This window comes from Bos indicus, chromosome 2 (genome assembly GCF_029378745.1).
Source record: "Bos indicus isolate NIAB-ARS_2022 breed Sahiwal x Tharparkar chromosome 2, NIAB-ARS_B.indTharparkar_mat_pri_1.0, whole genome shotgun sequence".
Taxonomy (NCBI): Eukaryota; Metazoa; Chordata; class Mammalia; order Artiodactyla; family Bovidae; genus Bos; species Bos indicus.
The window spans coordinates 84057047-84622435 of record NC_091761.1 but is presented as its reverse complement, the minus strand read 5'-3'; the positions used below and the strand labels follow the sequence as shown (position 1 = coordinate 84622435).

The 565389-nt window shown below is 37.9% G+C and overlaps 3 protein-coding genes across 20 annotated transcripts; 2 read left to right on the top strand and 1 right to left on the bottom strand.

Moving 5' to 3' along the window:
• Nucleotides 1-2377: 2377 nt before the first annotated feature.
• On the top strand, nt 2378-32542 carry STK17B (serine/threonine kinase 17b). Of its 2 annotated transcripts, none has more exons than XM_019974276.2 (8): nt 2378-2589; nt 12739-12900; nt 18583-18795; nt 22770-22914; nt 24059-24185; nt 25696-25744; nt 26910-27089; nt 29134-32542. In XM_019974276.2, exons 2-8 carry the CDS (start codon nt 12779-12781, stop codon nt 29414-29416), a joined length of 1119 nt encoding a protein of 372 aa, XP_019829835.1. In that variant the 5' UTR covers nt 2378-2589; nt 12739-12778; the 3' UTR covers nt 29417-32542. The 2 variants fall into 2 exon arrangements, with proteins under 2 accessions (XP_019829835.1, XP_019829840.1); XM_019974281.2 differs by having other exon boundaries at nt 2451-2589; nt 12736-12900.
• A 46829-nt stretch (nt 32543-79371) lies between these two features.
• Nucleotides 79372-336619, top strand: DNAH7 (dynein axonemal heavy chain 7). 8 transcript variants are annotated; one of them, XM_019974240.2, is made up of 65 exons: nt 79376-79686; nt 84025-84087; nt 100866-100928; nt 105864-105972; nt 106715-106862; nt 118004-118091; nt 120162-120342; nt 122515-122590; nt 124368-124493; nt 132019-132138; nt 135197-135380; nt 135986-136165; nt 141932-142204; nt 143222-143349; nt 145571-145649; nt 150379-150603; nt 152991-153137; nt 154792-155477; nt 157352-157538; nt 167018-167211; nt 169600-169798; nt 172016-172156; nt 178524-178736; nt 182040-182149; nt 187034-187202; nt 190301-190403; nt 190524-190651; nt 200629-200841; nt 204054-204152; nt 209133-209381; nt 214008-214157; nt 216249-216431; nt 216792-216968; nt 217461-217592; nt 219123-219347; nt 222366-222563; nt 224899-225054; nt 225799-225967; nt 228255-228381; nt 229597-229816; nt 232981-233853; nt 235811-236040; nt 241362-241692; nt 244128-244474; nt 246886-247066; nt 249327-249512; nt 259149-259312; nt 266903-267057; nt 275123-275313; nt 279372-279505; nt 280241-280576; nt 285079-285205; nt 286155-286349; nt 290562-290654; nt 297301-297477; nt 298186-298347; nt 300474-300674; nt 306438-306599; nt 317899-318084; nt 320224-320361; nt 324781-325011; nt 328080-328232; nt 330019-330196; nt 333804-333907; nt 336336-336619. In XM_019974240.2, exons 1-65 carry the CDS (start codon nt 79672-79674, stop codon nt 336540-336542), a joined length of 12075 nt encoding a protein of 4024 aa, XP_019829799.2. In that variant the 5' UTR covers nt 79376-79671; the 3' UTR covers nt 336543-336619. The 8 variants fall into 8 exon arrangements, with proteins under 8 accessions (XP_070625677.1, XP_019829799.2, XP_019829805.2 ...); XM_019974246.2 differs by lacking the exon at nt 100866-100928; XM_019974250.2 differs by lacking the exon at nt 219123-219347.
• A 109-nt stretch (nt 336620-336728) lies between these two features.
• On the bottom strand, nt 336729-500249 carry SLC39A10 (solute carrier family 39 member 10). 10 transcript variants are annotated; one of them, XM_070769605.1, is made up of 14 exons: nt 500091-500249; nt 459264-459367; nt 429762-429875; nt 393055-393170; nt 392483-392591; nt 374011-375035; nt 371919-372126; nt 362524-362693; nt 360084-360272; nt 355938-356058; nt 354364-354732; nt 353174-353254; nt 344863-345053; nt 336729-339505 (listed from the first exon to the last, which is right to left on the bottom strand). In XM_070769605.1, exons 6-14 carry the CDS (start codon nt 375022-375024, stop codon nt 339347-339349), a joined length of 2502 nt encoding a protein of 833 aa, XP_070625706.1. In that variant the 5' UTR covers nt 375025-375035; nt 392483-392591; nt 393055-393170; nt 429762-429875; nt 459264-459367; nt 500091-500249; the 3' UTR covers nt 336729-339346. The 10 variants fall into 10 exon arrangements, with proteins under 10 accessions (XP_070625706.1, XP_070625711.1, XP_070625698.1 ...); XM_070769610.1 differs by lacking the exon at nt 393055-393170 and adding an exon at nt 463250-463324 and having other exon boundaries at nt 500091-500242; XM_070769597.1 differs by lacking the exon at nt 393055-393170.
• Between the last annotated feature and the right edge of the window lie 65140 nt (nt 500250-565389).

The following is a 565389-nucleotide window of genomic DNA, read 5'->3' as shown; positions in this document are numbered from 1 at the left end:
CTTCAGTATTCTTGCTTGGAGAATCCCATGGACAGAGAAACCTGGTGGGCTACAGTCCACAGGGTTGCAAAGACTCAGACACGACTGAGCAACTAAGCACACAAGTGCTAGCTGGCAAATCTGACCCCAGGAGCAAGGATTAACAATCTGTTGAGGGGCATAAGAGAAACACAAGGAACAAGTATAAGTCCTGCACCTAGGAACAGAGGGCAAAGAGATGATCAGGCTGGGAGTAGAAAGCAGAAATCAGTAAAGATTTGTGATTTCTGGAGGGTGTAACTTCTTCAAGTTGGAAATTTATGAATAAGTGCTGATGAGGAAGATGGTGAAAAGCTGGAGCCTAGGCAGAGGTAGGAAAAAACAAGACATGAAAAGACTTACCAGCCTAGCAGGGATTGGTTAGAGCAGAGGGCTTGTGATCACAAGCAAGTTTGGTTTAAAGCAGTGATGGGAGAGGGAAAGGTCTGCAGTGTAAAGGGATGTGGTTAGATGGGATTTAGTGACAGAAGGGAAGATAGACTGTGAGGAGACTGCTAAGAGCTGGCTATTGATCAAATGTTGACACTGAGGAGGTCCAGAATTAAACACACACACACACACACACACACACACACAAGCATAGACAAAACAGAAATCACCACCATACTGCAGGCATGAGATTTCTGTAGGTTACTGGCCCAGTGCTAAGCCTTCTAGGAACTGCCCCGTGTTCCTAAAAGAAAAGATGGAAACAACAGTCTCACTGCTTTTTTATTCTTAGATAACGATAGCTGAAAAATCCATTTCAGCATGCAGCTTTATTTTTTGTCCATCTTAACTTTAGGCTTGTCAGTCCAATTGTTAGCAACAAGAAAGTAGATAGATGAAGGCAATATTCTCCAAGTGACAAGGTTTAGGGAATAGACACATTAAACTGGGATGAGTCAGTTAAGTAACAAGAAGACTCTTGTGAGTCATTTTATGTACTTATCTTGGGAAAAAATACAATATGGAAGAGGAAATGGATGGCTTGATGGGAATTTGCTTGGAGAAGTCTGTTAAAACACGATTCCCCTCCCCATATATGTTCCCAATGTTGTTGTTGTTCAGTCACTAAGTTGTGAACTCTTTACAAGCTAATGGACTGTAGCCTTCGGGGCTCCTCTATCCATGGGATTTCCCAGGCAAGAATACTGGATTGGGTTGCCATTTGCTTTTCCAGAGGATCTTTCCAGACCAGGGATCAAACCTGTCTCTTCAGCATTGACAAGCAGACTCTCTACCACTGAGCCACCAGGTTAGCCCTATTTTTCCAATAGTCTTATACAATTATTAAAATAGCCTTCAACTGTGTCTTCCACGAGACTTGCAAATTTTTCTTTCTCTTGAATATATAACATACCCTGAGTAGCTTGCTGAGGGGCTTTCATCTTCTCACTTAGCACCCTAAATGCATAAACAGTCATTCATCTTATTTGGACTCTCCTTACACTGACTTCCGGAGAAGGCAATGGCACCCCACTCCAGTACTCTTGCCTGGAAAAATCCCATGGACAGAGGAGCCTGGTAGGCTGCGGTCCAAGAGGTCGCTAAGAGTCGGACACGACTGAGCTACTTCACTTTCAGTTTTCATGTTCATGCACTGGAGAAGGAAATGGCAACCCACTCCAGTGCTCTTGCCTGGAGACTCCCAGGGCCGGGGGAGCCTGGTGGGCTGCCCTCTATGGGGTCGCTAAGAGTCGGACACGACTGAAGTGACTTAGCAGCAGCAGCTACACTGACTTCAGCCACGCCTCAGAAGACCTCAATTCGCTGGAGCGGACTTGAGAGGTGGAGCCCAAGTTCCATAAATCCCCAAGCGATGTTGATGCTTGCCAAGTTATAGCAAACTGGAGTCTCCACTGGCCGAGTGTGTTCAGGTGATAAGGAAGATGACTGGGAACAGTCTGAAAACAGGCACAGAAGTTTGGGAATGAGTCCGAAGCAGCGACTAATTTTGCTTCTTCCCGGTCCCTAGTCTGCAGATACTCAGTCCTAGTGGATTGACCACTCTGAAGGCCGGGATGCACTCGGTTGGAGCTACAGCCGTTGCGCGGTCAAGCTACTGCCCACCTCACTCTTCTCTCGCCGTCATTGCTGGAGCGCCCCACCTGCTGTGCAGCTCCGCCTAGCCTCCTACGGCCGGCCCCTGCCGCACCCCCTCACCGCTGAGCCCTGCCCCGCAGCACGCGCTGTAGGCCGGCGCTCCGCCCCTCCCGTCACGTGACAGCCCAGCCCTCCGCGCGCGCTCGGATTGGTTCTCGGGACCCAGGGGGTGGGTTCTAGCCTACAGCCCTGCCCCGCAACGGGGCTGCAGTTTTCAAACCTCAACTGTACGCTCCCGTCACCGTCTTCGCCGCCGTAGTCGGGAGCCACCTCACTGGGGAGGTCAGGTCACAACTGTTGGCCGTTGTCCGGAAGGGTAAAAGTGGGTCCTGCCACGCTCGGAGCTGCGCGGCACCTCAAAGGGCTAGAGCTGGAGAACGTGTCCTGTCGTGGCCACCTGTGTGGGGCGGGATTGGAGCCCCCTTGGAGGGGGCAGCCCCGGGAGAACCTGCTGCGGCCCGAGCGGTCAGTGTCTTCCGCCTCGCGCGTCCTCAGTCCTGCTGGGTTTGGCGGGTAGGCTCGGGGCTGCGACTCCAAACCCCTAAAGCAGCCCCCTTTACGGGTGGAACGGAGACCCAGAAGGTGGGAGGGGTCCCGAGGAGGGATGCCGGCAGTGTGGGCGGATCCGGGGTCGGCTCAGACCTCCGGCCTGGGGAAGATGGGCTCAGACACCGTCGTCCCCGGGTGGCCCGACTGCTCCGGACCCCTTGCCGCATTCCGGCTGGAGTCCTGCTTCTCTGGTTCCTTTGGGTGCGGCGCTCGGGGTGGCGGCTGGACCTCCCAGTACCTTTCTCAGCCGGGTCCGTGTGTGTGTGCGTGTGTGTTTGTGTGTGTGTGGCCCGGTCACTCCCCGGGTCGCATTCCGCGGGACACCCTTCGCCACCGGCTCGTTCGCGTCCTTTCCACGTCGCGTCGTCGTGGTGCCTTCAGGTCCCACCCAAGTTCACAGCTGGGGTGTGGGGCCCAGAACGTGTTCACATCTGTACTCATGGACCCGTCCTGCTCACAGCTGCCTTTCGTCGGAAGAAAGTTTGTGCTCATCTTCTGGGACATTTTCAGTTACTACTTATGAACAGATTTTTTTAAAGTCAGTGAATAGAGAAGTCGAGTTGCAGTTGTTTCCGTGATTTCCTGCGATCTGGTTTTATTTTGACGCCGTGTAATACAACTGCGTGACGGCTACGGTTTTGACATTTACTCAACTCTTTATTTTATGTAGGGAAAACGCTTCATTTGAATTCCCTTAGAGACGAAGCTGAAAGAGACTGTGGGCGGCTAGTAGCTGATGTTAGTTCTTCCTCTGGTTGTGATGGGACAGAGGCCCTCCAACATCAATCTGCAAATGGAAATTAAGGAAAAGAAAACATTCTAAAGCCACATACTGATAAGATTTCAATTATATTAGGTCTGTGTGTCACATTCGCTGATTGTTTTGCCAGCGTGTGATGTTTACATCTCTGGACTGATGATATGCAGTGATGTGTGATACATTGATTGCCCCTTTAGGTTCTCAAGAGTTTGAGAATGTGTGCCTTGAGACACACATGGTCTACTGAGATGTCTGGGCAAGTGGCAGCATATATAACCTGGCATTTTAGCCTGGGCACACAATCTTATTAAAAGATGATAAACCTACTTTGTCATTGATTCACCACTGGTTTTATAGTAAATTGTTCAGAAGTAGTTTTCAGCAACTTCCAAAGTGTTTGTTTTACAAATATTAAACCACATGCCCATAAAATGCTGTGTGTTTGAAAAAGTTGGTCCACAGAAGCAGTGTCCTAGTTTAAAACTCCTCTTCTTTCCCCTTCATCCTCCTCTGAGCAGATGTTCAGTTTTTAATTTTTTTTTCTGTTTTAATAGCTGAAGTTATTAATAGCTGCTTTATTCTTGAGGTACCTATCATACATTTTACATCACTTTTCTAAAATATGGGCTTGAAATTAAGATGAGCTATATATACGTGGCAATATATTCAAGTTTTAAAAGTAAAAATTGTGTTATCAAAGTCCTTTCATTTTTGTGTGTGGACAGAATAGTTGTAGATTCTCTTGAGCTCGTTGAAAACTGAATTACCGGTTGGCTAAGATACAATCTGGCTTCCCTCATAGCTCAGTTGATAAAGAATCCACCTGCAATGCAGGAGACTCGGGTTCGATTCCTGGGTAGGGAAGATCCCCTGGAAAAGGGATAGTCTACTCACTCCAGTATTCTTAGGCTTCCCTCGTGGCTCAGCTGGTAAAGAATCTGTCCACAGTGCGGGAGACTTGGGTTCAATTCCTCAGTTGGGAAGATCCCCTGGAGAAGGGAAAGGCAACCACTCCAGGATCCTGGCCTGGAGAATTCCATGGACTGTGTAGTCCATGGGGAGACAAAGAGTCAGATGCAACTGAGCAACTTTCACTTAAGATAGAATCAGTTTTCAGGAAAGTTGAGACTTGACTAATTGATCACTGTGTCAGAATATTAATGGCAAAGCTGAAGAAGATACAGGCATTTGATGGCATGTTTCCAGTCAAACAATTCTATCTTTAAACTTGCACTGAGAGTTTTTTTTACTAGTGTTAAGTAAACATTTAAATACGTTTTAAATGCTTGGTTTTTGAAGCTGTTTGATAATTATAAGAGAGAATTTCCTTATCAAAATTTCCCTATTTTTACTTAGAGACCCAATTTTAAATGCAGGAATCAAGGACATCCATTGCTGACACTTTCACTTAATCCTAAAATTGTCTTACAATTGCATGTATACTATATTGCAGTGCGTATTGGCAGCTAAGTAGGACAGTGCTACTAGATTTATTGCTTTTAAAGGATTTGGGGTTTGTTTTTTTTTTTAGGAATTCTTTGTGTTCTGTGAGTATTGGTTGTGTCAAAAACATTAACAATCATTTATGTACTTACTTTCCATTTGTGAAAACTAAATGTTTTAGTTATTTTAGTTTTTTACAATTTTGATGACAAAATTCAGTGATTTTAAGTATTTTGTATTCTATGAAGGACTTTTATCAAAGGATTTCTTTGACTATTTCAGTTAACAAATGTGTATAAGAATTAAGTTACATGTTTTTACATAAATATGTTGTGACAAATGTAATTGTCAGGGCACGCTTTATGAACTTCTGATTGTTTTTATTTATTTATTTATCATTTTCCCCCAAAATACATGTAACCATGAACTTCAGGACCACTCTAAACATCTAAACTAGTGAGTTTCTTTTCATTTATATGCAGCATGTGTTGTGGCGTCCTAGACCCTTTGCAACTTCTTTAAAAGAGCAAATAGTTAATATTTTTAGCATTTAAAAATTTTAATATTAACAGTGAAATGATAGTTTCATCTTTAATCCTAGGATCATATTTCATTTTGCATTGTAATACTTACTGAATAAACAGTACTTCAGAGATGCTATAAGTAAACAGTACTTTATTTTGCAACAGAAACTTAATTTTCCATCTGATGAATGAAAAGCACTGTATGTTTGTTGGCCCACTATATTTCCGTTCTCAACATCTTTTCATCCTGGTTCACAATTATAGGGTTTAACTCTCCTTCTGAAGGTGGAAGAGACAGCACCTGGCCTTACTGAAGTGACACAGAATCAGGTCTAAGGTCATTACCTGGGACTTTAGCCCTTGGATAGTGTTTACTAGACTGGTTAGACTAGAGGCAGTTAGCTGGCTTCTTGTGATTTTTCAAAGGATTAAATTCTTGGATTATACTTTCTATTCAGTCTTTAAAAAAAAAACAAACCGATGAACCTGTTAGTAGAATACGTAGAAGGAATGGTCTCTTCCGTGAAACTGAAAATCATCATCGTCCCTTTCCCTACACCAATGCCTTTGCTTCTAATCAATGACTAATTAGAAATGGATCCTTCTGCCACACTAGCAGAAAGTTCTTTATTTTGATAGATTCCAGACAAATAAATCTCCAGTTCCTCTGTTTCATAGGGAAAACTTGGTAGCTGTAAATGCTCATGCAGAAAGAAAAAGTTTTTTTTCCCTGTAATCTTGTGCCTTGCTTTGCTTTCCATTGCCTTTCAGATTTCTTCATGAGGATCTTAATTTATCCTCATGATCCAGGACAAGTATCTGGATTTCCTGATTGAAATAGCTCTTAAAATATTGATGTTCTTAGCTGAAGTAGGGCTATAACAACATGTGGCTGCCTAGTCTGGAAAGATAGGTAAATGCAAAATAAATGATCTGTTGGTATTATATTGCAATACATAATATAATAATTTTATCCATGTTTCCAGACTTCATGGCTGTCCTGTTTAAAACTGAAGTTCTCTGATAGCAATTTAAAATATTTCTTATTTTATTTAGCCAAATATTGAATTAAGCAGAGATTAGCTGCATTTGGAGCCCCAATATTATAATTTCAAGATAGATCTCAAATTCTGCTAAACCCTCAAAGACATGAGATGTACCTAAAAATTCTTCTTGCTGTATCTCTTAATTCTTAAGAAATATTAAGTTAATATTAACTTAATATTCCATATTAAGTTCAGTTCATTGGACATTTTAAAAAATTCCTACCAGGTGCCAGACACCATGCTGGGAGTTTAGGCATGAAAGCAAATGGTTGCTATCCTTTAGACACTAAATATAATTGCAGTCTAACATGTTACATGTTGAGGTAAAGAGGTATGTCAAGGGTCCTCCTGTTTGGAGCATAAAGGACAGGCATTAAAGACAACCTGTGAATTTTAGGCAAAGCTTCCTGGGGGAGATGACAATCTTTGTTGAGTTAAGATTAAATAAAAAGTTAACCATTTAAGGAAAGGTAGAAAGGATGTTCAGACAGAAAAGTGTAACAGAGATGTGGAGGCAAAATATGAGATACAAGTGTGGCAGGAAATGATACAAGCTGGCCATGAAGGGTTTTGTGTGTCTTGGTGTAAGGGCTTGAACTAGGTACCAGGGAGCTAATGCAGGGATCAAAGCAGACAATTTTATTTTTTAGATGTTTTTATTTATTGTCATATAATGTGTTAGATTTTATGAAATATTTTTATAAGATAACTTTGAGGTGAATATTATGATGAGCATGTTTAAATAGAGCTATTTAGAGGTTTATAAGGTGGTTTTTTGTTTTGTTTTGTTTTTTTTTAGTTTTACTATTGATCGCATCATATTTGCTTTCTCCCTTCTAGTAAACTTAGGTCCAGATCAAGCCTAACATTTTCCCTCTTCCTCCCTTCACTGATCCCATCTGAATTCTTGTTGTAATTATTGTAATGAGAGTTAATGAAGAAAAAAATCTCTGCAAATAAACTTGAGATTCCATTATTCCTAGCAGTACTGTGTAACTGGAAGCTTTATTGTACCTTGCCTTGTTCTATTATCCTCTTACTGTTTTTAGTGCTTGATTATAATTGTGTACCTACTCACACATACACATTTTGCCTACTAAGTCCCTTGAGATTTTTTTTTTAATGTAGCCTAATAAAGTGTTATGGGCTTCCCATGTGGCTCTAGTGGTAAAGAACCCACTTGCTAATGCAGGAGATGTAAGAAACAGGAGTTCGATTCCCGAGTCAGGAAGATTCCCTGGAGGAGGGCATGGCAGCCCTCTCCAGTATTCTTGCCTGGAGAATCCTATGGACAGAAGAGCCTGGTGGGCTACTTCTGTAGCCTGGTTGCAAAGAGTGGGACATGACTGAAACAACTTAGCACAAGGCAATGGCACCCCACTCCAGTACTCTTGCCTGGAAAATCCCATGGACGGAGGAGCCTGGTAGGCTGCAGTCCATGGGATCGCTAAGAGTCGGACACGACTGAGTGACTTCACTTTCACTTTCCACTTTCATGCATTGGAAAAGGAAATGGCAACCCACTCCAGTGTTCTTGCCTGGAGAATCCCAGGGACAGGGGAGCCTGGTGGGCTGCCGTCTATGGGGTCGCACAGAGTCGGACACGACTGAAGCGACTTAGCAACAGCAGCATGGAGTAAAGTTCTTTAAAGTGATACATTGGTAATTTGGGCTTCCCTGGTGGCTCAGACGATAAAGAATCTACCTGCAATGCCGGAGACACCAGTTCAATCCATGGGTTGGAAAGATCCCTTGGAGAAGGCAGTGGCAACCCACTCCAGTACTCTTGCCTGGAAAATCCCATGGACAGAGGAGCCTGGTAGGCTGCAGTCCATGGGGTCGCTAAGAGTCGGACACGACTGAGCGACTTCACTTTCACTTTTCACTTTCACGCATTGGAGAAGGAAATGGCAACCCACTCCAGTGTTCTTGCCTGGAGAATCCCAGGGATGGGGGAGCCTAGTGGGCTGCCGTCTCTGGGGTTGCACAGAGTTGGACACGACTGAAGTGACTTAGTAGCAGCAGCAGAGTAACTAGCACAGATTATTGGTAATTTAGAATCGGTTATAGGTCTGTGAATTATGGTAGAATGCAAGAAAAGGTTGATGATTGCTTGTTGGAGTTAAAGAGAATTTGGTGAGAAATTTAGGAAGATGCAAGACAGAAAATTAACTGATAACCTTCATGTACCCAAGAATTAAATCTTACGTATAGGATAGCATGGTGTTTGTGGAGGGATTAGTGGACAAATGTGACATTCTTGCTCTGTTATATACAAAATTGGCCAAAGGATAGGAAATAGAAAAATATCTAGGCTGTGGCAGCTGGTGCAAGTGCTGTAAATAGAATGAAGATATGACTTATGGCATGCTGTATGGATCCCTAAAGCAGTTTGTAATATAGGTGTATTAGCAGTCTGTAGGTAAGTTTAAAGTCTAACCTTCAGAAATGTGTCTTTCCTTTTTTCTGGGACATAGCTTGTGTTTCCAGCATGTTCAGAGCCAGAGTGAAATGTAACACAATTCAAAAAAATGATTTTTATACCAGCATGTGTTTTAAAAACTGCCGATTGTCCAGTGCTGCTTTCAGCTGCATTTATAGCCATACAAATATACAAATATCTATAGGCCATTCATCCACTGTGATGACCAACAGTACATGTGAGGGGACAAAATTTGTTAGGGTAAAAGACTAAGCATACTCCAATGTCTAGTATTAGGTAATGCTGTTAAGTAGCTTGATTATTAGGCCATGTTTATATTACCACGATTTATTCCAGTCCTAAAAAAAACTAGCTTTCATTTTCCTTCTAATAACTAAGTAGGTACTATAAAACTTAATACCTGTTAGTATAGTATTTAAATATCACACTTTGGATTTTTTTTTTTAGAGGGATCCTGAAGTGAATTTGAATTTTCACAAGTAATATAATAGTAAAGGCATATATCTTAAGGTTACAAATTATTATTTATTATATAGAACTTTGACATTAATTCAGAATTTATAAAATTGTTTTTCCTGGGTGGTACTAAACAGGGTATTGATTCTTGCTTAGTATTTACCCTAAATGCCTGTATGGTCTTTGCATAAGAATGGACCTGTTACTTGCATAATGAACACCATCTGCTCTAAATAAATGCAGAGAAAACATTGAGGCCTTAAAAAATCTGAACAATAATGGCTCATGTACTTTCAGCCAAGTAAACCCTTAATGTGTAAAGAGATATGTTTTACTGTTGCACATGGGTTAATTTCTGCATGTAGTCACAGCCATCTTTTTTAGCCAAAGGCATTTGTTAGTTTTTTGTCTATACTAGCTTGATATAGATAACTTAAACAAAGGAGAGTATAAATACTGCCATAATTTCACAATCCAAGGATAACCACTGTTAATATATTGTCATAGTTTCCTGTATTTTCATCTATTTGCTTTTATATTATTTAAAACATATTTGAAAATTATATATAGCAAACATATATACTTATAACAAAATTAACATACTATATGTAAAGTTTTGTCTTCCTTTTTTCATTATATGAGTTAAAATATTTGAAAGCACAATTTTTATTAGGTATGTAATATCCTGTTATTTAGGTATATTTAACCATTTCCTTATTGTTAAACTTTCGGATGCATTCACTCTGAAAGCTTTTTGGTTTTTTTCCACTATTATAAATCATGCTTAATTAAGCATGTCTTTGACAACATCTAAGATTCATATTGATTCTTTTGAAACTTGAGAACAGAAAATAATTATAAAATATATCTCTGTTTTACTAGATTCTTATGAATAGATTGCTTTTTAGCTGATGCATTACAGCATAAGATAAACATCATAGATTCTAGAATCTAGATGAGGTGAACATCTTAGAATCAAGAGCCTATACTCTGTCTCCATGGGTAAATTTGCTGTATTCTTGTGCTTATGATTCCTAAGGCCTGATATGGAACAGTGTTGGGAATGTAGGCCAATTTGTATCTTTGATACAGGTATATCCCCTCTTTCTGTATATATGCTAATAACATAAATATTATCATAAGCATACAAATCTATAGACTTTTAAATTTAGGGAAAAAATCTTAAAGCCCAAGAATGACCTGAAGAAAAAAACACTAAGCATAGAAATTGGTAACCATATTGATTTTTCAGAGAGGAATATGTGAACAGTGAAACTGAGTGCCATCAGAACTAAAGTATATAAATAGTTCGTCAAAACAATAAAAAAGACAGATTTTAAAAACTAGTTTAATCTAACTTGGGGTGAGAGTTTTGTACATGGAAATAGGGTACAGCTATTCAACAGTGGCAGGGACTGTCACTGGAGAAGATCTTTCAGAGAGTACTAACAGGATTTGTTTATTGAACTCCATGATGTGCTTTCACGACTAGCACTGTACCAGTATCATTCTTCATGAGTTTGTATTTTAATTTTTATTATTTAGAGCACTGCAAGATAAATTCTATGATTCATCCATACTTTAGGGGCAGCAGAATTGCAGCTTTCCTCGCTAGTAATCAGGAGAAATGCAAAGTAAATCACAAAACTGTCTGAATGGGGCATATGTTGGCAAGGAAATGATAAGTTTTCCTACCCAGGGCTAGCGGGGTGAAAAGAAGGGACCAACTCTGTCTGTGATTAATCATTTATTTTTAATTTAAACAAAATAATAAGATTGAAACCCCCAAGTGTTTGTTATATTTGTATCCCTTCCGACACATTTGAAATACTACTTTCTTTTTAAAAGTAGCTGTATTACTTTGCTAGGCTGCTGTAACAAAATACTGTAGATAGGGTGACTTAAGCAACTGAAATTAATTTTCTTACAATTCTGGAGAATAGAATTTTGAGATCAAGGTGTCAGCAGGCTTGGCTTCTCTGTGGCCTTTCTCTGGCTTGTGAATGGCCTTCTCCCTGTGTCTTCATCTGGTCTTTCCCTGTGTTTCTGTATCCTAATCACATTTTTTTAATGAAGATACTTGACTTGACGTATTGCTTTAAGGCCCACCCTAATGGCCTCATTTTAATTTAATTGCCCTTAATTTAAAGGCCCTTTCTCCTAATACAGTCACTTTCTGAGGTACTAGGGGATTAGGACTTTAAGGTAGGAATTTTAAAGGGAGGGACATAATTCACCTCAGAACAGCAGCAAAGGTAAATGCCTCATAACTGGTATGATGTATAAATGGGATTCAGACTCAGATGTGGTTCAGTCCAAATGTTATTTTCAGAATGATACTCTGCTAATTTTGGAACACTAGAGATGTACCTCAAAACTAGTTAGGTCTTTGTTTTTCCAAAGTTTGAGAGAAAAAAATGCCGACTTAAAACCAAGGAAATACAGAAACTGAAAACACTCCCCTCTAATCACACTGTTCACTTGCTAAGTTGAATATAGGTGGCATTTAAATATAGGAAGGTATAGAACATGTCAAGTAGGAAATAAATGGAGGAAAAATGTGACAAGAAGGAAAAAACGTAGGGATTCTTGTAGGAGTGTGCTAGAAGAATAATACTGGATCTTCTATTACATAGGCATAGCAGAAGGAAGTATCTAAAAATTTGTAGTCTGTCATTATGATATGAATTCAATTAATGTGAAATAGTAGTTTTAATATTAAAACTGAATGCTTGTAAATATCATAAAAGTTCCAGATAAATATGAGCTTCAGATACAGATTAGAACTCCAGAATAGGGCTTTATGTGTAGTTGCTCACTCATCCGACAAAATTATACAGCTCTTCATACATAGCAGGCTCTGTGCTGGGTTCTGAATCTAAGACCCATGAAACAAGTCTATTTCTTTTAATGACTCAGATGTCAGTAATATAACTCACAACATGTGAATTTTCCACTATATTTGTTTGCTCATGTAAAATTAAATTTAAAACGAATAATTGTTTTTCTGTGTTAAATTATCTTGTTATGTGAAGATACAACTTTAAATAATCAAAGTTTTAAAATGAAATTGAATGATTATATTACAATTTTAACTTTTTAAAAGAATTTGGTAGGTCTTACAGGCATTTTCAGTAGTTTTATTCTGAAATGAAATTCAGTAATTTAGTTCAGGTACCATAGGTGATACCAATTTATATGTCTGGTCTTTGTTTTTCTTCTTTTAGGGTAGAATATGCTTTTAAATCTTCTACCATCTTTTTTTTTTTTGGTTGCATCTTATAGCTATATTTGGAGCTGTACAATATAACGCATATCCTCTCTGAGATAACATCTTTTTTTTCCCTTAATTGCATATAAGTTATACCCTGCATCTTCTCTTTTTTTAAGCAGGTAAAAATAAGTGACTGAAGAAGCCTATCTGGGAGTCATCATGTTGAGGAGAAGATTTGATTGCCGAAGTATTTCAGGCATGCTAACTACCACTCCTCAAACTCCAATTAAAGTGGAAAACTTTAATAATTTTTATACACTTACATCTAAAGAACTGGGAAGGTAAGGAAACTTTTGATGTGTGTGTATTTAAAATCACAGGATTTGTCTATCCTTTTATAAAACTCACTTGATTATTATTTAGCAATGATTAGAAAGAAAAGTCCTCATCTCTGCTGGTACTATATAGGGATCTAGTCTTAAGTGACCTGGAAATCAAATCCATGGAGGGTTAGTGAGCATGTATAATATATCGTACCTCGCTTCATAGCCCATGGTGGAAAGTCAGGGCTCTTACTGGAGTCTGTCCAAGGAAGAGGCAGCTTAGCATAGTGGACTGTCACATCCAGATTTGGGGTTAGCCATTTGCTATTTGATCTCAAATTACTGTTCCTCTCAGTACTGTAGTTTCCTCACCTGAAAAGTGGGGATGAAGGTAATCATATATATTTTATATGGTTGTTGTGAGTCTTAAACAAGTTAATATTTATAAAATAGTAGAATGCTATAAAGTCTTTTTGAATAGCTTTTCTAATTCTTAGAATATTGTGCTAGCCTAAAAAAATGTGGGGATTCTCTTCCTCTTTTCTAAACAAAATGAATTAATTCATATTTGATAGTATAATTCCATATGACAAACAATGCATGTTCTGTAAGTAAAACCTGTATTTATTTACACTGATACTGATCCGTTTTGGTTTAACGAAGGTGTAAATTCCTTCAGGCCAAGGAGTGACCTGAGATTATGAGATCTAAATTTAACACTACCATTTGAATATACATGAAAATTACAAAAGATATACCAAATAATTTGTTATGTATTCAGCATTTTGAGCTTTAAATTTAAATGCTTAACAAAGGGAGGATGGTGATCATTTTCTGTCTTTAGTTTGATTTTTATGTTAAAATAGTAAAAGCCCATGTTTGTGTTGATGGATGCACAGAAAAATAGTATGGATGATTTTTTGTCTTTGATAATCTCAATGTGAAAACAAAAATTGACTGAAACATGGCAAGTAATTCTGTTCTTGGTGGTCTTTTATGTCAAAGATGAAGGCAGGTCCTGGCTTTTTCACTTGTCAGATATTGGGAGCAGTCTTTCTTTTACAAAATAAGGGTGATAATATCTATGTCATTAGACTAAGAACTAAATATGAAAGCATATTTATTTCATAATTCCAGGCATATTTATTTATTTAATTTTGTGTGCAAAATATTTGGGCCTTTTAATGGTTTATGAAAAGATATAGTTTTTAAAACCTTTCAGGGTATTTTCAAGAAATAGTTTAGTTCTAAGTCTGTAATTATTTCTCTTTGCATTATACAGGAAAGAGTAAGAGTTAGTTGACTGTATCTCATTACTCATTAAATAGTCATAGAGTCTTTGCTTTGGAAGAACTTCAATGGTCAGTGGCCTTCTAATATAATTTTTTATGCAGTGCAGCAATTTTTCCTGTAGTTTTCCTGACAAGTTTTTTTATCCAGCCTCAATCTGAACGTCTCAGGAATAGGGAACTCACTTCCTCAGAATATGTCTGTTCCATTTTGTGGGCACTTAGACACAGAATTCTGTTTTCTGCTAATCTCTACCTAATATACATAGTTCCCCTTTTGTAGCTGCATATAATACCCATGTAAAACTGCTTTAGAGATTTGAATGTAGCTAAATGTTGCCAGTTTCCTTAGATGCTCATCTTATGACCTGATTTCCAGACAGTGTTCCTTGATCCATGTATCCTCTTCTGGATCACTTTGTAGCTTTTTATCTTCAGTCTTAAAATGAAACAGTCTAGAATGGATGCAATATTGTTAATATCTTACCGTCCGGAATACAACAAAACTTTATTGAGATAGCCTGTGTGGGAGCTAGAAAGACTGATTTTTTTTTTCTTTGATGGTTTTGGAGAACATAAACTTTGGGAACAATATTAATAATTTGAAATTGTTTTGTAAATGGGGTGCCATCATAAATCACAATCATAAACTTGACTCAGTTTATAACATTTTAGAGCAAAAACTCATGATAAACTCTGATGAAAACAAATTCAGATTCCTAATATTTCATCTTTTAATAACTTCATGAAAGAGACCTTTTTTCTTTTAGTTGATATGGCCTAATGAGTCACCTGGTAAATATTGATATGTCTCGTTAATAAACCTTGATAAATTGAAGTCATGACCTTTCATCCGCCATGAACTTGCTGTAAATTCTTTCAATATTTTACCAATTTTGATATTATCCCACACTTTTGCAAAGTGAAAATTAGGATCATAACCTTGTTTCTTCTGAGGCTTATACATTTTGAAACATACAAACATAATAATTCTAGCATGTGATAATTACAAAATTATCTTTATAAATCAGTTTTTAAATTAGTTTTAAGATGTTTAATGTTGTAGAATTTTTCTTTAAATTAGAATAAGATATGTAAAAGTTAGCAGTTAATTTTTGACTGTTCTCAAAAAACTTTGCATTGTTCCTGTTTTTTAACATGTTGGGTAAGTTTTTTCCACCCCTCCCCCAACTGAATCAAGGTTTCATAGGACTTCTTGTGGTTAGAAGGGTGAGGCAGATGCAGAAATAAACGTCAGCTTCTTTTGTGGCTTACCCTCCCCCCTCCTTTCACATTTTATTGTCTGTTCTAGAATGTAGAAGAGTAACTAACCAGACCTTTTAGCTGCTGGGAAATCTAGTTAGCCTTGCCCTTTTAGGTTATACATTAAGTACTACTGTTAAGGTTTTAAAATTTCCTAAATGTTTCTGTTAAATTTCATATAGGGACATTATGTGTTAAGTATTATTTTATGAGTGTGCTTAGGCTCTCAGTCGTGTCCGACTCTGTGCAACACCATGGACTGTGTAGCCCACCAGGCTTCCCTGGCCATGGGATTCTCCAGGCAAGAACACTGGAGCGGGTTTCCATTTCCTTCTCCAGGGGATCTTCCTGACCCAGGGATAGAACCCACGTCTTACATCTCCTGCATTGGCAGGCAGATGTTTTACCACTAGTGCCACCCGGGAAGCCCTATTATTTTGGATACTTCTAAATGACAATTAGCATTTTAGAATGGAAAACAAATACTTGGTTTTTTCCACTAAGTCATCTGATAATTATGGTAAAAATATTTAAAGATCCTCTGGAGAAGAGAATGGCTACCCACTCTAGTATTCTTGCCTGGAGAATTCCATGGACAAAGAAGCCTGGTGGGTTACAGTCCATGGGATCACAAAGTGTCAGACACAACTGAGCGATTGACACACATACATGAATTTGTGTGTAAAATTTTGAGTCTCAAAGAAGGTTTAAAAATGTGAATGCTTTAAGTACAGTATACAGAAGAGCACAATGTATGGTACTGCACTAGGTCCATAGCTCTCGCATTCATTCAACAGATATTTCAGTTTCTATTATGTGTTAGTTAGTGAAGTGTAGATTTTATGATTAATAATTAGGACAGATAGGGTTTCTGCCCACATAGGGCTTTTACTTAGCGATGAACATTGACAAATAAGTAATTTCCAATATTGTTTGGTCATCTTTGCTCTGCATTAATGAGTACTATTCTTGTAAGCCTCATGAGAAAACCTGAAACAGTTAAAGTGTTATTATTTAATTTTGCTCTTTGTTTCTGAGAGAATTCTGGCTTGTAAATATAATTATAAAATTACAGCAGAACTTAATTGTTACAGCTGGTACTGTAAACTATTTCAGATGGACAGAGTTCTTGGCTAACTAGCTTCTGTTTCCTAAGTTTTACAAGGTGAATTTCTTCATAAAACTTAAAATTTCCTTTTTGTGTTAGACAAATTTTCACTTCTGAATCTAAATAAGAATTGGCAGAAGTGAATCTACTTCTTTAAAAAAAAAAAAAAACTATCTTAAAGGAAGGAATTGTTTTGTAGTGGTCAGAATAGAAAGCTAGGATTTCACATCCTGCAATTTAAGTCATGGCAGTCCATTTCCATATATGACCTTTCATGAGTCATTTAATCTTAGTCTGACTCAATTTGTCCAGTATAAAATCTATAAACATGGACACTCTGAATATAAAACAAAGGGACTGATTGAGTTTTTTTGTGAGCTCATTGAAATGCTTTGATTTGTATTCCTTTTGCATATGGTGAGAAAATACAAATTAAACATTCTCAAATCTTAAATGAAAAGTTTTATCAAAAAAATAACTTTATGCATGCAAATTTTCTGAGTTGATATTTATTTTGATATATGTAAAAGAATCAAATTATAGCATGACCACTTTCTTAAAATTTTTTTTTTTTGCATTAGTAGCTTTACCTTTTCATCTTGATTTCCAGTCCGTGGTTTTCATTGGCACCAATTTTGGGGAAATTGAGAATATAAAGAGTAGGGATCTTTGTCATCCTGCCCTTGACAGTAGTAAGTTAAAAATGCATAAGCAATTTATTCTGTCCCTGACTTCTACCCCAAATCCAAAGTATATTAAAAATAGGTTTTTATTTATACCTGATTTGTTGGTATTCAGTAAGTCATTTGAGCCTTAGGATAGAAGTTCTTAATTTTAGAACCCATGAACTAGGCTTAGGAACTTTATGGATAGTCTTTGAAATCTAAAAACCCTCTGGAACTTTTTGTAAAAATTTCTTTTTAAAGGCATGTGTACATTTTCTGGGTAGGCAGTCAATAATTTTTATTAGTTTCTTAAAACAATCTGACTCAGAATAGCTTGAGTCTTTGGGAAACTAGATGGGAAAACTATAGGCTTAGAATACACAGGCTTCTCTTGTGGCTCAGCTGGTAAAGAATCTGCCTGCAATGTGGGAGACCTGAGTTCGATCCCTGGGTTGGGAAGATCCCCTGGAGAAGGGAAGGCTACCCACTCCAGTATTCTGGCCTAGAGTTCCATGACCTGTGTATAGTCCATGGGGTCTCAAAGAGTTGTACACTACTGAGCGACTTTCACAGTCTTTACTTTAGAATACATAAGTTTGCCAGAGTCTTTCAAAAATTGGCTGAAATGTTGAGCAGTGTTATTGGATAGAGCTAAAACATGTTTATTCCTAAAATAATAAACATGACTTTAATAATGTGTTTGTACATAGCTTTTGATAACCATGAATTTTCTTAGCTAATCATGAAGTGTCTTTGGATACTTTCCATAAAACATGTACACTTTTGATATCTGTTACAAGCTTTGTGGACTACTGAGCAATACTAATAGATACTCTGGTAAAACAACTGACAAATTGTGATAGAAAGCTTCAAAGGTTGTCAAAAGTGATGTTGAAAGGCAAAATGTTTACACTAAGAGAAGTAAATAAGATGAATACCCATTTTTGCATTTAATTTTTTTTGTTTGAAGGAAAGCTAAAATTTTTAGCAGAGGGAAATAGACCAAGATACATATCTTCTCTGGAGTCTGCCAGACAGAATAATATTTACTCTATAGGATTGTTATCATACTTAAACAAAATAATTCATATCAAGAGTATGGCATGGAGTTGGTGGGCAAATGAGATCTCTCCCTACAATGGTAATGTATCATGTTAATGATATGATGGTGAAGAATAAATATAATTATGTCTTATATTACATTTGCCATCTGTATTTTAGTCTGATGATACTATAAATTTTATAAAAGTACATGTAGTATTTGATTAGATTAAGAGAGCAAAGGTAAATTCCTAATGGCATGGATGTTTGAAGGATTGATAAAGTTATAACAGTATCTGTGTTATACTAACTTTTGTTCTTACTTTTCCCCCAGAGGAAAATTTGCTGTGGTTAGACAATGTATATCAAAATCTACTGGACAAGAATATGCTGCAAAGTTTCTAAAAAAGAGAAGAAGAGGACAGGACTGTCGAGCAGAGATTCTACATGAAATTGCAGTACTTGAATTGACAAAATCTTGTCCCCACGTGATTAATCTTCATGAAGTCTATGAAAATACAAGTGAAATCATTTTGATATTGGAATAGTAAGTATACTCTTTAAAAAATTTAAAGTATACTCTTTAAAAAAGTTTATAGTACCTATTTGAATTGGGGGGTAAGGTTGCTTGAAATGTCAAGAACAAAAATGATAAAAGTATAACAAGAACTTGTAAAGATTCCTGTTAATAAAATATTAGAGGAACATAGTATATATTCATATATTTTCAGAAAACTTATAATGTGTAGCCTCACACAGATACCCCAAAATGAATTAAACAGCATTCAGTAAACAAATGACAATACAATGTTTATAGAGTATAGTGAAATTGAGTATACTTTTGTTGCCAGTGGCAAAGAAAATAGAAGTTTTCTGCAAAACAGTCTGATGGGCAGATAGGATTGAAATAATTTATATATTCATTTATTTGAAAAGCACATCCAGTGAAGTTACCCAAGGAGAATAAAAAGGTAAACTTGCGTGAATGAAAGGTAAACCATGTAGTTTGATTTTAATCTTCTACACATTAACTTTATTGTGTTATGGGAGTTTTTTAAATGATATTCTCGACTTCCTTACTAATTTCTAAACTGTGCTTTAGAAAGCTGTATAAGACAAATGTAGATATAAGTAGTATATAGTACATAGATTTATGTGACAGTGTAACTGTACTAAAGTACTGTTATCATATCCACTCACAGATGCACAACATATATACAAGCACATAAGCAAAAAAACATAAATACTCCAAATTTCTGAATTTCTTAGTTGAGTTCCTTCAAGGGGCAAACTTTTCAATAGAGAGGAAGAGTAGAAATATATCTGAGTTTACCTTTCAAGACAATAATGATATAAGTGGCTTCTCTGATTACAGAGAAATTTTTTCTTCTCTGTAGTCACTGCTCTGGGTGCCTTGTTTTAACAAAGGGTCTATTAGTCTGCTGCTCCTCACTGCTTTCCATTTATGCTTCCAGTTTCTGCTAACTTCTGCTTCTTGTGTTATCGCTTCTTCTCCTCCTTTTAACTCCTCTTCATTTTCTGTTTACCATAGCTTCATCTTTGGAAAGCTATGGTAAATTATGGTAAAGAGCTTTCCCTCTTTCGTGGGAAAAATGGCAGTTCTACAAAAGACACTGATCAGCTGGTCAAATGAAGAGGTAGAGACAGTGTGATTGGCTGACAGTCACAGGGTTTGTTTGATCTCGTTACTGAAACAAGCAAACCCTTAGGATACTTTTCCTGGTATAAACGTAACATCATTTATTGTGTTAGATTTAGAACGTATAGAAAATAGAAATCATTTGTAAACAGTGGTTACTTTTATGACATATTCCTCTATTTTGAAATTATTTTATTTTTTATGTATGTATATTTTCCGAAACAAAATCGTGATCTATTAAGTGTATGGTATTATAATCCTTTTTTTCCACTTAAGAATATGTTGTGTGCATTTATCTATATCTATATATATATATGAAATAGTGTTTCTAAAAATGAATTTTAATTTAGCAAAGACTTTTAAAGTTGACTTCATAATCAGAGTTTAACAAGCAGCCCCCAAATTCAGAAAGGCTGGATGTTGGCTAGATTTGGAATTAATATTTGTTGACTCATTATAATAATAGCTAATATTTATTGAATATTTACTGTGTATCAAACACTGTATTAAATACTACAGGTGATCCGCTTTGATCCTTATAACATCTGTTGTACTCAGTACTTTATGTGACTTACCTGATTTGATTCTTACAGCAAGCCAGTGAAGTTCGAGCTGTCATTTTTTGTTATGTATCACTATGTTACAGTAGAAGAAACAGAAGCATGTTTTGTCCCAGCTCAGGTAACTGGTTAGGCAGAGTCTGAATGGAAGTCAGGCTGCCTTGTTTCAGTAGGTACTTCCACAGGCAGCCTGCTGTTCTCTTATGTCTAGGCACTGGGAAGTGCTTTACGTATGTTTTCTCAAGTGGTTTTCTTATATTTTATTTTGAATTTTAGAATTAATGAGGATTCTGTCTATTGAATTAACTTTAGAGAGTGTAATGTCAGTGCTGGTATATAAATAATTATGAAGTGTTCAAGAATGAATTTTTCACCTAAGCATTTTATGCTGCCATATACTGCTGTATACTGAAGAATTTAGATCTCTCTGGCATTTCCCATAGTTTTGGGTATTTTCCATATTTTAATAGTGGCTAGGAATCCATATTCCATACAATTTTCTTTTAATTTTTAATTATTTTGTCTGATTTCTTATCAGAAAGGGCCTAGCAAATAACTTATTCTAAGAGAATATGAAGTATCTCTTCATTTTCTTGTCTGCTTGTGATTGCATTATTAACTTTATCTGTAGTGTCCTTGCAGGAATATATTTTGACCACTTGTTTTGAGAAGATTTATTTCATTAAAGCTGAATAACATAACCAGAAAGGGAAGAAGTGAGGTATCCTAAGTAGCTTGGCCTGTGGAGTCCCTCTTCCCTCAGGAGACCTTGAGCAGGGTTTTGACAGACAATTGATGTGTAAACTGAGGGGCCACATGTTGGTCTGAATATTAGCTATTCACAAAGATTAGTTTCTTTTTTAGATGAATGAATTTCTAACGTTGTCTTCCGGTACCTAACTTTGAAGGCCACTACTAGATGTTTTATAGCAAAGTAAATTTTTCATACTCAGATTGACTTTACTGTGAAATCTTGAAGTCAGATCTTGAAGTTAGTTTCTTAGGAACTTTCTGGGAGTTTTGGGGGCTGGAAGTCATTGAGATATGAAGTAAACATTATTGAAGCATTACCACATGTGCCTTAGCAGCTGTCCCACAGATTTCTCTGAAATACTGTAAAGTGTGAAGCAACCAAGCCCTGCAGCTTCTAATTGGCATGCTCTGTACAGATGACCCGATGGCCTGCAAGTGTGAAGGATCAGTCCTATGATTTTCAATGAGACTCAGATTTGTGACCACTGATTCTTTTTCCTTCTTGTGACTCCAGATATATATGACATACTTCTTCCTCTTGACAGTCACCAAGACTAATGGATTGTACTTTCAGCTGCTCTGAAGAATGACTGTCTATTCCATTATTCATTCATTCAATAGACACTTACTGTGTACCTTCTATGTGTCAGACACTCTTCTTGTTGCTGTGCATACAGGAGTGAACCAAAGGGGGGAAATAGTGTTCTGTGAAATAAATGAGTTTCTGATTTATCATATAGAGTAGACTGTACTTGAGATATTCCCAAACATACCTTATAAGTTTTTATTAATAACCATCTAGATTTTTTTGCATGATTTCTGACAGTTTTTATTTCATTCATTTAGATTTAGTCCTTAGAAAAAAATCTGTTGAGTTCAGTTATATCTCTGTTTTACAGATGAGGAAGCTCAAATAAGTGATTGACCCTAAATTATATTGCTGGCAAATAGCAGATTTACGATTTAAATTTAAATCATTTGATTCTAAATCTAGGAATTTTTCATTATGCATTTGTTGGCATTCTTTAGATTTTCAGTTCTTATAAACAAAGGAAAAAAACTGGGGTTCTGGGCCCAACTATTCTTTGTAAAGCTGCAATGCAGGATATTGGTTAAGAATGTAGATTCTCATCCATATTATACAGATTCAGATTCTGCCCTCTCACTTAATTTCACCTATTTGTACTTATTTCTTTATCTGTAAAATGGGAATGATAGCCATGATTCACATGATTGCCTTGAGAATCAAAATATCTATCTATATACAGATGACAGGTATGTTTATATATAATGAATAAATGAGTAAAATAGAGCAGAGCTGAACTCATAGGTAAATACTAGCACCCAGACTTTAAACCATTCTTGTCATTTATTTTATTTCTTAAAAATCCCTCCCAGCACCATCCACCACCCCCCATTAAATGTGTGTATATAGAGAGATTAGAGTTTAGGTGGCCATATCTTTTACTTAAAAGTATATAGTATTTAAAAGTTGCCATTTTTAGATCAATGATTTTTCAAGTTTCTATTCTTTGAATTCTATTTCAGTGCTGCAGGTGGAGAAATTTTTAATTTGTGTTTACCTGAGTTGGCTGAAATGGTTTCTGAAAATGACATTATCAGACTCATTAAACAAATACTTGAAGGAGTTCATTACCTACATCAGAATAACATTGTACACCTTGATTTAAAGGTAATGTAATGTCGTTTTAAGTACCACTACATCTCTGTTCCTTCTCTGCTCTTGTTTGCACAACTAACTGCAGACTGGTATTGAGAGGAAACAACAGGTCATGCTTGTCTAGACTGTGCATGTGCTACGTGGACTTACTTCTGTACTGATTGATAGAAGACTGCATGTGTGAGCAGCTCAGATTAATCACTGGGCTTTTAAAAACCATCATTACATGTGTTCTAATGCTACTGTCATGTCACTCCATCCTGTTCTTACTGCCATATCTTGGACTTTTTATTGCCACATCTTGGACTTTTTGTCTTATAAAACTATCTCTGAAATACTTAATTTTCAGCTACCTCTTGAAGGTAACCTGCTAGTCCTTACTCCTTTGCTCCCATTATACTCATTCATCTTTCTCTTGAGGCTTTTAGTCTTTTGGCTTTTCCTTTCTCCACACGCCACCCCAGACCATTCAGGCCCCTTCCCCCTGAGGTACCACTTCAGCCTCTCGTTTTACTATCCTTTCTCCTTATCCTTCCTCTGTAGCCATACAAGAACCTTGAAATCTGAATCAAATTGTCTCTCATTGTTTGAACACTGGACTCTTCCCTTCCTGGATGATCTCCTTTTCATATACCCTCCCATGCCTCTTTCTATCTCAGGTACAATCCTGGGAATAGTCAGACACAGAACCATACCACTGTACGGAACCATTAGCTCTTTCTGGGTGTAAATGTATTTTTATTTGTTCATGCCTTCTTTCGTGCTATTCCCTAGACCACTTTTCTCACTGGCATGCTTCTGTTTAGCCTTCAGGATTCATCTTAAGCATCATCTCTACTGCAAAGCCTTCTTGGACTTTCTTATGAGCAGAATTAAGCAGTCTTTACTACTGAGTATTCTGTATATCATAATCAGTTAATCAATCAGTGTATCCATCTTTTTTTATTAAAACCAAGAATACTCTTGAAGTGTATTTTTTTTCTTTATTTGTCATTGACTATATAGCTCCTCCTAAGTAGTAGTTCAGTAAATGTTTAGTGGATGACTCAATAAATGTTTAATAGCTAAACAAATTCTACTTAAGTTACCTCTGATTTGAGTTTAGTATTCTTTTCTTGTTTTATATTATTTATCATTTCTTGTTGTGCTTTATTAGCCCCAGAATATATTATTGAGCAGCATATATCCTCTTGGGGACATAAAAATTGTAGATTTTGGAATGTCTCGAAAAATAGGAAATGCATGTGAACTTCGGGAAATCATGGGAACACCAGAATACTTGGGTAAGAATTTCCTTTATTTTATATACCACTTTGAAAGGTATTAATAAGTGATACATATATAGAACTATTTTAAGGCATGTAACTCCAGGATATATTTGGTTCAAGGATTTTAGTGCATTGAAATTCGGTTTTGACACATTTAAATGAATTGTAATGAATTGAGACAATCACAGTTTACAGGACATTGGACATATAAGTTAAAAGTTTAATGTTTGTGTGTAAAAGCTTTGTACATAAAGAAAAACAGGTAAAAAGGAAGTTAGGAAGCAGAAGAAAATGAAAAAAGGGGAAAACTGAATCAGTGTTACTGCATTTGAAGCCTTTTTGTTTGATAGATGTCACTTTTACTTCTGTCCTAGTGAGGTTTTTGCTGAGAGTTGTAAAAGGAGGATTTTGAAAAAGAAGGGTGTTAGGTAGAATCTATTAGTAGATAATCTAGGAATATTGTACTAAATCAACAAATTAGATCATGGAGATGAAAGATGTTTTTAAGTCCTGTAAAGCAGCACATAAATGGTAAAGTATTTTAATTTGTAGTAACAATCTTTTTACACTTTTTTCTTGTTGCTCATATTGATATCCCTATGCAGGCATTGAAAAGATACGAGTAAACAGAATACGTGCTACTCAGCAAGGGAGCTGACTTTCCCAAAATGAAAAACAAAGCAAATTACTAACTTCTCAATGCTCATAGAGGCTACAGTGTCCTAGAATAATGATTGTAATTATAGATAATATAGCTCACAGAAGTATGTGAAAGGTAGCAGGTGGTGCATGCAGGCTGACAATATATGTGACTCACAGGCTTTATTAACCAGACTGTTATGCTTGGAGAAGTTATGAAATCATACTGTGAAACTAAAAAGTTATTCAACTATAGATACTAGTTTGGACTCTACTAATTTGAAATTTATAGTAATGCTCGGAAAGTATAGACAATTTATGTTGTACCATTAAATTCTTTTGGTGGGGGGTGGGCAAAGGAGGAGACAGTGGAAAATTAATTGCTTAGGAAACTAGGTTTTAGATAGTGTAAAAGGGATATTTAATCTGTTTGAAAATCTAAAGCACTTCCAGGAAGCTGGTTTGTTCATAGTGTCATTTTTGAATGCATATGAGTCTATTTACCCTGAGAAGAAAAACTGAAATCATTCTATTAAAATAACTCAAACTAATTCCTAACAGAGTCATAAAACTAAAATTGTAAAAAGATTTTAGCTTTTACTTCTTCATAATTGCTTTTTCTGAGGTTAATCTTAATTGTTTAAAAAAAAATACTGCATAGCTACTGGTTACTCCCAGAATATCATTGGTGCTTTTGAACCATCTGGTTATATAATTTTCTCAACACTAGGTATATCTAAATGTCCAATCACAGGATGATAAATACTGTGCTAAATTTCTACTGATATATTGGTAATTCTTTAAAATTAAATCCAGTTTACTGCAAAGTAATTTTCATGTCTTTAGATTTGTCAGTATTGAATTTGAATTTTATTTTCTCTTTCAGCTCCAGAAATCCTGAACTACGATCCCATTACCACAGCAACAGATATGTGGTAAGATTTTGTTAGTTACTTGTATTCCTTTATTAAAAGCTGGTTAGTACATATTCTGTGGTTCTTTGGTTCAAAATGTAAATAGTAAGGCTATCTTTAAAAGATTTTATTTGAGTATCATTATTATGCCACAGGAAAAACATATTTACCTGTTCATTCTTTTTAATAACACTTTGGCTCTGAGCCAAAGTACAGGAATAAATAGGAAAATCCCTTTCCTGGAGGAAGACTCCTTCTGATAAAAGAACAAAATAGTCACACTATTGTGCTGTATGTTCTATAATAAAGATAGAATACTATTTAATAACCATAAGGGAAGCAGCAGACAAGCACCAGATGGGAGACATATGATCTAGGTCTAGGAGAACTAGGAAGATATTTACTCAATAGAAAAATGCGATTAGATCCATTTAAAAGTTTAGTTTTATAAGAGTGTATTTCTTGGGTATTGTGAGTTTATATGGTTGTCACAGAGAGAACATTATAGGGTAGAGATGGCATTGGCACCAGAACTTTACTTGAGACTACAGTGGCAGACTTGACTCCATCAGACCAAGAGGAAGAGTTTAGTTTGCCATGTAGGGGGAAGAAATGGATTTGCTAAGAAAAAAGGGTCTTGTGGCTAAATAAGTGGGTGAAATAGGTGCTATGTATGTATTGTCTTTTTCTGGTTCCTGAACACAGGAGTTGTCATTCACATATTTATGGTTCTAAAAGTTTTGCAATTAAAAGGAAATCTGTCTGCCCAATACTGTGCTTTACCAAACCTGCAGTCTCTGTTTGTATGGAATCCTATTTATGTCTCACAGATCACTACTGTGTCATTGAACATCGTTTTGGAAATGCCACTCAGGACAGCTTTGTGTACTTGATAAACAGGTATCTGTGTGAAGGGCAGACTGTAGATATAATGATACATATTTAATACATTATTTTTATATAACATACATGTGCATTCCCTCAGTCTTTTTCTGTGAGGCAAATTTGAGACAGCATAATTATTTCAGCTTTAATAGTATACTATGGGAACTTTGAAAAGCAGTTTAGTTTAACTGCACAAGATTTGAGGACAGGAATATGTTGAGAATCAATTTTACTTTATATAAATGTTTTAAGATTAACACACATTTTAAGTTCCCATCTTCTCAGTTATTTGTTTTTTCAGGAATGTTGGTGTAATAGCATATATGTTATTAACTCACACATCCCCATTTGTGGGAGAAGATAATCAGGAAACATACCTCAATATTTCTCAAGTTAATGTAGATTATTCGGAAGAAACTTTTTCATCAGTTTCACAGCTGGCCACAGACTTCATCCAGAGGCTTTTAGTAAAAAATCCAGAGTAAGTAATATTAATTTACTTAAATACTATTACAAAATAAATTACATATGATTATTAAGAAAGATATATTATAAAACAGTATAAAATTATTGGATGTATGCTCTCTCAAGTTTCAGGTAAAATGGGAAGAGAGGTGGTATGAGAGATCATTAAATGGCAAATCCATAACTTCAAACATAGGACATATAAAATATATAACAAGAAATCTTGAAATGAAGAGAAGATTTGGATTATCTCTTCTGTCAATCTGCTACTATCCTCTGAAATTCCTTAAAATGATTAGTAGTAGAACTGATGGCTCAGCAGTAAAGAATCCACTGCAACGCATGAGACACAGGAGACGTGGGTTCAGTCCCTGGGTCAGGAAGATCCCATGGAGGAAGAAATGGCAACACACTCCAGTATTCTGGAAAATTCCATGGACAGAGGAGCCTGGTGGGCTATAGTCTATGGGGTCACAAGGAGTCAGGCACAACTGAGCAACTGAACACACACACCAAAGATTTATAATATACATGGCTGGTTATGATGAGACTTTGTTATGAATTATTTATAGTGAAATAACCATAGTTGTATAACAAGTTCACATACTGATTGTCAAATTTTTAAGCAGCAGATACTCTTTGCCTACTAAAGAAGGTACTTGAAAGTATGTCTTAAAACTCTTACCTCGCTCATTGGCAACTTCAAAGCAGGAAAAGAAAAAGCTGACCTCCTTTTCTTTACCTGGATAAGTCCTGTATGTGTGTACTCAGTTGCTCAGTTGTGTCTGACTCTTTGCAACCCTATGGACTGTAGCCCACCAGGCTCCCCTGTCTATGGGATTTTCCAGGCAGGAATACTGGAGTGAATTGCCATTTCCTCCTCCAGGGGATCTTCCCAACCCAGGGATGGAACCCATGTCTCCTGCATTGCTGGTGAATTCTTCACTGCTGAGCCATCTGGGAAGCCTCCGGGTCAGCCCTTTTTACCTTAAAATGCCTTGGCTGCATGTAACTCAGAAGCTGTGATATACTGTCTTGGGCTGGGATCCTGGTTTTGTTACTTGTCAAGTCTTCTCTCTCTGACAGTTACTTAATCTCCTGGAGGATTCACTTTCCTTATTTGCTTAAAAAGAAGACCTACGCTTAATGCAAGTCTTAACAAACACTGACTAGCTCTATTTTGGGCTTCCCAGGTAGTGCTCTTGGTAAAGAACCCACCTGCCAGTGCAGGAGACATAAGAGTCATGGTTCGATCCCTGGGTCAGGAAGATCCCCTGGAGGAGGACATGGCAACCCACTCCAGTATTCTTGCCTGGAAAATCCTATGGGCAGAGGAGCCTGGCAGGCTACCATTCATAGATGGTTATTTAATAGAAATAGTGATTATTCTATGTGTTTATAGTTTTAAACTGTTTAGTTTTCTTAAATATTTTTCACCCTGTAATGAGCACCTTAATTTTTTTATAATCATAAAAATGGAACATAAAAACAAAGACTAAGGAAACCTACGTTCTAATGGTAATGGTGGTTATGTTAAGGTTGAAGTTTTCTTTCTTTCTGAAATATTGTGATATTTGACCATGGTGCTTTCACAAGAGAAAACAAAATTTAAAAACTAAAAATATTAGATAAACATCTTTGAAGAGTAGTCTCTGTTTTCAAGATTTAACTGTTACTACTTTTTAAGAATAAAGTTTTAAGAATAAAATTTTATTATTAATAAAATTAATAATAGAGATTATAATTTACTTACATGTATTTTCCTTCAAAGGGTTTATAAACCCAAGAGTCCTTATAATTTTACTGATTTTTATTTGCAAGGCTAAAATATGTTCCCAAGTGTTTTGATTAGATAGTCCTGTCTGTAAGCTTCATGATAAATTGAATTTTTAGTACATGTCAGACTTAAACTGTAGGTTTCCACTTTTCTTATTCCATCCTGTACTATGGGTATGTATTATTTTCAGAATAAATTTTAAAAAGCCTATAATGTACTGAACTATAGACGTTTGCAACCCGATTTTTAGATCTCAATCTTTTCTTGGTGCTTTCGTTCAAAGGAAAAGACCTACAGCCGAAATCTGCCTTTCTCATTCTTGGCTACAGCAGTGGGACTTTGGAAACTTGTTTCACCCTGAAGAAACCTCCAGTTTCTCTCAAAGTCAGGATCATCCAGTAAGGTCCTCTGAGGACAGGACTCACAGGCCCTCTTGTAATGGCACCTGCAGTGACCGGGAAGACAAAGAGAACATCCCAGAGGACAGCAGCACGGTGTCCAAGAGATTCCGCTTTGACGACTCGCTGCCCAGCCCCCACGAGCTTGTGTCCGATTTGCTCTGTTAGCACTTTCCTCCTCACCCCATTTGAACTGAGTCTGGAATCTGAAATCCACTCCAGTGTGAGATTGTGGTTTGTAACTTCATATATGGCATGTTTATATTGTAAATGCACTTTTGCATTGAAGAATTTAGGGAAATGTTTGAATGCTAAATTAGTAGTGACTAGCACAATTTCATTCCCTATACTGAGATATCAACTCTTCAAAAAATATTTAAATATATAACAAAAATAAAATTGTACTTGTGAGTTTACATGTTAATGAAAGAGTTTGGGTTCAAATGAATTTATCAGAATGTCTTCCATATCAGGAAAAAAGTGATTTGGGTTATATTATGGTTGATGTAAACTAAACAAAATGAAGACATTTAAATTTAATAGATTCTCCAAGGTAAGCCCTACACCATGCCTCTATTGACATAATTTTGTTTAGGATGACAGTTTCAAGTTTAAATAAAAATATAGCTATTCTATAGATGCTCGAGATATTTAACACTTGAAAATGTTTTTAAATCATGGATATTTTGAAACTACATTACATATGATCTGCTATATGAGACAGGTCCTTTAACCAGAGCAGAGGAGGGGTTAGAAACTGGATTTAGGGATATTCTATACAAGTTAAAACAGAGAAAAGAACAGCATGGCATCATTTTTAACTCAAATGTCTTTTGCCCACTCTCACCATACTTCAGATTTAACAAGGTCTGAAGGATGGAGAATAGAAGCTATACAAGTGTAGAGGGTTTTTGTCCTCCAGATTCTCTAGAGTAGAAGATACTTAGATGAAACTGAATGTGCTCTATTTTCAGTCAATGAAACATATTAATTGAATGTAGAAGAAAGTACTGACAGAAACTTAACACAACTTGCAGAATTTTAAGTATCTTCTGAGTCTTAGAGTACAAGCCAATCATTCAGAGTTGTAAAAGTATGCATAAAACATATCATAGCACACTAGGACCGCTAGCACAATGCCAGTCAGCAGTAGCAAGGTGAATGTGATCATAAAACAGGATGACCTCAAGCTCTTCTAAAGTTGCGAAGAACTCTTCCTAGTGTGTGACAAGGCTCAGCAGAGTGGCCTTTAATGGTGTTTTGCTGGGGCCACTGCAAGTAACAGTCCAAGGACAGCAGAATTATGGGAGGCCAGTGACTATGTTCAGTCCTAAGGGGGTGGGGATTGACTCCTACTGGGTAATCTTTGATGACTTTCCACCTGGAGACTATTTAAACTCATGTTATCAAGTTAAGATAACTATAAGTTTGCAACCATAATACTGTGTCAAAAGAAATTCGGTTTTGTCAAAAGAAATCCTTGCGTTTTTTCCCTTTGAATTATATGTTATTCTAGAAAGACTTCTTGAAATTTTGTGAGATTCCAAATAACTTAAAAACTTTTAAATAATCATCAGATTGCTTTATTTAGGTAAATGGAGAATTCCTTTTACATCTTCAACATTTCTTGAAGGAAAAGTTATTTCTGCTTGTGTGTGTATATATGTGTAAATGTGTTTGTATAGATGTATGTATATATGTATAGATAGATGAAATAAGTCCTTAGACAACTTTCTGTTAGAGATTCTTCCCTCCAGTATATTGCACTCAGCTCAGGTGCTTAAGAAGCTCTCATCTTAAGACATGTAAATATACATTTAACTTCCTTAAGAAGTAGTTATCGGTTCAGTAAACTAGTCACTGCAGAAGCTAATTGGGCTTCTGTATATCTAAAACTGATGATTTTTTTCTGAATCGTTGGTTGTCCATTTATTTGCCTTCAGTATTAAGCTAATGCAGGTAAAGTTTAGTAAGTCATTGGAGAAAGAGGAAATTATTACTTTTACAAAAGACCATATTATATTTTTTAATTTCCAGAGGAATTATGCCATACTAAAAATCAAGCAATGTTTGGATTTTGAATTATAAACTGTTTCTTAAAAAATATTTTATGCTAATTACTTTTATTCTGAGGAATCTTAAAATAGTTTATCTGCTTCCCCTTAGTTAATAGAATACACAGGGTTATAAATTCCCATACCTTTTTCCCTACCAATTTTCATTATAAAAGCAACTGGTTGTTACCCAAACAGTATAAAAGTTCAATTTTTTCATAAAGATGAACTTAAAATTTTCTCTGATTGATATATGAAAATAAACCAATTTTTAGAGGAACTTATTCACAAATAACTATTACTTATTAAATTTTTTCTTGATAATTATAAAATAATTCGTACTTTCTTCCCGCAAGATTGAAAGCAAGTGTTAATCAAAACGGTTGATATATGTCACTGAAGTGGGAATATGGAGATCCCCTCAGAGGTGAATAGATGTCAGTAATCATCTGAAGATTAATGTTATATTGTGATGAATTTATAAAGTATAATTTGCTTTTTGGTTAGGATCTTTGGATCAATGGGATTAAAAATAGAAGAGGTATAGCTGACAATCATGTGTCATTTCAACTTTTTCCCCCCACACTAAAAGTAACCTAACTCTGAGGGGTAAAATTATCATGGCACTTTAAAGAAAGTAAGCAGGACCTGTTCTCCAGGTTGTAATGAGATAAGGCACCTGTGCCAGAATATAAATCAGCACACTGCTTCCTTTATCAAGAAAGTCTTGTTATAAAAGAAATAGCCAATTAGTGACATAATAGATTTCCATTCTGGCACAAGTTCTTTCTTTCATTTTGAATGAGTCACAAATCATTCATAGACCAAAATTTGAATAGCCTTTCTGTAAGTAAGTAACATTTATAACTGTTGATATTTTATAACTGTTTACATTTCCTCTGTTTGTATTTGAATTTTCAGTTTGACATCTGACTTGGAAACTTGTCCTTATTCATTGTTGTATAAGCAATTGTACTTTAATTTTGAATTGTATTAGAATAAGTTATCTGACTTCCAATTTGGGGAATTATTATTAGTTTATAATTTTATGAAAGTTTAAAGAACTTAAAACTCAAGTATAAATTTCACATAAATTACAATTGCCGTCCATCTCAACTTTTATTCAGTAATCATGTTGCTTAAGGCATATGGCCTACAATTGTTTTGAATACTCCAGTAAAAGAAAAATTACATCAACTTAATGATCCTTTCGGTTACAAATTAAAAAGCATTTTTTTAACATTTGTGGTTGTCTTTTGCTTTAAAGTACTTCTAAAGTCTTTATTCCTAAATGCTAACCTCCTTGCCTGGAGCCTCTCTAGTCTTGAACTCACATCGTCTTTGAACTCCTTTTCTAATACAGCCATGTTTATTAGACCCAGTCTGTTGGATAAAGCACATAAATTTGAAAACAAGAAGGGCTGTTAACTTCTTCTAAGTAATAATACTTTTAGAAAATGTCAATGTATGGCAGTGCACTGTGTTGCATAGAGATGAGCAAAATCACCATGTAAGAAGTATGAAGTGTGATGAGAGAAATGATGTGCAGACTTGACAATTCGTAGGAAGGAGGTATTGATAAAAATTTGGAACTTTTTTTTCAGTTGTGTGAGCACCTTCAGGTTCCATATCTTCTTTTTCTGACACACAGGCACTCCCTAGTTTTTCTCTTTAGCCCCTTTTCCTCCTAGTCACTGAAGTTACATGTGTTATCTTTATTTGGATATGCTGCTGCTGCTGCTAAGTCGCTTCAGTCGTGTCCGACTCTGTGCGACCCCATAGAGGGGAGCCCACCAGGCTCCCCCGTCCCTGGGATTCTCCAGGCAAGAACACCAGAGTGGGTTGCCATTTCCTTCTCCTTATTTGGATATAAGTATCCTCAAATGTAAACTACTTCTAAGTAAATTGATGATCATATTCTCCCTTTCTGTATTACCTCCTCGCCTGAACTTCCTGGATTCATGTTATCTCCCTTAGTTAACACAGCATTAAATCTCTAGGTGTCATTCTAAAAATTTTGTCCTCTTACTGCACCGCTTTCTATTATTAATTTCTATCAATGATATTTCTTTATATATTTTGTATTCATTTCCTTTCAGCTCATACTGGTACACATTCTTTCACTTATATCTAGACTGTCTAGATCATCCAGAAAAATGTCAACAAAATTTTTCTATAAAGGGCCAGTTATTAAATCTTTTAAGCTTTGCAGATCAGACAATGCCTTGTCACAACTACTGAATTCTGCTTTAGGAGTATGAACTGTTTAAGAATATCTCTAATGTGCAAGGGTGGGCGCAAATGTGGTCAGCATCAAATGCATAATATCTCACATTTAGAGTCCATGCCAACTCCATGCTGTGGTCTACTTTCAGAATAAGCAAAAAAAGGGATTGTTTTATAATTAATCGGAAGGATTCCGCCCTCTGTGGTTCACCACTAGAATTTAAATCTAGTGATTGCAATGCCCCTTTGAAAGGCCAAAAGAAAGATATGTGCTAATTATATCAATATTTCTAGCCAGATGGTAAAATTCAAGTGGGTCACCAATTACAGATAAAATTGTAAGTTGTAGAGTCACTCTAGTTATACTGAGTAAACAAATGAGTGCAAAATGTATGTGGAAAAAATTAGAAGACAGTATTATTGAACAAAGATTCTTCATGTCACAGATGTATCTTCCTCTATTAATCAATCACTATGAGTAAATTTATGAGGCTTTCCTGATTTTAACTGAATTCACTGCCTATACAGTCATAGGAAATCAAATTTTAGAAAGGAAACATTGCAATTTACTTGTTTCTTCTTTTGAAAGAAGTTGTTAGCCCAATTTATTAAGAACGTGATTGGTTTTTTAATTGGGATTTGCACAAAAAGGCTTCTGAAATAAATGAATATTTAAGTAATCACAGACTAAAGACCATTGAAAACAAGCTATAAAGGGAGAAAAAGAGCTGTGCCATTTATTTAGGGGCCTTTTGGGCTGCTTTAACCTGTGTGAACATCAATTACTTCTTCAACAAAACAGCAGTAATCAGCTGTTTGCTTCTTTGATTAGTTCTGGTCCTAATTCATTTAATACTAATGATTAAGCATGGGATACTGCAAATAAACCTGTCTCCTTTATTCCCAGAAATAGAATAATTACAATGGCCAGTGGCTGAGGCCATTTATATCATCAAATTTGTAAGAGATTTAATTACTTAGGCTTTGCTCCCGTGTCCCAAACAGCATACAACATTGTATCTAAGTATCTGGTGAATTTTGAAGATCTTCACGGTATGTGAATAGGTGTTTGTGTGTTTATATAAAAATATTGCCTGTGAAGATATCTATTCAGAGATATATAAGATGTTAATTAAAAGAGGAAGAATATAGTTTACTAAGGGCCCAAATTAGGGATACCAAGGGAACATTTCATGCAAAGGTGGACACAGTAAAGGACAGAAATGGTATGGACCTTAACTAAAGCAAAAGATATTAAGAAGAGGTGGCAAGAATACACAGAAGAACTATACAAAAAAGATCCTCATGACCCAGTTAATCATGATGGTATGATCACTCACCTAGAGCCAGACATCCTGGAATGCAAAGTCAAGTGGACCTAAGGAAGCATCACTACAAAAAAAGCTAGTGGAGGTGATGGAATTCCAGTTGAGCTATTTCAAATCCTAAAAGATGATGCTGTGAAAGTGCTGCACTCAGTATGCCAGCAAATTTGGAAAACTCAGCAGTGGCCACAGGACTGGAAAAGGTCAGTTTTCATCTCAATGCCAAAGAATGTTCAAACTACCACACAATTGCATTCATCTCACATGCTAGCAAAGTGATGCTCAAAATTCTCCAAGCCAGGCTTCAACAGTACATGAACAACTTCCAGATGTTCAAGCTGGATTTAGAAAAGGCAGAAGAACCAGAGATCAAATTGTCAACATCAGTTGGATCATTGAAAAAGCAAGAGAGTTCCAGAAAAACATCTGCTTTACTGACTATGCCAAAGCCTTTGACTGTGTGGATCACAACAAACTATGGAAAATTCTTAAAGAGATGGGAATACCAGACCACCTGACCTGCCTCTTGAGAAATCTGTATACAGGTCAGGAGACAACAGTTAGAACTGGACATGGAACAACAGACTTGTTTCAAATAGGGAAAAGAGTATGTCAAGGCTATTTATTTTTATCCTGCTTATTTAACTTATATGCAGAGTACATCATGAGAAATTCTGGGCTGGATGAAGCACAAGTTAAAGATTGCTGGGAGAATATCAATAACCTCAGATATACAGATGACACCACCCTTATAGCAGAAAGTGAATAAGAACTAAAGTGCCTCTTGATGAAAGAGGAGAGTGAAAAAGTTGGCTTACAACTCAACATTCAGAAAACTAAGATCATGGCATTTGGTCCCATCACTTCATGGCAAATAGATGGGGAAACAGTAGAAACAGTGACAGACTTTATTTTGGAGGGCTCCAAAATCACTGCAGATGGTAACTACAGCCATGAAATTAAAAGATGCATGGTCCTTGGAAGAAAAGTTATGACCAACCTAGACAGCATATTAAAAAGCAGAGACATTACTTTGCCAACAAAGGTCCGTCTAGTCAAAGCTATGGTTTTTCTAGTTGTCATGTATGGATGTGAGAGTTGGACAATAAAGAAAGCTGAGCACCGAAGAATAGATGCTTTTAAACTGTGGTGTTGGAGGAGACTCTTGAGAGTCCCTTCAACAGCAAGGAGAGCCAACCAGTCCATCCTAAAGGAAATCAGTCCTGAATATTCATTGGAAGGATTGATGCTGAAGCTGAAACCACAATACTTTGGCCACCTGATGTGAAGAACCGACTCATTTGAAAAGACTCTGATTCTGGGAAAGATTGAAAGTAGGAGGAGAAGGGGATGACAGGATGAGATGGTTGGATGGCATCACCAACTCAATGGACATGGGTTTGGGTGGACTCTGGGAGTTGGTGATGGACAGAGAGGCCTGGTGTGCTACAGTCCATGGGGTTGTAAAAAGTCAGACATGACTAAGTGACTGAATTGACTGACTGAAGGGCACACATGAGAATTATATTTGACCCTTTTATTCAAGCTGTTTCATTTAATCTTTACAACTCTGCAAATTGAATACAGTTGGTCTTCTGTTATCCACTGGTTCTGCATCCATGGATACAACCAACAGCAGATGGAAAATATTTGAAAAAAATTCCAGAAATTTTCCAAAAGCAGAGTTTGTGTTGTGACGATTGTATTAGGTCTTATAAGAAATCTTATTATTTAAAGTATATTGAAGGCTGTGCATAGGTTTGTTATATGAAAATATATTTTTTATAGGGAACTAAGCCATCTGCAGATTTTACTATTCTCAATTCTCCTGGAATCAATCTTTCACAGATACTGAGGGATGATTGTATTTCTTTCATTTTGTAGATTTCCTCAAACTGAGTCTCAGGGTTAAGCAATTTTTCAGTTACCTAATTATCACATGTGAGGATTTGAGCTCAAGTCCACCTGGGTTCAAATGTCTTCTCTGCCCTTTCTATCACACCAGATTGGAATTAAATTTTCCAGTATTAAATTTTTATTTATTTATTTTTTAATTTAATTTTATTTTTTTAAACTTTACAATATTGTATTAGTTTTGCCCAACATCGAAATGAATCCACCACAGGTATACCCGTACTCCCCATCCTGAACCCTCCTCCCTCCTCCCTCCCCATACCCTCCCTCTGGGCTGTCCCAGTGCACCAGCCCCAAGCATCCAGCATCGTGCATTGAACCTGGACTGGCGACTCGTCTCATACAAACAGGAGAAAGTGATTAGAATCTGCATCATTTAGGAAAATAGATTAAATTTTAATTTATACATGCTTGATTAAAAACTGAAAATGTATCATAAATCAATTAAAGTTAGGACTGAATCATCTAAGTCATAGTATTTACTTAGTGCTTGCTAAGTAGGAAAGACTAGTTAAATATTTATTTGACTGTGCCGCAGCAAATGGGATCTTTAGTTGCAGCATGCGGAACCTAGTTCTCTGATGAGGGATTGAACCCAAGCTGCTACAGTAGGAGCACAGTATCTTAGCTACTGGACCCCCAAAGAAGTCCTAAAAGCTGCTTCTTAGATAGACTGCATAAGAAGACCTTCTTCAGGCAGAATGGGCCCTGAGGCACAAAATGCCAGATTCATTGAAGAGACCAAAAAAATCTCCAGAGATAGGTGAGACTAGGGCTGGAGAGGAGGGCAGCTGCTGGGGCAGGCCTTTTACTTGAAGGTCATGAGATGTCAGTTTTAAATGAGAGTTTCACATAATCTTTTTAAAAATATGTATTTGGCTGCACTGAATCTTAGTTGCTGATGCAGGGTCTTTTTGTTTAGGCATGTGGGATTCTAGTTCCCTGAACCAGGATCAGACCCTGGGCCCCTGTATTGGGAACACAGAGTCTTAGCCACAGGAACACTAGGGAAGTTTCAGTTTCACATAATCTTAATTCATGTTTTTCGTTGTCTGGACACTGTGTGGAGACCATTGAAAGGAGGTAAATTTGAAAGCAGAGACCTACTTGGGAGAATTATTTCAGTCACCCTGGTAAGAAATGGTAGTGGCTGAGGAAGCTGAAAGAAATGGACAGATTCGAGTGAGATTTGAGATTTAGAACTGCTAGAGTTCCTAATTACTTGGCTGTATAAGATGATAAAGCATATAAAGGATGATTTTCAAGTTTTTCTTCTGAGTAACTGTAGGGAAAGAGCAATGGCACCCCACTCCAGTACTCTTGCCTGGAAAATCCCATGGACGGAGGAGCCTGGTAGGCTGCAGTCCATGAGGTCGCCAAGAGTCGGACACGACTGAGTGACTTCACTTTGACTTTTCACTTTCGTGCATTGGAGAAGGAAATGGCAACCCACTCCAGTGTTTTTGCCTGGAGAATCCCAGGGATGGGGGAGCCTGGTGGGCTGCTGTCTATGCGGTCTCACAGAGTTGGACACGACTGAAGCGACTTAGCAGCAGCAGTTAGCTGTAAGGAAAGAACAAATTAGCTAAGAAGGCGTGGTCAGGCTCTCTCGCCCCACATTTTGTGAATAACGAATATGTAACAGTTGAGATCACTTATAGCATTGCACATTCGAAACCACAAGGTTGGTCACAGGCTACTTTGTGTGGTGCGCCTATGTAAGCACCATCTGAGAAGGCCTTGAGACTGCAGAGAGGTTATGTTATGTTATGTGAGGTTAGACTGTGGCTGTTGCTACGGCTCCTGTGCTGCTGCTGCTGAGTCGCTTCAGTCGTGTCTGACTCTGTGCGACCCCATAGACAGCAGCCCACCAGGCTCCCCCGTCCTTGGGATTCTCCAGGCGAGAATACTGGAGTAGGTTGCTATTTCCTTCTCCAATGCATGAAAGTGAAAAGTGAAAGTGAAGTCGTTCAGTCATGTCTGACTCTTAGTGACCTCATGGACTGCACCCTACTAGGCTCCTCTGTCCATGGGATTTTCCAGGCAAGAGTACTGGAGTGGGGTGCCATTGCCTTCTCCATGGCTCCTGTGCTAGCCAGGAGGAAATAAACAAGTCTGCAGCTCCTACTTCTGGAGTCTTCTTCCAGCCTCTTGGCACACACCTCACCTTTCATGGATTCAGCAGTGTGCACAGTGAGATACTCGAGACAACTGGCACTATGAGCAGGATCAGCAATACAGTAACCATTTTAATGGTAATCAATCTAGTAATATAGGTAACAGTGAAGGAGGAGCATGTTTGAGAGGAAAATGAGTTTGGCTTTGGAATGTGTTGCTCAATTTGGGTCAACGTTGTGGCTGGCCATGAAGCCAAGGTGTTGTCCCTGCATAGCTGACTGAATGAGGAAACTAACTGCAGGTAGGCCAGTGAAATTGAACAACGCCCTTCAGTGCCTTCCGCAATGCAGCTCTCCATATTAGAGTCATATTAACCTGCAGTGAAGTCACGTCTTCAGTAAGGCATGGTTTGGGAGAAGAAGAGAGGTAATATAGGATGAAAACTGATTGGATGAAGAATGGAATGAATTCAGACAGGTTTGTTTTTTTTTAGTAGCATACCCACCATTTCTATCAACAGAGATAGGAGCATAAGACACTTAGGTGTTTATGGATTGCCCTGCCAGAGTGGTGGTAGGTAAACCTGTCTCTACTTCTGTAAGCACCTCATTTCCTTCTTTATGCTCCCTTCCCAATTCCTTTAAGGCTTTGTACTCAGGTTTTCTCCCTCTTATGAAAATTGCATCTCAGAAAGGAATATATTCATGCAAAAGTGAAAATGACTAATATAAGCTTTAAAAGTCATCCCTAGTGGCAAATTATATTTTCTGAAAAATAACCACAGAAATATTTATGGTCGCTCCCCTACCCCAGCCCCACTGTGTGATTGTAGGAATAGGTGTCATTTGTGGGTTGTCTAAAATGCCTGTGAAAATTAAACAACAAACAAAGGCCATCTAAATTAAACTGGCTAGACTACATTTATCTTAGAATGGTTAGAAATGGAAATAACCTCTATATGTGAGATTTATGTAGAGTTTTTGTCAAAATGATTGCAAATGTAAATAAATCTTTTTCCAGTTCCTGGATAAGGAAGCTCACATTTACTTTGAATTATAGTAAAAGCCTGTGAGTTAAATTAATTTCTCTCAAAAATAACTCTTTCACTCAGGAAGCATAATCTAAACTCTATTCTTAAAAAGGCAGGGATCTATGAGTGAACCATCTGAAACTTGACTAGAGACTGTAGTAATTATCTCCTGTGACTGTAAGAACATTTCAAACACGTTTAAAGAAATTTGATACCAAAGAGTGCTTTGCAGTCAGGCAAACTCTCTTGCCAAAAATATGGTGGATCCTTACTGGTACACTTAAATTATGAAAAATGAGCCAATGTCTGAACATTTTCCACAATGCACTGAGTACTCTTTTTAAATAACAGCTTTATTGAAACATAATTTTCATACCAAATGGTTCACCTATTTAAAGTGCGCGATTCAATGATTTTTAATATATTTATTAAAATATATCAACCATCACCACTGTCTAATTCCAGAACATTTTCATCTCCCCACAAAGAAAACCCAAACTTCTCAGCTCTAGGCAACTGCTAAACTACTTTATGTCTCTGTATGTTTGCCTAGTCTACACATTTCATATGAATGGAATCAAAAAATGATCTTTTGTGACTAGCTTCTTTCACTTAGCATCGTGTTTTCAAGGTTCATCCATACAGTCATATATATCAGCACTGCATTCCTTTTTATTGCTGAATAATATTCTTCTGTATGGATATATCGCATTTTGCTTACCCATTCATCAGTTATTGAACATTTACCTTTTTACTTTTTGGCTGTTAAGAATAATGTTGCTAATACAAGTTTTTGTGTGCATATATACTTTCAAAGCTTTGTGTGGATATACATTTTCATTTCTCTTGAGTATATAACTAGGAGTAGAAATGCTGGGTCATATGGTAACTCTATGCTTAAACTTTGAGGAACCACCGTGTTTTCCAAAGTGACTATATCAATTTACATTCCCACCAACAGTATGTGGGTTCTAGTTGCTCCATATCCTTCCCTATACTTGTTACGTCCTTTTGATAATTGACATCCTAGTGAGAATAAAGTTAAATTTCTTATGGTTCAGATTTGCACTTCCTTAATGACTAACGATTTTGAGCATCTTGTCATGTGCTTACTGCTGCTGCTGCTGCTGCTAAGTCACTTCAGTTGTGTCTGACTCTGTGCGATCCCATAGACGGCAGCCACCGGGATCCCCCATCCCTGGGATTCTCCAGGCAAGAACACTGGAGTGGGTTGCCATTTCCTTCTCCAATGCGTGAAAGTAAAAAGTGAAAGTGAAGTCGCTCAGTCATGTCCAACTTGTAGCGACCCCATGGACTGCAGCCTTCCAGGCTTCTCCATCCATGGGATTTTCCAGGCAAGGGTACGGGAGTGGGGTGCCATTGCCTTCTCCGCATGTGCTTACTAGCCATTGATATATCTTCTTTGAAGAAATGTCTATTTAAATCTTGTGCCCATTTAAAAATTGGGCTATATTTATCTTTCACTGTTGACTTTTAGTTTTCTACATAATCGAGATTCAAATGAGTCTCCTTAATTTCTGAAGAACTGCACTAAAGAAAATAAATATAAGATAAATATTTTGTGTCAGCACCAAAACTGAGACTGATACATATGTGTGCAAATAAATATAATGTATAATACTTTCATGTTTTAAGCAATGAAAGCTCATTACTTGAAATAACAGAGCACCTAAAGTGTACAAATGTACTAAAGAATGTGCAAAAGATACAATAACAGGAAACAAAGTTAAGCAAAATGACGATTGTGATGTGTTCTCCATGACCTTGGATAATTCTATGATACATTGTGTGAAAAGACATGCCCATGCATACACACACAGTGTAATCTCAACTCCGTTAAAAATAGACATATAGGAAAAAGTCAAGAAAAAGTTGCCAGTATACTAATCATATTGGCACATGGGTGGTGGAGTGATAGATGATATTTCTTCAGGCTTCCTGGTTATCTACAATAAGCATGCATTTCTTTTATAATCAGGTATTTGATAGGGGAAGAGGCAAAGCTGCTTCAGCAAAAAATGTAAAACTAAAATAATATATTGTCCTTAAACTCTGATGATTTTGGAAGTTCTTCATGACACTTTATTATATATCTTTTTGAGTAATGCCAGGAAGTTAGTCATTTTAGCGACAAAATCCCACAACCATTTATCTTGGACTTTATTCTTCCAAGACTTTAAGATACTTCTTGGAGGGTAGCTTGGCACACTGAAACATTTCCTTGTTCATAAACAATACTTGACAGTATTAACACATTCCACCACCTTGACAGGTCTGTTAAATCCTGATCAAGGACAATTTTTGTTTGCCTTTTTTTTTTTGTTTGCTTCATATATTATTGAAAGAGCTGCCTATCAAGCTTTGAAAAACATATTTTGTGCTTCCATAACTCTATGTAGTTTCTTTCGTCTCAGAGGCCAGGGATATTCCCATGATGTAGGCAGGCCATGGGTCTCTGGCCACAATTCTTGCAACTGCTATCATTTCAAGACAAACCACTAATTGCTGAGGAATTCTCTGGGAGCTAAAAAAGAACTTTGCTTCCCTGTATACTTCTTGAGCTCTCCAGCATATTTCTCTTGTTCTCAGACCCCCACTTTTCATTATACATGACAGTTCTCATTCCCTGCTCTCCATGTGAATGTATTTTAAGGCAAAACTACTTTTGAAAAACAGAATATTCTGGTGGGTTTAGATTTGTAACGACAGAGTACTGTTGGCACCGAACTGTGGACACATCTCCAAAACTGTTGTTTGTAAATGTGAGAGCAATTTTGCTAAAAATAAGGACCTTCTTTGCAATATATAGAGGTATGGATAGAGAAGCTGGTGTTGTCCTTTATTTTTCAAGTGCCCTTTCATTTCCTGCTGTGTGCTGATGTTTCAAAGCCTCCACATGAATTAAAGTTCCAATGAGATTTGCCATAGTGGTTTCTTGGGAATGTCCATAAATATTTTTTTGCTTTGGTTTTTGTTCTCAGCAGAAAATGTTGCTTGTGATTATCCCTTTTCTAAATTATATCTCTCTTTAAAATCTGAAAAAAATTAGCTTTTGTCTTTTCCAGGAGGCAAACATTTTTTCCCCCCCTGACCTGCTCAGGACTGAGGGGTTTTATTACTTTAGGGAACATGGAGCTAGAGTTTTCAATTACTGATTTGACAAAAAGCATCAGTAAATTTACCAACATTTTCCTGGATTAAATCAACTTTTCTTACATTTTTACTGTAAGTGATCGTTGTTTTTACCAGGTTAATTATTTTACCACATAATGTGGTCACTGTTCCTCATGTTCAGGCTCTGAATAAATAAATCAGGCCCTTCCTTGTATTGAGACACTCATCTCCTGGCTTTAGCAACGTTTACCAATTTACTCAGTGACCTTCATCTGTCTAGGGTCTTAAGAGTTTGGTAGCATTTAAACAACCTTAAAGAAAAGAGAAGAATTATGGAATTCAAAAAGGATCCCTTGAAGCCTAACCCCTGCTGGGATCTGGGTCACAAAGCAGTGAGTATATTGTTCCCCGAGGCTTGGCAATATTAAATATGGTGAACGAAGCCTCTTCTTCCACTGCTTTTTCCTTTTTTTTTAACAAAAGAATTCCATTAAGACACACACACACACAAAGTAGGAATGCAAGGGTATTTCCAAGTTCAGTTCCTTTCCAAGGACTGCACTCTTTATTCCCTGGGGAACATGAGCAAGTAGAGCGACGTGGGTGGTTGTGGACGGATTTTGCTGTTTGACATCCTCCTCTGGCTGGGCACAAAGACCTGAGTAGGAGGCTTCAGATATACCAATCAGATAACGAACCAATGGATGGGAATTATGGCTAAAGTTTACTTGTTTTGCATGTGTATTTCAAATTCTATTTTTGTCACTCCTTCTCTCATTTAAATCTCACACTCGCTGGAAGGAGTACATATTATCGTTATTCCTGTTTTCCTGGAGTTAGTCGGCCAAGGTTATGCAGCCATTGAGGGGCAGTGACAGGAATGTAGTGCATCCACCCTTTATACCAATGAGCATTGGCTTTCTACCCCTATTATTTTGGACTCGGTTACAAAAGTACCTACATCTGTCAGCTCTTCCTATTATTTCCACGTGCTTCCCATGGATAGGAGTGCAAGTTTGCAAATCTCAGCTCTTTGTCCACTGAAATAGTGCAAAACTACTATATTATACAAAATGTCTATGTTTACAGTGTCTTCAACAAATATTACATTCTAAATTACTTGAGATTGAATTGATATAAACTAGTAAAATATAAATTTTAATAAAGTTACTATCACAGAGATTTCAGGGTGAATACTAGGTATCTATTTTCTTTAATAGCATTTAGAACTTTATCTATATTTAAGAAGTCTTGCATTATAGTTTATATACTTTTTAATAAAAAATACATTATAATTTATAATTTTTATTAAAGTGGTAATGCATTCACCTTAGAAAATACAGAAAAACAAAAATTGAAAATAATGAAAAATAATTAGATCCCTTGTTTAGGTATAACCACTATAATGATGATGATTTTTTTTACTTAATAAATCACAAATGTATTATTGCCACAAAATATATTTAATGATTATATTCTATATTATTGTATGGATATAGCATCTTTTATTTAACCAATCTCCTATTTTTGGACATTTAATTTTTTTTAACTTCATTATTGAAAACAATAGCAATTATTCTTGTAGGCAAATCTTTGTGTACATTCATTGTTATTTCCTTTGAATATAACTTCTTAAATGTAGAATTTTAAAGTAAAGAATACATAGAATATTGGGAATTTTTCCCTTATGGGAAAACTGAATTAATATTTTAAGGTCCAACAGCTAAGTGAGAGTGCCTCTTACTCTATCCTTGCCAACATTGAGTACTTTCAGTTTTCAACAGATTACCAATATTATAGAAATATTGTATTTTAATTTTCATTTTTTATCATTATGAGGCCAGGCATCTTTTCATGGTTTATCAGCCCCTTGTATTTCTATTTTTATTACATTTTGAGAAGCAATATTTAAGAAAATTTGCCCAGTCTAAGGAACATCAAATATTGTGATGATAGGTTAACAAAAAATCTTTAGATTTTTATATTAAGGGAGTCTGCTTCCTTTATGCAGATGCCACAGGCATAGAATTTTGGGTTGGGGGGTCAAGCCTTAAAATTCAACACCAAGCTATGGCTTTGGTCAGCTTGGTGTGTTTTTCTGCTCTGATGGCCATGCACATGGGCACTGCGTGAACATCTGAAAAAAAATTGTACAAACAAATGATTAATCAGACCCAAAGTAGACCTTTTCCTGACCTGACTCAAAACTAAAATGCTGAGTTGACAGTTATTTGTGGCTATAAAAATATCATTGGCAAATAATCTGGGGCTATCAAATTCAGTTTCATCTGTAACTAAATTAAAGACCCACATCCTTTTCTCCAAGGAGATTGGTATACCAAATGTCTTTGATGTTGAATAGTATTAAACAGTGCTTCAGCCAATGAACAAAGTTTCTATTTGTGTCAAGGGTGATAAGCATGAAGAGTGGTAATATCATTATTTTCTATCTAACAACTTAATAATTGAACAGAGATAGTGGGAAAATTCCTGCCAAACAAATACAAATGTTCTGTCCTGAGAAAGTAAGTTATAGTTTTGTGGCATCTTAAAGGATCCAAAACAAATGCAAAACAAAAGTACTTCAGATGGTGGCAATTATAGGTAAAAAGTTCCATGGAATCGTGCATATGTTTTGGGTCATAAAAAACACTAAAAACAAACAGTTGTTTCTGAATAGGCAAGGTAATGCCAGTATTATTCCCTCTTGTGTTGTTGGTGTGCTTTCTAGGATTTGGAAATCATCATTTGACTGGTATATCTGCTTTCAGCCCTTACCCAGTGCTGCAGGCTCACACACATGCACACTCTTCAGTCAGGTTTGCAGTTCCTTAGCCATAAATTCCTCAAGGTACCAGACTTTGCATGTCCCAACTCCAACACCTAGTCTGGTACAGGGCAGTTGCTCACCAAGTGTGGGTCATGGAACGAAAGCACAAACCTGCCAAAATGCCCCAGAGTAAAGCATTCTGGCAGACCATCCTGGCATCATCCCCTCCACTGTCGGATAAGAAGACCAAGGCTGATAGAGTTGAGACTTATCCAAGGTTGTATAATTACTGACAGAGCCAAGACCTGAGCTCACATCTCCTGGTCCTAGAATTATGTTCTTTCAACTACTGAAGAAAACCAGCTTCTGCATTTTTAAGCCTCCAGTCACTATCATAAAAGTAGATTTCCATTCTGTATTTATTTATATCTTCTCTCATTTCCCAGATAATTCAAAGCAACTGATGAATGTACACCCCACTCCAGTACTCTTGCCTGGAAAATCCCCTGGACAGAGGAGTCTTGCAGGCTTCAGTCCATGGGGTCGCTAAGAGTTGGACATAACTGAGAGACTTCACTTTCACTTTTCACTTTTGTGCATTGGAGAAGGAAATGGCAACCCACTCCAGTGTTCTTGCCTGGAGAATCCCAGGGACGGGGAAGCCTGGTGGGCTGCCGTCTTTGGGGTCACACAGAGTCAGACACGACTGAAGTGACTTAGCAGCAGCAGCAGCAGCAGATGAATGTACAGTGAGGGAGAGAGAAAAGATTATGCACTGGGAAACTATACACCAGGATTATAATAGCTAATGTTTCATGAAGTACTATGTGCCAAACATTGTTCTAAGTGCTTTATGTAAATTAACTCATTTAACACATACAATGACTCTGTGAGGTAGTTACTACTGTTTTATAATTGTACAATCATAGGAAATGAAGCATAGAGAATTCCAGTAATTTTCTCAGGTCACAAAGCTAATAGGTGATGAAACCTGGCTATAAATCTAAGTAGTCATGGCCTCAGAGCCAAGCTAGTGCTCCTTTTAGATATCCTTGGGGTCTGTAATTTACCAACGTCTATCTTCAGATCCCTGCCCTGGAGAGCCATGCCTGTACATCTGCTTTCACATGTGGTTCTGAGAACCAAACTATAGGCTCCTCTCTCAGACTTATTACACTTCCACTTTTGATAGACACATATTTATTGAGATCAAGATGTGGTGAGATTTTTTAGTTGTGCTCAGGAGGAAGCTTGATTCATAGCAACTCTGGGTCCAAACTTTGAGCCCCCTTATTTACTGGTTGGGGCTTCCCTGGTGGCTCAGAGAGTAAAGAATCTGCCTAATGCAGGAGAAGGAGTTATGACCAACCTAGATAGCATATTCAAAAGCAGAGACATTACTTTGCCAACATAGGTCCGTCTAGTCAAGGCTATGGTTTTTCCAGTAGTCATGTATGGATGTGAGAGTTGGACTGTGAAGAAGGCTGAGTGCTGAAGAATTGATGCTTTTGAACTGTGGTGTTGGAGAAGACTCTTGAGAGTCCCTTGGACTGCAAGGAGATCCAACCAGTCCATTCTAAAGGAGCTCAGCCCTGGGATTTCTTTGGAAGGAATGATGCTAAAGCTGAAACTCCAGTACTTTGGCCATCTCATGCGAAGAGTTGACTCATTGGAAAAGACCCTGATGCTGGGAGGGATTGGGGGCAGCAGGAGAAGGGGATGACAGAGGATGAGATGGCTGGATGGCATCACCAACTCGATGGAGGTGAGTTTGAGTGAACTCTGGGAGTTGATGATGGGCAGGGAGGCCCAGTGTGCTGCGATTCATGGGGTTGCAAAGAGTCGGATGTGACTGAGCAACTGAACTGAACTGAATGCAGGAGACCTGAGTTCAATCCCTGGTTTGGGAAGATTCCCTAGGGAAGGGAATGGCCACCCACTCCAGTGTTTTTGCCTAGAGAATTATGTGGGCACAGGAGCCTGGCGGGCTGCAGTCCATGGGGGAGCAAAGAGTCAGACATGACTGAGCGACTAACACTTGTGTGATCTTGGGCACCTATATTCTTTGTGCCTCAGTTTTCTCATCTGTCGCATTTTGACAATATTACTAGCTATCATATGTTTAGTGTGAGCATTAAATCTGACTGTGGATGAAAAGCACTTGACACAGTATTTGGCATACAGTAATAATTGATATTAGCTCTTATAATTAATTATAAGAAAATATAGCACTTTTAAATCTCTACAGCTAGGCCCCAGTGTGGTCACTTTCTCAGAGAAGAATCTGGATCATCAGGACTAAGAACGTAAAGTCAGGTCTAGGTAATATAACCACTGACTATTTGTAGTTTAGTGTCAATTAAACCTGAGCTTTTGATTCAATTGGCTGACTTAAATTTGGAAATACTAGCTCATCCAGACTCAGGTATAATTTGTCTTTTGAATTTTTATAGCTATAGGCTTTCTAGATTTGTTTATTGTTTTAAATGTAAATTTTTTAAGTATAATGCTAATTATAGAAATTAGAAATTGTAGAAATGTATAAAGGGGAAAAGTCATCAATAACCTCATCTACTAACAAATGTGAAAATTGAATAAATCATAATTATCAGTTGTGTCACATTGTTGTCAGTGGCTCAGCATAGACATCTTTTATTTTGTTTATTTATCACTGTATAGTGTAATGAATAGCAAAAGACCTTGTGCCCTGTCAGGAGCTACGGGGCAGGAACTGACCTCTATCTATTTGTATTTTCCCTATTCCTCCTAACCCCATGCCTCGCTGCCAGAGGGAACTACTGTCCCACATTTTTGTGTTTATCACCACTTTGTTTCTTAGTTTTGTCACACACACACAAGCATGCACATGTATACCTACGTGTGCCTAAATAATGTAATATTTTGTTTAGCTTGTTTTGATATATTTATTAAGATCCATCTATGTTGCCTTACGGAGAAGGCAATGGCACCCCACTCCAGTACTCTTGCCTGGAAAATTCCATGGATAGAGGAGCCTGGTAGGCTGCAGTCCATGGGGTCGCTAGGAGTTGGACACAACTGAGCGATTTCACTTTATTTTTTCACTTTCATGCATTGGAGAAGGAAATGGCAACCCACTCCAGTGTTCTTGCCTGGAGAATCCCAGGGACAGGGGAGCCTGGTGGGCTGCTGTCTATGGGGTCCCACAGAGTCAGACACAACTGAAACGACTTAGCAGCAGCAGCCAGCAGCAGCAGCATGTTGCCTTAATATGACTCGTCTACTCATTTAAAAATTTAAAAATATTTTATCATGTGCCTATGTGCACGCTAAGCTGCTTTAGTTGTGTCCGTCTCTTTGCTACCCTATGGATTGTAGCCCAACAGGCTCCTCTTTCCATGGGATTCTCCAGGCAAGAATACTGGAGTGGGTCCCCAGGGCTTACTCTAGAGGATTTTCATGACCCAGGGATCAAACCTATGTCTCTTGTGACTCCTGCACTACAAGCAGATTCTTTACCACTGAGCCACCAGGGAAGATCATCATGTCCCTATACCATAACTTATTTAACCTTTCTTTTGTTAATGGAATTAGGAGATATATTTCTTCCAGTCTTTAAAAAATGTTTTTTAATGTTGTTAAGATAAAATGCCAAACACAATGTTGCTTCTGCCTTCTGCCCACCTTGTACTAGTCAGTATATTTAAGAACTTTGTCATTTTGTTTTAAATTTTAGAGAGAATAACATTTTTTGCAGTGGATGTATCACAATTTGCATGTGTGCCTGCCTGCTAAGTTGATTCATTTCTATCCAACTTTTTGCAACTCTGTGTACTGTAGCTGCCATGAAATCAAAAGATGCTTGCTCCTTGAAAGAAAAGCTATGACCAAACTAGACAGCATATTAAAAACCAGAGGCATTACTTTGCCAACAAAGGTCCATCTAGTCAAAGCTATGGTTTTTCCAGTAGTCATGTATAGGTGTGAGAGTTGGACTATAAAGAAAGCTGAGTGCTGAAGAATTGATGCTTTTGAACTGTGGTGTTGGAGAAGACTCTTGAGAGTCCCTTGGACTGCAAGGAGATCCAACCAGTCCATCCTAAAGGAGATCAGTCCTGAACATTCATTGGAATGAGTGATGCTAAAGCTGAAACTCCAATACTTTGGCTACCTGATGCTAAGAGCTGACTCATTGGAAAAGACCCTGATGCTATGAAAGACTGAAGGCAGGAGGAGAAAGGGACGACAGAGGATGAGATGGTTGGGTGGCATCACTGACTCGATGGACATGAATACTAAGTAAGCTTTGGGAGTTGGTGATGAACAGGGAAGATGTGGGGTCACAAAGAGTTGGACACGACTGAGGACTGAACTGTAGCCCACCCGACTCCTCTGTTTATAGGATTCTCCAGGCAAGAATACTAAAATGGGTTACCATGCCCACTTCCAGGGGACCTTCCTGACCCAGGGATCAAACCCTGGTCTCTTTATGTCTCCTGCATTGGCAGGCAGGTTCTTTACCACTAGCACCACCTGGAAAGCCCATATCATAATTTATTTAACTGTATTTTGATTCCCAGGCATTTTAGATTGTATCTTATCTTGGCTAACAAAATTACCATATAAACAAATATTATTGGATATAAATTTGTTGGCGAATTTTGTGTTATTTCCTGGAAATGATTTTTGGAAGTGGAAGCATTGAGTCAGATACACAAACATTGTCAAACTCTTGTCATGTAAGGTAACATAGTCACAGGTTCCAGGGGCAGGCCAGGGCCATCTCTGGGACAGCTTTCAGCCCTCCCCTGCAGGTAAACTGAACCAAGCTTGGAGATGAAAGGGATGAGAGCTGCTGTCACAGCCAGATCACCCGTATACTCTGGAGAGAATGAGCATGATGAAGACGTTGTTAAATTGCAATTATTGTCTCCTTTATATTACCAGGCTCTGCTGTAATCTTTTCTAGTTGGTAGCCCTAATTTAACCCAAGATGATCAATCCTTCTTGTCTCATCTTCATAATAATAACATTTGACATTTAAATTGAGTCTCTGTGCTCTATTTTAAGAGCTTTATCTGTACTAAATCATCATAAACCTCGACAGTTGTTACTGCTGCTAATCCCATTTTACAGATGAGCAAATTCAACTGCAATTGCCTTGATTCACACAGCTCACTGTGCATGTGTACTTATTTTTAGGTAGGAGCTGATAGCCTGTGACTTGTAGCTCTCTTCCAGAGGTGGAAAGTAAATTTAGGTTCCTACCACCAGCAACCAGTAAGGCCAGTAAGAATGCTTTTCCTTGGCAATGTTCACCATATCCAATGGGGTTTAAATGATAGGAAGTATATCCTCTCCCTAAACAAGAAGTACAGAGGTGGGGTTGAAGGAAGGGTTAATCCAGCTGCTCAGTCATGTCCAGGTTCCTTTTATTAGGAAGGAAAACATTTCCCAACGCCTCTAAGCAGTGCTTTCTTTCTTTTTTTTTTTTTACTTGATCCCTGCACCAATCACTGGCCGAGAGGAATGGTAGGGCATGAGTCATCCCTGGGCCTGAGCCGATCTGCTGTGAGCACATTGCTGCCTGAGCTCTGAATGAGGGCACTGGTCTGTCAGCACAGGGGGACAAGAGGAGGGCAAGAGGACCTGCCTCCTGGGGCACACACCTCCACAGAGTGCAGAAGGGAAGCTGTCCAACACACTTAGAACAGACAACTCTCCAACGGATCCCAGGGTTATCTCCTGCCACAGGAAAACAATAGGCCCTGGGACCATTCATTGCTGCCATGAAAACAGACTTCACAGCTGCTCCTCGGCCGCATCCAGGGGGCAGCGCAGGGGCATGCTGTCCCCACAGCCCAGTGAAGCGTCGTTGGGAGTGGTGTTTGCTTTCCTCCTTATCAGCACAACTCAAAGGATCCATGTGGTAAACAGTTCTCAACAACTCTGAAGATAATATTTTTTTCACAAGGAAGGAAGAAGTTCTTGTCATGGCCCAAATATGCACCTTTTCTGATAAGGCAACTTTCATATTGACTGGAATTTTTTTTGAAGTCTGTTTGCATTTTCCCCAGAATAACCTATTTTACCAAGAGTCGAGCACGTGACATCTAATTTATCTTCCGAGAACAGAGGCAAAGCTGAGTCATCCACACAGGAACTCAAACCTTCACTGCTTGTGGCTACAGGAGGCCGAGCAGGAGCCTATGCTGATAGCTCTCTGCTCCCGCTCCCACAGCATCAGCCCATCTCAGCGTCTGACTCTGGATGCTTACTAAACAAGTCATTCCTGCATCAGCATTCCCATTGCCATTGGACCATTTCCATGTTCATTTCTTAAGAAAAGTAGGAATGTTTAGCCTGGAGGTTCAGTCAGCTAGTCACACATATTGAAGCCGTGCTCTTTCTGTCTGAACATCCAGACAAGGAAGAGCAGACTCCTCATTGTTAATCAGTGACCCAACAACGGGCTGTCTGCTGGGGGGACTTCTCCTGTCTGCAGCGATGGCCTGGCCATGCTTCTGGCACAACCAGGGATAGGCAGGCTAGAACTGACGGGCATGTTAAAAAATACAAAAGGAGGCAAGCTGCAGGGACCACCTCTGGTTCTGACTTCAGCTCACATCACTGTGTCTCTTGCCTCCACTGCCGTTTCTGCTTTTCCCCTGTGGATCAAAGTCCCAGGAGCGATTACCTCTCAACAAGTTCAATGGTGCCCTGTGTACAGGTGGGGTCCTCCTTGAAGTTTGAGCCAGAAGGTGTTTTATGTGTAAATACAACCTTATGAAGAGTCCAACACGTTTCTGATAACTCCTAATAAATGGTCCTGTAGGTCAGCAGAGTCAAGGATGAGGTTAGATGGGGAAGTTTAGGTTTGGGGAAGTATTAAGAGCTTTTAGGCCCATTTGGTCACAGAGGTGCCCCCGCAGTCTCTGCTCTGTGGAGTTACCTTCAGTCTCTGGTCATTTTCACAGGCCTCCGCCAGGACTTGGCTGAATCACTCAGGTGCCGGAGCATCCGAGAAAGTCATTCCTTGTGCCAGTCACCCATGAAGAAAGCTGAGGGAGGCACTGGAAACAGTGTTCTTGTCTCTGTCACCCCTCCCGTCACCCTACAAGTATTGCTTTGCACTTTTCTTTGCTGCTTTGTATTGATAAATCCACATAGTGCCCTGCTGGCAGGTCTAAGATAATTCCTCTAATTGAAACTGAGAGGTTATCTGCTTTGCTTAGTTTAGCATGAGTCACTGGTATGCCTGAAAAATGAAGTCCTAGCTTCTGTTATTGACACTGGAAACTGCACAAAAGGAGTGAATCCCTGCAGTTGAGGGCACACATCATGAGCCTCACACCAGTGGTGCCCTGGCTATGCAGGGCAATGAAAAGAAAGTCAGATCCCTAAGGTGAAGGTGATCATGAAAACCCCAGATTTTATTAGAGCAGTCTTTGGGGAGCATAACTTATTGAACTTTAATATTATGGACTTGAAGGAAAAGATTTCCTTTGTAGTAGGAAGCCTCTGTTATGTTTTGAAGGAATTTTCCAGTAAATCATCTAACAGCTGCTTTACTGTACAGGCCTTGAAATTTTATCCTTTCATTGGTTACATACTCTTTGGCTTTTGGAAACTTCACATGCGTCTCTCTACCAGTAATATTTTGTTCCCAAAATATCATCTCCTGGGGAGGCTTTAATAAAGGCTGACCCAACAAGAAATGTTTCTGAGCAAACCTTTTGGGTATCTTTGGCTAGGTACCATGTCCTATTTAAGTACATCTCTATATAACATTCCATGGACAGAGGAACCTGGCTGGCTACAGTCCATGGGGTCGTAAAGAGTAGGCCATGACTGAGCACATCAGCACTATGTAAGATTATTACTAAAAATCCAAAAGACCATCCTATAGAGATAATGATTTTGTGGCAGTGTTCACCATCTTGTAACAGAAAAAAGTTTTGTATGTGAGTGTGGAAACAGTAACTATACTGGATGCTAGAACTGGTATATGGTCTGTGTGTGTGTGTGTGTGTGTGTGTGTGTGTGTGTGTGTGTTGGAGCAGTGGAAAGGCATGATGAGACAAAGCCTTGGCAGAAATGCGACCAGTGAAACTCTCTCCTTCAAACTGCAGATGGAAGATTCCCTTGACAGAGGAGAAAAAACCCTCCAACAGGGATAGAAACACTTTACTGAAATGAGCCTGCAATTTTCCAAATTTATTCCACATGAAGGTCACCTGGAAGGTACATGATATAGAACAGAGTCATGATGTGTTGATTTCTAGAAGAGGCTCCTGGTCAGTAAAGATTGAAAAGTAGAAAAAAAAAAATTAGACTAGAAACTCACCAAGCATGATCTCAGTTCCTAGGACAAGAATTATCATTTAAATCCTTTATGAAAGAGGGATTCCCACTGACAGGACAAGACAGAATTGGAGGGAGAGAGGGAGAAGCAAAAGACTTTGCTCTGAGAAGCCCACTGGACACTGGCCTCAGTGTGTTATTAGGCAGAAATATAGGAGGGCACGTGCTTAGAGAGGAGCTCGTCAATGAAAGCATTTTCAAGATTTTTCAGTGACAAATTAGAAAGAATAAGAGCAGGAGAAAAGAAAAGAAGACTTGAAGACAGGTCATAGGAACTATCGAAACTGAAGCACATGGAGTAAGAACTGGGGTGGGGGGAGTGGGTGGAGCCTCAGAGGCCTTTGGAATAGATCCAGCGATCTGTGTGTGTGTGTGCATACATACAAACACATAAGGTTTACTCTTTGTGTTGTACATTCTGTGACAAATATATAATTACATATATTCACCATTATGGGTATCAATTTTTTATTTTTGTAATTAGAGAAAAGCTTATAAAAACAAAAATAATGATTATTACATACACTACAGTGATAAGTATTTCATTGACTCTAGTAGGCTTAATTTACTCTAAAAGCTATGGCTTAATTTCACTGAAAGTAGACTAACTCTGAGTGTTCATTTCTATTTATTTCTTCTACTAATAATACCAATTTTAACCTAGAAATATATCCTCTTTCCCTGTTAATTTATATGTGTATCCTTTGGGTCTGAGAAGGCAATTAATTTCATTGAGGTCATTCTTTTCCAAAATATAGAGCAAATGGAATATTTTTGCATCTGTTCAATTACATGTCTAAAACTATGCCAGGTATATTTGGGGGATATCAGGCCTGGGAGGGTCAGGAAAGACTGCAGAGGAAGTGGACTTTGAACATGGTAACAAAGAGAGAATAGTATTCAAGCAAACAATAATGTTAATACATTGGAAGTTGACATTATATGAATTCTTATAACAATTCATTATATGAATTGTTTAAAAAAAAAAATAGACCATTTGGATGCTTGAGCAAACACTTAATTGATAGAGTACCTTTGAATTTGCTTGGGATAAAGTTAAATAAAAAAGGATATAGAGGAAAAGTAAGCTCAGTCAAAACATTGTTGTTTTTAAGTCATTAAGTCACATCCAACTCTTTTGTGACCCTGTGAACTATAACCTACCAGGCTCCTCAGTCCATGGGATTTCCAGCCAAGAATACTAGAGTGGATTGCCATTTCCTTCTCTGGGGGATCTTTCCAACCTAGGGATCAAACTCAGGTCTCCTGCTTGGCAGGTAGATTCTTTACCACTGGACCACCTGGTAAGTCCCAATTGAAATACGGGGGATCACAACCTGAGTAGTGTCAGGAAGTATTTAACAGGAGGCTTCCTGTGTGCTGTTTTGGATCTGTCAGGAATTCTCTGCTCCTTATTAATTCCTGAATATCCTGAGGCCTTCGTGAACAGAACAAGCCCCATGCAGGGGCTTTATTGGCTTTCTGTGTAAACCAAGGAATATCAGCCTCTTTCTCTCCTTTACTTTCTTATCGTTGACTCCGGACCACCAAGTTCCGGTCCATTAAAGGACCTCAACAGAGTAGAAGTTGTATGTTGCACAATATAGACTGTATAGGGAAGAGAGTGGTGGGAGATAAGACTGGATTGGTAAAGAGGAAGGAATTGGAAGATAGTCTTCTGAAATAGAATTTGATGACATCAAACCCCAAGATGGAGCTGTTCTGCATCATTTTAGTGGTTTTTTTCTTTTTTTTCTTTTAAGTGTGTGTATAGGATAGACTTCTAAGGGATTCCTGCCCACAGTAGTAGATATAATGGTCATCTGAGTTAAATTCACCCATTCCAGTCCATTTTAGTTCGCTGATTCCTAGAATGTCGACGTTCACTCTTGCCATCTCCTGTTTGACCACTTCCAATTTGCCTTGATTCATGGACCTAACATTCCAGGTTCCTATGTAGTATTGCTCTTTACAGCATCGGACCTTGCTTCTATTGCCAGTCACATCCACAACTGGGTATTGTTTTTGCTTTGGCTCCATCCCTTCATTCTTTCTGGAGTTATTTCTCCACTGATCTTCAGTAGCATATTGGGCACCTACTGACCAGGGGAGTTCCCCTTTCAGTATCCTATCATTTTGCCTTTTCATACTGTTCATGGGAAGAATACTGAAGTGGTTTGTCATTCTCTTCTCCAGTGGACCACATTGCATCAGACCTCTCCACCATGACCCGTCCATCTTGGGTGGCCCCACACGGCATGGCTTAGTTTCACTGAGTTAGACAAGGCTGCGGTCCATGTGATCAGATTGGTTAGTTTTCTGTGATTATGGTTTCAGTGTGTCTGCCCTTTGATGCCCTTTTGCGACACCTACCATCTTACTTGGGTTTCTCTTACTTTGGACGTGGGGTATCTCTTCACGGCTGCTTCAGCAAAGTGCAGCCGCTGCTCCTTACCTTGGATGAGGTTGCCCCTCCTGACCTTGAACGTGGAGTAGCTCCTTTCAGCACTCCTGCACCCACGCAGCCGCTGCTCCTTGGACGTGGGATAGCTCCTCTCAGCCGCTCCTGCGCCATCGCAGCCTGGCACTCTTGGTCGCCTCCCCTGACCTTGGGCATGGGGTAGCTCCTCTCCGCCTCGCATTCCATCGCAGCCGCTGTGCTTCTGGATTATCAAAAAAGCAAGAGAGTTCCAGAAAAACATCTATTTCTGCTTTATTGACTATGCCAAAGCCTTTGACTATGTGGATCACGACAAACTGTATAAAACTCTTGAAGAGATGGAAATATCAGACCACCTGACCTGCCTCCTGAGAAATCTGTATGCAGGTCAGGAAGCAACAGTTAGAACTGGACATGGACAACAGACCAGTTCCAAATAGGAAAAGGAGTACATCAAGGCTGTATATTGTCACCCTGCTTATTTAACTTCTATGCAGAGTACATCATGAGAAACGCTGGGCTCGAAGAAGCACAAGCTGGAATCAAGATTGCCAGGAGAAATATCAATAACCTCAGATATGCAGATGATACTACCCTTATGGCAGAAAGTGAAGAGGAACTAAAAAGCCTCTTGATGAAAGTGGAAGAGGAGAGTGAAAAAGTTGGCTTAAAGCTCAACATTCAGAAAACGAAGATCATGGCATCTGGTCCCATCACTTCATGGCAAATAGAGAAACAGTGGAAACAGTGTCAGACTTTATTTTTTTTTTTTGTCTCCAAAATCATTGCAGATGGTGATTGCAGCTATGAAATTAAAAGATACTTACTCCTTGGAAGGAAAGTTATGACCAACCTAGATAGCATATTCAAAAGCAGAGACATTACTTTGCCAACAAAGGCCCATCTAGTCAAAGCTATGGTTTTTCCAGTGGTCCTGTATGGGTGTGAGAGTTGGACTGTAAAGAAAGCTGAGAGCCGAAGAATTGATGCTTTTGAACTGTGGTGTTGGAGAAGACTCTTGAGAGTCTCTTGTCTAACCAGTCCATCCTAAGGGAGATCAGTCCTGGGTGTTTATTGGAAGGATTGATGCTAAAGCTGAAACTCCAATACTTTGGCCACCTCATGTGAAGAGTTGACTCATTGGAAAAGACCCTGATGCTGGGAGGGAATAGGGGCAGGAGGAAAAGGGGACGATAGAGGATAAGATGTCTGGATGGCATCACTGACTCAATGGACATGAATTTGGGTAAACTCTGGGAGTTGGTGATGGACAGGGAGGCCTGGCATGCTGCAATTCATGGGTCACAAAGAGTCAGACACAACTGAGCGACTGAACTGAATTGATAGGATAGACTAGGGACCAAAGCAAACAAAAGAAACAAACCAACCAAAGGGCCCCAATTTAAAGACTGATACAGTTACCTGAGTGTTTGGAGTGTAGATTTAAACAGTTGCAGTAGGATTATAAAAAATAAATGATCTGTAAGACTTTCTGTGGAAAAGTAATGACAGAAATGGACAGGATTTGGAGGACAAGGAGAAAACCAAGATGAACTCAAGATACTGAGTACAGACTGAAGAAAAAATGGAAAAAAACTGAAGAGAAGATCAGTTTTGTTTCTGTAGCTCTGGACAGAATTACATTAAAAGGGAAAATTCATGTGGATCATTGGACATAGATAGATGTTCAAGTGACAGAGAACATAGCAGGGGTCACAGACTTGGGAGCCATAAGCCTTAAGGTGATGAAGAAGCTTTAAGAGGAGATGAACCATTGGTCTGAGATCTGAAGGGTGAGGGGACCCTCTGAACTTTAAGGAATACTTACAATTGGATGGACAAGCAAAGAAGAGCCAGAAAAGCATGAGAGAACTGAAAGGAGGCTGGGCAGTCACACAAGATCACGAAGGAGAGCACTTTAAGCAGGAAGTAATTAGCAACATTGCATTCTGAATAGTGGCAGTTTTAGTTTAGTCACTAAGTCATATCTGACTCTTGAGACCCCATAGACTGTAGCCCTCCAGACTCCTCTGTCCATGGGGCTCTCCAGGGAAGAATACAGGATGGGTCACCATTTCTTTCTCCAATTCTGAATAGTAGTTAAGAAAAATGAAATGTGGGTCAAGGTCAATTGATGATATTAGTCTAGTTGAATGGACTGAGAAAATAGAAGCCAGAGTATAGAAGATTTTCAAAGAGATCAAGTGGCAAGAACTGGAAAGTGGATTAAATGGGTAAAGACCACCCATTTAAGGAATTGTACATGAAAGGAGGGAAAAATGGTGTAGAATTTAGAAGATAATATCAATTAAATGTTTGAGTCAGCATCTAAGAGACTTGTGAATGATTAAAAAGAGGGGGAAGGTTTCTGCTTCCATATTTTTTTCAGCATTTATTTTTTAAAAGCTGTAACATTTACCTGAGTATTCTTTAGGAAATAATTACCATATCACTAATTTGAAAATAATGTTGCTTCCATTATAATATTTAGTATTTGAAGGCACATTCCTGTAGTGTTTGTTTGAGGAACATGGAACCTTGTCTAGGTGCTCCTTAAAGGGAATGGGGCCAGCCTAAAACAGAGCCACATTGCATGTGGATCACATCACAGAGCTGCTCAGTAAAGATTTAGGACAATGACTTTCTTGTATTATGGTCTGACACTTGGGGAAGAGGTGATTCATTTCATGGGTGAGTCTTTATCCACTATGACCTTGAAGAGCATCCTTATTCCAGCTTCAGCACCCTTTTATTCTACAGTTTGAATAATAATGATGGGAACAGTCTCATTGTTGCCTCTATATACACTGAGGGGGGAGAGTTCAAGCCCTGAGCCTTTGGAGTGGGAGCACTGACTCCAAGACCTTAGACTACTGGAGAACTAACCCTAGGGAGTATCAAATAGTGAGAACTCACACAAAGGAAACCACTTGAATACAGGACCCGGCATTACCCAATCACCAGAAGCACCCTGTGCAGGATGCCTCGTCTAAACAATGAACAAAACAAAAATACAAACCCAATCATCAGCAGACAGGATTACCAGCTCACTCAGCCTTGACCAACAGAGGAAAAACAAGCAAACAAACAAGCAAAAACTCAGCACAAATCTCACTCTATACAAAGCTTACACAAACCACTGGACCAACCTTAAAAGCGTAGACCAACAGGAAGAAAGAATCCAACCTTGAAGGCTGGGAAAAGGAGACCTCAAACACAATACATTAAAAAAAAAAAAAATGAAAAGACAGAGAAATACTACACAAATGAAGGAACAAACTAGAAAGACAGAAGTCCAAATAAATGAAGAGGAAATAGGCAAACTACCAGAAAAAGAATTCAGAATAATGATAGTAAAGATAATAAAAAACCTTAAAAACAAAATGGAGAAAATGCAAGAATCAATTAACAAAGACCTAGAAGAATTAAAGAATAAGCATTCCTAGAAGAATTAAAGAATAAGCATTCAGAGACAGACAACAGGATTACTAAAATTAAAATACTATAGAAGGAATCAATAGCACAGTATCTGAAGCAGAAAAATGAATTAGTGAGCTGGAAGATAAAATGGTGGAAATAACTTCTGAAGAGCAGAATAAAGTAAAAAGAATGAAAAGAACTGAGGATAGTCTCAGAGACCTCTGGGACAATATTAAACACACAAACATTTGAATTATAAGTGTCCCAGAAGAAGAAGAGAAAAAGAAAGGGAATGAGAAAATTTTTGGAGATTATAGTTGAAAATTTCCCCACCATGGAAAAGGAAATAGTCAACCAAGTCCAAGAGGCACAGAGTCCCACACAGGATAAACCAAAAGAGAAACATGCTAAGACACATACTAATCAAACTAACAAAGACTAAACACCAAGAAAGAATATTAAAAGCTGCAAGGGAGAAGCAACAAATAACATATGAGGGAAACCCCATACACTTAACAGCTGATCTTTCAGCAGAAACTCTGCAGACCAGAAAGGAATGGCAGGCTATAATTAAAGAATTGAAAGGGAAAAATCTATAACCAAGTTATTCTACATAGCAATGATCTCATTCAAAACTGATGGAGAAATAAAAAGCTTTTCAGACAAGCACAAGTTAAGAGAATTCAGTACCACCAAACCAGCTTTACAACAAATGTTAAAGGGAGTTATATAGTCAAGAAATACAAGAGAAGAAAAAAGATCTACAAAATCAACCCCAAACCATTAAGAAAATGGCAATAGGAACATCAGTTCAGTTTAGTCAGTCAGTCGTGTCCAACTCTTTGCAACCCCACAAACCACAACACTTCAGGCCTCCCTGTCCTTCACCAGCTCCCAGAGTTCACCCAAACTCATGTCCATTGAGTTGGTGATTCCATCCAACCATCTCATCCTCTGTCGTCCCCTTCCAAAGTATTGGAGTTTCAGCTTCAACATCAGTGCTTCCAGTGAACACCCAGGACTGATTTCCTTTAGGATGGACTGATTGGATCTCAATGCAGTCCAAGGGACTCTCAAGAGTCTTCTCCAACACCACAATTCAAAAGCATCAATTCTTCAGTGCTCAGCTTTCTTTATAGTCCAACTCTCACATTCATCCATGACTAGTGGAAAAACCATAGCCTTGACTAGATGAATCTTTGTTATATCAATAATTACTTTGAATGTAAATGGATTAAATGTGCCAAACAAAAGACACAGACTGGCTAAATGGATACAAAAACAAGACCCATATATATGCTGTTTACAAGAAACCCACTACAGACATCAAGATGCATATAGACTGAAAGTGAGAGGATGGAAAAATATATTGCATGCAAATGGGAAGCAAAAGAAAGCTAGAGTAGTAATCCTCATATCAGACAAAATAGACCTTAAAATAAAGATTAAAAGAGATAAGCAAGGACACTACATAATGATCAAGGGATCAATCTAAGAGGAAGACATAACAATTGTAAATATCAATGCACCCAACATAGGAGCACCTCAATATATAAGACAAACACTGCTGCTGCTAAGTCGCTTCAGTCGTTTCCAACTCTATGCCACCCCATAGACAGCAGCCCATCAGGCTCCTCCGTCCCTGGGATTCTCCAGGCAAGAACACTGGAGCAGGTTGCCATTTCCTTCTCTGATGCATGAAAGTGAAAAGTGAAAGTGAAGTCGCTCAGTCGTGTCCGACTCTTAGCAACCCCATGGACTGCAGCCTTACCAGGCTCCTCCGTCCATGGGATTTTCCAGGCAAGAGTACTGGAGTGGGGTGCCATTGCCTTCTCCGAAGACAAACACTAACAGACATAAAAGGAGAAATTTACAGTAGCACAATAATAGTAGGAGACTTTAAAACCCCACTCACAGCAATGGACAAATCATCAAAACAGAAAATTAATAAGGAAACAAAAGTCTTAAATGATACATTAGATGAAATGGATCTCGTTGATAGCTTCAAGACATTCCATCTAAATGCAGAAGAATACACGTTCTTCTCAAGTGCACATGGAACAGTCTCCAGGATAGACCACATCTTGTGTCACAAATCAAACCTCAGTAAATTTAAGAAAATTGAAATCATATCAAGCATCTTCTCTGATGACAATGCTATGAGACTAGACAGCAATTACAAGAAAAAAAATTGTTAGAAACACAAACACATGGAGATTAACAGCACGTTTCTAAATAACCAACATGTTACTGAAGAAATCAAAAGGGAAATAAAAAAAATTGTAGAAACAAATGACAATGAAAACATGACAACTCAAAACCTATGGGATGCCCCAAAAGCAATTCTAAGAGGGAACTTTATAGCAATACAATCCTACCTCAAGAAACAGGAAAAACATTGAATAGACAACCCAACTTTACCTAAAACAACTGGAAAAAGAAGGGAAAAACCCCCACAAAATTAGTAGAAGGAAAGAAATAATAAAGATCCGAGCAGAAATAAATGAAAAAGAAATGAAAGAAACAAGAGTAAATATTAATAAAACTAAAAGCTTTTTCGTTGAGAAGATAAACAAAATTGACAAACCTTTAGCCAGACTCGAGGAAAAAAGAGAGAACAATCAAACCAACAAAATTAGAAATGAAAAAAGAGAGGTTACACCAGACAATGCAGAAACATAAAGAATTATAAGAGACTATTATGAACAACTATATGGCAATAGAATGGAAAACCTGAAAGAATGGAAGAAATGGACAGATTCTTAGATAATTTCAATCTCCCAAGACTGAACCAGGAAGAAATAGAAATTATGAACAACACAATGATAAGCACTGAAATTGAAGCTGTGATTGAAAATCTCCCAAAAACACAAGCCCGGGACCAAATGTTTTCACAGGAGAATTCTATTAAACATTTAGAGAAAAGATAATGCCTATCCTTCTAAAACTCTTTCAAAGAATTGCAGAGGAAGGAAGACTTCCAAACTCATTCTATGAGGCCAATCACCCTGATAACAAAACCAGACAAAGACAACACAAAAAGAGAAAACTACAGGCCAACATCACTGATGAACATAGATGCAAAAATCCTCAACAAAATTTTAGCAAACAGAATTCAGCAACACATCAAAAAGTTCATACACCATGATCAAGTTGGGCTTATTCCAGGAATGCAAGGATTCTTCAAAATATGCAAATAAATCAATGTGATACACCATATTAACAATTGAAAGATAAAAACCATATGATAATCTCAATAGATGCAGAGAAAGCCTTTGACAAAATTCAGCATCCCTTTATGATTAAAACTCTTCAGAAAATGGGCATAGAAGGAAACTGCCTCAACATAGTAAAGACCATGTATGATAAGCCTACAGCAAACATTATTCTCAGTGGTGAAAAACTGAAAGCATTCCCCCTAAGATCAGGAACAAGACAAGGGTGTCCACTTTCACCACTATTATTCAACATAGTTCTGGAAGTCCTAGCTACAGCAATCAGAGAAGAAAAAGAAACAAAAGGAATCTAGATCAGAAAAGAAGTAAAGCTCTCACTGTTTGCAGATGACATGATACTGTACATAGAAAACCCTAAAGATAATATTGGAAAATTACTAGAACTAATCAGTGAATTTAGCAAAGTTGCAGATTACAAAATCAATACACAGAAATCACTTGCATTTCTATATACTAACAATAAAAAATCAGAGAAATTAAGGAATCAATCCCATTCACCATTGCAACAAAAAGAATTAAATATCTAGGAATAAACTTACCTTAGAAATCAAAAGAACTGTACAAAGAAAATTATAAGACACTAATGAAAGAAATCAAAGATGACATATACAGATGGAGAGATATTCCATGTTCCTGGGTAGGAAGAATCAATATTTTGAAAATGACTATACAAGCAAATGCAATCTACAGATTCAGTGTGATCCCTATCAAATTACCAATGGCCTTTTTCACAGAACTAGAACAAAAAACTTCACAATTCATATGGAAACACAAAAGACCCTGAATAGCCAAAGCAGTCTTGAGAAAGAAGAGTGGAGCTGGAGGAATCAACCTTCCTGACTTCAGATTATACTACAAAGCTACAGTCATCAAGACAGTATGGTACTGGCACAAAAGCAGAAATATAGACCAGTGGAACAAGATAAAAAGCCCCAAAATAAACCCATGCACCTATGGGTACCTTATTTTTGACAAAGGAGGCAAGAATATACAATGGGACAAAGACAGCCTCTTCAATAAATGGTACTGGTAAAACTGGACAGCTACATGTAAAAGAATGAAATTAGAACATTTCCTAACACCATACACAAAGATTAACTCAAAATGGATTAAAAACCTAAACATAAGACCAGAAATTGTAAAATTCTTAGAGAAAAACATAGGCAGAACACTTGGTGACATAAATCAAAGCAAGATCCTCTATGACCCACCTCCTAGAGTAATGGAAATAAAAACAAAAGTAAACAAGTGGGACTTGATTAAACTTAAAAGCTTTTGCACAGCAAAGGAAACTCTAAGCAAGGTGAAAAGACAACCCTCAGAATGGGAGAAAATAATAGCAAATGAAACAACTGATAGAGGAGTAATTTCCAAAATATACAAGCAGCTCATACAACTCAATGCCAGGAAATGAACAACCCAATCAAAAAGTGGGGAAAAGACCTAAACAGACATTTCTCCAAGGAAGACATACAGATGGCTAACAAACACATGAAAAGATGCTCAACGTTGCTCATTATTGGAGAAATGCAAATCAAAACCACAATATATGTCACCTCACACTGGTCAGAATGGCCATCATCAAAAAGTTCTACAAACAGTAGATGCTGGAGAAGGTGTGGAGAAAAGGGAACGCTCCTGCACTATTAATGGGGATGTAAACTGATACAGCCACTATGGAAGACGGTATGGATATTCCTTAAAAAACTAGGAATTAAATCACCATATGACCCAGCAATCTCACTCCTATGCACATACCCTGCGGAAACCAGGGTTGAAAAAGACACATGTATCCCATTGCTCATTGCAGCACTATTTACAATAGCTAGAACATGGAAGCAACCTAGATGTCCATCTACAGATGAATGGATAAAGAAGTTTTGGTATATATACACAGCCATAAAAAGGAATGCATTTGAGTCAGTTCTGATGAACCTAGAATTTATTATATAGAGTGAAGTGAGTCAGAAAGAGAAAGAATATTGTAATCTAATGTATGTATATGGAATCTAGAAAAATGGTACTGAAGAATTTATTTACAGGGCAGCAGTGGAGAAACAGACATAGAGAATAGACTTATGGACATGGGGAGAGGACAGGAGAGGATGAGATGTATGGAAAGAGTAACCTGGAAACTTACATTACTATATGTGAAATAGATAGCCAACAGGAATTTGCTGTATGGCTCAAGAAACTCAAACAGGGGCTCTGTATCAACCTAGAGGGGTAGAATGAGGAGGGAGTTGGGAGGGAGGTTCAAAAGGGAGGGTATATATGTACCTATGGCTGATTCATGTTGAGGTTTGACAGAAAACAACAAAATTCTGTAAAGCAATTATCCTTCAATAAAAAAATTAAAAAGAAAAATAATGATAAAATTTCATTGTCTGTTTCCATTCTATGTATGTAAAAATGGAGTCATGAATGCCAACTCTCAGAGTTTTACAGGTGTCACATTACCACTCATACTTTTACTTACTGTTAATAAGATTTGACAAAGAGTTTTTTAAAAATGGCTTGCTGGTGATGAAAGTATTTATCATATACTCTGCTTTATCTGTGAGTGATAATCATTACATCATGGTAACTAATCTGTTCCAAATGAAAATGAATACTCATCAAAAATCATGGCAGAGATACCAGAGTATATGGTACAAATGTAAGCCTAATGTTATGCTTTTGGATTCTTTCTTTTTATGAATCTACGGTTTAAATAGAAGAGATAAATTTCAGATGTTGTCTTCAGAATGATCTAAATTTCTTACACAGTTAATGTGAATGAGTTTCATTGTCAAGCTGCATACCACAAAGTAAACTGAATGCAAACTGACATGGAAATGCATCTAAACACAGCCTACCTCATGTAGAGCACTATGACAGAAAGTTAAGCACTACAAAATACGACATAATATCAACTGTGCCTTTTAAGAACCTACCTGGCTGGGGAGAGGCGTGTAAATGAAATGTTTAAGTATGAATGCCAGGCATGAATTGCCAGATGATTGAATTGGGTAAATGTTAGAGGTGTTTGGAGAGGTGAGTTTATTTAGGCAGGGAATATCTCTTGGAAAAAGGAGGATCTGAACTGGACCTTCATGGGAGTGGGGAGGTGGAATCTACATTTGTGGAGGGAAAAGGGAAGGCATTCCTCCAGGGACAGCAGTCCTCAGCAGACTTCCAATGCCACCTCTCTGCTCTCCTGACTCACGGGCCCATATTTAGGAGTGGTTGATCACATGGAAAGGTCCAATATATATCCTTGTCCTGTAGAGCACAGGACAATATAGCTGTGATGCAGCTCAGGTCACATTCTGTACACAACCCCAGCACTTGACCAATGCCTCATAGCATGCAATATGTGAATATATGACTTACAGTGTTTTTTATAGAGTATTTCACATGGAAGGAGAGGGAGACCCAGGGAACTTGGAATGCTTGATTTTTTCCCAAGGAGCTAAGCTAGATGCTTTCCCTACAATATCTGAATCAGCTTCACAATTCTAAAAGGTTGTGATTTCAATTTAGAGAAAAGAAAATAACAGTTCAGAAATGCAAAGTAATGTTTGCCTTCACCACCAGTAGAGATGAAGTTATGATTTTTTTTTTGGAGATATAATTGTCACATAACATTGGTTTAAGTTGTTCAGCATAATGATTTGATATATGTCTGAAATGATCACTTCAATACATTTAATTAACATCCATCCAAAGTCAGGATTCACACCAGTTTGATTTCAGAAAATTACTTCTTTTCCTATACTAGATTCCTTCTCTATGAATAGAAAAGATATTTTTACCTGCTTCAATTACCAGAAGCATTTCAGTGTTGAAGTTACAGAAAGGAGGACTTATTAAATTAGTTACAAGGTCAAAGAAAGTATTTGGTAGGCTGAGAGTTGTTGGATCAGGCTCATATTTAACCTTTGATCAGGAAAAGAGGACACTCTAGAGTATGTTCCTTGGAAAGATTACCAAAGTAAATACAGGGAAAGTTTTCTAGCTGCCCCAAGCAATCATGAAAACACTACGTATCTATGCGATTACCTAGCAAAGTTGAAGAGCATTTTATTGGGCAAATAAAAAGCCCAGAATGAAGTCGGTGCCGATGACCTTTAAGTCACCTGAGAAACACTGAACGTAATGAAGTACAGCACGTTCCCAGCGTCCACAGACATAAGGCCCAGAGTCAAAGCTTTTGACACTTCAGATTACAGTGAGCATTGCCAGAATTCCTTGGGAGGAAGAACGGATGCTTGTCTAAATAAAAATGGCCTGAATTCTGTATTATTGCTTCACTTTGCCCAAGAGAAAAATGATTAAGATGTCACTGGAAAATATAGTATATAATAAACATATATGAAATAACTTTTCAGCAAAACCTGCTTTAACAGAGAAATTGGGTTACTTTCCAAACATGTGTAATTTATTTTACTGTTAAGATATGATTAATTTATCAATGATTGCAAGAATATCAACATTTTTAATATTCTATGGTAAAAGACTAATTGTACAGTAAAAAAAATTTTTCCTCTCTCTGATTTGCAGCTGTATATATCTCCCTCTAGTGTTCGAAGAAACCAAGTGCCATTACTTTGTGTTTTTCCAGATCTGGTTGTGATTAGTCGAAGGTCAATGTGTGGTAATAAAGCAGCGTCGTCACTCGTTTTTATGGGAATTGGTCCATATATAACTCGGTATTTTCACAAACAAATACCACATGCATGAATTGTCAACCAAATGTCATAGGATTCTTTTGTATCTAAGATATCCGCTGGAACTCTTTGTTCTTGCATAACTCTGTTAAAGGGTTGACAGAGTATGTAATTTTTAAATTCCTAGTTTTCGGAAAGAGAATATGAGAGCCTTGGGGCTTGATCCTTGGACCACCTTTCTTTCTTGTGTCTGTTTACTCTGTCTCACTCGATTCCTTTCAATCTCATGGCTTCAGTTACCATCTGCCTATGGCTGAACTTCTAATCTGTCCCTTGCCCAGAGCTGTACCCAGAGTTGTATAGCTTTCAGTGTCCTCAGTGTCTCACTTGGATGGCTAATAGGCATCTTACATTTACTGTGTTTGAAAATCCAGTGTTTTTTTAAATTTTCTTGCACTGTCCAGCATGTGTCTCCCCACCCCTGCTTTCCCTCTTTCAGTTAAATGCACTACCATCTACCAAGCAGCTCAGACCAAAACAAACAAGTAGCCAGACAAACAAAAAAACCCAGTCATTTCAGCCTAGTCTTATTACTTACATCTTGTCTATCAGAAAGTCCTACTGGGGTTTTCTCCCAAATATATCCCTTCTCTCCATATCCACTACTTTCTCCAAATTTGAGCACCACTGTTACTTCCCTGACCTACCCCAGTAAAAGTGTTAGCTGTGTCTGACTCTCTGTGACCCCTCCAGGCTCCTCTGTGCATGGAATTCTCCATGCAAGAATACTGGAGTGGGTTGCTATTCCCCTCTCCAGGGGACCTTGCCAACCCAGGGATCAAACCCAGGTCTCCTGCCTTGCAGGCAGATACTTTACTGTCGGAGTCACCAGGGAAGTCAAAACCCCAAGAGGCTCCTAACTGGCCTTCCTGCTTCCACTCCCACCCCATTTCAATTCACAGTTTCTCCACCTGTTTAAAATAAGATCCTTCTTCACTTTGTTCCTGGCCTTCTTCAGGCCCTTGAATATGTCACATTCATTCTCACATTCGGGTTCATCCATTAGCTGAGAAACTCACTCCTGACATCTTTGAAAGGCTAGTTCCTTTTTGTCATTCAAGTCTCAGTTTAAATGTCTCCTCCTCAGAGAGAATTTCCTTGACTGCAAGTCTGTCTCATTACCCTGTTTCATTTTCTTTTTATACTTTCACCATCTGAAATAAGTAATTGATTAATATACCTATTTTGTCGTGCTAGTTGTCTCTTTTTGTTTATGAGAACAGGAGCCAAGGTCTTGGCTGCCCCACTGTCTCTCTCAAGCCTAGAACAGTCCCTGGCCCATAGCTGGTGTTCAAGACATATTTGTCCACTGGGCAAGATGAGGGTGAGTACAGGTTCATAAAGAAAAAAAGGCATGGGCAGAGAATATGGTATTCTGAGCTCTGCTTTAAGTTGTACACTCGATTTTCTCAGCCTCACACCATGCCCCACAATCATAAAAAGCTGTCACACCTCCTCAAAAGGAACATGTGTAACTCACACTCCTTCCTTTCACACATGTTACAGTGTCAGAAGTGGAAGATGAAAAGATGAGTAGTAACAAATAACTTAAGTCAGAACTCAGCAGCATAAACTTACATAATATATTTGAAAGGAAAATAAAATATCTTCTCATAAAAGATTGCCTTAGAACCAGAACAAATTTGGGCATAAAATCCTTAAGCAAGCATTTGTTCATGTCTAATAAAATCATTTTAGCAAAAAAAATACCCAAACCATCAAAGAAAACACAAGGTCATAAAGGCAACTGATCTTGACACTCCAGGAACCAAAGTATCAGCAAGTCAACTTCTCTTCTTCATGTGGTCTTTCGTATTTGGTTAAACTGAAGTAACCAGCTTCTATTCCCAGATGCCTTCTCTTATACGACTTCCATCTTTGTAGATTAGTAAGTCAAAAGCCTATAGATCATGCTACCCAAATTAAGCACTAAGTAATTGCATGATGCAGTCTTTCAAGGAGACAAATAACAGGAGTGATAAAGTGTCTTTCTGTAACTTATGAGGAGTCCTATGGTCCAACACATCTAATCAAAAACTTATTCCTAATATTTTTGGAAATATGTCAGGGTTTTGAGCCTGCCTTAACCTGAATGGTGAAGACAGAGATTATATCTCAGCTACAGTCTACTTGGTGACATTACTGACTGCTATGAGAACTACCATGGGAATTCAGTGCCAGGAGCCACATTCCTCTTGCTTGACAGGGATCACGTGTGTGCTGTGTGCTGTGTGCTAAGTCGCTTCAGTCGCATGCAACTCTTTGTACATAGACCCATGGACTGCAGACCCATGGACTGCAGCTTGTCAGGCCCCTCTGTCCCTGGGATTCTCCAGGCAAGAATACTGGAGTGGGTTGCCATGCCCTCCTCCAGGGGATCTTCCTGACCCAGGGATTGAACCTGTGTCTCCTGCATCTCCTGTATAGGCAGGTGGGTTCTTTATTACTAGTGTCACTGGATCACAATGTGACAAATACAAAAGAACTCTCTTTGCCAAGTTTTAAAAAAGTATTTCTTTCCATGATTCTGGCAAGGTGCACAACAGAAGACAAATTTAGAAACAGAATTCTGCCAATGAGAGATTGACCCCATGGGGAGCTAGAAATGAAGGCAATGTAGAAAGTCAGAATTCCCTGATGCTTCTTTCAATTATGGTTTTTGAGTTGAGGGTGAACGGACTGTGAGACAGCAGAGGACGGAAGAAGAAAAATTTGCACATGGGGAAAGTGTTCAGTTCAGTTCAGTCACTGACTTTTCCAGGTTCACCTCTGTCTAGATGATTGCTGTAATTCCTTCTGTCTCTCGCTGACCTGTAGACAAGTGCCCTCCATGAAGCAATCCAGTTGGTACAGGGATTCTACCAATTACCCTAATTCCTTCTAAACACCTGGGAGCTATTGGGATTAGTTCTTTTGTCAGCGTGTAGGGTGGTCACTTGGAGAAGGCAATGGCAACTCACTCCAGTACTCATGCCTGGAAAACCCCATGAGAGGAGGAGCCTGGTAGGCTGCAGTCCATGGGGTCATGAAGAGTGGGACAGGACTGAATGACTTCACTTTCGCTTTTCACTTTCATGCATTGGAGAAGGAAATGGCAACCCACTCCAGTGTTCTTGCCTGGAGAGTCCTAGGGACCGGGGAGCCTGGTGGGCTGCCGTCTATGGGGTCGCATAGAGTCGGACACAACTGAAGCGACTTAGCAGCAGCAGCAGCATGGTGGTCACTGGGCTTCCCAGGTGGCTCAGTGGGTAAAGAATCCGCCTGTGATGCAGGAGATACAGGTAGACCGAGTTCAATCCCCAGGTTGGGAAGATCCCCTGGAGGAGGGAATGGCAACCCACTGCAGTATTCTTGCCTGGAGAATCCCATGGACAGAGTAGCTTGGTGGGCTATAGTCCATAGGGTCACAAAGAGTTGGACACGACTGAAGCAACTTAGCAGGCACATACAGGCCGGTTACTAAATCAATGACACCTCTGTATATCTTTTGGTTACTGCCAGTGATGTGAGCACTTAAAGGTTTTGTTTGTTTGTTTGTTTGTTTTTTCGGTTTGTTTCTCATATTCTTACTTTCTACATTTATTTTTTCTTCTCTTTGGCTGACTCAACCTTCCATTAATCTATGAGTATTCAGATCTTTTCATTGTGCCCTGGGGCTATGAAAGCATCCTACACCTTTCCCCAGTCTCTGAACCTTACCCCTACCTCCAGGTTTTGACTGAAGTTTGTCTCTCCCTGAAGATTTTTTTCCTATGTGGGATTTTCAATTCTTCCACATCCCAAGTTCAGGAGAAGGGGTCTTCAGCATTTATTCTCTGTTTTCTAGTAAAAAAAAAAAAATCTTAACTAATTTTAGGTTCATAGCACCTGCTCTTCTTGTCTCCTGCTTCATTCATTGAGGACTCGCTCATGGTTTTCCTTTCCACTCTGCTACTTCAACATTCAGGAGAACAAGCATAGTCTTAGCAACTTAGTTCCTTGATCACCCATGGCCAAAGTCCTTTACTTCCATCATCTGTGTCTATGGCTATGGGGACCTTGTCAATACCTGGAATTGCTTGATTTCTGAAATGACAGTCAGTAGTCAACACCCTCATTCCTATCCTTTCTGCTTTGATGGTTAGTGCGTCCCAATGTGTTACCCTCATGAAGACCACCACCTAGTCTATTCAACAGCCCTTTCTCCTCTACTTATTTTAGGTTCAAGATTATTTCAACTTCTCTCTTATCAGATGCCCCATTCTCTTGTTCTGTTGTTGCTGGAGGTCATTGAGAGCATGTGACTGCAAGTTGACCCATAAGGTGGACCTAGGCAATCAGAGGCTCCCCACCTGCTCCCCTGTCCTTGAAATGTATGTTCTTCTGTTCTCACAGTGGGAGCTGTTTTCAAAGACACAGTCTTATAGAGCAATGCGTTGTTGAGACTACTTGGACCATATCTATGTGACTGAACCCTATTAATGCCTCTATATAAACTGAAGATACTGGCAGGTATGTGCAGAGATCTACACATCTTGTGAGCACCCAAGACAAGTCTCATGTGTAAGTTCCCTGGTTTATTAAGCCTGGCACCTGCCAATCTTGAGTGCCCTGTCTGCTTCTTTCTTTAGTCTGTCTGTGAGTCAAAAGTCATCCTGCTGACATACCAGCCTGGGAAATGTGTTTTTCTTTTCTGAGCCTGAGCCTGGTCTGTTGGACATCTTTGGAGTGTAGGTTTCTGTCACTAATTCAGTGGCTTCAGCTTCATCTGGGTCTTTCCTAAATTTCCCCGATTGCTTCTGTTCTCTTCCCTTTTCTTCCAAGTAGTCATTTCAAAACTTCTCTGTTTCACTTAAATTTTCCTTTAACCCCTGACATCTACTTTTCATCTAGTTCTTTTCAAGTGATTTTACTTTCTACATCACAAAGAAAATGAAACTCACTTTTGGAAATGCCCCCCCGACTACACACCAGCAAACTGGTGTAGTCAACACCCACACCCACACCACCACCCACATCTCCATTCATCCTTCTTACTTTTATGGGTGTCCTACAAGGTGTCTCTTCATCTGGAAGTAATTCTATCTCCTTTTAACTTTTCCTTCATCTTCATCCTCTCCCTTATTATTTTCATAAAATAGAAGCAAAACACTCCTGTTTGAAAAAATAAGGTCCTTGTATCCATACCTTCTTGGAGAAGGAAATGGCAACCCACTCCAGTGTTCTTGCCTGGAGAATCCCATGGACGGAGAAGCCTGGTAGGCTGCAATCCATGGGGTCGAACAGAGTTGGACACGACTGAAGCGACTTAGCAGCAGCAGCAGCATCCATACCTTCCCACAATCCCCACTCTATCTCACTTGTTCATAACTCAAATGTTTGTCTAAACTGACAGTCTCCCCCCGCTTCATTCTCCTACCTCTGGTATCTGGACCCACATCCCCCTGAAATCCCTTTGCCACATTCACCACTGACTTCTGTATCGCTTTATCCAGTGGATACTTTTGAATCTATGTGCCAAAGCATTTGACAGTATTGACCAAATTCTCCTTCTTGAAATATTTTTCTCTTTGGTTTTCATGAGTCTATATTCTCAGTTTTCAATTCTCTTTGGCCACTTTTCAGTTCTCCTTCCCAGGTTTCCTTCTGTCTAACATTGTTTGCTTTTTTATACTAGATTCTCCTCTGTTCTTGTTCTATACACTCCCTGGGTCATCTCATCTATGGATGAATGGATTGAATATCACTTATATGATAGAGTCTCAAATCCATGTCCTTAGTTCCCAAACTATCTTCTGAGCTTTGACTACTATGTATAATGAGTTGTGTGCTCAGTTGTGTGTGGTTCTTTGTGACCCCATGGACAGTAGCCCACCAGGCTCCTCTATCCATGGAATCTTCTAGGCAAGAATACTGGAGTGGGTTGCCACATCCTACCCCAGGGGATATTCCCAACTCAGGGATGGAACCTGTGTCTCTTGCATCTCCTACTTTGGTAGGCATATTCTTTACCACCATGTCACCTGGGAAACCCCCCAACTATGTACATTATCTACTGGCCATATGGGCACTTGCGTGTCTTGCAGATGTCTCATGGTTGCCATGTCCCTCACTGGACTCATCACTTTCTCTTTAAAGCCCACTTCTCTTCCTCTTTTCTCTACCTCATCATTCCATATGGGTATACAAAGCAGTAAAATGATCCTCAACATTATTTCTCCATTTTAAGCATTCACATTCTAATGAAACCGCATCCTAAATATCTCTTGAATTTGTCTACTTCTCTCTTTTACTTCCATTATGAGCCCAGTTCTAGCCACCATCATTTCCTGCGAACTCTCCTAATAGCCTCCTATCAGGACCCCTTCTTGCCTTCACCTCACATTTCCCTCTTCACTATAATGAAGCTAGTGTGCTCTTTCAGAAATGCAAATATGATCCTGTTATTTCTCCTCTTCCTCCTCCTCATTTGGCTTCAATTTTCTTCTTTTTTTAAAAAAAGAATTTAGTCATTGTAAAATATACATAACACAAAATTTATATTTTTAAACCGTTTTTAAGTGTACAGTTCAGTGACATTAAGTACATTCACCTTGTGTATCTATCACTGCCATTCATCTTTGGAACTTTTTTCATCTTGCAAAGCGGAAGCTCTGTACCCTTTGCTAAATAGTATCTCATTCCCCCTACTCATAACCCCTGACAACTACCATTCTGTTTATATAAATTGACTGTATACCTTACGTGGATAGAAGCATAGCATATTTGTCCTTCTGTGACTAATTTTAGTTAGCATAATGCCTTTGTAGTTCATCCATATTGTAGCATGTGTCAGAATTTCCTTTCATCCTAAGTCTGAATGTATTACTATTGTGGCCATCAATAATGAATTGTTTAAGAAATTGTGGAGAAACAGCAACAGAACAGTATGCAGTATCAAAAAGAATGAGTGCCTGATATGGATCCATCTCTGAGATATATTGTGAGTAGGAAAAGCAAATTACAGAATAGATTGTGTCGTATGCAAGCATTTGTGCAAATGAAAGAGATATATATGTTTGTGTATAGACATTTCTCAAGGTCTGCCAAAGAAAGTAGCAACACTGGTTGTCTCTGGAGAGGTGAAAGATGGGTCAGGAATGCTAGGGAGACAGATTTTCGTGTAAAATTTTGCTCTATTTGGGAACTTTTCATGTGCCTGTATAACTTTTAAAAATAAATACTAGTGTGCACATGCTGAAAACTTTCCCATTGTATTACCACATGTTGTTTACTCATTCATCCTTTGATAGACACTTGGGTTTCCTCCACCTTCTGGGTTATTGTGCATAATGCTGCTATAAACATGGTGTACACATATGTTTGTGCTTTCAATTCTTTTAGGAAAATACCAGAAGTGGAATTGATGGATCATATGGTAATTCTATTTTTAAATTTTTAAGGAACTGCCATACCGTTTTCCATAATGATTGCACCATTTTGCATTCCCACCAATAGTGTGAAAGTGTTCCAATCTTTCCATATCGTCTATATCCAAGTGTTTCATCTTTCCATGTCTCATGGTTTTGATTTGCATTTCTCTGATGGTTAGTGAGTCAAGCATCTTTTCACATGTTTATAGGCCATTTGTAAATCTCGTTTTGGAAAATGTCTTATTGAATCCTTTGCCATTTTAAAAACTCAGATTGTTACTGTTGAGTTTTAGAAATTCTCTATATATTCTGGTTATTAATCCCTATCAGATGTGTGATTTGCAAATATTTGCTTCCTTCTGTTGGGTATATTTTCACTTTGTTGATAGTGTCTTTTGATGGACGAGTGTTTTAAATTTTGATGAAGTCTAGTTTGTCTATTTTTTCTTTTGTTGCTTATGCAATTTGTTTCATATCCAAGAAACCATAGCCAAATCCAGTAGCATAAAGATTTTTCTCTATGTTTTCTTTTAAAAATTTCATATTTTTATCTGTTACCTTCAGGACATTGATCCATTTTTAGTTAATTTTTGTATATAGTGTTAAGCCAGCTTCATTCTTTAACATGTGAGTATCCAGTTTTCCCAGCTCTATCTGTTGAACACTTTTGATTCTGTAGGTTTTTACTAAATTTCAATATTATGAAGTGTGAGTCCTTCAATTTTGTTCTTTTTCAAGAGTATTCTAGCTCTTCCAGGCCCCTTGAAATACCTTATGAATTTTAAGATGAGGTCTTATTTCCGAACAAAACAATTTTCCATGGCAGTCATTAATCCCTGAAGTCTAAACTCCATACCACTGTTAGAGGGGCTTCCCAGGTGGTGCTAGTAGTGAAGAACCCCCCTGCCAATATAGGAGATGTAAGAGACATGGTTCAATCCCTGGGTTGGGAAGATCCGCTGGAGGAGAAAATGGCAACTCACTCAAGTATTCTTGACTAGAGAATCCCATGGACAGAGGAGCCTGGTGGGCTACAGTCTATAGGGTTGCAAACAGTTGGACATGACTGAAGCTACTTGGCACATACATGCACTCTTACTCAGTCCAAGCTCATACCATTCACCACATGACAAGCCAATAGAGACATAAGTTGTTGGGGCAAGGTAACAACTTTATTTGGAAAGTCAGAAGACAGGGAAGATGGTGGACTAGTGTTGCAGAGAAACATCTTAACCAAGTTAGAATTCAAGTCTTCTTTATACTCAAAGGTGAGAGGGTGTTCTTGTTGTTGCAAATTTCATGGTGTCAGAATTCTTTGTTCTTGCAGCTGTCCAGGTAGACCAGGTCATGATGTTCCTGGAAAGCTCCCACAACACAAATGTTATTTTCTGTTCTGCAACATTTTTTTTTTTCACTCTCTGTATGAATGGAAACTGTTACACCTTTACAGGTCAGAGCCTTGAGAATGGGCTATCCTGTGCATTTCAGGCCATAGACAACATTCTTAACTTGTAGTGAAAACAATAGAACACAAAAGTTAAAAGAAACAAATCCAAAATGGAGTCAGATTTGTTTTTCACTATTACGTCCTGTTTTAGAGAGGCCTTTAAAATACAGCACCTGCATGTCACCTCAGTTTCATCTCCAGATTTTCTCTAAATTGCTCATCTACTCTCCAAACTTTCAGAACTACTTTCAGTTATTCCAACAGCCATCCACCCTTGTTTAGGGCCTTTTATTATATGCTGTGTGCTAAGTTGCTTCAGTCCTGTCTAACTCTTCATGACTCTACGGATTGTAGCTGCCAGGCTCCTCTGTCCATGGGATTCTCCAGGCAAGAATACTGGAGTGGGTTTGCATGCCCTCCTCCAGGGGATCTTCCCAACCCAAGGATCGAACCTGCATCTCTGAAGTCTCCTGCATTATTAGATGGGTTCTTTATCACTTGTGCCACCGTGGAAGGCTCTCTCTCTCTCTGTATGTGTGTGTGTATGTATGTATGTGTCAATTCAGTTCAGTTCAGTTGCTCACTTGTGTCGGACTCTTTGCAACCCCATGAACCACAGTACACCAGGTCTCCCCGTCCATCATTAACTCCCGGAGTCCACCCAAACCCATGTCCATTGAGTTGGTGATGCCATCCAACCATCTCATCCTCTGTCACCCCTTCTCCTCCTGCCCTCCATCTTTCCCAGCATCAGGGTCTTTTCAAATGAGTCAGCTCTTCACATTAGGTGGACAAAGTATTGGAGTTTCAGCTTCAATAGCAGGCCTTCCAAAGAACACTCAGGACTGATCTCCTCCAGGATGGACTGGTTGGGTCTCCTTGCAGTCCAAGGGATTCTCAAGAGTCTTCTCCAACACCACAGTTCAAAAGCATCAATTCTTCTGCATTCAGCTTTCTTTATAGTCCAACTCTCACATCCATACATGACCACTGGAAAAACCATAGCCTTGACTAGACGGACCTTTGTTGTCAAAGTAATGTCTCATCTTTCTAATATGCTGTCTAGGTTGGTTATAACTTTCCTTCCAAGGAGTAAGTGTCTTTTAATTTCATGGCTGCAATCACCGTCTGCATTGATTTTGGAGCCTAAAAATAAAGTCAGCCACTATTTCCACTGTTTTCCCATCTATTCCCCATGAAGTGATGGGACTGGGTGCCATGATCTTCATTTTCTGAATGTTGAGCTTTAAGCCAACTTTTTCACTCTCCTCTTTCAATTTCATCAAGAGGCTCTTTAGTTCTTCTTCACTTTCTGCCATAAGGGTGGTGTCATCTGCATATCTGACGTTATTGACATTTCTCCTGGCAATCTTGATTCCAGCTTGTGCTTCTTTCAGCCCAGCATTTCTCATGATGTACTCTGCATATAAGTTAAATAAGCAGAGTGACAATATACTGCCTTGACGTACTCCTTTTCCTATTTGGAACCAGTCTGTTGTTCCATGTCCAGTTCTAACTGTTGCTTCCTGACCTGCATATAGGTTTCTCAAGAGGCAGGTCAGGTGGTCTGGTATTCTCATCTCTTGAAGAATTTTCCACAGTTTACTGTGATCCACATAGTCAAAGGCTTTGGCATAGTCAATAAAGCAGATGTTTTTCTGGAACTCTCTTGCTTTTTCAATGATCCAGCGGATGTTGGCAATTTGATCTCTGATTCCTCTGCCTTTTCTAAAACCAGTTTGAACATCTGAAAGTTCATGGTTCACGTATTGTTGAAGCCTGGCTTGGAGAATTTTGAGCATTACTGTGAGATGAGTGCAATTGTGCAGTAATTTGAGCATTCTTTGGCATTGCCTTTCTTTGGGATTGGAATGTATGTGTGTATATATATACACATGTGTGCACATGTGTGTATGCATATATATATATATATATATATAAAATCTGCTTTCTGTGTTTCAACACAGTTTGGCTATGCACTTTTCACATCCCTTCCACATTTTCAGGAGGAAACTAAGAAGTTTGTATTTTGTGTTCTCCTTGAGGACCGCAATTCCATGTTGAGAGCACTGCATTTTAACTGCTTATTTCAGTACTCCCCTAGCCTGTGCTGAAGGGATGGCGCCTTGGTAACTTTGTACTCCTAGTGCCAAGCACAGCATCTTTCATTCAGTAGACTATCCAGGAATGTTGGTTGAAATGAATTCTTGATGGCTCTTTTTCTGGTATTTCTTCCAAGGGATAGTTTTCCAGTGTGTGGGAAAAGTCAACAAGGGGAGTTGGAAACCCATGGAAAATAGAAGAAAGGTGTTTACTTGTTCTAGTCTTTGCATGCTTTGTTCTCCTACTTTGGCCCACATCAGCAGTGAAATTTGCAATCATTTCATTCCATGAGTAGTCCTCTGAGACCTTCTAGGCACAAAGTTAAATAGGAAAATAGGAGTTATGGCAGGGACCTGGAGCACCCAGCCATGTTAGGTTGCCGAAGTGTGATAGTCATCAAAGGGTATTTACTTCTCCAGGCAGAAGGAGGAGCAGCCACCGCCTTTAGTTGTTCAATGCACCCGCTGCGGAAGTACCAGTTTGGCTCAGGTGCCACCCAGCGCCTTGGAAAGTGCCTCCCACGGGAACGCACTGCTAGTTCCACAGTGCGGTCCCAGGAGCACCCCATGACCGGAAAAGGAACGTGCGCGGGTCTGTTGCTTAGCAACGAACGCAGCCGGGACGCCAGACGGCCCCCGAGCGGAGGGAGCAGAGACTGCCTTGTGGCCGGGGGTCGCATCTCTCTCCGAGGGGTTTCGTGGGGGCGCTGGCAGGAAGGATCCAGGAGCCACCCGGTGCCGCCAGCGCGTCCTTGCAGCCATGAGCAGCGAGCAGGTGAGAGGTTGGCTCCTGGCTAGGCTCCTCCCCGCGGCGAAGCTTCCCTAGTATTTCAAAAGCGATAGAAGCCTAGGTCTTCCGGACTTCCCAGTTGTGACCCCGCGGGCTACAGCTTCTTTATCGCGCTTGTGCTCTGGGATACAGAGATTTTCCGGTGAAAACTTTTATATGAACTCTTCCCAACCGTTGTTTGTACTTGGTGTTGTCATAACAACCAAACACATTAGTGGAGCAGTGCGTCAGCAGTTTAAAGTACAGTTCCAGAGTGCTCCCATTGTACTAATGGTGTGTGTGTTTGGCTAGGGAAAGCTCCGGGTGGGGAATTGCCTTTGATTTGGGCTCTAGGACTGGAATACAAGCCCCTTCATAGCGGTGCAATTTTGGGCAAATCACTTGATCTTTCTGTCTTCTCTCGCTTTTATGCAAAAAGGAAGAATCAGAACAACTTTTCTTTCCTTCTAAGGATATTATGAAATTCAAAAAATATAAGATACCATGGTGTGGTCAGTGTCAAATGGAATTTCTTCTTAGGACAAGATTCCCATGGCATGTAACAAAAGATGCATATAAAACCTTGTGTTAGTCACTCAGTCGTGTCTGACTCTTTGCCAGCCCATGGACTGTATCCCACCAGGCTCCTCTGTCCATGGGATTCTCCAGGCGAGAATACTGGAGTGGGTTACCATTCCCTTCCCCAGAATATAAAACTTTGTTGTTCAGTCGCTCAGTCGTCTCCTACTGTTTGCGACCCCACGGTCTGCAGCACGCCAGACTTCCCAGTCCTTTACCATCTCCCGGAGCTTGCTCAAACTCATGTCAATCCAGTCAGTGATGCCATCCAACCACCTCGCCCTCTGTCATCCCCTTCTCCTGCCTACAATTTTTCCCAGTATAGGGTCTTTTCTAGTGAGTCGGCTCTTTGATTCAGGTCGCGAAAGTATTAGAGTTTCAGCATCAGTCCCTCCAACGAATATTCAGGATTGATTTCCTTTAGGATTGACTGGTTTCATCTTCTTGCAGTCCAAGGGACTCTCAAGAGTCTTCCACAGTTCAAAAGCATCAAAACCTTGGCTAATCATTTAGTCAAATCCATTTTACCAGGCTTCACTCATCAAGTTCCCTTTTAATTTTTGCCACAAAAGACTTGCAGGCTCAGAGTTGTTTTCCAGGAGATTGGAATCAGCTGTGTCTATTTATGGATGAGCTAATTAAGACTGGGTAGGCTCCCTGACCTTCCAACTGGCCACGTGCAAGTATCTGGCTTGGTGACCTTTTGACATCAGAGGGCTGACAACTCCACCCTTATACCCTGTTTGTTCTTGTTGAGTCAGTATGTTGTCCTGTTCGACTCTTTGTGATCCCATGGACTGAAGCCCACCAGGTTCCTCTGTCCATGGGATTCTCCAGGCAAGAATACTGTAATAGGTTGCCATTTCCTTCTCCAGGGTGTCTTCCCGACTCAGGGATGGAACCTACCTCTCCTGTGGCTCCTGCATTGCAGGCAGATTTTTTATCACTGAGCCACCGCGGAAGCCCCAGATCCTGTTCATCACATGTATCTTAGTTACACCTTGAAGAACTAATTGGGCTTTGGTGGCTCAGTGATGAAGTTCAGTTCAGTTCAGTTGCTCAGTCGTGTCTGACTCAGTGATGAAGAACTGGCTGCAATGCAGGAGCCACAGGAGACATAGGTTCCATTTCTGGGTCGGGAAGATCCCCTGGAGGAAGAAATGGCAACCCATTCCAGTATCGTTGCCTGGAGAATCCTGGCAAGAGGAGGAGCCTGGCGGGCTAGCTATATAGTCCATAGGGTCACAAAGTGTTGGACACGACTGAAGAAACTTAGCATGCACAGAATTAATTACAACGCTTACCACACCAGTTCCCAATCGCCTTTTCCTGGCACTAGGCTCCCCGGGCCTCCTCCGAAGGCCCTGCTGCTATCCCATGAATACCCCAGCCCCCAGTTTTGAGATTTGCTGTCTTGTCTCTTCCTTGGCTGCCTTGTGAGTTAAGCCCTGTTTTTGCCACAAACCTCCCAGTCTCATTGTTTTGGCTTGTTCTGCCTGTGGCCAAGGAACCTTGCTCTGTGACATAGTTGCAGTAGTTACTTTACAGAACTGTTTATTGAGGAGTAGCTGTAAACAAGTGCTGAACAATGATCCAACTTTTAAGTGTCAGAAGAGAATAGGAAGATGTTAAGTGTGGACCTTATTCTGGGCTTGCTAGAAAACAATGGTTAACTCCCGGCTTGTATGGAAGAGGCCCTCTAAGCCTCCTGGTACTGAATGGAAAACAGTTGCTTTTAAGCCTGCAAACTTTGCTTAGCTTCTTGGTTTGACACTGAACTGTAATTCTTTCCTTTACAAGGCTTTATAGTATTTGAGGTGGGGGGTGGTGGTGGTACTGTTAGAGTTTACTGTGAAAACGTTAAAAGTAACATTGAGTTCTAGATTACATGAATCAATATTTTCTTGATGCTTGCATCAGTCTCTGAGCTAATCTTGAATCATATTCTATGGTGTAGAAATTTAAAATACACATTTAGGATATTTTCAGTGGTATTTCTCAATAGCTGTTATTTCACAAAGCCCCAATTGACCAGTTTACAACTAAAAAGCTTCCACTAAAAACCATTTGGCAGTTAAGTTTTGCTTTATCTTAATAAAAGTGATGTTTGGAAATTATACTTCCCTCCCTGCAAAAGAACCTATATTATTGAAAAAGCAGTGGGCTTTTGAAAGAACAGGCATAAGCCTGTCTAGAATTATTCACATTTTCTATATACTATATTTTTTTAAACAGCAGAGGTCCCTGTCTCACTGCTTTGGTTGATCTATAATTTAAAAACTCTTGATACTTTCACTTATGCTAAGTTTGAGTATAGTTTTCCTTTTGAAAGGGTGGAAGTTTTTTATATTTTAACCTGAAACAAACAGAATGGATTAAACTTTTGGAAATGCCATTTTTATGTGACATTTACTTATGTATTCATTTAGTTTGAAAAGTGAGCAGGTGGTAAAATCATATTTGTTGAAGGAGATTTTAATATGTTCAGCTCATTAGTGGAAGGTTTAGAGTGATATGGCATTTTTCAGGAATAGCAATTTTAACTCTTAAATTAGGTATTTACCAGAAATATAAATCTCTTGCAACTGCTCATTTCATTTTTAAAATTACTTAAAACATAAGGCATTTTGAGTTTCAGTTGAAGAACTTTCCAGTGTTTAAAAATACAAATATCCAAAGAGCACGAAGCCCCCACCCCCACCCCCCCTCGCCAAAAAAAAAAATCCACTACAGATTGTGGGCAAAGAAGAGGGAAAAACTGTCAGCCCATCTCTGCCCAAGTGCTTTTTCTAGTTGTTAAATTAAGTAGTTTTGCATTTATATGCTCATTCTGTTTTCCTTCATCCTATCTTCTTGATGGTATTACTTTAAAAAGGAGATGAGAGTAAAACAGTTGGGTATGAAGCCAACAGCTTGGTGATAATTTTAACAACCATAACTCAGAACATATTATAACTATATTTAAACCAACCTTATTAAATTTTGAGAGATGGTAGTTGATTAAACCAGACAACTTCATAACATTATTGTTGATTTTAACCAGGCACATTCATAGATTCTGGTCATTTCATCAGAATGGTTAAATTTGGATTATACCAGGCTTAAAATATCTCTGCCAATAGACCAGTATCTGAAAATCAAATTAAAAGCCCACTTAAGGAAGACTTTAACTCTTAAGCAGTTTTAATTCTGGTAATGTAAAATTATATTAGGAACCCAACAGGAAACAGATGGCATGCTCAGAAGGGTTAAATTGAAGAAAACTTATAAAAAGACCATTTGGAGAGGTGTGGGCAAGGTTAAGGGAGGAAGCCAACAGAGATAAGATGGCACTTAAGGATTAATAACAGGAAGTCTTCTCCATTCCTAGGTCTTGCACTTCTGCTAAATTGATTCCTAAATATTTTATCTTTTCAATACGGTTGTAAATTAGTTTCTTAATTTCAGTTTTGGATTATTCATTGTTAGCATCTGGAAATACAGTTTTTATTTGTTCACTGTTATTATAGCATCTAGAAATACAATTTTTGTGTATTAATATTGAATCGTGTGATCTTGCTGAACATTCATTAACTATAATAATCTTTTGTAGATTTCTTATGATTTTCTGTACACAATATCCTGCTATCTGTAAAGTATGTTTTCATATATTTTAGATGGTAATGTGTTTTACTTTATATTAAACACTCAATAACATTTGGTTGAATTAATCAATTTCAGCATTAAGAGAGTAACAGTTTGGTTTGTGTGTGTGTTTTCATGCAGGATAAACCACCCAGCAAAGAAAAATCCAAGACGCAAGTCAGATTTTTACCACAGTTGTCTACGGTAATTTACCAATATCGCATCACTTAAAAAAATTTTAAATTTACTTATTTTTTAATCGAATGATAATTGCTTGACAGAATTGTGTTGATTTGTGCCAAACATCAACATGAATCAACCATAGGTATACATATGTCCCCTCCATCTTGAACCTCCCTCCAACTCTCTTCTCCATCCCACCCCTCTAGATTGTTATAGTGCCCTGTTTTGAGTTCCATGAATCATACAGCAAATTCTCATTGGCTATCTATTTTACATATGGTGATGTAAGTTTGCATGTTACTCTCTCCATACATCCCACCCTCTCCTTCCTCCTCCCTTCTACCTCCCATGTCCCTAAGTCTGTTTTCTGTATCTGTGTCTCTATTGCTGCCCTCCAAATAATTTCATCAGGACCATCTTTCTAGATTCCATATATATGCATTAGTATATGACACATGGTATGTATTTTATTGCTTTTGTAATAATGTTGTTTACTAGTTTTCACACTTGCAAATAAGTTACTGAATTTCTGATTAAAAATTTCTGTGCTCCATTTCTTTTCTGATGGAGAATACCTAGGAGGTATATATCTTAGGAAAAATAACTGTCTTAACAAAGGAGCTGTAAGCTGTAATTACCTAGTATGTGCAGAATACTTGAGTATTCTGAACAAAAGAATTGTGAAGATGAGCTAGCAGAAGTAGTTCTAGAGTTGAGAAACACGGAGTTGGATTACAGGTTTTTCACTAGTGGCTCTATGACTGTTGCAGAGTCACTTATCTCTCTGAGCCCCAGTTTGAGTTTAAAATGAGAATAGCTAACTTGGTTTCTGAAGAGATGTCTCTTCTAGCACTTTTAGCTACAGGAGATTTTTTAGATCTTGGCATTCTTTTTCATGATTTTGATGTTAAATTATCGTTGTCATGTGGAAAAGTTATTTAAGAGACATTTTCAGCTGATCAAGTGCTGGACAAATTAGATTTTACTGCAGTAATATTTATTGTCAAATAATTATATTGAGTTTAATATCATTGAGTTATATTCTGGTGATTCCTGGAGGTTGAGTGTAACTGGAGGTTCAAAGCAAACATTATTTGTTTTGGAACATATTTGAAAATCTCAGAATGAACTATGAAATGGAATGTGAGTGGCTTCATACAGAGAAGATTTCTAATACTTTGAAATTAAGGATTCTTTCAGATTAAAAAAAAAACTCCAAAGAAATATTTTAGGTGAATGTGCTTCAACATTTCAAAGTACATGTTTTAATTGTGAACCTATTTGTATTGATGATGTTAAGATTATCACACCATGTTGTATAAAATCATAGCATCTTCTTTTAGATTTGTAAATATCTAAAATATTCTATGTTGAGACAAAGATATGTAAAATGGAATGGACATTTTTCTCTTTAAAAATTTAAAAAATTTTAAGATGGAATAATATGGCAACTAGTTTAAAAAGATATTATTAGTTTATAGATTTAGAAATATCAACTAAACTTAAATTTACTTACTGAATAAGTATTCAATGGCCGAGATTAATAATCCTTTCTAGCCTGTGAAGCATATAATTGTTTAAAATGCTTATTTGGCTGATTTAAACCTTACACTGTGCTCATATTTGACTGTATCTCGCAGTTTTTCTTTTGTATCATTTGAGTTTTATGTCTTCTTAAGAGACCACCTGACCTGCCTCTTGAGAAACCTGTAGGCAGGTCAGGAAGCAACAGTTAGAACTGGACATGGAACAACAGACTGGTTCCAAATAGGAAAAGGAGTATGTCAAGGCTGTATATTGTCACCCTGCTTATTTAACTTATATGCAGAGTACATCATGGGAAATGCTGGGCCAGAAGAAACACAAGCTGGAATCAAGATTGCCGGGACAAGTATCAATAACGTCAGATATGCAGATGACACCACCCTTATGGCAGAAAGTGAAGAGGAACTAAAAAGCTTCTTGATGAAAGTGAAAGAGGAGATGAAAAAGTTGGCTTAAAGCTCAACATTCAGAAAACTAAGATCATGGCATCTGGTCCCATCCCTTCATGGGAAATAGATGGGGAAACAGTGGAAACAGTGTCAGACTTTATTTTTCTGAGCTCCAAAATCACTGCAGAAGGTTACTGCAGCCATGAAATTAAAAGACGGTTACTCCTTGGAAGAAAAGTTATGACCAACCTAGACAGCATATTCAAAAGCAGAGATATTACTTTGCCAACAAAGGTCCGTCTAGTCAAGCCTATGGTTTTTCCTGTGGTCATGTATGGATGTGAGAGTTGAACTATAAAGAAAGCTGAGTGCCAAAGAATTGATGCTTTTGAACTGTGGTGTTGGATAAGACTCTTGAAAGTCCGTTGGACTGCAAGGAGATCCAACCAGTCCATCCTAAAGGAGATCAGTCCGGGCTGTTAATTGGAGGGACTGATGTTGAAGCTGAAACTCCAATACTTTGTCCACCTAATGTGAAGAGCTGACTCATTTGAAAACACCTTGATGCAGGGAAAGATTGAGGGCAGGAGGAAAAGGGGATGACAGAGGATGAGATGGTTGGATGGCATCACGGACTTGATGGACATGGGTTTGGGCGGACTCTGGAAGTTGGTGATGGACAGGGAGGCCTGGCGTGCTGTGGTTCATGGGGTCGCAAAGAATCGTACACGACTGAGCGACTGAACTGAACTGAAGAAATAATATTTGAAAGTTATTTCCTTTATTTTAAAAAATTTCATCTCAATGTTAAGGTTTGCACTCAAACTTTTCTGACATTAAAGATTTGGACAGGGGGATACTGATTACATTTGTTTAAATTTTTGGTAAAAACTGATGTGTTCTTAAATAATAGACATTGTAAATGTTTGGAAGAGCAAATGGTAGAATTGGAGCCATCAGGCTAGTTTAGGAATACATAGCTTTTCTTTTTTTGGCCAGGGGTGAGGGGGTGGGGGGCAGTGGTGGTGGGTGTGGGTGTGGGGAGGGATTGCAGAAAACACTGAAGTTACCAGCAGTTTTTCTTTTAGCCGATTCTACCCTCATAGCTTCCATGACAGTAGACTCTTTCACTAAAGGAAGAAAGGTGCTGGGAGTGGGGTTGGGGTATTCGGCGCTGCTCTGATTACCCTGGGTCATAAAGAAACAGACTGCTTGCCCTGTGGTCTCTGGTAGAGCACCCACTTTTTTCCAAAATCAGCTTCTAGTACTGTGTGCTCCACCCATCCAGCAAGTTTTTAAGCATACTGTGTGATGACCAAAAGTTTGGAGTTCTCACAACTGGCAGAAGTTGCTGGTATTTAAAAAGTTACAGATTTGCATCCCATAAATTCGATGAAAAAATAAGCCCCAGGCATCTAAGCCCCAATGAGTACTTGAGCATATAAGGCCTTTCTATCTGAAAGACCTTGAATGATTTTCATTACAGACCTTCATGCTCTCAGGGATGATCCTTGTTAAAATCAAGGGTGCCCAGCACTGGTAGCTGCCAGACTCTCAGAGCTGGGGACCTGACTCTCACCCTTGCTGCCCACCTCACTCAGAGCCCTCCCATGAATCTGAAATCCTTTAGGGAGGAAGGAGAGAGTGAAAGAGTGGAGAGAGGTGGAAGGATAAAAGAGCATTGCTTTTGATGTCTTGGATGATTTCCTGTGAAAGAGCCTGAAGATAGGACATGTGTGCAGTTGAAGAGGTGATCCCAGAAAGCAGGAGTAAAGGATCAGGGAGAGTAAAACTAGGAGAAACCAATATGAGGCAGCTGGGATGATCCTGCCTGAACTTCATCCATCTGAGGATGGTTAGGGTGGAGGATGGTAGCGTCTAACCCATAAGCTCTCATCCTATGTTGATGAAGGTTATTCTTGAGGATGTTAATATTCCACCTACTTCTGGCTGCTCATGTGTGAGTGCAGAATGGGCTACCCTCAGGGTCTTGTGCATGCATACTCAGTCACATCTGACTCTTTGTGACCCTATGGTCTGTAGCCCACCGGGCTCCTCTGCCCATGGGATTCTCCAGGCAAGAAAACTGGAGTTGGGTAGCCATTTCCCTCTCGAGGGAATCTTCCCAACCCAGGAATCAAACCCATGTCTCCTGCATTGCAGGCAGATTCTTTACCACTTGAGCCATCGGGGAAGCCCCCGTGTTATAGCATCAAAGAAGCCTCACAGCACAAAGCATGAGACACTTTTCTGAGCAGCTCTGCTCTTTCTACATGAATTGAAGGCAGTACAGAACTGTTCATTGCAGCCACATCTGAAATCAAGAGGTGAGGCCAAGAGGATGTGAAAGAAAGTGTAACAAGAGTTGTCTTGATGGAAAAATCAATGGAATTCTTAGTCCAGCCTCTCAAAAGTTACAAAGCAGAGAGAAGGAGTGGCATATGTCTAAGTCATCTCATGAATTGCTTATCAGCATTAAAAATATGTAGATATTTCTTTACAATTTACCCCTCTGATTTTATTGAAGATCAGCATTACTTAGCTAGATGATATTCTGGCTAATGCGTGGCTGCTCTTTTTGGTTTGCCAGAGGGCCACTATTTATAAAATATTATATGTATATGTATAATTTTTTGCTGCAATGCAGGGCAGAGAAAAACATGAAGGCTCTCACCACCCTTCACCTGGGGTGCTGCTGAGAATGGGGTGGTAGTTCAGTGTGCAAAGGGATGCTGTAGAGATTCCAAGAAGTCAAGTGTATGGGAATTGGTGTACAAGGCTGGGCTTATCTCCGTTGTACTTTTGAAGTAGCTCTAATGCAATAGACCTCATCTGAGTTGCCCCTGTATCCCTGTATGATAATTTTAGGGAACTTGGACTATATATTTCTTTCCTTCTATCATTTGCAGCTGTACTCTTAGGCTTTTGCTACATCCTCATTCTCTCCAAGGAGAAGGAAATGGCAACCCACTCCAGTGTTCTTGCCTGGAGAATCCCAGGGACTGGGGAGCCTGGTGGGCTGCAGTCCATGGGGTTGCTGGGAGTCGGACACGACTGAGCGACTTCACTTTCACTTTTCACTTTCATGCATTGGAGAAGGAAATGGCAACCCACTCCACTATTCTTGCCTGGAGAATCCCAGGGACGGGGGAGCCTAGTGGGCTGCAGTCTATGGGGTCGCACAGAGTCGGACACGACTGAAGCGACTTAGCAGCAGCAGTAGCATTCTCTCCAAAGGGAAGCCTTTCACTCTGAGGACACCTGTTGCACTTTTAGCTCATATATGTTTTGCCCTTGTTTCCCTTTATACCCTATAGCCTACTGGGGATTAAAGAAAACAGAGTCATTTGTGGTATAGCATGGTATATGCATGAAACAGTCACCTAATTTGGTGTTTGTTCTTTGGGAAGTATTGTTTGAAGCTCATTGCGGTTTTCTTTCACTTCCTTCTTCTTCACTTCCTATGTTGTTGAGATACAACTGCATATATCTCACCCTCTCCTTCCTCCCCCTGCAGCTGTGTTCATATGTTCATTGTCCTGTTCTCTGTCCATTGCTGCTCTGCAAATAGGTTCATCAGTACCATCTTTCTAGATTCCATATATGTGTGTTAGTATGTAATATTTGTTTTGCTCTTCCTGACTTACTTCACTCTGTACAAGAGACTCTAGGTTCATCCATCTCATTAGGACTGACTCAAATGTAGTCCTTTTTCTTGCTGAGTAATATTCCATTGTATATATGTACCACAGCTTCTTTATCCATTCACTGTGGATGGACATCTAGGTTGCTTCCATGTTTTAGCCATTGTAAATAAATGCAATGAGCATTATATGTCTTTTTCAATTTTGGTTTTCTCAGGGTATATGCCTCAGAGTGGATTGCTGGGTCATATGTTGGTTTTATTCCTAGTTTTTAGAGGAATTTCCACACTGTTCTTCATAGTGGCTGTATCAATTTACATTCCCACCAATAGTGCAAGAGGGTTCCCTTTTCTCCATACCCTCTCCAGCATGCGTTGTTTGTAGATTTTTTGATGAGGGCCGTTCTGACCGTGTGAGGTAGTATCTCACTGTAGTTTTGATTTGCATTTCTCTAATGATGAGTGACTTTATTTTTTGGGGCTCCAAAATCACTGCAGATGGTGATTGCAGCCATGAAATTAAAAGACGCTTACTCCTTGGAAGGAAAGTTATGACCAACCTAGACAGCATATTAAAAAGCAGAGACATTACTTTGTCAACAAAGTCCATCTAGTCAAGGCTATGGTTTTTCCAGTAATCATGTTTGGATGTGAGAGTTGGACTATAAAGAAAGCTGAGTGCCGAAGAATTGATGCTTTTGAACTTTGATGTTGGAGAAGACTCTTGAGAGTCCCTTGGACTGCAAGGAGATCCAACCAGTCCATCCTAAAGGAGATCAGTCCTGGGTGTTCATTGGAAGGACTGATGTTGAAGCTGAAACGCCAGTATTTTGTCCACCTGATGCGAATAGCTGACTCATTGGAAAAGACCCTGATGTTGGGAAAGATTGAAGGCGGGAGGAGAAGGGGACAACAGAGGATGAGATGGTTAGATGGCATCACGGACTCAATGGACATGAGTTTGGGTAGACTCCAGGAGTTGGTGATGGACAGGGAGGCCTGGCGTGCTGTGGTTCATGGGATCACAAAGAGTCGGACACGACTGAGTGAACAGAACTGAACTGAATAATGAGTGATGTTGAACATCTTTTCATCTGTTTACTAGCCATCTGTATGTCTTCTTTGGAGAAATGTCTGTTTGGGTCTTCTGCCCACTTTTTGATTGGGTTGTTTGTTTTTCTGGTATTGATTTGTATGTGTTGCTTGTATATTTTTGAAATTAATCCTTTGACAGTTGTTTCATTTGCTATTATTTTTCCCATTCTGAGGGTTGTCTTTCCCCTAGTTTATACATTTATTTGCTGTGCAAAAGCTTTTAAGTTTAATTAGGTCCCAATTGTTTATTTTTGTTTTTATTTCCATTACTCTAGGAGGTGGGTCATAGGGGAATCTTGTTGTTGTACATCTTTTTTGGACAAATGTTTATTCAGGTCCTCTGCCCATTTTAAAAGTTGGGTTATTTGTTTTTTAGCATTGAGTTTTATAAGTTCCTTGTATATTTTGGATATTAATTTCTTATTGGATACATCATTTACAAACAAATTCTCCGATTTTGGAAGTGAGAGGCCTTCCATTTGTTCATAGTTTCCTTTGCTGTGCAAAAGCATCTTAGTTTGATGTAGCTCCACTTGTTTATTTTTGCTTTTGTTTCCCTTGCCTGAGGAAACATAGAAAAAAAATATATATGTATCACTAAGACTGGTGTCAAAAGGCATGCTACCTATGGTTTCTTCTAGAAGTTTTACGGTTTCAGATCTTATATTTATGTCTTTAAATACATTTTGAGTTTTTCTTTTATATTGTATTAGAAAGTAGTCCTGTTTGATTCCTTTGTTCAGTTTCCTAATATTGTTTATTGAAGAGACTGCCTTTCCCCTTTGCATATTTTTGCCTCCTTTGCTGTAGATTAATTGAATGTTGTTTCAATTGAATGCACTGTAAAACTACAATAGTCAAAAACAGACACACAGTGCAATTTGAAATAACAGAATGTGATACCTCTAGCTTTGTTCTTTCTCTAGATTGTTTTGGCTCTTCAGGGTCTTTTGTGTTTCCACATAAAACAATTCTTCCAATCCATGATATTGGGAATCAGAGATACTGAATAATACCTTATAAACTGAGAAGAAACTTTGAGGTTGAAAAATGAGGCAGGCAATTCATTAAGTGCAGGTAGGAAGTATATTGTGGGTATCTTACACACAGGCAGGAAATATTGAACAAATGATCTAGAGGCATTCACAGGTGCACTTAGACCACTGAAAGGGTGCGGGGGAGTTTAAAAGGACCAAAGCCAAAGACAGAATCTGACTACTGGAGAGAAGCATGTCAACACAGATGGGAACTGGGGATTTGTCCTCCACCTGGGTGTCTTATGACCATTAACCATCTGTGTCAGCAGAAACATAGCTCCAGTTTTCAGGTATCAGACGAAGACAAAGGTAAAAGTTAAATGGGAATTCATCTGGCTTGGGTATATTCCTTGTGAATTAGGCTAAAGCTTAATCCTATATAAAGGAGAGGGGGTTGGACAGTGGGCCTAAGTTAGAGTTGACAAAAAGGAGTTAGTTTGGTCCAGTCACACTCATGAGCATGGTGTATCTTTGCATTTCCTTGTCTTCAGTTTCTTATCAGTGTCTTGCAGTTTCCAAGTACAAGTCTTCTGCCTCCTTATATTTATTCTCATATATTTTATTCTTTCATTGCATTGTAAAAATATTGTTTACTTAAATTCTCTTTCTGATGGTTTTTTAGTGTATAGAAACAGCAGATTTCTGTATTAATTTTGTATTCTGCAACTTTACCAAATTTATTGAGTTTTAGTAATTTTTGGTAGCATCTTTACAATTTTCTATACATAGTATCATCTCGCCTGCAAACAGTGAGTTTCCATTCTTCCTTTTCCAATTAGGATTTCTTTTCTTGTCTGATTGATGTGGTTAGAACTCCCAATACTATGTGGAATAAAAGTGGAGAGAGTGGGCAACCTTGTCTTTTTCCTAATCTTAGAGGAAGTTCTTTCAGCTTTTCACTGTTGAGTATGATGTTAGCTGTGTGCTTGTCATATGTGGCCTTTATTATGTTGAGGCATATTCTCTGGTGGCCCAGATGTAAAGAATCCACCTGCAATGCAGGAGACCTTGGTTTGATCCCTGGGTTGGGAAGATCCCCTGGAGAAGGGAATGGCTACCCACTCCAGTATTCTTGCCTGGAGAATTCCATGGACAGAGGAACCTGGAAGGCTACAGTCCATGGGGTTGCAAAGAGTCAGACATTGCTAAGTGACTAACACTTTCACTTATATTCATTCTGCACCCACTTTGAGAGTTTTTATCATAAATGGATGTTGAATTTTGTCCAAGACTTTTTTTCTGCACCTATTGAGATGATCATATGGTTTTTATTCAGTTTGCTAATGTGTATCATGTTGATTGATTTTGCAAATACTGAACCATCCTAGCATCCCCAAGATAAGTCCCACTTGTTAATGGTATATGACTCTTTTACTGTATTGTTGAATTTGGTTTGCTAAAATTTTGATGAGGATTTTTATGTCTATATTCATCAGTGATATTAACCTGTAATTTTCTTTTATGTGGTGTCTTTCTTTTTTGTGCTGGATTGGTTATCAGGGTGATACTGACCTCATTAGAATGAGTTTGAAGGTGTTCCTTCTGCAATTTTTTGGAATAGTTTGAGAAAATGGGTACGGATTCTTCTTTAAATGTTTGGTATTGACTTGTGAAGCTGCCTGGTCCAGGATTTTGTTTGGAAGAATTTCTGTTTTATCACTGATTCAGTTTCATTACTGGTAATTGGTCTGTTTAAATTTTCCATTTCTTCCATTCAGTCTTGGGAGATTGTACATTTCTAGATTGTCCATTTTATTGGCATGTAACAGTTCATAGTAATCTCTTGTGATCCTTTGTATTTCTGTGATATGTTATAACTTATTTTTCATTTCTGATTTTATTGGGCCTGATTATATTTCTGATTTTATATTATTTTATATTATTTTTATATTTTCTGATTTTATTTATATATTTCTTGATGAATTTGGCTAAAGGTTGATCAATTTTATCTTTTCAAAGATAAAAATTCTTAGTTTCATTGATCCTTTCTATTTTTTGTTTTTTTCTGAGTGTGTTTTGTAAAGGTCTGTCTAGTCAAAGCTATGGTTTTTCCAGTAGTCATGTATGGATGTGAGAGTTGGACTATAAATAAAGCTGAGTGCTAAAGAGTTGATGCTTTTGAACTGTGGTGTTGGAAAAGACTCTTGAGAGTCCCTTGGACTGCAAGGAGATCCAATCAGTCCATCCTAAAGGAAATCAGTCCTGAATATTCATTGGAAGGACTGATGCTGAAGCTGAAACTCCAATCCTTTGCCACCTGATGCGAAGAACTGACTCATTGGAAAAGACCCTGAGGCTGGGAAAGACTGAAGGCAGGAGGAGAAGGGGACAGAGGATGAGACGGTTGGAGGCATCATCGACGCAATGGACATAAGTTTGAGTAGGATTTGGGAGTTGGTGATGGACAGGGAAGTCTGGTGTGCTGCAGTCCATGCAGTCACAAAGAGTCCGACATGACTGAGCAACTGAACTATTTTGTATATTTCTGCTCTAATCATTGTTTTTTTTTCTTCTATTAATTTTGGGTTTATTCTTTTTCTATTCTTTAGGTAAAAGGGTAGGTTGTTTGCTGAGGTTTTCTTATTTCCTGAGGTTGGCTTGTATTGCTATAAACCTGTCTCTTAGAATTGCTTTTTCTGTGTTTCATAGATTTTGGATTGTGTTTTCATTTTCATTAGTCTCCAGGTACTTTTTATTTCCTCTTTGATTCTTTAGTGGCTCATTGGTTGTTTAGTAGCATATTGTTTAGCTTCCATGTATTTGTGGGGTTTTCTTTCAGTTTTTTTTTCCTTATAATTGATTTCTAGACTCCTACAGTTATGATCAGAAAAGATGCTTGATATGATTTCATTCTTCTTTAAGTTATAGGAACTTGTTTTGTGGCCTAGCATGTGATATATATCCTGGCAAATGTTCCATAGGCACTTAGAAAGAATGTGTATTCTGCTGCTTTTGGTTGGAGTGTTCTATGTATATGATCTATTAAGTCCATCTGGTCTAATGTATTGTTTAAGGCCAGTGTCTCCTTATTACTTTTTCTGTCTGGATGATCTGTCCATTGATTAAGTCAGGTCTTAAAGTCCCTTACTGTTATCCTATTATCATTACTTTCAATCTCACTATTTTACCTTTTAGTCTTCCTTCTAGTTTGTAAGTGGTTGATCTTTCTTCACTGTGTATGTGATTTTTTTCCTTTCATAATTTCATATTTCACTTAAAGAGCTCCCTTTAACATTTCTTATAAAGTCAGTTTTGTGATGCTGAACTCTTTTTAGTTTTTGCTTGTATGTAAAACTGATCTCTCATTCAAATCTGATTGATGACTCTGCCACATAAAGTATTCTTGGTTGTAGGCTTTTTTCCCCTTTCATCCATTTAACTGTATCATGCCACCTCTCTTCTGGCCTGCAGAGTTTCTGCTGAAAAGTCAGTTGATAGCCTTATGAGAGTTCCCTTATCTATAACTAGTTGCCTTTCCCTTGATGCTTTTAATATTCTGTCTATCTTTAATTTTTTTTCCATTTTAATTTGCAGTGTGTAATGTTGAGGCCCTCTCTTTGGGTTGATCTTGTTTGAGACTCTCTGTGCTTCCTGGACCTGAATGTCTATTTCCTTTCCCAGATTAAGAAAGTTTTTGGCTATTATGTCTTCAAATGTGTTCTCTTCTTTCTCTTTTATTCTGGGACCCCTATAATGTGAGTGTTGGTAAATTTAATGTTGTCCTGGAGAACAACATTAAACTCATAAACTTCTTATTGAAAACTTTTTTGCTTTTCAGCTTGAATGATTTCCATTACTCTGTCATCTAGTGTTGATCTATTCCTCTATATCATCTGTCTCCTAATTTTGCCTAATTCTGTATTTTTATTTCTATATAATTGGTAAGTTTGATACTTTCCCCAATCTTGGAGAAGTGGCCTTATGTAGGAGATCCCCTGTGAGGCCCAGCAGCATACTCATCTCTGGTCACAAGAGCTCAGTGCTCTAGGGTGCCCTCTCTGTGGGCTATGTGGGCCCTTCTACCATGGCAGGGTGACTCCTGACTACCTCTTCTCCAGACTGATTGGTTGCCAGGCCCTACCAAGTATGGAGGCTGCCAACAACTGGTGGACAGGGCTGGGTCATGAGAAGGCTGGTTGCACAGCTCCAGGCAGTCCTGGAGCTAGTGCCAGCCCACTGGTGGGTGGAGTGGGGTCTTGAGGGGGGCTGGCTGCAAGTCTTGGTGTCCCAGAGCTAATATCAGCCTACTTGTGGGCAAGGTTCCAGGACTGAGGGTGCTCCTGGGACTGGTGTTCATTTGCTGTTGAGTGAGGCAGTGTAATGTTGCTAGTGCTGGTCGACTGGTGGTTGGAGTTACATCTCAGGATCTCTGGCTTTGAGGGTCCCAGAGTTGCTGTTGGCTCCACTGGTGGGTGAGGCCAGGTCCCAGTGTTAATGCTGCCTCCCTGGTGGGTAAAGCCAGTTCTTGATGTGTCTGTCTGCAAGGTCCAGGATCTGGGATCTGATGTCTGCCTGATGGTGAGTGGTCCAGTTCCTGGGCCCCTCTGATGGCTAGGGCCAAATTTCTAGGTGGCTGGGAGCTGAAAGGGGTTGATGGCATCTAGTCTGCTGGTGGGTGAGGCTGTGTACCAGTGCTGGTAAGCTAGAGGGAGGGTTCTACAACAGCACTTGCTAGCACCAATGTCCTTATGGTAGAATGAGCTCCCCAAAATGGCTGTCACCAGCATTTGTGTCTCCAAGTTGAGTCCCAGTTGCCTCCTTCCTCTCTGGAAGGCTGTCTGGTATAAGTAAGTGGGTCTGACTTAGGCTCCTTTCAAATTATTGCTTCAGCCCTGGGCCTTGGAGAGTGTGAGATTTTGCATGTATCCTTTAAGAGTAAAGTCTGGTTTCCTAGAGCCTTCTGGCTCTCCCAAAAACAAGTATGCTGGCCTTTAAAGCCAAACATTCCAGGGGCTTGCCTCACTGGTTGGAGGACCTCTTGGCTGGAGAGCCTCATACAGAGCTCAGAGAGATTCCTTCAGGAGAATCTCTGCAATTGAGATTATTCTCCTTTTTGTGAGTCACTTGACTATGTAACATCTCTGTCCCTCATACATGCCTTATTGTGGTTTCTTCTTTATATCTTTAGTTGCAGAATATGTTTCTATAAGTCTTCAGGTCATTCTCATTGAGAGTTCTGTAACTATTTGTGATTTTGGTGTGCCCATGGCAGGAGGTGATCTCAGGGTTTTCCTGCTCTGCCATTTTGGCCCTAATTCCTTTCTCTTTACTTTTTAAAGGCTTGGTTAACCAATTTATAATTTTTATTATGATAAAGTCAATTATTTTAAGGTCAGTTTATCCAACTCTGTAAGACTGAATTATTAGTAGGCTGAGATGGAGCACATTATCAGGGTAGGAGAGCAGGATAAATACATACACAAATTATATTTCAGACAGAATTTAAACAATAAGAGAATTACCAAGAGAGTGCTATACATATTTAAAAATTGCTCACCTGCAATTGGAGGGTTTTTTTTTTAAATCTAAATTTAGTATTGGTCTTGAAGAAAGTGTTGATTTTAACAGGGATATTGAGAGACACATTGGTGGCTCTGTTAGGGTACTTAATACTAGCTGAAATAACAGACAGACCCTCACATCTCAGAGACTTAACCTAACAGAGATTACCCCTTGATCATGTGAAGTCAGATGAGAATCAGTTAGCTCTCCTTCACCTTATAGCAGCACTGGCAGAAACACTTGCCTCCTCACTGGCTGTGGCAGGAATGAGACTGCTATGAATGAGGCACACCTCTTCTTAAACTACCTGATGTGGTGGTCACTTTTCATTGGCTGATTAGAGTTACAAGGCTATGAAGTAACTATAACAGATGCTGAGAAGTGAAAAGTTTAGAGCATATTGAGGAGGCTTAGAAAACCAAGATGAAGACTTGTGTTTACTTTAATACAGGGCCTTTTGATCTTTCTGACCAGGGGAGCAGAGGTTCAGAGCTGTGTCTTAACAAGGTTATGTGACCTTCAGTCGCTAGCATTTTCTGTAAATCAAGGTCCATTATCTCCTATTGCCTGGTTTTTTAAAAGCTGTTGAACTATCCTCGGTAATGACTCTGGTTTCCTTCTCACTGACCTTATTTATTGCTACCAGGACGGTTAATACACCTTTGTGTGTCATTGCGTGATAAATACCACGATGGTGTAATTTATCACACAAACTGTGATGCCATTGAGGGTGCAAGTGCTACTGCTAATGCTTAGGTAAGAGGTGTGAACTGGGACTGTCTCCAGCAAACCGGGACTGGAGGTTACGCCAAGAGGAGACAGTGATGGTTCTCTGCTGCCAGCCAGGCCGATCAAGCCTCCAAGCCCATGTCTTCTATAATATAGCAGCAACCCTATCCAGCCCTTTCTTGCCCCTGATTTACATCTTTACTCAAACAAAATGTCTGAAAAGAGGCCTCACTACTGTAATCTAACCAAGTGCTTCTCTGTCTTTCCCCACTCAATCCCTTTACCCAGTTTTATTGTTTCCTTTGTACTTACCGCTTCCTGAAATTGTGTTATATTTATTCTGAAGTAGCTGTCTCTATCCCCACTAGAATGTAAGCTCCACCAGGGGAGGGACTTTGTTTTGTCCATATCCAGTGCCTTAAAGAGAGCTCGACACATGGTAGGAATTCAGTAAATCATTTTCTAATATTTGAACTGTGGTGTTGGAGAAGACTCTTGAGAGTCCCTTGGACTGCAAGGAGATCCAACCAGTCCATTCTGAAGGAGATCAGCCCTGGGATTTCTTTGGAAGGAATGATGCTAAAGCTGAAACTACAGTACTTTGGCCATCTCATGCAAAGAGTTGACTCATTGGAAAAGACTCTGATGCTGGGAGGGATTGGGGGCAGGAGGAGAAGGGGACGACAGAGGATGAGATGGCTGGATGGCATCACCGACTCAATGGACATGACTTTGAGTGAACTCTGGGAGTTGGTGATGGACAGGGAGGCCTGGCGTGCTGTGGTTCGTGGGGTCACAAAGAGTAGGACATGACTGAGTGACTGAACTGAACTGAATAAGAAAATTGTCATACCTTCTACTTCACCATCAACCCCAATATCCCCTCCCAAGTCATCATTTGTGCTACTGTTGTTGCTTGTTGCTGTCTTCAGTAAGCTTGTTGCTGCTACTCTGTCTTCAGTAAGCTTGTTGCTGCTACTCTGGGAGATGCAGTTGAGACTCAAGGCTAAGTTTCCATCCTTTCTCATTTTGGAAGTTTCTTTGAATACTGTGTTCCACACCATCTCCTATCCTGCATGAAAGCATATAATTTTTAATACTGACTGAACTGTGTACTTTGTGGAGGCAGAGACTACCTCATTGAAAAAGTCCTCATGGAGACTTCCCTGGTGGTCCAGTCATTAAAAATCTGCCTTGCAGTGCACGGGATGTGGGCTCAATCCCTGGTCAGGAACTAAGACCCCACATTCCCCAGAGCAACTAAGCCACTGTGCCATGACTAGAGAATCCATGCACCACGATGAAAGATCCCATATGATGCAGAAAAATAAATATTTTTTTAAAAAGTCCTCATGCATACAATACTCACAAAAGTGGTACACTACTTACTCACAGAGTTGTAAAGAGAACTGAATGAGGTAATTTTTGTAAACTTCTCAATACATAGCACATGGTGTGATCAATATAAAATATATTCTCATCAATATAAAGATTGACAAGATAATTAAAATTCTTTTTGTACTGTGTACTGTATCTTCAAAATCTATACTGTTAAACGCATCTCACTTCATATGAACCATATTTCAGGTGGTCAGTGGCTCCAGGTGGCTAATGGATGCTGTTTTGGATAGTGTAGCTGAAGACATAGAAATGGCAGATACAAAGCCATTCCTTCTGGGACTGTGGGAGAGAGGCTCAGGGAAGAGACTTGGAAGATGCATTCCTTCTCTGAAGCCTACATTAAGATCTCTTGGAGAGGAAATGGCTGTGGCCCACCTGGGTGGCAAAGGCATTTGCTGAAATTTTGTAGGCTTAGGCTGGGAGGTAAGAAAACCATGTGCTTGCATGTGGAAGAATTTGAAAGGAAATCTCCCTCTGCCATGTAAGGGCAACTGTCTGGAAAGCTGCCCTTAGGGATGCCCATGAAAACCTGCCACCCTGCTGGAGGGGGTCTGCCACTGGGTCAGCCACACACCACAGGCTGGGAAGGTGCCCATGGGCAAGGATGCTAACTGGCAGCCATACCATGGAAACAATGATAAAACCCTGGAACCAGAAAGAGAGTCCCCTCCTCTCACAGAGTTGTTTTGATACCTTTTATTAGTTCTGGTTGGCAAAAGACAGATGTTCAGAGTCCTGTTCAAGAATCACAAAGGAGGGCAAAAAGGGTAGATTTGGAGCTGAGAGCAAATAAAGTGACCATTAGCAAAAAGCATAACATATATGTATTTTTAAATTTATTTATTTTTAATTAAGGGATAATTGCTTTACAATATTAAATTGTATTGGTTTCCGCCATAGATCAACATGAATTAGCACAACTTATATTATCTGCTTTATAGATGGAAGTATGATTCTCGATAGTGCCTTCTCTTACTAAGTGAAATTCCTACCATGGAATCATACTCTACTCAAACGATCAGCACTTTTTCCTGAAAGTTGCTGCTAAGAAGTACATGTTACTTCCAGTAACTTGAGGATACGTTAACCTGAATACACTATCAGCTTAGTAAGTGGAGCATTCTGGTTATCAGAGGACAAAAATGGTATTTTAGTGATAGAGAAGGGAGATGGAGCAGAGTAAGACCTGGACACTAATGAGATTCAGATAAATTCCAAGGAGATGATGTAATGGACAAGAGGCTTTGCACATTTTTAAAGCTTTCTGATAGGTATTGTTGGATACGATTTTCCTTTCTTGCCTTGCCATATTCCAAGACAAACATTGAGAATTTAAAAAAATAGTAGAGTATGCCTTTGAATGAATATTTTGGATACTAAGTGCTTTACTCTAAAATTTGATTGTGAGGATAAGTTTTAGCTCTAACAGAGTAAACCTTTTTTTTTTTTTGCATGTAGGATAAATCAGCCAGCAAAGAAAAACCTAAGACACCAGGAAGAATTTTACCACAATTGGCTACGGTAATTTACATGTACACTCCCATTGGGTTTTAGCCCTTTTTAAAATGTTATTCGTTTTCAAACTCGTAAATAAGTAACTAAAATTATGATTTTGAATTTTGTGCTCAATTTGATTATTTTCTGTTTGAGAAATTCTGAGGTGCACATAAAATAAAAAATAACTATCTTAATAAATGTAACCTATAATTTCCTACTATTCTCTACTGAATATTTGAATATTCTGGATAGAAATGTTTCCAAGGTGGTCTAGCAGAAATATTTCAGTGTTGGAATTAGGGAGTGAAGCTGGGGGTTATGTTTTGTCACTAATGACTCTGCCACCTAAGGGAGTCACTTACATCTCTGAGCCTCAGTTTCTGAGTTTGAAAGTAAGAAGGGTTATTGATTTTTGAGATGCATCTTCCAACACTGAAATTTACCATCTTTTTAAAATTTATCATTATGACCATAAATTGTCATTGTTCTGTGGAAGAGGCAGTTAACAAACATTTTCAGTTGACAAGTACTGGGAAAGATATACTTGACTGTAATAAATTTTTCCATTTAGTAGTTATATTGAATATAATGACATTCAGTGTGCTCTTGTAACTCCTGGAAGTTGAGCTTAAGTGGAGGTTCAGTGCAAATAATGTTGTTGTTTTTTTTAAATTGTGATAAAATATGCATAACATACAACTGATCATTTGAACTGTTTTTAATCTATAGTTCATTAATATTAAGCACAGTCGTATTGTTGTACAGCCATCACCACCATCCATCTTCAGAACTCTTTTTATATTGCCAAACTGAAACTCTACCCATTAGACACTAACTCTCTGTTTTGCCCTCTCCTCAGTCCACAGCAACCAGCATTCTTTCTGTCTCTATGTATTTTCCTATTCTAGGTACCTCATGTAAGTAGAATCATACAGTATTTATCTTTTGATGTCTGGCATATTTCACTTAGTATAATACTCTCAAATTTCATCCAAATGATTATTTTTTGAAAGATATTTTAAAAGCTGAGAACAAACTAATAAAATTGAATTTGTGTTGCTTTATACAGAAAGATTCCTGATAATTTAAGATGGAGGATGTTTTTCACTTATAAAACTTGACTTACTATTCTTAGATAAAGTAAATGAACATTTCAAAATATACATTTTAACTGAAAAATTTTTTAATAATGCCAGATTATGCTGCCAAGTTCTATAGGATTGAGACATATCTTTTCTGTGGTTCTACAAAATCTATCTTAAATTTTCTAGCTTAAAATACAGGACTTGAAATGGAATAGACACATGTTTAAAATTTGATAAATTTAAAAACAAAATTACCCTCAGTTTGTTGCATCTTGTTAGTATACAGGTTTAGAGATGTAAACTCAATTAAAATTTTCTGACTTACTAGTCAGTGGCTGAGTTGAATACTAATCCCTTCTTGTCATTGGCATATACTAGTCTGAAATGCTTTTGTTGGCTATTTAAACCTGGTTTCATGTTCTTATTTGGCCATATCTTGCATTTTTCAGCATTCTTTGAGTTTTGTGTGTTTTAGGGGAGATCATATTTTTAAGAGATTTTAAAAAGTTCACTGACAAACAACTAAGAAACTTTTATTTGAATATTAAAATTTGTTCTTGGATAAAATTTTCCAGCAGTAGTTAAAACTACTGTAGTAGTGATTTTCATTCCAGGCCTTTGTTTCTGGTGGTGATCCTTGTTGAAATCAAGGGTAACCCAGTGCTGGGGGCTCTGATACTCTTTGAGCTGGGGACCTGATTCTAAACCTTTGTGAACATCTCACTCACCTGAAATCCTTTATGGAGCAAGATCACAGCAGAAGATTGGCAAGGTAGATGAAAGGATGGAAAAGCATTGACTTACTGTCTTAGCTTACTTTCCTATGAAAGAAGAGCTTGAAAAAAGGATTTGTGTGCAGGTAGTTTATTTAAAAGTAGCAATAAAGGATTGGGAAGAGTAAAACTAAAAGCCAGTGCAAACATGGGCTATCAAGTTCTGAATATGAAAGGAAGACACAGATTCAATTGTCAGTGCTTAAAAATAAGTACATTTTACTTTAAAGGCTGCCCATCTGGGTTTCTTGAAGAGCCGTAGGTTCTAGCAATAGTGGGTCTGTATTCTGGCATTGTAGTAGCTGGCTCGAGCTAATTAACTGTTGCATTTTTTTAAGACAGAGGTTTTCTCCCTAGGCCACAGTCCCCAAGGCCCTGTAGCGTTTCCTAGCACTGAAGCTGGGTGCTGATTAGCTATCATCACTAGCTTTACTCCCTCTTTTATGATACTTGCCAGAACTGTGTAGGTATAAGAATTTATGACCCCTGCCTTAAATGATAGAATGAACGTGTGAGTTGCCAGGGTAATCTGGTTGATAAAGTCATGAGAATAGGAAGATCCTCTGGAGCTGGAATGTAGAGGAACTCATTAGCATTGGGGTCCAGCAAGATAGAAGGCTGAAAAATCACTTGCCAATGTCTGGGGCTGAGTAAACTCTGTGGAATAAGCACCCATGTTAGGTAATAGGCACCCATATCAAACCGACAGCAGAGTGAGCACTTGCTAATGTATTCCAAATGTCACCCACCATGCCATTCACAGGCTTTAATGTGATTTGTTGTTGTGTATTTATGCCTTCTTTCAGTTCAGTTCAGTCACTCAGTCATGTCTGACTCTTTGAGATCCCATGGACTGCAACATGCCAGGCCTCCCTGTCCATCACCAACTCTCGGAGTTTACTCAAGCTCATGTCCATTGAGTTGGTGATGCCATCCAACCATCTCATCCTCTGTTGTCCCCTTCTCCTCCCACCTTCAATCTTTCCCAGCATCAGGGTCTTTTCAAAAGAGTTGGTTATTCACATCAGATGGCCAACGTATTGGAGTTTTCAGCTTCAGCATCAGTCCTTCCAATGAATATTCAGGACTGATTTCCTTTAGGTTGGACTGGTTGGATCTCCTTGCAGTTTAAGGGACTCTTAAGCATCTTCTCCAATACCACAGTTCAAAAGGATCAATTCTTTGGCGCTCAGCTTTCTTTATAGTCTGACTCTCACATCCATACATGACTACTGGAAAAACCATAGCTTTGACTAGATGGACCTTTGTTGGCAAAGTAATGTCTCACCTTTCTAATATGCTGTCTAAGTTGGTCATAACTTTTCTTCCCAGGAGCAAGCATCTTTTAATTTCATGGCTACAGTCACCATCTGCAGTGATTTTGGAGCCCCCAATAATGAAGTCTGCCACTGTTTCCCCATCTATTTGCCATGAAGTGATGGGACCAGATACCATGATCTTAGTTTTCTGAATGTTGAGTTTTACGCCAACTTTTTCACTCTCCTCTTTCACTTTCATCAAGAGGCTCTTTAATTCTTCTTCACTTTCTGCCATAAGGGTGGTGTCATCTGCATATCTGAGGTTCCTGACATTTCTCCTGGCAATCTTGATTCCAGCTTGTGCTTCATCCAGCCCAGCATTTCTCATGATGTACTCTGCATATAAGTTAAATAAGCAGGTTGACAATATACAGCCTTGACATACTTCTTTTTGTTCCATGTCTAGTTCTAATTGTTGCTTCCTAACCTGAATACAGGTTTCTCAGGAGGCAGGTCAGGTGGTCTGGTATGTCCATCTCTTTAAGAATTTTCCATATTTTTTTGTGATCCACACAATCAAAGGCTTTGGCATAGTCAATAAAGCAGAAGTAGATTTTTTTCTGGAACTCTCTTGCTTTTTTGATGATCCAGTGGATGTTGGCAATTTGATCTCTGATTCCTCTGCCTTTTCTAAAACCAGCTTGAACATCTGGAAGTTCATGGTTCATGTACTATTGAAGCCTGGGTTAGATAATTTTGAGCATTACTTTACTAGTGTGTGAGATGAGTGCAATTGTGTGGTAGTTTGAATATTCTTTGGCATTGCCTTTCTTTGGGATTGGAATGAAAACTGACCTTTTCCAGTCCTGTGGCCACTGCTGAGTTTTCCAAATTTGCTGGCATATTGAGTGCAGCACTTTCACAGCATCATCTTTTAGGATTTGAAATAGCTCAACTGGAATTCCATCACCTCCACCAGCTTTGTTCGTAGTGATGTTTCCTAAGGCCCACTAGACTTTGCATTCCAGGATGTCTGGCTCTAGGTGAGTGATCATACCATCATGATTATCTGGGTCGTGAAGATTTTTTTTGTATACTTCTGTGTATTCTTGCCACCGCTTCTTAATATCTTCTGCTTCTGTTAGGCCCATACCATTTCTGTCCTTTACTGTGCCCATCTTTGCATGAAATGTTCCCTTTGTTTCTCTAATTTTCATGAAGAGACCTCTAGTCTTTCCCATTCTATTATTTTCCTCTATTTCTTTGCATTGATCACTGAAGAAGGCTTTCTTATCTCTCCTTGCTGTTCTTTGGAACTCTGTATTTAGATACTTATATCTTTTCTTTTCTCTTTTGCCTTTCACTTCTCTTCTTTTCACAGCTATTTGTAAGGGTTCCTCAGACAGCCGTTTGGGTTTTTTGCATTTCTTTTTCTTGGGGATGGTCTTGATCCCTGCCTCCTGTACAACATCATGAACCTCTGTCCATAGTTCTTCAGGCGCTCTAAAAATCTAATCCCTTGAATCTATTTGTCACTTCCACTGTATAATCATAAGCGATTTGACTTAGGTCATACCTGAATGGTCTAATGGTTTTCCCTACTTTCTTCAATTTAAGTCTGAATTTGGCAATAAGGAATTCATGATCTGAGCTACAGTCAGCTCCCGGTCTTGTTTTTACTGATTGTACAGAGCTTCTTCAAGTTTGGCTGCAAAGAATATAAGATGTCCTAATTTGTTGGAGAAAATGTCTGTGTTTATACATTCTTATGCATTTCATGAAAAAAAAAAAGCCTTTTTTCTATCTTGTTTTGTTGATGCTATCTAAAATTTCATATTTCAGGTGAGTACAAAGCCCCAGTGGCAGCAGGCAGCTCCATCGTTCCATTTGAATGTAAAGCAGGATGAAGATATTCCAGAGCAGTTTAGTGTTAAAAATGAACAGTCATATGGTAAGAACTCTAATATTCTGTCTTAGGTTTAAAGAAATTTCCTGGAGGGAAAAAAAAAATCACAACATGTAGTTAAAGCAATGAAAGTGGAAAGTTATAATTATGTTTATATCAAATGGAAAAATTTACCCCAAAAGTGTTTCCTCAGAAAATACTTGATATCATGTCTTAGTTGTTTCAGACTATTGCAAATGCTATAAAGGCTGATATTTTAGGAATTGCAATGTTTATAATAAAACTTTGAGTAACTGTTTTCAGAATTTGCCTCTGTGTCAAAGACTAATATTTTTTCTAAGGGGGATTGTAATAGGTTGTAAACATTACTTCTAAATTATTTACATTAATATTTTTATTTTGACTTATTAGATTGATTACAGTAAATGTTAACATCTTTTCCTCATAGTTCTTTAAATTTGCTAAAATAACTTTACATTCTGTGTTTATAATGATTTTAATTTTAAGAAGGTTCTATGCAAAATCGTTGAAAATTTGAGTTTATTTGCATTTATCAAAATATAAAATTAATTGAGTATTCTTGAAATAAAGCTTTCTATTATGATGACATCAAAGGAGATTGAGATTAGTTTAACTTCAAGAAAGGAAATGTGGTTACTTAAGAACTTAAAGAATGTAGTTTTTTCATTAAAAGATACTTCAGTGTTTTATTTTAACCTCTTAAACATTTTAACTTACTTTTAAAGATGACTAATTTACACTTTTTTTTTTTTTTTCTTAATTCAAGCTGAATACAAGGAACGCTTTGGGAAAAAGGGCAGGTTACTTGACCAGATTGATGATAGTCATGCTGGACCATCTACTTCCAGAGGAAAGAGCAAATCTCCACATAAAGAACGAGAGAACTTCAGAAGCACCCTTGTTAATGTCATCATGTAAGTTCTGTGAGCTAACCAATGTGTGTTACCCTAGTTAGAGTCCTTGGAAACTCTTTAATCTAAAATTACAAGAATTCTGTGCATCTCTAAGGATTCCTGAAAGCCTTGTTGAAATGAGGTTAGGTTATAAATAATGAAAGATTGAGCTTAACTCTATTAAGGTGTCCCATTTTTAAATATCATGAGCTGAAAAGGTATGCTGATGAGAATGATCAGTGAAATTCTGTAATAGGGGTAGAAGAGAGTTTTACTCAAGCCAAATTTAGGACTATAGTCTGGGAGATGCAGATTCAATATGCATCTGAATTCGTAGTCCTCTAGACTACAAAATGGGGGAGGCTTAAAAAGGCAAAAATCAAGAATTATATTTGGAACTGGCAAAAAGGAAGGATGCTTGTTCAGTAAGGATTGGTTGGGGTACAGAATAGTTGCATAGTTACAAGGAATTGTAGCTGACAGCTGCTGCTGCGTCGCTTCAGTCATGTCCGACTCTGTGCGACCCCACAGATGGCAGCCCACAAGGCTCCCCCATCCCTGGGATTCTCCAGGCAAGAACACTGGAGCGGGTTGCCATTTCCTTCTCTAATGCATGAAAGTGAAAAGTGAAAGTGAAATTGCTCAGTCGTGTCCAACTCTTCGTGACCCCATGGACTGCAGCCTACCAGGCTCCTCCGTCCATGGGATCTTCCAGGCAAGAGTACTGGAGTGGGGTGCCATTGCCTTCTTTGAGCATAACTGGTGGTATCCTTGAGCTTGATAACAGTTCAGAAAATACAGGTCCTCAGTTATGCGGGAATATGTCTGAAACCACATGCACCTGGCTCAGTTTTAAATGCCTGAAACAGTTACTCCATTTAGATTTTTAAATTCAGTCTTCTCTTTAAGAAATTCAGTCTTCTCTTTAATGATTAAAACAGATGTACAATGCATGTTTGGTAGGTCATAAGACAGGCTGTTGAGAGTTAGCATGAAGTTCAAGCCAAATCATGTATAAGCCAGAATGACTTCCCTGAACCTCAATATGTGAAAATTTCTTCTGTCAGGTGTCAATATTAATACTTGTTATTGGTTGAGAGAATGGGCTCAGTGGGCTTTCTGGTTTTAGGTATGGTGGTTGGTGGAAGATTTAGGGCAGTTTTTTCCCCCATCTTGTTTATTCAGGTGATGTGGTGAGTTCCCTGTAGTTGTAGATCTTTTTGTGCATAAAAGGAAGGAACTGGGGTAAAGTGATCAACAGCATGGTCAGGGCAGGGCTTGCCCAGTCTAAAGTGCAGATCTGTTTACAGAGTGCAGTACAGATGCAAGTTACCAGTTCCTCTTTGCCTGTTTTTTTTGTTGTTTTGTTTTTCCATTGCTTGGTGCTAGTTGTTCAGTAGCCCGTTTCTTTCAGTATGACTCAAGGTGCACACGTTGCCATTTGTGAACAGAGTTTAGTGACACATTACACTGTCACTCCCAGGAAAGCCCCGTTTTACTGTCTCCATGTGACATCTTACTGGCTGGATAGGCATCTTGAGGGGAGGGCAGTGGTCACTTTGTGCTACGAAAGGAAGGCAGTCTCGTGGGCTCCTGTGCAGTTAGAACCCAGGCAGGCGCCTCTGTGGAGTGGCTAGGAGTTGGCTTTTGCCAGGCACCACTGGACATTACCAGCTTGGCCCACTTATACCACCTTTTTTCAGTTAAGCTCTCTCAGATCACACAAACTGTAAAATCAACACTTCAAGCCATGGGTGGGTAGGCCTCTGGTTACAAATTCTTAGAAGCGACTCTTTCACTTCCCAGTGTCCTGGTCAAAACAGACGGTCTTTTTGACACTACGTTTCTGTGCCTGTCATTTTTGGCCCTCCCCTGGTTGAAGATAGAGCCCATTTGGGGTTGCAGCTTTATACAGGGGTGTGAATTTTCCATTTAACTCTAGCCTACAAAGTAATCTCCTGACCTACATGAACATTAAAGTCCAAGGCTCTCTCCCACAAGGGCGGCCGTAACCTCAGGGCTTGGCCGTTCTCTGCCTTATCATTCCGTCTTTTTCCTCCTGAGTATTTCCTTTTTCCTTGAGAACTTGGCTATGCATTCAAAGGAACTTTGTGACATTCAGTGTTTATAGAATTGTACAGGGAGATTTTTCAGATTATCTTTTCTGCCGAGTTGTAAGAAACAGAAGTATCTTTTTAACCATAAAACTCACGTCCATTGAGTCAGTAATGCCATCCAACCATCTCATCCTCTGTTGTCCCCTTCTTCTACCCTCAATCTTTCCCAGCATCAGGGTCTTTTCCAATGAGTCAGTTTTTCCCATCAGATGGCCAAAGTATCGGAGCTTTAGCTATCAGTCCTTCCAATGAATATTCAGGATTGATTTCCTTTAGGATTGGCTGGTTTTATCTCCTTGCTGTCCAAGGGACTCAAGAGTCTTTTCCAACACCACAGTTTGAAAGCATCTGTTCTTCGGTGCTCAGCATTCTTTGTGGTCCAACTGTCAAATCTGTACATGACTATGGAAAAATCGTAGCTTTTAGACAGTCCTTTGTCAGCAAAGTGATGTCTGTGCTTTTTAATACACTTTCTAGGTTTATCATAGCTTTTCTTCCAAGGAGCAAGCATCTTTTAATTTCATGGCTTCAGTCACCCTCTGCAGTCATTTTGGAGTCCAAGAAAATAAAGTCTGTCACTGTTTCCATTTTATTCCATCTCTTTGCTATGAAGTGATGGGACCAGATGCCATGATCTTACTTTTTTGAATGTTGAGTTTTAAGCCAGCTTTTTCACTCTCCTCTTTCATCTTCATCAAGAGGTTCTTTAGTTCCTTTTTGCTTTCTGCCATTAGGGTGGTGTCATCTGCTTACCTGAGATTGTTGATATTTCTCCTGGCAATCTTGATTCCAGCTTGTGTTTCATCCAGCCTGGTGTTTCACGTGATGTACTCAGCATATAAGTTAAATAAGCAGGGTGACAATACACAGCCTTGATGTACTGCTTTCCCAATTTGGAACTGGTCTGTTGTTCTATGTCTGGTTCTAACTGTTGCTTCTTGACCAGCATATGGGTTTCTCAGGAGGCAGGTAAGTTGGACTAATTACAATTCAGTCTGAGTTTCTGGACTTCAGTAGCATGTTTAATCCCATTATTAGTTATTGGTATTCTTATATATGTAAGCTTAATTCTAACAACTTATTTTGTATTTTTTTACTATGTGTTGCTTTATTTAATCTTTTTTATTATTTCTATTGAATCGAATTTTCTATTTTCTTCCTTTATTCCTATTGTCTTAAAAGTTATAAAATGTATTTTTATTGTTTTAGTGGTTACCCAAGCATTTGAAACCATGTATTACGGTTTATATGGGGCTTCCCAAGTGGCACATTGGTAAAGAATCCACCTGCTAATGCAGGAGATGCAGGTTTGATCCCTGGGTTCCAGAAGATCCCCAGAGGAGGAAACAGCAATCCACTCCAGTATTCTTGCCTGGGAAATAATCCCATGGACAGAGGAGCCTGGCAGGCTACAGTCCATGGGGTCACAAGACTCTGACACAGCTGAGCAACTGAGCACACACAAGTACACACACACATTGTAATTTATATTTTCTTAAGTTTAAAATGCATTTGATTCATTTTCTCCCCGAATAATACGAAAGGACTTTGGAGTACTTTAGCTTAGCTCTGAACTTTCCTTGCATTTTTCATGTGATTGCTTATTTTATTTCTACCAATAGTTCTATAATATTTTAGTTTTACCAAGTCCTTAAATTCCCCATTCTCTTTTTTTCCTAAAGTTAACACTTACTTAGATTTACTAACATGTTTTCTAGTTTTTTAGAAAATAGTCTTTGCATTCTGCTTCTTACCTCTAGGTTCATTTTCTTTCTTGCTGAAGTCCATCCCTTAGTAGCTCTTCCAGTGAGAATCTGTAGAGAGTAAACCCAAAACTTTCATTTTATAAAGGTCTCCACTAATTTTGCCTTTCTCTTGAAATGATGAGTAAGCTGGCTGCAGAGTTAAAGGATAATAGCAATTTTCCCCTACAAATCTGGAAAACATTAGATTGAAAAATATTAACATTTTCCCCATTTGGTGGTGGTGGTTTAGTTGCTAAGTAGTGTCCAACTCTTGCACCCCATGAACAGTAGCCTGCCAGGCTCCTCTGTCCATGGGATTCTCCACGCAAGAGTCCTGGAGTGGGTTGCCATTTCCTTCTCCAGGGGATCTTCCCAACCCAGGAATTGAACGTTGGTCTCCTGCATTGCAGACAGATTCTTTACCAACTGAGCTACAAGGGAAGCCTCCCCTAGCTTTATTGACAAATAAAATTAAAGCGTATGATGTGATGACTTAATATACACTGTGAAAGAATTTTTACAGTCAATTTAGCACATCCATCACCTGACATATTTAAACCCCTCCCTTTTTTTGATAAGAATCTTTAAGTTTTACTCCGTTAGCAAATTTTATTTACACAACACGGTATTTTCTATAGCCACATAATGGCATGTATTATTGTTGATGAGAAGCCTGTGTTGCTTTATTTGTTATTACTTTGCAGTCTGTGTTTGTGCAGTTTGTCTTTTCCTTTTTTTCCCCTGAATGTTATATTTTCATAGTCTTCTATACAGGCTTTAAGAAACATAGCTTTATTAAGATATAATTTATATACCATTAAACTCACCTATATTAAATGTACATTGAATGAATTTTAGTAAATTTCTATTGTTGCACAACCTTCACCAAAATCCAGTTTTAGAATACTTCTGTCATCCATAAATTCCCTTTTGCCCATTTCAATTAATCCTCTCTACCACTGGTTGCCCGAGGCAATCATTGATCTGCTTTCTATCTCTGTAGTATTATCTTTTCTAAAATTTCACATAAATCGAATTGTACAGTATGTATGTATTTGAAATCCATCTTGCTTATTGTTTGGGGCTATTATAAATGATGCTGCTATGAGTTTTGCATGCAAGTCTTTTCGTGGACATATGTTTTCACTTCTGGGTAAATACCTAGTTGTAGAAATTCTGTGTTGTGTGTTGATAGGAGGTATATGTTTAAATTAAGACAATTCTAAATTTTCTTTTGCAAATCATCATACTATTTTACATTCCCATAAGAATGAATAAAGAAGTTTCTAATCTCTCCACAGTCTTGCCCATGCTTTGTCTTGTGTTTTGTCATTCTAGTAAATGTACTGTTGTATCTTATCATGGCTTTAAGTTGTTATGTCTCTAATGACCAATAACGATGGACATCTCTTTCGTAGTTGTTTGGCATTCACATAATTTCTTTGGGGAATTGTCAATTTAAATCTTTTTGTTTTTCAATTTTAAACTTTTTGCCCATTATTAAAAATCGGGTTGTTTGTCTGATTATTGCACTGTAAGAGTTTTTTATATATTTTCTATGGAAGTTCTTTATCAGATATATCCTTTGAAACTATTTTCTTTCAGTCTGTGGTTTATCTTTTAGTTTTCCTAATGGAATTTTTTAAAAAGCAAAAGTTTAAAGTTTGAAGCTTGATTTATTGATTTTTTAATAGTTCATTCCTTTAGAGTCATATCTAAGAACCTTTTCCTATCATAATATTGTAAATATTATGTTTTCTTAGATGTTTTAGCTTAACTCTAGTTTTAGTTTTGGCTCTCACATTTATATGTATGCTTTATTTCAGTATCTATGTTGTGAGGTAAGTGTTAAGGGTTTTTTTTTTTGCATATCAATATCCAAATGTTTCAGCCCCATTGGTTGAAAAGACAGTTTTCATTAAATTGCCTTGGCACCTTTGTAAAAAACCGTTTGACTGTGTATAGGCTTCTATTTCCCTTCAACTGTCTGTGTTTACACCGCTATCGTGTTGTCTTGATCTCTATGGCTTTATATTAAGTTTTGAAATCAGGTAGTTTAATTCCACAAAATTCTCTTTCAAAATTGTTTTGGCTATTCTAGGTCTTTTGCATTTCCATGTATGTACACTTTAATATCATCTTGTCATCTTCTTTATAAAAAAAAGAAAAGCATACTGAGATATAGTAGACAATGTATTGAATCTGTAAATCAATTTTGAGAGAATTGCCATTTCGATAATATTGAGCCTTCCAGTCCATGAACATGTTATTTCCCTCTATTGATTTAGATTTTATTTAATTGCTGTCAATAGTGTCTTACATTTTTAATGTACAAATCTTAGACTTTGAAAGACTTATTCTTAAGTGCTTCTACTTCTCTTTTTGATGTGAATGAAGTTTTTTAATTTCATTTTCTGGTTGTTCTTTGTCAGTATATAGAAAAATTGACTTTTGCTTGTTAATTTTGTACCATGAGACCTTACTAGTTACTAGTTATGGAGCTTTTTAAAAGTTTCCTTAGAATTTCCTACATATCAACCATGTTCTCTGCAAATATAGATTTATTTCTTCATTTTCAGTTTAGATGTTTTTCTTTTCTTTCTCTTTCCATTTTGCTCTTGGTAGATCTTTCAGTACCTTGTTCAATAAAACTTGTGACAATGAAATTTCAAATCTTATGGGGAAAGCATTCAGTCATTCACATTTATCTATCATGTTAAATGTAGGTTTTTAAGATATTCTTTATTAGATTAAGGTAGTTTTTTGTGAGGTTTTGTCATGAGTGGGTGCTGGATTTTTGTCAAATGCTTTTTTGATGTCCATTGTGATCATCATTTGATTTTTGTTATTTTTTAAATATGGCAGTTCAGTTCAGTCAGTCTGTGACCCCATGGACTGCAGCATGCCAGGCTTCCCTGTCCATCACTCTGTCTCAGAGTTTGCTCAGACTCATGTCCATTGAGTCAGTGATGTCATCCAACCATATCATTCTCTGTTGTCCCCTTTGCCTCCTGCCTTCAGTCTTTCCCAGCATCAGGACTTTTCCCAATAAGTCAGTTCTTCACATCAGGTGGCCAAAGTATGGGAGTTTCAGCTTCAGCATCAGTCCTTCCAATGAATATTCAGGACTGATTTCCTTTAGGATGGACTGGTTGGATCTCCTTGCAGTCCAAGGGACTCTCAAGAGTCTTCTCCAACACCATAGTTCAAAAGCATCAGTTCTTCAGTGCTCAGCCTTCTTTATGGTCCAACTCTCACATCCATACATAACTACTGGAAAAACCATAACTTTGACTAAATGGACCTTTGTCGGTAAAGTAATGTCTTTGCTTTTTAATATGCTGTCTAGGTTTGTCATAGCTTTTTTTCCAAGGAGCAAGCGTCTTTTAATTTCATGGTTGCAGTCACTATGTGCAGTGATTTTGGAGCCCAAGAAAACAAAGTCTGTCACTGTTTCCTTTACATTAATTGCTTTGTATATGTTAAAGAAATCTTGCATTTCTTTTAACTTCGTCATTGTTTATTTTTGTGTAATCCCTTTTATACATTTGTTAAACTTTTAAGGATTTTCACGTCTACAAATGAATAATATGAGACTGTACTTATCTTGTGTTGTCTTTGGCTTTGGTATCAGAGCACTACTGGCTTCTTAAAATGAGTTGGGAAGTGTTTCCAACCACTCTATTTTCCAAATGAATTTGTGTAGAATTTGCATTAGTTATTCCTTACCTGTTTGATAGAACTTATTAGTGAGACCATCTGGACCTGCACTTTTATTTGTAAAAAGGTTCAGTTCAGTTCAGTCGATCAGTCGTGTCCGACTCTTTGCGACCCCATGAATCGCAGCACGCCAGGCTTCCCTGTCCATCACCAACTCCCGGAGTTCACTCAGACTCACGTCCATCAAGTCAGTGATGCCATCCAGCCATCTCATCCTCTGTCGTCCCCTTCTCCTCCTGCCCCCAATCCCTCCCAGCATGAGTCTTTCCCAATGAGTCAACTCTTTGCATGAGGTGGCCAAAGTACTAGAGTTTCCGCTTTAGCATCATTCCCTCCAAAGAAATCCCAGGGCTGATCTCCTTCAGAATGGACTGGTTGGATCTCCTTGCAGTCCAAGGGACTCTCAAGAGTCTTCTCCAACACCACAGTTCAAAAGCATCAATTCTTCGGTGCTCACCTTTCTTCACAGTCCAACTCTCACATCCATACATACTAATTCAATTAGTTCATTTGATATAGATCTCATCATATTTTTTATTTATTCTTGAATCATGTTTAGTACTTTTTTGCCTTTTAGGAATATTTTCTTTTTATTTAAATTGTCTAATTTGCTGGGATACAGCTGTTCAGATAACTTCCTTGTTCTTAGCCTTTGTGCTCATTTCCTCCCTTCGTACCTGTTGACTGCAAGTCCAGACCTTTTCCAGGAGTCTCTAAGGCAGATTTCAGTCTCTCCTGCATGAGTTATTGTCTCTGGTGTTTTAAATTGTTTCAACTCTTCTGTGTCTTCTTTTCATGTTCCAGAAATTTGTTGAAATAATTCCTCAACTGATGACCCTCTAGTTGCTTCACAATCATGGGCTAACATTACTACCATTTTCACAGAAAAACTTGAAAAAATAGATGTTTGTGTTACTATCTTGAATCAAAAATCTCTATTGATAAAGAGAAAAAAATATCAATTTTGTTCTTTCATTTTTGTAAAATAAAATACATCATATTTTCCCTTTAACCAGGTACAGTGTTTCTAGCATTGATTGATTTATTTCTGAAAGGGATGTTGCTTTGATGAAAAGAGCATGGCACTGTAGAAGCACTTATGGATAATTCAAATCTTTGTTTTTATATTTAATTAATGATGTGTAAAGGGGAAGTTATTTAATCTCTTTGACATTGTTTCTTCATCTATACAGTGGGAATAATTATCACTGTGCCCTGTAATAGTAGGTGTATGATTTAGAGAAAATATATGTGGAACTATTTAGGGCCTGACTAGGTGATAAGTAAAGAGCTTCTATTACTGTCTCCAGTGAGCAGAATTTTCGCCTGTGGCCACAGAAAAATAGAGTCATGGAGTGTTAGAGCTGAAAGGATCTTCATTCTGATGGCAAGAATTTCTGCAGCCTCTCTTGTTGCCGCCAGCCTCCTATCTCCTCCCCTCTCCCAACCTTGCTGCATCCTTTTAGGTCCATGTTACTCTCAAAGAGGATGAAATTTGAATGCCAGGATTCAGCAAATTAGATAAGATAAGCATTTCTGCCATTAAAAAGAAAAACAACCCAGTTATTAAGGTCATATACTTTATAGTGGCAGAATCTGAGCCCAGATGTCCTGATTCCTGAAGAACGTGATGGTCAGTAGTATCTTTTTACCATGCAAACACCAGAATAATAAGGTGATTTCTTTTGCCGTTAAAATAACCCTTCCCTTTCCAACCACAGAATATCTTGACGCTCTCACCAGTCCTTACATACGCTTATTCCCTCATTTGATAAACATTTATTACTTTGTCTTAAAAGACAAAAATCCTAAATCCTAAAGGATTTCAGTTCAGTTCAGTTCAATCACTCAGTCATGTCCGACTCTTTGCGACCCCATGAATCGCAGCACGCCAGGCCTCCCTGTCCGTCACCAACTCCTGGAGTTCACTCAAACTCATGTCCATCAAGTCGGTGATGCCATCCAGCCATCTCATCCTCTGGCATCCCCTTCTCCTCCTGCCCCCAATCCCTCCCAGCATCAGAGTCTTTTCCAGTGAGTCAACTCTTTGCATGAGGTGGCCAAAGTACTGGAGTTTCAGCTTTAGCATCATTCCTTCCAAGAAATCCCAGGGCTGATCTCCTTCAGAATGGACTGGTTGGATCTCCTTGCAGTCCAAGGGACTCTCAAGAGTCTTCTCCAACACCACAGTTCAAAAGCATCAATATGTTCTTTTTATTTAAATTGTCTAATTTGCTGGCATAAAGCTGTTCAGATAACTTCCTTGTTCTTAGCCTTTGTATTCATTTCCTTCCTTGGTACCTGTTGACTGCAAGTCTTGACCTTTTTCAGGAGTCTCCTAGGCAGATTTCATTCCTAAATCTACATACTGAATTAAACTGAGACATTACCTGAGACACTGCTTGAGACATTGCCTTGACTCTTTTCTCTGGTCCATTTAATTGAAAAGAGTAAGTGTAAAGCTCACAGAATAGTGGATTCCTAGATTTTCAAAAGATAAAATAAGTCATAAGATCCATTCTGAGTACCTACTTTGGTATGATATTTAAGACAGATATTTAATAAACCACCTGTCTCCACTCACTGGACAGTTAGTGGGAAAAAGTATTTTATTACACTGTCACTAACCTGTATCCATCCCAGATGAAGTTGGGATCTGCAGCATGATACAGTCAATGATAAAGAGGATAAAGCTGTTTGAGAACAATTTATTGCTTTGAAGATATGAACATAGGAGCCCCACAGGAAGTCACAAAATGTGGATCATATCTGGTACAGATTTTGAAGTAAATTATAGCTAGAAACATTACAGTATTATATGAACAATCAGTCAATAATAAATACATCTCAGCGTATGAACTTCTATGTCACTTGTTGCTAACTTTTAATGTGGCCCGAGAAATCTGAGAGATGGTCTTTGGAAGAATATATCTGTGTCTTTGGCAAAACTATACTCAAAGTCTTTCCCATCCATGCTTTTCTAAACCTCATTTATAAATGCTACTGCTGCTAAGTCGCTTCAGTCGTGTCCGACTCTGTGCAACCCAACGGACAGCAGCTCACCAGGCTCCCCCATCCCTGGGATTCTCCAGGCAAGAACACTGGAGTGGATTGCCATTTCCTTCTCCAATGCATGAAAGTGAAAAGTGAAAGTGAAGTTGCTCAGTCGTATCCGACTCTTTGCGAACCCATGGACTGCAGCCTACCAGGCTCCTCTGTCCATGGGATTTTAGTCATACATATTTCAGGAATAATGCAAGAACATTTCTATAAAATTTCAGGAGAGAGATGATTTTGGAGCAGTGAAGAAGAATGAATAAAGCTTATCAAAAAGGATGTGGCCTCTGATTTAGATATTTCAAATCACTTCTAGTATACCTGGGTGTGTGAGACATTGTGTCTATGAATAAAGAGAAAGTAATCTGGGAGGAATATGGTACCAAGTAAATGTTTTACTATTTTAAAAATGTTCAGTAATGTACTTTTCTTATTTTTATAGACTGCAGTCTGATAAATCTATTGATATATGTTCTAACTGACCTTTATATACATTTGAATAGTGTGTTTGTCATTTTCTTAGGCAACAAGATGCTGCCTTAGACTCAGCGACTCCTGATGAAAGCACACTTCCAAAACTAACCACTTCTGCAATAGAGAAAGACATCTTGGTAACAAGATATTTCTTTGTCAGTATAATTAAAAGTAAAGGAAGACCTTGAAGGTGCTTTTATGCTTTTGAGATTATTCTGCACTTCTTCCTTATGGAACTATGTGAATGTGAGAGTAAATATGAAGTTCTATAAAATTGCTCTGTTGGATGAATGGAGGAAATCGTACTCTCCCTTGTCTCCTAAGACCACAGAGAATCTCAAGTCTCCTTGCTCCTATGTTAAAGCTAGCCTCATCATGTATAGCTTTTCCATGTCTTTATTCTATGAGAAATTATCTTAGTTATGTAATGTACATTTCACAAACCATATCAGCTTACTTTATTTTTTTGTTTTTTTTTTTAGCTTACTTTAAAAAAGTGATTCTTCAAGGATTTCAAATATAAAAATTTTAAAAAGTAAATATCAAAGACTTTAACATTACTAATTTGAAAGTATTTTGATATTTGAATTCTTTTCTAAGTGACTTGTAAAAGCTTGTGAAAATACATTGAAGTTAAATGCCCATTACTAGAGAAATACTGTCACATTTTAAATTAATTTCTCATGCACACATTTAACAACATTTGAAAATTATGGTATGGACTACCAATAGGCCAATTGGAAATTTCATAAATCCTATGGTATAATATTTCTGAGATTAATGAATAGGGAATATTGATTCACTTACAGCTTTTAATATCTACTTCTGATTGACAATAATACAAGGTCCCTAAAGCCAATTTTCACACAATTCTACTTCCACGTGGGTTCTGTTTAGCGTATTACATATTTGGTAATCTAACTTCTTTGAACTGTGGTGTTGGAGAAGACTCTTGAGAGTCCCTTGGACTTCAAGGAGATCCAACCAGTCCATTCTGAAGGAGATCAGCCCCGGGATTTCTTTGGAGGGAATGATGCTGAAGCTGAAACTCCAGTACTTTGGCCACCTCATGCGAAGAGCTGACTCATTGGAAAAGACTCTGATGCTGGGAGGGATTGAGGGCAGGAGGAGAAGGGGATGCCAGAGGATGAGATGGCTGGATGGCATCACTGACTCGATGAACTTGAGTCTGAGTGAACTCCGGGAGTTGGTGATGGACAGGGAGTCCTGGCATGCTGTGATTCATGGGGTTGCAAAGAGTCGGACACGACTGAGTGACTGAACTGAACTGAACTGAACTTCATGTTTATAACATAGTTATGAATTAAGATAAGAGCTTTGACTTTCATGAGATAAAAATCATCTTTTTAATATAAGTAAGTAAGTGAAGTCACTCAGTCATGTCCGACTCTTTGCAACCCCATGGACTGTAGCCTACCAGACTCCTCTGTCCATGGGATTTTCCAGGCAAGAGTACTGGATGGGTTGCCATTTCCTTCTCCAAGGGATCTTCCCGACCCAGGGATCAAACCCGGCTCTCCTGCATTGCAGGCAGATGCTTTACTCTCTGAGCCACCAGGGAAGCCCCAAATAGGAGAGATCAGATAATACCAGGGCTTCTAAGGTGGTACAGTGGTAAAAAACCTGCCTGCCATGCAGGGGACACAAGGAAAGTAGGTTGGATCCCTGGGTCGGGAAGATCCCCGGGAGTAGAAAATGGCAACCTACTCCAGTATTCTTACCTGGAGAATCCCATGAATAGAGAAGCCTGGCAGGTTACAGTCCATGGGATCATGAAGAGTTGGATTCGACTGAATGACTAAACAGAGCACACACAAATAATGGCAATACAAATTGCAGAAGACCATTTTTTATAATTTGTAAATTATTTGTTCTAAAACTTTAATTTTGCTAAGTAGTTTTATTTTTGATAAATACTTCTCTTATTATAGTACTAAAGTGAAAGTGCTAGTTGCTCAGTCATGTCTGGCTCTTTGCAGTCCCAGGGACTGTCGCCCACCAGACTCCTCTATCCATGGCATTCTCCAGCAAGAGTGGGTGGCCATTCCCTTCTCCAGGGGATCTTCCCAACCCAGGGAATGAACCCAGGTCTCCTGCATTGCTGGCAGATTCTTTACCATCTGAACCACTAGGGAAACCCATTATAGTACTAAACCCATCTCCATTTCTTGCTCTCTTTTCTATAGAGATATTACTATTATATCCACCATGGAATTGATACGGACCATGTAGCACCAATGGAAGATTCTTGGCTGGAGCATGTATTGAATTTAGTCCCCCAGCATCTGAAAGTCCTCACTAACAGCATACTTGCATTGTCTGATGAAATGAGAGAAGATTATCTTCTTAGTGTAAAAAAATCCATAGGTAAATCAGTGTTTCTCTTTGCTTTATGATTTGAATGTATCATATTAAATATGAATTTTTGAAAGTTTATAATTGACATCTATACTTGAAGCTATTTATTATATTTATTATGCTGTTTATTGTTTTGCTGTTATATTGCTTCAGGTCTCAGGCAAATTTCATTAATAAAGTGTAGCAAAAAAATTTCAAAGCAGTCTTTCTATTTGTAGGGGTATATCCCCTCAACAAAGAACATAACTGAAAATTTTAATGTTAGTTAGCATTCAGTTCAGTTCAGTTCAGTCACTCAGTCGTGTCCGACTCTTTGCGACCCCATTAATCACAGCACTTCAGGCCTCTCTGTCCATCAGCAACTCCTGGAGTTCACTCAAACTCATGTCCATCGAGTTGGTGATGCCATCCAGCCGTCTCATCCTCTGTCATCCCCATTCTCCTCCTGCCCCCAATCTCTCCCAGCATCAGGGTCTTTTCCAGTGAGTCAGCTCTTCGCATCAGGTGGCCAAAGTATTGGAGTTTCAGCTTCAGCATCAGTCCTTCCAATGAACATCCGGGACTGATCTCCTTTAGGATGGACTGGTTGGATCTCCTTGCAGTCCAAGGGACTCTCAAGAGTCTTCTCCAACACCACAGTTCAAAAGCATCAATTCTTCAGCGCTCAGCTTTCTTCACAGTCCAACTCTCATATCCATACATGACCACTGAAAAAACCATAGCCTTAATATTACTGATATCATAAAGTAGAGTGTGATCAATTACAAAATTATTGCAATGGATCAGAGGTTAGCAAACTACAGCTCACAGGCCCAATTTGGCCCGCTTCCTGTTTTTGTAAATAAAGTTTTGCTGAACACAGCTACACACATTAACTTGCATATTGTCTTTAGCTGCTTTTATACCATAAGAGACTGAGTAGTTGTGGTAGAGATCTTGTGGCTCACAAGTTGAAAATACTAGCAATCTAACCCTTTATATAAAAGTTTGCTGACTCGTGGTATAAACCAATAGACTCTAAGACTGACTAATAATCAGCATCATTTAAAAAGTGCTCATTTCTGCATCCATCTGAATTAAAACCTCTGGAGGCAGGTCTTTCATATCTATGCTTTTTTAAAGAAAGGTTCTCCAGTTGTTTGTGGTGGTAAGCCTGATATAACTGACTCTGTGTCAGAGCGGGAGAAATCATATTGCTTTGAAATGGTCTGGGAACCCTTCAAGGAGGAGACCATTCATTGCATTTAAGACTGCTTTGAGTGTGTCAGTCATGTCAAGAGCCAAATTCTTGCCCCTGAAGAGTTCATAATGTAATAAGAGGGATGGACAGATTACTAAATGATAAAGCGGAGTAGCAAGTACAGTGAGGAGAGAAATCGAGAACATGTTCTAAGGGAGAAGAGGCCATGTCTGATTTGTTAGGAAGGACTCGGGGGTACCTGGACCGAGTCATGAAGGATGAACATGTACTGGGAAACGTGCATGGCCTAAGAAGTGGTGGGAATGATAGTAGACAAAAGTGAAAGGCTCTTCTGGGCTTGCAAGCCCTTCTGGTGGCCCAAGAAAAGGGTGCATTTCAGGAAAGAATATTAAGGGCTTACAAAAGGCAACTTCTTAAAAGCATTTGAGGGTAAAGGAGAGTCACTGAAATATTTTAAGCAGAGGGGTAGTAACATATTTGCATTTTAGAAAGAGCATCTTCAAAGAAAAGTAGGAAGAATAGAATTAACTGAATTAAGGACCACAGAAGCAGAGGGAGCTCACTTTACTGATTTCTTAACAAGATAGTTCTATGCTCTTAAGCAATTTAAAAGAGAGCAGAGCAATATTTATCTTTCCTCACTGAAGAGAAACTACTGCTCTGTATTGTTGATTTTCAATTCAATAAGACTACTTTCAGTGGTACATAGCTCAAAAGGAAAATATAGTATTACAAGAAATGATTTTCAAATGAAAGAATGGGACATCATTAAGAAAGAGTACATACATTCTCAAAGACACAGACATCATAGATTTTCTCAAAAAAAATTTAAAAATCTCTTGTGTTTATAAATACACACATTGCTCATTATTTTAAAAAGCTTAATGTAAACAATTTTAAAGGAGTTAATTTTGCAGTTGTTTGGGAAATACTGTAATTACTGTAAGATTGTTGATAGGAACTTTTCAATTTTCTTTTAGTTGATTTTGTTTTGAAAGATCCTAGAGAAAAGGAAGATGACAAAAAGGTAGAAGAACTTCCACCCCATCGTGCTGAGTAAGGAATCAATTTTCTCTAAGAATATTGACTTTGTGATCATCTCTGTGTATGTGGATATCTTTATACACTGGTTATATTTTCTCATATATATGTTTATATGTGTACTTCATTTATACAAGTGGTTGTATTATCTTTATGTATTTAAGCCCTAATATGTTATGTCTGGGCTTCCCAGGTGGCTCAGTGGTAAAGAATCTGCCTGCCAATGCAGGAGACAGGGGTTCCATCCCTGGGTCATGAAGATCCTATGGAGGAGGAAATGGCCACCCACTCCAGTATTCATGCCTGAAAAATCCTATGGACAGAGGAACCTGGCGGGCCATAGTTCATGGGGTTGTAAAGAGTCAGACATGACTAAACACAAACACATTATGTTTACAAATTGTTGGATAAATGGATAGACAAGCAGACGTACTGACAGATGAATGCCTATGTGGTTAAAATATAAGTATGCTGGTGAAAGAACTTGATACAGACATTTGTATTTGCACAGCTCCAAGCATGGGCTTCAGATATGATGCAGACATGAAAGCTTGATGGCATTTTGAATGCCTCAAAGCACATTGGGAATGTTACAGAAAATATGCAAATATAGAACATATTTCATTTTATTACATGGATTAAAATATAGAATGCATAATACGAAAATTCACTTGCTATATATTTTCCCTAAAATAATTAGTGTTTTTAGGAATACATTTCTTAAATAGTTTCAATAGAACTTATGTGATTAAGTAAGCACTTCAATTTTGCTTTGTTTCTTTTATATCATTTAAAATTGCCCCAAATTGTTTATCTTAACAACTAAAAACAGAGTCAATATATTTTCTATGGAGAATATTTTTCTCCCAGGTATAGACAAAAATTATCCTTTGTAATTGTAAAGGTGGTATGGCCACAAATGACAAACTGAATTAAACTTACTATATATTACAACTAGACTAAGTGTTTAAAATTAATGAGTAAAAAAAATTACAGGCACAGAATATAAATGTTTAAATACACTCTGAAAGATGAAGATGGCCCATCTTTAATATATAAAAGATGATTATTCAAGTTGGAGGAGTTACAAAATATTATTATTAAACCCTCTATCATTCGTGTCTGACTCTTTACGACTCCATGAACTACAGCCTGTCAAGCTCCTCTGTCTATAGAATTGTCTAAGCAAGAATACTGCAATGGGTTATCATTTCCTTCTCCAAGGGTTCTTCCCGACCCAGTGGTCGAACCCTGGTCTCCTGCATTGCAGGCAGATTCTTTACCATCCAGCCATCAGTTACAGAATACATGTCTTTAAATAGAATGTTAGTGTTCCTGATTTTGTAATGACCTTTAAGTCAGAGGTGAAATTTAAGGAGATTTCCAGGCTAGACTATATTCTTAAAATGTTTTAAAACCGATAGGGGTATAAAATGTTTAAATGTTTCCTTTTAAAAAAGTCTTTGAAGATGTACATAAAACATAGCTGGCTATTCTTTTCTGCTTAATTACTGTTAGTTATTTGTGGACTCCATCAGATCAATCATTTAGGGAAAAAATGTCCTTATATAATAAAAATTCAAATCTAATTTTATATGCATTAGAAAGTATACTAAACCATAATGAGTATGACCTTTATATACTTTAAAGCGTAATTATATAACATGTTTTATTATTACCATGAGGGATCGTTTAAATTAAACTCAAAAAAGTATTACTCAAAAAGTATTTTGAATATTAGAATATTTTTTGATTTTTAAAGAAGATAATTAAATATTTTCTCTGTTTTCAGGATGGAAATTCTTCCAAAGCCTTGGAGGAAATCATTTTTAGCTGCAAGCACTTATATTCGGGATCACTTGAATGCAATGAACCCTACAATGTTGTCGGTGCTAGATTTGTGGCACAGTACTTTTAAGTAAGTATTTCTGGCCTTACTGAAGTTTTTTTTTTGTTGTCTTTTTTTTAAGAGAGATGAAAGCTATTCTATCTTAATTATTTCATTTATTATTTTAACTATAAATTTTAAAAGTCTTGCAAATTTAACCTAAGTATTTAAACATGGTTGTAAATAACAGAATTATATAGAGCAATAAGTGAGCATCACCATCATCTCTAATCCAATTCTCCCTTCCCCACCCCCCACCCAATTACCACATTTATTTTAAGGAGTAGTCATAGTTAAAGGACCGAATTGCCATACCTTGTTTTAAATCCCATGGAACATTAGCTGCTACAATAATCTGTATTGTTCAGAGACCTAGGAAGTACTGCCCATGTGACTGGCATGAGGTGAAGTTTCTGGGCAACTGTTGGAGATTATACCTCTCTGTGTGGGTGATGTCATGGTGTGAACACTGGGGGGCACTGTGGTGCTAAGGGTCTTGGCCCTAGGGCTGAGGACAGTGTACCTCACAGTTTAGAAGCTCGAGCTTTGTATGCTTCCCCTGTGCCATCCCTTCTGAGGCACTGGGGGGCATCCTAGCAATAGGCACACGTGGACATATGTATTTATAAAATATGCAGAAGTAATATAGTTTTATATTATTTTTCTCAAAGAGACCTCTCAAAACCTGGGTGGATCTTTGTCTAGAGGACACGGCACCCAGGTCTCCAGGGTGGTCCGTGAACCTTTTCTCACCCTTCCAGCCAAAGCCGCCACAGTTTACTAGCAATCTGCTCTCCAGGGTCTCTTGGTTCTTAATAGCAGGTATTGTTATGAAGGCACAATAATGAGCATATTTTCTCGCCTCCTGCAGACCAGCGAAGGGAAAGCTAAGAGCTCTGTGTGCTACAGAAGTGCAGCTGTTGTTTCTGTTCTGGGAAGCCCCCTGGACATACACTGGGGAGGCCTCGCTGACCAACTTCTCTGAATTCCTTCCGAAGTTGGGATCCTTAGCACACAGGAGCACCTAACCCTAACCAGGAAGTTAAGCCACCCAGAATCACCCCAGCTCTGCCACCCTCCCATCAGAGGCTTTCCAGTTCCCACCTGTGGGATGAATGTGGGTTTGCGGTGTCTGAGGCCCCTCCTCAACCCTCCCTCTGTTCCTCTTTCCCCTTCTTCCTTTGTTTAACAAATTTTAATTTAATCTCTTTGTACAGATACATATGTAAAGTGCATTGTTCTTTACTTTACCTGACTTCACCAACCTGGACTTTCTTTTCCTCATGGCTTCCCTTCTTTCCACCAACCCAGTGAAAGACATGCTAAGCATTAGTGGGGCATCTTCTCTCATTTTTTGTTCTGGGCTCTTGTAGCCAAATGTATATGTGTGGCCACACACATGTGTATACATGCTGCTGCTGCTGCTAAGTCACTTCAGTCGTGTCCGACTCTGTGACCCCATAGACGGCAGCCCGCCAGGCTCCCCCATCCCTGGGATTCTCCAGGCAAGAACACTGGAGCAGGTTGCCATTTCCTTCTCCAATGCGTGAAAGTGAAAAGTGAAAGTGAAGTCGCTCAGTCGTGTTAGACTCTTAGCGAGCCCATGGACTGCAGGCTACCGGGCTCCTCCATCCATGGGATTTTCCAGGCAAGAGTACTGGAGTGAGGTGCCGTTGCATACATGACATAAAACTGGGCTTTGTCAGTGAGACAACTTAACTGCTAGAAATGATATCTTTTCAACTTTCCGTTGTGTAATGTGGATTTATTTGTCTTTTTGAATTTGTCTTATAGGAATAGGAAGAGGCCATCTCCCTGCCCTGTGCTTTTCTCATTCCTTTCTTTTGGGTACTGGTACTCAGATATCTCTCCTGGAGAAGGCCTGTGATCTAATTTTGTATGCAATGATAAGATCATACAATATAGTATATTGTTTTCACAAAGGGTGTTTATATGCAGTAGTACATTTTCAAAACACTATCACAGTGTGGTTTTTGTTTTATTTTATTTTTTTAATTTTATTTTATTTTAAAACTTTACATAATTGTATTAGTTTTGCCAAATATCAAAATGAATCCATCACAGGTATACATGTGCTCCCCATCTTGAACCCTCCACCCTCCTCCCTCCCCATACCATCCCTCTGGGTCGTCCCAGTGCACTAGCCCCAAGCATCCAGTATCGTGCATTGAACCTGGACTGGCATCTCGTTTCATACATGATATTTTACATGTTTCAATGCCATTCTCCCAAATCTTCCCACCCTCTCCCTCTCCCACAGAGTCCATAAGACTGTTCCATACATCAGTGTCTCTTTTGCTGTCTCGTACACAGGGTTATTGTTATCATCTTTCTAAATTCCATATATATGCGTTAGTATACTGTATTGGTGTTTTTCCTTCTGGCTTACTTCACTCTGTATAATAGGCTCCAGTTTCATCCACCTCATTAGAACTGATTCAAATGAATTCTTTTTAATGGCTGAATAATACTCCATTGTGTATATGTACCACAGCTGTCTTCCATTCATCTGCTGATGGACATCTAGGTTGCTTCCATGTCCTGGCTATTATAAACAGTGCTGCGATGAACACTGGGGTACACGTGTCTCTTTCCCTTCTGGTTTCCTCAGTGTGTATGCCCAGCAGTGGGATTGCTGGATCATAAGGCAGTTCTATTTCCAGTTTTTTAAGGAATCTCCACACTGTTCTCCATAGTGGCTGCACTAGTTTGCATTCCCACCAACAGTGTAAGAGGGTTCCCTTTTCTCCACACCCTCTCCAACATTTATTATTTGTAGACTTTTGGATCACAGCCATTCTGACTGGTGTGAAATGGTACCTCATAGTGGTCTTGATTTGCATTTCTCTGATAATGAGTGATGTTGAGCATCTTTTCATGTGTTTGTTAGCCATCTGTAGGTCTTCTTTGGAGAAATGTCTATTTAGTTCTTTGGCCCATTTTTTGATTGGGTCATTTATTTTTCTGGAGTTGAGCTGTAGGAGTTGCTTGTATATTTTTGAGATTAGTTGTTTGTCAGTTGCTTCATTTGCTATTATTTTCTCCCATTCTGAAGGCTGTCTTTTCACCTTGCTGAGGGGTTTCCTTTGATGTGCAGAAGCTTTTAAGGTTAATTAGGTCCCATTTGTTTATTTTTGCTTTTATTTCCGATATTCTGGGAGGTGGGTCATAGAGGATCCTGCTGTGATGTATGTCAGAGGGTGTTTTGCCTATGTTCTCCTCTAGGAGTTTTATAGTTTCTGATCTTACGTTTAAAAATATGGGTTCACAGATGGAGCTGCCAGAATACACTGGGCTGACACTGGAGGATGAGCATCATTGCCTAATATTGGCCATAAAGGGCTAGACTTTGTCTGTTACACAATGAAAGGAGGCAAGAGACAAAAGCAAAGGAGGAAGGGGAAGAAGTAAAAACAACAAAGCTGAGATAAGAAAACAGTAAATAGTATGCTGCTGCTGCTGCTGCTGCTAAGTCGCTTCAGTCGTGTCCGACTCTGTGCGACCCCATAGACAGCAGCCCACCAGGCTCCCCTGTCCCTGGGATTCTCCAGGCAAGGACACTGGAGTGGGTTGCCATTTCCTTCTCCAGTGCATGAAAGTGAAAAGTGAAAGTGAAGTTGCTCAGTCGTGTCCGACTCCCAGCGACCCCATGAATTGCAGCCTACCAACCTCCTCCGTCCATGGGCTTTTCCAGGCAAGAGTACTGGAGTGGGTTGCCACTGCCTTCTCCAGTAAATAGTATATGTTATGTGTCCAAAATCAGTGTTCAGGGTTGTAGTGGCAGAGATAAAATTGGCAGAGATATATTTAGTTGTAGCAGCTAAAGCAAGGACAAGTGAGAAAGGAGCTTTGTGGTCTGTGGGTGGGAAGACAGCCCTACCAACTCCTATGTTGCCTTTGTTGGTGTAAGTCATTTTCACTCTGTGTGAATATTAAGAGTGGGCTGAATGGCATTGAAACATGTAAAATATCATGTATGAAACGAGATGCCAGTCCAGGTTCGATGCACAATACTGGATGCTTGGGGCTCGTGCACTGGGACAACCCAGAGGGATGGTATGGGGAGGGAGGAGGGAGGAGGGTTCAGGATGGGGAACACATGTATACCTGTGGCGGATTCATTTTGATATTTGGCAAAACTAATACAATTATGTAAAGTTTAAAAATAAAATAAAATTAATTAAAAAAAAAAAAAAAAGAGTGGGCTGGGCTGTCATAGTGCTGCTCCTCTGAGTAGAAGCCAGTGTTGGACACACAGGGCATCCTTACTCTGAGTCTGCCCTGAATCTCAGCAGGTCTTGAAAAAATAGGCCATCTTTGTGTGACCGTCTGGTGGTTCAGATGGTAAAGAATCTGCCTGTAATGCAGGAGACCTGGGTTTGATCCGTGGGTTGGGAAGATCCCTGGAGGAGGGAATGGCTACCCAATCAGTGGGAGATCCGAGTGACTAAGCATACACGCTCTGTGTAACAATGAGTAAGGGGTGAGTTGGGAATGGTAATGCAGAAAATCATCGGAATGACTCTAAAATGCCTGAATGTGGAACCCTAAAGGGATGCTCTCTAGATGAAAATGTGCAAATTCTTGCCATTCAATATTTAGGCTTATAGAACCCACTTAATGTCAAAAATGGTATTTATAATGTAGTCAAAAATGTACATAACATCCAGGTATTTTTGTTTGAAAAATGGTGTATGCAGGGGGACACAGACATATATATATATACAGTATATATATTAGTGTAGAAATTATCATAGAAATTACAGTAGAAATCAGAGGATGTCAAAGAAAAGATAAAGTGGATTTTTTAAATTCATGGTTTGACCAAGGTGAGCCCAATAAAATATTACTAGAACACCATGGATTAATTTACTGTACAGTACTCAGAGAGGATACAACTTGATTACCCTTTAAATTAAGAGTGCTTAAAAAGGTGCTTAAACTAACTCATAATAAGAGAAATACAAAGAGATTGAAATAAAAACTACATTGAGATATCATTCTATTTTCCATTGGATTGACAAAATTCCAATATATTAACATCATGCATTGTTAGTGAAGATTGGAGAAATGGGCACCCTTTTGAGGGGAATCTGGTCATATCTATCAAAATTATAAATTCATTTATTCTTGAATCCAGCAATCTCATTTCTTGGAAATTAGCTTACAGATGAAAACCTGAAAATATAGCAAGTGATAGAGATTAAGGGTTCTTTATTGTGCCAGGTGTTAAGAGGATAAGCCTGGAAACAGCCAAGTAACCATTGATAGTAGACTGGTTCAATAAATGATGGTACAGTCACACAATGGAATACAGCCATGAAATACAGATGAGAACAGTATCAATGTGCTGCTCTGGAAAGGTCTCCAGGATGTTTTAGTAAGTGAAGAAAGCAAGTGCAGAGCACTGCCTAGAGTGTGCTACTTCGAATGCAACAAAGGAGGATAACTGGCAAGAGCACATGTTTCTAAATTCATGGAGCAAGCAAGAAACGTGAGCACTTGGGGTGTGATTGAAGAGGCAACTTGGGCCCAGTAAGAAGTGAGATTGTAGCAATTCCCTGGTGGCTCAGACGGTAAAGCATCTGCCCGCAATGTGGGAGACCCAGGTTCGATCCCTGGGTTGGGTAGATCCCCTGGAGAAGGAAATGGCAACCCACTCCAGTACTCTTGCCTAGAAAATTCCATGGATGGAGGAGCCTGGTGGGCTACAGTCCATGGGGTCACGAAGAGTCGGACATGACTGAGTGACTTCACGAAGAAGTGAGATTAGCTTTGAGAACCAGAAATCAAAGTCAGAGGCTGACTTGATGTTAAGTCTAGAGTGTTGGGCCAAGACTGCTGAAGACCCTTCTGCCTGAAATCAGTGATGGATCCAAGAATCAGGGTAGGTTACAGACTGTGATGAGCATCAAGTGGCGGGTGTGAGGATGGGAGGGATCCATGACTGACTGCTGAGTCTCCAGAAATTGACATCTGCTTGCTTGCAGCAGGTAAAGGATAGGAAGAGTTCAGAGAAGAACCCAACATTCAGTCTGGATGATTTGGGACTGTTATTTGTTGAGTATCTTTTTTTCCTGACTCTTTTGTAGTTTTAAACCAGTGATTAAAACTATTGTTCTACTCCTAGATTGTTGTAGGAATTGTCCTGAGAAAGTAGGACTAATGTCGGGTAGTATTTTTCCCATCTTCTTAACAATTCAGCATTTTGACCAAATAGGGGGCGTTATCAGGGATTTCATGGGAAAAGTTCTATAAAACTTTTGTAAAAGCCTGTCAGTCTCAAAACAGGAAAGATGGGTGCCCTGTGCTTAGAATTGTCTCTTGTCTCTAAATCAAACACCAAGGAAATGCAGGGAAAATTGGTCTGGTTGCTCAATGGCACAGTGGATTCCAGGGCTCCTGCCCTAGCAACTGCCCTTATTCAGGGCTGCTTCACATGGCGTGCCCCTGCACCCTGATTTATAACTACCGCTTTAAAGCAGAAAGTCATGTTGAACATGTTGAGCTAGAAGCCTAAAGAGAGCAGATTATGTTTAGTATGTGCCGTCATGCTACATTTTAGAAATATTTTATGTAAAACTTTGCTTTGCTCTGCTTAGTTGTCCAGAGTAACACATTACCAATGATTCTTCAGCAATGGCTCTACCGACTTTGAGCATAATATATCACTGATGTCATGTACTGAACTCATTATAATCTAGGAGATGGACTTCCACTTGTGAAAGGAATATAAATAGATGTGAAACGTGTTTTATTTACTAACCAACATTTTATATTGGTCTTTAAGCAAAAATTAAATGTAATGTTTTAGTAGTGTTTACTACCTTTCAGATAACATAGAAAACATTTGATCATGTAGAAATTGAAAAGAAATTTCTTTAGGAAAGTAATCTGTAGTTAAATTGAGGTGAATAACAATGATACTAATAGATACTATTGCTCTTTAATGTGCTAGAGAAAATTCTTGAGTGAAGCATGTTTGTAACAAGGATCATAGTGTTGTAGTCAGAACTGAAAACTATTGGCTGAAGTAAACACAGTTTTCTGAAAAAAAAATAAAAATAAAAATCACACAAGTTCAAAATATTTTTTTATACACTGGGTCATAATTAGGTGTGAGAACTCCCTCACCTCATGGATTTCTAATATCAGGATTGTTCTCTTTTCAGAATGGGTACAGTTTTTGTTTTAGGAGGAGTGGACCTTGTAAGCTTTGAGCCCTACCTCTTTTCCTGTTATAACTATTCTAGTTTGAAGAAAAAGTCAGTCTAACTAGGCATAAAATTTCAGTTATTATATCCTTCTATTGTATGGCATGCTTTCATTATATCAAACTGTGTTCCTGTTGAATTTAATTATATTATTTTAAAATTAAAATAATTTATGTTCTAGAATATTTTTAGGAAACACAAATTTTAGTGATAAAACCTAGGAATATTGTTTTTGAGAAGGGAACAGCCAACTAGCAAAATATCAAATACCAAACAAAGCCACTCATACATATATGACTGTTCATTGACATCTCTTGCAGAAAGTTACGGTTAGTTGATATAGAAGAATTTCACAATCGTCAGGATGCATTGGAGCTGTCAACTTTTCAGACAATTGTCATGAAACACATGGAATCTGCCAAAGAGACTCTACTGAAAATGTAAAGTTTTGAAATTTCATGTACAAAAAACATACATTTTAAAATGTGATGATTGAGCTACTATAGTTTAACTGCTTTCAGAAAATCTCATTTTAACAAGTTTGTAATCATTTCTGATTGAGAGTTAAATATGATGTCTTTAACTGTCTTGCTCTGTGATGTCTATCCAGATGTTCTATGCAGCATAGATAGTATAGAAACTAAGATGGTTATAATTGATGTTTTTTTTCAATGTCTTGTTTCTACCCTCTCCTCTGAGTGTAGGGTTGGATAACACAGGGGCGGGAGGGTAATGATCATCAACTAATCGTTCTCCAGATACTTCTTTGAGTCTGCCAGGAATACATGCAAAGTAATATGCCTATTACATCTTGATTTTGGATGGAGGATACAGAAGAGTTTAAAGACGATTATAGGGGAAAATATTCTTTAAAGGAGTTTACAGTTGTATTGGGAGGTTAGACCTATCAAATGAGAATTAAACATCATTTTGATTCGGCCCTTCAAAATGCAATAGCCACATATGATAATTATTGATACTGGTCCCAGATAATATGTTCTGAAACAATACAGGAAAATTGTCTCTGTTAGAGGTCATTAAGTTATTACAAATAGAACATTGAAATTGGATCACATTTAAGATAACAGAGGACATGAAACTCCAGCTTGGTTTTATGATTTCTGAAAGGTACTTAGAAAGGTATCTTTTAACAGCTTATGGCTAAATCTTTCCTTTCTGTTTTTTCTTCACTAATACATTAGAAGCAAATTCTTTGATATTATTTGAAAGAACTTTAGACTTTTATGTAATATTAGTATTTATTTCTTATAAAAAATAGAGGAGAAGTGCGGAATGAAACTTCATAATTAATTGCAGAGAAAAATATGACCTCATAAGCACAGAATAAAAATAAATATAACTTATTCTATAACTTTAGGGTTCTACCCCAGGAATACATTTCCACTGCAAGTTTTAGTAGACTGGATGTCAAAGAAAAGAGTAGAGGATAAACCTTTATTGAATTATTTTGATGAAAGATGTAGATTGATTAACTGTATCTCTTAATGCTGCTTAATTGATTCTGAGGGAAGATCGCTCTGACCATACTTTAAATAGGGATCCAGAATGTGTTTTATCGTGGCTGAAAGGCAGAACATCAGCTCACCACAGTGGAGAAACAATTAGTAAATGATTAATCGTGACATCTATGCCAAACCCTAACGTCTTCTTAGTCCTCATCCTTCACTTCTATTCAGCAGTTTCTGTAGTTTATCACCACCGCCTTCTCTAAGTCTCTGTTCTGTGTCCCTGTGTCTATTTCTTTTTTGATCTCTTTTTCTGACTCTACTTAATCTTACTATCTTCTCTAAGAGTAGAGGCTGTGCAGGTATTTGCTTTCATTTTTCTTCTCTATATTCTCAACAGTTTCATGATTTCTTCTCTCTTAGCTGTCTTAAGAGCTTACGTTTTCTGAGCTCTGTGTCCCTCTTATAAAATTTCTACTGTATATCTCCAGTTGAATGAAATGTCAGCACCTGATTCTCAACATTTCCATAACAGTATTTACTCTTTATTCCAGACCTGCCATTCTTCTTCTTCTGGACCGTTCCCAGGCCAAGTTGAAAAGTTTTTTACTTTTTCTATCTCTTTTACTCATCATCTACATCCTCACCATCCCCAGGCTGCCTCTAGCCATGTTCAGTGTATCTCTAACTATTCTTTTTTTGTTGAGATACATTTCACTTGTCTTCATCTCTTGCCTGAGCTACTGGAAACTTCTCAGTCCCCTTAGTATCTGCTGTATCTGGCTTTGCTCTCTCCCCTTAGTATTTGCTACCTATCCTCTTTACCTGTTGCTTTAGCAATTGTGCCCCGTTGCAGAAGGATATGCTGTTTATTCATAGAGCATAAGCTTGTCCCAAGTTCTTGTATTTAGCTCCCAAGTTCTGCAAAGTCCTGCATACTTTGCCCCACTTACTTATTCCAATTTTCTAGTCTGTTAGCTCTGATACGGATAGCAAAATGATTAGATATATTAGCCCTACCTCTCCCACCTATTTTTCATATCTTCTACTTCAGATTCTTTTCTCATGGTCTTCTTAACTTCATTTTTATCTATTCTTTAGTGAAATTGCCCTCTTCACTAGAAAACTCTTCTCTATTACCTAAGTAGAAAATATGACTCTATCCTTTGATTTCAAATGTATCTGCTTTTCTGCTATGACACGTTGCCTTCCTTATTCTAAAGATAAAGGATTATGTCATATTTTTCATATCTCCTGAGGCACTGTCCCTAGCACAGAGGCACAAAACATGTATTTGTTAAAGGGACAAATACATACATTTAAAACTTTGACCTCTCTGGGAGCATTCAGGCAACTCTGGAACTTATACTGACTGCTTAAAAATTCTATCTTATGAAAGAGGTACAAATATTCCTTAATTTTAGTGTTGGGCAGTGGTTTTGTAAACTGAAAACTTGGCTTATCACAACATGTCTGTGAATATGAAATTCATTGTTTTCCTTTTATTACAAGGATGCATATACATTTGAAACTTGTTCTAAATCAGTCACTCTTTTAGAATTTCTCATTAAGGAGGATAAGAAAAGAACATACTTGATTTTGTTGTTTTGTATCTTGTTTTCAACTATCATTGTGAAATAGAATAGCATAAAATATCAAGTGGGTTGAACCAAAAAAGGCCTCCCTTGATTTAATGTTACTCATATTTTAGCTTTAAATTGACAAATCCATGGGAGGCGTGCCTTGTAATATCCAGTAAAGATAATTTTTATAATATCCAAAGAGTGTCATACATGGAGTTCAAGTTACGTTTTTATCACAGCATCATGTCATTGAGCCATTTTCCATTGTCTATGATTAAAATTTCTTAGGAAGGATGAAATATGCTAGCACTTACATTTCAGAAAGTGGATAATGTCACTTGGCAATATACCTCTCTATGAAGACCTTTGGATGTTCAGAAGTTACTGTTAATGTAAGAGGAGTAATTCACTGGAAGTATTAACTTTTAAAAGTCTTTTGTTCTTTGAAGGTGGTTTCCAGAAGTGCAGAATATTTATTATCAAGGTAATAAAAAAAAACTATTGCCAACTGGTGACAGCAGTGCCAAAATGGAATCTTTTTTCAACTGTGCTGCTACACTTATGACTTTACAGCTGCAGGAACTCGCTTTGGTTTCCATGCAAGATTACACAGACTTAATTGCACAACCTCCAGTAAGTAAGATTCAGTCATACCAATATTCACTTACCAATTTATTTTCAGTTCTTTGAGAGTGGATAATTATAACTTTTACCAGTGAGAGATCAGAAAGTGTATCTTTAGACCTATTACACTTACCTGTTTTAAAAAAGACTTAGTGTCAACATACATGTGTAGAATATATTATTATTATTATTATATTAGTGAGGTTAGTGGGAATAAGTGAAAGTTCCCATCATTGGGAAATTTGGGTCATGATGACTGGGGAAGATTTCTTCAGACAACTCTTTTCTTACTGTAAGAAGGTCCTGATACAGGGTGAACAGTCTGGGAATTTGAATATTCTCCTCTTGGGCTCCTTCTTGCATGATTCTAGAGCCCCACTGCTGTACACATCTTCCTTTTTCTGGCATCTTGACCCTATAGTAGATACCAACAAGTCTAGCTGGGAATGGCTCTTATCTGTTTTGGTACAGCTCATCCTTGGGTTAACTGTCTAGGTCATGAGAGGAAGGGTGTATTCTAACTGGACCAGTGCCCTCCTTAGTCTCTCACAATTGATATGCATATTTATGGATACTTTATAATATATATATTTTATACAATTTCTTTGTTGCAGGATTCTGTTAGGGCCTTTGAACATCCAGGTTTTGTCATGAGGCTGATTCTTGATAACGACACCATTAAGTTTGAACCTGATTTCAATGATTATACAGACATCCTTCTAAATGTTTATGATGTCATGATTAAGGCTGTAAATTTTGTGCCAAGAGTTGAGACAAAATTGTATTCCAAATGGGTAAGTAGCAACGATATTCTGATTGCTTGAATTTGCATGACAGTATTTCCTTCAAATAACTTCTAGAAGGTGTAGACTGGTATCCTCCACTTAACAGAATATAAATGACTTAATCACATTGGCTTATAAGGCAGTTTTGCTTCAAAACATACTATTTTCCCATTAGCTTCTCTTTAATACCGGTTTCTTAGAACAGTCTTTCATTGAACTCAGCTGAAAACTTTCTGAGGGGGAAGAATTAAAGTTGTGATCAGGTCTGGCCTCCCTTCTCTCTTTGGCCAAATATTTAGCAACATTCTGCTGAACTACAATATTTCAACAGTAGTTATTGCAATCTAGTATATGAAATGAGCATGTCTGAAAATTCATTTACTTAAAAGCTTTTCAAGTTTCCTAAGTCCAACCGTTAGCTTTCTTTTTCCTTTTTTATTTTTTAAATAGTTTATAAGTATTTCATGCATAAAAAGAGTACAGGACTCTTTAAAGTTTTAAGGCTAATGTTTAAAGTTTTAAGTAGTAATAAAGTCAACACCTTCATGCCTTCAATCTGACTCATACAATGACTGTGACCTTTAAACTCTGCCCTTCAGTTGTCCTTCCCTGTTCTTAGTTCTGTTCTTCTACCTTCTAGCAAAGGATACACTATCTTTCATTTTATAGTTATTATTCTGAATTTTTAAAGATAAACTTACTATCAATACACAGCTGCATATTACATTTCTTTCTAGTTTTTCCATATTGTTGTATAGATGGAGTCATCTTATAAATAGTCCATGACTTGTTTTATTTTACTTAACATTGTGATTGTGACATTATTCATTTTGAGAATATTATTGTCTCCATAGATATAACTTTTATTTTTGCTTTCTCAGGGCCCATTAACTTTTTTTTTTCAAATAAGCCTGATCATTTTTGATAGTCTCTTGTACTTGGTTATATATTCATTACTCTTCTCTGTTTGCTGATCTGAGTCCTGCTCCTGGTGGTTTATTTCTGTAAGTGCCTTTCCTTTATTACTGTGGCCTTGTACAAGTGAGAACTTTATGCAGGACGTCTTTGAGGCCTTGATTTGAATTGGTTCCTCTGGAATTTACATATTGATACGTGCTCTTGAGGCCCCTGCAAACCCAGTACCCTTTTAAACAAAACTTTTGCCTGAGGATTTGGTGGACAATACTGATAGTATGAACATTTACCCAAATCTGTATGAGAACAGGTCTGTGGCTACAAATTCTTAAGACAACCACTCTTTTTCTTCTCCACTGAAAAACAAGGCCCAGATAAGACATTTTCTCTTTATTGCCCCCTCAACTTGCAGCATTCTGAAATTTTATGTCCCGAGAACCTGCATTTTGAGGTTGTGTCACCTCTCAATGTTCCTGGTTTTTTGTAGGGATACCAGTTATGACTTCCCACCTTACTTATTTTATGATGAATATTATTAAGATTCACATTGTTGTTGTTCAGTCACTGAGTCATGTCCAATTCTTTGTGACCCCATGGACTGAGTACACCAGGCTTGCCTGTCCTTCACTATCTACTGGAATTGCTCAAACTCATGTCCATCGTGAGTCAGTGATGCTATCCAATGATCTCATCCTCTGTTGCCACCTTCTCCTGCCCTCAATCTTTCCCAGCATCAGGGTCTTTTCCAGTGAACCAGCTCTTTGCATTAAGTGGCCAAAGTATTGGAGCTTCAGCTTTAGCATCAGTTCTTCCAGTGAATATTCAGGACTGATTTCCTTTAGGACTGACTGGTTTGACCTCCTTGCAATCCAAGGGGCTCTCAAGAGTCTTCCTCAGCACCACAGTTCAAAAGCATCAATTCTCTGGCATTCAGCTTTCTTTAGGGTCCAACTGTCACATCCATACATGACTACTGGAAAAACCATAGCTTTGACTATAGGGACCTTTGTCAGTAAAGTCTGTGCTTTTTAATACACTCTCTAGGTTTATCATAGCTTTTCTTCTCAGGAGCAAGCATCTTTTAATTTCATGGCTACAGTCAGTGTCCACAGTGGTTTTGGAGCCCAAGAAAATAAAATCTGTCACAGTTTCCACTTTTTTCCCCATCTACTTGCCATGAAATCCTGGTACCAGATACTGTGATCTTCATTTTTTGAATATTGAGTTTTATGCCAGTTTTTTCACTCTCCTTTTTCACCTTCATCAAGAGACTCTTCAGTTCCACTTCACTTTCGGCCATTAGAGTGGTATCATATGCATATATAAAGTTGTTGATATTTCTCCTGGGCAATCTTTATTCCAGCTTGTGATTCATCCAGCCTGGCATTTTGAATGCTATGCTATGCTATGCTATGCTAAGTCACTTCAGTCGTGTCTGACTCTGTGCGACCCCATAGATGGCAGCCCACCAGGCTCCCCCATCCCTGGGATTCTCCAGGCAAGAACACTGGAGTGGGTTGCCATTTCCTTCTCCAGTGCGTGAAAGTGAAGTCGCTCAGTCGTGTCTGACTCTTAGCGACCCCATGGATTGCGGCTCCTCCGTCCATGGGATTTTCCAAGCAAGAGTACTGGAGTGGGGTGCCATTGCCTTCTCCGTCGAATGATATACTATGCATATAAGTTAAATAAGCAAGGGGACAATGTACAGCCTTGTTGTACTCCTTTCCCAATTTTGAACCAGTCCATTCATTGTTCCATGTCTGGTTCTAACTGTTGCTTCTTGACATATAAGTTTCTCAGGAGACAGGTAAGGTGGTCTGGTATTCCCATCTCTTTAAGAATTTTCCACAGTTTGTTGTGATCCACATAGCCAATGGCTTTCATGTAGTCAATGAAGCAGAATTAGATGTTTTTCTGGAATTCCCTTGGTTTCTCTGTGATCCAATGGATGTTGGCTACTTAAGCTCTGGTTCCTCTGCCTTTTCTAAATCCAGCTTGTTTATCTGGAAGTTCTTGGATCATGCACTATGGAAGCATAGCTTGAAGGATTTTGAGCATTACCTTGCTAGCCTGTGAAATGAGTGCAATTGTACGGTAGTTTGAACATTCTTTGGCATTGCCTTTTTTTGGAATTGGAATGAAAACTGACCTTTTCCAGTCCTGTGGCCACTGCTGCATTTTCCAAATTTGCTGGCATATTGAGTGTAGCATTTTAACAGTATCATCTTTTAGGATTTGAAATAGCTCAGCTGGAATTCCATCACCTCCACTAGCTTTGTTTATAGTAATGCTTCCTAAGGCCCACTTGACTTCACATTCTAGGATGTTTGGCTGTAGGTGAGTAACCACACCATTGTGGTTATCCGGGTTGTTAAGACCTTTTTTGTATATTTCTTCTGTGTATTCTTACCACCTCTTCTTAATCTCTTCTGCTTCTGTTAGTTCCTTGTCATTTCTGTCCTTTACTGTGCCCATCTTTGCATGAAATGTTCTCTTGGTATCTCCAATTTTCTTGGAGAGATCTCCAAGTCTTTTCCATTCTATTGTTCGCCTCTATTTTTTTGCATTTTTCACTTAGAATGTTTTATCTCTTCTTGCTATTCTCAGGAATTCTGCATTCAGTTGAGTGTATCTTTCCCTTTTTCTTTTACCTCTTGTATCTCTTCTTTCCTCAGCTATATGTAAGGTCTCCTCAGACTACCACTTTGCCTTCTTGCATTTCTTTTTCTTCAGACTAGTTTTGGTCACAACCTCCTGTACAGTGTTACGAACCTCCACCCACAGTTCTTCAGGCACTCTGTCTACCAGATCTAATCCCTTGAATCTATTCATCATCTCCACTGTATAATCATAAGGGATTTGATTTAGATCATACCTGAATGGCCCAATGGTTTCCCTACTTTCTTCAATTTAATCCTGAATTTTGTAATAAGGAGCTCATGATCTGAGCCACAGTAAGCTCCTGGTCTTTTTGTTGTTGTTGACTGTATACAGCTTCTCCATCTTCAGATTGATTGTATTCTTTGCAGTCGATTTCATTGTTGATCATCTGATGATGTCCATGTGCAGAGTAGTCTTTTGTGTTGTTGGAAAAGGGTGTTTGATATGACAGTGTGTTCTCTTGACAAAGCTCCCTTAGCCTTTGCCCTGCTTCATTTTGTACTCCATGGCCAAACTTGCCTGTTACTCCAGGAATCTCTTGATTTTCTCCTTTTGCATTCAATTCCCTATGATGAAAACGATATCCATTTTGGTGTTAGTTCTCGAATGACTTGTAGGTCTTCATAGATCCATTTAAGTTCAGCTTCTTCAGCATTAGTGGTTGGGGCATAGATTTGGATTTTTATGATTTTGAATGGTTTGCCTTGGAAACCAATCAAGATTATTCTGTAGTTTTTGAGATTGCACCAGAGTACTGCATTTTGGATTATTTTTTTGAGTATGAGGGCTCCTCCATTTCTTCTAAAAGACTCTTGTCCATGGTAGTAAATATAATGGAATCAGTAAACTAAAATGGACAAGCTTCACATTAGACCCAACAATTTCACATAAATTTTGCATATGCATATCACACATTGCATAAATTTTACAATATGTATTTATTTATCCTAAAGTTCTTTTTCAGAAAGGATGACACCAAACATCTATTGTGCCCCAAGAGTAGGGTTGAGATGATGGTGAAGGTGGTGGGATTCACTAATATTCTCATGAAGCATCTAGTTCTTAAAAAGTGTGATTTCTTGAAATGCCCACTAGGGGACATAGTGGGCAAACGCACCCTGGATACCTGACCAAATTACCCAGTTCGCTGAGGAATCCTTTGATATTATCAGTTTAAAAGCTGTAGGATATTCACTACTGGCAATGATTTTTGTTTGTGATAGTTAAACATCCCTTCTCTGGAAAACAGGCAAAGAGAGAGAGAGAGAGAGACAGTGTGTGTATTTAAAGTATATCTTGGTTCAAGATAATAAACCATATTTGCACATTTACTTGTCTGTAGAGATTTGTTTGCTTATTTAAAATTGTTGACTGATAGTTTGTCCATGTTATTCTAATGGTTGTAGCAGAATGCAAATTTTGCAACTAGGGATTTTAGTCTGTTCTAGTTGCTGTTCACAGAATCAAAACTCAGGGTCGAATCAATGAGTAAACAGTCTTTCTTTGTTCCAGATAGATTACTCCTCAAGGTGACTAACTATTGTGACCAAAGACTATAATCAAATGACATTGAACTGACTTATTTAAAGAAAAAAATAATGTACAATGCAAACACTACCTTTTAAGCTAGCATATACAGTTGCACAAATAAAATGTGAATTTTGCTGTTTTGATATTCTAAATCTTAATCTGTGCATGTTCTCAAGTGACTGCTCTTTGACCCATACAGAAAAACAAAATACACCTAGATAGCCTCTAAGAAAAACAAAACATTATATGAAACCTAGGTATTTAAAATATGCTGTGATTAGACTGAATTTCCTTCTGTAGACATAGATTAGAAAAATCAGAGTACCTTGAGAGTAAAAAGACAATCTGCTAAGATGGGCATTTTTATATAGCTAAATGATATGGTGTGCTTACTTTGTGGCTCAGCCCTCAAGAATTCGCCTGCAATGCAGGAGATGTGTCTTTGATCTCTGTGCCAGAGAGATCCCCTGGAGTAGGGAATGGCTACTCACTCTAGTATTCTTGCCTGGGAAATCCCATGGACAGAGGAGCCTGTGGCAGGCTACAGTCCATGGTCTTGCAAAAGAGATGGACATGGCTTAAGTGACTAAACAGCACAATACAAATGATATGGTTACCTTAATTTAAGGTATTTTAAATGACTCATATGGTTTTTATCCTTTTGTTTAGGAAAGTAAGTCTAAACCAACAATCTTGAAGCCAATAATTCTGAATGAAATTGTCGAAGCTCATAAAGAAAAGATTAAGGAGGTGGTTGTGCGTGAGAGCGTGGCACCCATTGAGCACCTCAGATTTTATGACAAGTATAATTTTTTAATTACCAGAAAAGCTGAGCAAGATGCTGATGCTTTCCTTGCAGAAAATCATCATTATGAGAAAATAATACAAGAAATTCGCAAATACCAAAAACTCATAGAGGATATACAGTACACATCTAGAAAGGTAAATCTCCCATTTTGTACAGCTGGTCTTTGTACCTAGTGATCTTTTCCCTGGTTTATTAGGATGTATTCTACACTGTACAGTGAAAGAATCAGACTGTTATTGTCAACAGACAACTATGTACTGGACTTTTCTATCTGCCAAGTATATGGTAAGCCCTGGCTAGATCAGATCAGATCAGATCAGATCAGTTGCTCATTCGTGTCCGACTCTTTGCGACCCCATGAATCGCAGCCTCCCTGTCCATCACCAACTCCCAGAGTTCACCCAGACTCACGTCCATCGAGTCAGTGATGCCATGCAGCCATCTCATCCTCTGTTGTCCCCTTCTCCTCTTACCCCCAATCCCTCCCAGCATCAGAGTCTTTTCCAATGAGTCAACTCTTTGCATGAGGTGGCCAAAGTACTGGAGTTTCAACTTTAGCATCATTCCTTCCAAAGAAATGGAAATAGGCAAAACAAGATTCTTCTGCTCAGAGAGCTGAAGGTCTACCCTGCAAGCCTGACTTTTAAGTACTTTCTTTAATTTGACCCTTCAAAAATATCAAGAACTAATTTTTTAAACTGCTTTGGTGTTTGTAAATACTTTGGAAAATAATGGTAATTATACCAAAACGTGGTTACTTCTGTTTAGTAGAAGACTGGTAATTAAACATTTTCTACTTTTGTCCTTTTTTTAATATTTTCCAAAATTACTACCATGAACATTCATTACTTTTTGTACAGAGCAAATATAACATTTAAATCTTGCACTGTCTATATAGCAATAACTTAGTTCTCCGAAGTTTTTATAGCCATTATTGTCCTGAAATAGAATTGGCTTAAGATATACTATTCAAGGAGATTTACTGAGAAGATAGTGGTAGCGTATTTAAAAACCCCAGCCTACATCATATTAAAAAAAAACTCAATTGTATTAGATCATACACACAAAATCAATATTGTGGAAAAGGCAAAATTGTGGGAATCATTTATGTCATTTCATGTTTATTAAACTTTTAATACCCAACGTTGCAGACTGTTCGTTTAGGAATGTTTGAAGTGCGCTGTGAGGAATTAATCAGAGCTTTGGTGAAGCGAGCAGATGTCATTTGTGGAAAACTTATTGCTAAAATGTTCAGAGATCATCAGGAAGTAAATACAAGGTATTGTGTGTAATACTTTTATTTGGTGTGGGGGCGGTTTAAATAGAATCAACTGTCACCTAAAGTACTGGATAAAGCAGTGTCATAAATGACCTTAAAGAAAAGATAAAGCCAGACTTACTTCTACTTGAATCTATTTAGTATCTTTTTTTCACCATGAATATGTCTTCCCAGTTGTCTGAATTAAGGTGATATTAAAATGCGTTTGCATTTCTTTTGTACAAGTCATGTGGACATTATCTAACTTCATATTTTTAAGTTTGTGTAATCAGTACACAGTGAGTTTTCAAAGTGGATATTCAGAGTAGTTGTCAAGGATCCCAAATTTGGAACATCATTTTACTGTAATTATCCTTCATGTCCATGGGAACATGTTATCTTAACTACAAACTCATTTGTTGTTCAACTTGGAGATTTTAAGGAAAACTAACGCTTGTTAAGTAAACTCAAAAATTCTGATTGTAAAGCAGAATACCTATTTAAGACTAGAAGTGTAATTAGTGTAGTTTTCTAACACTGGTGATAATGTGGCTCCATGAGCCTCTTTCATGATATCAGTTACACGGAATAAACCCCCCCAAAATCAGAATTTTGATAGTTATAGTGTTAGAGAAAATATTATTAAAAAGAATATTTATTTTAGCCTTTGTAGAAGCCTGGAAGAAGGTCAGGCACAGCATTAGGGACATAGACTATGAACAAAGCTGCTGAAGTTACGTTGCAGAAGTGGACACCCAATCCAGTGAATTACAACAGGATGTATTGAACCACACAGAAAAAGAACAGTAGTGAAGGAAATGATCAATTTCCTTCACAGTGAAGGTTGGAGGAGAGGGGAAAATCAGGGAAGGCTGAAAAGTGGCAGTGATACATGAATTCCTTTTGAAGGTTGAGTCCACCAGGTGAACAGTGTGGGTGAAAGAATTCCAGTTAGAGGATATAGTATATAGAAGCAAGTGAGGTATGAAATGGCATGATGTGCTCCAGGAACAAGGAGTGGGTTATGTTGCTTTCACAGATACTGTGAGGGATGAGAGGGGGGGTCGAGGGGAGGCTGAAGAGGGTGGCACCACATGCAAAAGGGCCAGGACTTGGGTGGCTTATCTAAGACCCAGAATCATACATTCATCTTAAAGTACCCTTTCCTCTGCAAGTGTAGAATAGTGAATGTCTTTTACTTATAATATTTCATGCTGAGTGAAATATTTTATTTCATAGCGATTTCCCTGCCTCTTAGCTGCCCCTAGAGCTCATGCTGGTTCTACTTTTTCCCTTTTTCTCCTAAGTATGCCTCTCACCAGACTCAGAGTATGTACAGAGGACATACCAGGACTATTACAGGAGCTGTTAGGTACAAATACCCTCAACTCCTTGCTCTCATGTGTCTCAACTCACCTCTGCACAGACCCCTTCCTGTCTGACTCCCCACATTCTCACAGGGCAAGAGTCTGGCAACCATTCAGTGTTCTTGTCTCCACCCATAAGCCCAGCCTCATTGCCTCCCATCTCTCTGGACCTGTGTTTTTGAGTTGTCCCCTCTGTGTCTCATCTTAAGTCTCTCCTTCACTGGTGATTCTGCCTCTGAAATTTGCAAACATGTTCAAAACCCTCTTCCATTCTCCATCCTCCACTTCAACTCAACATCATCACCATTCATTCCCTCTCTTTCACCTCACAGCCATTCTTCTTGAATAAATTTCTACACATTATCTCAACTTTCTTAACCTCTCACAACTCTTTTTTTTTTTTTAATTTCATGGTAAGTTCATTATTTGTATTGCCCACAACTCAAGTCAGTAGGAAATATTTACATACCAGCAGAAGTTTATGAGCACACCAGCCCATTTTAACTGTGCCTTCCAAGTAGACCACCTTTTTGTGCCCTCTCAACTAAATCTCTGGTAGTATCCTTGAAACTCTAGGTTGGAATTGATTGTTCATAGTCTTGTCTTTCATACTGGAATGTGGACTGTCTGAGAACCATTACTACATCTTCCACGTTTCTGTATCTCTGTCACTTAATACAGTAGTTAGGAACATGATGAATGATTAAATGTGTATTGAATGAATAACTAAGTGAGCACAAATTTGCTTTTAATTAATTAGATGTCATATACATAAGATAATCTATTTTTCATGTAATGGAATATTAAAATAGTATACATGAATATATTTAGGAATAAAATTTAATTATATAAATGGCTTTTGTCTGGTTTTTCAGATTATGTGAGGAATTTGAAAAGATATCTGAAAAAGCTCTTAGCACACCTCCAAATACAGCAGAACTAATGGAAATGAAGGTATTGTTTATAATCTCTGTATAGTCATATGTGTGAGTAAATTGTTTTTCTTATTTTTCCCAGTTTTTTATAATTACTGACATGATATATAGTAACAAATCACTCCAAAAGTTAAAACAGAGGCTTAAAATTGTAAGTTACACACATACACTCTCTCTCTGTTTCTCTCTGTCTGTCTGTCTCTCTCTGAAGCTTGGTGATGCACGCTGGATACTCCTAGATGGTTCTGACTTAGATCAACTAGTTCTCAGATGGATTGACCATTATCATTATCTTCAGTAACTTTCTTCTGCTCCACTTTCCTCTCAAACTTCAGCAGTCTCACCTGCGTGTGTTTTCATGGAGTGATAGAGACAGAAAAGCAAGCCCAATTGTACATATGGTTTTTAAGTTTCTACTTGTGTCAGAATAGCAACTAACCTATTGACCAAAGCAAGTCACATGGCCACAGAGTCTGTGAGAGGACACTCTAAGACTAGATAGTGGAAGAGGTGAAATATTGGAGTTATTAGTGCAGTCGTCTGTCTACAAGGATCTTTTTGAGAGCACTATTAATAATCATTACTACGCTAACAGGCATAAACCAGGGCTGTCTTGGGAAACCTGAAATATGTGGTCATCCTTCATTTCTTAAACCAATGAATGTTTAATCCTTAAATAATGTTTTGCTCTGTTTTCTATAGATTATCTTTTATTCTATCATATATTAAACATTTCTGTGGTAGTTTGCTGAAAAATATTTTGAGCATAGGACTTATGGTACTGAAAATATTAGATAAGTCTCCTATGCTTGAGGTCTGCCTGATGGTGAATAAAATAATATAAGACACCTGGCTAATCATCTTTTCCATTTGTGTAACGTTAAGCTTTTATAGGAGTTTTTTTTCCTTTTCTAGCAGTCGCAAGATCCAAAATAGACCTTGTGTTTCTAGATTTTAAAATATTTAAGCAAACCCAGCAAAACACGTAAAATCATTCAAAAGTTTGTATAGGTAAGAAATTACAAAAGGAGTTCATATGATTATGTACATTAAATTAATCACTTAAATAAAATTTTATTAAAATCATTAGAACCATCTTTTATATATCAGCCTCTGTATATAATTCCTCTATTTCCTTTTCAAGTATTTATACTTGGATTGGGGCTCTTGGCACCTGAATGTATGTGTGTGTATCAAATACAAACATACCTATTGTATTTTTTTTAGAATCTTTTATATTTTATGTTAGTTCTTGTAAAAGTGATATTTTAATATGAATGATTTTCAAGGTAGCTAGAGAGATCCATAGCTGGAAATTCCTTTGAAAAATAATGAATATTGAGTATGAAGAGTGTTACTTATTTACGCCCTTAGCCATCACTGGAATTATGTAGGAACTTGGAGCTATTTGGTGTGAATTTCTGTTTATAGCAACATTTAACAGAATTAGCAAATAGGGCTCACTACTGATGTTATATTTCTGTATCTTGAAAAAGTTTATTTCTGTAAGGTCATAAACATCTCATTTTACTCAATACAGAAGTCAGTCATTTTTTATCAGTGAGAGGAAATAAAAATCCAGTTGTTTGACTGCTTAGAAAGCTGATTAACCAAATTGCAACAATGTATTTTCAATTAGACCTTTATTTGGATTTGCAACAAAAAAACAGCCTAATTAGAATGACATATGGAAAGATTTCAAGACAATGTCTTTTTTTTTAACTGAAAGATAATTGCTTTACAGTATTGTGCTGATTTCTACCAAATATCAACATGAATCAGCCATAGATTTACCCATGTCCCCTCCCACCTCCCTCCCTATCCCACCCCTCTAGGTTGTTACCGAACCTCAGTTTGAGTTCCCTGAGTCATACAGCAAATTACCATTGGCTATCTATTTTACATATGGTAATGTATGTTTCCATATTACTCTCTTTTTCTCTTTATTTATAAAAGTGAAAAATAATATGGAATTGTATGAAATAAAAGTTCCTCTTTTCCATAATTTCTTTCTTTGAGGGTAATGGTTCTCTCCAATTGTGTGTATGTGTATGTAGATAGGTAGATAGCAGAGTGACAAAAAGGAAGAGCAGGAGAGAGCTGGTTATAAGAAATTTAAAAGAACTTTAAAAGCATTAAAAAAAGGTACTTACTTCCTGGACAGGGAGATATGGGGTATAACATAGGTTGGTATAAGTAATTGCCAGTTTTCTCATTTTTCTGTAGGGTAGTAGGTTTCCTTCACCATTTATATTTTTAAGATATACGCATAAGTTAATGGTTCAAAAGAACTTTGAGAGAACCACATGTATATATGTACATACACATGGGCACTTCCATGTGCATGCACATGTGTACACACACACACACACACACACACACCTATATATTCACCCACTCACACAAAAAGAGATCTGCTTTTGCAAAAATACAATCATTACTCCTACAAATTATTTTATTCACTTAATAGTGTACCTTCTCTGTACTTCTACTAAGTAAATAGGCCTCTTAGTTTCTTCCAAAATCAATAGCCAATTACTTCAGTACAATATATTAAATGATTTGTCATTTCACTCCTGATTTGAAATGCCTCTTTTTCAACAGTACATCTCCATACATACTTAAATCTATTTCTGAGCTCTATTCTTGTCCATTCTCTACTCTTGAAGCCAAACAGGAACTGTTTTAAATTACTGCATCTACAGTGCATTTTGCTGTTTAGCAGAGCTAGTCTCTATCATTTCCCTTTTTCATGATTATCTTTGCCTTCCCAAGTATTTGGGTTTCCTTGATGGCTCAGAGGGTAAAGTGTTTGCCTGCAATGTGGGAGACCCAGGTTCGATCCCTGGGTCAGGAAGATCCTCTGGAGAAGGAAATGGCAACCACTCCAGTATTCTTGCCTGGAGAATCCCATGGACAGAGGAGTCTGGTAGGCCACAGTCTATGTGGTTGCAAAGAGTTGGACATGACTGAGCGACTTCACTTCTTTCTTTCTCAAATATTTACTCTTGAGTACTTTCAGAGACTTAGAATCATATCAAATTTAGTTTCTTTTAATACCCTTGCAATTTTGATCGAAATTGCATTGACTTTCTAGACTGGAGGAGAAACTGTTAGTCACTCAGTCGTGTCTGACTCTCTGCGACCCCATGGACTGTAGCTCACCAGGCTCCTCTGTCTTTCTGTGGAATTCACCAGACAAGAATACTGGAGTGGGTTGCTATTTCCTTCTCCTGAGGAATGGCTTCCTTCATAGCTCAGTTGGTAAAGAATCCACCTGCAATGCAGAAGACCCCAGTTCAATTCCTAGGTTGGGAATATCCCCTGGAGAAGGGATGGGCTACCCACTCCAGTATTCTTGGGCTTCCCTTGTGGCTCAACTGGTAAAGAATTTTAAATAGTAAAGTAACATGTTAAATAAAACTAATTGTTGTTTTTGAAATTTAAAATCTGTTCTGTTTTTGGGGGGTATAAACTAGAATTCTGCCAAACTGTTGCTTATATATACTATCTTGTAACATGCTTTCTTGAGATATTTTTGTGTTCTAGAGATGAAGATTCTTACAGATGTGATACTGGGGACTGTGAAAGTGAAAGTCACTCAGTTGTGTCTGACTCTTTGCGACCCCATGGGCAGATTCTTTACCAGCTGATCCACAAGGGAAGTCCACTGGGGACTAAGGAAATCGGCCTGCAGTGCAGAAACCCTGGGTTCAGTCTCTGGGTTGGGAAGATCCCCTGGAGAAGGGAAAGGCTACCCACTCCAGTATTCTGGCCTGCAGAATTCCATGGACTGTAACTATGGGGTCACAAAGAGTTGGACACAACCGAGTAACTTTCACTTTCTCTAGGGATCGAACCCAGGTCTCCTGCATTGCAGGCAGATTCTTTACTGTAGCCACCATTTACATCTTTATAATGTTATGTCTTAATATGTATTTCAATATTTGGTGCTTTAAAAATGTCCCTCAATGAAGTACTGTAGTCTTCCTAATAGGTTTAGCACATTCCTTGTTAAATTTGTCTATAGTTATATTTTAGTTTTTTGCTCAGCTGTGTCTGACTCTTTGTGACCCCGTGGACTATAGCCCACCAGGCTCCCCTGTTCATGGGATTCTCCAGGCAAGAATACTGGAGTGGGTTGCCAAGTCCTCCTCCACAGGATCTTCCCAACCCAGGGATCGAACCCTGGTCTCCTGCATTGCAGGCAGATTCTTTACTGTCTGAGTCACCAGGAAAGTCCATATTTTAGTTTTTATAACTAAAGTCTTGCTGCACTTTTGTCCAATGCAGATTTGCAATTTTACATTTGTTAACAATGGTTATGTGACTGTCTCCTCCACTAAACTTTAAGCTCTCTGAGGGCAAAGCCCAGGTCTGTTTTTGTCACACTGAATTGCCAGCACTTGGCACAGTATCAGACATACAGTAGGTGCCACAAAATGCTATTCTGAAAGAATTAATGGTATCACTCAGCGTCTGCTTCTTATGTTCCAGAGAACTACAGCATCCCTTGGTTTTCCAGTGCTTTTTGTCTGTTGTTTAGTATTTCTGTCCCCCCCCCCCAACCCCTGCTCTGTCAGTAAAGGTTTTCGGGAGGGATGAGAAGCAGACTGTGCTGTAGTCCCCTATTTAAACCAAAAGTCTGTCCTAACAAGTCTGTACATATTTATGCAATGTATTTCTGCAGGCTATTTTTTGACATGAGCTATTCCTTAAAATGCCATCTGTAATTTTTTTCCCCTCAGGCTTATATTCAGAAAGTAGAGACAGTTGATATGGTTGAACTGGGACAAAGATTGGTGGATTCTAAAAACTGCCTCACCTTCCTCATTGAGTGTACCAACTTTTCCCCAGCTGACATTAGGCTAAATAATAATGTCTTCCAGTGGTATGGAAGAATGGAAGAAATTTTTGATGAACATAGGAAAATCATTAAGGAGAAAACAGAACAATATCAAGAAGGTCTTAAGGTAGGCATCGTGGATATTTTAAATTATTTTCATTTTCTGGAAATATTTAGCTTCCTACATAGCACTGTCAGCGCCTCTATTTCACAGTTCACATATCTTAGCTCTCTCTTCCCATTAATCTTAGTAGAAGATAGTATGCATATTGGATGAATGTGGCATCATTTCTTGATTTTTCAAGGGAGAAAACTTTTTAATATACTGCCCACAAATGACCATTAATAAAAATATTATCTTACACAGTTTATAGTATTCTCTTGAGTTTACTTTTGTTAAGGCCAAAGCTCCCTTGGTGAGGTATGCCTTCACACTGTGTAATTGCCAACTTGCCTAAGTACTCCACCAATTCTAATGTTCAGTAATTTGAACCTTTTGTGTGTGTCCTACAAACAAGATGCTTTGTGGTTCGCCCTGTCTGTCCAGCCTCATCTCCTACCTCTTCCCACTCCTTGCTCTTGTCTCTTCAGTAGCCCTGAGCAACTTCTGGTACCCACTCTCCTACACCTCCCATCTCTTGCCCACACTCTCCATTTCTTCTTCTTCTTTTTAATGTTTGTTATTCACTTGCTTGCGCTGGGTCCTCATTGCTGCACAGGCTTTTCTCCAGTTGCAGTGCACAAGCTTCTCACTGTGGTGGCCTCTTGTTGCAGCGCACAGACTGCACGATGCACTGGCTTTGGCAGTTGTGCACACGGGCTCTGGAGCACAGGCTCAGTAGTTGTGGCACATGGGCTGAGTTGCTCTTAGCATGTGGGAGCTTCCCAATCAGGGATCGAACCCGTGTTTCCTGCACTGGCAGGCAGATACTTATCCACCGAGTCACCGGGGAAGCCCCACACCCCCCATTTCATCTGGAGTGCCCCACTGTCCCTCACACACGCCTGTCTATCCTGCAAAGTCCTTGACTTCCAGAGAAGCCCTTTCAGTCAGACCTCAGTGCTGCTTCTCCTCTCCTCCCATGGTAGTTGTAACACATCTCCATTGGGCTAATTATATTATTATTTTCAGTTTTTTCTCCCACCAGTTGGTCACCTCTTTGATAGAAGAGGTTTGTTTTTACTTTTTCTCTATTTTTTAACCCTCCTGGCTAGCACAGTGCCTGACACACAGAAATGCCATCAGTGCTTCACAGCTATGATCTGAATAAGTGACACTGTATTTTCAGTCTCATTTTGCAGATGAAGAGACTTAAGGTTCCCAGGTGAAGGTTAACGGACTTGTTTCAAGTCAGCCAGTAGAGCTGTTCTTTGATAGCAAGCTTAGCCTCTGTCTGCCACACTATAGCAAATACAATTTATTGGCAGAATATGTTTGGAGCGTAAAATATAGACTTAAAAATTTCTTAATCCTTCATTTTAAACTGTAAGGGTATATTTAAGTATTTATTTCTGTTTTACATTTAGGCCACTTCAAAATTTTTTAAAACCTGTAGAAAACATCATGAATATTAGATGCTTATGCTACAATATAATAGATTCTTAGGAAATCACTGGGTGACCCAGAATTATCTATACTTTGTGGTAATGTATACCATTCTACAAACTATACTTCACATTAATGAATTTTTCTTCTCATTTTCCTTCTCTCACTGGGCCAGAGCAATAAATTGCCCAGGAAACTAAAGAGGACAGAAATCAACCTAGATAATCTATAAAATATAAAATTATTTTTAATAACCTAGATTTGAGTTTTGAGTGTTTTATTAAGAGCTCTTAAGAACCATTTAATTTGGAATGTCTTTCCAATGACAATTTTGTAAGAAACCTCTCATTAAAAAAACACACACGTTTGTTTTACACTGGAAGGGTTTAGTTTTTAGGCTTTTAAATCTGTATATATTTTTCTTTTCTTTATTTCCTGTGAAGTGAACTCATGGGGACAAGAAAAATAAATTCAGAATGCCTTGTTTTAGCATTACTAATTGAAGAGATATCTAAATATTAGAATGCAAATAAAGAAATTCAGTTTTTTCCAGTTAGTAAAAAATGCTGCATTTGCCTTTATAAGTCTTTAAAAAATTGGAGTTCTCTTAGTCCCATACTTGATTATCATGAGATTTTTTTCAAGTGAATATATATTAGCATACTAAAGAATACCATTGTTTGTTCTTATACATTTTATTAGTTAGAATTTCTTACATTGATGATAAGAGGGGTAAACTTTCTCTGATTTATGAATTATAGGAATTTTAACCCATTAGTTTTAAATCCAGACTCTTAAAAATTCTACATGTTTTGGATCCCAGTCATCTTCAAGATCGTCCCTTTCTTTATATTTTGCCAGTGATGAAGTGTAATAATTCTGATAACCCTTATAAATTCCAAAACTTTCTCTTGATGCTTATGGGTTTTTACTCTTAAAAATAGTAACAAAAAATTGTTTTTTATTAGTTACGGTGTGAACGGTTTGTGGAGGAATTGGAAAGTTACGCTAAACAGTCAGAAGAATTTTACTCCCTTGGAGATCTTCAGGATGTACAACGGTACCTGAAAAAGGCTCAGACATTGAATGGAAAGTTGGATTTAGCAGCAGACAAGGTATAATTTAAAAATTCTTCTAGGCTGAATTAGTTCAACAGAAAGAGCATTTGACTTTGTATTGGGCATTCACCTTTAAGAAATGGATTCAAAGAATTTAATGACATTTAATTAGAGATTAACATATATGGCACAAATAGATTTTATAGCCGTGCTTCAGAGAGAAGCAACATTGCTGTTTTCTATTGATAGTGATAACATTTTAGGGGCCTTCCTCTTTTATTTTACAGATAGAGTTGTATGTGCATCTGCTTTTGAAGTTGTATTTTGTGTCACTTGATCATTTACATTATGTGATAGCGCCTGGTTACTGTTTAGATTTCCCACCTTCATGGAAGCCAGCTTAGAGTTCATGGCTGTGTTTTAATGGTCCATTGTTTTCTCCCATCAAGCTACTTTGTTTCCAATACCACTATCTCGGAAACCAGTTTTCTCAATTAGAAGCTGGGTGGGGAAAAGCCATACTCTTTGCCATGTAAGATGTTTGAAATTTTTAATTATATTTTTTTATAAAAAGGGGAAACAGAAAAACGGGCTTCTGTGGTGGTTCAGTGGTAAAGAACCTGTCTGCCAATGCAGGAGATGCGGGTTCAATCCCTGGCTTGGGAAGATCCCCTGGAGCAGGAAATGGCAAGCCACTCCAGTATTCTTTCCTGGGAAATCCCATGGGCAGAGAGGCCTGGTGGGCTACAGCCCATGGGGTTGCAAAAGAGTCAGACACAACTTAGCAACTGAACAACAAAATATGAAAACAGACCATATTACGATTCTCTAACATTTCTAATATATTGCAAGATTTTGATATTTTAGTTCAGGTAATTAAAGCGTTTATAGTAGTCTCAGATGTGTAAATATATGTTGAGAAAAGAAACATTGTAGTTTTTTTAAAATTGATGCCACTGAAATTTTAAGTAACATGCATAATTTGCATATCTAGCTCACTCTTTTCAAATCAGTAGATTACTCCTGTATACCCCCTACATCCTTACAACTTCACTACTTTACTAAGAGGAAATTAATGTTTTCTTTGCATCTCTTATCCTACTTACCTTTAAGACCCAGCTTCAGTTGTAACTTCTCTACAGGAGCATCTATGATTGTGCTATTTCAGAAGGCTCTCTTGTCTTTGAGTGATAGCATTTAAAAAAAATATACTATTCAGTTTATATTAAATGGCTACTGTTCTAAGGCATTTCTTCTGTTGCTTATTTAATAAGTAACTGGTATTTAACTCAACTGGATTACTAACTCCTTGAAATTGGCACTTTGCAATATACTTTTTTTCTATTTTCCATAGTACCTAACACAATGCTGTGTGTTTAAAAGTATTTAAATTCTTATTAATTAATAAAAGAAGCTATTCCTCAGTATATCTGGATGGGCAGAGACTTCTTTATATGTATAAATTTACTATTTTAACTAACTTAAGAAGTCACTGTTCTCTGAAAACTGTAATAAAAAATAGGAACAGAAAAAATGAACAAACCAAATACCTAGGAAAAAGAGATTATTATTTTCCAGGCATGGCCTAATTTTAGTTTACCTTCAGCATTTGATGAGAGATTTTGGGGGGGTCACATTGGATATATTTTTAAAACCTAATGTTGAATATCATTCCCTTTCAGAGTAGTGTGTTTAATACTTGTCCTTCCAGATTGAGCAGTTTAATGCTGAAGAGGAGGCATTTGGTTGGCTACCTTCAATATATCCTCAGCGTAAAAAAATCCAAGATGGTTTGAACCCTTATCTCCGTCTCTATGAAACTGCTGTAGAATTTAGCACCAAATACAGAGCATGGACAGAAGGACCATATAACAAGGTGAATCCAGACCAAGTAGAAACAGACGTTGGAAATTACTGGAGAGGACTCTATAAGCTGGAGAAAACCTTTCACGATTCTCCCAATGCGTTGGCAATGACCAAAAAAGTAAGAGCAAAGGTGGAAGATTTCAAGCAGCACATTCCTCTCATTCAAGTGATTTGTAATCCTGGTTTGCGCCCCAGGCACTGGGAGGCCATGTCCAGCATCGTTGGTTATCCGCTGCAGCCAGCAGATGATTCCACTGTCTTCTCTTTCTTAGATATGAATCTGGAGCCATATTTAGATAGGTTTGAGGGTATTAGTGAAGCAGCTAGCAAAGAATATTCTCTCGAAAAGGCCATGGAGAAGATGATTAATGAATGGGATGCAATGGAATTTGTCATTCTTCCTTATAGAGAAAGTGGGACATCTATTTTGTCATCAGTTGATGAAATTCAGATGTTGTTGGATGACCACATTATTAAGACACAAACTATGCGAGGATCTCCCTTCATTAAGCCTTATGAAAAGCAAATGAGGTAACGTGATATTTTTATGACAGTGTTTGTAGTATGTTATCAAAATTATCACTCATATATAATATACAGTTCTTTTTGAAAATTGAGTCTGCACTTTATACTTAATATTTTAAATAGTACATTGAAAGGGATATTAACCTTTATTTCTTTTAGAAGAGTCTATACTTTTGCTATCATCTATATTTAGGGCAAAGGTAGTAGACAGTGTCCAGATATATTCTTTTTTATTGCCCACAGTCTGATCTCATGTATTTGATGCTCAAAAATAATCTTGTGCCTATGAACATAGTTTATAGAACATATAAACAATAAATTGAAGATATTATGTATTTTTCCAGACTAATTAGTTTGGTGTAGATGACCCTTATCCTGTCAATTTTTTTCAGTTTTTGTAATCTGTATTAAGCAGTTTATATTTTACCTTAAAAAAGAGTAAATTCAAATCAGACTGCCATCTTTATTGTGAATTTACATGGCAAGGGAAAGCTATATGCTTGGAGATATCAGCCTCTGGTTATGGGTACATTATCCTAAACCTGAGCTTGCCCAGCATTTGTTGTTGGCTCAGTCTCTGATTGCTCTGCCTCCTGCCCAGCTTGCTCCAATGTGTTCATCAAGAGTAATTTTTGGACTTCTTTGAAATTGGCACGTCTAGATTCTATTTTTAAGAATTATGCATGAGCTCATTAGCTAGTAAGAAATTTTCTGCATTAGCATGGATTAGATAGAGAGAGAGAGAAGAGCACCAGAAGGAAGCAAAGGCATTCATTTCCTTGTGTGAAAGACAGATTTATTGATGAACATGGAAAGGAAAGGCATTTTTAAAAGACATTTTAAAATGCCTGCTGACTTTTTGAACTCCTATATACATTTCTTGGTGTTTATAGTCTAAAATTACAGATCGCCACTTATAAATGATGAGTAATGTATTAATCTACACATAAAGCCATCCCATATCTAAGTTTTGTTGCCTTTAACCAATCATTCTTCTTTATGGCTGTGTTATCTCATAGCATAGTGATAACAACTGTCTAGGTTCAAATCTGGCTCTTTTGTTCATTAGCTTGATGCTTACCTCTATGTACCTTAACATCCCTACTGGTAAATAAATATTACATTCTGGACCCTGCCTCTGAGGGTTGTTGTGAGGATAGAGCAAATACACACAAAGACCTTAGAACTGTGATTGTAAAATTGTTAGTTTATGCTATAATTATAATATTTATTCTTAAGGAAATTTAGTCATTTTTCCCTCTGTATTTATAAATGAGCCAATAATTCACTTTAATTCAAAAATGCCACACTAATATATGGGGTCACAAAGAGTCAGACACGACTTAGCAACTGAACAGAACAGAATATACTTATGATTGTGTAGAATTTTCTTTAAATGCCTGTTATATCTTATCAATTGAATATTTTCTCTTGGAAAGATAGCTGTTATGGGTCCAAATTTTTAAAAAAATGAAAAAACAGAATTCATTCATCCAGAATGAATCTTGGATGTAATTACCTTTCCTAAGAAGAAGTTCAGAGTGCCTTTGATTGAGAATACCATTACTATCTCCAAAATCTCATTCTTAACTCATACTCTTTGGCATGGAATTGGATTGCAGAAAGGTTTATTGAGATGACATATATAGAAACCAATCCGTTTGTAGATAGGTGCATCTGTATTAGCATAAATGTTGATGCTATTATTTAGATACAGACTTTATAGAGCCCATCTAGTGATTTATCTTTGATTGTAGGTAGATGAATGGAAATTGGCATAACAACATTGCATGTACTGTTAACAGTCTAGTTTTGAGTTTTATTGTGTGAAACATTTCTTGATTTGCTTTTGATAAGCACCACTGTGTTTTGCTCCTCAGGGAGTGGGAGGGCAAGCTCCTGCTGCTTCAGGAGATTCTGGATGAATGGCTCAAGGTCCAAGCCACGTGGCTGTATTTGGAGCCCATTTTTAGTTCTCCAGACATTATGTCTCAAATGCCTGAGGAAGGGAGGCGATTTACAACGGTGGATAAAACATGGAGAGATATAATGAAAAGTGTCCTACAAGTAGGTACAAATCTGTGAGAACATGATTATTTTGTTGAAGTAACATTTTTTCCAAAACAATCCAAGTAAGCCATTGTCTTTCCCCCACATATCTAATATCCCACATTAGATATTATTTTAGAATCCCAGGAGCAAGAAACATCAAAAGGAAAATAGGTGTTCTGTCCTGATTACTTCTTGAGGTCCAAATTGAACTTGCATCATTTAATGACAGTGGTTCTAGCAGTGGTTCTTACCAGATGCTCTGGTAGAAAGATAGCAACGCATACCCAGCATGGGATGTCCTGTCTATTCTCTGGCTCCCACATTATGGCTGCACCACCTCTGAAGTGCTCTGCGGTGAGAAAGAAAGCAGCATGCCAATCACTCAATCAAGAAGTTTCTCTGTAGGGACTTAAAAAAAAAAGAGCTGCAAAGATATCTCTCTCTCTCTCTCTCTCTCTCTCTCAAGAGCCCAATAAATACAAACAAAATGCAGTCTATCAATCAAGCAATGCACAGATACAGTGGAGAAATTATACTTTAAGAGAATTTAATGAAAACCAGTAACACTCAAGAAAGTATGGTTTACATTCAGTTCAAAAGACATGCCTGCAAAGCATAGTTTGTGTGTTAGTGGATGTTAAGATTAAAATAGAAGAAATATTAGTTATTATATCATTAAATGAATGTGAATTTCTCTATTGGTATTTTGATCAAATATTGATACAAGTTTATTATAAAGTAGGGAGAGGATTATCTTAAATTTTTTTCTATCCTAAAATGGAAATATGTTTATTTTTATAATTTAAACTTTTAAAATTGTGACTATAATCCTAAATGTTGATAATATTGTAACAATGACAACTATATGATTTGGTAGGAAAATATCCCATAAGATGGACATGGGTCTGTTTATTTAATAAGTTTATTTTATGTAATAATACTTGAAGCAAAACATTGTATAAACCAAAATTTTGTAGAATTAATCCCATTGGAATTCCATATTTAAAGAACCTACTGATAAGTCACATTTTTTTTATTCATTTCTAATTAATTTGCTTTGTAAATTTAGCTTCTCCTTTTATATATTGTTTCCTTACAACATGGAAAAATCCTTGTAACATGTATATGTTTTTGTTTGGAAGAGGATGATGTTGCCCCCCATTTTTGTTGCCCCCCCCAAAAGAATAAAGCAGATGCTTGTATTCTTCTAGTTAATATACTTTTAAAAGTTAAAAAAATTTTTTTTTGGCATTTGATCAAGAGAAGTCATTCAGTCGTGTCAGACACTTTGCAACCCCATGGACTGTAGCCTACCAGGCTCCTCTGTCCATGGTATTTTCCAGGCCAGAGTACTGGAGTGGATTGCCATTTCCTTCTCCAGGGGATCTTCCCGACCTAGAGATTGAACCCAGGTCTCCCGCATTGCAGGCAGACGCTTTACTGGCTGAGCCACCAAGGAATCCGAATCAGGCATTTCACCAAAATGCTCTTCAAAATTCATATTGCTAAGAAAATTTAATAGTTCAATGCCTTGAAAGAGCAGCTATACTGAGACTAGTAATAATGGAAACAGACTTTTAATTCTATAAAACTGCTGAATTAAAAACATATTAACAAAAAAGCATTACTTACTCTCATTCCCAAATAAACAGTTTTCTTTGCATGACACTTCATTTACTTTTGCTATAAGTTTTGATTATCTTCCTCAACTTTCTTTACATTTTCTTTTTTTTTTTCAGTATGTTAGCATCAGGACAGCTTTTGTCTATACTCTCCAAAGCCTTAAAATAAACCTAAGTCCATATTCTCTTAGGAAGGCTAATGAGGATGATCTGTACAATCCAGAGGTCACTGGATTAAGTGCTTGGTACAAAAAGTCATCACTTTCACCCTTCAGTTCAGTTCAGTCGCTCAGTCGTGTCCGACTCTTTGCGACCCCATGAATCGCAGCACACCAGGCCTCCCTGTCCATCACCAACTCCCGGAGTTCACTCAAACTCATGTCCATCGAGTTGGTGATGCCATCCAGCCATCTCATCCTCTGTTGTCCCCTTCTCCTCCTGCCCCCAATCCCTCCCAGCATCAGGGTCTTTTCCAATGAGTCAACTCTTCACATGAGGTGGCCAAAGTATTGGAGATTCAGCTTTAGTATCAGTCCTTCCAATGAACACCCAAGACTGATCTCCTTTAGAATGGACTGCTTGGATCTCCTTGAAGTCCAAGGGACTCTCAAGAGTCTTTTCCAACCCTACAATTAAAAAGCATCAATTCTTCAGTGCTCAGCTTTCTTCCCAGTCCAACTCTCACATCCATACATGACCACTGGAAAAACCATAGCCTTGACTAGACGGACCTTTGTTGGCAAAGTAATGTCTCTGCTTTTGAATATGCTATCTAGTTTGGTCATAACTTTCCTTCCAAGGAGTAAACATCTTTTAATTTCATGGCTGCAATCACCATCTGCAGTGATTTTGGAGCCCCCCAAAAATAAAGTCTGACACTGTTTCCACTGTTTCTCCATCTATTTCCCATGAAGTGATGGGGTTTCTAAATGTCCTTTTAGAACTATGCCAAGAGAAAAGGCTCAGAGGTTAAAAACAATGTAAATGATATTATTAATATAAATGGCTTGATTGAGGTTGTTTTGATTCCTTATGGCATAAACATGAAATAATTTTATGTTTTGGTATCTTCTCCCAACTATGCTTGGCCAAAGGCTGTTTCTCACTGGGAAAGGCTCTCCTACTGAAAGTTCAGTGTAATTCCAGAATTTTCCAGCCACTTTTGGTTAGGATAATTTTGCCTTTGAAGACTGAGCTATACCTATTTGAGAACCTCAGTCTCATGTTATATTTAGAGCTCTTCTCTTCCACATAGTCAGGTACACCTGAGGCCTCTTTGGAGTGTGTGGGTGGGGACTGTGCTGTCCTGCACTGCTTTTCTCTTTCCTATTCTTATCACCAGGTACTGGGACAGGGAGGAGGTATGGATGAGGTAAAGGGAGGGGGAGAAAGTAGAAAGAGGAAAGGAAAAAAATAAAGGGAGAAAGAAAAATTCACTGGTGTAACTGATCCAGCCAAATTATCTGCTCTTTTTGTTGGTGGTCATGATTTGGATGACATCATGTCTCTGATGCCCTCGCATTGTGCCTTTACTCTTGGTCATCACAACTGGTCTAGATTTTTGACCAACTATGGGCAGGTGAAGTCCACAGATTAACTCGTAGTGCACAGGTTAAGACCCGGACAAGTTCTGGTTGCCAAGAGATTCTACCTTGAGCATCTCCCCTAGGTTTTGTCATCCTTGGCTTCATCTTCACACTGATTGACCAGTGATGGCTTTTGCCACGTTCTTCTCATATGTATTTTGCCCCATGCTACAGCAGTATTTCACAGGTTTGTAGCCCTTAATTCCACCTGGGGTCTGCAGCACGTGGGATCCATCTTCTCTACCTCTTAGTAACCTTGAGCACATGGCCCTTACCTCTCTGGTCATCCCACCACACCACCTTCTCCCAGAGCCTTTTTTTGTTCTGATAGCACTGGAGCAGGTCAGCATACTGGTGATAGCACAGACTTCTGGATGAAGACATTAGCCTTCTGTCTTTACATGCACTTGAAAAGTTTTCTAGGGGCTCTCTGAGAAGAGAGAATGTGGGAACTAATATGGGAACAACAAATTGCCTATCATTTGGAGTTGAAAGAAGTGGATGATCATTTGCATTTATCCAAATATTACTTTTGATCCACATGAATCTTTTTTATTTCCTGAGTTCAGTTCAGTCGCTCAGTTGTGTCTTACTTTTTGTGGCCCCTTTCATACAAGGCAGGAAAAGACACTCTTGAAATTCTCCCCAAACTTTTTCCTTTTATAGTCTAACCCCATCTCAATAAATATGAACACTACTCTTTCTGTTTTTCAGGCCAAAATCATATTTTTGGCCATTATTTTTTGGTCATTATTTTTCTTTTTCCTTTTACTGTCATAAATATGACTTGGCACCAAGTATCTCACCAGTTTCTAGGGAGCTCGAAAGCTAAAAATTATGTCTTCCAAACTCCTTAACAGCTAAGTTTCTGGAAATAAATTTGATTTTGATGGTTAGGTGGGGATTTGGAAGGCATACAACAGCCATCTTCTTGCCATTTTAGCTATTTCTGCTGTCAAAAAATGTCTCTTTTTTTTCCTTTTCTTAAATGTCTGGCCACCAGTTTGATGGGTACTTAAAGATGATGATGATGGTGGCTTCCTGACCCTGCTCTCTGATCCTAGAATCACAGCCACCACGGTGTGTTTTTGAATGCAGTTGTCCCACTGGTGGTGTCCTTTTGTTCTTACTGGGGCAGAAATAACCCTTCCGGAAGATCAGTTCCACAGGGTTCTCAGAGTTTTTCTGGAAAACCAGACTGGAGTGTGCTCCCTTAGACCTTTTAGTGATTTTTTAATCACTTAATTCCCTATGTTAAATTTCGTTTTTGCTTAATTACCTAGAAAGATCCTGCACTGAATTCTGAATACAGGTATCAAAACCTCAAAGTTGGGATCTAGGATTGTCTACCTGACCCACTTGGGCTTTAGGGTGGTTAAAATCTAGTTACCATCTGAAAGTGGAACACTGGTGGTACCTAGCAGGCGGGGCAAAATTCCCTTACTCAAATTATGCTACTAGTCTCGTGAAGTGAAGAGTCTGTTTCACAAGCAATGCTTTGGTGGACCAAGTGGCTGCTGGAACAGGTCAATACAGTACAAATTTGAAATACAAGGGATGTGAGATGGGCGGAATTTTTTCTAAAACCCTGGGAAAACTAAAGAAATGGTCTAATTAAAGGCTTAAATTCTCTGCTCAAGATATGGTCAGAGGATTAAGATGCTTCTATGATTGCCCTCAGAGAGCCTCTTAATTCTCATAGCTACAGTTCTGACATAGCCAAAAATGACAGTCTGATCCAGCAGGTTGCCAAATTACAATGTAATTTAATTCACAGCCTTGTCAGATCTGTTCTGCGAACGATAATTTCCTTATTGGGAAAGAGTGGGATGGTGAGAACTAAGAATTGGGGATATTTGAGGGAACTTGATGAACTCTGGTTGCCCTGACTCTCACACTGAGAGCTTCCCTTGCCAGAAGCCTTTTCAGAATTCTAAGGAGTGTGGGAGGTATTGTATTGTAATAGTGCTTGTCTGGGGAGAACCAAAGTTAGATGCAGTCTAATGGACTGATGTGACTGCACTTACCAGACATTCATGTTTCAATGAGCTAGTCACGGAGATGTGAGTCATTCTGTTTACTTACTTATTTCTGCCAAAACCTGCCTTAATAAGATTTAAACAAAGACTGGTTTATAGGTTTCTGCAAAATATGCTTGCATTATTCAGAAGCAAAAATTACAACCCCTCCCCACCTTAGGGGATTGACTCAAAGCGTAGTAGGAGGGGAATCCTTTCAGAGGGTACAACTTCAATTAATATTAGTTGTTTGGGTTTTTTTTGACCTTGCCTATAGAGATGGTCAGAAGTGTGGATCTACATTGATCATAGTCAGTAGTAAGCAGTTTGCCTATATGATCAAGGACTTAGAAGAAACAAGATTGAAAGATTGGTAATAAGGAGATCTATCAGGAATCACAGAATGACTAGAATATGAGTATATTTGTGCTCCATGTAAATGTTTAATAAAAGGTAGTGCTGCCAAAGGAGGCACTTAATAGAGTTGACCAGTTGATCTGTTTGTGAATGTCAACCAGCATACGCCATTGTATGCACAGTGAGCTGTGAAATGGAAAAATCACATAATATATTGCCCAAACTGCAGAACTTCTGAAAGTCAGAGCAATTAATAAGTAAGCCAGGAAAGCAAGCATAAGCCAGAACTCTCCACATCAAACTGGGAATATGTGGTCACCCAGGCTACAAGCAAAGAAGTCATAATGGCAGAGATGGGAATTATGGAAATATTTGTCATCATGGGCTGTCCCTTACCCAACACTGCAGAGCATCCAAGCTGCCAACATCAGAAACAAACAAAATGCTTCTGACACAGGATCACACCTGAAGGGACCAGGCAGCCATTTAGAAGGAATTAAATACAGTGCACCTGTTTCAAAATAGAAGGGATCAGTGATTTGTCTGCACCAGAGGACTTTCCTTTCTTTTCCAAGTTTCTGCCAACACTGTCATTCATTGACTTACTGAATGACTTATTGTCTCAGTTTCCATACGATACTGCTTCTGCTATGGAATTCACATTACAGAGGAAATGAGGCAGTTGACTGATACTCTTTAAGATTTACAGATCCTAATGTGAACATTGACCTTATAAAAAGTGGAATGTCTCATGTTGAAGACTCAGTTGCTATATGAGCAGGAAGAAAATAGCTTGTGAGTTTGGCATGCAGTTCTAGAGGATACATAGCCCATATTCTCAACCAGCTCCCATAGGCACAGTTCATGGATCTGGGAATTAAGGAGTGAAAATGATGTTGACTTTTCATACTAGTTCACCCAATAAACGACTCACAACAGTTCTGCTTCCCAACTTTTGGTCTTGCTAGTTGAAATATCTTAGTATCCAGGGGATAAATGCTTCTGTATGGGACATAGCAGTAGTTTCATTGAGCAGGAAGTTCTTGATTTACTCACTTTACCCTTTTACCTCTCTGTCCTTATAACTTTGCACCTTACTTACTCTATTCTAGCCACGCTAGCTTCCTTTTTTGAATCACACATGCCAAACATACTCCACCCTAGAACCTTTGTACCTCCTGGACCCTGTTCTTCCAAATATCTGCAGAGCTGATCAGTGTCTTTGCTTCCTGGAGTCTTTTCTCAACTATTCCCTTTATAAAGAGGCTCACACTGAGCACCATGTTTAAATTGAAACCTGCCTCTGCCTTTTCTGGCCATCCTGATGCCCCCTTTTCTTGTTTGCAGCATTCATCACCTTCTAACTGACTGTATGATGTATGAATTATTTTGTTATTTATCACCTGTCTCCTCTTGGAGGCTGGGGTCTTTGCTTTGTTCACAGTTGTGGCCCAAGCACTGAGATAGCAGGCTCTCCAAAAATATTTGTCCAGAGTGAATGAATAATTAAATTGAGATTGATCCTTGAATTATTGCTAGTTCTAAGAATTCTGAGTTCATTCTGAACAACCTTCCCTAAAAATTCAGTGTTAGATAAGTCCTGAGTCCTAAGAGCTGGAGTAATCCTAGAAACATCCTGCATCTTGAAAGGATTTCTATTTTTGGTGAGGTCGAAGGATCTGAAAGTTGTAAGAGAGCAGAAAGATCTACTTGGTGAATCCATGTTTCCTTTCTAATACTTAATAGGTTTAGTGAAGATCTGACCAGTTTTCTGTTGTCTAGGGGTTTCTGATTAGGAAGTTTATGCTTCTGGAAGTTTAGTGAACTGGCTTGAGCTTAATTCCATTAAGTGTACTTTCTATGCAGCCTCTCATGGCAGCAGTAATTAGAATGCCCTCTGTATACCCCCAATTAAAGTTTCGGGCCCTGATATCACCGGCGTTTGGTTTAGAAATGTAAATTAGCCAGTAGCTTATCATTTGAGCTGATGCGAGTGGTGATACTTGGGAAGCAAAAGAAGACACCTAAAATTTGTAGAATTATCCTTTAACCAAAAAAATATGGTAGTTAATAATTTCTTTTCCTCTCCAGAAGATGAAAAGTAATTAAAGTGTCAAAGGAGTTGCACTTAGTTTCACATTTCTGGTAGCTTCCTGTTTTAATATCTTACTGTTCTATCTTGACAGCATTAGCTAATGAGTTGGTACAGTAGGAAAACTTCAAAACTTTCTTTTGTTGGTACAGAAAAACTGAGTTGCTTTGTGTGTCTGTGAACTGAACTCATCCTCATTCACTCAGTCAGTCAACAGATATTTATGGAATGCTTACTCTGTACCAGAATGTTGTGGCAGTGCCAGTGTGGAACTTAAAGCCAGTTTTATTTCACTATGATAATTATCTCACCAGAAGGAAGGCAGTTTATAAAATGTTCATTTTAGCTCCATTGAATAGATAGCAGGGTGTAAGTGACTCGCTCCATCCATTCCCCCAGGGTAGTGTCTGTTTGTCTGTTTTTCTTCAAGAGGCATTTGTAGAAGGTGAAATGTAAAGGGTGATTTTGAGTGTATGTGTGTTCTAGGCACCATACTAGGTGCTTCCAATATTTTGTCTAATTTGACCCTCATAACAACTTTGAGAGACGGCTTTTATCCCCATTTTAAAGATAAAGAGACAGAGGCTCCGGTTAAATGATCCAAGGTCACACAGGTAGTAAGAAGGATGTCGGTTAGGAACAAGGCTGTGATTTCCTTCATAGATGCAGTTTCTATTCTGTTTACCTTCTCATGGAAAGAGAGTTCCTAGTCAGGATAATGATTACTTGTCTATATTTTTTTCTTAAGACCATATACCAAGGTACATAGGTTATCACATATATTCATTCAGAACTAGCATATTTGGTTCAGAGTCTTAAGCTGATCTAGATTAATAGGTTTCACCTGAGGAATTCAATAAAATTTTTTTCCTGCTCAAATGCTAAGTGTTTCCAGAAGTATTTCTTTTGTAATTATAATATTTAGGGAAAGAAATATGAACCATTGTTTTAAATAACTGAATTTTTTAACTTTAAAATCTCCGATCTAAAATAGCAAATTGTGGTATATTCTTTGGCTGAAAATAAAACATTGTTAATTTGTGAAAGGAATTTTTCACATTTATTAACAACTCTTTTTTTTTTTCCCCCAACAAAGAAAAACATACTTCTCCAGAAGGTGGCACTCTAAGAACATCATTTTAGTTTTTTAAACGAAGTACAAGAATACTACTCCATACTTTTTTTTAATGAATTGCACATTAAATTATTTTCCTGAGTCTCTGTCATGCTGACTTTTGTGTGCATTTTAAAATGTTTATTTGAAGTATAAAACTCTTAGGAAATATAATAAAATGCCTTTAGAAAATTGCGCCACTTTAAAGATAAGTGAATTGTATGTGTTGCATATTTCATATGAACCTGTTCTACTGAAAAAACAGGTATTAATGATAATTATTTTGTTCTTTGATTAAATTGCTGTGTTCCCATTATATTGTTATATTTTAAAACAAAGCAGAAAATTATCTTTCTTTCCAGTCACATTGAAAATCTATTAACAAAAACATTTTCCTGCAGTGGAATCAAATTTCTGTATGAAACAATTTACAGTTGAAATTTTTGATTGATCTTTCAGTGAATAGCAAACTCACTTTGGCTAAGTACCAAAAATAAGTTTAGTTAACTGAGGATCCAGTTAACATGGCTTTTATGTAATTAAAGACGCTGGTTAGATCTACACCATGCAAGAGTACTTTTTTTAAAAAAAAGTATTCACTTTAAAATTTGTGTAACCTTTGTTATATTAAAACCATGCAATCTCAAATATAATATGAAGTCAGTATCTAGCATTTTTGAGTTGTGAATTTTCTTTTATTTTTAGGATAAACATGTTCTGTCAGTTGTAACTATCGAGAGGATGCTGGAGAGGCTGAAAAAATCTAATGAGCTTTTGGAACTCATTCTTAAAGGACTTAATGAATATTTGGAAAAGAAACGTCTCTTCTTCCCCAGATTCTTTTTCTTGTCTAATGATGAACTTCTTGAGATCCTATCTGAGACTAAAGATCCCACTAGGTAAGTAAGGCATATCAATATTACTATATATATCATAATGCATACATCATACATGGCTAAGTTGATTTGCTTAAATTTAATTTTCAGAATAATGCAGAATTTGTATATGATTGTTGTTGTTTATGTTAGCCGCTCAGTCGTGTCTGACTCTTTGCGATCCCATGGTCTGTAACCCTCCAGGCTCCTCTGTCCATGGGATTCTCCAGGCAAGAATACGGGAGTGGGTTGCCATTTCCTTCTCCATTATATATGATTATGTTTATGTAATAACTTAAGACTGTTGTAAATCATTCCTGTAATCAACTTATTTGATGATTAAAACATAAATACCATTGAATGATATTTTTCTAAGTCTGGGGTGGGTTTCTCTTTTTATCACTTATTGTCTTACAGATTTTTCAGAACACATCACTATTCTGCATCCCATGCAGAGGAAAAGTTAGTGCCCTCTCGGTGCCTTGCAGTCACTCACCAGGTGCTACACCATGATCCTTCCTATTCATCCCCCACTAGTTTTCTTCTTGTTTATTCTGCTGCAGTCCTTGCAGTTCTTCCATAGAAGAGTCAGCCTCCTCTCAGCATATTGTTCTCTTGGCCTAGGATCCTCCTCACCCAAATATTCATAAGACTTCTTTTGTTGTTGTTATTCAGTTGCTAAGTTGTGTCCAGCTCTTTGTGACCCTGTGGACTGCAGCACGCCAGGCTTCCCTGTCCTTCACTATCTTCCGGAGCTTGCTCAAACTCATGTCCATTGAGTCAGTGATGCCATCCGACCATCTTATCCTCTGTCATCCCCTTCTCTGCCTGTCTTCAATCTTTCCCAGCATCAGGGTCTTTTCCAATGAGTTGGCTCTTTGCATCAGGTGACCAAAGGTTTGGAGCTTCAGCTTCAGCCTCAATCCTTCCAATGAATATTCTGGATTGATTTCCTTTAGGCTTGACTGGTTAGATCTCCTTGCTGTCCAAGGGACGCTCAAGAGTCTTCTTCAGTACCACAGTTTAAAAGCATCAATTCTTCAGTGCTCAGCCTTCTTTATGGTGCAGGTCTTACATCCTTACATGACTACTGGAAAAACCATAGCTTTGACTATACAGACCTTTGTCAGCAAAATGATATCTCTGCTTTTTAATACACTGTGTAGGTTTGTCATAGCTTTCCTTCCAAGGAGCAAGCATCTTTTACTTTCATGGCTCAGTCATCATCTGCGGTTATTTTGGAGACCAAGAAAATAAAATCTGCCCCTGTTTTCATTTTTCCCTCATCTATTTGCCATGAAGTGATGGGATTGGATGGCATGATCTTAGTTTTTTGAATGTTAACTTTTAAGCTAGCTTTTTCACTCTCTCCTTTCACCTTCATCAAGAGGCTCTTTAGTTCCTCTTCACTTTCTGCCATTAGAATGATATCATCTGCATATCTGAGGTTATTTATATTTCTCCCAGCATTCTTGATTTCAGCTTGTGTTTCATCCAGTCTGGCATTTCACATGATGTACTCTGCAAAACCTGCTCAAATACCTGCCACTCAGGAAGGCCTTCCCTGGTCACTAGATTGCAACCCCTTCCAGCACCCACTAATCACCTTTCCTGATTACCTTCTCTGCCTTTTTTTTTTTTTTTTCAGCATGCTTCTTTTGTCATCTGGCTTACTCTATAATGTGCCTATTTGCTTACTGTTTGATTTCCTCCAACAGAACATAAGCTCCATAATGGCTGAGGTTTTTTACCTTTTTCTCCCTACAGCTGATTCTTGACTCTTTAGAAGGGTATCTAGTATATATCAGACAGTGATTAGATATTTGTGACAATCCTTAGTTTTGTGTCTTGTGTTTTCAGAGTAAGAGATAAGTAATCCAGAACATGCCAAAAATGAGGAATTTAGTCAGTTCCATCTATATTACAGTGTGTAGACCAAAGTTGGGCACCTTCCAAGTAGTTGATTTATTTAAAGTTCTAATCCTGTTGTATAATTTGCAAGCAGTCTCTGAAGATCCCAGTTGAAATATCAACATATTTTGGTGCATTTGAAGATTCTTCAGATTAGTGTTTTATCTGTTGGTCAACATTGATTTGGTCCTTATATTACTTTTAATGTCTTTCAATTCATTGTGCTCGAAGCAAAGCCTCATGTAGCTCTTATAATAGCTGTAATTTTATAGGTCTTTTGTGATTATTCAATTAATGATGACCTCCCACTTGACTCATGTATGTATATTCTGTATATATGTTTTTTTTTCCCTTCAACACTTTCATCTGCAGCATCTAGCAGGGACATTATGCATAATGCACATTTATGAATTTTGAATAAAGTTTGGAATACACAGAACATTGATATTTAGGGAATTCTTTTATTTGGTTAATTCTTTTAAATATTCTTTTTCCTGACAGAGTGCAACCTCACTTGAAGAAATGTTTTGAAGGAATTGCAAAGGTGGAATTTACAGAAAGTTTGGACATTACTCACATGAAAAGTAGTGAGGGAGAGGTGGTGGAACTCATAGACACCATTTCAACAGCCAAAGCCAGAGGTCAAGTGGAGAAGTGGTTGGTTGAGTTAGAGAGAGTTATGATTAAATCCATCCACAAGGTAGCTGGCTATATTTATTATTATTTCTAGTAAAGATGATAGAATGTTAATGTATTACTGATAAATGCACTGTTATTTAGAAACTGAGTCATAAATTATCAACTCAATTATAATAGATTGAAGGCAAAGATATGGTCTGTGGTATTATTTTTGTAATGACTCACTTGACAAGCAATGCATATTACAAAAAACTTGGGTTTTAGTCTTGAGTCCGTCTCATTTCTTGTGCTTTTGATATTAGACACACTTTAATCTGGAGAAGGCAATGGCAACCCACTCCAGTACTCTTGCCTGGAACATCCCATGGGCGGAGGAGCCTGGTAGGCTTCAGTCCATGGGGTCGCTAAGTGTCGGGTACGACTGAGCGACTTCACTTTGACTTTTCACTTTCATGCATTGGAGAAGGAAATGGCAACCCACTCCGGTATTCTTGCCTGGAGAATCCCAGGGACAGAGGAACCTAGTGGGCTGCCGTCTATGGGGTCGCACAGAGTCGGACACGACTGAAGTGACTTAGCAGTAGTAGCACACTTTAATCTACATGGTCTATCTTTAGTCTTGTCTAGAAAGCACCTCTCTACAGTTTCACATCAGTTTCTATGGTGCTTTCTTTTGTTCTGTGCATATGTAACATATGTACCAAAATGTTAGAAAATCATTAACAGTTACTTCACATCTCACATTAACACATTATCATCTCAATCATTTGTAATATTTTTTTTTTGCTACTAGAGAATTTTAAGTCATGGAGGCAAATAGACATTAGTTGAGCAGTTAAATTCATTTTTTACCATAGTGTGAACTTATCATGCAAGTTCCTTACCAGGAGTAAAAATCATGATTCATCAGGGAAGCTTGAGAGCAAGAACTAAAAGGAAGCATGGCATCAGGTCCTAATCAACACAATTTTCACTAAGTTTTCAAATTCTATCATATATTATTGAAAAACTCATTGGAATCCAGGTATTTAATATACATCATGTACCTTAATGCCCCTTTCTCTCAAATATAATTTGAGTATCTGCTTGAATTATATTTTTTCAATAGGTATAAAATCTTTTGGACAGTTTCCCACTTCTCCCTCAGTTCAGTTCAGTTCAGTCGCTCAGTCGTGTCCGACTCTTTGCGACCCCGTGAACCTCAGCACGCCAGGCCTCCCTGTCCATCACCAACTCCCGGAGTTCACCCAAACTCATGTCCATTGAGTCAGTGATGCCATCCAGCCATCTCATCCTCTGTTGTCCCCTTCTCCTCCTGCCCCCAATCCCTCCCAGCATGAGGGTCTTTTCCAGTGAGTCAATTCTTCGCATGAGGTGGCCAAAGTACTGGAGTTTCAGCTTCAGCATCATTCCCTCCAAAGGACACCCAGGACTGATCTCCTTCAGAATGGACTGGTTGGATCTCCTTGCAGTCCAAGGGACTCTTAAGAGTCTTCTCCAATGCCACAGTTCAGAAGCATCAATTCTTCGGCACTCAGCTTTCTTCACAGTCCAGCTCTCACATCCATACATGACCACTGGAAAAACCATAGCCTTGACTAGACAGACCTTTGTTGGCCCTTACTATTTTTGGTTGATATAATAAATTAGACTGATTGAAAAAGTGGATCTATGGATCCACTGAAAACATATGTAGCAAAGCACATGACTTAGACTTCCTGAATTTGCAACTCTCAACTCTCTGTGAATGAAGTCTACATCCACCCTGTCAGCATAGCCTTTGTCATCAAAGGGAGCGAGATATGGAAACATAGGAAAAACTTTAGAGGAGTTATGTAGTTTGCCTAATGTGCATGTACACATGTCGCGTGGCTGAGTGGGGATCTGATTAAGTTCAAAGTAAGTAATTATCTGAATTTGAAGGATCTCATTTTGGATTTACTTGAACTTATGTTTTGTAATAAAATTGCCTTTGTTTTTCAATCCAAAAGTATCTAAGACATCTTTGGCTGGTCAAAGAAATATTTAATACAATATAGTTCATACAAATAGATTATATATCAGCAAAATAAAATGCAATATAAAATATTTTTTTGCTCACAGGTGTATGAAAAAACTTTAAATAGTCTTCTCACATGATTTGAATATTCATAATTGGCTAAAATGTCAGAAGTAGAGCAGTACAAGTTAATCCATTTAGGAGTTAGCTCTTCATTGTTTAGCTTGTTCAAGTAAAGTGTGAAACTGTTTACCTGTAAGCATTTTCTTTTTCAATTAGGTAATTAAAGATGCAATTCTTGCCTATACACAAAATGAACGAATTAACTGGGTAAGAGAGTGGCCTGGACAAACAGTGCTCTGTGTATCCCAAACCTTTTGGACGTTAGAAGTACAGACAGCTATTGCAAAAGGACAAGAGGTAGGTTTTTATAGACCCAAGGTTTTTCAGCATTTCTTTAATAGTGATTATTGCCAAAATACAATTATTCTAAAAAATTAAGACCATCCACCCAAAATCCAAGGATACTGGAGCCTCAATCTTGTTATTATATACATTTTTATGCTTTCAAAAATAGTGATAGTAGGACAAAGAAACTTCCTAAACTTAGAAGGATTAGGAGGAATTACATAATATAATTCTCTTTTATGCCCTCAATAAAACTACACTATGAAGTATGCTGTGCTAAGTTGCTTCAGTCATGTCTGATTCTTTGCGAGCCTAGGGACTGTAGCCTGCCAGGCTCCTCTGTCCATGGGATTCTCCAGGCAAGAATACTGGAGTGAGTTGCCATTTCCTGCTCCAGGGGATCATATACCCATGTGAATGCAGAGTTCCAAAGAATAGCAAGAAGAGATAAGAAAGCCTTCCTCAGTGATCAATGCAAAGAAATAGAGGAAAAAATAGAATGTGAAAGACTAGAGATCTCTTCAAGAAAACTAGAGATACCAAGGGAACATTTCATGCAAAGATGGGCTCAATAAAGGACAGAAATGGTATGGACCTAACAGAAGCAGAAGATATTAAGAAGAGGTGGCAAGAATACACAGAAGCACTGTACAAAAAAGATTTTCATGACCCAGATAATCACAATGGTGTGATCACTCACCTAGGGCCAGATATCCTGAAATGTGAAGTTAAGTGGGCCTTAGAAAGCAGCACTATGAACAAAGCTAGTGGAGGTGATGGAATTCCATTTGAGCTATTTCAAATCCTGAAAGATGATGCTGTGAAAGTGCTGCCCTCAATATGCCAGCAAATTTGGAAAACTCAGCAGTGGCCACAGGACAGGAAAAGGTCAGTTTTCATTCCAATCCCAAAGAAAGGCAATGCCAAAGAATGCTCAAACTACTGCACAATTGCACTCATCTCACACACTAATTGGAGAAGGAAATGGCAACCCACTCCAGTATTCTTGCCTGGAGAATCCCAGGTACGGAGGAGCCTGTTGGGTGCCATTTATGGGGTCCCACAGAGTCGGACATGACTGATGCAACTTAGCAGTAGCAGCAGCAGCAGCACACACTAATAAGTCAGTCAGTCAGTTCAGTCCCTCAGTCATGTCTGACTCTTTGTGACTCCATGAATCGCAGCACACCAGGCCTCCCTGTCCATCACCAACTCCTGGAGTTCACCCAAACTCTTGTCCATCGAGTCAGTGATGCCATCCAGCCATCTCATCCTCTGTCGTCCCCTTCTCCTGCTGCCTCCAATCCCTCCCAGCATCAGAGTCTTTTCTGATGACTCTTTTCAGAGTCAACTCTTCACATAAGGTGGCCAAAGTATTGGAGTTTCAGCTTTAGCATCAGTCCTTCCAAGAACACCCAGGACTAATCTCCTTCAGAATGGACTGAGTGGATCTCCTTGCAGTCCATGGGACTCTCAAGAGTCTTCTCCAACACCACAGTTCAAAAGCATCAATTCTTCGGCACTCAGCTTTCTTCATAGTCCAACTCTCACATCCATACATGACCACTGGAAAAACCATAGCCTTGACTAGACGGACCTTTGTTGGCAAAGTAATGTCTCTGCTTCTGAATATGCTATCTAAGTTGGTCTAACTTCCTTCCAAGGAGTAAGCGTCTTTTAATTTCATGGCTGCAATCACACTAGCAAAGTAATGCTCAAAATTCTCCAAGCCAGGCTTCAGCAATACATGAACCCTGAACTTCCAGATGTTCAAGCTGGTTTTAGAAAAGGCAGAGGAACCAGATATCAAATTGCCAACATCCGCTGGATCATCGAAAAAGCAAGAGATTTCCAGAAAAAGATCTATTTCTGCTTTATTGACTATGCCAAAGCCTTTGACTGTGTGGATCACAATAAACTGGAAAATTCTGAAAGAGATGTGAATACCAGACCATCTGACCTGCCTCTTGAGAAACCTGTATGTAGGTCAGGAAGCAACAGTTGGAACTGGACATGGAACAACAGACTGGTTCCAAATAGGAAAAGGAGTATGTCAAGGCTGTATATTGTCACCCTGCTTATTTAACTTATATGCAGAGTGCATTATGAGATACACTGGTCTGGAAGAAGCACAAGCTGGAATCAAGATAGCTGGGAGAAATATCAATAACCTCGGATATGCAGATGACACCACCCTCATGGCAGAAAGTGAAGGGGAACTAAAAAGCCTCTTGATGAAAGTGAAAGAGGAGAGTGAAAAAGTTGGCTTAAAGCTCAACATTCAGAAAACTAAGATCATGGCATCCGGTCCCATTGCTTCACGGGAAATAGATGGGGAAACAGGGGAAACAGTGTCAGACTTTATTTTTCTGGGCCCCCAAATCACTGCAGATGGTGATAGCAGCCATGAAATTAAAAGATACTTACTCCTTGGGAGGAAAGTTATGACCAACCTAGATAGCATATTGAAAAGCAGAGATATTACTTTGCCACCAAAGGTCCGTCTAGTCAAGGGTATGGTTTTTCCAGTGGTCATGTATGGATGTGAGAGTTGGACTGTGAAGAAAGCTGAGCACCGAAGAATTGATGCTTTTGAACTGTGGTTTTGGAGAAGACTCTTGAGAGTCCCTTGTACTGCAAGGAGATCCTGGGAAGCCCTATGAAGAGAAGATATTAATGGACTTGTTTTGACTATTTTTATTTTTTTGTATTATTTTTTAGTTAACATTTTGAGTAAAGTTTGATTTTAATTATTCTAGAAGATATATGAATATACTATTATTAATTGAATTGCTATTATTAATTACAAACAGAAACTGCCTTCAGTGCAACATTCTTATCCTTAAAGTAGGATTTCAAGCAGATCAACTTTCACTTGACTGATGGGCCAATCAGAATCCAGCAATTGCAGATGTTGTTTAAAACCATGAGTTTTAAACATTTTTTTTTTTTTTTTTACATGGAGTTTGGCATTATTGTGTGTAAGGTATTGTGGAACACTGAGTGTTGGGTTTGAGAGTCTTGTATTCCTTGTAAGCAAGCAGATGTCATAGAGGAAGGAGCTGAGTAACACATGCTTAGTTGATTCCAACTTACCAACAAGTCACTTATTTCTCCTCTGGGGAAAAATGAAGATGTGGGGCAGGAAATCGAGGATTTTAGGGGGAAAAGTCTTTCTTCCTGGAAATCAAAGCACGGGAGTGAGGGTTTCTCTTACTGCAATAAGCCCTTGGATACTCCTGGAGTCTTGGCTCTCTGTCTCCATGTGCATTTTCCTTTTTTACCCAGTGGGTCCAGAAACTTCATTTCGTCTTTTCACTCTGAAGCTACCATTCAGCCACCTCCCCACACAAAGGGATTCCTCCACTGCCAGTGTGGGTTACTGGGGATACGTGTGGCCTTCTGGTTCTTACTCCTTGCTGTCCCCAAACCACCAGGACAGCTTTCTCATTCACTGTTGTGGGAAATAGAGGGGACAAAGGAACAAGTGTGAACAAATTGGGCAAATTCACGGGCATCTTCCATGTTTCTTCAGTTTAAATGTGTCAATTAAACTGCACCCATCTGCCAAAACCATATTTTTCTCTGGTAGGAGTTGAAGTAGAGGATTTAAGTGTAAACCTTTCTTGTTTCTACTTACGTCCCAAGCATAATTTGAATCTCAAGAGACACACAATTCAAGTCATCCCATTTCAATGTGTCCTCTGCTCAAAACTGCTGCTGCTGCTGCTGCTAAGTTGCTTCAGTCGTGTCTGACTCTGTGCGGCCCCATAGACGGCAGCCCACCAGGGCAGGTCCCCTGTCCCTGGGATTCTCCAGGCAAGAACACTGGAGTGGGTTGCCATTTCCTTCTCCAATGCATGAAAGTGAAAAGTGAAACTGTCATTTTTATTAGTTTTTATTAGTTTATTATTATTATTTATTTTTTTATTAGTTTACTCCATTTTTTCTGTCACTTAATATGGTACACATATAGAACCATTCACACAGAAAGACAAAAGGAGAATCCATGCCTTGAGTGACTGTTATTCCAGGGGAACTCAGCTTCATAGATGTAGGTCCTCTAAAGCTGTAATTTAGTGGGATTTAGAGTCTTTTCTTCTCCAATATTGGAGAAGGAAATGGCAACCCACTCCAGTGTTCTTGCCTGGAGAATCCCAGGGACGGGGGAGCCTGTTGGGCTGCCATCTATGGGGTCGCACAGAGTCGGACACGACTGACGCGACTTAGCAGCAGTAGCAGCAGCAGAGAGTCTTTGCTGTTGCTTGCTAGATTGTTCTCTTCTGTTGTATTTTGTGGTGTTTTACATAGCTAAATTTCATGGAATGACATTAGGCTTTGTATGTGTCCTTAAAAATTCTTTTCTTTTTCCTCTGCTTGTGAATACTCTGCATGAGTATGCCCTTCATCTGCTCCTGTGTGCCTTGTCCCTGTCACATCACATGCATATTTGGCTTATTTAAGTTCTGTAGCAGCATCAGGAGGGGCACATGTTTTAGGATCCAAAAGCACTGATGATTTAAGAAAATTTCATATGTAGTTCTATCTTGGGAGGATAGCATATGTTTTTGTATTTTATGTGTTGATAACTTTTCCCCTAATTAATGTGTGGTTCACATCTGAAACCGATGACTTTACTTGAGTAGCTGGAGACTTCTTGGCAGCCTCAGAGAAGACTAGGCATTTCCACTCGCCGCAGACACCCCAAGTTGTCTAGAGCTTAATGCTATAATGGCACCTTGTTGTCTGTCCTGCTCCCAGAGGACCTGTTCCCCTCTGGATCCATTTCCATTTATTTATTCAAAGAATATTGACTGTGGAACTAGTCAGTATGAGGCATTAGAGGGCTAAAAATACATGAAGTAATAAAAACTTGGGTTATTGAAAATATTTATATGATTTTGAGTAAATGTATCATTGTGCATATCACCAATTCAATGGACATGAGTTTGAGCAAGCTCCAACAGTTGGTGATAGTCAGGGAAGCCTGGTGTGCTGCAGTCCATAGGATCAGAAAAAGTCAGACATGACTGAGCAACTGAACTGAACAGAGGTATGATAAAAGTATTTTATTCCAGACCAGGTTCATTTTGGCAGATTATATAATAGTAGTTATTTTTAGATTCATTAGTTTACTGTACAGAACAGTTTACAATGAAGAAAATATAACAAAAACAATTTAGTATCATGATTTTTTCAATTTAGCTGATCTGAATTCTCATTGATTCATATGGTATAGTTCCTAAAGAACTTAATTTATCACAGTTTGAAGCTAAATTTTAGTTCTAAGTTTGGCTTTTCTAGTAAAGAAAAAATATATTCTGCTAATGTAAATAGTAGATTCTTGTTGTTCAGTCGCTAAGTCGTGTCTGTGACGTAATGGACTGCAACACACCAGTTTTCCCTGTCCTTCACTATCTCCTGGAGTTTGCTCAAACGCATGTCCATTGAATCAGTGATGCCATCCAGCCATCTCATCCTCTGTCGCTGCCTTCTCCTCCTGCCCTCAGTCTTTCCCAGCATGAAATCCTACTCAGAAGCTTTTGGTACTCACAGCTCCCTGTGAGTACTAGAAGGACTCATGGGATCTAAGATGGAGCATTTGGAATTAGGATCTCTGTTCATCACTGTTGCAGTTTCTCTCTTGTTGTCTGTTTTTCATCTCTGCTGGTCTCTATGGGCTTTATTCTGCAGTGAGGGTGAAGGCTTTCAGTAACTTCAGATTGGTGTACTCAGAGTCTTCCAAGTCTTGTGAAAAGCACTTTTCTTCCTATCAGTATAGTAGTCCTTGGAAAGAATTGTGATTCGCTCTGGTTAGTCACACATACCCTCCTTCATGTTGCTTTGGAGATGGGACAATATGACTGACAGCTCACCACAACCACAGAACATACAGGCGTGAAAAGCGGAAAGGGAAGGGTGTTGGATAGCCACAGACCATGTATGTTTACTCAATCTGGCCTGATTGAGATTGTTCACCTAATTTGTTTTTCTTGTTCAGTTGCTAAGTCATCTTCAACTCTGTGACCTCATAGACTGTAACATTCCAGGCTCCTCTATCCTCCACTATCTCCTGGAGTATGCTCAGATTCATGTTTATTGAGTCAGTGATGTTATCTTACCATCTTATCCTCTGCTGCCTCTTTCTCCTTTTGCCTTCAGTCTTTCCCACTGAAAGATTTTTCAATTGAAAGATCGTTGCCATTGAAAACCTAATACCTTTGTAGTAAAAAGAAATTGATTATTTTTAAGTTATGTCGTATTGCAAGTTATGATAAAAATGTAGATAATACTCTACTCTGTATATGTGCTAGGTCAAAAAATTTTTGTTCAAAGGGATTCTGACCACATTGAGTAATTATATCTTATTTTCTTTCAGGCCCTTGAGGAATATTTGGAAAGATGTAACAAGCAAATTGATGATATTGTCACGTTGGTTCGTGGCAAATTGTCCAAGCAAAATCGTGTTACTCTGGGAGCCCTTGTGGTGCTGGATGTCCATGCTAGAGATGTTCTCACAACACTTGTTAAAAAGAAAGTTAATGATGACTCGGACTTTGAATGGTTAAGTCAGCTTAGGTACTATTGGCAAGTAAGTAATATTACCGAATGTTATTACACAGCAATTTCAGATCACATCTGTTTAATTTGTGCTTGCTAGCTCACATAGGTGATAGTATTGGTAATACAGGATTTTTCTTGCTGATGGCTAACTATACCCAAACAAGCCTTCACCACATTGAAGATTAAGGCAGCCAAAATTTGTATGTCATGTGTATGAAAACTATGTGTATATCTATATCCAAATACATAGTTACATAGAAATAATATAGACACACACAAACTATGAGGAATTATAAAAACTTACTCAGTTGAAATTAGTCATTATGCTTGCTGAATCTGCAAAATGTTGAAACTAATCAGTTAAAAATTTTTTTTGATTCCTGATACATCTAAAGAATATACAAATTAGAATGTTTTAGTCTGATTTAGTCATTAAACTTTTCTCATATTGATCAGTTGAAGGAACCTAAAATATGATCTGGAGGAAGGCTTTTATCAGCAGATCTGGGTGGCTGGTGATGGCAGTCACCATCAGGGAAGCAGGAGGAGCAGGAACAGTACAGTGAACAAGCTTGGGCCTGTTGAGAGTGGGAAGAGAGAGCTGATGATTGGAGATACAGACTCGAAAATTCTCATCATAGTCACTTTTGTGAAAGGTTTTGGGGATGTATGCAGTGGAAGGAGAAGAGATAAAAGAACCAGAACCCTGGAACACTATATGAGGCTATGTGCATGGTGGTTAGGAGCCCAGACTGTGCATTCATAGTTTCTAATGCTATATCTTCCCCTTACCAGTTGTGTGACATTGGAAAGTTAAGTTGCTCTCTTCAGGCACCAGCTTCCTTAGATATAAAATGGTGATGATGATAATACTCTACAGTGAAAACTCATGGAACAAATGATTGAAAATATAGAAGAATAATGAACTATCTAAAAGAATAATTAAGAAAGCAATCCCGTTTATAATTGCTCAAAAAAATAAAATACCTAGGAATAAATTTAACCAAAAAAGTGAAGGCCCTATAAACTGAAAAATGTAAGACGCTAATGAAAGAAATTTAAGACCTGAATAAAGGCAAATATCTGTGTTCATGGATTGGAAGGATTAACATTATTAAAATGTCCATCTGGCTTACTTCACTCTGTATGATAGGTTCCAGTTTCATCCACCTCATTAGAACTGATTCAAATGTATTCTTTTTAATGGCTGAGTAATACTCCATTGTGTATATGTACCACTGCTTTCTTATCCATTCATCTGCTGATGGACATCTAGGTTGCTTCCATGTCCTGGCTATTATAAACAGTGCTGCGATGAACATTGGGGTACACGTGTCTCTTTCCCTTCTGGTTTCCTCAGTGTGTATGCCCAGCAGTGGGATTGCTGGATCATAAGGCAGTTCTATTTCCAGTTTTTTAAGGAATCTCCACACTGTTCTCCATAGTGGCTGTACTAGTTTGCATTCCCACCAACAGTGTAAGAGGATTCCCTTTTCTCCACACCCTCTCCAGCATTTATTGCTTGTGGACTTTTGGATCGCAGCCATTCTGACTAACGCACATATATGGAATTTAGAAAGATGGTAACAATAATCCTGTATATGAGACAGCAAAAGAGACACTGATGTATAGAACAGTCTTTTGTACTCTGTGGGAGAGGGAGAGGGTGGGATGATTTGGGAGAATGGCATTGAAATATGTATAATATCATATGTGAAACGAGTCGCCAGTCCAGGTTCGATGCACGATACTGGATACTTGGGGCTCGTGCACTGGGACGACCCAGAGGGATGGTATGGGGAGGGAGGAGGGAGAAGGGTTCAGGATGGGGAACACATGTATACCTGTGGCGGATTCATTTCGATATATGGCAAAACCAATATAATATTGTAAAGTTAAAAAATAAAATAAAAAAAAATGTCCATACTTCCCAAAGCAATCTACAGATTTACTACAATTTCTATCAAAATTCCAATGGCATATTTCACACACACAAAAAAAAAACAGAACATTCCTAATATTTTTATGGAAACAGGAAAAACCCCAAATAGAAAAGCAGTCTTGAGAAAGAGCAAAGCTGGAAGCATCACACTTCCTGATTTCAAGTTATATTACAAAGCTAAAGTAATAAATTAAGCTAAAGCTAAAGTAATAAAACCAGTATGGTATTGCCATAAAAACAGATACATAGATCATTGGAACAAAACAGAGTCCAGAAATAAATCTGCATATGTATGGTAATTTATGACGAAGGAACCAAGACTATAAAATGTGGAAAGGACAATCTCTTTAATAAATGGTGTTGGGAAAACTGGAAAACCACATGCAAAAGAATGAAGTAGGACTGTTATCTTACATCATACCTCAAAATTAACTCAAAATGGATTAAAGAATTGAGTGTAAGACCTGAAACCATAAAACTCTTAGAGAAGTAAGCTCCTTGACTTTGGTAATAGGGATTTTTTTTTTTTTAATTTGACACCCAAATCAAAGCCAACAAGAGCAAAAAAAAAAGAAAAAAAAAAAAAAAAACAAGTGGGACTACATCAAACTAAAGGCCTTCTGTACATCAAGGAAGACCATCAACAGAATGGGAAGGCAACCTACTGAAAAGGAGAAAATATTTGCAAATTATATATCTGATAAGAGGTTAAATCCAAAATAAAGAACACATACCATGGGATCTCACTTATATGTGGAATCTAAAAAACAAAAGAAAATAAAACAAAGAACAACACGAAACAAGCTGATATATAAAATATACTAGGGGTTCCCAAAGGCTGGGGGTGCGGGTTGAGAGGTGAGAGAAATGGGTAAAGGGAGTCAAAAGGTTCAAACTTCCAAGTACAAAACAAGTAATTCATGGGGATGTAATATATAGCATGACAACAATAGTTAATAATACTGTTTTGCATGCTTGAAACTCACAGGAAAAAAATTCTGTTACTATGTATGATGATGAATGTTGATTTATTATGATGATCATTTTGTAATAAATATAAGAATGGAATCATTATGTTATGTACCTGAAACTAATATAATATTGTATGTCAATTATACCTTAATAAAATAGTGTTAGCAAACTTAAAGAAAATATGAGAATGAACAAATATATTTTCCAAAGTTCTATGGGAAAAATTGAGGCCAGTAACTTCAAATCTTATCCAAGGAAATTAGATATTGAATTGTTCTACTTAATTAAATGATGTCTGAAAAGTCAATTTTAAAGATATTGTTTATAGCATGGCTATTATTTATTAAAGAGCTTGAGATTTCATATTATTTAAATTTTACAGTTTAAGCTAACTTCATTTTATCTGATTTATATTAGGAAAATAATTTAGAAACAAAGATGATCAATGCTGGCTTACGATATGGATATGAATATCTGGGCAATTCCCCTAGGCTGGTTATTACTCCACTCACTGACAGATGTTACAGGTAAACTCATTAATTTAAAGATCTAATTGGAAAAAAAGCTTTCACTTATCTCTAGATCACTTAATTTTTTTAAGGACCAAAATATATCCTCTGTTATCTTTCCTGGACTATTCTTTTCTCAACTTGATCTTCAATTTCTTTTTTTTTTTAATTTATATTTATTATTATTATTATTTTTTTACTTTACAATATTGTATTGGCTTTGCCATACATCCACATGCATCCACCACGGGTGTACACGTGTTCCCCATCCTGAACCCCCCTCCCACCTCCCTCCCTATCCCATCCCTCTGGGTCATCCCAGTGCACCAGCCCCAAGCTTCCTGTATCCTGCATCAAACCTGGACTGGCGATTCATTTCTTATATGATATTATACATGTTTTAATGCCATTCTCCCAAATCATCCCCCCCCCACCTCTCCCACAGAGTCCAAAAGACTGTTCTCTACATCTTTGTCTCTTTTGCTATCTTGCATACAGGGTTGTCGTTACCATCTTTCTAAATTCCATATATATGCATTAGTATACTGTATTGGTGTTTTTCTTTCTGGCTTACTTCACTCTGTATAATCGGCTCCAGTTTCATCCACCTCATTAGAACTGATTCAAATGTATTCTTTTTCATGGCTGAGTAATACTCCATTGTGTATATGTACCACAGTTTTCTTATCCATTCATCTGTTGATGGACATCTAGGTTGCTGCCATGTCCTGGCTATTATAAACAGTGCTGCGATGAACATTGGGGACCTTCAGTTTCTTTCTCTGCTGACTTCTTCCTCTCGGCTCTAGACCTCTCAGCCCTAAGTATTGTTGGGCAGTGCGATTGCTTTTTTACATTGTTAGTTTCTCCTTCCTTCTTGAAACTTTTTGACTGTTCCTTTGGATCATTTGAGGCATCCTGTTTCATCCCTTAAATTGTATTTTCATGTAGTGCTTTGTGTCATGCTTCATGGTTTCCTGAATGTTCTCATCTACTCTTAGACTTTTTAAAAATTTTATTTATTTATGTATTCGGCTGCACATGGTCTTAGTTGTGGCACGTGGGAGGCTTGATCTTCGTTGTGATATGAGAACTCTTAGTTGTGGCATGTGGGATCTAGTTCCCTGACCAGGAATTGAACCCAGGGCTATCTGCATTGAGATGCTTGGAGCCTTAGCCACTGGACCACCAAGGAAGTCTCTACTCTTTAGGCTTTAACAGCCTACATCCTGAAGATCCCCAAACCAGTGCCTCCAGCCAAGGCCTCTCTCCTGTAAGGTTTCACCACACACATACTGGTAGATATCTCCATTATATATCTCATAGGTGTTTACATGTACATTATTTTCTGTTGTCCTGAATAATAAAAGACCTTTATTTTTAACTTCCAGTTTCCATTCACCATATTCCAGATTTGTTAAATACTAAATTAAGCTTCATTTTTTCATTTTCTTCCAATGTAACTAGTTTATTGACTAATTTCAGGATGCAAGCAGAAAGCAGTTTTATCCTTTTTTATCACTATTCTTTTAAACTTGCTCTATCAAATATTATCCCCATTTATGGATAAAATCTAGGATACTCTACTGTTTCTCAGATATTCCCTACTCTTTCTGGTGACTCTAATATATTAATAAATAGAATTATTCTTTTCAGATGTTAAAAGTCCATTTAGGTATAAAATCAGTTACTATTTTTCATCCAATTTAAAACGTCCCTTCCTCCCAGGTCAAGCTTGACTCAAGCTTGTGGCCTGCATTTGGGAAGGTACTGATAAATGTGGTCAATCTTTTGTCATTATTATCCCTATCCATTGCACCCTCCCCTCAATAGCCCTTCTTTTGGCCTCTCCAGTGTTGGAATTTGATAGAGGAGAGGCGAAGGAAAGGGAGAGGTAGGTTTACAGGTGACCGGTGTCTTGGGTAACAACTACCTTTTGCTGTCTAGTGCCCTCCATGATGGCACAAGTTCAGACGTACCAGATGTCCCAAGGGATGTTTATGTGGATTTGGGAAGCCCCCAATCACCTGATCCTCCCACCTGTGGAAAATGCCTTCTCTGGCTGGCTGCTGGTGACTTTTGCTTCAGCCTCTAATGAGGTCGACTACACACAGACCCTCTTCCTGGGGTCTTCTCTGATTCTACGTGGGTCTACTGCACCTGGGCCCATTCAGCTTAACTCAAGACTGGCTCCCTACCAGTGGGATCTAGACCTTGTCAGATGATACATGTGTTTTACCATCAGTAAGAGTGCATCTTTCTTACTGTCCTGTTTTCTCCTACTCTGCCATCAGCAGAAACTGCAGGCATCCTCTTGACTAAATATTTTAAAGCTCTCAGCTTGGGGGTTTAGTCGAAATTCTAATACAAGCTGATCTCTATTTATATACTGTTACACATTTTTACAACTAATATGTAGGTGAGTGAAGTGAGTGAGTGAAGTTGCTCAGTCGTGTCCGACTCTTTGCGACACCATGAACTGTAGCCAACCAGGCTTCTCAGTCCGTGGGATTTTCCAGGCAAGAGTACTGGAGTGGGTTGCCATTTCCTTCTCCAGGGGATCTTCCCAACCCATAGCTTTGACTATATGGACCTTTGTTGGCAAAGTAATGTCTCTGCTTTTCAATAGGTTTATTGTAGCTTTTAATACGCTATCTAGGTTTGTCATAGTTTTTCTTCCAAGGAGTAAGCATCTTTTAATTTCATGGCTGCAGTCACCGTCTGGAGTGATTTTGGAGCCCAGAAAATAGTCTGTCACTGTTTCTGTTGTTTCCCCATCACTTTGCCATGAAGTGATGGGACCGGATGCCATGATCTTAGTTTTCTGAATGTTGAGCTTTAAGGCAACTTTTCCCCTCTCCTCTTTCACCTTCATCAAGAGGCTCTTTAGTTCCTCTTTGCTTTCTGCCACAAGGGTGGTGTCATCTGCGTATCTGAGGTTATTGATATTTCTCCTGGCAATCTTGATTCCAGCTTCACCCAGCCCTGCATTTCGCATGACGTACTCTGCATATAAGTTAAAATGCCTTTTGCTCTTCTTTTTTTCTTGGTCTTCACTAGATTGTTGTTGTTCAGTCTCTCATTTGTGTCCAACTCTTTGCTACCCCATGGACTGCAGCACAACAGACTTCCCTGTCCTTCACTGTCTCCCAGAATTTGCCCAAACTCATATCCATTTAGTCGATGATGCCATCCAACCATCTCATCCTCTTTTCCTCCTGCCCAAAATTTTTCTCAGCATCAGGGTCTTTTCCAATAGATTAGCTAGGTGTAAAACTGTAGATGAACAGTCATTTCCCCTCAGCTCTCCAAAGATATTATTCTACTGGAATTTATTGCTACTGCTGACTAGTCTGTTATTCTAATTATTAGTTTTATTCCTTTATAAGTAACTTTCTCCGTTGTAGTTTTTAAGGTTTTCTCTTTATTTGTTGATGTTCACTGGATGTTATTAGATGTGAAGGAGTTTTTATTTATCCTACTTGGGACTTTTTCTAGTTAATATCTTTCTTCAATTCTAGCAAATTTTCAGCCATTGTTTTTAGAATTTTGCCTTTTCCCCATTCTTTTCCTTCCTTTTTCTATGTCTTTAACTTTTCTTATTGTTGGCCTCTTTCCCTGGGTGATATCCTCCTACTTATCTTCTAGTGTGCATAATTCTGTTTCTGCATGTTTTCTCTGCTATTTATTCTGTTCATTGAATTTTCAAAAGTTCAGATATTATGTTTTTCATTGCTAGATTTCAGGTTTCCTCTTTTATGAGATTGACTTCTTTTTTTCCTCAGAATTGTCTGATGTCTATTGCTTTTTATTTAAAATCTTCCTAAACCACCAGGATACGAAAGAAGGCAGAGTGCCATATATACAGTAGCCCTCTCAGACCATTGTCCAACTGCCTAACTGCCTTTGTCATTGCAAGTCTGATTCTTAATTTTGATCTCTCTTATCTCTCTTTCTGGTTTTAACTGTGAGCTCATTTTAGTAGGATTGTTTCCCCTGGTGGTCTTCCATTTCTCATTTGTGGAGGTGTCCATGTGGAACAGTTTTACATTTATCTCTGTGGAGGGCTCTAGGGTTTTCTCTGGTCCAGAACAAAAATTTAATCTTAATTTCTCAGTTTGGGTTCATATGCCCATCAGTAGCCATTCCCTTCTCCAGTGGATCTTTCTGACCCAGGGATCAAACTGGGGTCTTCTGCATTGCAGGTGGATTCTTTACCAGCTGAGCTACCGGGGAATGGAAATTTGATGGCACCCTTTATGAATGATGTCGATTTCTCACTGGGCACTGCATGAAGTATAAGCTTCCTGTCCCTTCATTGACTCTTCTTTGTCTCCTGAGTAGGCTGCTAAAGTAATTTTAGTTCCCATTTATACCCAAGGCAACCTTTCAGATCTTCTGGGTTTAAATAGTGAATCCAGCTCCTCAGCTTGCTCAGTTCTAAGAACTTTTGTTTCTGTGTGGGTATAAATGCACTGTTTATTTACAAATTCCAAACCAATGTGCATCTCTACAGCTTTATCACCTAATTACTTTTCCAGCTATGCATTGTCTCTTCTTTGATAATTTGCTTTTCATTCTCTCAAAAATGGTTCTATATTTCCAAAGTTATCATTTTTTATGTAGCATTTCCATATGCTTGCAGTAGGGTAATTGCATGGTTCAGGATCAACTGAATTCTCCAGAAGTCAGCATTGAATTTCAAAGATGAGTTTGTTCTGATTTTGTCACATATACAGCTATTCAGAAGTAAAATATAAAACAGACAAAGATTTTCATGGGTTAGGAAGGAAGGAATTTTTGCTGAGGAAGTATAAAATTTGGCTCTTGATTTAAAGTTTTTTCTGAATGTATATAAAAATCACATTATTATACAAAGATTGTTTATTTCTTATATTTCAGAACCTTATTTGGAGCCCTTCATCTGCACCTTGGAGGAGCACCTGAGGGGCCAGCTGGCACTGGAAAGACTGAAACTACTAAAGATTTAGCCAAAGCTGTAGCCAAGCAGTGTGTTGTTTTCAACTGCTCTGATGGGTTGGACTATCTGGCTCTAGGAAAATTCTTTAAGGTTTGAGTTTACTCCTCATTTATGATATGATAACTTCTCAGAAAGACTTTTTATAATGAAACATAATTTGATGCATATAAAAGACTTCCTGTAAGTAGAGTTATATCAAAAGCTTATTTGAGAAGGAGTTCTACTTCCCTCTCAGATAGTAAAGAATCCACCTGCAACATAGGAGACCCAGGTTCAATCCCTAGGTCAGGAAGATCCCCTGGAGAAGGGAATGGCAACCCACTCCAGTATCCTGGCCATAGAATTCCATGGACTGAGGAGCCTGGTGGGCTGCAGTCCTTTGGGTTGCAGGGTGGGACACGACTGAGCTGACTAACACTTTCACACTTTCTACCTCCCTCTTCAGTCCTTGCTTTATAAAGGGTCAGTATTCCTGATAGTAATGAATGAGTGGTATCCCTTCAATACACTGGACAACTAGAAGTTTGAGAACCATTAATTTAAGTGAAAGTTGCTCAGTTATGTCCGAGTCTTTGTGACCCCATAAGTATAGTCCATGGAATTCTCCAGGCCAGAATACTGGAATGGGTAGCCTTTCCCTTCTCTGGGGATCTTCCCAACCCAGGAATTGAACCCAGGTATCCCTCATTGCAGGCAGATTCTTTACCAACTGAGCCACAAGGCAAGCACAAGAATACTGGAATGGGTAACCTATCCCTTCTCCAGTGGATCTTCCCAACCCTGGAATTGAACCTGGGTCTCCTACATTGCAGGCAGACTCTTTACCAACTGAGCTATATTGCATCATGTAAATACTGAGTTCTCTAAAGACTTCATTATTAATAAGTTATGATTCAATAATTTACTTTTATAGACACATTCTATTTAATCTTTTTGGTGAACTTGAAATCCTTTTGTTTTTTTCTTATTCTGAGTCAGACTCCCACTCTTACGAGTTAGTAAGATTGCAAAAAGGGGAGTGAAAGATATAAAGTCCCTGGCTAAGTTCACTGAGTAACCTTTGAACATCTGGTCATTTTGATGCTTTGTTGCTATAGTTTGTTGTTCTTTAAAATATTAGGTGGCACAGTTGAACACAAAATTATCCATGTCGGATTATGAGTTCCACTTGCTTGTTTTTTTAATTTCTATTTTTGTATACTTTGCAAATTAAAATTTAATGATTCTTTAATCCTTAATTTTCAAAGGAGCTCCATAAAAAGTTAATATTGAAAAAATACTCAAATCATTTTGTACCTATGACTGATTTGTGTTGATGTCTGGCAGAAACCAATGCCATATTGTAAAGCAATTGTCTTTCAATTAAAAATAAACAAATTAAAAAAAAATTACTAGGCTATCCCACAGTATAAAAACATTATAAATAAAGAACAAATAAACATGTTTTAGGATAAAAAAAAAACCTACTCACACTAACAAAACATAACAACCGTACCCTATGAGTAAACTATTCCTGACTGAAATATGGCCTAGTCATTTTATAAAAGATTTGGAACATAAGAAGTTTCTATATTTTTGACACTGAAACAATTAGAATAATAGTAAAAGAAAGGAAAATATTATAATAAGTAAAATATGAAGAAAACATTTGAATGATCAGTAACTATTTCAATCATCCTCTATAATGATATACAACCTCACTGTAATGATTATTAAAGAAATAAACAGCAAATCTAAAAGATTCTCTGTGTACTTTAAATAGCCATTATATTCCTAAATGTTTCAAGAAAATTCTGGTATGCACTAAGTTTTCAAATCTATATAATAATATTCTTAATTCTTTGAAATAGATTCATATATTAAAATATTGGACTCTATGGGAGAGGGAGAGGATGGGAAGATTTGGGAGAATGGCATTGAAACATGTAAAATATCATGTGTGAAACGAGTTGCCAGTCCAGGTTCGATGCACGATACTGGATGCTTGGGGCTAGTGCACTGGGACGACCCAGAGGGATGGTATGGGGAAGGAGGAGGGAGGAGGGTTCAGGATGGGGAACACATGTATACCTGTGGCGGATTCATTTTGATATTTGGCAAAACTAATACAATTATGTAAAGTTTAAAAATAAAAAAAAATATTATTTTGTTATTGATAAGTATTGACTATATGGACAATTTATATTAGGATCATGCTGAATAACAGGGGTACAAAATTAAAAAGACAGAGATCTTACTAGAACCTCACAATCTGTATAACTCTGAAGACGTGAATTCACAAGCATTTTGTTCTCTGTGATTTCTAATCCTTTTATTATATCATGTGTTAGATTTCTAAGTCTTAGAGTCTTCACTAAATGGTGAAAATATACTATTCTTTGACATGCATGGTGTTCATGTTTAATCCAGTGTGTTTGAGTAGATGGAACTGTACATAAATCCAAGGTTAGCCACTATTAGATATGTGGCATTGTACTAAATACTTAACATCTTATGTGACATAGCCCTAGTTTCCTTGTATAAAAGATATATACAAAGTGCCATGCATCATGTCCTGCATATTATAGGTACTTAGGGAAATACACATACATACATATACAATCTGGAGGATGTACACTCAATAATCATTTTTGCATTTCTTAAAAATTTAATTTGAATTTGGACTCAGCTACTCAAGTTTGACTTTCCAGTTTTTCCTATGACCACATGGCACATAGTTACTTGTGAGGTAGCTGTAAGTTAGAATTGCAAGCTGGGGCCTCCGACAGCGTTAGCTGGTCATTAAGGTACTCAGGTTACAGGGTAGTCTCATTGACAACAGGGGTCACCTTATTTAAAGGATTATTACAATCCATTCTATGGAGTCCGTAAGGAAAAAGCGAATAAAATCAACTTGTAACTAAAAAATAAGAAAGGCTTTGAAATTATAGATATACATCTAAATGCCAAAAATACACAGAGAAAGTAAAAAAAAAATCAATTGGAAAATTTTTCAATTCATCAAACTCTTTATTCATGCAGAATAATGAATTGGTAATAAAAGAGTAAGCTGTCTTTAAAGATAAAGGTGAATAAGCAATTTCCTTGATAGGATATTAAATCTGTGAGGAGATGAGGTGAAAATACAACATTTCAATGTAATATTCAATCAGATAAAATTGAAATTTTTCATTACTCTTTTCTCCCAGGGACTGTTATCTTGTGGTGCCTGGGCTTGCTTCGATGAGTTTAACAGAATTGATTTGGAAGTGCTGTCTGTGGTTGCTCAACAAATTCTTACTATCCAAAGAGGTAACGGACTAGTTTGTCTCTGCATTGTGTGAAAACAGTAGAAATATAGGACATAATGAATGGCACGAGTCACATTTATATGTGGAATTGCTAAGTCATTTCATTCTTGATTACCCACAGGTATTAATGCAGGTGCTGATTTACTCGTGTTTGAAGGAACTGAATTAAAACTTGACCCCACGTGTGCTGTCTTTATAACAATGAACCCTGGATATGCTGGACGATCAGAACTGCCTGATAATCTAAAGGTACAGAAAAGGCAATTATATAATCTGTTTCCTTGCTGTGATTTACAAAGTTAATATATAAAAAGAACATGCTCTTCTTGAATTTTACATAAAACATTTCCTTTTAGATGTTATATTTTAGACAACTGTTTTAGAAAAATTTTAAAGCTTTGATTACCTTTAAAAAATATGAAATTTCCAGAACTTCTATTTTAAAACTGATGATAAGTATAAAAATTGGAAAACATAGGAAATATTGGAAAAGGTACCTATTCTACTGTTTGCTGCTGCTGCTGCTGCTGCTAAGTCGCTTCAGTCGTGTCCGACTCTGTGCGACCCCATAGACGGCAGCCCACTAGGCTCCTCTGTCCCTGGGATTCTCCAGGCAAGAATAGTGGAGTGGGTTGCCATTTCCTTCTCCAATGCATGAAAGTGAACAGTGAAAGTGAAGTCGCTCAGTTGTGCCCGACTCTTAGCGACCCCATGGACTGCAGCCCACCAGGCTCCTCCGTCCATGGGATTTTCCAGGCAAGAGTACTATTTACTGTATGGTATTCCTCAATATTAAATGTTGAAATCAGACAATTGTGAATACTGGGGGAAGGTCTGTTCATGTTAATATTATAATATGAGCATTTTTCTATCTTCATGAACATAATTCAAACTGTAAATAAGTTTATTGAACTGTGTTTACAGTTTGAAATTTCTATTGCATTTAGTTTTCCTTCTTTATAGATAATACTGCAATGGGAAATTTTTACTTAAGGCTTTTCTCTATTTTAAGGTATTTCATTAGGAGATTCATAGGACCAAGAGCTGTGTTGCTGAATTGCCTCTAACAGAGGTTGAAACAATTTACATCCCATATCAATGCTCAGTTCTCCTTAATATCTAGCATTTTGTTTTCTTGTAAGAACAAAATAGCTAATTGACTAGACTAGAATCTTCATTAAAAAAAAAAAAACTTTGCTTATTAGTGAAATATGATCTTTCCCCCATATCTTTGTTAGACCTTTTATATCCTTTTCTGGTGAACTGCAAGTTTATGGCTAGTGCATGGAGAAAAAAGGCTGAATAATAATAATACAGTGGTAATTGCAGATCCAAAACCAAGTTTTCTGACTCTAAATCCTACATTCCTTCCATTATTCACATTTTTAGAATGACAGCTTCTTAGATTAGGTGAGGTATTTTTCTTTTCCACCAAAAAATTTTTTGATTGGACCAACTGCTGCCAAGAATTTTTGTGGTATTTCTATTCCTTGGACTTTTCTTTGCTTGATGTGATGTTTTAATACTTTGCCTTTGTGAAGGAAAGTATGATTTAAAAATGCAAATTGGTAAATCCTCCTTCATCTAAGAAGCATTTTGCGACTTTTTATTCCAATGTACATTTGGAAAAATATACATTCCAATATATATTGGAAAAAAGCAAAATGGCTGTCTGCGTAGGCCTTACAAATAGCTGTGAAAAGAAGAGAAGTGAAAAGCAAAGGAGAAAAGGAAAGATATACCCATTTGAGTGCAGAGTTCCAAAGAATAGCAAGAAGAGAAAAAGCCTTCCTCAGCAATCAGTGCAAAGAAATAGAGGAAAACAATAGAATGGGAAAGACTAGAGATCTCTTCAAGAAAATTAGAGCTACCAAGGGAACATTTCATGCAAAGATGCGTTCAATAAAGGACAGAAATGGTATGGACCTAACAGAAGCAGAAGATATTAAGAAGAGATGGCAAGAATACACAGAAGAACTGTATAAAAAAAGATCTTCACAGCCCAGATAATCACAATGGTGTGATCACTCACCTAGAGCCAGACATCCTGGAATGTGAAGTCAAGTGGGCCTTAGAAAGCATCACTATGAACAAAGCTAGTGGAGGGGATGGAATTCCAGTTGAGCTATTCCAAATCCTGAAAGATGATGCTGTGAAAGTGCTGCACTCAATATGCCAGCAAATTTGGAAAACTCAGCAGTGGCCACAGGGCTGGAAAAGGTCAGTTTTCATTCTAATCCCAAAGAAAGGCAATGCCAAAGAATGCTGAAACTACCGCACAATTGCACTCATCTCACACGCTAGTAAAGTAATGCTCAAAATTCTCCAAGCCAGGCTTCAGCAATACGTGAACCCTGAACTTCCAGATGTTCAAGCTGGTTTTAGAAAAGGCAGAGGAACAGAGATCAAATTGCCAACATCCGCTGGATCATGGAAAAAGCAAGAGAGTTCCAGAAAAACATCTATTTCTGCTTTATTGACTATGCCAAAGCCTTTGACTGTGTGGATCACAATAAACTGTGGAAATTCTGAAAGAGAAGGGAATACCAGACCACCTGATCTGCCTCTTGAGAAACCTGTATGCAGGTCAGGAAGCAACAGTTAGAACTGGACATGGAACAACAGACTGGTTCCAAATAGGAAAAGGAGTACGTCAAGGCTGTATATTGTCACCCTGCTTATTTAACTTATATGCAGAGAACATCATGAGAAATGCTGGGCTGGAGGAAGCACAAGCTGGAATCAAGATTGTTGGGAAAAAATATCAATAACGTCAGATATGCAGATGACACCACCCTTATGGCAGAAAGCGAAAAAGAATTAAACAGCCTCTTGATGAAAATGAAAGAGGAGAGTGAAAAAGTTGGCTTAAAGCTCAACATTCAGAAAACTAAGATCGTGGCATCTGGTTGCATCACTTCATGGCAAATAGATGGGGAAACAGTGGAAACAGTGGCTGACTTTATTTTTCTGGGCTCCAAAATCACAGTAGATGGTGATTGCAGCCATGAAATTAAAAGACGCTTACTCCTTGGAAGGAAAGTTATGACCAACCTAGACAGCATGTTAAAAAGCAGAGACATTACTTTGTTAACAAAGGTCCGTCTAGTCAAGGCTGTGGTTTTTCCAGTGGTCATGTATGGATGTGAGAGTTGGACTATAAAGAAAGCTGAGCGCCGAAGAATTGATGCTTTTGAACTGTGGTGTTGGAGAAGGCTCTTGAGATTCCCTTGGACTGCAAGAAGATCCAACCAGTCCATCCTAAAGGAGCTCAGTCCTGGGTGTTCATTGGAAGGACTGATGTTGAAGCTGAAACTCCAATACTTTGGCCACCTGATGCAAAGAGCTGACTCATTGGAAAAGACCCTGATGTTGGGAAAGATTGAGGGCAGGAGGAGCAGGGACGACAGAGGATGAGATGTTTGGATGGCATCACCGACTCAATGGACATGAGTTTGGATAGACTCCGGGAGTTGTTGATGGACAGGGAGGCCTGGCATGCTGCAGTTCATGGGGTCGCAAAGAGTCGGACACGACTGAGTGACTGAACTGAACTGATACATTTGGAAAGCTCTTTTGGTCTAATTTTTTTATTCACTCATGTTTTTCTTTTATTCAGTAGGATTAATCTGAATACATAAGTATTCGTAAAGGCAAAATATCTGGGGCCATCATGGGTCGAGTCTGTTAATGCCCTGTGTGGACTCCTCCATGTTTTATTTATTGTGCATTTTGAAACAGTGGTGCTTGGAATAGTTTCTTTCTATTTTAGGTCAAAAGCTGTTCTCAAATTCGAATAGGTTTTTGTTGTTTGCATTGTTCCTTTTGTGCAGTCTTCTTGGTTAGAGCTGCTATAAAACATGTCTTTTCAAGTATATATGGAAGTGCCTAACAATTTGGAAAAATGTCTTAGCCTGAAATGAAAGATATATAGATGTAAATGTACGGGCTTCCCAGATGGGACTAGTGATAAAGAATCCATCTGCCAATGCAGAAGAGGCAAGAGACACAGGTTCGATCCCTGAGTTGGGAAGATTTCCTGGAGTAGGAAATGGCATCCCACTCCAGTATTCTTGCCTGGAAAATTCCATGGATGGAGGAGCCTGGCAGGCTACAGCTCATGCATCAGCCTGCAGACAATCAGACATGATTAAATGTCTGAAAACTATCTATTTAAAGCCTGCTGAGACCCAGAAAGTGTTTTAATGTCTTCAGGATCATCCTTGAAGCTTCCCTCTTCTTCACCCAGCATTTTCAGCCAGTTACCAAAACCAGTCTTGTAACTCCTGCTGTTCCTGGCCAGTGCTATGGCCATGCCTTGCTCCCACCCCTCTTCAGTATTCTCTTACATGTCTTACTGCAGTGTTTCACCTGTCACCCTTGTGATAGCTCTTTTTCTCTCTATATATATGATGTATATATGTCTCACATATTCTTAAACATATATATATATATATATAAAACATATTCTTATTTCAGTCATCAGCTTATGGTCAGTTGGGTTGTTTCCATGTCTTGGCTGTTGTAAATAGTGCTGCTGTGAACATTGGGGTGCATTTATCTTCTCAAATTAGAATTTTCATTTTTTTCCCCTAGCTGTATGCCCAGGAGTTGGATTGCTGGAGCCTATGGCAACTCTTTTTAGTTTATGGAGTACCTCTGTACAGTTTTCCATGGTGGCTGCACAAATTCACATTCCCACCAACCATGAAGGAGGGTTCCCTTTTCTTCACACCCTCTCCAGCTTTTATTATTTGTAGACCTTTATATGATGATCATTCTGACCACTGTGAGGGGATACCTCACTGGAGTTTTGATTTGTATTTCTCTACTAATTAGAGAAGTTGAGCATCTTTTCAGGTGCCTATTGGCTATATGTATGTTCTTTGGAGAAATATTTATTTAGGTCTTCTGCTCATTTTTTGATTGGGTTTTTGCTTTTTTGCTGTTGAGTTATATGAGATGTTTATATATTTTGGAAATTAAGCCCCCGTTGGTTGCATTGTTTGCAAATATTTTCTCCCAGTCTGTTGGTTGTCTTTTCATTTTATTTATGGTTTCCTTTACTGTGCAAAAGTTTTTAAGTTTGATTATTCCCATTTGTTCATTTTTTCCTCTATTTCCATTGCCTTGGGAGACTGACTTAAGAAAATATTGGTACAATTTATGTCAGAGAATGTTTTGCCTGTGTTTTCTTCTAGGAGTTCTATGAAATCCTGTCTTATATTTAAATCTTTAAGCCATTTTGACTTTTTTTTTATTTTGGTGTGTGTAAAATGGGAGGGAATGTTATGACTTCTTTGATTTACAAGTGGCTGTATAACTTTTCTAACACTACTTGCTAAAGAGACTATCTTTTCACCATTGTATATTCTTGCCTTCTTTGTCAAAGATTGACTGTAGGTGTGTGGGTTTACTTCCGGGCTGTCCATTCTGTTCCATTGATATGTCTGTTTTTGTGCTATTTTGATTAATGGAGTCTTGTAGTATTGTCTGAAGTCTGGGTGGGTATGCCTCCAGCTTTGTTCTTTTTCCTCAGGATTGCTTTGGCAATTCTGAGTCTTCTATGTTCAGTCACTAAGTCATGTCACACTCTTTGTGATATAAATTTTAGGATTTAGTTCTGTGGAAAATGTTATGAGTAATGTGATGGGGATCGCATTAAATTCATAGATTGCTTTGGGTAGTATGGAAAATAGGCATATTCTATATCTTCTGATGTCACAAAGTCAATAACATGATACATTGTGGCATCCAACTCTAAAGGCACAAGAAGAAGAAAATGCAAGTGAAACTGGGCTCAGTTCCAGTGACGGAGCCTGGCCTCTGTGACACAAGGCTGCTTTGCATGACAGAAGACAGAACTAGGAGCTGAAGGACGTGTGAGCGTCTGGGGAGATTTGAGGGAGTCTGGTGTTCCAGGTGAACAAGAAGTCAGGGGTTCATTGAGGGTTTTGTTCTACAGTCAGGAGGATTTGCAGATGCTAACACATTCTGATACATAGCTTTCCTCAGAGCAAGCAGTGTGAAACACTCCGTTAGTACAGAGAAAAAAAGTGAAATAGATCCTGAATCCTCCATTTCACTCAAGCAAAACCTAGCTCATTTCTGAACAGGTCGCAGCATTATGAAATCTATTTCTAATCTCTAAAGGAAGAAATGGTAACAAGTTACTGCTTGAGATTTTGTTGTTGTTCTTCCAAACATGTAGTTCTTTGAAAGCCTCCTCTAGGAAGTATTTATAATTCCTTATGTATTGCCCTTCTTCTTCCACCCTATAGGGCAGAGGCAGTAGAATAATTATTCTCAATCGTTTATTTCTGCTGAGGTAAACATGGAGGGTAATGCTAACACTGATTACATGTACTGGAATTTATTCAAGCTCTGGCAGTTTACCTGGATCTATACTTTCCTGTTCTTTTTTTTTTTTTTTTTAACACACAAGAAAGTATGCCATGGGGTAAGCCAGAATCCAAATTAATTTTTAAAGCACTAAATTACCCTTTCATTTCATGCAAGGATGCTCATGATAAAGGACATAAATGGCAAGGACCTAACAGAAGCAGATGAGATTAAGAAGAGGTAGCAAGAATACAAATAAGGAAAGCAAAAAATATCTTAATGACCACTATGGTTTGGTCACTTACTTAGAGCCGGACATCCTGGAGTGTGAGGTCAAGTAGACTTTAGGAAGCGTTATTATGAACAAAGCTAGTGGAGGTGATGGAATTCCAGCTGAGCTATTTCAAATCCTAAAAGATGATACTGTTAAAATGCTGCACTCAGTATGTCAGCAAATTTGGAATACTCAGCACTGGCCACAGGACTGGGGAAGGTGAGTTATCATTCTTGGACCAAAGAAGGACAATGCCAAAGAATGTTCAAACTACCATACAGTTGTGTTCATTTCACATGCAAGCAAGGTAATGCTCAAAATCCTTCAAGCTAGGCTTCAGCAAAACATGAGCCGAGAACGTCCAGATGTACAAGCTGGGTTTACAAAAGGCAAAGGAACCAGAGATTAAATTGCCAGCATTTGTTGGGTCATGGAGAAAGCAAGAGAGTTCCAGAAAAACATCTGCTTCATTGGCTATGCTAAAGCCTTTGACTGTATAGATCACAACAAACTGTGGAAAATTCTTCAAGAAATGGGAATACCAGACCTCCTTACATGTCTCTTGAGAAACCTGTATGCAGGTCAAGAAGCAACAGTTAGAACCAGACACGGAACAATGGACTGGTTCAAAATTGGGAAAGGAATATGAGAAGGTTGTATATTGTCACCCTGCTTTTTTAACTTATATGTAGAGCACATCATGTGAAATACTGTGCTGGATGAAGCACAAGCTGGAATCAAGATTGCCGGGAGAAATACCAACAACCTCAGATATGTATCTCATGTCACTCTAATGGCAGAAAGTGAAGAGGAACTAAAGAGTCACTTGATGAGGGTGAAAGAGGAGAGTGAAAAAACGGATTTAAAACTCAACATTCAAAAAACTAAGATCATGGCATCCTGTCCCATCACTTCATGGCAAATAGAAGGAAAAGGTGGAAGCAATGACAAGTTTTATTTTCTTGGGCTCCAAAATGACTGTGGACGATGACTGTGCCATGAAATTAAAAGACGCCTACTTCTTGGGAGGAAAGTTATGACAAACCTCAGTTCAGTTCAGTTCAGTCGCTCAGTCGTGTCCAACTCTTTGTGACCCCATAGACTCCAGCACAACAGGCCTCCCTGTCCAACTCTTTGTGACCCCATAGACTCCAGCACAACAGGCCTCCCTGTCCATCACCAACTCCTGGAGTTTACACAAACTCATGTCCATTGAGTCGGTGATGCCATCCAACCATCTCATCCTCTGTCATTCCCTTCTCCTGCCTTCAGTCTTTCCCAGCATCAGGGTCTTTTCTAATGAGTCAGTTCTTTGCATCAGATGGCCAAAGTATTGGAGTTTCAGCTTCAGTATCAGTCCTTCCAATGAGTATTCAGGACTGATCTCCTTTAGGATGGACTGGTTGCATCTCCTTGCAGTCCAAGGGACTCTCAAGAGTCTTCTCCAACACCACAGTTCAAAAACATCAATTCTTTGGCACTCAACTTTCTATATAGTCCAACTTTCACATCCATACATGACTACTAGAAAAACCATAGCTTTGACTAGATGGACCTTTCTTGGTAAAGTAATGTCTCTGCTTTTTAATATGCTGTATAGGAGAGTGAAAAAGTTGGCTTAAAACTCAACATTCAGAAAACTAAGATCATGGCATCTGGTCCCATCACTTCATGGCAAATAGATGGGGAAACAGTGGAAACAGTGACAGACTTTATTTTTTGGGGCTCCAAAATCACTGCAGGTAGTGACGGCAGCCATGAAATTAAAAGAAACTTGCTCCTTGGAAGAAAAGTTATGACCAACCGAGACAGCATGACAAACCTAGACAGCTAATTAAAAGGCAGAGACACCACCTTGCTGACAAAGGCCCCCTATAGTCAAAGGTATGGTTTTCCAGTAGTTATGTACGGATGTGAGAATTGAACCATTAAGAAGGCAGGGTGCCGAAGAATTAATCCTTTTTAAATATGGTGCTGGAGAAAACTCTTGAGAGTCCCTTGGACAGCAAGGAGATCAAACCAGTTAATACCAAAGGAAATCAACCCTGAATATTCATTGGAAGGACTCTTGCTGAAGCTCCAACCCTGATGCTAAGAAAGACTGAAGGCAAAAGGAGAAGGGGGAGGCAGTGGATGAGATGGTCAGATAGCATCACTGACTCAGTGGACATGAATTTGGTCAAAGTCTGGGAGATAGTGGAGGACAGGGAAGGCTGGCGTGCTACAGTCCATGCAATCACAAAAAATTGGACATGACTTAGTGACTGAATAAGATAAAAGAAAGTTTGTATCGCCCTAACTTAGGCATTGACCAGCTAAATCACTAGTTCATTCATTCATTCATTCTCTATTTTATTGATTAAAAAAAAGTTATTGAGAACCTACCTTTTAAAAGAGGTACCAACTTTATAGTAATTCTCTTGCATTCCCCACCCCCCCCCCAGGTATGTAGTAGTTTTAAGCACGTGCTTAAACATCTCTGTTACAAATTATTTGTTCATGCTCTATACTTTTAATATTTTATTATTTCCCTTCTTGAATTCTAAACTTACTGATAAAATAGCAATGCTAAGACCTCTAGCTAGTAATTAATGTAATGCATTGGAAGGATCTTGCTTGATGCAAGTCTTTTCTTCTCAATTAAGTGTCATAACAGATCACTAAGGCAAAATGTCCTTATTCTCAACCTGCCTTGTGTTTTCCGTAACTTAGCTAGTTCCCAAAAGGTATTTATAACCTGTCTGAATGTGACTGTAATTCCGTACAATTATTATTCATTATTTGAATATAATTGTAATTTTATGTAACACTGTTGTTCTCCTGCTTTAGTATAGGAAAACCATGTTTTCATGCTTGAGCTATTGAAATAAGTTCTGATTGAAACTCACCTTTTAAAGTTAAATTTTCTTATTCTTTCCAAATATATTTAGTTTTCTATTTGCCTTCCATCACACAACATTTGTCCCACAACATTTAAAATACCATGAGGAAAAATTATCTTAGAATTAGGAAAATGGATTTATCTCTAATAATAATCGTCCTATACTTGTTTTCAGCTTTTTTCCCTTTATTATGCTTGAACTGACATGGTGACTGAAGACTCAAAAAGGTTAAAAAATATCTCAAAATTCATCACTTATGTAACATACCCTTGTTATTAGGAGTTACCTTAATCAATTAGATATCTAGAGATCTTCACTTAGAGCACAGTCTCCCAATACCAGCCACTTTCTAACAGCTCCAATGAGAAACCCAACATCTTAGCAGAGTCTGATGCTTTTTCCCTGTAACATGTCACTTTCTACAAAGGAATAGAACATAATGGATACTTAATACTTAAGTAAGTTGATAATTCACCAAAGCCCCAGGTATGACAGAAATTTGAAGTGTTCTCAAAGCATAATTTCAGAAAAAATATTTGGATAAAAGTTAATGGTTTCTTCATTATATAACAATAATAAGAAGTCACATTTTAAAATGTTTTATCTATAGGATATGGATATTATAACAATATTATTACAAAAAAGCTATAACACTGTAGCATGCTATAAAGAGTCGAGCTATCTTCATGATGGCCTGTTTATAAAGCACCTTTTCTCCACTCCCATAGGCGCTCTTTCGGACAGTAGCAATGATGGTGCCTGACTACGCTATGATTGCTGAAATCGTCCTGTACTCCTGTGGCTTTGTCACAGCTCGGCCACTGTCAGTGAAGATTGTGGCTACATATCGCCTGTGTTCAGAGCAGTTGTCGTCACAGCATCACTATGACTATGGAATGAGAGCTGTGAAGTCAGTGCTTACCGCTGCCGGGAATCTAAAGGTAAAAAACTCGAGTAACTTCTTTATTTATTTATTTATTTTATTTTATTTTTTAACTTTACAATATTGTATTGGTTTTGCCACTTCTTAACTCATTCATTTCCTGTTTGTAAATCTCAGGACCATGTGTCTTTACAGAGCTCCAATAACTGATTGGTTCCATCAACTGGAAAAAAAGTTCCCTATTGTACTAAAATAGTTGATCATTTGCATACATGAAAAAGGAAATTTTATGATTTGTAAAACTTTAGCCATGTGATTTGGAGAAGGCAATGGCAACCCACTTCAGTACTCTTGCCTGGAAAATCCCATGGAGGGACGAGCCTGGTGGGCTGCTGTCCACGGGGTCGAGAAGAGTCGGCCATGACTGACTTCCCTTTCACTTTTCACTTTCATGCATTGGATAAGGAAATGGCAAACCACTCCAGTGTTCTTGCCTGTAGAATCCGAGGGACGGGGGAGCCTGGTGGGCTGCCATTTATGGGGTCGCACAGAATCGGACACGACTGAAGCGACTTAGCAGCAGCAGCAGCAGCAGCAGCAGCCATGTGATTAGTGATTTGAGTTCCATCCCACAGTTTTAATTATACGAAACTGAGTACTACTGAGGAATAAAATTCCTTGCTGCTGAGAAATACTTTGAAAGCATTTAGTCTATGTGAATATATGTAACTTTAAAAGCAACAATGTGTGTATAATTAATACAAACGTACAAAATTCCTAGACATTGTTATTTAATAACTATGGACTAGCAGTAATGGATTTGCAAGGTGCAGTGGTAAAAAATCCACCTGCCAAGGCAGGAGACACAAGAGATGCAAGCTCTATCTCTGGGTCAGGAAGATCCCCTGGAGTAGGAAATGGCATTCTACTTCAGTATTCTTTCCTGGAAAACTCCATGGACAGAGGAAGGAGCCTGGTGGGCTAGAGTCCAGGGGGTTGCAAAGGGTCAGACATGACTGAGCATGCACACACTCATACCACCTGTAATGGATTTGCAGTATAATGTGTGCATTTTAAGATAGTATGAATCATAATTATATTGATAAAAAGGCCAAATATTTTAAGATTTGGGTAACTTTTCATTGGAAGTATTTTGTAGAAACATAAAGTATAACTCTTGTTTTTTCTTTATGAAAGTAAGCAAGATAGGCCACGTGTGCTAAGTTGCTTCGGTCGTGTCCAACTCTTTGAGACCCTATGGACTGTAGGCTGCCAGGCTCATCTGTCCATGGGATTAATTAACAGCAAAAGGCAAACTTTAACCTTGTAGCTTATAAAAATTTTCATGTTCATGACTGGGAGATTTTAAAATATATCCTGTGTGATTAAAAACAATGGCATGCATTTTTGACTTCTAGATGATGTTACCAATAATTCTGATATATAGTAGTGATATTCTATTTCACATTTGTCTAACATGACTTCAAGTCATTATTTTTAGTAATAAACAAATGCAACTAGAAGCAACAATTTGTATTAACCTGACGTGTCATGATTGCATTGTGGTCAGATAATGGGAAGGATAATGCTTTGTCCTACTGTATGTCATCCCTGACATCTTGACTGTGGAATTGAACTATTAAAGTTATGCAGCAAATGAATTCTGCAAATGAATCCTATCATTCTTTGTCAAAAGCTAATTTAGAATTGTTGAATGTGTTGGCTTGAATAGTTTGAAGTTTGTTTCTATTTTATCAGGAAACAATTTAAATGTTTGTTTTAAGATGACAGCCTTTCGACAAAACAGACTTCTGACACTTCATAATTGATGTGTGGTTGCTGCTGCTGCTGCTGCTGCTAAGTCGCTTCAGTCGTGTCTGACTCTGTGCGACCCCATAGACGGCCGCTCACCAGGCGCCCCATCCCTGGGATTCTAGGTTGATGCAAAGACAAAGTCCATATTAGCAGAGCCAGCTTTAGGTTTGGGAGCTCTGGTAATTCAGAGACAGCAGGACTTAACTGCCAGGCATCATTGACTTTGTACAGTTAAAGCCAATTAAGTAGAAGTATGGAATTTACTAGAAAGATTCCAGAGAACAGGATGAGGGTTCTGGAAACCTAAACTGATGATGGCGGGAATAGCTTTGGTGTGAAATTTTGAATAAAGTATAGAAGTTGAGAGAAACATTTCTGAGTTCAAATTTTTTTGTGAATTACATGAACCATCTTATGGGCATGAGCAACAAATTGAGTTCAGCCATGTTTTTAGTAAATCCTGGGTGTTTTGGAATTTAATATATATTTTCCAAAGCATCCTCCACTCAAGTGACAGTGCATTAACCAGCCCTCTCCACTCTGCTGGGGGAATACCCTCAAGCATGCTAGTACCAAGTGTGCAGTTAGAAGGTGGCATGCCACCCTGCCCTCCCACTTGTGGTCAGGTGGCTTGTTCCCAAAACTTTCTGAAGCTAGTTGGTTATTATTGTTATGTCCTTTAATTAATTGTCATTGAAACTGATGGTATATGAGCATAAAAAGAAGAGGTTTGTATTTATGAAAACTGAGTTCCTTGTTTAAGAAAGACTGAGTAAAGATGAAATGCTAAAAAGTTTAGTTGGAGTTAGGTGTGGATAAGAAAAGAAAGACTGAAAAACAACAATTCATGAGGATGCTACATTTAGATTGTCTCCTAAGTATCTTTGAAGAGAATGATTATCTTTAAAAAATAGAAACAACAAAACACAAAAAACTAGAGTGATGACTCATTATTGATTGTTTTTGCTTTGTACAAGAAAAATTGTGCAGAACTCCACCCTCAGAGAAAAAGCCTTGGCACCAAAATATGGGCAAATAAGTGAATATTTATATGTTTTAACTTTAAATCTTTTAATGAGTCCCCATTTTTAATGATTATTTACACTTTATCAACTGACTGCTGGTTTTGAATGCATAAGACAAGCAAGGTCTTACCCAGGATAGAAGCAATGGCAACTCCCAAACTCATTGAAAATCATGACCAATAGCTTTTTACCCAGAGCATCTGTGAGAAGGCAGTTAAACGTTAAACTTCAAATTTCATTATAAACTACTATAAAATTCAACAAGTATAATCGTCAGTTTCTAAAATTAATAACAGCTCAGTGAAATGAAAATAAATAACATCTTTGCATGGGTTTGAATGCCCTCTGGGGCCTGGGTGCTTGTGTGTATGAACATGCATGGAGTGCGGTTAACAGATGCAGATGTCATCATGACTGTATTTTCTTTCAGCTGAAATATCCAAATGAAAATGAAGAAATTCTGCTGCTTAGATCTATTATTGATGTAAATTTGCCGAAATTTTTATCCCACGATTTACCACTCTTTGAGGTAAGAACATTTCTTACTCTAATGTATCAAAACTCTTCTAATAATGTATTTATCAAGTGTCCAAGTTTTCAAGTCCCATTGAGAAACTTCCAGTGTAGAAAACAGAGAAAGGTAGGTCACTCCATGTTTTATTTGAAATGTTTTTAGCTAGCTTTGTTGTTAAAGTAACTTTTAACAACTTGGGATTTTTTTAAGTAGTACTTTTTTTCTACTGCAGAATATAATAAGCATCCAAAAGTCACAGAAAGTTTGCTTATAAATCTCACTAGGAAATAGACTCCATGGAGGAAAGTAATTGGTGAAACACACCATTGAATCCTTTACACAGAGGGATACTTTGCAAATGTTTGTCAAAATTAATGATCGAAGAAGTGAAAAATAAGCTTAAGAGTGCAGTGTCTTTTAGGAAATTGGTTTTTTTTTTTTTTCAGGATAATTTAAGAACTAGGGTTAGTAATATTGTTATATTTTAAAAATTAGATTATAAGTAGTAGTAAAGAATTACAGAGTGATGGTTAAAGTTCCTGTATTGCCATGTGATGTCACTGTTTTTCCTTCCCCATTCCCAGTAGAAGTGCCTGGGGGTGGTGGGCAGTGGGCTGCTGACACATGGGAGAGTTACTCTGTCTTGCACTACCTTGAGGTATGGACAGTTAGCTTCCGATGTGTAGAAACTGAGATCAGAAGACTCTCATAGGGAGGACAGAAGTGGCACTGCCACTGTGGTGTGCCCCAGTGCCCTTAGCTATCCATAGGAACAATGTTTCATCATTCTGAAAGAAGCTCCCGTTAGTATTTGGAATTGACAGTGCAAATATTTTATAGATCAAGTTTTCAGGGAATTGGTTCAAAATTTCTTGTTAAAAATTTCCCTCAGTTTCTTTGGTACTAGTACACTATACAGATTTTCCAGGAATAAATATAAGTAAAGCTCTATTTATTTTTATGAAGTAGAGGTATATCTCATTTAGATGTGTCCTCCTATAGCTGTGTATTCATTCAGCAAATATTTCTCGAGCAATATTTCACAAATGGAGCATAGCTGGCATTTTCAAATAGGACAGTTCCCTGTTTTGAGAGACTGTCCCATATGCTACAAACTCTTGGCATCCCTGGTCCCCCCAGTGTCTCTGGACTTGCACAGTAATACAACCAGAAGGACAACTCCATGTATTCCCAACTCTCTACCTGGCAGAGAGGAACTGGTGAAAGGAACTGGTCTTGATTGAGACCCACTAGCTACCAGATATGATCTGGAATTGTCTGCTTCTTTAAGATTAACCATAAATAATTTGAACAATCTGAGAAGATATTTTTGTTTACTTGGCAAACAGTATGCATTTACAATGTACCTGACCCTGTTCTAAGAGTTTTATGAATAGTTACTCCTAAGCACTGGTGACTCAGATGATAAAGAATCTGCCTGTGATGTAGGAGATCTGGTTTTGATTCCTTGGTCAGTAAGATCCCCTGGAGAAGGGCATGGCTACCAAGCAAGGCTTTAGCAATACGTGAACCATGAACTTCCAGATGTACAAGATGGTTTTAGAAAAGGCAGAGGAACCAGAGATCAAATTGCCAACATCTGCTGGATCATCAAAAAAGCAAGAGAGTTCCAGAAAAACATCTATTTCTACTTTATTGACTTTGCCAAAGCCTTTGACTGTGTGGATCACAAGAAACTGTGGAAAATTCTGAAAGAGATGGGAATACCAGACCACCTGACCTGCCTCTTGAGAAATCTGTGTGCAGGTCAGGAAGCAACAGTTAGAATTGGACATGGAACAACAGACTGGTTCCAAACAGGAAAAGGAGTATGTCAAGGCTGTATATTGTCACCCTGTTTATTTAACTTCTATGCAGAGTACATCATGAGAAACACTGGACTGGAGGAAGCACAAGCTGGAATCAAGATGGCTGGGAGAAATATCAATAACCTCAGATATGCAGATGACACCACCCTTATGGCAGAAAGCGAAGAAGAACTAAAGAGCCTGTTGATGAAAGTGAAAGAGGAGAGTGAAAAAGTTGGCTTAAAGCTCAACATTCAGAAAACTAAGATCATGGCATCTGGTTCCTTCAAAGTGAAGTGAAGTCACTCAGTCATGCCCAACTCTTTGAGACCCCATGGACTGTAGCCCACCAGGCTCCTCCATCCATGGAATTTTCTAGGCAAGAATACTGGATTGGGTTGCCATTTCCTTCTCCAGGGTATCTTCCCAACCCAGGGATCAAACCCAGGTCTCCTGCATTGCAGACAGATGCTTTACCACATAGGTTGCTGTGAAGTGAAATGAATGTCTCTCAGTTGTGTCTGACTCTCTGTGACCCCATGGACTGGGGTCTCCAGGCCAGACATGAATTCCGCAGACATGAATTTTCCAGGCCAGAATACTGGGGTGGGTTGCCATTCCCTTCTCCAGGGGAATCTTCCCAACCCAGGAATTGAACCCAGGTCTCCCACATTGCAGGCAGATTCTTTACCAACTGAGCCACCAGGGAAGCCCTAAGTTGCTATAATGCTTATGAAATAGCCTTAGTGGTTTATAAAGGAATGTTTCTTAGACCTTGAAAGTGACTTTATATTCTCATATAAACTATATGTGGAATTATAATTCTTTCCAATCCTATATTATGTGATTATATTATTTTTCTAAAGCTTCCATAACAGAGAACCACAAACTTGGTGGTTTAAAACAACAGAAATTTATTTTCTCACAGTTCTGGAGGAAAAAAGTCTGAAATAAGCTGTTGGTTACCTCTGAAAGAAGGTAAAGATTCTTTAGGAAAGAACCCTTCCTTGCTTTTTCTTAGCTTCTGATGGCTCCTGACGATCTTTCATGTTCCTTGGCTTGTCATTGGTGGTTCCCTGGTGGCTTCAGCTTCTGTCCCCATCACTAGGATGGCCTTGTTTCCCAGGTGTGCTTGAGTTTGCATCTTCCTCTCCTTTCTGTTGTATAGATACCAGTCACTGGAGTTAGGGTCCAGTAGGATCTCATCTGATCTAATTACATCTGCAAAGATCTTATTTCCAGACAAGGTGACATTCTAACATAAATTTTTGAGGAACACTAAAAGGATTAACATACTACCCACTACACTGATTAAAATACTGTTAAACTTATTTTTATATATGATATGAGGTATGGATTCAAGTTCATTATTTTGATAAATCCAGGTATCCTAGCATACTTTGTTCAAAGACTATTTGTTTAATCTTTACTGGATTGTTTTTGCTTGAGAATGAGTTTTCATATGTGTCTGGATCTATATCTGGTCTCTCTCTTCTATTCCATTGTTATATTTTGTCTATTTTTATGCTAGTATGATACTGTTTTTATAATAAGCCTTGAAATCAGATAATGTTCATCTTTTAACTTTTTAACTGGAAAATATGTAAAACCACAACATCTGAAGAAGAAAACAGGAAAAATCCCTTGTGAATTTGGGTTAGGCAAAAATTTCTTAAATACACCACCAAAAGCACAATGCATGGAACAGTAAATTGATAAAACAGGCTCATCAGAATTAAAAAGTTTGCTCTTTGAAATACACTGTAGGAGAATGGAAGACAAGTTAGAGGTATAAAAAACACTTGCCTATTAGATGTATGGTGAAGCACTTGTAAGTAGAATGCTTAACAAATGGTCAAAACTTACCATGAAGAAAATAAACCAATTACAATAGGCAAATGATTTGAGACTGAGCAAACTCCGGGGGATGGTGAAGGACAGGGTTGCCTGGTGTGCTGCAGTCCTTGGGGTCATGAAGAGTTGGACATGACTTGGTGACTAAAGAACAACAACAACAACAAATTTGAACAAACATTTCACCAAAGAAGACATACATATGGCACAAAAGTAACGCGAAAGTGTTACTCTTTAGCAAATGCAAGTTGAAGCCATAGCAAGATACTGTTACACACTTATTAAAAATACTGATTATACCAGATATTGACACTCACACTGCTGAGGGGAATTTAAAATAGGACAACCGTTTTGGAAAGCAGACCGTTTCTTCAAGTGTTAGACACGTACCTGCCATTGTTGTGTTGTATCAGTCATTCAGTAGTGACTGACTCTGCGACGCCATGGACTATAGCCCACCAGGCTCCTCTGTCCATGGAATTCTCCAGGCAAAAATAGTGGAGTGGGTTGCCATTCCCTTCTCTGGGGGATCTTCTTGGCCCAGGGATTGAACCCAGGTCTCCTGCACTGCAGGCAGATTCTTTACCATCCGAGTGTACTATCCAAGTATTCCACTTCTCAGTATTCACTTGAGAGAAATGAAAGCATTTGTCCATGCAAAGACTTGTGTGTATGTGTTTATGGCATCTTTATTTATTTCCAAAACTAAAAACAATGAAAATGTCCATCAGCAGGAAAATGGGTTTAAAAACCGGCACCTCAGTATGGTGGACTTCAATGCAAAGAACTATAGATATATGCAGTGACGTGTTTGAGATTTCAAATCCTTATGCTGAGTGAAAGAAGCCAGATTTTAAAAAGTAGTACACATAATGTGTAATTTCATCCATATTAAAGTCTAGGCAATGAAAATAAAAATAGAAACAGAAAGCAAATTAGTGTGTGTGTTGATTGTCTGGGGATGGAGGTGGGTGTCAGGGAGAGGAGAGAGGAGGATTACAAAAGATCACAAGGAAACTTGTGGCAATAGTTGATACGTTGATTATCTTCATTGAGTTGGTGGTTTCACTTATCAAATTATGCCCTTTAAATATAAGCAGTTCATTGTATGTCAGTCATACCTCTATGAAGGTGTTAAAAATACTGAGCTATTATTTAATGGCTCTATTTTCATCAGTATTAAATACGAGGATGTGAGAAATTTTATGAAGTTTATAAACATATACATATGTGTATAGATGTACACATATACATGCAAACATATATAGAGAGATAATATGAGAGTTTATAGCTATGTAATGTTAATATAAACATCTGAATCATCTATCATCAGGGAATTACTTCAGATTTGTTTCCTGGGGTGAAATTACCAAAACCAGATTACAACGATTTGCTGGGAGCTATCAAAGACAACTGTGACTCCATGAATTTGCAAATGACCAGATTCTTTTCTGAGAAGATTCTTCAGATATATGAAATGATGATTGTGCGTCATGGCTTTATGATTGTTGGAGAACCATTTGGAGGAAAAACCAGTGCATATCGCGTCTTAGCTGGAGCATTAAATGACCTATGTGAAAAGGTAAGTGTGGTATTAATCCATTAATTTACCAATAATCAGCTTTGTGTAGGATAGAATGTATGGTCACTTAAAAGGATACTTTAATGCAGCAACTTAAAATTATCAAAATACAGAGAAAATAGAAACGTAATATGATTCAAGTAGGAAGTTCAGCATATAAAGAATATGCCACATATTTGCCTCAAAGCCTTAGGTTCCTTTTTAAAAAGTTTATATAAAGGTAACATGTTCATTGTATAAAAAAGTCTGAAAATGTGAAAAATCTTATACTTTCATAGAGTATTTTATAATTTCATAGGAGAGTGTATTTTATTTTCTTGGTGTTAAGATTCAAATTCAGATTCAATGCAAACTTCCTCTAGTGCTGTCTGTTAGTGGTATTGAATTGAAGTGTGTGTGTTGTGTGTATGCGTAATATAATATGTATATAAGCATAGTAAATAATGATAATTATATTATTCAAAATTACTGTCTTAGTTGACTCAGTTTGATCTACTTTGATATGCTAAAGGAGTGAGGCTATTTTAAATTCTCCAACTAATACTGCATTTGTGTCTACTTATCTTTGTATTTCAAATAATTTTTGCCACATATATGTCAATGTTTGTAGCCAAATGGGATTTGTATCCTTATACCTTCATTGTGGAGCCTCCCCCTTCAGCCAGTATAATACTGTGTACTTGTATTATTTGCCATGGATCTCCTGTGTCTAATTTCAGTATTGCAACCCCCGCTTTTCCCCTGGATACATATTTGCCCATGCTTGTAATTGTGACTCTGACTGTCACTGTGATTTACTTTTTTATGGGGAGTAAATAGTTTGACTTTTATTTTCTCCATTTGATGGCCTTTATCTTCTCATTGGGGAATTTAGATTCATTTGTATTTATTATCAAACTGATGTGTACTTACTTCTGTCATCTCTCCCTCTATGCTTTTATCCTTACATGTGCTTTCCTCGCGTCGCCTCCCTTCCTTTCCCTTTATCCGTCTTGCCCTCTTTCGCTGAGTTTTTGTTTGCATTATTCCTCCTTTGTTGTTTTATTATTATATGAACTAATTATTTTGCTGTAAAAAATAAATCTCTAAAAGCCAAATGTGGTGCCACTAAAAGATTTAAAAAGGTGAAGGCTATGACCATGTATTCTGGTACTATAAAGCCTCAAAGTGACTCATTACCAGGAAAGTCTAAGAGTGACATTGCGGTAAGGTAAATGGGGCTCCATAGTCACTGCCTACAACCTGCAGCTTCACTCTGGCTTTGCTGCATTTGGGACAAAAGTCTTTGATGGCAGCAACTTTGTCCTGACTGAGATATTCTAATGGAGCTTTCCCGTGCTTCCGAATTAAGGATGACATATTGTCATTCCCTTCCTGGGAACAAAGAAGAAAGCAATGACCTTGAGTTTATTTTACTGCTTCATATTATTATTCCCATATCTTTTCTTCAGTTTGGTATTTCATGCCCCAAGCTCCACTGCTGGTGGGCAGAAAGCAGTGTGGGAGAGTTGAACTTAGTATGTTGTTACATTCAGGTATGACCTAAATCAAATCCCTTATGATTATACAGTGGAAGTGACAGATAGATTCAAGGGATTAGATCTGATAGATAAAGAGCCTGAAGAACTATGGATGTGGGTTCATGACATTGTACAGGAGGCAATGGTCAAGACCATCCCCAAGAAAAAGAAGTGGAAAATGGCACAATGGTTGTCTGCGGAGGCCTTACAAATAGCTGAGAAAAGAATAGAAGCAAAAGGCAAAGGAGAAAAGGAAAGATAGGCCCATCTTAATGAAGAATTCCAAAGAATAGCAAGGGGAGATAAGAAAGCCGTCCTCAAATATCAATGCAAAGAAATAGAGGAAAACAATAAAATGGGAAAGATTAGAGATCTCTGGAAGAAAATCAGAGATACCAAGAGAACATTTCATGCAAAGATGACCACTATAAAGGACAGAAAAGGTATGGAAGCATAAGATATTAGTAAGAGGTGACAAGAATACACAGAAAAACTATATTAAAAAGATCTTCATGACCCAGATAACCACAGTGGTGTGATCACTCACCTAGAGCCAGGCATCCTGAAACGAGAAGTTGAGTGGGCCTTAGGAAGCATCACTAGGAGCAAAGCTAGTGGGGGTGATGGAATTCCAGTTGAGCTATTTCAAGTCCTGAAAGATGATGCTGTGAAAGTGCTGCCCTCAATATGCCAGCAAATTTGGAAAACTCAGCAGTGGCCACAGGACTGGAAAAGGTCAGTTTTCATTCTAATCCCAAAGAAAGGCAATGCCAAAGAATGCTCAAACTACTGCACAATTGCACTCATCTCACATGCTAGCAAAGTAATGCTCAAAATTCTCCGAGTCAAGCTTCAACAGTACATGAACCGTGAACTTCCAGAAGTTCAGGCTGGATTTAGAAAACGCAGAGGAATCAGAGATCAAATTGCCAACATCCATTGCATCACTGAGAGAGCAAGAGTTCCAGAAAATCATCTACTTCTGCTTTATTGACTACACCAAAGTCTTTTACCGTGTGGATCACAACAAACTGTGGAAAATTCTTCAAGAGATGGGAATACTGGACTACCTGACCTGCCTCCTGGGAAATCTATATGCAGCAGGTCAAGAAGCAACAGTTGGCACTGGACATGGAACAACAGATTGGTTCCAAATCAGAAAGTAGTAAGTCAAGGCTGTATATTGTAACCCTGCTTATTTAACTTCTTTTTTTTTTTAATTTAAATTTATTTATTTTAATTAGAGGCTAATTACTTTACAATATTGTATTGGTTTTGCCATACATCAACATGAATCCGCCCCTATGCAGAGTACATCATGCAAAATGCTGGGCTGGATGAAGCACAAGCTGAAATCAAGGTTGCTGGAAGAAATATCAATAACCTCAGATATGCAGATGACACTACCCTTATGGCAGAAAGCGTAGAAGAACTAAAGAGCCTCTTGATGAAAGTGAAAGAGGAGAGTGAAAACGTTGGCTTAAAACTCAACATTCAGAAAATTAAGATCATGGCATCCAGTCCCATCACTTCATGGCAAATAGATGGGGAAACAGTGGTTGACTTTATTTTCTTGGGCTTCCAAGTCATGCAGATGGTGACTGCAGCCATGAAATTAAAAGACGCTTTCTTCTTGAAAGAAAAGCTATGTCCAACCTAGACAAAATATTAAGCAGAGACATTACTTTGCCCACAAAGGTCAGTCTAGTCAAGGCTATGGTTTTTCCAGTAGTCATGTGTGGATGTGAGAATTGGACTACAAAGAAAGCTGAGCGCTGAAGTATCGATGCTTTTGAACTGAGGTGTTGGAAAAGACTCTTGGGAGTCCCTTTTACTGCAAGGAGGTCCAACCAGTCCATCCTAAAGGAAATAAGTCCTGAATATTCATTAGAAGGACCAATGCTGAAGCTGAAACTCCAATACTTTGGCCACCTGATGTGAAGAACTGATTCATTTGAAAAGACCCTGATGCTGGGAAAGGCTAAAGGTGGGAGAAGGGGACAACAGAGCATGAGATGGTTGGATGACTTCACCGACTATAGACATGAGTTTGAGTAAACTTCGGGAGTTGGTGATGGACAGAGAGGCCTGACATGCTGTAATCCATGAGTTCACAAAGAGTCGGACATGACTGAGCAACTGAACTGAACCAAACTGAAAAAGAAAATGGTTGTGAATAAGTAGAGCACAGTGAAACTATTCTGTATATGTTGTAATGATGGATACATGATATAATGTATTTGGAAAAATCCATTGAACTGTACAATACAAAGAGTAAAGCTTAGTAAGCCATGGGATTTGGTCAATAACAAGGTATCTGTATCAGTTCATCACTCATAATAATGCACTGCACCAATGCCAGGCTTTAATAATAGGAGCAACTGTGCATGGGGTGGGAGGTGGAGGGAATATATATGAATATATATACAGTACTTTCTGTTAAATTTTTTTGTAAACCTAAAGCTCTTCTAAAAAATCTATCAGTTAGAAACATAAAAAAGGTTATGCCCTAGGTCTACTAATATCTCTTATTAATTCCACATAACGGTTTTCAAAGTTTTAGTGGAAACTGTCAACTTACCAATATAAACTTTTTCACAACATGAAAATGGTACATATTTCCATATCTTTTAATTATTTAATTTTCACTCAAAGAATGTTTTGCAGTGAGAATCATCCAAGTTCAGCCCATGGGGCAAATTCAGCCCCAGGCCTGTTTTTATAATGCCAGTGAATTTAGAATGGTGTTAACATTTTTAAGGTTTATAAGGCAAAACAGAAAAGAATATCTAACCTGTAAAGCATATAACTACTGTTTATAGATCTCGACCAACATTTACTGATTTATTCCTAAGTATCTTATGAGTTTTTAAATCCTGTTGTAAATTGTACTTATAAATTTTATTGTTAAGTTTTTCATTGACATTATTTAGAAAATACAATCAATGTTTAGATAATGACCTTGTACTCTGGAACCTTGTTTAGTGAACTTTTTACTTCTGATAGTTTCCTTTAGAGTCTTTAGGATTATCTACATACACCATCATGTTTTCCATGAATAAAGACAGTATTCTTTTAAATAAATAAATAATTGTTTTCTATTAAGGGGTTAATGGACGAAAACAAGGTTCAGATTACTGTTTTAAATCCTAAGTCCGTCACCATGGGTCAGCTGTATGGACAGTTTGATTTAGTGTCCCATGAGTGGTCCGACGGGATCCTTGCTGTCAGTTTCAGAGCATTTGCTGCTTCATCGGTAAGTGCTAACACTTTGCATGTCTATTTGGAAAGGCTGTGAGAGCTCTGGTTTTTTCAGTTTCAAGTAAACTTTTGTATTTATAGTTCAAGGTACATGTTTAAAGTGCAGTACTGAATAGTCTGGCAGAGTTTCTATGAAGAGCACTTGTGAGTCTCTACAAATAGACGGCCAGAGACCATGGGGGCAGGCATGTCCTCCTCAGTATGCACAGAAGAAAGGGCACAAGGAAAGGAGACTGAGGAGAGCATTTCTGGTGCTCATTTTCCAGGCTAGGTGACCCAGCAAGGGGAGCATCTGAATAACAGGATCCTTTTGATCCATCAGCAACATTCTTTGCCCTGCTGCTCAGCTGGCTGTCACTGTCACACCTACTAATTGTTAGATAGACTCTAGTGCTGAAAGAGCAAATTGCAGACCAATTCCAGTACTTCCGTCTAGTGTGCTGGGAGAGCATGAGCTGTCTGTGGAAAGAAAAAGTGAGGGATGTGCCAGCTGCTGACCTCTGGGAAGGGGAGTGGGAACTTGCCCCTTCCTGGCATACCCTGCTGAGGGGCTGCTGCCCACTCTAAGAAAGGCCACAGACCAATAAATGCTAACTTGGTTGTTGTGTTAGCAGTCTCTCTATGGACTATGATCAGATAGAGACAGCTTTTTAAGGCTAGTCTTACAGGAAAAGGGGCCTAGGCTAGAGACATTTAATTGTTTTGTTAAATCATATATATATATATATATATATATATATATGTTAACCTTTATTCTGACTACCATACATCCTAAATTTGGTGCTGTCTACTCGTCTACTCATTTAAGGACAAGACAGTCATGAGTCATTGTAATGACAGAAAAGCATTAAATCGCAGCTGTACTTTTATTTTCCTAAAGGATCTTGAGCCATGAATAACATGAGGATCGGCTCTAATGGGGCAGAGATCTTGCGCAGTGTCAGGAGGCACAGGTGGGGCACACAGAGATCTGGGACCACTGATGAAACTTCTCAGATCCTTTCTTGTCACAGTAAATGTGCTCTGGCCCAGATTAATGTGTGAAGTCTCTAGATAACGTGTGCTATTGCATCATTTATACAGAAATAATCATGAGATACCTCTCATTTTATATTTAGCTACATAGTATGTGTTATATTTTCCAGGAAGCTACATCCCATAAATATTAGTCTCAGGAAGGTTAAGTAGCTGTCCCCAAGTCACACAGCTGGGAAATAGTAAAGCCAGACTAAAAGTGAGGTCACTCAATTGTTGCAGGGCCCACCTGCTCACCGCCAGGGGAGTGTTTCTCAGAGTGGAGCCTAACAGGCTTAAGAACCCAACAGCAGGAGGAAAAGTTGATCTGAAGGTTTTCTCTCCAAGACAACGCACTCTTCCATGCTTCCTGAGCATGGCCAGAGCTAGCTTCTGAGTGTGGGTATGATTAATGCTTTTGATCACAGGATGAAGTTGTTGAGGTGGATTCAAATCCCTCACTACTTCAATTCAAGTGTGCATTTGCTGAAGGTGAACCCGAGGCATCATCTGTGTCCACAGGATGGCTTCTTCATTAGGGTCTGGAAAAAAGAATCAGTTTTTCTCACTGTGGGACTGTGAGCATTATATTGATTTTTAATGCCAGATATTATACGGCCACAAGACAGTTCAGCCCAAGAAGGATGTGTATGTGGGTGAATTCATTCAGTGGAGGGAACAGAAAATTTGACTTAACACACAAGAATAATTGATCTGTATGAATACTAAATAGAATGTCTATACAGTCAGACAGTCTGAATGAAAATTGTTTTCCCTGCTGCATTTTTTTTCACTTTTCTAAAATATGTTGTATATGATTTCAGAGACATTAGAAAACATGTTATAATTTGTTATAAGATGTTATAATTTGTCTCATCTATGGCACATATAGGCTTCTTTAGTGAATATGTATGTATATTCACACACATATGCACTCTTTTCCAAAGGTGCCTTTACATTTTGATGGTGAAATTAGTTTTAGGAGATACATTTTAAAATTGTAAAATAACATGAATGAACTGTTTCCTTCCATAACCGTTTTTGCCCTTTATTCACCATCTGAATGAACCAGACACCAGATAGAAAGTGGTTAATTTTTGATGGGCCAGTAGATGCAGTATGGATTGAGAATATGAACACTGTGCTGGACGACAACAAAAAGCTATGTCTGATGAGTGGGGAGATTATCCAAATGTCGCCACAAATGAATCTTATTTTTGAGCCGATGGATTTAGAAGTTGCTTCTCCTGCCACTGTAAGTTCTCAATTTTCACATCTGCTAATAAATTTGAAATGTTTTAAATGTGTTTATTGCTTAGTAATTTTGACTCTAGCTGAAAAAAAGTATTTATAGAATTCATTTTAACAGCCATCTGTGATTCTCCAAGGGCAGACATGTCTGTTGACATACTTTGACACTAATAAGAGTCAGGGATATTTCCCTCTTTGTCTAGGACCATTTGGTAAAGTCATACATGAAAATTTAGATGAGGAAATTTTATAAAAGTATGCCTTTTCCCCCACGAGTTTCCTGAAAACTGTAAGAAATAGATGTACCGAGTCATCCTTCTTTTATAAGCAGTACCTTGGTGGTAAACAGTGATTGTTTTTCCAGGTTTCCAGATGTGGGATGATATACATGGAGCCTCATATGCTAGGCTGGAGACCGCTGATGTTGTCTTGGATAAATCTTTTACCTGCTACAATCACTATTATTCAGAAGGAATTTATAATAGGCTTATTTGACAGAATGGTTCCTGTTTCTGTTGAATTTATTAGAAAACATACAAAGGTAAGAGGGATGAAAGTTTTAAGATTTAAGAAATAAATGGAAAATCCAAATTAGCCATATATATACATTTTAATGTCTACTTTATTGTCAACTACCAGATATTAAAATAATTTCTTAATTATTTTGATTAAAAACTCTTAACAAAGTTTAAAATTTTTAATTAATATAGTTTCTCAAAAAAGTATTTTAAACAAAGCATCTTATGGTTTGAGAAAATGTATGGATGATAATCTTTTCCCTTAAAAAAAACAAACTTGAAGTCCTACCTAATCACATCTAGGTGAAAATATTCTAAAAGATGATCTCTCATTTCTGATGAACTATCATTTTAAAAATAGTTTCCCTCTTATAAAACTAGAATTATAATACTAACACCTTTTCGTAGATGTTATGGCTGTTATAACTAAATGAGTTCAATAAAAATTAGTTGATACTGTTTCAATTAGTGCCTCATTTAAACTGCTTCATGGACTTTTTTCTCTGATTTTTCAGGAATTATCTCCTACTTCAGATACAAACTTAGTCCGATCCCTAATGAATCTGATAGACTGTTTTATGAGTGACTTTGCTGATGAAGTCAAAGTAAGAGAGAGAAATGATCGAGAAACTTACTCTTTACTTGAGGTAAGTCCATGTGCTCTTTACATGAGATAAGTCTTTGAATCTTGCAATAGAAAAGGATTGATTGCTTTCCCCAGTAAATTTTCCTAATTAATTAACCTCATTTTTCCTGGAACTGGAGGCTGGATAATGGGTGGAAGGTGAACAGTGAGAAAGAATCAGATCCCAAATACCAGGTGCTTATAGGAAACACCTTGCCTGGTGTTGTATTAAATCATGAAGTTTGGGTGGAGCCCAGTGACCCCCGCAGATCTGCTACTGATACCCTGAATCATTTGGCCCAGTCTCAAAGATGATGGCAGCTCTGTTGGTAAAGAATCTGCTTGCAGTGCAGGACCTGGATGCGATCCCTGGGTTGGGAAGATTCCTTGGAGGAAGGAATGGCAACCCACTCCAGTATTCCTGCCTGAAGAGTATCCATGGACAGAGAAGCCTGGTGGGGTGCAGTCCATGGAGTCACAAAGAGTTGGACAAGACTGAGCAACTGAGCACAGCACACGGCAAAGATGATCAGTCCCCAATATGTCAATGACCATTTGACAACAAGATTCACTTCCCTCTTCAACCTCCAAATTATAATTTATTTTTTTTCTTCCCTAATGTTTCTCCTTTCTCATGAGATATAAATATTTAAAATATATGTGTGTACATAAATATTAAGAATGAAGAAAGCAAGAAGATATATAATCTATATTGTTTTAAATATAGCAATAAAATTATCAACAGACCTTGAATCTTCTTTAATAAAAAACTGCATATTGCTAATGGTCACACTTCTAATGTAGTCAGTGTTACTTTTCTGCTTATTTTTTTTATGAAATGCATTTTAAATTTCATTTAAAATAGTTTTCAAAAAGAGTCTGAATAATCTAGGAGTAGATGAATGGTGTCAAGCTAGAGTTCACAACTTTTATGAGTATAGTCAGAACTGTTTTAGCTTTGGCATGGAAAAGGAGATTTGATTTTAAAACAAGCAAACAGACCTTCTTATTTAAGCGGTCTCTTGTTCTGTTCCCTCTGCCTGAGTTTGATAAGAAAGCTTGCAGGACTGTGGTTCTAATGATATAGTCAATGCTCGGGTAATTATTACAACAGGTAAATAAAAGTATATGAATTTGTTTTACTTTACAAAACATTGTATCAAAATTTAATAAACATATATTGTGAGTTGATTATTCTTTATTAAAATATGCTTTTTTACTTTAATAAAAAGTTATCTCAATATTCTTTTTAATATCAAAGTTCAGCTGTATACTTGAATTAGCACCTGATTTACCAGACTAATCATTCTAAGTCTTTACTATGCCTAGAATTTATGCTTTGCATTATATTGTCTTCTCTGATAGTCAGATTTTATGACATGTAACTTAATAGAAAAAACTAATTATTACAAAATCCCTAGATTACCTACTACCATATATCAGTTTATTCATTTCCATTCAAAGATATTAATCTGGCTGATCTGATTTAAGCTTTAAGGATGGATTAAAGTTATTCTTTAATGCATTCTATCTTCTCATCTCTCCAAATCAGGGCATTTTTCTGTTTTCTTTGATCTGGTCTGTCGGTGCTTCTTGTAAAGATGATGATCGGTTGAAATTTAATAAGGTTCTTCGAGAACTAATGGAAGGCCCGATTTCAGATATAACTCGAAATAGATTTAAATTACTGAGTGGAACTGAACAAACATCTTCAAAACGACTAACTGTTCCATTCCCTGAAAAAGGAACAATTTATGATTATCAGTTTATCACTGAGGTAAGAGTTTTGAAGCAAGATCTGCACCTGTCAATCAGGCAGGGTTTCCCTGGGAGACACATGGCACAGAATGGCTCTGTGGCCACCTTGTCACCACTGTCTGCCTAAGAGACAGCATGGAGTAGGAGACGGTGTGCTGGATGTGAAGTCAGGCACATCTGGGTCTGGTTTCTTTCTGTATAGCCTTGGACTGGTTTTTAATCTCCCTAAGTCTTGTTTTTCTCATTGATAAAATGGGATAAATAAAAGTGCTGATTGGGCCAGTTGTGCCACTGCATAAAATCACACATTAGGACATCCAGTCCAGCAGCAGGTGAGGACTGCTCAAGGACACACCTCTGGGAGGTTCATGGTGAAGGTTAGCACATGACAGGCTGAGTTCCTGCAGGACCACAGATGGATTGTTAGGAATTCAGCACTTCCCAAGCAGAATGGACAGTATACCCTGGGGTGGTGTTTGTTCACTTGTTTGTTTTTCTATAACAGCTCCCATAAGTACAGTAATTGAGGGCAAAGTTTAGGCATACGTGTTATTTAAATATGGGCTTCCTGGGTGGCACTAGTGGTAAATGACCTGCCTGCCAATGCGAATTCTGTCCCTCCTGGGTTGGGAAGATCCCCTGTAGGAGGGCATGGTAGGCCACTCCAGTATTCTTTCCTGGAGAAATTCATGGACAGAGGAGCCTGCTAGGCTACAGTTATAGGGTTGCAGAGTCAGACACGACTGAAGTGACTTAGCATGCATGTGTTATTTAAATATATGCAGATTTTAGTGAAATTGGAATCACTCTATATCCTCACCGGGCAGTTTCATATCCTTCTTCTTCTTCCCTTAATAAAGAGAACAACTCTATCTCACTGATGCTTCTTTAATAAAGCTTATTTTTCTAAAACTCCCTATATTCTACCATTTCAGTGGACCGTGATCAATTCAGTTTCCTAATCTTGCACATTGAACTGTTTTTGTTGTTTTAGGTTTAGTGCTTTGGTGAGTATTCTTGTATATAAGTCACCCAGGACTGATCTCCTTTAGGATGGACTGGTTGGATCTCCTTGCAGTCCAAGGGACTCTCAAGACTCTTCTCCAACACCACAGTTCAAAAGCATCAACTCTTCAGTGCTCAGCTTTCTTTATAGTCCAACTCTCACATCCATACATGACTACTGGAAAAACCATAGCCTTGACTAGACTGACCTTTGTTGACAAAGGAATGTCTCTGCTTTTTAATATGCTGTCCAGGTTGGTGATAACTTTCCTTCCAAGGAGTAAGCGTCTTTTAATTTCATGTCTGCAGTCACCATCTGCAGTGATTTTGGAGCCCAGAAAAATAAAGTCAGCCACTGTTTCCCCATCTATTTACCATGAAGTGATGGGACCAGATGCCATGATCTTCATTTTCTGAATGTTGAGCTTTAAGCCAACTTTTTCACTCTCCTCTTTCACTTTCATCAAGAGGCTTTTTAGTTCTTCACTTTCTGCCTTAAGGCTGGTGTCATCTGCATATCTGAGGTTATTGATATTTCTCTCAGCAATCTTGATTCCAGCTTGTGCTTCTTCCAGCCCAGCATTTCTCATGATGTATTCTGCATATAAGTTAAATAAGCAGGGTGACAATATACAGCCTTGACGTACTCCTTTTCCTATTTGGAACCAGTCTGTTGTTCCATGTCCAGTTCTAACTGTTGCCTCCTGACCTGCATACAGGTTTCTCAAGAGGCAGGTCAGGTGGTCTGGTATTCCCATCTCTTTCAGAATTTTCCCCAGTTTATTGTGATCCATACAGTCAAAGGCTTTGGCATAGTCAATAAAGCAGAAATAGATGTTTTTCTCGAACTCTCTTGCTTTTTCGATGATCCATACACTAGGATAAAAGAGTTCCATATGTCAAGATCCAGGGACCTGGGGCATTTTTGGAAACAGTAGACTCATCAGTGAGGCTGGGTTGTGGGACACTTGAAGATGTGAAGGAAGATGGGTCTTAATTTTAATATACTTTGAATGACCACGAGCTTAAACTGGATTTTGTAGAATGGAGAGGGCAGTGGTGTTTTTCTAAGGAGAGTTAACATATATTTGAAATTTTTTTTTATAGACACTGCCTTAACAAATGAAAACTTTAGTTCACAAAGCTAATAGGATACAGTATAATGTTACTCATAATAATAATAATCTCATATTAAGAAATCTTGTCTGTTCTGAATATCTCTTACACATCAACATGAATTTAGCTAATAATATTGAGCCATACACTTAAAAATGGTTGAAGGTAAATTTTAGGTGTTTTTTCTTTACTACAATTAAAAAAGGAGACATACTACCATAAATAAAATAGATAACCTATAAGGACCTATATTTAGCACCAGGAACTTTACTCAGTACTCTAATGATGTATATGGAAAAAGAATCTAAAAAAGAGTGGATATATGTATATGTGTAACTGATTCACTTTGCTGTACAGCAGATACAGAACAGTGTAAATCATCTATACTCCAATAAAATTTTTTTATTTTTTTTTATTTTTTTAAAGAAAATTTTTTTAAAAGAGAAAGAAATCTTGCTTGAAATAATAAGCTGATGTTGCAAGTACCATTGTAAAAGTCAAACAAATGCAGCTGGTGGTCTGTGTAGAAAAATATTCTGTATTGGTTAACATTTATTGAATAAAATTCTTTACACTTTAACACATTTATTAGATCAGTTTTCTCAATGCTGTTAAAGAATCTAATATTTGGCAAAAGTAACTGATCTTTGGGTTGATATAATCAGTGGTTCCAGGACATCAAATTATTACGTCATTGCCATTTCATTTTTATCCATACAAAACCCCAATTTCTCTTTAATTTAACACAAAACTTAAAAAATTAGAGTGAAGAGTTTTAAAGGATAAAAACAAATATGTACATATTAAGGATTGTTGGTCTTGATCTTTCATCTTTTCTGCAGTGATGCAGAAGTACAGAGCTTCTGAATGTATTTTACAACATGACATTCACTATTTGGTTATTTGTTATAAACAGGGAATAGGAAAATGGGAACCATGGGTAAAGAAGTTAGCCGAAGCTCCTCCAATTCCTAAGGATGTGATGTTTAATGAAATCATTGTGCCAACTCTGGACACAATTCGATACTCTGCACTAATGGAATTGTTGACCACCCATCAAAAGCCTTCAATATTTGTAGGACCAACTGGAACGGGAAAGAGTGTTTACATTATTGTAAGTATTGTAGAAATATACATATTAAAATGTGCATAATAGTCCAAAGAATATTATTTCTTTAATGACCTGAACTGGTAGGCAGTGTTTTTAAAATACTTATGTATTTCTACATTTCTATGTTGGAACCAGAATTTTTGAGTAATTATCAAATTATCAAAATTACCAAAATGTCTCTTTCCAAAGAGAATTTATCTTTGGAAATTTATTAAAGATATGCTACTTTATATCACTAAATTATTGTCCATTTAAAAGGTATTTTAATGAAAATAGCTTATATAAGACAAAGAATTTTATCTGCCTTAAAAAAACAGTGTTTTGGTTGATATTTAATTTTCTAAATTATTGAATATGTGAACATTGCTTTGTGGTAATAAGACTGATTTTCTTTAATAATTTCTGGGATCATACCCACTGTGTGTTAAGAAATTGTTACCTGTTATAAAAGATATGGCCCAAATCTCAGTACCTTTATGAAACCTGAGTTCTCTTGTGTTTAAGGGGTCATACTAATCAAAGACCAGTTCTTGCCTCTAGTTTTAGATTTCTGAAAGCAGAAGGCTGGCTGGAACTAAGAGTGAATAGCACCTCCAGCCTTTGGCATGGCAAGTAAGTGCAAGTTTCTCCCGGGTCAGTTGGACAATGTGAAATATAAGTGAACCTGATCATTCTTGGGCCTCCATTCCATATAATTGCCCACAGCAGGGAGGGAATGCCACTACTCCTCTTAGGTCAGCAAACTGTGCAATGTGAATGTTCCTTTGGAGTATCTAAGGAACCTTCCCATCTGCTCTTCTCAGAGAGTAAACATTTGGAAGCTTCCATGGGAGCAGGCAAGATAGCCTTAATCAGGAGGAATCACAATGACCCCAATGAATAGGACTTTTGCCTTCTCCCTCCAGCTGTGCTCACTACCCAGCTGTGGGATAAGAAGAAGATAGAGGAGGCAGGTGGAGGAGAGGGGAGTGCCTGTTAGTGGCCCCTCCCCCGTTGCAGGTTCCCAGTCAATTCTTATTTTTCCAATTGTGGTAGTACTTGTTTATAGTTCTTTATTGATTCTATGTTTAATACAGTCCCCCCTTTGGGTTATATAGTCAAATAATTGTTCTGGTATTATTTGTTGAATAATTTCTTCCCCAACAGATTGAAATGTTGCTTTTCTTGTGCTAAATGCTGTATGCATCAGGGAATATCCAAGAGTGGGGAGGGAAGAAGTTTGGACTGAGATTTTAAATCAAGATGTTGAGTTGGACTGAATTAAAAAAAAAAATAAGTGTACAGAAAGCTGAAGGATTTATCTAAGATACTATCAAGAGTTAGGAAATGAAGACATGATTCAAGGAGATGGGTGGGGAAAAATAAAGCCTTCTGTCATTTGTACTCCCATCAAATGGCAGTCCAGCTAATAAACTGCCCAGGCCAAAAAAAAATTACTTTTCACAACATTGGAAACATACTTCGCATATTATTTTGTAATCTGATTTTTTTCTTCTTAATGTACTGTAAATACTTTCCTGTTTTATTATTCTTCTACAAGATGATTTGTAGAACACAACATCTTGGTTAAGAATCATTGTAATTGTACCTGCTTTCCAGCAAATTCCATTTTGAAAGTACAAATTATATTATGTAAGCTTCCTAACTTATAGTCAGATAACTTGTAGAAAGATAATAAGCTGTATTACAGAGAACATTGATCTGCAGAGAGACAAGTGGCAGTCTAAATTCTTGTCTCATTTCTGAGACCTTAAGCCAAGTTTCTTAAGCTCTGAGTCCCTATGATTTTATGGAGAGTAGGAGTGTGTACTGGAAAAGGAACTGGCACCCCACTCCAGTACTCTTTCCTGGAAAATCCCATGGATGGAGGAGTCTGGTAGGCTGCAGTCTATGGGATTGCTAAGAGTTGGACACGGCTGAGCGACTTCACTTTCACTTTTCACTTTCATACATTGGAGAAGGAAATGGCAACCCACTCCAGTGTTCTTGCCTGGAGAATCCCAGGGACAGGGGAGCCTGGTGGGCTGCCGTCTATGGGGTCGCACAGAGTCGGACACGACTGAAGCGACTTAGCAGCAACAGCAGCAGCAGCAGCAGCAGGAGTGTGTACTCTGCATGGTGTTTTTAGAAATCAGAGAAGCCATGTGCCTAGGGCTTGGACAGATAAAGACATTCCATTGACTTGGTAACTGTTATGTCTATTGATTCCATCTCTTTTCACATTATGACCCTTGAAGATTAAATTTGAGTACGTCAACAATGATGCTTAGTGTTATTTTTAAGTGTCAAAACATAATGGCAACTATGGCTCATCTTATTATTTCTTGCTATTATACAGAATTTTCTTTTAAATCAACTCAATAAAGATATCTACAAGCCTTTGCTGATTAACTTCTCAGCACAAACTACAGCAGCTCAAACTCAAAATATTATCATGTCAAAACTGGACAAAAGAAGAAAGGGAGTTTTTGGTCCTCCTTTGGGCAAGAAAATGGTAATTACTCTCTGTTTTTATACATATAATATGGCACTTTCGCTATTCCTGGGCATTATTACATTCAGAACAAGGAAACCAGATATACTAGGACTTGACATCTTTCTGTAGTACAGTTTTTATTAATGTATCACAAATGTTGGTTAAGAAGTCTTCTTAAAAGTGTTTTTATATTGTATGTGCATTTGGCAACTTGACATTAAAAACAAGCAGTTGCCTTTTGAATTCAAAGTAGAATATTCACCTGGGAAATTATCTACCTTCCTAATTCTCTCATTAACATTTTTACTCAGCAGAGTCTTTGCTGCTTGCTCTCTAGGCCTTTAAATAACCAAGCTATCAATTGACTTTTCTGTGTTCCTCTGCCAAGAATACCCTTCTCAGCCTTACTCTTATCACTCAGAGTTTATAATCATTTGAAGATCACACCTTTCTCATTTATTTAATGTATCGAAGTTGTACAAGGAAAAAGAGAAGGCATATTGAGAAACAAGTTATATGAGAGGATTAATAAGTTCTAAACTGTTAACTATAAATGTGAGTAATAAGACTGTCTCCCTGTCATCCATGTTCCTTGGTAACATGGATGCTAAGAGATAGTCCTGATGTGCAAAGAAATCATCACTTCTCACTTATGCACTTCACAAAAAGGAAACTTATTCTTTGCCTGAACATTGTTTGCACCACAGGACACTATATCAAGATGCTAATGTTTTCTAATACCTTTTCTCCTTTCATTCTCAGGTTGTCTTTGTAGATGATGTCAATATGCCTGCTCGAGAGGTGTATGGCGCCCAGCCTCCCATCGAGTTACTTAGACAATGGTTAGATCACTGGAATTGGTATGACCTAAAAGACTGTTCTATGATTAAACTAGTGGACATTCAAATTATGTGTGCTATGGGACCTCCAGGTACGTGTTCAGAGTTTGTGATCACTCTGGGTATATATAAAGATCAGGAGAAAGAGAAATCCTGTCAGACAACCTGAGTTACAGTGTTTTGTGTACATATTTTCTATGTCTCTTTGTTTGTTGTGACCTAACAGTGACCGCAATGATCAGCGCTGCACAGTGGATTGCCTTCTTTGTGGTCTGTGCTGTGTACGCTGTGTTTGGTCGCTCAATTGTGTCCAACTCTTTGCAATCCACTGGACTGTAGCCTGCCAGGCTCCTGTGTCCATCCAGTTATTCAGGGAAGAACACTGAAGTGAGTTGTCCTTTCCTTCTCCAGGGGATCTTCCTGACCCAGGGATCAAACTCATGTCTCCTGCATTGCGGGCAGATTCTTTACCTGCTGAGCCATCAGAGAAGCCCTGTTTGGGGCGATTCTCTCCAAATCATATGGCTCTCCCAAATCTTTTTCTTCCATGTTCTCTTCCATGTTTGCTCCCCATTTCCTCTTCCTGCATTCTGAGGTCTCAGATCCCCTGAAAATCCAGATTCTCCTGCAGAAGCTCATTTTCCTCTGTTTCATTCCTTAAAGTTTCAGCTGTATGAAACATCCCTGCTTTCCCCTGTCCCAATCACTTCCCATTTTAGTGAGTCTCTGGATTTAGACAGACTGTTGAGGGAATTTAAGTAGGAAATGATGAAAAGAATGAATTATTAGATATTCTTTATACTTTTCAAGGGAAGTTTATAAACTCAGAGATCTCTATGTAGGAAAAAAATTTCTTTTATTCTAGAGTATCTGAAATAGCTTGATTTAACTAACTGGACATCTTTAACTGTTCTTTTCCTGAACTCAAGCTGTTGTTCTATATTTTTGATAACTCCCTTTTTTCAATGTGCCATGTCTTAGGGAATTTCTCCACTAGTTGCTTCTGAACTCTTGACCTTTATCTGACCTGTAATGCATACAGTTTGCTCTGAGTAATTGCTCTCAGCACCCTCTCGGGGCCACTTTGAATGCTATTCCCCCTTCTTTTTTTTTCTAATTCTGTTACTCCTGGGTCCCAGGCTCCAGTTCTGCTCTGCCTCTTCCCATCCCCCAGTAGTCATTTGTAGTAAGTGTCTACTTTCCCTGCCTCTTCGGGGACTGGACAGGGGAGCAGAATGAATCCATGAGATATCTTTTCCTCTTGGACCTCATTTTCTAAGAAAAGACCACCATTTCTGAGTGTTCTCTGGGAGGAAAGGCTGAAGACACAGCTGGGTATATGATCTTACACCTTTCCTTCTGTAGCCCTTTCTCCATCTCCTTAAACTTGCCCAGGTAAATCAGTGTTTATTATGAGCCTCTAAATACATAGCAATACCTAACTGTTTTGATCTATAACTGTAGACTACTAGTTATATGCTTTCACACATTATGTTTTTAGAATCAGCACAGTATAATGCAGTGATAAAAGCAAAGTACAGATTTACTTGGTTTAAAACAAACATAAAACCTGAACCTATAGGTTTTTAAGCAAAATATATATTAAAGATATTATTCATTTTTAAAACCACTCTTTACTGGAGATTTCATGTTAGAATCCCTTTAAAGAGACAGTGCATTTTATTGATACATGTGAGGATGATAATATAAACCAATTTTATAAAATGGTTTTACATTCTAAATCTGTTTTTAAAATTTCATATTTGAAATCATAATAATTATTTTGTGAAAATGAGATATTCCTCCAGTTTTTAAAATCGAAAGCAGCCAGTGAAGTGGCCATGTGAACCACAAAGACTAGTCTTAGGGAAATTTATTTCAAGATGTGAGGGAAGAATGAGGCTGTATGTCAAGGTCATGCTGAATTTCAGCCATGTGAAAATGACCTTACAGTGTGGTCAATCACAACCATCAGGATTATATTAACATTGCATACAATATTATATTAATATTATATAGTATTGTCCTAATATTGTATTGTAATGAGAATGTTTGACAGTTTACTACCTTGGGCTGTGTATGAATCATGGAGAAGGTGGACACTGGGTCTTTCTGTCTGGTTGGATTTCCTTTGGTAAATAGACCTGACCAAGATTATATCTGATTGAACTTATACAGATCATTTTCAACTAGAAAACAGTACTTTGAGGTTGAGGGGGAAAACTGTTTTAAGATCAATTTTATCCAAATAATTGATTTCTTCTCTCTTTGTGCCATAAATTTGTCCATCTTTCACTCTGTTTTATGCTGCAAAGTGTAGAGAAAATACTCTGTTATATACGAGTAGCAGCGTTAAGGATTGTCCTTTTTGATATTTAGGTGGTGGTCGAAATCCAGTAACTCCTCGATACATGCGGCATTTCAATATTATAACAATCAATGAGTTTAGTGATAAATCTATGTTTACAATATTTTCTAGAATCTTAACCTGGCATTTAAAAACCTGGTAAGTAATTGAAAGTGTGTTTGTTTTTTGCTTAGTGGGTATAAAATCTTTGGGGAACATGTCAGTATAAGTAGTGCTTCTCAAACTTCCACAAAAGCACCTCTAGACAAGGAAGAAGGTAATAGGCAGCAGTTGCTTTCCTCTGCTCCCATCTCCAGGAATGGGAACAGAACACAAAAAGCCTGCAGGATCTTTCTCTTTTTCCTTTATTTGTCCGAAGTCTTAGATTTTAACCTAAAAATTCATACACATTTTGCATCCCGTTTTATAATATGTCCATATTGGAAGGATCAATATTTTGAATTTTTGCCATTTAGTTCAGTTAATGCTGGAAAGATTGCCAGGTTTATCCTGTGACTTTGACAGCCTCTAGTAAAACTCTTGAGTTCCCCAGGGGTGTCCATGTCTAGGTTTGAGTGTAGCCTTGGAGCCTGTGCCCTGGGAAAATGTTGCTCCCTAAATCTGGACACTCAGCACTTCTCCATAAGATTCTTGGGGGTAGGGAGCCAAGTGGCCCTGAGCAGTACAAGTGTTGGCTCCCCGACGTGGACACCATTCTTAGGAAATTGTCATTCCTTGTCTTATGCAATGGTGATGGAAGGGAAAGCTGACTGCTCATCAAGCCAGAAGTGAAATAAAGCCAATTTTTTCAAATGGATATTCTCTCCCCAGGTTCTTCTACCTTAATCATTCCTTTGCCCTTTAAAAGAAATCTTGGTTCACTATTTCACTTTGTTTTAACTCTCTTTTTTCTTTTTCCCCTTTCTTTACTTTTTTCTGATTTTTTTTCTCCCTTCCCTTTCTCTGAAAATACCCATTTCACCAGTGTTCTTCATGGATCCTATCTATATGCAGCTAAGAATGCCAGGTAGTGGAAGAGGTTAGGAAGCATCATCTAGTAGATCCTGGGTTTAAGTTACATAATATGGGTTCCTTGGCTGGCTCTTCTGCCCATTTATTTAAGCAGTTTTAAGCTCATTAAACTGGTCCTGCTTACTCATGGAGTTCCTTTGAACATAAAATAATGAATGGAAAGTAGCTTTAAAAGAAGCAAACACTCTATTATTATTATTATAGCAAGAAAGGGTAATTTTGTAAACTAAATCAATTGATGTAATATAAGAAAAATTCATGTTAGTTGTACTAAATAGCACTATGTATCATAAGTCTATGTTTGCTAACATATTCTTTCTCTTCACTTAAAAAAATTTTAAGTTATAAATTTCCAGATGACTTTCTAGATTTGACAACACAAATTGTAAATGGTACAATGACTCTGTATAAAGAAGCAATGAAGAATCTCTTGCCTACTCCAGCTAAATCTCACTACCTGTTCAACCTCCGAGATTTCTCCCGTGTCATTCAGGGTGTATGTTTGTCAAGACCAGAAACAGCAGAGACCAAAGAAGTGATTAAACGTCTTTGGGTTCATGAGGTAAATCTCTGTGCTACTAAAACATGATTATGCAAGAAACAAAGATTTTACCATGCCAAAAACTGGGTGAAGAAATATCCAGCAATTGTTGAAATGCATTCCACTATTTGGCATTATGAAGGTCAATGGTCAGGATAATTTTTTAAAATACTTCACACTAACATATTCTATGACACTTAAGATGCTTTATCTCTGATTTTCAGGACTTTCTATTGATTTATAGGCTGTTTCAAAGGAGCTATCATTTTAAGTCTCCTTTAAGTGACTTTAATCCTTTCAGTTTGACTTCAAATAATTTTGAGACAGAAATACTTTTGTTTTTTGTTAGTTCATGAGTGTTAGCAGACTTATTCATAATAGCCAAAAAATGGAAACAATTCAACTATACATTGGCTGATGAACAGACAAACGAATGTGGGCTCTGTGTGTGTGTGTGTGTGTATACATACACACAATGGAGCTCTTTTCAGCCCTAAAAAGAAATACTGATATATGTTACAACATGAACAAACCTAGAAAACATTACACTAAGTGAAAGAAGCAAGACACAAAAGGCCAATACAATATAATATTTTTCCATTTATATGAAATGTCTGGAATAAGCAAATGCATAGTGATAGAAAGTAGATTAATGGTTGCCAGAGGCTGTGGGGACATGGAGTAGGAAATAGTAAGGAGTGACTGCTAATGGGTATAGGGTTTCTTTGGGAGGTGTTGAAAAAGATCTAGAATTAGATGGTGGTAATGGTTGCACAACATTGTGAATATTCTAAAAGCTGTTGAATTATATGCTTTAAAAGTGAATTTTATGATATGTAAATTATACATAATTAAAAGAATTTGTAATCAAGACTTTAAGATAAATAAGTTCAAAGCACAAATACAGGATAAATTCTTCCCTGCAAAGGTTTAGATTTATAATGGAAACTTTTAAAAACATAAAGGATGGCAATAGAATAAAAGTTCCCTGTGGGGGAGGCAGGAGGGCAGCTATCCACAGAAGTGAGAGTGAGAGAGTCTGCTGAGGTACTGAGGATGTTCTATATCTTGATCTTGGTGGCAGTTATGTGGGTGTATAATGTGTGAACGTTCCTGGAGGTGTACACTGAAGATTTTTGTACCTTATGGTAAGGAAATTTTAAAAAAGAAAAGGAATCTTCCTAGTCATCATCCTCAAAATTTGTAAGTCAGCAGATACAGAAGGGGGCCCTAGATGCAGGTGTGATGACTTTGAGAAACACTGTCTTGGGTTCTCGCTTAATTGCAGTTAGATAATATTATCCTTGATTCATGCTTAAACACCGATGCCCAATATATGTGGTTGGCTTAATTTAGCTTCCTTTCCTCATTAAAAGAAAGGGGGCTTCAGTGTCTCAAGCTGAGGAAGTGACTGTTGTCATATTTTGGGAAACCCAGTCGTCCAGGAGAATAATAGCTTTTGGACTACTTGGTCAGAGTAAGTGGGAAGCTTCAATCATATCATTTATGCAGCCACTGGTGTTATGAAAAGGGATGACACTAGTATGTCAACTTGACAGCAGTGAAAATACTAAAATCATTATTCTTAAACATAATCAGGCTGATTCCAAGGCAGTTTGTAATAATTATTTCTCAGTTCTTAGTGTTTTCAGACCTGTTGTCATTTCATTTTTGCCATGCATCTATGAGATTTGCAAGGCAAGTATTACCACTTCTATTTTATAAGGTGAAGAAGCTGATGCAGACAGGATTAATGTTAGAAATTTTGCTGACAGAAACATGCATTGCTTGTATCATATGAGTATTAGTCTGCTAGTGTTGTCATAATAAAAATACCACAGACTGAGTATCTTAAACAACAGAATTTTACTTTCCCATACCTCTGGAGGCCAAAAGTAAAACAGTGAAGGTGCTGTCTGTGTGGATTTCTGGTGAGGCTCTCTTCCTGGCTCACAGAGGGTTTCCTTCTCAGTGTCCTCACAAGGTCTTTCTTCTGTGTTGCTGCCATGAGAGAATGAGGGCTCTAGTGTCCCTTCCTTTTCCTACAAGAGCACCAATCCTGTAGGATTAGGACCCCACCCACATGACCTTTTCAAACTTAATTACCTTCTTAATGGACCTCTCTTCAAATACAATAACATTAAGGGATAAGGCTTCAATGTACGGATGTGGGCACAGGGGAAACAGTTCTGTCCAAAACAGACTGTAAAGTGAACGTAAAAGTCTCTCAGTTGTGTCATACTGTTTGCAATTCTATGGACTATATAGTCCATGGAATTCTCCAAGCCAGAATACTGGAGTGGGTAGCCTTTCCCTTCTCCAGGGGATCTTCCCAACCCGGGGATCGAACCCAGGTCTCCCGCATTGCAGGGGGATTCTTTACCAGCTGAGCCCCAAGGGAAGCCCAAGAATACTGGAGTGGGTAGCCTGTCCCTTTTCCAGGGGATCTTCCTGACCCAGGAATTGAACCCAGGTCTCCTGCATTGCAGACGGATTCTTTACTGACTGAGCTATAGAGATATTCATACCACTTTAAGGAAGTATTAATAGTTATGTAGCAAACTTGATTAACTATTTTTGCAGTCTCTCAACATGTGCATGTAAGTAGAGATCTATTTTAGTACATTGCATCTGCAGTTACTTACAACAAAAATAATTAACATGTCCAAAACAAAGTTTTATCCATCTAAGACATTCTTACGTTTTCTATAAAATATGCTTTTATAAAGACAGTAATATCTATAGATTTGCTAATAAATTCAAAATATTATATGGCTGGGAAAAGGAAACAATCACTGCAAGGGAGTTGCAAAACCCTAGACACCGGGGCCCAGTTCTGTTACCTGTATCTGTATGACCAGCAAAGGCAGTCACCTCCCTTCTCTGGTCTTTTTTCCCCTTCTCTAGTCCTTAGCACCTGAGTCCTTAACACTTCTATAATCTGCTGCAGTTTCCCTAATCTACCTTCATTTATCAGTAACAATGTAACTATGTTTTATTCCAAATATATGATCAAATTTAATATTTAAAATAAATATTATGCCATTCCTTGTTTAGATGTGCTTTTAATAAAACCCATGGAAATCTCTTGAGAGTACTTTTTATATTTATTTCAGATTAGCACAGAAATAGCACTTTAAAATAGGAAAATCACTTCTTAAAGCTGCTTTTTAATTATTGTACAGGTCCTGAGAGTGTATTATGATCGCCTTCTGGATAATGCAGACAGAAGTTGGCTTATCAGCTACATTCAAGAAATCTTAAAAACATATATGGAAGAAAATTTTCATGAGCTTTTTCAAAGTTTGGATTTTGATAATGATGGGATAGTGGAAGAAGATGATTTACGCAGCTTAATGTTCTGTGATTTCCACGATCCCAAGAGAGAGGATACCAACTACAGAGAAATTGCAGATGTGGATGCTCTCCGGGTGATAGCAGAAGCTCACCTAGAAGAATACAACAACATGAGCAAGAAAACAATGAACCTTGTCTTGTTCCGGTTTGCCATCGAGCACATCAGCAGAATTTCCAGGATCCTGAAACAGCCTCGCAGCCATGCTCTTCTGGTTGGTGTTGGAGGGAGTGGAAGGCAGTCCGTCACCAGATTAGCTGCCCACATGGCTGATTCTTCAGTATTCCAGGTTGAAATTTCCAAGGGCTATGGTAACTCTGAGTGGCATGAAGATTTAAAAGTGATCTTAAGAAAATGTGCTGAAGGGGAGATGCAGGGTGTTTTCCTATTTACAGATACTCAGATTAAAAAGGAGTCGTTTCTAGAAGATGTCAACAATCTGCTAAATGCTGGGGAGGTTCCAAATCTCTTTGCATTGGATGAGAAACAGGAGATATGTGATAAGATGCGTCAGATAGATCGCCAACGGGATAAAACCAAACAAACAGACGGAAGCCCCATAGCTCTTTTCAACATGTTTGTTGACCGCTGCCGCAACCAACTGCACGTTGTCCTTGCCATGAGTCCCATTGGAGATGCCTTTCGGATTCGTCTTAGAAAGTTCCCTGCTCTAGTAAACTGCTGTACCATTGACTGGTTTCAGGTATTGTCATGTAAATTTTAGATAGACTTCTAGAAATATTGATTCTCCATCATCAGCATGACTTATTTTAAAGTCCACCCCACCCCCCACAATTGTAGCTCAGCAGAACTTTCTGATCAATAATAATATATTTTATGAAATTAAAATTCAAAAATCATTATAACAGAAAAACCTTTTATTACTAGTGTATACAGTCATTGACATCAACTTATTGTAGAAAGTTTTAGGATAAAGTTGTATATCTGTCAGGTTCCTGACAGGGAAGAAAGAATACCTGGGAAGGCCTCACTGAGGAAAGTTGAATGAAGGAACTGTTCATGAAGGTGTAGGCAGGATTAAAGGAACTTGAGAGGGATGGTGAGGCAGGAAATGGTAGAGCATAGCAAGAAGATGTTACTACAGCTGGGTTTAAAGGGGCATAGGGAGGAAAATGTGTTACTGGAACTTGAAGCTGTGGAAGTAGGAAAGTCTGACGGGATCAGGAACCCCAAACCTAGAGTTCAGCTTCTGCTAGAAAGCAAGAGGGATAGAAATGCCTCTACCTCTCTCTTCTACCACCCTCCAGTCTCTTTCCATTAGAAAACCTGGCAGAAAGTCAAAAGGAAGAAACTCCCAGTGACCACTTTTTCTAATAAATTTCAGTATCAGAAGTACAGAACATACAAGGGCATAGGGTAGGAAGTTTGTGAGCTGTGGCAGAGATCCTGTGAGGGAGATCTAACACATAGGAATTTTTGACCTTGGGGAATTTACATAACCCCTTTGTCCCTCCAATTTCTGCTAAGATTTCATGAAAAAACATATTTATTGAACCCTTGCTTTGTAGCAGATCTTATTCTAAAGCTGGAGATGAGTCAGAAAATGAAATAGACTAGGCTTCTGCTTTTCTTGAGTTTACTTACATGCTTGCAAATTAGTGAAAAATAATTCCATCATACAGGGTAGCATAAATGGAGTAAAAGGTTTTCTGAATCAGTGACCTTTAGGAGGAAACATAAAGGACAAAAAGTGCCAGTACTGAGAGGATCTGGTCAGAGACAAGAAATTAGTGAAGACAAGGAGCTTCATAGGAAGATTGAATAGAGTGAGAAAAACTCAGGACAAGGGCATAGTACCTGAGGGGGAAATTACATAGAGTGGGGTTGGAAAGGTGGAAAGGGCCAGATCAAGTAGGGATTTACAGATTAGCTTTGGATTTCGTTTTGAATATGTTGCAAAGTCTTCAAACAGTTGTAAATTGAGAGTGTGAAATTAGCTGTTAATAATCTGCATTTGATGAGATCACTCTGGCAACTCCACAGAGCACACAAGCAGGGTGGACAGTTAGGACACTGTTGAAATATTCCAGAAAAATGATAACAGTTGAACTGCGATGGCGATTATAGGTGTAGAAGGAAAAGAGTTGGAAGCTATTTTAGGGATGGTGCCCATAGAACTGGGTTTTGAGATGGATGTAGAATTGAGGTGTTTACTAAGTTGGGAAGATCACAACCATTTGGGGGGAGATATGACCATGATTCAGACTTGTTGAGTTTGAGGCAATTATGAAAGAAATCAAGGAGGCAGTTATTCATCAACTTCTGGAGTTTAGGGTAGAGGATAGTAACATTTACCTCGGAAATTTGGGGAGAAATAAATGAGATAATAATAGTAGAATGTGCAAAAAGATACACATTCTATAAATTTGGTTCCTTTTTTCTTCCTTTCTCCTGCAATACTCATGTACAATTTCTCTAACTCCTGAACAAACCAGAAAGAGTTAACAACATTACATGCATTAGCTACTGGCTCCCTGTCCTAAGCAGTCAAGTACTTGGGGGAAGTTTCTCCTGAGATTCTGTCCCACCCCATTCCTCATCCTTTCCCCTGCATTTCCACCATCTGTGAAGGACCTCAGTAGTAACAGACTCCTGTCAGTAACTTCGATGATATGCTAAAGCGTTTATCTTACATTCAGTCCTGGCCTGAAGACGCACTACAGGCAGTTGCCTCCCGCTTCCTGGAAGACATTGAAATGTCAGAGGAAATACGAGATGGCTGCATTGAGATGTGTAAAAGCTTCCACACTTCTACTATAGATTTATCCACATCCTTCTATGTTGAACTTCAAAGATACAATTATGTGACACCTACCTCTTATCTTGAATTAATCTCTACCTTCAAACTGTTGTTGGAAAAGAAAAGGAGGTAAAAATGAAATTTCTTATTCCTAAGTAAGCTATGGTGGTTTTAAAACATTTATGTGGACAAAAATGACATAGCAAAAATGAATATTTTTATTTCATATATGTGTATACTGTGAGTTTTGTTGAATCATTTAATGATTTACTCCACAAACATTTTTAGGTTAGGGAGCAAGGCTTATTCTTTTGTGCACATGATTGCCTAGCACGTCATAAATGTATAATCATATTTAAGGAATGAAGATGTGCCACTCAGAGCTGCAGTAAGGCCCCAGGGTACTTTGGCAGTGTATTGGGTAAACATCACTAGTGAGTAATTTTTCTTCAATAAGTAATTAGATAATAAATAAACCTTCTCTTTAGGTACTGAACAGCTGGAACCTAGAGACAGTCACTCAATATACATAGCTAGCTTTCCTTCTTTAAGTAAACTCTTATTTGAGAACATCAATACAAACATCAGTAAACTTATATACTATAGAATGTGTCAATGTGAGCTTTTGTGATGTTGTTGACGTTAACCTATACATGCAGAAAAGTTGATTCAACAGTTTCTTTGATTCTAAAAATTAATACTCCATCTCCTTGGGTCAGGAAGATCCCCTGGAGGAGGAAATGACAACCCATTCTGGTATTCTTGCCTAGAAAGTTCCATGGACAGAGGAGCCTGGTGGGCTACAGTCCGTGGGGTCACCGAGTCAGACATGACTGAGCACATAACACACTTTCCACACAGACACACATATATATTATAAGATGTAAAAGTAAATTACTTATAAAGTTAGGTGTTTAGAAGTTTTACTAACCACCTTTAAGGAGGTCTTTTACTAGTGAAATTTATTTAAGCAATTTACATATTACATTTATAAATTTTAATATTATTATTACCCTGATTTAACAAACTGAACTTTCCTAGGTACTTAATTTATATAAAATCTGGTAAGTTAAACTTACACATATGGTAAGCCTTAAGTTTTTTTAAGTGTTTGACTATTACCTATAGACTTGATGGGATTTTTTTTTTTTACTTAAAAATACAAATTAACTCTGTTGCTCAATTATGCTCAATTATCAGGGCTTCCCTGGTGGCTCAAACAGTAAAATATCTCCCTGCAGTGCAGGAGACTCATTAGGAAAGTCTCCTGGCGAAAAGAATGGCTATCCACTTGAGTATTCTTGCCTGGAGAATTCCATAGAGAGAGGAGCCTGGAGGGCTACAGTCCATGGGGTTGCAGAGTTGAACACATCTGAGCAACACACACACATATATATATATATTGAGGTACAAGTTCAGTTCAGCTCAGTTCAGTTGCTCAGTTGTGTCCGACTCTTTGCCACCCCATGAACCGCAGCTCGCCAGGCCTCCCTGTCCATCAACAACCCCCAGAGCTCACCTAAACTCATGTCCATCAAGTTGGTGATACCATCCAACCATCTCATCCTCTGTCACCCCCATCTCCTCCTGCCCTCAATCTTTTCCAGCATCAGGGTTTTTTCAAATGAGTCAGCTTTTCGCATCAGGTGGCCAAAGCATTGGAGTTTCAGCTTCAACATCAGTCCTTCCAATGAACACCTAGGACTGATGTCCTTTAAATATTAAATATACTTGAAACACCAAATGTGCACAGAGTCCTTGACAAAAAAAAAAAATAAGTTAATTTTTGCATATTAACTGTAAATCTTTCTAAATTTTCCTATGGCTATCTCATTATCTCAGGCATTTTGAAGTACTTTTTCTTGTATTATCTAAGATGCTATCTAGACTGGTGGGAAACTTCTCAGCAATATTTACAGTGACTTTGGTAATGCCTTCTACAGCAGAGGTGTCATAGCTTCCTATGCATCATGGTCCACACCCCATATTGAATCATACCAATAGCATTCTTTCCATCTCCTAGTGAAATCTGCAAGTTCCACCCAAGGCTACTACATAACTTGACTGAATTTTATTATTTCTTTGACTGTCAAGATATTATCTTTCCATTTAGATCTTAGGATTTTAACCTAATGGAATCTTGCTTTTCTCCCCCAGTATTTTCCTATCCAGGAGGATCAAAACCTCTTGGAGAGTCTGATTAATTGGGAGGTATCACTTATATCTCTGTTTGACTATATGCTCACAGTATTTCAGGCCACCCTAACTGGAAGAAAGATTGTAAAAATGAGATACAAACAGAGAAAAGTTGAAAATAATACTTTTCTAGGCATTTTTATATATTCTTGATGACATTGCAAATTTCCTCTTCTTAAAAATGTTCTCCTTTGCCTCTACTAGAGTTCCCCACCATATAGTTCAGTTAAGTCACTCAGTCGTGTCCAACTCTTTACAACCCATGGACTGCAGCGTGCCAGGCCTCCCTGTCCATCACCAACTCCCAGAGTTTATTCAAACTCATGTCCATTGATCTGGTCATGCCATCCAACCATCTCATCCTCTGTCATCCCCTTCTCCTCCTGCCTTCAATCTTTCCCAGCATCAGGGTCTTTTCCAATGAGTCCGATCTTTGCATCAGGTGGCAAAAGTATTAGAGTTTCACCTTCAGTCCTTCCAATGAATATTCAGGACTGATCTCCTTTAGGATGGACTGGTTGGATCTCCTGGCTGTCCAAGAGCCTCTCAAGAGTCTTCTCCAAAACCACAGTTCAAAAGCATCAATTCTCGGCTCTCAGCTTTCTTTATAGTCCAACTCTCACATCCATACATGACTACTGGAAAAACCATAGCCTTGACTAGACGGACCTTTGTTGGAAAAGTAATGTCTCTGCTTTTTAATATGCTGTCTAGGTTGGTCATAGCTTTTCTTCCAAGGAGCAAGGATCTTTTAATTTCATGGCTACAATCACCATCTGCAGTGATTTTGGAGCCCCCCAAAATAAAGTCTGTCATTGTTTCCATTGTTTCCCCATCTATTTGCCATGAAGTGATGGGACCAGATGCCATGATCTTAGTTTTCTGAATGTTGAGTTTTAAACCAACTTTTTCACTCTCCTTTTCACTTTCATTAAGAGGCTCTTTAGTTCTTTGCTTTCTGCCATAAGAGTGGTGTTATCTGCATGTTTGAGATTATTGATACTTCTGCTGGCAATCTTGATTTCAGCTTGTGCTTCATCCAGCCCAGCATTTCTCATGATGTATTCTGCATAGAAGTTAAATAAGCAGAGTGACAATATACAGCCTTGACACAATCCTTTCCCAATTTGGAACCAGTCTGTTGTTACATGTCCAGTTCTAATTGTTGCTTCCTGACCTGCATACAGATTTCCCAAGAGGCAGGTCAGATGGTCTGGTATTCCCATCTCTTTCAGAATTTTCCACAGTTTCTTGTGATCCACACAGTCAAAGGGGTGGCATAATCAATAAAGCAGAAGTAGATGTTTTTCTGGAACTCACTTGCTTTTTCGATCATCCAGCAGATGTTGGCAATTTGATCTCTAGTTCCTCTACCTTTTCTAAATCCAGCTTGAACATCTGTAAGTTCACGGTTCATGTATTGCTGAAGCCTGGCTTGGAGAATGTTGAGCATTACTTTACTAGCGTGTGAGATGAGTGCAATTGTGCGATAGTTTGAGCATTCTTTGGCATTGCCTTTCTTTGGGATTGCAGTGAAAACTGACCTTTTCCAATTACAGTAACCCTGTAGTTACTCTTCCCTTAAGAGCTGAAGTCTTCAGATATCTTTATAGCCAAGTAGTATTGTAACCTTCGGAGAAGGCAATGGCAACCCACTCCAGTACTCTTGCCTGGAAAGTCCCATGGATGGAGGAGCCTGGTGGGCTGCAGTCCATGGGGTCGCGAAGAGTCAGAAACGACTGAGAGACTTCACTTTCACTTTTCACTTTCATGCATTGGAGAAGGAAATGGGAACCCACTCCAGTGTTCTTGCCTGGAGAATCCCAGGGATGGGGGAGCCTGGTGGGCTGCCTTCTATGGGGTCACACAGAGTCAGACACTACTGAAGTGACTTAGCAGCAGCAGCAGCAGTATTGTAACCTAGAAGCAAGCGCTCAGATTCCCTCCCAGGAAACCAGTGTTTTAGCCAACAAGCGGTCCCGTGGGTTGAGCCACCACACTGAAACTGCTTCATGGTGGCCGGGGGCCAGACCTTTCCTGTGCTTGCTCCACAAGGGTTCCACTGAAACCAAACTCACAGATTATATGGTATCCTCTCTCGAGTCTCCTCAGTTCACATTGCTGTAACATATTTTGCTCAGAGGAATCAACTTACCACAGAAGTGTAACAGGTCCCAACTTGCAATGTTTTCTTTTTTTTTCAGTGACAGCCTTTTCAGTTTTCTGGCTCAAACCAGTTAATCACTCAGTTGAAGAGTATGCTTCCATCTTTAGACAATTATCGGGTTGGTTAGTTACCAATGCCAACCTACTTTTTGAAGAGAATTTTTAAAATGCGTCGCTTTTTACTTTGAGACATTATGGCATCTCAGATATTTAAAATGAAACAAATTATAAAGAAGCATTTTTTCTACTCATGATGTGTAATTATCTCTGTAACATATATGAATGCAAATCAAAAATTTAAAGTATATTAAAATATTATATTATTTTGAAATCAATTATTATTACTTTATAAGAATTTTGTACCAAAAAAGAGTTGAACTTTATTCTTTGGCCACTTGTATTTTAAATGAAAAATTCCTATTTCAAGATACTTAACACATATTAAAATTATGTGCCACATTTGGCAATGTTCAAACAATATATTTTGGGTACTGAAGTTTATTTAAAATAATTGATTATAAAAAGATCTTAAGGAAAATATTGTTGTTGGAATAAACTTCCCAAGATGACTAATTACAGAGGCACATCATTCATCTTAATGGAGGAGGTTCCTTGCTTTATACTTAGTATATTTTTCTTTTGAATTTGTTATATGCCTGGATACTGTGATAATACTGGCAGTACACAAAATCCCAAGACATACTGTCTGCTTTTAATTGTACACAATCTAAAATTCTAGAGTTCGTATTTTTTACCAACTGTTGATTTATGCAAAGATCTTTCAAACCACTTTTTTAAAGTTGAAGTATGCTTCATTTACAACGTTGTGTCAGTTTCAGGGGTTAAGCAAAGGGATTAAGTTACATATATGTGTGTGTGTGTGTGTGTGTGTGTGTGTGATTTTTCAGATTCTTTTCCATTATAGTTTATTACAAGATATTGATTATAGTTCCCTGTGCTATACAGTAGGTCCACTTCTTTAGTTATGCCTTGAAAAAAATCTGAAAAGCTAAAGAATACTTATTTTTTTCCTTGAAGAAGAAGCCTAGAGCCTGACAGCTAGCCTTGTTTTATCTCTTTGCTTTCAGTGAAGTCATGAAAATGAAAAAGAGGTATGAAGTGGGTTTGGATAAACTGGATTCTGCTGCATCTCAAGTAGCCACAATGCAATTCGAGTTAGAGGCTCTACATCCTCAGTTAAAAGTTGCTAGCAAAGAGGTTGATGAAATGATGTTGATCATTGAGAGGGAATCGGTAGAAGTTTCCAAAACTGAAAAAATCGTGAAAGCTGATGAAACTATAGCAAACGAACAAGCTATGGCTGCCAAAGCCATTAAAGATGAATGTGATGCTGACCTGGCGGGGGCTTTGCCCATATTAGAGTCAGCACTGACAGCCCTTGACACCCTCACTGCGCAGGTAAGAGCACAGTTGTGGGCTTGCTGGGAGACCTGTTGGCATAACTTAAGGAAGTGCTTACCATTGTGTGCTGCAGTTTGGTCTGTCTTTCCAAAGTCTCCACGTTGAATGTGATTAAAATCATTTTCAAATTGGCCAAAAGATTCCCTAATTGACCTGGAAAAAGAAATGGACATGCAAGACTAAGACAGTTTTGAAAAGAAAGTTTCCAAATGTTCTAAACAACCATACAACAATCATTATTTCAGGAACTTTGCAGAGCAACTTTAATTGACAGGGGCATGAATATACACTTTTATTTTATGTACACTTTTTCATATTTAGAAACTTGTAGCTAGATATGCCTTACAGTATATATGGTAAGGTGGGGTGTCAGTGTTTGTCAGTGGGTTTTTTGTGTGTGTGATATATATGACAAGTTATGTATGATTTTTAATAATTTATAATAATTGTTAGTATAAAATTTATAATGTTATAAAATAAAACAAAATGTTTTGTTTTATAATAATATAGCTTTGACAGTATTAAAAATTAAAACATGAAAGGGAACATTTCATTTAAGAAAGATTAAGATGAATTTTGAAAAATAGCGTTGGCAATCTCAGCTAAACTTTTGCGTAAATTACTAGAAGATGGGACATCCCTTGTGGCTCAGCTGGTAAAGAATCCACCTGCAATTCAGGAGACCTGGGTTCAATCCTTGGGTTGGGAAGATTCCCTGGAGAAGGGAAAGCCTACCCACTCCAGTATTCTGGCCTGGAGAATTCCATGGACTTTATAGTCCATGGGGTGGTAAAGAGTTGGACACGACTGAATGACTTTCACATGCACACACGGGAGAGGATGTGTTAGATCTTTTCTTCACAGCTTCCTCCAAAATAGGTTTCAGATAGAAATTTAAATATAAATAGTTATATTATATTATAAAATAGTATCAAATGTAGGTCAGATGTTAATAATTGTGGAATATAAACTAGGACTGAAGATTTCTTTGGTATAAGAGAAATCAGAGAAGAAAACACTAAGCAATATTGTTTGTAATATATGTGCTCTGGATACTCTCTTGTATTTTTCAAAAATAAGAGAATTTTTGTACCTAAAAATGTAATGGTACATTTTTGTACCTAAAAAAAGTAATGAATTTTAGTACCTAAAAATCAACACATTTTATTTCATATAAACACCACGGATAGAAGTTTAGAAACACTAAGGGAAAAAATCTTTCAACTGCATGGCAAATAAAATATTAATATACTTCTGTGTGTAAAGCTCTTACAAATCACTAAGGGAAAAAAGTAGCTCTAACATAATATAGTAAATGATATAAAGAAGTACCAATTCAAAAAGGAGGAAACAGAAATAGTTAATAAGGGTATGAAAATACATCATATCTCACTTGTACTTAAAGTCTATACAGTTCATGGAATTCTCCAGGACAGAATACTGGAGTGGGTAGCCACTCCAGTAAAACCACTGGTGGTTTCTTTACCAGTTGAACCACCAGGGAAGCCTAAGGAATACTGGAGTAGGTAGCATGTCCCTTCTCCATCGGATCTTCCCAACCCAGGAATTGAACCAGGGTATCCTGAATTGCAGGTGGATTCTTTACCAGCTGAGCTACCAGGGAAGCCCCCAAAGAAATACAAATCAAAATAAAATTTCTTTTGCCTGATAGAATGCTTACCCGTGTTGTTAAGGGTATATGTAATAAAACAGGCACCCTTATATATTTTCTGCAGATCAGTTTGTCAATATTTGTCAAAAGCTTTAAAAAAAAATTAAGATTTTAATTGTAATAGTAAAAGAGAAAAAGGCATGGAGTGTTAGAATTATGGTTCATATCTATACATCAGAAAGCTATGCAGCATTAAAAATGATGTAAATGTTTACTAGCACAAGAGTATGTTTATTATATATTATTAAAATAGAACAGTTTAAAACAGCATGTATATTAGATATACTATGATTCCACCGGTTAAAATAGGGCAGATACACTGGTTTATAGCATATACACATGAAAAAGATGTAGAGAAATATAAAGTAAGATGTTTACAGGAGTTAACTATATGTGATTGGTTTTACAGGAGACATATGTACAGTTTCTCTATATTTCTCTGTTTGCATCTATAACTTGTATAGTTTTTAAGAAGCAGCAAAGCTCTTACTTTGGGACAGTCAATAAAAAGCTCTTTCATGTGTTCTTGAAGTGGATTTCATGTCGTGAGTGATCTCAGGGTATTTTCCCATTACTCTTTTTTATTTTTAACTTTGCCTTTGAGATAAACTTCTCAGCACTTCATGATACAATTCTATCACTGTCAGCAGTTTCTGACACTTCACTGTCAGTGAGTAGCGAGTTTCTATCTTATGGCTTAGTTTGAAAATAGGAACCACACAAGTCAATGTAAACAATTCTTGCATGTTGTTATTTCAAGGACATTACAGTGGTAAAATCCATGAAGAGTCCTCCCGCTGGTGTCAAGCTTGTAATGGAAGCTATATGCATCTTGAAAGGCATCAAAGCCGACAAAATCCCTGACCCAACAGGTACAGGGAAAAAGATTGAGGATTTCTGGGGTCCTGCCAAAAGACTTCTGGGTGACATTCGATTTCTGCAGTCACTTCATGAATATGACAAGGACAATATTCCTCCAGCTTACATGAACATCATAAGAAAAAATTATATTCCAAATCCAGATTTTGTTCCAGAAAAGATAAGAAATGCTTCCACAGCAGCCGAAGGTCTGTGCAAATGGGTCATAGCAATGGATTCATATGATAAGTAAGTAGTGAGAAAAAAGAAAACAAACTTTTTTTTTCAGGTTGGTTCTTCAGGTAATATAAAACCTATGAACTACATAGGTGAGAGACTCCTCAGAAAGTCAGGTCTAATGCCTGCTCTGACATGTTTACTGGAGGCAAGATTATACCAACTACATAGTATAACACAATGATATTTACACTTTTTGGACTCAGCAACATTTTGTTGTTTTTGTTCAGTGGCTAAGTCATGTCTGACTCTTTGCGACTCCATGGACTGAGGAGCACCAGGCTTCCCTGTCTTTCATTATCTCCCAGGGTTTGCTCAAACTCATGTCCATTGGTTTGGTGGTGATGGCATCTAACCATCTCAACCTTTTACACTCTAAAAAATGATTATAGACCCCCAACCTTTTTATCAATATATTAGAAATTAAAAGTGAGAATTAAAAAAAAATTATTTACTGATTCATTTCTAAAAAGCAACATATACTTTACATAAATACTTCTTTTTTAAAGTCCACATTTTCAAAAAATTTTGGAAGAAAAGTGGTGGCATTTTATACTTTTGCAAATCTCTTTACTATGTTCTTTAAGAGAAGACAGCTGGATTCTCAGATCTGCTTCTTCATTCAATCTGTGGTGGGCTGTTGTTTTGACTAAAGTATATGAAGAAAATACAGCCTCACACAGATGTTTAGTTGACAGGGAGAGCCTCATTGGAGTCCCGAGGGGGAGGGGACATGTCTTGGACCACATTTTGAAAACAACACCTAACGTACAGTCTTTGATGAAACAAACAGCCTATATGGATGATTATATGAGAAACATTTATATCATATACAAAACAGTAAAAACTGTTGGTTATTCCTTTGAAAAGCAACTATTACAGGATATCTTTAAATCTCACAATTCTATTTGTGAGATGTGTACATCTATATTACATGCTATATATGTTTTGGACAATGATGTATTCTGTTAATGATAAATTTTAATTTAGTGTTTTATCATTTATTTGGATTTCCCTGATGGCTCAGCTGTAAAGAATCTGCCTGCAATGCAGGAGATGTGGGAGACACAAGTTAGATCCTTGGGTTAAGAAGATCCCCGGGAAGAGGAAATGGCAATTCACTCCAGTATTCTTGCCTGAAAAATCCCATGGACAGAGGAGCCTGGTGGGCTATAGTCCAAAGGGTCGCAACGAGTCAGACACAGTTGAGCAACTGAGCACACATGCACACATACATTTATTTAGAATGGTAACCCCACTGATTCCATTTTCTAGAAGAGAATTTAGATCTGTAATTTCCCCTATATAGTCCCTTTTATTACTGACATACATATTTATAAGATATCTGGTTTTAGTTAAGGGTATATTCTGATATTTGAAAAAAAGTAAAATATAAAGACAGGAGCATCATTGTTATATGTATATAATAAGCCTAGAAGAGAAAAAACAAAAGAGTTGGGGAACTGAAGAAGTGGGTGTATACAGTATCATTTTAACTATTTTGAGATGAAAATAAAATAATAAGATTAATCTACAAAATAATAAGAATTAAAATGAAAGAACAAAATGACATAAATAAAATACCCTTCCTTTCTTCATTGTTATTAAGCCTTAATGAGTTAGACTGGTTTACATAAACACTGTAATATTTTACATGTATGTGCTTATTCTCCTTTTCCAAAATCACCAAAATTGACACTGGCAACAATTTAATATTTATCTATGGTTTAAAAAAAATCACTTATTTAGGGGTTTTCCTGCTGACTCAAACAGTAAAGAATCTACCTGCAATGCAGGAGACCCGGGTTCGATCTCTGGGTCGGGAAGATACCCTGCCTAGAGAATTCCATGGGACAGAAGAGCCTGGCGGGCCATAGTCCATGGGGTTGCAAAGAGTCAGACGTGACTGAGCGACTAACACACATATGCAATCACTTATTTGAAAATATTATATATATTTGATATCTATTTTGAGAATCATTTTATTGCTGGTATTAACTTTGTTAAATGTAAGATATAGAAATCAGTATAGGTTTTATGTGAAGATGTGTCTTGAGTTACAATAAGGATTTTAGAAAAGTAATTCATGTATTCTACTATTGTGTGAAAATTGTGTAAATCTTAATTATGTTGAATTGGTTCACAGTGCTCTTCAGGTCTACTATATCTTTCTACCTTTCTGTATGTTGTACTAATTTGGGGATTTTGATATTGAAACTCCACCTAAAAATCTTAATGTATTTACTTAAAATAATTGTAATATATAGTAGAGCTATACATAATCTTGTTCTGTATTTTCCAAGTCTCCTGTAAATGTGTTATCATTCTTTCATAATTTAAAAAAATTAAAAAGTAAATTCAGTGATGGAAAGTACACTAGAATATTAAACATGTATTTAATTTTCCAATTTTACTTTTGGCAGAGTGGCAAAAATTGTAGCTCCCAAAAAGATAAAACTGGCTGCAGCTGAAGGGGAGCTTAAAATTGCTATGGATGGTCTCAAAAAGAAGCAGGCAGCACTTCGGGACGTTCAGGACAAGCTGGCCAGGCTTCAGGACACACTCGAACTAAATAAACAAAAGAAAGCTGACTTAGAAAACCAGGTATAGTATAATACAGAAAGACATAGGCACATCTTCAGTTACTCTAAATAAGAATAATGTTCACGCAGCTACAAAAACAGCAATACTGTTTTCTTCCTGGTCAGGAGTTGGCAAGCAGTGGACCACAGGATAAACCCACCTTTGTATGGCCCACAAGCTAATAATAACTTTGACATTTTTAAATGATTATACAAGTTTCTATATAATATCCTCAGTTTTGCCTCTTGGTCCATGAAGCCTATAATATTTATCTTCTGGCTCTTTATCCCACAAAAAGAAAAAAATCGCCAACCATCTCTACTATAGATTACTAGAATATTGAGCTAAATTATTTAAATCATTCTTCATTATGAGTGAGAGAATGGAAAACCAAACTGTTAAGTAACAGTTATGTGAAAGTTAATGGCAGAGCTGAGATTAGAACTCAACACCCAGAACCATACTGTGTCCACTGGAAATGTTTTTAAGACTAAAATCATTACTCCAACTTAGTGATACCTTTTGTAAAAAGTAATTGCTAGGATCTGATTATGTTCCCCAGAAAAGTCCAAGGATCTTGATATACAGTCAACATTTATTGAGTGCTTATCATGTGCAAGGCACTGTTGTTCTGAGAGCAATGTATGTTACTGATTCTCACAAAAGCTTTCTGAGGGAGGTAATCTTTTTAGATTATTTTCTAGAAACTAAAGCACAGAAAAGTTAAGCAACTTGCTCATGGTCAACCCAGTTTCTAAGTTTAGATCCAAGTACAGGCAATCTGACTCTAATACTTTTCTCTTTCCCATCCTACTAGGCTGCTTCTTTCTGTACAATATGTGCACAAATTCTGTATTTGTACAATCTGTGATATTGTGCTAATCTTAAAAATGTGTCCTATTATTTGACATGGTCTTCAAGTGATCAATTTTTGTTTAAATAATATAACTAACAGATAGATATGTGGTTGCTCACTGTAAACATTTTTCAACTGTGCTGTATGTTTGAAATTATTTGTTTTTCATAATAAAATGTTATAAAATTATGGTAATGTAAAATGAATATGTGTACTAAAAGCTTGCTTTTGGAAGAGAAATTTTGGTTAAAATTTTTTACATAGTAGTTTCTGATGACAACTTTATTATGGTCCAAGACCTGATTTAACATTTTAGTTGAGAGAAGAATGTGTGAAGAAAGAAACCAGGATGCAAAAGGTAATAAAAAGAGGGAAAATTTAAAAAAAAAAGAGGGAAAATTAACAGGAAAGGTTTTTAAAGAAGTGTCAAAAATCTTACTAATTACATACCTTCTGCTTTTTTTAAACCCATCTTTATATAAACTCTTATGGTATTCTATATGTTTAACACTAAAGGCATTTGTTATTATTAATATAAATATTAATAGCATAGGAAAAAGTACAAGCCAAATTCTCATTCTAAAATAATCTAAATGTCTCTATTTTTATCAATAATTTACTTCTTTTCATGTAAATTATTTTATTTTGAACTTTAAGATAACCTTTACTTAATCTTGTCATCCTCTAAAAATAATGATAAGTCACTTATAATTAATCAAAATAATTCAGATATTCCACTGGAACATTGCTATTGCATGGTTTAAAATGACTTTTGCCCAAGTTTTCCACATTTGTAATTATCCTTCCTCTTTTTTGAAAATAACATTGCTTAATTATGTATAATCAAACTTGGTTGACAGCCTTATGCACAAAGTAGGCTCTCAGCTATTGACTGATGTCCTAATTTAAGGTTAATTGCAAGTGTCTGAGTAGGCTGACACAATTTAGCAGCTTGGAAACTGTGCTTTGTAAGTAAGCATAAATTATTAAAACCTTTAAACATTTAACCTTTAAAATTATCATTAAATCAACTGTAAGTTAAATTAGGGGGAAACATTCATAGAATATTTAAAATAAAATGCACTTTGATTATTAAAATGGAGGGTAAAACTTTCAGTGTCTCATAACCGTAGCTCATTTCCTTAAATAGAGCAGTTGTTTGTGTTATATGATAAATACCTGTTATGAGTTTCACAAATTAGATTAAAACACTCTCTTTACTATGAAAAAAGTCTAAAAGATCATGGACTCTCCAGTCTTCACAGTGAACTACTACTGCACGTTTTTCTTCCACAGAGAGCTAAAAAAGGAAAACTCGAGGTGTAACTTTGTAATTTAAAAATGTATCCCTGGGGTTAAAATCTGGCAGAATTTTTAACTTACTCTACTTGTAGGTGTTGATAAAAGTTTACTTCTATTTTTGAGGTTGACCTGTGCAGCAAAAAGCTAGAACGAGCTGAACAATTGATCGGAGGCCTTGGGGGTGAGAAAACACGATGGAGCCAGACAGCTCTGGAGTTGGGGCAGCTGTACATCAACCTGACGGGGGACATCCTTGTTTCTTCAGGGGTCGTGGCTTACCTTGGAGCCTTCACATCTAACTATCGACAGGTAGGGAATACTTGTCCATCTCTAGGGTCTCCTCTTGATCCTCCTGGTACACCCAACATTAATCTTGGATTTTTTGTTGTTGTTTGGATTTCTTGCTAAGTATGAGGGAGAAAAATGTTCGCAAGTGATTTTTAGTTGTGTATTTTAATTATTCAGTAAGTTAGCTTGGTGACAAAAAAATACTATATTAAATACTCTTATAATTGTTTTAGAAACAAAAAGATCTACTTTAGCACATCATGTGAAATGGTAGGCCCTAGTAATAAAATTTTAGTTCTAATAAACAAGTATAAAGGTATCAGGATTTTTTTTTGATGTTTTTAATCAACTACTCTCAATGAGTCTCAATAATAAATCATTTTCAAATGATTTCAGAAGCTAAAGCATCTTAAACCTTCAGTTTTAGTTTAGGAAAAGATGAGCCTGCCTAAAAACAATTGATCAGGGGCATCTTTCCTAAGAAAATAAATACCAAGTTCCCTGCTTCAAATTCCTACCCCTCTGATGAATTCTGCCTCAGTCTTATCCTTGACCCCACTCCTAACCCTACTTCTTCTCCCGGCTTTTTTCTTCCACTTTTCAGTTTCTTTCTCAATGAGACCCAGCATATTCTTCAGCTCTCTTTAGGAATACAACCCAGGACATGGCCCTTCCAAAGCAGAAGAAGGCAATGAGAATAAAGAGAAATTTGAAGCATTTGGCAATAGCTTCTGGTGTCAAGGGAGGAGAGAAAAATGAAAACCCACTTCTAAAGTGGGGCTTTGTCACTTTACAAAGCATTTGTTTTGTTCATGGTCTCAGTTGAGATTCACTTGATTTCAAGGTTTCTCTTAAGTAGGGTTGATTCTTGGAGGCCACTATTTTGGTTTGTTTGCTTGCTTTTAACCAAACTGGTTTAAATTCCTCATATTGATCATGCTTCTGTCTTCAGGCTTCTGAGTTCTCGAAGCCCTTGTCCTGGCACATGAGTTTCATATTCTTCTTAGCTTTCTGTCTTCATTTGTGTCTGAACAACTATCTACGATTATAGCCTCTACATGAAAGTGAAAGAGGAGAGTGAAGAAGTTTGCTTAAAACTCAACATTCAGAAAACTAAGATCATGGCATCTGTTCCCATCACTTTATGGCAAATAGATGGGGAAACAATGGAAACAGTGACAGACTTTATTTTGGGGGGCCCCCAAATCAGTGCAGATGGTGAGTGCAGCCACAAAATTAAAAGATGCTTGCTCCTTGGAAAAAAAGCTATGACCAACCTAGACAGCATATTAAAAAGCAGAGACATTACTTTACCAACAAAGGTTCGTCTAGTCAAAGCTATGGTTTTTCCAGTAGTCATGTATGGATGTGAGAGTTGGACCATAAAGAAAGCTGAGCACTGAAGAATTGATGCTTTTGAACTGTGGTGTTGGAGAAGACTCTTGAGAGTCCCATGGACTGCAAGGAGATCCAACCAGTCCATTCTAAAGGAGATCAGTCCTGGGTGTTCATTGGAGGGACTGATGCTGAAGCTGAAACTTCAATACTTTGGCCACCTGGTGAGAATAACCAGCTCATTGGAAAAGACCCTAATGCTGGAAAAGATTGAAGACCGGAGGAGAAGGGGATGACAGAGGATGAGATGGTTGGATGGCATCATCAACGCAATGGATGTGAGTTTGAGTAGGCTCTGGGAGTTGGTGATGGACAGGGAGGCCTGGTGTGCTGCAGTCCATGGGGTTGCAAAGAATTGAATATGACTGAGCAACCGAACTGAACTGATAGCATTGACATCTTGTAGTTCAAATAATTAACATTTAATATGACATTATTTACCTAGTCTTAGACTTGTTTGCTTGACAGTTTTAGAGCCTGAGGCTTATAATGATTAAGAAAATTGCTCATAACCACACAGCTGGTTAATGACAGAGCAGAAATGAGACTTGTCATCACCCGAATCCTCACTGAGCCCTCTTTCTACTCTTCTACGTCAACTTGGACTAATGGAAGAAGTAGCTGCAGAGCTTCCTACACTTCTCTGTTAGTCCCCACTGTACCCTGAGTGTCTGCACTGCCTCCAGTGCCATGCTGAAAGTCAGCATTCTGGGGCACCCCTCCAAATCCAGCCCTCTCCAATGACTCCTTCCAAAACACAGCATCTTGTTCTCACTCCCTAGTCACCTGCTTCCACTAGAATGAGGGCTACCAGTTGGACCACCCACACAAATGCTTCTGAAAAGCACTGAGACCAGAACTGAGACCTTGAAATTTACTGACAGAAGCAAAGCAACACTTCAGCTAGACAAAAGATCTAAGCTCATAGCTTCTTCCATGAACTCACATCCACTGTCCCCACCTCTGATTCAAGTAGACACATCATCCCATCCCATCTAAGAAGACTTGAAGGCAATTTTATCTCTTCCTTGTTTTACTGTAGCAACCTAGGCTTTTACTTATCTAGTCTCTACTGTCACTGTTCCTTCCTTTGAATTTATTCTCCACGTCCTACACTGTAATCATTTATCTCTTTCTCCTGGGTCAGGGCAGCTGGCAATTTATGCTGCATCAAAAGTTTCCCATTTGATTCTAAACACAAGGGTAATAGTAGCAACTTCAGTTCTCTACCCAGATCCCCACCTGGCTTCCTGTGCTTTCACATCAAACAACCAGTGCCTGTGGTTTACTTTGGCTGACTTCCCTTGGGTTCTTAGAACCCACTTTGCCCAGCATCCAGTCCCATCACTTCATGGGAGATAGATGGGGAAACAGTGGAAACAGTGTCAGACTTTTTTTGGGGGGGTTCAAAAATCACTGCAGATAGGGACTGCAGCCATGAAATTAAAAGACGCTTACTCCTTGGAAGGAAAGTTATGACCAACCTAGATAACATATTAAAAAGCAGAGACATTACTTTGCCAACAAAGGTTCGTCTAGTCAAGGCTATGGTTTTTCCTGTGGTCATGTATGGATATGAGAGTTGGACTGTGAAGAAGGCTGAGCGCCGAAGAATTGATGCTTTTGAACTGTGGTGTTGGAGAAGACTCTTGAGAGTCCCTTGGACTGCAAGGAGATCCAACCAGTCCATTCTGAAGGAGATCAGCCCTGGGATTTCTTTGGAAGGAATGATGCTAAAGCTGAAACTCCAGTACTTTGGCCACCTCATGTGAAGAGTTGACTCATTGGAAAAGACTCTGATGCTGGGAGGGATTGGGGGCAGGAGGATAAGGGGACGACAGAGGATGAGATGGCTGGATGGCATCACTGACTCGATGGACGTGAGTCTAGGTGAACTCCGGGAGTTGGTGATGGACAGGGAGGCCTGGCATGCTGCAATTCATGGGGTCGCAAAGAGTCGGACATGACTGAGCGACTGAACTGAACTGGAGAGCTAAAATTGCCTGGGAATTTACTTCCCTTTGAGATGGGCCTTAATGAAAGACAGATGTGAGAGCCTGAAGGTCTGTCTCCCTTCCTTCTGGTTGACACAAATCCATGGAATAACTTACACCCACTATAGGATAAAGCTGAAACTACCTGTGCAGAACTTTGGCCAATCCACCACCTTTTATTGGCTTCTTCCCCATCCTTATACTGACTCTCTTAATATCTCTTCCTTAATAAATCACTGCGGGGAGCCAGCGGGAGGCACTCCGCCCGTGGCAAAGGTCGTGAGGAAGGAGGATCGACATACGCAAAGGCGGGATTGAGCCTCAGGAGTCCCCCTGGAAATCCTCGAGCATCTACCCCCATAACCAGAGCCTGCCTACTTTACTACTTTGTGCTCTCACCTACACCTCTGACTTTACGGGGGGTTGTCCCCCACCACCTCTTTCGGAGAAGGAGTTAACTTAGAGCTCCAGTTAATAATAATTCCTGGGCATGACAGGAGTGTTCCAAACTTACAAACTCCTCTGAAGGTTCTCTAGCCTGCCTGACAGGCTTGTCCGGCCACATGTGATTGCTCACAGCCTCCCAACTGTGAGAGGCACGAGATGCTTTAAACCTTCTAAAAACAGGTTCCTTAGAAAAGTTAGAAAACCATTAGTATAAGTATAGTGGGCTGATTAGAAATTGTATTGGTGAAGGGTTTTTCATTTGTTGAGCCAATGTTTGTTGCTAAGACTCCACATCCCCTGCCCTTATACACATTAATGAATATATAGAAGAAATAAGTATTAACCTTTGATATAAATCACGTTAGACCTTAGGCTAAGTAAATTATTTCCTTAACTAAAACCCACTACACCCTCACCCTATAGGAATGTAACTTTATTTGGGTGGCGTCTGTTTTAAGAATAATCACCCCTGGAAAAATAAGTGTTGACTGACCGCTGTCACAAGGAGAGGGTCATAAATTGTCAGCAGGCCCCCCTGGCCAGAAGATGATGTAACACCCCTAATACCTCTGTATACATTTGTATGAAGCACCTGACTTTGATAAAAGTCAGTACTGCTGACCCCGTGTGACTTTTGTATAACATCTCAGTGTATAAAAACAGACTCTGGAAAATAAAGAATTGGGATCAGTTCCTCGAAAGACTGGTCTCCCCATGTCTCTCTCTCTCTCAAACTCTGGCTGAGTCTCCATCTGGAGTGCAGAGCTCGCCATGCTTACTAACTTTGCCTGGGCTTCTAAGATCCAACCAGGGAGGCCTCAGTGTCTCCTCTCCTTCGGGAGAATGGAAGGACACCTGCGGCCTACGTAAGTGGTGCAAGCTTCTTGTCTTGAAGTTTTATTGGTTTCCGGCGTAAACCGAGCTACTCAGCCTCTTTTCTCCACTGAATTTTCCTGCTGAGCTATCCTCATTCTATTACTCTTTATATCTCTAATTAATATTTAAATAAGTCGCCGACACCGTCCCCGCTTCGAATACCCTGGATCAGCTGGGGCTGGACCCCGACAAATCACTTCACGTAAATCTTCATGTCAGAGTCTGCTACTAGGAAACCCAAGTGAGGCAAAAGGCTTTAAAACAATCTTGGTTTTTTTATTTTTTCACTCTAACATCAAAGGTTTTGGATACCAAGAGCCCATAGTAAGTAGCTACAGCCCCTCTGTCCAGTCTTGAACCTGAGTAGTTGTCAATTATTCATCCACCCTTTTAGATTTTCTAGTACTCCTCATGATAAAATGTAGAAAATTCCAATTCTCCTGACATTACTGGGGCCACATGTTTGATTGTAATGCCCATGCCAGTCTCAAAGACAAAATTCTACGTTGCTGTAAGGACATACAGGCTGTAAGGACACAACAGGAGTTGAATTAATTTGAACTTTTCTTTTTTTTTGGGGGGGGTGGCATTTAAAATTGATTTTTAATGTTAATTTTTCTTTTTTTAAAATTAATTAATTTATTTATTTTACTTTACAATATTGAATTGGTTTTGCCATTCATCAACATGCATCCGCCATGGGTGTACACGTGTTCCCCATCCTGAACCCCCCTCCCACGTCCCTTTCCATACCATCCCTCTGGGTCATCCCAGTGCACCAGCCCCAAGCTTCGTGTATCCTGCATTGAACCTGGACTGGCGATTCGTTTCTTATATGATATTATACATGTTTTAATTTGAAATTTTAAAGAGATCTTTTCCCTACCGATAATCAAAGTCAAAACTGCTCTGGTGGTGGTACATACTTTCACCAAATTGTTGTTCAGTCACTCAGTCACATCTGACTTTTTGTGACCCCATGGACTGCAGCACACCAGTTTCCCTGTCCTTCACCATCTCCTGGAGCTTGCTCAAACTCATGTCCATTGAGTTGGTGATGCCATTCAACCATCTTGTCCTCTGTTGTCCCCTTCTCCTCTTTCCTTCAATCTTTCCCAGCATCAGGGGCTTTTCTAAGGAGTTGGCTCTTCACATTAGGTGACCAAAACATTGGTACTTCAGCTTCAGCATCAGTCCTTCCAATGAATATTCAGGGTTGATTTCCTTTAGGATTGACTGGTTTGATCTCCTTGCTGTACAAGAGACTCTCAAGAGTCTTCCCCAACACCACGGTTCAAAAGCATCAATTCTTCGGTGTTCAGCCATCTTTATGGTCTGACTCTCACATCCATACATGACTATTGGAAAAGCCATAGCTTTGACTATATGGACCTTTGTCAGGAAAGTAATGTCTGCTTTTTAATACACCATCTAGGTTTGTGATAGCTTTTCTTCCAAACAAGATATCACCCTGAATGGTCAGTTTTCCATTTCCACCATCTATTTTGCCACCTGATTATTAGCCAGGGTTCTTGGCTTGTATTTTTATGGGCTCGTTCAGAGGCCCTCATGTTAATTTAACTTATTCTCTGCTGCTACATTCCTATAGATGTTGAATTGAGCCACTTAAATTTCTAACCAGAGTTCATCTGTGATGACATACTATACCTGTCAACTGTGGCTCAGACCATGAACTCCTTATTGCCAAATTCAGACTGAAATTGAAGAAAGTAGGGAAAACCACTAGACCATTCAGGTATGACCTAAATCAAATCCCTTATGATTATACAGTGGAATTGAGAAATAGATTTAAGGGCCTAGATCTGATAGATAGAGTGCCTGATGAACTATGGAATGAGGTTCATGACATTGTACAGGAGACAGGGATCAAGACCATTCCCATGGAAAAGAAATGCAAAAAAGCCAAATGGCTGTCTGGGGAGGCCTTACAAATAGCTGTGAAAAGAAGAGAAGCAAAAAGCAAAGGAGAAAAGGAAAGATATAAACATCTGAAAGCAGAGTTCCAAAGAATAGCAAGAAGAGATAAGAAAGCCTTCTTCAGTGATCAATGCAAAGAAATAGAGGAAAACAACAGAATGGGAAAGACTAGGGATCTCTTCAAGAAAATCAGAGATACCAAAGGAACATTTCATGCAAAGATGAGCTCAATAAAGGACAGAAATGGTATGGACCTAACAGAAGCAGAAGATATTAAGAAGAGATAGCAAGAATACACAGAAGAGCTGTACAAAAAAGATCTTCATGACCCAGATAATCACGATGGTGTGATCACTGACCTAGAGCCAGACATCCTGGAATGTGAAGTCAAGCGGGCCTTAGAAAGCAGCACTACGAACAAAGCTAGTGGAGGTGATGGAATTCCAGTTGAGCTTATTCCAAATCCTGAAAGATGATGCTGTGAAAGTGCTGCATTCAATATGCCAGCAAATTTGGAAAACTCAGCAGTGGCCACAGGACTGGAAAAGGTCAGTTTTCATTCCAATCCCAAAGAAAGGCAATGCCAAAGAATGCTCAAACTACCACACAATTGCACTCATCTCACACGCTAGTAAAGTAATGCTCAAAATTCTCCAAGCCAGGCTTCAGCAATACGTGAACCATGAACTTCCTGATGTTCAAGCTGGATTTAGAAAAGGCCGAGGAACCAGAGATCAAATTGCCAACATTCGCTGGATCATAGAAAAAGCAAGGGAGTTCCAGAAAAACATCTATTTCTGCTTTATTGACTATGCCAAAGCCTTTGACTGTGTGGATCACAATAAACTGTGGAAAATTCTGAAAGAGATGGGAATACCAGACCACGTGATCTGCCTCTTGAGAAATTTGTCTACAGGTCAGGAAGCAACAGTTAGAACTGGACATGGAACAACAGACTGGTTCCAAATAGGAAAAGGAGTTCGTCAAGGCTGTATATTGTCACCCTGTTTATTTAACTTATATCCAGAGTACATCATGAGAAACGCTGGACTGGAAGAAGCACAAGCTGGAATCAAGATTGCCGGGAGAAATATCAATAACCTCAGATATGCAGATGACACCACTCTTATGGCAGAAAGTGAAGAGGAACTAAAAACCCTCTTGATGAAAGTGAAAGAGGAGAGTGAAAAAGTTGGCTTAAGGCTCAACATTCCAAAAATGAAGATCATGGCATCCGGTCCCATCACTTCATGGGAAATAAAAAACGCAGACGATACTTAGTAAGTATTCAATAGTGTGCTGTCTTAACTCAATCTTGAATCATGATTAACAACTCTGAATTCCCCTTTATGGGCAGTTTGCTAAGCCCTCACCTCAACCATTTGCCTTATCAGGCTATGATAATCCTGGGTTACAATAGGCACATACCCAACTTCCAGAGGGCTTCCCTTGTGGCTCAGCTGGTAAAGAATACACCTGCAATGTGGGAGACCTGGGTTCAATTCCTGGGTTGGGAAGATTCCCTGGAGAAGGGAAAGGCTACCCCCTCTAGTATTCTGGCCTGGAGAATTCCATGGACTATATCGTCCATGGACTCACAAGTAGTCGGACACGACTGAGTGACTTTCACTTTCACAACTTCCAGAGACCCCCCAGATACCTAGTCCCTTCTTCCCAGTGCCTGTGGAACTACTCCAGAGACCAGTCCTCAGGAAGCCCAGGAAACCTAGCCAACTCCACCCCACTCTGCTTGATGTTTGTAAACTGCCCCCTGCAGTTCAAGCTCACTATTACCCTGTGTCAGGTGTAGCCTCCTGTTGGGGAGGTTTCTCTTATTTGGAGCTTTGAGTAATGGAGTTCTGCCTCTCATCTAATGAATGACTTTATGTTGTGTCCCACCATCCAAGAAAGCCTTAATCATACCTAAGATCATATAATTATGACAGAAAAGCCTGGTAGGAAACACTTGAATCAAAATAAAAGTATCATCTATAAATGGACAGTGTGAAATTCTGTGCCATGGATGGGCTGCAGTGAGAAGAACACAGTATCATTTTGTCGATATTCCTGACAAAGGTTCATAATCTGAATTGACTCTTGAGAGAACATCACACAGACGCAGCTGTGGGCCATTCTAGGGAATAACCAGGTAATCAAGGTCATGAAAGGCATCAATTGTCCCCAAACCATCATAGCGTTTTCATGTACCAAAGGAATATTGGTCCAGTCTACTCAGCAGGAACCTGAGGGAGATGGTAGTGCCTACCATGCCCTCTTGGCTAGGCACACACTTGGCACACACAGCATCCTTATTTGCCCATGGACTGGTATCAATACCACATATATATGCCCCTTCCTAACCTATTTTCTCTCCAGTCATATTTTTCACCATTTCTGAACCCTTTGGTCTGTAACCTCATATTGGACCTTGATTTCTGGTTTTCTGAGTATGAACCTAAGCTTGATGCACCATTTTGTATTCTTGAGCATCCTAGCACACTGTGCCCCAGGTGAGGTATCCAAAACTCCAGTGTGTGGCCTGATTCTTATTTGTGCCTAAGAGCCCAGCTATAGTCCCACCCCCAGAATAAGTGAGAGTCTGATACAGATGTTTTCTGTGTCCCCTACTGGTTCAAATTGGATTTACTTTCGTACCACAATATTATAGTAATATTGACTTTCATAACTTAAAGAAAATATATAGAAAAACATGGTAACCTCCATCTACTTTGTCAAATGAAGCTTTAGAATCATAATTGGCAATTATTTTTTCCATATATGAAGTTCTGAATTCACTAGTAAGTGATCTATCTAAATTTTACCTTAACAGTAGATATAATTTTCATTTGAATACATAGTAGAGCTTCTGAATTATAATTTTACTTAAAAATATGATGAACACAAATCAACTTTAAGGTAGTTTCAACCATGATTTGTTGGCTCAAAGTATAATTGAGGATTTTACAAAACAGCCTCATTTTTATATCTCTTTGTGTATGTCTCAAAGAACCAAATCAAGGAGTGGACAAATTTGTGCAAAAGAAGAGATATCCCCTGCTCTGAAGATTATTCCCTTATGAATATCCTGGGAGAAGCAGTGACAATTCGAGCCTGGAATATTGCTGGATTACCTTCTGACTCATTTTCTATTGATAATGGGATTATCATAATGTAAGGAAATATTTTTTTCTCACAAATGTTCTCTGTCAATCAGTAGATTTGTTTATCTGTATACCTTTTTTTAATGCAGCTTGTAAACTTTTATAGTATTGAAAAAAATTGCTTAATAGTTAAATTAAATATGGATGAGCACATCCTTCTCCAATTAATGTTGGAGCAGTTGAGTATTGGAGACAGTAGTAATTAAACTAAAAACCACAGATGACTTTTGCTTAATTTTTAATCAATTTTTAGCAAATAGCGCAAAACCCTGCCATAAGTGAATGAAGTCCCAAATTTTTATTCTCATAGAACACAGGGTTTGGTTATTGTAGGTTAATGAAACATCCAGGGGTAAGTTTGTGGTGATGATGTCTTAGTCCCTGCTGGGTGTGGGACCACCTTAAGTGGTATGGATATATTTCTGGGTCCTGGACTGACTGGGGCTTTTCAAAAAGTGGTGCTATTCCTAGAATCTCCTGGTTAGTAGATAAAACCCATGGAGATGAGGTTGGGAGAATACTGGAGGCTCATCCATCCTTACCTTTCCTTGGGGTCTTGCCTTTCAGTAGCCAAGAACTTCACTCTGCCCTACTGTAAGGACAACTATTAATTGTGTTATGTTCAAGGTCACATTATGAAGGGTCTTCTGTCACTGGGCCAGTCTTCTTGGAGGTTTTAGCATGTTAGGAATAGCACAAGTAAACCATCAGTAGCAAACATTCGGTTTTGTCTTACATGTTTTGATTAGTTGTTAGTTTACTACTGATAAAATACTTGATATGATATTACTTAAAGTAAAAATGGTTGAGGCATGTAAATGTTTAAAACAGAATTAGCCACCATGGGTAAAAACCAGTTATTACTAAGTTTTTATGAGTAATATTTATGAAAATTATTCTACAAATTAAAATTATAGTGAACAAATTTCTTAACTGTTCAGCAAATGATCCTGACGTATGGATTTTTATAGCATTTATTTACTGGATTATTGTAAAAGGACTAAACTTTCCCAGGAAATACTACTCAGCCACAAAAAAGATGAAATCCTGCCACTTGTAACAACATGGATGGACCTTGAGGGTATTATGCTAAGTGAAATAAGTCAGATGGAAAAAGACAAATACTGTATGTTTTCACTCCTATGTGAAATATTAAATAAGTAAGTAGATCAATAATAAACAAAACAAGCAAACACATGGATACAGAGAGCAAAGTGGTTACCAGAGAGGAAGGGGTGTGAGGGGAAGGTGAGATAGGTAAAGGGAATCAAAGGTTTGGTAGTGAATGGAAACTAATCCTTTGGTGGTGAGCATCCTGCAGAAGTCAAAATGTAATATTATACAAGTAACAATGATAATAAAATTTTATTTTAAAAATTTCGGTAGAAATATAAAGAAGTCTACCTTTTACCTTGTCCAGCTGGACCGATTATCTTCAGCCTCAATAATAGTCCAGTTGTTGTTGCTGCTGCTGCTGCTGTTTCCCTCTCAGAAAAAACCTTTGCTCTTCTCAAACGGTTGTGAAAATAATTGATAATGTCCCATGTAGTAGTAGTTATGCATTTATTATTTTGGTTTGTGATTTATATTCCTTTGTTCTACCTAGTAGGACATCTAAACCTATTCCTATAACTGTTATCTATTCAGTGGAGAATAATACACTTGTTAGTTTCCAGCAAATAACTACCCTTTCTTTTAGGTCCAGTCATATTTCAATAATACTGGAACTGTTGATGAGTATTTCCACTTTTAAGATTCCAAATCTTTCAGTGATTATTTTTCAAGATGAACTCCCATTTCAGGAAGTAGAAAAATAGTTTTAATGAGCCATAACCCCTACGTGTTTGCTATTTGTTTGTAAAAGTGTTGTATTCTTAGCAAGAAGTAATGGTAGAAACCTTACTAAGAAGGAAATAGTAACATTTTTCATTCTTGGTTTTTTTTGTCAATGATTTTGGTAATCTTTTACTGAGAGGTTTCAGGAAATAGGTTAAGGTGATCATTTTGAGGGTCTCCCAAGTGACTCAACGGTAAAGAATCCATCTGCCAGTGTAGGAGATACAGGTTTTTATCCCTGACTGGGAAGATTTCCTGTAGTAGGAAATGACAATAGGCTCCAGGATTCTTGCCTGGAAAATTTCTTGGACAAAAGAGCCTGGCGGGCTACAGCCCAAAAAGGGTCACAAAGATTCGGACACAACTGAGGGAGTGAGTGCGCATGCTTGATCATTTTGAAGTGTCAGATAAGTGTTCCTTGTCAGTGTCTTCTTCCTTCCCCAGAGATACTTACTTGATAATAGTATCTAATACAGAGCACTTACTAAAGACCTGATTTTGTGTTAGATACTTTTCACATACTATCTCAGCTGAAGGAGGAGTCAATAATTTAGGAAACTGGAAGAATATATAAAATTTGGACAAGTTAGAACATACTTAACTTTTAGAGCTACTGACACTTGAAGGTCCTTGGCTGATCAGAATTTCAAGGACTAGTGATAACACTGAATGTAATTGGATAATATCTGAATGTTTCACAGGGAAAGTATTGGGATTATTTAGCAGTTTGGTGAGTAGGTCATACCTATATCCAATATAACTCTGCTTCTAAAAAATGTCTTTAAGTTTTAATTTCTACAGGAGTCAGATAAATTAGGTTTATTTCAGCAGCAATAATAACTGAGAAGAACACCCACCTTTATTTGTCTGTTTTGATCTAATTTTGTGTATGTATGTGTGTGTGTGTAAAGAGGAAAACAGCAAAATCCTTTGAAATGCACCACTGCTATATATCTAAATTCCTTCCTTCCATGCAGACTACATATATCATCATGTTGTTCAGTCACTAAGTCGTGTCTGACTGTTTGTGACCCCATGGACTGCAGCATGCCAGGCTTCCCTGTCCTTCACTATCTCTCAGAGTTTTCTCAAACTCATGTCCATTGAGTTGATGATGCCATCCAACCATGGTGTGGTTGATATCATTGAAATTAGATGTAACAGATTATTATTTTTCTGTTTTTACATCTGATTTTTTGTTGCCCTCTTCCCCATTTCTTGTTATTTTAGAATATTTGAATGATCCACCATTTTTAGTACCCATTTTAATTAATCAATTTTTAACTATAATACTTTGCATTATTTTTCAGTACAAATTTTCACAATCTATCTAGAGATGTTATACCATTTCAGTTAAAACGTAGAAGCCTTGTAACTGTACAAGTCCCCTCCACCCTCCCCTGATTATGCTATTGTAGTCATAAGTATTGGAGAAGGCAATGGCACCCCACTCCAGTACTTTTGCCTGGAAAATCCCATGGATGGAGGAGCCTGGTAGGCTGCAGTCCACGGGGTCGCTAGAGTTGGACACGACTGAGAGACTTCACTTTCACTTTTCACTTTCATGCATTGGAGAAGGAAATGGCAACCCACTCTAGTGTTCTTGCCTGGAGAATCCCAGGGACAGGGAAGCCTGGTGTGCTGTCGTCTCTGGGGTCGCACAGAATCAGACACGACTGAAGCAACTTAGTAGCAGTCATATGTGTTACATGCATTGAAACTCTGCCCGTCCACACACACTCAGTGTTTTGCCTCAGTATTCATATACATTTGAAAGAACTTAAGAGGGGGAAATAGCCTGTTGTATTTACCATTTTTGCTCCTCATTTATTTCTAAAGTTCACTGTAGCATCATTTCCCCTAAGGGTGAAGAACTTTAGCATTAGCATCTGTTTAGAGTAGATCTGCTGGCCCATAATTTTGAGAACATCTTCATTTTGCCTTTATTCTTAAAGGATATTTTCGGTGGACATGGAATGCTGGGTTGACCGTTCTTTTCTTTCAACACTTTAAATATGTTTTACTGTGTTCTTGTTCCATGATTTCTGATATAAAATCTGCAGTCTTTTGAATAATTGACATCTAAATGTAATATATCATTACTCTCTGATGCTTTAAAAATATATTTTTTTCAAATCTTTGGTTCTCAGCAGTTTGATTATAATGAGGCTGGGTGTGGGTGGGGGTTTTTTGGTTTTTTAGTTTCTCCTTTTCAGAATTGAGTTTTGTGAAGCTGTGAATTTACGTGTTTCACTGAATTTAGGCAAGTTTCAACAGTTTTTTAAAATATGTTTTCCACACCAATCTGTTTCTTCTTTCTAGCCCAAATGACATGAACATTAAACCTTTTAATATTTTCTCACAAGTCTTTGAGACTCTATTTCTTTTTTTACTATCCTTTTTATTATTCAAATAGGATAATTTTTATTCATAAGTCATCAAGTTCACTGATTGTCTACTATTGAGTTCTTACAGTGAAATTTTTATTTCAGATATTTTCCTTTTCAGTTCTAAAATTTTCATATGATCTTGTCATACTTTCTATTTATCTGCTAGAATACCTCTTTCCATTTGTTTTTAAAAGTACTCACCTTTACCAAATGAAGTGTTGTTATAATAACTGCTTTAAAGGGTTCTTTTTTGAAGTCAAATTTATCGTTGCTTTCCTTTATTCCTTTTTTTTTAATATAAATTTATTTATTTTAACTGGAGGCTAGTTACTTTACAATATTGTATTGGTTTTGCCATACATCAACATGAATCTGCCACGGGTGTTTGAGAATTAGTCACATTCTGGTGCTTTGTATATTGAGTAATTTTGGATTGAATCCTGTAATAGCAGCATGAACAGGTTATGACACCCCTCAGACTCTAGGCACAACAGAGGTCCCCTTTTCCAGCTCTTCTATCCAGAGAGAGAGATTTTCACTCAGTGTTTTAGGTGACTGCGTCACGAGCGCTCTGCTGTGGTAATGCTGTAATGTGGTAGGGCTGACCTGCGGGCAGGGGAGAGAGAACAGAGAGATCCCCTCAGTGCTCTCTGGCTCACGCGTGATTATTTTCTCAGTCTTCTGTTTTGAGTTTCTGCTACCTGTGCCTGCTGCACGGATCCCTGCATTAGGCCTATTCTCAGATCAAAACCAGAAGACAGAAAACACACACATGCACGCACACATGTACAAGAAGGTCACCACTCCCTTATCCGTCATTCCTCAAGCTTTAACTTTTCTTCCGTTCACTTCTTATTACTTACTTTTTAGAATCTGCAAATAGTTGATTTTTGTATTTTGTCCTACTGTCTTCAGTGTAATCAGTGACAGATACAGGCTTTAATGAACTTCACCAGGTTTGGTCAACACCAGAAGTCCTTTCTTCTGATTTTGAGATGGTGTTCTTTGGACCAGTATTCTTCATTCAGGTGTAATCTCTTATAAACTGTTCATTTTTAGAATGTGTTAACTTGTATGGTCTTTATCAGATTTTTTTTTTTGCTATTGCCACTTCAGTGGATTATCACATGCAAATTTTATTTGATTTAGGGAAAGAGGATAAAAAAGAGTCAGCATGGTTCCTCCCTCAGGATATATAATTTAGTTGAATGATGCAGCTAATAAATTATAGAATTACCATAATAAAATATCATTATAGGGAAGTACATAAATATAATATGGATGAATGGCTAAAGAAGTTCCATGACAAAAGATATCAAGACAGGCTTTGTGGACTGATAGCATTTGAGTTTGCCATGAAATGTAGGTAGTACTTGAACATGAGAGGATGGGAAAAGGTACATTTTGGACAAAGAAACAGCATGAACATGGTATTGTACCTAAAAAAATGTGGAAGCAACAGAAGGAAGAGTGAGTCATTTTAGTTTCTTTAGGGAAGCATAAATGCTGTCTAACGCTCACATAATCCTCCAACCTTAAATATATTTCTGAAGTGTGTAACAGAATGAACTCTTAGATGTAAGTTTTGTTTCTAATTTCCCTCTCACTTCCTTTAGTTTCTTATGGATAGGATCCCCTTTTTATTAGTTTGTTGCATCTAAGATATTGCACTATTCTTTTGGTCTCATTTCTTCCTCAATGTAATTAATATTATAACATGAGTTCTGTCCCCTCACCCACTACGAAACTGTATGTTGAAGATATAATCCACTGTGTTATTATATCTGGAGATAGGGCCTTCAAGGTGATAGTTAAGGTTAAATAAGGTCATAAGTGCAGAACCCTTTTCCAGTGAGAATGGTGTCCTCCTAAGAAGAAGGAGAGATACCGTGGACATACGTGCAGAGCAAAGGCCACCTGAGACACAGCAAGAGGTCTGTGTTTTCTGCAAACCAAGGACAGAGACCTCTGCTAGCACCTTGATCTTGAGCTTCCAGCCTCCAGAGATGTTAGAAACTAAGTTTCTGTTAAGACAGTCTGTGGCAGTTTGTTATGGCTGCCCAGGAGGATTAATACATTATATAATGCTAATATTGGAGAACTGTGGTTACTTCCATTTGGGACAAATTATCCAATGAAATTCTAAGTTTGTATTATAATGAGATGGAAATGAATATATTATTCTGGTTCACCCCAAGCTTTTTTTTTCTTTTGTCCCAGTCACCTTTTATTTCCTCCTCCTGCTCTTCTGATGCTCTGCATGAATTTGCTGTGCTGACTTATGGAAGAGTACTCTTCCCTAAAGAGTATCTTTAGGGAAACTGGCCAAAGTGACAACTCGTGTTTATTGAAACTTCTAAGAAAAAGAAAAAGAATGGTTATCTTAATGCTGTTTACGTTTCACAGAAAGCAGAAAGCTATGTGGTTGGATACTATGTCCAGATGGCTGAAACTGGTTAACTCTTTGTGACCCAACAACACCCTGAACTGTAAACTGGGTGCCTTGTGGTGGTTCGCTGCTCTTGTTCTTATCCCAAAAAAGGAGATATGAGTGAGAATAAAGCAATAAGTATGAGCTCTCTCATGGGGCAAACCTTGACTTTCATAGAATATATTTCAGTCCATAAGAAGCTCACACTCTCTGGGCAAGTATGTAGTGAACTATTGGATTGGCAAAAAAAAAAAAAAAAAATCACTTGGGTTTTTCCATAAGATCTTATGAAGAACTCGAATGAATTTTTGACCAACCCAATACAAATGTGACATTAAGTTTACAAGTGCTGGAAGTTACTGGGTCACAATTGTGTTAACACTTAAGGGTTGATTGTCATTATGAAGATTAGATGATACAAAATTTTGCTTCACATCTTTTTTTTTTTTAGATCATTGTATCTTTAATGGTCTAAATTTCAAAGAGATATGATGTCTCCATCTTTTCTCTTTCCCTCTTGTACAAATGATAGCAGATAGAAGATGAAGAAATGAAGTGGCTTGCCCAAGGTCACAGGAGTAATAAACAGCAGGGCCTAGTGAAGAATTGGAGTTTCCTGATTTCTGGTCCTCTTGACGGTTATCATTGTGATTTAAGTAGCAAGAACAGCAAACATTTTCAAAAATATCCTTTAACATTTAAGAAATTGTAATTTTCCAAAAGGAGTAAAAGAACTTGTGTTAAGTTTGCCAGATGGCTTTTATAGTTGTCATTCTAGTAGCCTGTTCAATTTAAATGTCTCTGCTTCAAGAACCACAGTTTCTCAAAACAAGTTACAAAATAAAATAACACTGTAAAGTATAAACTGTAAGAAAGTGATACATGCATCTTTAAATAGAGACAAATTGTGACTTGACCAGCATTGTCTTCCTTTCCCTTTCAGGAATGCAAGAAGGTGGCCTCTGATGATAGATCCTCAAGGTCAGGCTAATAAATGGATCAAGAACATGGAAAAAACCAATAGTCTTCACCTAATTAAATTAAGTGACCCTGACTATGTCAGAACTTTGGAAAACTGCATCCAATTTGGTACCCCTGGTATGTAGTTGAACAATAAGCATGAATTACAGAAATATCTGGAAAGGGCACTGCTGCTAAGTCGCTTCAGTTGTGTCCAGCTCTGTGTGACCCCAGAGACGGCAGCCCACCAGGCTTCCCCGTCCCTGGGATTCTCCAGGCAAGAACACTGGAGTGGTTTGCCATTTTCTTCTCCAATGCATGAAAGTGAAAAGTGAAAGTGAAGTCGCTCAGTCGTGTCCGACTCTAGCGACCCCATGGACTGCAGCCCACCAGGCTCCTCTGTCCATGGGATTTTCCAGGCAAAAGTACTGGAGTGGGATGCCATTGCCTTCTCCAGGAAAGGGCACAGTTAAACCCAAAATGGCATAGGGTTTTTTTTTTAAGGTATTTGAATCAGGCTCATCTTAAATGATTACTTTGTTAATATCTTTCATTATTTATTGATAATGAATCAAGTGAGAACTTTAGAGATTATAGCTCTAACAAGTTAGGATGCTTTTCTTTTCTCAAGATTCATTTGGGATGCGTCTTCTAATTTAAATTAGCTGATTTCTAGTATAGCTAGTTTAGCCGTTGTAATTTTTGTCTGTTGTTTGCCCTTCCTTAGTTCTCATGATAGCTCTACTTCTACAACAAAAAGGGCCACTTGATATGCCAAAAATATTTTAACACATTAGTCCAGATATTTCTTTATTCTTCTCTCTACTTATCCTACAAAAGTGGCAGAGAAGTGGGTATGCATTTTATGTGTCTGACTTGTCATTTATAATGGAGAAATTAAAAACATGCCAAGAATTTTTCAATGAAATTCTAAACACAGGCCACACTTGTCTATGTAAACCAAAGTACTTATAATTTGAGTACGTTGGGGTTATTAGTCACATTTTGACTCCATATTGTCTATCAAATTTTGACTATTTACTTGACCAAGTAAATTGTCAACATTAGGAAAAGACAACATGTTTAGCCCTAGGACAAGTTAAGCAAATCCCAGTTGTAATAGAACCAGTGACAGACGGAAAGAATAAAAACAGATATACCAAATAGACTTACTGACAGTTTATTTTTGCATTATATTAATTTATTTTTGCAATATATTAATTGCAATTTTAGGCTTGGTTTGGATAAGAATGAGATGAAAAAATCTAAGTCTACCTATAAAATGTTGTGTTTATATATATGGACACACACAAACACTTACACAAGTAGTATTTCATTCATCTGACTGGTGTTCTTATAGTATAATGATATGGAGTTACCAAAAAAGAGACAACCTGATCTCTGTATCAGATATTTTGCTTGTTTAATGGGCAGGATCAGACAATATATCTGTTATAAAAGTATAAATTGAGCATACTTCACTAACCCTTGTTAGGACCATTGTGCACTGGCTCTGGAATCAGAGTACCTGCCTCTTTTACTCAGAACTTGGTTCAGTCACCTTTCTGAGACTCAATTTCCCCATTTATATTTTGTGCAAGGAAGAAATGAGTTACTGTAATTTGGGTACTTATGACAGTGTCTGACAAGATCAAATTATATTAGTTTTTTTGTTTGGGATTTATTATGTGGTTTATGTATCAGTTCAGTTCATTTTAGTCCTTAGTCATGTCCAACTCTATGCGAGCCCATGGACTGCAGCACGCCAGGCTTCCCTGCCCTTCACCAACTTCTGAAGCTTGCTCAAACCCACGTCCATCGAGTCCATGATACCACCCAACCATCTCATCCTCTGTTGTCTCCTCCTCCTGCCTTCAATGTTTCCCAGCTTCAGGGTCTTTTCCAGTGAGTTAGTTCTTTGCATCAGGTGGCCAGAGTATTGAAGTGGAGCTTCAGCTTCAGCATCAGTCCTTCCAATGCATATTCAGGACTGATTTCCTTTAGGATGGACTGGTTGGATCTCCTTGCAGTCCAAGGGATTCTCAAGAGTCTTCTCCAGTACCACAGTTCAAAAGCATCAATTCTTTGGTGCTCAGCCTTCTTTATGGTCCAACTCTCACATCCATACATGACTACTGGAAACACCATAGCTTTGACTAGATGGACCTTTGTTGGCAAAGTAACATCTCTGCTTTCTAATAGGTTTGTCATAGCTTTTCTTCCAAGGATCAAGCGTCTTTTAACCTCATGGATACAGTCACCAGCCGCACTGATTTTGGAGCCCAAGAAAATGAAGTTTGTCATTGTTTGCCCATCTATTTATCATAAAGTGATGGGACCAGATGCCATGATCTTAGTTTTTTGAGTGTTGAGTTTTAAGCCAACTTTTTCATATATTATCTCTTAATTACATTAAAATCATACATAGTTACATATAATATAGTTTGTATAATGAGAAAGGCCATACAGACAATCTGTCCACTGTTTCTTAAACTATGGGTCACAACTGTAGGAGAGAGAACCAACATAGTGGGTCAAGACCAGCATTTGTAAACGAAATGCAGTGGAGTAAAACATATTAAGCTATATAGCATAGAGTAAGCATTATTTCATGAAATTTTTAAAGTTTTATATGCACATGTGTATAGTAGATCAAGATTTAAAATGTATTTCTTACTTGGAGTTGTGACCACAAGAGTCTAAAATCTAATTGTAATCCTAATCCGTCAGTTCAGTCGTGTCCGACTCTTTGTGACCCCATGAATCGCAGCACACCAGGCCTCCCTGTCCATCACCAACTCCCGGAGTTCATTCAAACTCATGTCCATCGAGTTGGTGATGCCATCCAGCCATCTCATCCTCTGTCGTCCCCTTCTCCTCCTGCCCCCAATTCCTCCCAGCATCAGAGTCTTTTCCAATGAGTCAACTCTTTGCATAAGGTGGCCAAAGTACTGGAGTTTCAGCTTTAGCATCATTCCTTCCAAAGAATACCCAGGACTGATCTCCTTTAGAATGGACTGGTTGGATCTCCTTGCAGTCCAAGGGACTCTCAACAGTCTTCTCCAACACCACAGTTCAAAAGCATCAATTCTTCGGCTCTCAGCTTTCTTCACAGACCAACTCTCACATTCATACATGACCACTAGAAAAATCATAGCCTTGACTAGACGGACCTTTGTTGGCAAAGTAATGTCTCTGCTTTTGAATATGCTATCTAGGTTGGTCATAACTTTCCTTCCAAAGAGTAAGCGTCTTTTAATTTCATGGCTGCAATCACCGTCTGCAATGATTTTGGAGCCCCCCAAAATAAAGTCTGCCACTGTTTCCACTGTTTCCCCATTTATTTCCCATGAAGTGATGGAACCAGATGCCATGATCTTAGTTTTCTGAATGTTGAGCTTTAAGCCAACACTTTCACTCTTCTTTTTCACTTTCATCAAGAGGCTTTTTAGTTCCTCTTCACTTTCTGCCATAAGGGTGGTGTCATCTGCATATCTGAGGTTATTGATGTTTCTCTCAGCAATCTTGATTCCAGCTTGTGCTTCTTTCAGCCCAGCATTTCTCATGATGTACTCTGCATATAAGTTAAATAAGCAGGGTGACAATATACAGCCTTGACGTACTCCTTTTCCTATTTGGAACCAGTTTGTTGTTCCATGTCCAATTCTAACTGTTGCTTCCTGACCTGCATACAGATTTCTCAAGAGGCAGGTCAGGTGATTTGGTATTCCCATCTCCTTCAGAATTTTCCACAGTGTATTGTGATCCATACAGTCAAAGGCTTTGGCATAATCAATAAAGCAGAAACAGATGTTTTTCTGGAACTCTCTTGCTTTTTCCATGATCCAGCGGATGTTGGCAATTTGATCTCTGGTTCCTCTGCCTTTTCTAAATCCAGCTTGAACATCTGCCAGTTCATGGTTCACGTATTGCTGAAGCCTGGCTTGGAGAATTTTGAGCATTATTTTACTAGCGTGTGAGATGAGTGCAATTGTGCAGTAGTTTGAGCATTCTTTGGCATTGCCTTTCTTTGGGATTGGAATGAAAACTGACCTTTTCCAGTCCTGTGGCCACTGCTGAGTTTTCCAAATTTGCTGGCATATTGAGTGCAGCACTTTCACAGCATCATCTTTCAGGATTTGAAATAGCTCAACTGGAATTCCATCACCTCCACTAGCTTTGTTCGTAGTGATGCTTTCTAAGGCCCACTTGACTTCACATTCCAGGATGTCTGGCTCTAGGTGAGTGATCATACCATCGTGATTATCTTAGTCATGAAGATCTTTTTTGTACAGTTCTTCTGTGTATTCTTGCCACCTCGTAATTCTAATAACCACTACATTTTATTAACAAGGTAAGTAAGATGACAGAGGATGTTAGTTATGTGGTTTAACTAAGACTGTGTCTTCAGGTAAGGGAAGTGTTAAAACTAGTCCCCAAATCTTCTGCCTTTGTCCAGTGCTTTCTGTGTCACTCACAGTTGCTTTAACCTACTTTTTGGAATGAAATACTTTAAAAATGGATGATGATTATTCACAATGCCTTCTACCATTAATCATCAGGGAGAAATGAAAAGTTTTAAATCTATTATAGAAAGAGAAACAGATGGCAGATTTTATAACTGTTTTTATATTTAGCCTTCAAGGAAAAGAATCAGTTACTATTATAATTTTAAAACAGAACCAACTAAAGATTCTTCCATTTAAGAAGTTCTCTTTAAGTTTTGACCTATTCCAGGAAAGTGACTTCTGATCCCTGCCAGGTGGGCAGAGGTTTTGCCTTCACCCACCTGCCTCTGCAGACCTCCCTTTTTTGTTGTTTATATTGAGCTTTAAGATAGAATCCTCTTTGAAAAAAGTATCCTGCTGCTTAAATAAAAAGTTTGAAAGCCAATGTTCTAGAAAATAAAGGTATATCTGTATTAGCTACACCAGTGGTCAAGGTGTGTGTAGAATGTTATTCATGTTAATATTCTGATAAGTTAACCAGTTCACACTTCAATAAAGCTGGAAAAATAAAAGAATACTTTTTAATTTTTTAAAAAAGAAATCAGTTTTAGAGGAGCTTTTAATGGCTTTGCATTAACTCTGTGAAAAAAATTCTTTGCATTTAGAGCAAAACTTATCGTTATTTGAGCCTTCCTTGGGCAGAACTACTTCTGGTTCAGTGTTTGTTTCATTTTCTCATTTCTTTGTTCATTCATTCATCTTACAAATATTTATTTTGCAGCTGGCATGTGCCACTGAAAACACAGCATGAAAATACAGACTTGGCCTCTGCTGTCTTTGAGCTTATTTGTTTAAAGAGAGATACAGAGATTATGCATGGGATGAGGGTTAGATGGGAATACATGGCAGCTGGCAGTACATGTAACAAATGACATATTTTCACATCTCTTAGCTTTCATCTGTACTCTTCCATAATTTTGGTGAATTCCTTCAAATTTAATATGCAGTTCAAACATCTCTTTCTATGACATCTCTCTCAAGCTGTTCAATCAAGTGCCAAGATTAAAACATTTGCAGATTTCTACAACTGACTTTAGTGTTTTGTATATAATTGTTTCTCAACACCAGCTCTTCGAGGGTAGTCAGTAAGTGCCCAGTAATTGCTTAATCAACTTTGAATGTAATATGCTGCACAGCTGAACACAGTATGCAACTTTTTTCCTACTAATTTGAAATCTCACATAGGATAATGTAGATAGTAGTATAGTGTTAGTAGCTCAGTCATGTCCAATTCTTTGCGACCCCATGGACTGTAGCTCGCCAGGCTTTTCTGTCCATGGGATTCTCCAGGCAAGAATACTGGAGTGGGTTGCCATTCCCTCCTTCAGGGGATCTATCCTGACCCAGGATTGAATCCAGGTCTCCCGCATTGCAGGCAGATTCTTTACCATCTGAGCCAGCAGGGAATACTATATTGTAGATAATTCATTAAAACACACACACACACACACACACACACACACAAAAACGACGTCAGTTACAGTGGCTCAGTGGTAAAGAATCTGCCTGCAATGCGGTAGACTTGAGTTTGACCTGAGTCGGGAGGATCCCCAGGAGAAGGAAATGGCTGTCCATTCCAGTATTCTTGCCTGGAGAATCCCCATGGACAGAGGAGCCTGGCGGGCTACAGTCCATGGGGTCACAACCGAGTGACTTAGCACACTGCACATATGAAACAAAAACCTAGGATGACATTAACATGCAGAGTAAAGAAATAACAAAATTTCACACACACACAAAACAACAAAAGACTTGAGTAAGGCATTGTTTTTTCACTGATCAAATCATAGTCTCACCTTGTACCAAAATGTGCTTCAGATGAACTAAAGAGTTAAATATGAAAGACAAAAAGAGAAGACCTAAATGCTAAAATAAAAGTTGAGGGAATAACAATTGTCTTTGGAAAAGAACTTTCTAAGAAAATATTTTCTAAGAAAAACATTTTTTAAGGTAAAAAATAATAAATTTGACTCTACAATTTATAATTTAAGCCAAGAAACATTGTATTAAAAAAACTTAGAGAATATCAATCACAATTTATGGAATTTATTTGTATCCCAATTTAGCAATCCAACACTAATCAAAGTATTTTAAAACAATGGGTAAACATATCCCCTGACTTGATATTTGATGAAATTGTGAATTACTGATAATTTTTAAGATATATTAATTTTTAAATAAGAGTCCTTAACTTTCAGAGACACCTACTCAAATATTTGCAGATGAAGTTTTATGATGACTGGGATTTGTTTGTAAATAATCCGGAGTGAGATAAGGAATAGATGAAACGGGATTGGGTGACATTGGCAAGAGTATACCATCCTTTTTACCTCTGAAAAAAAGTTTGGAAATTTCTACAGCAAAAAGTTGACTTTTAAAAAGAAATATAAACAGATTTAAAACCAAGCAGAAAACTGGGGGTGATGTTTGCTACAAACAATATTAAAAAGTACAAATCAAGTTTTAAAAGCTAGCACATTGTGACACTCGGTGCCCACTGTTCCCTGATAATCATTCTTGCCTCCTTACTATTAGCGTCTCCTGTGTTTACCTGGGCACGTTCCATTCAAAGTAAAGGAATACATTTCCTAACTTCTGTGAATGTAAGTAGAAGTGCCATTTGTGATTCCCAGAAAATCCCTTAAATGATGCTTCTTTCTTTTCTGTTTCTTTCTTTTTTTTTTTTCTTTCTGATGGCTGCAATGTGCATTTTCTTTGAAAGACTAATTTGGCCCAAAAGATAAAGCCATATGCCAAAAATGGTGAAGCAGCAAGATAGCAGGAACTTGGATCTCTGAGAGTTAAACCCACTGTGTTTCAGTCCTGGACCGATTACCTCAGGCTCCCCTTTACATGAGAGATAAATTCCTTCTTGCTGTGTCACTAGTACTTGGGGTTTTTTAATCACTTGCAGCGAAACCTAATGGTGAAAACATGCCACATGACAGGAAAATAGGCAAATATTTTAGCATACAGTTTCTAGAAGAAAAAGTATAGTTAGGCAAAGAGCACCTAAAGCATCAAGCCCAAAATATACATTTTGATAGTATTTTTTACCTATCAAATTATAGAAGTCATGAATGTAGTTTTGAATGCTTGCAGTATCACATGGTGGTTAAGAGAGCTGTGTAAGGAGACAGATTGCTTGGTTCAAGTTCCTGCTTTTGTCATTCACTAGATGAAAACTTTATTACAGTCACCTTGCTTCAGGTTCCTCATCTGTAAAACTAGGGTAATAATATTTGATGCTTTTCAAAGTTGTGAGGATGACGGGAAAAGGCCAACATGATGCCTAGTGTTTGTGAGTACAGTGATATCGAATAAAACAGGTTTAAAAATAGAAGAGCTGCAGTGAACATTGAGGTGGATATATCTTTTCAAATTTGCAGGATCATATGGCAACTCTATTTTTAATCGCTTGAGAACCTGCATACTGTTTGCCATAGTAGCCGCACAAATTTACATTCCCACCAACAGCTAAGGAGAGTTCCCTTTTCTCCACACTCTCTCCAGCGTTTGTTATTTGTGGACTTTTTAATGATGGTATGGCGCACTTCTTTATACTCAGAGGACAAAAATAGTTTTATGGGCAACCAGAAACAGCAGCAATTTAGAAGGCTGAAAGAATTTTGAGAGTTGGAAGTTTATAGTCACTATTTAAAATAACATGAAATCTTTTTCTGATTTTATTCCAGTGTTGCTAGAAAATGTGGGAGAAGAACTGGATCCGATCCTGGAACCTCTTCTACTAAAACAGACCTTTAAGCAGGGTGGAAGTACATGCATACGACTTGGGGACTCTACCATTGAATATTCACCAGACTTCCGCTTTTATATTACTACCAAGCTAAGAAATCCTCATTATCTTCCTGAAACTTCAGTAAAGGCCAGTATCTAAAATAAATGTTTCTTTACCAGCTTTTGCAAGTCTGTATTTTCCTCCTGAGCCGTGAGGAAAACAGGTCTTTCTAAGTAAAATGGATTTTGTCCTTGTTTGGCATTTCCTGAAATTGCTATAATAATTTCCAAATGTTGCTTTTGTGTGTGCATGTCAATAATAAAGGAGCCTTCAGTATGCAGTGAAAAAAGACCATGATAATTTAATTTCTGCAATCAATATTATTCTTGGATTTTCACTGTTAAAAATAGATGACACACATGCACATTCTTTCTTTGCCATAAATGATAATATGCTAATTCTTAGAATGGGGATTCAGGAACAGAGCTTCATTCTTTCTCAGAATAAGGTTGCTTTTATCTGATTTTAAGGAACTTTTAAAATACTCAACATTCCTTTAAAAAGTAAAGTTAAAATTACAGTCAGTGACTAAAATGACTTGAGATGTTGAACTGTAACCAAGCTTCAGGAGCTTATTCCATTCATTATTCCCAGTTCCTAGCCCGGGTTGGCATTTGATGTTTGACACATTTTTGTAGAATGAATGAATGAGGGAGGGAAGGATAGTTTTCATTTATAGAAGCCCAGAGGAGAGGACGTTAAGAAATATTCAGATTTTGAAAGAAACATATATAGAAATGAGATTTATTCAGAGAATTCAAACACTGTTCATTATTAGAAATATTTAAATTAACATAGGCATCTCTCTATAGAGCCAGAGAAAACACGAAGATGAAATAATTCATGCCCTCAAAGGTGAAAATACATGAAAGGTAAAAAGCTCTCAAGAGGCTTACACTGTAAATAATGTATATGTCAAGTGACATTTTTTATGACTAAAAAGGCATAGAGCGACTCAGAGTTGGAAACACACTTTAGACTGGACGTTCAGGGAAGCCAGGAAGACTGGGGGAAGGTGGAGTGACCCTTGAGCTTAGTTTTTAAAACACAATGTTAAAATATGAAAATTCTTAGCCACTGTTTTTAATTATTAAAATAAATATGTTATCCAAACACTTAAAAATTGTGTTAAGTACTACTAGGAGAGGCAACATCTGCTAGTAGTGAAGAGCACGGATTCTGGAGTTAGACCTCCTTGATTCAAATCTCGGCTCTGTCACCTACCAGTGGTGTGGCTTTGGCTATGTCGTTTAACCTCTCTGTGCCTCAGTTTCCTCATCTATAAAATGGGAATAATTAGTGTCTAGCTCATAGAGTGATGTGAAGACTAAATAATCTATGTAAAATGCTTATAATAAGACCCACTAATAGTAGTATGATTGTTAACTATTAGAATTATTATTTAACTTTCAGTGGACAAGAATGACTCATAAAAGAAAATAAAATCCTGAAGCTGCATTACCAAAAAGCTTTTTTAATAAATCACATGGAATATCTTTTTTTACTTTTCAGTAAAATTTATGAAAAGATCACAGATAACATAAATAACAATTTATGTACAGTATAACTAGTTATAGTTGAAGTCATAAACCACTGTGGATAGGGAACTATTTTATGATTGAAATCCTTGAGATCCCTAGAGTGTCTTATTGCTTCATTATTTTTAATTGCTGGGATTGATTAAAGAGGGATTAGAAAACATAGTGAGGCAGTTACTTGCTTTCATTTACAAATTAAAATACTTCCTCTTGATCTTATTTTTAGGATCTTTTATGTACCTTTTGCTTTCAAAAGTACCCAGGGGATGATACTGTGCTGCTATAATTCATTTCAATCTAAATGAAAATGAAATTTGAAGCCATATTTGTATGGTTTTAAATGTTTGTTAGCAAAATGGCTAGATTTGCAAAATCTTGATGTCAAAAGATCTAACATGAATGGGATATGAATGAATACCTCCTTGTGTCTGAGGTAAAAGTTGTCAAACAGACATTTCTCTGAGCACTGTGACACTGGTTTGGGGATTGAAACGAATGTAATCTGTATACTTGGTTTCTCAGCCTAACAGGGAAAATCTCTTAGAAACATTAATGGTAATTTTTCCATGACTAAATTCTGAAGCAGTAGAGAGTTGCATGACAACATTTAATCATTTTTAATAGCTCAATTTAAAGGAGTGTTGCTTATTATTCCATATAAATGTATGATTACAAGTGCCTATGTAATCACACTTAGTGGAATCCAAGGCCTGCCATGGGGCAAGCTAGGGGAGAGGTTTAATTGGAAGACAGTACCGTGGAGAAGGTGCCTGGTTGTGTGTGGAGGAGGGCGTCACCCTCACAGGGGTACATCAAGGAGCTGTTTTACACTTCCTGCTCGCAGGTAGGAAATTTCTCACAAAAACAGAATTACTCTGTCTCCAAAGAGGAAATAATTCTCTTACAAGGAAGGTGGGAAAACACAAGTTCTCCCAGCTCAGCAGTCAGGGCTGAAGCATATGCAGATGGTTTATAGTCTGTGTGTCTGAGATTTCACAGTAAGTTCAAGGTAGGTACATTGAAAGGCATGTGAAAGGGAGAAGTGGAAAGTGATGCTCAGGACACAGGTGCAGACCTTAATTCAAGACGTGAAGGCAGAAGACTGCACAATAGATGCTTAAAAAACCAGGGGAACAAGGGAGGTCAAATTAAGCCAAGATCAGGTGTTTATTGGTTTATGGATCCATTGGTGACCAGAGCTAGAAAGTTGCTATAATTTATTGCTGTGAGTATTGATGGGTATGTCGAGGCAGGAATGAGAGCAGATTGTAGAGGGCTAAGGAATGAAGTGAGGCAGAAACAAAAGAATATACAAATAACATTTTCAGTTATGCATTTAATAGTTACGAAGGCACAAAGAGAGATCCTTCAAGAGCTGAAGGAGATTGTGTGGATGATTTGTTTTTTGCTTTTTACAAAGAGAGACCTAAGCATGATTACTTTCCCACTTATAGGAAAGACTTAGGAGAGAGGTAACTTTAAGACTCAGGCAGCAGAGACCTGTGTGTAAGAGCCATTAAATGCTGAGATGAAGCAGGGTTAGCGGACTGCATCTTGAGGGATGCTGGTGAACTGTGTATTCCTTTGTTCATAACAGTGGCTGAGTATCATATTGTAACATGATACAATATAATGTGCTATATTGTGATATGATTATATTATAGTATGTTGTGGTTGCTGTTGTTGTTTAGTCACTAAGTTGTGTCCAACACTTTGTGACCCCATGGACTGTAGCCCACCAGACTCCTTCATCCACGGGATTTCGCAGGCAAGAATACTGGAATGAGTTGCCATTTCTTTCTTCAGAGGATCTTCCAGACCCATGGATTGAACCCTGGTCTCCTGCTTGATAGGCAGTTCTTTTCCCGTGAGCCACCTGGGAAGCCCCTAGGTTTTTCTGAAACATCTTAAGGAAAAATCCAAACGAACTTTTTGGCAAACCTAATATATACTCATGACAAGTCATCACTGTGTTCTTTTTTCTCTTATATCTGTTTGTTTCTCTTATCTCCTCTGCTTTTGGACACCACAAGGCTCCTTAAAACATAAATCAGCTGGTCCAGCCAATATGTAGGTTTGCCTGCAGCCTGATCCTGACTGATTTTAGGATTAATGGGTTGTCAGAAGTTGGACGAATTTGAAATAAGAATTAATTGATCACCAAACACAACTCTCTGAAGTATTACATTTATGACCATGAGAAACTTTTGCAGGTTTTTAATTCAGCAATCCAGTTTGCCTATATCCTTAATCACAGTCTCCACAAATTTACCTTTCATATATACTGTGCTCAGTCACTCAGTCATGTCTGACTCTGTGCAACCCTATGGACTGTAGCTCACCAGGCTCCTCTGTCCATGGGATTTTTCAGGCAAGCATACTGTAGCGGATTGCCATTTCCTCCTCCAGGGGATCTTCCCAACCAAGGAATTAAACCCACATCTCCTGCGTTGCAGGTGGATTCTTTAGTGCTGAACCATCATGGAAGCTCCTTCATGTATACTACTATGAGATTAGAGTCAACTTTAAGAGTAGAATTTGAAGCATATAAGCAGAGGCTTTCTCAACAGAAATATTGATGCAATTGTTGTGTACTCTCATTTACAGGTGACACTGTTAAACTTCATGATCACTTCTGAGGGGATGCAGGATCAGCTTTTGGGAATTGTGGTAGCACGAGAAAGGCCAGATCTTGAAGAAGAAAAGCAAGCCTTAATATTACAAGGAGCTGAAAACAAAAGGTTTTATACATTATAAAATACAGAATTATTCTTAACTTGTTTCAAGATCACTTAGAATCAATTAAAGTACATATTAAAGATCTACGTTGTTAGGTTTAATAAGTGCATTGAATGAAAAGATTTGAGTGGAAAATAAAAGGTATTACAGTCTATATGTTAATTTGGAAAATTGCATTGCAGAGTATATTTTTACATACAAGTTCTCAGGCACTGAAAGGATTAGAAGGCCTGCCACAAGTCAAGGCAATGTATTTTCAACTATTCCACGAAGTTTTACCACAGAAATGTTAGTATTCATTATGTAGCTGAGGATACCTGTTTTTACTGGAGCATAGTCTGAATGAATATGTTGCATATCACTTTCTGCTTGTAATATCTATATCATAGGTAGAAAGGGTAATGCCCTATAAGTCATGAAAAATTTCAGAAAATAAATGGAGTGATACTTTCTATTCAGTTGGGAGCTGAGCTACTTGATGGCGGAGTAGATGGCTTACTATCTCTCTCTAGTTACCACATAAATGATCATTAGAAAGAGAAGTGGAGCAGAAAGGCCTGTCTTTTTGACATTTTGCAAGATAAGAAATTAATTATATGGCATCACCGTTCCGGATATTTGTCACAATGTGATGTATTTCTTTAGATTACATGCTCTCTGTTTCTTATAAAAGAATATATACATGAAGTGATTTTTAATGATTTCTTCTTCTGAGAAATATTTTTTTTTTATTCCAGGCAGTTAAAAGAAATAGAAGACAAGATTTTAGAAGTTCTTTCATCTTCGGAAGGCAATATATTAGAAGATGAAACTGCCATTAAGATATTATCTTCCTCCAAGGCTTTGGCTAATGAGATTTCTCAAAAGCAGGAAGTAGCCGAAGAGACAGAGAAGAAGATTGACAGCACCCGCATGGGCTATCGACCTATTGCCGTTCATTCCACCATCCTGTTTTTTTCTATTGCTGATTTAGCAAACATCGAGCCCATGTACCAATACTCACTGACCTGGTTTATTAACCTTTTCATCCTGTCTATTGAAAATTCAGAGAAGTCAGAAATTTTGTCAAAAAGGTACGTAAAAGCAATACTAATTAATACAAATAATAACTAATGCATGAAATGTAGTAATTGGTGGCCTTCACTGTTGTTTCAGCATGGTGTTCACCTTACAGCCATATAGCTAGAATGCACTTGATTAATCATTGGAACAGAAATAAATTTGAGGGTTAGACATTGAACAGATGTGTCCAAATTCAGTCTGCCAGGAAATTGTTTACAGAGATATGGGATTATAATGTAATACTGAAAAGAGGAAGCGTTATTCATCATTTGCAAAATGTATTTATGATTGGAGGTATGGAAAGAGGAAGTAATATCCCTAAAAGATACAATTCTTACTTTCTGTGAGCTTGCATTCCAAAAGTTACAAATTCACATTTTAATATACACATATATAAAACTGACAGATAAAAAAGTTTTAAAAAGCACTCTGCTGCGATTGTGATATTTGTTTTCATAAATACCTATTTTTCTGTTGGCTATTGAAATAAGTAATGGAATAGTCTATGAGAGAATAAAAATTTCATTTTTTTTGTTGTCAGTGAGATAAACTTTAGCTCAGTTAAAACATGTTTTTAATAGAGTCTAACATTAAATTATTTCTTGAACAAGATAATAATTACAATCTTTGCCCTTTATAACTTTATTGATCAACACAGAGCTAGATACTTCAGTTTTCTAGCTGTTCATACTCACAAAGGAAAGTCAATTTACTAATATCATTCACATTTAAGAATTACCTTTTAGAAGTCCGAAATGCTCATCTCCTAAGTCTAAAGTGAACTCTTTCATTTATCATGGTAGAATTTTGCTAAATTTTAAATATTCTTAGACTGAGTAATCTTTGGTTAGTATCATTCATTATTTTACAAGCCTGTATAGGAGACTAATGAAGGTGTAACACTGACACTTGGCTTAGCAAACGACTTTTCAAATACCTGCCCGTGAGAAAGAGAAGAAAGGGAGGAAGAGGATATCTTTAGGGAAGGAATGCACGATGGTAGAGTTTAAAAGTTTCTCTTTATATTATGAAATTTGAAAATATTTCTCTCAGTATCTGACATTTTCAAGGTGCGCAAGGATTACTGAAATACAGAAAACAGAAATTTAAGTGACCTTTCTTATGAAAGTTCCCAGCCATTTGCATTATGTTACTTACTTGAACAAGCATGTCTGGTTTTCACATTAGATTCTGAGTTCCCTGAGGCAATAATTTTTTTTAATATTCCTAGAATCTAGAGCTTATCACAGAGCTAATCACATAGAGTGACACAGTAAATGATGTTCTGCTTTTCATTGCAGTTCTTAATTTCTATCTTGATTAAAACAAGACTACCAGAGTATTATCATTTTAATTAATTTAAAATCTGTTGGAGTCTAGAGAAAAACTGATTTTTCTCTTAAAGACCTATTTTGTATATAAGTTTTATAAATTTGGACAATTTTAGACTTTAAAAATAGTTACTGGTTCCTTTACTATCTCATTTATATGAAATTAGTATTTACTCACAGATATGATATCTCTTTCTTCATAACTATAATATAACCCCTTACAATTTATAGAAAATCAAATTCTTTTACCCAGATGTAAGATTTGAATGAAGTCCAGAAAACAAAATGTGCCTTTTTCTTTTTAGTTAAAATCCTTTCATTTGGAAACAATGAAAATCATATTTATGACTACAGTGATCTTAAAAATATAATTCTGGAACCAAAGAGTAAATATTAAAAAGTACATTTGAAAACTTTGAAGTTATTACTATACATAGAGAAACATGCAGAAATCAGAAGCATTTGCAAAATAAAATTTTATGTGAGCACACCTGTGTAACTAACACCCAGGTCAAGACATAGGACATTATCAACGGCCCAGAAACCACTCCGTGTCCCCTTCTAGTCACTATAACCCACATCCCCCCAGGTAATCACTGTCCTGACTTTTCAATGCTAGAGATGAGTGTTGCCTAATTTAGAATGCTATTTAAATGGAATTACATGGTCTGTGCTCTTTTTTATCTGACATCTTGCACTTAACATTGTGTTTGTGAAATTTATATTTTTGCACAGTGCAAAGAAGTGGTTTATTCACTTTTATTGTTAAATATGGATGCATTCCCTATGCTTCTATATTGTTGGGGAAGTGTAAAAGCAAATCTTCTCCCAATCCAGAAAATTTCTCCACAAAGTAGTTCAGAAAGAAAACAATTTTTTACTGATTAAGTATTAAATTAGAATGTGATCTGCACCACCAGCAGCAGTCCACTAAGAGAGTACAAAGACAGAAATCTAACTTTCCTGACTTTAGCAAACTGGCTTCATCCAGAGGAAAAACAAATGTCTTATCTTTATGATAGGATGCAGTTTGGCAGCTCAGAGTCAGGTGCCCATGAAGTTAGCCCATGAAAATAGCTCTCAGATCTTCAGAAGGGACATTCCTGGGTCAAAAGTTGACAAAAAGCCTAGCAATATTTCAAAGAGAAGGTACTTATAATTTTAAACTTTCAAAAGTAAATGCTCTAAGGAAAAAGAGGAGAGGGAAATCTCATCTTAACATTTTCAGTATAAAAAGATTGGGCCTCTTATTTTTATTTGTCCTTTCACTGTACCACAAATTTTTCATTCATCCTACTGCTGAGGACATTTGGGTAGCTTCCAGTTTGGAGCTGTTATGAATTTTTGCTGTCTTGTACACTCTTGTATGTGGCTTTTGTATGTACATTTATCTGGTAAGTACATATCCAGGAGTGGAATTAATCATAACAGAGTATATATATGTTTCATTTTAATAAATATTGCCAAATAGAATTCCAAAATGGCTACCACAAGGGAGACTCTACTAGTAATCTTGTTTAATCTTCCTTTTTTTATTTTTAAGTAAAAAGTAGGAGGAAGCAAGATCTCATTCAGAAATTAGAGTTCTCATAGAAATCATTTTTTTATTTGTCAATCATTGATAAACATCAGATAATCTATTAAATATGTACAATTTTTACTTATCAATCATACCTCAATAAAGCTGGACAAAAAAACATTAGATAACCTGTGGTCTCTGGGCAATGATTAGTTTATAGCTAAAACAAAAGCATAGGAAGGATATGACTATTAACAGTAGACTACTAAATTGTTGGAGAATCTTAATATTGGTCTAAAATTATTTCTAATTTTCTTTCATGAGAGATAAAAATATCTTTTTTTGTTTGTATTCTGATAGTTACTATTCATAATAATTATTGTTTAATAATACCAAACATATGTTATAACTAAATATATAAATATTATGTATATACTATGAAATAACCATAATAATTGGAATCATCTGTCTTTATAAAATTTTAATGCATTCGAATTTATTATGGAAAATAAATAACCGTAGCAAAAAGATACAGAAACAAAAATCTAACTAGAATATAACTTTATTACAGGAACCACACTGAAATCAATCTCTCTGACTCTCACTCTCAAAAATACATGCAAGATCACATATGCCTGTGTGCACACACAGAAATTTTTCTTTCCCTTCTACTTCTGTCAAGATAATTTTCCCATGTTATTAAATATTCTTTTGAAATATAATTTTTAGCAGCTGTACAATATATTTTTAATGAATGCACCATAATTTTCTTCATAATTTTCTTATTGTAAGATTTGCAAGTAGTCTCCAGCTTTTGTATTATAAATAACACAGTAATAAATATAAATGTCACCATCATCAATTTTTTCCTTTGGCTAAATCCCCAAATTAGAACAAATGTGTTCACTTCTTTCAGATTCCTGATATAAATTCCTTTTCTGTAAGGTTATTCAAATGAACAAATTCATCAGAGGGAGCATGAATACCTTAAACACTGTATCACACATCAGCATTGAAAATAATAATTTTTCTCATGTTAAGGCTTACTATGAATACCAATCACACAAGTTAGTATTTACTAGGATGTTGTTAGTTGCAAATATTGTGGTTATTCATATTTCTATGACTTGTCTATGTGGTAAATAAAAATGTAGTTTATCGAGTTGTATTATTAGTCCAGCTTTTATGGATTTATAAACAGAGTAGCCCTCTTCTAAACTTAATTTAATAAAGAAACTATTAACTTTAGTCTGTTCATTTATAATAATATATCATATAGAACATATGTAAAAGTTTATGAAATATGGAAATCCAGTTTTACCCCAAGAAATGTTTTATAGTTTTAAATAGTCCAAAAACTGTTAAATGTAATAGATTAATATACCATGCATTGACCTTTTTTCCAAAAGGAAGATTAAGTTTTGTAAAAAAAAAAGTCAGTTGATGGTAAAAATGCAATTCTACTGAAGTATTCCTACATTGTGTAACTCTCAAATTGGTGCCCCCAGTTAATGAGAATCCTTGATTTGTTCTGGGAATAATTAAACAGAAAGTTTATTAGAAAAACACACATCTAAATGGTTTATAATAGGTCTCCCCAAGAACATTTTTTGAGAGAATAATGCATTTTTATTTATTTATTTTTCTTTCTGTTGACCCTTAGGCTTCAAATTCTCAAGGATCACTTCACTTATTCCCTTTATGTTAATGTCTGCCGATCCCTCTTTGAAAAGGATAAACTACTTTTTTCCTTTTGTCTAACTGTAAATCTGCTGATACATGAGCGATTGGTCAGTACTGTTTTAATTTATGGGGAGAAAGTATTAATGTGAATTCATTAATTTATGAATTTGTGTGGGAATATATAAAAAAAGGATTGTTAATAGTTAGCAATTATTATAGTGAAGGCAAGATATCACAACTAGACTGAATTTCACAGAGGTGAAAAATAAATTAAGCAGAATTCCTTATGTAACTATTACTACTTAAATTTTTGTATGGTTTAGCTTAAAATAGTTTCTGTCAGAATCTCATATATAAGGATGCATATAAACTTACTAAATGTATTGATATATGTATCCCAAGTAATAGGATAAATGGTCATGTTTTTAGGAACTTTTGCAAGTTTGTCAAAGCTAACCATTGGGCTTAACAATACCATTCAGTAATTTTAGCTATGTTTCAAATCTGTTTACTTAAAATATGGGAAGCGCTTTAAGAATGGAAGAGAGGTGTGTAAATTCATTATTTTATACACATGTGTTTAAGCTTTATTAAGTTCATATGGTGAAGTATTAGTTGAATTTTGAAGAAACATTTTAGTATTTCTTGCAAAAATTTCATAGCAGTAACTCATTATATTTTATAGAAAATAATTGAAAACATGGCAGATACATGGCTTTCTGTCTTCCCACAACTTTTACAGACAATAAAACTCTTAGCAGTCATTTTGGAAGGCATATATTAAAAAAGAATAAAATTCAGATTTCCATGTTTAGATCAGAAATTCTGGAGGAAAATTATCAACAAGTAGCTCTCTAAAATGGAACTATTTTGAAAACTAGTTATAATGAATACATTGATTTCTTATGAATCAATACTGACCTATACCAATAACTAGAATTTTATGGGGGAATATTTGAAACTTGAAAATCAGTCAATTTTTTTTAAATGGTTGTAAGTTACCTGTGTATATGATAAACTCATTTCTGACTCTTCACGCTACTTTGTTTTCCAAAGATTAATAAAGCTGAGTGGAGATTTCTGTTAACTGGTGGCATTGGCCTGGATAATCCTCATGCCAACCCTTGTACATGGCTTCCTCAAAAATCTTGGGATGAAATATGTCGACTGGACGATTTGTCTGCCTTCAAAAACATTCGTCGGGAGTTTATGCGCTTAAAGGATGGATGGAAAAAAGTATATGACAGTTTGGTATGCTTTTAACTCTCTTGCTTGTTTCACAGTTTTTAAATGGAGAAAATAATGTCAAATAATTTATTCTTGTCTGTAAGTAAGCATTAAACAGCTCGTCAAATATAATGTTTCGATTAGGCTATCCCCACTTTCTAATTGGTACTGTTTGTACTTCTCTTTAAATTCCATGGAATCTGTAAAGATGCAAAAAAGTTGCATGGTCCTTAAAAGTATTCTTTTTGGATTTTCATGCCAGGTTTTTATTATCAACTTAGACTTTGGCAGTCATAATGGCAGATGACTTAAAATTTTATAGAACAGGTTTTGTTTAGATTTTCTGAACACAGGGCACAAACTAATAAATATTTTTGTCATTTGATGAGAGGGAAAAAATAATAGTTCCCAAATAATTTTCATGAGACCTGATCTTGCTAGTTGGAGATTACTGTAGCTAACATATGCCATGATGCTCAGTTTCCCTTCTGGAATATAAACAAATTGTTGCCTTCCTTCACTTTTTTCCTTAGCACAAGGGCTAACATTGTGATTCCCGGTTAATTTTTTCTAGTGTTTCTACTTTTTTGATATTTTTCTTTCCTTGGGCTTAATATGCAACAGTTCTTTTGGGGGGTGGGGGTTGGAGGGGAGAAAAAGCAGGATGCGTAGAGAACACTTTGGTGACCTGTTTATTGTACTATACATGATAGAATGTGTCTGCACATGAATTTAAATATTTTGGTTTGGATCTCTTTTGGATTGATCCTTGTTAATAATAAAAATACTTTTTCCAGAGGCAAATATGTTTTTGTATGTAGTTGAGTCTAGTTTAAATAGAAATTTCCCTATGCTGAAGCATGGAGATTTCTGACCTGAGATACTATAGCTTTCCCAGCTGTTTCAAAAACACAAGGGTCTTATTTTCCCATGTGTGTTCCTCCTCTTGGGATCTTGATACATCTCTTCTTGCATATTTGTAATAACATTCTTTGGCTGCTTCTTTACATTGTGTGTGTGGCGGGGGGAAGGGGAAGGAACATGCATGTGCTCAGTCGCGTCTAACTCTGCAACCTCATGGACTGTAGCCTGCCAGGCTCCTCTGTCCTTGGAATTTTCTAGGCAGGAATACTGGAACAAGTTGCTATTTCCTACTCCAGGGAATCTTCCTAATCCAGGGATCCGACTTGAGTCTCTTGAGTCACCTGTATTGGCAGGTGGATTCTTTACCACTGTGCCACCTGGGAAGCCCCTTCCTTATTATACACATTTGAAAATATTCCTTTCTTGAAAAGGTATCAAAATTTATCAAAATAAAAAGTAATGCATAGCCTTTGTTGTTTGCAATAAATGTTTATTTTTGTAATAGATAATGAGAGTAGTTTTTGCTGACTATATAGAGCTTCTCCATCTTTGGCTGCAAAGGATATAATCACTCTGATTTCGGTGTTGACCATCTGGTGATGTCCATGTATAGAGTCTTCTCTTGTGTTTTTGGAAGAGGGTGTTTGCTATGACCAGTGTGTTCTCTTGGCAGAACTCTGTTAACCTTTGCCCTGCTTCATTCTGCACTCCAAGGCCAAATTTGCCTGTTACTCCAGGTGTTTCTTGACTTCCTACTTTTGCATTCTAGTCCCCTATAATGAAAAGGACATCTTTTTTGGGTGTTAGTTCTAGAAGGTCTTGTAGGTCTTCATAGAACCATTCAACTTAAGCTTCTTCAGCATTACTGGCTGGGGCATAGACTTGGATTACTGTGATATTGACCGGGAGCTGACTGTGGCTCAGATCATGAACTCCTTATTGCCAAATTCAGACTTAAATTAAAGAAAGTGGAGAAAACCACTAGACCATTCAGGTATGACCTAAATCAAATCCTTTATAACTATACAGTGGAAGTGAGAAATAGATTTAAGGGACTAGATCTGATAGACAGAGTGCCTGATGAACTATGGACAGAGGTTCGTGACATTGTACAGGAGACAGGGAGCAAGACCATCCCCAAGAAAAAGAAATGCAAAAAAGCAAAATGGCTGTCTGAGGACGCCTTACAGATATACCCATTTGAATGCAGAGTTCCAAAGAATAGCAAGGAGAGATAAGAAAGCCTTCCTCAAGGATCAATGCAAAGAAATAGAGGAAACCAATAGAATGGGAAAGACTAGAGATCTCTTCAAGAAAATTAGAGATACCAAGGGAACATTTCATGCAAAGATGAGCTCAATAAAGGACAGAAATGGTACGGACCTAGCAGAAGCAGAAGATATTAAGAAGAGGTGGCAAGAATACACAGAAGAACTGTACAAAAAAGATCTTCACGACCCAGATAATCACGAAGATGTGATCACTCACACTCACCTAGAGCTGGACATCCTGGAATGTGAAGTAAGGTGGCCTTAGGAAGCATCACTACGAACAAAGCTAGTGGATGTGATGAAATTTCAGTTGAGCTATTTCAAATGCTGAAAGATGATGCTGTGAAAGTGCTGCCCTCAATATGCCAGCAAATCTGGAAAACTCAGCAGTGGCCACAGGGCTGGAAAAGGTCAGTTTTCATTCCAATCCCAAAGAAAGGCAATGCCAAAGAATGCTCAAACTACCGCATAATTGCACTTATCTCACACGCTAGTAAAGTAATGCTCAAAATTCCCCAAACCAGGCTTCAGCAATACATGAACCATGAACTTCCAGATGTTCAAGCTGGATTTAGAAAAGGCAGAGGAACCAGAGATCAAATTGTCAACATCCACTGGATCATCAAAAAAGCAAGAGAGTTCCAGAAAAACATCTATTTCTGCTTTATTGACTATGCCAAAGCCTTTGACTGTATGGATCACAATAAACTGGGGAAAATTCTGAAAGAGATGGGGATACCAGACCACCTGACCTGCCTCTTGAGAAACCTGTATACAAGTCAGGAAGCAACAGTTTGAACTGGACATGGAAGAACAAACTGTTTCCAAATAGGAAAAGGAGTACGTCAAGGCTGTATATTGTCACCCTGCTTATTTAATTTACATGCAGAGTACACCATGAGAAATGCTGGGCTGAAAGAAGCACAAGCTGGAATCAAGATTGTCAGGAGAAATATCAATAACCTTAGATGTGCAGATGACACCACCCTTATGGCAGAAAGTGAAGAACTAAAGAGCCTCTTGATGAAAGTGAAAGAGGAGAGTGAAAAAGTTGGCTTAAAACTCAACATTCAAAAAACTAAGATCATGGCATCCGGTCCCATCACTTCATAGCAAATAGATGGGCAAACAGTGGAAACAGTGGCTGACTTTATTTTTCTGGTCTCCAAAATCACTACAGATGGTGATTGCAGACATGAAATTAAAAGACGCTTACTCCTTGGAAGGAAAGTTATGACCAACCTAGACAGCATATTCAAAAGCAGAGACATTACTTTGACAACAGAGGTCCGTCTAGTCAAGGCTATGGTTTTTCCAGTGGTCATGTATGGATGTTTGAGTTGGACTATAAAGAAAGCTGAGAGCTGAAGAATTGATGCTTTTGAATTGTGGTGTTGGAGAAGACTCTTGGGAGTCCCTTGGACTGCAAGGAGATCCAACCAGTCCATTCTAAAGGAGTTCAGTCCTGGGTCTTCATTGGAGGGACTGATGCTGAAGCTGAAACTCCAATACTTTGGCCACCTGATGCGAAGAGCTGACTCATTTGAAAAGCCCCTGATGCTGGGAAAGATTGAGGGCAGGAGGAGAAGGGGACGACAGAGGATGAGATGGCTGGATGGCATCACCAACTCAATGAACATGAGTTTGGGTAAACTCCGGGAGTTGGTGATGGACAGGGAGGCCTGGCGTGCTGCTTTTCATGGAGTCACCGAGTCAGACACGATGGAGCGACTGAACTGAACTAAATGAGAGTAGTTAGTTGGCAGGGTTTGAAATGCCTTTGGAGAAATAATGGGAAAAATTCTCCTAATGCACATTTATTGTAGTAACAGGAAGCATTTGTGCTATTGATTAATGTTCATATTGACACTAACCTACTTATTTAATGTCTTAGTTTTGATTTTATGTGGCAGTTAAAATTTTCTTTTTATTTATTATTTCATAGCTTTGCCCCAACCTAATAAAATTTACATTAGCATTCTTAATTTCATTTAATCATTTTATGTTTTCTTTAAACTCAATTTAAAAGTCAAAATACTGGGTTTTGGGGGTTTTATTAAGTCTTCCAAATAATATTGAATTATATCCACTGTCATTTTAGGAACCACATCATGAGGTTTTTCCTGACGATTGGGAAGATAAAATGAGTGAGTTTCAACGGATGCTTATCATTCGTTGCTTGAGGCCGGACAAGGTAAATGCTGTCTTTGGAAGCTGCTCAGTGAATTCCAGACCTTCCTAGCTCCACATACCAGACAAACATGTGTTTCCTTAAGTAATCCTTGGGGGTGGGGTGGTAAAGGAGTCTGCAGGAAATAACCCCAATTCCCTCTAATGCAGTCATTTTGTAAAAAGTGTATATTTATTATAACTGTATTAAATTAGTAATTAACCAGATTATGTTTAATAGTTTATTTATGTTACAGCTCTTCCTGTTATCCCTGGAGAAGGGAATGGACAATCTACTTCCTTTACATTTTTGTTCTTACTGTTTTGATGAAATTGGTCAATGTTGTTTACATGAAGCTGATTTACTACACCTTCTGTTTCCTCAAATGCTATCCTGTACATAGTTCTTTATTGGCTTTTGGAAAGCTAGTAGAATATTGTTTTTAAGATGTTCATAATCGCTTACCACAAAGGAAAATGTCAACACTATTAATTTTCATTTCTTTAAGTAATAAATTATATAACCAGTGGATCAGCTGACCTGTCATATCAACAAATGAGAGCACTCACTGATGTCCTCATTTGTATTATTAAACTCTATTTAAAAAAACAAACTATTCACTTAAGTGTAAAGACACGTATCCACAGAGATATCCACATAATTCTGAGGACCTGTAGACATTGGGAATGTTGGAAGAAAAACTGAAAATATATTCTAATTGTCCACTGTTACTACTCGAGTAAAAGTATACATAATTACTTCAAAATTTACTGTATTCACAATTTGAGTTGCTAAGGATATAAGATAATGCTTCCATTCTAACAGCAATAGAAAGATCAACACTTGTATGATGAAGACAGTCTTTATTTTTTAAAAAAATTTTCTACACATCAGTGATAATACAAGATAGAGGCATTCTTTCCTCTGTAGGTCAGGGTCTGTTCGATGAACACTTGTCATTCTTTCTTGAATTGGCAGTGTGGCCTTAGCCAGGGCCAGAGTATCCATTAAGCATAGAACCTCGGGTCCATGATACTCTTAGGAGTTCATGAAAGTAAAATGAGAAAATATACCAGTCTGTTATATTTTAATTATACAAAAACAGTTGAAACGTACATTTTTTCTATTTATTGATGGAAGAAGGGGTCCACAATGTGCCAAGGGTCCCTGAATGTCATAGTGCTGCCCAGCTTTTAGATGTTGGAAATAGTTCTCATTGTTGATCATTATTTAACTGCAGCTTGGGGGCCCTTTTAAAAATGAATCTTCACTGAAACTATTAGTGTTAAGCCTCAGAAGTTTTCACTGCAAATATTAAATATGAAAGAATATGAAATAGTTCAAACTCTTGTCTAATATGACTTCTTCCTTTAAAACATTTTTTTAATTTTCAAAGATTTTTTTACTTTGTTTTCTAAGATAAAAACTGTTACACTAAATGGCTCTTTGTGTACCATTAACCTTCTTCCCTCAATATTTGACAGAGAAGTTTCTGATCGTAGTCTATATTGTTTAGTTAAAAGTGATTAATGAGCTGTTTCCTAACTGCAGCAGTTTCATCTATAAATTTCTTTTCCCCAGTTTGTTTTTAAAAATTTGACATTTTAATCTGAAAATACATTGAGTACCAAATAGATCAAATATTATTTTCCATAGTCACTATCTTTTTCAAGTGAGTATGAGGGAGCTGGGAAATTTAGATATTCAAGCTGAGGGACTTTTGTTCATTTTTTGAATCAGTCGAGATTAATCTTACAGTCCTACTTCTCTTAACTCTGTTAACTCCTCTGCAGAATGCTTTAGCACTGTGTGTTATAACTTTTTCTTATATGTTTACATGTCTCCTCTAGAGTTTCCTTTGCATAGGTGGAAGAGTGTAAACATTAATACTTCTCAGCAATATTCCTGGTTCTCTCCTGTGTATACTCGAGGTGGGGGCATTGTGGCCATTAACCTTGTTTTGGCCAGTAAAATGTGAACAAAAGTGTCAGGGTGGAAGCATTTAGCTATCATTGTGAGATTCTCCAGAATATTCCTCTTGCCGTCAAAATTGTGGAATCACATGTTGATATTTAAGTGCCATAAACAGGCTGGAATGCTGAGTCAGAGCAGGGAGAGTTTGTTGCCTGGACACTCAGATGACTTTTCTGAGATGGTAAGCTTTTGTTGTGTTAAACCACTGAAATCTTGAAGCTGTTTGCTACTATAGCATAGTTCAATTTATCCTAAGTTAGCTAGTTACCATTTAATTAATTACTATACTATCATACCTGTAATCCTTAATATATAAATAATTATCAGATTTCCTTGGTGGCTCAGATGGTAAAGAACCCACCTGCAATGCAAGAGACCTAGGTTCGATCCCTGGGTTGGGAAGATCTCCTGGAGAAGGGAATGGCTACCCACTGCAGCAGTATTCTTGCCTAGGAAATCCCATGGACAGAGGTGCATGGAAGGCTACTGTTCATGGGATCACAAAGGAGTCAGACATGACTGAGTGACTAATACTTTTTGGACATCTTTCATGGGTCAGATGGTAAAGAAACTAGTTACCATTATCTAAACCATCATACCTACAATCCTTAATATAGAAATAATTATTAGTATGCTCTTTTATTACTTGCAATCTCAAACCCTTCAATCTTGCTGTTACCAGGTACTTTAATTCCTAGTCATAAATCACTGATTTTGGAACTATGTATTTAAAAATGATATATGACTATAGTATTATGCTTTGAAAAGAATAATTTTCCAAAGTAAAAATGGTATTAGCATGCCAGAGAAAGGAACAGTGCTATATAAGGCTAACAATTGGCCTGCTGCTGCTGGTGCTAAGTCACTTCAGTCGTGTCTGACTCTGTGCGACTGCAGCCTACCAGGACTGCAGCCTACCAGGCTCCCCCGTCCCTGGGATTCTCCAGGCAAGAACACTGGAGTGGGTTGCCATTTCCTTCTCCAATGCATGAAAGGGGAAAGTGAAAGTGAAGTCGCTTAGTCGTGTCCGACTCTTAGCGACCCAATGGACTGCAGCCCACCAGGCTCCTCCATCCATGGGCTTTTCCAGGCAACAGTACTGGAGTGGGGTGCCATTGCCTTCTCCCAACAATTGGGCTAGTACTACATAAATAGATTTTATTTCTTTGCTATCTCTAAGTCATGAGATATATATCTCCACTAGGGAAATCTGTAATTGTTTGGTCTCTAATATAAAATATATATTATTTGTCACCATAGTTTTTTTCTGTCTCCTTTCCACGGCTCTCCCTTCAAAAACCGACTCCATCCCATGGTAAGCAGCCACAAATGCTAGGTTCTCTAATGCCGTAGTTTGGAAAAATGTAAAAGATTTTCACTAAACCACCAGTAGGAAAAATGAAATGTTTGCACTTTCCTTGGATTTCAATAGTTTATACTGCTTTATTGACAAAAGCATATCAGATGTATAAATACTGAGGTATGGAATGTTTTGAGCCCATTTACAAAATGAAGAGCTTCTGGCCAGTTTTCTCCTTCTGGACTGTAAACAAAAAGCAAATTAAACAGCTTTTAATAAGAAACTTGTCAAATATAAGCTAGTATGTTTCTCTAACCTCAGATAAATCTTGTAGGAACTTGAAAGACACAGAAAAACATACATAGAAGACCACAAACTTCTTTTCTGCCTTTGGGAAGATGGGTTCCTAAATTAGTCTGTAATTTTTGTTCCTGACAGATTTTATTTTATAGTTCTTACACTTGCATAATCAGATTGCAGAAGCAAACCCAATTCCATCACCTTCCAAATTGAATAGCTTGCAGTTTCATTTGCCTCAGAAGTTACTGTTTAGTCTTGGGAACAGCTGGTCTCATTCAGTTGTTTTTTTGTTTTTTAATTTTTGTGTTGACTATTGTGTTTTAATTTTTTTAATTGGAGGAGAAAATTCCATGGACAGAAGAGCCTGGCAGGCTACAGTTCATGGGGTCACAAAGAGCTGAACACGACTGAACGACTAACACACACACACACACACACAACTGCTTTACAATGTTGTGTTGGTGTTTGCTGTATAACAGCATGAGTCAGCTATAAGTATACATATATTCCCCCTATCTTGAGCCTCCCTTCCCCCGTCCCACCCCTCTAGGTCATCACGGAACACCAATCTGAATTCTCTGTGTCATACGGCAGCTTCCCGCTAGCTAGCTATTTTACACAGGGTACTGTATATATGTCAATCTACTCTCAATTCGTCCCACCCTTTCCTTTTCCCACTGTATCCACAAGTCCACAATTTCTATGATCTTATTCAGTTTTAATGTTAAAAATGAAACAATGAAAATTATCATTTGAGCACCCCTAACTGGGTCTTCCTGTACAACGAGAGGACTCACTTCCCATCTGCCATGTTTGCACAAATTCAGTGAATGACCCCAGCCTGAAACACTCAGAGCTCAGACTTCCTAAAAGTGAAACCATGTACTTAAAAGCCATGTGCTTTCGATTTGTTGTAAAATTATAATTCAGTGAAGAGGTTAGCCTTGAGAGGAGAGAGGTTATTAAAAACTATTTTGTTTTTCTTTGTTAATTGTTATTGTTCTTAACCTAGGGAGAAAAGACAGCCATAGGAAAAGAATAATAGGGAAAAGGGCGAGGACAAGGCCTGAGACAGGAAGTGAGGATATTTTCAGTTTTCTACCATCAGCTTGATATCTGTTCCCATTCAAAATATCTGAAACATGAAATAATTTCCTTGGAATAGAAACTTTATGCATAGGTGAATTTATTGTTCAGTAATATTTTTTAGAATTTCTATAGTTAGAGTCCCACCTTCATAAAAGAGAACATCCTAATTTATTCATTTACTCAGTAGATTTTTATTGTATAGGAACAATATATGAGTAATCTCCTTAGGTATATCCATGCCATTGTGGCATTTACACATTTGTTATTACTCTTCTATACCTTTCTGTAGTTTTAAATTTTGTATTGATGTACAGTTGACTTAGAATATTGCATTGATTTTTGGTATACACCAAAGTGATTCAGTTATACATATATATATATATGTTCATTTTCAGATTCTTTTTCATTATGGTTTATTATAGGATATTGAATATAGTTCCCTGTGGTATAGAGTAGGATTTTGTTGTTTATCTGTTTTATATACAGCAGTGTGTATCAGCTAATCCTGAACTAATTTATCCCTCTCTCACCTCCTTTCCTCTTTGATAACCATAACAATGTTTTGTATGTTTGTGAGTCTGCTTCTGTTTTGTAAATAAGTTTACTTGTATCGTATTTTAGATTCCACGTGTAAGTGATAGCATATGATATTTGCCATTCTCCAACTTCACTTAGTGTGATAATCTCTGGCTCCTCCATGTTGCTGCAAATGGCATTACTCCATTCTTTTTTATAGCTGAATAGTATTCCATTGTACATATGTACCACATCTTTTTGAAAAGTTTTAATTTTGTATTGGAACATAGCTGGTCCTACCACTTCATGGAAAGTAGATGGGGGAAATTCTGAAACAGTGTCAGATTTCTTTTTGGGGGGCCCCAAAATCAATGTGGATGGTGACTGCATCCATGTAATTAAAAGACACTTGCTCCTTGGAAGAATAGCTGTGTCAAACCTAGACAGTGTTTTAAAAAGCAGAGGCATCACTTTGCTGACAAACGTCCATATAGTCAAAGCTGTGGTTTTTCCAGTAATGTATGGATGTGAGAGTTTGACCGTAAAGAAGGCTGAGTGCCAAAGAATTGATGCTTTCAAACTGTGGTGTTGGACAAGACTCTTGAGAGTCCCTTGGACTACAAGAAGATCAAACCAGTCCATTCTAAAGGAAATCAGTCCTGAATATTCATTGGAAGGACTGATGCTGAAACTGAAGCTCCAGTACTTTGGCCTCCTGATGCAAAGAGCTGACTCCTTGGAAAAGACCTTGATGCTGGGGAAAATTGAGGGCAAGAGGAGAAGGAGGTGACAGAGGAAAAGAGATTAGATGATATCACTGACTCAATGGACATGAGTTTGAGCAAACTCAGGGAGATGGTGAAGGACAGAGAAGCCTGATGTGCTATAGTTCATGGGGTTGCAAAGAGTCAGACACAACTTAGAAACTGAACAAAACAACAACATAGCTGATTAACAATGTTGTGATAGTTTTGGGTGGATATTTACCACATCTTCTTTATCCATTCATCTGTCAAGGGACATTGAGGTTGGTTCCATGTCTTGGTTATTCATACCTTCCTGTGTTTGAATGAATCTAATTGTGGAGACATTAAAAACATTTAAGTAAAGATATTTAAGTAAAGATATTCCTTCACTGTTTCTTGTCTCCCAACCCTCACACACAACCCTCACACACTTAGTCTTTCTTTCCCTCTCTCCCTCTTTCTCAATACACACATTTACCTGCACATATATCCACATCAGGACCAACACTGTTTTTAAGGTATATATATGTATATATGTATATGTATATATATCACCCACCTTTTATTGTTTAAATAATGTATACTTTCCATCTAAAAGACAACTGTGCCTTTGACTCTTTATCAATGGTTACAAATACACAAACAAATGGACAGTCTTTTGTTATAAAATACCTTTGAATATTAGTTTTTAAGGTTTTAGGCAGATTTCAAATATTCCTTCAAATCCTTTCTTTTCCCTTTCTAGGTTATTCCAATGCTGCAAGAATTTATAACCAACAGATTGGGGCGTGCATTCATTGAACCACCCCCATTTGATCTCTCCAAGGCATTTGCAGACAGTAACTGCTGCGCACCCCTGATATTCGTACTGTCTCCTGGAGCGGATCCCATGGCTGCCCTTCTGAAATTTGCTGATGATCAGGTACCTTAAAACTCTATTGTTTTCAGCTGCTTGTGTCAATAAACTGTGGCTATTCAGACAGGGCATTCTCCTCTACTGCTCCCATAACTCAAGGACCCTTCTACTGTGGCATTCAGATGGTAATTGTTCTAGAAATAGATGGGAGTCACAGACACCATCTCCCAAAAGTGTAGATGAATAAGGATATAGGAGAAATGAATTCCAGGCAAACATTCCCACAGATTTCCTTAAATGAACTTGAATGGAAATTAGAGGCTATAGGCATTTTTACCTGAACTTTATGCAAGTAACCAAATTAGTTAAGATATAATTATTCAAAGATCTGGAGGAGACTGGGGTAAGTTCATCTCTTTATTCATAGTTTTCAGCTTTGAATTTTAGGAGTTGCTGCATGGTAGCAGGGCTGGTCCATCTCCTCATATTGAAAGTCTGTTTAACTTTTTTCTGCCTCTGATCTCAGCAATCAAAGACCCTACAGGATGTTTTGTTCGTTGCCATGACTGTTTCCTTCATGCTCTGGCTTGTGTTGTATCTGTTTATTGGCTTCTTAATCAGGAAAAGTTTTCTAGAGCTGTGTGTGCTTGGGAACTCTGAGGGATGCAGCATGATTAAATTTTAATGTATTTAATATGAGCATTTCCTGTGATGATAATATTGATTCTTCTTCAAAATTTGATTTTAAATGACATCTTCACTATCCTCATACAGGGATACGGAGGAACAAAACTTAGCTCTTTATCTCTTGGTCAAGGCCAAGGGCCCATAGCAATGAAGATGTTAGAAAAAGCTGTCAAAGAAGGCACATGGGTTGTTCTTCAGAATTGTCACCTTGCCACCTCTTGGATGCCAACCCTCGAGAAAGTTTGCGAGGTAAAAATGCAAGCTTATTTTGATGAGATGGTAGTCTCCCAGTGTAATTAGTGATGCATATACCATTTAAATAACTCCACTCCTGTCCTGTGATTTGTGGGTTGCAGGTTTAGTGGCCTGGCTGGATTTTAGGGGAGGTGGGCTCAAGTTGGGAGCGGGAGGACAGCCCATGGCCAGGCCTTGCCTAATTCCTCCTACTAAGGGTGAGTTCTCATCCCATGGGTCAGAAATATCCTTCATCCAGAGGCACAGCCTCAAAGATAAGAATAAACCACAGGGCAAATAGAAAGCAATTTTTTACAGCAGTGGAGCAAAAACAATGAAAAAAGCTTTTCGGGGGAAATTCATGTGGCCCCTCTAAACTGGAAGGCTTCAGGATGTAACTTTTCTGAAATTCACTTGTCACCCACACAGCCTGTCACTCTGCCACAAAGGCTGAATCTGAAACCAGAAGAGCACTCCTCCCACCCACCTGTTGTAGTGGGTCATGATACTTCCCTCTCTTTGTGGTCAGAGATTCCAGAAAGAAAACCCCATGTAGCTCAGCTGAGTAAATAGAAAACCTGGCACTTGGTTTCAACAGAGAAAAATGTGTCCAAATAATTACCCATGACTCTAGCCCTCTCCTCACTTACAGTCCTTCAGGCTTAAACTGATAGAACTTGCATTATCCAGACATCCACCTGACGCTAAGGAGCAGACTGTGGTGTTCTTTATGCCACTTGTCACCATTTTGCTTTGTTTGTCTCCCACTAGAATGTAAGCATGCACTGTTTTTGTTCCCTGGTTTACCTCTAGCACCTTGAATAATGCCTGGCTCATGGGACATAATCAGTCAATAATTACTGAACTTGTGAATGAATAATGCTTCACTGCTTAGAGCCTTTCCGTGGCTTTCCATTGTGTGAAGACAACGTTCATGCCCCCATCATGGTTTCTTCATCTGAGCATTGCCTGCTTCTCAGGCATTTCTGTCTTGACTTCTGTGCTCCAGCCACTTGGCCTTTTTTTCACGTTCATTGGGAGAACATGCTTTCTTGAGAATGTAGGCCTCCATAATAAATCTTATTTCTATCTGAAAAACTTCTTTAGTATTTTTTGCCTTACTAACATCTTCTCATGCTTTGGGCCTTATATTAGAGGCTTTATGTTTGTGCCTGTTTCCTCACAGTTCCTCTGTCTCTGGGCTGTTCTCTTGGCCTGTCAAATCATATCATATACCCATTAGAGAGTCAATGCAAGAGACAAGAGCTGCCTTCAATGATGAGTGAAGTTGACCCAAAGTCCCATGAGTCATGCCATCTAAGTCACCAGGCATAGGCCAGCCAGCAGGAGAAAAGGATGGCACCTTCACTGTTCATTAAAAAGCATCCTTCCAATCTCCCCACCCACCCCTTTACCACATGAATGCTCAAAATTTTTTTTTACTGATAGAGATTTGCAATTTAAAAAGCACAGATATGACTGACATGGACAGTTGGGAGGAGTTAGTGAAACAGGAGAGAGGGAAAGCCCGGTGATATTATTCCAAGGCCTGATAGTGCCTTCACAACAGTCATGAGCGTTCTGTCATCCTTTATCCTCCTAGCAGGCCTTACTGTCCCCATAAACAAGTATCACTAATAATGGTGTGGTTTAGTGCTTCAGGATACACCAGTTATTGTCTTTCAAACCTCCCCCTTTTTGTTCATCCCTCCTTGGCTTAATATTGATTTATCTGAGTGTGTGGCTTATTCTCACAGCTTGGCTACAGCAAGAGGACATCATTCTTAATATGGCTCTGGGGCAGAGAAGTATTTCTATAAATATTTCAGCAACAGCAGTGAAGACACAAGATTTTTTGAATGTCTTAGTCTTTGTCATGGCCAACTCTGAATTATGTAATGCCTTTGTAAACTTTATGGTCATGTGTTTTAATTGTATCAGGGAGAGTGGCAACCCGCTGGGCCTTCCCAGTGACGTATGTCCTTTCAGTGGCAGTATTAGATTTTAAGGCTTTTGCCTTCAATTGCAGCAGTAACCCCTATTTTGTACAGCTGTTTCCTCCCACTTCTGGCCCACATGATCCAGAGATTTTCCTTCCATTTTATGTATCTTATATATCTGACTTTTTGTTTTTGTTGCAGGAGTTAAGCATAGAAACAACGCATCCAGATTTCCGAATTTGGCTGACAAGTTACCCATCTCCAAATTTCCCCGTGTCTGTGCTGCAGAATGGAGTGAAAATGACCAATGAAGCACCGAAAGGTTTACGGGCCAATATCATTCGCTCCTACCTCATGGACCCGATCTCTGACCCCGAGTTCTTTGGCAGCTGCAAAAAGCCTGTTAGTAATGGCTAAGTCTTGTTACCTCAGCCCCGTAAAGCAACTCAAGTGGCCCCCGGTGGTCCTGGATGTGTGTGCTGAGTGAAACTGCAAATTAAATAGGCCTCGTGCACTGCGGTGCAGTTGGTTTTGATTACTGATTATTGACTGTGCCGAAGTCAATTTTATTAATATTTTATTTTAATCTTACCACTAGGCTCATTCCTGCTCAGCTGATATCTAGTGGGGTATTATTAATTATGCAGCCTTCTATTTAGAAAGTCAGCTGCAAGCCATTCGCCATACAAATCTGCAAGGTTGGAGAATCCTGTTTCAGGATATTAGCTGAGCCCTTTGCTATTTGAAGCCATATCTTTAAATTAAAACATAAAAATATTTCCTCCATATAACTATAATGAGAGCTAAAATGATTTTACTCCCTGATTGATGGGACTCATAAGGGTCTTTTTTTTTTAGCATCACCAGGCAGGCAGGGAAGCCACCCACTGCTTTCATGATTAGAATTCTATGTGTGAATGTCTGTGACCTAAAATTGTTTCTCAGTGTTTTGCCATAATTAAAAATGGAAGAACTTCTTTTTAAGAGGGTTATGAACCATTGTAAGTTTTTGCCATTAAAAAACCCACACTCTTGATGTTGGAATATGTTTTAAATACACATCAAAAGAAAACATTAAGAATAAAGAAGTGCTTTCATTAAACAAAAGTCTGGGGTAATAAAAAAAGGGAGCCCGTATTTAAATGTAAGTCAGACCTTTATAGTTCAAGCCCTGCTGTATGACAAACTTTTGTATTGATTTGGCCCAGAGAGAGCAGGTTACTCCCAGGTAGGTGATGAGGGCATTTCTGCACATGATAGCTAGACAGAAGCCCTTTTGCAAAATGTCACTCCCTTCCTTCTAGATCCATAGGTCTCTCCGATAGTTGTCACAAACATGAGAAGTCCAGACATTTATGAACTGAAATTCAAACCAAAAATCTCAAATGCCGAAACAGCACACCATAGTTCATATATTTTAGTTTTTCATTTGGAAATAATTTTAAACTCACAGAAAAGTTGCAAATATAAAAGTAATATAAAGAACAGCCCTGTGCCCTTTACTTATATTTGCTTCCTGTTAACATGTACCATCTGCAGGAAAGTTAGATATGTCACTGCCCTTTATTCCTAGATAAATATTTCAGTCTTCTTATTTCTTAAGAATAGAGATATTACCTTATCCTATTACAGTTATTATTGTAGTATTATTTTAGCAGGGATACACTATTGTATCTAATCTACCCAAATTTGTGTTTGCGTCCCAAATTTGTCAGTTGATGAAGTAATGTCCTTTAGAACATTTTCCCTGATTTACCAGGGGATCGGTTCAGAGTTAGGATCACAGTTAGTTGCCATGGCTTTTTTGTCTCCTTTAATCTGGACCATTACCTCAGCCTTCCTTTGTCTTTGATGGCCCTGACATTTCTGAAGAATTCATCTCCCTGGACTATTTTTAATAGAACATGTCTCACTCCTTGAGATTAGCTTTAGGTTACAAGTTCCGAGCCCCAGTGTGACTGGGGTGAAGTCATGTCCTCAGAGGCTTGTACTGGGAGGCATGCAATGCCCATTTATCTCTCACTGATGATACTAATTTTGATCCCCCAGACGAAGTGTGGTCTGATTTCTTCACTCTATAATAACTGCTTTGTCCCTTGCAACGAATAATCTGTGAGAAGACACTTTGGATCATGAAGATATCCTCTTCCTCATCAAAATCTACCTGGGACCCAGATTTAGTAGTCAGTGATAATTCTTGCTGGACCCACTTATTTCCTCTGGTGATTCCAACTCCAGAACTCCCTCTGCATTTGACACTTGACATGCTGTTATCAGCAGCGGCCCTCCCTTCTATCTCATCTATTTATCTTTTATAGGTGTGAACTCATAAATTCTTTACATCTTCTCCAGTGGTTAGTAATTCATTACTATTCCTAAGGTTTTTGCTCAAGTTTTGTCCAGAATTGGTCAGCAGGAGCTGCTTTTGTCCTTGTTATAGGTCCCGTTGTTTATTACTATTATTTCTCTTTCTGTTATAAGCTGCTCCAGGCTGATCTGTACCCCAGTCTTGGAACCAGCCATTTTTCTGAAGAGCGCTGGTTCCTGTTTCATGGGGAATGGTATCAGAGACCAAGATTTGGGTGTTAGACATACAGCATTTATTGTCTGTAGTTCTTATCCTTTTAGAGAGAACTTTGAAACATATACATGTAATCACAATATGTGTATGCAAATCTACATACACACATATAGTGCATACAGACAACCCCATGCACACACAGACATTCATATACATGTTTTAGAAGTAACAAGTTCCTACAATACCTCCAATTTCTGTTGCTCTACCCTGGATTCTTTTCAGCTTTTCCTCATTCCATATTCACATGTCCCTTCTTCAATGGTGAGAAGCCTGGCTCCCACCTCAACACATTTATTGATTTGCTCAGTTCTCTAATATATCCAGAAGAGTTGCAGAATCAGCACAGCATGTTTAACTTTGCTTCTCCCCACTCTGTGGTTAAACTTATGCTCCTTTCTGCTCATCTCACACTTTCCCTTTCAATTTTATTCCACGGGGGCAACCTTCACCCTGCCCTTGTTTAAAACTTTGGGCAGTCTCCTGGCTTTCCTGATTAGTGTCAGGTAATTAAATGACCTAGAGTCATTTTAAACTGCAGAGCCAGTCTTGAATCAGAAGTCAGAAGGTGCAACATGATATATTAATTGATATTTCAACTTTTATTAAAAACAGGTTTCTACTCTCTAGTATCTCACCTTGAGCCTGGTGAGGCTTCATACCGTAGGGGAAAAAGGATAGAGTTGGCATCTTTCTCTTTTTTTGTTGAAGTGTAGTTTATTTATAATACTGTGCTAGTTTCAGGTATACAGCAAAATGATTACGTTTTTTTCAGGTTATATTCCATTGTAGGTTATTATAATGAATATAATTCCTAAGTGCTATATAGTAAATCCATGTTGTTTATTTCATGTTTGAAAGTGAAAGTGTTAGTCACTCAGCCGTATCTGACTCTTTGTGACCCCATGGACTGTAGCCCACCAGGCTCCTCTGTCCATGGAATTTCCAGGCAAGAATACTGAAGTGGGTTGTATTTCCTTCTCCAGGGGATCTCCCCCAGGGGTCACACCTGGGTCTTCTGCATTGCAACCAGGTTCTTTATTATCTGAGCCACCAGGGAGATTTATGTTTATTTTATGTTTACTAGTTTGTTGATCCCATACTCCTTCCTCTTTTCTTTGGTAACCATTAGTTTGTTTTCTGTGTCTGTGAGTCTGTTTCTGTTTTGTAGATAGATCTATTTGTTTTATTTTTTAGATTCCATATATAAGTGATATCATACTGTATTTGTTTTTCTCTATCTGACTTTTTTCACTAAGTAAAATATTTTCTAATTTCATCCATGTTGCTGCAAATGTCAATATTCCATTCTGTTCATGGCTGAGTGATACTCCATTGTGTATATGTATACATCATATCTTCTTAAGCCAATTATATGTTGATGGAAGCCTAGGTTGTTTCCATGTCTTGGCTGTTGTAAATAGGGCTGCCATGAACCCTATTGTAAATAGAGTGCACGTATTATATCATTTTGAATTAGAATTTTCTTTTTCTTTCAGATATATACCCATAAATGGAATTGCCAGATCATATGGTAGTTCTATTTTTAATTTTTGAAGGAACCTCCGTACTGTTTTCCATAGTGGCTCTACCAATTTACATTCCTACCAACAGTGTACGAGGGTTCCCTTTTTTCCTCACTTTCTCCAGCGTTTGTTACTTGTTGTTACTTGATAGCCATTCTGACTGGTGTGAGGTGGTAATACTGCATTGTGGTTTGATTTACATTTCTCTAATAATTAGCAATGTTGAACATCTTTTCATGTGCCTGGAGCCCTTTTGACTTGGCTGGGATTTGAAGCTGACTGTTTCTGCCTTGTGAGTTCTCTCAGGGGTTCTTCCTTGGCTCCCTTTGCTGCTTGACTTCTCTGTGACTCCATCACCTCGGCAGCACCTCCCCTTCATCTGGCTGTCTCCTCTCAGCCTTTGATTCTCCAGCCTTCGCTTGATACCAGCTCTTGCTGTTGGGATTTCCTTGCCCCATGACATAAGTCCCCTTGAGAAGAAAATCACTGAAATGACCACTGGCTGACATTCCTAGTCCAGCTCCCTGTCTACTCCTTGGGATTCACTCCAGATTGGCCCATCATGTGAAGGAGAGCTACTGATTTCTGCACCAAAGTCCACAGTCCGAGGCCGTAGGCTGCTCCATACTCCTAGGCATGAATTTTTCATTTTTCCACTCTATCCCATGGAGAAGGCAATGGCACCCCACTCCAGTACTCTTGCCTGGAAAATCCCATGGACGGAGGAGCCTGGTAGGCTGCAGTCCATGGGGTCGCTAAGAGTCGGACATGACTGAGTGTCTTCACTTTCACTTTTCACTTTCATGCATTGGAGAAAGAAGTGGCAACCCACTCCAGTGTTCTTGCTTGGAGAATCCCAGGGACAGGGGAGCCTCATGGGCTGCCGTCCATGGGGTCGCCCAGAGTCAGACATGACTGAAGCGACTTAACAGCAGCAGCACTCTATCCCAGATGCAGGGTGCATGTATCAGCTCTCTGAGTGGCCCCATGAATTCTTTCCTGGTAGCTTGGACCCAACATACTCTTCTCCTCTTCCTGGATATAAGGACAAGGGGACTCCCAGTACAGCAGCTGCACTTTCCAAGGAAATCTCTTCACAAATCCTTTCTCAGGCTCTAGTTTGACCATTTTTATATCCTTGTGGAGGGTACAAATAATTAACATATTGCATTGTACATTCTCATTTCTGAATCAACACTGAATTTGTGTTTGATAGTGACTCTAGAACTTTTATGGGCTTCTCAGGTGGCTCAGGGGGTAAATAATCCACCTGCCAATGGAGAAGACACAGGAGATGTGGGTTCAGTCCCTGGGTCGGGAAGATCCCCTGGAGGAGGGCATGGCAACCCACTCCAATATTCTTACCTGGAGAATCCCATGGACAGAGGAGCCTGGAGGGCTATAGTACATAGGGTTGGACATGACTGAAGCAACTGAGCATGCACACACGCGTGCACATAGGACTTCTGTAGTAACATAAACACTGTGAGGCTCCCAAAACTTCTATCCAAAAGTGCTTGTAGAGTTTCTCTATGGATTTGAACTATCTCCTTTGAAATTTCTCCATGGTGATCTGGGAACAAACATTGGAATTCATAGCTTTTGCCTCTCAGTGCTTAAGTTGAAATCCTCCAAAATCATATATATAATCATATATCTGGAGAAGGAAATGGCAACCCACTCCAGTATTCTTGCCTGGAGAATCCTATGGACAGAGGAGCCTGGTGGGCTACAGTCCATGGAGTTGCAAAGAGTCAGACACGACTGAGTGACTTCACACACACACACACACACACACACATAAGGTAACATTGAATTAGACAAGCTCACTATACTTTCTGAAACCTGGTGTACGTGGAAGCTGTGTGTGTCAACTGAGCATGTATACAAATGAGCATATTTTTGCCTAAATAGCCAGTGAAAAAGTTAATTCTGTTTTAGTTTCACTTTGACATGGATATATTTATAAGCAAAAGTAATTACTTTGATTTTAAAGTATGATAAGCATAATGCAATGTTGGGGAAGAAAGAATGATGCTATACCATTTCTTCTCATTACAGGAGGAATTCAAGAAACTACTATATGGCCTCTGTTTCTTTCATGCTTTGGTACAAGAGAGACGGAAGTTTGGCCCCCTGGGGTGGAATATTCCTTATGAGTTCAATGAGACTGATCTCAGAATCAGCGTACAGCAGCTGCACATGTTCCTGAATCAGTATGAGGTACTATAACAGTTACAGCAAGGACATTACCTGTTGTGCACTTTATCACAGAGTGTTTGTACAGTGAGCAGGGACGTCTGATTAATTTCTCCTTTTATAGAATGAATAGCAGGATATGCATTAGCTAACAGGGTTCTGAATGTATCGCAGTGGTCCACAGAGGAGGTGGGACCTAGGTAGCAATGAGAAGCTGTATCAGCTACTGCAGCCTTAAAACAAAGTTGTTGTCTCTTTGGAATTTAAAATTGTTCCTGTGCAGTTTATTTTTGTTTAAACAAATAAACAAGAGGATTTTTCCATGAGGGGGAAAATAATGAATAGCAGGATAGTTTCCCAAAGTTTCTTTAAATAGGATTTTGTTGTAATAGGATATTATAAATGCCCTAGTAAGTAGTTAGGATGTCAGTTTATCTATTAACAATCTGTACTTTATCATTTATTTTGATACATACACACCTATGGCAATTTGAAAATACTGTACGTATTTTGTAAAGGGTTTGGGAAGACCATACATCAGCCAGTCTCCAAAATGGAAAAAAAAAAAAAAAAAAAAAGACTGATTTCCCTCTGTTCATGGCTTTATTTTGAGGGAAATGTCATAATACTATTTTTCTAGAGTTTGGGCCATTTGTCCCAGATCAGACAAACTACTTAAGCCAGTGGTGTTAACGTGAGGTATAGATCCTGGGAAGAAGCCCACAGCGTCATGTTGTCATATCAACCACATTTTGCCCCCTTGCTCTCCCTGCTCTGTCTCTTCTCTCTGTCTGTCTCTCTTGTTCTCTCTCTGTCACAGGCATGTGCACACACGCTTTTTCTCTCTTTGCAACTTATCAGTTGGATTTTAATGTTTGAATTAAAAAAAAAAAACTGTTTTGGTAAGTCAGTCTAAGTGTCTTACACAACTTTTGTTCAGAATTATCTGGAAATCTTTAAATCAATCAAAAGTGTATCAAAAAAAACTTTAGTTTTTGAAACTTTTAGTGAATTGTGATTATTTTTTTAAAAAAGGTTTATGAACAGGAAGTCACTGAATTCTTTTTCTATAAAGCAAAGGAAAAATCGAGCAAGATAAATAACAAGAGTTCAAATAACATATCTAAACTAAAATGAGCATTTTATCTGGTCTTCTGTGTTTCTGTGTACAAATTTGTATTCTATACTAAAATGAAATAAGTTGAGAAGGCCTTTGATTTTGCAGCATTAAAATTTGGTGAAGCATTCAAAAGAAGCATAGGTTTGATGAACTTCTTTCTTATAATAATATTTATTTTAAAATTATACTAAGAATGGAGGCAAAAAGTATAATGATATAGTGCATGTGGAAGTATCTGAGGTAAAATAGAGTTTTCAATACAAACAGAAAGAACAAGGAGCTCCTTTAGCAATTTGTTCAAAAATCTGTAGAGTATATTCTAATTTAAAATATTATAAACCTATAGTGGAGTCAATTAAAAGTGTCAACAATTTAAAATTAAGTAACCATAAAATGAAACTTTGAAAAACATTATAGACAGTTTTACTTTAAAAATTAAAAATCTATGAGACCATATGAAGCAGAAATTTTATAATGGTTGTCTTCAGTTTCTTTATAATTTTAAAAGCAGTGTTTGAATAGAACCACTTACAGGTCTGCCAGTATGAAAACAGATTTACTCACACACACACTACTTTTAAATTCCATATTACTAATCATCTTTAGTGCCCACGTTCATTCTCAAAGTGTTAAAATTTTTTGACAATAGTTTATTTGGTCACCCTAGCTTTTTAAGCATCTGAACACAAACAAGGAGGTAAACAACTCAATGGATGTGATCAGGGAAGGTTCCAGAGACGAGGAGTTGCTTAGGAGTCAATGAATAGAAGGTTTTCAGGTAGATGATATAAAGAAGCAGCAATAAAAAGGTTTAAAAAAGTACAAATAGGTGAAAAGGTTTGGTGAAGGATAAGTGATTTGCAACAGTTACAACTGGACATGGAACAACAGACTGGTTCCAAATAGGAAAAGGAGTATGTCAAGGCTGTATATTGTCACCCTGCTTATTTAACTTATATGTAGAGCACGTCATGAGAAACGCTGGGCTGGAAGAAGCACAAGCTGGAATCAAGATAGCCAGGAGAAATATCAATAACCTCAGATATGCAGATGACACCACCCTTATGGCAGAAAGTGAAGAGGAACTAAAAAGCCTCTTGATGAAAGTGAAAGAGGAGAGTGGAAAAGTTGGCTTAAAGCTCAACATTCAGAAAACTAAGATCACGGCATCTGGTCTCATCACTTCATGGGAAATAGATGGGAAAACAGTGGAAACAGTGTCAGACTTTATTTTGGGGGGCTCCAAAATCACTGCAGATGGTGATTGCAGCCATGAAATTAAAAGACGCTTACTCCTTGGAAGGAAAGTTATGACCAACCTAAATAGCATATTCAAAAGCAGAGACATTACTTGCCAACAAAGGTCTGTCTAGTCAAGGCTATGGTTTTTCCAGTAGTCATGTATGGATGTGAGAGTTGGACTGTGTAGAAAGCTGAGCTCTGAAGAATTGATGCTTTTGAACTGTGGTGTTAGAGAAGACTCTTGAGAGTCCCTTGGACTGCAAGGAGATCCAACCAGTCCATTCTGAAGGAGATCAGCCCTAGGTGTTCTTTGGAAGGAATGATGCTAAAGCTGAACCTCCAGTACTTTGGCCACCTCATGCGAAGAGTTGACTCATTGGAAAAGACTCTGATGCTGGGAAGGACTGGGGGCAGGAGGAGAAGGGGACGACAGAGGATGAGATGGCTGGATGGCATCATTGACTCGATGGACGTGAGTTTGGGTGAACTCTGGGAGTTGGTGATGGACAGGGAGGCCTGGCGTGCTGCGATTCACGGGGTCACAGAGAGTCGGACACGGCTGAGCGACTGAACTGAACTGAAGTGATTTGGAGCATCCTTGTATGCCATGCTAACTGATTGGGAATTATTATATTGTTATTGGTCTCCTCTTAGGAGAGCATTTGCATTTTAGAAGGACCACTGTAGCAACAGAGTGGACTTAGATGACAGGCTAGTTTTGGGTGATGTGAGTTGAATTGTGTCCCCTATGCCAAAAGATATGTTGAAGTTGTAATCCATGGTACCTCGGACTGTGAGCTTATTTAGGAATGGAGTTGTTGCAGATATTATCAAGTAAGCTAAGATGAGGTCATACTGGAGTAGGGTGGATCCTTAATAGAATATGACTGATATCGTAAATAAACCTTCCCTGATCACATCCAGTGAGTTCTTACCTCCTTGTTTGTGTTCAGAAGTTTAAAAAGCTAGAGTGACCAAATAAACTATTGTCAAAAAACTGTTAACACTTTGAGAATGAACGTGGGCATGAAAGATAATTAGTAATATGAAATTTTAAAATATTGTGTGTGTATTATGTATATGTGTGTGTGTGTATATGATTCATAGCGGGACATTTGCGTACACAGAGGCAGAGATTAGAATTATGCAGTGACAAACTAAGGAACACCTGGGGCTACAGAAGCTGGAAGAGGCAAGAAAGGATCCTCTTAGAAGTTTTGGAGGGAGTGTGGCCCTGCCAACACCTTGATTTCAAACTTTTAGCCTCCAGCACTATCAGGCAATGAATTTCTCTTGTTTTAAGCCATCTATTGGGAGACCTAGGGAACTAATACAGAAGACCATCACAATAACCCATGCAAGAGATGCTGAGAGTTTAAACTAAATCATTTGGACTAGGATGGGAAATGTGGAAGAGATATAATAGATATGTAGGGACAAGGATTGAAATGACCTAGATATTAAATGGTAAAGGGATAGGAAGAAGTCTCTTAATGTCATGTTTTAGGTCTCAGTTGGTGGTCCATCCACTTATTTATCCAGACAGGAAATAGTACCAGGAATTAATAGTTGTATAGTAGATGGGTTAGTGAAATGGGGATGGTTGAGTGGATAAATAATTTAGTCTTGTACATTTTATACATCTGAGATATCTAGGTTGATAACCATGATATTTGATAGGCTTTTGGCATATAGATATAAAGCCCAGGAAAAGAAAGCACAAATAGAAAGCTGTAAGTTGTTAATGTGTAGGGAGAAGCCTGAGAACACCTGAGATTTAAAAGAAAGGCCGGGTAGAGTAAAAATGAACTAAAGCCTGACTGCTGGTGAGCATCCAGTGTCAGTAGTAGGAGAGAGGACAGGAGAAATGGAAAGTGCAGACAGAGCAGCCAGAAGAAAAGGGGAGAGAGCACGCTGAGTAAATAAGGAATATCAGGGATTGTCTGTCATAGCAAATGCTACAGGGACTCTCTCACTGACATACAGGACTGACTGACCGGATTCCTGCTGTTAAATGACAATTGAGCAGCACTTCCCATTCCTCCAACAGAGTAATCATAGAACAAACCGGACAAAACTGCTATGCACTCATCTCATATAACCCACCAAGAGATACAGAGATTTTTTTTTTTTTGAGGAATGTGATTCACAGTTCCCTTTGATATTGAATCTAATGTAATTCTTCTTCAGCAATCAAAATTTTGTTCTTTGTATTGAAGTGCAATTTACCCACAACATTCTATTAGTTTCAGGTATACAACATGATTCAACATTTGTATATATTGCAAAACGACTGCCACAATACTTCTGGTTATCTGTCACCATAGAACTAAAAAAAAATTTTTCTTGGGATGGAAACTTTTAAGATTTACTTTCTTAGCAACTATCAAATTTGTAATATGATATTACTAATGTCACGATGCCGTACGTAGATCCCCTGAATTATAACTGGAATGTGTGTCTTAGTCTTTTTTACTCATTTTGCCTTCCCCGCAACCCCTTGCCCCACGGTAGTCATCCATCTATTCTCTGTATCTGTAAGTTTTGTTTTGTTCATTTTTTTTAAGAGTCTACATTTAAGTGAAATCATACAGTATTTGTCTCATCTCACTTATTTCACTTAATACCCTCAAGACCCATTCATTTTGTCACAAATGGCAAGACTGCATTCTTTTTATGGCTGAGTAGTATTCCATTGTGTATTCACATCTAGTCCACATCTCCTTTGCCCATTCATCCATCAATGAACACTTACATTGCTTCCATGTCTTGGCTATTTACATAATGCTGCAATAGACATAGGGGTGTATATAGCCTTTCAAATTAGTGCTTTCATTTTCTTTGAATAAATACCCAGAAGTGGAATTGCTGAGTCATATGGTGGTTCTAGTTCAAAACATTTTTTGAGGAACCTCCATACTGTTTTCCACAATGGCTGCACCAATTTACATTCCCACCAACATATGTATTATTTCTTGTCTTTTGATAATAACCATTCTGACCGATGTGAAAGAACATCTCATTGTGATTTTGATTTGCATTTTCCTGGTGATTAGTGATGCTGAGTATCTTTCCATGTGCCTGTTGGCCACCTGTATGTCTTCTTTGGAAAAATATCTATTCAGATCCTCTGCCCATCCTTTAATCAGATCATTTGGGTTTTGTTATTGAGCTGTATGAATTCTTTATATATATATATATTAATTTTTTTAAGTGAATAGGAAAAATTATAAAAGAAGAAAATGCAAGTAGGTATATATAATGTACCTGGCTGATGGGTAATTCCCAGAGGTGTGTGTATGTCATTGTGTGTGTGTGACTGTGTGTGAATAAAAGTCCCACCCCTCACTGTCACCCTAACTTCACCCCAAAGCAACCAGTTTCACAGTAAGCCCTGTCCAGACTTCTTGTGCACAAATAGTTAACATATATACATATGTATAGTATATGCACAAATTTTCCTCAAAAACATAATCGTATTTGCATATCATTTTCAGCTTGCTGTTCTTACTCACATATGTTGTGGACAATCATAGTAGAGATCTTTGTCTCAATGGCTGCATACACAGCTTCTCCTTTTTGACTATCAGGATTTTATTTCCTTTTTATTTCTTACTATTCAGTAATGGTGGTGATGGTTTAGTCGCTAAGTCGTGTCTGACTCTTGTGACCCCATGAGCAGTAGCCCGCCAGGCTCCTCAGTCCATGGGATTCTCCAGGCAAGAATATTGGAGTGGGTTGCCATTTCCTTCTCCAGGGGATCTTCCCAACCTAGGAATTGAACCTGGGTCTTCTGTATTGCAGAAAGATTCTTTACCAACTGAGCTATGAGGGAAGCCCTCCACTATTCAATAATAAGCAGAGTTAAAATGAGTAACTTCATATATTAATATAACCTTGCATACTCATTGCCTGATTCTACACTATCTCCCAGTCCATGGTCTCAACCCTCTTTTTACAATGAAGCAGGGAAGCAGTCCCAGCATAGAGCTGCTATTTCTACAACCCCAGACGATGGACCTGGGCCTCTAAGAGAACACATTCCTGGGTTTGATTGATTGGCCCTGTTGTGATGAAGCAGCTGAGATAAACACCAGTTTACCCATCAGTTCTCAGGGGAATGTTGGCAGGTTTAACCCTTTATACATAAATCAAATTCTTCCCTCTCCAGATATCATTTTATGTCTGCCTCACAAAGCACTCCCAGGGGCCAACTCATCCTCATATACTAACTATTTAATTTGTGCAGGAGTTTTTTTTTTTTACCACAGTTTTATGACCTATCAGCAAGGCAAACCCAAGCAGTGCCTGCATCTGCAAACTCCCCTCATCACCATGCCGGCTTCTCCCTCATGGTTCTGCTTGTTTCTCGACCAGGTCTTGGTCCTGAGGTGTTCTCCTAAATTCACTACCTTCCCTTCCAGTTCTACCAGAGAACTAGTCTCAAAATTCCCAACCCTGAATTCAGTAAATTCTTCCTGTGTAATTAGTACCACCTATTCTTTCCAAAAGCTGTTTTTTTCTGTTGAAAGGATTCCTCAAAGTGGATCACTGGGATGTACGATGTATACACTTAAACCTTTAGCAGATAACTGCAGGAAGATGTGTAGAACAACAACAAAAAAAAGCAATAGGAAAATATCCTAAAGTAAAAATTTTCTATATTTTAGTAGCAAACATTTAAAAACATCGCTATAATAAAAAGCCATAAACAATTAAATATCATAAAAACAAAAGACAAGATGACTTGGAGAAAATATCTAAAATTTGTATAACAAACTGATTCTATATCTTTATAGAACTTTTAATAATAAGAACAAAGATACTCATTTATGTGAGGAAAACAAAAGAAAAAAGTGATAAAGGAACAGGATAAATGCCCACCAAACCAAACAAAAGAGGAAGAGATAGGGAATCTACCTGATAAAGAAATCCAAATAATGATAGTGAAATTGATCCAAAATCTTGAAATTAAAGTGGAATCACAGATAAATAGCTTGGAGACAAGGATTGAGAAGATGCAAGAAAGGTTTAACAAGGACCTAGAAGAAATAAAAAAGAGTCAATATATAATGAATAATGCAATAAATGAAATTAAAAACACTCTGGAGCCAACAAATAGTAGAATAACAGAGGCAGAAGATAGGATTAGTGAATTAGAAGATAGAATGGTAGAAATAAATGAATCAGAGAGGATAAAAGAAAAACGAATTAAAAGAAATGAGGACAATCTCAGAGACCTCCAGGACAATATTAAACGCTACAACATTCGAATCATAGGGGTTCCAGAAGAAGAAGACAAAAAGAAAGACCATGAGAAAATACTTGAGGAGATAATAGTTGAAAACTTCCCTAAAATGGGGAAGGAAATAATCACCCAAGTCCAAGAAACCCAGAGAGTCCCAAACAGGATAAACCCAAGGAGAAACACCCCAAGACACATATTAATCAAATTAACAAAGATCAAACACAAAGAACAAATATTAAAAGCAGCAAGGGAAAAACAACAAATAACACACAAGGGAATTCCCATAAGGATAACAGCTGATCTTTCAATAGAAACTCTTCAAGCCAGGAGGGAATGGCAAGACATACTTAAAATGATGAAAGAAAATAACCTACAGCCCAGATTATTGTACTCAGCAAGGATCTCATTCAAGTATGAAAGAGAAATCAAAAGCTTTTCAGACAAGCAAAAGCTGAGAGAATTCTGCACCACCAAACCAGCTCTACAACAAATACTAAAGGATATTCTCTAGACAGGAAACACAAAAATGGTGTATAAACTCGAACCCAAAACAATAAAGTAAATGGCAACGGGATCATACTTATTAGTAATTACCTTAAACGTAAATGGGTTGAATGCCCCAACCAAAAGACAAAGACTGGCTGAATGGATACAAAAACAAGACCCCTACATATGTTGTCTACAAGAGACCCACCTCAAAACAGGGGACACATACAGACTGAAAGTGAAGGGCTGGAAAAAGATTTTCCATGCAAATTGGGACCAAAAGAAAGCAGGAGTCACAATACTCGTATCAGATAAATTAGACTTTAAAACAAAGGCTGTGAAAAGAGACAAAGAAGGTCACTACATAATGATCAAAGGATCAATCCAAGAAGAAGATATAACAATTATAAATATATATCCACCCAACATGGGAGCACCGCAGTATGTAAGACAAATCCTAACAAGTATGAAAGGAGAAATTAACAATAACACAATAATAGTGGGAGACTTTAATACCCCACTCACACTTATGGATAGATCAACTAAACAGAAAATTAACAAGGAAAAAAAAAAAAACAAAAACATGTATCTATAAAGCTCACTAAAGCAAAGCACAGTAAAATGAGGTATGGCAATAAAAGGCGTTAAATTTATCAAATAAAAAAAAATAATAAAGTGCTGAAAAATTAAAGCTGTCAATTCTGTAATAGATATTCATTGAAAGTGTCTTTTGAAATGGGGGTGAAAACACCTTCAGAGAAATGAAAGCTAAGGAAGCATGCACGAGCTATAAAAAATGATAAAGTCCTTTATGAATGATGATAATATCAAAACAAAACTGGGAAATACAGGAAGGAGTAAAGACCACTACGAACAGTCAATACATGGATAAACATTAGAAACTATTCTCTTTTCTTAATTTCTTCATGGTAAACTATCAACATTATATTGTGAAATTTTTCAGAAAAAAAAAAAAAGAATATGGTATGACATAGTTCTGTCTTAGATATTATAAAAAAAAATAAATAAATAAAATAGTATTTTCTGAAAAAAAATAAATAAATAAAAAAAAGAAAAAAGTGGATTATTTAACAATAAGAAATACAAGTGGCAAATAAATATTTCTCAAATGTCAGTATCAAAAATAAAATTAAGATATGTAGTGTACAGTATGGTGACTATTGTTAAACTATACTGCATATTTGAAAGTGGCTAAAGAAAACAGATCTTAAAAGTTCTCAACACAAAAAAATTTTTGTAACTGTGATGATGAATGTTAAATGAGCTTGTTGTTATCATGTCACAGTACATACAAATACCAAATCATTATGTGGCATACCTGAAACAAATATGTTATATGTCAATTATATCTCAAAAATTAATTTAAAAATTAAAAACAATTTTATTGCTTAATTATCATTTTATCTAAATGATAACAGTTTTGTTGTGAGCAGTGAGAGAGAATTCTTTATATTTCTGGTGGGTATGTAAGTATTTAGGCTTCCCTGTTAGCTCATCTGGTAAAGAATCTGCCTGCAATGCAGGAGACCTCTGTCAGGAAGATCCCTTGGAGGAGGGCATGGCAACCCACTCCAGTATTCTTGCCCGGAAATCCCCATGGACAGAGAAGCCTGGGGGCACAAAGAGTTGGACATGACTGAGCAACTAAGCACAACACATGTAAGTATTTATGGTTAAGCTAAATAAAATTGCAATATGAAAAATCAGTTTATTTGCATTCATAAACATTTAGAAATTATGTATATTAGTGAATACAATAAGAAAGCAAAGTAACAGGGAAAAATATCTCTACAAATTTGATGGTCAATTTATAAAAGAGTTTATACAAATAAAATAAAACTATTTAAACTTTAATTGAAAAAATGGATAGGAGGCTACTTCATAGGAGAACAAATGTTATTAGAAATTAAAAGATCGTAAATTTTATTAGTATTTTAGAAAATGCAAATGAACATAGTATTATCTTTGGGCAATCAAATTATCAAAGATTTTAGAACTGTTTTAGCAACTACACTTGCTAAGCTTGCTACACTAGTCTTTCAGGAAAGTAGTTTGATAACATTAATCAATTGCTTTTTATAAATTCCTTTCCATTGATGTTGTAATTTCCTTTTTAGGAATCTAGACTAAAGAATCATTAGAAAATTTAAGAAATGTATATTTAGTGAAACATAAGTTAACAAAGTAGAAAATTAGGAGCCACTAAAGTCTTTAATGTTAGAATATGATTATTAAGATAGTACTTCCCAGTGGCTCAGAGGTTAAAGCGTCTGCCTGCAATGCGGGAGACCTGGGTTCGATCCCTGGGTCAGGAAGATCCTCTGGAGAAGGAAATGGCAACCCACTCCAGTATTCTTGCCTGGAGAATCCCATGGATGGAGGAGCCTGGTAGGCTACAGTCCATGGGGTCGCAAAGAGTTGGACACTACTGAGCGACTTCACTTCATTAAGATAATATTTTCATATACTATTTTAAGGAACAGTAAAATATATAATGAGATTTGGTGAAAAATTATATGCAAAATTGTACATACAGTATGATTCCAGTTGCCAAAATATCAATATATACAGGTATAAAAAGGTGGTGAAGGAAATTAAAACTGATTATCTCAGATTTGATTGGTTTTGAACGTCACTTAGCAGTGCTGGATTTTCAAGGATGGGATTATGTTCTAATTTATTTTGCATCAGGCACATAGTAGGTGGTCCACTAATGCTGGTCGAATAGTAGGTGAGTTCACAACTTACGAATCTTCCCTGGTGGCTCAGACGGTAAAGCGTCTGCCTACAAGCCTACCATGTAGGAGACCCGAATTCAATCCCTCGTCCGGAAGATCTCCTGGAGAAGGAAATGGCACCCCAGTCCAGTACTCTTGCCTGGAAAATCCCATGGATGGTGGAACCTGGTAGGCTACAGTCCGTGGGGTCGCAAAGAGTCGGACACGACTGAGCGACTTCACTTTATCACAAGTTATAGAGGATTTCTTTTCTTTGTACTGACGGATTGAAAATGACAGACCACAAAAAGAGAGAGACCCTGGGAAAAATCACAGCAAATTAGCTGGGAAGTGAACATATAAAGGGAAACTGTGGTGATGCAAATGTTTTGTAAACTGTTTAATAACATGAGCAAACAAGAAACACTGTTTTGTATGATGTGGGACTGCTAAGTCTTGCCTGGTTGAGCAACTCGAGCTCTCCTATAGGAACTGCCCTACGACGCCCTACGCTACATGACCGGCGAGTGCAATTACGGCGGCCGCGTGACTGACGACTGGGACCGGCGCACGCTGCGCAGCATCCTAAACAAATTCTTCAACCCGGAATTAGTTCAGAATCCGCACTATAAATTCGACTCCAGTGGCATCTATTTTGCGCCTCCTTCTGGGGATGTAAGTACATATGCTCTTCAAGAAAACTGAAAGCCGTAAAGCATGAAATTCCTCTGATACAGAAAATGGTGAATTTTTTTCCAGTGGCCTTTTTTTTTTTTTGGTTAACTATTGTGTGACCTTCAGTCTTACAGGGACAGAGCAAACCCTATGCAAAGATGGAGTTAGTGGCTTCCTGTTTGCTGTAATGTGAGGACTATCAGAAACGTTCCTCAGCCAAGGATGTCTTCCTCGGTGACCTGAAATTCTTACTGTGAATTCAGTCCTTTGGGTCAAAAGACATTGGCCCCAATTAAAATGGAAATACACATGAGAAGGGAGTTACAAAATAGTATTAACCGTAATAGTTAATATGTAGATCATGCTTAATTATTTACAAAGCAGTTACATGTAATTATCTCGTTAGAGCATCAAATTAACATTGATGCTATTATTCCTTCTCTTTTACAAGTAAGAAAGTAAGTTCACTAAACTTAAATGACTTGCCCAAGATCCCAAAGGTAGAAAGGGACAGAGCATCACATCTGCTTCACAAGACCAAGGTTGTCGGCTCCTATTTTTTCCAGTCCTGTCTAACAGATGCATTTGCCTTCAGATTATCACAAGTAGACTTCTGGGGACTGCCAGTATAATTAAATTGGTTCTCATTTTATTCCCAGAAGTCAAAAGGGCACATATTGAAAGTTAAACACATAGCCGCAGGCAACAAAGGCGCATACCTTGACTCCACATCCACTTGGAAGAGTTCTAGCTGAGGGCAGACACTGAGAGAGAAGAGAAACACCAGTACCAGAGTCCAGGTCACAGATTGGGTGGGGCAAGTCAACACAGGGCGTCATGGTAACAGGATTTCCAGTGATGAATCGGAAAGTAAGAAGATGGCAAGATAAAGTCAGGTTGTGTAATTAGCCCCATATTGAAAAATCATCAATGACCAATTGCCCCACCTCACTGTATGTGTATGTGTATATATATTTGTATATGTATATATATGAATGTGTATAATTATACATATCCTTCCCTGATTATACATATCTTCCCTGGTGGCTCAGATGGTAAAGAATCCGCCCGCAATGAGGGAGACCTGAGTTCGATCCCTGGGTTGGGAAGTTCCCCTGGAGGAGGGCATGACAACCCACTCCAGTATTCTTGCATAGAGAATCCCCTTGGACAGAGTAGCATGGCAGGCTCCAGTCCACGGGGTTGCAAAGAGTTGGACATGACTGAGCGACTAAGCGCATATGAGCATCAAGAGAAGTATGGAATCTTTTTTTAAAAATCTTTTTATTAAACTTTTTATTTTATATTGGAGTATGGCTGATTGACAATGTTGTGATAGTTTCAGGTGGACAGTAAAGGGACTCAGTCACACATGTACATGTATCCATTCTCCTCCAAGCTCCCCTCCCCTCCAGGGTACCACATAGCATTGAGCAGAGTTCCTGTGCTCTAAAGAAAAGTATGGATCCCTAGGTTGGGAAGGTCCCCTGGAGAAGGAAATGGCACCCACTCCAGTATTCTGGCCTACAGAAATCCATGGACAGAGGAGCATGGCAAACTACAGTCCATAGGGTCTCAAAGAGTCAGACACGACTGAACAACGAACACTTTCAACACTCATGGAATCTTGTTGGAAGTTTATGTAAATATAAAATATGTGTGCATGAGTATAAAAGATTTATATTAATGGTGGTTATCTCATGATAAAATCTCAGATAATTTTTACTTTTCTGAATTAAGGGGATTTATCATAATAGTAAATAGAAAAATCAGAGTAAAGCTGAAAAAGAAACTACTGTGGTAAATTAAGAACAGTCATCAGCAAATGCAGCACAGAAAGATTTCTGTGGAAGAAATTTCTAAATGAAGTAGCCACGATATTCCTCTCTCCATTTAAAAATTCATTTCAACTGAGTGGGGCATTTTTTTCCTCTTTCTAAATGTATCCATATCTTCCCCTGCCCCGCTTTTTTTTAATGCTTTGGGCCTGGATGAAAGAAAATGAAAGCATTCAGTGTCCAGTCTGACAGGCTCATCCACTCAATAACCTGAGTACTGAAAATTACCTCTTTTCAGTGAGCACGTTCTACAGGATAATTGATTTCTAACCTCCTGGCTCCTTGTTATTTATCTTTGCAGCACAACAGCTACATTGAATACACAAAGACACTGCCTCTGACCCCAGCTCCAGAAATCTTTGGGATGAATGCCAATGCTGATATCACTAAAGATCAGTCAGAAACTCAACTGCTGTTCGACAATATTCTTCTCACACAGGTGTGTGATCTGTGCAGCAGCTGGATTCTGAGGCTGGAAAGGATGGTCCCCAAGCAGCATGAGCCCACACGGGAGAGGCCCAGGCACAGAATTACATCTGTTCAAGTGGAGAACCATTTTCAGGAAAAGAGAAAAAAAAAATACGTACCTTAAAAATAAGTTTAAACATAGAGTAAATGAATGTGTGAGCTTTGTTTTCATCAGGCTTTTGATTTGGAAAGCATATTTGAGTATCATTCTGCTGCCAGCAGTTCTTTGAGTAGCATTATCTCTGAGTATTCTTTGATATCATTCTGCTGCTAGGAATTCCATTTTGCCTCTCTTGGCTTGAATCATGCCCCAGAACATATAATATGTCCTTTATAAATTTCTTAAAGTGGAAGAAGACTTTCAAAGGTGCCTGGAAGCAGTTTGATGCCAGAATTAATCTAGAATTTTCCCTATTTAATTTTCTAGTCTCTTACTAATGCAATGTTTTTAATGGCTTATCTTTATCAATGTTCCAGAACATTTAACCTAGTTTGCATAGTTTTTTTCACATCAATATTTTATCAGATTATATAATATTTAAAATATAATAGTAAGTATGAAATGAATTAAAAGATTTAGGAGAACTATTGCCTCTGAGACATGCAACTCTATTAGTGAGAGCATAAATGTAGGGGCACATCAGAAAACGACCTCTTAAGGCACCAGGATTCAGCATGCCATGGCACAGGTTAGTTCATTTGAATGAAAGATGTTTAATCTTACTTGTCTGTTAAGAGATCTTCTCTTGTATTGTTTTCTGTTAGAAGATATGCTTGTTTGTTTTAGTTCTGAAAGCAAATTAGTCCAAATGGTGAGTTCCCTTAATGATTACACAAAATTTTAGTAAGTTAAGGATGATTATTCATCAAGTAAATTATTCCCCTAACTGATTTCAAGCTAATCTTTTTTTATTTTTATGGAATCTCAAAGTAATAATAATGGTTAATTATTTTATAGTGCTTCTTGTATGGGAGCACTGTTCTAAATGGTTTATGCATAACAGTGTAATGCTTACGACAGTCCTGTGAGGTAAGGTGCTAATTATTCCCATTTTGCAGCGAAAAGACAGACACAGAAAGATTAAGTAGTTAACTCAAGGTCAGCTAGTACAATTTGAAGCCAGGACTCTGAACCAAATAGTCTGAGTCCCACTAGTTTGGCTCCAGAATCTGTGTTCTAAGCTGTGCGATACTCTTTCTAGATTCTAAAAATGGAATAAACCTCAAAGGCAGATAACCAGAGATGCTAGGGGAACTAAGAACTGGAATGAAAGAAAGAAAGAAAGTTAAAAAACCGGGTTGAAAGAAAGAAAATGAAGTCGCTCAGTTGTGTCTGACTCTTTGCAACCCCATGGACTGTAGCCTCCCAGGTTCCTCCGTCCATGGGATTTTCCAACAGTAATACTGGAGTGGGTTGCCATTGCCTTCTCCAGGGGATCTTCCCAACCCAGGGATTGAACCCGGGTCTTCTGCACTGCAGGCAGACTTTTTACCATCTGAGATACCAGGTAAGTCCAAGAACCAGACTTCTCTGGTGGCTCAAATGGTGAAGAACCAGATTAGGAGAATGAAATAGTGTGCTATCATTGATGAAGAGTTCATGGAACTTCTGGCTCTGGTCTGTTGTAAAATAACATCTGCTAATAAGGCAGAAAGGACAAAGACCATATTTTAATGTCCCTTTTATATGTTAATACCACTAAGATCAGTTATTGCTCGAGCATGAAGTCATATACAGACAAGAATACGTAGATCTTTAGCAACATTCGTGCATGTAGTATGCAATAGTCTGACAACAGGAGAGTTATAGAGTCTTTGGCTTTTTTTAAACTTGACGGACTGTGCCATATTACAGAATACATAAAGCAGTGGTCTTATTCCAACAGAAAATGACTCAGAATCAAACAAACAAGTTTAAATACACTTGGGGTATTTTCTTAGTATGTGATTAAACAACGTCTTTCAATATTCTCCAAATCAAATTGTCAAATACAAATTAATGTAATGGGTAGGCAGGAGTTCAGTGATTCTACATTGAGTTTACCACAGTTCAGAGGCAACAAGATAGACCAAACAGCAGAGCAAGGTCATGAGGACAGGACCTTCATATTGTGTATTGAAATAAAATATCTTTTGAAGTGAGAGGAGCTAGTGAGGTTGAGAATGTTACTTTTGCAGAGCTGTCTTACCTATGGTGAACTGCCTGACTTGCTTTTGACTAAGAAAAGTGTTTCAACCTAAAATATTGTTAAACTAGAAATGGAAAGGTTGAATTCCATGATGTCTCCTTGAAAATGGATCCCACTTATCTTTATTTGATTAATAAAAGGAAAACAACTGTTAGAAGATTTCAAATGGTATTTGTGAAAACTCTTAAAAGACGATTAAAAAAGAACCCAAGTTAAATAATTACAAATAACACCCTTTTGCTCTTAATTCTCAATATCAGTTGGATATTACTTTTAAAACGTATCTCCCCAACTGTGTGATTTTGGTGTGTGAGAAATAGTATAGGAATGTGTGTTACTAAAATATTTTTCTTACATTTTTGAAGGGTTATAGGCCTAGGATTTATTTTGGGGGGTGGTGGTTGGGGGGTTTGGTGGAGGTGCAGCTCTTGTTGGAAAACAGAAATGTTTTAAATGAGTTTATAGTACATTGTATGCACATCAAAATACAAATAGAAATCAGCATATCATTCTTCAAATGCAACAGAAATAGGTATTTCACTAGTTTTGACCAAATATTCATTACTTTCTTTGTTATCTGTAATTTGTCTTATATATTTGGTTGTAAACCTAGTACTTTAGGATTGTGGTAAAGGATTACTATATTGGCATAGTCCCCCCCCCCATTTTTTTCTAGCTTGTAATTAATACTAACATTTAATTTTTTTAAAATTTTATTTTATTTTTAAACTTTACAATATTGTATTCGTTTTGCCAAATATCGAAATGAATCCGCCACAGGTATACCTGTGTTCCCCATCCTGAACCCTCCTCCCTCCTCCCTCCCCATACCATCCCTCTGGATCGTCCCAGTGCACCAGCCCCAATTATCCAGTATCGTGCATCGAGCCTGGACTGGCGACTCGTTTCATACATGATATTATACGTTTCACTGCTATTCTCCCAAATCTCCCCACCCTCTCCCTCTCCCACAGAGTCCATAAGACTGATCTATACATCAGTGTCTCTTTTGCTGTCTCGTACACAGGGTTATTGTTACTCTGGATATATGAACAGGAGTGGGATTGCTGATCACACGGCAGCTCTGTTTTTAGTTTTTTAAGGAACCTCCATATTGTTCTCCATGGTACTGAACCAAGTTATATTTCCACCAATACTGTGGCAGGATTCCCTTTTCTCCACATTCTGTCTCCAGTATTTTTTGTTTGTAGATTTTTTGATGAGGATCATTCTGACCAGTATGGAATGAAACCTCTTTGTATTGTTAATGTGCATTTCTATAATAGTTATTGATGTTTAATTTTTTATTGCACATTTTTATAGGAAGGTGTTAGGGTACCATTAAAAATCTTCCTAGAAACTTAAGTAGAAGTTATTGTCAATATGTATGGCATAGATCCAATATAGAAACTAGAAAATATAAAATCTGAAATAAAACTAAACACAATTTCCTGGGGCTGAAAAAATATGAGATGCATTCATTTATATTCTAATAGTGCGTATTCTCTCTCCATGCACACACACACACACACACACACACACACACACATTTATTTTGAGGATTTAAAAGGTTTTCTCAGAAAATATAGATTCATTTATATGGTGCCACTATAAACATAAGAAATAAAAGTTGAAATGAAATTCCGCTTCCTTGCTTACAGTGTGAATTACTAAAGTCTGCTTTATCTCTATAACTCTTCCAACTGCTTGGAAGATTAGAGCTTATTTTCTTTGCCCTCTTGGGTTCAAGGAGAAAGCTATATCTCTGCTTTTGGCAACCGGTAGGCACCAGAGTTATTATTAGCAAATATATTTTTGGCAAGCTTTCTCATAGCAAAACCAGATTTCCTCTTTCTGGGCTTTGATGCCCATCATCACTTGACCACCCCACCATGGTGAATGCTTTTGCTCCCTCTGTCCACAGCATCTGCCCTTCCCTCTATTCCTAGAGAGCATAGTGCTTCCTCCAGACCTCCTTTTGCCATTGAACATTGTACATAACCTTCTAACAGTTGTTTTCCTCCTGAAGCTTCATTCCCATGCCTGTTACCATCACGTCAATAAATCTTATGTGGAGAAGAATCATAGCTAAAATAACAAAGTAGTACTCATTCTTACAAAATTTACCTTAGGAATTTTCCCATCCAGCAATTCTTAGACCTTTGTGAGCATTTCTGATTCATAGTTTGAACTCTTCCCAGTCTCGTTCAGCAGATGCTGGTGCAAAATCATCGGATGAAGTGGTGGATGAGGTTGCTGGTGACATCTTGGGTAAACTTCCAAACAACTTTGACGTTGAGTCTGCAATGAGGAGATACCCAACCACTTACACTCAGAGCATGAACACAGTGCTTGTTCAAGAAATGGGACGGTTCAATAAGTTGCTGCAGACCATAAGAGACTCGTGCATTAACATCCAGAAAGCAATCAAGGTAAGGGCAAGTCCACCAAGAAAAAATTCATTGAAATAAACAAATCATTGATTTACTCAGCCAGCATGTATTGGGCACAGATTCTGTGAAAGCACCTTTCTTGGTTCTGGGATAGAAAGAAAATCCCTGCCCTTAAAATGTGTATGGAATTCTGGGGCTGGCAGTTAATAAGTGGGTAAGTGAATATAGAGTATGGTACATAAAGCAGTCATTTGCTGGATGAGATACATGCTCAGAAGGCAGAAAGCATTAAGAGGTAAGAAAAACAAAGCTTCTGCCCTCACTGAGCTTACCTTAGTGAGGGAGACAAACAATTAACAAATAAACTTGCAGTCAATGGTAAATTCTATGGAAAAAAATAAAATGGGATAAGGATGTGGAGGGTGAGAGGTGGGAAACGCAGTCATTTGGAGTCAGGCCATTCTGAAGAGAGGCCTGATGGGAGGGGCAGGCCATGGAATGTCTGGGCAGCGGGTTGAGCCAGCAGGAAGGCCCTGAGAGCAGCAGCCTGGCATGGCCGAGGGGTACCGTGGGGAAGGCTGGCTTGGCTCAAGTGGAGTGAGCACAAGGGAGATGGTAGAACAGAGAGAGGAAAGCACAGGCTCGCGATGGCCTTGTCGGCCAAGGTTGGGATCTTCAATTCTATTCTACAGTGTAGAGGCAAAGGGAGGCCTTCAGAGGAATTTAAGCAATAAAGTGAAATGACCTGTTTTGTATTTTTAAAGATTGCTCTGACCTCAGCGGAATGGATTGTAGGGAAACCAGAACATAGGCAGAAGCCAATTATAAGATAGAGGTCTTCCAGCTGAGTTGGTTTCTTGTAGGAGCAGTGGAGGTGCAGGAGAGTGGTTGGATATGAGTTATTGTTGAAAGAGGAGTCTATCTGGCCAGCTGTGGTATGACCTGGCAGGGCTATTTAGCTAAGTATTTGGTATCTTGTGTTTCTCCTTAACCTGGTTCTCCCTATTTCCTTCCTGCAAAATGAAGGCCTGGCTTTCCACATTCTAGGAGATAAAAGGGGAAAGAGGCCCGAGGGAGCTCGGCAGCTGATATACATGGATTCACTTAAATCCCAGTTTGGGTATGGGAATTCTGACACCAACTAAGCCTGGCTGGCATTCTTCCCCTCCAAGGGTTTCTTCATTTTCCTTTCCAGGTTTCATTCAAAGTAGGTGATGTGTAGTTTTGTGGGGAAAGACCCAGGAGTCTGTTTTTTAAGGCAGATCTCAACAATCTTCATTTTAGCACCACCTTCTTCTCCTCCCTAGCTAAGGCCATCACTTCCAAATATTTGGAATATCCTAGTTGATTCTCAGCTTTGCCCTCTACCAGTTTAGGATCGAGTTTCTCCTGACAACTAAGTCAGCTACCAACAGTCCCATGCTTTCTAGCTCCCAGTATTGTTTTGCTTCTTCCTGCACCTGTAGGCTTATGGGGGGTTTTTGGAGGTGTAGTATTTTTTGTTTTCAGGGGGTGGATTTGGCCATACCACACAGCATACAGGATCTTAGTTTCCCACCAGGGATCAAACCTGTGCCCCCTGCAGTGGAAGCATGGAGTCTTAACCTCTAGACCACAAGGAAAGTTCCTAGGCTTGTGCTTTTAAGAAGGAGCCTATTATACAGAGTGAAGTAAGCCAGAAAGAAAAACACCAATACAGTATACTAACGCATATATATGGAATTTAGAAAGATGCTAACAATAACCCTGTGTACGAGACAGCAAAAGAGACACTGATGTATAGAACAGTCTTATGGACTCTGTTGGAGAGGGAGAGGGTGGGAAGATTTGGGAGAATGGCATTGAAACATGTATAATATCATGTATGAAACGAGTCGCCAGTCCAGGTTCGAAGCACGATACTGGATGCTTGGGGCTAGTGCACTGGGACGGCCCACAGGGATGGTATGGGGAGGGAGGAGGGAGGAGGGTTCAGGATGGGGAACACATGTATACCTGTGGCGGATTCATTTCGATATTTGGCAAAACTAATACAATTTGTAAAGTTTAAAAATAAAATAAAAAAAAAAAGAAGAGAAAAAAAAAATTCCTTTACTGTTGTTTCAGGGTTTGGAGAATGAGGAAAATGAAATGTGGGTGTTTAATCCATTAAATTTACTCTAAAATTTTCTCCATATGTTAGTTGGAATGATACTGTCAGCTATGGAGAAAACAGAAATGATGGCAACTGGCCCAGTTGCAAGATCACATAGGAATTTTCAAGGGCTTCAAAGTTTTACCATCTGTTAGGATCTTCAATTTTATTCTAAAGTGTAAAGGTAAAGGGAAGTCTTCATTATGCAATGAAGTAAAATGATCTATTTTACATTTCAAAATGGGATAAAATCAATTAGACTTCACAGTTGCAATCCAGGATATTCAACCTTTCAAGGCACTTTGTATCATTTTGCTCATTTTATAGTTATCACTATCCTTTTAAGAAGGCCAGGACAGAGGTATGTTAGTTGTCTATTTAATAGATAAATAAACTAAGTCAAAGTTAGGCTGTGACTTAATAGGCAGTGAGGAGCCAAGTGTTGATTAAGATCTTCCAAGCTGGGCCGAATGGGTAAAGGTAGTCAAAAGGTACAAACTTCCAGTTACAAAATATATCCTGGAGTTACAATGTACAGCTTAGTGACTACAGTCAATAATACTGTATTGTGTATTTGAAAGTTGTTAAGAGAGTAGATCTTAAAAGTTCTCATCACACAAAAAAATGTAACTATGTATGATGATGAATGTTAACTAGGCTTATTGTAGTGAACAATTCACAATATACACAAATATTGAATCATTATGTTATACATCTAAAACTAATACTGTATGTCAGTATTATTTATATTTCAATAAAAGAAACTTTCCATTAAAATTTGATTAGATTAAAATTAATATTTTTCTAAGAAATAATTCAAAGATTCCATGTCTTGTGAGTCAAAGAAAATACCTTTTCTTTCTCCCTTTTTTTTTGCTATACTTAACTAATCATAACTGTAAACAAGTTTAATTATAAAATTATTCAAATGCTAGAATACTGTCATGTCAAACAATGGTTAAATGTGTTTCAGGGGCTTGTAGTGATGTCTACAGATCTTGAGGAAGTGGTTAGCAGTATTCTGAATGTCAAGATCCCAGGAATGTGGATGGGGAAATCATACCCAAGCCTTAAACCACTTGGGAGCTATGTGAATGACTTCCTTGCAAGACTAAAGTTTTTGCAGGTGAGTTCGTCCGAATGCTCATACATTAGGTTTCTTTTGATTTCATTTTCTTCACTAGGATTTGCGACCCCATGTACGGTAGTCTGCCAGGGTCCTCTGTCCATGGGATTCTCCAGGCAAGAATGCTAGAGTGGGTAGCCATTCCTGTTCCTGGGGGATCTTCCCGACTCAGGGATCAAACCTGGGTCTCCTGCATTGAAGGTGGATTCTTTATCATCTGAACCACCAGAGAAGCCCATAATGAGCATTATTGTCTAGTTTTTATGTGTATCCCAAGCATAAATGACCACTACTCAATATCACATATAGTTTATGTAACTGTTGCAGTAAATTGTCAAAATACAAATATTGGAAGTAGAATCTCTGGAAGCTTCTTTAGGAGAGGTGTTCATGTTCAGTGAAATTAGAAATTCAAATCAATGACATTTGAAGAGAAAAAGGGACTCTCTGTGTTGATATTTCTACTGACTATTTAGCTTTAAGAGATCCCTACAATGGAGCATCCTGCAAGGCCAGACAAGCTACTAGTAAGGAAAATGATTTCTTCCTTGTGCAGCAGTCTTCCAGGTCATGGAATCACTAGATTGCTATTTCAGCCCAAGTCAGTAATGGGCCAATTGTCTTGGAAACGTAGAGTGGGCAGAAGCCTGTCTCCTAATTACCTGGCAATATTGGTTCTTAACTATGTTCTTATTAACAATTCTATTTGTTAGAAGTATTAATTTCCTAAGTACTATATATAATGCATCAAAAGTTGCCTGTGAGGAAATTTCTCCAGGGATGGACTGACTAAACTCCCTTTCCATAATATAGGCCTTCTGTAGTACTAGACTTGGTACTAAAGAATTAAGACTGTTCTTGAAAAATGAAGACTCTACCTTGGATGCTTATAGGGGAAAGTTCTTCAAATTCACTTCTTCAGACTGACTTCTATAATTTACCACTGAGTCAGTCAATACTCAACTACTTGTTATATGATATGAACAGAATTACCCAGGTATCTTGATACTTACAAAGATCTCAAGCTCTCACTACCCTGTATCTTCTGGGAGTTTGTTGTACAATATAGTGTCTTCATACATTAGATTCATTGTATTTTAGTGAAGTAGAAGGGAAAACTTCTAAAGGAATATTCTACCGGGTACTATAAACCAGAGAAGAAAAAAGTGAAAAAACATTATCATCTAATCAAACCTTGTAGGAAGATCTTCCTTTATTCAACTAAACATGATCTAGCAGGCAACAATGTATATTAGACACTCACTATTGTAGGGAACTTTTCTGAAAGAATCACTGTGCTGCACTCAGTCATGTCTGACTCTCTGTGACCCAATGGACTGTAGCCCATCAGGCTCCTCTGTCCATGGGAGTCTCCCAGCAAGAATACTGGGGTGGGTTGCCATTTCCTCCTCCAGGGGATCTTCTGGACCCAGGAATCGAACCTATGTCTCTTACATCTCCTGCATCAGCAGGTGGATTCTTTACCACTAGCACTGCCTGGGAAGCCCAAAACAATCACTGGGCATGTATAAAACAGTCATTTGTATATGCATTCATATCACTGCACAAGCTGGTGCAATGGATACGAAATTGACACCAGAACACATGCTGAACATGCTGGCTGTTTTTCAAACTTTGAGAGTATGGCTTTTTATTACTCCAAGTGTTAGCTTATTAGTTTACTAGAAAATAACAGGGGGAGTGTTTGGGGCAAATTTTATTAAGCAACGTTGTATTCAAAGTTGAAAGGCTCTAGCGTCTGGACACTTGTGCTTTGATACCACAGCAATGGTACGAGGTCGGGCCTCCTCCAGTCTTCTGGCTTTCTGGCTTCTTCTTCACACAAGCTTTCCTGACTGGTGCCCAGCAAAACTATGCCAGGAAACACACCATCCCCATTGATCTTCTTGGGTTTGACTATGAAGTAATGGAAGACAAAGAATACAAGCATGCTCCAGAAGATGGTAAGTGGCAGCAGTGGAATGAGTTGGCTTATATCTTGACACTGAACAAAAACATCACCTTCTTGCTTAATTTTCTCAGCTGTTAAAAAGGCAGAATGAGCAAAAGAGCAAGAATAAGAAAAAAATGGGGATGAAATGAATCTGAATAAAGAGTATATGTCCCTTGCATTGTTGTAGTTTTACACTTTGTAATTCTGAAGTTATTTCTAAAAAAATGTGTTGGCTAGAAAGTAATCATCAAATTAACATTACATGGGATAATCAGCCATAATCTGTTTATGGCTGGTTGTTTTAATTGATATACAGTTGATTTCCCATGTTCTGTTCATTTCTGATGTACAGCAAAATGATTCAGTTACACATATTATATGTATATATAATATATACATATGTTTTATAAATATATAAATATATATATATATATATACACACACACATCCTTTTATATTCTTTTCCATTATGATTTATCATAGGATACTGAATATAGCTTTCTGTGTTATGCAATAGGATTTTGTTGTTTATACTTTCCATATATAATAGCTTACATCTGCTAACCCCAAACTCCCATTCCACCCCTTCCCCAACTCCTTCCTCCTTGGCAATCACAAGTCTGTTCTCTATGAGTCTGTTTCTGTTTCATAGATAGACTCATTACTGTCATATTTTTAGATTCCACATATAAGTGATATCATACGGTATTTGTCTTTCTGACTTCACTTAGTATGACAACTCCAGGTCATCATGTTGTAAATGGCATTATTTCATTTTTAGTGGTTGTGTACATGTACCATGTCTTCTTTATTCATCGATGTATCGGTGAACTTTTAGGTTGCTTCCATGTCTTGGCTATTGTAAACAGTATTGAAGTGGACGCTGGAGTGCATGTATCCTTTTAAACCATGTTCTTCTCCAGATATATGCCCAGGAGTGGGATTGTGGATCATATGGTAGCTCTATTTTTAGTTTTCATTATTCTGAGAGATGAATCAAAAAAAGATATTGCTGCAATTTATGTCCGAGTACCTATGTTTTCTACCAATGTTTTCTACATTCTACCTATGTTTTCTTCTAAGAGTATTTTAGTATTCATTATTATGTCTGTAATCCATTTAGAGTCTACTTTTGTGTATGGTGTTAGTGTTCTAATTCATTTTTTTTTAACATGTAGCAGTCCTTTTCCCAACACTATTTATTGAAGAGACTGTCTTTTCTCCACTGTATAGTCTTGCCTCCTTTGTTGTAGATTAATTGACCATAGGTGCATGGGTTTATTTCTGGGCATTCTATCCTGTTCCACTGATCTGTATTTCTGTTTTTGTGCCAGTACCATACTGTTTTGCCGACTGTAGCTTTGTAATACAGTCTTGAGTCAGGGAGCATTGCTCTGGCTATTCAGGGCCTTTTGTGGGGTCTTGTGTATTTTGGGGCCATGAAAAAAGCTACTCACTCTTAAAGTGACTTTTAAAGTGGCCACAATGCCATTGTAAATCTATCTAGATTTAGTATCATATATTCTACATGTGTTTGCCTAAGATTTGTCTTAACTGAATCTAGCACCCAGTAGTTCAGGTATCAATGGGAAAAGCACTACAAAGCAAGAAGCGGGCAGGAAGGAGTGAACAAGGGCTGGGGGTGCTGCCACCTCCACTCTGTGCTGACCACAACTCACAGAAGCAAAGTGACTCACAGACCATGAAAGTGAACGTCACTCAGTCATGTCCAACTCTTTGTGACCCCAAGGACGATATAGTCCATGGAATTCTCCAGGCCAGAATACTGGAGTGGGTAGCCTTTCCCTTCTCTGGGGGATCTTCCCAACCCAGGAATTGAACAAGGGTCTCCTGCATTGCAGGTGTATTCTTTACCAACAAAGCTATCAGGGAAGCCCCACAGACCAGGAAGGGCTGTTAAAACAGGACCCAGTTAGTATCTCCTGTCATTTTGTTTTGTGTTTTCCATATGGCCCGTGAGACACAAAAATTTATTTGTCCCCATCACATTTCTTATAAAATTGTTGCTAGGTTGGAGGGAACTTTTATCCCCATTGCCGCTATTCTTAAGCGGTTAAGATGAATTCTTCTCTTTACTCCCTCTGACATAATCTTTCTTTTCCAAGTAAGAAATAGATCACCCATTAGTTAAAGCCAGACATGTACTGGGCTGTGCTTACCAGTCAGCAAGGTCAGAGTATTAAAAGCTCTCTGGGACCTGACTGCAATCTCCTCTACTTTCTCTGTTCCCATCTATTATTGTGACTGGCCTGCAGACTAAGATCTGGCTGGAGATGTGGGCATGTAGGATGTGCTTGCAGATCTCCCTGGCCCCCTCAGGCAGATCCACCCCTGACCTGGCTCCAGGCTCAAGATGCATTTTGCAATTCAGCTTTACTAGAGTTATTCTTGGGAAGTTATTGGATGAGTGCTTTACCAGCAAATAAAATTGACCTTTTATTCCAGCTATTCTTTCCGTCAGTTAAAACCTAGAGAGAACAGAGGGTAAGTCTTCCCCTCAACATCCATCACTGGGCTATCCACATGTGGCCTTTTAAATTTATAACTAAAATTAAATTTAAATCTCTTGGTCCCACTAGCCATGTTTTCTATGTTTTAATAGCCAATCATATTGGAAAACATAGATATAAAATATTTCCATCACTGGAGAAAGTCCTATTGGACAGCACTGCCCAAGTGGATTTTCATATCCTATTTTCACAAACTGCTTTCGTCAGGAGAGCTGATTTGATTCTATCTGTACAAGATAGAAACAGACATTCAGTTCAGTTCAGTCGCTCAGTTGTGTCTGTCTCTTTGCGACTCCATAGACTGCAGCACACCGGGCGTTATTATTTTACAAATATCTTCCAATTGTTCTCTGGATAAAAAAACAGATATAGAGTTAAATGAATTGTTCAAGATCACACCTCACATTAGGAACTCTTCACCTATGTCTTCCTAAGTTCTTCAAGGCCTCCCTTCATATCTGTGCAACAAATTACAATGAATATTTTTGTGTGCAGATACCCATATTCAATTCATGAAACTTTACACAAGTGGATAGCCAGGGATGTGATCCAGGTTTCATGGATTCCTTAATTTTTGTTCTTCAGTTGATCATGTATGACATTGCCTTTGGGATTCTCATACAGACTGAGGTGCAGCCTTGGAGTGAGAAGATTCTAAAAGGGGAGGAGAAATTTAACTCTCAGGACATAAGACATCAGCAGAAGGGTGTTTTGTTCCCATGCTGCCTAGAAGCCACTGGGTCCCTACAATGACATTAAGAACTTCTGTAGATTTTGTGGACTCGACATTATAGTCATTGGTCAATTAAAATAGAAACCAATGTTTACCCAAACAGAGAACTTCATGTAAACTAATTTAAAATTCCTTTCCTCTTTTTGTCTCCCACATCAAGTTTTACTAGGCAAAGTATAGCTATTCTTAAGAATATTAACACAAACTCAGAAACTGACTTTAGAGCAGATCTTCGTTTGCTGAACTAGTGTCACTTGGACAGTAGTCACCTGTAGGAATTTCAGCTTCACAACTCAATCTCAATCTGTATGTATATGCAAAGTGTTGTATTAACCTGCTTCTTTTATATTTAGGTGTTTTCATTCACGGACTATTTCTGGACGGAGCTTCCTGGAATAGAAAGATCAAGAAACTTGCAGAATCACATCCCAAAATTCTTTATGATACAGTGCCTGTGGTTAGTATTTTCTAATGATATATATGTGGGGGGCTATTTTATACACGTACATACACATATGCAGTCAACTCTTTTTACAGTAGTTATGTTTTATAAACTTGCTACCAACATTAGTGAATACCGAACTCCTAGGCAAAATATAAGGTTTTTGCAAAAAACCTAGGCAGAAACACCTAAGCAAAAATCAGGTGGCCACATTTTTGTTAACTGATCAATATATAACTTTATTTTGTGCTTTTGTTTAAAGATACCTTATTTAATATATACTGTTGATTCATTAACATTGAACTCATGGACTATAACTCATTCCTAAACAGTATTTATAAGGCATATCGCAACCTTCTTGTATGAGGAACATAGATAGCACCTCAGCCCTACACTTAGGGGCCTTTTTAAACAGAACAATTACCAACCGAAAAACAAAATGCAAAAAGCTTAGCATCGAAAGGATACTTGTTTATATTATAGTTGCAAGAGTTGAAACAAGGTGGCAGAATGTCACCAGGTTCAACTTCAGTTGGGAACATGCTTGCTGGTGACTTAGTTTTTGCTGCTCTGGCATGCTTACGAATGAACATGAAAGCACAGAATATCGATATTAGGATTAGGACTAAATTTTAGTGACAGGCAAATTTGCAAATATGGAATCCAGGAGTAATGAGGACTGACTGTATACATGTGTCCACATCCACACATAGGTTTATGATTTCTCTTACATATACACTGACCTAAAAATGTGAAACTTGCAGATTAAAAGATCAGATCAGATCAGTCGCTCAGTCGTGTCCGACTCTTTGCGACCCCATGAATTGCAGCACGCCAGGCCTCCCTGTCCATCACCAACTCCCGGAGCTCACTCAGACTCACGTCCATCAAGTCAGTGATGCCATCCAGCCATCTCATCCTCTGTCGTCCCCTTCTCCTCTTGCCCCTAATCCCTCCCAGCATCAGAGTCTTTTCCAATGAGTCAACTCTTCTCATGAGATGACTAAAAGATAGTTATATGAAAACCATCCATTTAAAAAAATTGTTTTCTAGGCACCAGTCTTTAGCATGGGCATACTAAGCTATATAAATACTAAGTTTCCAGCTGTTACTGCATTATGAGAAGATGGCTAGAGAGATTTTCACATAATTTGAGGGGTCAGTCTGGGATAGTGATAAAATATAGGCTGAGTTTTACATGAACTTATATGAATTCTGTTTGTGGGACACTGGGAGCCACTCAAAGACAGGCAATAATCCTTCAGAGCAGTTCTAACAGGTACAGAGAGGGACCAGCTGACAGCCGATTGCAAGAAACCTGCCATATATATACCAAGATACTGTGGACAGATAAAGTTTCAAATAAGAGACCCAAACTGAAAGTCACAAGGGCAAAATGTCTGCAATTTCAGGAGTCGATCTGGATCAATTTTTTTCTTTCATATAGAAACTCAAGTTTGTGAATAGGATTTTAAGTAGATAATCTTCTGAAAAAGAAGTCACTAGTAAGAAAAACTCCCATTAAAAAAATCCACTTAGTTGAAACAAACCATGTCCAACTTGAGTGTGAAGTCCTTGTATTCAACAGTATCTGAAGAACAGCTTTCTAGATCTCCACGATTATGTGGCAGAGAGACTAGTACCCTTATTAGCGCCTTTACACAGTTTGTGCTTAAACCTGAGAAACAACAACAAAAAAAGGAATTCCAAACAGTGGGGACATCAAGAATTGCTATTAGTACTGGACAAAGGTATTCAAGTTCTAAAAATGAAACACTGTTTCCCCTTTTTGATCATAGTTTGTTCTTTACTCTTATATTCAGAAATTAACTTGCTCTAAAATTTTATTGAGATTAGTGAGGTTCAACTATACTTAACATTCTAGGAACTTGACTAATGACTCTTTAAGAATAATCATAGAGTTGTATTGCAGTTATAAAAGCAACTGTGTTTTAAACAGCACAAAATAATAGCCCTTTTAAAATAGTCACCTTTAACATGGGGGAGGTGATCTAGTTCAACAGTCACTGATAAAAATCCTTTCAGAGTATTTTGGGATTGGCCTTTAATAAAGCAACATAATTTTGAATATCAGTGGTAGCAGTTCTCACCTTTGAAAAGTATATCTGATTTTATTATTAGTGTAAGCACCAAAAGTCATCCTCAGGTAGGTATGGTAGGGAGATGATGAATAGATGGGTAGTATGCTTTCTTAGAGTAGATCACTATTTTTTCTTATTTAGCTTCTAAACTGGTTCTGAAGATAATTCTGAGAGCTCTAAATGTTTTGAGCAATGGCAGCACTGCTGACAAAAATAAAATCAATTTAGCCCATAGAAATTTGCAGACATAACTAACCTTATGCCAGTAATCCCACATTAAGTTCAAATATATATAAATATAACAAACAGCCTTGACTTAAATTTTGTCTACTTCCTTCTAGATGTGGCTAAAGCCCTGTAAGAGAACAGATATACCAGAACGACCAAGTTACACTGCCCCATTGTATAAGACAAGTGAGCGGAGAGGAACACTGTCAACCACTGGCCATTCTACGAATTTTGTGATTGCCATGATTCTTCCCTCTGACCAACCCAAGGAACACTGGATTGGACGGGGTGTAGCGCTGCTGTGTCAACTTAATTCATAATTAGAAGGTGTCATTTCCCTGTTTTCGTATTCTTTGTTAGATGAGTCAGTAGAAAATATATTTTACTTTTTAAAGAAGTTATTTGGTTTAAGTCAATTTGACTAAAGTTATACTTAATATTTAAAATGACTCATACTTCAAAGTTAGGAACTATTCTAACAGATTAAATAAGACACACTGGTATAGTTGCTCTTTTTGAATAACTTTATTTGGGGAGCGTTCCATAAGCATTAGGAACATACATAAAATGACACACCACTGTTGACAATGAAAAAACAGCATTTGATCATTTCCAGCTTTATAAATTTTTAAAAAATGATTCCGTTACAACAACAAAAAAAAGTTTAGATATTTTAGCAAGTATCACCTTGCAGGACCATAATCACATTTAAGCCACTGACTTACTGTTAATGGAAAAAATTCACACTGCATCTAGTTACTATAGTATTTCTAAGCATAATCACAGCTGATTGAATGCAATGTGATATACACCAAAATTCATATGAATGTCACACAGTGACAGCATTGTACAAGTAACATTAATGACCTCCAACAAACACATGTTAAATTAGACTGGTCAAGCTAAATGGAATGTTGGAGCCAAACAGAAATGTAGTGGAATTCAGATTGTCTAGTAAGACTTGAAATTATACATTAGGATGATGTAAAAACTAAATACTGGTGGAACCCCAAGAAAAACACTAGCAGCAACTGTTACAGCCCTCTTAGAAGTTTAAAAAAAATCTAGCAAATAAAGATACTACCATTTTTGAGAGAATATAAAACTTTATATACTTCAGCATAACCTATTTGCTTTAAATCAGGCATTTGTTTTTAAGACTGGGAGTATATTCCAGCTGTTGCTTTTCATAAAAGTTTTAAAATTAAGCAGATTTAATGCTGGAATGCAGAATTCTCCTTGGGCATAAAGACCCCAAAATGAACTATAAATATACCTTGGTTCAGAAAGCAAGATATCTGAATCACTTGAAGTTGGCAGTACTAAATAAAATATCAGCACCTTTTAGCTAGGTTGCTTGAAGGGTCAAGCAATGAGATGAGGACTGTCCTAATTCAGTGCCCAATGCTGAAAGTAATCTAAGTATAAAACTCCTACTTGTTATAGGAAGCCATGAAGAAAGCAAGAAATAATTTTTCAAATTCAAGCATAAATGAAGGAACTAACACCTAATGAACCCCTTGCTTACACCATACAGGAGAAACACTGGCAATACTCTTAATACCTGGATGCATGTGCTGCTCAGTTTTGTTTTAAAGTTCATGGAGTAAGAGAAAAGGAACTGGGGAAAGGAGGAGGACCAACTGAAGACATTTTAAATGGAATGGAACGAGTTTGGCTCTTAAATATCTGAACAGTAAGATTTTTAAAGCTGCTACACAGGTAGCCAAGCAGATCAAAACAAAGCTGCCCGCAGGTAGTTCAAATACAGTTTACCTGGCATAAATGAAGACCATGTGGCACAAGATGTAAACAGAAAAGCTACATGCATATGATTAGTACTACAAATTATTAGGTCAAAATTCAGGATAAATGTGGCTTGCACTTCTCACAAATCATTCACCATTTATGGCAGGAGAACAGGGCACCTAAAAAAGAGACTAATTCCTACCAGGCACGAAAAGCACATGTTGGCACAAAATGATAAGTGATTTCAGCCGAGTTACTTAACTGCATCTTCCAAGTCACCCGGTACCATGACAGCCAGGGCATCAATGGAGATCACCCTCAGAACCATTCTTACACTCAACGTACAGATTATGGACATGGTAAACTTGCTGACTTAACAGCCTTACTGCCAGCCACAGCATGTGCTCTAGCTCCCAGTGCCAAACTGGTAGAGCACTGGGTACATTTAAAACTTAAATTTCCCAAATAACTAATTATTTCTGTTTAAGTAGGGAATCTGAATATTTAGACCATGTTTGGGTTCTTCATTTTGCTGATATATTCTAAAGGGTTACAATTTTAAGGAAAAAAAAAAAACATTTTACCACATGCTCCAAACCCCTTACCCTCACCAAAAAACCTGAAACAAAAATAAAAGTTAAAAAAAAAAAGCCCAAACACCAAGTATAATATTAATACAAAGAACCATTATGAATCTGTCATTAAACTGAAGCTCACACAAATGTACAGTCACAAATTTCAGTAGTTTAGGCTGCAAGTTTAAACCCTATGCAAATATATACAAAAATAGTAACTCTAGATTCAAAGAATAAGGGCCTTTTCCCAATGCTAAATCCATACTCTAATGCAGCCTGAGCTTTCCTCTAGGTGCTACAGTCCTACTTTATGCAGCTTCAAAGCTGTGTCATGTTGATCCCATATGTAGCTGAATTAAAGGACACTACAATTCACTTTTAGCACAAAGAAAAGTCTGCCCGAAGTCCATTTAAAATATTTTTAAAGTTTAAGTGATTTTTTTTCTTTTTGGTTCAATTTCTATTTCTGCATAGCCACAGAAGTTTCTACTAATAGAGACTACTTTAGTGTTTTTTATATGATTATTTCTTTATAAAAAGTCTTAATCAAACCTATATCAACATTGGTTCATGGAGTCCCATTTTCTCCTTTCTTTATCACAAGTTTTATATTTTTAAAAGACCCCTTCATGCAGGGAAAACAGTACTGAGCACTGGTCTTTGTGGTTAGGCTCAAATCTATGAACTTGTAAGTAGTGCAAGCCACTGACTTTTCTTTGAGCAATGTGCTTACAGTACAAGGAACAGATGCAAAGCTGCATGGTAACATTCTCATCATCAGCAGTGATTGCTGGGAATGGTCAAAACTGGAGGTCAAACACAATTTTGTCTTCATAGAGGGCAATTACCAGCATAATGGCAAATCCAAACAGCAATCCTAAATTCTGAAGAATGAATTGCCCCACTGGACAGAAGCCATGTTCTTCATTGTCACCATCACCATGCAACATTTCTGGAAGCTAAAAAATATTTTTTAAATATTTTAAAACAATTTTGTATAATCTCATTTTTTAAAACATTTTCCTATTTAAGAAAGTTAGTGACTAAAGCACAACTACTAATACTTTTGAACATGGTGCTAACCATATTTTAGTCCAACACTTAGAAATTTTATGCTCTAGCTATGTACTAAATAAAGACTAAATCTGTGCCCTCCTCACCTCCCAACAGAACACATCATATATGTATTAGTTACTTTTTAAAAGTTTTACTGTCTGCCAACATTTCTGCTAAAGTATAAAACTTTAGCAGTTTTGCCAATGAAACTCAGGGAAAAAAACACCACCATTCCCACACTTACTGATATATCTTAAGCTCACTGAGAAAGTAAGATTCCTTTGGGGGATATTTCATTCAAAACTATCATTTATTCACCCTTTTCCATCTAAATTCTCATTTCCAACTGCACATTTCATCAAGGATACACAGTAACAAGACAATTCCAAAATTGATACCTTTATGCTCTTAAAAGCCATTATTTTTCTTCCAATAATAGACAGAAATAGTGTATCAAGGCTGTGCAGCAGTACTACCAAGTTATGCATGCTATCTTCACAAGGTATTATATTCTCTTAACAGTGGTAACATTTTTAAAATTTGAAAGCTTCCAATATCTTTAAAGGCACAGTACACTGAAAAGTATAGTTCAGCTTCTAAAGCACAAGCATATACCACATTTAAAAATAATCCATAGAAAAGTATAAAACTAAAATCTTTAATGTGTCTAAGTAAAAAGGATTTGCTGAAGAATGAATGTATGTGCATTATTATAAGCATACATTCTTCCCACCCAAACATAATCAAAATTTAAAAAGAACTATTTCCAATTCTCATATTCATTTTTGTTTGTTGTTTGTTTTTCAAGTTTGGAGTGAATACCTACAGGACACTGATATGCTACTCTACTTGACACTAAGCTTTTACTCCAAACAGTATCTTGGTACTCTGGGGTTTAGGGAGGAGAAATGCAGTGTTAAGTACATAATGTCTACAAGGAAGAAATATCATTATTCATTATTAAATAATGAGTACAATTAATCCAATTACCATGCTCTGACAGTGCTACAGTAATATTTAACAATCTCCTGAGAGTCCTATTTAAGAACTACTTCATGCTGGTTATATGTTCGGTTTATAGAAGTCTGTGCAGTAGTGTATGCTAATGGAGGTTACTGTTCTTATCCAGCAGAATTAAGTAGTAGAGACCATTATAAATGTCAAAGGTGAATAACTGTGACAGACATTATATGGTCCACAGAGTTTAAATATTTATTATTGTTTCTTTTACAGAAAAGTAAAAGAAATAATAAATATTTAAACTCCGTGGTTTGCCAACCCCTAGATTAAGACTACAACTGGCAGGTTCTTACCTATCATTTTAGAAAGAAGACTACTTTTATTGTTACAAAAAATTTTTTCCCAAGATTTTATGGTTACAAAAACTTTTAACTGTCCTTAGTATTTAAACATAAACAATGTACATTTCACAGAAATATTCCCTCTAGACATGTGCAGATACCAACAAGAAGAGGCACCATAGTGCCTCCCTCACACTCAATTCTGTCCTGAATGCTAACACCAGTACTGTCTGTCATAACCAGTTAAGAGCCAGCCAGTACCTACCTGTATGACCACAGGTGTTAACATGCAACAGTGCTTGTTGATAAACAGGTGCTATCCAAAGCTTCCAAAAACCAGAAACTTCCAATTTGTTATCTGTCTAAAACTAAAACTACTGGTATTGATGCTGTCTTACTTAATGACTATATAAATCAACATAAACTTCTTCCTTTTAGCTAAAGTGATCTTTATAAAACAAAAATGAGATAATGTCTGTCATTGTTGCTTAAACCTTTTAATGGTCTCCCAAAATTCATAAGATAGACTAACCTTTTTAGCATGGAAAATTGTATGACTCATGATCTGATCACCATCTACATAATTAATGTCACTGTAGATATATTACCTAATATATGTCCTAAATGAGTCCTAAAATATATGTTGATAGTTTGTCCCTGTCTTTTAGAATACTTAGGTGTTTTCAATTGAGACATTATAACTACTCTGCAAAAAGGTTTTTTTTTTGAAATATGAAATATGATTTCATTTTTATTTGCTTGCTTTATTAGCAATAATCATTTTATTTCCTCAGAATATAGTCCCAGGAGTAGACTGACTGGTAAAAGAAATGATGTTATTTCTTACATGCCCTTTCCTCTTGATTCTGATAAACTCTTCTACCTTCTTTAAATACTTGGCTCAAATTTCCTATTCCAGAAAAACTTGCCTAATTTTATTTCCCAATTTTTTAGCTAGACTCTAATTTCACAAACATGGTACATCAGTCTATCATAATGTGCATACAAAAGATTGTAATTGATGGCTACTTTTCTTCTTCATTAGACTATTAATTCCTTACTATAATGACACTCTTGTTCTTTTTACAAGTTTAGCTCTCTAATATAAGAATTAGCTCATCCACTCTTCATTCAATTAATTACGAATTAATTATACATCTCCAGCAGTAACTGAAATATTATAAAAATGCCTGCCTTCCGAGAACTGATTGCCTAATGGGGCACAAAATGAACTCAATAAATAAAAAAAATGTTCAGTGTGTTATTAGTAAATTTAGATGCAAGTGCAAATGAGAAAAAGTAAAGTAGGAATAGAGGATGTGAAATGTTGGTGTGGAGACTGAAATTTTAGATAGGGTGCCTCAAGAAGTAAGGGAACTGGCCGGGAGAATGTCTCAGGAAAATATTCCACAGGAGTGATCAGCGAGAGCCAGGACCCTGAGGCAGAGTGTGCCTCCTGGGGGAGCAGAAGTGAGGTAAGGTTAGGAAAATCAGGGATGGAAAAGGAGGATAAAAAACCTTGAAGATCAAAACAAGAACTCTGTGCTTCTGCTTTAATGAGATGGAAAATCACTGAAGGGTTTGAAGCTCACAAGTGATATGATCTAATCTAATCTTACAAGGATCACTTGGAAAAAAAAGTCACCCAAGGTGTGGTGATAGATATAGAGTGTGGTGGCTATGACAAGGGTAAAAAAGCAGGGAGAACAGTTAAAAAGAGATGATGGTGCCTGGAAGGAGACTAGAGTATAGGTGATGAGGAGATGGAGCCCCAGTAGATGTGGAAGGGACAGAAAAAGGAGAGTCAAAGAGTGATACTCAAGGTTTTGATCTGAGAAAGAATAAAGAAGAAGAAAAAAGTTATTGTTAATAGATGGAGGATTTAAAAAAAATAGATGGAGGATTCTAAAGGAAGTGCTGGTGTAAGGAGTAGGGTTGGCAAATATCAAGAGCTGGTTTCTGAATATATTAAGTTTATAACACCTTTTAGATATTCAGGTAAGCTGGTAGATAATGCTAATTTGGAGTTAAGGAAATGGCCTGGGCTAAAGATGTAAAGAAAATGAAAGTGTTAGTCACTCAGTCATGTCCAACTCTTTGTGATCCCATGAACTGTAGCCCGCCAGACTTCTCTGTCCATGGAATTCTCCAGGCAAGAATACTGGAGTGGGTAGCCATTCCCTTCCCCAGGGGATCTTCCCAACTCAGGGATCAAACCTGGGTCTCCTGCATTGCAGGCCAATTCTTGACTGTCTGAGCCACCAGAGAAGCACAAAAAATGTGATGTGATACACCCTCATTGTGTGTGTGTGCTAAGTCGCTCAGTCGTGCCTGACTTTTTGTGACCTCATGGGCTGTAGCCTATCACGCACCTTGGTCCACAGGGTGAGGGTTGCAAAGTTAGAAATTATCAGCCAATAAATACTTAAAGCCATGAGACTTTAGCCATGAGACCAGGTAAGATTACTGAGAGGACTTTCATCAACATTCAGAGGTAAGGGAAGAGAAGAAAATCCAGCAAAAGACTAAGAAAAGGCCAGAAACATGGGAATTCAGGAAATGGTGGTGGTACAGAAGCCAACGGCCAAGGAAATATTCCAAAGAGAAGAGCATGATCAACAGCCAGATGCTGCTGTTAGGAAAAGTGAAATGAAGACGAACAGGGTAAGTGACCAGCGGATTTAGCAATGTTCTGGTGAATGGTAGATCTGACAAAGTAACCTGGCAGAACAGTCAGGAAAAAAACCTAATGAGCTAGACTCATGAGAGAAAAGAATTAAAAAACAAGAATGGGTAATTACTATAACTGGGAAGGAGAATAATAAATAGGGCAGTAGCTAAAACTGAAACTGGAATTTAAAAAGATCCTCTTCCACCCTACCTTTTTAAGATAGGAAAAGTAACACGAGGTTTATACACTGATAGGAATGATCCAGCAGGAGGGAAAAATAAATGACGCAGGAAAAAGGGAGAAATTTAAGGGAGTTGGGTGAGAGAGGGGATAGATAAGATCTAGAGAACAGTTTGAAGGAGCTGGATCTAGTAGGAACACAGACGTTTTTTCATAGTAACAGGGACAAAGGTAAACAGGCATTGACACAGGGAAATGAGTAGAAATGGTGACAGGAACTAGTGGGAAGTTGTCTCAGTGGCTTCAGTGTTCTCCATGAAATAGGAGGTAAGGTCATCAGCTAAACATGAGGACAGTAAGTGAGGTGTTAGAGGCTTAAGGAGAGAGGAGGTAAATGGCTGCTTCTGGATATAAAATAAAAATTATTTTTTCTTACTGTCCAAACTTGCTATAATAAATATTCTGTAATTAAAAATTTAGGTTATATAACTGAAACGCGACTATCTACTAGAGTCTACTAGGTAGAAAAGTGAACACAGTTATCTAGTTAAAAACAGAAAGTAACCAAATTATTTTGCAAACACACTGCCTAACACATATAGGGTATAAAAGTAAAATTAAAATTAAACTAATTAGTGTTACAGATTTATTAACTTTAAATTGAAGTTAGAAATAAGGGCAATTACATAAACCCCTTGGAATATAAACCATTTTCTGCAGAAGGCTGGAGAAATATAGTACTTCCTTCCTATTTGCTATTAAGCAAGCTCAAAGAATTATTTTGTTAACCATAAAAAAACACTTCCACCTCAATATTACAAAACCTTCAAAGTACTATAGTAATTTTTTAATTATACCTTTAAATATTATTGATGGTTACTTTGAGTAGTAATATTATTTGATCAAAAATTTTCAAGATAACTGGTTGCCAAAGAAGGAATCCTCCTACTTAAATGTCTTAATAGATTATTTAAGATATCATATGTCTTTAAAATGGGTTATATTTATTAGTCTTTCAAACTACATCCAAAGAGTTCTTCCATTTTTGGAAGTTCATTCTATTTACAGGTTTAGTGTAAGAACAAAAATATAAAATAAGCTGTCTTACCATATCCACCAAGGCTACGTAGAGGAACATGCCTGCAGTGATTGCAAAGATCCAAAGTGTGATGTTATTGGCATACTGACCAACAGCTGTGCCTATGAGCATGCCTATGTAGGCCATCATGGCAGAGAGGAGGTTGTATACAATTGCTTGCTTTACAGTCATGCCTGCTTTAAGAAGAACTGCAAAATCACCTGCAGTTAAGACATAAGGTAAGTTTTAAAACCACAGGATTTTACTTACCAATTCAGGAAAACACCAACAAAAAAACAAAATTAAGAATGACATTAAAAGATATACCTTTATAACTGAAATTTTATAATGAAATTTAATTTTACTTATTAAACCTTAATACATGCAAAACCTTGGGTGAATCTCAAAGGCATCATGCTGAAAAATAGTCTGGAAGGTTATATATGATTCCATTATATGATATTCTCAAAAAGATAAAACGATAGTGATGAAGAGCACTTGGGGTCACCAAAGGGCAAGGATAGAAAAGGGATGTGACTACACAGGGACAGCATGAAGGGGTTTGTTGAGATGATGGAACTGTTATCCTTGATGGTGGTAGCAGTGACACAAATCTATATACATGTTAAAACTCAAAGAACTGTATATCAAAAAGCAAGGTCAATGTTACTTGATAACTGAAATGAAAATTTTACAGAACACCAAAAAGACATAAGAAAAAAGAACTTCACCACAGCACTTTTTGTGAGCAACAAATAAAGCTCTCTACTCTGATGTCTGCCCCTTCTAAGGGAAATGGGCTAAGAAAGAACAGAGGTAACAGATTCTAAGTATATTGTATGCAGTTTACATTTATGTTTTCTTTATTCCAAAAGAAAAGTTAAATCTTAATTCTGAAAATCCTAAAAATGTAAAAAGAATAGAGAGACTTTTCTCACTCATCTGTCTAAAGCTGGTAATAAAGGATTAAATATTGATTAGAGAGACATTACTAGAAGGGCAAAATGTTGCTAGAACTAACAGTCTTGAAGCTAAAGGGTCAACAGCAATAGTTTCATTAATTGTAACTTTTTTTGTTTTAGCTACTAAATATACAAACATCCAGTCAATTACTGAATGTTCAGTAGATGCAAGTTACTATACAGAATACTGAGGGCTGTTTCCCATGAGAAGAATAACTATTTCTTTCCCATGAGAAGAATACTGTTTCTTTCCCATGAGAAAGATACCTTACGTGACTAAAAGCACATGATCTAGGGGTGTGTGTGTGTAAGTTATGATTACATGATTCTCATTTATAATAGATAAGTAGAAGTTAACAACAAAGAAATTAGTGCAAGGCATTATTTTCCATGTTCTAATGAAATGCTATAAACTACATCCTGCAACATTATTGGGAAAGATAATACAATCGAGATTAACTACCAACGGCTTCTAAACTGCCATTCTCCAGTTTCCACCTAATATTACTATACATCCTATAGCTTCTCTCTCTCATCTTAAATACTTAATTCTCCTGCTGAGACTTGGATTCAATGTCAATTTTTATCTCTTCTCTAGAGTTTTAATTTCCTCTGGCCTTTCTTCCTCAGCTTCCTCTAGGGAAAGAGTTCCCTAACTTCTTCCTTTACAAAGTTCCTCACCATACTTTCAATAATTCACCCATCTATTGTGTTAAAGGGACAATTTCATTTAGCAGGGTTTAGGTAATATAAAATGAGACTACAGAAGTGACATTTAGATTATAAAATACAGTGTTTCCTTTTATAATTTCAAATAGAATTTTTAAAGGAGCAGTATTGAATACTCATTGAACCAAAGTATTGTTAAGTACAAACATCAGTTCTGATGCCTTCCTGATATTACTGGGTGGGAAGATGATTACTTTCATCCCTGAATAACTACAAAACAGCATGAATTAACTAGACAAGATTCCAGATGAGATATTTACTTAATACTTTTTAAAATTAAGGTATAACTTACATATATAATCCTCCCCTTTTGTGATGCTGAGTTTTAACAAAAGTATATATTTTAAAAAAGTATATATATTATGTAAACATAACTATCAGACTCTGTTTCTTTACCTGCCCAAACCCCCAAATTTCCTTAGGCCCCTCACTTCTAGTGATCTGCTTTCTGTCCCTACAGTTTTGTCTTCCCCAGAACATCACATAAATTATGTAGTCCTTTGAGTCTGGATTTTTTTTTTTTTTTCACTTAGTGTGATCTAAGATTCATCCATGTTACAATTTATATCAGAAAATCGTGGCTTTTTACCACTAAGTAATATTGCATAGATGAACAAGAGCTTATTTATCCCTTCAGTAGCTTAAGGACATTTAGGTTGTTTCCAATTTTTGGTAATTATGAATAAAGCCACTATACACATTCATAAATAAATTTCTGTATCAACCAAAATTTTTGTCTCCTGTATGTAGACAGGAGTTCTGGTTGCTCCTGATCCTTTCCAGCCCACAATGACAAATCCAGTACTGAATTCTCATGTGTTTATCTGTTATCTGCATAACTTCTTTAGTGAAATGCCTGTTCAAGTATTTTACCCATTTTTTTAAAATTGTTGAATTGTTGGTTTCCTTATTACTGAGTTGAGAGGTCTTTAAACTTCCCAAAAGACTTTGATCAGATATATATTTTCCGAATACTTATTCCTAGTCTTTGGCTTGTCTCTTCATTCTCTTTAAGTGTCTTTTGTGTAGAGTTTTTACTTTTTAGGAAGTCCACTTTATTACTTTTTTCCTTAGTAGAGCATGCTTTTGGTGTTGTATAGAAGAACAACTTGCTTAATCCAAAATACACAAGATTTTCTGTGTTTTCTTCTAAAATTCTTTTATATTTAAAATTTTTTTCATTTAGATCAATGATCCATTTTTAACTTTTGTCTATGGTAGGAGGACTTTTTTTTGCAAGTAGATATCCAATTATTGCAGAAACATTTGTTGAACAAACTATTCATTCTACATGGGATTTCCTTTGCACTTTTGTTGCAAATAAGTTGCTATATGTGTGTGGATTCTATACCTTGTTCCACTGATTTATGTACCTATTTTTTAACTAATATAAATTGTTTTGATTATTGTGGATTTACAAGTCTTAAATTTAACCTTGGTTTACTTTTTAAAATTCTTCTGGCCATTCCTTTCCCTTTCCATGAAAGTTTTTGTAAAAAATTCATTTATCTCCAAAATAGTCTATTGAGATTTCAATTGGGAATGTACTGAATCTATAGGCAGAATTAGTATCTTAGAAATGCTAAGTCTTTTGGTCCATAAACTTACAATAGATCTTCACGTAAGTTTCCTCTGATTTCTTTTGTTGGCAAATTGTAGTTTTCGGCATACAGATTCTATTGTATATTTTGTTAGATTTAACCAAAGTATTTTGTATTTTTTGGTGTTACTGTGAACATTACTTTTTAAAAATTTCAATTTCTAATTGTTCAATGCTAGTATATAGCAGTATAAATGACTTTTATATGATGTTCTTATATCATGATGAATCATTTAAGAATCTATCTTTGTCCTACTTTTATCTCAGGTTATAATTTCCTCAAAGTTATCTGCATATTTTTCTACCCTTCTCTTCTCAGTAAGAACCTATATAAACATTTGAAAAATAAAGGAATCCTCAGCTGGAATTTACACTGAATAAGCAAATATATTCATCTTTTGACAAATCAATATTCTTTCCTTTCTGCTGACAATGGATATCATTAGCACAAAGAATGAGGTGTGCCTACCAAAGCTGTTATAGTAATGCAATCCAATGTTATAATGTTAATATCTGCTAATATGAAATCTTTGAGTTTTTTTTAAGTATATACTGTAAGGTTTTTTTTTTGTCTTAACTAATGCATGTATACACATGTATAAATCTAAACAGTGAATGTTCAATTTTCCCTGGACAATTTATTTAGCACATTATGAGTATCTTATTTTGAATTTATTTAATTCTTAATACTCATGAGAAGGAAGGAAAAAATGGACAGCATTATAGACAGCCACTCTAAGCTGAGTCTTAACACATTATTGACCAGGGATTTTTTTAAAAACTAATGCCTGTGGCATTAATACATCTCTGGTCAATAATGTATTAGTAACACAGTTACATTTATTTATCAAAATGTTATTTCCTTAAGTTAAAACATTGCTCAATGTCAAGAAAAGAGTTTGGATCATCTACTTTTTTGGATTATCCTCAACCTCACTTCCCCTTTATACATTCTTATATAGGTTTTCTTATAAATTATTTTTCAAATGTTTCAAATATAGCTCCTTATGAAAAGGGTAGAAAAAAGTGGAAAGAATGCAAAAGAATAATATTACAACTTACTTAAATTCAGCTACACAAGTTTGGCAAAAACAGAAGAAGGAGTAATAAATCAGGTAATCTCATACACCACAGCAAACATGAAATGAGAAATCTGGGTTTTCTGTTTCCTCTGATGGCTTCAGTTTCTGCACACCTCTTCCAGGGGACCTCCCTATATTCTAAGGTTTAAAAGTACATGTTTTTTTTATAATACATTCCCAAACATACAAAAACCCTACCTGGAACACAATTAGAGAAAGAGAAATCTGTTCAGAAGAGGAACATCAAAATTTGGAATTACTGGGTGGACTGAGGATCAGTCTCCAAGGTACTAGAATGTAAGTGATCCTTGAACGACGCAGGGGCCCAGTTGAAAATCTGTGTCAGTCCTTCATATACTCTATTCCACATGTGCAGATTCAACCAACTGCAAATCGTGTAACACTGTGGTATATACTATAGACCTTTAAGACACAGTAATGGGCACTTTGGTAAAATAGGGCCTCTACTGATTAGATTATCCACTCATATTCATTTGGAGAAACGGAGTGTAGAGAGAGGCATAGAAGCTTCTGAGTCAAAATTCCTAGACAAGGAGAAAAACCAGTCCCTTGGAGGCCGAGACAGATGCTTGGCAGTTGTGTAACTTCAGTGGCTCAGTTGGTAAAGAATCTGCCTGCAATGCAGGATACCTGGGTTTGATCCCTGGGTAGGAAAGATCCCCTGGAGAAGGAAATGGCAACCACTCCAGTACTCTTGCCTGGAGAATCCTATGGACAGAGGAGCTGGGCAGGCTACAGTCCAGGGGATCCCAAAGAGTTGGACATGAATGAGAAATTAACTTTCACTTCACTTTCATATACTACAGAAAAAAAAATTCTGCACAGTTCAAACCCATGTTGTTCAAGGGTCAACTGTACATGTTTTTTCCCTTAGGGTATCACTTTAGTATAAAAATCTCAGAATAGTTTTAAGAATTCATAATCAAAAATTTAGCTAGGGCAAAACAGGTTTTATATCAAAGTATCCTAGAATGTGACATATTAGGCTGCTTTGCCAACATCTTAAACTGCTAAGTGGAAAGAGAATTTGTCCCTATCCACCTGCCTAGTGTTTGTTGCAGCCTCAAAGGCATGGGTTTTTCTCTTTGCCTAGAAATTCTGACTCAGAAGCTTCTATGCCTCTCTCTACTTTCTGTTCTTCTCCAAATAAGTATGGATAATCTAATCATAGTAGAGACATATATCTGGCCCTGTTTTACCAAAGTGCTCATTATTGTGTCTTAAAGGTAAAAACTTCCTTTAGACCATCTCCACATTGTAGATGGATAAAAAAGCCAAAGCCCTTCAGGCCCACTCCAGAGGAGGAAGCTGGGTCATTTCTTTATGATCTTCCTTTCCCAGGAGCTTAGGCAACTAGCATGGGGCAGTTTGTCAACTTAGCACAAGGCACTGGGGAAAACATACATTTTCATGTCTCCTCTCCTTCTGGCAGAGCAGATGTACGTCTGGATTGGAGTTTCCTCTTACAGCAGTAGTGTTAGTTGCTCAGTCGTGTCCGACTTTTTGTGACCCCGTGGACTGTAGCCAACCAGGCTTCTCTGTCCATGGGATTTCCCAGGCAAGAATACCAGAGTGGGTAACCATTCCCTTCTCCAAGAGATCTTCCCAACTCAGGGATCAAACCTGGGCCCCCTGCATTGCAAGCAGATTCTTTACTGTCTGAGCCACGAGGAAAGCCCCAAATAGTAACATCTTAATCTCTGGTTTGTGGGGTAGAACAGGTAGAGATTTGGAGTCTCAATATTTCACTGAGGTGTCTTGGCTCAGGCTTTCACCAGAACTCTGCACTGGGTAAACAAGGGCTTACCTAGCCAGTAAGCTATGTACTACATTTGTCTTATGTGTAGTTATCATTGTGTGTCACTCCTTCAATAAGAAAGTACAGGGGGAAAAAGGAGTAAGGTTGAGGAAGGCAACCCTCCCTCATTTCCAACATCTCTGCTGTCAATTCTGTGCTGAAATGGAGCATGGCAAGTGGTTAAGAAGAATTCGGTATAACCATACTTAATTATAAAGTGGCCTGACATATTCCTTTTAGGGGGTAGTGGGTGGTAGGAAGGAAGCTGAAGGCTTTCCTGGCATACTATGGATGTGCATGTGACTATCCAAGTTTATTACTAAGCAAACTTAAAAAAAAAAAAGGGTTAAAACAATTAGGCAATGTTTCTTATATATAATAACTGACAGACAGTCTTGATTTGTGTTGCTCCTGAAATGCAAGGAAGGTATTTGGTACATCATTCTCTTACTAGCATAGGAAAGCAGTTAAATATAACTGAGATATAATATCTCACAATGTGAGATATAATATCTGCACACACAAAAAACCTACATTATAAGCAAATAGGATGTCTAAAAGGGAAATATACTAAGCATTAAAAGAAGGACCTAGAGAAAGTAAGTGATAAAGTTTAGAGGAAAGATAAACCTGAGGCATGGTGTACTGGAAGGCAGTACTGAAGTTAGAGGGAAAAAGACTTAACATGCTCCACTAGGGACAGCCCTAGCAGGACAAGCCAATTAGGAGGGAATAAGCAAAGAAACAGGTCAGGCACCCAGAGTGCAGGTTTGATGAACTAACTGTGTTTGGGTGAAGTCGAAAACAAGTAACAGCAATTCGGTGAGTGAGGCTGAAAAGGTAGCTGGAAGCCAGATGTGAAGGTCACTGAAAGGAACATTAATGCCTCTCAGCTTTTACTTTATATGTAAAGGAAGGGGACTGAAAGATTTTGATTAAGTCACATCTAGTCATAGAGTAACATAGGCATATGTCAAGAAAATAGGTATGTAAGATACACTGGAACAGAATGAAACCAGAACTATAAGTACTCCCTAAGGAAAATGCCCAAGGAAAAGACAATGAAGGGTCTGGATAAAGGATTATGGGGCATAAACAAGATATGTGATTATATGCCGAATGTTGACAAGGTAAATAAAACTATAGGGAATCAAGTCCTAAAGAATCAGCACCAAGTAAGCAGTAAGAGATTTTTTTTTACTTTATATGAGCAGTTAGTAATTAAGAAAATTATATAAGTTAATTCTACTCAAAGTGGGCCAATCAGTATACTACCAATCAAGATAAACAGTCAAAATGATAGACATTTCAGTCAGAAGGAGGGGCACATGAAGAAATTCCTTGGATACTCAAGAGATGCAGTTTTTTTTCTTTCAAATTTATGTCACTTTCATATCCCTCATATTTTCTATGTGAATGTATGTTCATATTTTTTCTTCCATTTTTCAATTTATAGGAGGAAACCAAAACATAAGAGAAATTTAAAAAATGATTGCTGGATCAAAAAATGCCTATTAATACAATAAAGAAATATCACTGTACACCTTATAAATTGGCAAAAATTAGAGAGTTAATGCTAAGTGTTACCAGGGATGAAGAAACAAAGGAATTCTCAGTTATTACTGCTAGAGAGGACATTAGTTTGGTCATTCTCGACAGTGATATGATACTCTCAGGCATGCATATCTTAGGATCCATCAGTTCTGTTCCCAGGTATATACCCCATACGATGTTCTCACAAGGGTCTCTCAGCATCAAGTCTACAGATGTTCAATGCAGCATTATCTGTGGTGGCAGGATACATGGTAAGTCCAATTACTGGGTGCTAAGTATGTAAAAGTGTGGTAAATACACACCTTCAAGTACTAGGCAGAAACAGCATTAAATTAATTCATGGAGTTAAAAATACACTGATTAGTAAATAAGAAACAGAGTGGGCTATAACAATATTGTTTATATAAAATAAAAATACATAAAAACAATACACACTTTTGGAAGCACATTAACAAAAATTTCAGTAAATAAGAGAATGATGATACTGAATACTTGCCATCAGCCATTTTTTATGTTTTAACATCTCTAAAATTTAGATGCATTTATATTAACTCTTACATTTGATGAAATCTGATAAATTTTAAGATCATGTTACCTAATTCATGTGGCAGTTCATGACAGAAGACAGCTATAGAAGTACTGATTCCTCCCGTCAATCCAGCACTGAAAGCCGCTCCTAAGGTCAGGGGGGTGGAAAAAATCCAAGTGACATTTACTGATCTTCTCTTTTTCTATTTTCATTCATAATGGCAGGTGCATTCTCTTTTACCTAATTTCATAATGATGAGTGACTCACTAATCTCATACACTATAGGTTTTGAACACACAGAGAGTAAAGTACAACAGGTATGTGACAACCAGAGAAAGCTAATCAATGAAATAAATATACCCTATTGAATTAAATTCTCTATTTGTGTAATCTTCTAATTCACCCACAGTGTCAGAGCAGTAACAGTTTTAGTGTTTCAATCTCTGACCTCAATTTTAAGTCACGTAAGTCTATAACTGCGCTTGTTCTTACAAACTAATATTTATAGATATTCAAATATTTAAAAGCATCCATATCCAAATTTTTCTAGGTCTAGAGCATGAATGGTATAAATTATTATTTGTCAGAATGTCCTGAAAACTGAAATCAGAGGTATACATGCATTTGCTACTACTAGTAAAATTCTTTATTCTTTAACAATGACAGCCACTGTAGCTTCAAAAATATGGTCTCTCCTGAAAGAAACCAAAGCCTACTTCTGAATAATTATTTAATAGTCTGGATCTCAAAAGAAAATTATGTATTAATCACTTTTAATGTTCTCCTAAACTGGTAACATCAGTTTATATTAACAAGACTCTAATATATATTTGAATTTGATATAATGGATTTTTACCATTGTAAAGTTTTTCTTCACTTTTTAAAGTATAAAAAAATTTTTAAACCCAAGATTCAAATTCATTTGTTCTCATTCGGAAATGTATAAATGTATTTGAAAATATGTTAAGGTAGCTTTTTCAATATGGTAACTATCCCTTCAATAAGAAATCAAGTTACTAAAGAAGTATACTGCAGACATTTGTTTACATGTTCAAAGAAAAACCCACTGAAAGTATACCTTTATGCCCCCAAGTAAACTTACCAAAGACGCTGACATCGCCTTTGGAAAAGCCAAATGACAGGACTAATATATAATAGTATACTTGTTAAGCTCCAAGATTAGTACTAAAACAGTGGAAAACAGAAAATGGTCTTAAGGAATAACAAATTATAACCCAAGTTTTAAGCCTACTTACCAATTGCTAACCCATCACTGAAATTGTGGATGCCATCTCCCATGATTACCATCCAAGCAATATTAGCTATTCCTGTTTCTTTCAGATCTGATCCAGAATGACAGGGACCATGTGAATGATGAGAATGTTTGTGGTGCCACTGATGATTATGCTTCCTCAGCACAGTTTTACTCTCATCATGGTGGTTATGTGCAGCAGCATGGAGGTCATGCTCATGAATGGCATGCATTCCATCACTGTGAGAATGGTCCATGATTTTCTCCTCTTCTATACGAAGGTAATTTTTAGGAGGGGATTCTTGCTGGCCTTCTAAATCAGTCAGTTCAGTTTCATTAAGTCGATCTTCAGAAACAACCGAGTCATCAGTTCCTATATTTATAATGGCAAAGGATATGCTTTATCAACAAGTACATGAATGCATATTTGCTTAATTTAAACCCAGACAAAACAGCAGTGTAATGAACATTTCCTAGGTGAAAGTCTTTTATAATTCCTAAATAGATATTAAAAAACCAAATAAATAAGGAAATATACATATGCATACACATAAACTGGGGTTTTGAGAGTCTAAAAGATGAATCAGATGAAGTAAATGAAGGGAACTGAAATCAATAGCAGAGAGGAGAGAAACTGGCACTCATGAAGACATGTGAAGCTTAAGGAGCACATCACCAACAGTTGAAAATAAAAGTGGAAAGTTACTGTAGAATTCCCATGGTAACAAAATAAACCCATAATTTTTCAGAGAACAAAGGAACCTTAAAGTTTACCCACTCTAACTTTCTCTTATCATTTAAGAAAACAAAGAAAAGTTAAACCACTTGCTTCCTCTGGGTGCTTTACATATCTGAACAAGATAATTTCTAGATCTTTATGAAAATGAAGTTTAAAAACCCATAAGTGATAACATCTGTCACATTTTTTTTAAATGAAAGTTGGCCTCTCACCTAGTTTACAAAAGCTATTATATGACAAAGATTTGCTTCACAAACGTATTTTGGGGCAGAGTCTACAGTTAATATCTAGGTTGCCTCTTCTACAGAAAATCATTAGTAATCAGGGGAAAACATAAGCTCACAAACGGGAAAAATTATAGTTAAATATTAGGTTTTCCTGAAAATTTTAAGCTACCTCATTACATCAATACAAAACACAATAGATGAATGGATGAGCAGAGATTTTTATGTACAAGATCACTCTCCTTTAAGTATAAAGGCCTACTCTTCTTTTCTCACATGAAAACAATCATATATGGAGGGCACAGAGATTTTTGCATTACCAAGAAATAAAACACTAAAGATGTTTTGTTTCATTTTTTTTTTTTCTGTAAAGTAAAAAGTGCAATATCTTCCTTGCCTGGTAATATAATGAATTGGCCCTATATCCCAGTATAATAAATAAGGCTGAAAATAATCATAACATGAACAAAATCAGTTGAGACACATAAGGAAATAAAAGAAACTAATATTAGAGAAGCCACAAAGACAAATTTCAAACAACACAGGTACAGTTTAGATGCAAAATTTCAATTTTTATATTTTAAAGGTTTCTCTTTAGTCAGAACTGTTGTCTACCGGCAAGAGGCTTGAGCTGAAGCCAGTCAGCATCTGGTGTATTATTTAACTTATGATCTGAAAGCTTCCTTCCAATAGCCGATTCTTCTGTGTTCTGCTTCATAAACCATTTCTCTTTTCCCTGAAAAAAAGAAAAATCTGGTATGAGCATTAAATTTGCAGGCACAATTAGTAACAGTATTCACTGTTAACATCTATGGGAATAAATGGTGGTAATTTTATAAAATATTTATAAAAGGAGAAAAAAACTTTTAGAAATTAATCAAAAGACCTAAGCAGATGAAAACTCCAACTAAAGTTGCATGTTTTTTTTTTTTCAAATATTCAACTAAATGGTCCAATTCATATACTTCCAAGATAAGAATAGGGTAAAGAGTATTGTATTATTATGTGCAACCCAAACAAAATGCATGAAATATATGTAATATTGCTCTCATTTAATACTGTGTAGAATGGGAAATTTTAAAAAATGAAAGCTTATTCCTTTTAATTTCTTTCTGTATTTATCACAATGTCACTTTCCCCTATATGTGACAATAATAGAGACAAACTTGAATTAAAATCTTAAGACTACAGTTTACCTTTATGACACTTGGACAAGCTAAGTTTATTAACCCTAAAAATATTCATCTATAAAATGAAAATGAAATTCTTACAAGGATTAAATGAGGTGATATATGAAAATGACCAATTAATTACTGACTTAACAGCTTTGCAATAAAGACAACTTTCCTTTTTCATTTAATCTTTTCTCTACTAATAAAGTCTGTTATATTTCATTGTTTTGAATTTTCCTACATTATCTCTTAATAGTCTGGCTTCTTCTCATCAGTCTATCACTAACAACTCTTCTGACTTAAATTTATACTTCTAATCAATGTTCACTTTTTAAAAAGTAAATAACTATTTTAGAACAGAATAAAAGTAAATCCTTGCTGGTTTTGCTTATAGGCTGTGAACTACGTTTCAGATGTTTAAATCTTCTAACTGCTGCGTAAGTAGATTTGTTATGGCTAGCTGAACATGCAGTAGAGTCTCCAAAAGATGGTTACCATCAATTTCTTTTCTCCCTGTATAAGTATTCTATTCCATCCATAAGGAATCTTACGGTGGAATCTATTCAGAAAACTAAGATCATGGCTCCACACCATGTGGAGCAAAAGAACTGTCCCACTGAATCCTGCCTATTTTGGGGGCTTGGGGTTGTTCTGCTTCATAGCAGTAGGTAATAGAAACTGAGGAAACAGAAAATGTTCAAAAGAAAGTAATATGGAGACACCCTAAAGAGAAGAAAAGAAACAGCAGTTTTAACATGAGATGAAGAAAAAAAAAAGGAAGGAAAAGACAACAATACAAAAGTCAATGAGACAGATATAGAAAGTAAAACACCAGCTGGGAGTCTGTTTAACTGCTTTGTTTCTGACTGTCGATTTTCCTAAAAACTTGCCAAGTGACTACCCACAAAGCCCCAACTTGCTGAAACTAGTCAGCATCTGGTATGTTACTTGTGTTCTGAAAGCTTCCTTCCAATAGTTGATTCATCTACACAGAACAACAAATGTCTGTTCTACTCAAGTATCATTAATTGCCTTTCTTCAAAAAACACTATATACTTTTTCATCTTAGGTTACTTATTGTCCTATTTATTATAAAGGAGGTGAACTGATTTATCTACCTAGACTCTCTGGTATACTTGAAGAATTCCTTACTATTACATTTAGAATGCCACATAGATTTTTACTTCCCACAATTTCAAATTTATAAAAAATTGCCATGTTTTGACAATTCTCTTCTCATCCATCAGTTTGCTTTATAAAAATGTGTTCAATTTTGTCAGTAAGTCTAGGTTCAAAACGCGTTCAAGATTAAATTATAAAAATTTATTTACTTTGAACTTCTCTTAAAGGACTACATTTCATGGTTCACGTATTGCTGAAGCCTGGCTTGGAGAATTTTAAGCATTACTTTACTAGCATGTGAGATGAGTGCAGTTGTGCAGTAGTTTGAACATTCTTTGGTGTTGCCTTTGGGATTGGAATGAACATTGACCTTTTCCAGTCTGTGGCCACTGCTGAGTTTTCCAAATTTGCTGGCATATTGAGGGCAGCACTTTCACAGCATCATCTTTTAGGATTTGAAATAGCTCAGCTGGAATTCCATCACCTGTACTAGCTTTGTTCCTAGTGATGCTTCCTAAGGCCCATTTGACTTCACATTCCAGGATGTCTGGCTCTAGGTGAGTGATCACACCATCGTGGTTATCTGAGTCATTAAGATCTCTTTGTATAGTTCTTCTGTATATTCTTGCTACCTCTTCTTAATATCTTCTGCTTCTGTCAGGTCCATACCATCTCTGTCCTTTATTGTGCCCATCTTTGCATGAAATGTTCCCTTGGTGTCTCTAATTTTCTTGAAGAGATCTCTAGTCTTTCCCATTCTATTGTTTTCCTGTTTCTTTGCATCAATGTTAGTACACACAATCGAAGAAAATTAGAGCCTCACAGTAAATCCAAAACTTTTTTATAACCTTGCAATTTGTACTGTGTTCTAAATTTGTTATTTACAGAGAGGGACTTTAAATTGTTTATCAACTTCTTCTGGATTCTCTCATTTAAATAATTATCTTAATCACATTCTCTTCCCCATGTCATGACTCAAGACCTCTTCACCTTTCCTCTAAATATCCTGCAGTAATCTCTGATTCATTTCCTTCCAGTCAATTTTACCTTGGCATCCCTCCCACCATTGTCAATTCTTCACCTATCCACATGACCTTTCACATGGCCCTTCACAAGCCAAAGGCTGTTAGATCTTTTCACTTTTCTCTAAGTTGATCCTTCCCAGGTCCTTTGACCATTCCTGAGATAACACTTCACTGAATACACCATCTTGATCAAATCTCCTCTAGAAGCAATTAAATACAATGCCCTGACTAAAATATGGCCATTAAAATTAAATACACTACTTGGAATATAATATGAAAATACAGATGAGAAGTAGAATTTATTTCCCTATGCATTTAGATAACAACTGGAAATCATGATGCATGAGTCAAAGTTTCAGAGCTAGTTTGTGGCTAGACAAGAAACAGAATCACTTTTCCTGAATCCCAGTTCAGAGTTCTGTTCTAAGCCATATGTCCCAAGAGGATATATACAAAACACATACATACACAAACAAGAATATATCTGTAAAAAAACAGCATTAAAGTTCTATTATAAGAGTGGACTGTATATATTATGATGACAATGACTATCCACTGTTCTTGAAGATTTTTTTTTTTTAATATTTGTAGCTAACTAAGAAAATGTAAAAATTTTCTAACTTGTTACTTTGTGAAGCTTTCTAAAAATGTCCTCTAGGATTTACTTAAACAAAATATACTGAAAACAATCAGCATCAATATCACAATCATTTTAATGAGATGTATTCAAGAACAGCCTTAGAGACAGATGTGAACAGGAAGTGTATAAATCATAGTGAATGACAGTATCTTATTTTCTTGTGGGAAAAATTCTTTTAGATATTTGTCTTATTCTAGTAAATGTGACCCAAAAGACAGTTCATGACAAACAGGGCATTTAATCAATAGTCCAAGTACCATCTCCGAAGTGTTTTGTTACTTTAAATGAACCACCAAATCCTTAATTTCATTAATATTTTCTTCCTACAAAGCCCTCTGAATCTAAATTCTTTTTACCTTTAGTACTTACTTACACTACTGGCAAGGTATTTCTGGTATAGAAATTTGTTGTGTGAAAACATTTTCATTAAAAGATATGTCAGTGAAAGCCTCTAAAACTTGAAAATATTACCTATGAAGACCAATTAGACTTGCTTCTATTTATATATTTTTGCATTTTTAGTAACCATAAATTGGTCAGTATTTTTCCAAACTATTTAAGTTAACTAGATAAGAAGCAACACAAAATTAACTGAAACTGGACTCCTATAGCTTGATTATAAATGCTAAAACAAATGTAATGACAAAAAAAACTGGCAAAGATCAGTTTTTCCTCTGAAGACAGTTTATTCAATGATATTTAATACATACCAACACCATGATTAAGAAAAAACAAGGCCTTCCCAAAAATAAAGGTTTTTGAGTTCTACCTTTCGGAAAACAAATAATTAAAAAATACTTACCCTTTGCTGTTTGTAGTGCTTAAACATTCTAATGCAATGTTCAATGATAAATAATAAGTAAATGCCTCCTAGAGCAACAAGTCCTTTCAATACAGCATCATATTCTTCCAGAAACTTCTTAGATTCGTGTCCATGAGAATGTCCATGCCCATGTGCATGTTGATGACTGTGATCATGTCCACCCTGAGACTATTAATGAGAATAAGAAAAGCTTCTAAACCAGCAATTCAATGCTACTTTGCGAATATAATCTCCAGAAAAGAAAAAAATCCCCTGTTACATCACTTGAATATAAGTAGTCTTCCATTTAATTTTGTTATACTCAGTGGCCTGGAAAGTACTACACTTCATGGTAACTCTAAAACAAAGACCAAAAATTTCAAACAGCTATCGGGGTTAAAATATTAATACATCCTATAGTAAGAATCAATCCAGGAGTAAGAACAGAGGGAATGATGGGTCCTTTGTAAACTGAAGTAAAACTAAAATAGACTAATTCACCAGCAGGTAACCATTTCTAACTCCCTATAATCTAACTTTCTCTTAAGCTAATTTTTATAATACTTTTCTTTTCTTAATTATTTCAAAGAAGTGATGAGATGTTATGTCTGCACATACTGTTGAACATGAGCAAAAGTATATACTTAAACATGCATTTAATTTTCTACATTTTAAATCTTTAGCAAAAATAAATGTGTGTACAGAAACAAAGCTCTTTTAAAACTGCAAAACATGTAAGTTCTATCATATTAATCTTAGAGAGTGTAAAAGAAAACTGGTCCTCAGTATTTTCCCTCTTTGTAACATTTATTTACATTCTTTCCTTATTTGCAAGTGGTCAACAGAAGAGGTTTCTAAACCTCTTAAAGAAGATAAGACCATTACAAAAGGTAATAGCTTCATTTAATTAACACTTAAGAAAATAAGTTAAACAGCACTTAAACATTGTTTGCACTTTAACTGTTGGCCCAGTTCTGAAGCAGACTGTTGCTATGCTTGGTGGCTGGGGAGAAAGGGCAGGCAAGGGGTTAAAATAAATGGGAAAATAAGTTATATATAATGAATCAACAGCAAAAAAAAAAAAATGCACATTCACAGTCTTAATATTAATTTTTTAAAAGGCAATGCCATACACTGTTCTAGACACTAGATCGGGAATTCTCAACCAGGAGTGCAGAAAGGAAGAACAGGTGTACACAACACACAAATACAATACTGTCTTCCAAATACTCCAGAAGGGAAGAGATGAGAACATAAATGTTCAAATCTATAATTTTACATTCAGAAAAGAAAAAAGCTCTGTTGTTTTCATAATTTGAAGGACAGACAGTAATACTGGTTCAAACACTCTTAACTGGTGATAAACCTTTTAAAAGGTTGATAAGCAAGGAAACAGGAGTGTGATGCATGTGCCTGTACAAGTGCTCAGTCACGTCTGACTCTTAGCCCACCAGGCTCGTCTGTCCATGGGATTTTTCAGGCAAGAATACTGGAGTGAGTTGGCCATTTCCTCCTCCAGGGGATCTTCCCTACCCAGGGGTGGAACCTGCGTCTCTTGCGTCTTCTGCATTGGCAGGTGGATTCTTTACCACTGCACCGGCTCAGAAACCCAGGAGTGTGGACTTATGATCATATCATTAGAAGTGTTCCCAAATGGAAGAACACAAGTGGTACACCAGGTGAAAAGATAAACGGCCCCATGAGTAAAGAGCTTAAACATCTAAAATCATTAACTGGAGATGTCTGCCTATTCCTGCTCAAATAAAGATGCCTGGTTATGTGTACAATCATTAAAAAATACCATATGAAGAGTGAAGGGAAGTCACTTAGTCATGTCTGACTCTTTGCAACCCCATGGACTGTAGCCTACCAGGCTCCTTGGTCCATGGGATTTTCTAGGCAAGATTACTGGAGTGGGTTGCCATTGCCTTCTCTAGGGGATTTTCCCGACCCAGGGATCGAACCTGGGTCTCCCACATTGTAGGCAGACGCTTTACCATCTGAGCTACCAGGGAAGCCCTTTATAAAATACTATATAGATTTCTTCTAATGGCTTTCTTGAGAAACCACAAAAATAAAACACTCACTGATCACTAAATATTCACTTTCAGAACTAATAGAGCATTTTTAAAATTTCAGCTTCACTAAGGTGTAAGTGACATATGTAATTGTAAGAGAGTGAAAACGTGCATTGTGATGATACAATATGTATATGTTGTGACAAGTAAAGATAAAACTGACACTATCAGTTTTTGCTACTTTAAAATCTAATAAATTCAATTTAAAAAATACTACTTAAAACTGTACAAATGAAAAAATACTTCATCCTATAAGCAATAAAACAACAGAAATATTAGATTAGTATGCTACAGCTTGCTAATAAAGGACCCTTTTAGCTGAAATACTTTTACTTCTTAAAAAGATTTAAAAGGTTTCTTACATGGGGCAGTAGATGAAGAAGGGCGTCTCCACTCATTGTTCCTACAGCTAGTGCAACAAGGAATGTAAGAAGGAATTTGAAGCATCCTTGGTTAATGATGGGAACCAAGATCACGCCTAGCAAGGAAAGCAGGCTAATGACAGTGATAGAAATGATACCACAAATCCACGCTGTAGGAAGAAAGTAATGATCAATATTAGTATGCCATTATAAACAAAAAAGCTCCAAAGAATAAACATAAGATAAATGAGTCATGGAAGACTGATTATCCTACCCAGACTATGTTTTTTAAGAAACTTTGTATTTTGGCACTACTGTTTAAAAACAAAACAACTATATTCAAGGTGGTTACCTTGAATACTTAAAAAAAGAATTAAACTCAGACCAAGTTAGAAATAGTATTTTCAGTGGTCCACCTTATTAGAAACAGGGGCTTAAAATGACTTAAGGCTGTGGTTCACTTACACTATTTAGATTTAAATAAAATTTTGCCAATGTCTAAAGGCACAGTCATAGCAATAAAACTGTTTACTTAGAGACTCTAATTATAAAACTCTCCTGTGAGCATTAAAGAATCTAAGCATCCAACACACTATAATCTATGGAAATCTTTCTAATACAAAGTCTAAGAAACTTTTAAATATCAGCTCCAAATAGAAATATACTCAGGTAAGACCAAAAAAAGCCTTATTACTGGTTGCTTTATTGTATTCCTTATTTTTACAAAGGATAATTCAGTCCTGTTTTCCTTGGTATCATCTGTCTTCCATACCCAGTTACAAATTCCCTTTCCCCCAATTTAATTTTCTGTACAATTTACTACTTTTAAAATTTCACTATATAGTTTTAACTGGATCAGAACACAGGAGAAATGTTTTCATATGACTTGTAAGAAACAGGTGGAATTTTGTGCACATTTCTTTTTCTAGGCTATTCATAAGTAGGTATCACAAATTAATGCCAGTGGTTCAGGGAGTGAGCCATTTTCATTTAAAATGAGAGATTACTTTTTTTAATGGCCTAAACAAATGTGTTAAACTTTAATACTTACAGCAAATTTCACTGAAGAGTGATAATTTTGAAAAGGTTTAATCTAAAATGATATTTTCCTAATCAAACCTAATAGGACTATAAATCTGCTGAAAGATTTTATGTTAAGTCTTATGATAAATCAACAAAGGAAAAATGCATTTCTTTATCAAGATAACTTAAAATTTTGAAAGACAAACAGAAATAAAGATAGATTAAAAAGAAAACTTTAATTGACCTGCTAAATGCTAAACTATCAATAAAACTGTGTTTATTCACTGGACATTTTAGTCACACTATCCAATAACCTTAACACTACAGCTAGTGTTCTCGTTAGCTAAATTAGTTCTGAATAAAACAATAGGTCATCTGTTATTAATGGAAGTACTGTGATTTATGCTAAATGTAACAGATAATTACTATGATATAAACACTGGGAAGCTAAAGGGTCAAAAAAGATTGAAACACAGCCAGAGACTGAATACACTGGCTTCTATCCTTCTTAAGGATTTGGGGGCAATAAAGGAACAGAAATTCAATTCTCAAAGAATCAAGGTCAGGGAAAGATTCATTATAAAGGCAACATCCTGGTTAGTGGATCCAAAAAATAAGGAGATTTCTCCCAACTATGGTTGGGACTACCAGGCACAGGGAACTGGAGTTAAACAAACAAAAAATAACCTGTTGTATAAAGAAAAATATAAGGTCAAACAAGTTTAAAGACTGACTTCATAATGATGACCAAGTTAAGTTACTTTATTTGTGTGTGCCCCATGTAAAGATTGGAAGGATCAAATCAATGGGTGGGAGAGCCTGGTTGGAGAAAAGAGACTAAGTATACATGAAGTCAAGGAAACAATAAAGTTACTGGTCAACTAAACCAAAAAAGGTTTGTCAAAACTACTGCAACTCTCTAGCTCCAATCAAACTACTGGCGGGAAAATAATTAAAAAGGGAGAGAACAAAAGATACAATAACTAAAAGGGAAACACCAAGGCTAATAATGAAAACATTAAACCTGAAGATAAAATGTCTTACATATTAATATACAACTCTCCCTTCCCAAATATATTTTTCCTTAGTTTGTCAAAAATCCAATTTAGAGGCAATATATCTCAAGAGCCAATCTAAAAGATACTTTAATCAAGAAATTAAAGAAAAAGAGCACAGAATAAAGAGTCTATGAAGCCATAAACATTTTAAAATGTTCTATGATGATTTACAATCTCAAGTGACTTTTGGTCAATTAGTCAAAACTCAAGTTACCAAATAAATCAAAATCGAATTCGGTGAAAATCAATCGCCAGTATGCTAACAGGTGAGCTAAATACATTGTAGTGTAAGTGGTTCAGTTGTGTCTGACTCTGAGACCCCATGAACTGTATGTAGCCTGTGAGGCTCCTCTGTCAATGGAACTCTCCAGACAAGAATACTGGAGTGGGTTGCCGTGTCTTCCTCCAGGGGACGTCCCAACACAGGGATCAAACCCAGGTCTCTTGCGTTGCAGGCAGATTCTTTACTGTCTGAATCACCAGGGAAGACCAAATACATTATAACTGAAGACCAATCACTGGCAGACTGATACACATATAAATTAGACAAGTGTTTACACATGTAATTAAAGGAGAGTCTGTGTTAAAGGGTAAACAAGTTCATGTGTGCACAAATGGGTATATGTCACATATTACACACTCCCAGGTACAATTTCTCACTGATCAGTGCTGATAATTATATCTCCTTCTCATCCACCTTAGAAAGCAAATCTGTAAACTAAAAGAGATGTCTGAAAGAGAGCAGCTCATTTAATGATTAGAAAATCACTGGTATTTGTGCTGACATCTGAAACTCAGAGAATACAAGAAAACATAATCCCTCAAAAGCAAAAGCATTACATGAATCAATCCCAGGTCACAGCATTGCCCAACTTCCAAGATGAAACTCAGATACATGCATGCCTGTATTCATTAGAGGATTATTCACAATAGGCAAGCATACATTGATGAATGAATGAACTAACAAAATGTGGTGTATATATGCCATGGAGTATTACTCAACCATAAAAAGGAATGAAGTTCTGATACATGCTATAACATAGATGAACCTTAAAAACATTATACTGAGGGCTTCTCTGGTGGCTCAATGGTTAAGAGTCTGCCTGCTAATGCAGGAGATGCGGGGTTCATCCTAGATCCAGAAGGATCCCACATGCCACAGAACAACTAAGCCTGTGCACCACAATTATAGAGCCTGTACTCCAGAGACCAGAAGCCAAAACTACTGAGCCCAAGCGCCACAGCTACTGAAGCCCGAGTGTCCTAGAGTCTGTGCTCCACAAGAGAAGCTACCGCAATGAGAAGCCTATGCACCGCAACTAGAGAGTAGCTTCCACTCGCCACAGCTAAAAAAAGCTTGAACAGCAGTGAAGATCCAGCAAAGCCAAAATAAATAAATAAATTTATAAAAACAAAAATAAAACTAAACAATTTCCTACATTAGGAAAAGAACCACTATGTTAAGTATTTCACAATAAAGCAGACAAAAAGACAAACATTGTATGATTCCACTTAAATGAACTCTCTAGAACAGTCGAATTCAGAGACAAAAGATTAGAGGTTACCGGGGGCTGAGGTTAAGAGGGAAATGAATTATTGCTTAATGATTACATAGCTTTTATCTGAAAGTGAAAGTTTCTCAGTTATGTCCAACTCTTTCCAACCCCATGAACTATACAGTCCATGGAATTCTTCAGGCCAGAATACTGGAGTGGGTAAGCCATTCTCTTCTCCAGGGGATCTTACCAACCCAGGGATTGAACCCAAGTCTCCCACATTGAAGGCATATTCTTTACCAGCTGAGCCACCAGGGAAGCCCAGCTTCTATCTGGGGTGGTGGTTAAAACAAAAAGTTACAAAAATAGTGTGATGGTTGCACAACATTGTGAGTGTAACAAATGCACAATGGTTAAGACAGCAAATTTGATGTTATATATATTTTAGCATAATAAAATAGTTAAATAGCTAAAATGGCAAAGTCAAAACTAAACCCAAAGTCCCCTCTTAATCCATTGTTATTTCCAGTAAATCATACGATTTTCAGAGAATTCTTGGCCAAGTAACTCATTTATCACTTTTGTCTCTCTCAGAGTAGCTTTATATAAAAGGGAAGACAGCTTCATATAAAAGGATTTACATGAAAAATAAGTATAATTAAACATGAAAATAAGAAATACTAACTTTATTAATCCAAATGGCAATCACTCTTTCAAAATTTGAGCTAATTAGGACAGAGGAAGAGGGACACAAGATTACTACCAAACTTGTAGCTATACAAGATTTTCAGAATATATGCCATTGAAAATACATGTAAGCGTAAAGCTAATTAATTTCACATATCTATTACTTATTTTTGCCAATGCCAAGAAATAAAAGCTAGAGCCAAATTTCCTATTTCAGATAATTCAGAAATTTTTTAGTTATTTTCTATAGATTACAACTATTCCACCACAACTGTTTCATTAGCAAAACAGCCCTATTATCCCGTAAATTTACGTTATCATACGTGTTTTCTTATGCTGATTTCTTGTTAATTTTAAATAATAATTTTAGCTTCCTAGCACAAAACTTTAAGGAATAGTGATTCTCCTAACAAGTTATAAGAAAATTACTATTTCTTTGACCTATAAGTAATAAAAGTTGTTTTGAATTTACTGTCCTTGAAATACTTTCCCATGCTATTTAAGTACATACATATTTCCACAATTAATAACATATACATTTAAAGTTCAAATATCATAATTTCCTAGATGTAAAAAAAGCCAATAAAATTGTTTTGATTTCCAACCAAATTATTTGTCTTTTTTAAGTCACAATTTGTTTGGTATAAAGCCAAAAGAAACCCAAAATAACAATAAATGATAAACAATGAAAGGAATTTTTGTAAAATTTATACCAACCTAACACTATGCAAACTATTAAGTACAACTAGCAAATGTTTTCTTTATTTGTACCCAGCATACCATATGCAATAAAAAACACTAAATGTCTGAAACAAGCTTCACTTATTCTGCAAATTAGGTTGCTTAAAACATTAAAGGTCTTCAAGCTTAGTTATTCACCAACTCCCTTTCTCATTATCTAGAGAGAAAATGCATTCTTTTAAAAAGAAGCGCTCATCTGTGGAAACTTTCTAATTAACTTGGTTCAAAGCATGTGCAAGATGGCAGTTTTCTACACTGTTTCAGCATTTTAATTGGTGGAAAATGCTTAGCAGCCTATTTACAACCTCCCCCACTCCTTGGTAATTAAGCTAGGGTCAACTCTATGACTAAATGAGCTAATCTTGAGAAACAAATGATTTCTAACATACACAGTATATAGCATATTTGGTTTACAGCAGTCTTTGAACAGTTAATGAGGTAGTAGCTGTGTCACTATGGGAGATTTATACAGAACAAGTTAACCTTCTTAAATGGTGCAGCAGTCATTAAAAATAATTACTAGCAGGGCATTCTAACAATTATTAACATCTATCAGGACATAATTAATTCAAGTTTCATTTCTGACAATGCTAATAACCACCTGCAAACCACTAATCAATATTCACTATTAGTAATGTACTTGTTTTCAAAGCAAGTACACTTTTCTCTAAGGCTTTTTAGATTGAATAAAGTGCAATTTTCAATATTACTATAGTTAAGCATCTGTCAACACTTTTGTTAAAATATGTAGATTGTATCAATACTATGACATAGACAACTCTAAGTCATAACCCACAGCTAATGTGAAAATAAATAACCAGAGTTTTTTAAGAAACTGCACAAATAGAAAAGGCTATTAGTTTTAACTCTAGATGCCTCAATCTTTTCAGCCTCCATCTTTCCCCTGTAAAGAACAAATGAATTTTATTTTTAATTAAGATAAATAATCTTAGACCTAGCACATACTTTTATTCCTGCCAGTGAGAATTTATGAGTGCCTGAGAGAGCACTGGCTCCCGAGGTGTTTAGTTATCTACAAAGATCAATGAGCATGAAGCCAGAAAGGGGACATATGTTGTCTATCCAAAGATCATTAGTCAAGTCTAGTGTGTGGACTCACTTTCTCTGCCCTTTCAGATCTAATCAGACTGAACCCAGCTTGTCTACTAGAAGACTATTCTTAGATTTTTTTTTAATGACTAATCTACACTTAGAGTAATACTTACATCAATATTTACCTGTACCACTTTCCTGTCTACATCTGCTTTATCTGTCAAAACACTAAACTCTCCTTATCTCCCTGTCGCTTACATTCTGGCCAAGAACACTTAAGAGCCTTTTCAGCAGGAAGCAGTAGAGCATAGCACAGGGAAAGAGCACAGTGGTTACATTACAGGCTTTAGATGGAGAATAATCTAGTTTCTATCACAGCTCTGTTCTGTGATTTGGGCATGTTACTTAACTTCTCAAACCTCCTTTCCTCAGTAAAGAGAAGTAAAGAAAAATGTCTAGCTCATGGGAATAACAAATTAAACTCTTGTAAAAGTGGTGTTTAAAATAGCACATTGTAATAAGGCTCTAATAAATATAGGCTATTATGATTAATTTATCCATTCTGAGGTTATTATTTTCCTATTGCAAAGAAATTAACCAAGAATAGGTAGGAACCTAAGAGACTTAGTTATGTATTGAGAGCATCTCCTGTATGTGTAACTCTTGTAAGCATTAAGGAATGTCTCTGTCTCAAACGGAACTCTTATACTAGAATGTGATATTCATAAACATGTCTACCTTATTGCTCTACTGCTCTACACTATGAAAACTTTTAAAATGCTGCCCTTTCAGTCTTTTATCTATTTTATCAAAATTCTGTTTTTTTAAGCTCATATTCATACACATAAATTTAGTCACTTTAATTACTATTCAATTGGTACAGAATCTGCCTGTGATGCAGGAGACCCTAGTTCAATTCCTGGGTTGGGAAGATCTGCTGGAGAAGGGATAGGCTACCCACTCCAGTATTCCTGGGCTTCCCTGGTGGCTCAGCTGGTAAAGAATCTGCCTGCAATGTGGAAGACCTCAGTTTGATCCAAGGTTGGGAAGATCCCCTGGAAAAGGGAAAGGGTACCCACTCCAGTATTCTGGCCTGGAGAATTCCATGGACAGTCCATGGGGTTGCAAAGAGTCGGACATGACTGAGTGACTTTCATTTCATTTCAACTATATCTTAGGCATTTCAACCAGAAGTGCATTCAACATGATTTTGCACATATGAAGTTCATGAAATACTACTCATTCTTCTTGAGAACACTGTATTATCAACGTACACTAGGCTGACTTACAAGTGTTCTTTCTAGGTTAGAAACAAAAGCTTATAGACTAATATTAAGTAATTTATTCATTCAATCAATATATGAGTGTTTACTTTTTGTCCAAAGTATCTTTTATCTTAGGCACTAGTGATGCTCAGATGAAAGACCCAGTCACTTCCTTTAAGCAACTAAAGGCAAACAAAAAGATAACTAATCCAATTATTAAGATCCCTGAACTCTGTACCATGATGGCAATATCCACAGGGTGTCAAGGTAGGGGACTTAATTAAACCTAGTACAGTCAATTAAGTTATTCCAGGGAGACCAATCATTGAGGAATCACAGTGGTCAGCCAAGCAGAGACACTTACAAAGTAAAAATGCAGAGAAGAATCAAGGAAAACCAGCATAATCTATTATCATGGTTTGTTAAAATTAGAAGGAAGGGGAAGAAATGAATGGTGGAAAATAGAAATGTGATAGTAGGTAGACATGGATCATATTCTAAAAAGCATGATAAACTTTGAACATAGCATAATGCAGTATTTTAAAATAAATGAGGAAAACTATACCTAGCACATCACATCAAATCCACGTCCTCATAGCTACTACTACTTACAATATTAAAAAATGTAAAGAAAAATACTAGAGATCTAATGAAAATGTTAAGTAGCATTAACAATATATGGCAAAAATCACAAAGGGGATATCAGAATTTCCTAAATGTGGAAAACAGCACAGTGATTAACCTCAGACTTGGCGGATTTTATCATTTACTAGGTCTGGGAACTGTGGGCAAGTTACTAACTTTTCTATACCTTACCTTACTTATTACCCATAAAAACAAGAATCATATAATAGCTTCCTCAAATAATTCAATTAGTATTAAAATTTAGTGAAGAAAAGTATGTAAAACACTTTGCACATGTGAATACCAAAATGATTAAGCTTCCCAGAACTGAACTCTACCACTATCACTCACTAGTTTTAAGACCCTGGGAAATTTTTTAGGGTAACATTCTCTATTTCATATTACTGTTACAAGGAGTAAATGAACTGAGTATAGAACAGTGCCTACAATACATGTTTGTAAATAAATAAAAGTCCATGTATTAAATAAATACTGGCTATCACTAAAAAGAAAAATCTATGTCAGAGTGTCCAAATAAATCTAGCTTAAGTGCTAAGCATGATCTATGAGGGGAACAGAAACACAGGCAGGGAAAATTATGGAGTTATTTCAACAATTCAGTAAAGAACCAAGGAGGATATGAACTGAAGTTATGACAGAGTGGAGAGAACTGGAAAATACTTAAGACTCAACTGGACTCAACAACTGATTATACAAGTGAAAATAGGAAATGAAAACAGAAACCACAGATAGAGAAAAATCATCAAAGATTTTCAGATTTTATCAAAAGAATAAATTGGAATGACATTTGGGATTCAATAAGAGGTACAAATTCTTATGGAATAGAAGTTTCAGAAGGAGGTACCTGTAAACATCAAGGTGGAGCAATGTAGCCAACTGGATATAATGAAAAAGTACAAAGAAAGAAGTTTAAAAATAGTTTTGATTTTACCCATTTGGTTTTACTAAGTGCCCATGATGAAGTTCATGTGCCAATCACTGGCATTCTGAGACATTCCTAGAGTTTAACCACACTAGCTTCCCTTTTCATGTCTTTAAAAATTTTGTAATCTTGGCTTTTCACTAGAGCCCCTCATCTTGCTAAATATTAAGTAATTATAACATCATGTAACTTTAATTAATGGCCCCCTTATTAACATTTGCCCATAAAGAAGAATCTATTCATGATAAACCTGCATTTCCTTTCCAATCTATTAGTTCTCTGTCCACAACAAAATGTTCCTATGTAATGCCAGAAGAGATGAGTAAACTGTATTATGCCTGTCTTCCTCCAATCTTTTCTAAACACAAATACTTAAAACATGATTAAAATATACTGAAAGACACAAAAATAAGGCAATCATTTGGAACTGCTTTCTGATTCCAACTATATTTTTAAAAAAAGTACAGAGACTCTTTTGAGGAGAAAGAACTTAAATCTTTCTTACCTGATGCCCCTATATTTGCCTTATCTTCAGGAACCTGATTTTTATCCTTATTTAAATCTTCAACTAAAAGTTTGTCAAAATGCTCAATACAAAGTCGGCTGTCAATCTGATATAACAAAGCAGGGCAAAGGTATGTAAATAGATCAGATGAGATTGGAGAGTTGGCACGATGACCATGGTATTTTAACAACTGAGTGACGTTCAAACACTGCAAGAAAATTGATAAAACAAATTAAGAGTACTTTAAGAAGATTAGGCAGAAAAAGTACTATATAGTAAAATATATTCTAAATATAATTTTAAAACAATCTGCAATATAAATATCTACTACAAAGAATGATTTTTAATAGGAATTTATGAGAGGAAAGAATTCAACCTGATTACCCCAAACTTTTTATGGATTTTAACCATTCTCCACTGCAACATATAAAAGACAATGACTTTCTGCCATTAATGATTTAGAACTATATTCCCAAGATCCTGAAGGAGTAAAGAAAAAAAATCACTTCCCTAGTCAAACTGCAATCATCATTTGCTCGAGATTCTTATTTGGTGAAACTGTTAAATAGACTTAAGAGTACTTTAATAACTTTATATTAAAATATAAAAAGATACAGACATTTTTACTACCTAAGGTACCCCAGAAGAATATCGTATAGTGAAATTCTATCCCAGTGCTAAAACTGCAAGATTAAAAAATGCAGCTTTATACACTAGAACTTTTTAAGTACAAAGTATAAAAAAACTAAGAAGAAAACAAATAACAAAAAAAAATCTGGACCCATCACTATACAAATATCTACAACTAAGGGAATGGAGTATCTCTTTTCCACATATATGCACTCTGGTTGCATGCTTGCTTACTGTATCTATAATGTAAAAACACAAAATCAAAACATACAAATGATTTTTGTCATGTCAAGTCTTTACATGAGGTACTACTACCCTATCTAATGCATAGACCATTTCCAGAAAACTTGAAAAAATCCCCATTATGCATCAGGCCTATAAGGATACAAAATAATAAGATTGATGATCCAGACCCTGCAAGTAGAATCCAAAGAGTAAACACTAATGTTTAGTTATGATAATGTCTAGTTATTATCAACAAGAGACTCTAGGATATTACCCGTGGTAATAAATTAACAATTTCTTTAAAAGTACACTAAGATTTTAAAATTTGCTGAAAACCCAATATCTAGTGATTTGTCTAGTTAAGAAACAAAGATATTTACTTAGATGTAAAACACATTTCAGTAATAAGAGACCAAAACAAAGGTTGAGGTCATCTTCCACAATAGGTGCTGCTGCTTTTTATATATCTGAACAATAATAAATTCAACAGCTTTTCCTACACTTTAATGAGAGCTAAATATAAGAATAAGGGTATTGATACACTTTTAATGAAACAAAAATGTTTTTAAGGTGAATAGCTGTTTAAAAATCAAGAAGTAACAAATCAAATGTGAAAGTATTCAAAGGAGAACAAAAATTTAGAATAAGAGAACCATCCCATTGCTATTGGCATTTCTCATTATTATATCTTTTTGCATTCAGTGTTCATCTGTCAAAAGCATGAGAAAAGACTAATCTGAGCATGTAGGTCCTGTGGTAAAGTGACAGAGAAAACAAACCTACCACATGTGCAAAATACCTGACTTTGGAGCTAGATCAGTGACTAGAAATCACTCTGTAGTTAATTCAATAAGTTAATTATTTTGAAAGAGAAACTGTCTAAACAAAAAAAGGACTTCAATTTTCAAGCATCTAGAAACTGGTTAACAGTAACAACACATAAGCTAACTTGGAGAGTCAAAGCAAGTCTTAAGCAAGAGAGTAAAATAAGGAATAAAAGAAATATATTTCCTGACAACCTTTAAACATTTAGAATTGAAGGAACCCAAATGTGAAAACAAACAATGCAAGTAAAAATGCAGATAAAAATCTTTAATCTGATTTTTATCCCTTAATGTATTTTGTAACTGGAAACAAGTTTAAATACGGTTGTCTATTCCTCTGTTACTTTTCTTTTTACCTAAGAGTACTTCAGAATCATCTGAGAGTTACAGAGCAACTACCTTATTCTGCTTACCTCATGTTGACGATCATCTTCATTATGATCTTTGTGACTAGCAGCTGAATAAATTGCACTTTTTTTAACATGTGGTGCTTCTCGCTTTCTAGTATGTCGAAGTTCACCTTCAATATCAGGATCAAGATCTTGGTGTCCATGACCAGGATCATGACCATTATGTTCTGGAAGACGTACATGAGAATGACCTGGGTTATGTACACGATCAGGTTTGTGGACCCGATTATGTTCATACTGTTCACCCTGATCATGGTTAGAGGGAAAACCTGGTGTAATAACCCCAGAATTTTCATTACTTTTCTTCTCTTTTCTCTTCCTCTTTCCTTTTGGTAGCTTACTTTCAGATTGCTCCTGTGTTTTATTGGTCTCTGTTGAAGGTTCATGGCTAGGCTCCCCATGCTCACTGTGAGTAATGGAATCATTAGGAAAATGGCGAGTAGTGTTATGATCAAGGTGATGACGCAAACAGTGGTGATGACATAAGCGATGACTATGGTCATGCATATGTTTATCATCAGATTTTACAGACACTTCAATTGTCTCTTTCTCTGGATCACACTTACGGTTTCTTTTTGCTGATACACTGGTCACAGTTTGATTTTCTGAATTTAAATGATTATGGGAATGCTGGTGGTTATGTGAGTGAAAATGCTTTCCCTCTTGAACTGCCAAAATATCTAAGTGAGAAACATGATCGTGGCCAAGATCCTCATGATTAATCTCAACTACTTTTATCTCTCCAAGGCCCAAGTTTGTTAAAAGTTTCTCCAGACCAAAAAAGGATAATCTTCCATTTTCACCATAACGGTCAAAAAGTTTTTCAATATAATATTTTTTTTCATTTTCAGCATCCAGCACTGAAAATTCGCTTGACTCCGATTCTGTCATTCCACGATGGTGTCTGTGATGCTCTTCAGAACCATGGTCATGTTCTTCATGGCAATGGTTGCAATGATGGAAAATAAATGTCAGCAAACAAATGAGGCAAAATTTTGTGTGCATATGTACCTTCATTTCTATTTTTCCTAAAGGGAAAGAAAAACAAACATTAGTTTATACTTATGCACATTAAAAATAAACACAGCTTTTCAGCAGTTGTCAATTTACTAGGTAAATGTTTTACCTCATTTCTTTCATGATTATGAATTATCCTTTCCTAATTCAATCCCCTATAAAAATAGCCCCTTTTAATTTATCAGAATATTGTATAGCCCTTCAAATTAATACAAGTTTGCTTAAAACACACTTGCAAGATTACTGACTCCCTTTTAAGCACAATACTTTATAGTCTATGTACATTTATACAGGAAATGTTGGCTTCCTTCCTATCTGGTCCTTTACAAAAAAGTTTATTGGTTTCTGTTCTTGAGATCCTGACCAGTACAATAATGCAGTAAGATGAAATACAATAAAAAATGTGTAAGAATCAGAAATGAAACTGTCATTATTCACAAATGACAGGACTGGGTATGCAGAAAGTACAAAAGAAATTGTAAGAATTAATAAGTTAATTTAGTACAATTGCTAGACCTAAGGACAATTAACTGTATTTCTCTACACCAGCAATAATTAGAATATGAAATTAGAAAGTTTATAATTCATAGCAGCAAATAGCTAGAAATAAATCTAACAAAAGATGTGTAAGACTTTTTCATAAAAAAAAGGATAACATATTACTGAGAGAAGTGAAGGACCTAAATAAATGGATGGCTTTATCATGTTCAAAATTGGATGTTATAGAGATCCAATGTAATGCCCAACTAAAATTCCAAAAGTTATTTTATGAAAATTGATGAGGTATTTTTTTAATTTTTATTTATTTTTTTTTGGTTGCCCTAGATCTTCATAGCTGTGCATGGGCTTTCTCTAGTTGTGGAAAGCGGGGCTACTCTCCAGTTGTGTGCATGCTTCTCATTGCAGTGGCTACTTGTGTTACAGAGCACAGGTTTGAGGGCACATGGGCTCAGTAGTTGCAGCCCTTTGGCTCCAGAGCACAGGCTCAATAGTGGTGCCACATGGGCTTAGCTGCTCTGTGGCATGTGGGATCTTCCCAGACCAGTATCAAACCCATATTTCCTGCATTGGCAGGCATATTCTTTACTACTGAGCCACCAGGGAAACACCTTGATGAGGTATTTTTAATGTTTATATGGAAACAGAAAGGGCCAATGAACAAGACACTCATCTACCAGTTGCTAAAGACAGTGTGGATATTTGGTGTAAGAACAAACAAATAATGTAGTATGAAAACAGAAAAATTCTCTTTTCCTTGGAGCTTAGTCAACTAGATATCCATACAGAAGAAGAAAACTTGACTCCTACCTCACACCATATGTAAACATCAATTATAGATGGATTGTAAATGTAAATCTAAAACAGTAAATTGTAGAGTAATAAAAGGGTCCAAAACTGTACTGCCCAATATAGTACGTTAAAAAAAAAAACTAAGAAGCACCTTGGCCTCAGGCTTAGTTTGCTCTTAAGCAGACAAAACAAGTATTTTAAAATGTGTTTTATATGGTGATATCATTAGTTAACGCAATGTAGCTTTTTACAAATATCCATAAATACTTTAAATTGGGTTATCATGTAATTATATTACGTACCTTTCAACAAGAACCCGTAAGCAGCAAGTTAATTTCACATAGTCCAAAACTTTAGCAGACTCTCATTGAATTGAGTGCTATTCATTATTTTTGGAAGTAGCCACATGCAGCTACTTAAATTTAAACTAACAAGTTAAATACAGGACTTCCTTGATGGTACGTTGGATAAGAATCCGTCTTCCAATGCAGGGGACAAGGATTCAATCTCTGGTCCAAGAGAATTCCCCATGCTGAGGAGAAACTAAGCCCATGCACCACCAACTACTCAGCCCATGTGATCTAGAACCCATGAGTCACAACTACTGAGCCCACATGCTGGAACTACTGAAGCCCATGCTTTTAGAGCCTGTGCTCCACAGCAAGAGAAGCCAAGACAATGAGAAGCCTGTGTACTGCAACTAGAGAGTAGCCCCTGCTCTCTGCAACTACAGAAAAGTCCAAGCACAGCAATTAAGACTCAGTGCAACCAAAAATAAAAATTAATTAACTTTAAATAAACAGCTTCTTGGGAGATCCCTGGCAGTCCAGTGGTTACAACTCGGTGCATTTGCTGCAGTGGCCGATGTTCAATCCCTGGTTGGGGTATTAAGAACCCATAAATCACATGGCACAGCCCCCCAAAAAATAAATAAAATAAAATCTGCTTCTCAGTCATGAAAGTACATTTTAAATATTCAACACTAGTACATGGCTCATGGCTCTCACACTAAACAGGGTAAACACAGATCATGTCCATCATCACAGAAAGTTCTCCTAGAGAACATATTTCCAGAATATGGAAGTGAGTCATTCAAGCAATTTTAAAGTTCTCTAGAATAAACAGATCAAAGTCATTTTCATCCTGTATTTTATTTAACCCACTATATCTTAAGATATTATCATTTCAACATGCAACCAAAATTAATGAAATTTATAACATTTTTTAATACTATGCCTTTGAAATCTGGCATTTATTTTATACGTCAGTTCAGTCACTCAGTTGTGTCCAACTCTTTGAGACCCGATGGACTGCAGCACACCAGGCCTTCCTGGGTAGCCATCACCAACTCCTGGAGCTTGCTCAAACTCATGTCCATCAAGGTGGTGATGCCATCCAACCATCTCATCCTCTGTCATCACCTTCTCTTCCTGCCTTCAATCTTTCCCAGCCATCAGGGTCTTTTATAATGAGTCAGTTCTTCCCATCAGGGAAGAGAGTACTGGAGTTTCAGCTTAAGCATCAGTTCTTACAATGAATATTCAGGACTGATGTCCTTGAGGACTGACTGGTTTGATCTCCTTGCAGTCCAAGAGACTCTCAAGAGTCATCACCACCACCACAGATGAAAAGCATCAATTCTTCACCGCTCAGCTTTGTTTATAGTCCAACTCTCACATCCATACACGACTACTGGAAAAACCATAGTTTTAATTAGACAGACCTTTGTCAGCAAATTAATGTCTCTGCTTTTTAATATGCTGTCTAGGTTGGTCATAGCTTTTCTTCCAAGAAGCAAATGTCTTTTAATTTCATGGCTGAGGTCACCATCTTCAGTGATTTTGGAGCCCAAGAAAATAAAGTCTGTCATGGTTTCAATTTTCCGCATCTATTTACCATGAACTGATGGCACCTGATGCAACAATCCTAGTTTTCTGAATGTTGAATTTTAAGCCAACTTTTTCACTCTCCTCTTTCACTTTCATCAAGAGGCTCTTTAGTTCTTCACTTTCTGCCATAATGGTGGTGTCATCTGCATATCTGAGGTTACTGATATTTCTCCCGGCAGTCTTGATTCCAGCTTGTGCTTCATCCACCCCATCATTTCACATGATGTACTCTGCATGTAAGTTAAATAAGGAGGGTGACTATATACATCCTTGACATACTCCTTTCCAGATTTGGATCCAGTCTGTTATTCCATGTCCCGTTCTAACTGTTGCTTCTTGATCTGCCTACAGATTTCTCAGGAGGAAGGCAAGGTGGTCTGGTATTTCCATCTCTTGAAGAATGTTCCCGTTTGTTGTGACCCACACAGTCAAAGCCTTTGGCATAGTCAATAAAGCAGAACTAGCTGTTTTTCTGGAACTCTCTTACTTTTTCAATGATCCAACTGATGTTGGCCATTTGATCTCTGGTTCCTCTGCCTTTTCTAAATCCACCTTAAACATCTGAAAGTTCATGGTTCACATACTGTTGAAGCCTGGGTTAGATAATTTTGAGCATTTCTATGCTAGCATGTGAGATGGCTGCAATTGTGCAGTAGTTTGCACATTCTCCGGCACTGCCTTTCTTTGGGACTGGAATGAGAACAGACCTTTTCTAGTCCTGTGGCCACTGCTGAGTTTTCCAAATTTGCTGGCATATTGAGTGCAGCACTTTCACAGCATCATCATTTAGAATTTGAAATAGCTCAACTGGATTTCTATCACCTTCACTAGCTTTGTTCATGGTGATGCTTCCTAAGGTCCACTTGACCTCACATTCCAGGATATTTGGCTTCAGGTGAGTGATGACACCACCGTGGTTATGTGGGTCATGAAAATTTGTTTTCTGTAGTTCTTCTGTGTATTCGTGCCACCTCTGCTTAATATTTTCGGCTTCTGTTAGGTCCATACCATTTCTCTCCTTTCTTGTATCCATCTTTGCATGAAATGTCCCCTTGGTATCTCTAATTTTCTTGAAGATATCTCTAGTCTTTCCCATTCTATTGTTTTCCTCTATTTCTTTGCATTGATCACTGAGGAAGGCTTTCCTATCTCTCCTTGCTATTCTTTGGTACTCTGCATCCAAATGCATATATCTTTCCTTTTCTCCTTTGCCTTTGACTTCTCTTCTTTGCACAACTGTTTGTAAGGCCTCCTCAGACAACCATTTGCCATTTTCCATTTCTTTTTCTTGGAGATGGCCTTGATCACTGCCTCCTGTACAATGTCATGAACCTACATCCATAGTTCTTCACACACTCTGTCAGATCTAATCCCTTGAAAATTTGTCATTTCCACTGTATAATCAAGGGATCTGATTTCTGGCCTTACATGAATGGTCTAGTGGTTTTCTCTACTTTCTGCAATGTAAGTCTGAATTTGATAATAAGGAGTTCATGATCTGAGCCACAGTCAGTTCCTGGTCTTGTTTTTGATGACTGTATAGAACTTCTCCATCTTTGGCTGCAAAGAACAGAATCAACCTGATTTGGGTACTGACCATCTGGTGATGTCCATGTGTACAGTTGTCTCTTGTGTTGTTGGCAGAGGGTTTGCTATGACCAGTGCATTTTCTTGGCAAAACTGTTAGCCTTTGCCCTGCTTTATTTTGTACTCCAAGGCCAAATTTGCCTGTTACTCCAGCCATCTTTTGACTTTCTACTTTTGCATTCCAGTCCCCTATAATGAAAAGGACATCTTTTTTGTGTGTTAGTTCTAGAAGGGCTTGTAGGTCTTCATAGGACTGTTTAACTTCAGCTTCTTTAGCATTACTGGTCAGGGCATAGACTTGGATTACTGTGATAATGAATGGTTCGTCTTGAAAACAAACAGAGATCCTCTGTTGGTTTTGAAACTGCACTCAAGAACTGCATTTTGGATTCTTTTGTTGACTATGACAATTCCATTTCTCGTAAGAGATTCTTGCCCACAATAGTAGATATAACAGTTATCTGAGTTAAATTCACCCATTCCAGTTCATTTTAGTTCAGATTCCTAAAATGTTGATATTCACCCTTGCCATCTTCTGTTTGACCACTTCCAAATTTACCTTGATACATGGACCTAACATTCCAGGTTCCAATGCAATATTGTCCTTTACCTCCATCACTAGTCACATCCACAACAGGGCATTGTTTTTGCTTTGGCTCTGTCTCTTCATTCTTTCAGGAGTTAGTTTTCCACTCTTCTCCAGTAGCATATTGGGCACCTATTGACCTGGGGAGTTCATCTTATACTTGGACTTCGCTGGTGGCTCAGATGGTAAGGCGTCTGCCTACAGTGTGGGAGATCTTATACTTATAGAACTTTAAAAAAAATGTATCTATTTTTAATTAAGGATAATTGTTTTACAATATTGTGTTAGTTTTGGCCATACAGCAACATGCCTAAGCCATAAGTATACATATGTCCCCTCCCTCTTGAACCTCCCTCCCACTTCCCATTGCTCTAGGTTGTCACACAGCCCCAGTCTGAGTTCCCTGTGTCATACAGCAAATTTCCATACGGTAGGGTACAGGTTTCCATGGTACTCTTTCCATTTGTCCCACCCTCTTCTTCCCAGCATGGTGTCTACAAGTCTGTGCTCTATGTCTGCGTATTCACTCAGTCAGTCAGTTCAGTCACTCAGTCGTGTCCGACTCTTTGCGACCCCATGAATCACAGCACACCAGGCCTCCCTGTCCATCACCAACTCCCGGAGTTCACTCAGACTCACGTCCATTGAGTCAGTGATGCCATCCAGCCATCTCATCCTCTGTCGTCCCCTTCTCCTCCTGCCCCCTATCCCTCCCAGCATCAGAGCCTTTTCCAATGAGTCAACTCTTCACATGAGGTGGCCAAAGTACTGGAGTTTCAGCTTTAGCATCATTCCTTTCAAAGAAATCCCAGGGCTGATCTCCTTCAGAATGGACTGGTTGGATCTCCTTGCAGTCCAAGGGACTCTCAAGAGTCTTCTCCAACACCACAGTTCAAAAGCATCAATTCTTCGGCGCTCAGCCTTCTTCACAGTCCAACTCTCACATCCATACATGACCACAGGAAAAACCATAGCCTTGACTAGATGGATCTTTGTCGGCAAAGTAATGTCTCTGCTTTTTAATATGTTATCTAGGTTGGACATAACTTTCCTTCCAAGGAGTAAGTGTCTTTTAATTTCATGGCTACAATCACCATCTGCAGTGATTTTGGAGCCCCAACAAATAAAGTCTGACACTGTTTCCACTGTTTCCCCATCTATTTGCCATGAAGTGATGGGACCGGATGCCATGATCTTCATTTTCTGAATGTTGAGCTTTAAGCCAACTTTTTCACTCTCCACTTTTACTTTCATCAAGAGGCTTTTGAGTTCCTCTTCACTTTCTGCCATAAGAGTGGTGTCATCTGCATATCTGAGGTGATTGATATTTCTCCCGGCAATCTTGATTCCAGTTTGTGTTTCTTCCAGTTCAGCGTTTCTCATGATGTGCTCTGCATATAACTTAAATAAGCAGGGTGACAATATACAGCCTTGACGTACTCCTTTTCCTATTTGGAACCAGCCTGTTGTTCCATGTCCAGTTCTAACTGTTGCTTCCTGACCTACATACAGATTTCTCAAGAGGCAGGTCAGGTGGTCTGGTACTGCCCTGCAAATAGGTACATCTGTATCATTTTTCTAGATTCCATATATATGCACTAATATACAGTATTTTTTTTCTCTGACTTACTTCACTTTGCATAATAGGCTCTAGGTTCATACACTGCATTAGAACTGACTAAAATGCATTCCTTTCTACTACTGAGTAATATTCCATTGTGTATATGAACCTCAGCTTCTTTTTCCATTCATCTGTCAATGGACCTCTAGGTTGCTTCCATGTCCTAGCTATTGTGAACAGTGCCACAATGAACATTGGGTACGTGTCTTTTTCAATTTCAGTTTTCTCAGGGTATACACCTAATACTGGAATTGCTGGGTCACACGGTAGTTTTATTTCTAGTTTAAGGAATTGCCATACTGTCTTCCATAGTGGCTGTTATCAATTACATTCTCACCAAAAGTGCAAGAGGGTTCCCTTTTCTCCACACCCTCTCCAGCATTTATTGTTTGTAGATTTTTTGATGATGGCAATTCTGACCCAGGCGAGGTGATCTCTCATTGTAGTTTTTATTTGCATTTCTTTAATAATTAGTGACGTTGAGCATCTTTTCATATGTATATTAGCCATCTGTATGTCTTCTTTGGAGAAATGTTTGTTTAAGTCTTCCATCCACTTTGGATTGAGTTGTTATTCTGGTATTGAGTTGCATGAGCTTCCTATGTATTTTAGAAATCAATAATTTGTCAATTGTTTTGCTTGCTTTTTTCCCATTCTGAGGGTTGTTTTTTCACCTTGTTTATAGTTTCTTTTGCTGTGCAAAAGCTTTTAAGTTTAATTAGGTCCCATTTGCTTAGTTTTGTTTTTTTATTTCCACTACTCTAGGAACTGACTCTAGTATTACTCATAGAGGATCTTGCTGTGATTTATGTCATAGAATGTTCTGCCTATGTTATCCTCTAAGAGCTTTGTAGTTTCTAGTCTTACATTTAGTTCTTCAATCCATTTTGAGTTTATCTTTGTGTATGGTGGTAGGATGTGTTCTAATTTCATTCTTTTACATATAGCTGTCCAGTTTTCCAAGCACCACTTATTGAAGAGACGATCTTTTCTCCATTGTATATTCTTGCCTCCTTTGTCAAAGACAAATCCACACATCTATGGGCCCTCTATCTCTGGGCTATCTTGTTCCATTGGTCTATCAGTCAGTTCAGTTCAGTTGCCCAGTCGTGTCCGATTCTTTGCAACCCCATGAATCACAGCACGCCAGGCCTCCCTGTCCATCACCCACTCCCGGAGTTCACTCAGACTCACGTCCACTGAGTCAGTGATGCCATCCAGCCATCTTATCCTCTGTCGTCCCCTTCTCCTCCTGCCCCCTATCCCTCCCAGCATCAGAGCCTTTTCCAATGAGTCAACTCTTCACATGAGGTGGCCAAAGTACTGGAGTTTCAGCTTCAACATCAGTCCTTCCAATGAACACCCAGGACCTATATCCTTTAGGATGGACTGGTTGGATCTCCTTGCAGTCCAAGGGACTCTCAAGAGTCTTCTCCAACACCACAGTGCAAAAGCATCAATTCTTTGGCGCTCAGCCTTCTTCACAGTCCAACTCTCACATCCATACATGACCACTGGAAAAACCATAGCCTTGACTAGACGGCTATCTAGGTTGGTCATAACTTTTCTTCCAAGGAGTAAATGTCTTTTAATTTCATGGCTGCAATCACCATCTGCAGTGATTTTGGAGCCCAGAAAAATAAAGTTTTCACTGTTTCCTCATCTATTTCCCATTAAGTGATGGGCCCAGATGCCATGATCTTCGTTTTCTCAATGTTGAGCTTTAAGCCAACTTTTTCACTCTCCTCTTTCACTTTCATCAAGAGGCTCTTTAGTTCTTCTTCACTTTCTGCCATAAGGGTGGTGTTATCTGCATATCTGAGGTTATTGATATTTCTCCCGGCAATCTTGATTCCAGCTTGTGCTTCCTCCAGCCCAGCGTTTCTCATGATGTACTCTGCATAGAAGTTAAATAAGCAGGGTGACAATATACAGCCTTCACATAACTCCTTTTCCTATTTGGAACCAGTCTGTTGTTCCATGTCCAGTTCTAACTGTTGCTACTTGACCTGCATATAGGTTTCTCAAGAGGCAGGTCAGGTGGTCTGGTATTTCCACCTCTTTCAGAATTTTCCAGAGTTTATTCTGATCCACACAGTCAAAGGCTTTGGCATAGTCAATAAAGTAGAAATAAGATGTTTTTCTGGAACTCTCTTGCTTTTTCCATGATCCAGCAGATGTTGGCAATTTGATCTCTGGTTCCTCTGCCTTTTCTAAAACCAGCTTGAACATCAGGAAGTTCACGGTTCACGTATTGCTGAAGCCTGGCTTGGAGAATTTTGAGCATTACTTTACTAGCGTGTGAGATGAGTGCAATTGTGCGGTAGTTTGAGCATTCTCTGGCATTGCCTTTCTTTGGGATTGGAATGAAAACTGACCTTTTCCAGTCCTGTGGCCACTGCTGAATTTTCCAAATTTGCTGGCATATTGATTGCAGCACTTTCACAGCATCATCTTTCAGGATTTGAAATAGCTCAACTGTAATTCCATCACCTCCACTAACTTTGTTCGTAGTGATGCTTTCTAAGGCCCACTTGACTTCACATTCCAGGATGTCTGGTTCTAGGTGAATGATCACACCATCATGATTATCTTGGTCATGAAGATCTTTTTTGTACAGTTCTGTGTATTCTTGCCACCTCATCTTAATATCTTCTGCTTCTTTTAGGTCCATACCATTTCTGTCCTTTATCGAGCCCATCTTTGCATGAAATGTTCCCTTGGTATTTCTAATTTTCTTGAAGAGATCTCTAGTCTTTCCCATTCTGTTGTTTTCCTCTATTTCTTTGCACTGATCGCTGAAGAAGGCTTTCTTATCTCTTCTTGCTATTCTTTGGAACTCTGCATTCAGATGCTTATATCTTTCCTTTTCTCCTTTGCTTTTCGCTTCTCTTCTTTTCACAGCTATTTGTAAGGCCTCCTCAGACAGCCATTTTGCTTTTTTGCATTTCTTTTCCATGGGGATGGTCTTGATCCCTGTCTCCTGTACAATGTCACAAACCTCCATCCGTATTTCATCAGGCACTCTATCAGTTCTAGTCCCTTAAATCTATTTCTCACTTCCACTGTATAATCATAAGGGATTTGATTAGGTCATACCTGAATGGTCTAGTGGTTTTCCCCACTTTCTTCAATTTCAGTCTGAATTTGGCAATAAGGAGTTCATGATCTGAGCCACAGTCAGCTCCTGGTCTTATTCTTGTTGACTGTATAGAGCTTCTCCATCTTTGGCTGCAAAGAATATAATCAATCTGATCTCGGTGTTGACCATCTGGTGATGTTCATGTGTAGAGTCTGTGTTGTTAGAAAAGGGTATTTGCTATGACCAGTGCATTTTCTTGGCAAAACTCTCTTAGTCTTTGCCCTGCTTCATTCCGTATTCCAAGGCCAAATTTGCCTGTTACTCCAGGTGTTTCTTGACTTCCTTCTTTTGCATTCCAGTCCCCTATAATGAAAAGGACATCTTTTTTTGAGTGTCAGTTCTAAAAGGTCTTGTAGGTCTTCATAGAACTGTTCAACTTCAGCTTTTTCAGCATTACTGGTTGGGACATAGACTTGGATTACTGTGATATTGAATGGTTTGCCTTGGAAACGAACAGAGATCATTCTGTTGTTTTTGAGATTGCATCCAAGTACTGCAGTTCAGACTCTTTTGTTGACCATGATGGCTACTCCATTTCTTCTAAGGGATTCCTGCCCACAGTAGTAGATATAATGGTCATCTGAGTTAAATTCACCCATTCCAGTCCATTTTAGTTAGCTGATTCCTAGAATGTCGACATTCACTCTTGTCATCTCCTGTTTGACCACTTCCAATTTGCCTTGATTCATGGACCTGACATTCCAGGTTCCTATGCAATATTGCTCTTTACAGCATCGGACCTTGCTTCTATCACCAGTCACATCCACAACTAGGTATTGTTTTTGCTTTGGCTCCATCCCTTCATTCTTTCTGGAGTTATTTCTCCACTGATCTCCAGTAGCATATTGAGCACCTACGGACCTGGGGAGTTCCTCTTTCAGTATCCTATCATTTTGCCTTTTCATACTGTTCATGGGGTTCTCAAGGCAAGAATATTGAAGTGGTTTGCCATTCCCTTCTCCAGTGGACCACATTGTGTCAGACCTCTCCACCATGTCCACCCGTCTTGGGTGGCCCCACAGGGCATGGCTTAGTTTCATTGAGTTAGACAAGGCTGTGGTCCTAGTGTGATTAGACTGACTAATTTTCTGTGTGTATGGTTTCAGTGTGTCTGCCCTCTGATGCCCTCTTGCAACACCTACTGTCTTACTTGGGTTTCTCTTACCTTGGGCGTGGGGTATCTCTTCAAGGATGCTCCAGCAAAGCGCAGCCGCTGCTCCTTACCTTGGACAAGGGATATCTCCTCACTGCCGCCCCTCCTGACCTTGAACGTGGAACAGCTCCTCTAGGCTCTTCTGCGCCTGCGCAGCCACTGCTCCTTGGATGTGGGGTTGCTCCTCCTAGCCGCCGCCCCTGTCCTCGGGTATGGGGCAACTGTTCCCAGCTGCCACCCCTGTCCTCAGGCAGTGGGTAGCTCCTCTCGGCTGCTCCTGTGCTTTGCGGCCTGGCACTCTTGGGCACCGCCCCTGACCTCAGACGTGGCATAGCTCCTCCTGGCCGCCGCCCCTGACCTCGGACGGGGGGTAGCTCCTCTCGGCCACTGCCCCTCAGGCACAGGGTCCTCCCAGCTTCTGCCTGACCTCAGACATGGGGTAGCTCAGACCATTGGTCTATAGTTCTGTTTTTATGCCAGTACCATACTGTCTTGATGACTGTAGCTTTATAGTATAGTCTGAAGTCAGGACAGTTGATTCTTCCAGCTCCATTCTTCTTTCTCAAGATTGCCTTGGCCATTCGGGGTCTTTTGTATTTCCATTCAAATTGTGAAATTTTTTGTTCTAGTTCTGTGAAAAATGCCATTGGTAATTTGATAGGGATTGTACTGAATCTGTAGTTTGCATTTAGCAGTAGAGTCATTTTCACAATATTGATTCTTCCAACCCAGGAACATGGAATATCTCTCCATCTGTTTATATCATCTTTGATTTCCAGCATCGGTGTCATAGTTTTCTATATACAGCTTTTTTGTTTCCTTAGGTAGGTTTATTCCTACATGTTTTATTCTTTTTATTGCAATGGTAAATGGGATTGATTTGTTAATCTCTGATTTTTCATTGTTAGTGTATAGGAATCCAAGTGATTTCTGTGTATTGATTTTGTATCCTGTGATTTTACTAAATTCACTGATTAGCTCTAGTTAATTTTCGGATACACTATCTTTAGGGTTTTCTTTGTATAGTATCACGTCATCTGCAGTGAGAATTTTACTTCTTTTCCAATCTGGACTCCTTTTCTTTTTCTACTCTGCCATAGCTAGGACTTCCAAATATATACTGAATAATACTGGCAAGAGTGGGCACTCTTGTCTTGTTCCTGATCTTAGAGGGAATGCTTTCAGTTTTTCACCATTGAGAATAATGTTTGCTGTGGGTTTTATCATATATGGTCTTTACTATTTTGAGGTAGGTTCCTTCTATGCCCATTTTTTGAAGGTTTTTTTTTTTTTTTTTTTAATAAATGGGTGCTGAATTTGGTCAAAGGCTTTTGACATCTATTATCATATGGTTTTTATCTTTCAATTTGTTAGTATGGTATATCACATTGATTTGCATATATTGAAGAATCTTTGCATCCCTGGTATGACCTAACTTGATCATGGTATATGATCTTTTTAATGTGTTGCTGAATTCTGTTTGCTAGAATTTTGTTGAGGATTTTTGCATCTATGTTCACCAGTGATACTGGCCTGCAATTTTCTTTTTTTGCTATAGCTTTATCTGTTTTTGGTTATCAGAGTGATGGTGGCCCCATAGAATGAGTTTGGAAATGTTCCTTCTGTGATTTTCTGATATCTTCAGAAGTATTGGCGTTAGTTCTTTTCTACATGTTTGACAGCATTCACCTGAGAAGCAATCTGACCCTGAGCTTTTGTTTTGGGGGAGATTTTTTATCACAGTTTAGATTTCAGTTCTTGTGATTCGGTTGTTCTTAATTTCTTTCTCCTTGGTTCAGTCTTGGAAGGATGAACTTTTCTGAGGATCTGTCCATTTCTTCCAGTTTGTCCATTTTATTGGCATATAGTTGCTCATAATGGTCTCTTATGATCCTTTGTATTTCTGTGTTGTCTGCTGTAATCTCTCTCCTTTTTCATTTCTAATTTTGTTGATGTGATCCTTCTCCCCCTTTTCCTTGATGAGTCTGGCTAATGGTTTTTCAATTTTATCTTCTCAAAGAACCAGCTTTTAGTTTTATTAATTTTTATTACTGTTCCCTTAATTTCTTTTTCATTTATTTTGGCTCTGATCTTTATGATTTCTTTCTACTAACTTTGGAGTTTTTCTGTTCTTTTTTAGGCTGTTCTAGGTAAAGTGGAGAAGGCAATGGCAACCCACTCCAGTACTCTTACCTGGAAAATCCCATGGATGGAGGAGCCTGGTAGCCTGCAGTCCATTGGGTCACCAAGAATCAGAAACGACTGAGTGACTTCTCTTTCACTTTTCACTTTCATGCATTGGAGAAGGAAATGGCAACCCAAACCTGTGTTCTTGCCTGGAGAATCCCAGGGACGGGGGAGCTGGGTGGGCTGCCGTCTATGGGGTCACACAGAGTTGGACACAACTGAAGCAACTTAGCAGCAGCAGGGATAAAGTTAGGTTCTCTATTCAATGTTTTTGCTGTTTCTGGAGGTAGGATTGCATTGCTATCAACTTACCTCTTAGGACTGCTTTTGTGGCAGTGCATAGATTTTCGGTCATGTTTTCACTGTCATTTGTTTCTAGGAATTTTTTGATTTCCCTTTTAATGTCTTCAGTAATGTGTTCATTATTTAGAAACATATTGTTAAATTTTCATGTTTGTATTTTTTTTACAGTTTATTCCCCTGTAATTGGTATCTAGTCTCTTAGTGTAGCTGCCAGAAAAGATGCTTGGTATGATTTCAATTTTCTTAAATTTACTGAGGCTTGATTTGTGTCCAAAGACATCTTAATTCAGACTAGTCACATTTCAAATGCTCAGTGGCCACATGTGGCTACTAATTACTGTACTGGAAAGTATAGACCTAGAAGATTTATTTGGGAAACTAATTTCATGACTTTCAAGACAGGACATAACATGCATTATAAAGGAAAGACTGATAAAATATATTACATTAAAATAAAGAAATTAATATTCATCAAGAGAAAAAACAAAGGCAACAACAGATTGGCAGAAGAGTATGGCAATGTTAATAGTCAAGAATATATAAGGAATTGCTACAAGTCAATATGAAAATTATGAGACAACTCAATGGAAAAATAGGTATTGAACAGGTATTTTATAAGAGGTTAGCCAAATTACTAAGAAGCATATGAAAAGATTCTCAACCTTAATAGAGAATTGTAAATTAAAATCACAAGTAGATACTACCACATACCCACCAGAATGAATAAAACATAAAAGATGTAGGCAAGAATATGGAGTCAACTAGAACTTGCATACACTACTGGTGGGACTGTAGATTGGTAACCTTTGGAAAGCTGTTTGGCAGGATCTACCAGAAGATGAACATAAGCATATCCTTTCACATGGCAATACTTCTCTTGGATGTATGCAGAAACCCAGGTACAGGAACACCAAAAGAAATGAAGGAACATAAAAATTCACACAATCATTATTCATCATAGCTCAAAACAAGTAAAAGGCCAAAGGTCCATCAACAGTAGAATGTTAATAAACACATAAATGAATAAAACAGAACAATTTTACAATGGAATACTACACAGGAATGAAAATAAAATTAAAGCTTCACACACTAACATAAATGAATCTCACAAATCGAGACTAAGCAAAAGGTAACTGTATATTTTATCAGTCTTTCCTTTATAATGCATATTATATCCTATATTGAAGGTCTTGAAGCTAAGTCTCCCAAATAAACCTTTTAGATCTATACTTTCCAGCACAGTAGCCAGTAGCCACATGTGGTTACTGAACACTTAAAATGTGACTAGCCTGAACATCACTTTGCTGATAAAGGTCCATATAGTCAAAGTTATGGTTTTTCCAGTAGTCATGAACAGATGTGAGAGATGGACCATAGAGATGGCTAAGCACCAAAGAATTGATACTTTAGCACTGTGGTGTTGCAGAAGACTCCTGAGAGTCCCTAAAGACTGCAAGGAGATCAAACCAGTCAATCCTAAAGGAATTCAACTGTGAATATTCATTAAAAGAACTGTTGCTGAAGCCCCAATACTTTGGCCACCTGATGCAAAGAGCCAACTCACTGGAAAGGACCCTGATGCTGGAAAAGATTGGGGGCAGGAGGAGAAGGGGACAAGAGAGAATGAGATGGTTAGATGGCATCATCAACTCAATGAACATGAGTCTGAGCAAACTCCAGGAGATAGTGAAAGACAGGGTAGCATGGTGTGTCACAGTCCATGGGGTTGCAAAGAGTTGGAAACAACTTAGTGACTGAACAACAACAAAAAAAGATAACAAACACTAAATAAAACACTGACTTTTAAATAAATACACGTCTATTTATATATAATTTAAAATGGGCAAAACTAAACCAAGATGCCTTAATAGTTATTTTCTGAAGGGAAGGTAGGGGGTAATAATTGGGATTGGAAATTGTAATAATGTTCTCTTTCTTCAGTAACGGTAATGTTTGCTGCTGCTGCTAAGTCACTTGAGTCGTGTCCGACTTTGTGTGACCCCATAGATGGCAGCCCACCAGGCTCCACCATCCCCGGGATTCTCCAGGCAAGAACACTGGAGTGGGTATGGTAATGTTTACTTTGTGATAATTCACTGTACTTATCATACTGTTTATTTTTCTGTATACATATAGTATTTCAATAAAAAGTTTTTAAATATCATATTTTATCCAGTGAAAACCAATTAGAAAACACAATGATAAACAAAAATTACTAGGTTCCTAGACAGAAACAGAGTAAGACCATTAAAAGGAGAAGTGTATAAGATACTGTTGAAGGACAGTAAAGAAGAATTGCAAAAACTGTACAAAGACCACTTACATGAATGGAATAAACACCTTAAGATACATAGTCTAATTCAATGTCAGTCAAAATCCTGCAGCTTTCAACTTTTCGTGAGACTGCATAAGCTCATCCAAAAATTCATGAAAGAGCAAAACCGAAGGGCCATCAACAAAGTTCAGAAAATTAACAAGATGACAAAGACTTCTTTTTAGAAAGTTACAATAACTAAAATAACACAGATAGACCAAAGAACAGAGTCCAGAAAAAGAATCAGTAACAATGATTTTGTATATGATATAAAGAAGAACATAAGACATTAAGAGGCAAAAATTAATACCTGAAAATACCAGATGTTAATCAAAAATCTGATGTAAAGAAACAGAAACTACCTTACACTGCTGCCTCAATCCATCCTAACTTGAAAAATATCCTAAGTTGAAAATACATTTAATATACATTATCTATTGAACATCATAGCTAGCCCAGCCTACTTTAAATGTGTTCAGACCACTTACCATTAATTAGCCTACAGTTGGGCAAAATCATTTAACATAAAGCCTGTTTCATAATAATCTCATGAACTTTACTGAATACTGAAAGTGAAAAACAGAAAGTTGTATGGAAAAAAAAAAAAAAGGTTGTATGAATCGATACAGAATGCCTGTTTACCCCTGTGATTGAACAGCTGACTGTGGGCTACAGCTCCCTGCCACGGCCCAGCATCATGAGTGTACTGTACTGTGTATCACTAGCTTGGGCAAAGATAAAAATTTGAAATTCAAATATTGAATGCATACTTCTTTTTCACCACTGTAAATTCAAAATACCCTAAGTCAGAGGTCACCTGTACAGTATGTACTTTTTTAAAGTTTGATACCTAACCACCATCAGTGATTAATCAACATATATTGGAGGAGCAGCAGAAGCCATATCATGATTACCTGAGAATTTCTTAGAAATGTAAATTCTTTCACCCCACCCAGACCTACTAAATCTTGAACTCTGGGATTAGGCTCAGCAGTGTCAACCAGTCTTCCTAGTTGAGTCTGTTGCTAGCTAAAGTTTGAGACACTACCTATACAAGTAAATTATCAAACACTCCCATTTATATCAAATGATACTCAATTAAATTGAGTATTACCTGAATAAATTAGGTTTAATTATCATATGTGGCTTATGGGAGTTAAGAATTTTGAAAAATAGTCTATAAAATATATTTAATCCCAAAGCTACATTAAGTTGGAGATTTTGGTTTTTAATCCAAACACTTCAGTTTCTTATATAACAGTCTCAAGGATAAAGTCACCATTTAAAACATATCAATTTTATAGACTAATGAAAATGAAAGAGCATAGATAATTAAGACAATTGCTATTAATAGCAGAAAGAGGACATTACACACCCTACAATTACCTTGGTTTTCCACTAGAAGATGCTAGTGAAAGGCGATACTCAGAATGAACGTTGCTCTGTTCATCTGACATGTAAATGTCTTGCCGTTTCTTCAGTGCATATTATCCCACTGTCAAATGAATAAGTACCAGTGGTGAAAATAAAACATACATACATATTGATCAGGCAACAGCAAATGAATGACTCCATGCAACACAAAAAATGTCAGTGATCTATATGAGCTTTAAATTGTCATTTTTAAACACTTTTTAAATGTATTCAATTTGTTTACTGAAAAGATTCTGATATCTTGAGTCCCCTAATCATAATCATTTACATTCAAGAAAGCATCACAGGAAGGCAAATAAATACATGAATGACATTATACAGGTAATATTTAAATCTGTGCTAAGTATTCTTAAAAGTAAATCATACATTAACTTTGCAACTTTAGAACAGCTATAGCAGATATGTGCCTAAGAATCACTTGGATGAAGTATGCATTTGTCAGCACAGACTAAGCAGCTATTGCAAAGAAGCCTTTCTCAAAGGGTAGTGGCTTAAGAAACAAGCAAGTTTATTTCTCTTAATACCCGTCCAAGATGACTGCTCCAGGTTTGTGAGTCCCAGTCAGTCAGAGACACATCCATCTTACATGAGGGCTATTCTTGTCAGTGGTAAAACAATGGAAATCCAGGTTCGGAAATTTCTGAAGCAGCAAATAAAGTAGATATTGCTTTCATCACTTCTCAGACTTCATTGGCAAGAACACAGCCACATCGGCTCAATCAATCAAATAAATAAGGAGACTGGAAAATATAGTCTCACCTACAACTTACAGTTTCCCAAGCATTCTATGGAATCCTTTTCTTAAGGATCCTTTTCTATCCATAGCAAAAAGAAGATCTTCGTGGTAGAGGCAGGAATGGTGGAAATGTTGCCCAAGTCCATTTACCACTCAATCCTAAATACTGGCCTTTACAGGACTCAGTTTTGCCCTAGACAAAATCTTTTGCTGTCACTTACGTCTCACAGTTTTTAAAGTATTGGGAATTAAGAGTATTAGTTTTATAACTGATTTGGTTTTCAATTCAGCAAATATACATTAAGTTATTCACTCAAGACTTCTGGGTACTACAGACAGCTATGCATAATCCTACTGCACAAGAAAAGAATGGTTTCTGGAAAATAACTCGTAGTTGCTACCACACATTTAATTTCATCTTTTGTTACTGATTTCCAATTTACTATCACAGTGAAAGGTTTAAGTATTCTCTCATTGTATAATTTCTACATGAAGGGTCAGTTTAATTCACAATTAAGTACTTTAGTCATTGCGCTGTGTACACTATTTCTGATGTAAATACATTACATTTGACACAAAGAAAAAATGAAACCCACATTTTTTATAAAATTCACTAATATTTTAACACTAACATCAGACCTAAATATTCAGTGAGGCTAGTGGTTATTCTTTGGTGTGGAAAGTGATGAGAGGAACCAGCCAGGAGTTCTGTGCTGTAGTTTGTGTTCTATCTTTACCCATGGGTGCTGGTTACCCAGATGTGTTCACTTCATAAACTTGTCAAGGTTTACACTTAACGGCTACCCACTCCTGGAGAGTGGGGTATTCTGGCCTGGAGAGTTCCATGGACTGTATAGTCCATGGGGTCACAGAGAGTCAGTCACAACTGAGCGACTTTCACTTTCACTTCACTTTCACACTTAACATCTGGGTGCTTTTCTAGAGGTGTTCTATATTTCAGACAAAACATAACTTTTAATCCATTAAGAATACATATTTCAACTTTCAATTAGTAAAATCAGTAATGTGCAGTTTCTAGAAACAGACCCATACTTAACCATACCCAAAGATAAATTTACATTTTCTAAAATAATTTAAGGCTCACAAGAACTTGAACTTGTGAAAATAGTTCAGTTTACCCATGTACTCTTTACCCAATTTTCCCCAATGAAAACATTTTACACAAGCACAGTATACTTTCAAAACCAGGAAACTGACATTGATATAACACTGTTAACTAAATTAGAGATCTTATGCTAATTTTACCAGTTTTGCATGCATTCCTAAAAATACCATAACAGAAAATCCATTTTTTAACCAGAGAAAAAAAATCACTTGTAACCAAGAATCTTGCTTAACAAAATATATGATTATACCCAAGGAAAAGGTTAACTAAAACTTTAAAAGGAAGTAATCAGGATTGATAATCTCCATAGTAAGTTCTTCTATAAAGATTTACAAAAATTTTTAATTACAGGCTTTCAATTGTAGTTTTCCTACATAAAATGGCAAAAAATTTTTTCAATTTTCAAGTAAGTAAAACACTTTAATCAAGAACATATCTAAAGTACACTAATCTGTCTATAGGTATTTTGCCTCAAGAAAGATAATGATCTTTATTTCATACAAATGAAAATAGGGTTGTAGAAAGTTTAAGATGAAAAGATTCTTAAGTATAATCAACTAAACACTTTTTTTTTTAATACATGGATATCTAAGACCCAGAAGTATACATACGATTAAAGTGATATTTCAAGTTTATGGCAGTCCCCTGACTTGAAAGTCAGGGGCTCTTTCTGCTACACCAGCGTATCTGTGTATCTTAAAAACCAGAACACTGTGGGATAACTACTAATGCAATCCATCTAAAATATACTACCAAAACATTTTAAAGGGAAAAGAAATGGTCTCTAATATTTACAGTTAGTTTAAAAAAAAGTTTATATCACTATGAGTATGCGTGCTAAGTGTCTGACCCTGCAACCCCGTGGACTGTAGCCTGCCAGGCTCCTCTGTCCATGGGATTCTCCAGGCAAGAATACTAGAGTGGGTTGCCATTTCCTCCTCCAGGGGATCTTCCTGACCCAGGGATTGAATCCACATCTCCTTTGCAGGAGGATTCTTTACCACTGAGACACGGAGGAAGCCCTAATATCACTATATTACTTAACAAAGTGATTGACTGATGTAAGAAAAATAATTCCCAATATGTGGTTCCTGTTACTAGAGAGGCCAACTAAGTATATCCTGTGTATACTTTATTCATTTGTTTAAGAACAAAGCAAACAACTTCTACTCAAGGGGATTTTTTTTTTTAAAGGAAAATGTAGGCCAAATGAAAGAACCAGAAGTTAATGTCTGTCTCAGGTTCTTGACTCTCACACATACAAATACATATATATACAAACTAACAATCAGAGAAAAAATATTATAAGTCACTTAGCAATGTTGTAAAACTAGCTATTTCAATGTTCCAGATTGATATTTTAAAGGTCAATAAGGTGGAAACCAAGAGAGAAATCACTAAAACCCTCAACCTGGATTATAGAAATATATCATGTATTAAGTAAACTTAACATGAAAATCTATTCAATGATATACATGGCACCCTAATTTCAAAGAAGACTTCATTTTTTGGGATAGGTTTCACTATTATGGCAGAAATTTGTTTATATCTTGAATCACATAAATATAATACAACTGGTATATTACTAAATTACTTTAGCAAAATTTATCCATGTAGTCAGACATCAATTTAGTTTCCTTCTATGATTCAACAGCAGTACACACAAAATGCATGAGAAGCAATGAGACTAGAGGTAAAGATCTCAGAAACCTGGTCTTGCCACTTACTAGCTTAAGATTGGAGAAGGCAACGGCACCCCACTCCAGTACTCTTGCCTGGAACATCCCATGGACGGAGGAGCCTGGTAGGCTGTAGTCCATGTGGTCGCAAAGAGTCGGACACGACTGAGCAACTTCACTTTCACTTTTCACTTTCATGCATTGGAGAAGGAAATGGCAACCCACTCCGGCGTTCTTGCCTGGAGAATCCCAGGGACGGCAGAGCCTGGTGGGCTGCCGTCTATGGGGTTGCACAGAGTTGGACATGACTGAAGCAACTTAGCAGCAGAAGCAGTTATAAGATGCTGGGCAAATTACTTAGCCTCTTTATTACACCAGCTATAAAGTGGGGGTTTTAATTCCTGTTCTATTTCACGGTAATTATGAAGACCAAGTAAAATAATGTTTTTAATGTTTTTCCATTTTATTGTAAATGTTTAAATGTTATTTAAGTGCAAGTTATTAATAGTAATATAACTTGGATCTTCCTGGATCCAAGTTTACTTGGTAAACTCCAGGAGTTGGGGATGGACAGGGAGGCCTGGCATGCTACAGTCCATGAGGTCACAAAGAGTCGAACACCACTGAGCGACTGAACTGAACTGAAGTTGGATCCATTTTAAATTCCATTTCTGATATAACCACCCAATGTAATGCACATAGAATAGAATCAGGAGTCAGAAACCTTCATCTCTAGTTCATTGTCACTGTTTCCTCTCGGAAGAACAGGGGAAATAGTCCCTTCATATATCCACCAACTGAATTAATGTATATGAAATGTGTACTCTGTAAAGTTTATTAACCTGAAGTATTACCACTATTTGATGTGGTACGATTACACGTCTTTCACTTAACTTCTAAAAAGTACAGAACCAGAGTGGGAAAAAGGTCCTTTTGCTCTGACTCCTTCCAAAGAATGCTATCAAAAATATTCCGAGAGCATATGCAGTTTTAGTACATCCAAGAACAACTCTTAGATTACAGGAGGCGTCCAACTGAGAAAAAGTTGCAATGAATTACCATGACATACAAGTTTCACTGACTTTATAAAACTTCATGGCATAAAATTACTTCAGTAATGAGTCCTTATCAAGAACACTTAAATCCTCTTAGAGCTTCAAGGTGTCCTTTTTCATTCCCCTACTTTACCTCAGTTTGGAATGTCAATAGAGCTATTACCAAAATAAGCACAATATCTAATATTTACCCTGCAACTCATTTATATGAGAATAGTAGAGGCATGCTAATGGAGCTCAGGCAAAATTCAGAGCTCCTTCTTTTATTTTTCAAGAGACAGAATATAAACATGAGCATTGATCAAATGTACTAGATCAAGCAATTACACATCAAATCTATTATTGTATTCTAAACATTCATGTACAAACCTGCATTTTCTCATTAAATGTTCAAACTATCTGAAGTCTCTGCTTTTCAAGCATTCATTACAGGGAATCTGGAACCATATTGTAGAAAGCAACCTTTGACATTCCTGTGTCTGTTTTGCTGCTTGTGAATACAAAGAACATCCGAGATTTATAAATGTATGAGCTGGCTGACCTTTATTAATCACAAAATATTGTGATGCCTTTTGAAGCTACTAAAATGTTAATAATTTTAGTTAGCCTTTCAATTTAATAAGCTTCAATCTCTTTCCACTACAAATGCATATACACCTACACAACATGTGGTCATAAAGAGGACTTAAAGACAAGGGGCTAACCTTAGGACCTGGATGAGAAACACATGCCTTTTCCTTTCAACTTGCAGAGCTGTGTTCTCTTTCCATTCATCATCCCTGACCGTTGCCTTCATTCTAAGAATAGTTACTGCCACTGCCTCAAATCTTTATTACTCCATTCGTTGTCACTGTTCCTATTTTCCTTTTTCAGCATCTTGTCACTGTTACAAGTCTCCAGTTTTGTACCAACTTACCATTCATAAGCACTGCCCGGTAAAATGATCCTTCCTTTCCATAAGATTAGGGGGAAAAAAAACACAGAATCTCCAAGGCAACATTTTCATAACATTAACATTTTTTGATGCTGCTGACAACACAGACTACTACTTCTCCACCAGGAAAGCTTTCTATGATAAATTTTAGCTGTCCTTACAGTTGTTTGAACAAAGTTAAATGGTTCTGTTCTGCCATTTAGCAGAATCTTACAAAATTATAATTCAAATGTCAAAACTACTTAATTTCTACTAGCAAACACCAATTTCGTTAATCAATTATCAATCCATCTTTATGATCAAGTTCAACCTTCTCCAGTATAAAGAAAACTACACAAAATTCTTAAACAGAGTGTTTTAGGGCACATTCTCTGTCTTAAAGAATCACATTCAGATACACAGACTGGGGTAGATTTTGTGATATATAGACATTTAGAAAAAGAAAAAATAAGAAAATTATTAATGCCGGGGGAAAAAAAGTTGTGCAGGGTAAGTACCAGTTTGCAGCTGCAGATAACCTTTATAGCCATAAAAATATAACACTACTGTTCTAAACCAGAATTACAATATAACTGTACTGAAAAACTGGGATATAGGAAATGAGAGGGTTCGTGGAGAGGTGGGAAGAGTGCTAAATCCAAAGCAGACAATGACTAAAATTGAAAATCAACAAGCTGTGAATATATTGGAGACATGGCAGTGAACAGCAAAACAACTAAGAAACCAAAAGAGTTCTTTATATCTCTAGGCAGAATGTAAAAGACAGAGAACTGATTTTTTTCTTTCCCCAACCTTAATTTCATAGAACTATTTCTTTAAACTATATTCATGTATAATTCTGACTGAAAAAACTAAAATCCAGCAATTATAAATCTTAGTTTCTGTTGAACAAAGTCACATTGTGTCACATGTGGAGGAAAGTAAATTACAGTTTCAAGATTTCACAAGCATTTGTTTATAGAGTTTTAATCACATTATATAATCATTTTAACTTCAATTTGTGCTACTGTTTTTAGTTACCTGCTTGGTTGGATAAGTCCAAGATATGGGGAAAGACCACAAAATTCTGAATACTTTTCAGGCAGGTCTTGTTACATACTTTCAAATTGTTTTCTAGACAAATTAAATTTGGTTATACTGCCACCAGCTGTATGGTCATAGTATTCTCATTAGTTGCTACTATTAATTTTGGAACAGGTAAAATTCCCAGGTGGCAGAGGGGTAAAGAATTAGCCTGCCAATGCAGGAGATGCAAAAGAAGGAAGCATATTTGATCCCTGGGTCAGGAAGAACCCCTGGAGAAGGAAACAGCAACGCACTCCAATATTCTTCCCTGGAAAATCCCATGGACAGAGCCTAGCACACTACAGTCCATGGGGTTGTAAAAGACTGAACACACACACAATACAAAATTACCTTATTCTTATTTACATTTTCAAATTATTCCTGGTGTCTCAATATTTTTATAAACATGCACGAACTTTGTATGTAACATTACCAAGTCATATTTTCTGCAGAAAACATCTTCGATTCTGTCCAATGCCTTTTTACTTTGATTACAATATTTTCTCTTTCATGGATAGATGTGTTTCCATGTACATGCACTGATGTCTATAATTTATTTTTTCAATTTCTTTATGACTTCTCAATTTAAGAAGTTTTTTTTTTCCTCCCTATATTTAATATTGTTTTCTTTAAAAAAAAAAAAAAAGCCGTAATTAAAATTAACATGACCCATAACATCCATTTCTTTTTTAGGGAAAATAAAACAACTGCTGAACCAACAAACAGTAGTCTTTTATCTGTTCACTAAGGAAGTTTACATTTTAGCCTTAATAAAACTTTCAAGTATGTGTGTTTAAGCAGAAATCTTCAGAGGAAAAGCTCTAAACATGTTTATATACAAATCATAAATTATATTGTAGATAATATTATATTTACGATGCACTTAAACATTTTTTCTTAAAATCTCTTTCAGTGATTTGATTTAGTGGATTTCCTTCTTCAGTTCTTTTTTTAAATTAATGATTATTTTCTCGAAAATAAACTTACTTATGCCGGTTGTTGTTGTTGCTATATATATCAAATAATTCACCTTACTTGAAAAAATAAGAGTATGCTAATCTAAAACAAAAATCTTAACATATATATTCTAAACATTAACAAGTTATGAAGTCAGTTGAAATTCTACATTAAACAAGGTCCATGGGAATAGAAAACATAATCCTGTTGCTTTGCAACATACATTATATATAATACATGGTATCTGTTCTCAATTTTGTTGTAATTATGCATACAATTATGTAATAATTACATTATAATTACATAAAATGTATTTCAAATATTACACTTTTACTGACCTCACTGATTTGCAAAGTAATAACATATCATATCTTACTCTAAATATCTTGATACAGTACATAAATCAATCTTTCCTTCATCATGAGGCTATGTTCTTCTACAACAAAGCACAAAGTATACTTATTCACATGTAAACAGAATAAAATAATGATTCACCTTCATGGCTGTATGAAATGTTAATGCAAAATCATGTGATAGCTTCTCTTTCGGCAGTAAAACATATATTATAAAGGGTAAATATAAACCATAACAGTTGTTGTTTAGTCACTAAGTCATGTCTGACTCTGGGACTCCATGGACTATAGCCTATCAGGCTGCTCTGTCCATGGGATTTCCCAGGCAAGAATTCTGGAGTGGGTTACCGTTTCCCTCTCCAGGAGATCTTCCCAATACAGGGACTGAACTCCCTTCTCCTGCATTGGCAGGCGGATTCTTTACCACTGAGCCACCAGGAAAGTCTATAAATATAAAATCACAAAATCATATACGACTAACTCTTCCAAGACACCTGCTTCTTGGAAGAAAAGCTATGATTAACCCAGATAGCATATTAAAAAGCAAAGATATTGACAACAAAGGTCCATCTAGTCAAACCTATGGTTTTTCTAGAAGTCACATATGGATGTGAGAGTTGCACCATAAAGCTGAGCGCTGAAAAACTGATGCTTCTGAACTGAGGTGTTGGAGAAGACTCTTAAGGCTCCCTTGTACTGCTAACAGATCAAACCAGTCCATCCTAAAGGAAATCAGTCCTGAATATTCATTGGAAGGACTGATGCTGAAGCTCCAATACTTTGGCCACCTGATGCAAAGAACTGACTCACTGGAAAAGACCCTGCTTCAGGGAAAGATTGAAGGCAGGAGGAGAAGGGGACGACAGAGGATGAGATGGTTGGATGGCATCACCAACTCGACGGACATGAGATTGAACAAGTTCCAGGAGTTGGTGATGGACAGGGAAGCCTGGCATGCTGCAGTCCGTGGGGTTGCAAAGAGTCAGACATGACTGAGTGACTGAACTGAAAAATCTGAAACCATCATCCCATTCAATAATACCTTTTCACATGAAAAATCTAATACTAAAAATCTATTAAGAGTTTGACACTGTTATGTTCTATGATGTGCTGACAATAAATTATTGTGTTCTGAATATTAAACATGGTCTCTTAAACAGCTGAAAATAATTTCAATAATGCTATTGTTAATTAAACTTTACAATTTCAGTTAAAAATTGCCTCATATTTACTGACACACTTGAATATTCTGGCTATAGTAAATATTTGTTATGAATATTTGCTTATATATTTTGCTTATTTTGGAAAAACCTGTTTTGTGTGTGTGTGGTCTATTTAGAGAACTTACAGAAAATGAAAATGAAAAAAGTAGTTTGGAATACGGATAACTGGTATAACTTGACATTTTAATATAAGAGTTTACATAAATGACTACATGAAATCTTATGGTTATTAAAGGTCCTTGAGACTATTTTTCAAATGTCATTCTATAAAAGTCAAAGTTCCAAAAAACTTGAACTAAAAAATAAAGGCTATGTGATTTTAACATTTTCAGTACAGTGGAGGCAATACAGTTATATGGGACTAAGTTAAAAGAAGAAACCCAGAAGAAAGCAGAAGAAACCCAGACTGAAGTAACTGCTACTATTCATATACAAAGTTAATCTCAAAGATACATATTTAACATACAGCCCTCTTTCTGTCTGAAAAATTCCTCCAACATAATTTGCAAGAAAACAAGGACTTATACTGTTCAATCTCCATTCAAACTCACCCTCTATTTGAAACATTAGGATGAAAAGCAATAGCTTTTTAACAGTTCAAAATGACTCATAGCAACATTAACCAGCTGGAGGAAATCTCAAAGTAAACTATGTAAGTAGCACTAAAGAATCTAATTGCAACTTGAGTTTTGTTTTAGGGAAAGGTAAAGATGAAGGGAATGAAAACTTCAAGGGGAATCAAACACTAGGGGGCAGCATCAAACTGTTAGGACAAACCCGAACTCTTCAAACAGCTAAAGTTAGTATATTTTTAATAAGAATTACTGGTAATGAAAGATGACCTTATAGGTTATAAACCTGTTATAAAGCAAAATAACTAGCTGTTTTGATCACCTATACCTCTTTTCCATTTCCTACTGTATACTCTTTTGTAACTTGTAAGTTTAAAATACTACTAGTGATAGTCCTTTTTTGATATATACATACAAAAACATTTCCATTCTTGAGATAGCCACTACACAGATAAGGGCTGACATATAAAAATCCAAAGTATTTCCTTTGATTAGTACTGAATTTAAATTTTGTATCACTCAATTAACATTTTTAATTTGATTAAAGAGTTTTGTACATTCACTAGATAAGTTTTGTACATTCACTGTCACAAGTACTATTTGACAAAAAGCTATGGAGTATGTGCCCCTCAAGGAATTTAGTTTGGCAGAAAAAAGACATATGTAATTATAAGTTAGTAAATACAAAATAAGAAATTCTATGGATTATTACATATGAATAATAGAATAACAATTGTATCCTCTTCAGCAGCCCAGTAGAAACCATTAAACCTCATTCTGGAATCAAGATAAAAAGTAGTCCTTCAACCACTAATGAACTGTAAGATTTGTATGTAGAAAAGAAGGTAAAATGAATCATCTGTAGCCCTTTGATTCATTACATCATTTAAAGGTCACAGTAAACCATGAGATAGATTTTTCTGGTACTTCCAAGTTCACAGATAAAAGATTAAGATAAAGAAATTTGCTCAAGGCAACCAAACTAGTTAATAATGGATCAGTTTTGAACTTTAAGTCTCACTCCAAGCCCTACATTCTCTCCAATAGTGGCCAAAACAAGGGTCGAGGAAGTGGGGTAATAGAATGGTAACAACATAATTCTCTTTTAATTAAAAGTAAATAATCATTCCTGTTGTTGAATAATTACCCTTGTTATAACACCTATACCCTATATTCTTCATGCTGCTGCTGCTGCTAAGTCGCTTCAGTCGTGTCCGACTCTGTGTGACCCCACAGACAGTAGCCCACCAGGCTCCCCCATCCCTGGGATTCTCCAGGCAAGAACACTGGAGTGGGTTGCCATTTCCTTCTCCAATGCATGAATAAATCTGTTTAAAAATGAAAAGAAAACACCACTTAGAGAAGTACCTGCATACCAAACTGGAGGCCTCCTAAAAATGGCTTCAAATCAAGTGCTCAAAAAAGTGGAGGAAGTGTGTTGACTTTTAAGCTGTTAGTGGAATACAAATTAACATGAAGAATAAGTAAAGGCTGTTGTTTAATGGATAAGTTGTGTCCCGCTCTCTGTGACCCCATGGACTGTAGCCTGTCAGACTCCTCTGTCCATAGGATTTCCCAGGCAAAAATACTGGAGTGGGTTGCCATTTCCTTCTCCAGGGTATCTTCCTGACCGAGGGGTCAAACCCTTGTCTCCTGCATTGGCAGCCAATTTCTTCATCGCTGATCTACCTGGGAAGCAAAAAGTTATCAGGTGATATATTGACGTCGCCTCATAACTAACCACTCCTTCTAAAGTAGCACAAATTACCCAGGGGTTATTAACCAGGGAGCTGTATATAAAATTCAGGTTTGAGAATCTGGATGCGGAAGAAGGATATATTGTAAAGTAACCTTAGTTATCCCTTCAGTTATAAATATAGGCCAAAAAAAAAAAAAATCGGTTAATTTGCAGCACCTGACACTACTAATATAAATCATTCAAATTAAATTCTACATTTACAGTCCTCACTAGTTTGAAATTAGGCATTATGACCTGCCATTACTCTTGATATTTAATGCTTTACTAAAGCATGAATTCACCATTAATATTTAAAATGTTGGTAATTATATTTCAGTACAACTGGATTCTCCGGAATCTTATGTATTCCGTATACTTAAAATCACCATTCTGAACTTCACCATACAAAAGTTTAAAAGCTCCTCCAGTACATCATTCTTTTCTTCTAATCACTCATCACTGATAATACATTGATAATCCTCTTTCAAGTATTTAGTGCAGGTAGGGATGTGAGATAACTGGTATGGACCCAAGGTCTAGAACAAGAGACTGACTCAAGATGACTTAACATCTGCAGAATTAAGTCCTAACAAAAAACAGCACACAAGAATCTTCAGGCTTTCAATTGAATTACTACAATCAACTACATTTTAAATCTCCAGTTTTTCCAATATATTACTTGCTAGTTCTCAATTAGGTAAATTTAGATACCCGTCTAAAAAAAAAAAAAACACACACACACACAAAAGGAACGTAAACTTGTCTCTTGCTCGTTTTGCTCCATCAAGAATGACTCAGTTCCTAGGTGAAACTAGAGAACTGAACGGCGTAAAAGACTTTAAAAAAAAGTCCACAGTATAACCTACCATCTTTTTAAATTATGTGCTTTAATGTTACTTTATTACTTAAAACAGGGATCTGAGCGAGGGACACTTCCAACTGAGGGCCGCGGATCCTGCGGAGATCTCTCTTCCTTGTGCCCGGCTCATAAAGACAGCCATGTGGACAGGCTCCCTCCCACGTGAACAGTTCTTTAGAGAAGCCACAGGAAGCCACATGTCGCCTGCGCCCTCACCAGGCCTGGGCACTCGGGGATCCCAAGGGAGAAGCAAGGAGTTCAGCAGATCCCTGGACCCGTAGAGGGGGCTACGAAGGTTCCCCGACGTAGTGCAGCCTGGTGGGCCCCCTAAGGTTCTCCGCCAAAGGGCTTTCACGAACAAAGCCCAGGCAGCCGCGCCACCTCCCGGCTCACCCGGCCTCGCCCACCGACCCAGCCCCACCCGAGCCCTCAGCTTCAGGGACCCCAGCTGGCTTCAGTATCAACTCCCCCGCGCCCCGCCTCGGCTTTTCGGTTGGTCGGGGAGAAAGTAAGCCCCCACGAGGCCTCCCGCGGTAGGAGCAGAGGCGCCACCGTCCGTTAGCCAGCCGGGCCGGAACAGCGGCGCCCAGGCTCCCTCCCGGGGATCCCGGTGACACACAGGAGGGGAGCACGCGAGGGGAAGAATCGGGGGCGTTCGCCGCCGCCTGTCTCCAAGCCCCTCCGAGACCGGACTGCGGACCCTCCCATTCTCGGGCCAACGCGTCCCTGCCTCCACCGGCCACGCCAACCTCGGCCCCTAACCGGCCGCGCGCAGCCCCCCAACCGCCGCCGCCTGCTCAGCGGTGACTCCCCCTCTCCCCGCACGGCTCCCCAGCCTCGGCAGGAGGCTGACTCCGGCGCGGGTGCCGCACGCGGGGCGGAGGCTCCCCGATCGCTAACCCGGCAGCAGCCCAGAGCGCACACGAGGAGCGGCGGTGCCCCACGCGCAGCCCACCGCGCGCTCTGCCCGGCTCGCCGCCGCCGCCGACTGCAGCAGCTGCGGGAAGCCCAGCGCCCCGATCCCCGAAGGACTCAGCCCCGACTCCCCGGTTCCTGTCTCCCTTTCTACCCCCCCGCCGTCCCGGGACTCGCAGTCTCCGCCGCGCACGGGGCCGGTTCTGGGGGAGGGAATGTAAACAAATCGGGGTTTTATAGTTACCTCACACTCGAGTGCCGTGTGCATCTCCTCTCCGCTCGGTACCAAACCCCGGCTGCACCAAATCGTGTATTCACCAAAGCCGCCTGCGCCAACTGCGTCGCGGAGACCCGCGCGTCGGACACCACGCTACGCTAGCGGCGTACACAGCCCACTCAAGTCCTTGCGCAGCCGCACCCCGTCCGCCTATGGGCGCTACGCTCCGGGCGTACACGCACCACCCAGCCATTCACTTCGAATAACGCAAATAGCGTAGGGGAACTGCCCCACTCGAGGATTCCACACGGACCGTGAGAGCAATAGGAAATTCGAGTCTACGCAAACTGCGGAGCTCCGCGGCTCCGCGCTAGTTTTGTTCCAAGAAAAGACGCCGCGGGGGAGTTGAGAAGGCTTCTCACGCATGCGTGGAGCGACCATTTACCCTCGCCTTTTCCCCGGGCTTTGCATGTCGGTTGCTGCCGCCCGCGGGAGGCGGACGAGTAAGGGAAGCTCTGAACGAAAACGCTTCAGCCAGGTTTCAGATTGATAAATTAAAATGTTTATCTGTACAGGAGTTAAACATCTACGTTAATTTAACCCTTCCCCTTTATTAAACTAACCTTTCAATCTCCGAGGGGAAAAAGGAACTAATACTATTTAGTGCTAAATGCGAGGTATTTTGCATAGTTCTCCCACCCCCACCTCCCAGTTTATTCTAAAGAGCACTTCCTGTGGGCCTTCCAAGCCTAAAAGAAAAAGTTGAATCCAGAGAGCTTGTCACCCACGTAGAGGAATTCTCGAGGCTTCTGACAACTTTCTAACCTCTTCCATTACCTCCCACTGCTTAATCGATTATTCTTAACACCCAATAGGAAAACCTCCGGATTCAGCCAAGGAATTCCAAGGACTCCTGATCATGTGCTCATTCTTGCTCCCATTGATTTGCTCACACCATACTTGACATGTGAATTGTTTCCTCCCCTCTTCAGGAGCAATTCACAGCCGGTACTTTCTTAAAAGGTGGCTGCCTTTACTCCATTACCCTGCTTTTTGGCATTTGATCTTCATGGTGAGACTTATCTATTCTGTCTGGTGTGTCTGATTCTGTATCCAGCCAGAGAGTTACAGGAATGCCTTACTGATATCTACCAGAGTGCATAAAACCATGATCAATAGTAATAGCAAGATTTACTCTGTGGCAAGTATTTCCTGTTTGCTCTACATGTGTATTAGTTTCATCCTCATAACACAAAGAAGTAGGTATTATCCTGCCCCAGGAAACTGAGACACGAGTAACTTGCCTAAGACCACTGAACAGGTAGGGAGGAGAGTTGAGATCCAAACCCAGTTAGGACTACATATTCTGGTATTCTGTATATTTAATGGAGGAAGATTGTTTTGTTTTTGTTTTGTGTCCCTATAAACAGTATCTTTTAGGTGCTCAGTAAAGGCCTACTGACTGCCAGGATACTCAGCTTCTCATATCCCTTTGTTTCTTTGAAAAAGCCAACCCATTGACCACCTCACTCCTGCAGGTTTTCACTGTTGCTCTTAGGGAAAGGGAGAAGTCCTGAGGTTTAAAGAGATCAAGTCTGAGTACTAGCTTCAGGTCTCACCATTGTCACTAACTGTGGGAGGCAATGGCCATGGTCCTCAGATTCATGGATAAATTAAAGGAATTGGTCTAAATTTATTCCGAAGTCTTTAGAGTTTATAAAATCAGAACAAAAGTCTTTAGGTTTCATAAAATCAATATAGAGTACTTCTTTTGGGTTCAGAGCATAAAAAGCTTCCAAATTATCTATCCTGATATTTTAAGGCTATAGTTATTTTATTGAACATATTATTTCAGGAACTTTAAAGTATATGCAATATCTTTCTCCTAAGTTTCCATAAGGTAGAGCACTTACATTCCTGATATTAATATTTTAAGGTACTTACACCTTCACTGCTTTCTAAAAAGATCCAGAGATCAAATTGCCAACATCCACTGGATCATCGAAAAAGCAAGAGAGTTCCAGAAAAACATCTATTTCTGCTTTATTGACTATGCCAAAGCCTTTGACTGTGTGGATCACAATAAACTGGGGAAAATCCTGAAAGAGATGGGAATACCAGACCACCTGACCTGCCTCTCGAGAAACCTGTATGCAGGTCAGGAAGCAACAGTTAGAACTGGACATGGAACAACAGACTGGTTGCTGGGGTACGTCAAGGCTGTATATTGTCACCCTGCTTATCTAACTTCTATGCAGAGTACATCATGAGAAACACTGGGCTGGAAGAAGCACAAGCTGGAATCAAGATTGCTGGGAGAAATATCAATCACCTCAGATATGCAGATGACACCACCCTTATGGCAGAAAGCGAAGAAGAACTAAAGAGCCTGTTGATGAAAGTGAAAGAGGAGAGTGCAAAAGTTGGCTTAAGACTCAACATTCAGAAAACGAAGATCATGGCATCCGGTCCCATCACTTCATGGCAAATAGACGGGGAAACAGTGGAAACAGTGGCTGACTTTTTTTTTTTTTTTGGCTACAAAATCACTGCAGATGGTGATTGCAGCCATGAAATTAAAAGACGCTTACTCCTTGGAAAGAAGTTATGACCAACCTATACAGCATATTAAAAAGCAGAGACATTACTTTGCCAACAAAGGTTCGTCTAGTCAAGGCTATGGTTTTTCCTGTGGTCATATATGGATGTGAAAGTTGGACTATAAAAAAAGCTGAGCACCGAAGAATTGATGCTTTTGAACTGTGGTGTTGAAGAAGACTCTTGAGAGTCCCTTGGACTGCAAGGAGATCCAACCAGTCCACCCTAAAGGAGATCAGTCCTGGGTGTTCATTGGAAGGACTGATGTTGAAGCTGACACTCCAATACTTTCACCACCTGATGCGAAGAGCTGACTCATTTGAAAAGACTGTGATGCTGGGAAAGACTGAGGGCAGGAAGAGAAGGAGACGACAGAGGATGAGATGGTTGGATGGCATCACTAACTCAATGAACATGAGTTTGGGTAAACTCTGGGAGTTGGTGATGGACAGGGAGGCCTGGCATGCTGCAGTTCATGGGCTTGAAAAGAGTTGGATACAACTGAGTGACTGAACTGAACTGAACTCTGCATAGAATTAAATAAGCAGAGTGACAATGTATACCCTTGACCTACTCCTTTTCCTATTTGGAACTAGTCTGTTGTTCCATGTCCAGTTCGAACTGTTGCTTCCTGACCTGCATATAGGTTTCTCAAGAGGCAGGTCAGGTGGTCTGGTATTCCCATCTCTTTCAGGATTTTCCCCAGTTTATTGTGATCCACACAGTCAAAGGCTTTGGCATAGTCAATAAAGCAGAAGTAGATGTTTTTCTGGAACTCTCTTGCTGTTTCAATGATCCAATGGATTTTGCCAATTATGTATTTACAAGACTAATAATATCCAGCTGGTACACACAGGTACAGAGGACCGTTGACCAAATATACAAGTTACTCAATAACAGCTACAGCTGAATTGAATTCCACCATGATACTCATCCCTATTCCAGCCCTTTCTCTCAGGATTCCCTAGACGTCCCACATTTTAGAAACTATAGAGTTAATGCCTGGCTAAGAAAGACTTCTATTTTAATTGGTAAGTCTTTATGCTCTATTAATTTTATGTATTTTAAATATCATCTCACTCAGACATTCATATATGCTCAAGTATCAGCATATTGATTAGGGCAGGAGTTAGAGGAAAATTACTATGTAGGATAAATGACTGAGTTGCAAACCAGTATATTGCTTTCCCTGTTGGGAAAAGCAATCTCAGACAGTGATGTGTAGGCTTACTCAAAATCATCTGCTAAGGTAAACAATGAGAAGTGCAGCAAAATATCACTATAATGTTTTATTTTAATCAGTTGCATATTCATATCAGTTTTAGGGAAAGGAATTTCTAATATGTTAGAATCATGGAACTTTCTGAAAGGTCAGACTTTTTTTTTTTGCAGTTATCTCATTTGATTCATAAAGAAGCTCAACTGAACTATAAAAACAGTTTAGATGATTTGCAATATGTGGGGGGAAGAGAAAGTATTGAATTGTGTGTAAATGGTTGATCCTCATTTGCTTTGCTTCAGTCACAATTTTATTTCACATATCTAAAATTTCAAGCATGACCAATCTACCTTTGTGAAGCAAGAGATAATAAATCCAATGGCTTTTTTTGCACCTCAGAGGGTTAGAAAAGAACCAGCTACAATAAATAAAGAAAATAAGAACCATGCTTCATACCTCAATTTTTAGCTGTGAATAAAGAAAATCTGTCATAAAACTTTTTTCCCCCTCTAGTAGAGGAGAAAATTGACAACATACACAACAAAATTAAGAGCCTTTAATTAAATTTATTAAAAATGTGAGTGCTTCTAAGAAATTAAGCCTTTCAAACTCAACAATTCTTTCCATGAATCAAAATTAGTAATAATCAAAGATAACATAAACTCCTTAAATCCATATTCAGTTTAAACTGATTTTTACATGACCAAAAATGTTTGGTTCAGACAAGTTTATACCTGAGAAGGAAGACTAAATTATATTGGTATATAGCCCTGATGTGGAGAACACTAAGTACTAGGAATAGGTGTTAAGGAATTGGGAAAAGAAGATCTCAGGAATATGTTCTAAATCTAGACTCAAAATTAACAACTGCTTATTCAGTTTTAGAGACTCCACATTTTAGCCTGGAAATTAAGGCTTCAGCTTTAGATCTAAAGCCAGAGAAATATAAAAGGTATATTTCCCTCCTTGTTCTTTAAGGCCTGTAACATTCTGTGACACTAAACATGTCAACGCTAGGGTCAGGATGGGAATTGAGGCCTGGGGGGTCATCTTTTTCTGATCCCTTGAGGAATTATGGCTCTATCTCATCTAAAGCCTTGCCATTCCTAAAGGGAAGATAAACAGACCCTCAGAACTTACATGGAAATTCTCAGAGAGAAACACAGAAGCCCTGTGTCTCTTTCTGAAAAGCAGGACTTATGAAATAGAGAAGGCCATCCTCTTCCAGAGAGCCCACCACTTTGAAAGGGTACACAAAGGCAGAGGGAAAGGCACCAGGGAGAAAGGCACCCTAGTGAGAAACACATTTGATTGACATGCCTGGCAAGTGAGGTCATTTTAAGCTGGTAGGTTAATTCAATAAAATCAGTTTCAAGTTCTCTGCAGAAATAAAAATAGATTAGAGAAATGAAACAAAACGACAAGTCAAGCAACTCACCCAGCCAGGGTAGAAAATTAGGTTAAAAAATTTTTTTTTCTTTTATATGGTTTGCCTAGGTAATGCTAACAATAGACTTGCCAGATCCCTTAGTTTTAATTCACTGTGATACAAACAAAAGACCCTTAACATTAGATATCCCTACTGGGAGAAAGACAATAATGTAGAAGCTTAGAACCTCTGATTTCAGCCTCTGATTTGCGGTGACAAATCCTTTCAAAATAGGAATGAGACCTAGCCTAGGAGAAAGGGGAAGACCCACTCAGAAGAATAAACAAAAGCAAGAAGCTCAGTGCTAGAGCAAGGATATCAGGCCAATAACAGATTTGACCATGTGACAATGATGGAAAAGCTTCTCCCTCAAACCTACTCTATGGTCCTCACCAACCCCGGAATTCCACATTTAGAACTTCGTTCCTGGGCCTTGAAACCAAAGAGACTTTGAGGGAAGTTTACTACCATTTTATTACTTATCTAGTGAGAACATACTTTTTAAGGTCTTTACTGAAGAGAAAGTTTTTAAGAAGGGAGGAAATTTGATTATCCAGATTCTTATGGGTAGTGTGGTATAAAAAGCACAGGAGGAAAAACAGACATACTGCCAACTTCTCAATCTTGCTTCTAGCTACCTTGCTCACTCACAGAATACTAAAAAGAAGAAAAACAGAAGGCTTGGTAAGCAGCCCCTTGTACCAACCAAGGAGACCTAGAGACCAACAGATAGTCATCTTGAAATTCCAGGAGCACAGTGGAAATCAACTTTCCAAACCTTAACTCTTATTCCAAAGGAATATGTATTTATCATGTAACATAAATAGCCACATTAATATTACAGTAAATCTGTAATATTTTTTAAAAAAGCAATTTTTTTTATTATAGACTTTTTATCCACATGAATGTTAAAGAAACTACAACAGTTAAATACCATTTTTGATAACATGATTATATTCTTAATTACACTCAATATTAGACTGTAAAATATTTCCAGAGGAATACAATCTTCATTCATACAGCAGGCAAAGTACCAGAGAGGAAGGGGCCACACACAAGTCTGTCCAGTTTGCTAGGAAAAGCAGGTTCGTACGGCCGATACCATCCTAGCTGCTGAAACATGATCCCCGCTCCTAGGACAGGTCTTGTGTTGTCTTTTCTCCAAGAATCACTTCTTCAGATGTAAAAGGCAGTCTTGTAGAGCTGCTCTCTCCAGTTGTGCAGCCCTGAGATCCCCGAGGACTGTCCATGGGTTTCCCACCCCAGTTGGCTAACAGCACTCCCAAGCTCAAACTACCCACAATTGCACTCATCTCACATGCTAGTAAAGTAATGCTCAAAATTCTCCAAGCCAGGCTTTAGCAATATGTGAATCGTGAACTTCCTGATGTCCAAGCTGGTTTTAGAAAAGGCAGAGGAACCAGAGATCAAATTGCCAACATCTGCTGGATCATGGAAAAAGCAAGAGAGTTCCAGAAAAACATCTATTCCTGCTTTACTGACTATGTCAAAGCCTTTGACTATGTGGATCACAATAAACTGTGGAAAATTCTGAAAGAGATGGGAATACCAGACCACCTGACCTGCCTCTTGAGAAATCTGTATGCAGGTCAGGAAGCAACAGTTAGAACTGGACATGGAACAACAGACTGGTTCCAAATAGGGAAAGGAGTACGTCAAAGCTGTATATTGTCACCCTGCTTATTTAACTTCTATGCAGAGTACATCATGAGAAACGCTGGACTGGAAGAAGCACAAGCTGGAATCAAGATTGCCGGGAGAAATATCAATCACCTCAGATATGCAGATGACACCACTCTTATGGCAGAAAGTGAAGAGGAACTAAAAAGCCTCTTGATGAAAGTGAAAGAGGAGAGTGAAAAAGTTGGCTTAAAGCTCAACATTCAGAAAACGAAGATCATGGCATCTGGTCCCATCACTTCATGGAAAATAGATGGGGAAACAGTGGAAATAGTGTCAGACTTTATTTTGGGGGGCTGCAAAATCACTGCAGATGGTGACTGCAGCCATGAAGTTAAAAGATGCTTACTCCTTGGAAGGAAAGTTATGATAGCATATTGAAAAGCAGAGACATTACTTTGCCAACAAAGGTCCATCTAGTCAAGGCTATGGTTTTTCCTGTGGTCATGTATGGATGTGAAAGTTGGACTGTGAAGAAGGCTGAGCGCCGAAGAATTGATGCTTTTGCACTGTGGTGTTGGAGAAGACTCTTGAGAGTCCCTTGGACTGCAAGGAGATCCAACCAGTCCATTCTGAAGGAGATCAGCCCTGGGATTTCTTTGAAAGGAATGATGCTAAAGCTGAAACTCCAGTACTTTGGCCACCTCATGCGAAGAGTTGACTCATTGGAAAAGACTCTGATGCTGGGAGGGATTGGGGGCAGGAGGAGAAGGGGAAGACAGAGGATGAGATGGCTGGATGGCATCACTGACTCAGTGGACGTGAGTCTGAGTGAACTCCAGGAGTTGGTGATGGACAGGGAGGCCTGGCGTGCTGCGATTCATGGGGTCGCAGAGTCGCACACGACTGAGCAACTGAACTGAACTGAATGGTTCAATTTGATTGACATGCCTGGCAAGTGAGATCATTTTAAGCTGGTTAGCTAATTCAATAAAATCAGTTTCAAGTTCTTCAAGGACTTCCCTGGTGGATCAGACGGTAAAGCGTCTGTCTACAATGTGGGAGACCTGGGTTCGATACCTGGGTTGGGAAGATCCCCTGGAGAAGGAAATGGCAATCCACTCCAGTACTATTGCCTGGAAAATCCCATGGACAGAGGAGCCTGGTAGGCTAGAGTCCATGGGGTCGCAAAGAGTCGGATACAACTGAGAGACTTCACTTCACTTCACAGTTCAATTTAACACAAATTATCAACATGGAAATGAATTAACAGTAAGTTACCAAGGGTCCATCTAGTCAAGGCTATGGTTTTTCCAGTGGTCATGTATGGATGTGAGAGTTGGAATGTGAAGAAAACTGAGCACCAAAGAATTGATGCTTTTGAACTGTGATGTTGGAGAAGACTCTTGAGAGTCCCTTGGACTGCAAGGAGACCCAACCAGTCCATCGTAAAGGAGATCAGTCCTGGGTGTTCTTTGGAAGGAATGATACTAAAGCTGAAACTCCAGTACTTTGGCCACCTCATGCGAAGAGTTGATTCATTGGAAAAGACTCTGATGCTGGGAGGGATTGGGGGCAGGAGGAGAAGGGGATGACAGAGGATGAGACGGCTGGATGGCATCACCAACTCGATGGACGCGAGTTTGAGTGAACTCCGGGAGATGGTGATGAACAGGGAGGCCTGGCGTGCTGCAATTCATGGGGTCGCAAAGAGTTGGACACGACTGAGCGACTGAACTGAACTGAACTGACCATGTAAATATGTTTAAAAGCAAGTTCATTTATGTAACCAGTTAAATTAATAAAGTCATTTTTAAATTCATTTTAAAATGTCATCATATGCGAGCAAATTTCAAATCTTGCCTAGGGCTTCCAAATAATTAATAATGGGACTCATTCCACTAATGACATTTATAAAAATAATCAAATACACCTTTTAAAGCCAAGATACACTTGGTTTATCTTAACAAATATTGCTTACCTTTATTTATTAAGAATCTGACAGCAAGAAAGCAGCAAAATTCTAAATATTCAGGAAGTCAGTAAATGAATTGTCAAAACAAACTTGTAGCGATTTATGAAAATTTTTGCACTGTTTCTAAGTAAAGCTCAAATCATATTTTACTTTTATTAGAATAAGCCACTTTTGCATTCTTCATAGAATCCCATAAATCACCTCTTCTTACCAGCATACATCTTTACAAGTTTTTGAAACTTCCTAATACTTTGTGAGGAATGATTCTGGCATACTCAGTAGTTAGCAACCTACTATGCTTCACCTTTTCCTTGTAAATCTCACTTATAGCCTCTAATGATTTCATCACATTCAAGTTTCATTCCAGTTACAATGATGGTTGCTTTCTCTAAACAGTTGGATTTCAGTTTTTTTTCCCACCCTAAACACGTGAAGATATATGGCTTAAAATGTGCCAGGTGCCATTTCTGTACTGTGAATATGGTAACTAATTTTATTCCTATGACAGCCCTGCAAGGTAGATATTATTATGCCCATTTCATGGATAAAGAAAACTGAGGTAGTTAGCAAGGGGTTGGAGCCACAAGCCCAATCCAGATAGTCTGGCTCTGGAGGTTATCCTTACATTACTTTATTCTTATCTAGATACTATGTGCAGGTCCCAATTTTTCTGAGAATATCTCCATACTTTCTCTGCAAAATTTGGTAATTAAAAAAAAAAAATAGTAGAACCATAAAGTGGTAGTTTTCCAGGCTGTAAATGTAACAGGTCAATGAAAATTGTAAATGGAATAGAGAATAAAAACATTTAAAGATACTTATAATGTGGACATTTGATTTATCTTTGAGCTTGACTAGCTTGAATCAATTCCCAGGGAGATTATTCCAGTCTCTTAAATTAAAATGTTAATTAGCCAATTTGGTTATACATTTAGATGAAAGCTTTCCCGTCTTTATGGTGACTTGATGTAATTGTTCAAGTATTTATTTATGCTAGTTAAGTCATTAAAAATTAGGCAGAATCAGGTGTATGTTAATAACTTTGATCACAGTCATATATATATGAGTTATTAATGTGGTAATCAATGAAGAACTGGTCAAGTGCAGGCAAATATATCCCAGCAGATTTAAACTAAAATTCAGTTAGGGGATTAAAAGTTCATTTCAGTCCTTGAATTTAGATGAATCTACCTCCTCTGCAAGTCTACCTTGGGGAAAAAAGGCAAATTTTAAGGGATGAAACTATTTACAGGTAAAAGTTTGTGCTCCTTTGATGTGCAGGCCACTACATAGCTGGAAAATTAGGGCAAAGAAAATATGATTCTTTACCTAAAGTTGCTTACAGCCCAGTCAGGGAGGTAATTGAAAAGACAATTACAGTACAGAGTGATAAGGGCTGTGTTCGCGATAATATGGGTTGCTATGGCTGCAAAAATGCTAAATGGCACTCCTAGCTTTATACAAGTTCCAAACAAAATCCCCTTCACTCACACTCACTCTGCCTCATTGGAGGCACAAGTAAACTGAGGATTCTGCATGAAGAATACCAAAATCACGTGTCTCCTGTTCTACCTTATGTGTGGGGTGTTTCCAGAGAGACCAGGAATGTGTGCTCTGAGGAAAGCCTTTTAAGTTCTCAGGGTGGAGAGAGTCCACAACAAACATTATACATTATCTTTTCAGAGAATCACGTGTGTGCATTAGTCTTTACTTAAACTTTCTAGAATTTACATCAAACAGTAACTACTTTTGATTATGACTTTAGCATGAGCCTCTCTTCCTGTATGTTTCCCAGTTCCTTACATTTTTTAAAATACCTGATTCGTGAGCAATGTTAGAAATGTAAGTAGAATGTATCTGACCATTCCAGATGATACTGATTGCAAAATAACCAAGCTTTGTAGCAGAGATATTTGGGATTTTTCCTCTACACATTTTTATTAAGGTGTTTTATTATTTATTATTCCTATATTTATTATTATAGGGAGCACATTTGGGAAATATTTGCACCTTTGCTATCATCAAAAAGACATGTTATAAATCACCTGTATTGTATTCTATGGCCTAATTTTCCTTTTTATAATTGTATAGGCATAAGGGAGTAGGAAATAGAAATTAGGTATCAACAGAATCATAAAAATTTCCAACTTGCTTTGCTCTATGAAACCCCTGGAGAACTAGCCAGTCAATTCAAAGACTAGATGATACCCTACATCCTAGACATTGGCTCCTCCAAATTAGGTACTAGATCCAACATGTAACTGTGTCCACTGTAACTTTTAATAAAGGTTGAAAGAAGTTAGAAAGCCTAAGTTTGGAAATCCATATGTGTAATATTAAATTGGTTCAGAGAGCTTGATTGCCTGTGTCAGGCCAGATGGTATTTGTGCTTGTGAAATGAGACCCAAATTGGAAAACTATACCATCACTTGGGCTTCCCTGGTGGCTTAGCAGTAAACGATCCCCCTGCAATGCAGGAGCCGCATGAGACACGAGTTTGATGCCTGAGTGAGAAAGATCCCCTGGAGGATTGCATAGCAACCCACTCCAACTTTCTTGCCTGGAGAATCCCCATGGGCAGAGGAGCATGGCAGGCTATAGTCCATAAGGTTGCAAAGAGTCAGACACAACTAAAGTGATTTAGCATGCATGCACCCAACCATCACTTAGAAAATAATCTCTTTGCAATTATGTTCCTAATTTAGTATCTGTCAAAGACTGTCTTTGAAGCATTTCAAATCTTATCTAGAAGCTATGCTGAGCCAAAATACTAAATAATGCAATACTAAATGATAACAATTATTAATCATAATTATAACAAGCAGTTACAGTATAGTGTTTACTATGTGCTGACACTAATATTCCAAAGTTACATTATTGATGGTCAACAAACAAATAATAAATATGGGAAAAAGTATTCTTAAACCCATTCCCATGTTTTGCATGGGTTAAAAAAAAAAAAAAGACTGTTCAAAAAAAGACCGGTTTGGTCAAAAGTTGCTTTGGTCAGTAATTTGAATCCTAGTTAGATTTTAATATTCTTTTTCTAGGTATAGGTAGGAGATTTAGGTAGACTAATAATTATTAACTCATTTGAGACATTAACTGGGAATCATGTGTGTTTTGGGCTTCTCTGGTGGCTCAGCAGTAAAGAACCTGCCGGCCAAGGCAGGAGATATAGGTTCGATCCCTGGGTCCAGAAGATCCCCTGGAGAAGGAAATGACAACACACTCCAGTGTTCTTGCCTGGGAAATCCCATGGACAGAGGAGCCTGGTGGGCTACAGTCCATGTGCGAAAGAGTCAGACACAACTTAGCAACTAGACAACAACAACATGTGTTTTCTAGTCTTTATACTGCCAGCAGGACCGGCTATAAAGCTTTCTAGGGCCCAGTGAAGAATGAAAATGTGGGACCCCTTGATCCAAACTATTAAGAATTTCAAGATGGCAACAACAGAGCAATATACCAAGCACAGACCCTTCTTAGCATGGTGTCCCATGTGATTGTACAGGTTGCATGGCCATGATGAAGCCAACTCTGACTGGCCATTAATACTTTAGTGGGTTTTTTTTTTTTATAATTCTTCCCAAAGACAAAAAAAAAAAATCCTGAGAATAAATTTAATTATAAAAAGGTAGTCAATAAATTAATCAAAATCTTTATAGATTTTATAAATTCTTTACATGATATGGCAAGTTACTGAGGAGATAACCCCTTAGAAGGTATGGATCATGTGACATTTTAGACTGTTGAAGTTATAACCAAAGTATTCAACATATAGCATTTCAACATGGGAGCCTGTTTTGTTCCTAATTTGAAGAATTCAGTTGTAAAATGAAGTATGAGACAACTAGGAAATTTTTAATACTGATGGAACGTTTGATAATAAGGAAATATTATTAATTTTTAAATGTATGGTAATAAAATTGGGCCTAAAAAAAGAATTCTTCTCTTTTAGAGGAATAGAAGAGAATTAATAGATGAAATAAGATTGTCTGAGTTTTGCTTTAAAATAATCCAATGAGAGTACAGATGATGCAAGGTTATTTCTGTATAAATTGTTGAAGGGGTTGATGGTTATATGGGTAGTCATTCTATTTTCTCTACTTTTGTGTTTTAAAAATTCCATAATAACAGTAAAATATGAAGCACTGTAATAAATGCAAATTAACCAAATATACCTAGTGTCTATAATGTTCCAGTAATTGGACCAAATAGGCACATGGATAATTTTATAAATGTAGAGCTCTTTAAGTACAAGTTTTCAGAATTAGTCTGTATTTTTTCCCTATTTTAAATAAGAAGTTCAAAAACTAACAATAGCCTTAGAGCTGGAGCAATTCTGAGATAACCAAAATGGATCAGTAAAGACATCAGCCAATATGATGCAGTCATGCCTGTGCCTAACACTTGTTTTTTTAATCAAATAGACTGGTCATTTGTGGGGCAAACTGGGCATGTCTTGAAAGTGATGCAGATGTGACTTTCAAATTATTTGGCTCCATTCTAAAATAGACCCACCCTCTTCGAAGGAAACAAACAAAAAATAACTAATTTGCATCTAACTTAAACTTTCAGCTGTATTTAGAACAAAACTCTAGTACTCCTATTTATATTTCATTTGAATTTTTATGCTTTCTAGCATTCCATACTGGAAGCAAAGGGCATCGTTTAAGTATTTACTACATTTGTGCACTATTTAAACTGTTAAATTTAAATAACAATTTAACAGCATTGTTAATGGAAAAGTTTGGTGATTATAATCAGTCACTTCTAGATTAAACTGGTAGTGGGAATTGTGTTAAGAGTTAGAGAGGACGTGTAGCAGCTAACCCCAAATTACTTTAACAATGAAGCTCTGGTGAGCTTGTCTTTATTGGCGACAGGTGAATTGACTTGTGGACTAACCATGGTTAAGAATGACAGAATCTTACCAGTTTGGGGCTGATGAGGCAAGTTCTGCCAGTGAAACACGATTGACATGTAGAGGACAGGTAAGAAGGAGACTGAGAAATTCAAGTTCAAGTTTCTGGTTTCTTCTTTCTTGTCTCCCTCATCCAACCCCAACCTACGATAAGTTGGCACTTCTTTCAAACCATTAATAATTATTCTGCAAAATGATTTATCCATTCCAACAATTTGTATAAAAGGTGATAGAATGACCAAATATCATTTTGCTGACTTTAATGTATAAGCAAAATAATATTATTTAATAACTATCTTCTATGAAAGATGAATGGAGATTTACAGTATCAAATCAATCCACACAACACAAATGAAACAAGGGCATGTATTTCAGAAGAAGGGCATGTATTTCTTATTATTTTATGAGTAAACAGTGGATATTTATACATTCTGACTTCTCTTTCCTTCCTTTCATAGCCAAGATTCTTAAAATGTTGTGTTTTTTGTTTTTTTCCCAAACTCATTCAGCCCACTTTCTCAACTCACCTACTGAAATTGAGCTTTCACCACTAGCAGGTTACCCAAATGCCACCTTAGTTGCTCACTCTAGTGCTCACTTTTAACTGTATTGTTTCATTTCTCTGCTCCTTTTCAGGCAGTTTAAAACCCTTCCTCCTTCAAATACTCAGGAAATTTGATGGATCTGATGATAGGTGAGGAAGACTTGCTCAGGACACAGAGCATGAAAAGTAACCAGAGAGGTGGTACCTTTCTACCAGACTGACTGCCCAACAAGTCAGAAACCTGTCTAGTTGTCCCACCATCAGCTTTGTTCCCCTTCAGGTAAGAATCCTCCCCGTTCATGTTAACAGAAGACAGCACACTTCTGATAGTTTATCAACTTGCTAGAGACTCCTTTCCTATCTTCTTCATGGTCTTCTTTTCTCTAAAGTCCCACACATGTAAGCAATTTCTTCTGGGTCCTCTTAATTATCATTCTACACCAGTGTTTGTGAAGGAGAGTTCTAAGGATGACTTGTATCAGCATTGGAGACTATAAGGATTCTTATGAAAAGTGCAATTTACCACCCTTACCCTAGTGAACCAGCATCTTGGGAACGAAACTCAAAATCTGTATTTTAAATCACCTCTCAGGTAATTCTTACTAAGAAATCAGGGCTGAGAATTACTGTTTTACCCACTCAACCTAGATTATTTTATCCAATCCCATGGCTTCAGTTACTATCTATATGTTGATGACATCTGTCTCCTTGTTTTCAGATATAAAGATTCTACTTGATATCTCAGGCAACTCTAATTTAAGATGTCCTAAATTGAACACACTGTCTCCCAATCCTGCCATTCTTCCCTTGTTTCCCCCATAGTTTTCTACTTCACTCCCAGAAGGGGGGAAAAAAAGTAGTAGTGAAATAGTCATTCTTGCCTCCTCTCTCAATTCATTCTCTCCTTATAACATTTTTTCTTGGCCTCATCACGAGGCATGTGGGATCTTAGTCACCCAACCAGGGATAGAACCCACGCTGCCTGTATTGAAAGGTGGGGTCTTAACCACTGGACCACCAGAGAAATCCTCCTTATGACTCTTGACTCCTACTTTTCAGTACATCCAAGTCACTCCCCTACAGCTAGACTAGTAGCCTAAAACTAGTTGGCATCTTTTCAAGCCCACCTCTGATCCATCCTCCACAGTGAAAATGGGAATCATCACTAACTCAATCAGACCACTCCCAGGCAAAAACTTTTCAAAGCCTCACACCACCCTTTCACATTATCTCTGAAGATTTATCTATTACTTCACCCTAAAACTATACTGTCCAACATAGTAGCCCCTAGCCACATGTGACTGTGAGCACTTGAAATGTGGTTAGTCCAATTTGAAATGTGCTTTAAGTGTAATTCATCTATTAGATTTCTCAAACATTGTACCAAAAAAAAGTAAAAATGTGTCATTGATAATTTTCCATATTGGTTACATTGCTGAGATGATACAATTTTTTAAAACATTGGGCTAAATAAAATATTGTTAAAATTTTTTACCTGATTCCTTTTATTTTCTTAATGTGACTTCTAAAAATGTTTAAATCACATAGGTGCTTCACATTATACTTCTAGAACTCTATAATCCAGCCAAACTGAAAGACTTGTTACTCCCTTAAAAGTTACACTTTTCCTTGCTTAAAGTGTCCCCTCTCCTCTGTACCCCTTTCCCTTCTTTCATCTGATTACCTCCCACTTGTCCTTCAGCAATGACACACACTCGAAATTTCCTGCCCCTTTTCCTTCCCAAATCAGTTCTGGGTTAGCTGTACTTCCTACACGCTTGCACGAACAGCACATAGCTTGCAATGTACCGCACTTGTGGTTTACTTGTCTACCCCAATCTTTGTCTCCTATGCACTCCAATTGCTTGTTAGCAGGACTGTGGCTTGTTCAATGCGGTATCCTTAGTTTCTAGCACATTACTTGGTTCAAAGTAGATATGGAGTAAATACTAGTGGAATGGCTGTAGAAAATGACTTCCATGAAACATGGCTAATAGTATGTGGGGAAAGAGTAATAGGCTAATACTCTAACTTTATCCTTAATTTGTCTACACACCCTATCAAACAGCATCCCCAAGCCTCTCTTGACTCTAGTAAAAATTTTAAATGTCATCAGTTAATTCAAATGATCAGAGAACAAAATGAACACAACTTTTGTCTTCTAAATATTTTTAAACTGCTTTACTGCTAGATGTTCATTGTGAGAAAAATTACCTATTCATTGGAAAACATTTTTATACCATTTCTGAAGATCAAGTCTTTGGAGGAATTTAAGTAAGACCTAAAATCAAATGATTTTTCTCTGTAATCTCGCACTGCTGGCATTCACAGAGAAGTTTTGAATACATCAAAAATTCTGGCATACTCACATTATAATTAACATTTACCACATTACTCTCTGTTAAAAGGAAAAGTTAGCAGATAGCAAATATAAAAACTATATAGTCCATGGAATTCTCTAGGCCAGAATACTGGAGTGGGTAGCCTCTTCCTTCTCCAGGGGATCTTCCCAACCCAGAGATTGAAGCCAGGTCTCCTGCATTGCAGGTGGGTTCTTTACCAGCTGAGTCACAAGGGAGGGCTCTAAATATAAAAGTAGTAAGAACAGATCATAACTATTTTCTCAGTCTCATCAGATATAAAATTTAAGTGACTCTTCAGTGTTCATCCAATTAGATCACTCTGGGTTTTGTTTTGTTTTGTTTAAAACTTTGAGATTTTTCATGCCTGTGTTCACCATGCGGATGAAACGGCTAACTCAAGTCACCACTGAACTGGAATATATAAAAGAGACACAGGAGTCACTGAAAGAGATCCTAATGGCCAAGGCTGGAACAATTTGAACAACAAAATAAATACAGTTTTGGATTACATGTAAAAATATGAAATAAGTATCCAGGAATCCATATGGATATAAATAGATAATTAGATATATTTTAAAATGAGGGAGAATAAACAAATATCTCAATATCTCAATAAACAAATATTGTAAAATAATTGCAAATTATTTATATGATCCTCTGTTTTCAAGAAGGGGGTCTCCTCATCTTAGTTGTGGGTTATTCATAATGACTTCCTTTTAAAGAGGACAGTATGAAGAGAAGCTGGGAGAGTAACTTCATAGCGGGGAAATCTAACAAACACTAACACAGCCAGCTGATCAAAAACACCAACACTGATAAATCATGCGAATAGTATGTACCTTTGAAAGAAAGTGATTAAAATGGCACTTTCCCAGGACTTTGCAAATAGTCCAGTGGTTAAGACTTCAAGGCAGGGGGTGTGGGTTCAATTTCTGGGCTAGGGAACTAAGATCTCACATGCCACACAGGGCAACCAATAAATAAATAAATAAAATAGCACATTCCCTCTGTGATCTTCCTTCCTAAAAACTCCATAACCCCAGCCAAAATCATGGGAGAAACATAGGACCATTCTACAAAATACCTGGCCAATATTCCTGAAAACTGTTATTATCATCAAAAACATGGAAAATTTGAGAAACTGTCAAAACCAAGAGGAACCTAAGAATATATGATGACTATAATGTGATAACCTGGATGGGATTCTGAAACAACAACCGTGACAAAAAAAAAAGACATTGGGTAAAAACTAAGGAAATCTGAATAAACTATGGACTTTAGTTATTAACAGTGCATCACTTCTGGTTCATCAGTTGCAGCAAATAGATCATCATAACCAAAGTAAGATGTTAATAGGAAAAGCTAGATGTTGGCTATGTAAGAACTCCCTGTGGTATCTACTACATTTCTATGTACCTAAAAGTATTAAAAACAGATGTTTTAAAAGTCATCATCTATTTGTTACTTGCAAAATATTGCCTTTTCATAATCATCCTGTACTGTAGGATAATTACCTAGTGTAAACTCTCTCTTCTTTAGCCTCTTCACTAATACTTCTCTTTATTCTCTTCCTGAATAGCACTCTTTTCCAGTCTTTAATAGTGGATTATTCTTCCCATTTCCTGACATTTCCTACATTTCTACCTTTGACTGCCTCGTCTTATCACTTTATCTCTCACGGGGAAAGAAATCTTACCAGTTCCAACAACTTCAACTATGACTTTCATGATGAACATTCCAAGATCTGTATTCCAAGCCTAATCTCTCTTTTACAAGTCAGACCAGGACGTCCCTGGTAGCACAGTGGATAAGAATCTACCTGTCAACGCAGGGGACACATGTTTGGTCCCTGGTCTGGGAAGATCCCACATACCACGGAGCAACTAAGCTTGTGTGCCACAACTACTGAAGCCCATGCACCTAGAGCCTGTGCTCTGAAACAAGAGCAGCCAATCAGTGAGAAACCCATGCACCACACCTAGACAGCAGCCCCAGCTGTCTGCAACTGGAGAAAGCCAGCACGCAGCAATGAAAGACCCAGAGCAACCAAAAATAAAATAAAAATAAATAAATAAACTGTTAAAAAGCCAAACCATAGTTCACCTACCTAACAGACATATCTACCTACTGACTTTCAGGGATATCAATATAAGTATGTTCAAAGAAGAAGCCCTTGTTTTAAACCTTAATTCTGTGACTCTTATTTTGTTCTCAATCACAATTAAGAGAATTATAATTGTCCAGTCATGTAATATGGAGAAGGAAATGGCAACATTTCAGTATTTTTGCCTGGAAAATACCAGGGACAGAGGAGCCTGGCAGGTAACAGTCTGACATGACTGAGCAACTAAACAATAAACAGGTCATTTCCTCTCCAATTTCATATGAATATTGTTTAGTTCTGTTTCTACTGCATTGATCTTCCCAGATAATAAGCCCCCTTGTGACTCAGACAGTAAAAAGTCTGCCTGTAATGCAGGAGACCCAGGTTCGATCCCTTGGAGAAGGAAATGGCAACCCACTCCAGTAATCTTGCCTGGAAAATCCCATAGATGGCGGAGCCTAGTAGGTACAGTCCATGAAGTCACAGAGTCAGACACGACTGAGCGACTTCACTTTCACTTTCTATTTCTACTGCATTGATCTTCCCAGTTAATTACCAATTTAACAATCAAAATAGCCTTGGCTGACTTGCAGAACCTAGAGGTGAGTCCATGGACAGCTGAGATTGCCAGTCCTGTGATGAGACAGTGATATGAGATGTTATTTTTTTATGTTCCCTGGGAAAGAAAGAAACATCCCCAGCTTGGAACCAAAGAACACCACTGCTTTTGAGAGCCAGACCAGAGACTCAGGCTGATTCCCAATGGATGTGAAAGACAACTAACCATCTCTATTTTCTGTGTGTGGCTTTTCAAGAAAGAGTTCCCCTAGAATCTGGCAGTCCAGGAGCACTGCAGTATGGGGTCTCTGTCCCTGAGACCTGAGAACCTTTTGCCAACATTTCCCGAAGACAAGTCATAGTTTGTGGATGGCACTGGAAAAATTCTCCTTCAGCTTCAAGTGTAGCCAGATCACTGATTTCTAATGAAGCCATTAACCATCCTGTCAATAGAATCCAGATTTTATTGAGACAACATAAAATCATCTACCAGGGCCCAAATGGTAAAACCCTGGACTAAACCAGGTGGTTTTCAAATGTTGGGGTTTCAGTAACTTTTTATACTCTTAAAAGTACTGAAGATTACAACGTACATTTGTTCACATGAGTCACATCTATCAGTATCTACCAGTTTAGAAACTAAAAGTCAAAAACCTTAAAGATATTAATTATAAAATAAAAATAACAAACCTGTTATATATTAATATAACTGACATTTTGGGGAAAATATATTTTTCAAGATAAAAAATTAAGAAATCTGGCTTATAGGAAAAGTAGATTCTCATATCTGCTTCTGCATTCACTCTGTTGTTTGGTTGGAGTGCATTAAGAAAATCCAGCTTCATACAAATAAATAGTTGAAAAAAAGTATTTTAATAGCCTCTTCAGATACTTTTGGATATTCTTTGATACTACACCCAAACTCAAAAAATGTTTGTTCCTCAAAAGTTAGTTACAACACAGAATCTGAAACAGATCAATAAAATTTTATGCTCAGTTACCCTTAAATCTTTTAGTCTGTTTTGGTCTTTGAATCACCCATGAGTAATTTTATAACATGCGGTGATCATTGGGAAAATACTGATTTACTGAGTTATGAAGATCTTTCAAATGCTGACATATTTCATCACACCATATCAAAAAATCATTTCTGTTAATACTACTATAAATATCATTAGAAAATATATTTGAGTACTGGGAAGCTGTCAAGTCCACAGTGGTGGATATGAGTTATCCAGCATCGTAATTTTCACCTGAAACCTTGAATTTTATCATTTGCAACAAATATTGTCAGTTGTTTTCCTTGAAGTGACAGGCTCCCTTTGTTCATTTTCAAGAAAAATGTCAGCAAAACACCCATGTCTGAATAACCATACTTTGTTTGTCAGTCTTTTAGGTTGGTTTTTTTGTTTGTTTTTTTTTTTAAGCGTTCCATGAAAAAAGCAGCCATTTAAGCTCACAACTTAAATCATACAATATGAGACTGAAATAACAAAAGCACTTCAGTATGGACCAGAAAACAACAAACTTTACGTGAGAGCCTGGCAGTAAAGAATACAATGACTACTAATACATGTTGATATCACAGGCTTTGATTTGTGCTAAGCAACCAGGAGTATTACCCACCATTGCTGTTTTTCACTATCAGTGGAGTGAAAAAGGCAGGAAACACCTTAGCATTTATTAGGGAAACCAATTTTAACCTTGTGAACTTCCTGAAAGAATCACTGGGCTCTCGGGTTTCATAAAACACTGCTGACTTAAGTCAATGTGATATTCCATTTCATTTACCAGTATGTTCTGGAATAGGTATGTGACATAATTCTGGTCAATAAGCCAAAAGGGCCTCTGAGATAGGTTTTTCCTTCCAGTAAGACATGTGGAAGTAGAGATTTCCTCTTTCTGCCTTAGGACTTTTTATCTACATGGGAAGTCTAGCAATAATCTGCTTACAAAGACAAACAACACACTGAATTTGGAAAATGGAAAGATGGAAAACATCTGGGCAAAGTGATGTTATTATTAAATCACTGAATTATTAAACTTTGTTGAACCTTCTACTGTATTCAACTTTTGTCCTATCTCTAGAATTCTTATGTGAAGTCATAATTTCCCTTATTGTTTAAATTCCTTTTGACAGGTCTTATGTTCCTTAAAGATGAAAGCATCTTTATTCATTCATTCATACTTCCTGTCAACCCATCACTATTCAAAAGACCCCAAAAGTTTGGTCATTACAGCTTGATACATTCCAAACTCCCTGAATTGAGCAGCAAAACAAAATTATTACAAGCCATTTAACAATAGCTGAAAGAGGCATACCAAGTTGAACAATTTAAATAGCTCACTTATATGGAGGCAGATCAAATACAAGATAATGAATTTTAATAAAAACATGAGAACCATTGAAAGGATTAGAATATAACACCAAACTCTGAGGGACTTAAAAAACAATACTTCGGAATAACAGAGTAATCAGGATCAGAAAGCAACCAGGCATTCAAAGTCAAAACACTTGGAATCTATCCAAGTTTCAAGAAATCAAATGGCACCTGGAGATTATCATACTAAGTGAAGTCAGACAGCGAAAGACAAATGTCATATGATATCACTTACATGTGGCATCTAAAAAAAAAGATACAAATGAACTTATTTTCAAAGCAGAAACAGTCTCACAGACTTAAAGAACAATTTATGGTTATGGGAGGGGGAAGGGTGGAGGGAGGAATAGATTAGGAGTGTGGGATTGACAAGTACACAGTGCTATATTTAAAACAGATGACCAATAAAGACCTACTGTATAATATAGGGAATGCTGCTCAATATTCTGTGATAACCTAAATGAGAAAAGAATTTGAAAAAGAATAGATACATGTATATGTATAACTGAATCACTTTGCTAACACAACATTGTTAATCAACTATGTTCCGGTATAAAATAAAAAGTAAAAGGAAAATTGCAGCACTATTTACAATAGCTAGAACATGGAAGCGACCTAGATGTCCACTGACAGATGAATGAATAAAGAAGCTGTGGTACATACATACAATGAAATATTACTTGGCCATAAAAAGGAATGCATTTGAGTTAGTTCAAGTTATGTGGATGAACCTAGAGCCTATCATACAGACTGAAGTAAGTCAGAAAGAGAAATATAAATATCATATACTGATGCATATATATGGAATCTAGAAAGATGGCAGCGATGAATTTATTTGCAGGGCAGCAATGGAGAAACAGACATAGAGAACAGACCTATGGTCACGGAGGGGAAGAGAGAAGGGAGAGGGTAAGACGTATGGAGAGAGTAACATGGAAACTTACAATACCATATATAAAATAGATAGCCAATGGGAATTTACTGTATGGATCAGGGAACTCAAACAGGGGCCCTGTGACAATCTAGAAGGGTGGAATGGGGAGGGAAACAGTAGGGAGGTTTGGAGGGAGGGGATATGGATATATCTATGGCTGACTTTTGTTGATGTTTGACAGAAAACAACAAAATTCTGTAAAGAGATTATCCTTTCATTAAAAAATGAGTGAAGTGGCAAAAAAAAAAAATCAAATTTCAAATTGTGTAGCAGATGAATAAGGAAGTATTCATTATTCTATGTTAACACAACAAACATATACCACCAAAATTGAAGATGTATTCATGAGTAAGAGATGTAACAATACATTTTTGAATTGTCAGGTTATAGTAAAGAGTTCTTTTCCAGATAAAACAGGCCCGTCTTTTGATACCTATATATGGGTTTGAAGATTTCTAATTCAAATTCTTTAACCTTTGAATCAAAGTGTGAGATTTAGAAAGGGAAATAAGTCCAAGAAATAAAAGAGAAACAAACTGTCTTCTAGACAGGAAAAATTATTATCACTTTCATTTATTTCTCCCATCTATTTCATCTCTGTGTGTCAGTGGAAAAGTAGAAATGGCCCACAGCTATTTGTGCCTTGCAAGATCAGAATTCCTGCCTCTGCACGGAAAATATAGTCTACCATATAAAGAATGGCTTTAGGGAAATAATTATCTCTCTCTGTAAAAGTCAACATTCAATTCCTCTAATGTAGTAATATAACAATTCTATAACTAAATGACAGAAATATATGTTTTAAACTCAACAATAAGCGCCATTGATTTACTTATGTATTTTACTTGAAACTAGCTCTGGAATGAGTAGAGTTACCACATCAAGATCTATTATTTTAGATGTTTCAAAATAGAGAAGTGTAATCTTTTAATCACCAAATGAAGTAACAGCCTTTGAATGATAAAGTAGCTTCAGTAACTCTGCTTTATAAGCATAATTAGTGGTCTTATATATAGTAGCATTCTGCATTTACTGAAGTTTTCCATCCTGTGTCGTAAATATAATCTAGTTGTTTTGTCTTTTATACCTTATAAACATTGATCATCATATCCATAAAATTGCTTGTTACCTTAGAATGTAGTAAAATTAGGACTTCCCTTGTGGCCCAGTGGTTAAGACTGCTGGTTAAGAGCTTCCACAGAAGGGAACACAGGTTTGACCTCTGGTCTGCCTCTTGAGAAACCTGTATGCAGGTCAGGAAGCAAAAATTAGAACTGGACATGGAACAGACTGATTCCAAATAGGAAAAGGAGTACATCAAGGCTGTATATTGTCGCCCTGCTTATTTAACTTCTATGCAGAGTACATCATGAGAAACGCTGGGCTGGAGGAAGCACAAGCTAGAATCAAGATTATGGCATCCGGTCCCATCACTTCATGGCAGATAGATGGGGAAACAGTGGAAACAGTGACTGACTTTATTTTCCTGGGTTCCAAAATCACTGCAGATGGTGATTGCAGCCGTGAAATTAAAAGACGCTTACTCCTTGGAAAGAAAATTATGACAAACCTAGACAGCATATTAAAAAGCAGAGACATTACTATTCCAACAAATGTCCATCTAGTCAAGGCTATGGTTTTTCCACTGGTCATGTATGGATGTGAAAGTTGGACTATAAAGAAAAGAAAGACTATAAAGAAAGCTGAGCACAGAAGAATTGATGTTTTTGAACTGTGGTGTTGGAGAAGACTCTTGAGAGTCCCTTGGACTGCAAGGAGATCCAACCAGTCCATCCTAAAGGAGATCAATCCTGGGTGTTCATTGGAAGGACTGATGTTAAAGCTGAAACTGCAGTACTTTGGCCACCCGATGTGAAGAGCTGACTCATTGGAAAAGACCCTGATGCTGGGAAAGATTGAGGGCAGGAGGGGAAGGGGACGACAGAGGATGAGATGGTTGGATGGCATCATCGACTTGATGGACATGGGTTTGGGTGGACTCCAGGAGTTGGTGATGGACAGGGAGGCCTGGTGAGCTGCGGTTCATGGGGTCACAAAGAGTCAGACAAGACTGACTGACTGAATTGAACTGAACTGGAAGTAAGATCCCATGTGCCATGCAGCAATGGCCAAAAGAAAAACAAAATGTAGTAAAATTCATCGTGTGACGATATCAGTATTCTCCCATATTCCTATTGCAAAGGACATAGATATTATATACTGGTAAATACTCATTTTTTTTTCTTTTTCTAGCTGTACCACAGGGCATGGGGGATATTAGTTCCACTCCCAGGAGTTAAACTCAAGCCCCCTGTGATGAATCCTAACCACTGAACCACCAAGAAATTCCTATACTGGTAAACATTCTTAATCACTAACTGAGATTTTTTCAAAAGTTATTTTCAGAGGTGACTCCAAATCAAAAGCCTAGCAAGGATTAGTCTATTTCCATTCTTTGCAGCCAAAGATAGAGAAGCTCTATACAGTCAGCAAAAACAAGACTAGAAGCTGACTGTGGCTCAGACCATGAACTCCTTATTGCCAAATTCAGACTGAAATTGAAGAAAGTAGGGAAAACCACTAGACCATTCAGGTATGACCTAAATCAAATCCCTTGTGATTATACAGTGGAAGTGAGAAATAGATTTAAGGGCATAGATCTGATAGATAGAGTGCCTGATGAACTATGGAATGAGGTTCATGACATTGTACAGGAGACAAGGATCAAGACCATTCCCATAGAAAAGAAATGCAAAAAAGCAAAATGGCTGTCTGAGGAGGCCTTACAAATACCTGTGAAAAGAAGAGAAGCGAAAAGCAAAGGAGAAAAGGAAAGAAACAAGCATCTAAATGCAGAGTTCCAAAGAATAGCAAGAAGAGATAAGAAAGCCTTCTTCAGCGATCAATGCAAAGAAATAGAGGAAAACAACAGAATGGGAAAGACTAGGGATCTCTTCAAGAAAATTAGAGATACCAAAGGAACATTTCATGCAAAGGTGGGCTCGATAAAGGACAGAAATAGTATAGACCTAACAGAAGCAGAAGATATTAAGAAGAGATGGAAAGAATACACAGAAGAACTACAAAAAAGATCTTCACGACCCAGATAATCACGATGGTGTGATCACTGACCTAGAGCCAGACATCCTGGAATGTGAAGTCAAGTGGGCCTTAGAAAGCATCACTACGAACAAACCTAGTGGAGGTGATGGAATTCCAGTTGAATTATTTCAAATCCTGAAAGATGATGCTGTGAAAGTGCTGCACTCAATATGCCAGCAAATTTGGAAGACTCAGCAGTGGCCACAGGACTGGAAAAGGTCAGTTTTCATTCCAATCCCAAAGAAAGGCAATGCCAAAGAATGCACAAACTACCGCACAATTGCACTCATCTCACACGCTAGTAAAGTAACGCTCAAAATTCTCCAAGCCAGGCTTCAGCAATACGTGAACCGTGAACTTCCTGATGTTCAAGCTGGTTTTAGAAAAGGCAGAGGAACCAGAGATCAAATTGCCAACATCCGCTGGATCATGGAAAAAGCAAGAGAGTTCCAGAAAAACATCTATTTCTGCTTTATTGACTATGCCAAAGCCTTTGACTGTGTGGATCACAAGAAACTGTGGAAAATTCTGAAAGAGATGGGAATACCAGACCACCTGACCTGCCTCTTGAGAAACCTGTATGCAGGTCAGGAAGCAACAGTTAGAACTGGACAGGGAACAACACACTGGTTGCAAATAGGAAAAGGAGTTCATCAAGGCTGTATATTGTCACCCTTTTTAACTTATATGCAGAGTACATCATGAGAAACACTGGACTGGAAGAAACACAAGCTGGAATCAAGATTGCCGGGAGAAATATCAATCACCTCAGATATGCAGATGACACCACTCTTATGGCAGAAAGTGAAGAGGAACTCAAAAGCCTGTTGATGAAAGTGAAAGTGGAGAGTGAAAAAGTTGGCTTAAAGCTCAACATTCAGAAAATGAAGATCATGGCATCTGGTCCCACCACTTCATGGGAAATAGATGGGGAAACAGTGGAAACAGTGTCTGACTTTATTTTTCTGAGCTCCAAAATCACTACGGATGGTGACTGCAGCCATGAAATTAAAAGACACTTACTCCTTGGAAGGAAAGTTGTGACCAACCTAGACAGCATATTTAAAAGCAGAGACATTACTTTGCCAACAAAGGTTCGTCTAGTCAAGGCTATGGTTTTTCCAGTGGTCATGTATGGATGTGAGAGTTGGACTGTGAAGAAGGCTGAACGCCAAAGAATTGATGCTTTTGCACTGTGGTGTTGGAGAAGACTCTTGAGAGTCCCTTGGACTGCAAGGAGATCCAACCAGTGCATTCTGAAGGAGATCAGCCCTGGGATTTCTTTGAAAGGAATGATGCTAAAGCTGAAACTCCAGTACTTTGGCCACCTCATGCGAAGAGTTGACTCATCAGAAAAGATCTGATGCTGGGAGGGATTGGGGGCAGGGGGAGAAGGGGACAACAGAAGATGAGATGGCTGGATGGCATCACTGACTCGATGGAAGTGAGTCTCAGTGAACTCCGGGAGTTGGTAATGGACAGGGAGGCCTGGCATGCTGCAATTCATGGCATCGCCAAAAGTCGGACACAACTGAGCACTGATCTGATCTGAACATGTTTTTGAACCACTCTGAAGTTCTAACAGAAGACAATATATTAGTAACTTTTAAGTAAATTATGGTTAAATGTTGTTGATGTTCAGTCATTCAGTCATGTCTGACTCTTTGTGACCCCATGGACTGTGGCACACCAGGCTTCCCTATCCTTTACCATCTCCCAGAGTTTGCTCAAACTCATGTCCAATGAGTCAGTGATGCCATCCAACCATCTCATCCTCTGTCATCCCCTTCTCTTCCTGTCTTAAATCTTTCCCAGCATCAGGGTCTTTTCTAATGAGTCAGCTCTTTGCATCAGGTGGCCAAAGTATTGGAGCTTCAGTTTCAGCATCAGCCCTTCCAATGGATATTCAGGACTGATTTCCTTTAGGATGGACTGGTTTGATCTCCTTGCAGGCCAAGGGACTCTCAAGAGTCCTCTCCAGCTTCACAGTCCGAAAGCATCAATTATTCAGTGCTCAGCCTTCTTTATGATTCAACTCTCACATCTATACATGACTACTGGAAAAACCATTGCTTTGACTATACAGACCTTTGTCAGGAAAGTAATATCTCCACTTTTTAATGGTTAAATGAATTATTAAAAGTTCATCTAACGACTTGCTCTCATTAAGACTCTACATTTCCATTGCAGGGGGAATGGCTTCAATCCCTGATTGTTGGTTGGGCAGCTAAGATCCTGCATGCTGCATGGAGCAGCCAAAAACAAAAATAAATTTTAAAAATAAGTTTCTTTAAACTTTGAAGTAATGTTGTGTTTTGAGAAAACACCTTTAATTATTTTTAAAGCATATGCAGAGCTTGGGGCTAAGATGTGTTTGGTGTTTTAATTAGAGACTGAATGTTCTAATCAGGGATTCAATTTGCCATTTTAAAAATAGATGTCAAGTGAGATAACTTAATAATTTCAGCAGCAGTATGGAAATTTCTTTCTTCAAACTGCCCCTTTTAATCAGGTGCTACAGGGGAAATTATTGGTAGCCTTACTAGCATCTGAAAAAAATTGTAGATCATTTGTATAAGGGCAAAGCTTTTGTCATAAGATACTCTGGAAAATATTAAGTGAAAGAGTTTCCTCTACAAGTCTGACATGTTCATTCTGTGGCTCCACAGCTGTGGTTGTACCAGGCATAGGTGTTAAGTATAAACTCTCTGATTTATAAACTCCCTTGGATTACTGTCATCACAGTAATCCAAGGGAAACATATTGGTATAGAAATAATGTCAAGAATAGTATCAGATTTGAGATATATCTGGGAGGTAGAATTGATAAGACTTGATCAATTGATGAGACCAGATAAGAATGTGTGTAGGGTAGGGAAGGTGATCAAGGATAATTTTTGGGTTTCTGGTATGAATAACTGTATAGGAATCTTCTACCACGAGTGAGAAGACTGGAGGAGGGACAGGTGTAGAGGCTGGGGAAGAGGATGAAGACTTAATAGTTGGAGATATTTTAAGTTTGAGATACGTAAAGGACATCTCAGTAGAGATTTCAAGTGGGTAATGTGATTTCCAGTTCAAGCTCCAAGGATAAGTGTAAGTGAAAGTTGCTTGGTCATGTCCAACCCTTTGCGACCCCATGGACTGTCCATGGAATTATCTAGGCCAGAATACTGGAGTGGGTAGCCTTTGCCTTCTCCAGGGGATCTTCCCAACCCAGGGATTGAACTCAGGTCTTCCACATTGCAGGTGGATTCCCTACCAGCTGAACCACAAGGGAAGTGTGAGGCAGGTAATTAATTTCGAAGTTGTCAGTGTTTAGATGAAACCACAGGACTAGATAAGATTGCTCAAGAATAACTGGGTAGAATGTAAAGAAGGCCCAGGACCTCTGCCTGGACAACTTGAGAAATTGTCCTACTCTATTTTTATCTAACTCCTTTCATATTTAGGTCTCTGCCTAATTTTTACTTTTTTAAAAAGACTTCTCTGGACTACTTAATCTACATTAGGCAACGCTCTGCCCAATATGTTTTCATCAAAGTTCTTACCACAGTTTGCAATGAATTATTTGTGATTATTTATTTTGTATTTGTCTCTACACTAGAATGTATGTTTCATGAATGTATGCTTCAGGGCAGAGGCCATTTGCTTTAATTTGTATTCCCAATACCTGGCACATATAAATACTAAGCATTGAGTAATGAAAGAAAGGGGATGTGAATAATGAGTGAATGTAAGATGAGTCTGTTGAGGTGATAAAAATTTAGCAATTGTTAAAATATAAACCATATATAAAACAACTTGAGGTATTATCATTTATCTTGAACTTTTCTAAGGAAAAAAATAAATAGCAAAGAATTTAAGCAATTTACTTTATAATTTCATTCTTTACTGAGAGTTTCTATTGAGGGTCTTATATGTAAATGTTTATGGAGAACTCTGTATGCTCAGAGTACAAACAATTCATCAACTGTACAAGTGTTCTATTATAAACTCCCAGAGTTTGGATCCTGTGTTATTCATCCTAATCTCTTCTCCTTCAAGGTTCTCTTGTGTATGATGAATGGCCAGATGTGTTTATTGTTCTAATGTATGCTTTAATTGGAGAAGGCAATGGCACCCCACTCTAGTACTCTTGCCTGGAAAATCCCATGGACGGAGGTGCCTGGTGGGCTGCAGTCCATGGGGTCGCTAGGAGTCGGACACGACTGAGCGACTTCACTTTCACTTTTCACTTTCCTGCATTGGAGAAGGAAATGGCAACCCACTCCAGTGTTCTTGCCTGGAGAGTCCCAGGGACGAGGAGCCTGGTGGGCTGCCATCTGTGGGGTCGCACAGAGTCGGACACAACTGAAGTGACTTAGCAGCAGCAGCAGCATGCTTTAATTGTTACATTGAAACGTTTTTATATGTTTCAATTATAACTTTAGAATAAAGGGGACATGACATTGATTTTGCTCGAGTTTTGCTTATCTTGCTCAATATTCACATCTTTATAAACGTTCCTTATACCAGAAGTTCACTTCTAAAGTTTATTTTAATACATCTGAGAGATTTCTTCCACAAGACACAATAGATTATACATAGAGCCACCAGAAGTATGAAGTCTGCAAAATTTGATATTGACAACCATCTGTTCCTATCTGTGGCATTACTAATTCCCTCTACCATAATCAGTGGCTTTTGGCTGTCCCTCAGACTCTCAATGCAACATCGTCATTCGGTACACTATGTGCAGAGGTACATTTTCCTTCTTTCAGAATTACTACTTGTCTTGTTTGCGATTCTTTCCTGATCTTATTTCCTATTATGCAAGAAATGTCCAGTTGTGTTTTTACTTTGTTGTGAAATAAAAATTATTCTGATAATTATAGAATGTTAGAATTAGCAAGTCTTTAGTCTCCCTCACTTTTCAGCTATTGATATAATTAGTTTATTTTCTGGGGTTTGTTACTTTGGGTAATATAATTGCCTTTAGGGTGTGTTGCTAATGGTGGGAAGCTGCTGCTGCTCAAATCACATCAGTAGTCCTTTCTACACAAAATGACGTCAACTGGCCACTTATTTAAAAGAGTGTCTTCATTGTTTACTCCATTTTAAAATAGAAGGATGGACAATTATTGAAGTTGTAGCTATTCTGTTTAAATGAATCACAATGGCAGTTATGAGTCATAGAGGATGGTTTGGTTTGGTTTTAATGCAGATTTCTAAACCTACTGTTTCAAATGTTTTGAGAGAACGATCAGAATAAATTATCCAGAGTCGTAGAAAATTAGAATTAACATATATCCTTGGTTTAAAACTCCCAATTTTTTATATTTTATATTTCTTAGGCAACAGTTAACCCTTCATTTAATGCAGTAATGCAGTAACATTTTTTTTTAACATTTTAAAATATAATTTTAAGGCAATCTTTGAGGTGTTGAGAATTTACTGATGCATCATCATGAATTTATTTCTGCCAAGAAACACAGATTAATGCTTGAAGATAAAAACAGCCAGGGGACATGGGAAGACATTTATGTGCAAGGAGAGGAATTGTTATCTCTAGGCTAAAACTATTTATCAATTTTCCTGCCACTAAAACTTGCCAGCCAGTTTGTGAGCCCGAGATACAGATGAGTAACTCTGTATAGAGAACTCTTCTCTGTGGGGAAAATGCACTCAGGGAAATTACTACCCATTGATGATATTTTCCCTGACGTCCTCTTCACCCTTATCTGCACTTTGCACAGTTACTCTCCAACCAACCCTCTCTAACTATCATCTATGCCCTACAATAGATCTAAACCCTCTCTAAAATCGAGAAGTGGTTTCATTTTTAAAAGGAAGCTCTTTTACTTTCATTTCCACAGAATTACAGAAGATTGTTGTTGCTGTTTTTTTTAAGAATTTAAACATATATTAGTAATGTATATTTTGTGGCCATGAAAATAAATACTTGTATTATTTTCTTTTTCATATGTCAAATTAAAATGTTCATTACTTTCTCATCTCAAAGCTTCAGGAACAAAGCATCGAGAAGGAAATGGTAAATAGCAAAGTCGCCCTCTAAACAGTCAGACCATCAGGACGGGATGAGATTTATTGCTACCAGGTTTTCACTACTTGAATCTTGCTGAGGCCTTTGTATCCCTAAGGGAATCTGATAAATTTTAGGGTTTCTGATCACACAGCTACTGTCTCTTGGAAAAAATAAAGAAGAATATGTAACAGAAAATATCAGAGGTTTTTCATCTCAAGATAAAGGAGGTAAGAACAGGGTCTCATTTAGAATTTTTTGAGGTCTGGAACTCTGAAAGATTGTGATTCTTCACGTGTTGTTCAAATAAAGTCAACACCAGACTGCAAAATGCAAAATACAAAATTTACATGGCATGTAAATTAAGAGTTTCTCTCCAGTTATTTTTTTGTATGTAGAAATTCGGACACTTTATCTTTGTTGAGCTCTCTTCAGTTTTTCACATCCCTGCTTTGCTGGTGTCCATTGAGAAGCAGGTCCAGGATGGGCAAAAGATCTTATCTTAGGCATGCATTTTCCATGTTCCTCTCTCCTCACAGAGCCTCGTACACAATAAGGGCCTCATAAATGGCTCGGAAGTGGGGATGAAGAGGGCAGATGGAGCACTGGCTGATTGGAGTTGTTAACAAAATTTTAAACTGCCAATGCCTTATTGGACAAAGACGATGATTATTCTCTAATAGTCACATAAATTGCTAATTTATAAGTATAATATCTAACCTTCATTCCTTCTGGGTAGGCAATTGCCACATTTTATATCTTTAGTGCGTGGACACAACAGGCTTTCCTTCACATCTGGATACAACTGAAAGGGTCACCAGATTTTGGCTAGTGAATGATCTCCCTAGTAGGTGATCTTTATTTTCTTCCTGAGTACACATTTCCAGGAAATGATAAAGCCTTTATTTTACATTTTAAATCCTCAGTCTAATTTTTCCCAATCTATATACCTATGAGGGTGTATACATGTGCATGTGTGGCGGTTTTGGTTTGTTTGCTTGAATTTGAATTTTTTGAATGAATGACTAAAACATATTTACTTTGATAAAATACTTTCACATTGTTACAAAGTACATTCACAATGTTTTCAGATTCTTTCCTTTCCAAAGCAAGTTTCTGAGAAAAAAACATTTTACAAATAAAGGTATATAATATAGTGTGTTCATTTTGCCCCATTTAAAATTTGATAATAAGTTATTTTATAAAGCCAAATGTTTTCTTTTCAGGGCCAAATTTCTTTTTGAGAGCTAAAGCATGCCAGTAATGGGCTGCTTCAAATTTTAGTGATGTAGAGCCAAAATAAAATTGTTCCTTAAGACTCTGTATGTGTAGAGTACTGGTTATTTGTTCCACAGTAAATGCTTGCTTTTCATACTGTTCATGGGGTTCTCAAGGCAAGAATACTGAAGTGGTTTGCCATTCCCTTCTCCAGCGGACCACATAGAGGAAAACAACAGAATGGGAAAGACTAGAGATCTCTTCAAGAAAATTAGAGATACCAAGGGAACATTTCATGCAAAGATGGGCTCGATAAAGGACAGAAATGGTATGGACCTAACAGAAGCAGAAGATATTAAGAAGAGGTAGCAAGAATTCACAGAAGAACTGTACAAAAAAGATCTTCACGACCCAGATAATCACAATGGTGTGATCACTGACCTAGAGCCAGACATCCTGGAATTTGAAGTCAAGCGGGCCTTAGAAAGCATCACTACGAACAAAGCTAGTGGAGGTGGTGGAATTCCAGTTGAGCTATTTCAAATCCTGAAAGATGATGCTGTGAAAGTGCTGCACTCAATATGCCAGCAAATTTGGAAAACTCAGCAGTGGCCACAGGACTGGAAAAGGTCAGTTTTCATTCCAATCCCAAAGAAAGGCAATGCCAAAGAATGCTCAAACTCCCCCACAACTGCACTCATCTCACATGCTAGTAAAGTAATGCTCAAAATTCTCCAAGCCAGGCTTCAGCAATACGTGAACCGTGAACTTCCTGATGTTCAAGCTGGTTTTAGAAAAGGCAGAGGAACCAGAGATCAAATTGCCAACATCGGCTGGATCATGGAAAAAGCAAGAGAGTTCCAGAAAAACATCTATTTCTGCTTTATTGACTATGCCAAAGCCTTTGACTGTGGATCACAATAAACTGTGGAAAATTCTGAAAGAGATGGGAATACCAGACCACCTGACCTGCCTCTTGAGAAACCTATATGCAGGTCAGGAAGCAACAGTTAGAACTGGACAGGGAACAACACTCTGGTTCCAAATAGGAAAAGGAGTACGTCAAGACTGTATACTGTCACCCTGCTTATTTAACTTCTATGCAGAGTACATCATGAGAAACGTTGGACTGGAAGAAGCACAAGCTGGAGTCAAGATTGCCGGGAGAAATATCAATACCCTGAGATATGCAGATAGCACCACTCTTATGGCAGAAGTAAAGAGGAACTAAAGAGCCAAGAGCCTCTTGATGAAAGTGAAAAAGTTGGCTTAAAGCTCAACATTCAGAAAATGAAGATCATGGCATCTGGTCCCATCACTTCATGGGAAATAGATGGGGAAACAGTGGAAACAGTGTCTGACTTTATTTTTCTGGGCTCCAAAAACACTGCAGATGGTGATTGCAGCCATGACATTAAAAGACGCTTGCTCCTTGGAAGGAAAGTTATGACCAACCTAGATAGCATATTCAAAAGCAGAGACATTACTTTGCCAACAAAGGTCCGTCTAGTCAAGGCTATGGTTTTTCCAGTGGTCATGTATGGATGTGAGAGTTGGACTGTGAAGAAGGCTGGGCGCCAAAGAATTGATGATTTTGAACTGTGGTGTTGGACAAGACTCTTGAGAGTCCCTTGGACTGCAAGGAGATCCAGTCCATTCTGAAGGAGATCAGCCCTGGGTGTTCTTTGTAAGGAATGATGCCAAAGCTGAAACTCTGGTATTTGGCCACCTCATGCGAAGAGTTGACTCATTGGAAAAGACTCTGATGCTGGGAGGGATTGGGGGCAGGAGGAGAAGGGGACGACAGAGGATGAGATGGCTGGATGGCATCACTGACTTGATGGACGTGAGTCTGAGTGAATTCTGGGAGTTGGTGATGGACAGGGAGGCCTGGCATGCTGCGATTCATGGAGTCGCAAAGAGCTGGACACGACTGAGCGACTGAACTGAACTGAAATGCTTGCTTTAATATGGCCTCTTTTGTTTAAAGAAATGTATACTGAGCCCAAAAGGACACACTCCAAAGTACAAAGATGCATCATTAATAAGCAATCTAGGGCTTCCCTGATGGCTCAGTGGTAAAGAATCCACCTGCCAATGAAGATGTCGGTTCGATCCCTAGTCTGGGAAGATTCCACCTGCCAAGGAGCAGCTAAGCCCATGGGCCATAACTATCGAGTCTGGGCTCTAGAGCTGGGAACTGCAACCACTGAGTCCACATGCCGCAACTTCTGAAGCCCATGCACCCTAAAGCCAGTGCTCCACAACAAGAGAAGCCAGCATAATAAGAAGCCTGCATACTGTAACTAGAGAGTGGCACCCCTCTCCCCACAACTAGAGAAAAACCCACGTAGCAACAAAGACCCAGCATAGCCAAAAATAAATAAAATTATTATAAAAAAGAAGTAATCTATTTAGGTAAATTATATAATACTGGGCAAGGTTGGAGTGGTGAGGGGTGAGGGGAAGGCAAGGAAACTTTATTCTTGTAAAAACTTCTAAGGTCACTAAGGCAATTCTAAACAAATGTTAAACAGAAATATTAACATTTAAATATTACAACTTACACTTAGGAGAAAAGTCTGATTATCGATGGAACAGAACACTCAAATTCAATCATGTCAACAAAACACGTGCCCTTATATAATCTGGCAGAACAGCCCTGAATACAATACTTTATTAAGTGGTTTTCAAACTCTACCTGAAAGTGACATCATTTATTAACATACAAACTTTCACCTTTAATTTCCTTGTATCTCTTTCCATTATGCCTTCTGGGCTCAGCTGATTTAGCCTTCCTAATTAATCTCTGCTATTGTCCTTCTGGGCTTCTCTGGTGGCTTCGACGGTAAAGTGTCTGCCTGCAATGCGGGAGACCTGGGTTCAATCCCAGGGCTGGAAAGATCCCCTGGAGAAGGCAATGGCACCCCACTCGAGTACTCTTGCCTGGAAAATCCCGTGGACGGAGGAGCCTGGTGGGCTGCAGTCCATGGGGTTGCAGAGAGTCAGACACGACTGAACGACTTCACTTTCACATTTTCATTGTCCTTGCTGGTTTCTCACACAGGTGTCATCAATGACATCCAAACTGTTTTTTGGCTTTTATTTACAAGTTCCTTTGTCACATTCACCACAACTTCTCTTTCAAACACTTGAGTTCTCTTTAAACTCTCTGTCCTTAAAAATATCCTCTTGATCTGTGTCTGGGAGGCATGGCTGACTAGTAACCATTTTGGTGATGTCATATAACTGCTTCAAACTGGAAAAGCTCACTTTAATTTAGTAGGTCTGCTTAAACCAAAACAATTCTAGGAATGTTTGGAATGCTTGAACTTAAGACGAAAAGTCTAATTCACTTGTTTTCTAAAAAACTGCGCTAATAGTGGACCAATGTGACATACGTTAAGAACAGTTTTCAGATCAGATCAGATCAGTCGCTCAGTTGTGTCTGACTCTTTGTGACCCCATGATTTGCAGCACGCCAGGCCTCCCTGTCCATCATCAACTCCTGGAGTTCACTGAGACTCACGTCCATCGAGTCACTGATGCCATCCAGCCATCTTATCCTCTGTCGTCCCCTTCCCCTCTTGCCCCCAATCCCTCCCAGCATCAGAGTCTTTTCCAATGAGTCAACTCTTCGCATGAGGTGGCCAAAGTACTGGAGTTTCAGCTTTAGCATCATTCCTTTCAAAGAAATCCCAGGGCTGATCTCCTTCAGAATGGACTGGTTGGATCTCCTTGCAGTCCAAGGGACTCTCAAGAGTCTTCTCCAACACCACAGTGCAAAAGCATCAATTCTTCGGCACTCAGCCTTCTTCACAGTCCAACTCTCACATCCATACATGACCACTGGAAAAACCATAGCCTTGACTAGACGAACCTTTGTTGGCAAAGTAATGTCTCTGCTTTTGAATATGCTATCTAGGTTGGTCATAACTTTCCTTCCAAGGAGTAAGCGTCTTTTAATTTCATGGCTGCAGTCACCATCTGTAGTTATTTTGGAGCTCAGAAAAATAAAGTCAGACACTGTTTCCACTGTTTCCCCATCTATTTCCCATGAAGTGATGGGACCAGATGCCATGATCTTCGTTTTCTGAATGTTGAGCTTTAAGCCAACCTTTTCACTCTCCACTTTCACTTTCATCAAGAGGCTCTTTAGTTCCTCTTCACTTTCTGCCATAAGAGTGGTGTCATCTGCATATCTGAGGTGATTGATATTTCTCCCGGCAATCTTGATTCCAGCTTGTGTTTCTTCCAGTCCAGCATTTCTCAGGATGTACTCTGCATATAAGTTAAATAAACAGGGTGACAATATACAGCCTTGACGAACTCCTTTTCCTGTTTGCAACCAGTGTGTTGTTCCATGTCCAGTTCTAACTGTTGCTTCCTGACCTGCATACGGGTTTCTCAAGAGGCAGGTCAGGTGGTCTGGTATTCCCATCTCTTTCAGAATTTTCCACAGTTTATTGTGATCCATAAAGTCAAAGGCTTTGGCATAGTCCATAAAGCAGAAATAGATGTTTTTCTGGAACTCTCTTGCTTTTTCCATGATCCAGCAGATGTTGGCAATTTGATCTCTGGTTCCTCTGCCTTTTCTAAAACCAGCTTGAACATCACAAAGTTCACAGTTCACATATTGCTGAAGCCTGGCTTGGAGAATTTTGAGCATTACTTTACTAGCATGTGAGATGAGTGCAATCGTGGGGGAGTTTGAGCATTCTTTGGCATTGCCTTTCTTTGGGATTGGAATGAAAACTGACCTTTTCCAGTCCTGTGGCCACTGCTGAGTTTTCCAAATTTGCTGGCATATTGAGTGCAGCAATTTCACAGCATCATCTTTCAGGATTTGGAATAGCTCAAGTGGAATTCCATCACCTCCACTAGCTTTGTTCATAGTCATGCTTTCTAAGGCCCACTTGACTTCACATTCCAGGATGTCTGGCTCTAGGTCAGTGATCACACCATCATGATTATCTGGGTCGTGAAGGTCTTTTTTGTACAGTTCTTTTGTGTATTCTTGCCACCTCTTCTTAATATCTTCTGCTTCTGTTAGGTCCATACCATATCTGTCCTTTATTGAGCTCACAGTAGCATGAAATGTTCCTTTGGTACCTCTGATTTTCTTGAAGAGATCTCTAGTCTTTCCCATTCTGTTGTTTTCCTCTAATTCTTTGCATTGATCGCTGAAGAAGGCTTTCTTATCTCTTCTTGCTCTTCTTTGGAACTCTGAATTCAGATGCATATATCTTTTCTTTTCTCCTTTGCTTTTCGCTTCTCTTCTTTTCACAGCTATTTGTAAGGCCTCCCCAGACAGCCATTTTGCTTTTTTGCATTTCTTTTCCATGGGGATGGTCTTGATCCCTGTCTCCTGTACAGTGTCATGAACCTCATTCCATAGCTCATCAGGCACTCTATCTATCAGATCTAGGCCCTTAAATCTATTTCTCACTTCCACTGTATAATCATAAGGGATTTGATTTAGGTCATACCTGAATGGTCTAGTGGTTTTCCCTACTTTCTTCAATTTCAGTCTGAATTTGGCTATAAGGAGTTCATAGTCTGAGCCACAGTCAGCCCCTGGTCTTGTTTTTGCTGATTGTATAGAGCTTCTCCATCTTTGGCTGCAAAGAATATAATCAATCTGATTTCAGTTTTGACCATCTGGTGATGTCCATGTATAGAGTCTTCTCTTGTGTTGTTGGAAGAGGGTGTTTGTTATGACCAGTGCATTTTCTTGGCAAAACTCTATTAGTCTTTGCCCTGCTTCATTCCATATTCCAAGGCCAAATGTGCCTGTTACTCCAGGTGTTTCTTGACTTCCTACTTTTGCATTCCAGTCCCCTATAATGAAAAGGACATCTTTTTTGGGTGATAGTTCTAAGAGGTCTTGTAGGTCTTCATAGAACAGTTTTGGAACCAGATAAATTTGAGTTTGAATGCCAGCACTGCCATTTTCTAAGTAGGGAAAATTATTATCTGAGCCTCAGGTTTTTCTTCTGTAAATACTCCTTACATTGCAAAATGTCTATGAAGATTTAACTGGCTAATGTTTATTAATCACCTGGCATATTTTACTATGCTTGGGAAATTGATCATTGGATTTATTATGGTCATAAATAATTGTTCTATAAAAACACAATTTGGGGATTTCTGGATCCCTCCCCCAACACTTTACATTTTATGTTCTCGAATAGTCATCAAAGTCTGCCTATTTATGCACAGTTAAAAAATCTATCGTTTCCAAGCCAAACTCAGTTCCAGTGCTAGGTCGCTTCCTACTTTCTGCTACAAATTTATTCTGGTTAGTTTGCACATCTCTGAATGCTGGAGAAATTACCAGTAAAATGATCTTTTTGATCTCACTGACCCTACAATTTTCTCCTTAATCCTACCTTCTGCTACTGCCAGGCCCTCTATCTGGAGAATTGGATCAAGTGATATAGGGCATCTGTAAATAAAAATTATGGGGGGAACATGTCTTTCTATCCTACAGGTAACTTATAAATCAGCATGGCTGACTTCAGCATGGCTGACTTCTCCAAAGATGGAAACAGTCCTGTGCTCCTACACTGACTTCAGTGCCAAGGACACTAACTCCATCAAATACTATCTTCAAAGAAATCAAAGAATTCACAATCCATATGGCAATCAATTTCCAATTCTAAATACGCCTGTAAAAAACATTCAGCTAATTTCTAAACATGTATTCTGGTAGCAGCTTTCCTTCCAAGTATTTTGCATTACTAAGCATCTAAAAATACATATCTATATGTATTACATAAACAGAGTACCTACACGATGTATATTCTGATTTTGCCTATCTGAGCAATTAAAATTTACTCTCTTTATTAAAATAAATCTTCAAAAACCACCATCTTTTGTCACATTCACTGGTGACTGTCAAAGAGCAGATAGTCAAAAGGAAATAAGGAAGCTCAGTGAATAAATTATGTCTTGAATGATTCTGAGACAAATTAAAACTACAGACAGTCTGTGTTCTATTTGAAAAATATTAAATCCAGACTCCTGAATTTTCTACTTATTTTTGGAGCAGTGGATCCCCAAGTGCCCTGCACTGACCGCTGAGATACCAGACTCAGGCAGGAATTTGGGAGGAATCAGAGGAAGGATCTAGGAAGTGGGAACTATGACAAGAGATAGCTTTTCAAGAAAGTGGGTTTTAGAGGTGAGCAGCTAGTTGCTCAGTACTTGATAACAAGGTCCTACTTTATCAGCTTGGGATACATTCTTTCTTCTCTTTTATTCACTCTCTGCCCATTCTTAGCATGCAAAATAATGTCTCATGTGTATCATTTAAAAATATCACAGAATAAATAAATGGCTCTTGAAGGGGCCCTGATGGTGGAGATGGCCTTCTAGAATAGGGATCTTATGGCAGCAACTTGCACAAGATTTGTGCTGGATTTTTGCTGACAGGATCAGGAACTGGATTCTTAAGTACAGAGTTATTTGCTAAATAGAAGATTTCCCATGTAGCTCTCTATGCTTTAAAGACTCACAGACAGAAGATTTCACAACCTCCAGATAACTTGTACTACTAAATGTGACTGTCATCTAATACTTAACCTTCATCTCAGAAAGTTTTGCCCCATTATCTCATGTATATCAATTTACAATTTACTCCTTTTCTGAACTCTGGGCAAATACTTATTTCTCCAGTGGCTTCATCTATTGTGAATAGAGTCACCATTTTTTCTCCTCTTCTCCAGGCCAACTCAAGTACATTTATTTCATGCCTCAGCTATTATTTCTAACCTTTTAATTATCTTTCTTGCTCTTTGAATGTTCACCAGGATTTAAGTGCCTAAAGTCCTGGAGCCTAAGTTCAGATATAATGTGCTGGGACTGGCATGTGGAACAAAGGCTAAATTATTATTGTTAAGATCGCCTCATGCTTCCTGTTATAGTTTATGTAGACTTGTATCAGCTTTTGTTGTTTTTATTATTACATGCTCTATTTATCTTTTCCCACAATTTCAGAGGCAGTCATCTTTTATACTGGGAATTCATAGACCTTTTCTCTAGCATCTCTATATGTAATTTCTTTCCTCAAGTAATTACCTTGTATGAATCAACATTAAATTATATATTTATTCCTAAATACATCAGAATCTTTGCCCAGTGGCAGGTAAATGCAAAGAGTTCAAATATAGTGTTGCTTAGTCACTAAGTTGTGTCCGACTCTTGCGACCCCATGGACTGCAGCCCACCAGGTTACTTCTGTCCATGGGATTTCCCAGGCAAGTATACTGTAGTGGGTTTTATTTCCTCCTCCAGGGGATCTTCCCAACCAAGGGATGGAACCTGCGTCTCCTGCATTGGCAGGCAGATTCTTTACCACTGAGCCACCAGGGAAATGCTTCAAATATAGTACTGATATCTAAAAGCTTAAAACCAAACTCATTTTGATATCTAAAAGCTTAAAATCAAACTCATTCTTTTTATTGGAGAAGGCAATGGCACCCCACTCCAGTACTCTTGCCTGGAGAATCCTGTGGACAGAGGAGCCTGGTAGGCTGCAGTCCATAGGGTCGCTAAGAGTTGGACACAACTGAGCGACTTCATTTTCATTTTTCACTTTCATGCATTGGAGAAGGAAATGGCAACCCACTCCAGTGTTCTTGCCTGGAGAGTCCCAGGGACGGGGGAGCCTGGTGGGCTGCCGTCTGTGGGGTTGCACAGAGTCGGACACAACTAAAGCGACTTAGCAGCAGCAGCAGCAGCATTCTTTTTATTGTCTTTTCCTCCCTAAATTTGTTCCTTCTCTTAAGTTCTCTGACTAGGTCTCAGCACCACTACAAGGTTGCCCAAGGTTGAGAGATCAATAGATTTTTTTTCTACCTTCTCTTTCATTATGTACAATTAATTGGTTTCCAAGTTCTGCTGAGTTTATCTCTTAAAATGGCCCTTCCTTTCTATTTCACTCTACTACCCAAGTTCAGGTATTCAACACTTCTGGATTAGACTATGATAGTTTTTGACTTCTCGCTTCCAATCTGTCGTTCCCTCCTTTCTCAGAACATTTATCAAGTCATTTTTGTCCTTAAAAAATCACATTGTCTCCACTGTTTAATATGTATCTCCTGCCTTTTCAGTCCCCTCTTTTGCCACTTCTCTTCTTCCTCTATTTCTCCCAAATCAAATCCAACAAGGTAAAAACAAACAAGCAAACAACTAACAAAAATGCACAACACTATAAACAAATGCAAAAGACTAATAGATACTAGTATTCACATTCAAAAAGTGAAAATATAAAGAGCCTTTAAAAATCAGTAAGAAAATTACTAAACAACTGAATATAAAAATGATAAGCAATAAGAAAACAAGTTCACAGAAAATATATATATATAAATGGCTCTTAAACATAAGCTGTTCAACTTCACTCATGAGAGAAATTCAAATTAAAACTATTAAGATATCACTTTTACCTGTTAGATCTGAAAAACATTGAAAAGTTTGATAACATACTAATGAGAGCTGGTAGGGAAAAGAGGTCTTATATATTTTTGGTAAGAATGTACAATGATACATTACTTATGGAATGCAATCTAACAGAACAAAATCACACATGCATATGCTCATGAATCGACAGTTTCTCTTTGGATCAATTATCTTATAGATAAACTCTCCTGTGTGAAAAATATCTAGATTACAAGGTTATTCATTGTGGCATTGTTTGCAATAATAAGATATTATAAGCAACACATCTATTGGGGATATACTTAACACATGCACACAATATAATACTGTTCAGTTTAAAGACAATGTTTTCTTATGAAAACTAAAGAAGCACTCTCTGTACTGAAATGAGAAGAAATACTGTGAAGAAAAAAAACTGTGAAGGGGGAAAGAGCATGGTTCAGAGGTGAAAACACAGTGCTTAGTGTACATTTGTTTGAACATACTTAAGGAGAAGACTCTGAAAAGATTCACTGGACACTAATAATAGTTGGCACCTCTCTGGGGACTTTAGTGGGCGGAGGTTAGGGGTAGTAAGATTTTTCAGTTGAAAAAAGTGTAATTTATTTTAAAAAATCATATAAATGCTAGTTTTCTCTCTCTGAAATGTTATTTACTCTTGTTCCCCACCTCTACCTGGACATGTGTCAGGCCTTAATCACTTCCTCCAAAAGACATTCTTTCTAATCTGGAAAAGTTCAGGTTCCCTCAAGTCTCAGTCAAACTCTTAATGTTAGTTTTTGCAAATTACTTGTGAATATCTGTCTTCCTCATTTGACTGTGAAGCTCTAGAAGCAGGGAGGAATGCATCGTCTTCTGCTTGTCTCACCAAAGCCCGGGCTGCTTGGCACATCAGCTCATGAATGTTTGTTGAGTGAAGACATGTGTGCTCAGGGCACTGTGTGGGGATGGGGGTAGAGAAGTCCTGCTTGCAGGGAAAGATAAAAGTGGTGAGACAATGTCTGCTTTTAGGTAGCTTATCAACTAGGGAGGTAGATAAACACCCATATAATTATAAGGCAGAAAGAGGTCATTGCCTTAGGAGTTACAAATTTAGTTATATGAGACTTAGAGCAAGGAGACTGCAAGAAGAATTTTTTTTAACATGTTATATATCTGATAAATGCAGTAATATTTGCAAAGGGGTTTTGAAAAACCCATGTGATTTCAAAGGGTGGGCTATTTAATGCACAAAATCAAATATGTACAGGGGTCAGGCAGCTGAGGCATGCCAGTGAATGGACTGCCAAGTGGAACTGGTTAAAAACAAGATCTAGAGGTATATTAGCTTGGCTGGATAGTAGCATCACTTGGGAGATTAAAAAGTAAAAAATCCTTATGCTAAGACCATAATGCAGGTCAGTTCACGAGGGGTAAGGAAGGGGATAGGGGGATAAAAATGGAGGAGGAACCCAGGCATCTGCAGTTTTAAGAAACTGCCCGGGTAACAATAATGTGGACCAGGACAGGTCTCATTACCAGTGACTCATTAAAAATGCAGAACTCCAGCCCCACCCTGGATTTACAGAATCAGAATCCGAATTGTGAAGATACCTCCAGTGCTTCTGGTACACTCTGGCAAGTTCAAGAAGCTCTGCTCTAAACAACTTTGTCTTTTTCCAAGGGAATGACCATCCATTAAGTAGTATCAGCATTTCCCAGAGGGCATGCATGTTCTAGTTGTCAACGTTCTAATTTTGCCACTTATACTGCTACTGCTGGCAAAAATGCAAGTAACTGAGATCAGGTGGAAGCCGTCAAAAGGTGACTGGATCCTGGCAAGTTGCTAGAGAGGGGATAGTGAATTATCAGGGTTTGTCTAAGGCTTATATTGTTCTAAGGCAGAAGTTTTTTAATGTCGATTTTTGATAGTTACTTAAATTTTATTTTGAGCAGTTAAACCATCCCAGTCAACAACACTGTGTGTGTGACAAAATTCAATATGAAACTCTGCTCTGATTTAGGTGGGCAGGATTTTGGAGCACCACCAGCTCAGCAACTTTCCTTCCCCATCTCCCTGAAGCACAATTTTAAGGATAAGATGAAAATAAAGCGAGGAAGGTTTGGAGGGCTTGGAATGCTAGAGTAAAACCTTTTTACTTAATTTGAACAATGTCAAGTCACCGTATTTTTTAAGCGAGGCTTATAACTGCAATACAAACAAAAAAGAAAACTCATTCCCTCATGATCTGGTTAGGAATATAACTGGTATAAAAGAAAGTTGAAAACTTTTATCCAACAAATGCTTATCAAGCTCCTACTATGAATCAAGTACTATTCCAAGTCCTTTGATTTCATTCCTTTGGTGGTAATTCTAGTCAGCCAGCCTCCTGGAAAACTGATGTCACTGTTCCTAAAATGAATGATCTCAGAAGATAAAAGTGTGGATGAGTCAGATCAGCCCGTGGCTCCAGCTGGACACTGCGAGCAGCTCAGGAGCCTGTCTTTGAATATCAAGAACCACTGAGACTGGAGAGCAAACCCAGGGAGGGGGAGTAATTCAGAACTGGTTACCACACACCTCTGGTTTCAACTTTGCTGTGGAGTTTCATAACAGTTTAAAAATTTTAAATAGCAATACTAGGACATGACTTTCAAAGAATAATATCAGCAACTCTTTTTTTCTTTTTTTCTTATGTGGGATTTTAGTTCCCTGTTTCCAGGTGACCCAGTGGTAAAGAATCTGCCTGCCAGTGCAGGAGACACAAGAGAGACAATGATTCAATCCCTGTGTTGGGAAGATCCTCTAGAGTAGGAAATGGCAGCCTGCTCCAGTATTCTTGCCTGGAAAATTCCATGAGTAGAGGAGCCAGGCAGGCTACAGTCCATGGGGTTGCAGAGTCAGACAAGACTGAGCACTATTCCTTCTTTTCTTAGTTCCTTGACCAGAGATTGAATCTGCGGGCGCCTGCGTTGGGAGCACTCAATCTTAACCACTGGATTATCAGCAACTGTTATGTTATTCTTTTATTTTTTTTAAGTTGTTGCATTGTCTAACATTTTTATCTACCTCTGCTTAAATATATAAAAGTCACTCCATAGATAAATGTACAGAGTAATTGCAAATGCAAAATCAGTCAAAGCCTTAATCTATTGAACCTCCACTATGCTAAAACATTCATATTTCTGAAACAGTAGGTATTTTTATAAACAATTCATAAGGACAAAAATTAAAAGCTTCACAAAATTTGTTTCTGTTAGAAGTTTTCCAGTTGTTTTTTTTTTTTAAGAAATTTCTCAGCACTTTCAAAACTTTAAATGCTCAAAGAATATAATCACTGAGAACAGTTATATTATCCCTTTATTATTTTAAGTGTTAGCCGCTCAGTCGTATCTGTCTCTTTGCAGCCCCATGGACAGTAGCCCATCAGGCTCCTCTGTCCATGGAATTCTCCAGGCAAGAATACTGGAGCGGGCAGCCATTCCCTTCTCCAGGGGATCTTTCCAACTCAGGGATCAAACCCATTATTATTTTCGAGCATGCATTTATTTTGTATTATTTTGATAATGCATTTGTTTTTAAGATGTGCACTGAGCATAGTAACTAAAAAGCAAAAAAAAAAAGAGAGAGAGAGAGAAAGAATGCAATGTATCAGACAAGCCACCAAAAACAGAAGGAAAAGGGGAAAAAAAATTCTCCTTCTGAGCTAAATAGAAAGAGAAAAAAGTACTATCATTAAGGCAGAAGAAAGGCATCTCTGAAGAAGGAATAAATATCCCCAGTGAGCTGGGAGCTGTCGAGTGCAGTAGCAGAATAGAAGGGTATTGGGTGAGAAAGCATACTCCTCAAACTCCCTGTGAACAGAACTTCACTGTGAAGAATAAATCAATCCACTTACAGGGCATGCTTAACTTCACCTGTTGGGAGGTAAGTTCAGTTTCTTTCTCCTTCTTTGAATGAACCGGGAAGGCTTCCGTTTTGCCTTCAGCCTCCCGCCACAGGAATGCGTGCTATCTGCATGGTGGTTTTGAAACCAAAGCTCTTAAAGGAGCTGTATCAACAGGTTTTTTCTCCTTAACACTGAGTCAATTGTAAATGTTGAATGGGAACCTTGAACAAGCTGAAAACTATCATAGGAATTTAAAACCAGCTCTCTTGCCAAAGTGTTTTTTTTAATAGAATCACAATTTATATTTTTATCACTTCAGCCTTTTTGGATCCAGAACTACAGAACTAACAAAGGACTATTTCCTGACAGCTTAATACAAAGGGAAGCCTGAGAGCTGGCCTTGCTGTGTCAGTTAGGACAGAGAACTCTTTCCCAGATGGAAAGAGTTCTGCTAATGTGGTTTTTAAAGAAGACACAGGAGACTCAAAAATGTCCTTCGAAGCAACACAAGATTTGCCAAGCTTTTTCCGTATTTATCTAATGCAGTTCTATGTCCATTGCCTTTCACCCAAATACTTTTCTCTTAACTTTGGCCTGTATACTTTCCATTCTTTCTTTAAATAAAACTGTTTCCAAAGGTGAGGCAAAACACTCAAAGTTTCACTTATCCAGCCCTACATGCTGGTGGCCAATGTCATAGGCAAATTCTAAGCACATTTTAAACTTTTACCCATGATTGCTAAACCCTGAAATTAACAAGTTTTTCTTGTTGTTGTTTCGCTTTTGTCTTTTTTTTTTTAGATTAACTCTTTTTAATTAAAGAGTTGGTGTCCAGAATTTGGCTCCTCATGTTTGCACAGCTATTTTGTTACTGTTTTCATATCATTTGCAATTTATTGTACAGTACCAAGTGGCTCTCTTAAGAGGTTCTATGGCTTAATATAACTCGATTTCTCATGAAAACTCTCAAGCTTCATTTGGCATGAACTTCATTGAAAATGACTATAATCTGATTTCAAACACTGAGCGATGATGTTACATACAATATGTATATTTCCTCATAACTGAACAAGAATACGATTAAAAATAAGCCAACATTCCCAAAATGAAGACACAATTAAGAACTATCCTAATGATAGGAAGTTCTCTGTAACAAGAAAAAACTGTTGAAAATTAATTTGCTAATTACCATGCACTGATTATTGTAACTGACCAGTTTCTAAGATGATCTATATATAAAATTTAAAAAGGGATAGTGTTTAGGTAATTGTTTAGATAACTTATTAATGTAGTAGATTCTAGGGCTCAAAGGAACTAAGTTGAACATTTAATGACTTTTCACATTTGAGGAAGCAAGATTAAGCAACAACAAAAGTGGAAAAATATGGGGGGAAGTAGAATAAGGAATCAAAAGATAAAAAGTCAGCAATAAAGCTTCATAAAAGAGTGACTAACTACATTTCACTGTTTTTCATAGTCTCCCTGGGAGTTTGTTTGTTTAAATGTTTGGACTCTTCTTGAAGTTAAAAAAAATACAAAAAACTTTTAGGAAAAATACTCAAAGTCAACTAACCTTCCTAGTTAACCTGGCTCTGGAAATTGTACTTGACACTATGACTTTATCACATCTTAAAGGGATATGTCAAAGCTCTTTAAATCATTTCCAGAGGGCATGGATTATTTCCAAGAGTGAGGTAAAGATGTCTGTAATCATGTAAGCATTACTTATTTAGCCACTGCAAATTAAGATGATCAAATACCTCTAAAAAGTGGAAATTATGAGTTTAAGTTTTATACTGACATGCCTACACATTTCCTTCCTTCCTTCTTTTCTTTCTTTCTTCCTCCCTCCCTATTATTTTTTCCTTTTAATTTGAATTCTGGTACCAAGGTAACCCAAAGAATAAACCTGGAACAAGAGTAACTGGTGCCTGTAAATCCTCTCCACAATTCTACTCAACATATCCTACAGAGAAGAGGCCTGGAGAAAATTAAGAATCCACAGTGGAGATGCTCAAGGCAACTTTACTAAAAACAGCCAAATAATGGAAACAACACAAATATTCATCAACAGGGAAGGATAAATTGTATATTCACACAATGGAATACTATAAAGCAAAAGAACAAATTATTGATATATAAAACAATATGTATGAACCTCATTGACTTAATTTTGCTCAAAATAAACCATATACCAAGAAAGTACAGTTGTGGTTTAATTCCTAGGAAATTCAAAATCAGGCAAAATTTAGAAGTAGTTCAAAGAATGTTTATCATGGAGGGGTTATTGACTGGGAAGTGACTCAGGGAGCCTTCCATGAGTGATAAAAACATCCTAAGGTACTGTTCTGCTTGAATTATACAGATACAGCAATGTATAAAAATTCACTGAGTTATTCACTAAGACTTATACACTTTATGTATGTTATTTGCATTTAAATTTTCTTAAATGAAATTTAAAGAAAACTCACAATGCAGAGAGGAAAAACAAGCTAGAAATTCTCCACCAAAATACCAACAGTTTCAACAAAAGTGAGAGATAGTCTCATTTTGAAAAATACATAAAAATTTCCTTTCACCCAGGGTTATCCTTTTTGAAACTGAAACTGAAGTCACTCAGTCGTGTCCGACTCTTTGTGACCCCATGCACTATAGCCTACGAGGCTCCTACATCCATGGAATTTTCTTTTTTAACATTCCCTAAATCATCGTGTGTGTGTCAGTGGCTCCGTCATATACGACTCTTTGCCACCCCATGGACTATTTAGCCCATCAAGCTCCTCTGTCCATAGGATTTTCCAGGCAAGAATACTGAGTATTCTTGGGTTTCCATTTCCTTCTCCAGGGGATCTTCCCCACCCAGGGACTGAACCTAGATCTCCTGCATTGTAGGCAGATTCTTTACCATCTGAGCCGCCAGGGAAGCCCAAAAGTGTCTGAACTTAACAACCACAGTGATTCTCACTGCCTCTTTCTACAGCTACCCCACACTACCCCAGGACTTCCTAGTTCTTTCCTGCTGTGTGCTGTGCTTAGTCTCTCAGTCATGTCTGACTCTTTGCGACCCCATGGACTATAGCCCACCAGGCTCCTCTGTGCATGGGGATTCTCCAGGCAAGAATACTGGAGTGGGTTGCCATGCTCTCCTTCAGGGATCTTCCCAACCCATGGATCGAACCCAGGTCTCCCATATTGCAGGCGGATGTAGAAAGAGGAGAATTAAAGAATGACAAAGTCTTCCCCCTAGACTAGTAGGGTTTGAGGACTTTGGTTAAGTTTCAAGATTTCTTGATTAGGGACACCTTTCTGTCTTCTCAATCATTATAGCAAGTATCCCGATTCTCTTTTGAGGGAGACCATGACAAAGAGTGACTGGGAGGACAAAAAAGAAGTTGACTATCTGGGTTTCAGATACACAATTAAAGTTTGGCCTTAGGCTTACTTCCCTTATGGTTCAATAGAATTCAATAAAATGGGAAAGGAGGGAGAGCTGTCCAGGAATGAAAAGACTTCTCTTTGTGTTCTCTGTGAAAAGCTACACAATGGATCTGGTATGTTGGGGCCAGAAGGGTGAGAAGCCCCAATATTTATTTCTAGTCAAACTCTATTGATATAATTTATGTGCCCCCCCTTTTTTAAAGAGAACACTGGGAAAACAAATCCGTATCTCCTTAGCCACATTTCCCCAGGATTTTTAGAAACACAAAGAATCTTTTTCTCCTGTTCTTCTCCCTGGGGGCATTCCTGACCCTGGCAGACCATTTCTAACAGTGGAGGCTGTGACTGGGGTGATGATGTGTGAGGGTTGTGGTGGGGCTCTTGAGCTTCAGGCTCTTGCATTCCAATATGGTCTTTGAATTTGAAACAACTGGATTGCTGCCTCATTCACTACCCAAAGTACAGCCAATTACAACCTGGCTGGATTTATGAAATTATTTAAAAATCCTGGACCAAAATTAATGGAGGAAATTATGGACAATTATCAAATTGAGTATTTAAATAACATATATGGAGATGGGAGAGGCTAAAAATGTAGGGCTTTGAAGGAGATCAGCCCTGGGATTTCTTTGGAAGGAATGATGCTAAAGCTGAAACTCCAGTACTTTGGCCACCTCATGCGAAGATTTGACTCATTGGAAAAGACTCTGATGCTGGGAGGGATTGGGGGCAAGAGGAGAAGGGGAAGACAGAGGATGAGATGGCTGGATGGTATCAGTGACTCAATGGACGTGAGTCTGAGTGAACTCCGGGAGTTGGTGATGGACAGGGAGGCCTGGCGTGCTGCGATTCATGGGGTTGCAAAGAGTCGGACACGACTGAGCGACTGATCTGATCTGATCTGATCTATGGTGATGGGATTCCCAGGTAGCTCAGTGGTAAAGAATCCACCTGCCAATGCAGGAAGGAGATGTGGGTTAGATTCCTGGATGGGGAAGATCCCCTGGAGGAGGAAATGGCAACTCACTCCAGTATTCTTGCCTGAGGAATCCCATGAACAGAGGAGCCTGGTGGTTCATGGGGTCACAAAGAGTTGCACATGACTTGGTGACTAAGCACATCTATGGTGATAGATGTTTTATATGTATTATTATTACACAACATTCTTGACACCTCTGTAAGCTAAAAATTAGCATCCCCATTTTATAAGTGGAAATCTCAGCTTTCAGTAAACAAAAGTCCTAAGAGTGCATAGCTGAGGTTCAAGCCCAGGTCCATCGGACTTCAAAATCCTTTTATCTCCTGACCTCTCAGGAGAGGTGCCCTACTCAATACATAAAAAACTTAATTAATCTTTCATCCTATGAAAAGAATATAAATTGTAAATTAGATCAGCTAAAATAGATGGTAATCTCCTTGAGGGCAAAGGCTGATGACTCATCTTTACTGTGACATAGATAATACCTCAGTATGTTAGTGAATACTTCTAAATAGGTGTCCATGAGAGAGATGTTGATTTTCTCTGTTACACATGCACACACACACACATGTGTAAGCATCTACAAAATTGTTATTATGGATTCAAATAACTGCATAAAAAATAAAATTTACTCATTTAAGTAAAAAGTGAAGCTAGTGAAAAGTATGGGTAAATGCCAAGTAAGATAACAAAAAGAACTTTAAAGAACTTTAAAGCTCACATATTGAATTACATTTGCTGGTCTTTTAAGCTTTAAAGGTACATTGGCTAACATTCCTGTTATACCAGGAATAACAAGCAAGCACAAAGCCTTTCAAAGAATAACTGACCCTAACTGTGGAATTATTTCAAAGAAAAGAACATACAAACATGGGATGTTCTGCTTATACAAGATGGAACCTAAATAAGCGGAGTAGAATCCAATGATTAGTAAAATTCCACTCTGATGACCAGTTCTTTACACCAAAGAACTAAAAAATGTACTAAATGCTTTTTCTTTCCAGGACTTTTCTCCCCCATTTCATTTTAATTTGTCTCTGTGGAAGAAAAGCACTGAACAAGATTGAAATTCTTAGTGCCTTATCCCTTCCGAAACTTACAGTCTGAAATTAGTTTATTTACTTTCAAATTAAGTCAGAATTTGTTACTGAAAGAATTGTACCTGGGTCTTTAGTTACAGTATTGCTAATGATTCTTTTCAGTTAAAGACATGCAGAATTCCAAGGTGATGTGCTTTGTTATTTACTTTTTACTGGTAGAATTCTCGGTTTGCTGAATGTAGAGTAAACAAGAATTTGAAATTATATCATAGAATAAAAGGAATTCCTTTAACATTGGAGGCTCATTTGTCTTTCAGGTAGAATCATCCAGGTTTTCTTTCATATTTGTGATTGCTGAGTTTTTGCTTCAGAATTCTCTAGGATAAATTTGCTTGTGACCCACTCTTAAATAATCCACTCTTAAATAATCATTTAATCTCCATTAACTAAAAACATGTCTGGTTAGGTCCATTTCTAAGAGTATAAGAAACAAATCAGTATTTCTTTCTTTCCAGATTTTGTCTTCCTGATTTTTTCATGTTAGTTAAAACAGTAAGCAGATATTTCTGAAATTTTAATAATGTATATCTGTGCAGTGTAAATGTTTTCTTCATTATTCCAAAATGTTTACTCTCAGTGTTTACTTTTGTGGTTCTCCACAACTTTTAGAATGGTCATTACCTGTCAAAAATGATATTGATAGAGAACAAACTTGTGGTTGCCAAGAGGGAGGAAGTGTGGGAGGGTGGAGTGGGACTTTGGGGTTAGAGAAGGAATAAACAACAGGTCTTACTGTATAGCACAGGAAACTGTATTCAATAGCCTGTGATAAACAATAATGGAAAAGAATATGAAAAAAGAATGTATATATATATATATATATAAAACTGAGTCACTCTGCTGTACAGCAGAAATCAACCAACATTGTAAATCAAATATACTTTTAAAAAAGTCTATGTTAGTTCATTATTTATATAGTTGAACTAATGAATATTAGTTCATTTTTTGGGGGGGTCCCAATCTTTTTGGATTATTTTTGAGAATCTTCAACTATCTCCTGCATTAAAAATTTTTTTAAATATAAAAACCCTTTTCTACATTATGGTTCTTTAATCTGTCTTGGCACATAAATCTCCTTTCTATTCCTAAATTTTTAATGCTTTCCATAGTCTCAGCATTGTCTTAACTTTAATTCACATTTTTTCCTATTCTTTTGTATGAATTTATATATTTCTTCACTTTGATTGGCGGCCGCTTCATTCTATTTTCAAGTTTTAAACTTTTGGTTCCCATTGAGTCCCCTAGTGATGGCAATTCATTAATACGTCAAAGTTTTCTAGCACAGCACACTCCCTGAATGTGACACTTCTGGTGCATGTGGGGTGGCGGAGTGGGCATGCTCAAGACAATGTCACCCAAAAATAAAATACTAAAATAAATATTCAACATTTTAGCTTATGCATATACTTTGCTAAGTAAGTATATAATTTTTTTAAAATGGGAAAATAAATGAAACTTACCCTTTTAAGAAGATTTCAGTGGATGATTTAGGATGTTTATGTCTTTATTTTAGCTCCATCCAATTCAGTTAATAAGAGTTATAGGGTCCTGTCGGGTCCAGAGGCTGTGGAGACCACAAAAGGAAGGATAAGGGAAGGTCCTCCCCGCAAATTTACATTCATTTAGATCAGTTGGAATGCTAGGGCTTTCAAATCCCAAGCTTTATATGTGTTTCCTTAAAGAGTGAGTAGTAACTGTTTTCCCAGCCAGCGAGGATCTAGGTTCCCCACTTATAAAGCTTCAGGTTGTTCTTCAACTATCCTTTTTACGTTGTATAACCCTTAGGGGTTCATATCCGACTTCCATATTTAATATACTTTAATTCAGCTTTGTAATGATCTGTATATGCATTCATGAGCTCATCTTCCCCTTAGGACTCACTCAGGTAGCTGAGATTAAATTGGCATTCCTTACTATTTTCTGGCAAGTACAAGTCTGACTTCATGAATACCTTCATTTCTGTGCTTGCATCCAAAGGTTTCAGAAAGAGAATGATTACTTGATTAAATAAATAAAACAAGGTCTTTTGGATGGAGTTTTTCTAACACCATGACTAAACTAAACTGGCAACACACATGTGCTAGCTTTTCTGCTTTACTTGCTTCCCTTCCTTTTTTACTCCTGTGAGTGATCCTTTGAAATCTCAAAAGATTTGTATCCTTTCTCATAACATGAACTACATCCTTACCTCAACTGTATTTTGTGAATAGTTTGTCTACCTTACTGGCCCTTAGCCAAATAATACATTTTGCATTTGAAGAGAAAGAATTTTCCCTTTCATTAAACGTTTGGTGAGGGAAGCAAGACTTAAAAGGAGAAAGCCTGAGTGGGAGAGAAGCAACGCCCTAAACAAAAACCAGTGGTCTTGATACAGTCCTGTGTGCTGCCTTCAAGGCAGTCATGGTCTAGAGGAATTCTATTTACTTATTTTTTTGGCTACATCGTCTTAGTTGCAGTTTGTGGGATCTTGTTCCCCAACCAGGGATCAAACCGGAGCCCCCTGCATTGGGAGCTCAGAGTCTTAGCCACTTAGACCACCAGGGAAGTCCCGTGGAGGAATTCTTAATTGAAATGGTATCATAACTGTCTTCTATCACCAACTCCATCATACTCTCCTCCCACTGCCCCACCACCAACTGCAATATACTCTCTCATTTATTTATTTATTTATTATTTGTTTATTTAAATTTTTAGCTACACTGGGTCTTCGTTGCTGTGTGAAAGCTTTCTCTAGTTTCACTGAGAAGGGTCTACTCTAGTTGCGGTGCAGCGTGCAGGCTTCTCATTGTAGTGGCTTCTCTTGTCACGGAGCATTGGCTCTACGTCCACAGACTTCAGTAGTCCTGGCGTGGGCTCAGTTGTTATGGTTCTCGGGCTCTAGAGCACAGGCTGAGTAGTTGTGGAACACGGGCTTAGTTGCTCTGTGGCATGTGAGATCCTCCTGAACTTGGTGGGTGGATTCTTAACCACTGGACCAACAGGGAAGTCTTCCTCTCTCATTTAAATAATTGATCTACTCTATAATATCGTCATTGCTATATTGTCTCAGGTCCTCATTTAGCGTCTACTTTTCTGCCTATAGCACCTAGCCTGGTCCTAGGCTTATGATAAATTTTTGCTGAACTGAAATAAATGGGTTGGCCTTGCTTAGGATTACATAGAAAACATTTGTCTCAGGTGACATCTTCATCTTGACTCTACACAGTGACTGTATAGTGACCAAAAACAACCTACAGAAGAGAAGCATGGTTGACTTCAAATTGCAGTATAAGAAATTTTAGTATTTTTTTCCTGAAAAAAAACTTTTTTTTTCTATTTTTCCTAAAAGATGAGCCACTTTTAATGTTTGGTGTTATAGGCCTCAAGGTGCAGACAGAAGTGTTTTTGTGATTTTAAATACTTTCTGATTAGCATGGATAATAACCAAGAGGATTTAAATATATGAAGCACAGGAATTACCTGGCAGTCCAATGGTTAGAACTCTGTGTTTTCACTTCTGCAGGCTGGGAACTAATCCCCAAAATCATACAATGAGGCCAAAAACAAACAAACAACAACAACAACAAAAAACCCACAAAAAATATCAAGTACAATGGAAATGGCAACCCATTCCAGTATTCTTGCCTGGAGAATCCCATGGAAGGAGGAGCCTGGTGGGCTACAGTCCATGGGGTTGCAAAGAGTCAGACATGACTGAGCGACTTCACTTCACAAAAACTTTACTAAATAAAATGCAGCTTAAACTTGAGTTCATCTTTAGCCATATCTTTGTAGTCCACATAATCATAAAAAATTAGGTGAATCATTGGATTATATGTTTCCAAGTTACCCCACATTCAGCTCTGTAAAAGTCAGACTGAGTGGCCTGAATTTCCTCATTTGCTAGATCCAGAAAGACAGAGACAGCGAAGGGGAATGGACTCCTCTGCAGTGCTCCTCTGTCCCCTGCTTTGTGCCTGTGTTCTCTCGTGTGCAAGCTAAGCTACCAAACCACCACAAGGACACAGAGAAATAAATCAAACGTCCTGTGGGTAGGAGGTCCCTATGTCTGACTGGCTTATGAAGGGAGGCAGGCTATTAGGATTTGAAACAGAAAGTCAAAATATTCCCTTGTATCTGGGTCTTGTGATGAATAATCACAATTAGATTTTAACCTCTTGGAGTTGACTGGTTTACTTTTATTTCTTCCCTGTCACCTAGGCCTTCACACATGTTTAAATAATGAATTCTAAAAGTTACAGTGTCATTTGCATATATGGAAAAGTTATGTATATATATAATTATCATAATGTTCTACCTAGCAAGTAAATATGAAGCACAGATATGTATGAAATTGGTTACAAAACACTTTTTGATAATTTTTAGTGAGGAAATTTAGTAAACTTCTCTGATAATAGGTTCAAGGAGGAGTTGCCTATGCCAATATGGAAGTGGCTGACATGTCCAGGCCGCCAAGGGCTCTGGGCCATCATAACAGTGGTTTCAAAACTGAAAGGCAAAGAAGGTGGTAATTTTAAGGGATCATTAAAATTTTAGGAAAAAACATCTGACCAGACACTGAAGATTGTTTGTTGTTAAACTGTATAACCATACCCCTTGTGCCTTGCTGAGGGTGACAAAAACTTAATCTGGCCCCAGGGTGTGGATGCCATGTGGTAGATAGCTCTTCCCATAGTGTGAAGAGTAAATACCAACAAGGAAGAAAATAAGATAATGGCCAGGGAGGCAGTGATTTTGCTAGATTAGGACATAGGTGGAACCGGAAATCCTCCACTGTCCGGAAAGACCAAATGTTGACTGGGTAATTAGACCCAGACTAAGTGAGTTTGTAATAGAAGCTTGCATTTTACATCTCTTGCTCCATCTCAGTGTGTTCAAGATAAAGGCATAATTAATAATGTTTAAGAGTGTGATAATTGGGGTCAGATAGACCTGGGTTCGGATTTCCCTGATGACTCAGTGGTAAAGAATCCACCCGCCAATGCAAGAGACATGGGTTTGATTGGAAATGGCAACCCACTCCAGTATTCTTGCCTGGAAAATCCCATGGACAGAGGAAGCTGGTGGGCTATAGACCATGGGGTCACAGAAGAGTCAGACACAACTTACTGACTAAACAACAAAGACCTGAGTTTGACTCAGGTAATTTATTATGTCATTTATTATGTTAGTTATGTGGCCACCACCTCCTTCCCAACATTCAAGTCTCAATTTCCTTATATGTAAAATGAAATAATAATTATACCTTCTACATACTTATTGGGTACTTGTTGTGCAGGTCATATAACATAATATATGTAAATAAAACACTTAAATGCCTGGTATTCTCAGTAGATGTCAGCTACAGACAAACAATGGAACATCAACTGCTCAGCATCTCATGTCTATAAAAAGGTGGCAGAGTCAAGGAAAGCCCTGAAGTCCAAGATATCAAACAGATTCATACCTTTGATACAATTCAGCTGCTGTTCACTCTCTGTCTTCTTGTTATTTTAGATCGCCTTCATGCCACTGGCAGAGGCTGCGAAAAACATTCATTCATTCAAGTAGTATTTATTAAATGCCAACACTATATCAAGTAGTGGCTTTGTTTTTGGAGACTGTGAATACCTCACAAAGATAGTTGAAAACATTCTTAAGACAAACACACAAATCCAGTCATTGTCACTTGTAAGAAGAAAAGACATGGGACTCTAATTTAGATGTGTTGACAAAGGAAGACCTCTCTAAGGAAGGGAAATTTAAGCTAACAGGCCAAAGAAAGAGCAGACATGGTTTCCACAGCTTATGGCCTTTCTCTATGGTGCTTGTGATAATTGCCAGACTTATCCATCCTATATCTTCTCTCTATCTGCTATCATAATACAGAGGTGATCTCAAGAGACATCCAGGACAGATTATTTCCTGCCAAAAATGACCCTAGGGTTGTGGTCACAGATGTAGCTACAGAGCAGTCACATACACACTTGAACAGGCTGTTACCACCTGAGGACGCTAGTCCAGCAGAGTGCCCTGCACAGACTGCATTCACCTGCCTTTTAGGAAGGGATGACTTTTCAGCTTCAAGGCAGAACATGTTAGTGGTCCTGTGCAGCCTCAAAATGAAAGCACAAATGTGAAAGGTTCTTCAAAAGCAGGCTGGCACTAGGGACTCAAGGTACCATCCCAGAATATCCCAGCTGAATTTCTAAGTATTGGTGACATAGAAGACCCATATGACTGTAGACTTGCATCATGATTTATAACCCACTTATCAGGGGAAGAATGTATTTCTTCCTCTTGACATCAGAGGGATCAGGGTCCTCGCTGGCTTTCTAGCTAAGTGGAGCCCTGGGGGCTGTAGCAGCCTGGGGAATGTTAGCTGGGGCCCCTGTTGCTCAAGTCCCCACAAAACCCACTTCCAGTAACTGTCCCCACAACTGGCCTCAGTGGGCCAGCGCCAGGCCCCAGAGCTGTGACGGGTGGCATCCCTCTCAGGTTCTCAAAACAGAGCAGTTGTTTTTGGATTTGGAATAATTTTCCTTCATTCCAAAGCAGAATTACTCTTCCTGATTATCTATAAAACAAGCCACAAAGAATCCCACCTGGGTTGTAGTAATCTGTGGAAGTAATAAAGAAGAAAAAGTGAGGGGAATGGAGAAGGAAATGGCAACCCACTCCGGGATTCTTGCCTAGAGAATCCTGTGGACAGAGGAGCCTGGTGGGCTGACGTCTATGGGGTCACACAGAGTCAGACATGATTGAAGTGACTTAGCAGCAGCAGCAGCAGTGAAGGGAAAATTGTGGAAGACCATGAGCTAAAGACGAGAATGTTAGGTAATGTTTGTACACTTACAGCAGTTGTCTAAGAAAAAGATTTCAGGGAGGTAGAGGAAAGTTTTTTACAAAGAATTGTGTTAAATTACTTTCAAGAGGTATAACCAAAGGGGGGAAAAAAATCTACACACAGTGTTCTCTTGGCTAGCTTTCTTACATATTAAAACTTAAAATTATGCAGATAAATTCTCAGGCTAAGACATGTTTTGGCCTAATTAGCAGTACCTCAGACTTGCTAGCAGGACTCTATGATTTTAAAGATAGCACTTATACTTAAGGCAAGAACTAACAAAACTGGCCAGACCTGATTTGCTATCAAGGTTTCCTTGGAGGGAGTTAAAATAAAAAAAGAAGAAATAGGTATTAGTTCTCTTAGAGAACTGAAGTGACAGAAAGCAGAGCTGGACATTAATAATGCACCAATTTTTTGTAGATTAATTTAGATTCATTAACTAAGAGAAATATAACTCTCCTACCACTTTTGGAGACTACACAATTATAACTCTAGTTTATAGGTTTTGCAATTACAAAGCAGTTACAATTCCAATCCAGAAATCTCAGAAATTTACTTCAGAGGGCCAGGAAGGAAGTCTTTGAGAGTGATGACAGTGTTCTGTATGTTGATTTCTGTAGTGGTTACAAGGCTTCCTACATTCACTGAAACTCCTCTAAACATACACTTAAAATTATTGGACTTTATTGTATGTAGCTTGTACTTCAATAAAGTTGCAAAGAAAAAAAAAAAAGGAAAAGAAACTATGACTTGAAAAATCCAGTATAATCAATGGTACATGCTTTTTTTTTTTTCAACATGTTGCTAAATTGATTTTTACACTAGGAAAAATCTATCAAATCTCTCTCTTCTTTTGAAAGAGGATATTTAAAAGCAGCATATTCATCTTTTAAATTGAAGTAATATAATTACTGAGTAAGATGGGGAAAGCAAACAAAAAATGAAAAAGTGAGAAAAATGACTTTGATAGAAAATATTTAAGACAGTTAAAAGAAAAAATAAAGAGAAAGGATATTGTTCAAAATCAGAAAGTAAGGACTGTTTGTTTCTAGAAAGGGGGCATAAGTAGAAAAGTCTAACCAGATGGACAGGACTCTGTGGGCAGCCTTAGTTTGAGTTTGTGGCCGCCAAGTAGTGTAGGCCATTTCCAGAAATTAGTTTGTACATATATTGTATGAATAGATTATCTAGAGATCTGATATAAACTCGATCTTGAGCTTTAATACAATAAGTCTTATATTCAGAGCAGACATCTTGTTTCTGCAGAACACACTGCAGCCACTACATTCATATTCAAAAGATTTGTTTCTTTTATTTCAGGACCAGTGTTGTGTCCCTGTTTTTGGCAATTAGACCTGCAACTCTTTAAGGAGTGAAAATTCCCCGCAGATTCACAATTATCCTAACGCATCCTGCCATATTCCTGCTGCCTGGCACTCCCTTGCTGATCTGCCGGATCCATCCTGCTGCTCACATCTGATGAAGCCCAAAACTGAGGACATCTAAAGCCAGTGTATTGGTTGAAGATATTTCATTTTCTCCTTAAAAGTGAGAATCCTTTTAACCTAAATCCACTGTAGCAGAACTTTCCTATTTCTTAAACTCATTAAAGGAAGGCACTATGTGCCAAATGATTGTTTTTTCACACCCAGTCATTTTGGGGGCTGCTCATTCCTGATGTACGTGCTGTCCTAAATACTTCAGGGCAAACGATTCTGAGATGCTATGACCTTGAATACCATCCTTTATATCTAATGAAAATAAACACATGCTTGAAATACTGCACAGCAGGCACAGAAATAAATAATTCTGATGTCACCAAACCTTTTTTCCAACAGTTTGTGAGGATTTTGAGAAGCCTTGATGGCTTGTGGGAGATGGCACGGAGATAAAGGTTGATCCCTAATTTGTTCCAAGTCCGATAGGACTGAATAGGCCACTGCAATGATGGGCAATGAGTTTGAGAGGCAAAGTGTGCCAGTGGTGAAATCAAGTGTGGGCTTGACTAGACTGTTCAAGTTCGACTTCCTGGAGCCTCATCTCATGACACTGATGCTGAGCCCCTACTGCTGCCCTGAGAATACTCTCCAAGGCCAAAGGTCCAAGGCATCCAATGTTTTGGGTATATTGCCTAAACATAGTTCTCATTCTGATAGGGACAGAGCGAAGAGATTAAGTAGGTAATTAGACAGTTAATCCCACTTATAAATAGTTAATATAGTTAATCCCAATTATAAGTAGAAAAAGTATGGGAGACCCCTGTAAGTCAATGATTACTTAAGAAAACAGGCCTCCTTAACTACAAAAACAAGCAGGCTTGCTTAACAACAAAACCATGCAACAGAAGCATGGGATGTGACCCCAAACAGTCAAACAAATGGTGGCATGAGCCTCACATCCTGCCCAGTGAGCTCAGTAAGTTAATGGTCTCTAGGACATGCTTTCTGCACACAGAAAAAAACAATAATTTGTGGACCTAGCTTGATCATGTAGGGACAAGAAAACTCCCCTGCCCAACCTGGAAGAGGAGCTAATGATGAAACATGATGTCTATTCAAGAAAGTCAAAGAAGTTCTTCTCCCCACTCCTCACTTTTCCTTTGATTGTAAAACTGTAGCCCAGTAAGTTCTTGGGGTATGGCACCCCCTCACCTGCTGGCTTGTAAGGCTCAAAAGTGTCTATTCTAATAAATCACTTCTTATCACTTTGCCTCTTGCTGAATTCTTTTCTGTGTTGAGACATTGTTACTGTTGTTGCTCAGTCATGTCTGACTCTTTGCGACCCCATGGACTGCAGCATTCCAGGCTTCTCTGTCCTTCACCAACTCCCAGAGCTTGCTCAAACTTCTGTCCATTGAGTTAGTGATGCCATCCAACCATCTTGTCCTCTGTCATCCCCTTCTTCTCCTGAGTTCAATCTTTCCAAGCATCACAGTCTTTTCTAATGAGTTAGTTCTTCGCATCAGGTGGCCAAAGTATTGGAGCTTCAGCTTCAGCATCAGTCTTTCCAGTGAATATTCAGGATTGATTTCCTTTAGGATTAACTGGCTTGATCTCCTTGCAGTCCAAGGGACTCTTGTCTTCTCCACAGTTCAAAAGCATCAGTTCTTTGGTGCTCAGCCTTCTTTATGGTCCAACTCTCACATCCATACATGACTACTGGAAAAACCATAGCTTTGACTAGATGGACCTTTGTTGGCAAAGTATTGTGTTGAGACATAGAGGACTATGATACTGGAGCTCTTTGGAGACCCTGAAGTGATGCCAAATGGTTTCAATTCCACTGAGGTGTTGTGACTGATTTGTGTAAGATGTGTCTCAACTAATTTGTTCACAAGTCCTAAAACTGCAGTAAATGTTCTGAGATTTATTTAAAATATACATGAGTGGATTGATAACTTTCCTTATATTTTCTTGTATTCTACAAGCCTGAATGTAAAAAAAGGGTCTGCATGTGTTAGATCCTGGGATTATGTATCACCTTGAGCAACCCTACATGAACATCAGCCAATATGTGCATTGGCAGGAAAATTGAGAAGCATTCCAATAAGGCAAATGATACTATTATGTATTCAGTTCTTCATTTTTTTTAAAGATTGGATAGGACCCATGAAAAAGCACTACAGTCTCCAGACTTTAGTTAGACAAGAGACTTGGCTAAAATAGAATCAAAACTAGATTTTTAATTCAAAAGAATACCTTTATTCAAGCTGGTTATCTGCCCAGAAAGCTTTTCTTATGGCTTTCTTCAGCAATCAAAGATGAAGTCTCAGAAGACATATATCAAAATGCTTCCTTCCTTTTGTCATTTTCCCAGCACATTCAGTCTCAGACAGTTTGACAAATAAGGTCAGAGTTTGAACTTGTGCATGCTGATCATTAATTCCTCAGAAAGAAAACCGCTGATCAAGTGGGAGTGTCTCTACAGTTTCCATGGGGTTGAAACTAGGGCATTTTGGTTTCTGATATGAAATGAAAAAGGAAACCTCAGCAAATAGCATCGAAAAGTTTTTCATTTCCTTTGGAAGACATCACTTAGAAGTGTCACAATAACTCTTGTTTTCTCTTTGTGTAGCTTTTCTTCTTGACTACCATTGAGAAACCTGGTTTCTGTACTTTTAGGCTTCAATAGCAGGATAAGCAACTCTTATCAGAACAACTTTCATTATTGGAGTGTATTAATATAATTTTCTTGATGTTTTATGTTTAAATCAGCCAGGTTGCAACTTGGCAGTGGTAAAGATCATGACTTGGATTAGAGGTTGGCTAAGATTTTCTGAAAGGATCCATAGTGAATATTGTAGGCTTTGAGGCCATATGGTCTCTGTGGCACCTGCTCAACTTTGCTTTTATGGCAAGAAAGCAGCCCCAGACAATGCATAAATGAAGGAATATGGCTGTGTTCCAAATAAAACTGTAAGCCTGAAATTTGAATTTCATATAATGTTCACATGTCATAAAATATTCTTTTAATTTTTTTAACCACGGAAAAATGTAAAAATCATTCTGAGCCTGTAGACTGCAGAAAAATAGGTGGTGGACCTGATTCAGCATTTGGGGAGTAGCTTGTTGACCTCTGGCTTAAAAGTCACACCAAGCCACCCTCTGCCTTGGAACTTCTATAAAAAGACAAACCAGAAGGGCCCAAACCAGATGTAAATAATTAAATAGTAATTTGGGGCTACTGGCACATTGCACTGCTTAGATTTGTCCTCAGGAATCCTCAAAAGACTGACTGAATGGTGGTTTCTCAAAGTTTTCCCAAAAGTACTAATAGAATCACAGGGGAGGTCTGGGAGATACAGGTTGTGTGAAGCTGTCCAGCCTCAAAAAGGAAATTTTTTTCTAGTTCTGTCTTTTGTCTTAAATGTTGTTGTGAATTTGTCATTCTATTCATAATCTGTTTTCCCCTCAATTTTCTAAAAGTAAAGCTAATGCTCCAGTAGAGCTAACAGGCAATGTCTGTTTACACAAAGCCCTGTTCTTCCAAGGATATGGTAGTTGAATCTGAGAAACCAAAGAGGCAGGTTTTAGCACTACCATACTAAAAAAATGTCCCATTATTTCATGGCAAATAGATGGGGAAACAATGGGAACAGTGAGAGCATTTATTTTTGGGGGGCTCCAAAATCACTGCAGATGGTGACTGCAGCCATGAAATTAAAGGACACTTGCTCCTTGGAAGAAAAGTTATGACCAACCTAGATAGCATATTAAAAAGCAGAGACATTACTTTACCAACAAAGGTCTGTCTAGTCTAAGCAATGGGTTTTCCAGTAGTCATGTATGGATATGAGAGTTGGACTATGAAGAAAGCTGAGTGCCAAAAAACTGATGTTATAGAACTGCGGTGTTGGAGAAGACTTTTGAGAGTCTCTTGAACTGCAAAGAGATCCAGCCAGTCAATCCTCAAGGAAATCAGTCCTGAATATTCATTGGAAGGACTGATGCTGAAGCTGAAACTCCAATACTTTGGCCACTTGATGTGAAGAACCAGCTCATTTGAAAAGATCCTGATGCTGCGAAAGATTGAAGGCAGGAGGAGAAAGGGATGACAGAGGACGAGACTGCATCACTGACACAATGGACATGAGTTTGAGTAGGCTCTAGGAGTTGGTGATGGACAGGGAAGCCTGGTGTGCTGCTATCCACAGGGTTGCAAAGAGTTGGACACGACTGAACAACTGACCTGAGACTAGAAAAAAAAAAATTGGTCGCAGAATTCCATATAGTTAAATAGTTTCACCAGGAATAATTGTTATAAAAGTACACTGCTGCAATATGAACTTCTTTCATTTATGATTTTCTGTGAAAAGGGGAAAAGCTGAATAAAGTTATTAATGCATAAAAGCAATGTTTCAGAATGAAAAGAATATAGGAAAATAGAAATATCAAATCCACTGAAATGGAGTCTTCCATAAGTGGCAACCCCCTTCATGGACCACAGCCTTGTTGTGGTGAAGGAGCTTGCTAACTCAATGAAGCTATGAGCCATGCCCTGCAGGGCCATCCAAGAGGGACAAATCATAGTGGAGAGTTCTGACAAAACACGGTCCACTAGAGGAGGGAATGGCAAATTACTCCAGTATTCTTAGCATGAGAATCCTATGAACATGAACAGTATGAAAAGGCAAAAAGATATGACACTGGAAGATGAGCTCCCTAGGTTGGAAGGTGTCCAATATACTACTGAGGAAGAGCAGAGGGCGATTACTAATAGCTCCAGAAATAATGAGGTGGCTGGGCCAAAGCAAAAACTATGCTCAAGCATGGATGTGTCTGCTGGTGAGAGTAAAGTCTGATGCTGTAAAGAACAATATTGCATAGGAACTTTGAATGTTAGGTCTATGAATCAAGGTAAATTGGATGTGGTCAAATAGGAGATGGCAAGAGTGAACATCGACATTTTAGGAATCAGTGAGCTAAAATGGGAAGGAATGGGTGAATTTAATTCAGATGATCATTATACCTTCTACTGTGGTCAAGAATCCCTTAGAAGAAATGGAGTAGCCCTCATAGTACAACCAAAGAGTCCAAAATGCACCTGCAGTATTAGGCGCAATCTCAAAAATGACTGAATGATCTCGCTTCATTTCCAAGGGAAACCATTCAGCATCACAGTAATGCTTTCAAACTGTGGTGCTGGAGAAGACTCTTGAGAATCCCTTGGGCTGCAAGGAGATCAAGCCAGTTAATCCTAATGGAAATCCACCCTGAATGTTCATTGGAAGGACTGCTGCTGAAGCTGAAGCTCCAATACTTCAGCCACCTGATGCAAAGAGCCAACTCATTGGAAAAGACCTGATGCTGGGAAAGATTGAGGGCAGGAGGAGATGGGGACGGCAGAGGATGAGATGGTTCTATAGCATCACTGACTCAATGAACATGAATTTGAGCAAATTCCTGGAGATAGTGAAGGACAGAGAAGCCTGACATGCTGCAGTCCATGGGGTCACAAAGAGTCAGATACGACTTAGCAACTGAGCACACACGCACACATGACACCAGGATGACAACAGAGAAGGTAAAAGCAGAACACAATTCCTCTTTATATCTTCAATTCTTATGAGAACATGCATATTTAAATTACCAAGTGCCTCCAGAAGTTTTTGGCTTTCATATTCTTTCTTTTATGTCCTACTCCCCTCATGTGAATCTTCTCTTCTCCTCTGCTACCCTCCTCCCACCCCACCAAAGATTTAGCAAGATTTACCAGTTGACGTATTTATGTTGTTTTCTCCCAAGGTAACTACTGTCTTAAAAGTCCAAACTAAAATCTGAAATCAGTTTTGATACACTTCTAAAAGACTTTTTTTTCTGACTCTTTTAATGTAAGCACTTCATATCCTCTTTTAAGAATATAGCCCAAAATTGTACCCTGAAACTGACAATAGTCTTATATCCTGGTTACCATGACAACCCTCAGATTAGCTTCTGAAAAACAGAAACAAGAGTTCCACCCTATTTCCATCACTGTATTACACAGCTCCATCCTGTCCTTTGGGTCCTATAAGGAGAAGATGGGTGCTAATTCTTCTGCTTCAATTGGCTTCTTCGAAGAGATGAGAATGGGGGAAGAAGCTATACTTTCCTTGAATGATTGCAGCCAAGTAAAGAAGCCCTGCCAAAATCCTGGCATCAGCAATTTGCTTTGGAAGGTAGTTCTGATCTGGCTTTTCAGGTTTTTTAATTTTTTTTAACCTTTTCCTCTTTTTAATGTGATGAATATGGTTACATACCTAGAGGAGTTATGTTTTATAAAATGGAACACCTCACCTCACAGCTTTACAAAACCCAGCAAGGACCCACTTTGGAAGGCTGTTATTTTACCTTGAAAAGAGTCTGGAAACTGACTCATTACAGCAGCTCCAAGTTTTGGTTTTATTTGTATAGCAACCAGATTGTTACCCTGGAGAAGGAAATGGCAACCCAGTCCAGTATTCTTGCCTGGGAAATCCCATGGCCAGAGAAGATAGGAGGGCTACAGTCCATGGGGTGGCAAAGAGTCAGATATGACTGAGTGACTAAACAACACAACATATAATAGTATTAGTTTTTCATCCTTGGGGAAATGATGTTTTAACAGTTGGTTGTCCTCTCCAAAAAAGAAAAGAAGAGTACAAATCAGATTTTCAGTCAAAAACAATACATTGCCCTTCTGTCACCTTGGACTTTAAGTCTTCAGTTAGTACATCTAGAAATGTCTGATAACTAAGAAGTCAAAGCATTTGGCCAATAAGATGACAACCCAGAAACAGTTCATTTCTAGGCCAATGTTCATGTTTAATATATTATTTTAAAAAATGGATTACAATGGATTAAAGACGATCTCTTTAACAAGTGGTGCTGGGAAAACTGGTCAACCACTTGTAAAAGAATGAAACTAGAACACTTTCTAACACCATACACAAAAATAAACTCAAAATGGATTAAAGATCTCAATGTAAGACCAGAAAATATACAACTCCTAGAGGAGAACATAGGCAGAACACTCTCTGACATACATCACAGCAGGATCCTCTATGACCCACCTCCCAGAATATTGGAAATAAAAGCAAAAATAAACAAATGGGACCTAATTAAACTTAAAAGCTTCTGCACAACAAAGGAAACTATTAGCAAGGTGAAAAGGCAGCCTTCAGAATGGGAGAAAATAATAGCAAATGAAGCAACGGACAAACAACTAATCTCAAAAATATACAAGCAACTCCTACAGCTCAACTCCAGAAAAATAAATGACCCAATCAAAAAATGGGCCAAAGAACTAAATAGACATTTCTCCAAAGAAGACATACAGATGGCTAACAAACACATGAAAAGATGCTCAACACCACTCATTATCAGAGAAATGCAAATCAAGACCACTATGAGGTACCATTTCACGCCAGTCAGAATGGCTGCAATCCAAAAGTCTACAAGCAATAAATGCTGGAGAGGGTGTGGAGAAAAGGGAACCCTCTTACGCTGTTGGTGGGAATGCAAACTAGTACAGCCACTATGGAGAACAGTGTGGAGATTCCTTAAAAAACTGGAAATAGAACTGCCTTATGATCCAGCAATCCCACTGCTGGGCATACACACTGAGGAAACCAGAAGGGAAAGAGACACATGTACCCCAGTGTTCATTGCAGCACTGTTTATAATAGCCAGGACATGGAAGCAACCTAGATGCCCATCAGCAGACGAATGGATAAGAAAGCAGTGGTACATATACACAATGGAGTATTACTCAGGCATTAAAAAGAATACATTTGAATCAGTTCTAATGAGATGGATGAAACTGGAGCCTATTATACAGAGTGAAGTAAGCCAGAAAGAAAAACACCAATACAGTATACTAACGCATATATATGGAATTTAGAAAGATGGTAACAATAACCCTGTGTACGAGACAGCAAAAGAGACACCGATGTATAGATCAGTGTTATGGACTCTGTGGGAGAGGGAGAGGGTGGGGAGATTTGAGAGAATAGCATTGAAACATGTATAATATCATGTATGAAACGAGTCGCCAGTCCAGGTTCGATGCACGGTACTGGATGCTTGGGGCTGGTGCACTGGGATGACCCAGAGGGAGGGTAGGGGAGGGAGGAGGGAGGAGGGTTCAGGATGGGGAACGTGGGTATACCTGTGGCAGATTCATTTCGATATTTGGCAAAACTAATACAATATTGTAAAGTTTAAAAATAAAATAAAAAAAATTTAGCAAGAAAAAAAAAATAAATAAAGGTCCTTGACTTTGAAAAAAAAAAAAGAAAAGGCAGAGGAACCAGAGATCAAATTGCCAACATCTGCTGGATCATCGAAAAAGCAAGAGAGTTCCAAAAAAACCATCTATTTCTGCTTTATTGACTATGCCACAGCCTTTGACTGTGTGGATCACAATAAACTGTGGAAAGTTCTGAAAGAGATGGGAATACCAGACCACCTGACCTGTCTGAGGATTAGGTTAAGTGAAATAATGTATAGGAAATATCTTGCACATAGATATGCCAGATAAATGTTACCTGTTTATTATTTTTGTTATTATCTTTGTGTACATGTACCATGACTCCAAATAGATTATAATACACTGAACTAAAGACAGTCTTAAAAAACCTCAAAAAAAAAAAAAAACAAACAACACCACCAAGAATGAAATGCTAACCTTGGCTCTTTTAGGTCTTTTTAATGAAGTACTAAATACTGTTAAGTCTTGTGCTCAGTCATGTCCAAATCTTTGGGGTCGCATGGACTGTAGCCCACCAGGCTCCTCTGTCCATGGAATTTTCCAAGCAAGAATACTGGAACTACTCCAGGGAATCTTCCCAAGTAGTTGATCCCAAGCCAGGGATCAAACCTGTGTCTCTCCTGTCTCCTGCATTGGCAGGCAGATTCCTTTACCACTAGCGCCACCTAGGAAGCCCTGGGTAGCCTGCACATATTTCATTTTAGAGCTCTGCTGCTGCTAAGTCGCTTCAGTCGTGTCCGATTCTGTGCGACCCCATAAACGGCAGCCCACCAGGCTCCCCCGTCCCTGGGACTCTCCAGGCAAGAACACTGGAGTGGGTTGCCATTTCCTTCTCCAATGCATGAAAGTGAAAAAAGTGAAGTCGCTCAATCGTGTCAGACTCTTAGCGACCCCACGGACTGCAGTCTACCAGGCTCCTCCATCCATGGGATTTTCCAGGCAAGAGTACTGGAGTGGGTCTCAAAGCTCTAGTGAAAGTGAAGTGAAAGTGAAGTTGCTCAGTCGTGTCCGACTCTTTGCGACCCCGTGGACTGTAGCCCGCCAGGTTCCTGTGTCCATGGGATTCTCCAGGCAAGAATACTGGAGTGGGTTGCCATTGTAGAGTTCTAGAGAGGTGTTGAAAATTAGGGATTCAAACAGTGAATTCCTAAACAGTGAATTTAGGGATTTAAAGCATCCTGGTCCACTGAAGTATTGTAGCAACCAGGGACCTGCTGACAAGTGGCCCTAACATTTCCCTTCATGTCCTCCTTCAGGCTCTGCATTCAGTGACTGCTGTGTCTGTGGCACACTTCTTAGACATCTGCCCTGCAGTCCTTGAAACCTCAGTTGTTTGCGTTTCACAGTAAATGTGGGCTGTTTTCTTATTGATGGGTACTTCTTCTCCTACCTGAGACATCCTATGGGAACTTCCATGATGTACAGCTTTATTTCTCAACTCTATTTCCTGAAACCTGAATATTTTAGTATTAGCCATTGCAAACTGAAAAGTACTCCTGTTTATGGTAATTTTAAAAGAGGGAAAAGGGGTTTGAGAATTGAAAACTGAGTTGAAGAGAATGCATGTTAGTAAAAAGAAAGGAAACTTAAGAGGTAGAAGAAATTCCAGGCCGCTGGGCAGTATTTGGATGGTATCATGTGAGAAACAACTGAGACTGGAGTGAAATAATCAGTGTGAAACTATAAGAGGAGAGTTTAAGACTAGATCACCTTAGGGTTTAGAGAGGATAGGAAATAGATGGGGAAACAGTGGAAACAGTGTCAGACTTTATTTTTGGGGGCTCCAAAATCACTGCAGATGGTGACTGCAGCCATGAAATTAAAAAACGCTTACTCCTTGGAAGGAAAGTTATGACCAACCTAGATAGCATATTCAAAAGCAGAGACATTACTTTGCCAACAAAGGTCCATCTAGTCAAGGCTATGGTTTTTCCAGTGGTCATGTATGGATGTGAGAGTTGGACTGTGAAGAAAGCTGAGCCCCGAAGAACTGATGATTTTGAACTGCGGTGTTGGACAAGACTCTTGAGAGTCCCTTGGACTGCAAGGAGATCCAACCAGTCCATTCTGAAGGAGATCAGCCCTGGGCTTTCTTTGGAAGGAATGATGCTAAAGCTGAAACTCCAATACTTTGGCCACCTCATGCGAAGAGTTGACTCATTGGAAAAGACTCTGATGCTGGGAGGGATTGGGGGCAGAAGGAGAAGGGGAAGATAAAGGATGAGATGGCTGGATGGCATCACTGACTCAATGGACGTGAGTCTGAGTGAACTCCGGGAGTTGGTAATGGACATGGAGGCCTGGCATGCTGTAGATCATGGGGTCGCAGAGTCGGACATGACTGAGCAACTGAACTGAACTGAAGAAATAGGAAGTTCTATGACCCACAACAGATTTTCCAACCTGGGGATCTGGCAGAGGGACTGAGAAACCCCAGAGAATTTGACTTTGGAGGCCAATGGGAGACTGAGTCAGACTTGCCTATGAGTGTCCAGGAGTTTTGGCCTCAGGCCAAACAACAGGGAGGGAACACAACCCTGCCCATCAACAGAAAATTGGATTAAAGATTTACTGAGCTAGGCCCCGCCCATCAGAGCAAGACCCAGTTCCCACCTCACCCCCCCACCCCGACCCAGTCAGTCTCTGCCATCAGGAAGCTTTCATAAGCCTCTTATCCTTATTCATTAGTGGACAAACAGAATGAAAACCACAGTCACAGAAAACTAACCAAACTGATCACATGGACTACAGCCTTGTCTAACTCAATGATATTGTGAACAATGCCATGTAGGTCTACCCAAGACAGATAGGTCATGGTGGACAGTTCTGACAAAACATGGTCCACTGGAGAAGGGAATGGCAAATCACTTCAGTATTCTTGCCTTGAGAGCCCCATTAACCATATGAAAAGGCAGAAAGATAGGACTCTGAAAGATGAACTCCCCAGGTTGGTAGATGCCCAATATGCTACTGGGGAAGAGTGGAAAACTAACTCCGGAAAGAATGAAGAGACAGAGTTAAGTGAACACAGTCCCCAGTTGTGGATGTGACCTGTGATAAAAGTAAAATCCAATGCTGTAAAGAACAATATTGCACAGGAACTTGGAATATTAGGTCAATGAATCAAGGTAAATTGGATGTGGTCAAACAGGAGATGGCAAGACATTTTAGGAATCAGTGAATTAAAACAGATTGGAATAGGTGAATTTAATTCAGATGACCATTATATCTACTACTATGGGCAAGAATCCTTTAGAAGAAATGGAGTAGCCCTCATAGTCAACAAAAGAGTCTGAAATGCAGTACTTGGGTGCAATCTCAAAAATAACAGAATAATCTCTGTTCATCTCTAAGGCAAACCTTTCAATATCACAGTAATCCAAGTCTATGCCCCAACCAGTAAAGCTGAAAAAGCTGAAGCTGAACAGTTCTATGATGAGCTACGAGACCTTCTAGAACTAATACCGAAAAAAAAAAAAAAAAAGTCCTTTTCATCATAGGAGACAGGAATGCAAAAGTAGGAAGTCCAGAGATACTTGGAGTAACAGGCAAGTTTGGCATTGGAGTACAAAATGAAGCAGAGCAAAGACTAACAGTTTTGCCAAGAGAATGCACTGGTCATGGCAAACACCCTCTTTCAACAACACGAGACAACTTTACACGTGGACACCACCAGATGGTCAATACTGAAATCAGATTTATTATATGCTTTGTAGCCGAAGATGGAGACGCTCTATACAGTCAGCAAAAATGAGACCGGGAGCTGACTGTGGCACTCAGATTGAAGTGAAAGTGAAGTCACTCATTCGTGCCCAACTCTTTGTGACCCCATGGATAGTAGCCTGCAGCAAGCTCCTCTGTCCATGGGATTTTCAAGGCAAGAGTACTGGAGTGGGTTGCCATTTCCTTCTCCAGGGACCTTCCCAACCCAGGGATCGAACCCAGGTCTCTCACATTGTAGACAGGCGCTTTACCGTCTGAGCCACCAGGGAAGTCCAATTCAGTCCAAGTCAGATTATGAACTCCTTATTGCCAAATTCAGACTGAAATTGAAGAAAGCAGGGAAAACCACTAGACCATTAAGGTATGAACTAAATCAAATCCCTTACAGTGATTATACACTGAAAGTGACAAACAGATTCAAGGGATTAGATTAGATAGATGGAGTGCCTGAAGAACTATGGATGTAGGTTCATGACATTGTACAGGAAGCAGTGATCAAGACCATCCCCAAGAAAAAGAAAGGCAAAAATGCAAAATGGTTGTCTGAGGAGGCCTTACAAATAGCTGAGAAAAGAAGAGAAGCTAAAGGCAAAAGAGAAAAGGAAAGATATACCCATTTGAATGCAGAGTTCCAAAGAATAGCAAGGAGAGATAAGAAAGCCTTCCTCAGTGATCAATGCAAAGAAATAGAGGAAAACAATAGAACAGGAAAGACTAGTGTTCTTTTGGCCACCAAGGGAACATTTCATGCAAAGACGGACACAAGAAAGGACAGAAAAGGTATGGACCTGACAGAAGCAGAAGATATTAAGAGGAGGTGGCAAGAATACACAGAAGAACTATACAAAAAAGATCTTGACCAGAAAACCATGATGGAGTGATCACTCACCTAGAGCCAGACGTCCTGGAGTCCAAAGTCAAGTGGGCCTTAGGAAGCATCACTACAAACAAAGCTAGGGGAGGTGATGAAATTTCAGCTGAGCTATTTCATGTCCTAAAAGATGATGCTGTTAAAGTGCTGCACTCAATATGCCAGCAAATTTGGAAAACTCAGCAGTGGCCACAGGGCTGGAAAAGGTCAGTTTTCATTCCAATCCCAAAGAAAGGCAATGCCAAAGAATGCTCAAACTACTGCACCATTGCACTCATCGCACACAGTAGCAAAGTAACGCTCAAAATTCTCCAAGTGAGGCTTCAACAGTATATGAAGTGAGAACTTCCAGATGTTCAAGCTGGATTTAGAAAAGCAGAGGAACCAGAGATCAAATTGCCAGCATCCATTGGATCATAGAAAAATCAAGAGTTCCAGAAAGACTTCTGCTTTATTGACTATGCCAAAGCCTTTTTGTAGATCACAACAAACTGTGGGAAATTCTGAAAGAGATGGGAATACCAGACACCTTACCTGCCTCCTGAGAAACCTGTATGCAGATCAAGAAGCAACGTTAGAATCAGACATGGAACAACAGACTGGTTCCAAATCGGGAAAGGAGTACGTCAAGGCTGTATATTGTCACCCTGCTCATTTAACTTATATGCAGAGTACATCATGAGAAACGCTGGGCTGGACGAAGCACAAGCTGGAATCAAGATTGCCGGGAGAAATATCAATAACAGATATGAAGATGACACCACCCTTATGGCAGAAAGCAAAGAGGAACTGAAGAGCTTCTTGATCAAAGTGAAAGAGGAGAGTGAAAAAGCTAGCTCAAACCTCAACATTCAAAAAAGGAAGATCATGGCATCCAGTCCCATCACTTCATGGGAAATAGATGGGGAAACAATGGAAACAGTGAGAGATTTTATTTTTGGGGGGCTCCAAAATCACTGCAGATGGTGACTGCTAAGTCACTTCAGTCGTGTCCGACTCTGTGTGACCCCACAGATGGCAGCCTACCAGGCTCCTCCGTCCCTGGGATTCTCCAGGCAAGAATGCTGGAGTCAGTTGCCATTTCCTTCTCCAATGCATGAAAGTGAAAAGTGAAAGTGAAGTCGCTCAGTCGTGTCTGACTCTTCACGACCCCATGGACTGCAGCCTACCAGGCTCCTCCATTCATGGGAGTTTCCAGTCAAGAGCACTGGAGTGGGTTGCCATTGCCTTCTCCGGCAGATGGTGACTACAGCCTTGAAATTACAAGATCCTTGCTCCTTTGAAGAAAGGCTATGACCAAGCTAGACAACATACTAATAAGCAGAGACATTACTTTGCTAACACAGGTCCATCTAGTCAAAGCTATGGTTTTTCCAGTACTCATGTAAGGATGTGAGAGTTGGACCATAAATAAAGCTGAGTGCCAATGAATTGGTGGCTTTGAACTGTAGTGCTGGAGAAAACTCTTGAGAGTCCCTTGGATTGCAAGAGGATACAACCAGTCCATCCTAAAGGAAATCAGTCCTGAATTTTCACTGGAAGCACTGATGCTGATTGGCCACCTGTTGTGAAGAACTGACTGATTAGAAAAGAACCTGATGCTGGGAAAGATTGAATGTGGGAGAAGAAGGGGACGACAGAGGATGAGATGGCTTGGTGGTATCACCGATTTGATGGATGTGAGTTTGAGCAAGCTCTGGGAGCTAGTGATGGACAGGGAGGCCTGGCGTGCTACAGTCCATGGGGTCTCAAAGAGTGGGACAAAACTGAGTGACTGAACTGATTGACTGAAGAAATAGCCTGCTGCTGCTGCTAAGTCGCTTCAGTTGTGTCCGACTCTGTGCAACCCCATAGACGGCAGCCCACCAGGCTCCCCCGTCCCTGGGATTCCCCAGGCAAGAGTACTGGAGTGGGTTGCCATTGCCTTCTCCGAAGAAATAGCCTACTTGGCTATATTGAGTAGCTTAACTAAGAACAATATAAAACCTAAAATTTTTTAATTCTTAAAATTATTTTATGACAAAGCAACTTGAGGATTGGGATCAGGGGCCAAACATGCTAAAACAAGCCACCACCATGCATGCCAATAGAAGAAAACAAAACTCAAGATTCACATTATCTGGAACAATACAACCTCATTGAATCTTGGTAGAATTGAGACTTTGAAACCCTATAAATACCCATCATTATTGATGTGGCACAGATATTAGGTTTATTTAGTCTGCTCACGTCATTGCTTTGTTTCTGTGGATGGTATAAGAACCCTCAAGACTTCTTTCTGTAAGGCTTTTCCTGACCTCTATTTCCTGGACACTATTTCTCCTTAATATTTTAATCTTCTTTTTAAAATATATTTTATTTTATTTATTTAATTTATTTACTTGTCTGCGCCAGGTCTTAGCTGTGGCATGAAGGATCCAGTTTCCTGACCAGGGATCAAACCCAGGCCGCCTGCACTGGGAGTACAGAGTCCTAGCCACTGGACCACCAGGGAAGTCCCAAGGTTTTAACCTTCTAAATCACGTATTTTCTAAGAAGTTTTCAAAAATCTAAACTTGGGATTGGCCTCCTACATTTGGGAGCTGAGGATGTTTCAAGTTGACAAAGGGTTCATATCCACATGAGTTAATTCACACTTTGACCTTTCCAGGAGCCTGGAGTCTGAGCTTCCATCCCAGGGAGCAGACACCTCCATACACTTTGCAGTTGGCATTGACCCGAAACACCCACAGATCTGTCTGGGCCTGTAAGTAATTTTCTTTTATTTTTAAAATTGTACTCTTGGCACAGCTAATCTGAAGGTGCCACATACAAAAAATAATCTGAAGAGCACAAAACAATTCTAGCAAAAAATATTTATATAAGGCAGGAATTGAAAAACTGTTACATATCTTCTGAATTCAATATTGGTTCCCAGGAAACACAAAAACTGTGTAATAACCTTATCATTCATTATCATAGTCTTTGTATTATACAGTTTGTATTATTTTTGATTATTCCACTTTTAATGTCAGCATCATAAACATTGCACATGCTTTGAAAATATTTTAATGTGTATATTTTACATTATATGGAAATTTATCTGCATTTTTTCCATTGTCTGTTCTTTCCAAACTTGATGTTCATTTACTATTCCATTTCATTAGTTCATAAGTGTTTGGCAAATCAAATCACACCTTCTAATTGATTGGCTTATAACAGGAAAATTTTTTACTGTTTAGCCTTTTGTCCCTTGATTTTTCTGAATATATTCCCTCATCACATTATTTAAGTATTTTGAGATTAATGATCAATTCAAAGAGATAAGTCATGCCAGCAGTACATCTTTTTCATTACAATTTTACATATCTCACTGATTTAACAATTTTCTGATCAGCCTGAAAATCTTTGTTGATCAAATTGCTTATTTGCTGACTAAATTATGCACAAGCCTCAGTCTATTTATCCGGCTATTAACTGAAGGATTGTGGTGTGTTTGCTGTGCAAATTACCATGATGTTACGAACAATCAGCATACATATGCACCACTATCTGTGGATTCAAAATTATTTCATAGTAAGAATTTAAAAGATTTTGTTGTTGTTTCCTTTTTCTTGATTTGAAAAGTTTATCAGGTGAAGGGATTCAGAACATCCAGCCCCAAATATGCCACTTTGGCATATTGATTATTTTGAGTGAAAGTACTTGAGAAACAGCAGATGTATGAAGACTGTTGGACCTCCCCCTTTCTATCTAAAAGCAGTTTGCAAAATTTCCAATAAGAAAGGAGCCTTCCCTGTATCAGGAAGAGAACATTTTTATCACCAGATTGGGAGTTATGGCTGAATTGGACCTGTATAAGCTTCCTAATAACCTTTATCTTCCACTAATTTCATTTAATTTCTAGTCACTGTCCCACAACTTACTGCCCCTAGACCAAGCCCCATCATTTATTGTTTTTTGTGTAAAAAGGCATATAAGCTTTGGGGATAGATGGCTTTTTCAGGTTTTTATTTTCCATCTGAAGACTCCTATAAATGTAAAAAAAAATTAAATAAATATGTATGTTTTTCTTCTGTTAATCTGTCTTTCCTTTCCTTATCACTTCAGTCGTGTCCGACTCTGTGCGACCCCATAGATGGCAGCCTACTAGGCTCCCCCATCCCTGGGATTCTCCAGGCAAGAATACTGGAGTGGGTTGCCATTTCTTTCTCCAATGCATGAAAGTGAAAAGTGAAGTCGATCAGTAGTCTCTGACTCTTCACGACCCCCATGGACTTCAGCCTACCAGGATCCTCCACCCATGGGATTTTCCAGGCAAGAGTACTGGAGTGGGTTGCCATTGCCTTCTCCGGTTAATCTGTCTTGCTGCTGCTGCTGCTGCTGCTAAGTCGCTTCAGTTGTGTCTGACTCTGTGCGACCCCATAGACGGCAGCCCACCAGGCTCCCCGTCCCTGGGATTCTCCAGGCAAGAACACTGGAGTGGGTTGCCATTTTATGTCAGTTTAATTCTTAGGCCAGCCACAGAACTAAGAAGGTAAAAGAAGTTTTCCTCCCACATGAAGCGAAGTCACACACACACACACACATGAATTCTTCTGCACTTTTGCACAATACATTATATAATATTGCCTGATAACTGTGTTATACATCCAGTCTTCTACATCATCCTAGAATCTCAGAATTGAAGGAAATTTTGAGAGACAGGAGGGAAGAGGGCAGAGCACAAACCTTAAAAGAATAACTGTTTGAGGATGAGACCAATTAGACCCAAGATGACAGAAGGTTTGACTGTCAATAGACCTTGATCATTATTACACTTCCATTGTAAAACACTAGCATATGCTAAACGACACACCCACAGGCACTATGATAGCTCCAAGTTCAGTTCAGTTCAGTCACTTAGTCATGTCAAACTTGTTGCGATCCTATAGACTTCAGCACTCCAGGCTTCTCTGTCCATGATAGCTCCAAGGCCAACAATAAAAGGTCAAAAAGTGGGCAGTGGTCAATTCCTGGAAATCCCCACCCTTCTCCCCAAATAGTTGGAATAATCCTCTCATTCATTAGCTTATGAAATTACTCAGCTCATAAAAATGAACTAGCATTACTGACTCAGTGGACATGAATTTGAGCAAACTCCAGGAGATAGAGGAGGACAGGGAAGCTTGGCGTGCTGTAGTCCATAGGATCTCAAAGAGTCAGACACAACTTAGCAACTGAATAATAACAACAACGAAAACTAACCACCCCATATTTCAGGGCTCCTGTTTATGGAATGTTATCTTCCAAGGCTTCTTGGCTTCTGAGAGGATGATCTACATTCTGTCCATGGAGTGAGTATCTCTCTCAATATACCTACTTCTTACCTAGCACTTTCCTCTCTGAATTCTTTCTGCACTGAGACAAAGAACCAGTTCAAGTCTCAGTCTGAATTTTGGCTGGGTTCCAATTCCATCTAGGTTCAAGTCCCAATCTGAGACCAGTTTCAAAATCAAATTTGTAATCTTTGTATTATTTGGTTCCTTAAAATTATAATTACAGTAGGACTATACTATTGATTCATTAATACCTAGATGAACACTTAAACTGTTTAGAAAGATGCAACGAACTAGTCACTTGAGTTTTGTTACTCTTTCTAACCTCCTTTAAAAAACACAGATCAAACAATTTAAAGCTTCAAATGAAATAATTCCCTGTGTATACAACAAACATCAATAATTTAACTTTCCATGTGCTAAACTTCATGTAACTGGGAAGTTAATTTTGACTCTAGGCTAAGGCTTTAGCCCTGTTTTTGCCATTTTTGTTATTACAATCATACATAATGGCCTGCCTCAGAGAATCCTGTCCCCGCTGCCTGACCTTAAACTAAAGTGCTTTGTTTAGCTCACAGGGAGATAATCTGACTATGCCCACCTGTGAATGACTGTAAAGGGAGAAAACTAACACATACCTCTGACTGAGACTTGCCATTCCAGGAGATATATGCATGAATTTAAATGGTCTTTTTACTTTGTTTCCTTACCTCTCCCTATCTCCAATCCCTGAAAGAACCTGGCACCCAGGCCTCAACAAGATGGTTACTTTGAGACATTAGTCTGCCATCTTTTCAGTCAGTTGGCTTTCCAGATAAAGTCATATGCCTTACTTCAACACCTCATCTGTGGGATTTATTGGCCTCTCAAGTGCCCAGCAGAGAGACCTTGGATTCGGTAACATTCACTATAGTTAATAGTTCCTGGATTTGCTACTCTGTTAAAAACATGAAAAAGAAGATTGAAAGAGAAAAGGAACAAGGTATAAGAATCTCAAAATCAAAGGTGGCAAAATTTCTCCTTGGATACTCAGTTTCTAAAATGTAGAAATTCAGAATTATGTCTTCGACAAAATATTTTACTAATACCCTGGAAGTACTCTGCCATTGCTGAATCTTGGTTGAGCGCCATACCCCATGACATCAAATTTAAAGTTTTAAATAGTAAGGAAATACACAAGCAGGTTACAAAGGGTTATTAGGTCAGTTGTTCAGTCGAGTCCAACTCTGCGACCCCTTGGACTGTAGCCTGCTAGGCTCCTCTGTTCATGGGATTCTCCAGGCAAGAATACTGGATTGGGTTGCCATTTCCTCCTCCAGGGGGTCTTCTTGACTGAGGGATCAAACCTTGGTCTCCCACATCGCAGGCAGATTCCTTACCATTTGAGCCACCAGGGAAGTCCTTGGTAATGTCTTAAACCTATAGTGGGTTGGACATAAGACTCACCCTGGCAACAGCTTTTCAAGATGCTCTAGGTTCAAAAAGAAAGGAGGCAATTCTGCTCTACCTTAAATAAATTTTCTTCTATCTTTTTAGTTTGGTCAAAACTGTCTCAGCCTGCCTCAGTCTAAAGTTTTCCTGAGAAGGTCTTTTGGGAGGGGTTTGCTGTTCCTAAATAGTATAACAATAGCTCCCCATCAATCCTACTTCACTGCATATTCAAGCTTTTGTGATTTTTATAGCCTGTTGATTCTCTTTGGTTTCCTCAGCACAGATACTTCCAAACTCCACTTTATAATTTTATGAAACTCTACAGGATTTTGTCTTTGTGTTTGAGATATATCCCACCTCAATATTTACACCTTTGAAGTGACCAGTCTCAGGACTTTGGCAGGCTGTTTTCACTGCAAAGTGAACAAATCTAAGAAGAGAGTGCTGGTTCTGTGGGTTCTCCCCTTCAGGTGGGGTTCCCGTATGTTCAGGAATGGTCTTTTCTTTCTTCGTGTCTGCATACTCCTTAAGTAAACATTACTGATGTGTGAAGGTGTTAGGAACAGGAGAGTGGAATTCTAACCTTTTACTTCTGTGCAGGTATTAAGTTCTTAAGGACATGAAGGGGTGAGGCAGGGGGAGATTTATCTTTTAGTCTCAGGTAAAACTAAAACCTCAGGAAGAAGTTCAGAATCTTTGTAGGATATACATCATCACCATCACAATCAACAACAATGTTATTGGAACTGATAATAACATGTCTACTGTGGCCCAGGCTTTGCACTAACCATGAAGTATCTCAGCTAATTCTCTGAACAACCCTACAAAGTGGGGGCTGTTAACATCTAAGTTTAAACAGGAGAAAACTACAGTTTGCTCTGGGAGTTTACGTTTGTAGTACCATATCATAATTAAAATACAGACTGACTCCTTAGTTCCTGCTCCAACACTCACCATCTAAAACTGTGCTTGCTGAGCAATTGATTTTTTGAGACAAAAGCAATCCTAGATGTCCAGTGTCTCCTCGAATTGGAAGGATTACCATGGCCACAGTGTATATCTTATTTATTAATTAAAAAATTATCTATGACTCAGCCCTAAATAATGAATTGTGCCATTTGTGACAACATGGTAGGGCTGAGTTCCAGTCCTCCCTTCTCTGGAGGCCCAGGGTAAAGTCCCATAACGCCTGGGTATCTGCATGCGGCAGGAGACGTCGGTAAGGCCACCCCTTTAGTCCCTCTCTCCCTCCTCCTCCCTGCTCCTCCCCTTCTTCTTTCAGCCTGGCTTCCTTTCCTCCCTTTGATTCTTGTATTTAAGGGAGTGTCTGATGAGGACTGCCAGGTCTCTATGTGTGTTTTAACTCTGTTCTGTGTTGTGATTTTTGATGGCCATTTTGCTTTGTCTGGCTACCATTTGGTTTAGACCTGCCACCATTTTGTTAGAACTTGATTTTCTTTCCCTGTGTCTTGAGACCGGGGCTCTGGCTCTGCTCCCAGAAACACTTATCTAGACCATCTCTAACCCCTAAGACTGAGGAAAAATGGGAAAAAGCCTTTAAAAGTTTTATTTATTCCAACTGTTTTTTTTATAAACTAGTAAATTTTATATTGTAATATCTAATTCATAACTAAAAACTTAGAAAATGAAGCTCAATCTCGCACTGTGTCTGTCTAAATATGTCTTGGTATGTCTTTGTCTCTGGGTAATATTTTTGAGGTTAATTTGTAAATGAGCCCTATTTAATTGGCTTAAAGAAAGGTAAGCACTTACAAATCAAATAATTCTGAATTAAACAATAAATTTTAGGTTCATATGAACTGGGAAATATTCAGTATTAAATACCTGATATTAATGTTTGTTTGTTGATCTATCTAATATAGACATATCTTAGAGTAATTAACATTAAGTAGAATATTTTCATTGTACCTAGGTTTAATATAAGTTAAATATTATCATATCAGTTACAAGTTTGTCAACAAGAATATCACCTCGAGTGAAGAAACTTCTAAAAAAAATGTAAATGAAATATGAGCTTTTAGATAAGCTCTATTAAAAATAATTATTCTTTAGGAATATCTGTCTAAAATAGTCTCTCCAGATTGGTGTAACTTGAATTTCTAAAGGTTGTGTTAAGTGTGCTAAGTGTTAGAAGTCTATTGAATAGTTAGGTCGTTTCCAAATAAAATAAGATTTTGAAACATTTACTGTGGCTGCTGCTGCTGCTAAGTCACTTCAGTCGTGTCCAACTCTGTGCGACCCCATAGACGGTAGCCCACCATGCTTCCCGGTCCCTGGGATTCTCCAGGCAAGAACACTGGAGTGGGTTGCCATTTCCTCCTCCAATGCATGAAAGTGAAAAGTGAAAGTGAAAGTGAAGTCGCTCAGTCGTGTCTGACTCTTAGCGACCCCATGGACTGCAGCCTACCAGTCTCCTCCATCCATGGGATTTTCTAGGCAAAAGTACTGGAGTGGGGTGCCATTGCCTTCTCCGGAAACATTTACTACTAAACACTAATTTCCTTTTACAGAGAGACAAAGAGATTTGGGACTATAAGTGAATAATGTTTGGTGCTATCCTAAAATGTTATAAAAAAGCAAGGGTTTTAGAAATTGTCACTGGTTTTTATGCTCAACAATCTATAAAAGGCTAATATAAAAGTTCTTGGTTGCTAAAGGAAAGTAGGAAGTGTGTTTTCAGTTAAAAAAAAAAAGGTATGAAAAATACTAAAAAGTTATGCATGATCATGATTTTCTAAAATTGGATTACAATTAGTTAGATAAATAGATTTAGTTAGGAATGACACAGCCATAAGAAAACTGGTTAGAGCCAATTAGGTCCAAGATGGCGGAGCTGACTTTCACTAGACCTTGAGCCTTGGTATTTACACCCATTGTGACATATTAGCAAGCTAAATGATACACCCATCAATGTTGACTAAATCTGACCAAATGTTCTAAACCCTTTTAATTGATCTTTTTGATAAAACTTCCTAAATCAAATTCTTTTGAAGTTGTTTTGACCTCTAGCTAACTAGAGGTGCTTCAGAGGGCCCCTGAAACATCCCAAAGAGCAATATTAAACTGTATTTATTTGGTCGGTTAAATTACATGAAAAAATTATTAAATGAGTAATAAATCCACTCATGTTATAATTTATGGTAAAATTACTAATACAGATATCCTAGAAATTATATGGAGTTCTTAACATTCTGATATGTCTTGGTATTCTAATGGAAAACTTGATGACTTCACAAAAGCTAACAAAAGGACTGAATGAACCAGCGAATATGCTTATAACTTTTATAGTTTCTGTCTGAAAAATTACAGGTTTGAGTCTTATGTTTTCTGGGAGTAGGGAAAACCTTCCTCTCAAACTAATTATGACAATACTTTGGTAAAATTATACATTATAAACAAAACAATTATATTTTCTCTCTAACTCCTCCAGAAAAATTGGAAACTCTTAGGTTTCCAGTGAGTTTATCAAATGATTTAGAAAGGTTATCTCACTATCATGTACAAAAATCTCAAGGAATTTTTGAGACCTTAAAGAGGAAAGAATTCACTTAGGTTTGTTAGGCAAAATCTGTGATAAGCCTTTGGTGTGAGTTTCCCAGCCCTGTTTTATTTTAAAAGTTCAGTCTGAGACTCTATAAATGTTTCAACAAAATAAAAAGTCTATGATCAATTATGGTTATATAAATCATCAGGCCAAAATTAGTGAGAACAGACCTATATCACAAAAAAACTAGCCTTAATTTGGTTATATTTGATAAAAATGAGGGCAATTTTAGGGAGAAAAAGATGTTTCAATAAATGTTAAACCCCAGTTTGTTAATGGAGGTCTGCGTGTAGTAAGACTCATTTCTTGGATAGTTCTTTGCTGTTATGTGATATTAATGTAAAATTTAATTGAATTCTTAGAAAACACCCTAAGTTTGTTTCTGAAGCTTATCTCAGTAATCTATCTTTGGATGAAGATCAGATGCCTCATGACCTGCAACCAGGACTGGAAAAATGCATAATTTAAGGGACTGTCTCCAACCTGGATGAAAGGACTTTTCTTATCAGGAGAAACTACACTACGCCAGGATGAGAAGATGACATCAGAGGTAGAAAGCTTGCCCAAGATGGTGGACCTGATTCATATGATCATTTATAATGTTTTCTTGACTTCTTAGACATTTGTATATAAATCAAATGCTTTTCTATCATAGGCCTGATCCTATGCTAGTTTTAGAAATCAATCCAATTGTTGGGTTTGTGGCCAATTACCTGTGTCTAGTTCTGGGTTACATTAGTAAATTTCTCTACTACAAGACTCTAACTGTTTGGCCTTGAAAAAATTTACTTAAAAAATAAAATTACAGTCATATTCAGGTCACTGTGATATTACTAGATGGGATCCCCTCACCAGGCCAATTAATAATGCCTGCTCTGACTCTGGCCATGAATTTGAGCTTTTTTCTATTACTCAAGCTCAATCAGAGCAACAAGAAAATTGTCAGCAAAGGAAGAAAAAAATCTCCCACAATTATGGGATGGATTTATATAGATAACACCAGGCTATGGTAATTTAGGTTTAAAGTCTCCTCTGTTGGAAACAATTAAATCATACTGAGGATAATCAGTCTAGTAACACTAGAAAACTGGGCTATGTGCCTTATAGACGGTGGTGCCAATATATAATTTCCCTGGAAGATAAAGATTCTACAGAGTAGACTAAGTCAGATGACCAGAGATATACTGGGCTACATCTAATGGAAGCTCTTAAGTCTTACTTGTGACTTTACTAATACTGCTGGCTATGTTATTTGTATTTCACCTGTTTTATAAAATTACTGTTTCTTACACTGCCAAATGCGTGACTGAGGGCTCTGATAGAATAATGTATAGTTCCATATGAGATCGATGATGGTAACAGTGTAACTCTAGATATGGGAAGAAGCAACAAGAGGAAATATTTTCCTGGACCAAGAGGCTAGTAAGACAGGTGATCCAGAGAATTTTGGATACTGTTTTATGGCCTAGTCCAGTAAAGCACATTGAGTGGCCTGTCAACAAAATCTTTGCCAAACTTGAGAATGGACATTCTCAGCACCATGAGATAAAATGGTCATGAAATGCCCCCTCAAAATCATGGTCAAGTTTATGAGCAAAAAGGGGCTCTGCCAACTGAAAACTGACACTTGCTATCTACATCTACAAAGATTAAATAACGGCCACTGCAACCGCTGACCTTCAATTCCCCTGAAAGGAGTTCAGGGTGAAAATCAGGAATGAGGCACTCTGTGCTCTGGGGAAAACTGGCAGAACAGGCCTTCAGATGGTTAGATCTTTTCAGGAGAAGATTTTATGAGTTCCAATTCTTGCATCTTCTCATACCTAGAGAAACACTGATGTTATTAATGGTGACATCTGCTTTGGCTATTAAGAAAAATTTTACAATTAAAAGTCAAAATAGAGTAGCAATGGTTCAGACACCCTGGGAAATAACTATTTCCTAGATATCCTGAGAAATGATATTATGGGTGTAATTTCAGATTAGACCTTGTATTGCTCAACACTTGAGTTTTCTGAGTCGTGTCAGGCTTAGATGCCACCATTCTCAAAACAGTGTCTGCTGGAAGCTAGTAACTGCAACCTTACTTTTTATAAAACTAGGCAACTGGCTACCTGGCTACAAGTCTCCCTGAAGTGCCAGGTCCAGACTAGGTTTCAGGCCTATTCTTCTAAAAAGAAATGAGATTTACTTTGTCTATTAAAATTCCAGTTATCCCTCCTTCAGCTACTTCTAACTGGATCTGTTACAACAAAATGGCAGACCAAGGGATTGAGATTTAATCATACAAGGCTCAGATCTAGGACTTGGAACTAGGAATACTTCCAATTCAGTGTCTCTTCTCCAAGCTGAGACAGTCCTATGCCCCATTTTGACAGGAAGTTATCACAGTCATAGTTGCCCAGTTCCCTAAATTAAAACTGAGCAGGACTCTGTGGGGCTCTGGAGTACAGATCTGTTAAGTGTTCTCCATTTCTTATCTATAGGATATAGGCTTCATTCAGCCTCTTGACCTTCCCTGAGTTCCAATGGGTGTATTCAAACAATTGCTAATCAGGGAAGGGAGGGGATACAAAAACAGAGGAGAAACAATCAAATGGTGGTTCAGCCTTGAGACAGGCTCCTTGTTCCTACTCAAAGAAATATGCATAACAATGTCTTTGAGTTCTTCTACAGAACTGGAGCCCCCACCCAGGTGGAGGATGGTAACTTCAGACTAAACACAAGATTCCTGGAGCACAGCTCTGTTTCTTCACCACCAACCAATCCAAAAATAAAAATTAAAAAAAAAGTCATAAACCCTGCAGCCCTCACCCCAAATGTTGCCTCCTGTTTCTGGGGACCAGTGATGACCATCCTGTTAGGTCTCCTATTTGGCCCCTTTCTATTTCATCTCTGAGAGGAGCCAACAGTTTCAAACTAAACTGCTGTTATTACTTGGGTGAATGTTGATTTCAGGCAAAAAATACCTTGATTTAGATCAGGTAGAGAGAGACTTCTGCTCTGCTAGGCAGGACTATGACCATGCACAGGAGGAAGAAGTTACAGAAGAAAGAGACCTCCGCCCCAATTCCCAAGAAGTATCTTGAGTTTGAAGTCTCTCAGGGGGGAGTTGTTAGGGGAAGCACACTGAAACTGCCCACCCTGGCCAGGCACCACAGTAACCATTTGCATGAGTTGTTTTATGACAGGAGATCCTGATAAGGAATACAGAACTAATAAGCCACCACCAAGCAGAAGAGTTTGGGAAAGGTCGAAAGGAGACACTGGGTGTCCCTCCACTTCCCAGAATCCCTCTGCTGGCATCCATCTTGGCTGAGCGATGCATGCACCACCAGGAAAGACTCTGAATTAGAATGATTGGCCAAAGACCACCCGGAAACTAATCCCATCACCATAAAACCCGAGACTTCCGTAGGGCTGTTCTCCTGGGTTCCCTTACTCTACTGCTCTCCACCCGGGTGCCCTTCCCAATAAAATATCTTGCTTTGTCAGCACATGTCTTCTTGGACAATTCTTCTCCGAGTGTTAGACAAGAGCCCAGTTTGGGTCCCCTTCGCTGCAACAGATGGACCTAGAGGGCCCTATGCTAAGGGAAATAAGTTAGACAAAGACAAATACTGTATGATCTCACTTATATGTGGAATCTGAAAAACAAACAAACAAACAAAACAGAAACAGACAGAGATACTGAGAGCAAACTGGTGATTGCCAGGGTGGGAGGGGGAGTTGGGGAGGGTGGGTGAAATTGCCGAAGGGGATTGAGAGATACAGACTTTCAGCTATAAAATAAATAAGTTGCAAGTATAAGATAAATACAGGGAATAGAGTCAATAATACTGCAGTAATTTTGTACTGTGATAGGTAGTTACTAGACTTTTTGTTGTGATCATTTAGTAATGTGTTTGATTGTTGGATCACTATGTTGCTCACCTGAAACTAACATAATGTTGTATGTCAATTGTATTTCATTAAATAAATAAATAAAAAGAGTAGCACAAGCAAAACAAAATTATCTACTTTCTAATTCCCTGACCTGATTGATACTGATAATGAATCAAGAGTATCAGATAATTTATCATTTGCTTACTTAATGGAAAATATGTTATAAGGAAAGTTTGTACTGGTGATCATTTTCACAGAAAAGTTATTTTTACCAAGCATTTATTGTTCTATGGAAGAAGGGGAAAACTTTGGTTTTTGACAGTTACCATTTCTGTTTCAGTTTTATACATTTACAGGAATATTAGTCAAGAAAGTCTAATCAATTTATTGTGTCAGTCTTCTGCATCTAAAACTTATTTTTGCTCTAGAATGCATTCTGCTAAAAAATGACTTTTCTAATTATTGTTGGTTTTCTCAGATCTCCCACTAATATCTTCTGCACATCTGCTCATCAAGTTGCATAGATTTACGAATGGGATTAGCAGTCTCAACAACTTTGCTATTAGCTATACCAATAGCATCCTTTAAGGGTGCTTTGCTTATCTGCTGCTTTAACAAATGCTTTACTGTTTTAGTACCATTTAGTATGCAAAACAATCTGGAATTTGCATCTGAAACATATGAGTGTCTTATTTTTTAAAAACCATACAAAAATAATTAATAATAATAATAAATGCCTGAAGGAATTTAATTTTACTGTATTTATCCCAATTACTGGAATATTGTAAAGAAAGCAGTCACATAAGTCTTTCTAAAACATTTATATCCATGCATATATCATTTAAATTGTATACATATATTTAGTAGTATATGCATATATATTCAGAGAAGGTCTTAAGGAATCTGGGAAAGATTTGGTGAGAAAGTTGACAAATCACTTTTCTGTGGCATAAAATATATAACTTCCCTCAAGAACTGAAGGAGTAATTTTGAGATAAGGTTTTTTTTTTCCAAGAAATATCTTCTCACTTCTAATAAACTGTCATCCTCACAATAACACAGAAAATAGGATAGTTGCTGAGCTTTTCCACTTAAAATAGTTTCCTTTTTTCAATATATAGAACTATTTAAAAAAAGACTGAGAATATTAACTTCTAAAATGCTTATGTTATTTGATGTCTTACATCATTTTTTTCATATCCTTTTCCATTTTAGTTTATTACAGGATACTGAATATAGTTCCCTGTGCTATACAGTAGGACCTTGTTGTTTATCCTTTCTGAATATAAGAGTTTGCATTTGCTAATCCCAAACTCCCAATCCAATCCTCCCCTACTCTCTCCCCCGCCACCGACTACCACAAGTCTATTCTTCATGTCTTCGAATCTGTTTCATAGTTAAGTTCATTTGCATCATATTTTAGGTTCTACATATAAGTGATATCATACAATATTTGTTTTTCTCTTTCTTACTCTTTTTTGGCTGCTCCGCACAGCATATAGGATCTTAGTTCTCGGACCAAGGATCAAATTCGTGCTCCCTGCACTGGAAGCACAGAGTCTTATCACTGGACCACTAGAGAAGTCCTATCTTTCTCTTTCTGACTTTTCTTAGTATGATAATCTTTGTGTATCCGTATAGTTGCAAATGGCATTATTTCACTCTTTTTACAGTTGAATAATATTCCACTGTATATACATATACCATATCTTTTTTATGCATTCATCTGTTGATGGACACTTAGGTTTCTTTCCATGTTTTGTTTATTTTAAATAGTGCTGCTGTGAAATAGGGGTGCATGTATCTTTTCAAATTGTAGTTTTGTCCAGATTTATGCCCAGGATTAGAATTGCAGGATCGTATGGCAACTCTATTTTTGTACACTTACATCTTTAGCATTTCTGTCATCTGTATCTACTTCAAAAAGCATAACATGACATTTTTTATACTATGTGGAATTTAATTTGCTTTAAAACTTTTTTTGGGGGGGAGGGGAAGCAACAGGTACTCAGAGTATTGAATCTTGCAAGTATAGCTTCTTTTTAACTTTGAGGAGATGATCTTTTCACTTTAACTTTTTTATTTCTTCCTTCTTTCCTCCCTCCTTCCCTTTCTCCCTTCCTTCTTTTCTTTTTTCTTTCCTCAAACTTCCCTTCCTCCTTCCTTTCCTTCCTTCCTCTCTTCCTTCTTTCCTTTCTTTCTTTCCTTTTGTCTTCACTTTCTCTCTTTTTTTGAAAGAAAGGTGGCTTAAAAGAAGGCAATCACTGAGTCCTGAACCTGTTAAAGGGTGTTTAGAAGGCATATGTAGCTTTATATATTTTTGAGAGGAGGAATATTGCACATTTTGTTGACTTCAATACCAGGCTCATGACTAGATAACTATAAATTATTGAAAATCACAACCCTTGTTGGGAAACTAAAACAGTGTCTAGAACATCAGGAGAATTGGGTAGTCCTAAGGTTATGGTTTTTCCATTGGTCATGTATGGATGTGAGAGTTGGACTGTGAAGAAAGCTGAGCACTGAAGAACTGATGCTTTTGAACTGTGGTGAACTGAACTGAACTGCCTCTTGAGAAATCTGTATGCAGGTCAGGAAGCAAAAGTTAGAACTGGACATGGAACAACAGACTGGTTCCAAATAGGAAAAGGAGTCCGTCAAGGCTGTATATTGTCACCCTGCTTATTTAACTTATATGCAGAGTACATCATGAGAAACGCTGGGCTGGAAGAAGCACAAGCTGGAATCAAGATTGCCAGGAGAAATATCAATAACCTCAGATATATATGCAGATGACACCACCCTTATGGCAGAAAATGAAGAGGAACTCAAAAGCCTCTTGATGAAAGTGAAAGTGGAGAGTGAAAAAGTTGGCGTAAAGCTCAACATTCAGAAAATGAAGATCATGGCATCCGGTCCCATCACTTCCTGGGAAATAGATGGGGAAACAGTGGAAACAGTGTCAGACTTTATATTTTTGGGTTCCAAAATCACTGCAGATGGTGACTTCAGCCATGAAATTAAAAGACACTTACTCCTTGGAAGGAAAGTTATGTCCAACCTAGATAGCATATTGAAAAGCAGAGACATTATTTTGCCAACAAAGGTCGTCTAGTCAAGGCTATGGTTTTTCCTGTAGTCATGTATGGATGTGAGAGTTGGTCTGTGAAGAAAGCTGAGCGCTGAAGAATTGATGCTTTAGAACTGTGGTGTTGGAGAAGACTCTTGAGAGTCCCTTGGACTGCAAGGAGATCCAGCCAGTCCATTCTGAAGGAGTTCAGCCCTGGGATTTCTTTGGAAGGAATGGTGCTAAAGCTGAAACTCCAGTACTTTGGCCACCTCATGCGAAGACTTGACTCATTGGAAAAGACTCTGATGCTGGGAGGGATTGGGGGCAGAAGGAGAAGGGGACGACAGAGGATGAGATGGCTGGATGGCATCACTGACTCGATGGACGTGAGTCTGAGTGAACTCCAGGAGTTGGTGATGGACAGGGAGGCCTGGCATGCTGTGATTCATGGGGTCGTAAAGAGTTAGACATGACTGAGTGATTGAACTGAACTGAATGTTCACTTTGAAATCTACAAACACTGTGAGAGGGAGTAAATACTCTTCACTGTGCAAAAAGGAGAAGTCCATCATCTTACTTGTTTGATATCCTAATATGGTTAGAGGTCAAAACAGGAAGTGCCATTGTTAACAGGGAGAAACTTGAAAGTTCTGTTCTTAAAAACATCTTGAACCTCCTTACCCATGAGGACATTTTGAATGCAGGAACTTTGGGTGGGACCATATGATTTCCTGCATTATCTTCAATCAGTGTGGTAAAGTTTGTTTTGTTTTAAAATGCAGTTAAAGGAAAGATATTTGCCATTTCAGAGGAGAACAACATTCAGTTCCTTTTAGAGTTTTATGAGCATCTGTGATCGTTTGTCATATGTGGCTAAAAAATGACCAGTACTGATGAAATACCATTTTATTTTTAGAGAAAAGCTTCAGCACACTTTCCCAAAATAATTTCTTAAAAAAAAAATCTTTGCTTCCTTCCAGGAAGTTTTGTCTATGGCTAAATGTGGGTGCATATACTTTCATGATAAAGACCATCATTTTACCTAAATATACTTATGGTAAAAGCCTTAAGAGCTATGAACTCTGGAACTAGTGAAGTAGAATTCCATTTCCTAGGTTCCTTGTGCACAAATATTGTCATTCTTATAACACTTGTTGGCTTGAAATAATAGTTTAAACAAAGATGAAAATGTCATAAACCTAAAAAATAAAGGTGAAGAAAGACATAATGTGGTAAGTAGATGTTTTAATCTCTAAACTTTCATTTCCAATCTTTCAAATTTTCTCCTAGACCATGTCTTATGGTAAGCAAATATTTTAAAACAAATCTAATCATTCAAAATAAGGATAGGCATACATTTTTTACAGGTAAATGAATCCAAGCCACTTTTTCTGTTTTCCTAACTAAATAAAACTATTTCAAACAAATATTATATAATAGATTGAGGGAACATTTTCAGCTCAGATGCTTAATTAGAAGTTTGTCTTTACTGGTAAGTCATCATCGTACTAAAAATACTGTTTAATACACTACAGAATATGTATACTTACAGCTGATTCACATTATTGTACAGCAGAAACCAACACAACATTGTAAAGCAATTACCCTCCAATTAAAAATAAATTTTAAAAAATTAAAAAGTTAAAAAAATACAGTATAGAATAGAAGACAAAATCCCCAGATAATGGACCAGGAAACTAAGATAAAATTTGTCTCTATACAAACTCAGATCCAGTTAGGAACTTGACCATTTTATGTATCTTTCTTTGTGGTCTTAAATACATTGAGTTCAGAGTTCCTTATGTATTTGTTTCTTCATACAACCTGTAGTAAAAAGTTTTCTGATCTACCAACGTAGAATATATGATACTTTCTGCCTTAAATAAAAATAAGGAGCATTTTGCAAAACTACTGAACTAGTCTAAGAACAGGGGATGTTGTACCAAATCTCATAATCCAATAATCAATTAGAACCTTTAGTTTTTTTCTACCATCAAAATGTGGAAGGGGTGAAGTTGTAGGACCTGAATGAAACTCCCAAGAGCTCTCTTTTTTTCACATGTGTTATTGTAACAGAATTCACTTAAAATTACATTTTTTAATATGTAAAAAACAAGAGACGCAGCAAGAATGATTACATTAAAAGAGGGTAAGGGGGTAATCCTAGAGGCTCCATGTTTCAGAGTCTGATGTGGTCACAGGGCTATTTAGCTTAGCCCCTCACCTTTTCTCTTTCCAAGATCATGGTGCTTCTGTTCACTTTTTGTTTTACAAGGTGAGTTGGACATTTAATGCTTTTTGAAATTTCTTAATACAGCAGGAATTTTGAAATAGATGGGAATTGAAAAGGGAGAAAATACTCAAATGCAGGATAAAAGACTGATTTTTAAGTTGATATTTAAAAATTGTGGGATTCTTATAGGGAGAAATTAAAAATCTTAAAAATCTTTAAATTTAAAATATTTTACAGTTTACAAAGCACTTCAAGTAAAATTATTTTATTTGAATGCTCAATAAGGGAAGAGTAGGACTATAGCATGAGTTACTGGCAGAGCTGTGACCACACATCTTGTTTCCTAGTCTAAGAGTCTGTATTCTCTCTTTCTCTCTCACTTGCCTTTCTCCCTCTCCCTCTCTTTCTCTTTCCCATTCTGTCCTCCCAACCTCCCATGATTGATTCTGAAACTTACTTTATGGATGTTTAACAACATAAAAAATTAAAAGTTTTTTGAGGGCAAATTCAGTGTTCTATTTTGCATCTCTAGTATCTAACTCAACATACTCAGCTAAATACTTGTTTAATGAATGAATGAAATAAAGTAAGACAATTGAAACAGAAATGCCTTTTCAAGTAATAAATAAGAAAATGAAAATAAAAGAGCAATATTATAGATTTTAGACAACTATTCAGAATATCAAGTTTTGTATTAGACACTATCTTTTTATCTGTCATCTATTTTGTTAGTCTTATTCCAGATAATACAATTTATTATATGTTATTATTTATAAATTTTCAGGTTACTAAGTCATAATTATAATTTAGAAGAATTGGTCCTGTTTTGTTTACAACATGGAAGTCAGAATTCATTCTTTAGTAATATAAAGTTCATTGGGACACAACAAATAAAAATGGTCATATTTACCTATCACATCTGGGAGAATAAAAGATTGTGATCATTAACTCATATTTATAACCATTTTTCTTATTTAGTCACTCATATTTTTTTTATACATTTCACAGGTTTAAAGCATCAACTGATCATTATCATATTTTCCCATCAATATGTCTTATCCATGACTAGATTTCAACTGACCTTTCTCTTATATAGCTTTCCCTACCTGCATGTCTAGATAAAGATCTTAATGTGAGGACATTTATTTTAGTTCTACAAAGTCTCTATAAGTAAATATTTGTGTATGTGACTTGGAAGAGAATTTAGAGGAAGAACTAATTTATTATTTATATAAGACTAGTTGCTGGCTTCCCGTATCACCCAGATACACCAAGGAAAAAGAATCTCAAACAATGTACAAATTTTACAAAGCCAAATCTACACAACCAATAAAGATGAAATACCCAGGATCTGACTGAGATTCTTAGATTCATACCAAAAAGAAAATAACAAAAAATGGCCCAAGCTTCAACTTTGCCAACTTAATTACTGCTGTCAAGAAACACTGCATGATGCCATCTAGTGACAAATAATCAACATATGATTAGTCACTTAGAAACGATGGGTCAAGGAGGTGAAATTTCCAGGATTTTAGATGTAAAGGGGAAAAAAAACCTTCTGAAAGAATTACATTTGATAGATTAGTTTGTTTCTCCAGGTGTATGAAAATTTATCACTGATCTGCAATGTGGGAATTTTTATATTGTCACCTACCTCCAAATCTGCACTTCCACCTCCTCAGCTTCTGCCCTTCACCATCCAGTCTGCAGTTGAACTTAGAAGTGAGGGGTGCTGTCCACGTTGCAGCCCCCAGTACAGTGACAGGTGGTGGAGGTGGAGCCCTTTAGAAAGCAGTCTCAACAAATGTTTTGCTTTGTTTTGTTTTTAAAAAAAGTGCTTCAAAAAAGGGAACCAAGATGATTCCTGAAACAATCTGTGCCCAATTAAAAATGATAACAACAATAATAAACAAACTGTTGAAAGTTCAAAGGGTAAAACTAAAATAGGGGCCAGAGGAAATCATCTTTGTTTTTCTCAGCCAGAGACTGTGCAGATCCAATGCTACACTGTTTCTTGTACCAAGTCCTCACAGAAAATGCCGGAGACCTCTCTCTCTGAAAGGCTGTATGCAGCATCATGCCCTAAGGAAATTAATTTTCTCCACCATTTCTCATCTTTTGTAAACATATGGCATAGATTTTTATTTTAAAGAGAAAGACCAAAGATCTGTCAACTGTGGGATTCTCACAGTCCAATAATTTCTTTTTGGTTAATTTTTTTACAGCTAGATTAACCAGTGCTGCTGCCATAGATATAAGAAAACAAGATACTTTGCTGTGTTCACATATATCTGATTAAAGCTCAATAGGAATATTTTGGGTGCCTTGGCAAAATATCAAGTTAAAAAATCTTGGTGAAAAAAAAGCTTATCAAAATCTCCAGCTTCAAGTGTGTTTAGTTGTTTTCGTTTCATTGTTGCCTACATGCTGTGATTGGAGCACAATGTGTGGAAATTGCATAACCATTATTTCCACAAATCAAAGCTCTTGAGAAATGGGAAGGCTGTGCAGGAGCTGCTGCATGAAATGTTGATGAAAAAAACCTCAGCCTTTATGTCTAAAGTCTTCTTTTCAACTATTGTTTAGTTGTAACTATCGCAGGGCTTCATTTTGCCCTTAAACTAAAATCAGAATTAACCATGGGTGAAATAACAGTTTTTAAAAACTGTTTTCTCTGAATTTCTTATATTTTCCCTGAGTTCAAGTTTCTTTTATTATTTTTGATATCTTGGACTAGTCTAAGCCATGGCTTCTTAATTCGAATACTAGAACTGTTGAGAAGACATTCGGTGGAATCTCTAAGTCTCAGAGAGAAGTGTGGATACTCTCAGCCCAGTCCATTCCAGATTTATGGGGGCTAGGGAGAGTCCTTTCTCTAATTCGTTCACAGTTAAAATAGTAACCAGTCAGATTGTTATTTGGATCTAAATGAGCCTGAAAGCACTATAAGAAAGGGAAGAACAACTTCTCTCTCTTCAGCTTCCAGCATTCCTCTTTTGCTCCAGCAGAGAGGTTTGGTTGTAGTACTCTGATAGCCACATGCTTCTTGCCTCAGATGCTAATATACGCATCTTACTACAGATACAATGGCAGCCCACTCCAGTACTCTTGCCTGGAAAATCCCATGGATGGAGGAGCCTGGTAGGCTGCAGTCTATGGGGTCGCACAGAGTCGGACACGACTGAAGCGACTTAGCAGCAGCAGCAGCACAGATGCTAATAACAGCAATTAAGAATATCAACAAAAATCTTGGGGGGAATAAATAAAGGTCTAGCTATTATTTCACTGATGTAAAAAAATTTTTTTTTCTTTTAAAAAAGGGAGTTACCCCAAATGAATTTAAAAAAATTCTTTGAATGGTTATTTAGAGTGAGAAAAATAAAATAGACATTTATGTGATTAAAACAAGATTTGATATTGCTACACTACCTAAAGTCGGCTTCCCTGGTGGCTCAGACTGTAAAGAATCTGCCTGCCAATGCAGGACACCCAGGTTCAATCCTTGGGTTGGAAAGATCCCCTGAAGAAGGGAATGACAACCCACTCCAGTATTCTTGCCTGTAGAATTCTATGCACAGAGGAGCTTTGCGGTCTACAGTCCACGGGATCACAAAGAGCTGGACATGACTGAAGGACTATCATTTTCATTTTCTTGCCTCAGAGCCACCCACAAGCACCTATGAGAACTTGGAAATTTCCCCTTTGGCAGCAAACACATCTGAGTTAGTCTGGGAATCTCTAACATCCTTTTAGAAATCAGGAGATGAAAATGGTAATTTACTTAAAAGTGAAATGCCATTATGTTGGGAGAAATTCTACTGGGGTGTTTTGTTAGCCCTTTCAATGTGCAAACTCATTTTGAGGAAGTTCGTCTGCAAGAAAGGCACAAAATGCAGCTGTGCATTCACACTTTTCACTACCTGAGATATACCGAGCATCAATATCTTTTTAGGTTCTGGATTTTTGTCAAAGTTTGTTTTCTTCTATAAAGTTTCTGCTTGAAGAGTGTTTCAGTGTTCTTCAAAGTAAATTTCCAAGATTGTAAGGCTAAAATAGTGATTAAAACAGAAGTCTGTGATCAGTCACCCAGTTGAACTTTAAATCATTGTGGCAGTTTTTCTTTTATCTTTAAATTTGGTGCCATTTTCTTCCTAATATTTTCACCCCTGGGATTTTTCTGGTTAGAGATGTATATAATTTCCTTTCTGCCCACATCCCCTTCTAAAAGAAACTGTCCCCACCCACAGACCCTGCTGAACAGATGGGCCAAGTCACCCATGATTACATCAGATGACCCTATTCCTTGGGCTGTAAGAGTTGAGGACCAGCGTGTAGAGGCCTATGATGAGTGTCCATCTATACATTAGACTAAGCCAACTGGATGATATCATTTGAGAATTTTAAACTATGTTGAAAAAGTTACATGGGTGATGTAAATTGGATTTGCAAAATCACAGGTATTTGGTTTGGGAGTTGTTCCAGAACAAGCCTCAGCCATGTGTAAATCAAATTTATGAGGGATTCCAAATTTAAAAAACCTTGTATAGAGAGCCATGCTAAGAGAGTGACATAGAATAGATATGCAGAGAGAAGGTGCTAACAAGAGCTGTATTTGACATTTGTAAGATCCCTCCTTGTCATCCAGGCCTTGTTCTACTTTCTAAATAAACAGTTTTCCAGCATTGTTTGCGGTGGATTTGCCCAGCTGCAGGGTTAATTTCTGACTGTTTTAAGCCAATCAGCAATATAACATACTCCTGTCCAGGTGATTGATTCACAGTAGGCAGGTGAATGAATTAGAGACAAGTGAGGTCAAGCAGACAGTTGCAGGCCGTTTCTGGGGGAAGTTTCTTCTCTCTAATCCATGGGAATTGCCTCAAAAGTACTTTCTGTCTTGGTAAATACGAACTAAGAAGCAAACAGCAAATAGCTTTTTCTGACGACCTTTTTAAAACCACGAGAAGAGACAGTATTTTAGCAGAAAAGCACATTGTAGAAGAAAGTGCACAGTAATAGAAAGTATGTCTTTGTTGACATTATGGAACCAGTTGTTTTTTAAAGCCTGCTCAGTTTTTGGATTTCTTGATAATATAAACCAATAAAATCCTTTGTTTAAACTATCAGGTTCAGGAGGGGGAACACATGTATACCTGTGGCAGATTCATTTTGATATTTGGCAAAACTAATACAATTATGTAAAGTTTAAAAATAAAAATTAAAAAAAAAAAGAGCCATTGACTCAGAAAAAAAAAATAAACTATCAATATTTGGATCTTAAATTTGAGTGAGACTAATAATTTTTCAGGTCTCAGAAAACCAAGCAGTCCCTTGAATTTTACCAGCCCCACAGATGAGCAATTCTTAACACAATTTTCTCCATTTTTGCCTGGTTTGCCTGGTTATGCATTATCTAGCAAGGTGCCTGGCATATTTTAGTTGCATCATCAATATTATTAAACAAAAAATCTCTTCCTCTCTCAATAATATTTTCTGCATACAGTCTTTGAAAGTGGTACATACGCTTGGAGGAGGCATCTGACTTTCAGGTTGTATTAATATGAAGTGGCCTTAGAGAAGACAAAAGAAAACAAAACTAATGATGAAACTAATAATGAAATGAGGGTGATTGAGGAGGAACCCAGTCACTGAGACCAGGAAAGGTAGAGTGATAGTGCTATGAAAACAGACACCATAACACATGCTTCCTTTTCATATGTATTCTATAGACCCCTTCATTCCTACCATGATAAGATTTCTTTCTCTGCATTTGAAATGCAGGTAGATAGAAAAAAAGATTATATTTTTTTCCTAATCAAAATCAAGGGGTGTATCTGGGTTTTTGGAACATGACTTTACTTAATCCTGATGATCCTGCCTGGTAGGGATCATTCATTCCGTGATATGGGTGGGGAAGTGAAGAAGAGAGATTAACTCACTCAAGAGAGTAAGTGACAGAACTGAGATTGGAATTAAAAGTTATACTACTGCTTTATGTTAATTATTAAATTGTGATTAATTGATGGCTTCTCTGGCCTTGCCAGGTCTGGTTTTCTTGCTGATATAGTGTCATCTTAAGTGTAAATTATTTCTGGAAAAATCATAAAAAGATGGTAACGCTGGTTTCCCCTCCAAGGGCACAAACTGTGTGACTGGGAGTGAGAAATGTTTATTTTCCACTGCCCAGTGTTTTGTGCCTTTTGACATTTGAACCATATGCTTATATTACTTTATCTAAAAAAAGTAATAGATTTGGAAAAAAAAATCACATCATGAAAACTTTTTGTCTGATAAAATGGTAGGCTTGTTTCAGATGATTTGTAGATTCTCTCCAGCTCTAAAATTATTTTATTGTGTTCTCCCAGTTTATGTTAATTTCAGGGTATTAAAAAGTTTTTGGTGTTTCAGGCAGTTTAAAAATGCGAATGCTCAAGTAGGTGTAATGAAAAGTTGTGCCACGTTTGGCCAAATAGCTTCTTATAACATTCAATTGGGATCTCTGACCCTTAAAATTTTATAGATGTGAAGCATATGAAACTGTCTTTGGTAAAAAGAGGCAAGGTCAGCTCCAAATGTTCTGTCTCCATGCATGTTCTCCCAGTTTAGAGAAGAGACAGATTCCTATCCTGAATGTTCTCCAAACCACTGAAATTGCTTAAAGGGATCTTTAAAATGTTACTTATATTTTTGGCAGTATTAATTACTTTTTTTTTTGAAAAATCAGATAAATTAAAATTTGGAAGTTAACCTTTAAGATTCAGATTAGGGCAAATATCTGGAGAGTACAATAAAGCCCAAAGGGACCTGCCAGCATTTTCACTTGAAAGGATAACTTTGCTGTGATTAACACTATCTAAGGAGTGGCTTGAGCAGCAGTTAGGAATCTGGCTATTAATCACCCTGGATATCTCCTGTGGGTGAGGACAAGCTGAAGGCAAGTGTGTTTTGCACAGTTTATTTTCTCAGGAACACAGCAGGCACCTTGTAAAATCACTAGGATTGGCCCCACAACCAAAACAGAGGAGGATAAAGAAGATTCATGAACACAGGCACTGGCAATTTGCCTTCATTCTCTAATGGCAAACCCTGCAGGAGACAGGAACATTTGGAGCTGACCTTGTCTCTTTTTACCAAAGACGGTTTCATATGCTTCACATTTATAAAATTTCAAGGGTCAGAGATCCCAACTGAATGTTATAAGAAGCTATTTGGCCAAACGTGGCACAACTTTTCAGTACACCTACTTAAGCATTCGTATTTTTGAACTGCCTGAAACACCGAAAACCTTTTAATGCCCTGAAATTAACATAAATATGGGCCACACAGTTAAGTTCCACTCTTCTGAGCACTGAAGACAGTCACATGTAATTTTGCTGTTATATGAAGCAAATCAGTTCTGCTAACTAAAGCCCACAGTATTTTGCACATTATTTTTCTGAATTCTATTTTAGTATTTGAAATGCTAAAAAATTCTGCCCCAGCACTCTTTCTGGAGAAGTCTTTGTGTTGTCTTTTGATCTCTGTCTTTGGTTCACAAGTCACTCATGGCTAAGTTATAATGATAAAAGGGGGAGGCTATTTATGGACTTTTGTATTATTTTTTTTTTCTATTTATCATACTGCATTTCCCCTTCTGAGGCTTCAGAATTCTGCTGCAAATTACAAGCAAGGACATTAACAGCCTTTGCTAAGACCTCAGAATTATAGGAAAAGATCCCTGCATAGGATCCTGACTTAAAAGGTATTTCTGCCCTGTTGTATAAGATATTATACTCAGAATCTTAATTTTTATAAGAGAAGGAGAGAAATGCACTAGTGGAAAAATCTTTTGCATACTTATAGCTGGCAATCCAGTAAGCCTGGAGGAAATGCCAAAGTCATGCCTCTTTTTCTCTTTGTCCACAAGGGACTTCTATAGACAACTGTCCCAAGTCAAACTAGGAAATCTGTGCACTGATTTCACAAGGGCAGTGCTGAATGGAAGGCATTGAATGAACCACTTGTATTGTCAGACATGAATCTGCCGATGTTGCTCTAAGGCCTCACCTGGAGATGCTACCTGGCCAATCTAATAGATTTTCTTCCAAACACTCATTCTTATCTGTCAAATATAGCATAACTTTTAGTTTATCTCCCTCTTTTCCAATTTAGCTATAGCTTCAGGGTGCTCATAAAGCTTCATTGATTCAGTTGTCTCATTTAGTTCACCACCACGAGAAACTTCTGCTCCCTACTGTAAACTCTAATCTACAATGTGGCATCTTCTCTACCTGTGGCCTGATTTCTATTCCCTGTGTAATTGTTTAATGGAAGAAGGTAAAATCCTTTGAGAAAAGTAGTTCACAACCTTCTCTATCTTATCTGGATACCTTTGTTCTGTTTCGCTCGTTATAGTTTTATAAAAGTATTGAGACTTTCCTTAATAAAGATAACTCAGAGCCTCTCTCATGAACTTTGCTGAACTCAAATCAGAAAACCAGAATAATACAGATGGAAATGCCTTCCTTAAAGGGATGTTATTATGATAAAGGAGAAAAATGTGCATAATGTGTTCTTAGTTCCGGAAGCAAAAGTCCCATATAAGAGAGATGTTATTATTTATTATTACTATCCAGATGCTGGGACTATATATTTCCCAAGGACAAAATAAAATGTAGGAAAGATGTAAAAATTCCAGATTATTAACAAGCTCTAGGGAAACTAGCATATGGTGGCTATCCTTTGATAAATATGCTAAATATTTATTTATTTGATAAACTGACTAGTGGAATTAGAGATGCATTTGAATGCACCCACCAGAGTTCTGTGAATTCCCTGGTGCACTAAATGGAAACTTCTACAGAGAGGAGGTAGTTTCTTGCTAGTGTTTGGAATAGATCCCCTCCCCTTACTGTTGCTGGGAGCAATGACTAAGCAGAGAATCAGTGCTACTGGGGCTCTTTTATTTACTGTTAGTGGGAGTAAAACTTGGCATAACTCTTTAAGAAGGCAATTTGACAATACTTATTGAAATCACAAATTCATATTCCCTTTGACCCAGCAGTTCTACAAGTAGGATTTTACCCTGTGGATATACTTGCATTATACTATTGTTTATAAGAGCAAAAATTAGAAACCACCCAAATGTTTGTTAATAAGAGGATGACCACATAACCTATTGTACACACATTCTATGATATATTATGCAATTAAGAAAAAAAATAATGAGGAAGATTTGTATCTGCAGATAGGGAAGGATGTCCAAGATATGCTTTTCAACAAGATGTAGAGCAATATGTGTGGTATGACTGCAGTTCTGTAAATAAGAAAATGGAAATGTATGTAAGTTGGGATATACATAAAAGATTTTTATATGTATATACACAACACAACTATTATCTGTGGTTAATTTTCGGAAGAGAAACTTGGAGTGCTGAGAGGGGGAAACCATCTCCTTATTTCATACTTTTTAAAACCATATATACATAATTTTAAAAATAGATTGCTTTTAAAGAAAGAAGAGATCCTCTTTGCGTTCTCCTGCAGCCTGGAAGAAGGCAACTTGGGGGCCGAATGCTACTCGGCAGGTCACAGCGTGGCATTTGTCTCCTCGGTAGCAGCACCCTGGGCACCTACACTGTCGGCAGCGGTCTCCAACCTTTTTGGCACCTGGGACCAGTTTAGTGGAAGACAATTTTTCCATGAACTGAGGCAGGGGGACAGTTTCAGGATGATTCAAGTGCATTATATTTATTGTGCACTTTATTTCTACTAATACAGCAGCTCCACCTCAGAGCAGCAGGCATTAGCTCCTGAAGTGGTGGGGTACCCCTTGCTATAGAGACCTCACTGTTACCTGAGTGGCTTTATCAGAATCACCTGGCCCTCATGGAAAATACCTGTGAGGCCAAACATTCTCTAAGCCAGGGTGAGGGTGTGGAGATAAAATGGTATTTATTTCCAATTTCATCACCTGTGATTTTGTTTAAAAAATCTATTTGTCTCAGATTCACCTCAGATATACCAGTGACTATGTAACTGATAGTCACAATCTTCATTTCTCATTGCTATAAATGTTTTAAAACCTGTAAATATTGCCTCTCCCTCATTCATAAAACCCCTGTTATTATTATAGTTAATAATCTTGAGCCTGTACATTTAAAGTAACATGCTTCCAACAAAAATATGAAAACCTAACACACATTATTTCCCATGATAGACTTCCTTATATGAAAGTCAGCATATAACACATATTTGAAAAAAGTATATCCAATTGTGTACAAATGTACAACTACACAATTACAAAAATACACAATTATGAAGGAATCTTATACTTCAGTGTGTTACAGTAAATGCATCATACAAAAACTATTTCAGGTTTCTCATTTTAAAGGAATTTTAAGCTAGTTGCTAAAAAAAAAAAGGCACAGAATAGACCCATTATGCAAGTATGTAAGTATGACTCATTTATGAGCATAGTCAGTTAGCCTTTATCATTATCTTAATCTTTATTTTAGGTTCTTACACAATATCCCAGAGTTAGAGAGGAGAAGAAATCCTCAAATTATTTCTCCCTTGAAGTATGCTTTAATTGAAACAGGTCCTTTGACAAGGGCTGAACCCAATGCCCTTGCATATTTCATATATGGTTTCCTAGGGCAGTTTGGGGATGTGTGTGCAAAACTACTGTGATGTAACTGAAGGAACAAAATGTTGCTCGTTTTTACCTTGATCCATGTGGAATGGCTGTGAGACCTCGTGGTGCAGTTGATGTGTGGAATCATTCTTTTCCTTAGCAAATAATGTATGACACTTGCCACCATGACTTCACTTTTTATGCTTTTAAAAATACATATAAAGAGCTTGATTTTCTTCATGTTCCTGGCAGATTTAGCAAACTATTATCATTTTATGAGGCTGAAGAGCAGTAGTTCTCAACTACTCAATGTGTGGTTCCTGCATCAGCAGAATTAAATCATCTGGGAGCTTGTTAGAACTACTGTTTCTTGGACCTTGCCCCAGACCTACTGAGTCAGAAACCCTGAGTGTGAGGCCTAACGATGTGTATTTAACAATCCCTAAAGCTAGAGAACAACATCTGTGTAGGAATTCCTACAGTGTGGGATCAAGTACTACAAACTATTTTGCTGTATCTAGCTTTGGAAAAGGGCAGGTGATGTTGAATGACAGGGGAAGGTGAATAAATAATAAATTTTGTGAAATGTATATTATCTACTTGAAATGTTTCTCCCAGCCTGTGAACAACTGGAAGTTGATTAAATTGAAACAAAATGCTAATTCTTCATGCTACACCTTCCCGTTTAGGACAATTATTTACAGTCATTATGAACCTATACAGGGAGCCTAAACCAGCACAAGGCTGCAGAGGAGGGCTGTGCTCTGACTTCTGACCTGCTTTCACCGCTTCTGTGGCTTTGTTGCACTGAGATCTGCCTCTTGATGGCCAAACTATCTATCTAACCATCTCTGTACCTTCCTGATGGAATGCCCTTTCCCATTCTGCATTTTCAAGCCTCAAAACAGGATCAATACATGGAAATTGTTTATGACAACTAACTTATGCCACTTCAATATGACACATATCAATATTTTGTAATCTTAACATCTATTGCTTTTATTTACTTAGATATGTTGGTCTCCTTTGAAGTGTGATCTCTGAAGAAGACTATATCTTCTTATTTTCCTATTCTCAGTGGCCTGATGCAGGCTGCACATTCAGAAGTGGCTCATGAAGTAATTCTGGAAATAATAATAGGTCATCCTTACTGAACAATTACCATCTGACAAGGCAAGTCAAACTACGAAGACATCGCACAGAAAACTATATATACCACTACTTCTCTGTTTTAGAGATTTCTGTAATTTTGTGATACTTTTAATCATTTTAAAGCCCTGTTTTTCCTGCCATAGCAGTGGTAAAGCCCTTAAAAACAAGAATGTATTATACGCTGGTTCCAAGAAGTGGGGAAATAGGGGTAAACCACATCCTACTGTGAATGGAACCAATGAAGACAGCGAATGATGACATTCGAAAGGCAGGCGTGAAGGAGCCCAGGGTTTGATGTGGATCTAGTCCTGTGAGGGTTTATCAGCAGTGAGCTGTTCAAAAACATGACAGATTCCCTGTATTTTCACATAGCCAAGTGAGACATTTCTTGGCTCATTTGTGGGAAGGAGACACAGGAAAGCAAGAAAGAGATGCTCCTGGTTTCAGTTTCTTAGGGTTGCTGTTCCAAGATACCGCAAACCTGATGACTTAACAAACCAAATATCATGCTCGTGCAGTTCTGGAGGCTAGGAATCTAAGATCAAGGTGTCAGAAGGGTCCATTCCTTCTAGAGGCCCTGAGGGAGAAACTGTCTCTCTCTTATCTTCTGGTGGCTGCTGACAACCTTTGGCAATCCTTGACTTGTAGTTACACCACTCCAGTCTCACATATAGGCCTTTCCACTGCTTTGTGGGTGGAGGCATGAAGGGCAGTGACGAGCTGAGGATGGCTGGGGAATACCGGGGTTCTGCTTCATAGACTCTCTCCCCCGACTTCACCCACCTAGGAGGATAAGGATAAGATGCATTATTTACTTCTATTTTTTAAAGTTCTGAAATCATATTTGAAATAAATATGTATTTGAGTTTAATTAAAATAATTCTAAAACATATTTGCTATGAAGCACTAGTGTCAAGAGTTTAATGATATTTTTTAGATTTTTAAAGTCATTTCATTGGGAATTCTCTGGTAGTCCAGTGGTTAAGATTCTGTGCTCTCATTGAGAAGGACTCAGGTTCAATTCCTGGTTGGGGAACTAAGATCCTGCAAGCCAGGAGGCATGGTCAAACATTAAAAAAAAAAAAGTCATTTTATTATAGACATTTTTGAACATACACAAAAGTTGAGAAAATTTAATAATGAACCCCCATGTACCCATCATCAGCCATTATCAGTATTTTGGTATCTTGCTTCACCTATTTCCTATTCTGGATTTTTTTCCCCCTAGAATATTTTTAAGTAAATCTAGACATCCTATCATTTCACTTACAAAGAACTTCAGAAGGTATCTCTCACAAAGAATATTAGTGGGCTTATGTAAAAGAAGGCCCTCATGTCCAATAAAATCTTACTCCTAGAATAAGACTCTCCCATGTAGATCAGTTTATAGACTATTTTTTTCACATTTAGCACCTGATATCAACCATTCCCCTGACCTGACCCCACTTCTCTGAGGCTGTTTACTTAAACGGATCACTGTTTTAGTTATGCCTTGTTTTGTAACCAATTACCCTCAAAACTTAGCAACTTAAAACAACAAATATTTATCATCTCAAGTTTCTATGGATCAGGAACTCATGAGCTTAATTTTAACTAGGTGATTCTGGCTAAGAGTTTCTCAAAAGGTTGAAGTCAAAATGTCAGTGGGAGCTGCATTCATCTGAAGGTTTGACTGGAGCTAGAGAATCTATTTCCAGGATGGTTCATCACACGGCTATAAGCAGAAGGCCTTAGTTCCTTTAGCTGTTGGCAGAAGGCCACATGAAATTTTTCAGAGGACTGCTTGAATATCCTCACAAAATGGCAGGTGACTTCCTTCAGAGTGAGTTGTTCAAGAGAGAGCAGGGAGGAAACCATAGTGCCTTTTACAACCTAGTCTTGCTACTCAGACACTATCACTTCTACCACAGTCTGTTTGTTCACTATCTGTTTATTCTGTCTAGTCACTAAGTCCAGCCTACACTCAAAAGAGGAAGAAGTAAGCCTCATTACTTTAAAGAAGGCGTATCATAGAATCTGTGGACATATTTTAAAATCACCATAACCATCAATGAGCAGGACATCATACAAAAATGAAGAGGGAACTAAACTGTATTATGAGTCATTAATTAACAACTGACTTAGCCTCTAGGGAAGAAGATGTGGTAAGCTACATCTAAACATATTCTGAAAATTTCCCTTTATTTTCCTTTTCTTGATTTCGGACTTCTTTTCTCCTTGCTACTGCATCCCAAATAACCTGAAGAATTTTCTAGCTGTCCTACTTCAGTGTTCTACCCAGACAAGTCTTCCTCCTCAAAAAGTCCACTATACTTATGAATTATTGTCTAGCCATTTGCTTCCCATTACATCTAGTTATAATTTCTGCTTCCTAGTGCAAACTATAGCAGACCTAGACTTTTAAAATCCAATTACATTTTTAAAGGTGGATGAAATGGATCTGTCAAATCATTTGACCGTTAGAAAAATCAACATGTCAAATTTATACTTCAACAAATAATAAAAATAAAAGAGAAAAGGCAACAGATAAACTGAAGAATTATGAAATAGGAGAGCTGTAAGTACTCTTAAAGATTTTCTCATTTAGGTGCATGGCTTTCTCTTCAGTGGACGAAATGAGGCCTGTTTAAACATTTTGTTCTAAAAGTCACCCAGCTAGTTAGTGGGCACAATTTAGACTATCTCTCAAGTTTTTTTTTTTTTTAGCTTCCAGTTTAATATTCTTTCCAATATATCACAGTTCATCTTGATCTTCATTGTTAGACATTTTAATGGATTATTTCAGAATATTATTTTAGCTTTACGTAGAGGAAGTCAAGTTGCAAGGTGAATCTAGGTTCTGTAATTCATGGTATGTTTAGTTCAGAAGGTAGAGTTAAGCAAAAATTTTGTTGTCCAAGTAGGACTTCTTGGGAATAAAAGAAGGTGTTATTAGTAATTGCGTTAGGTTGACAAATGTGAATTGGAATGTCTTTGGGTAAACTGTTATAAGTGGCAACCCATTCGTAGGTGTATGATGAATAGAGATGCTTCTGGGTTGTTCTTACATTGATACTATATTTATGCTTTCCAAATATTTTTAATGCATCTGTCAATTTTACTATAGCACATAACAAACAAACAAACAAAAATCCAAGAAAAGGGTTTTCTTTTCCATCATTATATTCCAGATAGTCCTATAGTTCCTTTAAAAATGGTAGGAAAGAGAGGTCCAAATTCCTGATTGAGAGTAATCAATCAATCAATTAATTTAATAGATATGTATTGTTCATTGTATACCAGGCATTATTTTAAGAGCCAGAAATATGATAATGAACAAAACATACAAAAACCTCTATGTTCTTGAGGCCTTTATTCTTGTAATGAAACAAAGCTGATTTTATTGATCTATGTAAGATTCAGGTTTTGCATTGTTTGTTTCAGTGGTGATGCATGTATTACTGAGACAACCCTGTTCTTAGGCCACATTCTTTGGAGACCCATATTCTCCAAATCAGTAGATTGAGATATAGTAAGGAATGCAATGGAAGTCATGGCTCAGACAGTTTTTCCGTGTGTGAAAGTATCTGAGCAATATGGGAGCTACTCCTATGACCTTGAGCTCTGTAGTCTGGTTATCTGATCCAGTTAGCTGATTTGCTACAACACGGTAAACTCATTTGTCTAGCCTAAGGGAAATATTTTGCCAATTTTACAGTTGGATAGTTTCTTTTAAAAAAAAATGCATTAGTAGTTATTTCAGCATAAATCTGTGTAGATTTCCAACTGAGCTAGAATTTCATGAAAATGATAGAGTCCTACTAATTACGATGTTAAGTAAATCCTCATCCTCTCTGTAAATAACGTAGGTGGTAATTTACTCTTCTGTAGATGTATAAATTAAGCCACCAGGAGGTTAACTAATTTGCTCAAGGTCACAGTATGTGGCAGGGTTGAAACTAAATCCAAAAGCTTTGATTCCTAATTTTTAAAATCAGATGTTCTTTTTTCCCATGTTTAGCTATGTTTATGAATAAAAATCTCTATATAAATAATAGTCTAATATACAATTAATATCCAATTTCTAGAAATAATTTATCTATTTACCTACTGTAATATCAATATGAATATAATATTAACAATTAATAATGTTGGGATTCATCTGGTAAGATCTTTTAAGTGATTATTTTATTCTAGTGATCTTCAAGAAGAGAAAACCTCAGAGAGGTGAATGAGTTCAAAGTTAAAAAACATTTATATTTCCCAACTTGTTCAGCTGTTTGGAGGTAGAGTATAGGAAGAAGATTAACTGAACTTTCCTCATAATGTTTTATTCTCCTCCTAGGTTTACACTAGGGAAGAGTGGCCTGTAAATAGCTTTCTGAGCTGTACAGAATGTCTGATAGTTACTTTCTGACATTTGACAAAGTTCCAGAATTTGGTGCACAGAATATATTTTTGTAGGAAAATACCATCCTTAAGCCATTTATGAAATAGAAAGTTTAGTGGTATATTTACTTCTACCATAATCACCATTATCATCTAAACATTGTTAAGCACCCACATGCATTTAGAAGTCCATAGTGTTTAAAAATTAGCTTTTTAAATTATAGACAGTAATACATATCAAACTAATATGCACTGACCTTTTCAAAGCCTAGTCCCAGAGAACACATTTTGTAGAGTATAGGGGGAGTAGAGGAAGGGAAGGAATAATTTTTTATTTAAAGTTAACTTCTGCACTATCTTTTTTCTCAATTATCTGCATGAATAATAATGAGGAACATTTTGTGACTTAAAAAGAAGTCTATGATGTTTATAGTGATAGATAAAAGGGAAGCAAAACAAAGATCCTAAAATGTTTCTCCAACTCTTGCTAGAGAAAGATGATAGAACTTTTAAGAATTCTTGTGTACTCTAAAATAATTAATTAAAATAATTTTATTCCAATTATTCATCCAAACACTTTTTATTTAATAAAAATACAAATAAGTTTAAGGATATCGATGGGTAAAGATTGCATATAAATCAGCCAAAAGAAAATCTGCAATGATTTTTTTTTTAAAACCATAGCCCCAGAAAAGCAGTGTACAGATCCAATGTCTCAAACCAAACAAAAATATCCCAAGCACCAAAATAACCAAAATGTATACAGGCACTATTTTTGTTTTATATATAAAGGATATATTTAGGGCTCATACTGCTCAATATATTTATCCAAACATAAATTGTTTGTCTGAAAACGTATTAGACCTTGAGGAGGGTCTGGTCATAAAATTGATTCACACTCACAAACTTTATTGATATGTTTCAAAAATCTCCACAGGAAATAACCAGGATTGAATCCTAGAAATCATACATGGCTAAAGTAGATTTAATTTTGGATGTGTTAATTTGGAATGTTCAAGGGATTAAGGGGGATAAATTACTGCATACAAAAGAAAACCTTAATCTAATTTTCTGGGTGAATTCTTTTGGTCAGAATGGATGACAAACTTCAAACTTTAAGTAAAATGCTGTTTGCTTTCCAAATCTCTCTCTCTTTCACGCACACACACACACATATGCAGAATCCATCTTCATCATCAAAAAAGTAAGAGAGTTCCAGAAAAACATCTATTTCTGCTCTATTGACTATGCCAAAGCCTTTGACTGTGTGGATCACAACAAACTGTGTAAAATTCTTAAAGAGATGGGAATACCAGACCACCTGACCTGCCTCCTGAGAAATCTGTAGGGAGGTCAAGAAGCAACAGTTAGAACTGTACCTGAAACAACAGACTGGTGCCAAATCAGAAAAGGAGTATGGCAAGGCTGTATACTGTCACCCTGCTTATTTAACTTATATGCAGAGTATATCATGCGAAATGCTGGGCTGGATCAAGCACAAGCTGGAATCAAGATTGCTGGGAGAAATATCAATAACCTCAGATATGCAGATGACACCACCCTTATGGCAGAAAGCAAAGAACTGAAGTGCCTCTTGATGTAAGTGAAAGAGGAGAATGAAAAGTTGGTTTAAAACTCAACATTCAGAAAACGAAGATCATGGCATCTGGTCCCATCACTTCATGGCAAATAAATGGGGAAACAATGGAAACAGTGAAAGACTTTATTTTTGAGGGCTCCAAAATCACTGCATGTGGTGACTGCAGCCATAAAATTAAAAGACACTTGCTCCTTGGAAGAAAAGCTATGATCAACCTAGACACCATATTAAAAAGCAGAGACATTGTTTTGCTAATAAAGGTCTGTCTAGTCAAAGCCATGGTTTTTCCAGTAGTCATATATGGATGTGAGAGTTGGACTATAAAGAAAGTTGAGTGCCAAAGAATTGATTCTTTTGAACTGTGGTGTTGGAGAAGACTCTTGAGTGTCTCTTGGACTGCTAGAGAATCAAACCAGTCAATCCTCAAGGAAATCAGTCCTGAATATTCATTGGAAGGACTGATACTGAAGCTGAAACTCCAATACTTGGCCACCTCATGCGAAGAACTAACTCATTGAAAAGACTCTGATGCTGGGAAAGGTTGAAGGCAGGAGGAGAGGGGATGACAGAGGATGAGATGGTTGGATGGCATCACCAACTCGATGGACATGAGTTTGAGTAAGCTCTGGGAGTTGGTGATGCACAGGGAAGCCTGGCGTGGTGCAGTCCATGGGGTTGCAAAGAGTCAGACGAGCGACTGAATTAAACTGATGAATCCAGAGCAGGTAGCATTATAGAATGGACTAACAAATCAGTAGAATTAGATCAGATCAGATCAGTCGCTCAGTCGTGTCCGACTCTTTGTGACCCCATGAATAGCAGCATGCCAGGCCTCCCTGTCCATTACCAACTCCCGGAGTTCACTGAGACTCACATCCATTGAGTCAGTGATGCCATCCAGCCATCTCATCTTCTGTCGTCCCCTTCTCCTCTCGCCCCCAATCCCTCCCAGCATCAGAGTCTTTTCCAATGAGTCAACTCTTCGCAAGAGATGGCCAAATTACTGGAGTTTCAGCTTTAGCATCATTCCTTCCAAAGAAAGCCCAGGGCTGATCTCCTTCAGAATGGACTGGTTGGATCTCCTTGCAGTCCAAGGGACTCTCAAGAGTCTTCTCCAACACCACAGTTCAAAAGCATCAATTCTTCGGCGTGAATATGTTTCTTATTATATGAACTACTGTCAGGTAGTTCATTAGAAAGTTGTATAAGCAAATAATATACCAAGAGATCAATGAGTCACTTGGTACATCAGGAAAATTCTAAGAGAACATAGGCAAATTCATCTGAAGCCCTTGAAGTGTTTGTTATTGAATGATGAAATATACAAACAAGTTGTAATTTCCCCTAGATTAAAAAAACATAAATGAATCTCTTTGATTCTTATCTCCCTTTGGCTACTGCTTCATTTCTTTGCTTCCTTTTATAACAAACTTCTCTGAAAATGTTTCCAATTCATATTCTTCCCTTTCATGCTGGAATCTACTCCAATCAAGTTTTTTCTCTCATTGCGCCATTGAAGTGGTTCATGTCAGGGTCACTGCTGACCCTCTTTTTGTAAAATCAAATGCTTTTACCCAGTCTTCAACTTATTTGATGGTTTGACTACAGTCAATCTCTCTCTCTCTCTTGAAGCACTTACTTTCTTCACTTGGCTTCTGAAATAAACCACTATCTTGGTTCTTCTATCATCTTACTGGTTTTTCCTTCAAAACTCTTCAATGATTTCATCTCACTCACAGCAAAAGCCAAGGTCCTTACAATGGTCCATAAGGCACTCTTTTACTTCCAGTCTCTTTTCTGTCTTAAAAATTTTGGTTTACAACTCATTCTGTCATTTCCTTCACTCATGCCATTTTGGCTTCTCTGTTTTTTATGCACAGGCCAGGTATGCGCCTACCTCAGAGCTATGGCACTGGCTGTTCCTCCTCCTCGGACATATACATGAATTGCTCCTTTACTTCCTTCAGGTTTTTACTCAAGTTACACTCTGTCCATGAACTTCCAACTCTCTCTACGCTCTTTATTCTACTTAGCTTTTTTCTTTAGAGTTTATCACCACCTGACATATTACATATTTACTTTTAAAATTGGCTATTATCTATCTCTGTCAGTAGAATATAAGTTCAATGGGCAAAACCATCAGCTTATTCCATGCACACAATGGCCCTCAATAAAAATGCACTGGAAAATGAATGCATAGAAGAAAGAATGATTGACTAAATGAATAAACAAACACAATTTTGTTCATTAAAATACCTGGTAGTAGATGATAACTAACAATTAATTACTTTTTAATAAGTATCAATTATGCTAAATGGGGATTGCTTTACTTAACCGACGTTTTTGATACTCTAGCTGATCCAGAATTTCCTTATGCAGAACTAAAAAATTTGTACTGTTATCTGAATCATAATGATTCCCTCAGTGAATTAAGGGGAATAGTTACTGTATATTATTGATTTATACATTGTTCACTCTGAGAAGGAAAACCAACTGCACTGGAAAAGAAAAATGCATTTAAAAATTTCTACCTAAAACTTATAGCAATTTTAATGCACTGACCGGTACCATCATTGATAGACATTGAAAATTCTACTTTATTCTACTTGGAATTTGGGAAGTTGCTGAGGGTCCAGTAGTTCCATGTACAATTATATTGGCTTGATAATTAGACTTTCCTGGGTATAGAGATAAAAGGTAGGTGAAATAAAGTGCTCAAGTAATTTTGAAAATTATTTAGAAAAATAAAATAAAAGTAGCCCTTTATCTACGTATTTATTACCACTCTTTGCATGCTTCGGTTAAATTTGGAAACTGATACATAAAACCTGAAAAGATATAAAACCCTCAGGATTCAGTTTATGTACTTTCTTCCTCATGCTCATTTCTGCTCATAGTCTTACTGCATTTAGTCTCATTCTGTTGTTCTTCCAGCTAATGTATAACTTAATGTTGATGTTCTCAAAGCCTTTCAGGATATGATTCATTTCCCTCTCTGTTCTACTCTCTATTCCTGTAATATACTTATTGACCTTACTGCCTTTTTTTTACCTTAAAAAAAAAATCCATCTCCCATCAGATTGGGAGTTCCTTGGCAGGGCCAAGACTAATTCTTCATTTGTATTCCTGGTGCCTTGCACAGTGCCTGGCACATAGTAGGCTCTCCATAAGTATTTGTCAAAGTAAATCAACTGGGCCTATTTTCAACAGTGACAGAAGGGTAAACATCTGCTACCTTCTTGTTTTTAGAATGAAATGCATTAATTAGCTGCTGCACTGAATTGTTTTAAGCACATTCTTACATAGTTGCTTATAACAGGGGTTCAGCCCTATCATTTTCAGCTGTGTACCTTCTAGGCTTCACTTTTCCATGGAAAATGGACATAATAGACCACAATAGAATTATGATGAGGAGTAAATGAGACAATATATGGAACGGATTTTGCATGGTGTCCAGAATGTAGTAAATATTCAGTTTATGTTAGCTACCTTTGTTCTCCTCATTAGTAATTTTGGTTTGGTTTTGGTAAACAGTGCATTGTAACAGACAAAGAACACAATAAGCATTCAGTTCATATTAGCTGAAATTATTATTGTTTTGGTTTTGGTTTTAAGGCATCATCCAGTTGTAGAATTCATTATGTGTTTGCATAACTCTTCTTTTCATGATGAATGAGGTCCTGAAAGAATTTTCAAGCATAGCAGGTTGCCCTTCCCTGAGTTAGACTTGGCACATGTGTACATATGTGTGTTTCCTTCTCTTCTCTGTTAAGAGCATTAGAAAATTACTTAAGTCTCCATAAGAAGGCAACTGACCATTCAATCACTGAATCAGCTCTCTTGTGAGGTGTGGGCAACAGATTCTCTGGCAATGCTGAGGTTAGCCACACTTGGGACTGAGGAAGAGGATAGGTGATGCCATGTTTGGATAAAGAGGCAGCATTAAATACAGATCATTTGAAAGCTGGTAAAAGAGCATCTGCCTGACTATGCCTGATGGGTGGATCCTTGGGTAGGGACAGTGGATTGTGATTCTTGATCTTCAAGGAATAGCACAATGTTCTTGAAAAACCAAGACCTTGGGGGGACAGCAGGAACATCTGGTGTGAAAGGTCTGAGCTCCAAGCTTCTTCTTTTTTTTTTTTCTTTTAATCCAAGCATTCTCTTTCTTGCCTTGGCTAAGTTCAACATGGAAGACCATCAAATAAGCACAGTGTACCTTGCTATGAGGTAGACAAGTAAGAATCATCTCAGAACATAATGCTAGAGGGAAAAATCTTTGTCAGTGGAAATAAAAAGAGTTTCAAAGCGTAACTGAGGAAGATCAAAACCATAGGTAATGCAGATTCAATAGTATCTAAATAACTGCCTTTTAATTGAATTTTTGTGATATAAGTTTTTTATTGTGGCAAAATGTAGCATAAATATTACCATTTTAACCATTTTCTGGGTGGGGGGGGCACCATTGTGTGACTTGTGAGATATTAGTTCCCCATCCACGGATTGAACCCGGGCCTTCATCACTGAGAGCAAGTACTCCTAACCACTGAACCAGAAGGGAATTCCCATTTTAACCATTTTTTTTGTTAGTTTGAAATGTGGTTTGCTTTATTATTATTTAGTTTTAGATGTACAACATAGATATTCAGTGCTTTTATAGATTATACTCTATTTGAAGATATAAAAAATGATGACATTTCCCTGGTTGTACAGTGTATCCTTGTTGCTTATTTATTTTATACTTCGTAGGCTGTCTCTCTTAATCCTCTACCCCAGACTGCCTCCCCTTCCTATGGGTAACTGCCAGTTTGTTCTCTATATTTGTGAGTCTGTTTCTGTTTTGTTGTAGTCATTCATTTTTAGATCCCATATATAAGTGATAACATACAGCATTTTTCTTTATCTAGCTTATTTCACTAAGAATAATATCCTCAAGGTCCATCACATTGTTGAAAATGACAGAATTTCATTCTTTTTATGGCCGAGTAATATTCCATTGTATATGTACCACATCTTCTTTATCCACCTATTGTTTCTTCTACATCTCAGTTGTAAATAATGTTACTATGAATATTGAAGTGCAACTTTTCAAATTAGTGTTTTTGTTTTTTCAGATATATTCCCAGTAGTGAAATTTCTGGATCATATGGAAGTTCTATTTTTAGTGTTTAGTGGGAACTCCCTACTATTTTCCATAGTGGCAGCATCAACTTACATTTCCACCAACACTATACTAGATTTTCCTTTTCTCTACATCCCTGCCAGTATCTGTTATTTTTAGACATTTTAGTGAGAGCCTTTCAGACAGATGTGAGGTTTTTGATTTACATTTTTCTGATGACTAGCAATTTGAGCATATTTTCATGTGCCTGTTGGACACCTGCACATCTTCTTTGGAAAAATGTCTATTCAAATCTTATGTCCCTTTTTAAATTGAGATCTTTTTTTATATTGAGTTGTATGAGCTGTTTATATATTTTGGATATTAACCTGTTATCAGTTACATCATTTGCAAATATTTTCTCCCATTCAGTAAGTTGTCTTTTTGTTTTGTCAGTACTTTCTTTGCTGTGCAGAAGTTTTCAGGTTTAATTAGGTCCCATTTGCTTATTTTTTCTTAGTTGAAAAATCCAAAAAGCATTGTACAATTTATGTCAAAGAGTGTTTCATTTTCTTCTAAGAGTTTTATGGTCTCCAGTCTTACATTTAGGTCTTTAATCCATTTTGAGCTTATTTTTGTATGTGGTGTAGGAAAATGTTCTAATTTCATTCTTTCATGTGTAGCTGTCCATATACCCAGCACCACTAATTGAAGAAACTGTTGGTTTCCCATCATATATTTTTGTCTCCTTTTTCTTAGTTCAACTGACCATAGATATTTGGGCTTATTTCTGGGCTCTCTATTGATCTTTTTGTCCGATTTTATGTCAATACCAAGCTGTTTTGTTTGCTATAGCTTTGTAGTATTGACTACAGTCAGGGAGAATGATATTTCCATTTTTGTTCTTTTTTCTTAAGATTATTTTGGCAATTTGGGGTCTTTTGTGGTTCTATATAAATTTTAGGAATATTTTTTCTAGTTCTGTAAAAAAATGTCATGGGTGTTTTGATAAGGATTGAATTAAATGTGTAGATTGCTTTGGGTAGTTTGGACGTTTTGACAATATTAATTCTTCCAATCCATGAGCATGGGATATCTTTCCATTTCTCTGTAACATCAGTTTCCTTCATCAATATTTTATGATTTTCAGGGTATAGGATTTTCATCTCCTTGGTTTATTTTCATCTCCTTAAGTTTATTCCTATACCAACTTTGATGAGAGTTTTTATCATGAATGGATGTTGAATTTTGTTAAATGCTTTTTCTGTGCCTATTGAAATGTTTGTGTTATCTTATCCTTTGTTAACAATGTATTATATTGATTCATTTGTAGATATTGATTCTTTTTATATATTGTTGAATTTGATTTGCTAATATTTTGTTAAGGATTTTTGCATCTATATTCATCAGAGATATTGGCCTATAACTTTCTTTTTTTGTAGTGTCTCTGTCTGATTTTTGTATCAGGATAATGTTGGCTTCATGGAGTGAATTTGGGAGTGTTCCTTCTTCTTTAATGTTTCGGAATATTTTAGAAGTTTAGGTGTTAGCTTTTATTTATGTTTGGTGAAGTTCCCCTGCAAAGTCATCTGGTCCTGGACTTTTGTTTGTGGGGAGTTTTTTGTTTTTTTTTTTTACAAATTAATCTGTGTCAGTTCTGGATTGGCATTAATTAATTTTCTACTTATTATGAATTGTGCTTTCTTATGTTTTGTTTTCCTGTTTCTGTGGATGATTGGTTGATGGACATTGTGAATTATACCATCTTGGTACTGAATATCTTCATATTCCTGTAAATATTATTAAAATTTGTTTTAGAATACACTTAAATTACTTGAAAACAATTTGTTCCCATTGGATCTTGTTTTTAATGTCTGTTGGTAGAATCAGTACAGTATTTAATTTAGGTCTAATTATTCCCCACTTTCCAGTAGTCATATATGGATGTGAGAGTTGTACTGTGAAGAAAGCTGAGTGCTGAAGAATTGATGCTTTTGAACTGTGGTGTTGGAGAAGACTCTTGAGAGTCCCTTGGACTGCAAGGAGATCCAACCAGTCCATTCTAAAGGATATCAGTCCTGGGTGTTCTTTGGAAGGAATGATGCTAAAGCTGAAACTCCAGGACTTTGGCCATCTCTTGTGAAGAGTTGACTCATTGGAAAAGACTCTGATGCTGGGAGGGATTGGGGGCAGGAGGAGAAGGGGGCGACAGAGGATGAGATGGCTGGATGGCATCACCAACTCGATGGACGTGAGTCTGAGTGAAGTCTGGGAGTTGGTGATGGTCAGGGAGGCCTGGCGTACTGTGATTCATGGGGTCAAAAAGAGTCAGACATAACTGAGTGACTGAACTGAACTGAACTGATTCCCCACTACTGAGGTAAGAGTACTACTCAAGGGGAAAGGGACAGGGATACCCAATTTAATGAAGAATTCTAGAGAACAGCAAGGAGAGACAAGAAGACCTTCTTCAATAAACAATGCAAAGAAATAGAGAAAAACAACAAAGGGGAAAGACTAGAGATATCTTCAAGAAAATTGGAGATATCAAAGGAACATTTCATGCAAAGATGGGCACAATAAAGGACAGAAACAGTAAAGACACAATAGAAGCAGAAGAGATCAAGAAGAGATGGCAAGAATACATAGAAGAACCGTACAGAAAAGATCTTAATGACCCGGATAACCCTGATGGTGGATGGTGACTGCAGCCATGAAATTAGAAGACATTTGCTTCTTGGAAGGAAATTTCTAACAGACCTAGACAGTGTATTAAAAAGCAAAGACATCACTTTGCTGACAAAGATCTGAATGGTCAAGGCTATGGTCTGTCCAGGAGTCATGCATGAATGCGAGAGTTGGACCATAAAGAAAGCTGAACACTCAAGAATTGATGCTTTTGAACTGTGGTGCTGGAGAAGACTCTTGAGAGTCCCTTGGACAGCAAGGAAATCAAACCTGTCGATCCTAATGGAAATCAACCCTGAATACTCATTGGAAGGACTGATGCTGAAGCTGAAGTTGAATCTCCAATACTCTGGCCACCTGATGCGAAGAACTGACTCATTGGAAAAGACCTCGATGCTGGGAAAGATTGAGGGCAAGAGGAGATGAGGGCAATAGAGGATGAGATGGTTGGATGGCATCACCAATTCAATGGACATGAACTTGGGCAAACTCTGGGAGATAGTGAGGAACAGGGAGGCCTGTCATGCTGCAGTCCATGGGGTTGCAAAGAGTCAGACATGACTTGGCAACTGAAATATAACAATAACACTACTCAGTGAGTAATATACCCCAAACCCCACAAATCACAAGGTATATCCATTATGGTTGAAACTAGAGACTAGTCCTGGTCTTGTTTATGTATAGGACACTCTTCTCTTTAATCCTCTAATGGTTATTTCCTGGCCAGGAGTAATTTCCTCACATGTTTACACTGATCAACACTCTTCTAAATACTCTAGTGGGACACTGAAAAATCTCTGGAGTTCTTGTTTTGTGCAACTCTCCCCTCTCTGGCCTGGCAAGATCTACCTGCCTTGAATCTTCTGGACTGTCAGCATTATCTCCTCAACTCAGGCCTGTGCCAGGATACACTGTGTTTATGATATGTCTTGGAAATTTTCTCTCTGTAGCAAGCCATAGCACTGGTAGGGCTCACATCACTTACTTCCCATATCTCAGGAATCACTCTTCTTCATTGCCTAATGCTCAATGCTTTGAAACTGTTATTTAATATGTTTATATGTGTTTTGTGGGATTTTTTTGGTTGTTACAGCCAGGAGTATAAATTCATTCCCTGTGCTTCCATCTCTGCTGGAAGCAGAAGTTCCAAATTAGTGCCTTAAAGAAAAAGCATGTCAAGGGAAGAAGAGGAGGTGATAGCGCTGGCAATGTTAGAATAGCAGAAATGCTTATTGCTAGAATTCTGTTAGTCATGGCTATGGAATGGTATTTGTGCTGATAGTAACCAGTCTGATAAAATAAAAAGAATATGGCTTCGCAGTTAGTGATTTGAATTCCAGTTCAGTCACTTACCAGTTGCATGACTTTGAACAAGATACTTAGTCCGTCTGAGTCCTGGTTTCTTTATCTATCTATGAAAAAGGGGAGGAGAAGGGAACAACAGAAGATGAGATGGTTGGATGGCATCACCAATTCAATGGTCATGAGTTTGAACAAACTCCAGGAGACTGTGAAGGACAGAGAAGCCAGGTGTGCTACAGCCCATGGGGTTGTAAAGAGTCAGACATGACTGAGCAACTGAATAGCAACATGAAAAAACAGAAATATAACTATTTGACTCATGGTACTATTGTAAAGATTAGATGAGATGATATATGCAAATTATCTGCTACAATGTTTGGCACAAGGCAGCCCCTAAGCAAATGTTTATTCCATTTTTTATTCACCACTCTTATTCCTCATTCTCTTTATTTTTTTCTATAAAATGATTGTTCATTATTTTCTATTGTGGTTTTAAATAGTCTGGAAGAAGAGCAAAAGGTTTCATTATACATTTCTTTGGGATATGGGACAAAGTGTTCTTGCTCCTTTCTTCCTTTATTTCTTCGTACATCAAACATCCACTATATAAAAGGCAAGGTACTGCAAACTATGGAATAAAAATATGCATGGCAGAGCCCTTGCTCTCTAAGAGCTCATAGAACAGCAATCAAGGTGGGCAAGTGACCCACAATATGATAAGATGGCACTGCAGAAGCACTATTTCTGTTTGCAAAAGAGAAAGTTGGCAGGTTGCTGGCTGACAGATAAAAGCACCATGTCTGTATCCAGTCTGTCTTCAGCTTCTTTTGTTGTTTACTTCTTCAATATCTGATTTATTTCAAGGCTCAGGCTCTGATCTAGCTGACCCTGTCACTGCAGAAACCATTTGATTTTTCCTATTTAGTGTGTTCAAAAGTCACTTTGTGGTAGAACCTATCCTTAATGAGCTGACAAAGCTGGGGCCAGAGTTCCCTGAGTCATGGCACCTCATCTAGGGGACTCATTGCCTCTGGACAAGAAGTGATTACCTAAGGCACCAACTTTAGGAAAAGATGAAAGGCATCTCTTTATAAGCTTCCCTTGATCTTGACACTGAAGGCCTAGATGGCATTCTCATCAAGCTTTTACTAGCTCATCACCAACCAATCAATAGGAATTTGGCAGAAAGAAAGAAGGACAGGATTCTTCTCCTTCAAGCAGGGAATTAAATCCAGCAGAGTTAAAGAAGGACATTCTCACAGTGGAAAGAGCATAGGACTGGGAGTGAGGAGACCTAGCTTTCAATTCAGTCCTTTTATGTAAAATGACATTATACAATTACTTTGAAGTTTTAAAATTCTAGGCTCTAACAACTGTGGAAACAATTAAATACTGTTTAGTGATATGCCTATCAGGAATACCAATAAAGATTTAACATTTTTATAACTCAAGAAAGGTTTTTCTTGCAATGTAGCATTAAATTAGTCTAAGACCAACTAAGATGCAATCTTACTTTTGATTAAAGGAGGTAAAATAAATATGTGTCTCTTTCTTTTAATATTACTTTGATAGAAATAGAAGGGGAGATGCCTACAAACCAGAGAAGAAGTCGCACCTTCTGGAGAAACAGATTGACTATCTGTAGCCCCATCTGCGTGTGGGTGACTTGGGTTGTAGGTGTGTCTCTTTTGCTCTGACATCCTGCCAGGAAATTACCCCACTGGCTGTAGATCCAGGGTTCACTTAACTCTTCTGGGGTGGATGCAAACGGCCATTTGACCCTGAATGTCTCTGAAATACACTTCTGGTTATAAACTCCTGGAGGCAGGAACTAGTCCTTAATATATGCCTGTTGAATGAGTGCCAGACACCCTAAACCCATCTTAGTATCTGAGAGGCAGCTTAGAAGGAAGGCTCAGCATGTGGTCTTTGGAGCTGGATTCCTGCTCTGCCACTAATTAAGTGTGTATGTTGATGAACCTCTCAGGGTTTCAGTTTTCTCATCTGTAAAATGGGAATCACAGGTACCTCATTAGGTTAGCATAAGTACTACACGAAACAAAACAAGTCAGTACCTGACACAGGGCTGAGGAGACACTTCACTAATCCCAGACAGTATAGGTGGAGCCGAGGTAGAGCAAAAGATGATAACAATCGATAACTTGATAGTATAGGAAGAACAGGAATTGTTATTTTGTTTCTCAGATGAGGAGACTGAATTTCAGTGAACTAAAGCAGTAGCTTGTCTCAGCCACACAGCTAGGATGGGCTAAACCAGTGCTACATCTCGTGTTTTTAGGTTCCTGTCAGGCCAGTATTGTCCCCATATGTCCCCGTAATGAGCTGCTAAAAAGTGGATAAATGTTATGACTTGTTCAGTAGGTCAAAGTTAACCTTGGAATACAGGGTAGTCTTCCTGCTGCCTTCCTCTCAGGTATTTCAGGTCAAATGGTATGTGCCATATTTAAACAAGGGACTGAGTACACTTTTCTTTGATAGTAAAATGGAATATGTCTGCCAGTTTCTATAGAATACAAGGCTCAGGCACCATCAAGGAGAACTTGGTGTTTACATGAAAGATGACATTGTTTCCAAATAAGAGAGACCTTTTACAGAGATCCCTGAGAGTAGCAATGATCTCCTCTTAGAAAAGGGCTGAGAAATGACAGATGCTGACCTTTTGATCATCATTGGACATAGCCATAAATCAGTTCTTTAAGACTAAAAAGGAAAAAGTAGTTAATGTCCATGGAGCCAAACATGTTAGGTGATTTACATACTTATTTGTCATCACAACAGCCTAGAGAGATATATTATATTATCTCTGTTTTATGATTTTTTACCATGGTTATATATTGTGTAAGGGGGTTAGGATTTGAACCTGTGACTTCTTCAAAGAAGCATCTTTCAGGCTTCTTCTCTTCAAGTGTATGATACTGCTTTGCTCTTAACAAACAAACCAACAAATTAACAAACAAACAGATATTTCATTCCATTTTCTTCATCAAAATGCAACTCAGAAATTATTTGTTGATATGCTACTCTATGTCCAGCCCTGTGCTATAGTTCTAAGCATCCTAAAACCTTGTTATGGAGTTTAAGTATCATTATGTTTTAGATTGTGCTTTTGAACTGTGGTGCTGGAGAAGACTTGAAGGGCTTCCGTGGTGGCTGCCTGCAACACAGAAGACCCAGGTTCAATCCCTCGGTCACGAAGATTCCCTGGAGAAGGGAACAGCTACCCACTCCAGTAATCTTGCCTGGACAGAGGGAGAGTCCCCTGGACTGCAAGGAGATCAAACCAATCAACCTAAAGGAAATCAACCCTGAATATTCATTAAAAGGACTGATGCTGAAGCTGAAGCTCCAATACTTTGGCCACCTGATGCAAAGAGCTGACTCACTGGAAAAGACCCTGAAGCTGGGAAAGGTTGAGCGCAGGAAGAGAAAAGGGCAGCAGAGTATTAGATGGTTGGATGGCATCACTGACTCAGTGGACATGAGTTTGAGCAAACCCAGGGAGATGATGAAGGACAGGGAAGTCTGGTGTGCTGCAATTTATGATGTTGCAGAGAGTTGGACAGGCCTTAGCGACTGAACAACAACAGCATTTGAGGGAAAGCAGTAATTTAGGTTGTTCAAAGCTGCTGCCTGGCATGTCTATTAGGCTTGATAATTATTTTGTGGAGGTGGAAGATAGATAGATAAAAAGCCAATTCATGCCAAAGAAAGACCTCCATGTACAAGATCATTGGCTCTTTGTAGATGGTATGAAAAAGAACATGAGATGGCATGTATTTTATTAGGATAAGACACTAAGGGTATAATATCAAGTTCTGCGCCAAAACCAGATACTGTACTTTTAGACATCCTTGTATCACTATGAAGTAATTTAGTGCTGGAGCAGGGGTGGCTAAATACAGCCTGCAGGCCAGATTAAGCCCACAAAGATGTTTAGCCCGCACTCACTCCCACTGAGAAAAAGCAACAGCATTCAGCTGTGGGTGGATGCTGACTCACCGACTCAGAGCTCTGCCTGTGCCAACCAGCTGCAGGAAGACGAGAGAGGCCAGTGTGAACCTGGCCTCCCAAGCCCTTTGACTAGTATCCTCCAGGACTTGATGATTCAGTCATGCCTACCACAGATCCTAGACTGGCAAGCTCACCCATGGAGACAGGCACATGAGAGTGGCTGGTGGCAATGGCAGAGAGGGGAAAGTAGCAGAGCTGCTGTAGAGCACGTCTGCCTTGCTTTTGCAGAACTTCAGTTCTCCTAGAATGACCCTTCAGTGTGTCTGAGTCCCCAGGGTGGGATTCATTGTGCTTGGACCAGTGTGTGCCTGCCGGCTGCTGCCCTTCTTGGGAATCTTCTGCCAGTCATTCACTAGGAACCACCAGCTCCATTGTAACTGAGTCAGGAGCCTGCAGAGGCCACAGCTGCACCTTGCTTTGCTGCATAATGGGAAAAATGTTATTCTTCAGTTTTGAGTTACGCTTTGTGTTTGCTCATGGACTCTTCTCACCATGGGCCTTAGAAAGGATACCTTGGGGGTCAGCCCTGAGACAAAGCAGAGCAACAGACACAATACTGGACTCAGAAATGCTGCTTTTCTCTGACGGCCAAAGCTCTGTGCCTGCCTTCCTGTTCTGTTAGGGATGAGCCCTTTGCTAAGGGACTCTGAGTGCCTCATGCAAACAGGTTTCTGGAGGACCCAGCTACCAGCCTGCCAGACATATCCATGTCTGTGTGAGCCCTAGCAGTGGGCACAATCTAGATCAAAGGGGACCTTTCATGCACATGAGTATGCATCCACGTGGGCTGATATAACAGAAAACTATAGGCTGGGTGCCTCATAAACAACTGACATGGATTTCTCAGCGTTCCTGAGGGTGGAAAGTCCAAATTCAAGGCACAGGCAGATTCTAGGAGAGCCCATTTCTGGTTTGTAGATGGGCTATCTTCTCTCAGTATTCTCACATGGTGAAAGGGGCAAAGGAACTCTCTAGGGTCTGTTTTATCAGGGCACTAACCCTATTTATGAGGGCTCCACTCTCATGACTTAGTCATTTCCCAAAGGCCCCCTCCTAATACCATCACACTAGGTGTTAGAATTTCAACATATGAATTTGAGAGGGGGATGGGGGGGGCACAAACATTTAGTCTATAGCAGCAAGTTATTAATTAAAGTGTCAAATCCACTATTACTGTCCTTGAGTCAGCACAATGTAAGTAATCAGAATTCTAAGATTCTGCCTAAAATTAGGGAAAATTATTTTAAAGAAATCTCTCAACTCTGAATATAACATGATATGGGGTGAAAAAATGCAAAGGAAAAGAAAAAATATCAGGTAATACAGGAAGAGAAGTTGGTAGGATGAAGAATACTAAAGGAACTGGATTTTTAACCCATTTTAGGCTTAACAGAGGGATTACACTTTTGCAAAAGAGTCACAGCATGATGCACTTGCATTCTGTAAATAAAAATTTACTCTAAATTTAAAAATCAAAGTGGACAATAGAAAACATCGACGTGTTAAACTATAAAAGAAAACCAACTGTTATATAGAATGGAGAAGACTATGTACCTAATTGTATCAGTCTCTTTTAACTTTCATTTTCAAGGTTATCACCCTTTAGTGAAGATAAACACTACTAAAAGCTTGTCAGCTCTTTTTGAGACAGGAAAAAGAATTCATTTCTCTGCCTGTCTCAAGGAGATAGATGTGGACACCAGTGTCCTTCTACAAAGCAGTCAATGAGTCTAAAGAAGATGAAGTGGCAGCATGTTGATGGAGTATATTCAGAGGTGACAAGCAGTCTTGCAGACAGTAATGTTTTCTTCATTATTCTGCAAACAAGACTTTAGGGAGCTCTTACAACAGGAAAAGGGAAAAAAGTTCCATGACAAGGTTAGAAGTTAGGGACGTATTGTGCTTTGACGAGGGCCAGCCAACAGATGAGGACAAGGAGTTTCTTTTGCCTGAAGGACAAGAAGCACTTACTTTAAAAAAAAAAAAAAAAAAAAGACGAATATATTAAACATTAATTTAGAATATTCACAGGTTGAAATATGCTTCTGACTTTTTTTAAGGTTAGATTCAAAGTTCTTTTAAGAGAAATGTTACAATTCCCTTGGCAAAGAGTGTTCTGGGTAGCTCTTTGAACTGTATAGGTAGTTAAAGCTGTGAAGGTTCTAAAGTATTATTTGGTCCAATTGCCTCTTTTAAAAGAGTAGGAAGCTGAGACCCAGAAAATGTTAATTAAGTTACTTGGAGTAACAGAGCTGCGAGGAGATCCAACCAGTCCATCCCAAAGGAAATCAGTCCTGATTATTCTTTGGAAGGACTGATGCTGAAGCTGAAACTCCAATACTTTGGCCACCTGATGCGAAGAGCTGATTCATTGGAAAAGACCCTGATGCTGGGAAAGATTGAAGCCGGGAGGAGAAGGGGATGACAGAGGATGATGAGATGGTTGGATGGCATCACTAACTCAACAGACATGAGTCTGAGTAAACTCTGGGAGTTGGTGATGGACAGGGAGGCCTGGCGTGCTGCAGTTCATGGGGTCGCAAAGAGTTGGACACGACTGAGTGACTGAACTGAACTGAATTGGAGTAACAGGGCAGGGCAAACACCAGAACTTTTAGTTTTCTAAGTTTTATTCTATGCTATACCGAATATATACTATGGCATGCAAAATCACAGGAAATGTGTGTTTGTGTGTGTGTGTGAAAGAGAAAGTCTGTTGGGCTGCCACGTAATGACATTTTTTTCCTTCAACTGAGGCTCCCCCTGCTGGGTAATACTTAGGTAGGGCATCATCTCCAGAAAACATGGCTGCCATTTCCTCTGTGTCCTAAGTGGGACTTCTCAAGGTACCAACAGTGTTCTGTGGAGAAGAGTACTTCTACCCTCCTCCCCTTTTTTGTCTTAAACTCTTGAATTTTTTTTTTTTTTTTAATATAAGATTTTTAACATAAGCAGGCATGGGGCATAAGACTGTCATCTTTCCTTGAAGAGGGCCAGCCAACAGATAAGGTGGCCTCTGTGATCCATACACTGGACAATTGGCAGGAATTAGAATAATGTGTGGAATTGGTTATTGTTGCTACTTGAGTAGCTTTTATGAATTTCATGGGTGAAAAAGGAAACAAAGGGCTATAGCTGTACATCTGTTTTCTTGGAGTAACTTGGGCCTGTTGTTGTTGTTCAGTAGCTAAGTAGTGTCTGACTCTTTGTGACCTCATGAATTGCAGCACACCAGGCTTCCCTATCCTTCATTATCTCTCTAAGTTTGCTCAAACTCATGCCCTTCAGTCAGTGATGCCATCCAACCATCTCATTCTCTGTTGCCCCCTTCTCTTCTTGCCGTCAATCTTTCCCAGCATCAGGATCTTTTCCAATGAGTTGGCTCTTCACGTCAGGTGGGCCTCTAAAGGGGCTCAAATTTATTGGCAAGAAATCTGTTTTGACACAAGCAGTTGATACAGGAGTGGGTTAGGGGAAGCTCTTTGCTGTTCTCTTCATGTTTTGGCTCCAGTGCTTACTTGCCACGTGACCCTGGGCAAGCTATTTAATTCCTCAGAAACTTAGTTTCCTCATTTGTGATATAGGAATAATAAGAGTATTTCAAATATCTATTTTGAATGAAAAGAGAGAAAGCATTAAATCAACTAACACCATGCTGATTCAATACACATTGTTATTGGTATTTTTTCAGCAGGAGGCAATGATTAGGACAAAAAGACTGGCAAGAATCTGGGAAATTATTTTATTTCTTCATATATTTAGTTGTAGGCAAAGAGGCATAGGAGTGTTTACTGTTGATTATCTACTAAAAATTTAAAAAAAATTTGATAGGGCTGTCATGACATAGACAGTAAAGAGATCAGAACTGGCTTAAGGAATCCAAATTTCATCAGATTTCACCATTTACCATGAAAAAATGAGGTGCAGATGACATTGGTGCTCAGTTTTTGCTAGCTCAGTATGCCCACTAATGGGTCTGGCCCTTTAATCCCTTAAAAAAATTCCCTTTGACTTGATTTTTGGAAGACCTCAGCGGTGTGTCACATGCATAACAAATTTGCTTTCCAGAGCGGGTGTGGGCACTGCATGCCTGTTGGAGTCTTGCTTGTTTCTGTAGAGTATCCTGGAATCAAAGGGTTTGCTATAGCTTCTTCTGTAGGCTTCCACCTTCAGGGATCCTCAGAATAGCTTAGGTCTAGGGACTGCCCTGAGTAGCAGAGGAAGTAATCCTCTTCATTTCACCCATCTTTGTTTCCTGGTTCCCCTTGAAGAAAAACTCTCCATAATCCCTACTATCCCTATACAAAGCAAGTTATTTATAAAGATAAGAGAGCTTGAAAATAGAATAGGCTCAGCAAAATTCCTTTTAGTTCACAGTGTGTGTGAACATACACACACACTGAAACACACACATAGGCATTCTTGATGTTTTTCATCTGTTTAGAGTTACAGGTCTTAAAAGACAATCTGGTAGTGTTTCTATAAGCACAAGGTACTACATTCAGATTCAAGTAAATCATCACATTATTTATGTTTCTTGGATGACACAATTCTGTTCAAACTGTAGGACCAATGTTCTGATACTCTGCCTTGGAAATAATTACATTTGGTGGTGGTAAAATAAATTTGGGCATGTGTTATTTCTATATCCATAAAAACACTTACTCTTGTTCATTTTCCCAACTTGTTGGTTATTTAAGAATGCATCTAGAAAGTAAATCTTTTTCATATTGTTTCATTATCAGCTCATTTTTCAGATGTCTGTGTAAGGCATAAAAATTAAGGTATGATATGTGCTGATATTGTTAAAAATATCCATTCTCAAATGAATGAAACTGCAATACTGATTGCAGCAGCTTTTACCTAATTGATATGGATATACAGAATAATGAAATTTGTTATGACATCATTCCTCTGGAAGAACGCACACAGCTCAACAGGTACAAAGCAAACTACTGATGAGAATCATCTTGGAGGATGTTACATCTGTGTACATGGTATTAACCTTAAAATGATCAGATTGTTCCATGAACAGATGGTGATGCCACTTTGCTCTCCCTTTATTAATGGTGTGTAGATATATTTGTTCAGTTCAGTTCAGTTCAGTCACTCAGTCATGTCCGACTCTTTGGGACCCCATGAATCGCAGCACGCCAAGCCTTCCTGTCTGTCACCAACTCCCGGAGTTCACTCAAACACATGTGCATCGAGTTGGTGATGCCATCCTGCCATCTCATCCTCTGTCATCCCCTTCTCCTCGTGCCCCCAATCCCTCCCAGCATCAGAGTCTTTTCCAGTGAGTCAGCTCTTCGCATGAGGTGGCCAAAGTACTGGAGTTTCAACCTCAGCGTCAGTCCTTCCAGTGAACACCCAGGACTGGTCTCCTTCAGGATGGACTAGTTGGGTCCCCTTGCAGTCCAGGGGACTCACAAGAGTCTTCTCCAGCACCACAGCTGGAACCTTCTAAAACGAATTTCTATAGTTAACCTTTATAGTCTGTTGGGCTTAATGACTTACTTTTACATTTCTCTTTAGTTTTCATTGGTTTTAAAATTATGGTTTTAGAATCTTTTAGCTAACAATACTTTATTTTTATTTTTTGTTGTCTTTCTAAAAAGTAATGTATATTGAAATATTCATTCTACAATAAACTACAACTTTAAATGTATAGTTTGTTGAGTTTTGACAAATTTGTACACTCATATAATCACCATCACAATCAAGACATAGCACTTTTCTATTATCCCAAAAGGTGCCTTTGTGCCATCCAAGTTCCATCATGATCCTATCACTGTCAATTCCTTTTTGTTTTTTCAGTAATAGCCTCCTGTTTTGAAAAATCAGAGGAGTGTATATATGATTCTAGTTATACTTAATCAGATTTCTTCAATAAGTGTGAAACTTTGGCTGCAGAAAAGATTGAAGTTGGTTTAAACAAATTTATTTCCAGAGAAGATGTTCTGGTACTCCTGAAGCTCCCTTGGATCTGATTGTTCAGCGGGGCCATCAATTATGAGAACTATTGCAGATATTTCTGATAGATTCTCTTTTTGGGTAAGCAAATCATATGTAGTGAACTAACAGCAGGAATTATTTAAATAAACTAGCAATTCTTTTGATAGAAATATGAACAAAATAGACAATTGATGAATTCATATGTTGGAAATTCTGCTTTGTTTTTTGGTTATCGACTACATTTGAGTTTATCATCATGAGCATAAGTGAGAATGTGTATCTGTGTGAGGATGCATGTTTCTCATAGGCCAGAAGGGGAATCAGAAGGTAGGAAAGGGTGATAGAAGATCAGTATAGTGTGATAACCCTTTAGATTCTCTATATATTGTGAGCCTAGAAATATGCTTAGAAAGTGTAGCTTAAAACAATATGAATTATAGAGTCGTGGAAGCAGAATAATATAAATCCCTTCTTTGAAGAATAAAGGTAAGTTAGATATGGGAATCTTGCTTTAAAAAGGAAATCAACTTTAATGGAAGAAAAATTGTGAGGCAAATGAGACCTAAAAGTACTCTTTGTTGATTCAAGCATTATGCTGTTAATTGCTTCTCTTTGATGATGAAAAAAAAAAAAAGTGCAAATAGAGTCTGTAAGCCCATGGACCTAAACAAAAAATCTTCCTTCTAACAGATCCAGTTGAGACAGCCTCTCAAGTAAGATGAAAACTTGGTTCCGCTCAACAGTAATTGGCAGATTCCTGGGATGTGTTTCCATTTATTATAAAAAAACAAAAGCAAAAACCCCACAGATTCTCCTGCTTTCATACTGTTTTATTAGCTAACAGTCAACCTTTGTATTGTTAAAATGATAAAATATATTTGAAAAAGTTATGAGGGGACAGAAGGCATAATTATCATAGGAGATGATGACTCAGAAATAGTACTTAGCTTTCTTCAGTCATAATAAAATTTAAAATTAATTTAAGCTAAATTTTGGTTTTAACATGTATACAAATTCAGAATATTTTTCTTTTTGTTTATAATGATCACCCTTTTATTTCACTGTCTTCCTTTTGCTCAAGATGAAAAAAAAATGAGAGTGATTCTGATCATGTCTAAATCTTAAAGTAATTTGGAACTTTGTTTATGCTTTATCATATATAATCCCTGTCCCTCTATGCTAGGGAATCAAGTTATTTCTTCCCACCAGATGAAAGAAAGTTGAAAGGGATGTTGGAGCAGAGCTCACAGACTCATTATAGGCCACTATTCATTTTGTTAATAATAAAATCATTAATATATTTTTCATGTGATTCTTAATAAATTATAAAGTAATCTCTTTTCTGTCATCACAGCTGGGAGTCCATGAACAAAGACTAGCAGTTGATACGATTAATACAAGGACCAGAGGAATCTTGGAGTTGGAATATTAATTTCATTAAACTACAGTCATTAGTTGCCTACCTATTATTTGAAAATGTCTAGCATAAAATGATTTAAGAATTTAAAAAGCATAATCAGATAATCAAAGTAAGATTGTGTCAATAATTTTTAAACCACTTTCTTTTCTAAACTAGCATACTCCAATTATAAATGAAAAGAACTTGAAATATTCAGGTTCTCTCATTGCAAGGGAAAGGAGAATAATAATTTTCAAAAGTGTTTTGTGATAAGGTGGTACTGCTTCTTGAGCCCTGCCATCAATCTTAAGCCCAAGAGATACATCTCTATGAAGTGTCATATCGCTGGCTCCGAATCTAACTCTATCAAATATTCCCATGTAATCAGCTGTCGTCCTTGGTAAACTAGTAGGAGACAAGCACCCCACTTTCACTTTATTCCTGCTCGAGAGCTCCAGCTCGAGAGACTGGCTGAGACCAAGGACAAAACAGGGAGTCTGGTTTACATAAAATAAAGACATAAAATTCCTGCTTTGTTTCCTCCGCTTCCTCATCCCCTCCTCTTCTCGAACACATCCTTATCTCCCTCCCAGGCCAATAAAGTTTGGTGGAAGGATAGTGAGATATCCCTTATTATCATCCTGGCATCATTTAATTGGGTCATTCAGAGGTTTCATCTCCTTAGAGAGAGGAGTGAGACTACACAGGCAGCTTTTCTCTTGAAAATTCTAATTAAACCCACTACAGTATCTTGAACCATCTTTCTATGTAGTTATTGGGTGTGACTATAAATTCTGATCTGTTCTTTCTGTGCTTGGTATAATTCCTGCTTATTTTTTTAAAGAGAGGGTTAATCTTGGTTCTTTACATCTATTATTTCCTCTTTAACAAACACAGCAATTCATAGTCATAATTTATGTGCTTTACACATGAAACAGGATATCTATATACAATGAAAAAGAAAAAAAACATATTTTATATCTAGATGCCCACCCATACATCATAACCATGATCACAGTTATTTTTTCATGAAGATAACTTCATTGTATGAAGTCATTTTCACAAAAGATTGAAAATAAGAAGAGGGTATGTAAAATTGTTTGATGGTTTTTATTTTGTCTCTTCTAGATTCATGTAACAAACTAGATAACTTGTCAAGATCTCTTTTATCTTTATAATAACATACAAAATGTTGTTACTTTCTGATTTTAAACAAGAAAAAAAGCAAAATCCCAGCACGGCCTCAAAGAAGGTTTTCATCTAATTTTAGGAGACTCAGTTACTTTAATCTTTTTTGGTAGCTTGAGGTTTCACAAAGGGAAACAGTAAGTGGATAATCTCCTATATGTTATTAAAAGACATGTGAGAAGTTGTAATATAAAACAGATCAAGAGATAACAAGAGGACAGAAAGTAAATGGGAAGGCACTGTAGTGAAAAGAAAGAGAAAGGTAGGAATTTACATATTATTTTCAGTGTATACTGTCGTTCCAAAGATTAGTACATGCCATCTTTCCAAGATGATCACCTTTCTCTAATAGGGGCTTCAGAGGTCCTTCTGAGTTCAATTCAGGACGATTTATTCTGATGAACAAGAAAGAAAAAAGCATAAATATAGCAGTTAATCATTTGGGAGAGAACGCCATAGTTTCAATTTGTTCATTTCTTGATGGAATATTATACTTCTGATTTAACAGTAACAACTTGAAAATTTTAGATATTGTTATAATTGTCCTCTTTTGGCGTCTGACATCCTCTCTTCATAACTTCAATGCTTTAATTCTTTTGAAATTTCCCACATTCTCTTATTTATACATTGACTTCACTTTTGGAATAAAATGAGATTTGTCTGAAGCAGCTATAATTTGATCTTTTAACTTCATTAAGAGTCTGGCACTGAATTTAAGGTTTAGATATTTCTGGGTGTCATTATAGAGTATTAGGAGTACCTCAATGGCACCCCACTCCAGTACTCTTGCCTGGAAAATCCCATGGACGGAGGAGCCTGGTGGGCTGCAGTCCATGGGGTCGCTAAGAGTCGGACACGACTGAGTGACTTCACTTTGACTTTTCACTTTCATGCATTGGAGGAGGAAATGGCAACCCACTCCAGTGTTCTTGCCTGGAGAATCCCATGGACAGAGGAGCCTGGTGGGCTGCCGTCTATGGGGTCGCACAGAGTCGGACACGACTAAAGCGACTTAGCAGCAGCAGCAGCAGCAGCGGCAGCAGCAGTCCTCCTATGCCCTCTCAATCCCAACTCATTTCTCCCTGACCTGATTGCTAATATCTGAAAGCTTATGTGATGAATTTGCTTCCTTTGATATTAAAATGCAGACACTCCTGGGAAGAATCAGTCACTCACATTTTATTATGAATAAGACTTTCAGTTTCATTGAGATATAATTGACATATAGCAAAGGTGCACAACATACTAATTTTACTTTGGAAAAAATTTTTTCCTTATGATGAGAACCTTAGGATATATTCTGTCAACATCTTTCCTATATAACACACAACAGTGTTAATTATATTTATAATGTTGTATATTACATTTCTAGTACTTATTTATCTTGTAACTAAAAGTGACTTTGTACCTTTTTACCTTTTGACCACCTTCACCCAATCCTCCTCCTTCCACTCCCCTACTCTGGTAATCACAAACATAATCTCTTTTTCTATGAGCTTGTTTTTGAAGTATAATTGACTCCAACAAACACTATGTTGGTTCCTGTTATATAACAGTGACTTGCAATTTCTATACATTTCAAAATGATCACCACAGCTAAGTCTGTTTACCATCTGTCACCATATAAAGATGTTACTTGATTATTGACTACATTCCCCACTCTGTGCATTTCTTACCCATAACTCATTTATTTTGCAACTGGAAGTCTATACCTCAACCTATCTCACCCATTTTTCTACTCCTCCCATCCCCCTTTCTTCTGGTAACCATCTGTTAGTTCTCTGTATCTATGACTCTGTTTCTGTCCTTTTTGTTCATTTGTCTTGCTCTTTAGATTCCACACATAAGTGAAATTATATAAGCATTTATCTTTTTCTATCTGACTTATTTCACTTAGTTGTAATACTCCATCCATGTTGTTACAAATGACAAGATTTCATTCTTTTTTATGACTGAGTAGTATTCAGTTGTGTATATGTAATATATACAGGTTCTTGATCCACTCATCTGTTGATGGACATGTAGGTTGCTTCCATGTCTTGGCTATTGTAAACAATGCTACACTGAACATAGGGTTATATATATCTTTTCTAATTAGTGTTTTTCTTTTCTTTGAATAAGTACCTGGGAATGGAATTGCTGGATTGTATGGTAGTTCTATTTTTTAAGGAATCTCTATAGTGTTTTCCATAGAGGCAGTATTAACTTACATTCTCACCAATTGTGCACAAGGGTTCTCTTTTTTCCACATCTCTGTCAACACTTGTTATTTGCTGTCTTTTGTACAATAGACATTCTGACAGGTGGTAGCTCACTGTGGTTTTGATTTGCATTTCCCTGATTATTAGTGATGTTGAGAATCTTTTTCATGTGTTTCTTGGCCATCTGTATGTCTTTGGAAAAATGTCTGTTCAGATCCTTTGTTAGCTGGGTTTTGATCAGTGGTAGAGATTGAAGCAAGAGAACTCTGGCAACTGGTGCTGTTGTTATTGCCATGGTAGAAAGACTGCCGAATGCATAGTTGGGTCTGCCACTCTTGAGCTCTGCAAACTTGGAGTCACTTCATTCTCCTGAGCCTCAGCTATGACATCTGAAATATAGAGTGATCACGCTTGCTTAGTTTACCTAGCAGGATTATTTGGAGCCTCAAATGAGAATATATGTGTGACAAAAGATTTGCAAACCATGACATTCTATACAAGGTAAAGACCAAAACAGAAAAGAAATGTGGCCAAGGCAAAGTCTGCCCATGTCACAACAGAGGTGGATCCTGGCACCACTTTATAATCACACTCAGAATTCTGAGTCTGAGAACACTCAGGGCTTCCCTGGTGGCTCAGACAGTAAAGAATCTGCCTGCAACGCAGGAGACCTGGGTTCAGTCCTGAGGTTGGGAAGATCCCCTGGAGAAGGGAATGACAACCCTTTCCAGTATTCTTGCCTGGAGAATTCCGTGGACAGAGAAGTCTGGTGGGCTACAGTCCATGGAGTTGCAAAGAATTGGACATGGCAAACAGATGGGGAAACAGTGGAAACAGTGTCAGACTTTACTTTTTTCGGCTCCAAAATCACTGCAGATGGTGATTGTAGTCATGAAATTAAAAGATGCTTACTCCTTGGAAGGAAAGTTATGACCAACCTAGACAGCATATTTAAAAGCAGAGACATTACTTTGCCAACAAAGGTCCGTCTAGTCAAGGCTATGGTTTTTCCAGTGGTCATGTATGGATGTGAGAGTTGGACTGTGAAGAAAGCTGAGCGCCGAAGAACTGATGTTTTTGGAGAAGACTCTTGAGAGTCCCTTGGACTGCAAGGAGATCCATCCAGTCCATTCTAAAGGAGATCAGTCCTGGGTGTTCATTGGAAGGACTGATGCTGAAGCTGAAACTCCAATACTTTGGCCACCTGATGTGAAGAGCTGACTCTTTTGAAAAGATCCTGATGCTAGGAGGGATTGGGGGCAGGAGGAGAAGGGGACGACAGAAGATGAGATGGCTGGATGGCATCACTGACTTGATGGACATGAGTTTGGGTAGACTCTGGGAGTTGGTGATGGGCAGGAAGGCCTGGTGTGCTGTGATTCATGGGGTCACAAAGAGTTGGACAGGACTGAGTGACTGAACTGACTGAGTAGCTAACACTTCACTTTCACTTTCAGAATTCTGACAAATAAGATGGTCAGGATGCATACGTTGCCTTCTGTGTTTCTCTGAGTCAAAGTAAGCCACTTTTCTTTCCTCTTTGCTTCTCTTCTCTGGACCAGTCCATGCTAGGAAAGATGAGAGAGGATAGCTCCTGGAGCACAATTTATCCTTCACCTTAAAGGTTCGTCTTTGCCCAGGACCTGAGTCTTTAATAGCAGAGAATTATTTAGGTTTGTGGGAAGCAGTAATTCTTTAGGAACAATCTTCTTCAAGATCGGTCTAAGACTAAAATTGGTAACTGTAATGTAGCAAATTGGAGTGATAGTATATTTCAAAGAATGCCCTAACATCTTCAAACGAACAAGCCATCATTTAAGCATGATCAAACTACAGGACTTCTTTGGTGGTCCGGTGGTTAAGATTCTGTGCTCCCAAGGCAGGGGGCACAGGTTTGATTCCTGATCAGGGAACTAAATCCCACATGACACAACTAAGATTCTCATGCCACACTAATAATAAGATCCTGTGTGCTGCACAGCATGGCCAAGAAAGCAAAATAAAATTAAAAAATTATCAAGCTGCAAGTGTGTTAGTTGTTATTTTTCTTGTTCAAGAAGGCCAATAAGCACTGATAAATGAATAAATGCCTGCTACCACACAGCGATGTGCACCAGAGCTGTCCATGTGTAGTAGGCAGAAAAATGGACCATAACGAGTCCACATCTTAATTTCTAGAACCTGTGATGATGCTATGCCACATGGAAAAAAGGACTTCGCAAATTGAATTAGGACAGAGAGTTATCTTGCATCACCCATGTGGGCAGAATCTAATCACATGAGCCCTTAAAAGCAGAGAAGTCCCTCCAGATGGAGGCAGAAGAGATATGTGGAAAGAGAACTTAGAGTATAAGTGTGAGAAGGATTTGACCTGTCATTTCTGTCTCTGAGATGCAAGGGACCATCAGCAGGGAATAGATATGGCTCTTTAAGAGCTGATGGTGGTCCCTAGCTGAGAGCCAACAAGGGAACAGGGACCTACAACCACAAGGGACTGAATTCTGCCAATAACCTGAACTAGCTGGGAAATAAAGTCTCCCCAGAGCCTCCAGATAAGTCCAGCTAGCTGCTGACACCTTGGTTTTGGTCTTGTGAAGTTGGGAGCAGGGAAACCAGCTGAGCCAAACTATAGGTTAGAATACATCTAACCTATAGAAACTGAGGGACTAAAGTTTTGGTAACTAGTTTCGGTGAGAATAGAAAATTAAAACACTATGTGAGAGGCAACTGGACAGCAAATCAATGTCTGCTGTTTCAAATAGCCACTCTATGATTTTCCATTTGGTCATGTTTGAATCATTTTTTTCTGATTACAGCATATGAACATGTGATATATGATTCTTTAAGCCAGCAAGTACCTCAGTTGCAGATGCTCTATACCAGAGCACAGCATCTTTCATCTTTTAGTTACTGCCCCCACTGAGGCCCCTCATGGTGAATTCTGTACACAGCTCTTTCTCTATATATAGAACTTAAAAAAATTGGGTTATACATACATACTTCCAGTAAAATGCACTATTATTAGATGTATAGCCTGACGAAGTTTTCATATGAAAACACTTGAGAGCCACTACCCAGGATCAAGATGTAGAATGCTTCCATCGCGTCATTGCGTCCCATAGGCCTTTTCTAGTCAGTCCTTTTCCCATTCAGAGTCCTCCACTATTCTGACTCTAATCATCTGTTAGTTACTCCTGCTGAAATTCACATAAATGGAATCACAGAGTGGCTTCTTTTGATCAGCATGTTTCTGAGATTCATTCATTGTAATTGTTGTTGTAGTATCAACATGTAGTTCTTTCTTTTTAGTACTGTAGAGTTTTCCACTGTATGCCTATGCTTGTTCAGTCTCCCATGATGGCTAGGTGGTTTGTTTCCAGTTTGGAGCTATTGTAATAAATTTGCCATAAACCTGCTTGTACATGTATTTTTGGTGGATCAATCAGTTCAGTCACTTAGTTGTGTCTGATTCTTTGCAACCCCATGGACTGCAGCACACCAGGCTTCCCTGTCCACCACCAACTCCCAGAGCTTGCTCAAACTTATGTCCATTGAGTTGGTGATGACATCCAACCATCTCATCCTCTGTTGTCCCCTTCTCCTGCCTTCAGTCTTTCCTAGCATCAGAGTCTCTTCCAAGGAGTCAGTTCTTCACATCAGGTGGCCAAAGTATTGGAGCTTCAGCTACAGCATCAGTCATTCCAATGAATATTCAGGACAGATCTCCTTTAGGATGGACTGGTTGGATCTCCTTGCAGTGGATGCAAGTATTCATTTTTCTTGGATACATAAACATAAGTGGAATTTCTGGATCATAGGGTGAATCAATCTATATTTTAAGTCAGGTTAGCCTAAATACTGGAGAAGGAAAAGGCAACCCAGTATTCTTGCCTGGCCAATCCTATGGACAGAGGAGCCTGGCGGGCTATACAGTCCATGGGGTCGCAAAGAGTCAGACACGACTGAAGCGACTTAGCACATCCTAAACACAGACCGGATAACCTGACTTAAAATATAGGTTGATTTACCCTATGATCCATGCTTCAAAATTGATAAAGTATGTCTAGCCGTTTTCATGTGATGTATTACTGATAGAAATACTTCTATTTTTACAAATATACCACGGGTATCATAACATAGGTGTGTTCTCTGTATGTAAGAAGAGCTATATTTTTAAAAAACAAGTACTGATTCAGAACTTTCTGTGATTTAAAACAAGGTAGATACAGGAAAGCTTGATTTCTCAAAACTTAGAAGGGCATAGGGAAGGCAGTTCTACTTCCCTTTCTATTGTGTTTTGCTTTGCAGCATTTTCTGTTTTACTCAGTAAAGACCATACTTCTCATCTCGTGACCTTTGCTCTCAGCATGAGCAGGCACAACATGAACATTCATGATTTCACCAGTGCAGCCACTTTCCCTTCCTTATCTCTGAATACCTAGGAACCCAACCCTTTGTTTTGCAAAGAGGCTTATATGTGCTCTGGACCATAGAGAGGTTGTTTTCACTTTGGGCAGTTTGAGTGATTTCTGAAAAGTCTAATAGTCCACAGGCAACATACGGGCAGTTATTGTGGACACATACACGGACACATTTTAGTCACGAGACGAAGCTAATGTGGTTCTCTATCCACGTGATGTGAGCTGCTCCCTCAGATGGTCTCTCCAGGCCATGGGTTGTTTCCCAAGCTCAGGCCACTCCACCACAGAGTTCTTCAGACTTTGAGTGTTAGCTCTGCTCCTCTCAATGTGCCCTATGAAGTTTTGCTCCACCCTTCTCACTTCCTCTACTTTCTTTATAATTTTTCTGTTATTGTAGAACCTCTGGGTCTTCTTTAAACTTCCTCTTTTGATTCATTGGCAACATTCAGAAGTCAAAGGTAAACATTGTTTATCCTTCTTGAAGCATGTGGAAGTTTGGACGTCTCTGCTGACTTGCAGGAGGAGTGTGTGTGAAGGGGAAGAAAAGCAGAAACAGTATTTCAGTTATGTCATGTATTAAGTCTCTGGGGGAATTAATTATTTATTAATGATAAGGAATTGGCTCACATGGTTATGGAGACTGGCATGTCCAAAATCTGCAGTGTGGGCCAGCAGTCTTGAGATCCAGGAGAGCTGCCAGTTCCAAGGCAGTCTGCTGGACTGCCAGCCATCCAGTCTTCTACACTGCTGCTCCCCTTGTTCGGGAAGACTGGCCTTTTGTTCTATTTAGGCATTTAACTGATTGGCTGAGGCCCACTCACATTATAGCAAGCAATCTGATTTAATCAGGGTTCACTGATTTAAATGTTGATCTCATGGGAAAATACCCTGCAAGTTGACACACAATATTAAGCATCACATGTCACAATACTCATGATCTTCCAGAACACATTGTGTCTAAATTGAGGTCTCTCTATGCCCCACTAGGGCAAGCTTTCTCATTTTAGGGGGAAGAACGAACTGTAACTTAAAATGATATGGATTTGAATCCTGGTGATCCTTAGTGGCTAGGGCTTTCCAGGTGGCACTAGTGGTAAAGAACTCACCTGCCAATGTAGGAGACACAGGAGGCATGAGTTCAATCTCTGGGTTGGGAAAATCTCCTGGAGTAGGAAATGGTAACCTACTCCAGTGTTCTTGCCTGGAAAATTCCATGGACAGAGGAGTCTGGTGGGCTATAGTCCTTGGGGTTGCAAAGAATTGGACACGACTGAGCACACACACATGCATGCACGATCCTTAGCAGCTATGTCATTTGGAAGGATCTTTAGTTTCAGTAATTACCGAGCAGTGGTTCTTAACTGGGGGGCAATTTGTCCCTCCTTTTACCTCCTTAGAGGATATTTGATAATGTCTGAAAACTTTTTTGATTGTTATAAACAGGGTGGGAGGAGGACTTGCTTCCTGCCTGTGATAAGTAGAGAGGGCAGAAGTCCTGCTAAATATCCTATAGGGCACAGTCCAGCCTCCCCCAACAGGGAGTCTTCTGTCCCAAATGTCAACAGTGCTGAGGTTTTGAAACTTTACACCAGAGGCACAGTGATCTAGCTAGCATATAATACAATTGGAAAGGAATAGAAGATGGAAAATTTAGATGGCAAGGTAACCAATAAAATGATGCTCAAATTTCTAAAACTAATGTGTACACACTTACATGGGTTTTTTTTCCCCCACCAGTTTATAAATAGAAAGTTGGGAAGGTGACATTGTAAGTTGAAGAAAGCATTATTGGAGGGTAAGCTATACTTGGGGGAATAGAGAGCAGACTCAGGTAGGTAAGAAAATAAGCAAAGATAATTTCTCCCTCATGTCATTGGCCTGTAGGACACCACTAAGGTGTCTAAAGCCCTGGGGAAGCAATGGTGAAGGTGACGTCACTCTGAGAAATTGACTCAGGTCAAAAGAGGGAAGTGAACTGTGGCTAAGAAACCTAAGAGAATATTTTTGTAAGAAGATGTAAAAGGATAACTACAGTATGACTTACCAAATGTCTTAAAGTAATAGATTACTATTTTGTTAGTTCATAATTTATTCTGGCAGTCTGTTTAACCATATGCACAGTCTCCTGAATATGATTTAAATGTTAAATCCTAATTATGAAACTCCAATTCAAAACAATTTTAGGCAAGCCTGTTGAGAATTAATGGGAATGCAAATTATGAAGTCAGGCTCATTAGGGAAATTCACATTAATTTTAATTTTGGACAGGTGTAAGCCTCTCTGAACTAATACCAAGTAGATCTAAATTAAAAATAAAACTGGTCAAAACTTTTAAAAGGTTATATTCCTCTAACCTGACTGATCCAGGAATATGTAACATAATCGCTTAATGAACAATCTTGAGATAATTAAAAATGTATAGATTATTAGGGGTCTTTAAAACTTTTAGGACTGATTTTCGTGACTTAGTTACCTCTTGTCTTGTTTCAACAGGTTTTCTTTGTATATACTGGATTACTGGGGTCAACTAACTTAGCATGCTGTGAGGTCACTATATGTGCCCTTTTGTTTAATCAGTCTCTAATAAAAAGAAAGACAATTCAGTTCTACAAACTGTGACAAAGAGAAGAAGGAAGGCATCAAAGCAAATGTGAAATTCTTTGCAGTTGGAACACACAGTGAATATTGCTAATAACTTCTTGAATTTTCTGTCATGCCGATCAATATACCCCTTTATTCACTACAGTCAGTATTGTAACATTATTGGATCATTCATCCATTATTCTTGCACTGACCATTTATTGTAACTTTAAATTTGAGCTCAGCCACTGCACTCTGAATGGGGACAGAGAAACAACTAAGAACAGCTCACAGTCTGGTGGGAGAGACTGACATTACCAAGCACGGTCGTGCTCTGCATTCTATGTCATAGCTATTTATGGAGGAGAGCTGGAGGATGCCTGCCAGTGGCCTGAGACAAGGAGAGTGCCTTAGGAAACCCCTAAGACATTGGGATTTATTTTAAGAGATGACAGTTGCTTAATTAGGGTGCAACATAGTGGTAATGGGAAGTGATCGTACCTGGGAATATTTTAAAGGTAGAGCTAACAATTTATGGAATGGAATAAAAAGAGAGCAGTTAAGAATGAGTTCAAAGATTTTAGTAAAAACATTGAGGTTAGAATTGCTGTTTACTGAGATTGAGAAAGCTTAAAAAGTAGGTTTGGGGAGGAAATGTCTTTGGTTTTGTCGCATGATAAGTGTGACATGACAGTCAGACTAGGTAGTTGGGATAAATAAGCTTGGAATTCAGGGAAGAATTGACATTGAGTATATATATTTAGGAATTTCAAGCATACATATGATATTTAAAACTGTATAACTGGGATAAGTCCCTAACCAGCAATTATAGACAGCAAAGTGAAGCAATGAACTCTTCAGTAAAGTAATGTGTAGAAGCTAGAAGATGAAGAGAATCAGCAGAGAAGACTGAGATGGAGGGACCATTATGAGAGGAAGGAAATCTCAAGATGGTGTGCTCTCCAGAACTCCAAGTGAAGACTGTGTCATGAGAGGGATCTCCTTCGTGGTTCAGTGACTAAGACTCCATGTTTCCACAGCAGGGGGCATGGGTCTGATCCCTGGCCAGGGAACTAAGATCCTTTATGCTGTGGTGCAGCAAAAACAAACAAACAAACAAAGACTAAAAAAGAAGAAGACAATGTCATGAGGAGGCAGCGAGGGGCTGAGTCAAAGGCTCCTGATATGTAATATGATGACAGAATTAAGCCCTGAACCTGGTAATGTGGACGTCACTGTAATCTTGTTAAGAGCAGCTTTGGTTGGAGGCTTGAGCTAAAAGCTTGATTAAAGTAGGCTGAGGAGAGAACGGAAGGTGTTGAATTGAAGAAAGCACAGTCTATCTTCTAAAATAGACTCTTAGAAGATATTTTTCTGAAAGAGAAGCAAAGAAATGGGATAGTAGCTAGAACATGAGCAAAAACAGAGGTGATGTGTGCATGTGTGTAGACTGGCTGGCAGCTGATCCGGTGGGAAGGTGTGTTAGCACTCGTAAGCACTAGAATATGGAGCAGAATCCTTTCTTCCACCTTGGTTAATTGTGTGTGCTCAGTCACTCAGTCAAGTCTGACTCTATTCAGTCTCATGGACTATAGCCCGCCAGGCTCCTCTGTCCATCGGATTTTCCTGGCAAGAATACTGGAGTGGATTGCCATTTCCTTCTCCAGGGAATCTTCCTGACCCAGGGATCTAACCCGTGTCTCTTGTGTCTCCTGCCTTGACAGGCAGATTGTTTCCCACTGTGCCATCTGGGTTGTAATTGTGTTTTTCCTGAAAGCCTAGAATGTTCTCAATCCTGGTTGCAGTTCAGAATCCCATGGAGAAATTCTGAAAAAAATACTGATTCCTAGGGTCCATCCCCAGAGTTAATTGGTTTGCATACTGGCATTACAAAAAAAGACAAAATATTCTCCAAGTCATTGAGAACCACTGGCTCAGATGTTATAACATTTTATGTATTGTAAGTGACTGGAAAATTGGACAATTTTGTGTGATGGCAGCATCAGCACTGTAAGAAACAGGTCTCTCGTATTTCAGAAAGATAAGATTATGTAACTGCAAGCTGAGTTCTCAAGGGAGCAGGTGTTGAGACAAGCTGAATGTTTACTATGAAGGAAAGGAAAGGAGGCAGGATTGAGCTGAGTGAGAAATCGAACTACAAAGCAGCCCCACAATGACCTCTGCAGACCTCAGAGAGAGACCGGGAGCTAAAATGCTGTCAGCGTTGTCCTGTGTTGGATTGGAACGACCAGTACTATATGGCTGACTCTTATGGGGTTCTCCCTGGGAAGGGTGTAGCTCCTTGTAGTGGAAGCTGACCCTGAAGCCGGTGGTCCAAAAGTCCCTGAAGGGGGCACCCTGAGGGGAGCCTCACAGTGTCCACCATGTATGTTAATGTCACAGGTTATGTACCTGGTTTTGGTCTGCGAGACAGGCTAGCGGGACAACATGAGCTTCCTTCTTAAGTCCCAGGAGACTCAGCCAGAGTTAGGTTATTTTGAGGAACTTGTTTAAATAACAATATTTGAATCAATGTTATCATTTTTCTTAAAGTTCTGTTCTGCACATATGGAAACATAACTGGTTCACTAATGTGATCAAAGTTCATCTATGACTGCAGTTGAAGAAATATTAGTTCCATTTCCTACAGTATGTTCTTTGATAACTAAGAAATATTGAAATTGTGGGAAGTTTTGGACAATTTTTTCTGTCAGTCCATTTATAGTTTAAGTATGTAACAATTTAAAATTATAAATACAACTAGGAAGATGGATCAGTGGATAAAAATAAGATGCTTGAGATCAGTAACAGTATTCATGGTAATGAGGAAAGTTTAGAACAACCGAAGACCAGGGAGGTGTTGTTTTGTCCCTGAGACATTTTGCACTATTATCAGTGGTGCTGCTCCCATCACAGTGAGAAAAAGGCATGGAGAAACCAAATGAAAAGAGACAGTAAAAGAGAAAGATATACTTAGAAGTTTATTTAAAATGTGAAGCCTGTCATTGAGGAGATGCAAATGAGTCTAAAACACAGCACTTCTTGTAGCCATTATCATTGCAATGCTATATATGTATTTTTTAAAGCACAGATTTTGAAGGAAAAATCACAAGATATCTTTCAATTAAATAGAGACATCATAGCTAGAGGTTATGTAATGAAAAGCATAAACCCCACTCAAATGAAGTCTTGCTTGATAGTCCTTTTAAGGTCAGATAAACTAAGACTCTGGCTTCATTGCTATGAAGCTTTGAAAGTCTTCCCTTGAAAGCAGAGCCATTGTAGGATAAAGGAGGAGGGAGAAATGTTTTTATAGAGATGTGTATCTTGAATTGACTCAATATCCACTTAAATGAGTCTGAAGCAGGAATATGTGAATTGCCTTTAATTGGAAAATTTAAATGTAATTTCCCTCCCCATCATCAGAGAGATAGGGTCTCACAAGGTGGTTTAATTCAGTTATAGAAATTAAGAACACTACCTGATTACTTACTCTTCTGTGTGTAATGTTAATTTTTCAGGTGACAAAAGTATTACTTATTTTATTGAAAAAGAGTAATTATCCAAATGAATTTAAACATTTAGTTTATCTTTTATTTACATGATAAAATGACAATATTTATAATGAAGTAAAGAACAGCATCCACTATCTTTATACACTGAAAAAGTGATTTAATGAGTCTTTCCTTTGAAAGTCAAAGACATTATATCATTGACCATATGATGCCAGAGATTCTACTTATCAGCAAACTGGCACAGTTATAAAAATATCCACCAACAAGTACCTAAAATTATTTTTCATCCAACACACTTTTGGCAACATTCTGGCAACAATTATTCTGATGTAGCTCATAAAGTAATTAAAAAAAAAACTGTTGTCATCAGTATCCACATCTTATGTGAACCCTAGTTCTCAAAATATTATGACATTCATACCCAGAAGAGAAACTGATTGGGTGTCAAATCTGAAGTGTGCACCAGCAGCAGCAGTTGTAATCTTTCATTCAGCCAGATTTTCTCAAATTGTTAGTAGTTAATTTCATTAGTGACTTCATTAATGCACTAACTTTTCATCCATTAATCAATAAAGGAGGTAGGGAGATTTTATTGTTTTGGCTGATGGTAAGAATTTTTTTAAATTATTTTTTTATTGAAGGGTAATTACAATATTGTGTTAGTTTTTGCCATACATCAACATGGATCAACCATAGGTATACATATGTTCCCTTCCTCTGGAGCCTCCCTCCTACCTTCTATCCCATCCCACTCCTCTAGGTTGTCACAGAGCTCTGGATTGAGTTCCCTGAGTCATATAGCAAATTCTCACTGGCTATCTATTTTATATATGTTTCCATAGTATTCTCTCCCTTTGTCCCACCCTCTCCTTCTTACCTGCCATGTCCACAAGCCATTCTCTATGTCTGCGTCTCCTCTGCTGCTCTGCAAATGGGCTCATCAGTACCATCTTTCTAGATTCCGTATATGTGAGTTAACATACAATATTTGTGTTTCTCTTTCTGACTTACTGTACTCTTTAGGCTCTAGGTTCATCTATCTCATTAGCACTGATTCAAATGCATTCCTTTTTATGGCTGAGTAATATTCCATTGTATACATTTACCACAACTTCTTTATCCATTCATCTGTCAAGTGACATCTAGGTTTTTTCCAGGTCTTAGCTACAGTAAATAGTGCTGTGATGAAAATTTGGGTCTTTTTCAATTATAGTTTCTCAGGGTATATGCCCAGTAGTGGGGTTAGGTCAATTGGTGTTTTATTCCTTGTTTTCTAAGGAATCTCAATACTGTCTTCCATAGTGGCTATAACAATTTACAGTCCCACCAACAAAGCAAGAAGATTCCCTTTTCTCCACATCCTCTCCAGCATTTATTGTTTGTAGGCTTTTTATGATGGCCATTCTGACTGGTGTGAGGTGATATCTCATTGTAGTTTTGATTTGCCTTTCTCTAATTATGAGCGATGTTGAGCATCTTTTCATGTGTTTGTTAGCCATCTGTATGTCTTTGGAGAAATGTCTGTTTAGGTCCTTTCACATTTTGATTGGATTGTTGTTTTTCTATTATTCAGTTGCATGAACTGCTTGTATTTTTTGGAAATTAATCCTTTGCTATTTGTTTCATTTGCTATTATTTTCTCCCATTTTGAGGGCTGTCTTTTCACCTTGTTTATAGTTTCTTTGATGTGCTAAAGCTTTTAAGTTTAATTGGGTCCTTTTTGCTTATTTTTCTTTTTATTTCCATTACTTTAGGGGATGAGTCATAGAAGATCTTGCTGTGATTTATGTCACAGAGTGTTCTGCCTATGTTTTCCTCTAAGAGTTTTATAGTTTCTGGTCTCACACTTAGGTCTTAATCTATTTTGAGTTTATGTTTGTGTATGGTGTTAGGAAGTGTTCTAATTTCATTCTTTACATGTAACTGTCCATTTTCCCAGAACCACTTATTAAAGAGACTGTCTTTGCCCCAAGATGGCAAAAAATTTTAGACCTTTATATTTTAACAGAAATTTGACCTCATCACATAAAGGATGGCAAAAATCATACATATTTTAAAGATAAGGACACTTTAAATGAATTTTCAACATGTTGTCTTAACTTAAACACCCAAACTCCTTAGGAATAGCTCTACAGCCTTTACAGTTCAGTTCAGTTCAGTTCAGTCGCTCACTCGTGTCTGACTCTTTGTGACCCCATGGACTGCAGCACGCCAGGCCTCCCTGTCCATCACCAACTCCCGGAGTTTACTCAAACTCATGTCCATTGAGTCGGTGACGCCATCCAACCATCTCATCCTCTGTTGTCTCCTGCTCCTCATGCCTTCAATCTTTCCCTGCATCAGGGTCTCTTCAAATGAGTCAGTTCCTCACATCAGGTGGCCAAAGTATTGTCATTTCAGCTTTAGCATAATTCCTTCCAATGAATATTCAGGACTGATTTCCTTTAGGATGGACTGGTTGGATCTCCTTGCAGTCCAAGGGACTCCCAAGAGTCTTCTCCAACACCACAGTTCAAAAGCATCAGTTCTTTGGCACTCAACTTTCTTTATAGTCCAACTCTCACATCCATACACAACTACTGGAAAAACCATAGCTTTGACTTAAACAGACCTTTGTTGGCAAAGTAATGTTTCTGCTTTTTAATATGCTGTCTAGGTTGGTCCTAACTTTTCTTCCAAGGAGCAAGTGTCTTTTAATTTCATGGCTGCAGTCACCATCTGCAGTGATTTTGGAGCCCCCAAAAATAAAGTCTGATACTGTTTCCAGAAGAAACTTCAGAAATACTGATGTGTATAAATGGGATCCAGGAGAATTTCAAAAAAATTGACTTTACTTTTTGGAACAGCAAAATTGAGCAAAAAGTACAGTTTCCATAGATCTCTGCCCTACACATGCATAGCTGTCTCCATTATCAACATGCCCCACCAGAATGGTATATTTGTTATAGTTGATGAAACTACACTGATTCAGTATTATCACTCAGAGTCCATAGTTTACATTAGGGTTCATTCTCTGTGTTGTACATTCTATGGATTTGGGCAAATATATGAGTATTTAAGCAAGGGAGCAGAGTTGTTTTTAGAATTATTACTTTGATAGTCATATAGGCTGTGTTGTAAAATATTATAGCCTTAAAATTAATAATAGTAACATATGAGTTGATAACTGTAGTCATATATAGCTTAATAGCTACATGTGGCTACTGTACTGGACAGCATAATGCAGGACTTTCTAATTGACAGTTACGTATATAAAGGATGAACTATAGAGCAGAAAAACTGGTAGCAAGAAAAACAACTAAAAAATTTATTAATGTAGTTGGATACTGACTCAAAAAATGAGGTAAAAATTTATATTCCATAATACTTTTTGTTTCTTTCTGGCTGTGCCATGTGGCATCTTAGTTCCCCAACCAGGGATCGAACTAATGACCCCTGGCATGGAAGCTCGGAGTCTTAACTACTGGACCACCAGGGAAGTCCCTCTATAATACTTTTTTACACAACATATTTTAAAAAATCATAATTTTTCAGGAAGAAAAAAGAAGAGAAAGTAATCTACTAAAACACAATTAAACTTTAGACTGATTTTGTTATAATCACAGGATTTCCTCTAGAAATGAACTTCATAGTCTTTTTGTCTAAGCCCCTATTTGACTGAATCCACTTCAGTAGGTCATTCAGCTTATGTTTGAACATAAAGCAGTGAGTACATGGTCTCCTGAGATGTGACATGTCACCTTGGAAGACTGTCCAGGTGATATCTGTCCTGAAGTGGCCGATGCAGCCTTCTGGAAAGCTCAGGGCTTTCAGGGTTGTGTGTGATGATTACCAGTTAGGGAAGGAGCTGAGTCAGATCAGAAGGACTCCTGCATTTAGGTCCAAGCTCCACCTCTGAAAACATAAGCAGTCTCTTTTTCTGTATTTATCCTCACTTTCAAATAGAATAAATAAATAAATAAACCCCAAAAGACAAAACACTCTAAAAAGAGTCACAGGATAAAGTATATGGGGTAAGATGCTTGAGAAATTTGAAGTGCTGGGGGTGTAGAATTTTTTATTATTAGAAAGCCCTGGGGAACTGTGGTGACAAAATCAAGTCCAAGAAAGCTGACATCATAGCAGGGTAACCCCTTAAGGAGTTGAAAGTTGTTGTTACAGCAGGTCCACTTCATGAAACTTGTGAAAGAATAAGACTACAAAGTTATATTAGGTTATTAGAACATGCATAAGTAAAGATTAATATATTCCTAGTACAGGAGATCAGAAAAAGGCATTCTCTTAAATATATTTCTTATTACTGGCTCAGGTAAGAACAGGAAAATTCAGGTCTATAAAGCAGTGCAAAAGCCTTAAGACAGATAGACTTGGAGGACTAAAACTCCTACAAAACAAAATTCTAATTTTTTAAAAATAGATGAATCCGTGCTTGGGGCTGGTGCACTGGGACGGCCCAGAGGGATGGTATGGGGAGGGAGGAGGGAGGAGGGTTCGGGATGGGGAGCGCATGTATACCTGTGGAGGATTCATTTTGATATTTGGCAAAACTAATACAATTATGTAAAGTTTAAAAATAAAATAAAATTGGAAGAAAAAAAAAAAAAAAAACAAACAAAAAAAAAAATACAAAAAAAAAAAAAATAAAAATAAAAAATAAAAAAAAATAAAAATAAAAATAGATGAATCCTTGATCCCTATGTTGATTTTTAAAAATGGATTCTTCTCTTTATTAATTTCAACAGAATTTTGTGCACTTGGAAGTAGTATGTATGTGCGAAACATACACAATGTTAGGTGCATTTATGGTTTCAGTTTTCTTATGAGAACTGTATAACTTCTCACCCTCCCTCCCACAAAGGATCTTCTGGCCACAGGTTGAGGGCATGTCTTCCTCACCGTGTAAGCCCCTCCTTCTCTAATCTGCCTTTCACTAGCCTCCCCTTTGGCTTCATCACCATCATTTTTCTAAAGATCTGTGGCTTTTGACATGAAGCCACATGTCCAAGAGTGTTTGGACACTCTTTTCTTCTTTTGGTTCCTAAGACTTAAGACTGTCTACACAGAGTTTTGCCAAGAAAATGCACTGGTCATAGCAAACACTCTTTTCCAACAACACAAGAGAAGACTCTACACATGGACATCACCAGATGGTCAACACCGAAATCATTGATTATATTCTTTGCAGCCAAAGATGGAGAAGCTCTATACAGTCAACAAAAACAAGACCAGGAGCTGACTGTGGCTCAGATAATGAACTCCTTATTACCAAATTCAGACTGAAATTGAAGAAAGTAGGGAAAACCACTAGACCATTCAGGTATGACCTAAATCAAATCCCTTATGATTATACAGTGGAAGTGAGAAATAGATTTAAGGGCCTAGATCTGATAGATAGAGTGCCTGATGAACTATGGAATGAGGTTCATGACATTGTACAGGAGACAGGGATCAAGACCATCCCCATGGAAAAGAAATGCAAAAAAGCAAAATGGCTGTCTGGGGAGGCCTTACAAATAGCTGTGAAAAGAAGAGAAGCGAAAAGCAAAGGAGAAAAGGAAAGATATAAGCGTCTGAATGAAGAGTTCCAAAGAATAGCAAGGAGAGATAAGAAAGCCTTCTTCAGTGATCAATGCAAAGAAATAGAGGAAAACAACAGAATAGGAAAGACTAGAGATCTCTTCAAGAAAATTAGAGATACCAAGGGGACATTTCATGCAAAGATGGGCTCGATAAAGGATAGAAATGGTATGGACCTAACAGAAGCAGAAGATATTAAGAAGAGATGGCAAGAATACACAGAAGAACTATACAAAAAAGATCATCATGACCCAGATAATCACGATGATGTGATCACTCACCTAGAGCCGGACATCCTGGAATGTGAAGTCAAGTGGGCCTTAGAAAGCATCACTATGAACAAAGCTAGTGGAGGTGATGGAATTCCAGTTGAGCTATTTCAAATCCTGAAAGATGATGCTGTGAAAGTGTTGCACTCAATATGCTAGCAAATTTGGAAAACTCAACAGTGGCCACAGGACTGGAAAAGGTCAGTTTTCATTCCAATGCCAAATAAAGGCAATGCAAAGAATGCTCAAACTACCGCACAGTTGCACTCATCTCACATGCTAGTAAAGTAATGCTCAAAATTCTCCAGGCCAGGCTTCAGCAATACGTGAACTATAAACTTCCTGATGTTCAAGCTGGTTTTAGAAAAGGCAGAAGAACCAGAAATCAAATCGCCAACATCCGCTGGATCATGGAAAAAGCAAGAGAGTTCCAGAAAAACATCTATTTCTGCTTTATTGACTATGCCAAAGCCTTTGACTGTGTGGATCACAATCAACTGTGGAAAATTCTGAAAGAGATGGAATACCAGACCACCTGACCTGCCTCTTGAGAAACCTGTATGTAGGTCAGGAAGCAACAGTTAGAACTGGACATGGAACAACAGATTGGTTCCAAATAGGAAAGGAGTACGTCAAGGCTGTATATTATCACCCTACTTATTTAACTTATATGCAGAGTACATAATGAGAAACGCTGGACTGGAAGAAACACAAACTGGAATCAAGATTGCTGGAAGAAATCTCAATAACCTCAGATATGTAGATGACACAACCCTTATGGCAGAAAGTGAAGAGGAACTAAAAAGCCTCTTGATGAAAGTGAAAGTGGGGAGTGAAAAACTTGGCTTAAAGCTCAACATTCAGAAAACGAAGATCATGGCATCCGGTCCTATCACTTCATGGGAAATAGATGGGGAAACAGTGGAAACAGTGTCAGACTTTATCTTTTTGGGCTCCAAAATCACTGCAGGTGGTGACTGCAGCCATGAAATTAAGACGCTTACTCCTTGGAAGGAAAGTTATGACCAACCTAGATAGCATATTCAAAAGCAGACACATTACTTTGCCAACAAAGGTTCGTCTAGTCAAGGCTATGGTTTTTCCAGTGACCATGTATGGATGTGAGAGTTGGACTGTGAAGAAGGCTGAGTGCCAAAGAATTGATGCTTTTGAACTGTGGTGTTGGAGAAGACTCTTGAGAGTCCCTTGGACTGCAAGGAGATCCAGCCAGTCCATTCTGAAGGAGATCAGCCCTGGGATTTCTTTGGAAGGAATGATGCTGAAGCTGAAACTCCAGTACTTTGGCCACCTCATGCGAAGAGTTGACTCATTGAAAAAGACTCTGATGCTGGGAGGGTTTGGGGGGCAGGAGGAGAAGGGGACGACAGAGGATGAGATGGCTGGATGGCATCACTGACTTGATGGACGTGGGTCTGGGTGAACTCCGGGAGTTGTTGATGGACAGGGAGGCCTGGCGTGCTGCGATTCATGGGGTCGCAAAGAGTTGGACACAACTGAGCGACTGAACTGAACTGAACTGAACAGATCAGTCATCAAACATAGCTTACACCTGTGGTGAATTTTTTTTTTTTTTTTTCTGGTTGAGATATAACTGACATAGAACTTTGTATTAGTTTTAGGTATACTAAAACCTTTATTTAGAATGACTTTACAGAAATAGAATGAGAATGTAAAATGTCCAGATATTTCTGGAAAAGTCTGCTAGTTTTAACATCAGGTCAATTTCCATTAAGGATAACAACCAGAAAGCTCATTTTCCACCAGTAAAGACAATGACTATACTGACACAATTTGGATTTTAATGAAATAAAAATTGGCTGAGGGGCTTGACTGTTTCACTGCTTAAGAAAATTTAGAAAAAAATGTCTACAAGTACTGAAGTTTGCTGTATTGCTATTGAGACAGAGGGAAGAAAGTGGTGCTGGTTTTTAATCTGAAACTAACAATATAACAAAAAAACTGTATGTGAAATAAATGCATATTGTTAGAAGTTGCCTAAGCAATTTTCTTTGGTAATTGAATCTGTCCTCATTTATGAAACAAATATACTGTGTATAGTATCACCTGGGTGCAGTGGGAGAATAAAAAGTAGTAGAATAAGAGGTGATTTTCTTCAGATACTTAAAATCTTTCTTTTGTAAAAATGGGACTGGCCTTCCAAAGACAGTGTCCTGTTCCTCACCCAATAGGCTTCTTTCTGTCTAGCCTCCAACAGTCACTTTTCCTGGCCTCAGATTTCTCTTTCATGTAATTCAGGAACTTGATTAGGTGAGCTGAGAAATATCATTATGGCTTTATTTCTACTTAATAGCAATAATTGTTTGATCCTTTAATAAAGCCATTTATTGACATATTTTATCACATTTAATTTTCACAAAAATTATTCTTACACCATTGTATATGCCTGACTTTGAGAGAGTAAATAATATACTCAAGGTCACAGATCTTGCAGGAGACAAAGACAGGATTTGATCCCATGCCCAGGACACCATGACATGTGTTTTGCACAGTGTTGACCACTTTTGCAGCACAACCTGTGACTAACCAGAATAAATTTCTCAATCTGTTAGCAACCAGGGGGATCATAGCAGGACAAAGAGGCTCTCACACACTGTATTTTTTGTTTTTTTTGTCATAAAGAGTCAAAATATGGTTAAATGAAAGAAATTATCAGGTTCAGGTGGTTAGGAGTGGTGACAACATGACTATCCCAGCTCAGCTTATCTAAAAATCATTCAACTTTTTGTGACACTCTACTCACCTTTATCAAAAAACATTTTACTTTTAGGTAAGTGTAGATTCCCATGTAGCTCTCAGAAATAATACAGAGAAATCCCAGATGCCCTTCGCCTAGTTTCTCTTATAGTTAACTCCTGAATTACTGCTCTTGGGGAGGAAGACATTTTCCTCTGCCTTCTAGGTTCTTCTGGCTGATTTAAGAATATAATTTACATGAGAGAGACTCACAGGAGAAAAATCAAACCAAAGCTTAAAAACATGTATATGCTGGGGAGGGCTTCCCTGGTGGCTCAGTGATAAAGAATCCGCCTGCCAATGCAGGATAGACGCTACTTAGCAACTGAACACCAACAACAAATGCTGGAAAGACTCAGGAAAACTGAGTAATTCACCAAAGTGGCCAGATATCTTAAATTCCATCCTCTGCTAAAGATAAAACAGGATGTTGACAGTGGGGAGAGTCAGTTAAGGGAAGGCTGAGTACTAAAGAACTGATGGTTTTGAATTGTGGTGCTGGAGAAGACTCTTGAGAGTCCCTTGGACAGCAAGGAGATCCAACCAGTCAGTCCTAAAGGAAATCAATCCTGAATATTCACTGGAAGGACTGATGCTGAAGCTGAAGCTCCAATACTTTGGCCACCTAATGTGAAGAGCCAACTCACTGGAAAAGACCCTAATGCTGGGAAAGATTGAGGGCAGGAGGAGAAGGGGGTGACAGGGGATGAGATGGTTGGACGGCATCACTGACTGACTCATTGGACAGGAGTCTGAGCAAACTTCATGGGATAGTGAAGGACAGGGAAGCCTGGCATGCTGCAGTCCTTGGGGTTGCCGAATGGGACACAACTTAGCAACTGAACAATGTACAACAAACCAGGTAAAGCACAGTAAACAAGGATAAGGTTGTTATGCAGGCTGAAGTCTGTGCTTTTCTATTGATAACAGTTTCTATAGATTTGGAAATCCTCTTCTTCCTGCTACATTCAGGGAGACATCCTTAAAAGTGGAGATTTCCCTAATAAAAGCAAATGTTTCCTAAAAGGGGTAACTCCTCCTTCTTTTTTAGTTTTCCCATGGCTATTGTTTCTTAGAAAATGACAAGCTTAAAATAATTAATATGCCAAAGAGACATATTTTGAGGTGGCAAATTCTCCCCTAGACTGTAGTACAATGCCACAAAATTGACATTGGTGCAATCCATAAGTTTTATTCAGATTTTACCAGTTTACAAACACTCATTTGTGTGTATATGTACTTTGTCCTATGCAATGTTATCACATGGGCACACTCATGTGACCATAACCACAGTGGTACACAGAACAATTACATCCTCAGGATCCTTTGTGCTACCTTTTTAAAGCCATAACCACTCACCTCTAATCCCTGACAATCGCTAATCTGTTCTTCATCTCTTTCAGTTTAGGTCAAGAATGTTAGATAGGTGGAATTATACAGTAAGTAATCTTTTGAGATGGCTTTTTCCCCCTACTTGGTATAATTTTCTTGAGATCCATCTAAGTTTAGTCAATTCCTTTTCATTGCTGAGCAGTATTCTATTTTATGATATACCACAATTTGTTTAATACTCATTTATGGAAAGACATTTGGGTTGTTTCCAGCTTTGTCTATTATAAGGAAAGCTGTTACAAACATTTGTGTACAAGTTTTTGTGTGAACATAAATTTTTACTTTCTTGTGATAAATGCACAAGAGTACAATTGCCTGGTTGTATGATAAAACACATTTAGTTATGTAAGAAACCACTACACTCTTCTTCAAAGTGACTACATAATTTTTCATTCTCATTACCAACATGGGAGTGATCCAGTTGCTCAGCATTCTCACAGCATCAGGTGCGCCGCTTGCAGAGGAGCCTCTACTCTACAAAGAGGTCTGAGTGGAAACGAGCACACTGACCTTCAGACTGCATGGCCTGCCCCTCCCTGGGAGAGATACCACGGCCCTGGAATGTGAGCTGGAGGGTGAGGAACGGGGTTTTTTTTGTTTGTTTGTTTACATATGCATTTTTACATATGTATTTTTGTTTATATATGTATTTTTTGTTTACATATGTATTTATTTTTCTTAAAAATAAATATTTTTCTTGAGGGATGATAGTTGATTCTCAAAGTTGTGTTAATTATTGATGTACAGCAAAGTGATTCAGGTATACATTTACATACATTCTTTGTTTAAATATTCTTTTTCATTGTGGTTTATCATAGGATATTGAATATAGTTCTCTGTGCCATACAGTAGGAACTTGTTGTTTACTCATTCTACATAAAAAAGTTTACATATGCTAACCCTAACTTCCTACTCCATTGCTCCCCTAATCCATTCCCCCTTGGCAACCATAAGCCTGCTCTGTATGTCCCTGATTCTGTTTCTGCTTCATAGATGGGTTCACTTGTGGCATATTTTAGATTCTGTTTATAAGTGATATATAGTATTTGTCTTCCTATTTCTGACTTACTTCACTTAGTATGATAATCTCTAGTTGCTCCCAAATTGCTACAGATGGCATGATTTCATTTTTTTAATGGCTGAGTAGTATTCCATTGTATATATGTACCACATCTTCTTTATCCATTCATCTCTTGGTGGACATTTAGGTTGTTTCCATGTCTTGGCTATTGTGAATAGTGCTGCTCTGAACACAGGTGGTACATGTATCTTTTTGAATTGTAGTTTTGTCTGGATATATGCCCAAGAGTGGGACTGCTGGATCATGTGGTAATTCTATTTTTAGTTTTCTAAGGAACCCATACTGTTTTCCACAGTGGCTATCGCACCTTACATTCCCACAACAGTGTAGGAGGGTTCCTTTTTCTCCACACCCTCTCCAGGAATTGTGTTCTTGGCTGCACCCACCTAAAGTGGCAATTCTGTCAGGCTGAGTTGAGAGGGGCAACTGGGAAGTGCGATATGCTTCATTTCACAAACTCTTGCTGTTCTTACTGAATTTAGCCGATTTTCTTGAATAAATGTTTCTTCCAGAGACTTTTCTTAGGAGTAATTTGACAAGTTATGATAGTTTCTCTGGGGAATAGGTCTGCAGAGCCTCCTAAGCCATAATTTGGTGAATGGAATGCAGTACTGTTGAGTTTTGAGCTTCTCTATATATTCTACATGAAAGTCCTTTGCTAGATATATATGTCTGGAAATTCTCTGCTGCTTTTCTTTTCGTATTCTGCACAGGTTCTTCTGCCAACAAAATATTTTAAATTTTGATGGGGTCCAGTTTATCACCCTTTTCCTTTTTACAGACTGTGTTTTTAAGTGTCAAACCTAGTCATTGGTTCTAAAGATTTCCTCCCATGTCTTTGTTTAAAAGTTTTAAACAAAGTTTTTAAATTTAAAAATTAAAAAAAATTTTACATTTATGTCTATGATCCTTTTGAGTTAATTCTTGTATAAGGTGTAAGGTTTAGAGAGGTTTTTTTTTTTTTTTTCTTTAGGCTATGGTTGTCTAATATCTTTAGCAATATTAGTTGAAAAGGATATATCTTTCCTCTATCAATGGCTTTGCACATTTGACAAAATTCAGACACATTCATTTGGGTCTATTTATTCATTCTCTGTTCTGTTCCCTTAATTTTTGCCTCTATCCCTCTACTAACACCACACTGTCTGGATCACCATCACTATGTAGTTAAATTATCATGGGGTAGAGTGATGTCTTCCACTTTACGCTTCTTTTGCAAAATTGCCTTAGCTGTTCTGATTCCTGTGCCTTTCTGTATACATTTTATGTTAAGCTTATCCATAACTACAACAACCCTGTTGGGAATTTGTTAGGAATTGCAACTATACATGAATTTGGGGAGTATGGCCATCTTTACTATATCAAGCTACTTTTGAATCAATAGAACATTTAATTCATTTTTTGTTGGGTAAGTAAAGAATTGAGAAAACTTTCATCTAATTCATGATAAAAGCACATTGGTATCAATTTACTCATCATTAGGTGATTGTGCCTTTTTTCCTCCTGAACTCTTTGGATTGATTTAATTTTATATATTAATGTTTATGTGCACAGTTTTATTTCTGTATTGACAAAGGCATGAATAATCAAAGGAACTATGCTGCTGTTGCTGCTGCTAAATCGCTTCAGTCGTGTCCGACTCTGTGTGACCCCACAAGACGGCAGCCTACCAGGCTCCCCCGTCCCTGGGATTCTCCAGGCAAGAACACTAGAGTGGGTTGCCATTTCCTTCTCCAATGCATGAAGGTGAAAAGTGAAAGGGAAGTCAAGATTCTTCACGACCCCATGGACTGCAGCCTACCAGGCTCCTCCATCCATGGGACTTTCCAGGCAAGAGTACTGGAGTGGGTTGCCATTGCCCTCTCCTATGTCTCCTATTCAAAATACAATTAGAAGTATGAGTTTTTGGGTGAAAGCAGATTACTTAGCCAAATAACTCATGGATTATAGCCCTCCAGAAAGGACTGGGAGCACATGAAACCTTTCTAAGCTCCTCAGGATGGAAAAATGTGTTGCTAAATAAGGATTTTTTTTACCATATTCCCTCCATTAAATAGTGTTGAACTCTACCTCAATGTAGCTTTTCCATTTTGTTTTGCCAGTTATATTAAGTGAGTGACCCCACACAGAGAGAGGGGAAACTGAGCTCCTTTGGCTGGTATTAGTATTCCTCCTAGCTGAAAATTGGTATGCATGACTTGTTTTGTAACTACATTTGGGGATCACAAGAACTGTGGATAAGTATGCATGCAGTTGGTGTTATAGTCATCAATTTTTCTGCCTTAAGAATAGAAACAAACCTTCAAATTGATCTTACTATATTGTGCTATAGTTTTTTTATTATACTATGTTTTTATATTAAAATTTTTTTCATCAACCAGTAGAAATAGAAATCTGATTCACAAGATGTTTTCTTTTGAACAATTTATGGTAGTTATTTCCGCTAGAGATTAGGATGGAAGAAAGTGGGTTAAATGATTAAAAACTCAGGCAATAGGGTCCTTGCTTTAAATTGGAGCCAAGAAACTTGTTAACTATATATTTGTATTGCTCCTAGCTTTAGCCTCTTTTATTGACGGTAAATGAAAGTGAAATGCTTTATTCTTGTGTGTTCAAATAGCTCTGTATCAAATATCCAGCTATTTGCATTCTCTCTGTAAATTCATACAACAATCTCTACAGTTATTTGTTAGTTAGTATACTTTTGGTGGCATATGACAGAGAGCTCAGCTCAAGGCACTGACCTGAGTAACTGAAAAACTAACTTGTAGGCAGAACTGGATCTAAAGGTCCTAACAATGTCATCTGGTCTCAGTTTCTTTCTGTCTGTTGACTCTGCTTTCAATTGTGTTGGCTCACTTTTCAGGAAGGTTTTCCCTCTGTGGCTGACTGTGGATCAAGGCAGATATTTGTGAATTTTCCTCTCCTCCCTACCCTTGTAACTAAGATTTCAGACTGCTGTAATAGATCTAACTGGGTCATGTGTCCATTAATGAATCAGTTACTGTTGTCAGGGATAATCTGTGCTGCAGTTAACTAGGCTTGGGTCAGAGGCTGACTTTTGCAGTCACAGAAGGGTTTGCATTCCAAACAAGCATGAGGAAAGCGTAAGTAATTCAGAAGTATGTATATTGGGAGGGATGGAGGGTTACTGGGCAGGCAAAAGTCAACCACTGTCCACTACACCAGATTCTGAAGAGTTGAACATTAAAGAAAAAAACTGGGTAATATAACACAAATTTATGTCCTAAATTAAGAAGAATGGGGAAAATGATAAATAATGCCTTCGAAACAAAACCTCTCATGAAGGTGTTTAATAAAATGATATAGGTTCATCAGCATTGTAGAGAGGGTAAAAAATTTTTCCCTCTATCCACTTTGGTTTCTCCAACTGGGACTTTGTAAATTACACTGATAAAACAGACTAACAAGAGAAAAAGAAACAAGTTTATTAACAGGTGTATCATACATACACATGGGAGTGATAGGGACGTGGTGAAGGGACAAAGTAGATGATTAAACAGTTATTCCTCACAGACAGAGGGGCCTGCTGGGCTACAGTCCATGAGGTGGCAAAGAGTTGGACACACTTAGTGACTACACCACCACCACCCACTAGGGGATTGTAAATTAAAAATATGGGAGACCTCTGTCCCCTGCAAGTTAATGATTACTCAAAAAAATAGGTTTGCTTAACCACAAAACCATGCAGGCTTGCTCAGCAACAAAACCATGCAGCAGAAGC

Excerpts from the sequence above, each read along its gene's own strand:
- STK17B (XM_019974276.2), top strand. The coding sequence starts at position 12,779 with ATGTTGAGGAGAAGATTTGATTGCCGAAGTATTTCAGGCATGCTAACT. Across the intron at positions 12,901-18,582 it reads ACATCTAAAGAACTGGGAAG|AGGAAAATTTGCTGTGGTTA; the intron begins GTAAGGAAACTT and ends CTTTTCCCCCAG. Across the intron at positions 24,186-25,695 it reads GGGAACACCAGAATACTTGG|CTCCAGAAATCCTGAACTAC; the intron begins GTAAGAATTTCC and ends TTTCTCTTTCAG.
- DNAH7 (XM_019974240.2), top strand. Across the intron at positions 216,969-217,460 it reads TTATTAGAAAACATACAAAG|GAATTATCTCCTACTTCAGA; the intron begins GTAAGAGGGATG and ends CTGATTTTTCAG. Across the intron at positions 330,197-333,803 it reads CAAGCATGCTCCAGAAGATG|GTGTTTTCATTCACGGACTA; the intron begins GTAAGTGGCAGC and ends TTTTATATTTAG.
- SLC39A10 (XM_070769605.1), bottom strand. The coding sequence starts at position 375,024 with ATGAAGGTACATATGCACACAAAATTTTGCCTCATTTGTTTGCTGACA. Across the intron at positions 345,054-353,173 it reads TGAACTGCCACATGAATTAG|GTGATTTTGCAGTTCTTCTT; the intron begins GTAACATGATCT and ends TCTTAACTGCAG. Across the intron at positions 339,506-344,862 it reads ACGTAGCCTTGGTGGATATG|CTTCCAGAAATGTTGCATGG; the intron begins GTAAGACAGCTT and ends AATATTTTTTAG.